The following is a 576716-nucleotide window of genomic DNA, read 5'->3' on the forward strand; positions in this document are numbered from 1 at the left end:
TAGGTCCTGGGTGGCCCACAGATGCTGCCAAACATGCATCCGCGGTGATAGGGCCTTTAAAGATCATATGAATCCTGCAGCCCTCTTGTATAACAGATGGGGAGATTGGGGGTATGGGTGATGGGACTGGGTCACACTGGGAGCTGAGGCACAGTCCAGACTCAGCTGGCTCTGCTATTTTCAAAGGCAGGGAAAACCAGCCCCAGGCCAAGCGAAGCCTATTGATTTCTCCAATTAAAAAACAAAAGAAGACAACAAAATACTACTTCTTTTGTACTCTTGTCTTCCTCACCTTAAGAAGGAAGGCGCTATTGGAGCCTTTTATTGCAGTAACAGAGCTCAAGGCACAAGAGGCAGAACCCGTGTAAAAAGGCCCCAGTTTTCCGCAGTACTGGGAAGAGTGAAGTCATGTGATTCCCAACGATTCGGATCCTAGAGTCTGGTGTAGACACTATGCTGCGCCTCCTGAAAGGCATGTCTTTTGGAGCTTCACCTGATTGAGGGTTCTTTGTCCCAGTCCGTGGGCTGAGGCTGCCTCTCCGCACTTCCGTTAACAAAGTGAACCAAGTGTGTACGCGATGCACTGGAAGGCTGCGGATTCCTGTCCACCGTCATTCGGCCCCTCTTCCAGCCCTGTCCTCAGGTCTCAGGGATACTTTGTTCGTGTAAACAGCCGCGGCATCTGTTAATTTCCGACCGTATGCTCGGTTTACATGGCAGACACGAACCGATCCACCCCGCCGGGATAGGTGGCCACATGGCGAGCATGGTAGGCACCGGCACTGCCCGCTCCGAGCTGCCCGCCAGGATTGTAGCAGGGCCCCAGCGCTCCGAACTGGCCGGGCGAAGTGCGCCCATAGAAGTCCACGGCAGTCTCGACGCCGCCACTGCTGCCACCTGCGGGGGGCGAGGTGGGCCCCGCCAACCGGCCCGCAGCCGCGAAGAGGGCGCTGCTGGCCCCTTGAGGGTATGAGCCGTCGGGGCCCGCGTAGGAGGCCGCATAGGCGGAGGGGTTGGCAGGTCGGGCTCCCGCGCAGCCTGCGGGCTGGTAGCCGGTGGCAGTAGCAGAGGCGCTGGCCGAGGCAAAGGCGCAGGAACCCGCGGGTCCCGACGGCGCGGGTCCCAGCTCTGGGCTGAGCGGCCGCTCAGGCATCAGGCCGAAGACACGGCACGGACCTGGCGATGCAGCGGGGTAGTAGACCGGGGGCGGCGCGGCGAGCGACGGCGGGGCATAGCCGGCATAGACGGCGCCCGGGTAAGGCGGGCGCGCAGCGGGCACCGCGCCGGGGAAGATGGCGGCGGCGGCGGCGGCGGCAGCGGCGGCGGCGGCAGCGGCGGCGTCGTGCATGTAGGCCGGGTAAGTGGAGAGGTCCGAGCGCTTGAAGCGCTTGCGGCGGCGCAGGAAGCTGCCGCTCTCGAACATGTCCTCGGCGTTGGGGTCGAGCGCCCAATAGTTGCCCTTGCCCGGGCGCCCGGCCTCGCGCGGGATCTTCAGGAAGCAGTCATTGAGCGTGAGGTTGTGGCGGATGCTGTTCTGCCACTTTTTAGGGTTGTCGCGGTAGAAGGGAAAACGCTCGGTGATGAACTTGTAGATGCCGCCCAGCGTGAGGCGGCGCTCCGGCGCGTGCGCGATGGCCATGGCGATGAGCGCGATGTAACTGTAGGGCGGCTTCCCGCGCTGCAGGGGGCGCTTCCGCCGCCGTCCGCCCGCGCCGCGACCCGCCGCCTCCGCCGGGACCCCGGCCCCCGCTTCACCGCGTTCCTCCTTCACGGCCGCCAGTGCCTCCGGCTGCGGCGGCGGCGGCGGCGGTGGCGGCCCGCTTTCGGCTGTCATGGTGCAGCCGTCGCGTCCCCGCCTCACCCTTCTGTCGAGGATCGGGGATCCTGCAGGCTCTGAGAACTGCAGGCTCTGCACGCTGGGTCACGGGAACCGACGCTGGGCCCCTCGGCGGAGAGCTCACCAGGTCCTCGCGGGCAGGCACCCGAAGCACGATTTCCCCGGCAGGGGCGCGCTGGAGGCTTGGCACCCGCGGTTTCCGGTCTGGCTGGGTAGGGTCTGAGCCTCAGGAGTGTCCTGCCCACCGACGGCTCTGCTTGTGTTCTGGAGCTCGAGGCCAGGCGCCGACAGTGGTGTTGGGACCGGGACTAGGCGCCCGTCGCAGACTGAACGGCCCTTTGGGCGCTGGTGCCAGGTCGTCACGGGTGTCTGGAAGTGGTCCTGGGGCAGAGGCGCCTGCAGCTGGGTTTCCCGCTGATCTGAGGATAACCGTCGTTCGGACCCGAAGACCAGAAGAAAGAGCAATTAGTGACGGCGTGGGTACTCTAATGGGGGCCCTCTAGTCCGCGTCCCGGCGGCCCAGGCTGCGGATTGCGCGGAGGGCAAGGAAGCCAGGCGCGGGCGTCGAGGTTGCGGCTCCGGGCAGGTGGGGCGGCCGGCGACTCCCTCTCTGCAGCGTTGGCCTCCACCACCTAGTTCGCTGGCGAGGCTCTCCCCTGCACAGACCCGGACCGGCTCCTCCCTCCACCGGCTTCTTCTCCTTAAAGGCGCCAGGAAGCTTGGGGCGGCGCCCGTTCCCCGCCCGCCCTCACCCCCCCCCCGACTGCCCGCCCCCTGGGCCCCGACGCATTTCCCCAGGTAAGAGCTGTTGTGGTGGCGGGCGGGAGCCCCAAACGTCAGAGCGGGGAGGGTGTTTGGAGGTCCCCCGGGCCGGTCTCCTCTGCGCGCCGACGGGGAGACTGAGGACAGGAGAGGCCAGGGGCGGTCTTGGGAGATCTCAGCGCCGAAACTCAGCGCTTCTGGACTTTCCCAGCCTCTATAGAGGGCTGGGACCTGCAGGTGAAAGGAAGGGTTTGCTTTACTATTTGTCCACAGAGGGTGAGAACTGGCCGATGGAGCGCTTCATTCTTATTGGGTGGGGGACCGGGAAGGGAGAAGACGTTCCAAGTGCCTGGCTCCCTAGGTCTTTCAAGAATGATTTGCAAACCCCATTCAAGGCTGGCCTGCCCATTCCCCATCCAGTCCCTCATCTTTCAGACGAGGATTCCTAGGCCTGATAGGGGAGGTGACTTGCCATAGCCTCACCGTGACTTCGCTGGGTAGCGGAGCCGCACACCCGTGTCTGTTCCGACTGCGCTTCCCGGTATGTGCTGGAGGCAGCCACTTTCTCTTTTCGGGTCCTAGATTCCTCGACTGTACGGAGGGTTTGCATCTCTAGAGTCCTTCTGTTGCCAATATTAAAGGAAAGGCCGCCCCCGACCTGCAATCATGTCTTTAGGTGACTAGAGACCTGTGTGTGTGTGTGTGTGTGTGTGTGTGTGTGTGTGTGTGTGATGGTGAGTGACGCACAGTTAAAAGAGGATGAAAGCTGGGCTTCTGCCCTTTCGTGGTCACCTCCTCCAGTTCGCCCAGGTCAGGGAGGGCTCCAAGTGACTCCCAAGACCACGGGGACAACCGCACCTCCCCTTATTCAGCGAGGAGTGGGGGTTCCGAGAGGTAATGGACAACGGTGCTCAGGGTGGGCGAGTCTCCCGGGGAAGGGGCGGGCTGGCGGGATCTTTTTGCTTCGCAGGTGTCCGGTTTCTGAATTCGTTTCCTGCCAACCCCCTTATGCAAGCCTCGGGTCTCTTCCTAAACTCCCTGCGCGGGTAACCCCGCCGGCCAGGGTTTGCTACGTGGCCTTTCGCGAAAAGACATAGGGGATGTCCCTTCCTCGTCGCAGGACCTCAATTTTTTGCTCTGTGAACAGGAGGCAGGAAGGCACGTGCGGAGCTCGGAGGCCCCTTCTACCCTTAGGATTCTGGGCTTTGGTGCCGACTCCAGAGGCTTTTGCCGGGACGCAGCTTTCCACTTGGCTGCGGGTGCAGTGCGGGGCGGAGCGGAACAGAGCGAGCCGCACCGCCTTCAGGAGTTTTAGTTGTGTTCTTCATGGCGATGAGCTGGGGGCAGACTCAGCCCCGCCAAGCACTGGGCTACTGCCTTCGGAAGAAAGAGGCAGAGACCCCAGATCCTCGCTGCGCCGACCCGGGATGTGGAAGCGATTGCACGGTTTGAATGACGACCTTTTTCACCCTACGGGTGCTAGAACGACTGGAGTGGGGCTTTTCACTCGCCCAACGAAACTCCCTGTTTCCTTCTTCCAAAGTAACACAGACTGGAAAAATCCAGGTTTAATCCAGTTATGCATTGCCAAAAGGGAAAAAAAGTTTAATTTAAAAATTTTAACCGGATTATATCATATCAATCTTATAATACTTGATTTTATGGTTCTCTACATTTCCAAGATTCTAAGATAAAGATTTCTAAATGTTAAATTTTGGACCACTGTCCTCACATGATTCCATAAATCAAAGAATTCACATTCTTTAATCTTAAGATTCCATGACCTGGAGTCCAAATTTTTCGACAGTGACTCTATTCTTGTGACTTTAAGCTTCTGGGTAGAGTGTAAAAGTGTCTTCCTCACATTTTAAGGTGCTGGGACTAAGTTTTTGTGTCTGAAAATATGATACCACTTCTCGAGATTTTAGATATTTTGCAGCTCTAAGGTATATATATATATTACTTAATTTGTATTTCTGTCTAGGAATGTCTGATTGGAAGACTTGGTTTTTGTAAATCCGCAACTTTCCTCTTTCTTAAGCCCAAATGTTAGTACTGGATCCACTATTCTTTAACTCAAAGAATCTAGTTCTAATAATTCTTGTAGTATTCATGACCATTGACTTTGATCGATCAAAACTTTGATTTGGTCCCATGAGTTTATGATTCTGTACTTTTAAGCTCCAATGACTAAGGTTAGAAGCTTTCATGTCAATGAATTTCTTCATCCTCAAGGTTTCTTGTCTGCAGACCCATTCTTCTAGAATTCCAATTCCTCTTTCTCAAACTTTGCTGCTAACCGAGCAGACCAAGAGTTAGCATCCTAAGATTAGAATTCCCAGGAGTCTAAGATTTTCATGAACAAAGAATCCTAAAGATTTTAGTTCATAAATGTTTTATTCTATTGATGCATTTCAAAATTCTGTACTTTGGAGATTCTATGAGTCCACAATGTAAAATTTTAATTAAATGATTTGATGAGTGAACTGGGACAGTTTACCCGTTTGGATCAAAACTATACAAAAAGATCCCCTCAGTGCCTGGGCATTTCCTTGCTTTTCTCTGCTCAAATCTTACCCTTTTCTCTGGTGAGATGCTACTTGATGTTTGTAGATGTAACAGACCCGGTTGAGAACCATTCGAAAGCTAGTGAGTAGGTTCCAGCCCCCTGGAAATCATTCTTCTAGTCCAGCGGGGGTGGGGTGGCATTGGTGGGTGATTTACATGTTCTTTGTATCTGCGTGGACGTATCCCCACCGGCCCTTGGGAAAACCTGCCCTTTTGAAAGCTATTTTACGTACAGTTTGTGTGTGTGTGTGTTTGGGGGTGGGAATGCTGGTGATCTGTAGAATCACCCATAGGTTCAGTCATAGTCCCCTGTGACTTCTTTCCCGAGTTTAGAAGTGCCCTGAAGGGTTTGTAAAATATAAAAGAGGAGATCCAAGGAGTCATGGAAAATTTCTCCCTATCCCTTGACCCAGATGCCCCTTCATACAAATGCAGAGGTAACCAGCTCTTCTCCTTAAGGAAACCTTAAGAATTCAAGCTGGAAGGACATTAGGCCCAGATTGGCAAGGGACTGGGTTAAGGTTTTGCAGAGGAGGTTCTGCACTGAAAGGGAAACTTAGGTCTTGAGGCTCCTTGTACCTGCTGGCCAGCAGCCTCTCTTTTCCTGAGTTCTCAGAGCCTAGTTTATGCTTAATTGTCTGGCCTGGGCCACCTGCCTTACCCAGTGACAATGGAAACTCCTGGCCCCATTGCTTGCAAATCTTCATACAATGGCAGCACAGTGATTGTTGGGGTTGCTCTGGGACAGTCAGTCAAGGTCAGTGGCTGTATGGCCTCAGAGAGCATCAGAGCAATACACTGCCAGGAAGAGGGTCTCATGTCACACAGCATTGCCCAGGATTGCAGCAGCCACAGGGGGTGGGGGCTCTAATTCTCCTTGAGCCATCGGCTGACCTTCTTAAGCCTCAGTTTCTCATCTGTTGGGGGGAGGGTATTCCCAACCTGTCTCCATCTTCCAGGGAGTCTAGAGGATGAAGTGGGGCTCATCCCCTACTGGCGAAAGTTTTCTTCGTCTTTTAAATTGTTTTCAGATGTGAAAACATCTGAAACTCGGATGTGAAAACAAACAAAAAAGAGACAGGCTGGGGAAAATTCAAGTCGTACTCAAGCGTGGGCAGAGATGAGATTCTTCTCACCTAGAAGAAGTAGCAGTTGATTAAAGTAAAATGTTTTCTGCGGCCTGGCGGGTAATGGGAATGGGTTAGGATTTGGCCTCTTTTTGCTCCCTAAGCGGCGCCGCCTGGGTACCCCGCAGCTCCATAGGGTGCTTTCTCGTCATTGGTTCATTTAAACACTGTAAATGAATTATCGTCACCCCAGGGGTCGAACGGAGGAACTGGGGCCCAAAGAAGGGAGCCTTCTTCCTACCACCAGCCTTCCAGTTCACCTTGAGGAGGCACCTCGCATTTTTCTCGGCTCCCAATCCCTGCTCCGATAGCCTCTCCCAACCCTGCGAGTCCTCGGAGCCCAGAGCCCGAAGCTCAGAAACCGGCTGGGAGCTCAGTGGTGGCAGCGAAAAGGGCAACCTGGCGCAGAGAGTTTGTACTTGTCTGACCGCGCGCAGGGAGTCAGGGACCAGCGGAGAGCTCAAAGTCCTCAATGCTCTCTCGGACACTCAGCGAGCATTCCAGAGCCGAAGACCGAGGCGTGCAAAGGCACGACCCTTGTCTGCTCACACCGAGCCGGGCACCGGGTGAGAGAGAGCTCTGCGTTGGCGATGGATTCACTAGGGAAAGCCGTGGCCCCGGGCGGGCGGAGGTGGAGGCCGGCAGGCACACGTCGGTTCAATTCTGGGACCGTGGGCACAAGAGCAGTCCTCTGGAATCGTCGGGCATCCGGGTTTCTTGAGTTTGCTGAGCTCTTTGCACATCTTTGGGACTCCGAGAAGCCTGGAGTTTGCACAGAAGATTGTGGACGTTCATTTCGGGCCATAGGTTCAGGGTTTGCAGGCAATCTCAAAAGGGTCCCCCTCAAAGGGGAAATGCCCTAGCCTGGATTCCAGTTCAACCCCTGAGGCACAGGAAAGACTGACTTGTTCCCCCTTCCCAGGCCAAGCTCCGTGCCGACCCCAAGCCTCTGATTGGGATCCTTGACTCCTCGGGCCAGCCAGCCAGCATTGTAGCCTTCAGGGTAGCTCGCCCCACAGCTCAGTCTGGGCTCTCAGGGTGGGGGCTCGGATGGTGTTGAGTTCCGTCAGAGCTTGGAACCGTGCCTCATGCAGGTTTGGTTGACCAGCTCCCACAGCAGGAGGCGGGTGAAGGGACCCGGAGTCAGAAGACACTTGCACTCCAGACACACTGGAGCGCGGCTAAGCTCTTTTCCTCCTGGCCCCTTTCCTTCGGCATTTTTTTTTTTTTGGTTTCTCTCTGTCTCAAGGCTGTGTGTGTCTCTCTGGGGCTCGTCTTCCATCTTTTGGCCTCAGTGTATTGAATTGGCTTGCACGTGTCCTCTCTTTCTGGGTACTTCTCCCCAGTCACTACTGAAGAGGACCCACAAGTGGGAAGGGAGCCAGCTCCAGAACTCCAACCAAGACTCAGCTGCCCTGTCAGCCTCTTCCCTCCCGAAGGCTGGTGTGGACAGTGGCGAGGCTGGGACGGACTGACATCCACCCAAGGGAACACTGGAGCAGGTGGGAGTCATGATCCTAGGGCCTTTCTGCTCCAGGGCCTCTGGGAGCTCTCCATTCCCTGTGCTCTGCGGAGCCTGGCCCAGGGATTGGTGGGTGGCACATGGTTGCACCGTACCAGCCTTCTGGACAAGTCTAAAGTTCCAAACTGTCACCCTCAGCAGGGTGTTCCAGTTGTCTGTCTTTGCACAGACTGGGCCACTAGGCTGCTCAAAGGCCCTCAGTGGCTCCCCTTCATCCAAGGCAAGATCAAGTGTACTTTTCCTGGTCTGGCACTCAGGGCCAACACAGCCCCTTCTCACCCTTCCTCTCTTCCTTAGCCTTCCCTGTTCTCCACTTGAGAGGACTCCCCACCAAGTGTTCTCTAGCCTAAGTTCATAACCTCAGCCTGGAAAAGCTCCCCACTCCTCCCACAGCTCAAATGTCTCCTCTCCTGGGAAGTCCTCCCTGATCTGCCTGAGTAGGTCAAACACTCCCTCTTTGAGCATGCCCTAGCATGTTTGGATTTTGGCACTTGTCATACATTTTGTGATATAATGATTTGGCTATGTGACTGTCTCTGTTCTTTGGGAGCTCCTCAATGGTAGGAAGTATGACATCATGCAGCTGGGTACCTGAGTCACCAGCATAGAGCTTGGTCCAAAACACAGTGTGGCCTTACTGTGAGAACCGGTTAGTCACCCTGTTCTGGGTCAGTTTCTTTGTCTGCCTCTTTCTAGTCCTGTGATCTTTGGCCACGTTTCCACCCTGAGCCTCAACTTTTCAATCTATAAAATGGGGATAATACTGAATCTTGGATAACAGATGCCATTCTGAGTGCATGAGGGAAGGTTCAGACTCAGAATGGCATCTTTTATCCAAGATTCAGGTACAGAGGCCTCTGGGATGATTCTGGACCATCTTAGAGGGACAGTTTGGCCAACTTGGCCCTACTGGGCTTGGGTCTAAGGGTCTCACAGGGGCAGCCTAGCTCCCTAGTGTCCTCAAAACTTAGGGCCTTGAGTCTGCATGCAGCCCTGGTTTTCTGCCTAGGCAGATCTAGCCCAACCTTTTGGCAGGAGCGTTGAGCAAAGCTTCAGCATTGGGCTGGACATAGTCAGAGGCATAGTCTTCAGTCCTGAAGCCATCCATGTGCTACCACCCAGTAGGGTAGGACTTCAGGATCCACAGAGCAGGTTAGGGAATCTGGGCTTGCCCTCCTGAGGTGGATTTGGACATACTCCAGAAGTAGGGAAGAGGCGACAGACTGCTTCTGTGGTTGGGTGGGCTCCTCTGTCTTCCCTGAAACCTAGCCAGGCCAAACTGGCCCCAGGTGGTGGGACCAAATGGACTGCTGGGACTTGGCTCTGGGTCAGTAGAATAACAGTAGTGAAGCCTCTACCCTTTAATGACAGCTGGGCAATTAGGTGATTTCTAATATCTTTGATATAGGTGATGCTGCTATGAATGTGTTTATATAAAGAACTTTTTATTTATTTTGAAATATCCTTAAGACAAGGTCCTAAAAGTGAGATTTATGGGGCCCAGAATATTTTTATTGTCCTTAATATAGTGCTACCAAATTGTCTCCAAGGACATCTTTTTTTTAAAATGTTTTTTCTTTATTGATTTTCTTTATTGAAGGAGAGGGAGAGATAGAAACATTGATGAGAGAGAACATTGATTGGCCACCTCCTGCATGCCCCTCACTGGGGTTTGGGCCCACAACCTGGGCATGTACCCTGACTGGGAATCGAACTGGCGACTTCTTGGTGCATGGGTCAGTGCTCAACCACTGAGCCTCACCGGCCAGACTCCAATGACATCTTGCAATGCTTCTATTGCTTCCTTTTTCAAAGTTCTAACTTTCTCATAGAACACCTACTATTTCCTATATGTGGTTTATGGAATTGCCTTTGATTGTCAGATCATTTGCTTGCCAAAGATGATTGACATTGGCTTTATCCAATGAGTGAGTAAAACAGTCAAAGCGTAGGTAAGCAGCTCCTCCTCTTTCTTCAGGTTCACTTTGCTGACCACCTCATACTCCTCCCTTGGGAACTAGTTTCTGTCATTTATGGTATTGAAAACACCTAAACAGATTAACAGTGATGGAAAATTTCCACCAAGAGAAGAAAAGAGCGTGTTCTTCATACCACACCCTAGCACTGTTCAGCATTTTATCAATGATATAAAAGAAGGAGTAGAAGGCAAACTGATTGAGCTTGCAGCTGACCACACTGAGGTGCTGATGCTGGTAGCTGACAGTTACAAGAGTTAGAACAATCACCAGGTTGGAAGACTGAGCCAAAACCAACACAAAGACATTTTGAAAACTGTTATGAAAACATTGTAACATTACAGGTGACAAAACAGGAAGAAAAAAGTCACCCACATGCCAATTACCTATCATTCATCTACTAGATTTTTCTGTGTTATATTTTTCTTCTTCTTTGTGTTCTTACACTCACACATATATGTTTACATAGGTGTAACCATAGTATTTGTACAATTCTGTAGTCTTTGTATATGCATTTGCATTGTTTTGTAAACATAACTACATGTTGCCTTTTACTTCCCATTTTTCATCCGTAATTGTGAATGAAAAGGTCTAGTGTTGATTTAACCCTTTCACAGTAGCTGCCAAATTAGGTAATTTTCAGTATCTTTGATATAGGTGATGCTGCTATGAATGTATTTGTATAAAGAGCTTTTTATTTATTTTGAAATAACTTTAAGACAAATTCCTAAGAGTGAGATTTATAGGGCAAGGAACATTTTGATGGTTCTTAATATAGTGCTACTAAATTGTCTCCAAGGACATTTTGCAACTCACCACAATCAAGATAATTAACCTCAATCACCCCTAAAATTTTCCTCAAGCCCCTTGTGATTGATACAACCCTCCCACCCCCACTATCTGCAGGCTATCACTGATCTACCTATATCACAATTGACTTGTTTACATTTTATAGAATTTTATTAAATGAAATAATACAGTGCATTCTTTTTGTCTGACTGCTTTTAGTCTGCATAATTATTTTGATTCTCATTCATGTTGTGATATCAATAGTCAAGTCCTTTTTTTTTTTGCTAAATAGTATTTCATTATATATGGATACACCACAATTTGTTTATCCATTCACTTGTTGATGGACATTTGGGTTTCCATTTTGGGCTATTACAAACAAAGTTGCTTTGAGTAGTTCTGTACAAGACTTTCATTTCTCTTGGGTAAAATACCTAGGAGAGAATTGTCTGGATCGGATGGTAGGTGTATGTTTAAATTTTTAAGAAATTGCCAAACTCTTTTTACAAAGTGGCTGTATTTCTTTTATTTCCACTAGCAGTATATGAGAGCTCTGGTTGCTTCACCTCCCTACCAACATTTGATATATTCAGTCTTTTATTTTTTAAGATTTATTTCTTGTACATTTTTGAAAGAGCTGGGCAAATACATTTATCTGTCACTTAATTTTACACAACAAAAACTAAAAAGGATAAGAAAGCCAAGATTTGAATATCATTTAGATTTTCTCCTCTGTTTTTCTCCATCAACCCCAATTTTTTTTTCTTTATTGATTTTAGAGAGAGAGGAAGGGAGAAGTACAGACAGATAGAAACATTGATGAGAGAGAACATTGATTGGCCGCCTCTTGGCCCCACCCCCCCACCACTGAGGATCGGGCCCACAACCTGGGCATGTGCCCTGAATGGGAATCGAACCAGCGATCTCTTGGTGCATGTCTCGACTCTCAACCACTGAGCCACACCAGCCAGGCAACTCCAACTTTCTTAAGCTCATTTCTGTTATGTTTCCAGGGACATAGCTACAGTAATTTCATGTTGTCTCTTTCCAGATGACAACATAAGATGAATGGTTACACATTTGTTTCCCAAAACTGCAAAACTCTTATTGCAAAAGCTCCTTAGAGCATTACAGGGGTGACCAATATCATTAATCATTAATCAACTTGGACATTTTGAAGCTAATTAAAGGTATACTAAAAAGAAAGTTTGAATAATACGTATGTCAACAAATAAAAGAATAGATTTTCAAGTTATACACATAAAAGAGGAACACAGGCATATATACTGTGTTCCTTTCAGCCCCATCTCAGACCTAAATTCTATGAATACGAACTGCGTCTTCAAACAGTGCATGAGGAAACTATCCCTGACTTCCCAGGTGTGGGAGGAGCTGCTAGGCATGGCCTTATAACTGTCAGTGGTCATGGACATTGAGACAGCCCTGGCCGAAATTCTGGCTCGGGCTCTCTCTTCTTCGTCTTGCAACACCTCCTCATGCTGAGATGGGAAGGAACTTGGATCAGTCCCATGAGCCTTGGCCAGAAACTCAAGGACTTGCATCTTGATGGTTTCAGCGTGGGCTCTCGGGCCCCACAGGAATTAAAATTGTGCAGGGTCACTGTTGGCCACCTGCTGGTACTTCAGGTATTTCTTCTCCACAAAATATTCAGTGATGAGCTTCCTGGGCTCCTCAAAGATGCAGTGCTTCCTCCCAGAATATAACCCCATCATACTCAGAACTTCCCAGACTTCCCCTTCGGTGGCCTGGTTGCCCTTCATGAAGATTGCACCCAGGATAAATATCAGGATGCCGGTCTCGGGCATGCCCTTTTCACTGTGCAGTACCCCATCATAGGCGAGGCCCATCCTGATGAGGACGGCACAGCAGTGGTTGCCGGGATCCACTTGATTCATATCAAGGCCAAAGATGATCTCCATGCACACAGAGGCTCTCAGGAAGATCTCAAGGAAATGATCTTTGTACTCTTTGCTGACAATCTTCAACATACCTTTCTTGGTTATTGATTCTTTCATTTGATACCGAGCATCAAGAAATTCACCCACAAAGGCACATTTTCATTTAGAGCATCTGTGGGCAGATTCTTGGGGTCAGGCCCTGCCTCTGAGGCACTACTCTCTTCCTCTTGGCTACTTGGAGCCCTCACCAGATTTGCTTGATGAGGTGACTGGTGGTAATGGAGGAGGAGTGGAAACTCGAAGAGCTCTCGAGAGTACTGGGGATACTCAGGAGCATCGGGAGCCTCCTTCCAATTGCCAGGCACTGGAGGATGGGAGGAGAGGCAGACCTCCTCCAGGCCCTGGGTCTCACTGGGTCTGCAGAGGTTGATCAGGTGAGCATTGTGGATTCTTCTAATGACTCTAGTGGGTGGTGGTAATCAGGAGTGTGACAGGTAATGGAGGAGATTGCTGCCTGACACCCTGCAGCACTGAGGTTCTTCCCTCTGCTGAGTAGAATCCACCACACCTCAGATAGAGATGTGTTCAGTCTTTAAAATTTTGACCTTTTTAGTGAGTGTGTAGTGGTATTTCACTGTAGCTTTAATTTGTATTTCCCTCATGACTAATAATATAATTATTATCTATTGCTATGTAACAAATTATCCCAAAATTAGTGCCTTAAAACAACAAACATTTATTATCTCACAGTTTCAATGGGTCAGGAATTTGGGTGTGGCTTAGCTGGGTGCAGCTAGCTGAATTGACCTATCTGAGCTTAAAGTTGCTGTGGAGTAGTGCTGAATATAGGAAAATGGGAGAGAAGAAGAAATGAAAGACCAAAGGGTCAGAAAAGTGGGCAGAAGAAAAATCAAATTAAGGGACTTGAAAGAATTATTTTTCAGAACAATATAGTGGTTCTTAAACCAATTGTCAGGCTATAGTTCTGCTGAATGGAGAAGTTTGAATTTTCCTGGTGATGCTGGGAAACTGAACATATGTTGAGCAATGTACCTATATCAGGCTTTGAATAGGAGCTGTACATCTGTCAGTTGATTTAAGCAATTCTCAGAACAGTCCCATTTTACAGATTTAGAAATTGAGATCAGAAAAGTAAAACTTGGCCAAGGCCATATATCTGAGATGGATTTGAATTCTCTGTTTCTTGTGAAAGCCCTTGGTATTTCTTTGCAGTACCCTAGTATATTAATGCATTATTACTCTTCCAACTCTGTCTTACACCGTGCTTTGCCTCCAAACTCATAAGACCTCTTTGAGTGAATTGTAGTGAGCAGTAGATCCTCTGATCAGTCAGGTCTCAAGTTGTAGTCTGAGTTCTCTTTGGAGATTGAGCTGTTTTGCAAAACCTCCCCATTCCAGTGGCTTGAGTGGCCACTGATTGAGGTTGAAAGAACAGTAGGTCTTTGCCTGGCTACCTCCATGAATGATTTCTGCCCCATAATGGAAGAATCACTAGTGGTCGACCCACAATAGCCTCTTCCCAGTCAGCACCCCCGCACCACCCTTAAACACAGTAAACTTTGGATATGAAACCACGTCAAGTTTTAGCTCCAAGTTGTGAATGGGTTTGAGAAGGTCCAGTCTTCTCTTCCACCTCAGTTTCTTCAGCAATTGAATTGAGGGGGAATAATTGGTTGGCTAGATTAGTAGTAGTTTTTACCCTGTGGAGAAGGAGACTGTGAAATATGCTCCAGTCCCTATGAGCACTAGGCATGGTGTATTGACTAAGTCTCCCACAGGTCTTGCATATATACTTTTTTTTTTTTTTTTTATCCTCACCCGAGGACATTTTTCCATTTTTTGCACAGATAGAGTGGGAGGGAGAGAGAGGTAGAGAGAGAGAGAGAGAGAGAGAGAGAGAGAGAGAGAGAGAGAGAGAGAAACATCGACGTGAAAGAGACACATCGAGTGGCTGCCACCCGCACGACCAACCAGGGCCGGGGACAAACTGCAACCGAGGTACATGCCCTTAGCGGGAACCGAACCCGGCTCTCTCCGGACCGCAGGTTGATGCTCTAACCGCTGAGCCAAACCGGCCAGGGCTTGCATATATACTTATGATTGCTTTTCAAATATGTCTAAAGCTGTGCCATAAGTAAAATGCAAATTCATTTAAAGATGTTACTGAACTTTTGGTTAGTTTTTGGACATGAGATTTCTCAAACAATGTTTACTAAAAAGTATGTCTACTTTATATGTATGTGTGCATGTTGTGAGAACTCTGCAATTGATAGCTGTGTAAAAAAAGTATCTTCAGCTCTGACCAGTTTTGCTAAGTGGTTAGAGCATCAGCCCAAGGACAGAGTGTCTTGGGTTTGATTCCAGGTCAAGGTTGCAGGTTTGATTCCCGGCGTGCAGGAGGCAACCAATAGATGTGTCTCTCTCATATAGATGTTTCTCTCTCTTTCTCTCACTCTCTCCACCTCCCTCCCTCCCTTCCACTCTATCTAAAAATCAATGGAAAAATATCCTTGGGTGAGGATTAACAAAAAAACAAAAGTATCTTCACACTCAGAATGATTGAGAAGCACTAAGAGATTCCCCATGGTCTCTCTAGACAGATGGAGTAATATTAAACATTTAAGAACCAGTATAAGGTTACAGTTATACAAGATTAATGAATACATTGTAGATATCTGCTGTAGGACATAGTGCCTATAGTTAATAATACAGTGTTGTGCACTTAAAAATATGTGAAGAGCTCTGGTGAAGAGCCCTGGCCAGTTAGGCTCAGCAGTTAGAGCGTCAGCCCATGGACCAGAGAGGCCCAGGTTCGGTTCCCGCTAAGGGCATATACCTCGGTTGCAGTTTGTCCCCAGCCCCAGTTGGGGTTGTGTGGGTGGCAACAACTCGATGTGTCTCTCTCACATCGATGTTTCTGTCTCTCTCTTCCTCCCTCTCTCCCTCCTGCTCTATCTGAAGATAAATGCAAAAAGTGTCCTCAGGTGAGGATAATATATATGAAGAGAATAGATCTCATATTAAATGTTCTTAAAACATACATGAAAAGGGACACAATGAATCTTTTGGAGATGTTGGATATGTATGTTACCTTGTAGTGATAGTATCACTGGTGTATGCATATTTCTAACTCATCAAAATGTGCACATTAAATATGTGCTGTTTTTTGTTCTATTATACCTCAATCAAGCAGTTAAAAGCAAACAAACTGCCCTGGCCAGTTTGGCTCAGTGGTTAGAGTGTCGGCCCTTGGACCAAAGAGTTGCCGGTTCCATTCTGGTCAAGGGCATGTACCTCAGTTGTGGTTCAGTCACCAGCTCTGGTCAGGGTTGTGCGGGAGACAGCCAGTCGACAGTTTCTCTCACATTGATGTTTCTCTATCTCTTTCTCCCTCCCTTCTTCCCTCACTTCCAGTCTGTCTGAAAATAAATGGAAAAATATCCTCTAGTGAGGATTAAAAAAAAAAATTAAAACCAACCAACCAACCAACCAACCAACCAGGAAGGTAGGGTTATTGACCGATCAAAATGTATATACTGGAAGAGGGGTCGAATTAGAATGGAACCCTGCTAAGACCACACCCCTGACCCCTGCTGTTTGATGCTTTAACTCTTGAGCTGCATAGCCTTGGGGTGTTTCAGGGAATCCCAGGGGAAGGGCTTAGACAAGAAAGAAAGGCTGAGATCTCAGGGGAAGGGGACATGGGTAGGGAGGGTGGGGCTCCAGGAGGGGTTATTTATGTATGGGGCATCACAGTATTTCAGTATCTCCATGTTCAGAGGTTGCATATAGGTCATCCTTTCAGCAGCTGCACTGAGATGGCATAGGATGCCTGGGCATGGGCTGGGGCTTGGACTCTTACCTCCCTGTACTGCTGAGTCTCCAAGGCCCTAAGCCTACCTGGTATCAGTGCACTACACCCTTCTGCCTCAAATTTGACTTTAAAATGCTCTGTTATGCTGGTCATTTTTCAACCCAGGTGGTAAACTTGAGACCCGCCAAGTTTGATTTTGGTTAAATGAGTTTATCTCCTCACTGACTGTGTACAAGTAAGCTGTGTAAAGGAAAGGAGGCAGAATTTGGGGTAAGGAATTGGTTCTGGATTCATATCTTAGCTCTGCTGCTTTTCTCCCATATACATCCCCCCATACCCACCACCCACTGGCAAGTCACCTCATCCCTGTTACCTCAGTTTTTATGATCAGTAAAAGGCATGGTGACATCTGTCCTGTCCCACTCATAGGTCTGTGCTGAGGTTTAAAGGAGAGAAAGGAGGAAAAGTGCTTTGCAAACTGGAAAGCTTTGTGCACACATGGGCGAGTCTGTTCCATAGACTGAAGGAGCTGACTGTTTAGAATGTTGCTTGTCAGCTTCTGATTGGATCAGGGGTTACAGATCTACCATTTGTTTAGAATGTTCCCTGTCTATCTCAAATGTGATAATAATATAGCTTTAGCTTTTTATGGGGAAGGGAGGCTGCAGAAAGTATGATTGATCTTTCTTTCTCAACCCCACAAAATCAGAGCTGAAATGGCTGCTAGGGAGTACCCAACTCAACCTCCTTGTTTTATAAATGGGGTCGCCGAAGTGAGTGGCCCAAGGACATATAGTGAGTTAGTAGCAAAGCCAGAACCAGGTATTCTGATGCCCAGCTCTTTTCATCACAACATGTGATGTGTCTTGTGGCAAACCATTCACTCATGTCTTCATCCATTCAACAGCATTTATTGAGTCCCTACTGAATGCTGGACTCTGTGCTGATTATTTTGGGGGTAGACAAGTCAGGTGCAATTCTGTTCTCAAGTTGCTTATGACACTGGGCAGAGAATGCTCTTTCAGAGTTCTGAGAGGGGACCAGATAAAGTGTCATTCCTAGAGGTCTGGCATACTCCTTCGGGTGGGTGTGGTTTTTGAAAACAGTGGAAAAGTGCGGTGATGAAGCTCATTGATACTGTCCTTATACCAGTGAACAGCCAAGCATCCTCACCTGCCTGTCTCATTCAGTTTTTACAAGCACCTCATTTTGCAGATAGGGACACGGAGGCCCCAAGAAGGGAAGGGATACAAATAGAACCAGCGTCACAGAGCTGGAAAGTGCCAAAGACACTTAGATTGAAAACAGTATGGTTCCAGGGCCTTTTGAGTCTTGTGCACTGGTTCAATTTACATAGAAAGAGCATGGGTTTGTGTGCTGAGAACACTTGGGTTCAAATCCCAGGTCTGCCATTTCCTAGCTGTTTGATTTTGGCAAGTTACTCCTTTGAAGACTGTTTGCTTATGTGTAAAACAGAGATCACAGGGTACTTTACCTTATAGAGCTCCTGTGAAGGTGAAATGAGTGTCTCAGGGTGGACTCGTAGCTAGTGCCTGGTATGCAGTGTTCCTCTGCTGCCCCTACCAGCCCCTGATGTTGGTACCTTAATCAGCAGCCAAGGGGCCAAGTACTCCTGGCTCTCTGCACGAGTCCTGTGCTTCCATGGGAAAGGCCTGGAGAGTTTTCCTCATTTGAACAATAGTAAGGGTGTTGGCAAAGGTGAAGTTTGCTGAAGGCCCAGGTCTGAAAGTTGGGGCCCCCACCCCCAAAGCACATTCTCTTTCACACATGGGTGGGGCCTAGTCAGAGTTGCTGAGGGCCCAGTTTGGATGCCCTGAGTTGCTTGCCATGCCTGACTGCATGGGTGTCAGTTCTGCCTTGTTCCTGCTGCATTCCGGCTTCGTATGTCAGCACCTCATGAAAATCTCCCAGGCCCTGGCTTTGAATAGCCCCTTGGCTGCCTGGGAGTGAAGAGCCTGGCTCTGTTTTGTCTGTTAAATCATCTGCTTTGTCTATGGGCCAGCAAGATGGGTTCCCCCCCACCCCCTTACATAATACTCACCAGGCCATCACTGTCAGGGCTGATTCTGCCCAGCTCAGGCTGAACAAATAACAATTTAGACCTAGCTGCCGAGGCCATGTAGTGTCAGGAGCTGCTTTCTTCAGGAGCAGTTTGATGACAGGCTGTGAGCAGCTGCATGCACTCCAGTGGGGAAGGAGCTGAGCTCTAACTTGCTTACCCCAGCCATGGCAAACCTCCCTTTCTTTGCTGAATCAGACCTTCCGGAGGACTCCCATTTTTACTTCTGCACTTGCTGGGCTTGTGATACAGGGAGTGGGCAAAACGAAATGAGAGGGGGACCCTGATATACAAAGAGCCCTGAACGTGTACAGAGAACCCGGTGACCTGCCAGCTTTCTTCTTTTGCCTTAACTGCTAGGAGACTTGGAACAAATTCAGTACTGGAGGCAATAATTAACTCATCTCAATTGCCCGGTGACATCCTGTGCTCTTTTTAATTGGTTCTCGTGTTAGTCTTTAATCAATCTTTTTTTTTTTGCATCCTCACCCGAGGACATTTTTTCATTTTTTGTTCAGATAGAGTGGGAGGGACAGAGAGGAAGAGAGAGAGAGAGAGAGAGACATCGACGTGAAAGGGACACATCGAGTGGTTGCCACCCGCACGACCCAACCAGGGCCAGGGACAAACTGCAACCAAGATATGTGCCCTTAGCAGGAACCGAACCCAGGTCTCTCTGGACCGCAGGCCAATGCTCTAACCGCTGAGCCAATCTTTTTTTTTTTTTTTTTGTACAGATAGAGTGGGAGGGAGAGAGAGGAAGGGAGAGAGAGTGAGAAACATCGACGTGAAGGGACACATCGAGTGGCTGCCACCCGCATGACCAACCAGGGCCGGGGACAAACTGCAACCGAAGTACGTGCCCTTAGCGGGAACCGAACCCGGGTCTCTCCAGACCGCAGGCCGACACTCTAACCGCTGAGCCAAACCGGCCAGGGCTGAGCTAATCTTTTTAAATGTGTTTTTTAGTGTGGTAAAATACACGTAATATGAAATTTACCATTAGCGACCTTTAGTACATTGACACGCTGTACAACCATTGCCACTGTCTAGTTACAGACATTTTCATCACCCCCAAAGGAAACTGCTTACCCATAACCAGTCATTCCCCATTCTTTAACTCCGGAGACATCATAGATCCTTGTGAAGAGAGTAGAGGAGTAGGGATTTTAAATAAATATAATAAATAAAAGAATATGCAACTTGTAAATTTTATTGGATGAGCTAGACACATTCACTTTTTATTTTATTTTTCCAGATTCACTTTTGTTTCATTCTATACTCTGTTCAATTAGGGATTGAGTTATGGCTAATTTTTTTTTTTTTTTATCCTCACCCGAGGATATTTTTCCATTTTTTGTACAGATAGAGTGGGAGGGAGAGAGAGGAAGGAGAGAGAGAGAGAAACATCGACGTGAAAGGGACACATCGAGTGGCTGCCACCTGCACGACCAACCAGGGCCGGGGACAAACTGCAACCGAAGTACGTGCCCTTAGCGGGAACCGAACCCGGGTCTCTCCGGACCGCAGGCCGACGCTCTAACCGCTGAGCCAAACTGGCCAGGGCGAGTTATGGCTAATTTTTGAGTTATGTCTGTGTCATTCCAAATTCCCCCCTTTCTCTCTCCGCCCCAGCCTCTCCCACCCCCCATTCCCTTCCTTCTAACATTCAGATCTTTTTTCTATCTATCTATCTATCTATCTATCTATCTATCTATCTATCTATCTATCTATCATCTATCTATCTATCTAGCATCTATCATTTACCTATCTTCCTACTCTCCATTCATCTATCCATGTTTCTCTTTGTAAATCTAGATCATTGACTCTCAGACCTGAACATTAGAATCGCCAGGTAAGGCTTTAAAATCTACTGATGCTTGGACCCCATCTCAGGCCAGTTGAAATGTAAACTTTTAGTGTGGACCTGGGCATCTGTCTAGTTTTTAAGTTCTCCTAGGTGATTCTGATGCATAGTGAAGGTTAAGAATCACTCACCTAAATTAACCTTTCTGATATTTAACCTTCTACAGAAACTTATCTCAGTCTGGTCCTCAGTTGGTCTAGTTTTTACATAAATGGCCGTTTGCTACGCATATGCTGTATAATCTGACTTTTAACAAAATGTATAAACAACTTTTATGTACTTAAATATTTTTCAAGAGCATCATTTTAAAGTCTGTGTAGTATTCTATCAACATGTATATGTTACATTTTATTTATTTATTTATTTATTATTTATTTTTCTATCCTCACCCAAGGACATTTTTCCATTTTTTGTTCAGATAGAGTGGGAGGGAGAAAGAGAGAAAATGAGAGAGAATGAGAGAGAAACATCGACGTGAAAGGGACACATCGAGTGGTTGCCACCCACACGACCCAAGCAGGGCTGGGGAAAAACTGCAACCGAGGTACGTGCCCTTAGCGAGAACTGAACCCGGGTCTCTCTGGACCGCAGGCCGACACTCTAACCGCTGAGCCAAACTGGCCAGGGCGTGTTACATTTATTTAATTGGTCTCCTGTTGGGATTTTGATTAGGATTGTATTGAATCTATAAATAATTTAGGGGAATTTTATGTATATTATAAATATATAATTTAACTTAAAATTTTGAATTACAAAGACAAAGACAACTCATATAATGTACCCTCAGGTGCCCATTGTCCAGCTCCAACATCTATCATCAGTTCTGTTCACTTCTGTCCCATCCATATCCCCATCTTCTTCTACTATCATATTATTTTGAAAAAATCCCAGATATCATGTAAATTCACCTGTGTTTCTGTATATATCTCTGAAAGATAACAAAACTCAATGCTATTGTTGTACAAAAAAAAATAACACTAATTCCTTAGTATCAAGGGCAACTCAATGGCTTGTTAAAAGTGAAGGTTCAGATTTCCAGTCATCTCATAAATATTATGTTATTTTTACATTTTATTTGGGATTAACATTTTTTAAAATTGCGGTAAGAAACCTTGGGATTGATTTTGATTGGTTCTTTTTTTAAAAAATTTAATTAATTAATTTATTTTTGTTACAGATATTTCTCCTTTTTCCCGCACTGCTACCCCCCTCCCTCACCCTCTCCGTCCTGTCCCCAGATTTGTGGTCCATGTCCATTGATTGGTTCTTAAGTCTCATTTAATATATACATTTTCTTCCATCTTTCATTTTTTTCTTTGAATTTTTTTGTTACAGAAACTGGGTTGTTGGTCTTGTAAAGTTTTCCATATTTTGGATTATTATTATTATTATTATTTTTTATCATCCTCACCCGAGGACATTTTTCCATTCTTTGTTCAGATAGAGTGGGAGGGAGAGAGAGGAACAGAGAGAGAGAGAAACATCGATGTGAAAGGGACACATCGAGTGGTCGCCACCCGCACAACCAACCAGGGCCGGGGACAAACTGCAACCGAGGTACATGCCCTTAGCGGGAACCGAACCCGGGTCTCTCCGGACCGCAGGCCGATGCTCTAACCGCTGAGCCAAACCGGCCAGGGCTCCATATTTTGGATTATAGTTGATGGTGTAGTTTACCATGTTTATCTATTTTCTGTATTTCCAATATATTGATGACTAGGGCTGAAAGTTTATGAATGTTTCATTTATCATTTTAACTTAGTTTTTCCTTAGTGTCGATCAATAAAGTTTTTAAATTTTTCTCCATAAAAGTCATACACATCTTATTAAAATTATTTCTTATGCTTTTTCTTTTGGGGGGGATAAAACTTGAAATGTTAGCTGTCCCCCCACCAGTTTGATTGAGATATAAATGACATATAACATTGTGTACATTTAAGGTGTACAACGTGATAATTGGATACATGTATATATTGCAAAAAGTTTACCATAATAAAGTTAGTTAACACATTTTTCACATCAAATAATTACCATTTTTTGTTGTGATGGTGGTGAGAACATTAACCATACACTCTCTTAGCAACTTTTAAGTATATAATACAGTATTATCAACTATAGTTACCATTGAGGAATTTTAGATTCCCAGAACTTATTCATTTATAGCTGGAAGTTTGTACTCCTGATCAACATTTTCTCATTTCCCTCATCCCCTATCCCCTGATAACCCCACCAGTCTACTCTCTGCTTCTATGAGACTGGCTTTCTTAGATTCTACATGTAAGTGAGATCCTACAGTATTTGTCTTTCTCTGTTTAATTTAAGAAATGTTGGTGTTCTTAAATTGTCTTAAATTTGCTACTTGTTTGTTGCTGATGGGTACAAATAAAAATATAAAAAATTTTTTTTTTACATTGACTTTGTATCTAGCAGCTGGTTAAACTCTCTTAAAAATTAATAATTTAGCCCTTGCCGGTTTGGCTCAGCCTTTGGAGTGTTGGCCTGCGGTACAGAGAGACCCGGTTCGGTTCCCGCTAAGGGCATGTACCTCGGTTGCAGTTTGTCCCCGGCTCTGGTTGGTCGTGCGGGTGGCAGCCACTCGATGTGTCCCTTCACATCGATGTTTCTCTCTCTCTCTCTTCCTCTCTCTCCCTCCCGCTCTGTCTGAACAAAAAATGCAAAAATGTCCTCGGGTGAGGATAAAAAAAAAAAAAAAAAATTAATAATTTATCCTAAACATCTTTGGATTTTCAATATAGATAATGAGTAATGACACTTTTGCTACTTCCTTTTAAATACACACACACACACACACACATTTAAAAAAAATTTTTTCTTTATTAGTTTCAATACAATGATGAGTGGAAGTGATGATACCGGGCATCCTTGGTTTGATCTCTGTCTTAAAAGAATGCTTTAGCTATTGTGAATAGTACTGCTATGAACATAGGGGTACATATATTCTTTCTGATTGGTATTTTGGGATTCTTAGGATATATTCCTAAGAGTCAGAAGATGAGTGGATAAAAAAGCTGTGCTACATATACACAATAGAATACTATGTAGCTGTAAAAAGAAGGATCTATTATCCTTGAAGACATCATGGAGGGACCTGGAGAGTATTATGCTAAGCGAAATAAGCCAATCAGAGAAAGAGACAAGTATCATATGATCTCACTTATATGTGGAATCTAATGAACAAAATAAACTGATGAATAAAATAGAAACAGAGGCATGGAAACATGGAACAGACTGACAGACCTCAGAGAGAAAGGGGGAGAAGAGGTGGGAAGAGATTAACCAAAGAATTTACATGCAAATATGCATTGCCCATGGACACAGACTTTAGAGAGGTGAAGGCCTGGGGTGGGATGGGAACCGGGACGAGGGGAGCAGTGGAAGAAAAAAAGGGGAGACATCTGTAATACTCTCAACAATAAAGATTTTTTTAAAAGAATGCTTTAATGTCTCACAATTAAATATAATATTATGCTGTAGTTTTTTGTTTGTTTGTTTTTACACTTATCAGGTTAAGAAGTTTCCCTCTATACCTAGATTTTTGAAAAAAATTTTCCCCATAAATTGTATGTTAATTTTTCAAATGCCTTTTCTTCATCTGTTGAAATAACTACATTCTTTAATCTGTTAATGTTAATCTGATTTTTTAAATGTTAAATAGCCTTGCATGTTGAGGATAAACCTTAACTAGAACATAATATTTAACATTATTATATATTGCTGGGGTTGGTTTGCTAATATTTTGTTTGGAAGTTTTGTATCTATCTGATCTATAAAGTTGGTTTGAATTATCCTTCTTTTAAGGTTATTTTCAAGATTTTACATCGAATTATGGTATAATCATAAAGTAACGGGGGAATAGTTCCTTATTTTTTATTAGAATTATTTTTTTCTTAAAGATTTCACAATTTGCTATTCAAATCTTTTGGGCTTGTTGTTTTCTTTATAGAAATATTTTCAACACTTAATTCAATGTATTTGATCATAGGACTACTCAGTTTTGTTTCTTCTTCTTTTTATTATTATTATTATTATTATTATTATTATTATTTTATCCTCACCCGAGGATATTTTTCCATTTTTTGCACAGATAGAGAGGGAGGGAGAGAGAGGAAGGGGGAGAGAGAGAGAAACATCGACGTGAAGGGACACTTCGAGTGGCTGCCACCCGCACGACCAACCAGGGCCGGGGACAAACTGCAACCGAAGTACGTGCCCTTAGCGGGAACCGAACCCGGGTCTCTCCGGACCGCAGGCCGACGCTCTAACCGCTGAGCCAAACCAGCCAGGGCTTATGTTTCTTCTTAAGTCATTAAAAAATTAATAGACTTTATTTTTTGTAGCAGTTTTTAGGTTCACAGAAAAATTGAATGGAAAGTACAGAGAATTCCTACACATTCCCTGCCCTATTACCCTCAGCTTCCCCCATTATCTACATCCCTCTAGCCAGAGTGGTACATTTGTTACAATTGATGAACCAAGATTTTTTAATTTATTTTTTTATCCTCACCCGAGGATATTTTTCCATTTTTTGTACAGATAGAGTGGGAGGGAGAGAGAGGAAGGGAGAGAGAGTGAGAAACATCGACGTGAAGGGACACATTGAGTGGCTGCCACCCGCACGGCCAACCAGGGCTGGGGACAAATTGCAACCGAAGTACGTGCCCTTAGCGGGAACCGAACCCGGGTCTCTCTGGACCGCAGGCTGACGCTCTAACCGCTGAGCCAAACCGGCCAGGGCTGATGAACCAAGATTGATCCATCATTATCAACCAACTCCATAGTTTACATTAGGGAGCACTCTTTGTGTTTATATTCTGTGGGTTTTGCCACATGTGTAAGGGTATGTATTCATCATTACAGTATACAGAATAGTTTCTCTAAAAATCCCCTGTGCTCCACTTATTCATCATACCTTTCTCCCTGCAAGCCCCTGGCAACTACCTTTTTACTGACACTGATCTTTTTATTTATTTATTTATTTATTTATTTTTATTTATTGATTTTAGAGAGAGAGGAAGGGAGAGGGAGAGGGAGAGAGATATAGAAACATCAATAAGGCCCTGGCTGGTTTCGCTCAGTGGTTAGAGCGTCAGCCTGCGGACCAGAGAGTCCCGGGGTTTGGTTCCCGGTAAGGGCAGGTACCTCGGTTGCAGTTTGTCCCTGGCCCTGGTTGGGGTTGTGTGGGTGGTAACCACTCGATGTGTCTCTCTCACATCGATGTTTTTCTCTCTCTCTTCCTCCCTCTCTCCCTCCCACTCTATCTGAAGATAAATGCAAAAATGTCCTCAGGTGAGGATAAAAAAAAAAAAAAGAAAGAAACATCGATGTGAAAGAACATCAATTGGCCACCTCCTGCATGCCCCGCACTGGGGATTTGGCCCACAATCTGGGCATGTGCCTTGACTGGGAATTGAACTGGCGACCTCTTGGTGCATGGGTGGATGTTCAACCACTGAGCCACACCGGCAGGGCAACACTGATCTTTTTATTGTTGCCATAGTTTTGCCTTTTCCAGAATGTCATCTAGTTGGAGTCATACAGTAATGGAGTCTTTCCAGATTGTCTATCTTCACTTAAGAATTTAAGGTTCCTCCATGTCTTTTCATGGTGTGGTGGCTTATCTTTTATTTTTAAAGCACTGAATAATATTTTATTGCATAGAGGTACCGTGATTTATTTATCCATTCACCTACTAAAGGACATCTTGGTTGCTTTCAAGTTTTGGCAATTATGAATAAAATTGCTGTAAACTGTGTGCAGGTTTTTATGTGGATGTAAGTTTTTAACTCATTTGGGTAAATACCAAGGAGCATGATTGCTGGGTCATATGGTAAAAGTATGTTTAGTTTTGTAAGAAACTATCTAACTATCTTATAAAGTGGCTGTATCGTTTTGCATTTCCATCAGCAATGAATGAGAATTCCTGTTTCTCCATGTCCTTGCTAGTGTTTGGTGTTTTCAGGGTTTCGAATTTTCACCATTCTAATAGATGTGTAGTAATATCTCACTGTGTTTGTAATGTGCCATTCCCTAACGATGTATGATGTCACTGGCCCTCTGTATTTCTTTTCTTGGTGTGGTGTCTATTCAGATTTCTTGCCTATTTAAAATATTGAATTGTTTTCTTATTGTTGAGTTTTTAAAGTTCTTTGTATATTTTAGATAACAGTCCTTTATCAGATATGTCTTTTGCAAATATTTTCTCCTAGCATGTGGCTTATCTTCTCATTCTTTTGACAGTGTCTTTCACAGAGCTGAAGTTTTTAATTTTAATGAAGTGCATCCAATTTATCAGTTTTTTCTTTCATAGATCATGTCTCGATATTTTATCTAAAAAGTCCTTGTCAAACCCAAGGTCATCTTGATTTTCTTCTGTGTTATCTCCTAAAAGTTTCATAACTTTGCATTTTATATTTAGGTCTGTGATCTATTTTGAGTTAACTTTTGTGAAGGGTATAAGTTCTCTCTCTTTCTCTCTGTCTCTACATGTGGATGTCCAGTTGTTTCAGCATCATTTGTTCAAAAGACTTTTTTCTCCATTAAATTGTCTTAGCTCCTTTCCCAAAGATCATTCCACTATTTGTATGAATCTATTTCTGGGCTCTCTATTCTATTCCATTGATCTGTTTGGTCTTTTGTTTCTTTGTTGATTTGTTTTGTTTTGTCAATACCACATTATCTTGATTACTGTAGCTTTATGGTGTTTCTTGAAGTTGAATAGGGTCAGTCCTCTGATTTTTTTCTCCTTCAATATTCTGTTGGCAATTCTGGTTCTTTTGCCTCTTCATATTTACTTTAAAATTAATTTGTCATTATCTACAAAATAAATTGCTGGGATTTTGATTGAGATTGTGTTGAATCTATAGATCAAGTTGAGAAGAACTGATGTGTTAACAATATTGAGCATTTCTAACCATGAACATGGACTGTCTCTCCATTTATTTAGTTCTTTTTGATTTCTTTCATCAGAATTTTGTATCTTTTCTTACATAAATCTTGTACATACTTTGTTAGATTTATACCTAATATTTCTTTTTCTTTTATTTTTTGGTGCTAATGTAAATTGTATTTTAATTTCAAATTCCAGTTGTCCATTGCTGGTATGTAGGAAAACAATGGACTTTTGTTTAACCTTGTATCCTGCAACTTTGCCATAATTGCTTATCAGTCCAAGGAGTTTTTGTTTAATATGTTTTTATTGATTTTCTAGAGAGAGAGGAAGTGAGAGGGAGAGAGAGATAGAAACATGGATGAAAGGAAAACATCAGTTGGCTGCCTCTTGCATGCCCCCCACCAGGGATCAAGCCTACAACCAGGGCATGTGCCCTGACTAGGAACTGAACTGAAGACCTCTTGGTGCATGGGACAATGCTCAATCCACCAAGCCACACTGGCTGGGCTTGAGGAGGTTTTTTTTTTCTTCTTTTTCTTGGTTGTTGTTTTTGATCAACTCTTTGGGATTTTTACATAGACAGTCATGTCATCTGTGAACTAAGATGGTTTTATTTCTTCCTTTCCAAACTGTGTAACTTTATTTTCTTGTCTTATTGCATTAGCTGGAACTTTCTGTTATTGATTTTGTAAGTTTAATTCTATTGTGGTCTGAGAGCATATATGGTATGATTTTTGCTCATTAAAAATTTTAAAGATGTGTTTAATTGGCCCAACATGTGGTCTATCATGGTAATTGTTCCATATGAACTTAAGAAGAATATGTATTCTGCTATTGTTGGGTGAAACCTTCTATAAATACTTAGTTATCTTTATAGTCATATGTTCATATTTTCAAGACCCTTATTTTTCATTACATAATTATACTGATAATTCTAATAGCTTAAGTCTGCAGTTACTGTGGTTCTGATCAGTCATTTTTTAAAAATGTGTTATATTTCTGACTGTGAGATATTAATTTTTATTAGAATTTTATCTTTGGAAATTTCTTGGGATTTATATCCTCTCCTTTATTTCTTTTAACAAGTAGAGCTACTCTTCCAGATTCTCTGTTTTCTTCCTATGTGAAAGCCAACTGGGTCTTATGTAAAGTTATAATATCACAACATTTTTACTTTCAAAACTCTATATATTACTTTATTATCTTTCACACTTCTCTTATAGATAGAAGTTTGAAGTCAGATTGAAGTTCGTTCTTTTGTGTTAACATTTTCTGTCTGGAGAGTTTTCTCTTTTTGCTACTTACGGTTCTGCTTTCCAGAATATATTTAAATGGAGCCTCATTCATTGATTTTGTACAGGAAATGATAAAGCCCTTTAATTTCTACATAGGTCATTTTTATCTCTAGAAACTTCTGTCTTTATGGCTTTTATTATAGCTTGTTTCATTTATTCTTTTTTTTTATCCTCACCCGAGGACATTTTTTGATATTTTGTTCAGATAGAGTGGGAGGGAGGGGGGGAGAGAGAGAGAGAGAGAGAGAGAGACAGACAGACATCGACGTGAAAGGGACACATTGAGTAGTTGCCACCTGCACAACCCAACCAGGGCCGGGGACAGACTGCAGCTGAGGTACGTGCCCTTAGCAGGAACCGAACCCAGGTCTCTGGGGACCGCAGGTCGACGCTCTAACCACTGAGCCAAACTGGCCAAGGCTCATTTATTCTTATCTCTTAAGAACACCAAAGAAGTGTTACGGAAGAGGAGCTTGGAGTGGTTGGAAGAACTTGAATCTTGAAGGAAATTTGCAGCAGATTAAACATGTGCTTGAGCTAGAACAAGGGGGCAAGGACAGGGAATGGGCAAGATTCAGCATGCCCTTTTTTCCAAACATCCCTCTGGCTTTTCTTTTACCTGGTCCTGACCTACCTCACCTCTCTCTCTTACCTTTCATGGGGTGATTTCTCATATGCCTCCAGGGAAGCTGTCTCCTTCCTGTAACCAGTGATTGAGTTGTCTGTTTTCTGGACTAGACTAGAATCTCCCCGATGCCAGGAATGGGTGTGCGTGACCACTGCATCACCACTTACTGCAGTGCCTGACCCAACAAAGGTGCTGAGTGAATGTCTACTAAATGGACAGATAATTGAATGAATGAAAATGAATGGAGGTCATTTGTCGATCACCTTGAATGAGGATTTGTTTGAAGATCAGCAGCCAAGTTATTTTTTAAAATAGTTTTTCTATATTGATTTTAGAAAGAGAGGAGGAGAGAGATATAGAAACATTGATGAGAGAGAACATCGATTGGCTGCCTCTTGCATGCCCCTCACTGGGGATTGGGCCCATAACCTGGGCATGTGTGCTGACCGGGAATCGAACCAGCGACCTCTTGGTGCATGGGTCGACGCTCAACCACTGAGCCACACTGGCAGAGCAGCAGCCAAATTATTTAAAAACCCATCCCACAGAGAGCTAGGGAAATGAATTGAGGATGACAGGCAAAATGGCTTCTAAAAATACCAGAGCCTCAGGATCTTCTTCTTCACACCTGGCTTGGCCAGTTTTGTTTATTCAGAATTTACTTATTTCCATGTAAATCACGTTCCCTGATATCAACCTGGCTTTGACTCTATGTCTTCCTGTCTTTTGGATTAAACAAAATACTATGGTCAGTGAGTTCCTGGATTGAACATCCTGCTGTTAATTAAGAGAAGCCATTTACTAGCGCCTCCTGTGTCCAGGAGTACACTGAGTGCCTGGCATCTGGCATATAATTAAGTCCTCACTGGTCAGTGCTGTTTCCCCCATTTTCTAGGTGAGGACACAAATCCAGAGAGGTTAACTCATTCCTGGTCACCCTTGTAATAAGCAGTGAAGTTGGGATTTGATCCCTTTGTATTCCAATTCTTGTCTCCCCAACTCACAAAGTGGTTCCACATCCATCATCTAAATGGCTTCCTGAAGGCACTCTGTGAGGGAAGACAGCAGGGCTCCCTGATTCTGCCTTACATGTGTGGAAGGTGAGAGAGTTGATGGCAAATTTAGGATTTTGGCCTGGTCCAGCAGACCCCTGGGCTCAGCCATTGCCAGTAATGTGACTGGGTGATGCTTCCCCTTTCCAAGTCTCAGGGTCCTCATCTGCAAAATGAGGAGAAGGGTTTTCTTTTCCTCCCCTGACACCAAAAACATTGTGTCTCTTCTAACACCGCTTTTACAACTAGGCGTCCTACAATTAATTCAATTCAGTTCTAACAATGACCCCGCAGGACTGCACTAACTCAGATGCCAGTTGCAAACAGTGAGTGGGTCCCCCTATTATACCTACACTTTTGCCTGACTTGGTTACAAAGTCAGGGGTTCGCACACCCCACTCCTCTCTTAGGTTTAGTAATTTGCTAGAACAACTCACAAAATTCCAGAGAATGCTATACTTAACACATAATAAACACATAAGGTACACAAATATATAATACACACATACGTAAATACATATATCAATACATAAAATACATATAAGTACATAATAAATTTACAGTTTATTATGAAGGATATAAATAAACAGCCAGATGAGGAGGTACATAGGGTCCTGAGTAGAGTTAGAATTTGTCATAGAATTAGAATTTGTTACCCTCCCAGCACCTTGATGTGTTTATTATAACTCAGAAGATCTCCTAATCCATTATTAAGGAGTTTTTAATGGAGATTTCAATACATGTGATTGATTCAATCATTGGCCATTGGTGACTGAACTTAATCTCCAGCCTGTCACCTGCTTGCAGGTATGGGAACGGGGAGGGGGGGGGGGAGAGGGAGGTAGTGCTGGAAGTTTTAACCCTCTAATCTGCCTGTTCTTTCTGGTAACCCTACCCTGAAGCTATTTGGGGTCTGAAAAAGTGACCTGGTTAGTGTAACCTCAGGTATGGTTGAAAAGAGCTTGGTCTGAATAACAAAAGATACCCCTATCAAACCCAACACTCAGGAAATTCCAAAGGTTTTAGGAACTCTGCGTAGGAACTGGAGACAAAAATAGGTTTTTAAAAATATTTGATAAAGCCCTGGAAGGTTTTTCTCAGAAGTTAGAGCGTCGCCTGTAGACTGAAGGGTCTTGGGTTCAATTCCTGGTCAAGGGCACGTACCTGGGTTTTGGGTTTGATCTCCAGCCCCCAGTGGGGGTCCTGCAGGAGGCAACCAATTAAGGTGTCTGTCTCACAATGTCTCTCTCTCTCTCCCTCTCTCCCTTCCACTCTATCTAAAAAGCAATGGAAAAATATCCTTGGGTGAGAATTTAAAAAATATATTTTTTTAAATAAATATCTCTCTTTCCCCTCCTACCCCCAGCCTCTGTTAATATGAGTTCTACTTTTGTTTTATTTGTTAGCTTCTATGTTTAAGTGAGATTATACGATATTTGTCTTTCTATGTCTAACATGTCATTTAGCAGATTCTTCAGATTTATGTATATATAATTTTCTTTACCCATTTCTCTGTGGATCGACACTCGACCACAGAGCCACAACAGCCGGGCGAGACAAAATAAGTTTTAAGTCAAAAGGTTGCAAGAGAAAAAGAACGACAATATATATTGATAAAAATTCAATCCATCCATAAGCACTGAATTATGTAACAATTATAAACATCTACACACCTGAAAGTAGAGTTCCAAAATCTGTGAAGAAAAAATTGACAGACTTGGAGGGAGAGTTCTACAATAAAAGTTGGAGACTAGTTGGGCCCTCGCAGTGTAGCTCATTTGGTTAGAGCATTGTCCCCTATGCCAAGCTTGCAGGTTCAATCCCTGGTCAGGGCACGTACAGGAATCAACCAATGAATGCATAAGTAAATGGAACAACAAATTAATGTTTCTCTCTCTCTCTCCCATTAATAAAAAAAAAATTTGGAGACTAGTTATATTTGGAATGTTGTTCTTCTCCAACTAGTTTAGGCAATTAAGGGCTGAAGGAGAGTTAATTGCTGAGCAATGAGTCACCATGGCTTTCAGAGTCAGGATGAGGGGCAAATAAGGGCAAATTTGGAGTAAGTGGATGGGATACGGAAGCACAGCTTTGAGGTTGAGGGCATGACAGTTCAGCTGGTGGACAGTCACAGGTTTAAAAATAAATTGCTAACCCTGGCCGGTTTGGCTCAGTGGTTAGAGCGTCAGCCTGTGGACCAAAAAGTCATGGGTTTGATTCTGCTCAAGGGCACGTACCTCAGTTTCGGTTTGGTCCCTGACTCTGGTTGGGATCTTGCGGGAAGCAACCAATCAATGGTCTCTCTCACATTGATGTTTCTCTCTCTTCCTCCCTCCCTCCCACTCTATCTGAAGATAAATAGAAAAATATCCTCAGGTGAGGATTAAAAAATAAAATAAATTGCTATATTCACATCATTGACAGCAGGCATGGGGACCAGCACCTCGGCCACAGCAGCTTGGGGGTTGACTACAGTTTCTTTGGTATGTAGCTGCCTTAACGTTGGAAGAGCCCCTGGTCATTGTGTGAGACTTTTCAGCCCCTTAGTGAGCATCTACTATATTCTGGGCACTGGTAAGGTGCCAGGGATAGGGAATAAATGAGGTAAGGAATAAAATACTGACACATGCCACAACATGGATGCACCTCCAGAAAAATTATGCTAAGTGAAAGAAGCCAGACACAATGGACCACATTTTATATGAGTTCATTTATATGAAATGACCAGAAAAAGCAAATCTATAGAAACAGAAGGCAGATGAATAGTTGTCTGGGGCTTGGAATGGAAATGGGGAGCAATGGGCATGAGAGATCTTAGTGAGGTGATGGAAATGTTCTAAAACTGGACTATGGTGATGGTTGTACAGCTCTGTAAATTTGTTATAAAGCATTGAACTGTACACTTAAAATAGGTGAATTTTGTGGTGTATACATTATACTTCGATAAAGCTTTAAAAAAAATCATGAGGTTTGTGCCTCTTCATTAGGAAGGTGGACCTTCCTCAGGAAGAGGAACTTGCAGGACACACATTTGACCTTGAGGTAGAGACAGCATGATTCAGACACAGTGTTAGGTACTTGAGGGAGGTGTGTGGTCGACTCATTTTCACTCTGGGAAACACATACTATACACACTGAATGTTCTATACCACCCCCACAAAGGATGAGGTATAGAACATCATGGAGGTGGACTGGAATTCCTTTGATGTGTAGCTGCCAGGAGGGGACCACCAGGATTCTGCCAGTGTCTGCTCTGATTGGTCTGTGCTATCCTGGTGTTGTTGTTTTTTTTTTTTTTCTCCTAGTAAAATTATTTTATTTAGTTATAATATCAATCTCCAACAGCTTAAAATACAAATTTCCATGGTCTTCAATTGAACTGTATGTCACTTTCTTTTAGAATGTCCTTTTTTTTTTTTTATTAAAATAATTTTTAAACCACTCAATGTGTTCCACTTTCTGTTTAACACTCAGATATGGGTTTTTGGAAAGGCCACAGGTTACCAGCTCCATGAAGTGGCGAATTGGTCCTTGTTTTGGAAAATCTTCCAGGTATTTATCCAGAAATATATGCTCCTGAAATTCTGAACCATCATCATCAAAACCTATTTCATTGTTAATTGGGAACTCCCACAGTTTCCCCTCTTTCGTCCACTGGATCATCTCTTCAAAACCATTCTGACAGGACAGTTCATTTACTGCAGCTAACTGCTTAGCAAATTCCACATCCCAAAGTGAAGGTGCTGTTTCTGTTTCAGGTGCCTCATCAGTAGCTGCCTTAGGATCAAAAATATGAAGTCTCTTCCCCTTGAATACATTTTTGCTAAAACTTTTTCTAAGATCAGCGGTCTTCTCCTGGCCAACATAATTGTCAGATTCTTCATCAAACTGAATCTGATGAACTGGTCTTGTACTAACTCTAGCTGTGGCAGATTTGGCAACTTTCAAATCTGATATTATGTTACTGAAACTAATTTTAGGTCTCTCTCCCTCTTTCTGCACCCTTGAGGCTGCCTCGTGCTGCTGGAGCTGCCTGAGCAGCTCTGACTTGGTTGTCTGCTTGTCAAAAGGGAGAGAATCTGCAACAGCAGATGTAGCAGCCACCAACTCAGGACTCAGGGACTCACTTTTCTTCAGGGCATCATCTGTAGCTTTTTGAAGCCTGCCAATTGTAGACTCCGAACTTTTAAGTGATCTGTTGGGTGGCTTTGTGGTTTTTACATTTACTGTGCTTAATTCAACTTTCATGTCCTTAATGATATTTAACAAGTCTCTTTTCGAATTCTCCTTTATACTGTCTTGGCTCTCTGTCTGCTTGGAAATCTCATGGGTTGGAATGGACTCCCCATCTTTTTTGCAATAGAGCACGTCATTAGTGCCAAAATATCTTTGGATATTATTTTTTGTTCTGACCGGTCCAAGCAGAGCACCGAGCAGCACAATCGCAGCCGCAGCCGCCTCTGGGCCGCCAGGGCCCAAAGGGAGGCGGGAAAGGGGGTGAAGTGGTAGGATCGCCAAGACTCTAGAAAACATGGCCCTGAAACAAACTGAACTCCCTGGTGCTTTTTTGATAGTCAGCTACCGGTGGGAGCATCAGCCCACCCCACCTAGTCTCAGAACACTGAGGGCTAGAGTGGGAAAGGGCTGTGACCCTGGTTCAGACAGCAACTGGGTGGATTTAAACCCAGGTCGCCAGCACCCCACACTCCTGCCTCTTCCCAACAGGCCTGTCTGTGCTCCTGCATAGCAGGCTCTTGAGGACAAGGCTGAGAGGCCCTGGGCTGATTCAGAGATACGGTCTTTCTCTTCTTAGATGGTAGAAATCTGGACTGGAGGCCCAGCTCCGACACAGGGGGAAAATCATGTTCCCTCTCTTAGGGACCAAGAGTCTGCAAAATGGGAGCGTAGGACAAGATGAGCTCTCCTGAATGTTGATCTTTTCTGAATAAAGACTTTATTCTAGGAGCTTGATAGTTCCAACCTGCCCAGGAGTCTGGGATATCCCAGTCGCTGGGCCAGGTCCGGGAGATGAGTCACAGGGAAGGAGAAGATAGTTCTATTACCGAGGGGGCCACCCACTGGGGCTTTATTAATCCAGCATAATAGTAAAGTAATTGCTTCCATTTATCCAATGCCTAGTATGAACCAGACACTGTGGTAGGTTCTTCCCAGACTTTATCCCACTTAATCCTCAAAATAGTACTTGAAAAGGTAGGTGGTATTATTTGTATTTTACAAAAGAAGAAACTGAGGCTCAAAGAGGTGGGTGACCTAACATGCATTCCCTGCCCACATCTGCCTGATGAAAGCTTACTCATGGCTCGAGACCCATCCCTGGCATGCGTGGCTCTTCTGGGAGCCATCTTGGTGCCTGCGTGCCCCTGTATCTGCTCGACTCCCGCAGCACGTGGGCTGTGGACTGTGGATCTTTGAGTATGTGTTAGTTGCAGCACTAGACTGGGAGCTCCTGGAGGGCAGGAAACTGCCCAGATTGGGCTCTGTCTCCCCAGAGACTGGCCAGGCCTTCTGGGAATGTGGGTTGGATTAGTCCCCAATATTGGTTCAAGACCCACAGATCTTGAAGAAAGAATACAAGGACAGCAATAGTGAAAGTAAGTCATAATCCTCATACCCACCCCATGAAGTAGGAATGATGATGACCATTAAAAAACAATAAGGAAACAATCTCATAGATTGAGTAACTTGATTGAGGTTACACTGCCAGCAAGTGGAGGAACTGGATTCAACCCCTGGCCTGATCCCAAAGCACATGTTCTTTTCATTGTTCCAGGGAAGTTCCTCCTTTACAACTTTTGCTATATCCACAGACCACCTGTGTGTTTAAGGATATTAAATATTTATTTAATCAACATTTTCTTTTAAATAAACTCACTTTAAAAAATCATACATTCTAAAAAGAAACTTTAGATGGCAGCCCGGTATCATTTACCATAATTAATGAATAAACTATTACAATAGTGAAGTTTGCCCAGGGCCACCTTTCGTGGTACGCATATGTGCTCTGAGGACTCCATGTCACACCCGCCTCGTGTTTCACTTCCCCAAGACGCCCTTTAAATCTCTTCTCTCCTCCTTTCTTGTTTACTGTTAATTTTGTCTCATGATGCTCCCAGTCCTAGAAAGTGTGTGTTGAAAGGGACACTCATCATCTCACTGTATCTGAGAGAGCTTGTGACTTGCCCACAGGCACACGTGGCCCAGGTCCCACAGGGGCTTTTCACTGCTCACATTTCATTGAGCAGAACCAGTCAGGTGGTGCCACATTACTAGGGGGCAGGAAGTATAGAATCCCACGGAAGAAAAGGAGAACCAAACACTGGTGAGAATTAGTAATCTCTACTGCACATCATTCCTCACACCATTCCTATGAGGGCCAGGGAGGTACTAAATATTCTTTGTCTTCTATGAATGACAGAACTGAAACCTAGAGAATTAAGTTGACCAAAGTCACACAGACAAAAAATGTTGGAGCCAGGAACTGAACCCCAGCAATCTGGCTCCAGAGTTCATGTCTAAAACCCAGACAGAGTGCCTAACATACAGTCAGTCAACAATCTGTCTGTGTTAGTTTTCTATGGCTGCTGAAACAAATCACCACAGACTTGGTGGTTTAACAACCCAAATTTATTCTCATATTTCTGGAGGCCAGAAGTCCAAAATCAGTTTTACTGGGCTAAATTCAAAGTATCAGCAGAGCTGATTCCTTCAGGAGGCTCTAGGGGATAATCCATTTCCTTTCTTTTTCTAGCTTCTGGAGGTGGCCTACATTCCTTGGCTCATAACCCCTTTCCGGAATTATTCTAACCTCTTGGTTCCATCATCACTTCTCTGTAGTCAAATCTCCCTCTGCCTGCTTCTTATAAGGATACTTGTGGTTACATTTAGGGCCCATCCTGGATAAGCCTTAATTTACTCACACCTGCAAAGGCCCTTTGCCACATAAAGCAATACCCTCAGATCCTGGGGATTAGAACATGGACATCATTGGGACTGTTAGTCAGCCTGCCACACTACTATAGGGTCTTATTATGTAGATTCTGGTTATCTTTGGTCTGTCCCTTTCTTGGGGCTCCAGTACATTCCACCTTGCAGGATAGCAATTTGTTGTGGTTTATTTCTTCTACTGGAATGCAAGCTCCCTGAGGGCAGGGATTTGGGTTGATTCACCTTCCTCTGTACAGTGTTGGTCATAGACAAATAACATGTAATTGTGGAAGTGATTACATTGAGTGAAGTAAAAATTTCCCTTGAAGGCATCAGAAACAGCTGAAGCAAAGGAGGAGCCAATGACTGGTGGTGCCCCAGTGAACCACCCTTTTTGAGGATGAAGAGGGTGTGGCTAGCTGTCCCCCAGGGCTTGTTACTGCTTTGCCCTGTGCCTCAGCCTCATGCCTCATATTGAGGAGATGAGAGCTGAGGGGAAAGTTGGTTGTCTTCTCTCTGCCTTTGACTCATTGACTCAGCAAATGTTTATTGACTATCCTTACACATTAGTAACATCTTCAGCGGAGGCAGCCATGGCCTTGGGAGCCCCTTTTTGGTGTTATGTGGAAAGACTTTGGGTCACATGTACATACGCCACTGGCAATTTCCTAATCCATGAGTTGGGATAGAAAGAGGCTCGGGATATTTGAGCTCAAGTGCTGATTCTGCTGCTTCCTGGGATAAGTCACATCTACTCTCAGAGTGTCCACAGAAGTCTATGTTATTGAGTTTACCACATTATTAAATTGTAATTATTTATGGTTTCTGCACTCTCCTTCCATACCATAAGTACCCTGAGAGGACAATGTCTGTGTCATCTTTTTCCCATTATTTTAACACCTGGTGCATCATAAACTCTCATTAGTAGTAATAAGAGTATAGTAATGATAATGTGTGTCAAGCCCTGTTTCAGTTACTTTAACATTGTAACTCATTTAATCCTTGTAACGATTCTGTGAATTATTATTGTCCACATTCTGCAGGTGAGGAATCTGAGGCATAGAGAGGTTAAGTAACTTGCTCAAAGTCACATGATTAGTAAGTGGCAGAGCCGGGTTTTTTGGTTTTTTTGTTTGTTTGTTTTTATCCTCACCTGAGGACATTTTTCCATTTTTTGTTCAGATAGAGTGGGAGGGAGAGAGAGGAAGAGAGAAAGAGAGAGAGAAACATCGACGTGAAAGGGACACATTGAGTGGCTGCCTCCTGCTCGACCCAACCAGGGCCGGAGACAAACTGCAACTGAGGTATGTGCCCTTAGTGGGAACTGAACCTGGTTCTTTCTGGACCGCAAGCCGATTCTCTAACTGCTGAGCCAAACCAGCTAGGGCACAGAGCTGGGTTTTAAGTTTAGGTCCTTTGCCCACACTTTATGGTGTAAACCACTCTGTACATCATGGTTTGTTTGAAGAATGAAACAAAAGTGAAATAAGGACCTCCAAGGTTCATGTCTAGCTCTGATCTTCTGTGAGTCTTAAAAATGCCTCTCAGCAGACTATAAAAAGGGACATCTGCTCTGGAGTGACATAGTAGACCAGGGACACAGATCTGCACTGGTACAGGACAGAGTCTATTGAGAGTGGACATTTGAATCCTTACTGTAGTACTTATGGTCATGACCTTGAGAAAGTTATTTAACCTCCTTGAATCTCATTTTCATTATAGGGCAAAGCACAGTATAGTTAAGTCCTCACCTAACATCATTGATATTTTCTGTAACTTTAAGTGAAACAATGTATGATGAAACCAATTTTACTATAGCCTAATTGATATAAACAAGAGTTAAGTTCCTAAGGTATCTTATCAGTGTTATATTGAAATGACATAGAATCACACAATGTTATTTGAGGACCTGCTGTAATACCTACATTGTATAGCTATTGGGAGAATAAAAATATAAACATTAGAAAGAAGCGGTTGCCTTTTGGAAAAGGGCTTGCCATAGATAAAGCAGTGGGGTTTGGAATATAACCATTACAGAGTTGGATATTCTTTAGAACAGAGCTTGGTGGGAGATTTAGGTGGGTCAACTTCTCAAGAATTAGTATGAGAGATCCCTATGGTAAAAAGTTAAATGAATCCAAGGGTGGTCTGCTTTCTGGATGTATGAACTTTGGATGGAAATCAACCAGGTTGACTCTGTGTGTGTGTGTGTGTGTGTGTGTGTGTGCGCGCGTGCGCGCGCGCAGGGAGTCTTGGTGTCAATTTCTGGGGATGGGGTGGGAATATATATTGGAATGAGGAGGGACTAGGGAAGGAGGAAACATGTTCAGCTCTGCCATTACCTTCATGTGCGATCTGGCAGGTTTGGCAAGTTACCAATCATCTCTGGGTTTTCGGTTCTCTGATTCCAAGATGAGGTGGTGGAATTTGAACACTTCTAAGGTCTCACTGAATACTACCAGTCTAAAAATTCTCAAGTTCTTCAATGAATAAAAAGTCCTCCATATCTTTTTCTACCAAAACAGCAACTGTTTTCTCTTCCTGCTGACATTGTTATGTATTTGATCCTGCCACATTTTGTTCTACTGTTCAGGACCCTCCCCTCTCAAATTGGTGCGGAGCTCCAAAAGGCCCAACCATCCCAGCCAGGTTGGCTCGGGCCTCTGGACAAAAATATCCCATCAGTCAACAAATATTTACTTCATTTTTAATAATAATAATAATAATAAACCCACATAATTAGAGAGAAAATACAGGATTGTGGGAGAAAACACAGAAATTGAAAATGAAGAAAATTAAAAGCGCCTATAATTTCATCATCTACAGATGACACTCTTGACATTTTTGTATATGTCCTTCCAGACACTTTTTGTCTAAGTGAACTTTAATTTAAAAATTAGATCCATACTGGACATATATAAATTTTTGCAATTCTCTTTTCCACCTAACATTATATTATGAACAATTTTCCCTACCCTTCTACATTTTTAATAGCTGTATAGTATTACATTGTATGGGTATAATATTTAACCAATACCTTATTGGACCTTTTTGGTTGTTTGAATTTTTTACTCTGATGAATGTCATTGTCCTTAAACACTGGAGTATATCTTTAAGGTTTTCTTAAATTTCTGAAAAGAGGAATTGTAGGGTTGAAAGATACAGGCATATTTAAGTTTTTTTTTTTTATCCTCACCCAAGCACATTTTTCCATTTTTTGTTCAGATAGAGTGGGAAGGAGAGAGAGAGAAACATCGACATGAAAGGGACACATCGATGGAGTGGCTGCCTCCCACATGACCCAACCAGGGCCGGGGACAAATTGCAACCAAGGTATGTGCCCTTAGCAGGAACTGAATCCAGGTCTCTCTGGACTGCAGGCCAACACTCTCACTGCTGAGCCAAACTGGCCAGGGCGGCATTTAAAAATTTTTTGACACAGATTTCCTTTTGCTTTCCAGAAAGTCTGTATCAAAATAAATTCACCATGAGAGGAAAGTTCATGTATTCCAATTTTTTTTTAACTTTTTTTTTCTTTATTGATTTTAGAGAGCGAGGAAGGGAGAGGGAGAGAGAGCTAGAAACATCGATGAGAGAGAACATCGACTGGCTGCCTCTTGCATGCCTCCCACTGGGATTGGGCCCACAACCGGGGCATGTGCCCTGACCAGGAATCAAACTGGTGACCTCTTGGTGCATGGGTTGATGCTCAACCACTGAGCCACACTGGCCAGGCATGTATTCCAACTTTAAGAGCAAATAGGAGGGGTGCCTAAGTTAGTTAGGGTTTTGCAGGTCAGGGGAAGCAATGCAAAGTGTCTAGGTGGAAATCCATAGAACAAGCAGGAGTGAGCCAAATAAAGAGGGAGTATAAGTGTTCCAGACAGAGGGAACAGCATGTGAGAAGGCCCAGCATTTGAGAAGTGCATGTTCTGGCATTGAGAACAGAAATAAGTTCTATGTGGTCAGAGTCTGAAGGGCTGGCAAGTAACGTGTGGAGTGACATGGTAAGATTTCTGTTTTAGGAAGGTTATTCTGGTTTCAGTATAGATAATGTATTGGAGGAAGCAAGACTGGAAAGAGAGTGCCAAGTTAGGAGGCTGCTGCAATTCCCCAAGTGAGCAATATGATAGTGGCCAAAAACTGGGATAGTGACAGTGGGAATGGTAAAGACAGACTGAGGGACATTAATAAGGTAGGAAAGATAGGACTTAGTGATTATTTGGATAGTAGGATGGGAGAGAGGGAAACCTTAAGGATGGCTCTTAGGTTTCTCTCTGACCTAGGGAGGATGAGAACTTAGACGTTGTCCTAAGGTTTTGGGATAGAAAGATGATGTGTTCAGCTTGGAATGTGTTAAATGTGAGCTTGCTTTGGAGTGGGTGTCCTCTAAATATCTGAATCTATAGAAGAGAGGTCTGGGTTACACGTGGCTCCTGGGACCTGAAGATTTGGTGAGGATGCAGTCACTAAGCCACCCCTCACCAAGGAATGCCTGTGAGCAAACCCCAAGGGACACCAACTTCTAAAGGATGTGTAAGGGAGGAAGGGCCTGGAAAGAGTTTGAAGAAGTAGCCAGAGGCAGGAAGAAAACCCGCAGTATCTGTTGTCATGGAAGCCAAAGGAAGGAATTTTTCAAGGACAGTGGTTGGCAGAGCTTCATAGGGTTATGTCCCTCACATTTTCTCAAGGGTTACCTCACTTTATCCTCCCAACAGATTGGTGAAACTCAGAAGGGGAAGGCAAATTTCCTAAGGCCATCCAACAAGTCAGCAGTAGACAAAACTTGATCAGGTCTTGATTGGTAATGTGTGGGCCAGGTGGGTGAGTCCAGCACATAAGATTTCAGCGTGAGGTCTTGGGGTGGGTGATAAGAGAATCATGCCCAGCACCACTCTAGGTCTCACCTGCAATATTTCGAATCCTCACATCTACTGCTGGGGAGGAGCCTTAGACCCAGAAGCTAAGCAGGTGCCAGGGCGGGGCTGGGAACCCAGGTCTTCCCACCCCGAGCTATGCTCAAGCAGTCAAGCGACGGCTCTTGCCATGGAGGGGGCAGTGTCTAAAGCGGGCACACCCGGAGGCGCCCCCCGGGACCCCCGCCCGCCTCGCCCCCGCGTGCATGCCTGGCCGCTGAGGCGTGAGAGCCGCCGCCCGGGGCCCTCCCTCCCGCGCGCCTTGCACAACCCGCCCAGATAAGTGCAGCGTCTCTGCGCAATTATCGCCCTCCCGCCGCCGGGGTCGGCCAGGCAGAAGGCCAAAGGCCAGGGGACTCGCAGCCACCCAAGGAGAGCGGTAACCGCCGATGGGGCCAGCCACCAGCGAGGCCCGGGATTGCCCAACACTGGGACCAGGGGACCGGAAGGCGGGGAGACGGCGCGGCGCGGTGACGTCAGCACGGCGGCCCCGCCCCCACGCCGTCCGCCCCAGGCCCCGGGCAGCCCTGAGGGCAGCGGGCGGGCGGTCTAGCGCTGCCCGGAAGTCCGCCGAGAGGCGCCCCTCCCTCCCTTTCCCTTCTTTTCATTTTCATTTTCCCCCTTTATTTCCTTCTTTATCTTTTCAAGTTTCCCTTTCATTCCCTCCTACTCCTTCCTCCTTCCACTTCTCCCTTTTTTCTTTTTCGTCCTTTCCTCCCTCCCTCCACCTTTCTCTTCCCTCTCGGTTCTTCGTCTTCCAGCTCCCTTCGTTCTCTCCTTCCTCCGATCTTCTCTCTTCCCCCTCTGCTTTCTTTCCTCCCTTTAATCGGTTTTTAAATTCAGTTTTTAACTGTGGTAAAACAAAACAAACAAAAGCCCACAGCCTGGAAGGCCCCCGGGACCACCGTCAGCTCGGTGGTGGTGTCTGCACGCCGTGTAGCCAATCTCCTGAAGCTTTTCATCTTGCCAAACAAGCTCTATCCACGAAGAACACCTCCCGCCTCCCGTCCCCAGCCCCGTGACTGCGTTCTACGTTCTTGATCGTTTCTTTCTTTTGCCTTTTGCTGCCTTTCTCCTTTATCTCTTTTTCTTCCCCTCCCTCTTCCCATCTTCCCTTCTCTTCTTGAAAACGCTGTGGCCCCACTGCCCCCTTGCCAGCCCCCCACAGCCTCTGCGGGCTGGTGAATCATCATTCCTCCCTGGTGTGTCAGGGCCAGTGGGCGGCCCCTGGAAGCCTCCCTGGCTTTCCGCTGGTAGGCAAACGTGTCCAGCAAGGCACTTCTGCCAGGAAGAGTTAATTAGACAGAGGCCCGGACTCCAGCAGGGTCTCAAGGTCAGACTGGGCCTTCCCGAACCCTGGGGCCCACCCTTCAAGACAGTGCAAGACAGTCGTGATGATGGTGATAGTGATGATAACCTGGACTGACACAAACCGGTACAGTTTAGAAAGCATTGCCATAGACATGAGCTCATTCTTGTTCTCTCAACATTTCTGGGAGGTAAGCCTTATTATTCCCATTTTACAGCTGAGGAGACTGAGCCTCGGAAAGGTGAAGGAATTTATTTGACTATTGCCACAGAGCTGGTAAGGGGCAGAGTTGGCAAAGTGGGTGCCCAGATATTTGGTCAAACATTATTGTTTCTGTGAGGGTGTGTTTGGATGAGATTTACGGTTGTCCCTCACCACTTCCTGCTTTGACTTTCGCCGCTTCACTCTATCGCTGTTTTTTCAGATTTGTAAAAACCGTGATAGAGTGAAGTGGCGAAAGTTGAAGTGTGAAGTGGCAGGGGCGACTGTGTATAAAGAATCCTACTTCGCCGAAATTCATTTATTGTGGTAGAGTCTAGAACTGATTAACCACGGTAAACGAGGGCAGACTGTACATTTAAATCTTTAGACTGAGTAAAGTAGATTCCCCCCATAATGTGAGGGGTCTTATCCCATTAGTTGAAGGCTTATATAGAATAAGAAGTCCAATACTTTCCCAAGTAAGAGAGAATTCTTCCTGTCTGACTGCCTTCAAACCAGGACAGGAGGTTTTATTTTTATTCCTTACCCAAGGATATTTTTCCATTCATCTATATGATGGAGTGGGAGGGAGAGAGAAACATTGACATGAGAGGGACATACTGACTGGTTGCCTCCCGCATGACCCTGACCAGGGCCAGGTACGAACCACAACCGAGGTACTGCCCTTGACTGGAATTGAACCCACAACTCATTGGTCCACAGATCAACACTCTAACCACTGAGCAAAACCAGCCAGGGCAGGAGCTTTTTTTCTGAATCCTGAGTCTGTTGGTCTTTCGACAGGGACTATATGATCAACTCTCCTGGTTCTCAGGCCTTTGGACTTGGTCTGGAACTAAACCATTGGCTCTTCTGAGTCTCCTGCTTGTTGATTTATCCTGCAGATCTCTGGAGAACCCTCACTAATACAGGCACTGACACCATGTGGCAATAATTAGGGGTAAAGTATAATTATTTTAGTATAAGTATGTTCTATGCAATACCTGGGATATAATTATACTGCAAAGTGTTGTTCATCTGAAATTCAGATTTAACTGTGAGTCCTGAATTTTTTCTGGTAACCCTACTTCTAGATGATACAGAATATGATTTTATTATTATGATTATTAATCAAAGTAGAGAAATTAAAATTCTCCCTGCAAACTTGAGGATGGATCTGCACACTCCAGCTGAGAAACTGCCATGGTGTTTCCAGTAGTCCTTCTTCCTACATTTAATCTTCACCTCTCCCACTACTCCCACTCTGTCTTGGTTGGCTTCTCCACAGGTGAAGGGTAATTGTGTAGAGAAACCTAAAGGGTTGCTTCTCTTGACCTTAAAGTTGCTGCTGAAGCCACTATGGAAAGGATTGATCTCGGAGCTGAAATATTTATTGTTGAGGCTTTCCAAACCTGGGAGGTTGCTGTGTGAAGCCCCAGGAGAGGGTGTGGGCAGGAACAGGGAGGAGAGCTTCACACCCAGCTGGGGTCCTCTTCTCAAGGCAGGCCCCAGTCCTGTATTGCTGCCTACACAGTAAAGTCCATTCTCCTTGGCCTGACCCTAAGGCCTTTTGCCACCTGGCCCCATTAACCTCTCCAGCCTCACCTCCCCCTTCAGCCAACCATATGACACATCTGTTACGTGGATACAGCACATCTTTCCTGCCTCCAGACTTTGTCTCATGCTGTCTCTCTCTCTTTTTTTTTTGGTTAATCCTTACCTGAAGATATTTTTCCATTGATTTTTAGATTGGAAGGGGAAGAGGGAAAGAGAGAGAAACATCGATGTGAGAGAGACACATTGACTGGTTGCCTCCTGCATGACCCCAATAGGGGCCGGGGATCAAACCTGCAACCCAGGTACATGCCATTGACTGGGAATCAAACCTGAGACCCTTTGGTCCTCAGACTGATGTTCTGACCACTGAGCAAAACCTGCCAGGGCTCATGCTATCTCTTCATTCCAGCGGTCTTTTCCCCAATGTTTAGCCCCTCAGATCTTCTCTGTTCTCCAAGGATCAGGTCTAATATCACCACCAGGGAAGGTGGAAGGTGGTGGCACCCTCCTGTCCCCCAGCTCCCCATAGCCCATTTCTGGCCCTTTCTGTGGCCCTGTTGACCATACTTGACTGTGCTTGGGTCTGTTTCTAACAGCCATGGGGAAAGCCATCTTTGGCTTACTCCATTCCTGCCAGTGCTCACGCAACACCTTACTCATGGAGGCTTCTCAGTACGTTTGTGTGGAATGATGAGAACAGAGATATGGGACCCCTGCTCCCCATATGCTCCCGGTCACTGAGCAATGACCATTTCATGGTGACCCTAAACTTGATGAAAGGTGACCACTGAGGCTCTCATTTTTTCTTTTCTTTTCTTTTTTTTTTATCCTCACCCGAGGATATTTTTCCATTTTTTGTACAGATAGAGTGGGAGGGAGAGAGAGGAAGGGAGAGAGAGAGAGAGAAACATCGATGTGAAGAGACACATCGAGTGGCTGCCACCCGCACGACCAACCAGGGCCGGGGACAAACTGCAACCGAAGTACGTGCCCTTAGCGGGAACCGAACCCGGGTCTCTCCGGACCGCAGGCCGACGCTCTAACCGCTGAGCCAAACCGGCCAGGGCGAGGCTCTCATTTTTTCATCCAGCACTAGGGCTGAGGGCTCAAAGGCAAAGGAGGGAGCACAACCTTGCTCTGAATGGAGGAGAGTTTAAGGCTTTTACCTTCCTGGGAGGAGACAAGATGCCATGTTCCCTCAGCCACAATCACTCTGCAGCCCAGACCATGTAGCTCCCCTCCAGCAGAACCTCTGACACACCTCTGGATAGAGAAGCTGATGACTGGGAGGTCAGTTGATGGTGGAAGAATTTAATTTTTAATTTTTAATTTTTTTTATCCTCACCTGAGGATGTTTTTCCATTTTTTGTTCAGATAGAGTGGGAGGGAGAGAGAGGAAGAGAAAGAGAGAGAGAAACATTGACGTGAAAAAGACACATTGAGTGGCTGCCACCCGCACAACCCAACCAGGGCCAGGGACAAACTGCAACCGAGGTACATGCCCTTAGTGGGAACCGAACCCAGGTCTCTCTGGACCACAGGCCAACACTCTAACCACTGAGCAAAACTGGACAGGGCATGGTGGAAGAATTTTAAAAGTAGTTTTGATTATGTGGAGTTTTTGCCTCCTGTGTTGAGTTTAGCCCACAACTCCCCTGTCAGTTTTGTCCACTTTAGCACTAGCAGTTGGTGTAGGGCTTGGCAAGAAATACGTGCTGTATAGATGAATGACTCCTCAAGCATTAGAATTAGGAGGACCCTTATCAATTGTTAGAGCCAAGCCACATTTTATGAGAAAATAAATAATAGTAATAATCATTTAATGAGAGGACTCGTGCTAAGCACTTTATGTACATTATCTAATTTTGTCCTTTTAACAACAATGTGCGCTAGAAATGATCATACCTACTTTTTTTATTTTATTTATTTATTTATTTATTTTTATCCTCACCCGAGGACATTTTTCCATTTTTTGTACAGATAGAGTGGGAGGGAGAGAGAGGAAGGGAGAGAGAGAGAAACATCGATGTGAAGGGACACATCGAGTGGCTGCCACCCACACGACCAACCAGGACTGGGGACAAACTGCAACCGAAGTACGTGCCCTTAGCGGGAACGGAACCCGGGTCTCTCCAGACCGCAGGCCGACGCTCTAACCGCTGAGCCAAACTGGCCAGGGCCATACCTACTTTTTTTAAATTATAAGAAGATTTCTGTGTTTCTTCCATCAGGTAAGTGTCGTGGCTATTCAAGAAATAATACTTAGCTCAACGTGAGTACTTTGAGTACTAATGGAAACTGGTGGTCCATATTGAGGCTGCATTTCCAGATCAGATAGTGTCAGTTTGAGCAGATGAAAAAAGGGTGCGAATTCTGGCTGGATATTTGCTGGTGGCTCCAGTAGAGCTGCTAGTGACCCATATTGCTTTCAGGGGTGTAGCAGGGCAAAAGGTCACACAGCTGGTGATTTGTTCAGAGTTCAGTGAAAGGTAGAAACTTGGCCTGGCCCCACAGCCTCTCAGGATGGCCACTTTTTCCAGAGGCGCCTTTATTCCTGGGCCTTCCAGGACACCTGGCTGCAAGGACACCATGAAGAGGAAAAAAGAATTTCAAGTGCATTCTAATAACCACCTCCCTTCTCTTGCTGTGTAGAGAAGGAGCACACACTCAAAGACCCAGCCAGGAAGGAAGATTTGATCTCCTGGGCAGGATCCACTTCCCATGGCGACGCCTTCTTGAGTCGAAGCTCTGGTATGAAGTAAGACTTGTTTAAAGCAGTTAAAAGCATCAATCCCCATTGTGTCGAGTGGTGACAGTATAATCCTCCTTAATAATTTTGTTCCCTCTCCAAATTCCCCTCCATTATGCATCCTTAAAATGTGACTTCAGACGCCTCTTTAGGATTCTAGTCCTATAAGTGCAGGGGCATTTGGTGAGAGGGGGAGAGGTAAAGACTGTCCCTCTTGCACTCAGATCACTCAGAGATGCATCACTGGACATATGCCCCCCCCCCCCATGTTTTTGGTGAGAGCTATTATCTCCATAAAATTTTAAATGAAAATTTGAATTATATGCAAAAATAGAGATATTGGTATACAAAACCTCCACATCCCCATCATAGAACTTTAATAATGTCAACATATGGCCAGTCTTGCTTCCTTTATACCCTATCTACTCCTAGCCCTTGGCCACTGGGTTGTTCTGAAGGAAATCCCAGATCCTCTGGGATATATTTATAAAAGATAAAGATTCTCTAAAAAAGTATCTATAATTCGATCGTACCTAAACATTTAGAATGATTTCATCAAGTATCCAGTCAGTGTTCAAGCATTATTATCCATGTTTTGGATTTGCTGATCACATCCCCAGAGGATGTGATCATTTAAAATGTTCCTCTGGTCCCTGGGATGAAATCTAGACGTGCTCTCAAGTTCAGATTTGGTTTGGGGACAAGAAAGTTTCAGAGTTGGTGCTGTGTACTTCTTGTTGCCTCACATCAAAAAGTATATGATATCTGTTTTTCTCTCATCTCGGCTTATCAAGATATTAATCATTGGGTTGAGGTGTTTTTAGTCTGCTGCATTCATTATAATGTTCCTCGCTGGCCTTTTGCCTAAAGACTTGAGCAGTCATCAACGACTAAACCTTATTTCATCAGGAGTTTTAAAATGGTGATATTCTAATTCTGATATTCCTTCTTTGTTTATTAGCTGGAATTCTATAAAGAAGATCTTGAGCTCATCAACTCTGGTTATTCTGAAGTACAGTTCATAAAGTAAAGGAAAGGCAGGATAAACGCTTGATTCTTTACTTACCTGTTCCTGGAATTATGAGTTTATTCGCGAGCATCCTCTGAATATGATATGCTGGTTAAGTGTTGCTGCATATTAAGTAACCTCAAACTCAGTGACTTAAAACAATAACCATTTTATTATGTCTCATAATTCTGTGGGTCATAAATTTGGGTCAAGATCCGCTGAGTGATTCTCTTTCTTCAAGTGGCATTTACTGAGGTCACTTTTGGAGGATCCAAGACAGTTTTGCTCATATCTGTGATGTTTTCGTGGGAATGGTTGGAAGGCTGAGCTTTGCTGGGACTGTGGGCCAGAGTGCTGGCTTTTCCAGGATGGCAATCACAGGGCTTCTTGCCTGGTGGCCCAGGGCTCTCAGACAGTATTCTAAGAGACCCAGGTAGAAGCTGGAAAGCTTTTTCTGACCTACCTTCAGAAGGCATACAACATCACTTCTGCTGTGTTCTTGTTTACAAGTAAGTCCTAGGACCAGCCCAAGTTCAAGGAAAGTGTGCTATATAGGCACATGAATACCGGGAGACACAGTTCATTGGGGCCCCGTTACACTTACATGGAGCACAGAATCAAAGGCCCTCCCAGCCTCTTTGAATATACTTGACTCTTTCTCTGCAAGGGGTCTGGTCATCCTCTTAATTTTGCCTGGGAACTGGCTGCAGTGGACACAGCCATGCTCCAGGTGTCCACAGTTTCCTTTAAGGCCAGCAGAATGTGAACAGCCCCATTGCAAGCAGAGTGAACAGTATGTTGCCAAGCTCCTGCAGTGTTAGAGTGCCCATTGCCACCTCCTGCCAACCCACTGCCACATGGTATCCTGTGGGCTCTTAAGCAGAACACCTTCATTGGGAACATCTTGGGAGAACTTGGCCTTGACTTGCTTCAAGGAAGGATCTGTTCTGAGACCTTGGCCTTCCCCTGATTATAAAGAAGCTGTCCAAAAGGACTCAAGGGGTTTTATGGATGGGACTAAGAGCACCATGGCCATGTACCCATAATGCCATGGCCATGTGCTCACACAATCTAAAATATAGATTAATTTTTAAAATTGATTTTAGAGAGAGAGGGAGAGAAACAATGATTTGTTGTTTCACTTAATTTGTGCATTTATTGGCTGATTCTTGTATGTGCCCTGACCAGCAATTGAACCTGCAACTTTTGTGTATCAGTATAGCACTCTAACCAACTGAGCTACCTGGCCAGGGCTAGAATTATTGTTTTTTTTTTTTTTATCCTCACCCGAGGATATTTTTCCATTTTTTGTACAGATAGAGTGGGAGGGAGAGAGAGGAAGGGAGAGAGAGAGAGAAACATCGACGTGAAGGGACACATCGAGTGGCTGCCATCCGCACGACCAACCAGGGCCGGGGACAAACTGCAACCGAAGTACGTGCCCTTAGAGGGAACCGAACCCGGGTCTCTCCGGACCGCAGGCCGACGCTCTAACCGCTGAGCCAAACTGGCTAGGGCATGATTGTTTTTAATGACTGTAAAATATTTCATCCAGTGCATGAAATATGCTTTACCAAGCCATTTCTCCACTGTGGTCGTTGTTTGTACTTTTTGGTTATTTATGAGTAATACTATATGTTTTTGTACACAAAACCTTTTTATTCTGTCAAATACTTCCCTTAAGATCAATTTCCAAGAGTAGAATTATGTTTTGACTCTTGATGCATGTTATCAATCTGCTTTCCAAAACAAGTGAACAGCTTGTATTTCAACATCAGAGTATGTGATTTTAGAAATAACCACAACACTGAGGGTTTTTATTGTAAAATGTTTTTGCAAATTTAGTAGGCATAAAACTGAATTTAAGGTTGCTTTGAACTTTCCCCCCCTATTTTGCTCTAAGATGTTAGTTCTTTCCTCTTATACCAGTAGTATAAAGGGTTGTTTTGTTTAATTTTATCAATGTAGTATTACGTAGTTGCTTAAGTAGAACTTTTGTTATTTCCAGTAGTGCCTCTGGTATAATTTCCAGAACAATATCAGTGGAAATAAACCATTTAAAAATCAAAACCAAAACATTTAACTTTTAAATATGATCAGAGTTGAGCAATGGCAGTATTTCTCTTCTTGGATTCTGAGCCTATAGAAAATTCACAAGTAGGAGCAATACCTAATTATATCTGGAACAACCCAAAGAAAATGCAAAAACCCCATACAAACCTACACAACCCAACCCTGAAACATTTAGAAATAACCCCTTATGCCCTGGCCAGTTTGGTTCAGCGGTTAGAGCGTCGGCCTGCGGTCCTGAGAGACCCAGGTTCTGTTCCCGCTAAGGGCATGTACCTCGGTTGCAGTTTGTCCCCAGCCCTGGTTGGGTTGTGTGGGTGGCAACCAACCACTCGATGTGTCCCTTTCATGTCGATGTTTCTCTGTCTTTCCCTCCCACTCTATCTGAACAAAATATAAAAAAATGTCCTCAGGTGAGGATTGAAAAAAAAAAAAAAAAGAAAGAACCCCTTATTTGTGTAAACCAACTTAGAAGTTATAAATAGCTCTCACATTTATTTTCTCATTTGATCCTTATATTTAACTCTAAAGGTAGACCGGGCAGGACTTATTACGACCATTTCACAGATGGGAACATTGAAGCTCAGAGTGTACTTAGTGACCCAGCTACTTAATGGCAGATCTGAGTAGAATCCAGGCTTTCTGAGTCTAAATGAGTTTGTTCCTACATTTATTTTAAAAGTTGCCTTGGCCGGTTTGGCTCAGCGGTTAGAGCGTCGGCCTGTGGTCCAGAGAGACCCGGGTTCGGTTCCCGCTAAGGGCGTGTACCTCGGTTGTGGTTTGTCCCTGGCCCTGGTTGGTCGTGCAGGTAGTGGTCACTCGATGTGTCCCTTTCACATCGACGTTTCTCTCTCTCTCTTCCTCCCACTCTATCTGAACAAAAAATGGAAAAATGTCCTCTAGTGAGGATAAGATAAAAAAAAAAAGTATTAGTGCCCTGACCGGTTTCTCAGTGGTTAGAGCGTTGGCCCATGGACCAAAGAGTCTCAGGTTTGATTCTGATCAAAGGCACGTACCTTGGTTGCAGTTCGTCCCCGGCCCTGGTTGGGGTCATGTGGGAGGCAACCAGTTGATTGTCAATGTTTTTCTCTCTTTCCCTTTCTTTCTCTCTCCCTCCCTCCCACTCTATCTGAAGATAAATAGAAAAATATTCTTGGGTGAGGATTTTAAAAAAAGTCATTAGTGGTGACTTATTACATCTCAGGTAATAGTCTAAGGAGCTGGGGTGCAATCATAAATAAGAACCTTTCCTCTTGGAGCTTATAGTCTAATAGGAAAGAAGAATATTTTCTATATAAACTAGGAAGAGCAGGAGACCTAAACTACCCAGAGAACAGATACTCAGCCTAGCCTAAAGGGGCAGGAATCAAGGCTTCCTAGAGGAGGTCAAGATTAAAGTGAACCCTGAATAATGAGCTACTCAGGCTACGGGGAATGGTGCAATATTTATCTAGGCCAAGGGAAGTAATTGCTTTATCCAGAGGTAAGGGAGTGCACAGAGATAAGCATGGCCAGCTTTGGTTGGATGAAGGAGGTTAGGTTGAGGAATTCAGGAAGGGTGATGCTCAGGCTCCTGGCCTGAGTCACTGGGACGATATGGGCACCACTCACTGAGAAGAAGAATAGAGGAGCAAGAGCAGGTTTGAGGCGTGTGTGTGTCTGTGTGTGTGGGGGCGGGGGCAAGGATGGGGGGTGATTGCCAAACTCTGAAAATCCTCAAGTAAATAAGAACCTTTCCTTTCTGTAGAGAAATCTATAGTCCAATGAGGGAAGCAGTGACATAAACAAATAATTCTGACGTAAAGTGAGAGGTGCTGAGTGGTAGACATCTATCTGAGGTTCTGGGAGACAGAGGAGTTCAGAACTAAATCTGCAGGGTAGGAAGAAAGAATCATCTGACTAGGTTTCCTAGAGTTGGTGATAAAAATATAAAGGCAGGAGAGTTCCAAGTAGAAGAGGTGTGAGGGAGCTGGTGAGTTCTGGAGTTGGCAGCCTGAAGTTCTGTTTGGTGAGGTGCAGGGTGTGTGAGTGGGAGTTCTCTTGGAGCTGGACAGGTTGACAAGGGTTGAGTGATGTGGACTTCGTCTCACTGATGAAGGGCTAGGATTTAAGAAATCCTTCTTCAGTCAGTAGAATGTAAGTTACACAGGGGCAGATCATTGAATAGTGTCTTGCACGTAGTAGGCACTCATGAAATATTTGTTGAATGAATGATTGACTGGTGTTATTGAAATCTTTGCCTTTTCTTCCATGTTGTTGGGGATTTCCCAGCACCATCTGTTTCTTTTGATTGTATGTGTTTTATCATAAGAATAAGGTAAAATTTATATGCCAAGTTCAAAGCAGACTTTATTCATTTATTTATTCCTTCTTAAGCTAATAACCAACAATTTATTTTTTAAAAGTAAAACCAATGTGTAAGTGGTTCTTGTGGATCTACACATTTCCCCCACAAGGGTTGAATATTATTAAATAATTGAGAAATGCAGCCCTGGCTGGTTTTTCTCAGTGGTTAGAGCATTGGCCTGCATACCAAAGAGTCTCGGGTTCAATTCCGGCCAAGGGCATGTACCTTGGTTGTGGTTCGTCCCCAGCCCAGATTGAGATTGTGCGGGTGGCAACCAGTTGATGTGTCTCTCTGACATCGAATCGAAGTTTCTCTCTCTCTCCCCCACCTACTCTGTCTGAAGATAAATGTAAAAATATCCCCAGGTAAGGATTAAAAAAAAAGAGAGAGAAATACATGGATCATTTTGAAAATATGAATAGATGCTAAAGCATTTTAGTTGGTGCTGTTTTTATTAACATTAGAAAGTTGGGAAAAAACAGAAAACTAAAGTAAATATGAAAAATTTCTAGATATTTCTTGTCTAGGTATTATATCCTGAGCCAGCAATCTAAAAGCAGGTATTTTCAAATGTCATCATTTTTGTAGTGATGAATAATACTTAACAACTAACTAGAAATTATCAAATGTTAGAAGAGGAGGGATATCCTTTGACTTCTGGTCTACTGTTTTGTTGTACAGATGAGAAACAGGCCCTGAAAGGGAAAGGAACTTATCTAAGATCACACAGCAAGTTAGAGGCAGAGCCAATAATAGTATCCAGATGTATTATCCCATGCTGTGTTGGCTATTGTTTATGTCCATCTAGAACCCTTTCCTCTACTTCAGGAAACAGTTCATCCCTCTAGCTATGGGTGGGTATGTAGCATAGGCTAAATCAATCATTGTATTAGACTACTTCACTCTCTTTGGCCTTAGTCATTGGTTTAGGAGATGAACATGTGACCCAATCTTGACCAACCAGAATCCTTCCCTGGGATTTGTAATAGTGGATCTGGGAATGGAAAGGACCTTTTAAATCTCTCTGGTTGTGAAGCTGTGAAGACATGAGCTCATAGCTAGGGTGGCTAGTCCTGTGTCATATGGAAAGAATAACAGAAGGAAGACAGAGAGAAAGATGAGGTGCTCCACATGGGAGTTGAATTACTTATTCCAGTTGCCATCCTGAGATTATGTGGAATGCTTACTTTTTTTTAAAAAGCAATGATAATACTTTTCCAATAACCCCTGTTCTTTTATTATTATTTTTCTTCTTTTTCTTAAACTAGTTAGAATTGTGTTCCTATCACTTGTAGCTAAAAAGTCTAGCCTGGGATTCTCAGCAGCTGCATTATTGACAATTTGGACCAGATAATTCTGTGTTGGGAGAGGTTTCTCTGTCCCTGTAGGATGTTTAGCAGCAGCGTTGGCCTTTTCCTCACTGCATGCCAGGAGCACCCCCACCCCCCAATTGTGATCACCAAAAATATCTCCAGACATTGCCAAATGTCCCTTGGGGTGGGGACAAAATTGCCATGGTCTTGTCTGATAACCATGGTGACTCTTATTTATAAAACAAAAATGGATAGGGAAAACTGAAATTCAGTGAGATGTGGGACTTTTTTCAAGGTGCCAAAGACAGGACTATCAAATCAGGCAAAAAGGATCCAGGAAGTGATACTACAAAGAGATGTTGGTACATGCAAATATTGGCTCCCTCTAATAGCTGTTGGAACAATAACAAACTCCGCAAAATGATTTGGGATTTTACCCATGTCACAAGCCATAATGCTCTACCTAAGAACTCTCATGCATCTCATGAGATGGTGAGACAAAGCGATGCCAATTAGTTTTATTTCTGTTGTTTTAAACCTTGGAGATTTGGGTTCAGTGAACTTTAACTAGGCGTCTCCAGAAAGCTCACCATGTGTTCCTCTGAAGCAGATATCCAAGAAGCCAACTCTTACTACAATTAAATTGTAATAAGATTCATTGCACAATGATGTCTACGTGAGATCAGAAAAATACACGAAGAATCAGCTTCATTTTTGATAGAACTATTTCTGAGGAAGTACTCTTTAGAAGAGACATTGTGAGGAAAAGAATACTAGCACAGGCATGAGGAGGGCTAGATGTGAGCTTGACTCTGCCACTAATGCTGTGTGACATTGTGCAAGTGTCTGCCTCTCTCTGGGCCTCAGTTGTCTTCTCTGTATAATGAGGGGTGGAGCAGACAAATGCTGAGGAGCTCTCCTGGCTCCTCAGTGATTCTCATAGGCAGACGCTATGTCATATCTATCCTGGCTTCCCTATCCTTAATGTAGGACCTGGCGCAGTACCGGAAACCAAATAGGTACTAAGTAAATGCATATTATTAAATGCACAGATAAAATATTTACTTAGGAGATAAATGACAGTAATATCTCAATTTACACAGATGCATAGAATTCGATGGGATCATAGAGCTGACAGGGATCCGTAGATTTATTTAGTCCAGCTTCCCAACCTGAGCTAGAAACTCTACCTTATTTCTGACAGATGGACATACAGTTTCTGTTTAAATACTTCTGATGACAGGGAACTCACTATCTGTAGGGGCAGCCAGTTCCACTTTTGAATAGATTAAATATTAGAAAGTTTTTTTTTTAATCTGGAACCTAAATTAGCCTCCTTGTAGCTGTCACTTGCTTCTAGTTTTATTTATTTGTTTATTTATTTATTTTAAAAAGTCCTCACCCAAGGATATTTTTCCATTTATCTTCAGATGGGGGAGGGGGGGCGGGGAGGGAAGGTAGGTTGAGCCGGACAGATAGTCATCAATGTGAGAGAGACACAATGATTGGCTGCTTCCTGCATGACCCCGACCATGGCCAGAGACTGAACCACAACTGAGGTATGTGCCTTTGACCGGATTCGAACCCGCAACTCATTGGTCTGCCGGCCATTGCTCCAACTGCTGAGCCAAACCGGCCAGGCAGGGCTAGTTTTATTTTTTAATTAATTTTCATTTTAATCCAAGAACATATGCACATAACTAAAAAATTCAAATGATATTAAATGTCTTATTTAGAATGAAAAATAGCTCTTTCTTACCTTCCCCTTTCTTATCCCCCAGGGCTGCTTCCTCCATGATGCCACTTTCCACTCTGTTAGTTCTTTCTGCTGCTACTTATATCTGCATTTCTAACTACTATGGTTAAACTGTTATTTCTAGATTTATCAACTTTGGACATTATCTATTTTCTATTTGTATAGAAGAGGGTTTACCCTCTTTAACCTTTGCCAACTTTCTTTCCCTTCATCCATCCTTTCACTAAACTATCACAGTGTTCGGTTCAATTAGTATGACTGTGTAATGCGAAGCGTACTGAAATATTGTGCCTTTCTTGTACTTCTTTTAGTTTTTCCTAGAGTTAATAATTGCTTTGATTAGTTTTCTGTGTTCTTTCCCCTGATTATTCTCAAATGTTTCAACAAAACTGTAAAACGCTCACCAACACATCATTTAGAAAAGGATTTTATTTTTATTAAAGTTATACATATACTAGTTTAAAGAGTCAAATAACTCTATAAGATTTGACAATGATAAGCCCCTGAATTTGTGCCACAATATACATTTCAGAAAGCACCTTCACCTAAGCATGAACAACAGATGTGGCTTGAGGTTATTATGTTTTGGTAACAGGTTAAGAAATGGAAGCCCAGAGAGGAAAAGTGACTTGCCTACGGCCACTCAGCAAACACCGCAGGAGCAGAGCCTTCAGCGTAGTCCAGCATCTTCCCAGCTACACTTGTGTCTGGAAACAGAACTCTGAGTCCAGACGGGTCAGTAGTAGAAGGTGCTCTAAAAATAAGGGGCTCCTGGGATGTAACTCCTTTTTTAATAGACTGGAATAAATCGCTTCTGTGCATAGCAGGGCTCAGCAACTGGCAGGACTGAACGGGGTTGGCAGCCATCCGAAGCCTTGATGTGAAAGGCGAGAATGTCTCCACACCCTGTAATCCCACAAATAGGGTCTCTGTTTTTTAAGATTTTTAAACAGTATTACACAAACCCTCCAGGGGCTTAAATTGAACACACAGACAGGTAAGCAGGGACAGGTAAGTAATCTCCTCACGTGTCCTGTTGCCACCTTCCTCGTTGGTAAGAGTATCATCTTAATCCCCATGAGGCAGATCTCTTCTTGCTCCTGCTGGGAACAAGAAGGGAAGGAGTGAGAAATGGCCCCAGGCCTGAAGTCAGATCATTCTTATTTTGCAGAAGTGAGCTCTACAATGTAAGAAAAGAACCAGCATTTAGAAACAACCAGAACAATCCCTGCACAGCTAGGACTGGGGAGAGGGCCCCTTTGACACATGACTGAAGGGTTGATTGAGACAGAGTCCTAAGTCCCACAGGGGTGTTTTACCTGAAACCAGGCAAAAAGGAAGAGGGACGTGATGCTCTCCGTTGCAGCCCCAAATATTCCTGACTCTCTTTCTCATCCCTAATCTCCACATTCTTGCCAACTCTCTGAGGCCCAAGGTCTCATACTTTGCAACCACTTGCAAGCCTTTGGAACAGCGCCGGGAGCGACTCAGCAGCAGCTCTGGGAATGGACAGACTGTCTGCTGTGAGGACTGTCACCTAGAACAGCCTGGAGCAGGTGTGTGGGGGCCAGGGGCGGGGCCAGCAGCCTGGCCTAAGAGGGGAACAGGGGAGTGACTTTCCTGACTCTGGAGTCCATAGTTTCAATTTGGGTTGGGGAAAGTGGGTGGTAGAGTCTACAGAGCCCTTGAGTTAGAAAAAATATTTGTGACATCTTATTTGAAAGAGAAAAATATGAAGCTCAGCGAGGTTGGGGGCCCTGCCCTGAGCCATTCGATGTTTTGGTGCCACCAAACAATAGCAATAGCAGTAATTGTGTACTTACTGTATGCCATGCATAGAGCAAAACACTCTGCATCCATTAACTCATTTACTCATCTCAATAACTTTATGAGGGGGTACCATTATTTCTTGCATTTTGGAGATAAACAAACTGAGGCTCAGAGTGGTGAAATAATTTGCTAAAGCCATGGGTCTAGAAAGAGGCAGAAACAGGACTTGAACCCAGGCCTCTCGGCTGCCAAAGCCTGTGCTTGTGGACTTACTGAGATATCAGGTAGGACGATGCTTTGGATAGAAATTGGAATATTGCATTTCCCTCTATTCCAGTGTTCATATGGCTCTCAACATTAAGGAAGACTTTGGGAGGCATGGGAGAGCGGGGAGTCAGGAGGCCTTGGGTCCCAGCCTCGTAACTCACTTGCCGTGTGACTTGGGACAAGTGTCTACCTTTTCCTCTCTGGCACCCAATTTCTTTCTTCTTGGGGGCAATGTGATGAAAGTGCATTCTATGCTTCAGACAGGGATGGTCATGTGTTGTAGGCATGTTTCCATCTAGCCCTCGGTGGCAAAGGGGAGAAGGCCACCAGAGAAGACTCTGGGCTGTGGCACAGAGCCTGGCCTCCCAAGAGGCTGGGCGGCTTCTAACCCACCAGCCAGGCCAACACAAAACCTGGGCTTTTGTTTGACTTGGCTTCTTGTACCTTGTTTAGTCTGCAGAGCAGGGAGCTTATCCTGCTGCTTTTGTCACAGGCCATTAGTACACACATAATCCCCGGGGGTTTACTGCTGGCTGCTTTCTCTAGGAATTTGAGGAGGGCTACAGAGAGAGCCCAGCTCTCAGGAACCATCCCCTCCCAGCCCCCATCCGAGCAGCCTCACTGAGAATCCGTGGCACTGTGTGCTCCTGGTCTTTGATTCTGGCTGTGTGACCTTGGACTAGACTCTCGTCTTCTCTGGGCCTCCATCTGCCCATCTGTTCAGGAGAGATCAGGCTCAGATGCCCTCCAAGGGACCTCAACTCCACGAGGATCAGAAATGCATTCCTGTGTGGTTTCTCTCCCTTGAGGCCTCCCCCATTCTTCTGCTGCCCCCTCCCCCAATTCTGGAGCAATTTGTACTGTCTTTGCACTGATCTCATTCCTGCCCTAAGCCTAGGGCCAATCCCTCTCTCATTCAATCTCCTGCTTGTAAATGGAGGATAATAATACCTGATAACTCACCCTGCTGCTATAGGGATTAACTAATTAGTGGTTATTGAAGGATGGAGGAACACAGTACACTGTTCCCAGTTAGGAAGCATTTTCTCCTCTGAGTTCCTGCTACTGTCTGCATAGTCAGAAAATCTCCAGAGTTTTGACTTCCAGCACCCCCACTATACAGATGGAGAAATTGAGGCCAAGGAAGGTAAGCAGTATCCTGGGATCACTCACAGTTGTTTTGCAGCAGAGAGGGGAGCAAACTGAGGGCTCTGGACTTGGGCCCAATGGTCCTCTGCCACACCCTGCACGGTCATTGAGGCTCAGGTCTGGGCGGTCCCTATGATGGGTTGGAGGATGCACCAAAATGTTCCCACACCCTACTTCATAGCTTGGTGTTAGGGAACACAGTTTTTCTTCAGGCAGACCTGGGTGCCAATCCTGGTCTTGACTTACTGAGTGATCTTGGGCATATCATCCCTGCTTGCTACTTAATTGTCAGTTTCTTCATCTGCAAATGGGGAAAATGACACCTTCCTCAAAGATTACTGTGAGGATTGGCTTACAGCTGGTATTCAGAAACAGTAGTAACTATAGTATTATGATGGCTTTGTTTTGTTGTTTTATCCTCACCCAAGGACATTTTTCCATTTTTGTTTAGATTGAGTGGGAGGGATAGAGAGAGAGAGAGAGAAACATCGACATAAAGGGACACATTTAGTGGTCACCTCCCACAAGACCCCAACCAGGGCCAGGGACGAATTACAACCAAGGTACATGCCCTTGACCAGAATCAAACCTGCAATGCATTGATTGGCAGGCCGACGCTCTGACCACTGAGCAAAACCGACCAGGGCTTATTATGATGTTTTTATTGACTGCCTCGATGGCCAAAGCTCACCAGAGAGCTGCTCAGTGAACCTCCGGGGGCAGCCACGCACCAGGAGCTCCAGCGGGCTACACCCTGGTGGGGGGCACCTCGCTTCATCCTTACCCTGAGTTAGCAGGGGAGGTGTTATCACCCCATTTAACAGAGTTGCACATGGAGGCTCAGGGAGAACAAGAACTTGCCCAAAGCCATGTTTGCTTTAGGAGGGAGATGACCTCATTTTTTGTCTCTTCTCTTGAGCAGAGGCTGCAAGATAACTGGCCACAGTGTTGCAGAGGGCACTTTCGTGGCTGTATCAGATGACTTCTGTGGTCTCAGGATGGGAAGGCTATCTAGAGATAGATTGTACTGCTTCAGGGAATGGTAGTGAGGTTCATATCACAGGGAACACTTAAGCAGAGGCTGGATAAACACTTGACAGGAATACTGTTGAAGTGATCAGTGCATCAGAGAGCAGGTTTAAGACCCTTTAGTGAGTGGGGACATGGCACTGGAGGAAAAGAAGGGGCTGGAATCAGGTCTGATCCAGGCTCTAGAACCCAGGGCAAGAATCTTCACCTCTCCGAGCTTTGATTTCTTCACCTGTAAAATGAAAATTATAATCTCTATCCTGCTTACCTTCCAGGACTGTAGTGAAGGGTCAGAGATACAGACTACAGATGTGTGGGAGTGAAAGGAGGGAGCCACTCAGTTTGGGTGCCGGAGGCTGCATCAGAAAGATGAAGTGGGGTGTTCTGTGCAGGAAAAGGCCTTCTTGATGAGGTAACAGCATAGGCAAAGGCTTGAAGGCAAGAAAGAGCAGAACATATTTGGAGAGAGAAGGTTGGCATGAGGATGGAGGAGGGCTATTGGCAGGATCAATCTCAAGTTTCCTGTTCCGTCACCCAAGGAGTGCACACTGAGCTGTCTGGGAGAGGCCATCAGGGGAGGGCCTGGTGAGAGAGAGGCCTGTCTGTCTAACCTGTCCAGCACCATTCAGGGGATGACTTTGGTGGGGGGACAAGTCTCCTCGCTTGCTCCCTCAGAGTCTTCACTGATGGGCTCCAGGTCCTGATGTCCTCTCACACACCCTTCTCGTATTCAGCCTTCCTGCCAAAAACCTACTCATGACTCAGGCGTTTGCACTACTGGGCTGGGCTCTCTCCTCATTTCACAGGTCCTGGGCTGACAGCCTGATTGACCTCATAACGAGCACTCCTGCCTCCAGCCCCACCTCTCTCCGATCCAACCCCACATCAGCCACGAGAGCCTTCCCTAACGTGACTAGAAGAGCAAACATCAGTGCCTCAAGGCTGGTTGTGGACAAGGTGTGTGCATGTCTTCACAGAGCACCATCCTCTTGCAGAGACTAGTGGGAGAAAACGTCCTGCCTAAGGATTTGAAGTAGCCCAAGTTGAAGGACAGCTTTGGCCAGGTGGCCATTGGATACAGTGCAGTGCACATGGTTGCTGCCTACCCAGTGCCCTCTCTCCTCTGTTTCCTTCTGATGGAACCCCACTGTGACTGAGGTAGCCCTATCATGCACAGCCACAGCCATCTGCCTCTGGGAACTCTGACCCACCCCCGCCTTCAGAGATGAGCCCAATTGGTCTAAGGAAAATTCCATTTCACTTGCCATTGTCCCTGCCCCACTTCATTGGTTGAGGAAAGGCATAAGAGCCAATTTTGTTCAATGAAGCACAGGACATGCCTATTGGAGATTTTGGGAGAAAGTTTCCTTGCTTTATCCCTGAGAAAGAGAGGTAGTAGTAAAAGCTGGTCCCTCTACTTCCTCAGATCAATGCCGTGTGGATGATTTCATGTGGATATCAGAAATCGCCATGATCATCTCGGTTCTAGGCAGAGTGGGGAACTTGAAAGAACCTTGAAGATGCCAGTGAACCTCTGAATCAACCTACCCTGAGGGCCATCTCACTCGTAGAATTTCTGTTTTGTGAGGTAATACATTTTTGTTCTTTGCAGCTGAAAGCTTCTTTACCAATGCAGAGGTGAGATGCATTCCTCAGGATTCTTTCAGCCTCAAGTGGTAGAAACTAATTCCAAATGGCTTGAGCAAAAAGAGGGACAGGATACTGCTTTGCATAGTAATATAAGATAGATCTGATGAGCAGAGAAATTCATGCAGATTATGTGGATTTCAAAAAATGCTTTTCTTCTGATAGTGTAGAACCTATACTGGCTTTGAGAATTATTGTTTAGCTTTGGAAAACTGTGTGTTTGTGTGTGTTCCAAACATTACTCTTTGGAAGGCTGGGAAAAATGAGTAGGCCTCTTTAGCTTATATAGATGGAGACACGTTGATAAGGACCATCCTTTGAGTGCCAAAGCCCACCCCATGTTGTTCTGCAGGGGCTCTGCATGGTTATTCTAGACTCAGACTTTGGGAGAGACCACTGGAAGGTCACTGTGTGCTGTGGATCGCTGTGGCTTTGGGTTAGTCCCATCCCTGTGATCAGCGTTGAGCTTTTCCTAACTGGTGGAGCTCCTCTGGTGAAAAACTGGCAGAAGGAATCCGCTCTCAGAGAAGGGAATGGGAATGGTCTTCAAGATAAGAAACCTGGGGAGACCCCTGTGTGGAAGGTTGCTGTTTCTTTGTTTCAAACTCTTGGAAGCATTCCATTTAGAGCCCAGCTTTATGGCTGCATTTCTGTTGTTCTCTCTGACCTTCACAAGAGGCCTTGTGGGTAGGTGGCAGGTGTTGAGGATGGGCTGGGGGTAGAAGTGAGGCCCTGCAGTGGTAGCTACAACATGTGGCAGAGACTGGAGCAAAGCAAATGGAACCCCAACAAGGAGCTGAGAGTGGTGGGCAAGTGTGAGGAGGTATCCAGGTATTTCCCTTTCAGCCCCCAGAGTGGGTTAAGATGGGACTTAAAAGTAGGTCCAAGATCTGAGAAGACACACTTCTCCGTCCAGCAGCTTTTCTGCCCTCTTGGGTTCTTCCAAAGCCACCCCACTGGATGGGTTCCCGCTTTCATCTTTGGGTCTGAGTTGGGGCCCAAGATGCCCTCAGTCTGAGGTATTGTCCTCTGCAAAGAGCGGTGGTATCTGTTACCTCCTCCCTTGTGTTGGGAGACTTAGGAACTTAATGTAGCTATTGAGAAATAAAGCTATTTAAGTGGTGAGCATTATATTTTGATCCACAAGCCTGTCTGTTTCTAAATTCCCTTGTAGACATAATCAAGCAAAGCCTGGCAGGGTTTTTTTCATCCAAAAGATTGCTAAAATTGCTTGGTTAGACAGGATACAAGAAGCCACCTTCCTTTGTGTTGTTGGATTCTACCTTCTCCAGTGAGGCCACCAGCTCGGAAGCTTTCTGGATGCAAGAGGAGAGCTGCTCCTTGACCCCTGCCTTAGCCTCTGCTCAAGGGTATACTTGGCCCATAATCTGTAGCTGACTCCCTCCATACTCTACCTTCAAGGATCACAGCCAAACATGTCTCAGGCCAGCCTGGGATGCTTGGCCCTGCCCTGTTCTTTGCTGGATGGGAGTCTCAGGACTCACACCCTGGCCATTCTGCCCCTGAGTGCTGACTACAGACTCGCTCAGCTTTTCTTCACCACTCCCCTTCTCTGGGACCTTTGTAGAAGTAAGGTAGCTTGTCCATGGCTAAGTTCTTAGCAGGAAGTGATCCAGCTTGGGAAGTCTTCCTGGAGGACCTCCATGGTGAAGATGTATCAGGTGAAGTAACATGTAAGCAAAGGGAAGAGACGCTTGAGGCCTGTGTGGGAAAAGGCAGGGAGTTGAATATGGCTAGAATATTGAGGATGTGATGGAAAATGCTGAGAGGCGAGGCTGGGAAGTTAGAGCGGTGCCAGATCGTGGGGTAACTGGAGGTGTAACTTTACGCCGAAGACAAGGGAGCCACTGGAGGTGTTTGTGTAGTGGAACGGCAGTGTCCAGGAGACTAAGGGAGCCAGTGGAGGTGTTTGTGCAGTGGAATGGCGGTGTCCAGGAGACCAAGGGAGCCAGTGGAGGTGTTTGTGCAGTGGAACGGCAGTGTCCAGGAGAACAAGGGAGCCACTGGAGGTGTTTGTGCAGTGGAACGGCAGTGTCCAGGAGACCAAGGGAGCCAGTGGAGGTGTTTGTGCAGTGGAACGGCAGGTCCAGGAGACCAAGGGAGCCAGTGGAGGTGTTTGTGCAGTGGAATGGCAGTGTCCAGGAGACCAAGGGAGCCAGTGGAGGTGTTTGTGCAGTGGAACGGCAGTGTCCAGGAGACCAAGGGAGCCAGTGGAGGTGTTTGTGCAGTGGAACGGCAGTGTCCAGGAGACCAAGGGAGCCAGTGGAGGTGTTTGTGCAGTGGAACGGCAGTGTCCAGGAGACCAGGGGAGCCAGTGGAGGTGTTTGTGCAGTGGAACGGCAGTGTCCAGGAGACTAAGGGAGCCAGTGGAGGTGTTTGTGCAGTGGAATGGCAGTGTCCAGGAGACCAAGGGAGCCAGTGGAGGTGTTTGTGCAGTGGAACGACAGTGTCCAGGAAACTAAGGGAGCCAGTGGAGGTGTTTGTGCAGTGGAATGGCAGTGTCCAGGATGCATTTGAGAAGAGCACTATGAGGGCAGCATGGGGGTAGGTTGGAGTAAGCGAGACTCAATGCAGGTGATTCATGCAATAGTCAGGAGCCAGGGAAGAAGGGCCTAGAAACTGTAGATTTTGGAAGACAGGATGGAGTGAGGATCTCCCCCTAAGGGCATGGACTCCTCTGTGCTCATCTTCCTCTTCGGCTTCCCAGTTTCCCAGACTCCCATAGGTGCTGAGCCTCTCATCTGGGAACCAGGGGTATGAGTTCTCCCTGTTCCTCTCTATTTTGGCCTCACCTTATTCCCCCTACCCCCCAGCTTTGGTTGCTCCTTTGCTGGTATTGTTAACTCTTTCTATACAGAAAACAACTTGAAACAAATTTTGTCTGAAGTAGCAATAGCCTCCAAACAGGTCTCTCTGCCTCTATTCTTACCCTGATAATCTAATATTCACCCAGCAGCCAGAGGGAGCCTGTGAATGTGTAAGTCAAATAATGTTACTCCTCTGCTCCAAAGTCTCCAGTGGCTCCTCATTCACCCAGAGTAAAAGCCACCTCCTGCCCTGGCTGGTTTGGCTCAGCGGTTGGAGCGTGGTCCCGCAGACCAAAAGTTGTGGGTTGAATTCCAGTCAAAGGCACATATCTTGGTTGTAGTTCAAGTCCCCGGCCCTGGTTGGGGTTGTGCAGGAGGCAACCAGTTGATGTTTCTCTCTCTCTGTCTCTCTCACTCTATCTGAAGAAAAAAAATGGAAAAATATCCTTGGGTGAGGATTTTTTTAAAAAGCCACCTCCTTACAATGGTCCTCTATGCTCTGACTCCTTCCCAGCCATCTCTCTGAAATTTTTCACTCCTACCTCCTACCCCAGCCTCCTCACAGAGCCTCCAACGTGCCTAGCCTTCTCCTCAGGGATTTTACACCTGCTCTTCTTCTGCCTGAAACACTTCTCCCTGTGGATGCCCTTGACTCTTCCTTCACCTCCTCCATTTACTTGTCCAGGTATCACTTTGTGCTAAAGCCTTCTCTGATTATCCTATTTCAAGTTAACTGCTCCCTTTTACTCACACTCCAATCCTCCCTTGTGTTATTCTTTCCCTTCACATAGCACCTTATACTATAATGCATAATTCTTTTTCTTATGTTTATTTTCTGTCTTCCTCTGCTAGAAAGTAATTTCATGGAGGAGAGAGAACTTTGTCTGTTTATTATGTATCTTCCAATACCCCAAACAGTGACTCTATAGCAGGGCACTCAATATTTGTAGAGTGAATAGATGGAGAAGAGTGAATGATCTTTGACTGTCTTTGAGTCCTGAGAGCCACTGAGAGCTGTCCCTGGTGCTGCCCTGGCTCTGCCTCTCCCTGTCCTTTCTGCGCTGTGTGCTGCCCTCAGCTTGTCTGGTCACTCTCAGCCCCTCTGTAACCTGTCCCTACTCACTCCTCAGCTGCTGATACAGCCAGTCGGAGGCAGACGAGGAAGCCACAAGATTTAAAATGAGGGGTATGAGGCCCTGTGAACTAGACTTTCAAGTCCCAACTCCTTGGAATCTGCTAGAAGGCTCCTGCCTCCTGCTTCAGATGATCCTTGTACCAAGTTCTCCTGCTGCCTGTGCTCCTGTTCTCTTTCTGTTCCTTGACCACCTGTGGCTTCAGATCCCATACTGTCCCCTCCCCCTGACTTCTTGTCTGGCTAGCCTTCAGATGTTATCTCAGATCACTTTCAATGGAAGGCCTTTTTGATTCTCAGATAAGCTTCACACTCCCGTGGGGCTCTGACCCTCCCCTTTGGTGAAAATTATACTTGTAATTATTCCTCATGGCTTCTCTTCCCACTAAACTGTAAGGCTGTGAAGGAAGGTGCCAGGTCAGATTTGCTCCTCTCAGTATCTCTGGCGCCTAGCACAATGACTGGCACATAGAAGGGGTTCCGTAAGTCATTGTTGAATGAAAGACTGAAGAGGAAGAAGGAAGCTGTAGAAGGCAGTGCAGGAAGAACAGGCTCTGGAATCGGAATGACCTGGGTTCCAACCCTAGCTCTGTCACTTGCAGTCTGTGCAACCATGGGTAAGTCACCGCCCCTCTCTGAGCCTCCATTTCTCATCTCTGAAATATAGGTAGTGATATAGCTGCACCAGGGTTGTTGGAATAATTACATGTGATGCTGAGCAGATATTTGGTACTCAGAAGATGTAGCATGACTCTGGAGTCCCTCTTCTAGGGACCTGCCATTCTCTCCTTTGTATTTTGGCCACTTGGGTACATATCTTACTAGATTGTAAAGGGCAAATATCATGCCTGATTTCACTACAAAATCCCTAGTTCCCAGTGCAAAGTCTGACAGAGCAGGTAGTTGGCAAATGTTTGTTGAGTAAGTGTATACGCAACTCCCACTGCTCATCCAGCTCCCTCTGGGTGCTCAGTTCCGAGCAGGACCCCTCGACTAACTCCCACAAGCCCCTCAGGAAGGGCCAAAGGCAGCCTCCCAAGAAGCAGTGTGCCCTCAGAGGAAATAGCCATGGTGTCACTGGAGCATGTCCTTGGCTCCACTGAGACAAGTCAAGTGTCCCCTGGAGCCCTGGCCACCTCTCTTTCTCAGAACCTGCTTGGGTATTCAATCACCCGTGACAGCGGGGTCAGAGCAGTGCTGGACGGCATTGTGTGCAGCCAGGTGCCCTGGGATCCAGCCGGGCTCCACCCCGGGGCTCTGGGGCTTGAGTGTCATCCCAGAGGCAGCCAGGTCAGAACCTGTGGACTAGACTGGGAGACATGCCAGCTTCGGGTCCTTCGGGCAGGTAGAACCCTGGGCCTGGAGACCTCTTCTGCTCACTTTCTCGGGGAATTGGATTTGCTGGGGGTTTGAGGACCTAAAGTATTTGTTTCATTTTGTTATTTCTGAGTACTCACTACCTTATATTTATTTCCTTTTTTATTTTATTTTTTATATTTTTACTCCTCACCCAAGGATATTTTTTCCATTGATTTTTAGATAGAGTGGAAGGGAGGGAGAGAGAGAGAGACATATCAATTGGTTGCTTCCTGCACAACCCCTACCGGGCCTGAGGATTGAACCCACAACTGAGGTACATGCCCTTGACTGGGAATTGAACCCGTGACTCTTTGGTGTGTGGGCCAGTGCTCTAACCACTGAGCAACTGGCCAGGGCTATTCCCCCCCCCCCCTTCTTTTTTATCCTCACCCAAGCACATTTTTCTATTTTTTGTTCAGATAGAGTGGGGAGGGAGAGAGAGAGAGAAACATCGACTTGAAAGGGACACATCGAGTGGTTGCCACCTGCACAACCCAATCAGAACTTGGGACAAACTGCAACTGAGGTACATACCCTTAGCTGGAACCGAACCTGGGTCTCTCTGGACCACAGGCCGATGCTCTACTGCTGAGCCAAACCGGCCAGCACCTATTGCCTTTTTTAATAACATTTTTATTTATTGAATTTTAGATAGAGAAAGCGGGGGAGAGAAGGGGACAGAGAGAGAAAGAGGAAGAGGAAGAGAGAGAGAGAACAATTTGTTGTTCCACTTACTTATGCATTCATTGGTTGATTTTTGTATGTGCCCTGACCAGACATCAAACCTTGGCAAATGGGGACAATGCTCTAACCAACTGACCCGGCCAGGGCTCTATTTTCTTTTTGAATCGAAGACACATAAAAGAATTAGAGGAAAGGGAAGAGTTGGAGAACCCGGATTTTGTCCCAACTTGGTTTCTACTGCAGTGTGCCTGGAACTTGTCTTCTGAGGTTGAGAGGAGCCTTACTGTGAGGCTCGCTCAACGATATGCTCTTCCTTCCCAGTCACAGATAGACAGGCAGCTCTTGAGACCATAAGACCACTGCATTCCAAAGCAGGAGACTCCTGTGACCTTGAACAAGATGCCTAACTTCACAGAGGTTTGGTTTTCTCATCCGTAAAAGGAGGATAAATGTACCTTTTGGACCACATCCTAGGCTGCTGGGGGCTCTGGGGGATTCCTAAATGTCAAGGTGCCTATTAAGAGTAGGATGAGGCTCCCAGCTTCAACATCTACATTTTAAATCATTAAATCAACTAATATTTCTTAAGTACCTACTGTCTTCAATACAGGAATGCATTGAAACACACAGATATATGCCCAAGGATTTAGAACTTCAGGTTTCTGGGCCCTTTGCTTTCTAAAAATCCCAAATATAATGACTCTTAGATGTCAGTGTTATAATCACCTGGGATACGTTTCCAGAGGGCTGAGAGAAGTTAAGAAACACGTGGAGAAGATGTCTAACAAGGCAGAGGGCAGAGTCAGCCATCACTGAGGGCCTACTGTGTGCTGGGTACTTTGTGATGTCCTTTAGTCCTTAAGATCACTCCTAAAAGACAGGTGGCAGTAGTAGCCCAGTCTGTTGCAAGGTTAAAGGAAAACACAAGATGTTGAGAGACGCAGAGGCTAGCCACAGTGGGAAGGGGCAAAGGGAAGGCATGGGATTACCACTGCCCAGAGAGGGTTGAGACTATAGGGGAGCGTTGCTCAGCAGGAGCCATGGTCTTGGAGAGCTTTGCCCAAGCAGGGTGAAGGAGAATGTGATAAAAATATATTGTGGTCCCTCTTTCCTCTCACCCTCCGAATCCCTGCCAGTGCCCCTATAGCCAAACCCACCTGGAAGTCAGCCAGCAAGGGAGCCTGGGAGATGCAGTCTGCAGGGTCAGTGGTGCAGGACACAGAGCAGGACAGAAAAGGGTGCAGATAGGATTGAGGGGTAGGAAATGTGCAAATGGAAAACAATCAGCACATTTGCCTGACGTCACTGTACTAGTGAGATGCAAAGCTTGGTCTAAATGCTTACCAGGACCTGGCAGGTTACATAGGAGGACAAGAGGGGACTATAGTGAGTAGGTAACCCTTGCCCCATCCAAAGAGGCCAGCTGCTATCCAGTTCCAGCCAGTTGTTGCCATCTGGGAAGATAGACCTAGTGTTATAAAATCTTCCCTTTTTAAAATTAATTAATTAATTTTTTGTTAATCCTCACCAGAGGATATTTTTTTCTATTGATTTCTAGATAGAATAGAAGGGAGGGAGGGAGAGGGAGAGAGAAACATTGATGTGACAGAGACACATTGATTTGTTGCCTTCTGCATGACCCCAACCAAGGACAGGGATTGAACCTACAACCCAGGTATGTGCCCTTGACCGGGAATCAAACCTGTGACCCTTTAGTTTGCAAGCTGATGCTCTAACCACTGAGCAAACTGGCCAGGGAAAATCTTCCCATTTTTTAAAAGAAGCTGAGAATATGGATTTCAATATAACGCCTTCCATTCTTAATTATTGGCAAATAATTCCAGTTTAAAATCATACTGGTGAATGGATAGAGAATGTGGCACAGCCATACAATGTAATATTACTTAGCAATAAAAAGACATGAGCTGTCAAGCCCTGAAAAGACATGGAGGGCCCTGGCCTCTTTGGCTCAGCAGTAGAGCATCAGCCTGTGGACCAATGAGTTGTGGGTTTTTTCCCCCAACAAGGGCACGTACCTCAGTTGCGGTTCTTCCCTGGCCCTGGTCGGGGTCGTGCAGGAGGCAACCAGTAGATGTGTCTCTTTCACATCGAGGTTTCTCTCTTTCTCCCTCCCTCCCTCCCTCCTACTCTATCTGAAGATAAATGGAAAAATATCCTCAGGTGAAGATTAGAAAAGAAAAGAAAAGAAAAGAAAAGAAAAGAAAAGAAAAGAAAAGAAAAGAAAAGAAAAGAAAAGACAAGACATGGGGAACCTTAAATGCATATTGCTAAGTGAAAGAAGCCAGTCTGAAAAGGCTACATACTGTATGCTCCAAGCATGTGACATTCTAGAAAAGGAAAAACTATAGAGATAATGGAAAGCTTAGTGGTTGCCAGAGGTTTGGGGGGAAGGGGAGAGCATGACGAGGTAAAACAGGATTTTTAGGGAAGTGAAACTTCTTACACTGCTGTCATGGTGAATACATGACGTGATACCCTGTCATAATTCATAGAACTGTATAACACACAGAGTGAAACCTGGTATCAAGTATGGGCTTTAATGAGTAATAGTGTATCATGCTCGTTCAGCAATTGCAACATGTGTATCAGATGTATCATATTAAAGCAAAATGAAACTGTTGGAGTGGAGGTAGGGAGAAGAGGCATATAGGAACTCTCTACTTTCCACTCAGTTTTTCACCTAAAACTGCTCTAAAAAATAAGGGCTATTAATTAAACAACAACATACTGAAAGTGCCTGGTGGGCCAAATGCAATACATGCCTGCTGGATCTAGCTACCAGGTGGTGACTTCTGATCTAATTCAATACCCTCATTTTACAGATAGGAAAACTGAAGAACAGAGAAGGGGAGGGGCCCTGGCAGTCTTCAAAACAAAGTGGGAGCAAAGCTTTCCATCCTAGGGTGCTGGGGATCTTCCCAACAAAGGGAGGGGCACCCCAGGAAGGTCTGCTGCTGTGGAAGAAGAGGCAGCTGAGGGCAGAGGTCAGTGGAGAGCTGGTTGGGCTGAAATGTCCCAACAGGTAGTGAGAGCTTCCAAGAGCCCAGGTGCTCTTCGTGTCTGTGTTTATTTAGCGAGAGACCGAGCTCCTTCCCAGCTTGGCCTGGATCAGACCCACTGAGTTGGATGCAGAAAGGAGTGGACCCTTGTGACCCTTGTACGTGCCTCAGAGCAGGACAAAACTCAGAGACTAGGAGCTGCCATCTGCAGGGCCCAAGCCTGGAACTCGGGGACTGTGATGTTATGATAATATCAGGAATGTGAGGACTGCTGGGCAGTTCTTCAGCCCCTTTATGTACTTTATCTTCTTAATTCTTCCCTTCCCATCAGGGCTGTGAAGCAGGTAGGACAGTTTATTATTCTGGTTTCATAGACACGTGAACTGAAATGAAAGAGAGGTTAAGTGTGTGCCTTTCATTGACATAGCCAGTGAGTGGCAGAGCTGGGGTTTGAATCCAGGCTTTCTTTTAAATATGAAAAATTATATTTGGCTAAAGACCAAACAAAAGAACTGTTTATAAATACTATTCTAGTTGGTAAATGTGTTTCTTGTAGGAGTAGAGGTTAGCATTCTGAAACTACATGAATATGAGGGTTGAACAAATAAGTAAATAAATGGAGGTCACACATGAGCACGGGGGAGAGACTGGAATGAACTCTGTGGGGATAGATTAGAGTTGCAGGTATCAGTATGGATTCACGTCTATTCTAACATATATACAAATAGATATAGAAACTAATATAGATATGTATGATGCACAGGTTAGCGTACACCTATATTTCCTTTCTCTCTCTGCTGAGAGGGCCTAGAAACAGTGACACCCCAGTAGCAGTGAGTATGTTCAGAATCCAGACCTTGGTTCCTAAATTCAGTTCTACAGAAAAGGAGCCAAGGATCCCCTCAGAAATGGCTAGTTCTAGGACTGAGTTGGAGAAAACACAAGATGATATAGAGCCTAAAATAGTGCTAGAAAGTAAGGATGCATTAAAAAAATGAATAAATAAAAGATGGGCATGTTAAAAGGACAGAAAAGTCAATCCAAAAGAGCTTCCAGTGGCTAAAGTAAATACACATAATATTGGATTATAACCCAGAGAATAAAAATAAAACCCCGAGTCCATACTGATTAAATAAATAATTGAATAAGGAAGAAGATCCAAATCTTGTTTGGTTCAGTGGTTGAGCGTCGGCCTACGGACCAGAGAGTCCTCGGTTTGGTTCCCACTAGGGGCACATACCACCAAAAAAAAAAAAAAAAAAAAAAAAAATCCAAATCTTTTGTACAGAAGAATTCCAAATGATAAGTATAGAAGGAATGAGGGAAATAGAAAAAGACCATTCGAACACCACAATAATCCAAGATCCACTGGTTGTGATAAAATTGGGGAGCAAAACTTAAAGGAGAAGCAAGATATTTGTATAGCCTCCAAAGGACCTCCCACCAAAGGTGCTAGTTTTAACACAACATCTACAAAGTCCTTGATATTCCTCCCCAGGAGGGGAACTTAATTCCTCATCTCTTGAACTCAGTGCCTTGTACAGGCTGAGCTCAGCCATCCTCTTCTCTGAGTAGAGCTTAGAAAGGGAAACATAGTAACTTTATAGTGATGAAACCTGGCAAACACCACCTAAACCAAGTAACCAAATTTAACCTCACCAGTAATAACATTATTCTATCAAACCCCCGATGTGCTGCAATGAGAAGAGACTTTCATCTTTGTGACATTCTTCCTACAAATTCATTAGCTGCGTCATTTCATGAGAAATCAGCAGGCAAACCAAAGTTGAGGATTTTCTACAAAATACCTGAGCAGCTTCAAAATGTCAAGGTCGTGAATGAAAGAAAAAGGAAGACAGAGAAACTCATAGATTGGAGAAGAGAAAGGAGACAAGGACCACTAAATGTAACGTGTTACCCTGCACTGGATTTGAAACAAAAAAAAGGACATGAGTAGAAAAATTGGTGAACTCTCAGTGAAGTCCGTAGCTTAGTTAATAGTTTTGTGCCAGTGTTGACTTCTCAGTTGTGATAGTTGTACAATAATTATGTAAGATGTTACTATCAAGGGAAGTTGGGTGAAGGATAAACGGTAACTTCTATTTTTGCAACTCTCCTGTAAATCAAAAAGTGTTCCAAGGTAAAAAAGTTATAAAATAAAATAAATTATGTTTGTTGCCCAAAGAAGTTGATAGCCACCACCAAGGAAATCTCAAAGCCAGTGACAACGTCCCCTGCTTTAGTTCTAACACATCCTGTTAAAATTAAGCCTTCAGTTTTCAGAGCTAGTTTACTTCACATTATTCCTTGTTGATCTTTATCACAACCTGGAGAGTGAAGTTAGATGTTTACTGCAGTGCCCGTTGCACGGATGAGGACACTGAGACACAGATGACAGCACTCACCTTCTCATTGAACAGAGTGGGGACGCTAGCCCGGAGAAGGGGAAGAGTTTGCCCCTGGTCACATAGGAGGTTAGGGGCCAATCCAGGACTAAAACTTCTGGTTCCCTGTTTTTGAAACCACCTTGGCTGCTGTTTCAGAGCAATGGCAGACAAAGCTTAAACGTGGACTCTTTGGGAAGGCAAAGGAGAGCGAATCTCATCGCACCCCCGCCCCCTTCTCACCTTTGAGTTAAGCAATAAAGCTGAAAAGATCCTTCAACAAACAAATCCCTCTTCATTATACAATCCATGGGCACACTGGCTTTTAGGAAACCTGAAAGGCAAGCTCCTTAGGAGGGAGGGCTGTTCGTACATGCCTGTCCAGGTGCCCTCTTCCCTGTTCAGACTCAAGAAGGCAGAATGTCTGCTTCAAGAGCAGCAGCTCGGTGGACATTCAGGTTAGGTTCCCACACTTCCGTGGCGGGCTGGGCCGGGGTGGTGGGAGCAGTCTGCTTCCAGGGCAGGTTTCCAGGGAGGCACGGTGGCCGAGGCATGGTCGACACTCCTCTAGTCCGAAGTTGGATTCCTTCTCGATGTTGGAAAATGCTCCAGTGTTCGTCGTCGGTGGAAAAAGGCAACTGTGGAGTCAGGCCCATGTGGGTGATCAGATGAAGGCTGTCCCCAGGCCAGAGGATGAGTCCAGAAAAGATGAGCTCTTTTTTCTTCAAATGAAAAGTGAAGCCCTGTTCTCCCTTTTAAACTACGAGGAAACTGGATTAGTATGAAGATGCTTTTGCTCCTGAAATTGGGGCCAGGAACTCTGGGCAAAGTTTGTTTGCACCAAGAGGAGGAATTACCTTAGAGAAGGAAAGTGTCTGCTTGAGTCATAGAAAAGCAGAGGAAAGACCCCACTTGGGCATCTTCTTAGAAAGATGGAGAAGGGTTTCTCCATTTGCACAAACAAAATATTAAAGCTTTCTGTTCAAGAAACTTATATCTCAGGGGAAAGGAATGCAATCATTCCAGTAATTAACAATTTCCCCAAGAAGTGTGGTTTACATCATACATGATCTTCTCATTTTGATCCTTTTTGTTCCCAGAAAATGCAGTGTTTCTTCTCCGGGGCCCCATGGAGGAGAGATGGTATTGACAAGACGACTTTGCATTCCTATGATGTCAGAGTCCAAAGTTTCAACTCTTGGCTGATCAGCTTTTAAGATTAGAAAATACTGTGTGTTTCAGAGAAAGATTCTGAGCATTGCTGTCACATCAACCTGGGCTTGAATCCTGGTCCCACTTGGTAGCAGTGTGACCACCTTCAGAGAACTGGTTAACCTCTCTGTCTTCGATTTCTCCTCTTTGAATTGGGATAACTCCTACTTAATGGCATTGTTGGGAAAGCCACTCAGAGAATTCCATCACATAGTGGGCACTCAGAAGACATTCTTGTTGAGTATCTCTTGACTGTTTTCTCTCGAATTTACTGTTAAGTAGTTTTGTTTTCCAGGATGATTTGTTGATCCATGGTTCCTTTTTATTTCTTCAGATAAACAAGAACTTTCTTCATGAAGGCAGGGTTAGTGGAGGTGGTGTCTGTCATGTTTACTGCCTTGTCCCACATGCCAGGTGCTGTCTGGTGAGTGTGTGTGCGTGTGTGCGCGTGTGCACGTGCGTGTGCTTGTTCCATTAAGTATTTGCACGAACAAATGAATTAATGAATGACTAAACCTTGGGACAAAATCAACCACCACAAGGAAGATCTTTCTATAATGGAAGAAAATGTTTCAGATGATATTATCAAAGATGGCAGTGCATTGGTTTTTATCTCAGTTTTGACTGAATTTCCTATGGCATTTTAAGCTATTAACTGTGAGAGATGACCATGGCCATATCACTAGAATTAATAGCTTTAAATTCCAATTCTGTCACTTCTTAGCTGTGTGGTTTTAGACAAGTAAGTCCTTTTATACCTGTGAGCCTGCATTTTTGAGGGCTTTGCTCTGAGCATTACAGATCATGTCAGCGATGCTTTGCAGAGTGCCTGGCATGTAGCCCATGCTGGATAAAGACAGCGCCTTCAAGAGGTGGCATGGCACAGTGGTTACGAACATAACTCTTGGTGTTGAAGTGCCTGGGTGCGAACCCTGATTCTAATATTTATTAGTTGTATTACTTTGCATAAGTTAACCTCCCTGAGCCATATTTTTTCTCATCTACAAAGTGGGATGACAATAATAATACCTACCTTTGTTGTCACTGTAAGATTTAAATAAGTTAATATAGGTAAAATGCTTAGAGCAGTGTTCAATATGTCTGTGTGTGCGTGCACATGTATTACGCATAATAATGTCGCTCTTATTCTCTGGTAGCAAATGTTTCTCCTTTGAGGGTATAGTCATCTCAGGAGCAGCCAAAAGTTAATCTCAGCCTTGTAAGTGATCAAGCTGAGAAACAGAGTTTTTGGTAAAAATCAAATGTTTTATTTATTCATTCACTTAATCAATAGTTCTTTAGCCCTAAATGTCAGGAGCCACCAGATCAGGCATGAAATGGTTACTTCACTCTCTAGGCCCTAGGGGCCCTAGAGTCTAGGGGCTTCTGACCAGGCTGAGGAGATAGACATATGTATCAGCAGTTGCAGAAAAGGCCAGTCAGAGCAGGAGGCTTCAAATCTAGTTTCAGCTGTGCTTTGAACTTGCTGTGTGGCCTTGGACAAGTCCCTTTCCCTCTCTGGGTCTTTGTGTTGGAGGAATTAAATTTGATGTGATCTGTGGAAACACCCTACTTTGTGATCCTCAGATTTTAGGATTTTTTTCAATAAGATGGTGCTTCTTCCAGCAGTTTCCATCTCCTGAAGCCAGTGCGGCCTCTACAGGAAGGCCTGTGAATTCCACCGGCTGAAAGGTTCCAAAGGGCCAGACCCACCAGCCTGCCTCAGTAAAGGCCTTCCTGGGCCCTGAGGAGGGAGTCAGAGACCGACTCCCTCCCCTCACTGACTGTGAGATGGGAGAGCACATGCCACTGTCTGACCCCACATGTGCAACAAGAGGCTCTGCCCAGAGGTCTCCAGGGTTCTGTCAGCCCCCCTGTCCCGTGCTCTCAGGGGTGATGAATAGGAGCTGATGTTTCTAGTGCCACACTTCACAGACGATGTTGAGTGAAACATTATGTTCTGTGGGATGTGAATTGGATTCAGTAAAACGAAAGGTGGTGGTGAGAGGGGGTTGTTCCAGCCTCAAATAAACATGGGAAATATCTAGCTAAGAATCCTCAGGATGTTTAATATGTGAATTGCACGTTGAATTTCCTCAAGGGACTATGCAGTAGACAGACAGAGGCAGGCTCACAATGTGGCTAAGAGCACAGGCTGAGGTTTGAACCCTGGTTCTACTACTGTCTGGCTGTGCGACGGTGGGGAAGTTCACTGGCCTCTGTGAGCTGCAGTTTCCCCACTTGTAGCTATAAGAAGAGATGGAGCCTGCCTGGTCGCATCGTTGTGAGGGTGAAATGCAGCATTACACGCAGAGCGCTACACAGCGCCCAAGAGGGAAGCGTTCCATACGCAAGCATTACCAGTATAATGCCCGCCAGGCTCCTTTGTGGAGAAATAGATGTAAACATCTCTCAGGATGCCCACCCTGCGGGAAGGGCTGGTCGAGCTGTTTGTTTTGAGCACTGCACTGTGTTAGCACCCTGGTGTTGGAAGACTCCTTTACACACTTGCCCCACCTCTTTCTTCAGTGGCACTGATCATGGGTCTCAGGATGTGACAGGGACAGAACTTGGGTACCAAGTGCAGGGTTCTGAAGACTACGGTGAACCCAGAGAAGAGTGAGTAGGCAGGTGTGGTGAGAGCATAGGGACCGGAGAGGGAGTTGTAAGGATGAGGCTGGAGAGGTGGTTTGGGAAAGGCTGTGGGAGGCTCTGAAGGCAGGATGAGGAATTTGGGCTTTGCGCTGCGGTGACAGGGAGTTGTGCTGGAGGTGTTCGAGCACAGCTGCCAGCTCCACACTGCCCAGAGGCACTGCCTCCTGCGAGCTGTCTCAGCTCCTTTGCCCCGGGGGCGTCTGGATGGCCTGGGGAGGGGGCGGCAGCAGGAGCAGCACTGGACCCGGAGAGAGGTGTGGGTGCAGGGGACACGTCACTGCCTCTCTGTGTCTCAGCCTCTGCTTCTCTAAAATGAGAGGGTTCATCATTCCTGAGCAGCCTAATCCACAGGGCTGTAGTGAGGGTTCAGTGAGATGAAGTGTTTCAGCAAGCACATCAAGGTGAGATCCTGCCACGTGCCATGTGTTCAGACCTGGGGAAGATGGAGATGAATGAATTGATCCCGCCCTTGAGGAGTTCACAATGTGCTGGTTACACTGCAGCGAGGTAAATGCAATGGTCAAGTTCAACCCATGCAAGGGCCCTTCTCCCAGTCAGAGGGTGGAAGGCTGTGAGAGAAGGGAGGAATTCAGAAAGCTTACCCAGAGGAGCCAGCCAATGCCTCACCAGAGTCCTGAGGCCCCCTGGTAGTTAGTGGATGAAGAAGGAGGAAAGGAGGTTCCAGGCAGAGGAAATAGCATGAGTAAAGGTATGGAGAAATGAAATGCCAATCTGTGTAGGCAAAAAAGTAGCAAGTGGTGTTATTAGGATATTAAATTTGAAGTCTGGAAGGAAACTTAATGAACAGTGCTGGCAGTAACAATGCTTGTATTTAAACAGAGAACGTAATGTAAAGCCAAAGAAATGAATCTCTAACTGGAGAATTTCAGGCATTAGCTAGTACAGAGCTTTTGTTTCCCCTGAAATTGTCCCACGGACCCCTTGGTTTCTATGACAGTCTACACCAGTGTAGACTGCAAGCCTTGAATGCCAGACTAAGAGGTTTGTTCTGTAGCCTGCAGACTAATGGAAGAATTAGCCACGAAAGCCATGGGATTTAGAATGGAATCCTTGGCATTCTCTGCATGCGCAGGGCTGGCTAGGCAAGGAGGTTCCCAGAAGCAAAACAGGGAGACCTTTGCCCTTCTCCTGCACTTAGGCAGAGAGTAGAATTAGGATAAGGTTGGCTGAGTGACCTGGCTATTGTGCCTGCCCTTGGGGCTTCACCATCCAATCTGCCATAGTGCACAGGGCTTAAGGCATAGCACTTGGGAGGCTGGGTGGTAAACCCCAGCCACTGCCTGGGCTTTGGGGAGCTACTGAAAGCAAATAAGCCTGAGCTGAGGAATTAGTTTTGTTGTTTCCCAGAGAAAGGAGTGTGGCTGTACCTTCCCAGCTGGGGATGCACACTGTCCAGCCTGTCACTAGGGGGAGAGTCTCTCAGTTGACTCCTCCAGGCCCCCATAGAGCCTCTGAGCTTGACAGTTGAAATCTCCCATGGTGAGGCTCCGGGTGAAAAGAAGCACAATCTGGGAGACACAGGGCCTGGGACAGGGCCTAGTTCTGCCTTTAACCTGTGGGTGTGACCTTGGGCAAGTCCATTTACCTCTTTGAGTCTCAGTTTCCTCATTTCCAAAGTGGGGAAAGTTCTCCAAGGCCAATATGAGCACTGAATATGACAATGTGTATGGCAGGGCTTTGCAGTAGAAGAGGTATCATTATCTTTATTTTTAATTTTTATTTTTTTATTGATTTTAGAGAGGGGAAGGGAGAGAGAGAGAAACATCAATCAGCTGCCTTCCACACGTGCTCAACTGGGGATCAGACCCACAACCTGAGTATGTGCCCTGACCAGGAATCGAACCCACCACCTTCTGGTGTATGGGACAACACTCCACGCTGGCCAGAGCTCATTATCTGTATTGAGAGTGGCAGAAAGGGGGGGGGGGGGCAGAAAAACATGACAATAATTGGAAATGAGAATTCTGCATTATTTCTAGATAATCTTAAATTATTGTAAAGTTTCACAGCATAGTAAGGGTATTTTAGTTATGTTTTAAAAATTAACTTTATATCTTAAAGGCACATACTGAAATATGGATAAAACTATATAATATCTAAGATATGCTTCAAAATAAAGAAAGTTGATCTGGATGTGGGTAAGGATGAAGCAAGATAGGCCAAGAGTTGAACAATGAATTTGAGTGACAGGTGCATGGGGGTTTATTATTCTATTCTGTCTACTCTTCTATATGTTTACAATTTAATTTCCTGTAGTAAAAAGTTAAAAAGCAGAGCACTTGGAGTCAGATTGACTTGTTTTCACTTCTTTTAAAACAATCTTTATTGTTGAAAGTATTACAGATGGTCCCCCTTTTTTCCCTATTGACCCCTTCCTCCCTGTTCCCACCCTCTCCTGCTTTCTGTTTTCACCTCTTAATAGTTGTGTGACCCAAGGCAAGTTACTTAACCTCTCTGCTCATCTGTTAATCAGTACACTATAATAGTACCTGTTTCATAGGGATCTCACAAAGACCACATGCGGTAGTGCCTATAGAAATGTGTACCCCATGCTTGGCACACAGTAGGCTGGTGGTAAATCAAGATTCCCTTTCCCCCAGAGATTTTTACCAAACATCATCTGTCACTCCACCACCGTGCTGGATGCAGCCAGACTCGGCCAGGGTCTGTCTCCTCAGGTGTAGGAGGACAGCCATGTCTCAAGCCGTTCTCCAGTGGTTGTTGCTGGGGCTCTGCTGGGAGAGGTGCAGGGAGCTAGTGTGGTATCCCCACCCATCCTCCTCATCTGGGAGAAAGGGGAATGGGTGTGGGGAATGCACTTCGACTGGACATCTCTGTACTGACCACTGAGATCTACAGCCACCCTGTGAGGTCAGGGCTTTCACTCAGAAAGGTTAAGAAACTTGCAAGCGGTTGCATAGCTGGCGAGTGAGGAGGAAAGAGGGAGGAGGGAGTTCGCAGAGGAGGTGAAGGAAAGCGACTCCAGAAGAAGAGTGAGGAGGCTAGAACCGGGCGCAAGAAGAGGAAGAGGATTAGGGAGAGAGAGGCAGCAAAGGACAAGCGGTAGGCAGAAGAGCAGAAGCAACCAGCCCTCCCATCTCCTTCTCTTCTGGGTCCCTCAGGTGACGAAATGTCTCCAGTCCCCTCAACCACTAGTAGAGAAGGGTGGGCAATGGGAAGGCCACACCCATTTCCCTGAGGGTCCCGTCTTTCCCCAGCAACAGGAGACTGGTCAGCCCTGCTGAGCGAACAGCATGCTGGCCATACCCCAGATAGGTCAGGTGGTGCCCTCACTCCTTGGACCTATGTTTGGTGCTGGAGCTGAACCCCACAACCCCATTCTCAACTCCTCTCCTTTAGGTGACTGTTCTCAGCTAGCTTAGGTGGGGTGTCGTCTCCCCAGGGGCAGGGCCTGACACATCCTTCACAGACCAGCCCCTGAGCAGGTGGGGATGGGGCTTCCCAAGAAGGGATCTTCTCCCAGAAATGCTCAGTCTGCTTGGAGAGACCGGAGAGGTGGGCATGAACTCCTTGGAGAGCAATCGGAGGCATTTGGACAAAGCAGAGCCAGCACAGCACACCTGGAGACCTGGTCTTGGACCCTCACTGAAACCCAGCCCTGCCACTCAGCAGCGGTGTGACCCTGAGACAGTCTCTTCACTTCTCTGGACCTTGGTTTCTACATCTGTAAAATGCAGACACACTGTGTCCTGCCTGGCTCTCAGGAGCTATTGTAGTGCATACAGGATGCTGGGATTAAAAGAACTGAACTCTGGTGCCCTGTCTCCATGGGAGCTCTCATTCCTAGGTGCTACCGTGTGGCCTGGATGTTGAGTGGCATTTCTCTGTCGGGCTGTAGTTTTCATCCAGGGATTACACAAGAACCCTCTACATGAGGACAGTCCCCTGATCTCTAAGTCACTGTTGATGTTTTATCTCTTGCTTTGTTCAGTGTGTGCAGACACACTTGCTCAGTTATTCTTAGAATACGTTACAAGGGAAAGGTGTGCTTCTTGAAGAACAGATATGGCGCCTTTTTATCAGAAAATGAAAATTATATAATCTATCCCAATTCTTTTTTAACCTCAGCAACCAGGAAGCTCAGAGTTTAAGCTTAATAAAAACAATATAGCCCTGGCCGGTTTGGCTCAGCAGTTGGAGCGTCGGCTCGCGGACCACAGAGTCCTGGGTTTGGTTCCCACTGGGGGCACATACCTTGGTTTGTCCCTGGCATGGTTGGGGTTGTGTGGGTGGCAACCACTCGGTGTCTCTCTCTCTTCCTCCGCCACTCCCACTCAATCTGAAAATAAATGCAAAAAAAAAAAAAAAAAAAAAGTCCTTGGGTGAGGATAAAAAACAAACAAACAAAAAACCCAATATACCTGGTTATTATATAATTTTCTTTCTCCCCTTTCTGCCTGATTTCCTCCTCTCCTGTGTCAAAGCTCCCTCTGGTTCTGTGTTATGAGGATACGTGTGATCGCAGAGTATCCTACATGGATACTTCAGGATAAGCTCTTCCTCTCAAGATTTTTCACTTAATCACATCTTTTCCCAGATAAGGTAATATTGACAAGTTCCAGAAATTAGGACACGGACATATCTTTGGGGCCATCACTCAGCCCACCAGTCCATCTGAGGACCCTGGACTCACAGAGTCATTGATAGTCTCTCATTCGTTGTATAACTGAGTGGTTAGGAGTAGACGCTCTGGTGTCTGACTCCTGGGTTCCCGTCCTAGCTGTGGCATTTGCTACAGGACCTTGGAAAAAGTCCTTAGTCTTTCAGTATCTTAGTTTTCTTGCCTGAAACATTGAGGATAGTATCTCCCTCTTGTAGGGTTGTAACAAGGATGAAATAAAATGCTCTGTAAAAACATGGGATAGCACCTGGTACTTAGTAAGCACTCAGTACATGTTAGCTATTAGAGATGGCAGTTTTAGGGTATGTCCACAAATTCTTTAATATTCCTCCCTTCAGAAGGTGGGGCTTACTTCTCCTCCTCTTGAGTATTGACTGGACCGACTGCCTCACTTCTAATAGAGAGAATAAAGCAGAAGGACCACGTGTGACTTCAAAGACTAGGTCACAAAAGATGCTACAGCTTACTCCCTACTCTCTCTCTAATCACTCGCTCTGGGTCCATGTGGCAAGGAACTGAGACCTCCCGCTGACAGCCAGCGGTGAGTGAAGCTGGAAGAGACTCCTGCAGCCCCAGTCAGGCCCTGGGATGACTGCAGCCCTGGCCGGTACCCTCTCTGCAGTCTAATGAGAGACTCTGAGCTCGAGCACCCAGCTGAGCCACGGTTTATCATCCACAGAAACTGAGATAGCAGATGTTTTTTTAAAGTCACTAAGCTTTAGGGCAACTTGTCACACACAACGGATAACTAATAAATGAGCCATTATTATTTATCTTTACACAGGGGGGATGGCAGGCTGGGCAGAGGACCTGTCCAAACGGGGCATTCGGTGTGGAGGGATTGAAAGGGGAATGGGTGTAAGACAGTGTTTGCAATAGAGGCTGAGACAGTGCCAATGTGGGGGTAGCACAAACAAGGAAGAAAAAGTTTTTTTGTTTTTTTAATCCTCACCCGAGAATATTTTTCTATTAATGTTTAGATAGAGTGGAAGGAAGGGTCGGAGGGAGGGAGGAAGGGAAGGAAGAAGGGAGAGGGAGAAGGAGAGGGGATAGGGAGAGAGAGAGAGAGAGAAAGAGTGACACAGAGAGAGAGACAGAGAGAGAGAGAGAGAAACATCGATGTGAGAGAGACACATCAATTGGTTGTCTTCTGCACGACCCTAACCAGGGATGGGGATCAAACCTGCAACCCAGGTTCGTGCCCCTGACTGAAGTCAAACCCATGACCCTTTGGTCCTCAGGCCAGTGCTCTAACCGCTCTAAACTGGCCAGGGGAAAATGTTTTATTAAGACAGAATTCTCTAAAGAGGCTGCTGATCTGGTTGGGCTCATCTAAAGCACCAGAATATAGGCTGAAGTTCAGGTGGAATCCGGCCAGTCTGGGGGTCTGCATATAACGATACCTGGAGGGACCTCATGAAGGAAAAACCTTGGTCATTGTTTAAAATTGCAAACTAGAGCTAAATATACACCTATCCTATGACCCAACCATTCCACTCTTAAATATAAATAAATGAGAAATGTAGTTCACCAAAAGACAAGTATGTATAAGACTATTCATAGCCGCATTAGTCACAATATCCCTAAACTGGAGATGACCCAGTGTCCATAACCAAGTTGTGATATATTCACACAATGGAACACTTCTCAGCAATAACAAAGAACAAGCTACCGATATATGCAACAACATGAATGAGTCTCAAAAACATGTTGAGCAATAGAAGCCAGATATAAAGGAATAAAGGAATATGTATGCATAAATCAAGGTCAAGGTATAGGACATTTCCAGTACTTTACTGTGTGCACATAATACCTCAGTTTAAAAAAGTGTAAGATAAATAGGCCCACTAAAAATGAAGCACATTATTAAATAAAAATTATATGTATTTTTATATATTTACCTGTGCCTAATTGTATCTACAACATGCTACAAACCAACAGCTCTGACACAGGCACCCGGTTCCTGCCGGTGGGTCCCATTGGCTGAGAGGCAGCAGTTCCGAACGAAGTGCTCACGGTTCCTAACTGCGATACCACAAAGTGCAAACTCATTTTCAGCCACAGCGATTCCAGGTGTGGCTGGAAGATTGAACTGAGGGATTATGAAACTGAGGGTAGTTAGCGTACAACTCATGAGCAAGAAATAGCACAAGTAGCAAGAGGTCATCTCGACATGGGATTACACACAAGAACTCTGCCCTGTGGGCAAAGGAAAGACAGCCTGAAGAGCCACCAGCTCTATTAGATGATGTCACAATGCTGAGGGACAGGCAAGTAAACCTGCACACCTGGAGTGCACTGATCCCTTCAGGCATGCCTCCAGAAACCCCAGCATTTGAGAGCGTGTCCCCAGCTCCAAAGAGCAAGGACCACTTGACTAAGGAAGGGCCTCATTCAGGTCCATTCTGGGTTTGTCTTGTCCACACATCTGCCTCTGGACTTCTGTGCCATTAGCAGGAGGTGATGCTTTCCTGCCTCATGGCCTTTGTTACTATTTGAAGAATTTCCTTAGGCTTGTCTATGGCATTGCTCAAAGTCTGTGACAAGTGCACTTTGTTTACTTATTCCCAGAGGAGCCGGTTTCTTCTGTCCACTCTTCAAGGTGCCGGCACCCTGCCTCCTGTGTGTCTCTGGAGATGGCTTTCCTTCTCTAGTGGCGACAGCCTGCGCCGGCTCTGTTTTCGCAGTGATGTGACAGTGGTGAGAGTTATAATCTGTTTCTTGGGGTTGGAAGAATAATTTCCTGGTTGGGATACAAGCTGAAAAAGAATTCACCTTTGAACAGAAACATGGAAAAGGTGAGCTGCAGGTCAGCATTTGGCCACTTTATCATCTCTTGACCAATGTCAAGATAATTGAGGTAGTGTCGTGGGACTAAAGAGGGTATGGTCCCCTCTGCCTGGGACCAGGAAAGGTGCGATGGTCAGGACTCTCAGTCCCAAGTGAAATGTATTCTCATCAGCTGAGGGAAACAGAGGCCATTGGTTCATGTGAGCAAAGCATGGGATGGATAGGATATGGTTTGATGTAGGTGTGGCAGCTTCATGATTGCTGGCAGTTCTGGGCTTGTCTTCCTTTCTTCATCAACAGAGAGGAGAAGGTTCTTTATTCTAAGCTCCAATTTTAAAATCCGAGGAAGAACTCTGATTGGCTCGTGTTGGGTCATATGGCCTGTCACCATGGCCAGAGATGAGACACAATGATGAACTCAGTTTACTCATCCCTGCGTCTGGGAGAGGGATTTTGGTTGTGTGAGGAGGGAAGAGTTCATCGGGGGAAAGGAGGGTGGTGTTACCATAATAAGGGAGAACTATGTAACAGGAAGGCAAAACAAGAGTTTTGTACCACAGAAAATTTTGGAAATAGTGGTACTTTCCCGAAGAGCCACAGTGACCTCCCACGCTAATATGCACTCCCATTGCAATGTGACTGCTTCTCTTCTAATCTTGACCCCTTGCATCCCGCCTGGTCATGTGACCTGCTTTGGCCAGTGGACATTTGCAAATGTGAAGAAGGCAGAGGTTTCATAAGCACTTGCACCTGGGGCCTGCCCTTCCCCTTGCTGCTGGGAACCTGAATCCACCATGTAAACAAGTCCAGGCTAGCCTCCTGGAAGGTAAGATCACATCAAGAAAGACTCCAGACATCCCCGCTGAGGCCCTGCACAGGCGAGTGAGGCCATGCAGGGCCACCTGGCCCTAGCTGAGTCACCCAGACTAGAAGAGTCACCTACTCAATCCACAGACTTGTGAGAAATAATCAGTGTTGGTTTTTGTTGTGATGGTTTTAAGCTACTCTGTTTTGGGGTGGTTTGTTATGCAGCAGAAGCTAACCGATGCAGAGAGGATGAAGCGGTTTAGTAAGAGCCTAAATTGGCTAGACATCTGAGGAAGGAGGTCCGAGAGGGGGAACGCTCCTGGCAGAGGAGGAGAAATCAGCAAAGGCACAGAGCATGAAGCAGTGTGTGGACCCCTGTGTGTCCTGGCGTCCCTGGAGCACAGGGACAGAGCTGGGGAGTGACGGAAAACACAGCTGAAGGAGGAGGTGAGGGCTGTATCGGAAAGAGCCTTCCTGACCAGGTTAGGAAATTCCCTTTTATCCTGAGGTCTATGGGGAAACCATGGAAAGCTTTTAAGCAGTGAAAAGACTGATTAAATGTCTGTCTTCAGTATCATAACTCTCTTAATGGAGCATTTACTGTGCTCTAGGAGGGTTAGTGTGCACAGCAAACAGAGGACTCTGGTTGCACCGTGGAGAGTGTATCAGAGGCAGTCAGGAGGTGGCAGGCAGACCAGCGAGGGAGCTGGTGCAGGGATTAGGGTGACGGGATGAACACCTGACCCACTGGGATGGGAGAGGTGCTGGAGGCAGGAGACTAGTGACCACATCGAGGGAGCAAGGGAGGAAGAAGACTCTGGATGACTCTTGAGTGTGTGGCTTAGGTGACTGAGTTGAATTTTGGAATCAGTGGCATTGAGGATTCTCAGTATCATATAAACCCAGCTCCCAAGAATTGAAGGGGGTTTAGAGACTGATCCCATTTCTCCACTTCACTACCACTGATGATTCCCAAGCTGATTTTAGGTAGTCTAGGGACAAGCCATTTTTTTATGGTTGGGAAATTATTTTTATTGTGTTAGGAACCACTAGCACATAAGGCCCATGGTTTCACAGATTGCTTAGCAAAGGGCTAAAGAAGTTATTTCAATTTAAAAGACAAGTTAAAAAAAAAGGTTGGTAGTAGCACAGGTGGGCACAGATAGGGCTGAAATGAGGAAGGAGTGAAGTTCAAAGCACTCTGCACCACGTGGAGCAGGATCTCCCCAGGACCCCGCGGTGATGCCCATCTCTGCAAGTGGCTCAATGGGACCAGCCTGCTGCCGAGCCTGGTGTCCAGTCCAATCTGTCCCATCAGCCCTTGGGAGCTGACTGGGGCATCTCTGTCTTTGCGTTGCCTTCAAAGCCAGATCCAGCTTGTTCAGATTAAGGATTAGATGGTTTCTGTGAGAAGGTTGAGAAAATGAGCGTGCCTGTTCCCCAGAGGCCTTCACGGAGATGAACTTGTCCTCACCTGCCTGCCTGCTGCCTGCTCGCCTGCTCGCCTGCTCGCCTTTTGTGCAGATCTCGGCATTGTCCCGAGAAAAGACTCATGCATGCAGGCTGAAACTTCACGCGAGGCTGGTGCTGTGAGGGATGGCACCGGTCGTGCCCCTGGGAGCCCCAAGCCACCCACTGTGCAGGTCAAGGACTGCTCTGGGCATGGCAGGGGTGGCCCTCACGAGTGGGCAGATGGGTACATTAGCTCTGCAGCCTAGCAGCCTGCCCCAGCCACCATCCACACAGGAGGTTGGTTCCCATGGGGACACGGCCTTCCTGTTGGGCTGCGCCTCCTTTTATGGGAGTCCCAGCACAATGCCGGTAATCCTGTAGACCTGCCCAGCAGTGGAGAGTGGGCAGGAGCACACTTGGCTTCCTGTCTTGCTGAGTGGCTGGAATGGGTGCTGGGCCCACTCTTAATCCCCCAGCGGCTGCCTGTCCCGGCAGGGCGGGGGAGGGGGAGGTTGAAGAGGAGAGCAGCCCTGTCTCCTCGCCAGGCAGGAGGCTGCTGTGGCGCTGCCTGCAGTTCCCTACCTTTCATGGACAAAACGTGAGACCAGAATGGGACTGCCTGCTGGCACCCTCTTGGAACCCTCTTGGAACCCTCTGTCCATCTCCCGGCACTGTCCTAGGTCAAAGCTGGGTGTGCCAGGGTTACAAGCAGCAAGCGAATGGTGGAGGAGAGCTTCAAGATCCCAGCATGCTGAAAGTGGAAGCACCCTTAGGGATTCTCTTTCCTCCTCCTTCACAGACCGAGACACAGAGGCCCGTATGGGTCAGGGACATGCTTAAGGTAACACAGTGAGTAAATGGCAGACACTGAATAACAGAGTCAGAGTTTTCTGACTACAGTCAAGTGGCTTTCCTAGGGGACAGAAACTTTCCCAAACTATTTCCTGGAGCACCTCTAACTACTGAGCAACATTTAATGCTGCTGACAAAATCCATGTGCTCAGAAAATGCTGCTCACGCACACAGTGCGTCAAGACGCAGAGGCTGTGGCCCTGCCGGTAGCTCAGCTGGTTGGAGCATCGGCCTGGTCTGCCCAGGTTGTGGGTTGGATCCCCAGTCAGGGCACATACACGAAGCAAACAATGAACCCTGGCCAGTGTGGTTCAGTGGTTAGAGTGTTGGCCCGCACACCAAACAGGCCCAGCTTTGATTCCCGGTCAAGGACACATGCTTGGGTTGCAGGTTTGATCCCCAGCCCCGGTGGGGGCATGTTCGGAGGTAATCAATGGAAGTGTCTCTCTAATATCGATGTTTCTCTCTTTCTCTCCCCCTCCCTCCCTCCTTCCCACTCTCTCTAAAAATCAATGGAAAATTATCCTCGGATGAGGATTAATAAAAAATAATCAACCAATGAATGCATAAGTAAGTGGAACAATAAATCAATGTTTCTCTCTCTTTCAAATCAATAAATTAAAATTAAAAAAAAAAAAAGCAGAGGCCATGAAAAGTCCTGCAGCATGTAAATGTGATTGATGTTAAAGCACTCCCCACGACTCTGGTCCTCAGGCCCAGGCCCAGGTCATCTTGGAGGGGGCATCAGTGCAGGACCAGTGTGACATGAGGCTGGACTCGTGTGGCATAGGGACAGCCCAGCCGCCTGCCTGAGAAGGCAGGGCATGGGCCAGCTCACTCCTGGCACCTTGTCAGAGCCATGGGAACTGTCACCCAGGGCTCAGGGATGGAGTCAGCCCTGCATGGTGCTGGTTCTCAGCAGCATGACCTGAGACACCCTCACAGGTAATGACCTCCGTAATGAGTGGTGGAGGAACTTGCAGGACTGGTGAGGGTGGGTCCAGGAAAGGGGCAGGCAGGTGGTAAGAAGGCTTCGTGGCATTTTAGACCTGACTTGGATTTACTTTTAGGCTGTATTTGTCATTTTTTTAGCCAATTGATCCTCCCTCCCCCTGCTCTTTTTTTTTTAAGAGGGTGATTTCTTACTCTAGAACAACGATTTTCAACTGGTGTGCCAAAAGAATTTTTAAAACATGCAATCCCTGACTATTTAGTCAGGGGCACTGACCTCTTTTCCCTTGGACTGTCAAATGAAAATATGACAACAGTCAACACAACAATAGCCATCTGATGTGAATGAGTCAAAATTATACCTATGTTGTCAGATTGGGGAAAAATATATATTTTTTGGTGTGCTGCAAAATTTTAGTTTATGTGTGCCGTGTGATGAAAAATGCTGAAAATTGCTGCCCTAGAAGCAGATGTTAGTCAAAGCTCCAAGTGCGAGCAGTTTGTTTGGGAGGGGAACCCCGGGAGATGCTTGCCGGGAGCATGGTGGTAAAGCAGGGAAAGAGTGACAGGCACGTTCCCGAGCAAGTGACCCCTGTGGGCAGCTGCAGCTCGGTTGTGCTGGGGGCTCTGGGCGCCAGTGTGTGTTCAGCCTGGGCGTTATCCCACCTGAGGGGCGAGGCAGCTGCAGTAGGTACCCCCCCAACTTGTGTCAGCCACTGGTTGGAGACTGCTTCCAGTCCCCTAACATGTCTGGCCTGTGCTGGCGATGCGGACAGGCAGGGAGCCTAGGCAGAATGGCAGGACTGAGGGCATGTGGGCGAGGCAGTGAAGTATCTACCTCAGAGGGTCAGTGGGCCAGGCTGAAACACCTACACCTGCGAAGGGTCCGAGCTCCTCCACAGTTTTTGCAGGGGGTACAGGGGAGGAAGTCTGAGGAGTCGCCCGTCCTCTTAAGCTTCAGTCTCCTCATCCAACAGATGGAATCCTTGCCCTGCCCATCACACACAGGACCAAACCGTAAGTTGTAAAAAGTTGATGGATGAGTATATATTCACTCCTCTCTGATCAGTTCTCCATCATCTGCCTGCTCCAACAGTTCCCTTTCACTTCTGCTGGAATTCTGAGCATCCTGGCCGAGGGCCCATCCCCCCCAAAATGGGAAATGACTTTAGATCTAGAAATTAAGATTTTTAGGTTCAAGGGGAAACAGAATGATATAGCAGAAATAATTTGGGAATCTGATCATCATCGTCATCATCGTCATCTGAGAATCAAGAGGCCTGGATTCAAATCTCAGTTTATTCATTCATTTACCTAGTATTAATTGATAACCACAGGCTGAGGATGTTTGATGAAGAAGATACAGTTCCGAAAGGAACTCTGTGTCCTTGTTCTTTCTTAGCATCAGTCTCTCCATGTGAAATGGGCCAGGTGGGTCCTGAGGTTCCTTCCAGCACCGTCATTTTCTGTTGTAAGTACAGCACCCCCAATGTCCTTGAGATCTGCAGCTGAGGGTCAGTAGAGGGCCTGGGGGCTGGGGTCCTGCAGCAGCTGCTGCTGCTGGGCTGGTGTGGGGAAAGGTCTCCTCTGGGCCTCCAGCGAGACTGCCACTGTGCCTGGGCTTCGTCTGTGAGTGCCGCGTAAGCTCTGCAAACAGCAGCTGAAGATGGTGGATTTAGTTAGCATTAAGCTGTATTAAGTCGAGCTGTTTCTACAAAGAGTACTGGTTTTAGGATAAACATGGTACCAAAAGTGCACTCAGAGGATGTAGCACTTGTCAGAAATGGCTTTATGCCATCACCAGCACCCAGGGTAGGGAACTGTTCCCCGACTTCACCCATGTGCTTGGACTCTAAGAAAGTTGATCGGCACCCCCTTCCTCTGTTACTTCTAGGAAGACATTCCTGATGCCCAAGGCACATGACCCAGGCTCAGCCAGTCAGAGGGCTCCTGGCTACCATGCTTGGCCCAATAACGACCACGTGACTCCAGCCAGACACAGGCGTGTCCTTTCCTGGGATATTTGTAGCCGGTGGAGAAGACTCTCTGCTGGTTGGTGATGGAGATGTGAACCTGGAGCGGGCAGGAGCCGTGCCCCAGCATGGAGAAGCCTGCCTGTGTCGGGAGGGAGTGAAGCCAACACAGAGACGAGAGGCTGAGCAGAAAGTGTCTTGGTGTCCGAGGCCTTGGTCCCAGACTTCCCGGAGACCAGCTGCACCCCTGCTCTTCCTGGTTACTTGAAACAATGAAATGCTTTCCTACGGTGATGTGAATTTTATTCCTATCACCCCAAACCAAGAGGATCTGAATAAGACCACCGTCTCCCGTTGACTGAGCTGTGCCGGGAGCTTTTCGCATTGCAGTACACGAATCCTGCCGAGGGCGAGGGCGTTGGGGGACTCTGTAAGGCCATTTTCCGTAGTAAGTGGCCACGCAGGGACTCAAAGCCAGGTCTGCCTAATGCCAAAACCCATGTGCTCTAACCTTTTACCCCGGTGGGGCCTCTCCAGATCCCCCTCTCTGGGCGGCTGCCTTAGAACACACACCGCTTCCACCAGCTGACCTTTTGTGCCTCGGCTTCTGGTGCTGCATTTGAATTGCAAATACAATTGCTCCATAAGTAATATTTCAACAGTAAGCTCCTGTGATGGCTCTTAGCAGCTTAGTAGGTTAGAGGAAAAGTCTCCACGTTTGATCTTTCCTCATACCTTCACCAAGCTGACCAATGCTTTCTGTTGACGTCCTTTGGAATGAGAGACATTTCCCAGCGTAACAAACCCCAGCCTTAAGGGCAAACCAGTCTTGCCTCCAAGGCTCAGAGAGGTAAAGGGGCTTGCCTAGGTCACCCAGCTTGTCAGAGCAGAGCTGCAACAGGAGACCAGTTCTTCATTTAGGTTATTCCTTTTCTGATACACTTCTGGGTTCTTACATCCCCTGGGCCTTAGGGGATAAAACCCTCTGCCACAAGTCCCCTGTGTCCCGGCACAGATACAGTGCAGCTGATACTACTGCTGGTAGAGAGCGGTGCAGACAGCCCGGCTGTTTCCTTTGAATCAGCCATAGCCTGAGTTTCCGCCCTTAAAATCTCCCAGACAGGGCTGTGGGCAGGGAGCTGGGGTAGAGCAGCTGCCCTTCCGTCTAATCACAGAGGGTTCCTACAAAGCCAGTGTAGATTGGAAGGGGCACGGGAGACCTCAGGCTAGCCTTGGCACTGGCGGCGAGTCGCTGAGTGACCTTGAAGACATCCATCACCCCTATCCTGCTTCCAAAGGAAAACACCCGCTCTTATTGAGGAGTTTTGTCTGTGCGGACACTCGTGGCTGCCCAGTGGAGTAGGTACCACAGTCACCCACCTGACAGATGGGGGCCCGAGGCACCAAACAAACAGCACATCCCAAGCAACAGGACACAACTAGCAAGTGGCAGACTTGGGGTATGAACGGAGGTAGCTTGGCTCCGGAGTCCATTCTATTAACCACCTCACTGTGTCATCGCCTTTTTGAATTGTGAATCTCTGCAACCAAACCGTTCCACATTTGGTCAGGGGAGGGCACACCAGACAGAGTGATTCTGAGGTTGAAATCACCAATTCTGTATTGAGATAAAACTAGAGTGGATTAATCTCATTTAAAGGTAGCTCACATGGCTTATTTTATTATTTGGAGAGAAGGGAAAAAGGCCCGTTCTCTGATGTTTGTGTGGGCAGACTGGAGGAGCAGTAGCTCAGCAGGATCTTCCCAGTACTTGACAGTTTGCAAGCCAACTTCAATGTCTCTGAACTCAGAGGCTCCTCTGGCAAGGCAAAGAGAGTTGTCTCCCATTTTACTGATGAGGAAACTGAGGCCAGAGAAGGGAAAGCATTTGCTAAGTGTGTGCGTGAGGGTGCATTTCTGTATGTGTGTGTGTGTGTGTGTGTTTGTGAGCATGTACAAGAAGGGTCATGCGTGCTCCTGTGGGCCTGGATCCCAGCCATGAGATGAGCTTGTCAGTTGTGATGCTTGGAGGGGAGCGTTCTGGTCCACTGCCTATGTATGGAGTCACTCAGACTGAGCTAAGTACACAGCAGCTGAAATCAGTGGGCAGCACAAAAATGTAGGTGTAGCTCCCTCCCTCCTCCCCTCTCCCCTCTTCGCTCTCCTCCCACAGGGTGGAACTGCCTGGAACAGGTGGGCCCAGCCAACAAGTCTGCACATGCAGCATCCAGGAACAACTGCAGGGCAGCTCTGGGGCACATGTGGAAACATGAACCCTGACACATACATGCATGTACATGCACATGTGCACATGCGTAGCTTTCTAGGAGTTGCACTGAGGAAAAGTGTGGGGCTCTGCATTCTGGTCTGGCTCAGCCTCTGACTCTTTGGCGACTTCTCACTCTTCCCTCTTTTGAGCCGTGACTCTCCATCTGTAAAATGGGCCTGATGTTGTCAGGGCTCTTATAAGTTCCCCAAAATGATGGCAAGATTTAAGAACTCTGGATTGAAGGAGTAGTGGGAGACCATTAGCCTAATGTTTGCGTTTCACAGGCAGAGATGCCGAGGTCCCGAGAGGGACAGGAATTGCCCAGGTCACAGAGCAAGCCAGGCACAAAGACCAGCTGGAACATAGGCCTCCTGATTCTCTGGTCCCACACACCAAGCCCAGGCCCTGATTTTGAAAGAGCAAAGTGCTGTCCCAGGTGAGGTCTTGCTCTTGCATTTGATGTCCACGTGGATGTGAATGTGATTCTGAGACTAAAATACTTTGTAAACACCACTTATTAACACAAATTCACATGTACTTAGCCGGGGGTAGGAGATGTCCTTCTTTGTGAAATATTAGCTTAGAAAGGCATACAAAAGACTGTGACTCTCAGTTTGCTTAACATATTTGGTTTGCTTTATGCCTACAAGTTCATACTAAGCTCTTGCATATCTGCTGGGCTCTTTATTGACACTGTATCAATCCAGCTTTCCCTAAAAGTTAAACTCTAAAATAGAGAGGCAGGGAAGCCAGGCTACTGGGAGTGTTTGCCCAGGCCCCTGCCCTTCTGCTTGCCCATCTGTAACCTGCCAGACTTGTACTCATCTGTGTTTTCCCTGCCTGTGTCTGCCTCGGCCCCTGGGGCCCACCTCACACTCCACTTTCTCACCCAGACTCTCGCTTTGCCTTCTGTGCTGTGGCTCTCCATGTACATGCCTGTTGTCTGTCAGGGTTGGGTGCTCCTCAAGGGACCCAGCCCGCAGTTACAGCTCAGGAAATGTGTGTCCAATGGAACAGCTCCCAGGTGCACTTGGAGTTCAGGCATGCAGGTCACAGGAGGAAGGAAGGACCTAAAGACAGTAGGTAGAGCACTGGGAAACCAACATGCCTTCTTCCCCCACCTCTGCCACTAGCCTGTGTAATCTGCCAGACCATGTGACAGGACTTCCTCATAACAATAACATCTATTGACTCAGCATATACCATGTGCCAGGTACTTCTCATATGTTAGCTTTAATCCTAACATCGCTCTAATCCTACTTTCAAGGTTGGGCCAAGGTTCAGAAACCTCCATGTGTTTGCTTCAAGCAGAGGACTGAGGATGTGGCCTCAAGTCTGTCTGATTTCAAAGGCCACGCTTGTTCTACGATAACACAGGCCTCTTTCCGAATACTGATATCGCAGGAGATTCAGGTGATTTCCCTGAAAAACGCAGGGCGTTTTTCTTATTGTGGAGCCAGGAAAGATGGGGGCTCTTCCGTGACCCTGCCTCCTTGTGAAGTCATCCCTCTGACCTCAGTTTATTCACAAGTGTGGCAAGGAAAGGGTCCAGATCCACCCACATTTATTGGTGGTTCTGATAAACCATCACATTCTTTATTTTGGCTTTTAGGAGCAAAGACAAGGAAGAAATGGGGCAGGGGGAGAACCCAGTCATAACCGCTGTCCTCAGAAGGGGACAGAGAATGACTTGGGCTATCTGGGATGGTCCACAACCCCTGGAAACATGGAAACTAGGGACATTTCCTCGCCTGAATGAGCAGTAGAATCACTGGGGATGCTTACTAAAGTGCAGATTCCTGGGGGAACCAGGGTGATGGGTTTGGTTTGGGATAGCGACAGGATTGCACATTTTTAACAAGCACTTCGGTTGATTCTGAGGCAGAAGTTTAGGAACCACTGTTTGAAAGATCTGGGGGTCTAGAATGCTTCCAAGTTGGGACGCAAAGGGGCCTGGAGAGCTAATGGGAGGGTAGTGCTACTCTGAGTCATTTGACAAAGTCATACAGGACAAGATATTTTTTATATCCTACCTTGACCCAAATAAGATTTATAGAAATATAGGAAAATTTTCACTTATTCATTTATAAGACTTTAAAAAACTAACAAATAGAAAAACTCATCATGATGTTACTTCTGAGGGGTATTGACTAGGAGGGACCAAGAAATCTTCTGTGGTCTGGTAATGTTCTATGTGTTAATCCATAGGATGGACACACACACACACACACACACACACACACATATTTTGAAAATTCATCAAGCTGTACACTTAATATGTATATACTTTACTGAGTGTGCACTATACTTAATTTTTTAAAATGTTAATAAAAAGTAATAAGTAGTGGAAATCTCAGTGAATTCCAAAATGCTGCCACCAAATTAACCATATTCATTAACTAGAATACAAAGCAACTGAAATTCAACTATTGAAAGATAGCTTCTCCTCCCAAATCCATACACTTGGAAACAAAAATACACTTGTAAATGACTCTTGGGTTAAAGAGAAATAGAAATCACACTATTCAGAACTGTATGACAGTGAGGGAACCACTTCTTAGTTCCTGGTTCATAGTAGATACTTAATAAATATTTGTTGACTGAGTGATATCAGAGATGTGAGATATTACCAAAGCAGTACTCAGAGGGAAATTAATAGCTTTAACTGTCCTCACTATTAAAAGAGAAAATTTTAAAACTAAGGAATAGGACCACTAAACTTTCGATCCAAAAGGCCAGAAAAAAGAATAAAATAAACCCAGAGGAAGTAGAAGAAAGAAAGTGATGATGTTAAAATGAGACATTATTGAAATAAAAACAACCAAATCAAGGGGAGAAAAAAGTACAGATGATCAACAAAACAAAGAGCCAGTTCTTTGAAAAACTTATAAAATAGGCCAGCCTTAAAAATATTTAAGGAGAAAAAGACACAACATAAAGAACAAAAATAAGGACCGGTTGATGCGGAAGTCTGACTACAAACACAGAGAACAAACTGTACAGGAAAAGCAAATAGTGAGGAAACCATGGTAAAAGAAAAATAAGGACAGGCACGCACAACAAAGGGTAAAGAACTTGGAGTTTCCAGTCTCACTAGGACTCAAAGTAATGGCAGGCAGAAAAACAGTGCATTCAGGGTCTGCAGTGTGTGCCTTTGAAGAGCAAAAGCCTCAGGTCTCAGATTGGATATGCAGGGTCCCCTGGAGACAGCTCAGCCTGCACAGACCTCCAGTCCCTGCCTTGGACTTGCCTTCTCTTTGACCTTGAGAGAGCTGGCACTGTGTGAGGAGATCTCTGGGCCCTCCCAGTTCTGGCTGGGATGCTTTGAATGTGCAGGATCCCCTCTCTCCAATGACTCCAGGGCAAATTTCCTCCTAGGGTTGTTGGGGCTCGGTACAAGCCCCAACCAAGCTCACTCACTGGGAGGTCGGGAGCTGCCCCACCCACGGCCTCCTCCTTCCTCCAGAACACTGTTTGGGCCAAGGACTGGGGCTAGAGGAATCTAAGGCAATGAGGATGCTGGTCCTCTGGAAATAACAGCCACCTCATGTCCTATAGCGTCTCTCTGATATGGAATGCCTTTTACATTCCTTACTGTAACCTTCACTCCTGCCGTCTCTTCTGCCTGAGTGCTTGCCAGTGGTGTGTTGGAATGTTTAACAAGCCTCTCCTAACAAAAAAACACGTGTGTATACACACACACACACACACACACACACACACACGTATGTAAGTTTAATATACATTTGCCTGATATAAAGAATGCATAACATAACATTTACAAATGATAATAATATGCAATACTCTTTATTGTAAATTCCACACACCTTTAACTTTAGTGGTGCTATTCCTTATAAAATCTACCATCAGTTTTTATAATTCTATCACCAACAATGGTGTCAAAATCAAACTGTGAACAAAAGCTTGGTTACTATAGGATTCAGCAAAGAAGTCACTCATGTCATAGAGTGAAGTCCTTTCATGCATGTCGACTGATATTTTCATTTATACTAATGTTAGACTTAGACAAAAATGACATGTTGAAGACATATAATGGAACTTCGCTCATTCATTATGACAGATAGTTTTATTGCTGAATCAGATTAGTTTTCAAATACTAGAATTTCCTCATATTTTGATACTATCCATAATATAAAAAAACTATAGACATGACAGACTTCTAAATTTAATCTGCATTTATTAACATTTTCTTCATAATGTTTTAATCCAGAGTCTAAACTCGAGACAATCAACAAAACATTAAAGCAAGTCCTGATTTGTAGCATTGCGCATTTCCATGGTGTAAATACTCCCATCATCACCACTTTCAAGCTCCTGACATGTTGTCACTGAACATGGAGTTGGGAAGAGATGCATAGTAGCACACCATTATCTAGTAGTCTCACCATTGATACCATACATGTCAACAACCTCAAGGGCAGAGATAATAGTAAAATAAAGTAAGGTAATTGTGGATGTGATGAATTCTGACTATTACCTTTGTTTCTAATATTATTTCTAAAATTGTAAGTTTACATATTTAAAAAAATTTTTTTGAACCCTGGCTGGTTTGGCTCAGCAGTTAGAGTGTTGGCCTGCAGACCAAAGAGTCTTGGGTTTGATTCTGGTCAAGGGCACATACCTTGGTTGCAGTTCGGTCCCTGGCCCTGGTCAGAGTTTTATGGAAGGCAACCAGTTGATGTTTCTCTCTCTCTCACATTGATGTTTCTCTCTCTCTCTCTCTCTCTCTCTCTCTCTCCCCCCCCTCCCACTCTACCAATAAATGGAAAAAAAATCCTCAGTTGAGGATTAAAAAAATTTTTTAAAATTGATTTTTAGAGAGAGGAAGGGAGAAGGAGAGAGAGAAAAACATCATTGTGAGAGCGAAACATCGATCGGCTGCCTCCTGCACACTCCCTACCAGGGATCAAGCCTGCAATCTCGGCCTGTGCCCTGTCTGGGAATGAAGTAGCAACCTTTTAGTGCATGGGATGACACCCAACCAACTGAGTCACACCAGCCAGCACTATATTTTATTTTTAATAATGGCTACGTCTAAGCACCTGCATGTAAGATTCCTGAAAGTTTAGCAGCCAGCTCTCATGAACTGGCACAAACTGGCTTCAGCACGCCACATGTCCCCACCCAGCTTCAAGCTCCAAATGACATTTCCTCCTCGCTTCAGGCAGAGGTCATCTCTCCCTCCCATGCCCTCTGTGAGGGTGGGCACCAGGTCTGGCTGCCCTCTGTCCCTCAGGGCCTGTCATCGAGCAGGCTCATTGCTCAGTAAGTACGTGCTGCAGCTACGTGTTGAACCAGCCCTCTTCACCCCGCCCCCAGATGTCTTCTACGACCTGACCCTCCAGGTACATGGTCACTGGCTCCTCCACCACACAGGCTCGTGGAGACTGTAGTAACAGGTTCTTAGCAGCGGGGATAGGTACTTGGCCTCGGTTTCCCTATCTGTAAAGTGCTAAGAAAAGAGGGATGGAAAGAAGGAACACAGAGTGGTATGCCTTCCAGCCTCTCTTTCTTAGGCATAGAGTTGTGGGCCATTGGATTTGGTCTGTACATGCAATTTAGTGTCTTGTGGCTTCTCCTGTAATATAAGCAAGTTTCCACATTCTTGTATTGTTTTCACATTTTCCGTTTTTAGTGAGATATAGAATGTCATATTTTAATTAATTAAAATTTAATTTCCCTTCCTTTATTTGGAAAAGAACTTGAATAGTTTTTGTTTTTCTGGAACCAATTTTAGCTCATCATCACCAGCATCGCGTGTTTTTATTTCAGAGAATACATACTAACTTAAAATCAGAGGCTTTGTTATTGTTTAGTGTGCTTTTGTTTGAGTTCCTAGTGCTACTGGGCATTTTTTTCCATCAGCTTCTCTCCCAGCTGTCCCTGTACTCTCAACTGGCGAGCACAGGTCGCAAAGCAACCTACTCTTGGTGGCTCGCGTCGTCGCTGACACCGCGGCTCCTGGAATGTGGAGGCTCTCGACCCCAGACCAGGATTTTGAGTGAATACAGCTGTCATTTATACTCTTTTGGACATTTCTCCTGTCAGGCTGTTAAATATTGCTTTTGGCTAGGGTCAGTGGGCCAGCTTCTTAAGTCTTTGTTTGCTTCTGCTCTGAAAAAGCAGACGCAAGAACGAAGCTTGTTAGACTGGCCTCGAAGAAAATACACTGAGCGCCGGAGCACGGTGCTTCATTGTGAGGAAGGTGCACGGGTGTGTTCGTGCCACCTGTACAGCGGCTGGAGGCCTCACACATTCAAATCCTGGCTCTTGGCTGGTGTCTGGGTGTCTGAGGATGTTGGATCAGTGATCCTGAGAATGGGGAGCGACTGCATTTGTTTTTTTTTATCCTCACTCGAGGATATTTTTGCATTTATCTTCAGATAGAGCGGGAGGGAGAGAGAGAGAGAAACATCCATGTGAGAGAGACACATCGACTGGTTGCCACCCAGTTGATGGCAACCAGGGCCAAGGACAAACTGCAACCGAGGTATGTGCCCTTAGCGGGAACCGAACCTGGGTCTCTCTGGACCGCAGGCCGATGCTCTAACCGCTGAGCCAAACCAGCCAGGGCTGCATTTGGTTTTATAAAACCCTTGCGGTAGAGCAAGTGTGGATCATAATACCTTCACGTGTGCATTGAGCTGGACACCGTGGAACCCTCTAGATATGTCCTGGACCTTCGCAGTACCACACAGACACGTGTGGCTGTGCCACTTCATGGATGAGGATGCTCAGACCTGACAAGAGTATGTCTTGCTCACGATCCCTGGCTGGTGTGTGGCAGGGCAGGCCCCGGACCTCGGGCTCTGGACTGTTGCTCCAGAGCCCGACGGGAGGTTTGTGTGACTTAAACCTGTGCGTGTCTGGCTCCTTCACATGTTTGCTCATGTTCAGAAAGCAGGATGTGGGGAAATTGCCTTTAAGTACAATAAAGGAGAAATAAGTGGATGATCTCACAAGGTCTTTTGTTTCGGATGGAAACTGTTTATCTAACTGACTCTCCCCAATCACTAATAATTTGTTTGCAGCCAGGACATGGGCCACCCTGTATCTGAGACATAGACATCTCTGGAGTTCAGAAAGTCGTGATCTAATCCATCCTGGTGCCTTGTGTTGAGAAAATTCAAGAGAGAAAGGTGACCATGGGAAGGGGCCGCTGATGCCATCCTGAGGACGGACTCTGGGATTTCTGAAGGCAGCAGGTCTGTAAGATTCTGGGGCACATGATGGGTTGATGGGTGGCCTCCATAGAAAAGGCACGAGTCTCAGCGTAGGGAGTAATGTGGCTTAGAAGAGGGTACACTGGCTTTGGATAGACCAGATGGACCTAACCTAGACAGACCACGGCTGGAATCTTGATTGCCACCTGTGTGACCCTGGGCAAGTCACTTCAGCTCTCTGGGCCCAGTCTCCGTGTACCTAACTGTGGTGCCTCCCAAAGGTCTGTCCTGTGTGTGACACTGGTTCTCACTTTACATCTTTGGTTGTGAATGTCCAGCCTCCTTTGGGCTGAAGCCGTCAGTGTTCTACTCCTATTCACGGGGACCCCTTTCCCATTTTGGAGCCGACCTCTGGCCAGTGTCTGCATCTCTTTGTCAGAGACTGTTGTCAGGTGCCGGAATCTGCTTGGCCTACACACAGGAGAGCTGCAAGTGCTGAGAGGAGGTGCACCCCACCCCCTTTTCCATTAACAGGTGGTACAGAGGTATGACTGCTCTGGTGCCCCTCCTGACCAGGAGGACGCTGGACCGTGACTTTCACAAGCCTTCCCTTGCAGGGGTTTCCTCTGAGTGACTGGCTTGACAAGGTGCCCTTGCTGGGCCTCCTGTCCTGTCTGATCCTACTTCCCGCTTCCATACCGGTTTGCCTGGGATCACTTCCTAGTAAGTCACTTTCACACACTCCCTCCTCCCAAGGTTGCTTCTGGGGACCCTGACTTAAGGTGCAGCCGCGGACAAGCTGCTGTTTGGCTGTCTGAGAGAACCCACGGGCTCCCAAGACTCCCAGAGGGCTTCTCTGCCGCTCATTTAAAAGGTAACTGCTGCCCGGCCAGTGTGGCTCAGTGGTTGAGCGTCAACCTATGCACCAAGAGGTCGCTGGTTCGATTCCTGGTCAGGGCACATGCCCAGGTTGTGGGCCCAGTCCCCAGTGGGGGGCATATAGGAGGCGGCCAATCGATGTTCTTTCTCATCAATGTTTCTATTTCTCTCTCCCTCTCCCTTCCTCTCTCTCTAAAATCAATAAAGAAAAAAATATTTAAAAAATAAATAAAAGGAAATTGCTAAGAATTTAACCTTTTAATAAAGCTGAAAGCAAACATTTTTCTAAAAACCTTTTGAAGAAAACTATTTACTTTTGTAGCATTTTAAAGGAGTTCTCATGTACACAGTTTCTTTAAGCTTCATTACATTGTTAATATAGGAAGAAATTATCTCCGTTTTCAGATGAGAAAATTGAGGCCCAAACTGACAAAGCGATTTGCCCAAAGTTACCCCGGTGTACGTGGCAGAACCAGGTGTAGGACCCCCGTTTGCTAAGACCTGGTTCCCTGCCAGGCTGTGGCACAGGGCTTTGTTTTAATCGTGTAATGGATGATGATCAAGATATATTTTCAGTATACATATTTTTATTAGTGTTTATTAACATGTTTGTTAATGTTTTTGTAATGTTCTCAGAGCTGGCCCACTCCGATATACTTAGAAAGAATAAAAATATTTTACATAATTTTTCTCAATATAATTTTTTCCCAACATTCTCACCACATAAAATCTGGAATATACAGAAAAAGAGCAATATGAAAAATATTCTCACCATCCCAACCGAGTTTCTTCTTGTTTTCTAGCATTTTCTTCTAGTCCTTTCTTTTTTCTATGCACAGTTATTTCTCGGCGTGTTAAATACTTAGAATAGTTCTTTTCATTTACGACCCTTAATTGCCAATGCAGCGTCATCTTTATTGAACTCTGAGTGCCGCTTTCTTTTTTCCAACCCCCATGCTTTTCCTTTGCGGGATGAGCTTGGTACATTTCGTGTTGGAAAGTAAAGCAGTGTTTAAAAAACTGATGCGGACATGTCAAAAGGACATGAGGATCAGCTTTAGGAGGCTCCTAAATCTGGAATAATTTGAGCATCAAAATAATTAAGAAAATAAGGAATAATAAACCACAAAATAGGAATCTATGAATCTGTACTGATAACTAATACATCAATAGTAAATGGATGAATACATAGGGAAGAGGAAAGGGCTCTTGCTTGTAGTAAAATACCAACCAATTAATATGATGGACATACAAGGGTTGGAAGATTATCATTTTGCAACCGTCATGGTAAAGCTTGGTTTGAATAAGAATCGGCATGTTGAGCCCTGGCCAGTGTGGCTCAGCTGGCTGAGTGTTGTCCTGTGCACCCCAAGCTCACCAGTTTGATCCCTGGCCGGGGTGCAGGCCAGAGGCAGGGGATCAATGTTTCTCTCTCACGTCGACATTTCTCCCCCTCTCTCCCTTTCCCTTCCTCTCTCTCTAAAATGAATAAAAACATATTAAAAAAAAAAGAAGAAGAAGAAAAAGAATCAGCATGCTGAAAGGAGTCCTTCAAGCTGAAATGAAAGAATGCTAATCAGTCACATGAAAACATGTGAAAGTACAACATACACTGGTGAAGGGAAGGATATAGTTGCCAGGATACCTCTCTGTATTATTATTCCAGTCTAGACTATCTGGTTTGTTTTAGGTGAGAACTGATTGATTCCTTTAAATCCTGCGGCTTGTTTGCGTGTTTGTTAATTCCTGGTGTGTCTAGATCTGGGAAAAGGGAAATGCGCGTTGGGTCTTCTTGTCGTTGTGGAGGAATGTGGCCAAATTTCCTTTCTTGTCGTTGTGGAGGAATGTGGCCAAATTTCCTTTCCGCCGTTCCCGCTGTTCAGATGCCACTCCCCCCACAGGGTAAACGGCCTTGCTTCTCCAGATAGTATTATTTGCTGTTTTGTTTTCAATGACAGGTAAAGGGGAAGAAGACATTAGATTTTGGGTTGTGGTAAACATTTATTAGAAACCTCCCAAGTTGTTTTCCAGTTTCATACAACTTGGAAAGAATAAAGTCCAAGTCAGGGAGACAAATATTTGAGAATTATGTGTGGGTTGAAAGAATGTTTACCCAGTCCAGGTAAGAATCATTTGCCACTAAAAGGTTCTCTGCACCCTGTCCCCATCACCATGTCACCCTGAGAAGGTCAAGTGGCCTTATGAACGAGACTAATTCCCTGCATTCCTGATTAAGGAGCACAGAGGGGTGGGTGAAGTCATTGTTGTGAGGAGCAGCTGGAGGACAGCAGGGGATTGGGACAAGCGCCCATAGTTGCAGGGGTAATTCAAATAGCCCACACCCTTCCTTCAGACACCAAAAGGCAGACGATTGGGGTTTGCATCCATTTTGGACAGAAATTTAGAAGAAGAAACAGGTGGACCAAGGTCTAGCCATCATTAACACGAGCCACCTCAAATGACATTTACATAGTATGTTATGGTTTTTATCACATACATCTCATCAGCCTGCTTAAGAGAAAAGGGGTCTCCCTTGAAGGCTGAGCTCCAGCCCCAACTCAGCTGCTGACTCGTTGGGCAATCTTGGGCAGGTAACTTGCCTTTTCTGCATCCCAATTTTGTCATCTGTAAAATAAGGGATGGAGTAGGCAATGTGTAAGTTGGTCCCTGATTCTTCCATAAGAACTCTGAGATAGGCAGGGTAAAGAGCATTATCCTCATTTTACAGATAAAAAACAAACAAACAAACAAACAAAAAAACAGGCTCATCAAGTGGAAGAGTCCTGGCCAAAGTTGCAGTGTAAATAAGTGGGTTTGAATCCCCTGACTCCTATGCTGTTTCTATTACATTGAAGACCCCATGCATAGTTGCCATTGGAACTTTTATACTTGGGACAAAAGTCATGGCAGGTGAAGGGACAATATGGGCCAAGGCTCAGAATTCTGTCTTTGTAGCCCGGGCACATCTGCCATCTGCTTCCCCTGATTGCTCACGACTTTCTCTTAGGAGTTTAAAAAATGGGCTTACTGATGTTATGTAACCTTGGTTTTCCATCAACACTTAGAGCAGACACCACAGACAGTCAGAAATAACCCTGGAATGACAAGAATGCAATCATTCCTCTTAGGCTGTCAGTAAAAGACACGCTGGCTGATTCCAAGTGGAGAGATGCTGAGCTGAGAAGCACCCCAACAGACCACGTGAGCAGCAGTGACATTAGTTCACAGGATGGGGACTTCCTATGCAGCCACCTGCCAGCCTGCTGTGAGCTTCACCCCCTTCATCCCATCTAATCCTCACAGCAGTCCTAAAGGTGGGGAGCACTAATGATAATCCCCCTTTACGGAGGAGAAAACCAAGGCCCCCTGAGGTTGGGGAGCTTGCCCAGAGAATCTCTGAATCTGTGTTGAGACTGGGATGGAAAATGAACCAGGTCTGTCTGTCTGCAAGGATTTCTCCATTACTCTGTTTTCATTACTCCTTGACCACATGCTACCTTCCAGATTATTTTGGGATAATTTACAAAATTCTATAGTCACACACACACACACACACACACACACACGATTAAGTGGTCATTTAAAGCCAAGTGGATCTCTCTGAGGAGGAAAACTGGTGACTCATGGGTATAGAAAGGAGGGAGAGCCCTGGCCAGTTTGGCTCAGCGGTTAGAGCGTCGGCCTGCGGTCCGGAGAGACCCGGGTTCGGTTCCCGCTAAGGGCACGTACTTAGGTTGCAGTTTGTCCCCGGCCCTGGTTGGTCGTGTGGGTGGCAGCCACTCGATGTGTCCCTTCACGTCAATGTTTCTCTCTCTCTCTCCCTTCCTCTCTCTCCCTCCCACTCTATCTGTACAAAAAATGGAAAAATATCCTCGGGTGAGGATTAAAAAAAAAAAAAAAAAGAAAGGAGGGAGATTTTCTTTTCAGCATATGTCCTTTACCCTTTAAAATTGTTGACCCATGCCCGGCCGGTGTGGCCCAGTGGTTAAGCATCGATCCATGCACCAAGAGGTCACTGGTTTGATTCCTCATCAGGGCACATGCCCAGGTTGTGGACCTGATTCCCAGTGGGAGCATGCAGGAGGCGGCCAATCAATGTTCTCTCTCATTGATGTTTCTCTCTCTCACCCTCTCCCTTCCTCTTTCTCTAAAATCAATAAAGAAAAATTATTTAAAATTGTTGAACCATATGCATGTAATAGCATTTCAAATGAATCAATTACATTTAACAAAAGGTAACCTTATGCATTCATTTCCTGTGGCTGCAGTAACAAACTATCGCAGGCTTCATGGTTTAAACCACAGAAATGTATTCTTTCACAGAGTCCTGGAGGCCAGAAGTCTGAAACCCAAGGCTTACAGGGCTGTGCTCCTTCCCAAGACTCTTGGGGAGAATCCATTTTTGCCTCTTCAAACTTCAGGTGGCCTCAGGCATTCTTTAACTTGTGGCCACATCACACACTTCTCTGTGTATCTGTCTTACAAGGATACATGGGGTGGTGTGCAGGGTTTACCCGAATAATCCAGGATAAATTCCTCCTCTCAAGATCCTTACATGATGCACATAGTTTGCCAGAGAAGGTCATATTTAGTCTTTTTGCTATATAAGGTAACATTCATGGGTAGCAGGGATTAGGCTGTGGACATATATTTGGGGGGACTACCGTTCAAGCCACTACACCTAGGAACTAGCAGGTGAATCTTCACTCCTTCCTATCAGATGTTTTCTTCTCCCAGTGTCTCCCTCTGGATGGGATGCTGGTGTCTAAACACAGCTGTTGTAGACTTGAAGCTCATTAGTATGTTTCTATGGAGAGTTATATGCACAAGCTAGGGAGTCGGTCTGGGTGGGTTCTAATCTCAGGACCTCCCTTTACCACCTGGAGGGCCTTTAGGAAAACCAACATGCCCATTTTTCCAGACTAGCATTTCTAAAGTATAATGCTAATGACGTTACAGCTCTTATGTCTTCATTGGCTCCCAGTGGCCATCAAATGAATGGCACACCCCTTGCCTTAGCCTCCTAGTGACTCCCTGCTCAGGCCTGTGTCCCACGCACAGTCCTCTCATGGCTGTGTGGGCTGGCTTTGCTCTTTCCTTCTTCTCTGCCTCCGCTCACGTTCTCCTGCCTAGAATTCCTTTCTCCTCATCTCCATGTGTTGAAATCCTTTTCATCCTTCAGGGCCAATCAAGTGCCACCTCTTCTCCAACGTCTTTCCTCGTCTTTTCACCTTCCATTACCCTCTGGCCCCTGCATCTCCTGCCCCATGTGTGCACTGGGCTTGGCTTTGTGTTACAAGCTTCTCCCCTGACCTCATTGTCCTCCTGAACAGTGGCCCCCTTCGGGACCATCAGAGCTGGGAACAAGGCCTGCCATAGAGTTGTTTGTTAAGTTGAATTATATATAAATAATAGAAACTGTATTAGAAGTACCCTGAGGGGTTGTGTGTTTAAAATCCTTCATTTTGCCCTGGCTGGTTTGGCTCAGTGGTTAGAGCATCAGCCAGCGGACCAGAGAGGCCTAGGTTTGGTTTCCGCTAGAGACATGTACCTCGGTTGCAGTTTGTCCCCAGCCCTGGTTGGGGTTGTGTGGGTGGCAACCACTTGATGTGTCTCTCTCACATTGATTTCTCTCTCTCTTTCTCTCTTCTTCTCTCCCTCCCGCTCTATCTGAAGATAAATGCAAAAAAAAAAAAAAAAAAAGGTGTCCTCGGGTGAGGATAAAAACAATAATGAATGAATAAATAAATAAATAAATAAATAAATTCCTTCATTTTACAGATGAGGGAACTGAGACCCAGACCGGGAAATTATGTCTCCCAGGCCAGTCTTTCTGGAAAACTTGAGGGATTAGAATAAAAGATTGAGTCCACACCAAGACACATCATCATCAAAATGCCAAAGGTTAAAGACAAAGAGAGAATCTTAAAAGCAACAAGAGAAAAGCAGTTAGTTACCTACAATGGAGCTCCCATTAGGCTGTCAGCTGATTTCTCAAAAGAAACTTTGCAGGCCAGAAGGGAGTGGCAAGAAATATTTAAAGTGATGAAAAGCAAAGACCTACAACCAAGATTCCTCTATCCTGCAAGCTATCATTTAGAATCAATGGACATACAAAGAGTTTCCCAGACAAGAAAAAGCTAAAAGAGTTCATCACCACCAAACCAGTATTACATGAAATGTTGATGGGTCTTCTTGAAGAAGATAAAATAATATGAACAATAAAATGACAATAAATACATATCTATCAACAATTGAGTCTACAAACAAAATGAGCCAACAGAACAGAAACAGACTCATAGATTCAGAGAACTTTTTGTTGGTTGCCAGATGGGAGGGGAGTTGGGTGAAAAAGATGAAGCGATTAGGAAGTACAAATTGGTTGTTAGACTGAAGAAACTCAAAGGAAGTGGGGAGGTGGGGTAGAAAGAGAGAAACCAAAGAACTTATATGCATATATACATAACCAATAGATACAGACAATAGTGTGGGGAAAGAGGGGGGGGTGACCTTGGGGAGGAGGGGGTCAAGGGGGAGAAAAGAGGGACATCTGTAATACATTCAACAATAAAGATAAGTTTAAAAAATAAAAAGAATAAAAGAGTGAAAGATTCACCTGGCTGGTGTGGCTCAGTGGTTGAGTGTCAACCCATGCACCAAGAGGTCACTGGCTCAATTCCTGGTCAGGGCACATGCCCGGGTTGTGGGCCTGATCCCCAGTAGAGGGTGAGCAGGAGGCGGCGAATTGATGTTCTCTCTCATTGATGTTTCTATCTCTCCTTCCTTCCTCTCTCTAAAATCAATAAAGAAAAAAAAAAAAGATTGAAAAATTCCATGTGGGGCCCTCTTAGCCCCTGGCTTGGGAAACTATATCATTTGTAATGATGTGAAATGGCAAAGGGCATGCCTTTCATGGTGAAGTTGATCGGCTTTAAAGGAACAAATACAAACACTTGGCTCCTTCCTTGCCACTCTCTGGCTGTCGCGAGCAAATTCCGGCTCTCGTCTCACACATGGCCTGGTTAGAAAGTTCTTTTAACTTCACTCCAATTAAAAAAAAATCCTTACTCACATTTATGCCTAAACTACCCTCTAGACCCAAGGTTTTGGAGCTGTTTTTGAGAGTCCTACTTTCCCAGGGAAGACATAGGCAGGTCCAAGAAAGGTAAACCAGCCTCCATCGTTATGTCGCTGTCATCTGGCAAAGTGCACAGAGGGTAGCAGAGAGCAGACCAGAAGGCCTGTGGCGGTTAGGCAACCACAGCCGCCCTCCAGCCCCGCGTGTATTTTGTTCTGAAAGTGCAACCTCTGTCAGCTACAGATGAAAACCCAGCTGCTGAGGACCCGGAGCGAGGGCTCAGACGAGTTGACTAAGGAATTAGAAGGATTTTGTGATAAGCCCATTAATTCTATCGGATTGAAATATCTTCCAGTTCCACACAGCCAAAGACAGCCATGCTTGTCTGACATTTTACACGGCTTTTTATGGCTGCCCGTGAGCAGGGATGCAGGTCTGCAGAGAGGGGGAAGGCCAGAGACCAGGGCTGGGACTCTGATCTGTCGCTTACAGCTGAAAGGGGTCTTGGCCCAACCAGTAAGCCCCCTGAGCCTCAACTACCGCATCTGTAAAAGGTTCTCCTCCGGACTACATTAGACTATGCATTTTACCCTGAATTCAAACCGTAAAGTAGCGTGCACTTGTTCATAATATTATCACTAACTTGGGAGAAAAGGGAAAGCAAAACTTGGTGGTTAAGGAAAGATCACTTCTTTCAATTTCCTCCATAACGTAAATGGAGAATTCACCCGTTCCTCTTAACCTTGGTCCTCTGACCTAAGTCTGACCAAGGGAAGGGATGGTTTCAGCATCTGGGCTTGGAGGAGCTTTCAGGGTACGCCGAGTGGGGGCTGAGATGCAACCTCATTGATGCTCAGAGCAATGTCTGAGACAGCCCTGCATTTCTCTGCATTCTGTGAGGAACATCTTCGGTCACTCCTTCGGGACACCAGATAATCAAACCACCTACATCTCTTGGAAGGCAGCCTTGTCTTAAATTGTTTTCTTTGTTTCTACAGTCATTGAATATAAAAACAAATGCTATTAGTCTTGTCATAATGTTCAATCAATAAAGTAAGAGACAACATTACAAAGTGGGATCCCAACTATATGTAGAAACTATATACGGATAGAAGAAAAGACTTGATGAAACTGTTAAAGTGGTTTTTTTTTATCCTCATTCGAGGACATTTTTTCATTTTTTGTACAGACAGAGTGGGAGGGAGAGAGAGGAAGAGAGAGAGAGGGAAACATCAATGTGAAAGGGACACATCGAGTGGCTGCCACCCGCACGACCAACCAGGGCCGGGGACAAGCTGCAACCGAAGTACGTGCCCTTAGCGGGAACCGAACCCCGGTCTCTCCGGACCGCAGGTGGACACTCTAACCGCTGAGCCAAACCGGCCAGGGCTAAAGTGGTTTTTTTTAGAGAATAGATAATGGACTTTATTCTGCTTTTCTGTATTGCCTAAAAATTTAAAAGGGCCCATCAATCACTTTTATAATAAAAGAAGATTCTATTAAAAAGTATTTTAATGCTCCAAAGGAAAAAAATCTATTTCTATATTTTCAAAAAAGTTACATATGCAGCTTCAATAAAAATTAATGATGATATAATACTGAAAAAACTTGAAATAAGATTTTTTATTAATATTAATAGAGACCCCAAATTACTCAATAAGAGCAGTACAGATGGAAGTATACTAAAGTGCCCTGGCCAATTTGGCTCAGCGGTTAGAGCGTCGGCCTGCGGACTGGAGAGACCCGGGTTCGGTTCCCGCTAAGGGCACGTACCTCGGTTGCAGTCTGTCCCTGGCCCTGGTTGGTGTCACGTGGGTGGCAACTACTCGTGTCTCTCTCACATGATGTTTCTCTCTCTCCCTCCCTCTCTCCCTCCCACTCTATCTGAAGATAAATGCAAACATGTCCTTGGGTGAGAATAAAATAAAATAAAATAAAATAAAAAATAAAACCATTAAAAAAAAGTATACTAAAGTAAATTTCTTGTACAATAAAACTATCTGTGACCAGAAAAACATTGTTTCTGCAAATAGTACAGTTATAACAAGAAATATTTGATACATTTAAAAGTATAGTTTAGCCCTGGCCGGTTTTCTCAGTGGTTAGAACATCGGCCCTCTGACTGAAGCGTTGAAAATTCGATTTTTGATCAAGGGCACGTAACTTGGTTGCAGGTTTTGATCCCCAGCCCTGGTGGGGGTCCTGCGGGAGGCAACCAATCGATGTGTCTCTCTCACATCAATGTTTCTCTCTCTCTCCTTCCTTTCCTCCCTCCTTCCCTTTCACTCTATCTAAAAATCAATGGAAAAATATTCTCAGGTGAGGATTAACAACAACAACAACAACAAAAACATAAAAAATAAAAGTGTAGCATAAATGTAAAAGAATTTGGGCAGCCTCTTGGGATTTGTTATGACAGAATTTAATCTGCAATTATTTAGGCTCAAAGATGTCAGCTGCTCAAGCACTGTGCAAAGCTGGGTTCCATGGAGTTGTCATTTGGCAGGAAGTCTTGAATGTTACCCGAGGAAAGGGTTCAGTGGTAAGAGACTTTAGGACCTTAGTTTTAAGTATTCAACAGTTTTCATCCCTGCCCCACTTCTTGGAGCCCTCAATATACTAATTTTCATTGTGACTCTGCAGGAGGGGTATGTAATATGTAGCATTTGCTCAAAACATTTGACCAGGAAATCTCTTTAATCCCCACAAAGAACACATCACACTGAGATATGCAGTGTCACAGGCACGCAAAGACTTTATCTTGTCTTATTTTTATTTTTGAGCCCGCGAAGCAGAGTTTGTCTATCTCTATTGTCACAAAAGGGGTGTTTTATGAATCTGACGCACAGGCACGGATCCCAGTAAGCCATTCAATGAGTCGTCCCATGGAACCGAAGCCCAGTTCCCACCTTCAGGTCGCATCTCATTCTGTCAGAAGCTTGCAGAAGCCAGTCTCTGATGAGACAGCAGGAGAGCAGTAAGGGCTTGTGAGCTTCCTCACACATTCAGTGCTTTGGCCTCCTTTATAAAATCTCTTAGGAATGACATGCACCCCTGCAACTCCCCCCCTCCCACCCCAGCACACAGATGCACACCCTTTGCTGGCATGCAAAGCAGTGTGCTTAAAAAGGGGACTAAAACCCAAACCACAAAACCCCGCATTCCTTTGGAGGGCTGTATGTGTACACACCCTGGACCTCTGACCCTCTTTCCTCTCTGCACAGGGGTTTTTCAGGCTTAGAGTCAGGAGTTCCGGACTGTTAGGATGCGGCTCAGCCATGTCCTAGCCTCATGATTTCAGCGATTACCTCTCGGGGCTCCACTTCTTCATCTGTGAAATGGAGCTGATGAACCCTGCATTGTAGTAAGGATAAAACAGAATGAAAACGCTATGAGAAGTTGGAAACATGAGGCTTGGTTATAACATTCCAAACCGAAACAGTCCACTTTCTGTTTCCGAGGCGATGGGGAAAGTGAGAAAAAACAGGAGTCAGGCCGGGAAACCAAACGAATGTTCCTTAAAGATCCCCAGACTCTCTCAGATTTCCAGGTGCCTTCACCACCTATCCAGCCAATCTTTGCATTTCACCAAACGCAAGGTTTCCATGCATTCTAAAGAAAACAAGCAAGAAAAGACGGGCCATGGGCCACGTGAAATAGAGTGTGTCTAGAATACCATCCACAGCCTTTTCCAATTCTGATACAATGTTTATGCCACCGAAAAATTCATTCACACGAGCACTTTCTTTAAACATCATAGGCTAAAAAGAAAAAAAAAGCATTTGATTAAAAGTGTCCAAATCAGCCATAAAAACTTCTGAAGAAACAAGAAAAGAGTCCAAAAACAATTAACCACATCTCCGAGTACAAACAGGCTAGAACGTGGGGGAAATTGCGACTAATTATAAGGCAGGCAGAACTAGATTAAGAAGTGCATCAAAAAGGCAGAAAGAGCAGGAAGATCTGGCATTGCATAATGTGGATTCCAAGGGTTGTTTAAAAAGTTTAATTACAGCCCTGGCCGGTTTGGCTCAGCGGTTGGAGCATCCACCTGCGGTCCGGAGAGACCCGGGTTCGGTTCCCGCTAAGGGCACGTACCTCGGTTGCAGTTTGTCCCCGGCCCTGGTTGGTCGTGCGGGTGGCAGCCACTCGATGTGTCCCTTTCACATCGATGTTTCCCTCTCTCTCTCTTCCTCTCTCTCCCTCCCACTCTGTCTGTACAAAAGATGGAAAAATGTCCTCGGGTGAGGATAAAAAAAAATAAAAATAAAAAGTTTAATTACAAAAAGGAAGAACACTATTTCTATAATTTTGGAATAGGGAAAGCCTTTGTAAGAATGGCTCAAAGACAGAAACCATAAAGAAAAACATTGCTTTATTTTACTATGTAAAATTTTTTTTAATGTATATATTAAAAAACCACAAACACATCATACATTGCTAGTGGGAATTTTAAATGATGTGGCCACTTTGGAAAACAGCCTGACAGTTCCTCAAAATGTTAACCAGAGTTACCATATGACCCAGAAATTCCATTCCTACGTATATACCCAAGGGAAATGAAATATAAGTCTGCATAAAAACTTGTACATAAATGTTCATAACAGCATTATTTATAATGGCCAAAAAGTGGAAACAACCCATATGTCTATCAACTGATAAATGGATTTTAAAAATCTGGTATACCCCTATTGTGGACTATTACCCTGCTATAGATAGGAATGAAGTTCTGCCACATGCTACAACACGGCTAAGACCGGGAAACATTGTGCAGAGTGAAAGAAGCCAGTCATAAGAGACCACATACGTATGTGTATTTTATGTATGTTCATGTGAAGGCAGAGTGGGCTACTCTTATTAATCTATCCAGAATAGAAATATAAGTAGATTAGTGGTACCAGGAGATGGGGTCTGGGAGAATGAAGAATGATTACTAATGAGTTCAAGGTTTCTTTCTGGGGTGACAGAAATGTTCTGAAGTTAGATGGTGGTAAAGGTTTCTTAATTCTGTGAATATACTAAAAACCACTAAAATGCATACTTTAAAAGGGTGAATTTTATAGGTTACAAATTATTTCTCAATAAAGCTATTATTTAAAAAACAAATAGCTGTTATTAATAAATAAAATGGCAAAGCTAATGACAAATGAAAAAAATACCTGTAACACACAAGGAGTTCTTATATAATATTTGAAAATAGGTTATTTTAAAAATTGGCAAAAGCTTAGATATGCATTTCACAGGAAAGCAGCACAAAAGGTCAATACACATTTTTATGTTTATGCTCATTTTGGAATTTGGAAGTTACCACAATTGTTAGACGTGCTGCTAGATGTTCTCAGTGTGTCAATAATGTTTATATTTTACTGTGTCATAATTGGAGAAGGGGTCCTCAAGCTTTATCAGAGTGCCATTGTGTCTATGGCACAAAACGGATCAGGAATCCTTGAGCTATGGGAAACAGGTAAATGCAGTGTGGCACATCTGTAGAGTAAAATTCTATGTAGCCATTAACATAGATTTTGTAGGTAAGGATGTAGAGCAATTGGAACTCTCACAAGGTAGGAGAGAGTGTGACTGGGTATAACCATTTTGGAGACTATCTTTTTTGCTAATGTTGAACATATGTAGACCCCATGACCTAGCAATTGCATTCCTAAGCATATAAGCAACAGAAATGTATACATATGTTCACCAAAAGACATCTAAATAATCTTCACAGCAGCTCCAATAGCCAAAACCTGAAAGTAACCTACATGTCTGTCAACAGTAGAATAGATAAATAATTTGTGATATATTTATACAAAGGAATACTATATGGTAACAAGTGTTCAAGAACTGTTCTTATATGCCACAACACAAATTAATCCCATTCATACTCTGTTGAGTGAAAAAAATATAGACATAAGAATAAATACTGTCTAATTCAAAAGGTTCAAAAACCAGACAAAACTCATTAAAAATGAGAAGTCAGGATAATGTTTATTTTTGAGGGAGAGGAGACTAGGAGACTAGTAACTAGGAGAGGGTTCAAAAGGTTTTTTAGAATGCTGGTAAGTGATCTATTATTTTTATATTGAATATAAAAGTAGATTCAATTTATGAAAACACTGAGCTTTAGAGTTATAATTTTTTCATATTTCTTAATTTTAATTTTACTTCAGTCAAAAGTCTGCTTTAAATGACATGGTAGAAGAATTTTAATGATGAAAAGATATCCATGTTGTCACATTATATTAAAAATACAGGTTGAGTCTGGCCGGTGTGGCTCAGGGGTTGAGCGTTGACCCATGCATCAAGAGGTTGCCGGTTCAATTCCCGGTCAGGACACATGCCCAGGTTGTGGGCCCAATCCCCAGTGGGGGGCATTTAGGAGGCGGCCAATCGATGTTCTTTTTCATTGATGTTTCTATTTCTCTCTCCCTCTCACTTCCTCTCTCTCTAAAAAAAAAATCAATAAAGGAAAAAAAAATTAAAACAAGAACAAAACAGGTTGAGCCCGGCCGGTGTGGCTCAGTGGTTGAGCACTGACCCATGCACCAAGAGGTCGCCAGTTTGATTCCTGGTCAGGGCACATGCCCAGGTTGTGGGCCCAATCCCCAGTGGGGGCACGCAGGAGGCAGCCAATCAATGTTCTCTCTCATCGATGTTTCTCTCTCTCCCTCTCCCTTCTTCTCTCTCTAAAATCAATAAAGAAAGAAGAAATACAGGTTGATACAGGTGCTAATTGTGTGTACAGTAAGCTACTGTTTTTTCCTGGAGGATCACCATGAATATATGATTGTAAATGCGTAACATATCTTCAGGAGAATATACAAATAAATTATGGGAGTAATTGCTCTGGAGAGAGAAACTGGGAGAGAGATTTAGTTTTTAACTTATACCTTTTTGTACCTTTTGAAGTTTTAACTATGTACAGATAATGCCCATTCAATGAATAAATAAATTAATGATAATGCAGATTACAAACCTATATCATTTCATTTTTGTGAAAATAATGATGTGGCACTATCAATAGCAAAATGATAACCACGTTTACCTCTGGGTAATGAGGTTATGAATTATTTTTATTTCTTCTTTGTAAACGTGTCTGTGTTTTTTGAGTCTTCTAGTGTGAACGTGCATTTATTTAGAGAATGAGAAAAGTCATTAAACTCTTTTGCAATTCCATTTTTGTCAGTGTTATTGAAGTATAATTTGCAAATAGGAAAATGCACTGATTTTTAAGTGTACAGTTCAGAGTTTTGTAAAGGTCCTTATGTACACTTATGTCATCGCCACTCAGTCAAGACATGGAATGTTTCCATCCCCTAGAAAGCTTTCCATGCCCCTCAGGCAACCTTGCTCTCTCCCAAGGAAGCAGCGCTGCTCTGGTTCCTACATGGGAGCTTGGTTTTGTCTGCTCTAGAAGTTCACAGAAACGGAGTTGTACCATGTGTACTCTTCTGTGTCTGGCTTCTTCCACTCAACGTAATGCTTTTGAGATTGATTTATGTGTTGTGTGTATCAGTAATTCATTATAATTTTTCTTAATGAAGGGTAGTATCTTAAGTGCTTGCTGCTTTCCTATCTGTAGAGCGAGACATCTAGGAGCAAAACACTCCTCCACAGCCTCTCCAAGCCTGTCTCCTGCAGGCTGGGTGATTTTACAGCCTGGACAGCCACCAGCCACCCCCACCCCAATCCTGGCCTGCCTCCTCCCCCTCCTGGCGGCAGCACCTGTCTCAGGTGAGAGCCACCCTGCTCCTGCCATTGTTCTGAGAGTGACAGCCTCCGAGGCAAATGGAAAGCCGTCAACCTGAGGGCTGTCAACTGCAGAAAAGAATTCCTTTCTTTGTCAGGCTGGGTGGTCTCCGTGGCTTCAACATTAACCTGCACAAAAGATGATAAGCATCATGTGCACTTGCAGAAAAACACTGCCACCACCCAACAACTCAAACCGCACTCCTTTGTGAGGCTGGGATTAGGGATACGTGGCTTCCCTGGCCTGTGTAAAAATCAAATCCCAGCCCAGCAAGGGCATCTACAGGACGTTTTGTCCGCCTGATCCCACCACCTGCATGTTTCATGAAATGTATTTGTCCCCAAATTTTAGTCAGAGGTAGCTAGAAGTTCCCTTAGCATCTAGTCCAATCCTCTTGGGCTTCAAAAGGGGTCCAGACACAGGTCCAGACACAGGTAGGGACTTGTTCAAGGTCACACAGCACAAGGACTATGGCAAAGTCAAGAACCCCTGCTAGGAGAGTCTTCTTTGGACTTCCAAACTACTTTTGTTAACAGGTGATCCACCCCATCCCCAATAGTACAATGTACAATGTAATTTCTAACTTTCCAAAAAAAAAAAGGATTGTGGGGTGTGTGTGTGTGTGAGTGTGTGTGTGTGTGTGAGTGTGTGTGTGTGTGTGTGTTCCTACCTACTTGGTGGATCTCCCTTCCTGGCCCTGTGGCCAGGCTACCAAACTGATTTCATTTCATTTATGGAATAGTTTGGTGCCCTCTACTGGTTATCTGCAACAACAGCTGCCCCTTCCTGGCACCTCCAGTGCAGGACATTAAACATGAGCCTTTATTTCTAATTTAGAGTCCAAAGAACAGGTCTGTAGAATAGGCAGTTTTATAGAGGAGGAAATTGAGGTTCATAGAGATTCAATAGTCTGCCCAAAGTTGTAGCCCTGTGGGACTCCAAATTCCTTCCACTTCTTCAAGTCAATGTAGCACTTTCCCCTTAAGATGATTTATTGATAACCTCAAAATATGCCATGAAGCAGGTGTTATCACTCCTATTGAACACATGGGGAGGCCTGGGCTGTGCATCAGTGACTTGCCCAGGGTCACAGGTCCAGTAATGCTGTGTTCCTGTTCACTGTGCCCGGCTGCTGCCCAGAAGGAGTGGCACACACAGGTCTGCAAGGGAACTTCTTTCCTGGACAACCTTCATCCAGGAGAGGAACAGGGAGGCTGCATTATTCCCACCCAGGGGATCTCTGGCCTCCCTCTGTTCTGGCCTTATGTGGGAAGGAGTTTCTAACAAACTCAGAGATAAATAAAACACATTTTCTACACATGGGTAATTCACATTGTAATTCACTGCATTCGACAGATGCTGCGCAATTAGTCCCTGGTGTGTGTGTGTGTGTGTGTAAATGAGTGAATATTCGAATGATTGTGTGAATGAATGAATAGAGTGGACTAGAGGTTAGGGTTAAGTCTAATGGCAGAGGCCAGGCAAGTCAGAGTGGTTGGGCCGTTGGGCTGGTGTACTACGAAGTGATCAATTTCAACTTAATCTGAGGAATCCATTCCTAGCAGTCCATAGACAGAGATGGCTGCTTCTGCGAATGTGAGCTCCAGTCCCAGGGATGAGCAAGCAGAGCTAAGAAGACCTCAGCAGAGTTGTACAGGGATTTCAATCAAGCCTGCCTGCTTTTTTTATTTTTTTTTATTTTTAATCCTCACCCGAGGACATTTCCGAGGACATTTTTCCATTTTTTGGTCAGATAGAATGGGAGGGAGAGAGAGGAGAGAGAGAGAGAGAGAGAGAGAGAGAGAGAGAGAGAGAGAGAGAGAGACATCGACGTGAAAGGGACACATCGAGTGGCTGCCTCCCACCTGACCCAACCAGCCTGGGGACAAACTGCAACCGAGGTACGTGCCCTTAGTGGGAACCGAACCCGGGTCTCTCTGGACCGCAGGCCGACGCTCTAACCGCTGAGCCAAACCGGCCAGGGCTGCATATTGTTTTTTAAGAATCAGTGTCAACATATAGAAATTGGAAGATTTTATGTAAAAACCCAGATTTTTAGCTACTCCTAACAAGTGGAAGGCTTGCCTTCCCTCAGCCCAGGCACAGCTGCCCCCTCAGACCCTACTGTCATCCGGCAACAAGGATGACTGGTGACACCACTTCTCATTGCGAATACACTGTTTTGTTTTGTTTTTTTCCAATTATAAAAACAAAAATAAAAACATTTTTCTTATCAGATCTTTGTCAAAAAGGAAAAACAAAAGACCAAGTCATTTATTGTGAGGAAAACAGGCTCAACATATTTCTCTGTGGAAGTGAAGCTATTTCTATACATTTAAATGGCAAGTTCCCAACTACTTTTCCTAGTTTTCATCACAAGCTTTACCCCACGACGACGGGAATTTGCTACCCTCTAGGGTCTTTTGTGCCTTCTTATTCAAGCAGCGTGGGCTTGGGTCAGACTCTCATCCTGTTGTCTTCAACTCCAGAGAGGTGTGGGACCGTCAGAGAGGGCCACGAGTGTAGTCCTGGGCCTGGTGACCTGAAGTGAGAAGAAATCCTGCCCAGTGAGACTGCTGCGAATCTCTACTTAAGTGAGAGCAGAAAGGCCTGTAGCCCCCCTCTGTGCCCTCTGACCCAGAAGTCCTTTGGAGACCAGCTCCTTGGTCATGAACCGTCTAGAATTGGCCTCCCTCCCAGCACTTCCTTCCTGTGATAGGGTTCCTGGCTCTTCCCTCCCGCCGGGCCACACGATGGCTCAAATTCTCTCGGCGGTGTCCAGAAGCGGGCACAGACTCCAGATGTGGTATGAACAGCCCCAAACAGTGAGAACATTTCCCTCGGTTCCAACTCTGCTTTTGTTCTTGTCACCTTGAAGAAGTTACTTAGCATCTCTGTGCCTTAGTTATCTCGTCTATAAACTGGGATTAGTGACAATACTCACTGAGTAGTTAGGAAAATTAGATAAATGAATAAATTTAAAATGCGTTAGAAACCACAAGCACAATATGTGTTTGCCGTTATTATTGTTACTATTATTATTGCTGTACAAATGGCCAAAGCTAGATAACAGTGGAATAGGCTGTTCTGAAGTGGAGTGTTCTTTTTTTTGTTTTTTTTTATACTCACCCGAGGACATTTTTTCCCATATTTTGTTCAGAAAGAGTGGGAGGGAGAGAGGGAGAGAGAATCATTGATGTGAAAGGGACACATCGAGTGGTTGCCACCCTCACGACCCAACCAGGGCCAGGGACAAACTGCAACCGAGGTACATGCCCTTAGCGGGAACTGAACCCGGTTCTCTGTGGACCGCAGGCCGATGCTCTAACTGCTGAGCCAAACCGGCCAGGGCGTGAAGTAGAGTGTTCTTTACCACTACAGGTATATAAGCAGATTCAAGGTGGTTGTAGGGTTCAGCTTTGGTCCCTGAGTTTTCAGTGCTGGTGAAATATCCAACTAGGCTTATTCAGTATTATCATTCTATTTAATTACACAAACATTTACTGAGCAGCTACTGAGCTAGACAATGTGCTAGGCTTTGGAGATTTGAGATGAATCAGATGATCCCAGCTCTCCAGGACCTGATAATCTAGTAAGGATAGCAGGTAAGTATCACCTCTGGTATGGTAAGTGCCACAGCACCAGCACACATGAGGTTTATATGCAGCCAGAGGAGGAAATCAGGGCAGACTTCCTGAAAGAGGCAGTAAGAAGCAAGGTCCCCTGGGCCATACTCAGGATCTGGGGACTGTAGAGTAGGGAAGGTCCATGAGTGACAAAGGATTTGGGATTTTAGTGCGGATAGTCATTTTTTTCTAGACCTGTCCTTAGTTGAATCATTTGGACCCTCCCACTCCTTACTGCTTTTGGAAAGAAAATTCTTGTGAGTCTTTAAGATGCTTTCTAAATCCCTTTGCACACACATAGACATTTTATTGATCAAATTTCCAATATGATTTTTTTCACCTTAATCCCCTTATCTTTTGGTTCATGGAGGCTGAAACCTAAGTTTCTCCAGGAGTGTTTGCCTGGTCAATCACAGCAGAAAGAGTCTGCGTTTCCTGGATTACTAAATCAATACAGCCTAAGTCAACAGGATCAGACTAATTTCTGTGTTTCTGCATCCTTGTCCTAGACAGTTTCCCCCCTTGGCGTGCTCCTTCCCACCAGATGTTTTCCTCTTGTGAATTGGTGCCAACGATGTTCAAAGTGACCACATTAAGGGGTAAAGCCCCAGGGAATGAGGGTGAAAATAAAAATAAAAAAGAAAGCCACACACATGTACTATTTACTAGATAATAAAGACAAATGTGTTCACATCCTGTCATCTTGGCATGAATAACCCCAGTAATGCTCTTAGACAGGAGGCCCTGTCAGGAAACACTGCCAAGTTTCTCATCCCCCTTCCTGGCTTCCATTCTTACCTGCCTGCTGTTCTTCAGGCCCGGGTGAGGGCTTTCTATTCTTTCTGTGCTTTGTTAATCACCCCTCTTTCAGCCAGGATCACAGTTGGGAGATGAGAGAAGTACAAAGCAGGAAGACAGATGTAGTCACAGGTTTTCCCTGAGACTTCGAATGGGGAGAGGCAAGAATACATTCTCTGGTCTATTCTCCTTGCCTGTTTTCCTTTCGTGCCTCCGTGGAGATGACTCATGCTACACTCTGGGCAAGCCCTGCAGCCTCTGTCATCGTGTGAGATGTACAGATCGGGGCACGCACTCTTCTTCCTTTCTCTAAAGGAGGAGTCTCATTTTAGCTTGGTTAAGGCGTCAGCTAACAATTCAGACCCAGTTACATGAAACTTGCTAACAAAGGTGAGGAAGCCAAAGGAGAGGGGAGTTACCCGTAAGAGGAGACCCAACAGGTTGTCAAAAGTTACAAAATATCAGGGCTGTACAGCATCTTAGCTGTGGTCTGAGTCCTTCAGTATTCAAACTTGGAATGCTTTGTTGGGAAGGTGGCTCCAGGGGCTAATTATTCTTGAAAGGTTACGTTGTGGGGAGAACTGTTGCCTTATTCTTTAGAAATACTGCACATCCTCAGAGACTCTTAGAGCTATGTAGAGTCTAGAAGGATCATCTAGGGTTCTGGCTCTCAAATTCTGCTGCCCATTAGAATTATCTAATGGTGAGGGGGTGGGGATAGGGGTATGTTTACAAAATTCCGATGCCCAGATCCCATTCCTGACCAACATCAGAATCGCCAGGGATAGGGCCTAAGCATGTATTATTTCAACTTCCCAGATGCTTCCAATGTGCTGCCGAGGTTGAAGACCTTTGTGCTTGTTAGCAATGCACATTCTTAAGGTTCCACCACAGACCTACTGAATCAGAATCTGCATTTTAACAAGATCATCAGGTGACTCATATATGCATTAAAGTTTGAGAAATAGTTACTTTTCTTGAAGCACTGGGCCATCTGGCAACACTGGGCCCAAATTCTGTCTTGACAACTACCCATGGGAACTGTGTAGTAGCCGACCCCTTTAAGAGGTGCCCTCACACTCCATTTTTCCCAAGTCCCACACCCGGCCAGGTTCATTACTTCCATTAACTGCCTGGGCCCATTCACAATTTGAGTTATTTTAAAGTTTATTATGAAATAAAATTCACTATTGGTTACATTCAGTGTTGTGCAACTATCACCACTATCTAGTTCCAGAACATTTTCATTACCCTCAAAGGAAACCTTATACTTTAAACAGACATTCCCCAGTCCCCAATTCCTTTAGCCCCTGGCAACCACTAATCTGCTTTCTGTCACTATGAGTTTGCTTATCCATATATTTCATATAAAAGGAATGCATGTTTTCAGGTTTTGTGCATGTTTTAGCATGTATCAGTATTTTCTTCCTTCTATGGATGAATAATATTCCTCTGTATAGATATACCACATTTTGTTTATCCATTCACCGTTTGATGGCTATTTGGGTAGTTTCAAGCTTTTGGTTATTGTGAATAATACTGCTATGAACATTTGTGTGGAAGTTTTTGTTTGAACTCCTGTTTTCAGTTCTTTGGGGTATATACCCAGGAGTGGAATTGCTGACTCATATGGTATTTCTATGTTTAATTTTTTGAAGAATAGCCAAACTGTTTTTTTTGTTTTATCCTCATTCAAGGACATTTTTTCATTTTTTGTTCAGATAGAGTGGGAGGGAGAGAGAGAGAGAAACATCCATGTGAAAGGGACACATCACCCAAGGACATTTTTCCATTTTTTGTTCAGATAGAGTGGGAGGGAGAGAGAGAGAGAAACATCCATGTGAAAGGGACACATCACCCAAGGACATTTTTTCATTTTTTGTTCAGATAGAGTGTGAGGGAGAGAGAGAGAGAAACATCGATGTGAAAGGGACACATCGAGTGGCTGCCTCCCGCATGACCCAACCAGGGCTGGGGACAAACTGCAACCAAGGTACATGTCCTTAGTGGGAACCGAACCCAGGTCTCTCTGGACCGCAGGCTGACTCTGTAACCGCTGAGCCAAACTGGCCAGGGCAGCCAAACTTTTTTATAGCAGCATCATTTTACATTCCCACCAGCAATATATGAGAGTTCCAATTTTTCCACATCTTTGTCAATTTACTATTTTCTGTTTTTTTTTTCTTCTTTTCTTACTTCCAGTCATCTTATTGGGTGTGAAGTGGTTTCTCACCGTGCTTTTGATTTGTACTTCCCTAATAACTAATAATGAATATCTTTTCATGTGCTTGTTGGTCATTTGTATATCTTCTTTAGAAAAACATCTACTTAAGCCCTTTGCTCATTTAAAAACTGGGTTATTTGCCCAGGTGGTGTGGCTCAGTGGATTGAGTATTGTCCCATGAACTGAGAGGTCCCCGTCTGATTCCTGATCAGGGCACATGCCCGGGTTGCAGGCTCGATCCCTAGTAGGGGGCATGTAGGAGGTAGCTGATCTCTCTCCCTTCCTCTCTCTAAAAAATCAATAAAAACACATTAAAAAAGAAATAAAAATAAAAAGAATAAAAACTGGATTATTTGCCTTCCTGTTAGTGAGTTGTAAGAGTTCTTTATATATTCTGGCTACTAGACCCTTTGCAGATATATGATTTGCAAATGTTTCCTCTCTTTTTTTTTACCCTCACCCAAGGACATTTTTGCATTCAATGATAGAGGGAGAGAGACACATCGACTGGCTGCCACTCACATGACCCCAACCAGGCCAGGGACAAAATGCAACGGAGGTGCGTGCCCTTAGCGGGAACCAAACCCGGGTCTCTCTGGACCGCGGGCCGACGCTCTAACTGCTGAGCCAAACGGGTCATTTTCTTTATAGTATTCTTTAATGCACAAGTTTTCAAGCTAGTCAGTTTATCTAATTTGTAATTCCTTGCTTGTGCTTTTGATGTTTCATGGAATTTGAGATTTTATTACCTGGACAAGATTAATAGATAGGGTGAAAGAGGGATCTGAGAGGAAGACCAATAAGAATGGCTTGAGTTCTCTAGCTCCAGTTCAACCAGTAGATCTGAACATTTATCTGTTTTATAAGAGGCTCTCCAGCTTAAGTATATAATCAATAGATTAGAACCTCAACCACCGAATATTAGTGGGAAACTAAAGTGTGCCAGATTATTCTAAAAACTAGTCCTAAATGGTATATGCAATCAGATCTTAATGTTTTCTGGTGTCAATTTTTTTTTTTTTTGCAGTTATAGCCGGGTCTTTATTTAAAAAACTGATTTGCCAACTTAGCGTTTGCCACCAACACGAGGAGCAGAAACCTTCACAGGCTTTACAATCTTTTGCTTAGGTGCTGCCTTTGTGGGAGCCTTTGCAGCAGCCATTGCTGTTTTTTTAAGATGCTTGCTTAGCCTTTTTTGCTTCCTTGGCAGCCCTGATAACCTGTTCTCGTTGTGCCTTCCTAACTTCAGGTTTCTGATTCCTCTTGGCCATTATATCAGCAAGAGATGCACCAGTGATGGCCTTCTGAAATTTGACTGCACAGTGGGTTCTTTTCTTTTGAATTTCTTCCGATTGTCCCTTTTTGTGCTTTCATCTGTAGAGGACAGTCCCATTTATCTGTCGAGGATTCCTCTTGGAAAGGAATGCCGATTCGCATTTTGCATTAAGAAACTGGAAAACGCCCTGGCCAGTTTGGCTCAGCGGTTAGAGCGTCAGCCTGCGGTCCGGAGAGACCTGGGTTCGGTTCCTGCTAAGGGCACGTACTTTGGTTGCAGTTTGTCCCCGGTCCTGGTTGGTCGTGCGGGTGGCAGCCACTCGATGTGTCCCTTTCACGTCAATGTTTCTCTCTCTCTCTCCTTCCTCTCTCTCCCTCCCACTCTATCTGTACAAAAAATGGAAAAATGTCCTCGGGTGAGGATTAAAAAAAAAGGAAACTGGAAAACCTTCCAGTCGGTCCTGGCGTAGTGCCTCCCATGCCTGGGGTAGATCTTGTACCCCCTGAAACTGCACAGCTCGACCTTCATGGCTGCGGCTGCCAGACACAAGAAAAGATGGTGTAGAGGCTCAATTCAATTTTATTTGTAGTAAAAAGCATACATTTCTGGAAAAGCACACAATGTTTCTTTTGCTCCATTTATGAGACTTTTAGGGAGTCAGGCTTTAGCCCCAGTCCAAACCCATTGTCTCCCTGGTGGCAGCTCATCCACAATAAATATTCCATGGAAAAGATAGCGAAGCTCATGCATAAAAACCTTGGTACCACGTGCTGCATTTGCCTGAGATCACACAGCAAGTGAGCGTTTGAACCCAGCTGTTCTCATTTCAGATCTAAGGCTCTATTCAAAGTAAAGTCAGATTAGTCATCCCTCCGTCTCTCTTGAATAACACTACTATTACTACCAGCTGCTAGCATTTTTGGACGTTTATTATGTACCAGGCATTGTGTTGAAAGTCTTTACATCTAATCTCTCCAACAACTCAGGAAGTGGTTCCGTAGTTATCCTCATTTTACTACTGAAGAAACTGAACTCAGGTTAAATAACTTGTTCAAGATCACGCAGATGATGTCAGAGCTTAACCGAGGTCTGACTCCAAAGCCCATATTGTAAGCCAGCAAAAAAACATTACTTCAGTGATGACCAAGTCCTGAAAAAAATGACCTCTGTGCCGCTTTTCCCCCTAGTTTACAAGGCAGAGATACTCCGGGCTCCAAAGAGCGCGCAGACCCCGCCCCTCCCTTCCGTCTTCAAGTCGCGCAGGCGCGCTCCCTCTCAGAGACAGTTCAGTGGAGGCTGCGCGTGCGCAGCGCTGGAGATAAGGTTCTCTGAGATTGGGAGATGGCGGCGGCCAAGGAAACTTCACCTGACCCCGCGGCTTCAGAGCGGCCGGCGGAGCTGCCTGCCTCTGTGCGGGCGAGCATCGAGCGGAAGCGGCAGCGGGCGCTGATGCTGCGCCAGGCCCGTCTGGCGGCCCGGCCGTACCCGGCGACGACGGTTGCGGCTACCGGAGGTTTGGGTCCCGACGGCGCCTGTCCCTTCCCTCTCGGGGCGAACCGGGCGCCGCGCACCGTGTGTGGCGTCGAGCCCCCTGGCATCTGCGCGCGCACCCTCCCGCTGTCCTGCGGGGAGCCCACTCAGGGTCTTGTCGAAGCGAGCTGGCCCAGGCCAAAGAACGATTCCGCGGTAGGACCCAGGCCTCCTGACTCCCATCCCCGGGCTTTCCTGCACTGGGCTGCCCAGGTCTTCAGCTTGGGGATGCAGCCGCACTGCCGCGGGGGTGCCTGCCGGTGCCCGCCAGCGCCTCGGCTGTCCCGTCTGTTCCCTTCCCGCAGCTTCCACCGATACGAGAGGTGGTCCTTGTGTAAGGCTTTTCGACCTTAACCCATTTCAGTAATCTGCACCTGCGCCCTCATTCGTCTTCAAAGGCGATCGAGTGCACCATCTCTATGCAGCACAGGGCGTCAGAAAAAGCACATTACCGCCTTCGTGAGGCCAGCAGAGGGACACCTGTTACACTTGTTTAAAGGTAGTTAATTTGATTCTCAGGACTAACCCGGAAAATAATTAGGGCAGGGTTTGGAATCTGTGTTAGTGAGGTGGTAACTGAGGACCAGAAAAGGAAAGGTGGTTTGCTCAGGCTCATCCCAGCAAGTGTACAGGCTAATCAGGACTAGAACTCGGGTCATCTGACACTGGGTTCAGGTCCCTTCCTTGCCACCAGCTGCCTCTGCTACACTAGGCATCTCTCACCCTTAGGAAGAAAGGCTGTTATTCGTATCTTGATTGCATCTTCCTCCATTCTTAGGGCTGCCCTTGGCTGCCTGTCTGTTATGTATGTATGTATCTATCTCCACTGTAGTCAAGTACTGATCTTCCCCAGGGTTCCTAAAATAGTTTGGTTTACATGCAGGTCTTCAGGATTACCTCTGTTAACATGAGGCTCTACCCCATACTGTGTGAGGAGTTGAGCACAGCTTGAAGCTGTGACATCTCCTATCCTTTTTCATCAGCCAGGAGTAAGGAAGAGTGAGTAGAATCTGGGGCTGGTTTCCTGTCTTGATATTTATACTGACACTGAATCTACAATTTCCAGCCATTATTTAGTGGTTCTCGTCTCATCTTACTTTTTCTCGTCTGGAAAGCTTTTCATATGTCCTTTGATTCTAAATGAAAGGTTTTTTGGGTAGAGTAATCATGGTTGTAGAGCCTTGCTTTTCATCACTTTGAATATTTCTGGCTACTCCTTTCTGGCCTGCAGAGTTCCTCTGGAGAAATCAGCCGACAGTCTTATGGAAGCTCCCTTGTAGGTAACTAACTGCTTTTTTCTCACTGCTTTTAGGATTCTCTCTTTGTTTTTAACCTTTTGCATTTTAAGTATGATATGTCTTGGTGTGGGCTTCTTTGGGTTCATCTTGTTTGGGATTCTCTGCACTTTCTGGACTTTTTGTATGTCTCCTTCATGAGGTTAGGGGAGTTTTCTGTAATCTTTTCAAATAGGTTTTCAATTTTGTGCTCTCTTCTCCTTACAGCACCTTCATGATGTGTATGTTGGTATGGTTAAAGTTGTCCCAGAGGCTCTTTATACTATCTTCAGTTTTTTGGATTTTTTTTCTTTTTGCTGTTCTGATTGGGTGTTTTTTGCTTCCTTATATTCCAGATCTCTGATTCATCCTCTGTTCCATCTACTCCACTGTTGATTCCCTGTAATATAGTCTTTTTTTCTGACTGGTTCTTTTTTATATTTTCTAGTTTTGTTTTTATGTTTTCTATCTCTTTGTAGATGTTCTCACTGAAATGGTTGAGAATCCTTGTAACCAATGTTTTGAACTCTGCATCTGATAGATTGCTTATCTCCATTTTGTTTAGTTCTTTTTCTGGAATTTTGTTCTGTTCTTTTGTTTGGTACATGTTTCCTTTGTCTCCTTATTTTGGCAGCCTCCATGTGTTGGCTGCTATGTATATTAGGTAGAGCTGCTATGTTTGCCAGGCTTTGTAGAGTGGTCTTATGTATAGGTGTCCCCTAGGGCTCAGTGGCACATCCTCCCTGGTCACCAAGCTAGGCACTCTAGGTGGACTCCCCCCACTCCTGTGTTGGCTGTGTACACCCTTCTGTTGTAGTTGAGCCTTGATTGTTGTTGGTACATCAGTAGGAGGGGTTTACACCCAGGTCGATCAGCTGTGAGGACTGGCTGCTATCACTGTGGAGGATCAACTGTGCAGGGTCCCATCCCACAGAGCAGGACTTACTTCAATGGAGTTCTGGTGCCTGCTGAATTTGCCCCTTGAGTATATTGTTTGTGGACGTGGGTGGGTGGTGCTTTGATGTGGTCCGAAGCTGTCTACCAGGTGTGCTGGTTATGGGGTCTCCCGGGAGGTGTAGGCCAAGGTCAGCCACCCCCTGTGTTCTGCCAGGGGCCACCCAGAATGAACTACAAAGTGATCTGCAGATGCCTGCTACTTATGCTGGGCTTGGAGATGCCCAGATGGGGCTAAGCTACGAACCAAGGCTGACTGCTGCTAGTGCCAGGCCTAAGGTCACTTAATGAGAGGTATGGTGCGTGCCAAGGCCAGATGCTGCTTGTTTGAGAGATTTTTGGAAAGTCTAAAGCATGGGCCAAGACAAGCCATTTGTATGGAAAACCCACTGAAAACAGCTTGCGTGGGCCCACAGTTTGGGTGGGGCAGGGCCTCGGGGAATCACCAGGGTGGGGTGAACAGTGATATCCATCTTGATGGAGACTCAGATACGACTCTGGTGGGATGGGGTGGGGGTCTCAGAAAAGGAACAGTGGTGTTTGCCAGCACTTTTGTTTGGCAGAAAGCTGTCCCCTGGTTCTGTCCTGGATGCCAGACAATTTAGGTCCTCCCTGTATGTCCCTGGTTCCTTTTAAGCTACTGCCCCAGCGCTGGAGCTCTGAGGGAGTGAGTGGGTGTGAGTCTGAGTAAGTGTGTGAGCCCTTTAAGAGGAACTGCCTGGAACTCTAGCAGCCGTTCCACAGTCCCACTTATTCTCACAGCCAGAAGTTATGGGGACTTCTCTTCCTGGCACCGAAACCCTGGGCTGTGGGGCCTGGTGTGGAGCTGGGACCCCTTGCTCCTCAGGGGGGACCTCCATAGCTGGGATAATTTTTATCTGCTACACCCAGCCCTGTTCCATGCCTCCGCCCCTCTAACAAACTTTTGTGGCTTCTTCTTTAAGTCCCTAGTTGTAGGACATCCATTCAGCTTGATTTCAGGCGGTCTGAATGATGGTTATTCTGGAGTTTAGTTGTAATTTTGATGTGGTTGTGGGAGGATTTGAGTACCACATTTACCTACACTGCCGTCTTGGCTGGAAATCTCTTCCTAGGTGTTATTTAATCTTTACCCGAGGATATACTTTATTAATTTTTTAAAAAATCCTCACCTGAAGATATTTTTCCATTTGTCTTCAGATAGAGTAGGAGGGAGGGGGAGAGAGGGAGAGAAGGAGAGAGGGAGAAACATCGATGTGAGAGAGAGACACTGATTGGCTGCCTCCCGCACTACCCCAACAAAGGCTGGGGACCAAACCACAACTGAGGTACGTGCCTTTGACCAGAATTGAACCCGCGACTCTTTAGTCCAAGGGCTAATGCTCCAACCACTGAGCCAAACTGGCCAGGGCCACTTTATTAATTTTAATGAGAGGAAGGGGGAGGGAGGGAGATAGAGATAGAGTGTGTGACAGACAGACAGAGAGAGAGAGAAGAGAAACATCAGTTGCCTCTCATATGTGCCCCAACCGGGGACCAAACCTGCAGCCCGAGCATGTGCCCTGACTGGGAATCAAACCCACAACCTTTCAGAGTACAGAACGAAGCTCCAATCAACTGAGCCAATTGGCCAGGGCTCTAGGTATTATTTTTAAATTCTAATTGTAGATTCCTGTGCGTGTTCTATATACATAATCACATCAGCTGTGAATAAAGGCTATTTTATTTCTTTCCAATCTGTTTTATTTTCTTGTATATTGTACTAGCTGGGACCTTTAATGTTGAATAGAAGTGGTAATAGTGGACATTTCTTGTTTGATATATATTAAATTTAAGGAAAATTTCTGTTTATGCACAAGGGAACATAAGGGCTTACCTAGTTCAATTGTTGACTTTTTACTTACTTTTTATAGGCATGGCTAATGTAAAAGCTGCCCCAAAGATAATTGACACACATGGAGGCTTCATTTTGGAAGAAGAAGGAGAAGAAGAACATACAATTGGAAAAGTTGTTCATGAACCAGGTAAAGTGTGTTTTTAGAAAATAGGTATCTAGGTTGGTCGTTTTGAGTAACTTGCAAAATTCTTTGCAGATTGATGTTAAATAAGTTCAGCAGTGAGCAGGTTAGCTTTATAAGAGTGATAAAGTTTTGCAATTTAGCTAGTAGGTTAAAAATTAAACCGATTTGGCAGTGATTAATTAACTTGTTTGTGTACAGTAAGTCCTCAGTGCCATTGATAGGTTCTGTGCCTTGAAGCAAAACCATGAGAAATAAAACCACTTTTACCATCGGCTAATTGATAGAAACACAGTTAAGTCCCTTTGGCATTTCATTAATGTTACAATGAAATGACATTGAAAGAAATGTTATTCATGGACCTGCTGTACTTAGGGTTGACACTCTCTGTTGTTTTATAATGGATAGAGACAGCCAGTATATTGACCAATAGAATAAATACTCAAAATTACCTTGATAGGCTGAAATGAGAGGCTAGAACCCAAGAGATAAAATTTAGGACATTCTTTTAAGTTTAGAGAAAAACAGTTTATAAAGTATAAGATAGGGAGGGGAGACTTGGCATAAAAGAAGAATATAGCTCGATTATCTAAGGTTAAATTTGGTAAATTACATATATATTCATATATTCATATATATATATATATATATATATATCTCCTCTGGGTGAGGATATTTGCATACTCTTTGAAAAAGTTAAAGTTTTATTTGATCATAAATTTGATAGCCAATAAAGTTTTATTTGATCATAAATTTGATAGCCAATAGTTTAACAGAACAGCTTAAGAAACCTATTCCAGTTTTAGCTGCAGTAGCAGAAGTGTTATATATTCATCAGGGTGGGTAATAGTCCTTTTCTGTTCTGTGTGTGTCTATACTATTGTTTTCAGAAGCTGAGATTGAACAGGATAAAGATCCTTAGCTAGGTATTTGAAATTCTTAAAAATATCTAGCTTTACTCTACGTAGGGTTGTTTTTGTGCTGGGTATTGAGGATGTATTGCCAAGTACAATCTCTACCCTCAAGAAGTAGGCAGGCTACTGGTTGAGACAGATGAAGAGGAAGCAGTTTTCTTTGTTGGTAAGGGGTGGGATAGAGGGAGAGAAAAAGTTTCCTTTTTGAAACTTTGGAAAGTGAATTCTGTATTTGTCTCTCTTCTGTTGCCTTGCTCTTCACCGCTCCATTCTGTTATGAGTCAAGGAGTGTGGGCAGCCTCTACAAGCTAGGAGTGGCAAGGTATAGGTGGTCCCCTAAAACCTCTAGAGAGGAGGTAGCCCTACTAACACCTTGACGTTAGCCTTCTGAGACCTGTGCCAGACTTATAAACTATAGATTTGTAAGATAATAAATTTGTGTTAATTTAGCCACTAAATTTGGGGTAATTTGTTACAGTAGCAATATAAAACTAATACAAGTATCTTACACATGGTTTGGTTAAAAAAAATAGTTCGTGAATTGATAGGGTTTTTTCCCCCCTGATGTTATTTCCTTTTTCTTTTTTTCCTCTCAAAATCTTTTTTTTTAGATAAATGTAAGATTACTTAATCAAGGTTTTATTTTGTTTTTTATGTAAATTATTTGTGTCAGGCATAAAATACATGTCGAGAAGCTAATACTATAGAGGAAAATGTATTGTTCTAGTCACAAAAAAGAAAACTTAAAGAATTGATCTTTTTTTCTTTAGGACCTGTGATGGAATTTGATTATACAATATGTGAAGAATGTAGTAAAGAATTTATGGATTCTTATCTTATGAACCACTTTGATTTGCCAACTTGTGATAACTGCAGGTACTTATTTTATTTCCAACAATGTTCTCAGTTGCTAAAGTTTAATGTTTACATATAGGCTTAGGGCAAAACAATTAGATTCATTTGGATTTAATATTCTTTTAGTAATTATGATTTTTATTTTAGGAGTTTCCTAACATTTCTATGGTTTCCATTTTGCCAGAGAAATACAGGTAGCCTGTGTTTATCAGAGTTATATGTCACATAAATAGGAATGCCTCAGGTCCTGCCATGGATAGTTTTTTCTTTCTGCTGTCCTCAGAAGGAGGTTCCTAACCCTTCTCCAAGGATCTCCGTTTCTTGTCTCAGTGTGTTGGTGCCTTGGGCAGAGGACCGGGCTGTCGATGAGAGGAGGGGAGTAAAGCGCTCCAGCTGCTCTCCTGGTACTCAGAACACCTCTTCCCATTCATTTTTTACTCTCCTGAACAGTCCAGGAGGAAAATAGATGAGGAAAAATCACATTCTTCTGTCATTCTTTTTTTCTTTTCCTAGCTGTTATCCTCTTTTTATATCACCCTAGAGTAATCCTTTTCATTCCACATGCTGCTCCTGTTCCCTACTGTTTACCCACGCCAAGTCCTGTGTTGGTGTCTTTCACACCTTAAAGTTCTGTCCTGGAATCTTACCTAGCCCTCTCTTGTTCCCTATTCCCACTTCTTATACCCACAGCCCTAGATCAACTCCTGACCTGCCTTGAGGACCTGCCTGTTCAGCATCCCTGCTACAGATATTGGGAGCCATCACCACTGACTTTTGCTGAGTAGAATCCTTGGAAGATCTAGAGAATGGAGGTGTTTCTACTTTCATGATCACATCGGTGACTGGAAGTGGCCTGGCACCCACTGGAATTGTAAATTATAAACTCTGTTCCTATTGACACGGTGTCATTAATGTACACAGTGGTTAAGGTCCACAGTATTATCATGCTCCTTAAACTATAGATAGCTTTTGGAAACTGAATTAGCACATATTATCTTATTTCCATGAGAAAAATGAAATCAACTGAAGTATCAATTTAAAGAAAATTGTGTGGTAAAAGATATACTTTTAAAATTTGAATATAATTAGGAACACTGTCCTCCATTCTATTTCCTTTCAGCATCTCCCAAGATTATAGTTTCAGGACAGTGTAGCTTACCTCTCCCCTCCTTTAGTTGAGACTTGTAAATTATTGAGCTTTCTTAAAGGTATTTCCAATTCTAAATCTCCCCTCCGTGACCTGTGCCTCCTCTGCAGTGTTCGTTATTTCAGTAAAGGCCAGCTTTATTCATTGCCTATTGCTCTACTATCCCGTGTTTAATTCCACATCCATTTGGCTCTATGTTCAAAGCATATTCTCATCCTCTCTTCCGCTGTTACCTTAGACTGGGCCACCAACAGCTTTTGCCTGGACCCCTGCAGGAGCGACCTTTTAACTGGTCTCTTCCCCCCACTTTTGCACTGCTTGTCTCTTTTCCATGTAGCATTTTACCCAAAACTCTTTCATGGTTGTAATCTATTTAGAATAGAATCGCCTCCATCGTTGCTGGTGAGGCCCCTGCCTGTCTCTGACTTTATCTCTCATCACTCCTCACCATCACGCCGCAGCAGTCCTCCTGCTGTGAGCGGCCCTTGCAAAGCACACTGCTGTCCTAGAGCCTTTGCATCCACTCTTCTCTCTGCGTGGAGGGTTCTTTCCCTAGCTATTCAGAATATTCTCTGACTCCTTCAGGGCCCTGCACAAATGTCCCCTACTGACTTTCTCTGACTACCCAGTCTAGCTGGAAATTTCTGTTCCTTTACCTTCTTTATTCCCTCATAGCACTTTTTAAAGAAAATATGTTTTTGTTGATTTTTTAGAGAGAGAGGAAGGGAGAGAAAGATAGAAACATCAATATGAGAGAGAAACATCGATTGGCTGCCTCCTGCTTGTCCCCTACTGGGGATGGAGCCTGAAACCCCGGCATATGCCCTGACGAGGAGTTGAACCGGGACCTCTCATTCCACTGAGCCACACCAGCCAGGCCCTTCATAGCACTTTTATCTGTCACTATGTTTGCCTATCGACTGTCTTCTCCTTTACTAGAATGTAAGCTTCGTGGAAACAAGGCTTTGTTTTATTCTTTGCTGTACTCTTCATGCCTCAAACAATATCTGGCATGTCCATCGAGAACAAATGAATGGGAAGAACTATGTAATTGTCTATGTCTCCATTTTTACCTTGACTTTAAAAAGATCAGAGCTAAATGGAGACTTAACTGTGTTGGGGCAGTTGGACGTTGCATATTTATATTCCTTATATCCTGACTTTATGCTTTCATTTATATTTTTGTATTGAGTCTTAGTTCTCATTTATATTTGCTGTTCTCTTATGAGTCATTTCAGATCCTTTGTGGAAAAGAGGGACTTTAAATAAGAAAAGAAATTCTTAACATGTTAAATAACATGGATTTGCTGCTAATAGCTTCTCAGAATATGTAAAAGATAAAGCATTTTTCTGTTAGAACTTTTATGCTGACCATGAGGGCTGCAGGAAAAAGTACTTTATTTGTTCCTTTTGGCATGTATTCCTCTAGGTTGTCGGGCTCTTTAAAAACTTGGTTTATTTTAAATAACTAACTTATATCATGGACTTAATTTGTTTTCAGAGATGCTGATGATAAACACAAACTTATAACTAAAACAGAAGCCAAACAAGAATACCTTCTGAAAGACTGTGATTTAGAGAAAAGAGAACCGCCTCTTAAATTTATTGTGAAGAAGAACCCTCATCATTCACAGTGGGGTGATATGAAGCTGTACTTAAAATTACAGGTCTCTAAAAAGTTATACTCAGTCATTTTATACCCTGGGGCAGGTGAAGCTTTAACAAGAAACTAGTTCTAATTAGTTTAGATTTTGCTTATATTTAAAAAGGTCCTTTGCATTTTGTTGCTTTGCATATGAAACACAGCCATTCATAATGACAGTGACATGTTTTCTTATTTTGCTGTTTGGTGCTGCACTTTGGAGCAAGTGCATTGCCGTTGAATAACGTTAGGACTGCTGCTGGGAAACTAAAAATGTTTGGAGGAAGAGTCAGACCCTCCCCCAATAGAAATCTTTTAAAAAAATTCAGGAATTTCACAAATGCCTAAAATCTAACTCCATTTAGGAACTACTCATCTGAAACCCTATCAGGTGTCCATGTAACTCTAGTATGTCCCAGAGCAGATCTTCTCAACTTCGCTTGCTGCCATTGTATTACAGGTGCCAAGAGAGTTCATACTTTCAGCGCCGGGGGCTGCTGTGGTGCCCAGGCTGGGTGCCTTGAGTCATGAGCAGCCTCCTGTATCTGCCTCAGAATGGTACAATACTATAATATTCCTTTTGTGCCATTATCTAAAAAATACTGGGAGGCATTGCTCTAGAGCAATTTGAATTGAAATATACTAGAAAATTCTAGTATCTCTAAATCAAATTTGTTTTCAGAGATGCATGTGAAACCAAACATACACTGAATTTTATTGGACATGAAACGACTATCAGAAGATCCACTATTCATGTACTATCAAAAATGAAAACATGCTCATTAAACTGATCCAGTGCTTCCTTATCACTGATGCTTTTATACTTACTGAAATAGTGCCTTTACACTTGTTGTACTTTCTGCTATAGATCATGCTGTGTGTACATGAAAAGGAAAGTGCGAGTACAGCAGCTTTAGTAAGGTATTCCTAAACTACTTCACATTGCACGTCCGTCTTCTGAGCCACTTTGGACTCGGAATTGTTCAAGTCTTGTTAAGCACCTTGGTGATGCAGCATTTTTAGAGGGTTAAATTGTAGGAAATGTGATAGTTTGGAATTTTTGAAATAAGAGTATATCACTTTATTATGTTAAGAAGAAACTTGAGTTTGGCTACATTGATTGATATTTTGGTTCCCTTCACATATTGTGAGAGATATCCTGAGCATAATTCTTAGTGTGTATATTATTCTCTTAAATATAAATACATATCTTTACTCTTTGTACAATGTAATCTAAAGTTTTAAAACTAGAATAAAGACTTTTAGGTCGCCCTGGCCGGTTTGGCTCAGCGGTTAGAGCGTCGGCCTGCGGTCCGGAGAGACCCGGGTTTGGTTCCCGCTAAGGGCACGTACCTTGGTTGCAGTTTGTCCCCGGCCCTGGTTGGTCGTGCGGGTGGCAGCCACTCGATGTGTCCCTTTCACGTCGATGTTTCTCTCTCTCTCTCTCTCTCTCTTCCTCTCTCTCCCTCCCACTCTATCTGTACAAAAAATGGAAAAATGTCCTCAGGTGAGGATGAAAAACAAAAAAAAACAAAAAAAAAAAGACTTTTAGGTCATTCAGCTACCAAAGTTTTTTTAAAATGCATCTTCTGAAGATCAGAAGTTAGTCAAGTAGATGGAAAATATTATTGGTTCAAGAGAAGAAGAATAGCAGTGAGGTGGGAGGTTTTTAGAGATTCCCTCATACTTAGATCTGATGTGACTAACTGATAAGTAGATTTTGGGGGGTGAGCTTGCCAAAACTCTTCAGACCTACTGACTTACATGTACTTAATTTTGATTCAAGTGAAAAAGCTGAGTGAGTCAGAGAGATAATTACAGTCAGAGAACAACTTTTCTGTTTATAATCTAGGTCATTGTACATTCACTGAGGGTCTCATCGTTTTAGACAGAGGTATTAATAGAGTTTCTTATCAATATTTAAACTTTTAAATTTCAAATAAGTTTTTATAAAATTGCACTTGAGTCAGATCATTCTTTGGTGCCTGTGGATTTATAATTATAAATTTATAATTTACAACTCCGAATCAAAACTAATTTAGATATGGATTCTGTGTTATAGATTGTGAAGAGGGCTCTTGAAGTTTGGGGTAGTCAGGAAGCATTAGAAGAAGAGAAGGAAGTTCGACAGAAAAACCGAGAACAAATGAAACAGAAGAAGTTTGATAAAAAAGTAAAAGGTAGGTGGCTACATTTATAGCACAAAGGACTATATTTAACTGCTTTGCAAAAAGCCTTTAATTAGCTAAATTCTTCCTGTTTAAAAGATGTAGTGTCACCAGTAGATTGGAATATATTTTGTCATATATACATTGAAGAAAAAGATTCAAAGTTTGCCCTTGGGGGGTTGGTGTTTGAGGCTCTGAGTTCAAACCTCACAGCACTGCAATTCTAAAAAGCTTGTAAACCCTCACCTTAATGTGAATCATGTTTTTATATAAAATCAGGGATGTATCCCTGGTAAAAGATTTGGCATCAGTTCAATCTTAAATATGACTGATAGGGTTATAAAAAGCAAAGATATTCACCAGCAAGCCTCTCTAATTGCTGAAAATGAAAAAAATCATGGCTACATCTTATCATCTAATTTAGCAGCTAGAAGGAACCTTCTAATATCAGCTGGTCTAATCACTTTCATTTTATATATGAATAAAAAACTTAGGTAGAGTGACCTGTCACATAATTATTAGTGTTGGGACTGGAACCAGGCTTCATGACTAAAAGTCTGCATTGGTACGTTCATTTTTCTGTCCATACATGTGTCTGTTCATATGGCTATCCATTCTGTTGTCCATCTATGTATTTGTTCATGCATCCATCCATGTATACAGTATGTGCTAAGTCTCCCTCACTCAGTGCATCCAATAATTAGTGTGTCATCTGTGCTCAGGCACTGTGCTGGTATAAATGCTGGAGTCAGTTTGTCAGACGAGAAGTCATGATGAGTGTGATAAGTACTGTGACAGTGGTGAGCACAGGGTGCTACAAGAGTACAAGGAGCACTTTTTGCTATATTACATAATTCCTAAAAGCAGGGATGTGTAAATGTTCTTCATACAGTATTTGTAGAGTCCCAGTGTGGTGAAGTGCATATAGGTAGCATGTGTGTATGCAGGGTTATACATACACTAAAGTGGTCCGTTTAAAGGGAGTCTCTTAGCTATAATACATTTGTTTATGTTTTTAGAATTTAGAATAGGTTTTGGAGGGTGACTGAAGATACCTCAGATGTCTTAAAAACAAAACATAAAAAAAATGATTAAATGTAAGCTGCCTTGTGTCTTCGAATTGTGAGAGGATTTCCTCCATTGTTATTATAGGAGTAATTTATTTCAGTGCAGGAAAGTTACAAAACTACAGAGAACTATCCCAGGACTCTGCTACTCTGAGGCAATCATTAGTAACATTTCCATGTCTGTTTTTCCAGTTCATTTCAATGCATAGACACCTTAAAAATATTTTTTATAAAAACGGAAGCATTGTTGGCATTTATGAAGTTTATTAGGACAACCCCATTAAGAACATCCTTATATACATTTTTATGTAGATTATAGTTACTTTAAAGTATCAATTACAGAATCAGAGGTAAAGTAAGCATATGTTTATGGCTTTGTAGAGAGGTTTCCCGTAGCAAACGATAGCCAAGAGCATTTCACTGAAGAGTCTTCTCCAGATTAGCCCCTGCTCTGCCACAGTCTTCAAAATGCCTGCAAGGACTGATTGAGCAGATTTGGAAGGACTTCTTTGATCTTTTCAGTGTTCTACTCTAGCCCTTTCTCTCTTCTAAAATCAAGGAGAGCCTTAAAGGATAAACTAACAAATAAGATGTTTTAAGGGATGTGAAAGAGGAGGGCATATTTATAAACTAATTACATATTTGTTGAGGGTTTTTGTTAACCTGCTACCTGAATCACCTCAATTCTCTCCTCTCTGCTGTCTCTTAAATCCCTTTCCTGATGGTATTTTAGTGCTGACAGTAATATACAGTTAAAGGAATTAGAAATTTGTACCTGCAAAGTAGCAGAATATTTATTTATTTATTTTAATCCTTACCCGAGGACACTTTTTGCATTCATAGAGCGAGAGGGAGAGGGGGAGGGAGAGAGAGAGAAACATTGATGTGAGAGAGACACATCTAGTGATTGCCACCCACACAACCAACCAGGGCCGGGGACAAACTGCAACTGAGGTATGTGCCCTTAGAGGGAATCGAACCCGGGTCTCTCCAGACTGCGAGCCGACACTCCAACTGCTGAGCCAAACCGGCCAGGGCAAGAGGCAAAATATTTTTAAAATGTTTTTCTTAGACACTATTTCTGTAGATGTCATCTAAAGTTGACTAAATTTTTATAATTTGACTAACAGTAAAAGATTATGGCATCTATTTCATTTCATTATGCTTTTTCTATAAAAAGGTAATATAATTTAAATATTAGTATGAATAGAACATTTAAGATTTATACAATTTTCATAGTTTTTAAAAAAATATATAAATTCACTATATTAAATTGCCATTAATGACCAGATATATTACTGTGAATTTTCCTCATTCTTAAAGAGTTTGAATCTGTCCTGAATTGTTTCTTAGATCTCTCAAGGCTGGTTTCTTTCATTCAGTTCCTTTTTTGTTTGGTTGAAGCATGTCTTGTGAGGACAGTTTTTTAAGTGGTTACATGAGTAGTGTATTTTCCAAGTCCCTGAAAATCTAAGAATGTTCTGTTTCTTTTGCATATGGAAACATAGGTTCTCTCTGTTGTATAAACATGACTCCATTGTCTTCTGGTGTTTGATGTGCAGAGGTCAATACAGTACCTTCTTTAATTATGGCTTCTTGTTGACTCGCTTTAGAAGTTGGTGGATATGTGCCTGCTTCCCTGACTAGGCCACAGAAGGCTGCGAGTGGAACAGGCACTGTAGAGATTAGAAACAAGGGGCGTGCTGTGCAGTTTGCTCAGAAGGCTCAGAACAGAGAGGACTAGAAGCAAGGTTAAACATTTTTTAGTTGACAAGAAATTGGAATCTGGTTCCCTCTTGGTCTTCTGATTCTGACCCACAAAGAAGCTGACACAAAGTTTACTTCTTTATGGAAAGGTAAGAGATTACATTTACCTGCTTTCAGAATATGATTTACTTTAGCAGTTTGAGAAATCATTGATCTTACTACAGAAGAAAATTAAAAGTATAAATAGTATAATGTATATGTAAATATCAGGTAAAAGATGAGAGAATTTTGTGAGCAAATTCAAATTGTTCTAGCTCTCAGATCCATCTAGGTGAATTTCAGGGAAGGCAGTGTGTGTTGACCTTGATGTTGGACAGAGCTTCCAGCAGTGCGCACATAGAACGTGGTGGGTTTGCCTGCCTCCTTTCCGCAGCAAGGCAGAGAGAAGGCTTTTCTTTAAGGTTATGTGCATCTTTCTCTTATTTAGTACTGGTAGAGGTTAGCCTTCTAAAAAACTAACAAAAGAAAATTAAATTTTACTGTCTCTATTTACTCCCCCAGCCCGGAAAGCGGTAGATAAGAAAATTCCATTTGAGGGCCCCTTCTCAGTTTGCGGACATTTTCCTGGACTTCTCTCGGGAAAGGTCCGTTACTCCTTCAGTGTATGGAGGATGAAACCAGATCAAAGCTGGCTATGTTGTCTCTTCATTTTCTGGTGATTTTTTTTCTCTATTAACAAGGGACGCCCTGTATCAAAACTTTCTGCCTTCCCGTCAAGTATTTAAAGCCATCTGGTACCCTGGCTGGTTTGGCGTCGGTCTGCAGACCACAGAGTCACAGGTTCAATTCTAGGTCAAGGGCACATGCCTCGGTTGGGGTTGGGTCCCTGGCCCTGGTCGGGGTTGTGCAGAAGGCAGCCAGTCAATGTGTCTCTTTCACATTGGTCTTTCTCTCTCTATCTCTTCCTCCTACTCTGTCTGAAAAAAAAAAAAGAAAAATATCCTCAGGTGAGGATTTAAAAAAAAAAAAAAAGCATCTGGTCTCCCTCAGCTGGTTCTCTTTAGTTCACCTCATAAGCAGCATTCGAATTCTTTGAATACAGGCTGCCTCTTTTGCAAAATTAAGATAATAAGCCAAGTAAAATGCAAGTTTTAGAGTGGTAGAAAATAAATTTTTCGTTGAAACAAGGATTTAGGGGAAAACTTCTTTCGGTAAAAAGTTTAAGCAGTTCCTGAAGATACCAGTAGTGAGACCGACCGTCTCACTCCATTTCCCTGGGGGCCGTGCACAGTCTGAGCTGTGGGATCCTAAGCCCGTGGCTCGGAGGAGGGGACACGCGTGGAGGAGGGGAACCACTCGCTCTCAGCTTCTCTTAGGCTTTCAGTGCGCTAGGCCTGTCCCCTCCTCTCCCTCTCCACGGTCCCCTCAGCGCCCAAGGCCTGTCACCTCTTCCTCCCCTCCCCAAAGTCTCTGACCGTTCTGCCTGCCACTTCTCCTCAGCAGTAGGTGGTTGATCTCTACTTTCCAAAGTTTTAAGTTACTTAAATGAAGTAATGTGAAAAATGTATTAGTCTTTTAAGCAAATTTTTATTCACCAGATGTTGTTTGCCATGTGTGTTTTTTTTCTCTCCTTCATGCATAAACATATATTTTGCTGAACTATTTAAGAGTTACTTGTAGCTTGGCCGGTTTGGCTCAGCGGTAGAGCTTTGGGCCCGCAGACCTAAGAGTCTCAGGTTCTTTTCCAGTCAAGGGCACATACGTTGGTTGCGGGTTGGTCCCCAGCTCTGGGCGGGGTCGTAAGGGAAGCAACCAATCAGTGTGTATCTCTCACATTGATGTCTTTCTCTCTCTCTCTCCCCCCTCACTATATCTGAAGATATGGAAAAAGATCCTCCAGTGAGGATTAAAAAAAAAGTTACTTGTAGACAATGATTCTTATTAAGTAGTCACTGTGTTATCTCCAAAAAAACAATAACATTCTTCTGCATAACTAAAAACGATGATCACACCCAATAAATTTAACATTCATGTAATGTTATTATCTAGTTACATATCTATTCCCCCAGTTGTTCCAATGTCTTTTTTTTTTTTAAATCCTCACCCAAGGACATTTTTCCATTTTTTGTTCAGACAGCGTACGGGAGAGAGAGGAAGAGAGAAAGAAACATCAATGTGAAAGGGACACATCGAGTGGCTGCCACCCACACAACCCAACCAGGACCGGGGACAAACTGCAACCGTGACACATGCCCTTAGCAGGAACCGAACCCGGGTCTCTCTGGACTACAGGCCGATGCTCTGACCACTGAGCAAAATCGGCCAGGGCTGTTCCAATGTCTTTACTGCCTTTTTAGTTGTTGGATCCAGGGGCCATTCAAGGATGATGCATATCTGTAGTCTTAGTTCCTCAGCCTTTTTATTTTTCATGGTATCGACATTTTTTAAACTAAGAGTTGACCATTTTATTTTTACATTTCACAATACAAATGAAAACTGCTTTTTTTGGTCCCACTACTTCTTTCCAAAACTGTTGATAGGAGTCTTCCTGTCATGCTATTAGAAAACCCGATCACATCTGGTGAAGCACAAGTGATATAAATTGATAGAGGCTCCCTCTCTTGAGTCCGGGCCACCTGTTTGGTGCAATGCCCCCTCCATTGGGGTTTATTCACAGCTTATTTCTTATAAGTAGATTTGGGTTGAACAGTTTTGGTAGGAAAGCTTCCTAGGTGAGACGACGTCGAGTGCGTCACACCAGGACACACACACCGTTCCCCTCTAGGAGGGTGATGCTCGGTTTGATTGCGTGGTTGAGGAAGCGTCTGCCAGATTTCTCCACTCTTCTCGCTGGGGGCGACTCTGACGCTGTGTGAACTTCTTATTCCTTAAGTTTCGCTTAGTGGTTTTAGTACCGAGTCAGTTATTAGGGTGATGTAAATGGTGATTTTCTGTTTGTTGTTCATTCTATAATTATTATTTGGCTTCATTTGGAAAGAAGAACATTTTGGATTCATAGACTGTTATTCTCAAATCAGTGTTATAGTCCATTCCTATTCTTTATTTTGGTGCTTATTGTCCCAAATTTGGTCAGTGGAAGCCCCTTCAAGCTAGCTCCTGTCTTTTTGTTTTTATTTGTAAATAATTTCAAACTTGCATAAAATTGCAAGAATAGTACAAAGGACTTTCATATATCCTTTATCCAGATTTCCCTATTGTTAACACTTAATTCCATTTGCTTCATCATTTGCATTCTCTATGTACACAGTTTTTTCTGCTTTAAGAGTAGATTGTATACATCATCCCCCTTTACCCCTAACTACTACAGACTTCCTAAGAATTGGAATGTTCTCTTACAAATCAAAGTATAATGTTGATATTGTTATCTAGTCTGTCATCCATAGTCTAGTGTTCGCTAACCCAGGAACGTCCTGTATGAATTTTCATTCGAGTACAGGATCCAGTCTAGGATCAGGTATTGGCTTTAGGTACTGTGTCTTTCTAAATTTCTTTATTCTAGACTATTTCCACAGCCTTTATCTTTTTTTCTTTATTAATTTTTAGAGAGAGAGGAAGCCAGGGGTGGGGGATTGAAGTCACAACCTAGGTATGTGCCCTGACCGGGAAAAAACTGGCAACCTTTTGATGTGTGGGCAGCGCTCCTTCCTGCTGGCCACCCGGCTCAGCCAGCTCCTGTGTCCTTTCCATGTGTCGTCATCATTGGGGCGCTCCTTTCTGCTTTCTACATAAAACACGTGTCTATTTATTACATTTTTATGTTTGCTCATATATACACGTGTATACAAATTAAAATCTTTAATTCATACTGATAAACCCCATTCAGTCCAAAAATTTAGGCTTCGTTCTATTTTTCTCTGACAGTGAGAAACCTGATTCCCATGATCCTTAATGTGGCTAATTGACGAATGCCCTGTGTGTAACTAGTCTCCCACCACTGCTGCCAAGACCTTCCTTATGTTTCTGGGCTCCCCCACCTGACCACAGATGCTTCACTTGCTCCACTTAGTAACGGTTTTAGGACTGGATTGTTCGGGAAGGAAAAGGAGGGCAAGAAAATGACAGACATCAGTTTTTTAGTACTTTATTTTCTAGCACATTTTCCCAGAAAGCTAGATTTTTGTTAAGTATTCTTTTAGTGTTAATAAGTTTTCTTCTCTCTAAATTCACAGAATGCTCCGATTAGGCAGAGGTTAGCTTAGCAGTGATTGGGGTGCAGTCATATTTTGAGAGATTTCCTCAGTGGGGCAGAGTAAAGGAAAAGTGGCTCGGATACCTTACATCAGAACAAAGTTGAAAAGTGGGTACTGGACCTCAAACTGGCGACATGACATCTTCCTGTCATCTGAAACCATGAGGTACCTGTGCAGTTCTGGGTAGTGTATCATTTCATTTATTTATTTATAAACTGTCCTAAGGTAAAATAAAGTGATAAAAAGGATAGAGGGCATTTTGGGTATCTAGAAAAATTAGGGTTCTTCAGACTATGAGATGATACAGGAATAAAGATTAGAGTTTGGGTGAACATGGTTTCCCGTAGTCTATAAATTATCTCGAGGTGTGCATGTTGAAATTTGAATCGTCTCAGATAAAGTGCTTTTCATACTGGAGGTATGAGAAGGCAGCACAGCTTAGTGGTTAAGAACATGGACCTGAGCTAGACTGTGCCTCTGTCATCAACTGTTTGACCTATGGCCCAAGTTATGTGACTTCTCTGTGTCTTAATTTTCTCATCTGTAAAATTGGGATGATAGTTGTACTTATTTCAAAGGATTGTGAGGATTAAATGTTTTTCTAATGTGCTCAGAGCAGTGCCTGATACATGACCCTGTTTGTTTGCTTATCCTCACGATGCAAAGATGCGGGTGTTATTTTTATATTACTTACAAAATATTTAAAATGGAGTAAAGAACATGTGTGTGATTACTTGGTGTATGTTGGTTTTTGTGGTAGACATAAAATACAGCTATCATACTCTCCCTTGGGCTGTGCTGCTCTGAGACAGTGCTGGGATGGATCACTGGTCAGAACAGAAAAATTATAAACAATCACTGTTGCTTTTTGTTCATTAAATTAGAAACTGAGAAGTTACTAGCTTCTAAATTTCCAAGTGGAAAGAGTTCTGAACATTGACCTGGGTATACATGCTGTTTCCCCTACCTGTAAAAAAATGAAATAAAATAAAAACTCTGGTTCTTTGTAGCTTTTAATAGTCTATGATTCTATTTCGATCATACTTTCCAATAATTATTAGCAGCCTCTCTAAAATATTGCTTATTTTATAGGATAAAGAATTGTTTTGAATGATATTTTCCTTTAAAAAGCTGTTTTTTTTAGGTTAAAGAATTTAATAGACTAGTTGCACAAGCAATTTTTCTATGATACCTCAGCCTAGTGACACGGTTCTTGGCTTTCTCATTTTCTTGTAAGCAAAGGTCGACTTGCCTCTTGTAGCAGTGGTTCATGACTGATAAGGAACTTAAAAACGCTCCTTGTCCTGCCCTGGCTGGTTTGGCTCAGCAGTTGGAAAGTCGACCTGTGGACCAAAGAGTTAACAGGTTCGATTCCAGTCAAGGGCACATACCTTGGTTTCAGTTCAATCCCTGGCCTAGTCAGGGTCATGTGGGAGGCAGACAGTTGATGTGTCTCTCTCACATCATTGTCTCTCTCTCACTCCCACTCTATCTGAAGATAAATGGAAAAATACCCTCGGGAGAGGATTTAAAAAAAATGCATCTGTCCTCAGTCATCCCCTTTCCTGCTGTGGCATCCTGTCTTCCAGTCAGTTGCTTGAACAAATCCTGTTTCTTCCATTCTTCTTCTTTTGCCATCTCTCTAACCCACACTCTCCATTTCTGAGCCTGCCATTTCATACTACTCCAACAATGGTGTGGATGATTTGACAGGCTAACCGGGTAAGTTTATATAATCAATTTTGATGTGTTAAAGTTCAGGTAAACCATATTAGGTATAACACACACATGAAGAGCACTACTGAAAAACTGGCCTCTTTCTTTCTTAGAATTACGGCGAGCAGTAAGAAGCAGTGTATGGAAAAGGGACACGGTGGCTCACCAACATGAGTATGGACCAGAAGAAAACTTAGAAGATGACATGTACCGGAAGATCTGTACTGTGTGTGGCCATGAACTGACATATGAGAAAATGTGATTTTTAGTTAAATGATCTATTTTATAGCGTTTTAGGTTTAGAACAAGGAAATGTAGATTGGTCTTGTTCAAAATTCACCAAGGAAAAAAGTCTTTATAGATGAGTGAAACCGTTTTATATGTAGTGCTTCAGAAATGAATGTATATGTTATGGCTCAAGAGTAAGTTTGAGCCGAGGTTCAGCAGGTCTGTGATCATTTGCTCTGGAATAGGCATGGGAGCTCAGTACCGTAGGCTCAAGTGTTAGGTGAGAGCTAACATTGGAAAGAAACCAAGGCAAACCTTAAGTTGGGGTAGGACGATGAACTGTTTTTGGTAAAGGCTAAAGCAGGCTCAACTGGATTCTTATCCCAAGAAATAGCAGAGATGGTGTTAGACCCTGCACCCCAGAGGCTGGTTGGAGACAGAAATAATCTAGAAGCCCTAAGTCAGGGAGCAGGAAGCTACTGCTGGGACAAGTCCTGACTAACAACAGGAATAATGAATGAGTTGTGGGAGTCTGATCATGTTTTCTGTATCTTAGGGTTAACTACAGGCCCTAATATTAGTCACTAGATAGACAGCAAAGAAGGCAATTATAAGTTTATCATAACTTGCTACCATTTGCTAAGCCCTTACCATGTACCAGGAAAGCACGAAGCTAAGTGCCTTACAGGTATTCTAATTTAATCGTGGGAGGGAAGACAGCTTGCTTCTGTACTGACTGAGCACTCGGAAAGGAAATAACCCTACAACCTGACATCACCCCAGACATCTAGATCAAGTTTAGGTAGTCAAAATTTCCCCTATCATCTCAAAAGGATTACAAGGTAGTTATAGTTAAGAGGATTTGATCCCATGTGCTTGACTACACAGCTTATGCTGTCTTTTTTTTTTTTTTTTGACAAAAACAAATTCAAGATGAAAATATCTGGTTATTCTTTGATATAACTTTTTATCCTACTGCTACAAATAGAAGAAATAGGAAGTTTATACATTTTCAGTTTTTCTTTCTAGAGCAGCTCTTGGAGATTATGCTTAAAGAAAGGCAAAGTCAAAACAAGTCAGTTGCTCTTGCACTTTTATTTCTTTAAAATTCAACCTCTAGTTTCAGTTATTTTTTTTTCCATATATTTAGCTGCCAGACTGGGACAGAGCAGTCATATCAGTGAACAGTTGTTAAAAGTAACCATTACACATGAAGAGAGGATTCAAGAGAAAGGATGTGAAAACCTAGCAATTCCTCTAGATTTGGATCAAGTACAATTAGCCAAACTTTGCTAGTGACTTGCCTTCAACTTCAATTTTGTGAATAGTAATTTTTTGTCTTAAATGGTGTGGTTTTTACAAACCCTAGGAAGTCCCACCTGTTGAGCAGACTATATTCTGTAGCCACTCAGTGTGTGGTAAACCAAAGATACCATATGTTAATACGGAAAATGCTAATGCATCATAACCTATGTTGTGCAAATGCTCAAAGGTAATACCAGCTGTGGGGTTAGGGTTTTTATTGGGGAATTTTTTCCAAGGTTTAATGAAAAACATCTAGGAAACAGGCTCAGGAATGATTACTACTTGGACCAGTTCCGTAGAAATCCAAACTTAAATCTAATTCCAAGTGTATTTTTAGCCAATTTAGCTACTTCTAGAGGAAATGACCAGGGTCTCTAAGTGGTTCCCAAAGTTGTGTGCATATTGGAATCACCTGGGAAACTACGGATGGGGCGTGTTCCACCCCCAGAGATTGTAGTTTACTTTAAAATATAACTTGAAACATTTCCAGGTGATTTATGGTCACAAATTTGAGAACTGCTACCCTTTCTTGTAATAACCACTTAAGAAAAATGTTTTAAAGGGAAAATTTCAAATGGAGTTAAAATATACCTTCAGTAAGAAATCATTAGTTTTAAAGTAGACTGAGATGATAAATCATGAAATACCAAAGTTTAAAAAACAGTTTTATTTTAGCCATGTTAAGTTATCCATGAGCTGTGAAAAGCTATATGCTACTTGGTAATAAACCCACTGGTTCTATATACTACTTTGTAAGCTTGACCTCTAGTGTTCACATACCTCCAATCAGTTATTTTTTGTGCCTTGAGGAGAACTGTCAATCAGAAAAGTTGTATCTGTCACATATATAATAATACATCCTATGGTCAGGTCATTGTCACATTGTCATTAGGGAATATTTGCTTTCTAGGGGCAATCTCAGGTAACCCATGCCATATTCTTGACTGTCTTCCTCCTGTTTCCCTTAGAAAGTGAAAGGATGCTATAAGAAAACAAGCATTTGAAAGCAAGCATTCAAACCACCAAAAATAAGACAAATAGATTTTTAAAAAAATGTTGACATGAGGGGAAAAATGACCCTTAGGCCTGCAGGGCACAGAACTGCTGGAACACAGCCAGGATGTGCGGGTCTAATTCAGCAGTGAAGAGCAGGTTCTCCAGGGTCACCATGTACTGCTGGATTATTTGGTGATGCTGTGGACAGAAAAGGGAGTGTTTAAATCAAGAAAAAGAGCAGTCCCTTCAGCAGCCCACCCACATTGTGAAATGGTGGGAAGGGGGTGTAGGGGAAAAAGGTGGTTATGCTGATGGGAGTAACAGGCCCCTGAAAAAGCTCTAACATGAAGGAAATGAAGAAAAAAAAAGGATGTTAAATAACTTAAAAAAACAAACACCCAGTCCTGACCAGCTTCTATGTAAATACACTCATGCTTCAAGATAGTGCCTGCTGCTACCACAGCACTATTATTACAGACTAGGTTAAGCTGGCTCTCTCTATCACTAATGAAGACAACACAAGTATGACTCAAAAATTAGCCCAGACAGGGACTGGACATAGGAAGATTTTTTAAAAGTGGAAGGTGGTATATGTTACAAATAGGAATAACACAATTGCTACTGTTAAAACCCTGGTCCTGAAATGTTAAGTATTTTGGAATCCTTTTTCTGGGTTACAGCATTAAAATAATCTCTCTGCAAATTGCAAAAGAAAAACATTAATAGAGAATTAGTGAGCTATTAAGCATTCCACAAAATAAAAAACCCAAACCTCATTTTTTTTTCTTTTGCAAATAGCTCATCTGTCCTACTAGAAATCTGACTTGTTGTGCTTACATGGAAAAAAAGTGTCAAAATGAAATAATCTATGTGCACCCATATAACTTGAATATACTCAGAGATCCCTAAAGGACTACGGGTTGTTTTAATCGGCAATGACTAAATCTAGAGAGAATTTCTATTTGGAGGCGTAAAGAACTTTTTTTCCTTTTATGACTTCTAATTTAGTAACTTCTGGAATAAACGAGGATTTGGGCTGTTAGTTTCTGAAAATACAAAGAATTAGTTCCACTGTCCTATCAATCCATAATGGAACCTTGCTTCTATGGCACTATTTTTCATTTGAACATTAGATTTTAAGGACCGTTGTTAATGTAATTAGTGTTCTCTGCACTTTGTATTGTAGCTAGGCTTTCTAGCAAAGAGAATGGCAATCCGGAGCCTCAGTGATACAGAACCAATTTAAGCCTAAATATTCTGATTAGCAACAGTAGAAACAAACGGACATGAACTAAAGGGCTTACAGGGATTACATAACCTTCTGACAAACTCGATGATTTTTTAAAAAATGGAGTATCTGACCCGGCCAGTGTGGCTCAATGGTTAAGCGTTGACCCATGCACCAAGAGGTCGCCAGTTCGATTCCTGGTCAGGATACATGCCCGGGTTGTGGGCCAAATCCCCAGTGGGGGGCATGCACGAGGTGGCCAACTGATGTTCTCTCTCATCGATATTTCCATTTCTCTCTCTCCCTTCCTCTAAAATCAATCAAAAAATCAATTAAAAAAAATTAGAAATGGAGTATCTGTGGCCGAGACTAGTGATGTTTATTATTTAATCAAAGTTTCCCACGGACCTGTAAGAAGATCTGCTGGAGCCTCTCTATACAGTTCTTATACCACGGTGTTAATATGCTAGTTCCATCCGTCTCACATTGTACTAAGTGCTCAGTCAGGATCATGATAAAGCGCTGGAAAGGGGGTACACAGATAAAGAAGTGTTAGAGAATTCTTCAGAAACAATCACACTTTAGACTAAGAGACTCAAAGGTGTTGTTTGTTCCACTCTGTCTTTATGGTATATAACTTTGATAATTCGATAAATACTGTCAAGAAAGGTACACCAGTGATATGATAAAGTTAGTACATCCTCTTTGGCAACACGTGAAGACCTTTAATGTCTAGATTACTTAGCTAGGACATAATCAGAAATGTAAAGAGGAATCTATGCACAAAAATGTTCATCAGGAAGGAAAGTCATCTAAATGATCAACAATTGGGAATTAAATAAGGGGTATTTAACACTCGTTTTTCAAAGCACGGAGACATGCTCATGCAAGAATGCTGAGTGAACAATAGAACTGGAGGTATACATGGCTACCTCCAAGTACTCAGCTTTTATTTCCTTTGTAAATTTTTGTCTTTTTAGCTTTTATAAGCGTGCACATATTACTTTTATAACTAAAATGAACATTTTTTAAAACTAAAAAATGTAGGCCCAGCCGGTGTGGCTCAGTGGATTGAGTGTCACCCCATGGACTGAGAGGTCCTGGTTTGATTCCCGGTCAGGGCACATGCCTGGGTTTTGGGCTCAATCCCCAGTGAGGGGTGTGCAGGAGGCAGCCGATCAATGTTTTTCTCTCTCCCTTCCTCTCTCTCTAAATACATACTAAAGAAATGTATTATTATTATTTTTAACATATCAATGCCCCAAGCCAAGATACCTGAAATATGACAAGGAAGAGGTTCTTTTGTTCACTCTGAGCAGATTCCACTTTTTCCTGCAGTCTTTCTATTTGCTCCTCAAGAGCCCCATGTTTCCTGTCACTGCTTCTGTCATCATCATCACTTCTCTACAGAATGCAAAGGAACAGGAAAATGCCATTTAGAATTCTACTGCATTAAATCCCACCAAGTGAGGAAAATATTTCATTCTGTCTGGTCAAATACTACTGAAGACTTGTATTTTATAGGGACAGTACTCCACCCGACCCCCAAACACACCCAGAAGTCCTAAGGCGAGAGAAATTCTGTGGCACTTGTCTGGGATAACAGCAGCGGGAATGTTTGATTTTAGGCAGATGTTAGGGCTTTTACAAGAGTCCACTCAGGGAGGAAATGTGTGTCATATATTTTTCCTTCAGTCAAAATGAAAACAACTTTGAGCTCCATGGAAAATGTATTGATTCCTGTTATTCATCATAGCTATGCTTTCTGAAGTAGCTGTGAATCCTGAATTAGTTAATACTGAACCACTGCTCCTAGCGGAAATAAAGGGTTAGATTCTTGGGGAGCCTCTTGTCACATTTTCACCCACTAATCAATATATAACCTTGTTTTATGTGTGTTTCTGTATAAAGATATCTTATGTCTTACAAATAATTATATACAGTATTTCCTTATACTAAAACACTAGCTGAGAAGGATTTAACAGTTTCCTGATCCCCCCAGTAATATGACTAAATTGCTTTGGCTTTCAGCCTCACAAAAATGTTATCTACTACACTTTTTAATAAATCAGTCATCGTCTCATAAATCCAGCCACTTTTCCAGTTCTATCATCACACGTTACAGATGTTACTTTAGTATTTGATGGAGCAGCCTCATGTACAAATTGGTTATTTCGTCTTCCTTTTTCTGGGTGTATGTTGTTGATTCATGAACACTGAACTCAATCAAGTACTGTAACTCATGCCTGGATGAAGCTTAACTAACACATGTATTTTTCCCATCAGGCACATCATGGCCTTCTTGTGCTTAGGAACACTAGACAACCCTTTAGTCCTATACTTGGGGACCATTTTAAAAAGTGAAATAACCAACAAAAAGGCCAGCACAAAATGTGGAAACACAGAAAGGACACTTTTTTTTTTTAAACAGCAGGAGAACCAAAATGAAGGTAGAGTTGCCTTGTTTGATCTCAGATGGGCAACTCTGTGTATGTCTGTCAATGGCCAGGAAAGCATCCAGAGTACTGATTTTGAGGTTACAAATACATTTTAGTGAGTAGGTAAGTTTGTAAAAACAGAACCTGCAAATAGTGAGGACAGATAGTATTCTGCTATTCTTTATACAACAAAGTACATGACCAATGAAAAAACCGACGGTGCTTTCCAGTCATTAATGAATCACTACCTGCCCTGGCCAGTTTGGCTCAGCAGTTAGAGCGTTGGCCCTCGATCCAGAGACCTGGGTTTGGTTCTCGCTAAGGACACGTACCTCAGTTGCAGTTTGTCCCCGGCCCCAGTTGGGGTTGTGTGGGTGGCGACCTGTCAATGTGTCTCTCTCACTTCGATGTTTCTCTCTCTCCCTCTCTCCCTCTCGCTCTATCTGAAGATGAATGCAAAAGTGTTGAGTGAGGATTAAAAAAATAATAATAATAAAAATAAATAAATCACTACCTGACCATCTGAGCAGTAACAGAGGGGCAACTTGCTAACCTTTCATCCTCTATGGGCCACACAGAGAAACTGAGCAAGTCCTTACATAGCTCAAGAGACACGGGCTGCTCATCTTTGTAATGTCAGAAATGGCTACGAATGACATGCAGTAATTCACAGCAAACTTTTAAGACTGCTGGCAATGATGGGCTTGTTATACCTCTTAAACTTTAACAATTTCTTTTCAGCTCACCCTGAAGAACTTAAGAGCATTTAAGGTGTGTGTGTGTTTTTTAAAGCAGATGAAAAGTCATGATATTACAGGTAAGAGAAGAGGCTCAGATGCTATATAACTTTCACAGTGTCACAGCTGGCAAGTGGCCAAGCCAGAATCTGACTCCAGGTGTGATGTACCAAGGTCCTTTAGCAAAAAGGCAGGCATCACCAAATGCAGAAAGCCCATTTCTTTCTAGATAACACTCTACTGGTAAGGCCCCATCTACCCTTCAAACAAAATCATCAGAATCAACCTCACTCTGTTTTTATAGAATTATGCTTTTATCTCTCACACACCACCTGTTATGGGATCTGCCTTATTACGTTCTAGGCAACTGGGTACATGTTTGTACACCACACTAAGGCAAAGTTCTAGAGTACCACTGCCCAATACACCAATCTGCAACGAGGGAACTGTTACATAAATCCGTGCTGCCTATCACAACAGCGTGACTACTGAGCCCTTGCAATGAGGTTAGTGTGACGAACTGAATTTTAAATTGTATTTCATTTTAATTAAAGTTACATGTGCCTCGCAGTTACCATATTGGAAACTACATCTCCATAGAATGGTGTGGCACGAGGGAAAGTGTCTGGAGTTTGACAGACCTGGGTCAGATCCTAGCTCTGTCACTTACAAGCAAGTTATTTAACTTCTCTATGCTTTAACTTGTACATGTATAAAATGGGAATGACACCATTTACCTTGCAGTATTTTAGGTCTGAGGGTGTGTTTATAAACATATATACATGTATGTCTATACAGAGACTAGAAGCATTTGAACTTGCTGCAGGTTCATATAAATCATTAAACTTGCTCTCACTTTCTACTCTGGTAAACATGTATAACACTGGAAAATACCATCATCAAGAAAACCAGTACTATGCTGACCCACAGGATATAGCCAGCTCACTGCTTCCCCCTGAAATGGCAAAGTACCTAAACTTATTAGTATGAGAAGTATTTTGTAAACCTGGAAATGACTGCCTCACCCCTCTCAAAGTACAAGTGGAGTGGCAAACGTCGACAATCTTCTTCCTCTTCCCCTCGTGCAGCAGAAACTTACAGAGATAGAACATTCTCTTTCCCTCTCCTTTTCCCATTTGGGAAAGACAAACATGAAGCTGATCCAGAGATGGTCAACTAAGGAAAAGTAAGGGCTGTGGCTTCCTAAACAGGCTCACCATGCAGCAGAGCAACAAAACCCCATGTCCTACCTCTTCTTCCATGTCCACAAACAGCTTACATAATCTGGCCTCAGAAAAAATAAGTTCTAAATCAAGGTAATGAACTTTGAATATTCTCAAGAGTTTCTGGTATACCTTGACCTTTTATGAACTGAAACAAGACTTACCCGTTTGTGCTGCCTTTCGAGTTTTCCTTTAGCTTCTTCCAGCTCTTTCTGAATCTTCAGAACATGTTTGTTCATCTTACGGATTGTAGAGTGCAAGATTTCCCAAACAAACAATCTTAAAGCAAATGGTATTTGGTTACTATATGCTAAACTATGCTTATAGAAAATAAGACCTCTCAACTTTTATAACCTGCTCATTAAGGTCTGGTATAGCCTTCCACTTTTTAGGCATAATTAGCCATACATCTCCAGCAACATTTAAGCACCTATCTATCTACCCACCAGACTCAGGTGAGCTTGCTGAAGGCAACACTGGAAGATAGTAAAACAATCTGTTTATAAAACTCAAAGTTTAGAATGTTAGCAGACAGGATAAAAGCAGAGTACTTTAATGTTGGGAGAGGTGTCAGAACACTTTGTGATATATCCATTCAAGAATGCATGTGTTTGAATTCTGGCTCTGCACTTAATTCTGTGTGACTTCGGGCAAGCTATTTAAGCACTCTGCAACATCTTTCTACTTTGTAAAATAGAGAAGATAACATAACTCCCCTATGGTGGTATTGTAAATGAGCTGCAAATGTAAATCACTCAGGATAATGGCTAACATATACTCAGGTGGCCAATTTTCTGAGAGTTTACAAATCTGAGAATGTCTTTCTGTTGCTTTCATTTGTGAACGCGAATTTAGCGTATGATAATCTTAGATCACACACCCTTTCACCTAAGAACTCAGTTTATTTCAGACCAGTGTCCTCTGCCAATAACAGATACAATGAAGAGGATAACTTTTTAGTGTTTACATTTTTATGTCTTTGTAATTTTCCTTTGTTTCCTGTTTTGTGTCAACTCCTGCTGTCCCAGTCCTGATCAATTATAAAGATGGGGGACTCAACTTTATGAATAAGAACGAAGCTTAATGAAAAGTCTCTTCTCTTAGGGGGAATGGGTCTAGAATGAATCTTCTGCATTAAATATAGGATTTTTATAACTGAGACCTCCACTCTCTCACAGGCACCCAGGTGCCCACCAGGCTTCCTCAATCTCTCCAAGGATGTGTCTTTAATCTACTGTGACTCTTCTCCCAGTTCCTAGTGTGCATTCCAGGTCCCCAACAGAACTGGAATTCTTTTCCATGTCCGTGTCTAGCTGAGACGCTGACACACAGCCTGATCTTCTCTCCTAACAGTCTAGAGCAGTGGTTCTCAACCTTCCTAATGCCGCGACCCTTTAATACAGTTCCTCATGTTGTCTGTGGACATATCTGCGTGTGGGTGGACCCGCCTGGAGATGCATAGAGGAGCGGTGTCTCAGTTACTAAGACCAATGGAAATATGTGTTTTCTGATGGTCTTAGGCAACCCCTGTAAGGTCATTCAACCCCAAAAGGGGTCGCAACCCACAGGTTGAGAACTGCTGGTCTAGATCCTTATCAGCATTTCTACTTGACTGGTTGAGTCCTGATTCAACTTACATGTGTCTTCCTAAGAGATGCTGCAACCTGACTGGCTGTGTGTATTTCCATTGTCCAGGTATCTTTGCCAAGGCCAATTCTACCAGCCGGGTCCATTAGTTTATATATATTAATATCAACCTAGTTAGGATCAAAATTTGGAGCTCATGTATAAGACCACACAAAAACCAATTCTAAGAGACTATGAACTTGGTAAAGTAATTCATATTACCTAGTAAAGTCACGAGATAGTTCTGAAGAGAAGATCCAATTTGCAACTGCAGCACAGTCAACAATCTGTATGCGAATCATCTTGTCTACTAGTATAGCAGTCATCTACAACGAGGGAGCAATTACCAGTGTAAGTCACACACATAGGTCATGATAAGCCCGCTGCTCAAAGATGAAATAGCAGGGTTGGGAAGTACATTTTCAGTGGCTATGGAACAATTTGACCATTAGGCCTTAAGATTTATTCTGCCCTCTTCTTGGCTCTGGTACTTATTGCAAGAATACTGTAACACCAATAAGGACTGAACAAAAAGAAAAACTGAATGGTAATACAAACTTTTTAAAAAATTTAGATAATACTACAAAAATATATAATTTCTAATGAATCTTAAAACTTAAAAATGTTTTATTATAAAAAGTCATATATAGCCCTGGCCGGTTTGGCTCAGCGGTTAGAGCGTCGGCCTGCGGTCCAGAGAGACCCAGGTTCGGTTCCCGCTAAGGGCACGTACCTCGGTTGCAGTTTGTCCCCGGCCCTGGTTGGTCGTGCGGGTGGCAACCACTCGATGTGTCCCTTCACATCGATGTTTCTCTCTCTCTCTCTCTCTTCCTCTCTCTCCCTCCCGCTCTGTCTGAACACAAAATGCAAAAATGTCCTCGGGTGAGGATTAAAAAAAAAAAAAAAAAAAGTCATATATATTCTGAAACTTATTTCAATGCCTCTTTCTAACTTGTGGTATGAAAACACTGTAATGAGATTGAGAAATCTGGGGCATGTTTGTAGAACTTGGATAGACTACACAACTATTTCCTACCCAATTGGTAGAATCTTCAAGAAACAAACATTCTTACTATTGAAAATGTGTTAAGATATTATAGTCCCAAACCAAATCATAATACTTGCTCTTAAAAAAACAACCAAACAACCCTGGCCAGTTTGGCTCAGCGGTTAGAGCGTCGGCCTGCGGTCCAGAGAGACCCGGGTTCGGTTCCCGCTAAGGGCATGTACCTTGGTTGCGGTTTGTCCCCAGCCCTGGTTGGGTCAGGGCCGTGCGGGAGGCAGCCACTCGATGTGTCCCTTTCACGTCAATGTTTCTCTCTCTCTTTCTCCCTCCCTCCCTCCTGTTCTATCTGAATAAAAAATGAAAAAATGTCCTCGAGTGAGGATAAAACAAACAAAAACCAACCAAACATCATTAATTCCATAGTATTAAAAAAAATTATAGATTTTAAAACCATTCTATAGATAGTCAAATTTCACGATCTGCAAATAAACTAAAACAATGGTAATAATAGCCTTGTTTTTATATCTATATAATCAAAGCCTCAACATGTCTAATTAAAAGTTTTTACCTGTGGATGGTTCCTCCAGACATCAAACATAACTCTTAAAACATGTAACTTTCCTTCATCACTTTCAGCTAGGGTTTTGAAGACTTCATGAAACCTTTTGATAGAGAGGTGGGGGGGAAACCACATAAAAATTTATTCATTAAGCATTTTAATGTTTCAAAACCTTTTCAGTATTACTTAATTTATAGTGCAATGTATAAATGCAAAACACCAAATGTTAACCCTTAAGGATAATGATTAGGAATTCATAGTCTGCATGGAATTTGTCACAAAAATCTTAAGAGATTTACAATATACCACTGATAGCTCAGGACTACAGTTTACTGTGTATCTAAGAATAAATGAGGGCTAAGGAACCATCATCTCCATACACAGGTGATGTATTCTATGAGACTCACCTTCTGTGGGAACCCTACAAATAATACAGAGACTTGGAAGTTGAGATGAGGTGAGGAGCCGTTTTTCTGCTTGGCTGGAGGGGTATCTACGTGTTCTTTCTAATTTTGGACTGTTTGATGAGTTAGAAAGTGCTTTCTTTAGATGCCAACTTTTGGTTGGCTCCCAAAAATGTAGTAGGCTCTAATTTCTGTTCAACTTCCTTTAGGAAGATGCCTAGACAGAGTGGGAGCTTCTTGACTATATATATGACTGTCCTAAGGACTCAAGTTTTGTTTTTTTTTTTATCCTCACTCGAGGACATTTTTTTTTTCCGATATTTTTTTCAGATAGAGTGGGAAGGAGAGAGAGAGAGAGAGAAACATCGACGTGAAAGTGACACATCGAGTGGTTGCCACCCACATGACCCAACCAGGGCCGGGGACAAACTGCAACCAAGGTACGTGCCCTTAGCGGGAACCGAACCCGGGTCTCTCCGGACCGCAGGCCGACGCTCTAACCGCTGAGCCAAACCGGCCAGGGCAGGACTCAAGTTTTTCACTGGTTTCTCTAAGGTCTATATAAAAAAATATAATGCAGAATGACAGAAGCCCACAGGACAAGGATTTTAGTTACCACAAACCAAAACCCATTGTATCAAGTTACATCATAATACTATTAAGATCTTCATATTCAGCCATTTTAGGTAAAAATGACTATATCATTGGTATTCAAGCAAAGTTCTAAAACCTAAAGAAAGGGTGTGTGCTCTTGTTGCACTTACTTTGCAAGAGCACTAAAAGAGTAGCTGAACGATTTGGCTGCCAAGTGTAGCAGAGTCTGCACAAAAACCTCTATTTTCAATGGGTTAAAGCTGAATCCTTCATCTGAAAAATATTCCACAATAAGGTAGTTAGAACAACGTAAGTATAGCAATTGCTTGGTCCCTCACCTGGAGTGCTGAACAGATGGCATGTTCACATCCAAATATTAAGTCAGACATTCATGTAATATCTGTAATACTAATAGACAATAAAAGACCACCACGGATTTCAATTACTCAAAATACAAAACTAAGCAGAATCTTAATTCTTCGGTTTTTAGGTGCTTGATGCATTTTCTTTTACAAAATGCCACAGATTTCCTTGTTCTTATCTCTCTATATGGTAGTAAGATACATATATTAATACAAAAAATATAATAAAACCTAAACACTTAAGTCCCTGTCCTAAGATGTCTGACAATGTCTAAATTTAATACCATCATTTTGACTTAAGCTTTCTAATTACATTTTTCATAAGTGTCTTAGAAAAATCCAAAATCCCACTAATAACCCAAAGACCATTAATGTTTTATTTTGATTAGCCCTTTTTCTGTGCATGTCTTATGCATAGATCTAACACACACAAAAATTACCCCGAAATAGTTTAGTTCTTGCAGTGGACTTTCACCTGTTTTACTGATTTGTCTGTTTTTGTGTCAATATCACATTGTTTTAGTTACTGTAGTTTTCAGGATGTTTTACATTTGATAAGACAAGTCTCTCTCAACACTTGTCTTAGACATTTGTTAGTTCAAGAAAACTTATAAATTATTTTGCCAACTTTCCCACTCTCTTCCCCCAGAAACCTAAGGATTTTTGTTGGATTTATATGATACAGTGTCAAACATTATTATTATGATAGCTTAATTTTGAGAAAACATCCAACTTTATAATACACCAAATCTTCCTGTTCACGAACCCCTCAAAAGTGAAAGCTGGGATTGCTTTAAAATCTTTGAATGATAAGAATATATTTTATTGCTGTATTTAGTTTATATACATAATGCAAGCTATTTCATAAGGATGTTAGGTTCTCTTATTACATAAAAGAGAAAATACCTGGGTTCTAGGAACAACTGACAAGCTGAATAGCACAAAGGAATACATTGCTTTATGAGCATCCAATGAGATTTAAGAGGAGCTCGTGTTGCCAGAGTTATGTTCATGCTCTAATCTGGCCTATGTATTCATAGTTCCACTCACGCAAGAAATATTTAATCTCCTTACCGTCATCATCATCCTGGTTAGGATTTGGTACATCTTTCAGAATGCTGAAGATTTCATCATTGGTTGCTTTACTTTTAAAGGCAACAGCTAAACAGAGAGCGACCGAATGTCCAGGAAGAGAATCTGGCACAGAATTGGGGGGGAAGATCAGGTTTTAAGATTATTCTTGCAAATAGTTAAATTAACTGAGACACTTAAAAAAATTATTTTCTTTCAAAATAGAGTATTTTTTATCCCAAGATCAATATTTAATCTGTACAAAGATAAGCATATGTGAAAGTTTCATTTAATAGGTCAATGACTTTTCCCTAAAAGGAATAATTCTCACTTCAATACTTGCTTTTTTTAATCCTCACTCGAGGATATTTTTACATTAATCTTCAGATAGAGCTGGAGGGAGAGAGGGAGGAAGAGAAAGAAAGAGAGAGAAAAACATTGATGCAAGAGAGACACATTGACTGGTTACCACCCGCACAACCCCAATCGGGGCTGGGGATGAAACACAACTGAGGTATGTGCCCTTGGTCAGACTCAAACCTGGGATTCTTTGGTTGGCGGGCAATGCTCATACTACTGAGCCATACCGGCCAGGGCTCAACACTTCCCTAAGAACATTTAGGTAATTGAAATTTACAGTACAAGGATGTTATCTTCCTCAGGGATGATGGTAAAGGGAACTGTGACTACAGTTAAATTGTCTTTTGACAGTCCTCCAATACCTTGGCTTTTGTAAGCTGAAAAGCTGAGAATCAATGTATTTCTCTCTTATTTTTGCCAATCCTATTTTCTTCTTCCTTTTCTGAAATAGTGGAAACTGAGTTTGAGTTTGAACAAGGTAAAGGCTGCTAACATAGGACGGGTTTTTTTTTGGCTTTTCTCTTTTTCTGAGTCCATATGTAAGCCAGACGCTCATGTGCTGTGACTCCATGTGTTTACTACTGGTTAGCCTCTGTCAAGTTGTTATTGTATAACACTTGTGCTAGTATATATTGTGCTAGTATATACCATAAGGCATCACCAGAGCAATATACTTTACTGTAAGGCAGACAAGGGTAATGATTAAAAAGGCAGTTCTGACACAGAATGAGTTATTAGGTACTTGGAATGAATGGAGTCAATTACACCAGGTCACATGTACTTTGTTCTTTTCGTTGAAAGTGGGAGAGAAAATAAGTGACCTAAAAAAAAAAAAAAATTCCTGCCCTGGCTTGGGTCATCAGTTAGAGTGTTAAACCACAGACCAATGAGTCACAGGTTCAATTCCGGTCAAGAGCACATACCTTGGTTGTGGTTGGGGTCGTGTGGGAGGCAGACAATTGATGTGTCTCTCTCACATCAACATTGATGTCTCTTTCTCTTCCCCCCTCCCACTCTATCTGAAGATTAATAGAAAAAATATCCTCGGGTGAGAATTAAAAAAAAAAAAATCCTGTCACCACCGATGCACCTAGATTCTAGCTGGGGAACCAAGATATTCACAGAGGACAGCAACAGAAAACTGGTCTGCCGAAGGGTAAACAATATTTAGCTGTGGAGGTTGGGCAAGACACTAGAAAGAGAACAGGGACAAGAGACAGAAAGGAGTAATAGCACAAAGGCAAAACCAAGAACCAGGAGGATGGAAAAAATATAAAAGGAAGAGGTCCATGTGGGAAGAACGGACAAATAAAAAGCAGGAACAACTGTTAGGAGGGCCTTAAATGTTAGGCTGAGTAGTTTCTATGGGAAAAAGGAAGTTCAATGTTTAACAAAAGTGTGAGCTCCCTGACATCAAAGAATATACCTTATAATTTTGAGCCAGTAGAAGGCAGAACTCAACTAAGCACTTCTAAGTGCCGCATCGAGCTTTGCTCTTTGGTAAAGAGCATGGCTGCTCAGTCAGTAAACATGGATTCAAATCTCGGCTCTACCACTTAGAAGCAATCTCTGGCTTTATGTTTTTGAAGCCATTTTCTCATTGTAAAATTGGTATAATAAATATACTTACTTCTCAGAATTGTTTTAAGGATTGAGTGACATAATACCATAAAAAATATACTTAGCAATGAGAGTTTACTTCAAAGAAAACAGACGTAGTCTGAGATGTAGGTGAAGTGCAGTATTAGAAGGCAAGGGAGAGAAGAGGGTTTCAAAATACAAAGAACCTACACAACATGCAGAGGAAGGCTCGTGGAGGAGCCATGTTTAATGCCATCTGAAAAGACTAACTTGGAAAAACTCCACACCTAACTCTCTACCAGTGATCACTAATTGATACCTAACTTTCATTAACCATAAAGCTCAAAATGGCATATCAAATTATAGTCCCTCTGGTTTACAGTGCAATCTCACTGGTCAAAATATAGTCTATGTACACCTGTGTTCCCACACCTGAACTGGTATTAGATGATAATCAAAGTAATCTCCATCACTATGACAAATATACTTGTCCATTTCAGTAAGTTCCGGCTATAAATTCATTTTACTGTGCTTAGCAATATTTAAAATAATGTCATGAATATAACACAATAACCAATGCTAAAAAAAAATTTACAAGTCTGTAGTAACTAAGTAGATTACAATGAATCTTCAAAATGATGACGGCAAATAAAACAACAGTGGCTAATAACAGATCATCTTTCAAAGAGAGAAAATATAAACCCAAGGAAGAGTTCACTTTTTCTTCCTTAAATAAGTGATGTCAGAGAATACTTGCATTACTTTTTAAAGACAGAGAGATTTGTTTTATTACTTACTGCTACTTTCATCTCCATACTTGTAAATGCAGGTTGGGTTTGCAGGACATAAAGCTGAGAAGGTAGGAGGGACAATATCTAATATACACTGATGGTAAGACAACCTACAATACAAAGAAGAGCCTCAGAAAATATTGTTCATCAGTTCCATTCTTCAGTAGTTACAATCTCCAACACTCTCACAAATAGAATGCCAGCTAATAAAGGAAGGAATAATGGAAAAAGAGAAACATCACTTGGCAATCATCACAATGGTGGCCAGTAAAGGAGTTTTGGAGGTTTGATGAAGAATAGGGCGAGAGTGATCTCAGACTATTTCCTACAAAATAATAAACTACAAAGGGAAAAATGGTGAATTTAGGTGTAGAAGTCTGGCAGACACTGACATGACTAGGTAGCCAAGGTTAGTATCTACAGTGGTGGGACACATACTGAGAAGAGTACCAACAATGCAAAACTTGAGTCTGGTCATAAGGACACAGCAGGGCAACCCAAGAATGTAAGACCTACATCCTTTAAAACTGACAAGGACAGCCCTGGCTGGTTTTGCTCAGTGGTTAGAGTGTCGGCCTGCGGACCAAAGAGTCGCAGGTTTGATTCCAGTCAAGGGCACGTACCTCGGTTGCGGTTCATCCCCAGCCCTGGTCGGGGTTGTGCAGGAGGCAACCAGTTGATGTGTCCCTCTAACATCGATGTTCCTCTCCCTCTCTCTCTGTCTCTCCCTCCCATTCTATCAGAAGATATTTGAAAAAAATATCCTCAGGTGAGGATTAAAAAAAAGTAAATAAAAATAAAACTGACAAGGACATGAAAAACAGAGTAATAACTGTTCACGACTGAGGAATATGAAGAGAATGACAACTAAATTCTACACGTGTTCCTGGACAGGATTCTGAACCAGAAAGAAAAAAGACATTGTTGGGGGTGGCTGACAAAATTTCAGCAGCAACCATGGATTGTATGATAGTATTACTGTATCAGAGCCAATTTCCTGATTTGGAAGGTTGTATGCTGATTGTAAGGCACGTCTATTGTTTTGGGGAAATATGCAATGGACTATTAAAGGTGACAAAAAGTTATCTGCAGCTTGTTTCCAAAGGGTTCAGAAAAAGTATATAATGATATATACTTGCAGAGGGGGAAAGGGAGTGAAACTAGAACAAGTGTGGTAAAATGTTAACAACGGAATCTGGATGAACAAGATAGAGTTCTTTGTACCATTCTGGCAACTTTCCTGAAATCTGAAATAATTTCAAAGTATATTTGACAAAAAAACAACAACAACTGGAAAACCAAAAAACAAACAAATAAAAAACTCACAACATTTAGGCTTAATTCAAATGTCATGGTTGCCTAATTTTTTCAGCCTAAATCTTGATTAAAAACTAAGAAGGAAGAGAGGCAGGTACTTAGATTTTAAAAATTACATTCTGGACATATAACACAAATGCAGAGAAGAAAAAAAATCCTCCCACAGAAATGAGGAGACCTAAGCTAAAGAGAAAACACAAAGAACTTACCTCATACATTTTTCTAGAACTTCTCTTACAAACTTTGGTTTGGGACTTTCAGGATCTTGAGTCAGACAATCTGACCTAATAAGGAAACATAGTATTATAAGTTCTTATACAGAATCTGCATTTATACGTAACTTGTACTTAGGTACAAATAGTTTCCTTTTACCTAAATTATCTCATTTACATATCAAAAATAAACTAAATACTTTAGACCACGAAGATTGTTTCTGTTTTAGTTTTAAATATTAACAGTAGTTTTAAAATTATGGTAGACTGTAGAGAAAGGAAAGCTAAAACATAAGACCACTTACCAATCTTCCCAGCTCCAACGAAACTGGAAGTTACTTAGATGATGAGAAAACCAATTGATAAACCTATACAGAGAAATGGAAGGAACAGAAAAAGATGAATGATTATAGTTTATACCAGGAACTTATGTAGTCCTTCACAAATAAAACCTATTTTATAGAATTAAATAACAAGCATATACCCTTACACCTATAGTTGCATCCTCTCCCACTTATGCTTTTCTCTGCAAATCCTTGTAACTCAATCTTGTACTTCAAAAAATAACAATCTCCTATCTCACTCCTTCTAATAGTGCTATCCTTTTAAAGTGAATAGATATGATCTGAATGCTACTTTGTGCCAATTACCTTATCCTTATATGTTTATATAATTTAATAATTCCTGAGGAGTGTATTATTTTTCCTATTAACTGACAATGAAACAGAGGCAAAAAAAAAAAAAGGGTAAATACATTTCAGATATAACATTTTATAAATGGCAGAACCAAAGTATTGCTTTTCATCATCACACCATGCCCTTTCAACCACAACCAACAAAATATACCACTGAAACCCCCCCTTCCCCTAAAAATATATCTGATCTCTCTATATAAGGATCACCTTAGCAAACTATAATGCTGTGAAATTTGTAAGAGCCCAATAAATATGTGCTGAATGAATGGCAAAACTGAGATGCCCAACACAATTGGTAGTTTTATTAGACTGTGAAAAAAAATTAGAAGATACTTTCTTAAAGTATGTCCCTCATGTATCTATAGTTTCAGTCACTGTAATTAGTCAAAATAGGTCAATGACACAGAATAACCCTTACTGATAGTTTTCCGATATGGAATTTGAATAACGGACATAAAAGATCATGGAAATTGAAGAAATATTCAATATCTGTCCTGATCTGATTTGGGAAACTGACAGAGGTAAGAAATAATACAGCCCAATAAAGGTGGTACATAGCTCTCACTCAAAAGACAGTGGGCATGCAACTATAAAAATCCAGTATGGTTTTTTTTTGGTTAATACTAACCCAAGAATATTCTTCCATTAAATTTTAGAGTGGAACGGAGGGAGGTGAGGAGAGAAACATTGATGTGAGAAAGACACATCAATTGGCTGCCTCCCACACAATCCTAACCAGGGCTGGAGATCAAACCCACAACCCAGGTACGTGCCCTTGACCAAGAATCAAACCCATAACCCTTTGGTACAAGGGCCAATGCTCTAACTACGGAGCCAAACTGGCCAGGATCCAATATGGTCTTTTGTGTAAAAAGTCTTTAAGCTGGCATTATGTAGAAGCTAATTATTTTAGAAGCAGGTACTGTATCTAAACAAAAGTACATATGCATTTGTATATAATAAATATACAGCATTAGACTCTACTTCTACAGAGAGTTAGCATAAAGCTTTTAAAAGCTTACATATCCAATTACAGTGGTAAAAGTATGACTATGTCAAAGCACCAAACAAGTAAACAATGATGAAATTAAAGAAGACCATAGCACGGGCATCATTTCGTACTGAAAATAGACTAGAAAGTGTAATGCGATATTTACAAGCATGAGTTTTAATTTTTTTTTTTTTCATTTACATGAGTTTTATTTTTATACAAAGGATTATTTTGGGGAGGCAAGAAAGAAAAATAAACTTGGAAATTCTTAAAAAGGCAAATCAAATTCTTTTATAAAGTATAGGATATAGAAGCAGTTAACCAGTAGAGAAGTAAGGCAATTACCTGTCTACACATGTAGTATTCATCGTGTCCAAACGCATGTATAGCATTTCAGTTGCCTGTGCAAGCTGTGGATTTGAGGATAAGGAAAACTATTCTCCACCCTCCTTCAAAATAAGCTGTGATAGAAAAATTAATATGTCCTACAAGTCTGTATAATGACTAATAATGTTGAACATCTTTTCATGTAATTGACTTTTAAAAAAATAGCTTTGAGCCCGGCCACTGTGTCTCAGTGGCTGACCGTCAATCCATGTACCAAGAGGTCCCAGTTCGATTCCTGGTCAGGGCACATGCCCAGGTTGTGGGCCAAATCCCCAGTGTGGGGCATGCAGGAGGTGGCCATTCAATGTTCTCTCTCATTGATGTTTCTATCTCTCTCTCCCTCTCCCTTTCTAAAATCAATAAAGAAAAAAAAATAGCTTTGAGGTACCAATGTACAATGAATTCGACCTGTACACACCCATAAAAACTAAAATAATGAACACTTATATCACCTCCAAAATTGCCCTCCTTTGTAATCCATTCTCCCACCCACACCTATGTCCCCAAGCAAATACTGGTCTGCTATCACTAGATTACTTTGCATTTTTTAGAACTTTGTGTAAATGGAATTATGTAGCATGAATTATTATTTAGAAATATATTTCTTTCCTCTATTGATTTTTAGAGGAAGGGAGAGAGAGAAACATTGATGAGAGAAACATCGACTGGCCCACCTCCTGCATGCCCCCCTCTGGGAATGGGGCCCACAACCTGTGCATGTGCCCCGACTGGGAATCCAACCAGCGACCTCTTGGTGCATGGGTCGATGCTCAACCATCGAGCCATACTGCCTGGGCTGAATTATTTTTATTGATTATTTTTTATAAGAGGGAGAGGGAGATAGAAACATTAAAGAGAGAATGGCTGCCTCCTGCAGTCCCCCTAGTGGTGGTTGAGCCCACAACCTGGGGCATGTGCCCTGACCGGGAATCGAACTGGTGACCCCTTGGTGCATGGGAGGATGCTCAATCCATTCAGCCACACCAACCGGGCTTGGCTTTTTCACTCTTAAATCCTCACCTGAGGACACGGTCCCATTGGTTTGAGAGAGAAGAGGGTGGAGAGAGAGAAACACTGATCAGCTGCCTCCAGAACGTGCCCCCACCAGGAACCAAACCTGCAACCGAGCTACATGCCCCAACAGGGAACTGAAACACAACACCCTGGTGCATGAGATGACGCTCTCACCAACCCAGCTACTCGGTCAGGACTGTTTGGTGTTTTTGACTCAGCATAATTACTCTGCAATTCATTCATGTTGTTGTTGGCATCAAAATTGTGTTCCTTTTTATTACGGAGTGGTATTCCATTGAATAGGTGTTAAAAAATTTGTTAATCCACTCATGTGTTGATGAATATCTGGATTGTTTCCAGCTTGGGGTTATTACAAATAAAGTTTCTATGAACAATAATGCCTAAGACTTTGTAGGGACACGTGCTTCCATTTCTCGGGTAAATACCTAAGAATGGAATGGCTGGACTGTACGGTACACATATGTTTAACTTTTAAAGAAATGCCAAACTTTTCATGAAATGATTTAAACCTATGAGCAGAAATATTTAGTAATCTTTTAAAGCTAGACCAACAAGAGTAAGTTTAAAAACAAGGAAAAGGATACAACTTGGGGTAGAGAGCCAGGCTGAAGTTTGCACAGTTCAATGAGAAGTGTTGTGTACATCACATCAATGTGAGGGGGTGCTGGAAGTTGAAAGAGCTCTGCAAAGATCACCTACAAAAGAGTCAGGAGTCAGAATTCAATTCAACAGCTATCTCTGCATGTCTAATATTAGAAAGACCTCAACATTCTAAACATAAACTCTTAACTCCATGACACTTATAATAAAAAATTACTTTTTAATCTTTAAAATTATGTTCTTTAAAACATAAACATCTATAATTTAATACTACAGTAAAAATCTCTTCTCTATAATGCAATTAAATAAGAATATGCAAATATTAATGCTTATTTGATATCCCCAGAGAACCGTGCAATTAAATTTCAACTCTGGAAGTACAGGAGTTGATTTAATGAGGTACTCACATATCCGTCAATTTTATTCCTATAAATTAAGTCGTAAAAATTCTTAAGAGATTCTGAGGATGGAAACAGACAATAGTCAAGTCACTCCACTATGCTACTTGAAACTGGTGCCAGAGACCTTTTTGATAATCCAGGAATTCTTTGCCATGCCTCTTGTTCAGAAACTTGTTCCCACCCTCCCCCATGTGCTGTGTGGACCACCTGCCTAGAATTCTAAAACCTGATCTGCATTCCTTCCTCTGATTCCCATCACCCACACTTCTGCACTTCATTCTGATGACTTCCTACACATTTTGCACATTTAAAGACAAGACTTATATTTTGCACTTCAAGTGACATGTCAGTGAGCCAAATTCAGGGTCTAAGATTACTATCAAATTTTGAAAAAAGGAGACAGATGCAGTACTTTTTTTTTTAAAATCCTCATCCAATGATATTTTCCCACTGCTTTCTAGACAGAGTGGAAGGAAGAGAGAGAGAAACATTGATGCGAGAGAGACTCATCGATTAGTTGCCTCCCGCATGATCCCCACGGGGGCTGGGGATCAAAACCAAAACCCAGGTATGTGCTCCTGACTGGGAATCGAACCTGCAACTCTTCAGTTCGCAGGCCGATGATCTAACCCTGAGCCAAACCGGCCAGGGCATATGCAGTACTTTTAAGAAAGCACACAAGTGCAGTATAAATAAAAAGTAAATCTTAAACAACACATTGTAACTATGCTCATGAGTATTTTAACTTAAAGGAATATGTAAGTGACAGTTTGACCCATGTGTTAAGTGAAAACACCTTCTCAGAACATAAATCTCACAAGGTGTTCAAATATACTACTAATATCATTCTTCTGTATGACTTCATATGGGGTCAAAAGCATTATTCATTCTTTTTACTTCCAAAACATTTGTTTTTTTTTATTTCTAAGAATAAAAGATTCATACTTAAACCTACCTTGTGATAACAGCAAATAATATACTAGTCATATGTATACTACTATTAAGAGGCCAGATAAACACAGTAAAAAAATAGATTTTCTGCTGAAAGTAATACAATATTTCAAAGTATTTAAGCCACTTATACATCTGTTAAGTGGACAATGTATTGACAGAGCTAGAGGTAACTTACATTATCTATGATAACTATCCATGAATGAAGACATACTACATAAATAATTTATAGGCAACTCAAAATTCCATATGGCTACTGGTTTCAACCTCCTCTTTTCTCTGTACTAACATGGCTAACAGAGCACCAAAACAGACAGCAATTTCCTCGCTCCTCTGTTTAACTTTCAGTACCTGACAAGTAGCAAGAAAAAACAATAAGCCAAGAACAGATTACATTTAAGGCAACAGAAAGCTTCTGAAACTTAGAAACAAGCACCATGTGGAATGCATACCTCAACTATGTGGTAATTCAAAGGGATCTTGTTCTTCCCTGGATAGCTCACCAGCTGTGCAGCACTATAAAAGGTATAATTTAAGTTCAGTAATTATACAAAGACACATGAACAATCAAATAAGTAGTTTCAAAAGCAACTGTTTAGATATAAGGAAAGGTAATCTTTTCTGAAATGTTCTAGATTTCACTTGCTTCACTACAAAAAAACTCTTTCATGCATCCAAAACTCCTTGAAAGATCAGGAATTTAAGTAATACTAAGGAAACATTAAATCTACTAACTTAAAAAGTTTTAATAGGTCAGATCACTCCTAAAAGACAACAGAGCAAAACCATCAGTATTCATTCAGTCACCAAAAATAGTTATTCAAGTTCATTTGTCCATAGCATATTACAAACGTCCACACAAAAGCCGGCATCGTGTGCATTATAATAAAACACTATAGTACTATAAGGCACCCAGAAAAGTACTATTTTGAGAAAGCAAAGCAGACTGACCTTAGCAAAACAGGATGTTAGGAAGAGAGGTTTTCTTATACTCTTAATATACATTTTGCTTTTATCAAATGATCAAGATTGCTACCTTTTCTCCACTTCACTCTAAAAGTAACATGAAAAGAACCCTACCAAGTCTTTCTTTCCTTCCAGTGGGACTTAATGATGCAGTGAAGATTCTCTTCTATTACAAATCTTTCCACTGAATGACTCCCTGGCATTACAGGACCCTGGAAAGAAAACCAAATGCATATACTATAGACCTAAAAAAGATACTTCTTTCATTTATTCAACAAATATTTGAGAGCTTATAATGTTTGATAGTATATTGGGTGTTGGCTAAAAAAGTTCGAAATTGTGAAAGCTCTGTATTTTAAGCAAATTTCATTGTTGTGTTCACTTGTATCTACAACAGAATGAGAGTGCCGGCTGCAGTGTTTCTTCAATACACCTGAAACGTCAATTCTTGTATGAAATAATTTTTGTACATCATTAGCCTTATGCAGTCTGATTTATTTTTTTAAACCATGAGGGTGGATTACTTCCATAATAAACATGAGGGAAAAATTTTTCAAGTACTATATAGACATAAAAAAATCATGTATGCATTATAAGATATCCAAATATTGTTTTAAAAAGGTTAAAAAACATTATTACAGCCCGGTTGGTGTGGCTCAGTGGTTGAGCGTTGACTCATGCACTAAAAGGTTGCCAGTTCAATTCTTGGTCAGGGCACATGCCCAGGTTGTTGGCCCAATCCCCCGTGGGGGCCATGCAGAAGGCAGCCAATCGATGTTCTCTCTCATCGATGTTTATCTCTCTCTCTCCCTCAAATCAATAAAATATATATATATTAAAAAAATCATTACATATTGTTTAATATAAAAAATGTATATGCATAGCAAACAGGTTCAAAGAGTTTATCTTTACTTATTTACTATTAGATTCTTAATGGTGACTTTTAATCTTCTCTATAATTTCTAATTTGTAAAAAAAAAAAATTATTTTTTCAAAGGCCAGAACACAAAATCACAAATCCTCTTCATTTTGAGGGGAAAAGGTATTTTTTATTTTATGCTCTTCTAGCAAAGGATGATGGGCATTATAGAGGCAACACCAATTACGTGTAAACAGTCCAAGGTGAAATAAATTTTGTGGTCCCATTCCAGTTCCCCTTGCACAAATAAATACCTAATCACAAAGACTTTAGCAGTCTTAAGTATAAATTAGACTTTAAATTAGAGATACCTAATTAGGCCATTACATAATGTTGGCTAAAAGCGTTTTACTATATATAATATAGATAAAATAGAGGTTGCAAGTTGATAATTTCATATACCACTCCCAAAAGACTATATTCCTTTCTACCTTAAAATTTAAACAGGCCTGGACAGTTTGGTTCAGAGGTTAGAGTGTATGCCTGCAATGAAAGGGTCGCAGGTTCAATTCCTGGTCAAGGGGTATATACCTGGGTTACAAGTTCGATCTCTGGCCCCGGTTGGGGTCGTGCGGGAAGCAACCAATTGATTTGTCTCTCTCATGTCGATGTCCTGCCCTTCCCCCTTCCACTCTATCTAAAAATCAATGGAAAAATATCCTCAGGTGAGGATTAACAACAACAAAAAACCTTAAACCAATCTTTCCAAAGTTTAAGAAAATATTAAAAGTAAACTTTTCCAAAGCTAGATGTCTAAATGCTAGGAACAGAGCAAAACCATTAGTATTCATTTATAGTATTCCAATAACTTGCAAAGTAGGTTGCAAGTGAAAATTTCATATATATAACCAATTATCTGACAATTTTTTACCCTGAGGTAGATTATACATATACCAAATCTTCACTGGTCATTAGCAATTTATGGTAGGACAGAAAAGAGAGGAGAACAAAAACTCAAATTTAACCTTAGGTGGTAAAATTAATATTGGTTCTTATACCAATGGTTCTCAACTGGGGGCAATTTTACCCCTAAGAGGACATCTGGCAATCACTGGAGATATTTTTGGTTGTCATTGACATTTAGCCTCTAAATGCTACTGGCCATTAAATGGTAGAGGCCAAGGATGCTGCTAAGCATCCTACAATTCACAGATTAGTCCCCCCACAACAAAGAATTATCCAGCCCCAAATGTCAGTTGAGCTGAGCCTGAGAAATTCTGCTCTATGCTGACTGGGATACACTAAGCCAGCGATTTTCAGCCCTTTTCATCTCATGGCACACATAATCTAATTACTAAAATTCTGCAGCATACCAAAAAATTTATTTTTTGCTGATCTGACAAAAACCGGCCAACCAACCAACCAACCAACCAAAAAGGTATAATTTAGATTCATTCACCATGAATGGCTATTGTGTTGGCTGTTGCCATTTTTTTATTTGACAGTCTAAGGGAAAAAAGTTCAGTGCCTGTGACTAAATAGTCAGGTATTCCTTGTTTCAAACATGCTTGTAGCACACTGGCTGAAAATTGCTATACTAAGCCAACAGGTATGGTACTTCAGCCAGGTGAATTTCTAATCAGAGCAAATCCCGCTGTGCCCACTGCTTGGTTATTAAAATTAAGATAGGCATTCAAATGCAGAGATACAAAATAATTAAAGCATAGTTACAATGTAAACTTTTATACTAAATGCTAATATCAAAATTATACATTCTCCTAAACAGCTCAAGTATAATGGCTGCCAACAACTTGACCTCACAAAGAATATAGATATTTAAAAACTGTATAGTCAGTATATACTCATCTTTGGGGTTTTTAAATTTAAAATACTGTATTTATTTATTTATTTAAAGATATTTTAATTGATTTTGAGAGCGAGAGGAAGGGAGACAGACAGAAACATCTATTGGTTGCCTCGTGTATGTGTCCTGACTGGGAATCAAACCTGCAACCTCTTTGGTGTATGGGACGACTCTCCAAACAACTGAGCCACTCAGCCAGGGCTCAAAGCTACTCTCATAAATTGCAAACTGTGCTGTCTCTTAATCTATATACACATGCTAAATATAATGTCTTGTATTAGGTAAATTAAACAGTTAACTTCATTGCAATTGACCCTCTTAGATAATAAACTCAAAATTAAAATGTATCACAGGCACAGTCCAAATAAGACTAAACCACAAGTACAATGAAACCCAAGCCCTTGGACAGGAACTTTAGTTGGTCACATACCTCGGGATCGTCTGTGTAATCAAACATTCTGAAGATGACCCTTGGCATTGGGTACACTGAATCCTCAGTATGAGGAGGGGGTGTAAAAGGAGGCAAGTTGTGCTGCAGTGCTTCACACAGGATGCTGTCAAAGGCAAGGTAAGGTCTTAGGATGTGCCGCTCTTGCCAGAGATCCTTTTTCAATTTCTGAATCTGGGCCCACAGGCAATCTAAATACTAAAGACATTAATTTTTAATAATTAATATATATTTGGAGACTATAAGAAATAACACATTGAGTAGACAAAAGCAAAAACATTACTTCTGAAATACAGGGTACAGAAGCTAACTTGCAATTAAATTAGTACAAAGCAATGGTGCTAAATTTTTTGTTTTAATGACTTTATAAAGTCTACCTGTCTGAGGCTGTTACCTCTTACGTTTTTCAAATTGGGCATTTAAGTTAAAAAGAATATGTCAACTCTATGACATATGGAATCTTCCAGAACAGGGAATGTTTCAATTACATTCTAACATTTATTAAAGATACACTACATGCTTAGGGCTATGAGGAGTGGGCCTGTGATATGAAATGTGGAAACCTAGCTAAAGTATACAAAATGAAATGATCTGAGTTTCATCACAGAGATGAGAATCTATTCAAGAGCCGACTGTGCCTGTATCACAAGAGGCTGAAATCAATTTACCTCTTCTTGTGGATGGGGTTTCTCAGCAGTCCATACTTGTAACATGGGTACATGAGTCTTTTGGCGTCTTCTAAAGATAAAAATGAAAATCTACATTTAGGTTTTTAAAAACACAAAGAGATGTTCAGTTGCTTTCTTAATTAATAAATGAAAATTAAAGCAATGAAATACATTTTTACCATCAAAGTTTTTGACAGTGTACTGTATTACCAAAGTGTGGGCAAAGATGCAGTTTCAAATATTGATATAATCTCTTAAAGATTTGGAAGAGTATAATGTATTTGAAAAGTAATTTGACTAAATCTATCAAAATTAAGACACACTTCAACCCAGCAATGCCATTTCTAAGAATTCATATCCCCCACAAAAATAATTGCACATGTACACAAAGATACGTGTACAGAATATTCACTGAAACCTTGTCTATAATAGCAAGAGACTGGATATAACCTAAATATCTTCAACTGTGAACTAGTTAAAGAAATTATGGCACATTAAAAGAGGGTAATACTATACAACTGTTAAGAAGAATGAGGTAGAGCTATGTGTGTTAATGCAACAAATCCAAGTTATAATTAAGGGGGAAAAATGCAAGTAAAGAACAGTGTGCATACTGAACTACTGCATGTATAAAAAAGGGGAAGGACATATACCAATACTCAAATGCTAGGATATTCATACATTTATTTTTACTCTTGGCAAACATCCATATTTTTAAGAAAACCAGCACAACTTTTCAAAAATATAAAAACATTAAAAAAAAATCTAACATGTAAAGGTAGCTTAACACAGTAAAAAAAAATTTCTATCTTTAGACTTCTTTTAGCTTTATTTATAACTGATGAAGTAAATAATAACAATAGTCAAAGAAGTATCTATGGATGGAAAATGAAACCTGTAACAAAATTATTCTGAAAAACTTAAGGGGGCATAGAGTCATTACCTAGCTACTGGGTAATTAAGCTTAAGTTTACTAATACGACCTACTGTTAGTATTAAAGGCTAAGGATCACTGTTTTAAGGGATTAACCTGAAATAAATATATTGCATGTTCTCCACTTGTGAAATAAACTAATAATACAGATATCCAAACCTCAAAAATATTGTGATTCAGTAGGTCTGGGGCTAGGTTTACAGGTTATTCTTCGCACATTAATATTTGGAACCACTGTATTAAGATGTTTTATGCCTTTGCAATATGTACAAAGGCAGCTATGTTACCAACTCTTTTGCTCAAATGAAGTAAGCAACATATCTGATTACTCTGAGGTCTCAGTAAGTTACCACAGTAAGGGTATTAGATTGCCTAGAGAAAACCTTAGGAAACTCTAAAGCTTATTTTTGAGAAACACAATTTAAATGATATTAATAAACAGATAAAACGTAACACATTTATGATATCAGAAAGATATCCTTTACTTAAACAACAAAAAGAACTATGAGCCATATCCTTACTTAAGATAACTTTCAGTGTTGGCAAAGATGCGGTCCATCTCTGCATCTTTCTTCTCATACAACTCCTTTCCAACCCAGGGCAAAGATGACAGAAATGCATACACGTACCAATCCCGTCGCACCTAAATAATTTTTTAAAAGGTAAGTTTAAAATATGTGCTAGTTAATTTTCATTTACATTGTATTCTTGAATGAAATCCTGTGCAAGCTATTTACCAGGACTTAAGTAAGACATCTGGCTCATTCAGAGATTTCTAGATATTTTAGTTTAAACCTTACTAAATAGAATCATTTAACATACAGATGTCATGAGAATGCACCAGTATACTAGTTGACTTAACTTTAAGATATTAAGAATTTATAGCAAGATAACCAACTATTATCTTTTGTTTTTTAATAATAAGGGTTACCAGTGAAAAATTCCTGGTACTATATAGACAAAATTCAGCATAAGGCGATTTCTTACCTGAGGTACATCCTCTTCCTGAGTTACGCTTACAAAATTTTCAAACATAGCAACCATTGATGGGGCTGCAATGACGTGACAATTTACAAGATCAGCTAAAAAACGAACCTGTTGGAGAAAACAATTTCTATTAAATTGAAACGTGTCTTATAATAATTACAAAACATCTTGTAAGGTTCAAATCACAGGTCTGAAAAACTAGAGCCCAAGGGCCTAACCTAGTCTGCTGCCTGTTGTTGTTTTTTTTGCATAGCCTGCAGACTAAGAATACTTTTTACATATTTAAATGCTTTGAATAAACCCAAAAGAATACTTTATGATTTATATAAATTATATAAAATTAAATTTCAGTGTCCACAAGTAAACTTTTATTGGAACACAACCATGATCTCGTGTTTATATATTGTCTATGGCTGCTCCTGAGCTACAACAGCAGAGCTGAGTTGGTGTGACTAAGACCTTATGAAGGACAGGAATCTGTACATTTATAGGTTTCCATTCTATACTATACTAAGAACCTAGACTATAATATTCTAGCTACTTCAACCTACATTCTTTTCTTTTTGGCTGTGGTGCTATAAAAACCAAGAGATAAGTGTAAAGAATCAAATACTACAGGGAGATGAAGTAGGATTAAAAAACCACTGCACGCCCAGCTGGTGTGGCTCAGTGGTTGAACATCAACCCATGCACCAAGAAATTGCCAGTTTGATTCCCAGTCAAGGCACATGCCCAGGTTGTGGGCCAAATTCCCAGTAGAGGGCATGCAGGAGGAGGTCAATTGGTGTTTCTGTCTCTCTCTCCTCCCTTTCTCTCCAAAATCAATAAAGGAAAAAAAAAAAATTAAAAACCAACCACTGGACTTGGTAATGAACTCCATGGTACCTTAATGAGAATAGTTTCAAAAGAGTAGCTGTTGTGGTGAGTGGGGAACTGTATTTCAAGAGAAAGGACAAATTATATGGTTATACTTCACCTCTCCTGTCTGTCCCTGTCTTAAAATACCAAAAAAATAACTTACCAAATATACAGCTTCATTATAATTGTTTGCTTTCAAAGATTCTTTAAGTTGACGAATCATGGCTTCTACAAATTCTCCACCAAAGTTGTAATTCCTGGCATTCAGCAGTCCGACTAATGTTGTATAAATTGTCAACTTCTCAGGTAACAGACGTGCACTGATTTGAAAACCCAGTACAAGAAGAAAATCCCCAAACAACAGCATTATGTTAAGTTGTTAAATTTTGTATTATATAAACCTTTTATCATTATATTAACTTCGAAACAGGTTTACTTTTAGCTGTTTTCAAAACTACTTCAAAAAAGGCATAAATATTGAGAACAGTTGCAGACATGGCCTCCCCAATTTTTCATTTTAATTCTAATTAGTTAATCCAATAGTTAGAAAAGTAAAGCACTATAATTATGAAGTTACCAAACTAGAAAGAATATAACTAATGATAGACAATGTGTTTAGTGGAATTGAATAGCAGTTCTACAGAAAATGCTTTTCATGGTAAAATATCTGGGTAATACTGGTTGAAACAACTTTCTTTAATGCAGAATCATTAAGGGGGAGATTCATGCTTAAAAGAAAACCTCTGAATGTGAAAGTGTCTACTTTCTCACTTAAAAATAATCAACTCAAATAATTCTTGGGTTCCAAGACACAAAATGTAAGGAAAATGCTCAATATTTATCTGAGAAAAAAAGTTAACCAAAGGGCCACAGGTCATTTCATTTGTACGAAATTTCCCAATAGAAGGAAAACTGATCATATACAGAACATAAATATATCTTTTGAACATTTCCCAAAGCATTTAAGAGTAGATAATACATTATCACCTGGATTCATAAATCTTTTGCATACATACACTGTACAAAGAAGCCTTAAGATCTTGCTCTTGTAGTTAGGAAGATCAGCTTCCAGAACACCCGCCAAGCCTTCCAGATTGCTCTCCAAAGAGCAGGCACTCTGTGGAGGGCAGCATATTAAATATCTGTCAAATACTCAGCAAGCAGTAAATTAAAAGTTTGTAGGTGATCATAAAAAAGTTAATCTTACACACACAAGGCACTAAGACAGATTTAATATAAATCAATTCAGGTAGTTTTTTTTTTTAAAGAAATCCATGAAAAGAGAATGAACGAAAGTGTAAAATTAAGTAGTCTAAGATAGCAGAATAAGTATTAGAAATGAAGACGTCATGAGCTCTATTCTCTCTGATTCACTCACTATATGACTCTGGGCAAATTACCTTAAGTATCCAGGACTTGTTTGGCTCTTCATTTATAAACTGAGAGACTAGTCCCTAAAACCTCTTAAGATTCATATTCTATGAAAAGTACTAAAAACATTTAATTCACAATTATCTGCATCCCAAAGTTTTTAATGTGCACACTCTGGGATACAGATGCTGGGCAATACAAACTTTGCCTAAAACAGACCATTAAATTTTCAGCTGATGAAGTTAATCAAAGCACGGTGAACTACAACCCTAAGCCCTTCACAGTTTGTGCCTATTTTGGTGCATACCTTTTCTCCTACTGTGCATATTAAAGATTCCAAATGATCTTCAGTTTCATTTGCATCAGAGGTCTTCCTCCTTTTGTGAGGTTGTCTCCCTGTTTCAAGAATGTAAAAAGTTACAGTACATGATAAATTTGATCACACATTTACTTAGCTTTTTAAATGTTAAAGTCTCCTTTTTACTAGAAGCCCTACTTTTTACACACAGTAGAAGCTCTTCACTGACCCTCCACACCCAGGGCCACTCTAACTCCAGAAGGTATTATTTATGTTAAATTTTCTGTGAAAGGTGCCTCATAGAGGGATGAATGCAGCAGCCCTCTCCATTTCTGTAGATAGACAGGAATGGTGCTAGCCTCTGGCAGACAGAACACTCACTAATACCATGTATTGCTAAGTCCATGCTCTAAATGTAAGTTGTTTGCTGTTCCTCAGTTGCCCATTCCTAAAACCTGTTAGTGCCAGCAGTACTCCTATAATAATAAAAATTATTATGTAAGCTGATAAAATATGGTGCAAAACCAAACTGAAGCTTTGGAAAGACTAGATTAGAAAATAAAGCTTTTCCCAGGCTGGTGTAGCTCAGTGGTTGAGCGTCAACCTATGCACCAAGAAGTCACTGGTCCAATTCCCAGTCAGGGCACATGCCCAGGCTACAGGCTTGATCCCCAGTAGAGGGTGTGTAGGAGGTAGCCAAATGATGCTGATACTTCTCTCTTTCTCATTGATGTTTTTATCTTTCTCCATTCCTCTCTCTAAGAAATAAATAAAAAACATTAAAAAAAAAAAAGAAAGAAATCTTTTATATTAGGTATGAAGAGGAAAACTTCAACAGATAAGAAAAGGAGCATAACACATTAGAATTCTTCACAAGCTTTATAAATATCTGAGTTCTTAACTCTTCAATTAATAGTTTTGGTTTTGTAGAGCACACAGCAAGCAATGGGAATCACAATCAGCAGACATATACTCAAAGAAAAGTCCTCAGCACTCAACCCAATAATTGGTGGGAAAAAAAGTATACGTTTTATGATTCCCTACTTTAACTATTGATCCTATCATATATAAAAAATATATATATAATTAAAAAAAAACTACCACTCTGAAATCATTACCAATAATCTATCTGTCCTTTTGGTTGCTAAAGAATTCAAGTTGAATGAAGCTATGCTACAAATCAACCTTAAGCACTGGACTATCTTCTGTTCAGACTCTTGCTGCTAATGATCTCTTACTATTTGTTTAAAACTGTAGCATACTGCCCTGGCCAGGTAGCTCAGTTGGAGTATCATCTCATGCACCAAAAGGTTGGGGTTTGATCCCGGGTCAGGGCGTGTACGGGAAGCAACTGATCGATGATTCTCTCCCCCGCCCTTCCTCTCTCTCTAAAAATCAATAAAAACATATCCTTGGGTGAGAATTAAAACAAACCCATAACATACTGACCGCATATCCTTTTGTGGAATAACATAGGCTTAAAAATTTTCAAACTAATATTAAGCATGGAGCATAATGCTGTTGCTACACACGATGCTAGCTAATCTTCCAATATAATTTCATTTTTGACTTCCAACAATTAGATTATTAGGACAGCATGTGGACAAGGAAGCAATAGTCTGTAACTGTGCTGGGGATCTGTATTAATAATGAAAATCTACAGTTGGATATAGGGTTACCCAGGAGCAAGTTATGTATAACTTCAATTTTCTCCCGACTTGTACGCCAAAAGAACTGAACCATTTTTACAGAGTTCATAATCACTTACTTGCCACTGGAACATCTGGCTTGAAACATATAGTGACTATCAAAATACAGCACTTGGCTATTGGAAGCTTGGGGTGTTAAAAGTCACTGCAATAACTGAAATTATTTTCACATACCACTTGAACATATGCTGAATAAAACCAATCTACTACTATCCAGGTAGGACCAGATGTAAAGGACACAGGGTAAAGCACTCTGTGCTTTGACTCCTCCACCCCTTAGTTATCATTATGATCTGGATTAAACAACCACTGAATATAGTTTGAAGGGATAATGCCATTAAAAATACAACATGCATGCAGTATGACAGCTGAGATATATTCTTGGAGACTTCTTCCTGTGTAAAGTTGTGGACATGGGTGGCACTGTGGGATCAGTGACCTTGACTCTTAAGTATACATCAAACCTAAGTCACAGGATCTATAAAGGTTCCACCACCTGAAGAGCCAACTTTCATACAAAGATATTCTATTTCCAGGATTCATTCACTGAAAAAAAAAAAGCATATTTGATGCAATGTTTATGTAAGCTATTAGCCAGGACATTAGAAACAGCCTTTTCCTAGAACAGTGGTTCTCAATTGGGTGAGATTTTGCTCCCTAAGGGCCGTTTGGCAATCTCTGGAGACAATTTTAGTCACACAACTTGGGGAATGTTGCTGGCATCCAGTGGGTAGAGGCCAGGGATTCTGCTAAATATACTACATTGCACAGACAACTCCCAACCACAAAGAATAACCTAGCACAAAGTGTTAACAATGCAGATGTTGAAAAACTCTGTTCTAAAAAGCAGAACACTAAGTGTTCTTCAGAACTAGAATCCAGTAAGGACGGGGCGATGTACATGCTGAAAAACTAGCTAAATGAGAGCAGTTTGTTGTTTTAATTAAAACTTACCTCCTGCTTCCTTCTTTTTGGCCCGTCTACTTTGCCAACACTTTATTCCATAACCTCTCTAAATTAGCCAGCTGGCTTGTTCCCATACCAATTTGGAATCATATTTTTTTTTCCACATTGCCACCTAATCATTTATTTAATAATCTTTGATCTCTACTTATCTTAATGAAAGCAGACTTGTTATCCAATAAAAGTCCTGAATATTCATCTTTAAAATTGCTATTGAGTATGGTAACTGGTACAATTAGGCTGATCTGGGCTCTCCTTGGATAAGGAATTAAAGAGTGCTCTTTGCCAGAAGCATTGGGTCTCTCTTCATTTTAAGTCTTCTGATTATCATTTTATTAATTAAGCCCATTAATTCATGAAATACATCCCAGTCTTTTAAAATATATAATTGATTTTTAGAGAGGAAGGGAGGGAGATAAAAACATTGATGAGAGAGACACATCAATTGACTGCCTCCTGCATATCCCCAATGGGGATAGAGCCAGAAACTCATGCAGATGCCCTGACTAGGAATTGAACTGGTGACATCTTGGTCCATGGGTCGACACTCAACCACTGAGCCACACCAGCTGGGCCAAACCCCAGTCTTTAAAGCAACCCTCCTAGGTCCTCTTGTAAGCTTATAGAGAAGGAAATGACAAAGTAGGGAGAGAAAGCAAGATTTCCAAAGAAAAGCTAGATAATACAAGTACATAGTCCTATTCTGAACCACAACACCTCTTTTTTCTCTTCTTCCCATATGACTATATGGAAAAACAAATTTATTTTGGAGAATGGAAAGAGGCAGGAAGTATTAAGAAGAGATGTCCCACTCTCACCTGATAGTGGAGAGAATTTGAAGAGAGGAGTGAACTACAGACACAATTTGAACTCATGGACATGGACAATAACAGGATATTGAACTCAGAAGAGAACCTGGATGAGAACATGGGAGAGTAGAATAAAACATATTTTTTTAATCCTCACCCGAGGACATTTTTCCATTTTTTGTACAGATAGAGTGGGAGGGAGAGAGAGAGGGAAACATCGATGTGAAAGGGACACATCGAGTGGCTGCCACCCGCACGACCAACCAGGGCCGGGGACAAACTGCAACCGAGGTACATGCCCTTAGCGGGAACCAAACCCGGGTCTCTCTGGACCGCAGGCGGATGCTACAACCACTGAGCCAAACCGGTCAGGGCCATTTTTTTTTAAATCCTCACCTGAGAACATTTCTCCATTTTTTTGTTCAGATAGAGTGGGAGGGAGGGAGGGACAGGGAGAGAGGGAGAGGGACAGGGGGAGGGGAAGAGGGGGAGGGGAAGAGGGAGAGGGGAAGAGGGGGAGGGGAAGAGGGGGAGAGGGAGAGGGAGAGGGAGAGGGAGAGGGAGAGGGAGAGGGAGAGGGAGAGGGAGAGGGAGAGGGAGAGGGAGAGGGAGAGGGAGAGGGAGAGAGAAACATCACTGTGAAAGGGACATATCGAGTGGCTGCCACCCACATGACCAACCAGGGCCAGGGACAAACTGCAGCTGAAGTACACACCCTTAGTCGAGTCTCTCTGGACTGCAGGCTGATGCTCTAACCACTGAGCCAAACAGCCCAGGGCAGAATAAAGCATTTTAATTAAGAATAACATTTGGGGCCCTGGAAGGTTTGCTCAGCGGTTAGAGCATTGGCCCTCGGACCAAAGAGTCACGAGTTTGATTCCAGTTAAGGGCAAGCGCCTTGATTGTGATTAGGGCCCTGGTTGGGGTCGTGCAGGAGGCCACCAGTCAATGTCTCTCTCTCACATCAATGTTTCTCTTCCTCCCTCCCTCCCTCCCACTCTGAGAATAAATGAAAAAGTATCCTCAGGTGAGGATTAAAAAAAAATAATAACATTTGGGGAATTAGCTGAATGCTTCACATACCTTCAAGAAAACATATTTATGGTAGCTCCCAAAGTAAAACAGATTTTATATTAAAATGTAACTATGTAGAAGTTTTGCAATGTAAATTAAAGTTACATACTGCCACTTCACTCAGACACTCATGGCTAGTAGGGATCCGAGACACAAGTCCTCTTTTAAACCCATCTAAAAGGATCTTAATACACCAAATAATTTTTACCCCTGTAAGGTGATTCTAATTTTATATGGATATGTTGTCCTACAGCTTATATCCTTATTTAGAATTAGATATACTGTAAGAAGTTTTAGACCCACAAAGTTAAAAAAACAAAAACCAACAAGGTCCAAGGGAAAGTAAAGTAACAAAAACCTACAAGGGAAAAGTAAAGTACATTGATCCTGCAGATTTAAAGCAGAGGTAACTATAACTTCTGAAACAAACTATACTCTTTCTAAAAGTAACAAATCCCTTCACTTCTATTCAATTTATTTTTCTATAGTTAAGTAAAAAACTAGTTACAGTCTAAAGGATAAGAATCTAAGTAGCTTAAATGGGGCTAATGTGGGTTTTTGACTAAGATTATGAACAATCTAATTACTTTTTTAAAAGATCTAAACAATGTATTGAACAGTTACTGTCCTACACATATCCTATAACTGAAAAGCATCAGAAATACTCTTAAAGAGATTCTAAGAAATAAGTTAGATTTAGCATTGGATCAGTATCCATACACATTAATTTCCACTTTCCTTTCCTTGTCTATAAATTGACCCCTAGGTGAACTTCCTTGTTAGAGTCTCCTAAATGTTTCCCTGGATCCTAGATACTCTAGTCTCAACACGGAGATACAATTTTAAAAGCATCTTCTATGAGCTGATCCTCTGTTACATCTCTAATCCTATCTCCTACAACTCTTTCCCTCACTCTGCTAAAGCAACACTGGCCTCCTGGCTGTTTTGTGAACAAGACAGGAATGAATGTTCAAGCCTTAAGGCCATTGCACTATATTTTACTTGACTATTCCCTGTCTGTTTTCCATCTTTATCTTGTCCACTGCTGTACTCCCAGTAGTTAGGACAATGCTTGGCACTGTTGAATACTTGTTGAATAAATGATTATATCTCATGAAGCATATGAAAAGCCATGGCAGTAGGTAACTGATTAACAGCTGAAAATAATGCTGAAATACTCTGGTGTGTCTATTAAACTATAATAACTCAGCCCATGATTATAGTAATATAGCCTGCAATAATATTTAAGCTCCTAATGTTTCTAATTTAAGAAAAAATTAATAGATGCTCAACTAAAACAAAAGTATATAGAATACTTGATTCAGATCACTGTTTAGGGTAAGCCTTAATTAATCATTCCCCGAATTGTGGCAATTTACAAAAGTTCCAGATTTGGTGTAGTATCCAAGATGTACTATAAACTCCCTCCATTACTAAATTATTAGTGAATACTAAACTTGGATTAATTAACGCTTTACTCTACTGTCTTTACCTGCAGCAAGACCCAATAGATAATAATTTAGCTGCCAGCTGGTATTAAAAAAAAAAAACTAACCCCCAAGAAAATTATGCCAGCATCCCAATAACCAGAGCAAAAGTTGCATTTCTACATATTCAAATCCAATTCTCCAGGCTGCCCTCTGGAAACATTTTCTTTCCCTTTAGATTTACTCAAGAAGGGAGAAAGAGGAATGGAGAAAAGAAAGCATGAGTAAGTAAAGCAAGGAAAATATAAGAACTTGAAAAGGCTCAAGTTCTCTAAACTCCAAGTAATGACTTCAAACATACCAGCTTTCGAGTAATCAAATTCAAAGCACATAAAAACTACATTTCCTGTGCCCCAAATGTCCATTATACAAAAAGCCTATGTCTAAAAAAAAAAAAAGTATGAGCATAATACCTGTGCAGTGAAAAGAACCCTGGAATTACTTTCACTGGTATCTCACTGCTAGCTGTGACTCCATGATAATGACACTAAAACTCAAGACCTTCAGGTGTCAGATGAGAAGGCTGGACTAGAATAGTCTCTCAAGCCATGCCCTAGCAGAAATCTGATGTTTCGTCGTTAACACTAAATACACGTGATTTGGTTTCCCTACCCCGAATTGCACCAACACTCAATGAGATAAATATGTTTGCGGAGAAAATTAATTTAATTAAAACTTTTTGTTCTGTATATATTTTTTTACATTATTGACATCTGCCAATGTTTATCACCTCTTAAGCATTAACAAGTGATAAAATAGACATCATCATAAGCCATTCATCACGTGTATTATTTCATTTAATCATCACAAAACTAGTAAGATGTACCATCTTCTATATTACTTCAATATTACAGACTAAGGTTTAAAAAGGTGCTATAACCTGGGCAAGATCACAAAGAAAATGGTAGTGTTTAGCTTTAAACATAAACCCCCTCATTCCAAAGTCTGGATACCTAACCACCACACTACAGTCTTTTCAAAGAACGATACACTAAAATACTAATAGAATTAGTCTTTTTTGTGTGGATGTGTGATTATGTAAAGCAAGCATCTTTTTCTGTTTTTAACTAGCAAAATTATTCTTGATTTTTAGGATGCACCATGATCCCCAGGAGCACAGCCCTCCAAATGGGGATGGCAACCCTTGAGCTAGATCTCTAAGAGCACTCCAGTTAGTTTTCCAGCACGCTCGCTACCACACCAGGGAAATACAGTTAAAGCCAGCTCAAAATCTAACACAACAACATGCATCTGTTTATTATGACCTCTTGGGTGTGGATAGATCTCTTTCCCTGCAGCTTAAAGGCAGGCAGATCCACCATGGCCGGTAGGGGAGGGAGCTCACATGGATTCATCAGATCTTTCCGTCAAGGCTTTGTTCCTTTCCCTCAGCGGTCTGCCCGGAGGCCTTTTCGGGTGCAGTTTGACTGTCATAACAAGACACGAGGACTAGAGGGTCCCCGTCACTGTCCCTATGAGGCGGCCGCACAGACACAGGTGTACTTCCCTGCTCCGCGGCGCTAAGGCCCAAATCCTGAAAAGTCGTTGGAGACGTGCCCCCCTCCCCCACGCCCAGGCCTCCAATCAGCCAACGACGAAAGTGTCTGGGACGGGGAGAAGCAGCTTTCCAGAAGTCGCCAGGCCACAGTCGCGCTGTGCCACCCTCCTTCCCTCCGTGGCTTTCCGAACGCTCCCGGGTGGGAAGGGCTTCCCGTCCTCTTCCCTCGAGACGCAAAGACCAAGGAATCCAAACCTCAGCCCCACCTGGGGACGGCCTCGGCGGCCGGGCCCAGGGCACTTACCGTCGTTCTCGTCTCTGCGCCGCCGCCGCGACATGCCGCGGGCCCCTGCGCCGCCGCGCCGAGCGGCCGGGCGTGAAGCACAGAAGGAACCGTCGGAACGCCGGCCGGCGCGAGGACGGCGGCGAGGCGCGCAGGGTGGCCTGGGCGCAGGCGCACTCGCTCGTGACGGCTCCCGGAAGCCAGGGGAGGCCGCCGGGTGGGCTCAGCGGCGTCGAGGAGCTCCCCAGGCCGCGGGCTCAGGGTCCGCTCGCAGCTGCCCCCTCGGGCTTCCTCCGCCTCTCAGCTGCTTCCCTCTCCCGCCGTTCGCTCCAAGTCCTTCCGGGGCCACGTAGTTAGCGCCGCCTCTTCAGCCGGCCGAAGCCCGGGGTGGCGAGCCACGCTTGGAGGCGGGTGGTCTAGGAGGGACGCTTCTGTCCCCGCCTCAACTTCAGACCTTCCCTCGGGGGACGGGTTTTCCCAGCGTCCCTTTCGCTAATAGCCGCGGAGACTTCCGGAGCGAGCTGACGTCTCCAGCGTTCCTTTCTACGTCAACAGCAGGCGGGACCCGGAGGTTCGAGGGTGGGGAGCAGTGCTCAGTCTAGGCGGAGACTGTGCTATGAAGAAAGCGAGGCAAGGATCCGGACTGGCAGGTACGTGCCCTTCTTACTCCCACTTCCAGGCCTTTGCCTCCCCGGGAAAGCCGGGCGGAGGGATTGGCCTTGCCTGGCGCGCCAGTCCGGTAAATGGCACCATTCATCGATTTTGCTCAATCCAAAAAGAGAGGTAGGAGTCGTTCTTGGGGCCTACATTTCTTCCACCTTTACGTAACAATGGGTCTGTAAAGCTTGTCGGCCCTACTTTCAAAACAAATCTAGACTCAGACCACGTTGCTCCTTGGTTTACGACTCTCCTATGACTTTTCACTGCAAACCCCAAACCCTTACCCACAGGGTTCTACTGTCCCGACACTGTACTCCAGCCACTCCGACTCTCCTCCCTGTACCTTCGCTAGGTCAGGCGTGTTCCCACTTTAGGAAATGATACTGTTTCTTTTGCCTGTGGATGTCTGCTGCCAAATGTGCATGGATGGCTTCCTGTCATTCAGGTCTCAGCTAAAACATCAGGTCTTCAGTGAAGCCCTCTCTGGCTACCCGATCACTGTTTTATTTCATTCAACAGATACTGTATTAACATTTAGCACCTCCTGGGTGCCTGGCAGTGTTCTAGATGCTGAGGGTGCAGAGGTGAACAAAGGAAAATCCCTGCTTTCTTCGTGTGGATGACCAATTCAGAAGTGGACAGGCAGAGCAAAGGGACAAATAGAAGATGAGATTAGAGAGGTGGTGGAAAGGGCTTTGTAATCTGAGTAAGTTGAGAAGCCTTTGGAGACTGTTCTGACTTATTTTTTAATAGTTACCTTTCTGGCTCTTACATGAGGAGGCCAGTTAGGCTTCAGTAATGCAGTCAAGAAATGATGGTAGGTTGAACAGGGTGGTAGTGAAGGTGGTGTGAAGTATTCTGACCTGATTGTATTTCAAAGTTGATAGGATTTTCTGAGGGACTGGGTGACAGTGAAAGAATAAGGAGTCAAGAAGAAGCCCAAAGTTTTTTCTTTGAGTAACAGGAAGAATAGAAATGTTGTTTATGCAGGTAAGGAAGACAGGGGAAGAGCAAGAGTTTGGTTTTGAATAGTTGCACTTGAACAACCTGTTAGCCTTCCAGCTGAAGCTATCCAGTAGACTGTTGGATATGTCCATTTGGAGTTCAGGAGAGAGGCCCAGCCTAGAGAAAAAATTTGGAGTTAGTGTATAGTATTCTAAACATAAATTTCCCTTTATTATGATTGCTTACCTTTTTTTTCCTGTTTTCATGGAAGCTTCAAATATTTACACAAGTTGAGAAAATTATGTAATGAACCTCCATGTACTTTATCAACCAGCTTCAGCAATTCCCAACTAATGGCCAATCCAGTTTCACATATATAATTTCCCCCTTGCACGGTTATTCTGAGAACATTTATTTTTTAAGTCCTTGAACTAGATGTGATCACAGAGAGTGAGTGTAGGTAAAGTGATTGAACATTTAAAGGTTGGGCTGTATGGTAAGGAGGATCCCCAGCAAAGGAAATTGAGAAGCAGCAGCTCTTAACCACTGATAATTTCATGTTTTTAAATTTGCTTACTTATTTAGTGCCTTGCTCCTCTTACTAGAATATAAGCTTAAAAAGAGCAGGGACCTTAACTGTTTTTTTTTAAATCCTCATCCGAGGACATTTTTCCATTTTTTTGTACAGACAGAGTGGGAGGGAGAGAGAGGAAGAGAGAGAGGGAAACATCGATGTGAAAGGGACACATCGAGTGGCTGCCACCCGCACGACCAACCAGGGCCGGGGACAAACTGCAACCAAGGTACATGCCCTTAGCGGGAACCGAACCCAGGTCTCTCCGGATCGCAGGTGGACGCTCTAACCGCTGAGCCAAACCGGCCAGGGCTTAACTGTTTCTTTAAGACCTGCATCCACAACACTCTTCTATGTGCCAGATGTATTGCAGTCTCCACGTAGAATAGTTAAGAATATCTAAATTAAAGTGAGAACTGAAATGTACTTAGAGTGAGGGGAGGTCATTTTGGGGTGGTGGGTAAGGTATGTGTGGAGACTGAGACAGGGGAGGGCATGGGTCATTTGTGGAACTAGGCAAAGTTCATTGTGGCCAGAGTAGGTAATGTGAGGGAGAGTGTTGTCTGAGATGAACCTAGAGTTGTAGGGAAATTAAGGATGTGCCAGACACTTTACCCATTCATTTCCAATCCTCATTACAGTCCTCTACGGTAGATGCTGTCATTGCATTTTAGAAATTAGGAAATTAGAACTCAGAGAAGTTTAATAGCTTGCCCAGGTTCACATACTTGCACTCAGCTACACGGATCCCAAGCCAACGCCATTCCCTTTCACACCATTCCCTTTCACGCCATTCCCTTTCCCGGTGTTTCATGTTGCCTCTTTGTCACTTGTAACATTTGCTTTATAAAAGAAAGAATGCAGTATGTTGGTTGTAGTGTGTCTATTTTGACAAGATTTGGCCACAGTAGTAATTTGCACAGTAGTATTTCTTTTGGCTCACTAAAATGGAGCTCTCTTGGTAGTTATGTCTTCTAAGAAAGGGAATTTGCATAGCTCAAAAATTTAGGGGACAAAAAAGAACAAAGTGTTTATAACTGAAGTTACTAGCTCATACCTTGGTTGTACCCAGTGCTTTTTTGGTATCACTTACCTTAAATGTTTGCATGGCTTGCCCTCTCATTACAGATTTTTGCTTATATGCTACTGCCTCAGACTTTATTTACCCTCTGTTTTAAAGATTCCCCTCCATCATTTTGGCTCCTTCCTCTGTTTATTTGTCTTCATAGCCTCTTTTACCATTTGACTTAAACAATAAAATAAAATAAAATAATTTTCTTACCTTCTGCCTGTCCCCATTGGAATGTAAACTCTAAGACTTTTTCTGTTTTATTCACTGTTGTATCCCTAGTATCTAGAACAGTGCTTGCTAAACAAATATTTATTGAATGAATGAGTGTATGAATGGATAGCTTGGGTTACTGGGCCCATGCTCATTTGCATGATTGATTAATTTCAAGTTTATTTCAAGTAGTACTCAAAGACGTGGACATTGTTGTTTCTCCCTTGCTCACTTCTCAGAAGATAGTTAACTGAAAGAAATCTGCCCCACTGCTGCTGCAACCAGATGCCTTCTTCTACTTCACCAGACCAAGGAGATGACCTGGAGGCCTGTGTTTTAAGATTTTTAGACTTGGATTTGAAAGACACAAGTCTTATTAATCCCAATAGCAGTCTCAAAGTAGAGCTAGATGTCAATACAAAGAAGAAATACTCATCTGCAAAGAAAAAGGTAAAATTGCTAAAATTGTTGTTGATGTTTCAAGATCATGTGTGTATAGTTAATGGAGGTAGATCTAGAAGTAGCGCATCAAGATTATCCTCCAGGGAGTGGAGGGATAGTGAGACAATAGGCTGTTGCCATGTTAAAGGTAAGGGCTAGTCAGGGCCATTATCAGTAATCTTAATTTAGTGCCAGGCAAAGGAGAATCATAGGCATGATGTGGCTTTGGAACATGTGTGGCGGGGTACAGATCCTAGACAGATGGGCTGGATTCCTTTCCCCACCCAGGGTTAGGGGAGGAATCCTAGGAACCCAGAGAGCTAGTCATAAGGAGAATGGACAGGCAGTAGGGCAGCTGCTAGCTAGACTCCTGATCTGGTACAGCTGGTATAAAGCTTACTAATAAAACTGTTACTCCCTCAATGCAAATTAAAACAACTGTGAGGTATCACCTCACACCTGCCAGAATGGCTACCATCAACTAATCATCAAGCAACAAGTGCTGGCGAGGATGTGGAGAAAAGGGGACTCTACTACACTGCTGGTGGGAATGCACACTGGTACAGCCACTATGGAAAACAATATGGTGTTTCCTCAAAAAATTAAAAATTGAATTGCCATATGACCCAGTGATCCCACTTCTAAGTAGAATATATTAGAATATATTCTAAGAAGCTTGAAACAGCAATCAGAAAGAATATATGTACTCCTGTGTTCATAGCAGCACTATTAACAGTAGCTAAGATCTGGAAACAGCCTAAGTGTCCATCGGTAGATGAGTGGATAAAAAAGCGGTGGTACATATACACAGTGGAATACTATGCAGCTATAAGAAAGAAAGATCTCTTACCCTTTGAGATGACATGGTGTGATCTGGAGAGTATTATGCTAAGTGAAATAAGCTAGTCAGAGAAAGATAAGTATCACATGATCTCATTTATTTGTGGGACATATTGAACAAATAAGCTGACAAACAAAACAGATCCAGAGACACGGAAGTAGGGAACAGACTGACAAACCTTAGAGGGAAAGGGAGTGGGGAGTGGGAAAAGAACCAAAGAACTTATATGCATATATGCATAACCAATGGATATAGACAACAGTGTGGTGAAGGGAGGCGGGAAGGAGGGTGTCAATGGGGAAAAAAGGAGGGACATCTGTAATACTTTCAACAATAAAGATTTAAAAAAAAAAAAACCTGTTACTCTCCCATGTTCTATTGAATAGTAGGACACAAAACTAGAAATCCCCGTGGAACGATAATAGAAGGAATTTCACTGAGGCTTCCACTAGTCTTAAACCTACGGTTATTTAACAGTGACAATTTGAAATGTAATTGCAGGCGTTTGCCCTTTTTGTCAAAACCAAAGAAGTTCCAGCACTTTCTTATAAATGTAAAGAAATATGGTGGAAATGCTGTCAGCAACTGTTCACGGACCAGACCAGCATCCATAGACATGTGGCCACACAACATGCTGATGAGATTTGCCACCAGACTGCTTCTATTTTAAAGCAGCTGGCTGTGACATTGAGCACCTCAAAGAGTCTTAATTCTGCAGACAAAAGGGACCCTCTAAAAGAGTACCTTACTGGAAACCATGAAGTATCTACTTTGCTCCCTGATATTAGTTGCTTTAGCCCTGATGAGCTGATAAGGTAAGAATTTTATTCTGTGCTTTTGGTTTAATTTAAAAAATGTTTTTCCAGCCACAGTGAGATATCACTACCCATCCACTAAAATGGCAAGATCCTAAAGGCACAGAATTTCTCTATGGGCCTAAGCTAGGCTGATAAACATGCACCATGTGTAATAGAAGATTATAGCCTATGCAGTAGCATATACTTACAGAGCTTGCAGTGTTGCCAAGTTTCTTGAAAGCCATCCTGTATCTTATCTTTAGGGAGAAGTAAGGAACAGAGAATTGTATTATTTTCAGAGAAATCAGAAGGCCCAGAAATGTTAATGAGTCCTCTACTGTGAATAATGTCAGCTCAAAACAAGTTTTTTTGTTACCAAATGTGGTTTTCTGAGCTGAGTATGTTTTAGAAAGTATGTTAACTTTTAGAACTGAGGCATAGGATTAGAGGTTTAGAATCTGCCTTTGAAAAACTTATCAAATCATACTACAGAATTCTAGAGGACAGATTTCTGATTTTAAGCAATTCCTGAACTAATGTCTAAATTTGATATACTTAAAAAATTTTTTTTTCCTTTTATTGATTTTAGAAAGAGAGGAAGAGGGAGAGAAAGAAAGAAACATCGGTGAGAGAGAATATCGATTGGCTACCTCCTGCGTGCCTCCCACTGGGGACTGGGTCCACAACCTGGGCATGTGCCTTGACTGGAAATCACACCGGCAGCCTCTTGGTGCATGGGTCAATGCTCAACCACTCAGCCACACTGGCTGGGCCAAATTTGATATACTTTTATCAGTAGTATTTAGTGCTAAATTCACCTTGTTTATCAGAGAAAAGGAGAAAGAAAGAGAATTGAACTTGAAGTCAGATTTGAGCTAGTTGCTAAAATGTTTTGTGCTTTCATTTCCTCACTTCTAAAATTGGAATAATAATGTCTGCCCTGCCTACCTCACAGTATTTCTATATGAAGTATATAAAACAATGATGGTAAAAGCACTTGTGAACTATAAAGTGCTATATAAATATGGCCTTTTCATTTATGTATGGCGCTGCACTTCAAAATTTGCTTTCTACTTAGAGAAACAAAGAAAAGGGCATGGAACAATTAGCAGATGAAATGAGACAGGCTGTATAATGATTGTTAAATTGTATGGTTCAGAAAATTTGTTACAGGAGTTTAGAGAAAGGAAAGTAGGCTCTAAAATAGAGAAGATGGCTTTGGAGGAAGCTAGGCCCTGAAATATGATGAGGGTATTGATGAGAGTGTTACGATTCCAGAGCTGGATGGGACCTTAATTATCTTCCACTATAGCATTCTCTAAAATATATCTGTGCAACATTATTGTGGAGGATGTTATCAGGTATTGAAAAGAGGTACTAAAGACAAATAAGTATGGGAAGCACTAGTTGAATATGTTCTTTATTACAGGATTTCTCAGAGTCTTCAATAAGGGGCTTTTACTGGGATTAAAAGAGGGAAATACTGACTGCAGGGTTTCTCAAACTTGATTTCATAGAACAGCTTCACAGCACACTTTTGGGAAATGTAGCTTATTTCAGTTCTCCAGTTTTGCAGATGAGGAAATCAAAGCTGAGATGTTAAGAGACCTGCCCAGATCCCACAACTAGTTAGCATAAGACAGCACAGTGCAATGGAAAGAGTATGGGTTCTCATGTCAGAAATCTGGTGTTCAAGTCCTGACTGTCACTTGTAGCTGTCTCACCTGGAAGGAATTGTCTTCAGTTTACTCAGCTATAAAGTGCAGGTACTGTCTTCTTTAGAGCAATACAGATAGGAGTTGCCTCATTTCAGGAGAACAACAGTATGTGCAAAGGCAGGCAGGAATTGCTCCATTTAGGCCTTCCCTCTGACACTGCCTGGGTATACTTTATGAATTGTGACTGTCTTACGCCAGCTACTCAAATGCTCTTTCCCTGTGGCTTTCTTTTTACAGTGGCCAGGGCAGTGATGAAGGAGACGTGCTACTTTATTACTGCTACTGTGACCTGGAGGATCCCCATTGGATCTGTGCCTGGCAGTCAGCTTTGTGTCAGCACCTGCACCTTACAGGCAAGGTAACAGCTTCTTCCACTCCCCATCCTCCACTGGGCTCCTCTGGCCTCCAACTTATATTGCAGAGGCTGTGCTCATTACAGAAGGATTCATTGTTTAGTTTTAGAAATTAGCAAACTCCTGCCAGGCATTTAAGTAGAATACTAAGTAGCTATTAATATGGTGTTTTGTCAGAATATTTAATGGCATAGACCAGAGATCAGCAAACTCTTAAAGAGCCAAATAGTAAATATTTTAGACTTTGCACAAAAAGCTACTCAACCCTGCCATTGTAACATGAGAACAAGTGTAGACAATATGTTAAAGTTGGGTATACCTATTTTCCAATATGTAAAAGAAGGGTATGCCTTTTATATGCAAAAGCAGGCATAATGTCCCCTGGCATAGGGAAATGTTCTTGATATAGTAACTGGAAAAACATTTTACAGAACTATACATATAGGTGTGATTTCAAGTTTCTTCTTAATTTTCCTAGAACATGTCATGGCCTTTACCATTTCGTGGTACTGACATTTGCTGTTTTCTTTCCCTCTAGAATGCTTTTTCTCTAGATCTTCACATGGCTCATTCCTCACTTCAAGTCTCTGCTCAAATGTTATCTCCTCAGAACTCTAATCTGAAGTGGTCCTTTTTGTAAGCCTCATCACTTTCTATCCCCCTCTACCCAAAGAATTTCAAATAATTTGCTACTATCTGAAAGTACAATCTTTGTTTAATTTGTTATCTCTGTCCCCTGTAGAATGTAAGCTTCATGAAGACAGGAACTTTGTCTTAATTGATGTATTGTCAGTGCCAGAACAGGGCTTAGCACATAGTAGACAGTAAATATTTGGAGAATAAAGGACTGAATGTGTGTTTGTAACAAAACCACAGTGTGTGTGTGTGTGTGTGTGTGTGTGCATGTGTGTGTGTGCGTGCGTGTGTGTGTGTATGTGTGTAAAGATGGAGGGTAGTAGATATCAAAATGTTGATTATGACTTTCTCTATAAGAGGATTATGGATGATTTATCTTTTTAAAAAATATCCTTGATGATTACATATCTACACATGTATGTGTATATTATATATATATTTTTTAAATTTTATATCAAAAGTAAGTGAATTAAGTTCCCTCTGGGATCCAATGTAGTTAGGACACTGCGATCTATGCCTAATCTTTCCCACACACATCCAGGTTTTCATTCCCCTGCAGTCATTTGATCAGTCAGTGACATTTTCCACATCCATGATTTCTAATAGATAGTGACTGAAAGTCACTTTACCTCATTCAGTTTATCACCCAGTCCTGCCATTTCTACCTCTAAAATGTCCCTTGACTCCATTCACTCTGTCCTCTACTTCCACCACCTTAGACCAAGTCCCCACCCTCTCCTACTCCTACCTAGTCCATTTCAGTAGCTTCCAAACTACTCTCCATTCTTCTATCCCTGCCCCGCCATTTAATCCATTCCACATACAACAGCCAGAATGATCTTCAAAGGTAGATAAAATTATATTACTCCCTCGTCAAAATCTTTCAGTGGCTATTCAGTGCACTTAGACTAGAACCAAAATCTTTAACATGCCCTTAGGTTCCTGCATGATTTGGCTCCTTCTTACCTTTTCTGCTTACCTGATACCATTCTTTACTTACTACACTCCTTCAACAGAGTCTTGTGGTTTCTTGGAGCCCACAAGTCTTTTTGTGTCTTTGGGCCTTTTTACAAGAAAAGTCTTCAAGGAACTCTCTCATACCCACTTGATTTCTCCTATCTAATTTTTACTCATTCTTCACTTCTCAAAGAGATCTTTCTTGACCTTCAATCAATTTTATTTTTTCCACATATATTCTCTCATAGCATCTTACAGTACTTTTTTATAGCACTGGTCAGTTTATAACTTTTATCTTAATATCTGTGACCTCCATTAGTCTATAAGCTTCAGGAGGGTAAGAACTATTTTTTTTCAACCACTACATTTATCCCTAATTCCTAGTGCATAGTAAAAAATTTAGTAAACATTTGTGGAATGAATACATGTATCACCATCTCTATTTAGAGATCATAAAAGATGGATGTATTCACAGTAAACCTGAATGTACAAAATAGGAAATCAATCCCTTGGTTTAGGAGATTTTTATTCTTGGCCCAACCCAAAGTGAACTAGCTAGCAATGAGGGTCCTTACCCACAAGGTGGCAGTACCTGCCTAGATCTTGGGTCTAAATTCTTAGGTTTCAATGATACATGTTCAGTTTACTGAGATCATTTTCTGCTGATAGATTTGTCAAAATATTGGCATTTGGGTAGGGAAAGAGGAGAACTTGAAAATTCTGGAATTATAGAAGGAAGCTTCTTGTCCCTATTGCTGTACATTTATTATTCCCTAAAGATATTTAAGGGAATGCATTGGAGGCTTTGCTTTGGAAAGGAAAAATTATGAGAGTTAGAGCCAATAAAATCTTGTTTTGAATCCCAGATCTACACCTACCAACTTGTGCCCTTGGGCAAGTTAATTGATTTCTCTGAGCTTCTGTTTCCTTTTCTATTGAATGGGGATTATGACATCTACCTTTCAGGATTATAATATAAAGCTCCTGCCTCAAATAGGTGCTCAGTAAATGCTAACTATTGCTTTTCATCTCTGAGGTTTAAGACCTTCCTCACCAAGGAGCTACTATGAAGGTTTTCCTTGAAGAATCCTAGAGATTGAAAGTCTAGTTGATGAGTTTAGAGATTGCTGTGCCCCAAGTGTACAGGGAGTGGATGTGCTTGTCTTTATTTGGGTTCTGAGATAAAAATAACATAGGAAAGAATCTACTAATTTACTCCAAAGACAGTTATGTAGAAGCATGTACCTCTTCATCATATCTGTCATGGTCAGAAACAATTTTAGGTAGAGTTTCTCACCCTTATACTGGTTCAGCTCTGTTTTTCTATGTAATCCCTTAAAAATACATAAGTTGAAACACCTAAACAAAAAATTCTCTCTGAACATGGTTTAGAGGGAAGTTTCAGGTCTAGTGGGAGAGAAGATAGTTAATATTACTCATAGGACAAATAAACTTTAAACATTGACCCATTAATATTGTTATACATACACAGAAATGGGCATTCATTTTTAATGATCTCTACTCTTTTCATAAGTTTATTAAAATAACAAGTAGCAAAAAAGTATTATTTGGTCCTGGCTGGTTTGGCTCAGCAGTTAGAGCGTTGGCCTGTGGTCCCGAGAGACCCAGGTTCGGTTCCCGCTAAGGGCAGGTAGCTCGGTTGCAGTTTGTCCCCGGCCCTGGTTGGGTTTTGCAGGTGGCAACCACTCGATGTGTCCCTTTAACGTCGATGTTTTTTTCTCTCTCTCTCTCTCTTCCTCTCCCTCCCTCCCACTCTATCTGAACAACAACAACAACAACAAAATGAAAAAATGTCCTCGGGTGAGGATAAAAAAAAAAATGTATTATTTGTATTAGTAGTATTAATACCTATAGTTATCTCAATTTTGAAATAAAGCCTAATTAATAAATAACTTTGTTAAATTGGGGGGGGGGATGTGTATATATAAGTTGGTAATGGGTATAGCAGTCTGTGCAGCAGAGGTGACCTATACTTCCCACATTCTTCTCCCATGCTGAGAACAGGCTTCATAAGACTGTACTCTTCATTAGACTAGTACTCTTTCCTAAGAAGCCTGAATGTGGTCCAGAATGCTCATGATGGAACCCCGGATAGCCACTACTAGTGAGCTGTCATTGGCTTGTGAAATGAATCCCATTTATATTCATGCCCTAAAAAAAAATGAATCAAGTGTGACAGCAAATGAAGTATCTTCTCTGGGCCCTGAAAAAGGGGAGCCTTTAAAAATTTTCAAATTCTAATGCATTGGGCGGTATCACTGTTATATAGATAGTAGTAACAATATGGGACCTTAAATGATCTCTCTTTCCAGAGAGTACCGTGATACAAGTGTTGCATTTTCTCTCTAGCACTTTTCTCTAGAGAGCTTAGCTCCCTCTAAAGATGATCCATCTTTAAACTCATCCAAGGATTTTGTCACACCAAAACTAACTTTGCAGGGTCCCCAGAGCATTGCCTCTTAAGGCAGGGGCCTTAATCCAGACTCTAATGTTCCCTAACCAGTGAAGCATTTCAAAGAGAGTACAGGTTTGAGAAGCCAGAAAGCCTCAGATGTGGATACACATTCATTTGTTCACCAGACACATAATGAAGGTCTTCTATGAGACGGGTCCTGTTCTAGGCACTGGTTATGCAACAGTAAGCAAAACGAACACACACTCCTCCTGCAACTTTGTATTCTAGTGGGTGGGTTTGGGCTTTCTCCAAACACCATGCAGAGATGTACTCACTTCCATTCCCAGCTCTCAGGTGTGCTCTGTGCTTTAGGACTTGGGTATTGTTTCCCCAGCAGTGGTTTTCATTGTTGGTTCTCTTTAACCCTGTTTCATCAAGATGAAGAAATTTAAGTTCAAAGAAGTAAATTCATTTCCTCAGGGCATGTTGCAAGTAAGTGGCAAAGCTGAATCTTAATTCTAGATCTGCTGACCTGGATTAAGCTAAAAATGTGGTTCTTTGGCCACTGGACAACTGGAGTTCCATAGCAAATGGGGCTTTCCAGTAGTTTCATTCATTTCATGCTCTTATTCAGCACACATTAACTAAGTACCTCATCTGAACTGTGGGCAGCGCCAGTTTAGAAAACTACAAGTATCTTTGTGTGGTAACACTTTGGTGTCCACAGCAGTGTCTCTGCATTTCCTGTTCAACTCATTGACACACCTGAGCCTGTTCTGCCCTGGAAAGATTTAAACTAAGCTAAGAACAGACTGCAGTCCCTTCCTCTCACCATCTTGTGTCTCAGGTGCGAATTGCTACGGAAGGAATCAACGGCACAGTTGGTGGAAGCAAACTGGCCACCAGACTCTATGTGGAAGTCATGCTTTCCTGCCCGTTGTTTAAAGATTATCTGTGTAAAGATGATTTTAAGGTAAGAGACATTGAAAAGAAAATGGTTGTAGAGCTATTTCCTTCTGCCTCAGTACCTCTTCCTGCTGTAGGTCATGAAGAGGAGGTCAATGTAGAGAAATAAACAGTGTCAGATATATAACCTTCCCCGTTACAAGGTTACAAGGCAGTGTGTTGGAAAGGTGTCCTTGTTCCAGTTCTTCCACTAAGTGGCCTTGTGATCTTGGACAAGTTAGTGCCCTCTCTGGATCTCAGTCTCCCTGCTTAAAGAATAAGGTTGATAACAGTTTACACAATCTAAACTCTAAAACTTAGATGTGTTTGCTCACTTGGGGACTGCCTGGCTATTTCAGTAAACCTGGAATGATCAGATCAGCACTTCACACCACCTGGGAACAAGGTAGCTCTTTATCAGCTGCTTTATCATAATAGGTGATAGAGGTGGTAGGAAGTACCTTGCTAGTGTTAGTGCTGGCGGTGATGGGTAAAGAGAGATCATTGCTCCAGAACAAAAGCTGGGATGTAACCTTACATGTTGAAATTGTTCAGTGGTCTTTCAATTTTAAATGCTTATTGCTATACAAACACCTTTTCAATGTGACATTTCTGTAGATGGTAGATATGCAGTAAATAAGTATCAAATATAAGAATTAAGTCTGTTTTGTGATAATACGATAGCTGAAGTATTAAGAAATCTCAAATAGAAATTCGCTTTGCTGGGAAAAGGGAATTAGGGCCTAGAATGTTCTAGATAAGTCAACATTATTGAATGTCTTACACCTGGAGATGGAGCGAAAGACTGTATTCTGCTTTGTTTCTCATTGGCTAGACCAGCAAAGGAGGAGCTTGCTGTTTTCCAGAATTGCGTGTTGGTGTATTTGAAGAAATTGTGCCTATGGGGATCAGTCCCAGTAAGATCTCCTACAAGAAACCTGGTATGCTTGCTTTTAGAAGGACAAAACAACATAGAGACAAGGAACTGAGACACATTGATCTGCTAGAGTTGTGATGAATCCTGTCATCAAAATAGCTGTGGGTGGCTAACATGTGGGTCATTCAATGCTTAAATTGTCTCTTTGGTGCTATGGTAAGTGAAGATCCCCCCCCCCCCCCCCACCTCAGAATGACCTGCCTTAGTTATTCTTGATGGTTTGGCAAGAAGTCATTTTCTCTTTTAAAAGATGGCAGTTTGGGAATAGTGTAATTATTACTTGTAAATAGTTGATCAACTGAATAAAACACACAGGCTTGTTGCTACAAGAAGCAAGTCACTTTCGACACCAAAGCAGTTTTTTGCAGTGCTCTAGAATGTTCTCTTTCCCCTCTTGCTCAAGGTCAACATAGATGCTTGGAAGAAATCTGTTTGGTGGGCTTTCTTGTTTATGTTTTACCTTTTACTATGAAAATTTTCAAACATTAAAAAGAGAGAAAATAGTATCGTGAACTCCCATGTACCTGTCATGCACCTCCAGCAATTACAAACTCATGGCCAACTTTCATCTGTGCCCTTCCCCCATTTTGGACTATTTTAAAGGGAATCCTGCTATGTCATTTCACTCACAAATATTTTAGTAGCTGTCTCTAAAGATAAAGATTTTGAGAAAAATGGCAAAACCATTATCACACCTAAAACATTTTTCTTTTTAAAAAATAATTTTGTTTTTAAATCCTCACCCAAGGATACCTCTCCATTTATCTTTAGACAGAGTGGGAGGGGGAAAGAGAGAGAGAGAGAGATACATTGATGTCAGAGAGAGACATTGATTGGTTGCCTCTTGCATATGTGCCCTGGACCAGGAATCGAACCCAGGACCCTTTGGTCCGTGGGCTGATGCTGTAACTGCTGAGCCAATCTGGCCAGGGCTGAAGGAACTATTTTTTCATCATTTTGCCTGTAGAGTTTTCCAGAATCAGGATAATGCTCATCATAGCCCCATCAGATATTCTCTTGTTCTCTGTATTTCCTATAAATTGGTAGTGCTGCCTAATAGAAATATAATGTGAGCCACATATGAAATTTTACATTTTCTAGTGGCCACATTTTAAAAAGTAAAAGGAAATAAAATTAATTTCAATAATATGCCTTATTTAATACATTGCAACCAAAATATTATTTCAACATGTGTCCAATGTAAAAAATTATTTAGATGTTTCAGCTTTTTTTTTGCATACTAAGTCCTTGAAGTCCTGTGTCTCTGTCACCTTATTAGAGCACATCTCAAGCCACATTTCACGAGCCCGTTTGCCACATGTGACTGCTGGCTGCCATCTTAGACAGCTAAGATCTATAGACTTGATCAGATTCAGGTTTGATTTTTTTTTTTAATTTATTTTTTTCCAAGACTACTTAATAGGTTGTATTGTCTTCTTTTCATCAGGAAGCATGAAGATCTGACCGACTCTATTTCACTTTTTAATATGTAAATATTTAAAAGAAGGTTAAGAGTGAAGCCAGAGGGAAATAGAAGTAAGATATAAGCATCTGGGAAAAGAGACTCATGTATGAGAAGTGAAGGGCCACAAAGGGCCATGTCCACGTAGTGTCCCTACCTTAGCAGGGGGAAGATGACTACAAACAGCTCTTCCTTGGTTCTACAGGACATTTCTCAGGAAGCTGGGGAAGAGGGGGCTCCAGGCAGTACTGTGCTGCTTTTATTTGAGCTAAGTTTGCAGGCACCTCTTTTAAACATGTTCCTATGAGTCACTGTCCAGTCAGCCCTTCCCAAGGCCAGGATAGCAGCAGCAGATGGTCCTTGTAAGTAGAATTCTTAGCAGATTTCCATGCTCCTCATCACAGTTCTGGACTTCACTGTTCACCCCACTGTTTTGGTGACCATGTAATTACATAACAGTAACATGACAGTACAATCTGATCTTACTTCATTGTCCCTACAATCTTGGTTAGGTGGGTTGGAACCCAGATTCCTTGGCCATGCTCTGGGGTCTCTTGCCCCACCTGGGTACCCAGCAGTTCCAGGTGGTGGTTGGGATTCATTCCTGAGCAGAGTGAGGCTCCTGTGGTGCTGTCAGCCTCATCACGAGCCCGGAGGTGTGGTTACTCCACACTGCCGAATTCTCCAGAAGTTCCTCACAATCTACTGAGATGTCTGAACCTCGAGAGGTACAGGGATGTTTCTGTCCTAGAGAGTCAAGAAGACAAAGGGCCCCACCAGACAGGTTCTCTCCTTTTAGTCTCTTTGTATTTTATTTCTTCTCTGTCTTCTAACCTTTTCATGCTTTTCTCTCTCTCACGCTTCTGTCTCATATATCATTCCTGTCGTTAACCCCTCCCACCTTATTCTCTTTTCCTCATGCACACAGACTTAGACACATTCTTCGTACCCTTTTGTATTTTTAAAAACACATATTCTAACCTTTTCTTACAACTTTGTGTTCTCACCTGCTCAACCTGGGATAGAACAGTTTATAAAGCCTGTAGTCAAGCATATAAATGACCAGGATCCTCCATATGTAGTGACAATAGAAGACTGGCCATAAAATGGACCAGCAAATCCACATGGCAGTTTAGATTCCAACTGTCTAGCTTTTGTCATTAGGTTAGGCCAAGTATGAGGATGTAAACTTCTTTGACTAATTATTTCTAAACTGCCAGGTCTCCATACTGCTCATCTTAGGAGGAGGGAGAGTAAGGACACCTGGAATTACTACATTATTTCATCATGATCACCAGATAGTATTATTTGGAGACATAATTATAATTATGAAAAAGTTTAGGACTCAGGGGTGGGGAACTTTTTTTCTGCCAAGGGCCATTTGGGTATTTATAACATTTGCGGGCTATACAGAATTATCAGCTTAAAAATTAGCCTGCTATATTTGGTCAGGCTAATTTGGTGAGGTGTGTGATGGTAGCCGGTATTGATTTTGCAGGCCTTATATGGCCTGCGGGCTGGACGTCCCCCACCCCTTGTTCGGTGGAAAGAAACAAAACAACATCTAAGTCCTTGGTCTGGGCCAACTGTGATTGGGCTTTGTGTTTTTGTTTTGTTTTGTTCTAACTGATTTTTTGTTTGGTTTTAGGAATCCATTTATCCCCAGGTGAATTTCATAAAGAAGTAGAAAAGTTTTTGTCTCAGGCAAATCAAGAACAGAGTGATACTATCCTCCTGGACTGCAGAAACTTCTATGAAAGCAAAATAGTAAGAACCAGAATTGGTCCCCACTGTGTGTGCCCACCTGTGGTCAGGGCACATGGATCTCTTCCCACTGCTAGCAGCTTCAGAGAAAACCCAGGCCTTTGAACTCAGTATCTGGTGAGAAAGTCTAAGGAAATATGAACCAAAGACATCTTGGCACATAGTGCGCATTCTGGCTTCCATGTGCCTACCCTTGACATGTGTCAAGGGTCTGGTAAAGTTTGCTTTGGGCATCCTCTCCACTTCCCCTGAAGACTCTGGGAAGGTGACCCACAGCCACCAGCCTTGTCTCTCAGTTCCAGATCTTGAAAGGTCAGAGTGTGGGATGAAAACAGCAACTAGCAGGTGTTTCCTTGCCAAGGTAGCGGGTGGGTGAGGGGGTGTTTGGCACAGAAAAAAGAATACCAGGTATCCTTTTTTGACCATTTTCCTTCTGCTTCCACCTTATAGGGACACTTCCAGGGCTGCTTAGCCCCAGACATCAGGAAATTCAGCTACTTCCCTAGCTACGTTGACAAAAATCTAGAACTTTTCAAGGAGAAGAGGGTATTGATGTATTGCACTGGGGGCATCCGTTGTGAGCGGGGTTCAGCTTACCTCAAAGCCAAGGTGAGTCACCCTTCTTGGGGCACTACAGGCCTGGTGCTAAAGAAGGTGCCACCCACAGCAGGTGTGGAGCCCCCCCCCCCATTTCCTCTCCTACCCCAGCCAGCAGGGGGTTTATTTTCCCCCTGTGTGGGTTCAACTTAGAGTTTATAAGTACAGAATCTGAAGTTCTTAAATCTTAAGCTGTGAGAAACACTTAGCAGTCTTAGAGACTCATGAGTACAAAGGGGAACGATTAGTTAACATCTCCCTTTGCCTAATACTTTTGCTTGATCCTGACAAGAGCAAATTCAGTAATGTTACATGTCCCAACAGGTGTCTTCCTATATTTAGGGGGCGGCAAAAATAGTTGAGCTTCCCAGGATCTAGAGAGTGAAGGCCCTGGCCGCTGTCATCACCCATCCCTCTGGGAGGCAAGATCTGGCCAGTTGGTTCCTTGAGCCCTTGGTCAGCAGTTTCTCAGTGTCCTGCAGTGGGAGCCAGGAGCCACGCTTGGGCATCCCTCCCCACATGCCATCCCTCTGGGGCTCCTTCCTGGTCTCTGCCCGTCTCCTCAGATCTCCTGTTGTTTTTCCGTACACAGGGCGTGTGCAAGGAAGTGTTCCAGCTCAAGGGTGGCATCCACAAGTACCTGGAAGAGTTTCCTGATGGCTTTTACAAAGGGAAGCTATTTGTTTTCGATGAGCGTTATGCCTTGTCCTACAACAGTGACATAGTGTCAGGTAGGTCAGCACACGCCCAGAACCTAAACTTGTGGTCAGCACACTCTCCCTATTAGCCATTCTGGAAGGCACTGATTACATGAAGAATAAAACAGAAAAGGGGTGTGTAGCACCACCATTGCCCGACAGAGTTGGAGATGCAGCGGTGGAGCAGTCAGGGCCTGTACTGGGGTCATGGCTTCAGTGTTTATTCACTAGGCAAGTCCTTAAAATGGGGATAATGTCCCTTGCTCTCTCGACCTGCTAGGTGTTGAACAAACAGGCTAATCGGGTCTTCTCCTGGGGTCAGTATGTAGAATGCAGGGATTCTGTGAATTTGGGTGGGAATTATAATTTATCTTTATTTTCATAAACCTTCACTAAATGTAACACTTCTGTCAATTATGAATGTAAGCAACAAATCAGTAATATTAGATGTACCTGTGACTTTGTCAATAAAAATCACAATATTTTCATAGATTACAATTGCTACCAGTATCTCAAAATAGTATTTATATTCGTTCATCTTCGCTTCAAAATGCAAATAGCTATTAGGCCCACCACTAATTCTTATTATTTAATGTGCTAATATCTTACTATAGTCCAGATTTTAAAAAATATTTTAATATTTTGTATTTCTATATAATTGGTTTCCTTTGTAATCCTATGTAGTTTATTTTATGCATTTAAAAAGTATTTTTAAAGAATTTACATAGTCTTCACTGGACTGACAAGTAAATCCATGGCACAAAATAAAAGAACCCCTGGTTTAGATGGTCTGTGGACACATGTGGTATGTACTTTTGAGTGGTGGGTGGGGCATTCCAAGGTGGGAGCTGAACCTAGGGCCAAGGCCAGAGCCAGGGGTGGCCACAGGAAGTGTGGTTTAAGTCCACACTAAAATGTGGTACCAAATGAGAGCAGTCAGTGAAGGAGGATAGAAATAATCCTTTAGAAAAATGGCTCTTACCCCTGGATGCCACAGTCTTGAGTATGAAAGGTCATAGGCAGACAACGTCAGTGGCTATTAGAATTTTCTAGAATGGGGATCAGAGACTGAGATTGCATTAATATTCAGATAATAAGATGTGAACTGGATTGTCCTCTCCCCTTCTTAATCCTTGAATTAGTTTGGAGGGTCTTGTATTTGTATTTCTTCTTGAAAGCTACTTCACATCTGTTCTGGAGCTAGGTGGGAGTATAAAGGGAAGAGAGAAGGCCCAAAGGTAGCTTACATAAGCTAGGTAAAGAGACTTGAAGAAGGATGATGTTACCAATGATAACAGAAGTCAGCAGGGAAATACCACTGAGAAAGCAGATGAACATGAGTTTTGGGAATCCTGGTGGCAAGTGTCTGCTAGCAACAAACAGCAGGAGAACCTCAGGCCTGGGGAAGAGGGGTGTGGGCTGCAGAAGCTGAATGTAGATGTGGGATCATCTGCACTCAGGTATGTTGTCTCAGTGAAAAAGCGAATGATCTGCAGGGGTAGGGAATGTCCAGCCCGCGGGCTGTATAAGGCCCGAGAAATCAGTGCCAGCTAATATCACATACCTCACAAAATTATCCTGACCAAATATAGCAGGCTAATTTTTAAGCTGATAATTTTGTATGGCCCATGAATGATGTTATAAATATCCAAATGGACCTTGGCAGAAGAAAGGTTCCCTGAAAGGAAAACGACCACTGAACAAGGGGTTGTTTGGCTAGCTTTGGAATAGTTAATGAAAGGGAGAAGAATTACTACTTGTTTTCTAAATGGGAAAAGAAAATGGGTCAGTGAACGCTGGAATCGGGAAGACAACTTCCAAAAGCAACCTCTCCTCCTGAAAAATGGGGATAAGGGGCATTTTTTGTTAGAAGGTAGGATACTTACTATTAGAAAACTTTCATAGGCGCAACAGGATATATTTGATTCTAAAGAGCTAAGAGATATTTAGGAACTGGAGAAGTGTGCGCGTGTGCACGCGTGTGTGTGTATGTGTGTGTGTAACAAAGATTGTTCTTCCTTCCCCAGAATGTTCATACTGTGGAGCCCCATGGGACCAGTATAAACTCTGCTCCACTCCCCAGTGCCGCCAGCTAGTCTTGACATGCCCTGCCTGTCAAGGACAAGGATTCACAGCCTGTTGTGTCACATGTCAAGACAAAGGGAGCAAGCCAGCTTCAAGCCCTACCCAGAACAGCTTTAAAGAGGAATGTGAATGTACAGCCCGAAGGCCACGCATACCCAATGAACTTGCACAGCAGGCGCAACTCTGCAGAAGCCCAGAGCCAAGACCTGGTGTTGGTGAGGATGGGCCTTAGTGTGTCAGCGTTTCCCTAAGCCCTTACACATCTAGGTTTGAGGCAACCACGATCTGGAGAATGTCAAGGCTGCAGCAACAGAGAAATGGGGACTTTTAGTGCTGGCCAGTGCCACCATGGCAGACGTCACCATACTGGCCACCTATACTTCATAAAAGGAGGGAAAAGGGAGTTGGTGCAGACCACTTACCTGAGACATTCTGATGCTAGAGCACAGGAAAAGGTGAGCTCTGTGGGATCCCAAAGCAGCTGAGGGATAGAGCCTTGAGCCTGGTGATCAGGTCATGCCCTTTCTGTGCCACATATCAGGGCTGGTCATAGTCAGTTTTTTTGTCACCAAACCTGTCCTGATGGCAGAAGTGTGAAAGTCGTGGCCCTGAAAGTAGACTCCTTAGAACCAGTCCTTTTAGGTCACCTGCCATTCACCCCTGCCCTCACCTCATCTCTGTTAGCTTGAGTGCACTGGACCAGGATCTGCAGACTACAGCATTTGGCCCATCTGCTTTTGTAAATAAAGTTTTATTGGAATAGCCACACCTATTTATTTACATATGGCTTATGGCAGAAATAAGTATTTACAACAGAAAAATTATGGCCTGCAAAACATATTTACTGTCTGGTCCTTTACAGAAAAAATTGCCACCTCTTGGTCTAGACCAACAGCTCGTCTGGTGGAACAGATGGCTCACCTTCATTTTTTATTGATTTGGCTTCTAACAGATTTTTCCCTAATAGTCTCTGTTTCCCCCAGCATGCACTATACTTAGCTTTTAAGTATTTTCTGTGAGAGATTCATATTAGCTCAATGACACTGACATTTGGGTGGTTTTTACAGGAGTGCCTCAGGATACAAGACACATTCTGCATGAGGTCATTCAGCACTGGTGGTTTCCTGGCCTTGTCGGGCGTGTGTCCCTGTCACACAGGTCCCAAGAAACACATAAACACAGCCATTCATAGACCAACAGATTTAATGTTAGATTGCAGTTTCCAGTGATGCAGAATACAGCTGCAATTGTGTTTCAAGGAGAAGCCGGTGGGGATGGCTGTCCCTGCAGTGTGGTGCCACTCCTAGGCCCCTCTGCAGCCTCAGTAGACACTTCCATAGTGGTGAGGCCCTGGCTCCACCCCTGGTTACCCTGCACCGTCCAGGCCATTACAGTTCAGTGTGTAAGACTTTTCCGTTTTCATCAAAAGCTGCTCTGCCCAGTGCTCTATAGAATAGTCTGCTTGTCAGCTTTGTGGCCTGTCCTTTATCTTAAGATTTGTCCAGTCACTCATGAAAGTAGCTCCCCAAGCAACAGAAATACTAGCTTGACTGGCACGGTGGTATGTTAAAAGGCACAGGGGCATTGTGGCTTCACATTTTTGCTGGATCCCAAGAGGTGCTCATGATGTTAGAAAGGCATATGGCAGAGATACCAAAATTGCTTTTTCAGAATAATCATCTTGGGATGATTTGGCCAGGGTTTCCTAATTTATTACTATCTGGCTCTTCGCCATTGGCCTTCAGAGGCTTGATTTTTACAGGCATGTAATTAAGAGATTAGCAGTGACTTGTCTAATAAGTGCTGCCACAGGTAGTTGAAGTCTGTCAGCACAGACGACATTTATCCCTCTAATGTTTTCCCACGGCAATACAAAAAGGTATTTTCAAGTATTTGGCCATAGGTTTTCACATCTATCATAAGGTTAGCATTCTATAAGGAAAAAATCCTGACTCCGGTGTTAAATTGTAAATAAATTCCAAATTCCAAATGTCATAAAGGACACTCAAGGAGCTGTTTGTTGCCGAGGATTGGTAAAGACAGGATGGTTTTTGAAACTTGGAATTTCCCCATTGGCTTTTCTGTCATTTCCTTGTATCCAGCAAGGGAATCTTGTGCTCGCTAATCCCTGGCAGTGCGCTGTGCTTCAGTCTTTCTGTCTTTCCTGAGGGACAAATTCTGTTCTTGATCCAGTAATCAATTTGGCAACTTTAATCTTGAGGTCCTTCAATTTAAAGGAAGGTTAATAAAGAATCTGTTCTGCTTGCTAAAAAGCTAAGATCAAATTTATAATCAAGTATTTTATAATGCTTCTACACCGTGCGGAAGAGTGCTGTTTGTTCGTGTGGTACGCATTGTAAACACACCTGAAATGCCACAGAGCAAGGCCACCAAAACCGGGCTCTCGGGGTTAAGTTACTGCTGCTGTAATGTCATCTTCAGGAAGATCTGCCAGTTCGGGGCTTTTTAGTTTTTAAATAATAACCAGACTGAAATTCTGTGACTAAAGAAAAACTTCACATTAACCATAATTTATAAAATTTTAACTATAACCACTAGCTAACCTAAAACCTTAGTGCATAAAGAACTGAACCACAAAGGGGTTTTGTGCCGGCATTCTGCCTTCTGGTTTCCACCGCAGAGCACAGATCATCCGTAGAACATGTCCAGTTCAAAGGCGTGGTCATCATCACCACGCATTAGACTCCACTCCGGCACTTGGGAATGATGGGCCCAGTCAGGTCTGCAAGCCTCCTCTTCCTCACTGGAAAGGAATGGAGATGAGATGTAAGACAGTTGTCTCTGTGCGCCAGGAGCCACCTCTGTGGCTCAAAGTATTGTGAAGCCTCTTGCTAACTTTTTGGTTAGCAGAGTCTGAAGTCAGTTGTTTCTAAAGGACAGTATGTGTGGGCTGTCTGATGGCCCTCCGGTTTGTCAGGGTTCACTGATGAGGGTCTGTAGTACCATAGATTCATTCATAAATTACTTCTATGTCGCTGACCTTACAGGCATAAAACCCCTTTATCCAGCTCCACTGTTTGTCCTTTGCACACAGGGCCCTGCAGCTGAAGAGCCTTACTCCACTAGGATAAACGTTTAGTTGATCTTCTTAATGAGACTAGGGTCTTAACCTGCTGGAAGCTTCCCTCAGCTCCTTCTCAGAGCTCCTGGACTCCTTCCTGCCTCAACAGCAGTTTCTATCCTAAGATGCCCCTGCATTATCTGTCCCCTTATGGTTACCCTGACATCTTCTCAGGGGCAAGACATCATAAGCTCACACACTGATCACATAACAAAGTAGTTAAGTGCCAGAAAGAAGAAAGGACTAGCCAGGAGGTCGCAGGCTGGAGGCATTAGCTTACAGGATGACTGGGGACAGGGAAGAGGGGTTCCCTTTGTTGCAACAAGGGAGAGTGTTTTGAAATGAATTAAGTGTCTGCAGATGAAGACCAAGCAGCAAGCTAGATGGGCCACAAGAGAAAAAAGTCTGTAGAGCTGGAGAGTGGCAGTCAGGGGGCTGCTGGTGTGGCAGAGACAGGAAGTAGAGGGAAAAAGTCTGTTTATACTTGGATGTCTTCCATTTCCCAAGCTCAGCTGAGACCTGTGGTCATCAGGTCAATGCATAGGGGCTGCAACAAGAATTGAATCAGCTTGTGCAAACGTTGAGCATATAAAGCAGAACCACCCAGAAGATGTACTCAGGTTGTGGCTGGGAGCTGGGGGAGGGGTGTGGGACTTGCAGGGCGCCCAGTATGGGGCTAGAGTTCAGCTGGTGCCTGAGCTCCTGCACACCCCTTTGCCCCCATCAGAATAATAAATGCAAACCAATGGGCACTTTGGTGAGAAGACTCTGGCCAGATTCCTGGAACAATCAGAATGTCCAACAGCTTGTGGGTAGATGTGAAGAAACAAAAACCTAAAGAGCGAAAGAAGTGACCAGAGGGTTTATGTGAACCAGACTTTTAGGCGTGTCCGTGTTACCCGTGCAAGCATGCCCAGCAGGGCAGCCCTCATGACACCTCTTTTACACTCAACACCTCATTGCAGCCCCTCCAGCAATTCTTGAATGCCCATGTTGCTACCATTCCCATGTTATGGATGAGGAAAGAAGGGTGGAGAGAGGGGTACACTTCTTGCTCAAAGCTATACTGCTGGTACCAGAGACAGCCCAAGCTTGTGCCTCAGTCCAGCGCCTCCCAGTATACTCCGGGCCCTCTGTGTAGGTTTTGCATATCCACAGCTCATCTGGTTCTCACACGGAGGATTCGCTCCTTTCCCCTGGAGAAGAGCCAGGGTCCTGAGAGCTGGCAGCAGTCAGGACTGGAACCTGGTCCCCTGCCTGAGGCTCAGGGTACTGAAAGGGATCCCATGTTTCTTCCCCCACTACATGCCCTCGCTGCACCCACTGGGCTGGCCTGTGCTGGGTTCCCCAGCACTGATGTCACAGGGACTGGATGAGGAGAGGGGAAGGTACCCACTTACTCAGGTAGTCTTTCCCCCATTTTAATGATGAAGAAAATTGAGGCCAAAAGAGGGAAATAGGTGTTCCAAGTCACCAGAATAAGTGACAGAACTGGGAGTAGAAGCCAAGTCTCCCAGTATGCTTTTTACTCCCAGGAAAGCAAATTCCTCTGTGCTGCTTATCCTTGCAACAGCCAGAGGCTCGTTGACTGTCAGAGCCTGAAGCAGTCTTGAGTCCTCCAGCCCAGCCTCCAAAGAGGCTTGCGCTCCCTCCACCACTTCCTGCCAGGCTTGGACACTCCCATCATGTCTTTGGGAAGCATTTCACACTCATTCATTTATGTAACGGCACTTACTAAGTGCTATTAGGTACCAAGCACAAGAATCAGAAATAGACATTGCTTAACAGGGGACCAAGATAACCAACAATAAGTTTGATAAAATATTACAGGTACCCTGGGCAGGTCTCTATCAGGCATGAGGCATAATGCACGAAGTGGTCAGACCTTCTGAGGGTGGGCAGGTAACATTCTGCTGAATCTTACACCATAAAGGGGCAGATGGTGGGAAGGGAGTGGGAGAATTAGGAGTAATGGCCTTCTGCAGGAATGCTTCTGCCTGGGTCACTCAGAGGCACTCCAGCTACCTGGACTGGTTGCTACTAATATGGCAAGAGGATGGCTCATCGAGGGTGTCAGAGATGTGTCTGGCAGGGCTGATATGTGTCTGGCAGGGCTGGGGCTGGGGCTGGGGCTGGGGCTGGGGCTGGCGAGGAGGCGGGTGGCTGGCTGGGCAGGAGCAGTGTGAGAGAGAGGCCCAGAGTTCTGGTCTGAATGGCTGTGAGGAGAGTAGTGCCCTTTCCCAAGATGGTTTTGGGGGAAGATGATGAAATTGATTTGGGGTGTGCTATGCCTGGGGTGCTTGTTAGAAAGGTCTTCCTTGAGAATACAATAAAAGAGTGACTTTTCTAGGAAGAGATGCTTTCTGCTTTTAAACATGTCCACCTGCTCACCATCACCACACAAACATACACATACACAACTCTTAACTTGGAAGCTGTAATTCGGGTTTCATGAAGTGGAGAGAACTTCAGTGGCAGATTTACAGGACCTGACAGCCAGGCTTAGCCTAGGTCTGAGCTATAAATAGTGTGGAGATAGGAGTCATCTGAGATCACCATGGGAAAACATAGATGGGGATCCATGGCTCCTCCCAGATACCACCATGCCTGGGTCCCTGCTCTCTCCCACAGAATATTCTGGTCAGAGGTCAGTGCACAGGGTGGGAAGGATCAAAGACATACCAGTTAAGATGGGCCCAGGCAGGCTGCCTGTCTGGCTGCCCCATGGCCTTGGGGACTGAATATCCCCCAAGGATGAGCCCACCTGCCTCACAGGCAGGCAAAGCCCAAGCACCCAGAGGCCCAGCCGCGGGCCAGCAGCCAGGACAGGCGATCGGAGTGAGAAGGGAACGAGAGGGGCTCAGACGCTGCTAACAACCATGGTGGCTGGGCAGGGCCCATGGGAGGATTTTATGATAAAAATATTCAGCTGGAAAACACAGAAGCCATGCTGTTCCATCTGAGCATCAAGAGCAAGATGAAATGCCTGTGCTGGAAAGAAAGGATTTCGCTTTTACAGGAGGAAGCTGATGCACTCAGAATCAGAAGCGTCTCTTTTATAAAAATTAGCAGATGGCCACAAATTCGCTTTTAAAGCTAAAAATCCCACATCACCAACTAGCATTCTGCATGTTGTGTGTAATCACTGAACTGATTCTGCTCTAATTCCTCCTCTGGGAACCCAAAGGAGACCTCTACACAGTTCCTGGGGTACCCCAGAGGCCCACTCCTGCCCAGGAAACTAGGCAACGGCCACCGTCCCACTTCCCACCTGCTTTGTCATCAAACTCCTCAGGCTGGCATTAAAGGCCTTCTGCTCAAGCCTCCCACATCTACCGAGTCCCCTTCCTGTGAACACCTCACATACCTGTCGATCATCCTGCCTTTGCCTGTGCTGTTCCCTCCGCTTGAAATGCCCTGCCTCCTTTCTCTGAGGGTTCCTTCTAGGTCTAACTCCCCATAATAGTTCCTCAGTCCTTTTAGATCTGTCTCTCTTGTCCTGCAACACTGGGGCCAACCACCTTGTCTTTAGTGCCCACATCAGGAATGCTTCCTGACCTCCCCACAACCTCTCTTCCTTTCAAGGCTGGCGAAGGCCCACCCCAACCAGGATGCTTTGTTTTACTGGCCTCATTTTATTTGGGAATAGTGTTCAGGCATTCTTGAATTTGTAGGCACATCTTTGAGTCTCTTCTCTAAAAAATATCCGGGCTCTTGAGCCCAGGAACTAGCCTTTCTGTTACCCCGTATGTCACCGAGCACAATCCTGGGCACACACACGATGCTCCGAAAGGGCTTGCTGTAAGTTACTACTCGTGTGACTTGACCGAGCCACTGCAGAAGGGCAGTCCCTCCCAGGCTGCACTTTTTCCATAGGGAAGTGGGGATGGGCCTGACGTCATTCTCGCTCGGGCACTCTAGGGTCCTGCCATAACCTCAGAAGATCCCTTGTGTTAGGAGTTGAGCCTGGATTTTGGGTTTACAGACTCTCTGGATTGAGAGAGTCCTCCAGGGCATTTCATTTAACCTCCAGCTGATGTTGGTGTCTCCTCCCCCTCTCCCCCATGGCACTTCTGGTCTCTAGTCATCTGGAGCCTTCTGTTCCCAGAAAAAAAGACCTTCAGACCATCTTGCTAATGAAAGACCGAAGCTGGATTAGCCCTGAGAGAAGCACTGAGGGCCACCCAGGAGGCTCAGTCTCAGCGGGGAGGACAGTGTGAGGCTATTGCATAGCGCAATACAACCAAAGGCTTTGGTTCTCAACCTTCCTGATGCTGCGAGCCTTGAATACAGGTCCTCATGTTGCGGTGACCCCCAACCATAAAATTATTTTTGTTGCTACTTCATAATTGTAATTTTGCTACTGTTATGTCTTAGGTGACCCCTGTGAAAGGGTTGTTCGATCCCCAAAGGGGTCGCGACCCACAGGTTGAGAACCGCTGCTAAGTGCTTATTCTGAAGCCTGATCACAACTGGGCCCTTGGAGTTTAGATTGATGGCCTCCCTCAACAGTTCGGGGTGGCTATCACCTCCGGGGCACCAAACTCATTGTGACTCTTAGTTATTAGTGTTAGTTCTTCTTTTATTTTAAAAGACGGCATGTCAGATAAACCAGGACACTGGGTGCATGTGTTTGTTTTATGGACCTTCCTAGACCTGCAGCCCTAGAGTAAGTAATGACTGAATAGCCTCTGGGCTGTGATATCCTTAAGAGCAAGGACCGTATCTTCAACACCCAATGCCCTACAGGACTTTGACAAATGTCTGTTGGACTGGCTAACTCAACCTACAGTGTGTGTGGCTCCGGGGCTGTCCAGGCAGAGGTTCTGTGAGTATCTGCCTGTGCGTACTCATCTCCACCCTCCCAGGCTTTGCCCTGCCTCAGTCATCACCACGTCCGCCAGCACTAGGCTCTCTGTATTCTACGAGTGTGAGAGACAAAACACCACCCGCCACAGATAAAGCAAGTTTGAATTTGATGAAAAACTCACTGAACACATTGTCCTTCAGAAAACATAAGTTATTTCATAATTCAATCCCAGAAAGCAGCTTTCTTTCTTTGTTTCTTTCAACTCTCATGCTTCCTTCTCGTCCATAATAAGAATAATGTAACTTGGTTTGTCTCTTCCTGCCGTGGGCCTTGCAAACTCACGGCTAAATATAATAAATTATGTTAACATATTCGACCTACTCCTTTTCTTGTTTTTTTTTATTTTGTCTAATTTTCCTATAGCCTCATCAGACACACTCCTTTTTGGAGACCATATCAAGTTCTTTTAGCAGTCAGCAGGAACACACATGATAAATAACTACACACAGAGCTTGAGAACAAGTGGCATCTGGAAAACTCGGTGATTGATCTCACTTTTCATTCAACTGACTTAGATACCTGTTGGGTGTATGCTCACAAGAAAAACTGTGACATTTTCTTTTTAGAAAAGACAACCTATGCCTTTAACTGAGATTCAATTAAGGTAACCTGTTTACTATGAAGTCAACAAGTTCAGCTTTTATCTTAAAAGAAAAGAGAAATCCCAGGCTTGGGGCTGCTTGGGGGCTTTGGGGTCCGGGACTAGAGCCAGACTGTGATCTGGACGGAATTGTTGCGTTCACAGGGTGTTTGGAGGAGGAGACCCAGGGGGAGCCTGTGTTCTTCCACGTCTCATTCCACTCAGCTCACTGCTGAGGGGGCCCTCTGGGCCCAGCCCTCAGCTGAGCTCTGCTGCAGGGAGGAGGGGACCCAGCCCTGGCTCCTCGAGACAGGCTGCTCACAGCCCAGGGAGAAGACGAGGTACAAACACAGAAAACAAATGTAACCAACATGAAAGTTGGAGTCAGGCTCACCAAGAAGACTCCCTGGAGAAGGTATCGGTGAAAATGTCCCTGCCTTCCCCCCAGGACAGGTGGAAAGATGACAGGTAGGTGGGCAGGCAGCACATTTCCACTCACCAAGGTCGTTGTTGTTCATCATGGCGTTGGACGCCCGCAGCCGGGGCCCCTGCTGGGTGAAGTGGTAGCCGAATTTCAGAAGCGTTGTGTTTTTTTCCAACATGCTCACGATCTCCATTTCCACTTTGTTGCCCAGGGGCTGGCTCTTTGGTCAAGAAAGAACAAGAGTTACCACTCATTCCATTTGGGTGGGACCTGAACCCTTTTCTACCCAGCGGACACCCTGAATGCGGGGCTGGGATTTCACCACCCACTCCAAGAGCAAGAAGTACAAGCCTGGAGAACGTGAAAGGTCACACAGCCAGGAGAAAATAAGCTGGGATTCAAACCTAGGGCCACTGGACACCAAGGACAGATCTTTCCACTGGCCCACAGTAGCCGTCCTAGAAGGTCTGAGCAGGAAGGACCTTCAAAGCATCTAGTCCCAAGGAAATAAAAAAAATCCTGCCGCCCAGGCTATTCCCCATGCTAATTAATTCAGAGTAACTGGGAGTGAGGCTCAGGTGTCTGTGGCTGTTAAAACTCCCCAGGTGATTCCAATATACAGCCAGGTTTGCTAATCAGTCATTTAGACTAATCTTCAATTTACAAATGAAGACACTGAGGCCTAGAGAGGGAAAAGGATTTGCCCAAAGTCACACAGAGGCTTGGGAATGCCAGAGTCAGCTTCCTACAGCCTCTTATGTCCCTAGCCCCAAATCTACAGCGATCACCTGACAAAGATTTTAAAAAAAGGGAAAACCTGGCCATACACAGGGCCGCAAGGATATGAGGATGTTCATCAGTCTTGTTTATAATAGCGAGGAAAGAAAGGGAACAGCTTGAACATCTATCAAGGGGAGTTGCTCAAATAACAACAGTCAGCTTCACAGCAGCTGTAAAGTGATGGCGTGAATCTATGGTCACTGGCCCACAAAGATGACTGAAACAGTGCCAAGTAGAGAAAAAAGCCTAGTTACACAATCATATTTAAGTCAAAGTGCCTTTACTTTTCATACAGGTATATATACATTGACAAGGCCTGGGTGTTTATCGGTGATAGTGGGATTTGGGCAGTTTTGTTTTCTTCTTTATACCTTATTGTATTTGAGTTTTCTGTTACCATGTACAGGGGTGGGCAAAATAAGGTTTCTAGTTGTAATACAAATAAACAATACAATAATTAAGAAATAATAAAACAAGGGTAACTTTCGTGTACTCACAACTGTAAACCTAGTTTTGCCCACCCCTGTATAATAAGATAAAAAACAAATGTAATCTTAAAGAGGTTTGAAAAGACATAGAAAGCAACAACATACTTAATGGTTAAAGAGTTGTCCCCTCAGAGGAGGGATAAGATAAGGATGTTTATTTTCACTAACATTGTCTGGGAAGTCCTGGCCAAATCAATTAAGCAAGAAAAAGAAATAAAAGGCACCCATACTGGAAATGAGGAAGCAAAATGATTTGCATTTGCAGATGACTCAATATTGTACATAAAAAATTCTAAGGAATCCACAAAATACTACTGGAGCCAATGCACGAGTTCAGTAAGATTGCAGGGCATAAAGATCAATATCCAAAAGTCAGCTTATTTCTGGATACTAGTAATAAACACAACAAAAATGAAATTAAGAAACCTATTCCATTTATAATAACATAGAAAATACTTAGAAATACATTTAATAAAAGGAGTAAAGGTGGGGCTCAGTGGTTGAGCATCTACCCATGCACCAAGAGGTCGCCAGTTTGATTCCCAGTCAGGGCACATGCCCAGGTTGTGGGCCGAGTCCCCAGTGGGGGGCATGCAGTATATATTCTCTCTCATCGATGTTTCTATCTCTCCCTCTCCCTTTCTCTTCTCTAAAAGCAAAAAATAAAGGCTTGTACACTGAAAATTGCAAATGGCATAGTACATTAGACAAGACCTAAACAAATGTAAAAACATTCCATACTCATGGATTAGAAGATTTAATATTGCTAAAATGGCAATATTCCCAAATTGATCTAAAGAAGAAGCAAACAGAAACACACAACGCCCCTCCAATGGCCTCCCTCTGCTGGTAACTGCTACTATTTATTGAGAGCTTACTTTGTGTCCAGTGCCTTGTGCTCAACCTGGAGGATCTCAGTTCATTCCCTTTAATAACCCAACAGGATAAGCCCCACCTCCTCCTCAGTCTGGCACTCAAGCCGCACGCTTTAGTCCTTGTCTTCCTTTCCTCTCTCAGGCCCAAGTCAGCCTGTTTACCCCGGGGGTCTGGTACACGGGACCTGGTGCCGGCAGAGGTCTGCTTCTAAACATGTGCCCTCCTGCCTCCACATGGAATGCCCTGACCTCTTATGCCCGGCTGGTGTATCCCTAGTGCTTTAAGATCCATCGCCAAGGCCCCCTCTCCAACCAGGCCTTTCCTGATCCTGATCCCTGGAGTGACCTTCCCCCGCTCCACACGCAAGTGGCACACTGCATGTCCCTCTCTCCCCCCGCCCATCCATCTCTTTATTTGGGTCACCTGCCTCCATATCTGTCTCTTCAACGAGCCCGGGTTGCTCAGTACAGTAGCCATTAGCCACATGTGACTCTTTAAGTTGAGGTGTAATTGACATACAACATATATTAGTTTTAGGTGTATAACATAATGATTTGATAACTGACTGCCACAATAAGCCTAGCTGACATCTGTTATCATACACAATTATAAAAAGTTTTTCTCTTGTGATAAGGACTTTTAAGATTTACTCTTAAAAACTTTTGAATATGCAATCTAGTATTATTAACTATAGTTAACACATAGCCCTGCTGTACATTACTTCCCCGTGGCTTTTATAGTTTTTACTGTTTGATCCCCTTCACCCATTTCACCCACCCCAAACCCCCTACACCTCCAGCAACTAGCAATCTGTTCTCTGAATCTATGAGCTTGTTGTTGTTTTTTAAAGCTTCACCTGAGGATATTTTTTCAAATATCTTCAGATAGAGTGGGAGGGGGAGAAAGACAAGAGAAACACTGATGTGAGAGAGACGACCCCACCTCCCCACCCAACAACCTCGACCAGGGCCGGGTAAGAACCGCAACCGAGGTACGTGCCCTTGGCTGGAATGGAACCTGCGACTCTTTGGTCCGCGGGCCGACGCTCTAATTGCTGAGCCAAACCCGCCAGGGCAGTTTTTTGTTTCGTTTTGTTTTTAGGTTCCAGAAATAAGTGAGGTCGTATGGTATTTGTCTTCCTCTGTCCGTCTTATTTTACTTAGCATGAGGCCCTCAAGGTCCATCCATGTTGTTGCAAATGGCAAGATTTCCTTCTTTTTAATGACTGAATAATATTCCATTGTGTGTATACATACACCACAGCTTTTTCACCCATTCATCCACTGATGGATACCTAGGTCGCTCATGTGCTTGGATTATGAATGATGCTGCAGTGAATGTGAGCACACACACTGCGTCTTCCAAATGGTGTTTTTGTTCTCTCAGAGGGGTCATGTGGCAGTTTTCCATTTTTTGAGGAAATTCCATACTGTTTTCCATAGTGGCTGCATCAATTTACATTCCTACCTACAGTACACAAGGGTTCCTTTTTCTCCATATTCCTCACCAACACGTGATTTCTTGTCTTTTTGATGATGGCCATTCTACCAGGTGTGAGGCGATAGCTCACTGTGTTGTTTTTTTGTTTTTGTTTTTTTTATCCTCACCTGAAGACATTTTTCCATTTTTTGTTCAGATAGAGTGGGAGGGAGAGAGAGGAAGAGAGAGTGAGAAACACCGATGTGAGAGAGAGACATCGAGTGGCTGCTTCCCACACGACCCAACCAGGGCCAGGGACAAACTGCAACCGAGGCACGTGCCCTTAGCGGGAACCAAACCCAGGTCTCTCTGGACCGCAGGCCGATGCTCTAACTGCTGAGCCAAACCGGCCAGGGCTTATTGTGGTTTTGATTTGCATTTCCCTGATGATTAGTGATGCTGACACCTTTTCAGGTACCTGTTAGCCATCTGTATGTCTTCTTTGAAAAATGTCTATTCAGATATTCTGCCCATTTTTCAATTGGACTGGTTTTTAAACTTTAAATTTAAATAATTAAAATTAAATAAAATTTAAAATTCAGTTCCTCAGCAGCACCAGCCACATAGCAAGTGTGTGCTAACCACTGGCCACCGTGTTGGTCAATGCAGCCATAGAACATTTCCGTCATCACAGGAAGTTCTTTAGGATGTGCTATCCTAGACTGTGAGCCCTTGGATGGCACACAGTCCCCAGGACCTGTAGGAGTTCAGGGAGTTGAACTGAATGCAGGAAACAGGAACAGGCTCTGTGCACAGGAGGGCTGAAAAGATACATTGGCCCAGCATCCAAAGGGACAAGTATGGAGCCGCAGTTGGAATCTTGACAGAGAAATCCTCCCAGGTCACTTTGAGTTCACCAGAGCTTGTCTGGGTTCAGAGGGGCTGGGGACGCTGACTAGGGCAGGCAGAGGGACACTGGTGAAATTCCACCAGCCCATCTGGCAAGGCTCCTAAAAGTGCTGGGAAGAGCCCCGGCTATCCTCAGAGGACTCAGAGCAGCCTGCACTCGGGCTGGTTTGGCCTGGCAGACGGCGCAGAGACCATCTGAGGTCCCAAGAAGGAACTGGCAGGTCCCAGCCCGCCCTGCTTAGTTGGCAGGCAGCTGGCCTCTCCTTGAGGTCACTTGCTGGGAGAGCGTGGCTCGAACTCAGGATGGGCTAGTGAGAGAGAGCGCAGGTCCTCCCCGACCAGAGGGTCAGCTCCACATCGCTCAGTCCAGAGTCCAGAGCACCCCGATGCAAACTGCCCCATCCGGCCTTCCTACCTCTGGGGAGGTGCGCCGGGCAGGAACTAGCACCTCCATCTTAGAGGGAGTAAACTGAGCCCATGTAGAGATGGAAGCTGGACTGGGCTCCCTTTGCTTAATGACAGAGCCCAGGCTTGGCCTTGGCCTGGGGCTGGAAGGACTTTGGAGGATCCTGTAGGCCCACATTCTCCAACTAGCATCCCCTATCCCTGAGACACAGGATTCGTTTAGATAATTTGGCCAGTCTTCCCGGCTAGTTCGTCTTGGACCAAGCCCACGATTTTTGCATTAAGGAGTAAACAGAAGATGTACACGCACCTTAACAACTTTGTGCTTGCTTCATTCTCGGGCTGTCCCTTCCTCTGCAGGGACCCTGAGATCAGAAGGCCACGATCATCTCACAAATGACAGAAGGGGCCATGGGGACAAGGTTAGGACTAAAACTCTGGTCTCACTTATTTTTCACATACTTTTTAGCGATTACTGCATGCCACGTAATGTCATAAGCACCTCACATATGCTAACTCCCTTTCTTCTTACAATGAACCTATGGAATACGTACTACTGCTGCACCTCTCATCTCACAGGTGAGGGACATGAAGAACAGGTAGCCCCGAATCACAGAGCTAGGCAGTGCAGACCAGGATTTGAACACAGGCAGTTTGCTCCAGAGTCTGTGCTAGTTCTCACCTGACTCAGGGCTAAGAGCTCAGAAGGCAGAAGTAGGGCTGATGAGATGAGGCAGGTAGAGTTGGGCTACGTGTGCAGGATTACGATGTAACCATCAGCAGTGCCTGCACACGGGAGGAACTGACTGTGGGGTAGTAGACTGCCCGTCCTTGGAGGTGTGCAAATAAAGGGCAGACTGTGTGTGGTAAGGGTGTCCTAGATGTCATCACGAATTAAGAAAACTTGGGCTCTGTGACCTTTAAGGCTCTGGGGCCTGCATTCTGTGAATCTTGAATAACTTTCTTAGATGGTGTAAAAAAAAAAAATCAGGAGCCGACCTCAACAGTGGGTGAAAGGCAATTAGAAGCCCCCGGAGCGAGACCACGGGCCAGTCATGCCAGGACTGGCAACATCCGTTCTGGCAGCAGAGCCAGGGAGATGGGGGGTTGGGGAAGAACTCTTGCCTCCCTTCAGATTTGCTTAAGAATTAAATAAATCACTTGTGAACTAATATAATCTCATTATTAAAAACTCAAATGCTACTAAAGCAGAATGAGCAAAATGAAAGTCTCCCTTCACCACTTACCCCCAATTCCCCTCCCCTGCCTTCCACAGAGGTAACCACCGTGGCCAATGGGCTGTGTTCCTATGATCTTATCCATGCATGAAGTATATAACAGAAATATACAGTTTTTATTTTCTTTCTTTAAATGGATTCATGATATACATATTTTTCTGCCACCTGCCTTTTCCATTTAATATTTTCTGGAGATCTTTCCAAGTCAGGACATAGGAAACTAACTCACTCCTTTGAACTGCTTCATGGGATGGCCCGTATAGATGGATATTGACTTTGCTTCCATGTTTCCTTGTCATAAACAATGAGGCAGTGAGCTTTCCGGGGAGGGGGTAGTACTCTTTAGGCTGGACATGGAGATGTGGAACTGCTCTGTTAAAAGATGGGTTATTTAGAATTAAAACTGTGGATGACTCCCAACACATGCAAATGCTGACACGCCCTTAATGATGTGCGATGGCTCTCGTGTCTCGCAACTTCACTAAAACCAAGTATTATCGACCTGATGAGACGATGATCAGATTCGCTCTTTAACAAAACAACCAACCAACGACTCAGGTAGAATTGAGCTGTGACCTGGAGCTGGTGGCTCTGGGCAGAGGCACCCTGGGCATAAAGAAGCTCACTTTGCACATCTGATGGGGCCAATCACGGCCTCTTCTTGGTGATCCCAAAGACATGGATGACTGGGAATACTCGACAATACTGCAGAAAGGAGCCCTGGGAATTGTCTAGTCCAGCTCCAGAGTCCCAAACCCTGGTTAATATTGAAATTCCCTCCATATCACAGCTGCCGAATTGTTCCGCTCCGCTCACACACCCCTGGTGATAGGAGCGCATCACCCTCTGCGGCACCTGCTCCATCCTTGGGCAGCTCTGCTGGTGAGAAAGGTCTTTCTGGTCAAACGATAGCAACAGAGAATAATATAGATAATTCTCGCTTTGGTGATTTAAAAACACGTCCGCAAATTCTTTGATACTTCTCCTTCAAAAGGCGGAGCCTAATTCTGCTCTCCTGCCGCTGTGCTTTGTGATTCACTTCTGACAGGCAGACAATGGCAGAAGCGACTGTCTGACTTCCAAGGCTGGATCATAAAAGGCGTTTTCGACTTTCTGATTTCTCAGCCTTGGGTCACTCGCTCTGGGGGAAGTTAGCCTCCATAGAGTGAGGGCACTGGAACAGCCCCATGGAGAGGCCCGCCTGGCAAGGAGCTGAGGCCTCCTGCTAACAGCCACGAGGGAGTGGTCAGGCCTTCAGACTGCACCTGACTGCAAGCTCATCGGAGATCCTGGGCCAGAACCGTGCGGCCAAACTGCCTCTGGATCTCTGAGCCTTAGAAACTGTGAGCGAAAACATGTTGATTGTTGTTTGAAGCTGCTAAATTTTGGAGGATAATTGTTACACAGCTATAGATACTTGATATACTCACGTGTAATGTTGAACAACAACAACAAAAAGCCACACAGACATAAGAGAGCCCATGTACGTGATTCCATTTATCTAAAGTTTAAGAATGGGCACATTTTTAAATGGTGATAGAAACAGGATACGACTGTATTTGGAGGGTACTGATTGGGAGAGGGCGTGCAGGAGTCTGCTGGGTGCTGGAAACACTCTATGTCTTGGTGGGGATCACACAGGTTTATATACATGTATAAATCCACTGAAGTCTCTTAAGACATATTTGCTTTACTATACGTAAGTTACATAATTCCCTAAAAAAGTAAGCATAAGTACGAACGAAAGGGAGGGAATAGGGAAGAAAGAGAGGAAGTAAAAAGTTGTTCCTTGCAGGAGCCAGAGTCTGTCTCTCAGAGATCAGTCCTCCCACCCCACCTGTCCACCAGCACTGGGTCTAACAAGCAATAGAAATATCACCCCTTTTATTGAGAGAATATCGCATGCCAGGTACTGATTAAGGGATCAATACATGAAATCCTCTCACTACCCTGTTAGGTTGAGTATCAGTATTATTCCCACTTTATAGATGAGGAAACTGAGGCACAGATACATTAAGTGACTTTCCCCAGTTACGCAGCAAGAACAGAGCTGGGGCTTAGCTGGGGTTTGATCCTTTGTCTGACTTCCCGTGTCAGAAATCTGAGACAGGTCATCCTGGGGCCGGCCTGTGTCTGGTCTGGAAAGCTGGTTTTTCCGAAGAGTGCAGGAGGAGCCTCTTCATGGAGCGAGATGGTTGTCACAAATCTTTATTCCGATTCATTCCAATCTGCACCGGAAGGGGGTCTTCTCTTTGTCATATTGTTTTCCCTCTCGTTTCCACTGATTTTATCTCATTTTCCTCTGAGAAGTGAGGTCAGTGGAAGAACACAACTGGCACGTAGTGGAAGAAACAGTAACGCAGGCCAGCCCTCTCACTGAGGTCGATGGTTCCAGGCTGAATGACTTCGATTCACAATGAAAACAGACGCAGACATGAGGCCCAGACCAGGAACTGCTGCTTCGGAGGTAAATGTACAAGGCACAAAACAGAGAACACGACTGGGCGAAAAGTCTTGCTCTTTTGGTTCTCAAGAGTGTTTTGCTTACGTCTTGCAAAACCCAAAGTATATTCAGCCTCATTTAAAACAGTCAGCCAGCTGACACAGTGTGTCATCTAATATTAAGGGGGTGTCGCCCTGTGTGAAACCCTTCAGGGTCCTATTTCAACGTGGCTTTTGTTTTCTTTCTAAACTTATTTTCATCAGAAAAAAACAATCCAATCTGGATAAACAAGAAACCACAATCCACTTTCTTTAGCTTTTTTCAAAATATGAAGCACATCCTCACTGTCAGACTTTGGAATGAAACGCGACAAATCCAGCTAAAATGCCAGGCTTCGCACATGTCTTCATGTGGGCAGGGGCCGTGTTTTCAGGCCCTGCTGTCTGTTCAGAGGGGCAGGGAGAGCGTCCTGTGCCCTCAGGGTCCCAGGGAACGGCCTGCTGGAGGGAGCTCTGTTGGGAGTGAGGAGGGTCAAGTGAGAGGCCCAGAGAACCGCCGTCTGGGTGTGACCTGCCTGGGATGGACCGGGCCTGCAGAAACTCTCTCCGTAGGGTCTGTGCCCTGGGGGCTGTCCATGCATATGTGCAGCCTGTTTGAAAGTCAGGGCATCTCAGCTCCAGCCCAGCTCTGAATCTTACTAGAGCTAGGACTTCGGGCAAGTCTCGTCCCTTCTCGGACCCTCAGTTTCCCCACCTGCAAAAGGAGGGCTGGATTAGCCGCTTCCTCGGTGCCCTCAGCTCTAGGCCAGGGGCCCTCTGCCCCCTCCCACCCTCCCTGCAGGCTCTGGGCAGCTTCAGGCAGCAACAGAGCATGTTTGGAGATCAAGAAAGACTGGCTGAGTAAACAAAGAGCCTCAGAGTCCTGGGTCCTGAATTTGTGTCCTGAGCCAGCCTGGGAGGCTCCGTGTCAAGGGGTAGAACGCCCGAAGTCCCTTTCTTTGGCCATATAAGGAGGAAGGAGAACACAGACTCACTGACACAGGTTATGGGCACAAGGGCTGAGGAGAAGGCTGCAGGCTCTGAAGGCTTCGGGGACTAACCAAGAATGAGGAATAAATCAAATGCCACTCACCACCTCCTTTTGGTCACACTCCCCAGAAGTCTAGGGGCTGGGGCACCCGATGAGAGGCAGTCACCATGCCCAGACCTCCTAGGACACACTGCGAGAGGCATGGTGGCCTTCCCCAGAGCCTGGGTGGCGGAGCATCCTCCCCAAGACCAGCCTCCTCCCCGCCCGCCTCCCCCCTGCCAGACCGCGTTCAGTCTCCAGGCTCCGGGCATAGGGAGCACTCCCCACGGGCCTCCTCATCTAGCACGTTAACACCTGCTCTGGTCTCCCAGGCCCTGGCGCCCGCTCCCTGCTCCCAACCCGCTCCGATCCAGCAGGGAGCCATGTTCCCAGAACACACCTTCGGTGCACAGGGCAGTCCGCAGCCCCCCTTCCCTCAGCCCCCATTCAGAGCCCCTCGGACTCCCAACTCCCTTTCTGGCCTTCCTCTGGGGTACCATCAATCATGTTTAGATGGGCTCCTTGGCTTTCCCTCTTCCTTCTCTTCCTTCATGTGGTTTCCTGCAATAGGGATGCCAGGGCCGGTACTTCACCCCCTGAGATACTCACACTCCACCCCCTCCCAGAAGCCCCCGGATGCCTGCTCCTGCCGGAGGCCGCTCGCTCCGTGGGCAGCAGGGCCGCTGTCTGTGGCTCGCTGGGCACCTCATCTGAGGTCATTTCTGCACGTGTGTATCTCCCTTGGCAGCGCGGAGTCCCTGAGGGCAGAGGTGGAGCCTCATTCGCGCAGTGCCCAGCACAGCTCCGGGGTGCAGCCGGCACTCACCCAACACTGAGATAAACCCAAAGGAGGCTCCGGGATGTGGGGGTAGGCGGTGAGAATGCTCCGGCCTTGCACCAAAGCGGAGGGACAGCTGAGAAAAGCCAAGCGAGGTCCATGTGAAACGACAGCAGGGTTCAAGAGCCCAGACAGGCACAGAGCATGGATTCTGAAGTCACGGACCTGGGTTTGGATCTTGCTTCTGCCACTTACGAACTGTATGACCTTGGGCAGGTCACATTGCTGGCATGGGCCTCAGTTTCCTCTACAATTCCAGGATGAATTGTAACACTCCATCATAGTCTGTGTGAGCACTACATGACATCATGGATTCACGGTACCTGCTCAGGAAGTTAATTCAGAATAATGTGTCAACTGCCTAGATCACCTCTGGAGTAACTACAGAAGTTAACAACCACGCAGTTTAATCTGCCATCTCCTCAGGAGTGGAAATTCTTATTATCCCCCTTTACGTGGGAGGTACTGAGGCCCAGGGAGGTGATCATTCCTGCACTAGGGAGTTCAGCCAGGGTGAGGGTGGGTGACGGTCAGCACTGGCTCCTTGTCTGGGCTTTGGGGGGATAGTAGTGAAAAGGCAGGCAGGCAGCTTGTTCCCTGACAACTGCCACCACGGTGACCTGAGGCCAGGGCTCTGGGCCATCTTTGGCCACATTCTGCCTGGGTGTCAGGTTTCAGCTGCCCCTGGGTAGACCCTGACTCGCTGCACAGCCAGGCTAGAATCACATGGCCAGCCGATTCCAGGGCCTGGCCCGCCTGCTGCCAAGCCTGCTGTATGCCTTTGTTCCATCTGCTGTGCCCCTCCTGCCAATAAAGCAGGGTCAGCAATGGCCCAAGGAGGGACATAAAAGGTGGGCAATAAAGTGCAAGGACCCCGGCATTTGAGAGATGCAAGGAGTCCAGCGCAGCAGATTCACACGACAGGGCCGCTGCAGGCTCCTGTGGCCTTTTTATATGAATTAGCATAAAGCACCCACTCTGGGGAACAAAGCCCCACACCGAGCTTTGGAAGGTAGAATGCGCATTGGACTCCGACCCCTGCCCCTCACTGTGCAGTGAACCACACACACAACCATCCAGGGCAGCCTGCTTACCAAGCACTGCTGCAGGCCGAGTTCTGAGCTCGGCCCTGAGATATCGGGGTGACTCAGACACAGCACCAGCTTCTGAGATTCTCACAGGGAAGCCAAGGTCCCGGGAGAGCACAGGGAGGGAGCGCCTAACTCACTCTGGTGGGTGAATTTCCATAGTGTCAATGTTCCCAGTAGGGGTGATTCCAGGGTTCCAACATGCCATTGCTGAAGGGGAGTTGGAAAGAGGTGCACAGACTGCTCTTGCAAGCTGGTTCAAGCTGGCTCTAAAATACCCCGGGATGCCTGGTCCGTGTGGCTCAGTGGTTGAGCGTCGACCCATTCACCCAGTGGTTGCTGGTTTGATTCCTGGTCAGGGCACATGCCCAGGTTATGGGCCTGATCCCCAGTGGGGGGCATGCAGGAGGCAGCCAATCGATGTTCCCTCCCATCGATGTCTCTCTGTCTCTCTCTCTCTTTCTCTCCTTATCCCTTCCTCTCTCTAAAGTCAATAAAGAAAAAATCAAATTAAATATAATTAAATACACCGGGAGAAGGAAAAGCTTCAGCTGGATCCAGAGGAAGAGGAGGAGTCCTCCAGGTAGGAGCAGGAGAGGACTCTCCAGTGGGGGAGAAAAGCAAGAGCAAAAACATGGTGGTATAAAAGTACGTAGGGAGCAAACTGGTAAGAGCTTTGAAGGGGTTATGACTGAAAAGGGACCACAGAACTCTTCTGGAAGCTGCTAATGTTTTAGTTCTTGACCTGGGCAGGGCTTACAAGCCTGATGTGATTCATTAAATGATACATTCAAGTTTTATGCCCTTTTCTGTATGTTTGTAATATTTTACAATCAAGTTAAATTTCTCATTCAGGGAGAACCTCTATTTATAATTGTTATATTCCCTTCCAATCTTTTTCCTATGCACACATTTATAGGACCATTCAGCAAAGAGTTTCATGGAGAGAAAAAAAGTTCCCTATCCACACACCATCAAGAAGAAAGCGTTTTAACATTGGAGACAATGTGGTGTAATGGAAGGAGTGTGGGTTTTGGAGCCAGAGTCCTGGATTCAAATCCTACTTCCTAAAGTGCAAACTTGGTGGCCCTGAGAAAGTTGCTTGTCTCAGCCTCTCTGAGTTGTTTTTCCTTCTGTAAACTGGGATAAATAATGCCCACATCCTGCAGCGAGGTTGGGAAAATCAGAGATGATGTGTATCGGGTGCATGGCACAGAGCCTAGCCCACAGTGCACCCTCAACACATGTAACATACAAGATAGCTTACATACAAGGTTTTGTTACTAGAATTATTTTAAAAGTCAGAACTGAAAGAGTCACCTTAAAAATAAATAACTGAATCATAGAAGTTATAAATAAACAATACCCCATAAGGATCGAACTAGAATTTGCCCAGAGGATATCCTCAATGGTATGGAGACTCAAAAACTCAGAGAGAGAGAGAGAGAGAGAGAGAGAGAGAGAGAGAGAGAGAGAGAGAGAGAGAGGGAGGAGAGAGAGAGAGAGAGAGAATGAATGAGAATGAGAATGAATAGGGGGTGATTGAATAAAATGAGATATTTAGCCTGGTGAGGACGATTCCCATGATTTATAAGATTTGTAACAACAGATATGTCCTGTGTGTGTAGCACAGAAAAGATTTAAGCCCAACAAACAGGACTTTAAGAGAGACAATTTCTATTGGATATAAGAAAGGATAGTCTTGCCCTGACCAGTTGGGCTCAGCTGTTAAAACATCAGCCTGTGGACCAGAGGGTCTTGGTTTTGATTCCCAGTCAGGGGCATGTACCTGGGTTGTAAGTTCGATTCCTGGCCTGAGGCAACTAATTGATGTGTCCCTCTCACATTGATGTTTCTCTTTCTATCCCTCTCTCTCTTCCACTCTATTGAAAGAAAAAAAAATCAATGGAAAAATATCCTTGGGTGAGGATTAACAACAACAACAAAAATAAAAAAGGAAGTAAGAAAGGATAGTCTCACTAATAACAGAAGGGTAAGGAGTGAACTCCCCATCACTAGGGGAACACACTAAAAGCTGCAAGAGCAGTTGATGGGGATGGAAGGTGAGCATGTGGAGGTCCCTTGAAGCCGGGACCTGGAGCTTTTACAATCAAGCAGCACCTCCTCCAGCCAGCAGCATGCAGGACACGTACAGAGTGGTGAGCATCACGTCGTGAAGAACCCGAGGAGGCCCTTGCTCATCTTACCTGGTTATCAATTTTCAGTTCCACCAGAGAAGTGTTGTGTGGAAGAGCTTCCACCAGGCGCAGGATCCCAGCTCCGGAAATGAAGTTGGATTCCACGTTCAGTGTCTTCAACACCTTGTTCTCCTTGAGCATCTCCGCTAGGGCCTTGAGCCGCAGGAGAAAAGCGGGGGTACCCGTGAGTCACCCTGAGCAAGACTTGAGCCCCTCTTGGCTAGAAACTAAACTACTGAGGGAACGTTGCTGGGAGCAAGAGTCCCTTGTACACTTCTGTTCGAGCTAGGGACCAGGCAAGAGGATCTCCACACTGCCTTCACCAAGCACAGCTCCGTGTCTCCCCTCCCCTCCAACCGGCCATGGCTCCCGAACCCCTCCTGGATTATTCCATGCTCCTCAGCCTGCATCCAAAGCCTCTACAGAATGCAGGTTCTACTCTCTCCTTCAGCCTCAACTCTCGCTGCTCCCTTATGGTGGGGCTACTCCTTCATGGTGGGGCTACTCCGTCCCCCATGCATGCCCAGTGCTCCCCCACTGCTTAGCTTCTGCTAGCCTGTCCCTGCTACATGGAGTACCTCTTCCTTTCTGCTTCCCTCACCCAAACCCTGCCTGTCCTTCAAGGCCATTCTGTGCCCCTTTCTCCGAGCCTTTGCTGACACCCCCAGCTAGCTGTGGTCTGTCTTCTTGAAGCTCATAGAATGTATCCATAACCTCCTTTATGGAGCTAGTATTTCCAGGTTAGACTGTTTTTATTTTGATGTTGTCTCTGCCAGCAGACTTTCTACTGTTGGTGGGCTGACAATCACCTGGTTCACCATGGTGCCCACAGTGCTCAACACAGAACAGGGCCTCCGTCACTTCACCGAGTGACTGGTGGAGTCCCAACCTCCCCCCATGTCCTCACTGGTCTCTTCTATTTCCCCGCTGGGATTCCAGAGTCGTTCTCCTGGTCTGAGCAGCATGGAGCAGAGAGGGAAGCCTGGGGAACCACCCCACTGGGCAAGTGACCAGGGCAAATGGGAGGAGAGGAGCTCAGGTAGCCCCCGGCACGTTCGGGAGGAATTTGGCGGGGTGCAGATGACAATCAGAGCCTTGAGGGAAATGAAGTAATTAGCGGTTGGTGGAAACAATGTGTCAGGGAGGAAAGGAGACACCAGCAGCTGATAGGCCCGGATGTACAATCTGTGAGCCCTGCTTGTCTGAAACGATGATCTGAGCCAGGAGCGCCCTTCCACGTCCCTGCTTGCTGAAACCTTCCACAAGGCTCAACTCCCAGGAAGCCTTCCTTATTGCAATCCTCACTCCTTCCTCAGCTCGCCCCGCTGTGCACCCCGGGACGCCGTGCCACTTGCTCTGTGACCCTGAGTAGGTTGGACCCTCCTGAGGGGAGGGGCCCAGTCTGTGTTCTCTCCGCAGCATCCCTCTTGCTCCCCAGGAGAAGCCTGCCTGAGCTTGATAATCAGAATATTGTTAAATGTTCAGAAGGCAAGTCCATCGGGCTGATCTAAGTGGACATGCTGGTGGCTGAGCAGGTCCTAGAGGCTGTTTGCTGGACTGGGGTGGAGAAACTGGGTGTAGGGGTGGGCAGAAGAGCCGGGGCAGGCAGCGGGGTACAAACAAAAAACATAAATAAGATTGGTCACCAGGACCTGCTGACAAAGATAATGATTTTAGCTATGGAGAAACTGAGGTCCAGTGTGGGGCAGGCCCTTGTCCAACAGGACATGCTAAATGCAGGTATCTAGCTGTAGGGTCCATGGGACTTGCATTTACATCTCAGATTCAGCCCTGGCCGGTTTGGCTCAGCGGTTAGAACGTCAGCCTGTGGACCAGAGAGTCCTGGGTTTGGTTCCCGCTATGGGCACGTACCTCAGTTGGGGTTGTGTGGGTGGCAACCAGTCAATGTGTCTCTCTCACATCGATGTTTCTCTCTCTCTCTTCCCCCTCTCTCCCTCCCGCTCTATCTGAAGATAAATGCAAAAATGTCCTCGGGTGAGGATAAAAAACATAAATCTCAGATTCACCTCCCATTTGCTCTGCAACTTTGGACAAAGCAAGTTTCCTGAGCTTCCTGCACCCCAGGTTCTTCATCTGCAGAGTGGGGAGACCTGCACTCCTGGGATCAGGGGTGGTGGTGAAGAGTAAGTAGGATGACGCACAGGTGGTGCCTGGGTAACAACCATTCTGTCCGCATCCTCTCCTGGCTCTCGCCCAGTGCGCTTCGCCTCACCACGCCCGGTTCTTCATCAGAGGGCTATGGCCAGCCCTGAGGCCACAAGCAGCCACCCTCCTATTTAAATGCCTCCCACCCTCACACAGCAGAACAGAAAGGTACATACAAAGGCCACGGGGTCATTGCTCCGTGTCCCCACGATGCTGAACTTCTTCACATACGAGTTGCTTTTCAGGGCTTCTGCGTACGCCTTGAGGGTGGGTATGGGAATATTCTGCAGAGAGAAAGGCAGTGACAAGCAGCCCTGCCAGGGGCACACTGGGCGAACAGATGGGAAGCAACTATCTCACACATGCAGCCTGATTTACAGCAAGTCTCTGACCAAAAAGCTAAATGGGCAAAGGATTAGGGCTTTGCTCCAAATGGCTGGGGTTTGGGGAGAACTTTCCGATAAACAGATTGAGAAAATCCTCCCTGAAAATTTCAGGCAGGATGCACAACTCCTGCTGTGTGCACACAGGGATGAGAGAAGGGAAATCAAGGCAGTGCGCAGAGAGGGGTGTTGTGCCAAGACTTCAAGGGGGCTGGGGGGGGGGGCAGGGCTTGACCTCTGCCCCAGCAACTGACAATGTTTCTGATTTGCTCTGTGACTTTGGGGAGGTCTCTCCCCTTCTCTGGGCCTGTTACTGGAAAACAAAGTGTGTGTAGGGGGGTTGCCCTAGATCATCTTTAAGAGACATCTGTCCCGGAGGGTCTCAGCCCTGCCACACATCAGAGGTTCCTGGGGAATTTGTACAAAATGCTGATGCTTGAGCCTGCTCTAGACCAATAAAATTAGAATCTAGGGACAGGTAGGTCTGGGCACTGGTATATATTTTTTCATTTACTCAGGTGAAATACAGGGATCTATTCCAACTGCCTAATGTGCAGAGGGCCACCTGGGGCCTGGCGAGGGCGAGTCCCAGCGGAGGCCCTCGGTGAGGGCACAGAGCCAGGTCCCGCACCCCAAGCCCTGCACGTCGGCACTCACTGCCAGCGTGCGCAGTTCTGAACGGTGCCCGGCTCCCGCTAGGCACAGGGCAGGCAGTGGGGGCACTCGAGAGAGGCCCTGGCTGTGTTCGAATGGGTCTCTCATTTCAGAGTGTCACCTTAGCTCCCCATGGGAACAGAGCCTGGGACGCCAGGTGGAGGGGGACACTTCAGACCCAGGTTTCCAATCTGATTGTGCTATGGGGCTGGCAGTCACTTAAAAGAAAGTGGAGAAGGAAGGAAAGAGGAACCGGGGAGTGAGGGGCCTCGTCTTGTCTTACTGCCGCCCCCGCCCAGGACTAATCCCACTGGCCTCCGGCTGAGCAGGTGGGCAGGCAGCTGGGCTGCTTCTGAATTTCTCTCGCCGCCTGTCCAGCGTAGGACGGCCCGTCCATCTGTCCCTCCTGTGCCCTTGGTGGTCACACGGGAAACGTCCGGAGAGAGATGGCTGACAGCTTGGGATACCTCTGCAGATATCTGGGCCGACAGCTCCCTCCCGGTGCCGGTGCCGAAGGAGGCTGAACGGGGCACGATTCAGCAACAGTGGAGTTCAGGGGCGGCCCCTCCGGGGTCGGGTTACCCCGCGAGCCTGGTGGGCACCGGGCTCTTCCAGCCTTGAGATCCTGTGTCGCCAAGTGTGTGACTCAGGAGTTTATCTCAGAGAAGCTGTGTTTTGAATAACATAGCGGGTTTCCGAGCTGAGGCTGGGTTGGCCCCGGGGGACCCTGGGCCTGATGGCAGTCATCCACAGGACACCAGGACCACGGGACGCGCTTGTTAAACTGCCCTCCCCTCTGAAAGGTTGTGCCCGTTCCTGATGCAGAAGCTCCCGGACCCACAGGCCGTGGCCTCTGCGAGCTCAGCCTCAGCGCAGGGCGGTGACAGGCCCAGAGCTTCCCAGGGGGTGAGGCGAGAGGAAGGCTCACCCGGATGTTGTTGAGGTTCACCTCTTCGAGTTTCGGGTCGTTGCTCTTTATCCGCTCCAGCGTTTCCTCCACGTCTGTGGAGTTTGGCTCTTCATCGGGCACGGGCTTGTACTGCGTCGGTTTAATCACACCTAGAGTGACCCACGAAAGGGAGGTGGCTCACGGGAACTTGGGGACCACTTTCCCGCAACACAAGCACACCCTGGCAGGAAGCGGCGGCACCGGTCAGGGACAGGGGAGGGCGTGAGGGCCCTGCTCGGACGGTCTGACATCCTGCCAGAACTAGGTGACATCCTTAAACTCTCTAACGGCCATGTCCTCACCCTGTAGCCTGTGAACAGGGCTCCTGTGAGGAGGACAGGAAGCCTGGATGGGAGAGAAATGTGTAAGCCTCCCAGAGGAGTCAGCCAGTGACTCTTGGCACCCACTCCTCTCTGGGGCCCAAACGCCAGCTTGGAACAATGTGCCTGAGCAGTGCAGACTATGCAATATTGGCACAGGAAAAGACAAGGAGACCCGTGGAACCGGAGGGCCCCCAGGGACAGAGCCGTGTGGATGCACGGGAGTTCGCGATCACGGTGGAGTCCCAAACCAGTGGGGGAAAGACACGCTTTGCAAAGAATGGTGTTGGGACAATGAGATATCCATTAAAAAAATGAAAATTTGATCTCATCTCATACCACACACAAACATAAGCTCCAGGTGGATTAAGAAGTCAACCGCTACAACTTTTAGAAGAAAATATAGGAGGAGATTTTAATAATACTGGGATGAAGATGGGCTGCGTAAACAAGACAAAGGAGAGAAAGAGGAACAGGTGGATAGGTTTGGCTACATAAGAATATAAAAGTTCTGCCTTGAGCCAGAGAGCGTGAGGGGAGGAAGCAAGCAGAGCGAGGATGACTTCACTCCCAAGGTGGCCTCGCTGGGGCAGGAGGGTGCTGAAGCCGCAGTCAGGTGCGTACTCACTGTTGAGTCCCTCCTTGTTCACGATGGAGCTGCTGCCCAAGGCCTGGTAGTACTGCTGGTTGCTCATGAGCGTGTGCATGCCCAGGATAGCTGCGGGGACAGGGATGGGCCCATGACTTGGCCCGCTCAAACAGAAGAGCCTCCGGGCATGGACAATCCACACCCTCAACATTTTTGCTCCCAGAAATGGCAAGAAATGCTCCCATTAAAACTTTTAAATTTTATTTGCCTCTATTTACATGAGTGTCAAATCTCTGTCAGCGGCCTAGACTGCTCTGGTCCCCAGCCTCGGATTCCTAGATGGCCCCCGAGGTCCCACTGGCACACCCAACCCAATGTGGCCCAAACAGAATCTGCCTTCCCCAGCGACAGCCTCTTCCCTTGTCATCCTCCCTGTCCCTCAGGGTAGAGCCTCCCTACCTGGCACTTCACCAAGTCCCCACCCTTCTAAACAGTGTTCTTCATCTGTCCCACCTCCCACTCATCACCTTTGTCATGGCTGAGGCACTATCATTTCTTGGCTATATTGTCACACATGTATAGTTGCTGGTGCCCTGGCCCCACCCCCAGCTTCAGCACAGAGCAGCCAGAAAGATCTTTCTGGAAATGCAAATCTGACCACATCACACCTGTGCTCAGTCATTCTTTCGTCCATTCATTTATTTCACATTTATTCAGTGCCAACATCATGTGTCCAGCTCCAGGGGCGAAGGGGACAGCAGGGAACAAGAAAAACAGGATCCCTGCCCAGGTAGCTTACCGTCAGCTGGGGACAGAGCCGCTAGGCAGGTACCCACACAACAAGAAACAGGCACAGAGTAGAGCAGGTGTCATGAAGGAGAAGCTCCGTGTGTTCTGGGAGAGTGGAACAGGAGGACTTGGATGGGAATGACGAGTGTTGGCCAAGTTAAGAGAAAGCAGGTAGAGTATTCTGGGCAGAGGGAACGGTGGATGGGAAAGCCCTAGGCTCAGGGAGTGGAAGGCCCGGAGGGAGGAGGGAGGAGACACAGATGATGGACAGAGATGCCATCAGGAGACACAGATGATGGACACGTGGTGGACGGCGTAGCGCCCCCGCTGAGCCACCTGCTCTGGGCCAGAAAGGTGCTGTACTTCAGTGATTCTCGTTTGGTTGCACGTTGGAATCACAGTGGAATCTTTAGGAACTCCTGACGCCCAGGCCTTCCCAGACCAATTAAACCACAGCCTCTGGGCTGGAGCCAAGATATCTGCCTTTTTTAAAAAGCTCCCCATGGTTTCAAGGACAAGGTGGACATCACCACCTGACACTATCCCCCTGAATCCTTTCAGTAACCCTTGGGAGCAGATTTTATTCAAAGTCGGTGTTGGACCCTGCAGGGTCTTTTAGGTTTAGATAAGGAGTTTGGATGTCTTTTCCCAGGGACAGCCTGGGAAGCCACTGAAGGCCAGAGCAGGGCACGAACTGGTTCAACTTGAGTTCGGTGTGTTACTCTGGGTCTGGAGAACTGACTGCAGAGGGGAGAGAAGGACATGGGGGGACCGTGAGCTGTTACAGCCATCGGGGTGGGTGGATGGTGGCTTGTGATCCCCAGAGCCTGGCTTCACCGACCCTCCTGGGCTGGCCCTGCTCCCACAGCCTTGTCCCTCTGCCACCCCCTCTCTGTCCCGGGCAGAGCCACCGCTCAGTAGATTCTCCTGCTTCTGCCAACCTCCTGTTCCGACGGCGACCCTCTGTTCACTCGCACTGCCCACGGCTGACCTGATCCTAGTTGTGCTGCTGGATTTAGCACATCAAACTAGAGACACCCAGTTAAATTGGACTCTCAGATAAGCAATAAAAAATGCTTAGTATATGTAGGTCTCATTCAGTATTTGGGACCTACTTATAGTGAAAACTTATCCATTGTTTATCTGAAATTCAAATCCAACTGAGCATCCTGTAGTTGACCTAACAACTCCCCATCCCTCAGGACTTAAAATAATACTTCCTCCCCCAGGGAGTCTTCCTGGATTCCTCCCTCTTCCCTGTTAGTTCTCCCATGGCACCTGGTGTCCTTATCACGGCACATCGTCCACATGGTGTTAGAGATATCTCAGTACGTGTGTGCTTCCCCGTTGGACTATGGACTTCCAGAGGCCAGGAAAGAATATCATCTTTCTTCTACCTCTTCTAGAATATAGTAGGTATTTGGTAAATACTATTTGCTGCTGGTTTTTTAAAAATTCCCCCAGTCATTTTATTAGATATGGTTTCTAGTTAGAGAAGAAACACCAGAGCCCTTAGGAAAGAGTCAGGGGATCTGTCCTGATCATGTCCCCAGTGCTGTGGGACCTGGCATAAGTCTCCTCCCTCTCCAGGCTTCAGCCTCTCCTGTCCAATGAAGACGTGAGACAAGATCATGGCTGTACATACGATTCACCTGAGAACTTTGAGACAATATCCATGCTCCACCCTGGACCAACTAATCTGGATCTCTGGAGGTGTCATATTTAATCTCCTTGGATGGTTTTGATGCTCAGTGGGAGCTGAGAACCGCAGGATGAGATGATCTCAAAGTCCCTTCTGTTTCTCACATTCTAAGAGTCTTCCCTGCTAAAATTAGACCTGCCTGCTCATCGCTAAGGGGAGCTGGTAGGGAGCGAGGCATCTGCATTATTACAAGCTCTCTGGGCTTTTATTTAGGCTGTGCCTACGTGGGTAGTGGAAGCTGGGCCTGAGTCAGCGGCAGGTGAATTGGAGCACTGTGCATCACCTTCCGGAGCCGCCTTCCAGCTCCTACACAGGGAGCAGCTCCCGGTGGTCCTGGGCTGCTGCTGCGATTGCAGGTTTGGAAAGGTTGTTGGGAATCACAGGAAAGACGTGACCTCATGTGGCTGGCTGGTCTTGCTTAGAGTGTATAGAGAGGTGGAAAATGGGAAATGCATTCTGTGCTCGGATGATAGCTTCCCATTACAGTCCAGAAAGGGGGACCTAGGCAGGAAGGTTACAGAAAGTGCCAGGGGCCAGAGGAAGGAGACCTGGGCTCCAGTCTGGCCTTGGTACTAATTTGCTGGGTAACCTTGTCCAGATCACGTCTGCTTTTTGAGCCTCAGTTTTCTCACCTGTAAAATGGGCATGTTTGAAAGCTGATCTCTTACTTTCACATAGGACTTAACATCCCATCTTTTTATCCTGTTTGATTTTTTACACCCTCCAGGGCAGGTGCTGTGGACCCTTCATATTCCCAGCAGGCTCGAGAGGGAAGTAGCTTGTCAAAGACCATTCAGCGAGGACTCTCTGGCTTCTAAGTTAGTATTCATTCCCACACACTCCTCCACACACTAGGTCACCAGCAGGTCTAAAGTTCTAAAACTTCCCCTCTACTTCCAAGTTCTAAAAACAGATAACATATATCTAGGAGGGAATAAATGTCAATAGTAGGCCTAAGAAGAAACAAAACCACCCTGTAGCTCCAAGAAAATTAGGGTTCCAGGAAGGAAGGAGGAGGGGGGGAGGGAGGAGGAGGAGGGAGGGAGGAGAATGATGAAGGAAAACAGCACATCAACATTGCGCTGCTTCATTCTTGGTAGATATTGGCAAGGCTGAATTTAGCACTGGGGAATGTGATCTTTTTTTTTTTTTTTTTTTTAAATAAGTCAAATCTTCCTCAAAACTCAAAAAGGACTATTTTTGAACTCTGAAAAAGAACATCAAGTTCTCTTTCCTCTCTGCCTTGGCAGGGTTTCCTGGGTTCATAACTCCACTGAGGATGCAGAGGGATGACAGCACACATCAGGCTGGGGCCGACGGCAGGCCTCCTAGGAACAGGCGGCAGAAGCTGGCTCTGGCCCAGGACTTGGGTGCAGTTGAATGGCTCCTGGATCAGCGCACCCTGACTCTTGTAGGGCAGGAGTCTAAGGGCAGGGAAGTACATCAGGAGCTGGGGGGGGTCTTCCTAGAACTGCCTCTGAGAGTCACAAGAACCAGGGGGTGCCAACTGTCCTTGGGGGTTGCCTGAAGGTTGGCTCTTTCTGAAGGGTGAGTCTCCCTACCCCCCATTCCTTCTTGGATCCTGTCCCATTTGAAGGTCCCTAAAGGCAAGCCAGGATCACCTCCCTAACTGGGGATGGGAAACATTGATAACGCCAAATGCTTGCAGATGACTCCCTCCTCCAAGCTCCAACCCAACGCCACACGCCAAGAATTTAGTACTGTCAGAGCCTGTAAGTTCCGCTCACCACCCCGTGGTGTCACTTGACATTAAAATGTACATGCTTCTGCTCTGTCCCCCTCAATCCTGGGCCCACCAGGGCAGGGAACAGATCTGATTCATTCTCATGGTAGGAGTTCCCTAACGGACACACACATGAGTGAGTGAACGAATGCATGGATGGTGCAGACATGAAAAGAACGAATGAACAGATGAGAGTTCGCAGACCTTGCCTCACCCGTGCCACACACACTCGAGTCAGGGGACACATCTGCTGTACCTCCTCCAGGTGGCTAGCATCACCAAACACTGAGCCTGCTGCACACGAATCTGCAAAGCAAGCGGCTCAGGGGGGCCTGCCTTCCCCCCTGTTCCCCGGGGCTCCCTGCCCTTTCTCCTTTAGGATCAGCTTCATCTCTGCCCCCTCACCCAGCCAAGACCCCATCCTGCACCTGTTCTTTTCCTCTACGACACTCACTCTCCCGGGTCATTTCACACTGGCCTCGGTGTTAGTTTATGTGGCTCTGTGAGGGCAGGAACCAGGCTGCTTTCTTGGGATTCTTTCCCCAGAGCGGTCAGAGCCTGGCACACAGAAGGGAGGCCAGATAAATGGCTGGCAAATGTGTGAATAGGTGCCCCGGCTTCATGGAAGGGCTCTGCCTGGGAGCTGGGTGGCAGCTCCAGGGATGCCCTCCTCTCCCTACGGTTCTGTCTCTAAAGGCTCGTCCACACTCTGGCTCCATGCGCTCCCTCCTCGAGAAAGGCCAGACCACCCCCTTCCACCCTGCCCCAGGTGGGCTTGCCACGCCCAGCTCTCTGGCAAGATGTCCCGCCCCCACCGCCTCCACCTCTTGCAGCATCTTTGAAATGCTGGCCTGATCCAGCACTAGGAACAGCTGGTCTCTCGGTGGAGCCACAGCTCATAAGCAGTCCTGTGGCTTCCCCTGGCCATTGGCCTTACCTGGGCTGCTTCCTGTGTCCCCCCATCCTCTAAACACCACTGCCCCTCTGCCCACACCCTGCTTTCAACAGTCTCTCCCAAAGCTCCCCTAGTCCCAGGAGTCACCCTAGTGAGGCATCCAGAGTCTTCCTCCCCCAGATGACTCCGTGAGGCCTGGCACCCCCTCGCACCCACCACCTGTGTCCAACCTGCCCCCCACCCTGGAGGGCTTTATCCAGGCTGCACTGGACGGCGATGCTGCGAGTGGGCCATAGCACGAAGCTGCCTGGGGGTCAACCCCACGGGAAGGCGTCTCACCTCACCGGGCCCACTTCCTCCATCCAGAAAATGGGGACAATAAAACTTACTTCACAGGATTGTTGTAGTCAATAAAAACAAAGCAAGGTATTGGAAGCAACTCCCACAGCACCTGGGACATCGTTGGAGGTCAATAAACGTTCAGTCCCTCCTTCCCCAGAGACACGGCACCTTCAAACGGCTGACACACAATGACAGGCGCCAAGGTTAGCCAGTGAACACCGATGTCGACTTACAGCTCCCCCTCCTTTCTGGACCTCAGAAGGGGATGGTATCATGAACAATAATAATTAGCCACGCCAACGAAAATAAAGAGAAAGCATTTCAAGAAACTGAGACAGAAACTTAGCCCAATATTGCAGTCCTATTTTGGCACAGAAACTGGCGGTTCTGAGTGTGGAGTCATTTGATAACCCCTCTGAGCTGACTAATGAAGGGAGCGATGTCACAGAGGGTGATCGGAGGAGAAGGACCAGGAGAAAAACAGCTCCAGGGTGAGTCAGAGGGAGATGCTGCACAGGGTGTCACCCACCTGCATCCCTGCTGCACAGATGGACTGGAAGTCAAGGGGACCCCCCCCCATCAGGGAAATGGGTCAGTCCAAATATATGAGCAGGATGTGGGATCTAATATGATTTGTGTGATTTTGTCAAAACAGAACTAAACTTCAACGCAAACCAGTTACGTTTTCTGAGTTGCGTTCAATTTCCACCTGGGCAGGGTGCTCACTGCTTTCGTACTTCCCAGGGGAAGGGGAAACCTTTCTCTCTCAGCCCTGACACCCTTCAAGCCACTGCCCTTGGCCTCTCCCAGGTTTCCTGCCTCCTGGACTCAGTCTACAGCCTGGCTCTCCACCTTCCCTCCTTAGGCCCTTTCCCCCGGCCTTGGGCACCAGCACCAGGGTCCCCCCTCTTGCAGCCTGGAGCCTTCTCACTGCCCCGGCCCACAGGGCCCCACACAGATGACAGCCATGCCCTTCCTGCTCCCAGCCCCCGCAACAAATGCCATCAGGACTCATGCGCAACACTGACGAGAAGCCAGAGGACGTGAGGGGGCAGGAGACCGAGTCCACAGCACGGGTGGCCTCACCTGGCCTCTGGCCTCACGTACCTCTGAGTCTCAGGCCAGCACTGAACCGCATTCTGTCTCCCTAGCTCTTGCATTGGGTTCTGCCCAGTTTGATTCGGCCTTCGGTTCCCAGCCCATTTCTGGCTAACTGGCCCCACTCACTGGCGGTGCCTCATTTCCACCTCTCCTCTCTCTGCCCCGCCAGGACACTTGCCTGCAGAGCCCTAGGCCCCCTCCTGCCATGCCCTCTGCCTGGAGCGTGGGATGCTAATGACTCCCATATCTCTGCTAATGATGCCACAGGCTGCAGTGCGGATCCCGTGCAGAACTCAGAACTCGGAGACTTTCATGTTCAGCTGTTCCCTCCTGGGAGGCCCACGGGCACTCCAAAGGCCTCAGAGTGAACGCAGCATCTCCCTGGAGCCTGCTCCTCTCCCGCGGCTGTGGGCTGAACTGTGTCCCTCCAAAAGTCATGCATTAAACTCTAATCCCCAGGACCTGAGAATGTATCACTGTATTTGGAGATAAGGTCTTTAAAGAGGTGGTTAAGTTACAATGAGGCTTTTAGGGTGGGCCCCGATCTAATCTGACTGGTGTCTTCATAAGAAGAGATCAGGACACACAAGGGGACACCAGGGGACACATGCACAGAGGGACACAGAGAGATGCGGCCACCACAAGCCAACGAGTGGGCTCAGAACAAACCTAACCTGCCGACACCTTCATCTTGGGCTCCCCACTTCCAGAACTATGAGAAAATGGACTGCTGTTGTTTAAGGCACCAGGCTGTGGTATTTTGTTACGGTAGCTCAAGCAGACGAATACACCCACCTTCTTTAATGGCACCGACACCCACGTAGTTTCTGGAGATGGCGGTCTGGAGCCTTCCCTGACTCCTCCCCGATCCCACCTCACAGCAGCATCAACCCCATCCTCCCTCGCCCCTTCTCACCTGCCTTGAGTCTCTCCCCACACTATCCACCCTCCTGTCACCTGGGTGATGGGTAATAGCCCCCAAGGCTGCGAATGAAAAGACCACCCACCCGCTGGCCAGGAGCACAGCCCGATGGGGGCACGGGAGTGTTCGCTGCGGCCAGCCCGGACTCGCGGTGGGCACGGAACGCAGGCGTGGGCGCAGGGCCAGCCCGCAATGAGGAGAGATGACGAGGGGGCGAAGGGCTCTGAAGGTCAGGCCACCTCCTGGAGTTTTAGGGGCTGTTTGGGAAGACCATGTGGAAATACACATGAAGGTGGAAGGTGTTGTACAAATATGAGATAGGGAGGTTTTCTGAGCTGTGCAGAGTAAAATGAGATGGTGTTGTTCAAGCCCTTGTGAACCTCCCAAACCTGAGATGCCCGCAGCCCTCCGTCTGCCGCCCCGTTCTCTCTTCTAGATGGTGTGGGCAGGCTCTGAAGCAGGTGGGTACAGGGCCCTGCAGCCCCACCCCCACCCCCAGGATGCTTCCACATCCCTCTGGGATGGGGTCTCAGGGCAAGAACAGAGGGCTGTGTGGTGTAATGGGTTTGGGTGGTTCTATCTCTATTTCTCTCGTTTTGGTTTTTGATGGTGGACTTCTATTTTAATATGGACTTCTATTCTTGGTCTCCTCTGGTCCTTGTTAGAAAGAGAGAGGGTGTTCATGCTGCAATAAACCACCCAAGACTCCCTGCAGACGCTCAGCTCCTTCTGGAGGCTGTGGGGGTGCCTGGCGCCTCACCTGCGATGTCACAGAGCTCCGCGTCCGAGGCGTTCGCCAAGGCCTCCTCCAGCTCCGGCTCCAGCGTCACACTTTCCAGCACGGGGTCCATCGGCTTCTGCTTGGGGACCCAGACCTTCCCTGCAAACACAGGAGTGTCCATTACACGGAGAGTGGCAGCACTGGGCAGCCGCTGCCGACAGCCCTGGGTGACCGTCCCAAAGCCCTGTGGCCCCTCGGTGCTGAGAGTCCCTTGGGGTTTGTCCCTCTGGGGACACAATGCCAAACTTCCCCAAGAACAGGAATGGAAGATCTCCCACAAAGCACCTTTCATTTTGAAAATAATACCTTTATAGCTTGGTCAAACTAGACTGCTTGCTACTGAAAACATTAGTCATTAATTTAAATGACCTGTAAGTAGGAAAAAGACACAAAAGAAAAATATATTAGAATGCAGGGTCTGGGATATCCTAAGGGTTAGGACAGAAGAGAAAAATTTAGAAACATCTCTAAACAAAATAAATAAAATATACTCAGATGATCAAAAAAGGACTAGGGAGCAAGAAATGTCTCCTTGCCTCATGGGACGTGATATTTTTAAAGTGTCAGACTCGTAACTGCACGAGGGAGCAAAGAGGCACACACGAGGGTGGTCACTGCAGTGTCCACCACGAGGGACTGCTGAAGACATTCTGGGGCACCCCTGTAATGGACTTCCAGCAGTTCTTATAAAGGGTGATGGAGATCTCCACTTACTAATAAGGAAAATGCCAAGACAAAATGTGGCAAAAGCAATTTTGCAAGATAACATCAAATTTAATTCCATGTATGAAAAATTACATATATATATATATACATTCATGCAACAGATATTTATTGAGTGGGCCAGGCACCTTCCTAGGGACTAGGGGAACAGCCGTGACCAATGTACAATTCAGCAAGAGAAGATGGTAATACACAAGCACGCAGAGCTCTTAGAGTTACTGGGGGGGAATAAGCCGAGCAGATGACTGGGAGGTTCCAGGAGGGTGTGACCGAGGTGGGCACTGCTCTTTCAGGTGGGGTGCTGAGGGGAGGCCTCCCTGAGATGATGGCCTATGCTCTGGGGAGCATGAGAAGGGAATGAGCCCTTAAAACCAGCAACAGAACAAGGGTGCTTGCGTTCATCGCTGCCCTTTGACATTGCATGAAAAGTTCTAGTCAGAGTAAATGAATAAGAAAAACAAATACATGGCACTCAGACTGGAAAGGAAGAATAATTCCTGTTTGCAGTTGACATCTTATATGTAGAAAACCCAAAAGATTCCGGAAAAAACTAATACAGTGATACCTCGGTTCTCGAACGCCTTGACTTTCGACCAAATCGGTATTCGACCAGGAGATTCGAGAAACTTTTGTCTTGGAATCCGAACAAATATTTGGAACTCGAACTTCCGAGATGAGCCGAGTTGAGCCGAATGGCGTTCATTCGGCCCAGCGCGCCTTGCTTGCGCCATCAGTGTGAGTGCAGAGAGAGAGTCACGCTTTGTGGAGAGAGTCACGCTTCACACTGAATTTAACCCTTAGACATACTGTACACTTTTATTTCTTGTTGAGACTTATGTTTTTCTACATATTATATACAAATTAGGCCAGTAAATAGGCATTTTCTGGGGCTTGGAACGAATTAATCCAGTTTCCATGATTTCCTATTGGGTTTCATTGCTTCGGTTCTCGAACAATTTGGTTCTCGACCGTCCTCCTGGAACGAATTATGTTCGAGAACTGAGGTATCACTGTAAGTGAATTCAGCAATGTTACATGGTACAAGATCAACATATACAAATATGTGGTATTTCTGTGCACCAGCAATGAACAATCTGAAAGGGAAATTAGGAAAATAATTTCATCTACAATAGCATCCATAAGAAAAAAATACTTAGAAATAAATTTAACCAAGAAGGCGGAAGACTTCTGCACGGAACACTATAAAACATTGCTGGAAGAAATTCAAGAAGACCTAAATGAATTTTAAAAATCACAAGTTTATTGATTGGAAGACCATTTTAAAATGGCAAGGATGGCCCTGGCTGGTTTTGCTCAGTGGTTAGAGCATTGGCCTGCGGTCTGGAGAGACCTGGGTTCGGTTCCCACTAAGGGCATGTACCTTGGTTGTGGTTTGTCCCCGACCCTGGTTGGGGTTGTGCGGGTGGCAGCCACTCGATGTGTCCCTTTCATGTCAATGTTTCTCTCTCTGTCTCTTCCTCTCTCTCTCTCCCACTCTATCTGAACAAAAAATGAAAAAATGTCCTCAGGTAAGGATAAAAAATAAATAAAATAAAAATAAAAAATAAAATGGCAAGGATGTCCAAAGCAACCTACAGATATAATGCAATCTTTATCAACATGTCACCAGCTTTTTTTTTTTTTTTTTTCAGAAATAAAACCAGCCAATTCTCAAATTCATATAAAATTGCAAGGGGCCCCAAACAGCCAAAACAATCTTGATAAAGAACAAAGTTGGAGGACCCAGATGTCCTGATTTACTAGAAAGCAAAGTGATGTGGCACTAACATAAGGATAAATATATAAACAATGGGACAGAATTGAGGGTCCAGAAAGAAACCCATACATGTATCTATGGCAAACTTGGTTTAGGGTGCCAAGTCCATTCAAAGAAAGGAAGAAGCATTTTGCTTGGCTGGTGTGGCTCAATGGATTGAGTGACGTCCCATGGACTAAGAGGTTCTAATTTGACTCCGTCAGGGCATGTGCACAGGTTGTGAGCTCAATCCCCAGTAGGGGGCGTGTAGGAGGCAGCAGATTAATGTTTCTCAAATTAATGTTTCTCTCTCTCTCTAAAAAAAATCAATAAGAACATATTAAAAAAAAAAATGAATGATTTCTTCAAGAAGTTGTGCTGGACAGCTGGAAATCCACATGCACAGGGAAAGTGGGCCCCTATCTCGGCATATATGAAAACGAACTGGAAATACATTAATGACTTCAACATAATAGCTAACACTACAAAACTCTTAGAAAACAGGCGTAAATCTCATGACCTTTGATTTGACAATGCATTCTTAGATATAACAAAAAAATACATCAATTGGACTTCATCAAAATTTAAAACTTTTGCGCAGCAAAGGATTATCAAAAAAGTGCAAAGACAACATGCAGGATGGGAGAAAATATCCACAACTCATATATTTGATAGGGTCTAGTATGCAGAATATATAAAGAACTTTTACAACTCAACAACAACAACAGAACCACATTAAAATGGGCAAAGGATTTATGGACATTTCTCCAAAGAGCATATACATAATGGCCAACAACACATGAAAAGATGCTCAACGCCATTTGCCATCAGGAAACTGCAAAACCACAGTGACATACCTCTTCACACCCACAGGGATGGCTACAGTAAAAACCAAAATGACAAGAGTCGGCAAGGATATGGAGAAAGTGAACCCCCTGTGCATTGCTGGTGGGAATGAAAAATGGTGAAACTGTTTTGGAAAGGTTTTCTAGTTCTTCAAAAAATCAAATGTAGTATTACCATATGATCCAGTGAAAAGAACTGAAAACAGACGCTCAAACAAACACTTGTACATAAATGTTCATAACAGCACTAGTCACAATAGCCAAAAAGTGGGAACAACCAAAAGTTCATCACTGGATGGATGAATAAACAAAGTACAGAATATTATTCAGTTATAAAAGGGAATGAATGAGTCTCGAAAACAATACGCTAAGTGAAAAGAGCCAGATACACAAAGTCACACATTATATGATCTAATGTATAGGAAATATCCAGAATAGGTGAATCCCCAGAAAGAGATTGGTGTGCCAGGGCCTGGGTGCAGGGGAATGGGAGTAACTGCTTATGCGGCACTGGGTTTTACTTTGGAGTGACGAAAATGTTTTGGATTTAGATAGAGATGGTGGTTGTACGACACTGTGGATGTACTAAACAGTACTGAATTGTTCACTTTAAAATGACTAATTTTATATTATGTGAATATTGCTTCAATTAAAAAAAAAAAAAACCTGCTCACTTTCACTATTGATTGAGAACAGCCCAAAGAGGGGGGAGTACGGAAGCCGCCGGGAGAGGGTTAGGAGGCTCCTGCAGTAGTCCAGGTGAGAAATGATGGTGATTTGGACCAGGGTGGTAATGGTAGAGGTGGGAAGAGAAATGCCAGAGGCATTCACTAAAATGGGATCAGTGTCTTTCAGTGGAGGAAATTACTTTGTTTTATTGTCTAAGTTGTTTACAGCAATGGTCAATACCGATATAAGTAAGTCTCATGACAAGCTTCTGGGGGAAAATGTATCATAACCTCCACTGTATGTGGATCTGGAAAAAGGAAAAACATACAAAGAAAACAAAGTGGCTAAAATGAAAATCAACTGTGAAAATGACTGATACAATGACTAGGATGAACATTCACTAAATATTTAAGACCTGTGGTTTACTATATCCCTGCAGCAGGTGTCTCCAGTAAGGGTGATGACTCAAAGCACCACAAGAAGGACTTGGACTTCTTCCCTTCCTTCATCTTACTAATTGGAATGTGGATGTGATGACTGGTGCTGCAGCAATTCGAAGTGCCACGAGGACAAGAACATATTGCAGCTATGGTAGATGTAAAAAACTGGAAAGGGTCTTGATTCCTAATACCAGGCAAGATTCCTTACCAACTTTGGACTGCCTAACCCTGCAACTCTGCTAAGTGAAAGAGTTAAACTTCCACCTTGCTTAAGTCTCTCTTATTTTACTTTTTACCCTAGCACATGTAGCCAAATCTAATTCCAATGAAAATATTCTGCATGGATATTTTATTCTGATCCCCCACTTGAATGAGAGTGAATGAAGTTCAAATTCCTCGGGATTTTGCACCAGGGTATAGCTCCTGTCACCTTCTGTTAGGTCCTGTGGGCTGGAGTGGTCTCCCCTCAGCCGAGGCAAGCTCCAGGCCCAGCGTGGGTGAACGCCCAGCGAGGGCCGGACTGAATGGCCCCATCTGGCTGTTAGAGCTGGACAGTCTTCTCCACACTCTCTGTTGAGACCCCCGCATATTCAACCTACAAGGACTGCAACAATAATCAATGTTATGGAGATGACATTGGTGGTGATAATGACAATGATGATGATGAACCTTTTAGGCTTGTCATGAGGCAATGAATAAATTCTAGCTACTCTCCCTGGGTCAGCCTGGTTTTTGTGAAGGCTGCAGGCTCTGGGAGCCTGCAATGCTGTGCAAGGCTCCAGGCCAGGCCGGCATTCTCTGGAGGGGCAGGACTGGTTATGTACCACCCAGATTCCCTTTCCCACCCCCACCCCATCTACAGCTCCTCCCCTGGGAGAGGGGTGGGTACCTGAGGAAGTGGGAGCCAGCAATGACTCACCAGCTGTCCACCCTGGCCTGCTGCTGACTCTCTCACAGCCTCAGTTTCCCCATTTTTCAAATGTACAGGTGGGACACTGGGTGTTTTAAGGGCCCATGAAACCCAGAGATATTATTTTTATCTGGTGTATAGAAATCAGTCCTCATGGCACAAGTACCTTGCTTAAGAACATCTTGTGCCCACATTCCCAGTGGGGCACACCTAGCCCTGTGGTCAAGGTCCCAGTCATTCCCACCCCTGGCCCTGCTACCACCTTCAGGACACCGCAGATCACACGGTCCTTCCAGAGTTCTGTATCCAGATGCCCCTAGACTTCCCTGACCCTCCATGTGTTCAGTGGTCTGAGCTCCAACACCAGGGTTTGGGATGACTCAGTGTCCTCCCCACCATGTCTATTCCTGCTGACTTTTTCATTTTATTATTTATCAAGCAGATACTCTGTGAAAGGTACTGTGCTAATTCAACAGGGACTAGAGATACAAGCCACAGACCTGGACCCTTTGCTCATCGCACTTCATTCTTGGGGGTAGGAAGAATGGAAGAGACTAAAAATAAATAATTACACAATTAACTAATTAATTCAGTAAATAAATATCTGGTGTCTGCTACATGCTGGGGTTTATTAGATGTGGATATAATGAACAAGATAAAGTTGGTCCTAGCGGGAACCAAACCTGGGACTCTGGTCCGCAGGCCGATGCTCCAACCGCTGAGCCAAACAGGCCAGGGCCAAATTTGGTCTTTGTACTCATGGGGCTTATATCTTTTTTTTTTTTTAATATGTTTTTATTGATTTCAGAAAGAGAGGAAGGTAGAAAGAGAAACATCAACCAGTTACCTCCCATACACACGCCAACCAGGGATCAAACCCACAATCTAAACATGTGCACTAATTGGGAATCAAACTGGCAACCTTTTGGTGCACAGGATGACACCCGACCAACTGAGCCACACTGGCCAGGGCGGGACTTCTATTCTATGGAAGTAGTCCACAAGATTCATTGTACATTTATTTCATTTGGACTCATTCATTCATTTACCAACTGTCTACTGAGTCCTGCTGTATACCAGGCCCTGTGCCATGTGCTGAGGGCACTGTGTGAGCACAAACAGCCCGAATCCCTGCGCCCATGGGGCTCACAGGCCAGTGAGAGAGGCACAGGATAAATAAAGAGATAGTGATAAAATGGGAATTACTATGAAGGAAGCCCACAGGCTCCTGAGATGAAGAATTACCAAGAGGGAGCTGAAGAAACTGCACGTCCTAAACCACGGCGACAGGAAAGGCTCCCCTGAGAGAGGAGGAGGACAGCTGAGGCCGAAAAGATACTAATAGCTAATACTTGCGTAGCCCTCACTATGGGCTAGGTGCTGTTCTAAGCGCTTTATATATATCGTAACTCAGTCCTCATAACTGGTAATATTATTTTCATCACCCACATTTTACAGACCAGGAAATGGAGGCACAGCAGGCTGAACAGTTCACTCAAGCTCACATAGCTGGTAAGTGGCAGTGCCAGGATTGCCACCAAAATGCACCCTGCTGCAGGCTGTTTCCAGCCATGACGCCTCTTCCCGGGCAGGAAGACAGCAGGAGGGCCGCGCCAGCGCCGGTGCCGGAGGGTGGCATCCGGCAGAGGGCTGCCCGAGGCAGAGAAGAGCTCAGCAGGCCTGCGGGAAGCAGTGTGTCTTGTGTCGAGCAAGGGCAGCCTGAGGGAAGAGGGCAGGAGATGGTTTGGGTGCAACAGGAAGTCCTAGAGGGGCTGGAGAGTCAGGGAGACTTGCCTTAGGCCAGGCAGACTGGTGGAGGGACAGATGAAGGAAGGAATAATGCAACTGCCAGAGAGAGGGACTTTTGAGAAAGAGCAGGGATGGTTGGAGTGAGAGAGGGGATCTCTTGTTCTTGGTTTGCACAGGATGGGCCTTGTTTAGGTCTCATGTCCTGGTAACATGATTAATAGTTACTTCTCTCATTTCAAAAGTGTCTAGGTTTGTATAAAAAATAAACAGGACAGCCCAATTAAAGAGGATTAGGGGGGAAGTTTCACCGGTTTGGTTTACCCAAAAACTTCCCTAAATCTACATCATCGATTTTGGAGTTGGGTGTATGTTTTTGGCCAGGCAGGGATGCAGGCAAGGAGGCCCAGTCACATCGGGCCCAACACAGGCCCTGGCATGCAGTTGGCACTCAGCAATGCACAGGGAATGACATATTCATAAAGCAACATTATTCAGTACCTCGCTTTTCCCCTGTGTAGGGGACCAGATCTTCTCGGTCCTTAAACTCCTTTGCTTGCTTTTCCAAGTGATCCAAGAGCTCCTCCCTTTTAAAGGGGCCCGTGGGCGCCTTGGTGGTCTGATCCTTCTGCCTCAGGCCTGCAGGCAGCAGTGCATTCTACAGTGGAGGTGGTGGCCCGGGTGTCAGAGAGAGAGAGAGAAAAGGAGGGGGGGGAGAAAGAAAGAGAGAGAGAGAGAAAGCGGTCAGCTGCTGAAGACATGCATTTCCCCAGAAACTCATTACTGAACAACGGGGCTGAAGTCACTCATTTACATGGAAGGAGTCTGACACCTGGTAGGGGCAGGAGCTTGTCTAAGTTCACACAGCAGATGTGAGGCCGAGCTAGGTTAGGTTTCTTGACTTCCCTGTGTTTCTCAGCCTCTAATGCTTTTTGAAGAGGAGGGGGTGAGGGGTCAGCCAACACAGGGCTGAGCACAGAGGGATGCTCCAAGAGCATCTGTTGAGTGACAAATATGATTAAGCTGGTGTTTGGATGCAGGAGGATATTTATAGCCATTGTGTATAAAGCAACTGGGGAGAGAAGAAAACCAAGGGGTTTGAGTTAGAGCCCTGGATGCAGAGTTGGGCAGAAAGAGGCAGACCCAAAAAACAAGCTGTGAAGGCTCAGCAGACGGTGAGGCGGCCGAGGCGGGCGAGGTGGGCGAGGCGGGCGAGGCGGGCGAGGCCAGCTTTCAGGCTGCAGCCCCAGAAGGCCAGCCAGCTGCCTTCTACCCTCCGACAGTCTGTGCTCATGCCATACTGGCTGTTAAATATTTTGAACGTCTCCCCTGGAGATGGGTCTCTGAAGAAAGATAGCATCAACCAATCATTGTCGTGTCTCCTTCAAACATGGACAAGCTTCTAGGTGTGGGCTTCCCACTAACGCAGACTCCTAATTAGGGTGATTGAACCCCTGGGTGTCCCTTTACCTCAGCCCCCAGTACCTTAGAGATTCAAAATTTATACTTGCAAAGATGCTTAGAGATTGTCTAGTGCATGCACCCCTCCTTCAAGGGGAAACTGAGCCCAGAATGAGGCAAAATTTGCCCAAGAAATTTCGCGGACAGGTCCAGAACAAAAGCCAGGGTCCTTCTTTAGATTGGGGGAGGAGGGCAATCTTCAGTTCTGATCATTGCTCTCTCTCCCTTTCATTTCTCCCCCTCTGTTCAGAGAGGTGGAAGGCAGGTGTAAGCAGAATCTCACCTCACTTCCTGCTGCTCCCCCTAAATTGCTAAACCGGACAGCCATTCCAACTTCAGTCTTTGTACCATCAAAACGCGAATCTTCACTCACTCACCCACCCACACCCCAGCTCCTTTCCTGAAAGCCCCTCAGAGGGGCTGATACCAGGGACGTGAAGATAGCTATGTGCACACAGAGGGGTAACGCCCGGGAGGGAAGCAGTACTCACTGTTGAACTGCAGTGTACTTTTTACAAGACGTTTGAGCACTAACACTGCACTGCTGCTCCAGTATGAGGTCAGCGGACCGGAGTGTGACCCCGACTCTGGAAGAGCTGAAGGTGAGCCGGCCTCTCAGTGCACGGTAAGTATGAGGAGCTCAGGGGAGGTGCTGGTGTGCATGCGAGTGGATCTCACCACAGGGCAGGAGAGACCTCTGGGAGCTGGAGCATGTTAGGAGATGGTCAGTGGGTAGAAAATGAGCCTTGACTGATTCGGGGGTGAATGTCGAGAACATAAGTGATGTCACAGACATCCCAGCTTTCCTTAAGCAGCAGTCCTCAGACGCCGTCCACCGTGATATGCAGGACGGTGACGGTCACGGTGAGCCACACATCCGTGGGCATGTCTGAGGTGAGATGGGCTTTCCTGTGCCGGCTGTGTGTGCCCCTCCCTGCTCTCCGATGGCAGGGCACTGACCGACTTAACTGAGTCGAACAACCTAACTTTCTCTCTGCGATCACCTGCAAGGAGTAGTGCCTGCCCCTCACAGGCAACCCCTCAGGCTCATGCCCGGACTTGGAGTAGTGATGACTCATATGTGCTGGGCCAGCTTCCTGAAAATGGGAACATTAGTCACTGTGTCAGAGTTGCTGAGAAAATTAAAATAGATAACCCAGGAACAGGGCTCAGCCCAGAGCCACACACTCACAGTCACTTATAACGGTTATATAATCAGATAAAATACACTGTAACAGGAGATTGGTTACCCACATATGTATGTTGAACAGGGAATGAGTTATTAAAATATATCTCAAGATTCAAAAAAATGAAACATACACATATATAAAATAAATTAAGCAACCTAAACAAGTGTTTTCCCAATGATCCTCACAAGGAAAAACCTGATAGATTTTTGTCTGTAATGCATTGTGATGGAAATAAGGTTCTGGGCACATTCTGGCCTCTGAAAGGCTTAGTATTGTGATGGGAGAAAACCACAAGGTTGTAAACGAGGGGGAAAGGGTTTGCAAACTCACATCTCTTCTCAAATACATCTGCTAGAGGATAGATCTGACTTAGTCAGAGCAGGGTTTTCAACGCTGGCACAATTGCTATTTGGGGCTGGATGATTCCTTGTGCTGGGGGCTGTTCTATACACTGCAGACTGTTTGCCGGGTGCTGGTACCATCTCCTCCCCACGCTGTTACACACATAATGTTTCCAAATATTTCCGGATGTCCCCTGGGGAGCAGAATCACTCCTGATTGAGAACCACTGTGTTAAACTGAAGCCCATATAATTATGAGGAAAATAAAGATGTTTTTAATATTTTAAAAAATATTACTTATATTTTTTAAATATATATTTTAGCATGCTAAAATATGGCTTCATTTATTTAAATCTTTACTGAAAGCTGTTGATTTTTTAAAATGTCTAAAGCCTTTTCTAACAATTTTTAGCTTATAGAATTCTTAGTGAATATTGAAAATATCAGCCTCGTTAGGAGTTAATTTTTACCATTAAATGATATGTTTAATAAAATATAACATGATTTTCAATTAAAATCAAAGACAGCTGCACGTTTTTAAAAGTCCTGCTTATTTCTCATTTTAATTTATTTTCAAAAATGGAACGTGACCTCACATGGTATAAACAAAAATCAACTCAAAAATGGATCAAAGACCTAAATGGAAGAACTAAGACTATAAAACTTTTAGAAGAAAATATAGGCATAAATCTTTGTGACCCTGCATTAAGTTTCTTAGATAGGCTACTAAAATAATAAGCAACAGGAGACAACTAGATAAATTAGACACCATCAAGATTAAAAATGCTAGTGCTTTAAAGAACACTATCAAGAGAGTGAAAAGACAACCCACAGATTGGGAGAAAAGTTTTGCAAATCACATATCTAACAAAGGTCTGGTGTCCAGAATACACAAAGATATCTTACAACTCAAAATATAAACACATAACTCACTTTAAAAATGGGCAAAAGATCTGAATAGACATTTCTCCAAAGAAGACATAAAAATGGCCATAACACACATGAAAAGATGCTCAACGTCATTAGTTATCAGGGAAATAAGCCTCAAACACAGAAGGAAATACTACCCACTAGGATAGCTGTAATAAAGACAGATAGCAAATGTTGGCAAGAATGTAGGGAAAGCAGAACCTTCATTCACTGCCAATGGGAATGCGAAATGGTACAGCCTCCTTGGAAAACAGTCTGGCAGTTTCTGAAAAACTTAAACGTGCAGTTATTGTGAGATGCAGCAATTCCACTCCTAGGTGTTACCCAAGAGAAATAAAAGCATGTGTCCACACAAAAACTTCTCCAGTTCATAGCAGCATTATTCATAATAGCCAAAAAGTGAAAACAACTCAAATGTCCATCAAATGATGAACAGATAAATAAACTGTGGTATCCATGCAACAGAATACCATTGGCAATAAAAAGAAATGGAGTATTGATACATGTTACAACGTAGGTAAAACCTTGAAAACATCTGCCCTGGCCAGTTTGGCTCAGCAGTTAGAGCGTCGGCCTGCGGTCCTGAGAGACCCGGGTTCGGTTCCGCTAAGGGCGCGTGCCTCGGCTGCAGTTTGTCCCCGGCCCTGGTCGGTTGTGCAGGTGGCAGCCACTCGATGTGTTCCTTTCACATCGATGTTTCTCTCTCTCTCTCTGTTCCTCTCTCTCCCTCCCACTCTACCTGAACAAAAAATGGAAAAATGTCCTCGGGTGAGGATAAAAAAAAACAAAAAAAAAAAAACAAAACAAACAAAAAAAAAAACCTTGAAAACATCGTGCTAAGTGAAAGAGGCTAGTCACAAAGGACTACAGTGTCTGATTCCATTTATATGAAATGTCCAGAATGGTCACATCTGTAGAGACAGAAAGCATGTTAGTGGGTGCCTAAATCAGGGGAAGTTGAGGGGGAAATGGGGAGTCGCAGCTAATGGGTATGGGTCTTTTTTCTTGAGGTGATGAAAATCTTCTAAAATTTATTGTGGTGATGGCTGTATAACTGTGAATATACTAAAAAATATTGAGTTTCACACTTCACATTTTTTTTTCTTTATTGATTTTTAGAGAGAGAGAAACATTGACGAGGGAGAACATCGATTGGCCGCCTCCTGCATGCCCCCCACTGGGGATCTGACCCACAGCCTGGGCGTGTGTCCTGCCCGGGACATCTTGGTGCATGGGTTGATGCTCCAGCAGTGAGCCACACCAGTCGGGCTTGAATTTCACACTTTAAATGGGTGAATTTTGTGGTATATAAATTATATTTCAAAAAAGTTAGCACGAATGGCATATGTTATCTAGCAGATGGCCAGTGCAATCATTAAACTGAATGGCTGTGGACTGCTGGGGACAGAAGGTCCTCTGAGTGCCCGCGACCGATAGTGATGCTGAGACTGGCCCGGCGAGAGCTGGTCAAGTTTAAAATGGTGTCCTGTTTTGTGACATGATGTGCCTTATTATGTGAATTTGTTGTTGAGGAGTTACATGGGCAAGAAAACGCTGCCTTGGATCTCTCATGACTATCGGAACCTAGAACCGACTCTCAGACCCAGGTATCCAACAGGTGAGGAGCGAGTTCCCCAACCACGGGAACCCTGACCAGGAGAGCACGGGGTGGGCGTGTGTGCGCAGAAACGCATCTTCCTTCCTTTACTCCCTCTCACTCAACAAGCAGCCATGGACAGCACTGTGTGTCCAGGCAGTGTGCTAACAGGCAGGGCCAGGACCCCACGAAGAGCTCTCTAGTTTGCAATAACCAGGGAGATGGGAGGTAAATGGGGGAAGTAGAGTAAAATGGGAGAAAAGTCTCAATGACAGCATGTGTGGAAAACAATGTGTTGTTTTAGATTTTATAGTTAATCAAGATCCTAAAGGGGGGTCTGCTTTACTGAATAGCAAGGAGTAGTCTGAAACTAGCCTCCACAGTGCCTGAAAAGGTCGTATACTTCTATGGTGCCTGCAGGGATTGGAACCACCTAACCTTTAAGGAATTTAAGTTTCGGTCTTCTGATCTTTAATGTGCATGGAATAAATTAGCTGGGCATGTGCTTTCTTCACAGTTAGTTCAAAGGGAAGTATCAGTCTGGCTGCTTCAGGACAGTCACGAGCTGTCATTAGGGGAGTCTGTATTCACATGCACGCGTCACACGCACATCGTCAGTCCAGAGACAGGTTGGTTACGGGTGAGGCTTGCTTTGGGAGAATGCTCTGGTATACAGGACTCTGAGCATGTCTTCATGTCCTTACTTACAACTGGAAATTGACTGGCGTGAGGAAGGCAGTGACTGATGGCTGGATGACCTTATCATCTCCACAGAGAAAAGTTGGTGTTGGTTTTGAGGAGGAATTACCGGAGGCTCTGTGACCTTAGCCTAAAATGATAGCTGTTAGCTGCCTGGGAGTGGTGGGTGCTATGGTACACTTTCAATGCTCCAGCAACTTACTGCCACGGAAGCATGTGGGCAACGTTATCAGACCTACTCATCTTTACATGAACTCTCTTGATTTTAATACAGACACATGATCCAAATATTTCAAAACAATGTTCAGGCCAAAGAAGACACATCTGAAGGCCGGACTCAGTCCAGTTTGCCAATTCTGACCCATGATACCTATCAGACTAAAATTCTATGTAGAGATAGTCAAGATATTCATTCATTTATTTCACAAATGTGTAGTGAGTGTTTTATCGGGCTGTGCACTAGAGGAAGAAAGGGGTATATACATAGGTTTTTAATTTAGAAGGTTTTTTAAATGTTAAAAACACATTAAAAGTTTAATTTGCTCTTGGAAATAACCATAAGAGGGAAAATTAGGCAATCTCTTCCTGTGGCGCCCTACTCATGTATTTTTAAATGGTGACTTCTTTTCAATGTTGTAAAATTAAAACTGGGATGTGCAGCTTGACAGGTTAACGTCTTGGTTTAATTTTCCCACCCACACTCTGGAGTCCAGTTGTCCAAAGGACGATGGAAACTTTGACAAATCCTCACCCGTGCTGTTAGGAGCTCTAACACCCTGCAAACAGGTGCCAGGCAGACCAAATATCAAGTATCCGCACAGTTATCATTGCTATAGATAGTTAGGGCCACATGAGAAGCTGTTCCAGCTAAGACCACTGCAGGCTTGCTCAGATGTGCACACGTGTACAATATGTGCACACATAGGCAACACACGTGCCCCCCCACACACTCTGCTAAAAGAGGCATAGACTCCTGCAGCTCAGAGCTGCAAAGCCCTTAGAGAGCCTCTGGGCCAATTCTTTTATTTTCAGTTGGGGACACCAAGGCATAAGAAACTGAAGCCACTTCCCAAAGTCACACAGCTTGTTAGCCACACAGCCAGAAAGCCTGAGCTTACATAGAGATGACACTAGATATAAATAGTACACCCACAGATCAGTATGCATGTCTCAGATGGTGGCTAATCATATATAAAGTGTCCCCTAACCTGATTCTCCACAGTGACCAAATATAAACCATTTATCATCTTCCCCCAAATAAACAGCTACATCTCAGAACAAGGGAATGCAAAATGTGCCCCCTGGGTCTGGGCTCTAGGGGTCCTGGGTTTCTGTCCTGTGACTGAACCAGACACCACTCCTTAGAAGAGGATGGATTGTGTGCTACAACCCCATTGGCTACTGGGAGCAGCCAAGAGCCAGGGAGGGGAAGGGCCTTGCCTGAGGTCACACACTGGACAGAGCCAGGGCTCCTGGCTTCCAAGCCACAGAAACTTTCCATCCCACTGCCTGTCTTCCTCTAGGAACAGTCCCTGGAAGCCAGACGGGCACCATAGCAGAGCCGGGCTCCTCTCCAAGTGTTAGAGGGCCCGGGTTCCCCTCCTTGTCAAAGTGGTCTCATTTTACAGGTAGAGAAACTGAGGCCCAGGGGCATGGAGGCACTGTCCTAGGCCAAGAGAAGCCCAGGAGGCTTAACTTCTCAGAATGTCCATGGACTTCTCTCCCCGCCCTATTTCAAACGAGCCTGCCCTCGAGGCCTGCCCGATGCCCCGGCCCCCACATCAGCCAGGCCAAACATTCTACAGAACCTCAGTCACCCCGTTACCTTTTACAAGGTATTTGACCAAAACAATTTTTTCCCCCCAAATGGTCTTAATGACTTTTATTGTCTAGTCATCTGCTGGTCTGTCTCCCCTTGTGCGAAGCACGCCCTCTAGTCGCACGGGGCCCCGCCCAGGTAAAGAGCAACCAGCCTCTGCATTGCCACCAGCAGCTCCCAGATCCCACTAGGAATCACTCGGCGGCTTCGACAGAGATTTCTGGTCACATATGGGGAGACCTGACCTGAGAGTGTGGAGGGGTGGAGGGGCCACACCACTCACGCCCCAGTCACAGAGGGGACAAGCAAGGCCCAAACCTTTAAGTGCCCCTCCAAACATACGCCCCACCCCAACAGACACACTCTGGGCATCTTCTCTTTTTTTCCAGAAAGATCAGGGCTTTGGCTCAACCATCATGACCTTGCTGCAGGACTGGTGGAACCCACCAACTGCTACTTCCCACAGTGGGCTTTACAGGGCATTAGTGCTGACTTCCAAGGGCATCCTGGAGGCCCGAGCCCAGTGACTGTTGATGGCGGGACCTACTGGTCACAACAACAGGCTTCGTCTCTCTCTGGCATTCATGGCACAAGGTGGGGCCAAACCTGCCCCTCCTGGTTTTCTCGTGGTCCTCCTTGTCGGCACATCTCCTGCTGTGCCGGCTCCGGGTGTCCTGAGACGATGTGTGATCCTCCTCCACAGGGGCTCACGGCATGAAGGGAGACACACCCACGTGTGAGCAGCTCACTCTGTCCCCCAACCATGGGCTTCTTGGAGGAGGGGTACCTGAATGTCCCAGGGGACCAGATAAGAACCAGCTAGAAGAAGAGGAGAGAAGAAAGTGGTGCTCCCATGGGCTAAGCACAGCCCAGGCACAGGCACGGCAGGACGAGGGGCCATGGTTTGCTAGGGGAAGGCTTTGGTGAGTCCAGTGATGCAGGGTTTCTAACTGTTTCCATCCCATGGGCACCACTCTCATTCAATCTGACCGTTCTTCCTGGGACCATCAGCTCAACCTCCTGGCTGTTCTCCCTTCCTTGGGCCTCTCCACCTCTACTCCCTTCCCCTCCCGTCAGCCAGACAGACCTCACCAACATGAGCAACTGACCGTGCCACTCCCAACAACGCACAGGTGCTCAGCACTTTCATTGACCTACAGGGTCATGACCAAATTCAGCAGCCAGGCAAGGTGAGCTCGTTATGATTTTATTCCAACTTACTTCAGCCTCCTGATTTGTTCCTGGCTCCAAGTGTGCCATGTTCCAGCCACTGCAGGCTACTCCACATTCCCCAGCCACGCCTTGCGCTCCCGCTCTGCCATGCTTTGCTCAGACTGTGCCCTCCGTCTGGAATTCCATCCCTCCTCCTCCCCTGCATTCATCTTTCCAAGCCCGCCCCTTGGGCACCCTGCTCAGCCTCGCAATGCTCCCCACATTGATCTGGCAAGTCTCTTTCCAAACTCCCCTAGGCATCTTGCCAGGTCTTATATAATGCTCACCCTAATTTGTCTTGGAGCACATTTATACCATCTCTCTCCATGAGGAGACTGGCTGCCCCTCAGAGGCCAGCTGGAAGGCCTCTTAGTCCTCTGAATCCCCAGCACCGAGCACTAGGCCCTAGGAAAATGTGATCTGAATCATCCAGAATCACATGACACGGATCCAGCTAGGAAAGGGATGGTATTACTTGGACACCCTTCAGGTCAACATCACACCTGCTGCCTCAAGTTGTTTGCTGGGCCACCCAACTGCTGCCCCAAGCAGGTTTGGAAGAAGGGACACATTATGGAAGGTACCAGGGTGGGGGTGTCCAAAATGGGACAAGAGTTCACTGAGGTTTGGGAAATGCCAAGCTGCAGAGTAAGACCTTTGTCACGTTATTTTTTTTTGGGGGGGGGGGGGGCTGAATTTTTGATTAAACCCCTACCAACTCCTCTCACACCTCCTCAGAGCTTTCGGCAGAGCAGAACAGCAGGCCATGAAACTGGCAAACCCAAATTGCCCCTAATATCATGTCCCCTTCTTTAGTAATAAAAGCACTCCATTCTTTAAGCTGAGCACCTGGCCACTGAGATTGAAGACTTAATTTCCCAGGCTCCCTTGCAGCTAGGTTGAACTATGTATGAAACTAAGTTCCTGTCAATGATATGAGAAGTGCCCAGTGGCAATGTCCAATAATCTCCCTTAAAACAGGTACTTGAATAATGGCTTTTCCCCTTTCCTTTCTTTTTGCTCCGTTCCTCGATTGCAATGCCCGGAATGCAGCAGTCTGGACCCACCTTGGACCATGAAGATGAGGGCTATACCTTAGGGATGACAGGAAAGTGAGCTGGATAGGATCTGGGACTCTGGGAAGTTTGGGGAGCCGAACTTCATACAAGCTCAAGACTGCCCACCTCCGAATTTTACTTGAGGGAAAAATAAACCACTGCTTATGTCATGTTATTTTGAGTCTCTATTATTTGCAGTGAAACTACATCCTAACTGACAACCTGAGTTCTCATCTCAGGGCTGAGAGACCAAAACCAGGGTGCTGGTGCTCTCTGACTTTGGATCCCCCTTTTGTAAAATGAAGGTCAAAGCCCTTTTAGCCTGAAACCTCAGAATAAAGATTTGAATTCCATAGAGAAGCAACTTATTGCCAATCAGTTTTCTCACCATGGGGCATAACTGTTTACTTCTGTCCAACTGAACAGACACTGTGTTACGGAGACTCTGTCGGGGCAGCTGCACTGGTTGTGCAGGCTGTGCACTGTGGACGGTGTCTCCTGGAGTTGTGCAGGACACCTCGCACATCTGCGCCTGCTGCCCTGTACCCGTGCATTACAACTGGCTCCAAATCTCAAGAAGCCTAGACTCTGGTGAGCAAATGATATATTCAGGCTCAACAAACCTTTATTAAGCACTTACCATGTGCCAGGCACTGGGGTAAGTGCTTTAATATACTGAACTACATTAACGTGTGTGTGTGTGTGTGTATAAACATATATATACACACACACACATATATGTTTATACACACACACACTCATATATATACCTATATATATACATACACACACACACTACATATAGTACATATATAAAAGTACATATATAAAAGTACATATATAAAAGAACAAAGACAAAAACTGTACTATGGAACAGAGTCACAGTTGCAAACTGGGAGGCCTACAGTCCAATCAAATGCCGAAACATGGCTTGTCTGGTCTGTGTGTTTGAATACATTGTCAAAATGTTAAAATAGGGAACCTGCACATAAAAATTCAAATTTCCAGTATTTCTTGAAAATTAGATGTGGTGGTATTGGATATGCACTTTCACACTGTCAGTAATTGGTGGAACTGAATAGCAAGTGCCCTTTAGTCAAACACAAACTTCCGTTTGCCTCAGGCCCCACCACTCCCTATTGTCCCTGACATAGAGGCTAAGAAACAGTTTTCATTTATCACTGGCTTTGTTGTTGCTTTTCTTCTTGGAAGGCTAAGTGAAAACTTTCTTATGTACATATCTCGTTCAAGAATGGAAAAGTAAAAGGTGACCCAAGATGGCCAATAGCCTCAAGAAAACTGATCCACCTTCTCCCTTCATACTAATTGCCTGCCAGACGTTGTGGGTGTTCGGTTTGCTGCCCCTCAAGTAGAAAGTGTTCACGAGTGGGAAAGGTGGGGAAGAACAGGAGGGAGGAGGCTGAGTTTAATCTTTATCTACAGTGATTTTTTTTCTTCTTTTTATGGGTGATTTGAATCAAATAAGGTAAAATTTTTATATTTGTTAAATTTATATGATGGAAATCTAGGTATATTCTGTATTCTTCTATATGTTTAGAATTAAAAATGTCAAAATCAGCTCAGCCAGTGTGGCTCAGTGGATTAAGTGTTGTCCCATGGACTGAGAGGTCCCGGTTTGATTTCTGGTCAGGGCACATGCCCAGGTTGTTGGCTCGATCCCCAATAGGGGCATGCAGGAGGCAGCCAATTGATGTTTCTCACATCAATGTTTCTACCTCTCTCTAAAAAAATCAATAAAAACATATATTTTTAAAAATTAATAAAAATGTCAAAATCAGCTCTGGCCGGTTAGGTGCAGGGGTTAGAGCAACAGCCCTTGGACCAAAGGGTCGAGGGTTTCAATTCCCAGTCAAGGTACCTGGGTTGCAGGTTCAATCGCCAGCCCCAGTCGGGATCATGCAGGAGGCAACCAATTGATGTGTCTCTCTCACATCAATGTTTCCTTCTCTTTCTCCCCTACTCTCTTCCACTCTGTCTAAAAATCAATGGAAAAATATCCTCAGGTGAGGCTTAAAAAACAAAAAGTCAAAATCAAAAAGGAAACAGCCCAGCATTCTCTGTGGCATGTGCTGTGCTGGGGGTTTGGAGGGGCTGGTGTCGGGAAGGGTTTGAAAGGGAGGGGCAGGAGGTTAAGCCTTGAAAAATAAAAGGATTCCAACTTGAATAAAAGGCTCCAGGTCTAAGAGGTCCCCCAGCAAGCAGCAGCAGAGGGGTGGGGGGTAGAGGAGAAAGGAGGGCATCCTGGGGAGGCTGGAGAGGGGTTAGGGGGAGGTGGTCATGGGGACAGACTGACACCTGGCTTCACTCACCCTCATTGCCCCCCCCCCCCAGGCCCATCCTTGGCTCTGTGAACAGCCCCAGTGTTTCTAAGGATATGTGTCTATTTTTAGAGCAGAGATTTATTTCTTTCCATTTCAACTGTTTACTTCTGTCCCGGGCTTGTGAATCTGCCGGTTTGTGTTACAAGGAAGCACCATGGCCCTGTGGACCAAACTTGGCTGCGTCCTTCATGGCCAGGAGCGTCCTCTGGCTCACAGGTTATGATCTGGGGCATGAGTAGGGAGGATTTCATTATTTTGTGGAGTCTGGTGGGAAGCCATGCGGTGGCACAGGAGTCCCAGGTTCTCACCTTGTCTCTGCAGCTGACTCACTGTGTGACGTTGAACAAGTCCTTTCCCCTCCCTGGGCTTCAGAGTTTTTGTTGCTGTTGTTTTGATTTTTCATCACTAAAATGGTAATGGTAATACTTACCTCATAGGACTGGCATGAGGATTCGATGGGATACGTGAAGCCCCGAGTAAATGATGCGTGCCCAAGAGGGACTCCTGGAACCAGGGTTTCTTCACCTGCTCTGTGTATGTACGGGCAGGGTGGGGGAGGGTTAGATGGTCCCTAAGTGTCCTTCCAGCTCTGAGATTCTACAGTTCTAGGTTTTCTCCTCCATCATTTCTTCCTATAGTTCATGGCTCTTTGTTCTCAGATCTCTTGACACACCATGGACTAAGGAGGTCAGGTCTGCCTGAACGTGGTCTACCACTTACTAGCTGTGTGATTCTGGGCATCCACTTCCTTGCCTTAGAACGGTATCAACCTCATAGGGTCCTCACAGAAGTTTTATGAGATGATCCCCATAAAACACCAGCACAACACCTGACATGTAAGAAGACCTCAAGAGAGAATAACAGTTACTTATTATTATTGTTATTTAAGGCTCTGCAGGGGGCCTGTTGTTTTCCATTGTTGTTTCTGTGGCTATAATGTGTCACAGTTTCCCAAGGGCTGACTTCAAAGTCAACTTTTCGGACCCAATTTATTTACAAGGTGGGATTATCTCTACCATCTTTTTTCCTGCAAATATTTTGATCTTTTTACTGAAACACTTTAAAAAAATATTCTTCCTTTTCTCCAAAGCCTCATTAACGAGCAGTATTTATAAATTCTTTGTGTTAGTGGTTTCTTTTCTTTTTTTTTTTTAAAGATTAGTAGTTCTAGTAAAAATAACAACTTCAAAGGAAATCAAATTAAAAAAACAAGTTGCTGCTACTGCCCAGGCCCTTCCCACAGGTGTGCACTGGAGGTGGTGGTGACAGTGCAGGCTACCGGGTCACGACTGTCGAGCCTGGCATCCCAGCACACCGTGTTGCCTCCTGAGCAACTTACTTCACCCCTCTCAGCCTCGTGTCCCCGCAGAGGACTAAATGAGATGATCCACTCGGGGCTTTGCCCACAGCAGCCCCAGTAAATGTCAACTACCTACTGACCCTGTAAGAACGTGTACAAGTCAGTGCGACCTGCCATTCTTGAATGTCTGTGTACATTGCCCATGTTGCCCACTGCCCGGTATAAAGCCAGTCTGAACCGAGGAGCTGGCTCGGCTTCAGAGCAGCATCCACTTAACTCCAGAGACCGAAAGGGCAGATCCTTTTGGGGAATCAGTCAGCGGGGATACTTTTAGTGCAGGGAGCATTCCTCTCCCGAGGGAGTCCAAGTGCAACAATCTCAAGATAAGCTCGAGTTTTTCCAGGCCGCAGAGATAGGAAGCTTCAGGGACTCTTTTCCACCCTCCACCCCCCACAAACGTGCACAGTCCAGAGTCCTCAGCTGCAGACACAGCCGCTTTCCAACTCCGAGTACTCTCCTCTGTCACGGGACACGGGGCTTAGCAGCTGATCACGGAAAACATAGCCCTCTGGAGAGTGAGCGGGTTCAGTGACAAGACTGCAGGGTTTACTGGGGGGATCGCTTTGTAAGGTACACTGTCTGCTCACTATGGTGTACACCTGAAAGGAATATAATATTGTATGTCAACTGCAGTTGAAACATTTTAAAAGACTGCCAGGAATTGCTCACAAAAGCATGGGTGGTAAGAAAAACAATTGTAACTTGGCGTGGTGACGGATGTTAATTAGACTTATTGCAGTGATTATGTTATAATAGATACAAGTATCAATCATTGTGTTGTACGCCTAAAACTAATATCATGTTATATGTCAATCACACCTCGGTTTTTAAAAGAAAAGAAAAGAAAGAAAAAGGCATGGACGTGGAGAGCGGGAGAGGTGTCCGAGGGCATCCAGGCGGACTGCGGCACTTACAGACAGGAAAACAGATGCAGGGGAGAAGCACGGGCTGAAGTGGGCAGCAGAGCCAGGAGTGAGCATGGACATCTGCATCTCAGGCGGTTTCCAGGGAGAAAGAAAGACGGTTTTACATACAGCACCCTCCCCCACTACAAGACCAGAGCACACCTGTGGCTCAGACTGCCTTCCTGGAGACTCCCGGGAAGCTTCCCAGGGGCGCAGCTAAGAAGTGAACTCTTAGAACAATGTCACAGCTCAGCCACTGCCTGGTTATGGGACTTGAACAAGTTACTTCACCTCTCCGTTTTCTTGTTTTATATATATAATTTTTAAAAATTATTGATGAGAGAGAGCGTGGGAGAGAGAGAGAAATATCAATTTGTGGTTTCACTCACTTATGCATTTATTGGTTGCTTTTTGTATATACCTTGATTGGGGATCGAACCCACAACCTTGGCTTATTGCGATGACACTAACCAACTGAGCTACCAGGCCAGGACCCTCTCAGTTTTCTTGTCTGTAAATTGGGGATGATAATGGTGCCCGCACATACTAAGTGCCATATAAGCACTTACGACACAAAAGTTAAAACGGGAGGATATAGAGCATAACAACGAGGAGGGTGGACCTGGGCTCTGGACCGGTTGTTTGGATGTGTGACCTAGAGCACCTTCCTTCCCCTCACTGGGCTCAGTGCCTGCCCTGCAAGTAGGAGGGTTGGACACCTGCCGACCCGGCGCCCACTCCAGGCCAGCCGGCTCCGAGGCCTCTCACGGTCTGCATACCTTCAGCCTCTCCCCGTGCTGTGATTTCGGAACGTGGGCCAAGGGTGGGTGAAATGTGAGCTGGAATGCTGTGCTCTCAGAAAGAGGGAGGCGCACTAGATCTTTTCAAAACTCACATACTGACTTGCAAATCAGGTAACAGAGACACCTCAGTGAAGGGGCCAATTGTGTGGCTGGAACAAAACAACCCACTGGCCTGTTATCTCCTATCCTCTCTCTGATTTCTCTCTTCTTTTTCTTGAACTTAGAGAGAAAGGGGTCTTTGAAAATGTTCATTTCGAAACCACAATGGTGTGAGAAGCACTGGTCTCAGATTGCCCATCCCTACTCCCAAATCCAAATCCACGGTTACCTTCCTCTCTCCAGAGTGGGAGGCGCAGGCGCTTGGAGCCTATTAGAAATCTGAGTCTCCATGCCTGGTCCTGTGACACCAGGGCACTGTCAGCTCACGGAGCCCCAGGTTCTCTATCCCTCCAGTGGACACAAGCACACCCTTCCTGTTAATGTCCTGGGAAGGGCTCTGGGAAGCTGGCTGCGTGAGCGGCACAGAGGCCTGGGAACGTGCTGCTGGGGCCAGATATCCTGATAGCTGCGGTAAGGGCACTGGGGGAGTTCTTTGCCAGTCAAAAGTGAAACAGAGCTCCCAGCTAGAAAGCAAGCAGTCCTTGGGGGTTTTACCTGGGTTCTGAGAGGGCTCCTCCATCTGCCTCCTTGCCACTCCCAGCTCTGATGCTTGTCTCTGACCCTTGTCATCATCGGCTGACTTGTAGTCATAGCCTAATCTAGCCTCATTCTCACCAAGGAGCTCAGGGCGACTCCATCAGCCCCGAAAGCCAAGGGAGCAGGCCTCGAGGGCCCCTGGGGTCTGCTTCACCCCGGGAGCAGCGAAGACTCTGCAGTGTGCAGGGAGGGTTGTGGAGAGGGCAGAAAAGAACTCTCCCGCCACAGGCTGGGCAGGACAGCGGGGCTCCCATGTGAGCCCCTTCTCACATCTCCCCGGCATCCTGTCCAGTCCATCTGTCCCAAGACAGCAGGCCCCCCAAGTCATTGCCCCTCAAAGGCTCCCTGGGCCTCCCAAGAAAGCCCACCTTCTTCAGTAGCCCCTCCCCACTTCATCCAGCCTGACCACCTCTGGGCCCCTCTAACCCTCCACAGAAACCACAGTGAGACTCCCTGGCCCCAGTTCCTTTCTGTACAAGACCCTTTCCTCATGGCCTTCACTGGCCTAGAGTTGTTTTTATTCTTGACTTAGAAAAATCCAGGGCCCAGTTCCAATATCGCCTGTCCTGTGAAGCCTCCCCCCACCCAGTAAGGATTAATCCTCCCCCTGAGCTCCCATTTGATCCCATTTACAAGGGAGTTTATATTATGCCCGCTGCCCACCGCCCGAGCGCCTGCAAGCAGAATCCCCGCCAGGCTCCCCTGCCGGTGGCCAGTGCAGGGCCTGGCGCCTGGCGCCTGGCAGGTAACCCAGCCGTGTTTACTGAGTCGACAAGTAGCACAGTAGCACATCCCCCTTTTGTTCTCGCTTTATAAAGCTACTTGTTCCTGCAGCAGTGATCTAGCATAGAACTAGAACAGAATCATTTTATAGCAACAAAGCTGGAAGCTTGACTGTGTCTTGCCCATATCACTGGGTTTAAGGAAACCCAGGCTAAGCGGGAGCCATGGTGCGGGTAAGGGGAGGAACCGAGGCTCTCTTACCAATGCTGCCTTCCAGTCAAGTGGAGCAGCCTTGTCAGGGGAGCCATCTCCTCATGGCTGGGTAGGGGGAGCCACACAGAGCAAGACGATGGTGTGCTGCTGGGGAAAGTTGTCATTCTAAGGGCCTGGGACCCAGGACCCCTGGACAAGAATTCTGGGTTATCTAGAAAGAAGCCACTTAATCAAATCTGGAGATAAGAACAAGTTATAAGCTCATGGAAGCTTGGCCATGAAAGAGACCAACCAACTCCATCATTTTACTGATGGGGACACGAGGGCCTAGGCAAGGACAGCAACTGGTTCAAGGCCACATGGAGTGTGAGAGACGGGGCCAAGGTCGGAACTGGGACATCTAACCTCTAGTCCTACATTTTTCCTGCTAACCTATGCTCCCTCTACACCAACCGTGAGTACTTGAGAGTTAGTGAAATGGTACAGAAGTGGTCTTTTTTTATGGATCACTGTTAAACTAGAGTTGAACAATGACAAGTTTTAAATAAAGGTATGAAATCTTCCATGTTTCATTTAAAAATATATCTCATGAAAAATTCACTAGATTCAGTAACATTCATTATCTACCTTCTCCTTGCTGGGTGTTGACCTGCACACCTGAGACAGAGCTGTGGGATGAAGGCCCCTGTCTTGTAGGCCACCTCGGAGTCCTCCCTACCTCCGCTCACGACACCATGGTGCCTGGCCAAACCACTGACATGACCAGGGAGCCTCCTGCCTTTGGATGCTGTGATCCTAACAGCAGAGGCGAATTCTGAGCATTAAACACACTTCCTAAGTGTGCCAACTATGAAATACAATGTCAAAACATCAAACAAGTGAAAGAGACTCTTCTAGTTTTTATTTCTTTGTTAATTCATGGCATGACACCTGTTCCCCGACCATCCTGAAGCAGCTGCCTGGACAGTTACATGGCAATACCTTGCACGGGGGCCACAGTTCTCTGGGAATCTGCATACGCTTCACGTCAGTGTCCCGCACATGGAGTTGCTTCTCCCACGGCTGGGATTCGTGGGTCCAGCAATCCAGGGTAGAAGTGGGAGGGTCACCACTCACTACTACCCCTAGTGACTCACTGGCAAAGTTTTGGCTTCCCATTCCCGTGACCTTATTCTCTGCTGCCCTAGAGGTCTTAGTTCCAAGTGGAGAAATGCTTCCTCCCAGAGACGCAACAATGATTCCAGTGGACTGGAAGTTAAGACTGATGCCCGGCCACTTTGGGCTCCTCATACCTCTGAACAACAGGCTGAGGAGTTTCTGTGTCGGCCAGGGTGATTGATCCTGATCATCAAGGGAAAGTAGACTGCTGCTCCATGGTGGAGGTAAGGTGGCATATGTCTGCAACCGGAGACTGCTTAGGGCTTTCTTAGTATTACCACACCTGTGATTAAAGTCAATGAAAAGCTACAAGAGCCCAATCTAGGCAGGACCACTAGTGGCCCGGACCCTTCAGGAATGAAGGTTTGAGTCATCCAACCAGGCAAGGAACCATGACCAGCTAGGTGCTTGCCAAAGGCAAAGGGAATACAAAATAGGTAGTGTAAGAAGGTAGTAGTTGTAAATACCAGCTATCACCCTGTACCCATTAGAAAAACGAGGACTATAATTATCATGAGTATTTCCTTCTTATTTTGTGATGAATATGTTTGCAGGTGTGTGTGTTAAGCAAATATCTTTGTTTTCTTCCCTCACAGTCTCTTATCATGTAACATAAGATGTATCGATTTTCTACTGTAGCATTTAAGTATTGTTCATTTGACATCACAGTACCTAAGTTACTGGATATCAAGGAGAAGAGCAGAACTGAAACATTGTCTCTCTCTTCCTGGCTCTCAGGCCCACCAGCCTCTGGACTAAAACCACACCATCCACTCTCCCGGAGCTCCAGCTTGCCGACGGCAGACCTTGGGACTGGTCAGCCTCCGTAATCATGGGAACCAATTTCTTACAGTAAATCTCTTTCTCTATGCATATACATCCTATTGGTTCTATTAGAGAACCCTGATGAACACACACACACCTGCCAAGGCTTGGTTATTCCGATGTGATGGCCGCTGAAGGAAAATGGAAGTGATGGCTGCAGGAAGTCTGCACCTGTCCCTCCCCTAGGTGGCAATGGTCGCTGTCCCTGTACCTGTGACAATGTGGTCCCCTTTACTGCCTACTCACGTCAGGGTCCAGCTCATCCAGCTCATTTTCCAGGGTCCTGAGCTCTTCCTCTGTTAGGGCTCCGAGGATTTCATCTTCATCCAGGTCGCGGTATTTCTCTAGTTCTCGTCTGTATGACATTGTAGAAGAGTTTGTCTTTGTCTTCTGAGTTTCTGTGCTGATCTAGACCTACCAGGAAGAGAAAGATCTTAGAAAGACCCTTCTTAAATTTTCTTTGAGAGAGAATAAATGCTTGTCATTCACATGGTGGCCTGGGCATGTTTTATGAGCCGTCAGGATGATGATTACTACAGCGGAATACTGCACTAAGATGGACTAATTCCATATTAAAACCATGCAAGGTATAAGCCTGGAGGACATGTGATTTAATGAATCACAATTGGTTGTATTGGCATGACTGCTAATTATGAGTAATAGGTGATTATAAATGGCTTATGAGAACCTAAAAACTAGTTTATTCTTCAAGCAGTTTAAATGCTTTCCTGTACAATCCTCCACTCTTCCTCCCACAGCCCAGTGGCAAACACGAATGCTGGGAACTCTGCCAACGCTGTTCTGAAAAGGGGGCTGGGTCCCAGCGGTTACCTGAGCACCCGCTTCCTGCAGGCCCTTCACCTCCATCTCATTCAAGCCTCACAAAAAGCAGCCAACAGTAACGTTAACTCATGTGTTCAGCAACCCATCAGGATTTCCTAATTTAATCTGAGGTCGTTATTAGCTGTTATCTCCATTCTGCAGATGAAGACACTGAGCTTAGAGAGGTTGAGAGACTCACAGAAATCACCATACCAAGAAGTGGCAGATACCCATATCAGTTCTTTGGTTTATCTCTTCCCGCCCTCCCACCCAGCTTCTCTCTGAGGTTTGTCAGTCTGTTCCCTACTTCCATGTCTCTGCATCTATTTTGTAAAAAAAAAAAAGAATTTAATTAATAATAAAAAAAAAAAGAAGAAGTGGCAGAGCCACCATTTGAACCTAGGTCTGCTGGCTTTCTGAGCCCGCATTGTTCTAGCGGATTGGATTTGGACACTTTTGTCATAGAATCAGCTAAGTCCTGGCCGGAGGAGACTGCATAATCCAGACCCTTCAGTTGACTCCCAAGGGAGCTGGCTCAGACGGAGAAAGTGATTGGCCGGCAGGGGTGGGGAGCAGGAGACGGGTGTCCCGTCTGGTCCAGTCTGCCATGTCCTGGGCTGCTCTCTTTTGCAAGAGAAGGTTACGGCTTATTTACCATCGCATGGATGAGACATAACACCTATGTTTGGATCCTGTTTCTGCTGCGTCCCATAACCAGGTTTTCACACCTGTGGACTCATGTGATTCCCGACATCACACCCTGTAAGTCAAGTCTTCTAATTAAAACCCTTTCATCAATGAAGAAACTAAGGGATGGCCTCGGGCTTGACTCAGGACCCCTGTCATCAGACCCCAGGTACTCCCCCCTGCCCACTGCCTCAGGCTAACCTAGGAGACACATGAAGCCTTAAAGACTTTCTGTCCTCTGGCTTGGCTGCAACTGACAGTGTGACAAGCCCAGCTCACATGTCACCTCCCCTGTGTCCCCTCACTAGGCAAAGCTGATCATGGCCACAGCACGGGGTTCACAGTTCTCCACCCAGCTTGCATCCTGTCTCCCTCGGCTTCCACATGGCGGGGTCTGGGCTTGCTTCACCCCACCCGCCTCAGGGCCCAGCCCAGGGCTCGCACACAGCAGAGAGGTGTTACTGAAACGAACCCAATTCCAGTTCTCTGCCTGCCACTGCTGGTCCAGCTGGACAGCCTTAAGGAGATTCTGGGCTCTTCTCCCCTTAGAAAGAAAAGTCAGCTTGCAGTGGAAGCTGCTGGCATCTCCGTGTTTGAGCCTGTTCCACTGGACGTGCACCTGCCGTGAGCTGAGCCGTCAGCCTTCCTTCCTGGGGCTGCCGCTGAAGGGTGGGCTGCAGCTCCGGCATTCCCGAGTGCTGTGGACGGAAGGTGGGGTGCTGCACACAACTGCTGTTATGGGTTGAACTGGGTTCCCCCCAAATTCATATGTTAAAGTTCTAAAGCCCAGTACTTCAGTAACCCAGCACCACATTGCAAGTAAGAATGTGACATTACTTGGAAATAGGGTAGATGTAATTAGTTAGGTTTAGATGAGGTCCTGGTAGAGAAGGCTGGGCCTCTAATCCGACATGACTGGTGTTCTTATAAAAAGAGAGATGTGGACACACATGCACGCAGGGAGAAGATCACACGGAGATGATGCAGGCAGACACCAGGGGGACAAGCCAAGGACACCGATGACTGACAACAAACCACCAGAAGCGGGGCAGAGGCTGGGACTGATCCTCACAGCCCTGGAAGGAACCAACACTGCCGACACCTTGTTCTTGAATTTCTAGCCTCTAGAATTTTGAGACAACAAATGTCTGTCTGCGGGACTTCGTTCCGCGGCCTAGCCAACGGCCGCAGAGCGTGGTTTTAGACCCCCGCACGCGAACGAACGAACCCCACGGCTCGTCTGTGAAAGGACTGGCGGAATGTTCCAGAGCAGAGAGAAACAAAAACTAGGGCACGACAACCAACTAATCAATCAAAAAGGTGGGATTTATTGTTCATTAAAAACAAAGTCATTAAAAATAAACTGAGACTGAAGTTCACTAGGCCGACGGAGAAAGCCTCCATCTCCGAAGGCAGAGGCGCTGTCGGCGCGGGCTGCGGCACTGTGGCTGTCTGCAGGAGTCCCAGTGTGACAGGTGGCTTGACAAGGCAGAACTTGCTCCCCAAATACAGAAAACCCCAGCACCATCCTTTTCTTTAAGAATGGCTCAGCTTGGCCTGACGCCTTCCTTTGCCAGACCCCAAGAATGCAATGTTCAGACCACAAATGCCCCCTTCCTCCCTCATTCATTTCTATTCACTTCTAAAGAAAGCACAAGCAGCCGACAACGTTCTGGTATAGAGAAAAAACAAACAAACAAAAAAAGAAAACAACAACAACAAAGAACTCCCTGAAGGCTCTCGGAGAATAACCTAATTTGGTTTTTCCTAAGTGGAGCCAGGAGAGGTCTCCATCCCGGGGCCAAGAGGAACACCAGTCAAAGGCTTAGAATCTTCTAGAATCATCTCAGAGATACCTCCACACTAGCGTCTCTCTGTGGTGGGTTGCAGAACACGTTTTTGGTGCTCAGCCAGGTGTTGTTCCATGAAGTTCCACAGGACTCTGGGCTGCAGGACTCCTCAGACACCCTGGTGCGCTTCCTCCGCGCAATGTCTCGGAGAGGGGCGGGCTACGGCAGGACCTCCCGTCCTTTTGGCCCTGAAACCGTGTCTCTGAGAAACTGCTCCTGGAATTGGAATCTCATGAAACAAAGTTGGGAAATCAGCCTTAGACTCATCTTGGTGTCACAAGAGAAGGGACATAGGGACAGGACCAGCTAGGACAGGTTTGGGACCCTGGGAGCTTCCTCTGCATGTTATCTTTGCCAGCTGACTCATTTCCTAGATGATTTGCGCTAAAACCTTTAGAAAAAGTCATGGACAGACCCCGGAAGAGGGATAAACCAGAAGGAGGAGACAGGGGAGAAAGGACTCCAAATCAAAACCAGCTTGGAAAAAAGAACCAGGGGGAACAGGAAGAGAGTAGGTGGGAACTATGGGGCCTGCTGAAGGAGGGGCGGGCAGGGTGACAGCCACCTCCAGGGAGGCCACCCTGGGGGTTCAGCCATTACATTTCCTGAGGATCGAGTCTCGCTCTCAGCACATATAAGAAAGATTAGCAACCCACTTACACACTCAAAGGTGCTGTTGAATTCGAAAATCCTATTTCAGAGGACTGAAAAAGGCTCTTTCTAATGTCATGTGTCCTGTGAGTATTACAGAGTGACGAGGCATTACATTAAACAAGCGGAAAGAATGGAGCATTCCCAAGGTATACTCTGAAGCTGTCCGCTTCAAGCCACACTCATGCACTTGGCTCGCAGGGACGGTTTCTCTAAAGCAAGGCTCTCCTGTGGTCAGCGACGTGGGGAACTAGAGGTGGGGAAGAGACAGGGTGGGAAGGAGGTGAAAACCTCGTGTGACTAGAGCCCACGGCAAGCTTGGCCTTAAAATATGGCTTGGAAGAGATGGCGTGTTATAGCTGTTAATAAAAGGCCTCTGTGTCCTAATAAAAGAGTTGTCGTGGATGGATGTAGGCCTGAGAGTCCTAAGACTTTGGCTGGGGAGAGAGTTGTGACAGTGACTCCCCAGGGTGCCCTCGCAGGGTCCTCCTCTGGGCCTCCGTGTGCTCATCTGTAAAATGAGAATGAATGGACTGGGAAATTCCGCATGGAAGCCATCCCCTTGGAGGCACTCAAGAACTGCATCATATGAACGGTCTTTAAACTATGTGGGGGAAGATCTCCGGCTCCCAGAAAGCCCCTCCAGGACCCTTATGGGGGGGCGTCAAGACAGAGAGGGTAGCCAAGGGGGCTCACCCCTGATTTTATCTGATTTGTTTATTTGGGGTTTCATAGAAGAGTCCCCTCAGAGATAGGATTCAGCTGCTAAAATAAGAAGTTGAAAATTACTGGACTGGGTTTCTTCATCTATCTAGTGGGAGGGTAATAGTACTCACCCCCTAGGGTGTTGTGAGGATTAACTGGCAACAAGCAAATAAGGTATAAAGGCTGGGTTGGGACTCGGTCAGTGCAGGCTCACCAAATGGAGCCATCACCGTGAAGCTGCCACAGGTGGCTGCCGCTCCCCCGCCTGCGCCCCAGCCTGCTCCCCGTACACACCATCAGAGGGAGCTTCCCTCAGGGAAACTTGTCTTACTGGTCTTCACGCCTCTGTCCAGCCCTGTGCCTGGTGAACGTGCTAGGAGGGGGCGAGCACATTTGGGTATTGGTCTCGTGTCTTAGAACTTTGGGCAAGTCCCTTCCCTTTTTGGAGCCTCTCTTTTCCCACCTTTAAAATGGAAAGATGCGACCAGGTCTGGGAGGGCTGGGAGCCCAAGAGGAGGCACAGGGAAGAGAGGGTGATGGGATCCCAGCATGGCCCACCCACGCAGAACAGCACCTCTGTTGCCTGCTTTCTAAACCCGGTCCTGAGTAAGAGCTGGTGAGAAAGTGTGGACCAGCTCAACACATTTAAAACACATTTAAAAACTGAAGTCTTTCAAAGCTGGTGTGTATACTACAGTAACAGCACATCTGGCCACCCTGCTTCTCAGCAGCCTTAAGCTGCTGCCGCTAAATATGAAAAAAAGGGAACTTACACGCTGTGCCAGGAAATAAAACTAGGCGGGTTGGACAATAAAAATGACTGGGTCAAGGGCTGAGGCCATCCATCAGGAAGCTTCGGAGATGAAAGCTCAGAGATGGGGACGCTCCCGCAGTGCCAACTATGCCTTTAAATCTCTCACCGAAGTGGGTCCCGTCACTTTTGCTAATGGCTTCTCCAGCCTCTGCCCCTGTGGGAACACTTGGGGGGGGGGGGGAGCTGGGGTAGCATCTTGATTTATGGAAGACATTTCCCTGAGGTCAGGAGGACCTGAGTCACAAGTTCAAATGAATATTTTCCAGTTATACCATCTTCTATGTCAGCCACAGCGAACATCTGAATAGTGGGTGAAGAAAGGATGATTTACCACGTTGATTTCATACCCCCATCTCCTCCTGTCTTTGTCCTTTCTCTCTCTCTCTTTTTAAATCCTCACCCAAGGATATGTGTTTTTATTGATTTTTTTTTTTTTTAAAGGGAGAGAGGAAGAGAGGGGTGGGGGGAGAGTGAGAGAAACCCTGATGTGAGAGAGACACATTGATTGTTTGCCATCCGGGGATCAAACCTGCAACCTGGATATGTGCACTGACTGGAAGTTGAACCCACGACCTTTCAGTGTATGGGGTGACGCTCCAACCGACCGAGCCACACCGGCCAGGGCTGGAAGACGCTCTCGCTAAAGGGTTATGCCATAAGCCCTCATCACCGAAGTCTGGGCCTCTCTCTTCCACTGGCGTCAGGGACACCAGAGTGCCCAAGAGGACCCTGTTCCTTCTGAGGGAACTGTCTACGCTCTGCCCTCCTTCAAGGGGCACCTCTGAGGGGCAACCCTATTTTATATCATCACCCGCCCCCCAGCAGATTGGACAGAACAGGAGCCTGTTGCAACGCGGTGGCCTGGGACAAGAAGAAAGGGAGTGGGGCGAACATGACTTCCTTTACTTTTTGGCATTTTATTAGTTTCCTGGGGTTGCCCTAGCAAAGTACCGCGAACTAGATGGCCTAAACAACAGCAATCTATGCCCTCAGTTCTGGAGGCTAGAAGTCCCAAACCCAGGTGTGGGCTGGGGTGGTTTCTTCTGAGAGCTCAAAGGGCGAATCTGTTCCACGCCCGTCTCCCAGCTCGGGGAGCCTCCGGCGTTCTGAGGCTTGAGCGGGCCGCCACCCAGTTCTGTACGTGTCTATGTCCAAATGTCCCCTTTATATAAGACACCAGTCATACTGGATTAAGGCCTGCCCTCATGACCTTATCTGAACTTGATCATCTGCAGAGGACCTATTCCCAAATAAGGTCACAGTTATAGGTACAACTTTTAGGGGGGTATAATTCCACCCATACAGCATTGAATTAGGACATAAAGGGAGAAGGGGCAGGTGGTAGGGGAGCTGGGGGTGAAGGGAGGTGCCTGTGTGAAAGCGGAGGCTGTGAAGTGAGCGATGTGTGAGGAGTGAGAGTCCTCAGGGGGGGTGAATTCATGGGGCTGAGGGAGACGGAGAACATCGTGTCCCCGGAAGTGCCCGTCCCTGCTCCCTCAGGCCTGCGTTGCTACGGCCCACATTGGATCCTACGAGGCCCCTGTCCTTCAACAGTCCTTAGGAGGCCCGCCCCTCACAGCACTCGGGTACCTTGAATGAGTCCCTGCTCCTTAAGCCAAACGAGAGGAGAACTCAGACTCTCGGTCTCCCTCCTTCCCTTCTGGCCCCCCTTCTCAGTCTACTTGATGATGAATTCCTTGTGCCCATCTGTTCCCCTGGGTTCTGCCCTCTTCTCACTTCTCACTCCCCTGGGGGTTCTTATCTCCCATGTGAGGTCTGTTACCAGCGATAAGCTGATGACTCAGATGGTCTCTCTGCAGCTCAGGCTCCCTGCTGGGCACTTCTCCTAGAGTCCCTCTGGCTCAACCCTGAGCACGGCCCCCTCACCACCAGCACCTCCTCACCTGGGTGATGGCACTTTGCTGTCCTTCAGTCACCCAGGCCAGACACCTGCGGTCAGCCTAAACTCTCCCCTTCCCCCTCCCCCCAGCTCTGGTAGGTCCCCATGCCTGTCAATCATCTCTCCCTCTTTCTCTATCTCTTTTGAATGTTATAGTTTTTAAAATTCTGGTAAAATGTACATAACATAAAATTTACCATTTTAAGTGTAAACTTCTGTGGCATTAAGTACACTCACATTGTTGTGCAGCCATCACCACCAGCCACCTCCCCACTGAAACTCTGTCCCCGTGAGCACCAGCTCCCCACTCTCCTCTCCCCCAGGCCCTGGCACCCCCCGTTCTACTTTCTTTCTTTATTCTTTTAGAGAGAGAGGAAGGGAGAGGGAGAGCGACACAGAAACATCGATGAGAGAAAACACTGACTGGCCGCCTCCTGCCTGCCCCCCACTGGGGATCTGGCCCACAACCTGGGCATGTGCCCTGCCCAGGAATCGAACTGGCGACCTCTTGGTGCATGGTCGATACTCAACCACTGAGCCACGCCAGCTGGGCCCACCACTGTACTTCCTGACTACCCTACGTGCCTCATCTAAGTGGAGTCCTACATTACTTGTCCCTCTGTGACGAGAACCCTTGGCTCCCATTCACGGGGCTGGCCTTTTACACGTTGTCACAACAGCTCTCCAACCCGTCTCCCTCTCCCCTCCCCCTTCCGGTCCCCACCTCCGGTCTCCCACCTTCCTGTCCACACTCTACTCGGCGTCCAGATGATCTTTGCCTCTCGCTGAAAGCCACCTTCAGTAGCTCCCATTATGACAGACAGTGCTCCCCTGCCTGGGGTTCGAAGCCATCCCAGAGCACTCATCCCTGAGTCCCTGAAATTCTGGTCCTGCTTATGCCACCATCCTCCTAGCCTGGGGCTCCCGCCTCCAGTCTGAAGTGGGACCAAGTCCCCAGAGCATGGCCTGTCCACACAGCACCCCCAACCTCCTGATTGGTGAGTGTGGTCTCGTCCCCATCTCCTGTGCAGCCCTGTGGGAGCCGTGCTTCCCGGCCTGCAGAGGAGACGTGGCTCCCACACCTCCTAGCCCCCGAGGCTGGGCAGGCAGGGCCAGCAGTCACATCTGACCTGCTCCCCATCTCTGCGCAGCCCCGGCCTGGCTCTGAGTCAAGGCTATGAATGCAGACCAGCCAGGAATACAGTCCTGGGGACAGTCCCCCAGGAGCAGGGTGGACAGCCATATTCTATTCCTGGCCGTGACCCGCAGAGAAGACAGTCCACTGCCCTCGACTGGGGCCTGGGAGGGGCGTGTGTGTGAGAGGGGTGGAGAGCGGGTAATAAAAACTTTTTGGTGGGGATTCCTCCATGTTCATGTTTTAGAACAGGGTCATAAAATGTGATGCAGTAAATTATACCAATAACCACCCCCATGTGCAGAGACCTCTGCGGCTTACAGAACAGCAACCACTTTCAGGCCTGCAGACTCATGTCCCCGTAGCCTGGGTGTATTGTCACCCATCATGCCATGCAGACAGACGGGGAGAGGGACTGAGAGGGCCGAGATCTCCCAGCCACCGAGGTCCCAATCCCCTGCCTTCTCACTTCCCCAGGGAGCCCCTGTGTGAGGCCTGAGCCGCACCCCTGCCCTGCTGATTCTCCCAGGCTAAGGTGGCTTTGGTATGTGCCAGGCCCAGTGCATGACTGTGGGGTCCTTTGTTCAAAAATGGACAAAAGTGCCATTAAAGGCACTGAGACAGAAGATTTTCCTCTCCCTCACGGTCTCTCTCTTGATCCATCATGGTGTTTAAAAAATTTATCATTCAATGTCACCATCTACACAGGTGCCCAGGTGCTGTGACTGAGCCATTCACACCAAGTCCACCAAGTCCACAGCTGCAGGCTTCCTCCCCCACCAGATGCAGGAGAGGCACGCCCTGCCCCAGTGTGGGAGTGTGAGGGGACTTGAGCCAGACATCTCCACTTCCCATAGGCCATTGCCCCAGCACTTGGAGGGACCATCCTAGGGAATTGCAATCTCTGCACCAGGACACTAGGTGCTTGGATCAAGGGTAGACAAGACACTTGCCCTACAGAATTGTCAGCAGAATGCATGCAGGGGCGGGGAAAGACCCCCAGTGGTAGCTGGGCAGGCTGGTGGAACCTGAGGATGCCAGGAGGCGAGGAGGCTGGAGTCTAAGAACCTATCCCAGGAAGCAAAGAGGCAGCAGGAGGTGGGACCTCCTGTGAGCCAAGGCTCCAAGCCCCGATGCATATTCCATTGTCAATGGGGCTTCACTTAAAAATATAAACCCAAAGATAAAATTAAGAATTTCAAGAAAGCATCTGCAGAGCATTGAATCAAACACAGGGTCCTTCTGAGAAAAGGGCTTTGTGCAACTGCACAGCCTACAACCCGTTCCCAGGACACACACTCTGAAGGCCCCAGGGCCAGGCTCAGCCCTGTCTCATCTGAGATGGTTCTTTTCCTCCCTAGCATGTTCCAAACCATTGGAACCACTGGTCCCTGGAATCTACGGGGAACTGGGCCATTGTATACTGGCAGAAGGAGCACCAGGATGGGAGTCAGAGGACCTGGCCACAAGTCCTGACTGGTTGAGGACTTGCTGTGTGACCTTAAGCAAGTTGCTGTACCTCTCCGGATCTCAGTTTCCACAACCCAATTCACTGAGTATTTATTGAGGATCCACTTTGTTCAGGTGGGAGAAACAGAAATTAATAAGAGTGTCTCCAGCCCTCAGGAAGCTTAGTTAATTGGGAGGATGACACTCACACAAATTCCTGGGGTGATGTCACATACATCTTCTCTTCATCTACTGCCTTCCAAGGGGGGACAAGCTGGGTCATTAGCCCCACTTTATAGATGAGCCTCCTGTCGGGTCAGCCTGGTAAAAGGTGAAAGCTTGGACTGGGGTCATACAGACCTGGCTGAACCCTGCCCTGGCTCTTACTGGCTTGGCAGCCTCGGGCACGTCACTTCGTGTCTCATGGGTTTGTTTGTAAAATGAAGGCACAACAGATACCTCTCAAGGGGTGCTGCTTTCTATGCCCCCTGCCTCAGTCCCACGAGGCACCAGCTCAACAAGTCAACCTCTAAGCACTGAGTGGGCTGAGCAGCCATGAGAAAGATCTGGGGTCCTCATGCGACTGTCCCCCCCGATGTAAGTCAACAGTGTGAGGCCTTGGTTCCAAAGGTCATGGTGCTGTCTCAGCTGCATGGATGAAAGTACAGTGGCCAGAGCAAGGGCGATGACGGTCTTACATGTCTTCACGCTGGGGCTCAGCTCTGGGCTCCCCCCTTTCAGTGGACAGCTCTTGTTCTCTTTAAATAGGTTATATACGGCCAAGTGTGCAAATCTTAGGAGGACAGCTGACTGAATTTTCCCGTATGTATACACCTCTGTAAACACCACTCAGATGAAGATACAGGATTTCTTATTCCAGCTTTCTTATACCCCCTTCCCAATCTTTGTTTTTGAACATCACATAAATGGAAAAGTACAGTGGGTATGTGGCCACTGGGGAGTTGACAAGATGAGATTTAAAGCCCTTCAAGACCTGGTTCTATTAGGAAAAACATGTTTGGGGCCACTGAGTGGACAGGATGGGGACTCGGAGATCAGTCATCTTTAAAAGACTGTTTTCAGGCCTGTGAGCATTTATTTTCCCTGGCTGATCTCATTCTCTTAGTCATATGGGAAAGTACCTTCTGAAAAGTCAGAGAAACTAAACACAGTGACACTATCACTCTCAACAGTTGCTGTGCGCTCCATCCCAGGGCACACTGAGTCGTGAAGGTCCACAGGTCCGTCAAGGTTGTCAAATGGGTTAAATTAGAAAGGCCCCTGGCCCTGGCTGACGTGGCTCGGTTGGTTGAGCATCATCCCCTGCACTGAAAGGTCGCCAGTTGGATTCCCCATCAAGGCACATGCCCGGGTTGTGGGCTCAATCCCCAGTAGGAGGTGTGTTGGTGGCAGCTGATCCATATTTCTCCCTCTTACTTCTTCTCTCTCTAAAAATCAATAAAATAAAATTTAAAAAGAACGGCCCATTGTGTGTTTTTATTTTGCATCTCTTGGGGTCATCACGGTGTCTGAGTCACTGCATCAATCACTATAAGCAACAGGGTTCCGGGAAAAGACTTTGAAATCATCCCTGCCCCAACAGCCTGACCACGTGCCCTGCAAACTGTGCCACTCTCCATCCTGTGGCCTCTCCTCCCCACATCTCTTCCACTTCCCTAGTTCAGTCACCGTGCGCGCTCATCAGCCTCTGTCTTTTCTGCGCCATCTTTATCCACGCCAGTTTAAAAGGGTTCTAGCAGCCAAACGGCTTAATATAAATGGGAGAGGTTGTCAGAGTTCTGCCAGCAGAGGCATCATCTTATTGAACCCCCACCCCAACCCCAAGACCGAAAGCTACTCAAGGGCAAGTATCTCTGTCTCCCATGGTCCAACATAAAGCCCTGCACCTCTCAGGTGCTGAAGGCAGGTTAGTTGAATCAATGAATGAACGTCTAGCAGGATTATTCATTTTGACGGTCATAAGTCAGACCCACTGGCAGATAAAAACTGGCTTGCAGAAAAACTTGTGAAGCTCACTCCTATTCTTGTTCTCCACTGCACAAACACAAACTGTATCACCTCGCCTCACAATATGTGTTACCATAAGGTATACCTTTATAAAGAGCATGTTTATATTTTCTGAAAAATCAATATGAAAATTAGTACTAGCAACGCCAAAAGGCAAATGGCAAATCAGGGAAAAAAATAAATATTTGCTGTGCATTGAACAAAGGGCTAATTTGTTTAATAGACAAAGAGATAGATAGATAGATAGATAGATAGACAGACAAACAGACAGATGGACAGCTAGCTCAGTGAAACTTTAGGAAGAGAGAAGGAACAGGCAATTCACATAAGAATATAAATGGCTAATATGCCTACAAACCGATAAGAAGCCTACTCATACTTATAGAAAGTCAAATGAGAAATGAGGCATCAATTCCTCTATCACATTGACAGAGATAAAAGTCCTGAGACTTCCCAGTGTTCACGAGGTGTGGAGGAGATCGGCACTCTCACACCAAAGGGAAGTCCATGTCGGTATACCCTCTGCCAAGGCAACTTAAGCCATATCTATCCAAACACACATAGTCTTGACTCAGCAACTCTACTTCTAGTAATCTATCCTACCAGTTTACTCACTAAATTGTACAAAAAATATATATATATACAAATTACCTGGTTATTATCTATATTATCAAAAATACTGAAAACCACATAAATGTTCATCAGTAGGGCAATGAGTCAACGTATTCTAGTGCAGACATACAGTAGAACACTAGTAACACCATCCTCGAGGCTACTGCCCATTACGTCGCTATATCCTGTAACAGCAAACATTATTCTGTCCAAACTGCATAATAGGCACAGTGCCAAGCTCTTCACATGGATTACTTCATGCAATCTTAACTCTGTGAAGTAGATATTTTTTTATTCCCATTTTGCAGATGAAGAAACTGAAGTACACTAATCTGACTGTATTAGTTTCTTAGGGCAGCCATGACAAATGACCATAAACCAGATGGCTTAAAACAACAGAAATGTATTTTGTTGCAATTCAGAAGGCCAGAAACCAGAAGTCAAAATATCGGCAGGGCTGGTTCCTGTGGCAGCCCCGAGGGAGGCTCTGTTCCAGGGCCCCTCTTGCCTGTGGTGATGCAGACAATCCTTCGCATTCCTCACTTGTCCCTGCATCACTCTCTCCGTTGTCACATGGCCTTCTTCCCTGTGTACGTCCTCTCCTCCTCTTACAAAGACACAACTCATTGAATTTAGGGCCCACCCTAATCCAGTATGACCTCATCTTAACTAATTATATCTGCGAAGACCTTATCTCCAAATAAGGTCACATTCTGACATTCTGCGTGGACATGACCTTGGGGGGGACACTGTTTAAACCAGTATAATGACCAAGGTCATCAAGTCAAAAGTAGTACAGCCAGGTTTGAATCAAGTCGGGCAGGCAAGCAATCCGACTGTGCTCTCATCATTGCTCCGTGTGGTCTTCCCATGGTAGCTCACACTTACAGGATGCTAACAGGGCGTCTTAGGCATTTCACATATAATGACTATTTAGTCCCCCAAACAATTCCACTTTATAGATGGGAAAACTGAGGCATGGGGAATTAAAAATCACCCGAGTTTACACAACCAGTAACTGGCAGACTTTAGATTTGAACCCAGGGAGGTGAACTCCAGGGATCACATTCTTGACCAAGATGCTCAACTGCCCTCCATCTTGTATCTGCTCAGGACAATAGACTCCAAGAAGTAGGAGCTAAAAAAGCATTTCTCTTCCTGGAAAACCTGGCGTTCTTTTCTATCAGACATGAAATGTCCTCCAATCCATCTTGCCTCCCTTCCCCTGGGCCGCCATGATTCCTCTCAGAGCTGATTCGAGTGTCCAATACTGTTGCCATCTTCCGCCAGGTTGATGGCACAATTCTCTCTCCTTATTCTGTGCTGGGCATTTGTAAGCTGGGCTCCTGAGCAGGCTTCCAGGGATCACCATCAGCTGGAATGATACGCGAACTGGCGGGTGCATGGGTAGACTCCTTTTCTGGAGCAAGTGTCCCTGCTTCCCAGCAGATTCTCAGAGTCGCATGACCCTAATTTTCAAGTTTTCTGCCCTATATTTTTAAATTTTCTGTTTTTACCAGTTATGTTGCCTGTGCAGATTTATTTTAAGCCTTCTCACGCCCTTTTAATGGAGTAAGTGGAATGTGGTACAAAACCCATAAACAAAAGCACGCAATGTTGCCAGCTCGTCTCTTTTCCAGTCTTCCTGGGTTTGCATGGAGGAAGTCTGTCTTCACTGCTCCCTTCTCACTGGGCTTCTGAGTGGGTTTGAGGTGGGCATCCGAGTTCCCACCCCAGCATGGGCCAGGCACTCACCCTGCCCACAGAGTTGTCGGCAGTGTGCACCGAAAAAGATAGCTGGACACAGGTGCCTGGAGCTCCGTGCTCAGGGGAGGTGCCATGCTGGACAGGTACTGGGCAGTATGACCTTAAACCCCTGTCTGAGCCTAAATTCCTCTGGAATGCAAAGAAGGAGGGAAGGCGAAGGAAGGTGGAAACAACCCCCTGCTGCAGGCCTGACCCACCCAGAGGCAAGCCCAAGCAGTTTCTTGTGCCTTGTCTTTGTCAACATGCCCGTGCCCCTGCCATGTGCCTCACTGCATGCCCCTCCGACCAATCACGTGCCTCATCCTAGTCTCAGTCTGTTTAGTCACGTGCCTGGCCACACGCGTCCCTCCACGTGCTCCACCTGTTCTGTGTGCTTCCCCAGGTACCCATCATGCTCTGCGTGCCCACACGTGCTACATTAACAAACAAACAAAACAGTGAACAGAAGGAGACCTTGATTTTGAGTCAGGGCTTAAATGAATTCATGTGTAGATTTCAATGAGAACACTATCTTCATGCAATGGCCAAGGGAAGACTTTGGGATAACCGGCACTCGTTTAGTGCTCACAGTGTGAATGTGTACACAGGGTGAGCGTCACATTATTAGGTGTTTATTAGAGCTTATTAGGAATTATTAAGCTTACTACCTGAAAAGCTTATTAGAGCTTATTAGAAACAAGGAGCATATTAGAAATTTAGAATCTCAGGCCCTTCCCAGGCCTACTGCTCCGGAATCTGCATTTTTAACAAGATCCCTACTCAAACACTAGACAAACACTAGTACAGCACACAAGGACTCTCATTTCTCAAGTTTACCAAACCCTGGAGAGCAATTTGGTTTTTCAGAAATATATACCCTAACTGGATGACCTGCAACAATTCTTACTGGGGTTCACTGTCGACCCTCCTTTCCTCATTACAGCTTTACTGAAAGTTTCCAATGAGATCGTGGATTTGTTCTACTCATTGTGATGGGGTTGACAGGGCTGCGGAGTCTGTGGTGAACAGAATAAGTGTGGTTTCTGTCCTCAGGGCTGATGGTTTGGTGGGATGGGAAAACAGGTATAGATGCTGGTTGATGTGTGACTGTCATGGTTATCACAGGGCTTTCCTGCGCTTACTCTTTTATTTATTCATTCAATGGTCAGCCATTTATTAAAACATAAAGTGTGCCCTAACCAGGTGTCTCGGTTGTCCTGTACACTAAGAGGTTGTGGGTTCAATTCCCAGTCAGGGCACATGGCTAGGTTGTAGGTTTGATCCCAGGTTGGGATGTGTAAGAGGCAACTGATAGATGTCTCTCTCTCTCTCTCTTTTTTCCTCTTTCTAAACATATCCTCCAGTGAGGATTAAAGGGAAGGGGGAAAAAAAAAGAAAGGAAAGGAAAAAAATACAAACAAACATAAAGTGCATGCACTAACTATGTCAATCAACTGAGCTCTGAGCAGAAATAAATGAGCCATCAACTGTCCTCCAGGAACTATTAGTCTAGTCTAAGATAAGGATATAGGTGGATGCTTATATTCAGGGCACACCATGGTGTTCTCGGAGGCCCATTCAGGAGGCTGTGGGAACACAGGTGAAGCAATGAGAGCTTTGCTTTGAAGGGTGATTACAAGGTTGCCGTGTTCATAAGGGAAAGAACAGCATTGCAGGCAGAAGGAACAGCAGGGACAGAGGCAGTGAGGTATGATGGCGTGTGTGCTTGCACCATGGCAGGAATTGGTGGCAGTGCCAAGAGATGGTTTTGGAGAAGTGGCTTGTGGCCAGATCTTAGATGCTCTTGCCGTTCAATGCTAAGGAATCTGGTAGGAAATGGGGAGTCTCTCGAGGGAGGGGAACAACACAGTCATAGCTAGAAGCTCTCACCGTAGCTCAGGAGTGCAAAGTCATGGATTGGGGTGGTGATGGTGGGGACAGAAACAAACAGAAGAGATATTAAGAAGGGTAGAATTGGCAGGATGCTTAACCACATGAATGTGGTGGTAAAGGGAAGGGAAGTTTCTGGCTCGGTGCCTGGGTGAATGGTGTTACTGTTGACCAAGATGGGGACACCAGAAGAGGACTGGGTGACGATGAGCCCGAGTCTGGTCCTATTGCTCGTGAAGTGCCCTTGGGAAGGAACCCTGTTGGCTTTGTCCAATTGGCAGGAGTCACAGGAGAGTAGTCCTGCCTGGAAACACGAATCTGGGAGTTGTTAGTTTACGAGGGTGCTTGGAGCCACAGGAGTGAATGGGATTCTAGGGGGGTGTGGGGTAAAAAGAGAATGACACCAACATTTAGGGACAGGCAGGAGAGACGAGTCAAGGAAGGAGGCCAAGTGAGGCCAAAAGGTTACCGTGGGCATAGAGAGTGAACACCCCCGTGGCCACAACCATCATCCACCAGAATCATCTCCAGGAATGGCTGTGGGGTCACTGTCCTAGAAGTCCCAGAGTGACCCGTGGCTTGGGCTAAGGACCTTGAGAAGAAGAACTGAGACAGGGACATGAGGATCAGGCTGGCCTCCCGCTCCCTCCCACTGTCCCCTCGTGCACAGAAACGTCCAGCCCTTTCACAGATCTGTTTTTCTCTGAGAGAACAAACAAAGTGATGTAGGAAAAAGAGAAACAAAAAAAAAATGCTTCAGTTTGTTTGGTGTTTTAGATCAGACATGGACCGAGCATCCCCTAACATCAAAGAAAACCTCCCAGACATGTCCAAGGTTGACTCCATTGAGCTCATTCTTTCATTAACATTTAGAACAAAGAAAGTCAGGTCCTATCATGATTAACCAAAGGTAGATTTTACAAAACAAAATGAGAGAGAGAAAACGGCCCCAGAATCATGCTATCTGATTTATGCTTTTCCGTTGAAATAGGTCTGTGGCTTTAAACTGATAATGGCTCCTAGCAGCCAAAAGATTGATCCATTTGGTGTTCTGGCTTTAAGCGAAAAGTGAACTGGCCTCTTTAGAAATGTTGGCAGCCTGGCTGGTCCATTAGTAAGACCGAAGAATCAAAACATTGACTGGAAAAGGCCATTATGACTGGGCTCAGCAGGAGTCATCAATAGATGATGTCATTTCAGAAATAAGCAAGCCAATGTCACGAGGCCCCTGGGCAGAGTCAAACTACCCTTCCTGGCCCATCACCACCCGCCTTTGCAGATACTGAAGTCTGCCAAGGGGACACAGGAATCTGAGCCAGGACCGGCCTCATTTTACCCTTTCTTTGCTCAACTTGATTCTAGAGGAAGGTAGTTCTAGAGCCTGTGACATTCAGCAGGTTATTAAGGAAGGTCCGGGGGGGTGCGGGGTGGGGGGTGGGGCAAAGGAGGAAAAAGGAGAGATATCTATAATTAAAAACTATTAATAAATTAAGTAGACAAAAAAAAAAAGGAAGGTCCTCAGTCCTCCCATATGCACAGCTCTTAGATTCTCTTTCACCCTCTCCCTCTCTCCTGGTCCTTTCTGCCTCTTCCCACCCACCTCATCCCAGAAACACCTGCTTTCCTTCTGTGCCCTTCCTCCATCTCCTAATACCTTCCCTCTCCCTTCTTTTCCCAATCAAGCTTTTAGAAAGAGTTGCAGACTGTCTCCATTTCTTCAGCTCCCATTAGCTTCTGCCTCTTTCCCTCACTAACACTAATATTATTGCAGATACCAAGCACTGGGCTGAGGGCTTTCCCTGCATCATCACCCTTAATCCCCACAGCAATCCCTATGAAGTGGGTACTATTATTATCCCATTGTACAGAGAGGAAAACTGAGGCTCAGATGGATAGGCAGGCTCACTAGCTCCTGTAAGGCAGTAGCAGATCCCATTTTTTAATCCTCTGTGATAATCTGGCCAATGTCACCCATGACTCCCTGCTAGTCCTCAACCCCTCTGACTTTGTGCAGCAACTGGCATTGCCAACCTCTCTCCTACCTTGGCTTTTGGGAAGCCACTTTCTCCCAGTCTTTCCCTCATCTTCACACAGTGGGTCCCCCTAGATTTCATCCCTGGCACTTCACTTTTCTCGTGTGAGAAAGTCACCCAGGAAACTCAAGCCCTTTTGATTCCAGGTCCACTAGAGACCACCTCCCCCCTCCCCCCATTGCCCATCGCCACTCTAAGTGGGTGGCAGAGCTGGGTCTGGAGCCTAGTGTCCTAACCTCCAGGCAAGTCCAGTTTTAGTTACTCAGAGCTGCCACTACCTACTCCCTGTATTTGAGTTTTGCTGAGCAGTAGGAAGCCTCCTACTCTGGAGGAGTGAGAAGGTGTGAGACCCTGATAAGGTGGGCGGAGGCTATTTTTAGAGGACACTGGCTTTCCAGTTAGGCTGGGAGAAACTCAAGGGCCTTTTTTCTCCATTGACCCCCTCCCTCCCATTCCCATCCCCCTCCCGCCTTCCCCAGCCCAGTGTCTGTGTAGATTGGTTGTGCATATATGCACATATAAGTTCTTTGGTTTTTCTCTTCCCTCCCCTCCCACCCCCCATCCCTCTGAGGTTTGTCAGTCTGTTCCCTACTTCCATGATTCTGGATCTTGTTTGGTTGACAGCTTATTTTGTTCATTATGTTCCACAAATAAGTGAGATCATGTGGCACTTGTCTTTCAACAATAAAAAATAAATTAAAATGAAAGACTGGCTCATTAAAGAGAATCAATACACCAAAGTTGCAGCATTCCTTGCTTTCACCCTCTGCCTATTTGTTATGTGGCTGGAATTGATGAGAACCTTACTATTTATCTCCAATTCCCCTTAATTTTCTGTGAGGCTTTGAGACGACATTAGAGACAGTAAAGTAGAAACAAACAAAAAAAATGAAACTTCAGAATGAGGGTGCTATCGTCTGAGCAAGGGAAGGTCCTGGACAGCAGCAGATCAAAGAAGAGGGGGCATTGGTGGGGTGCTCAGTGATCCCCAACATCTGCCTCAGCAGCAGGAGTGGTCAGGTAAGAAATGAGAAAGGCTGGTAGAGACTGCAGACCTCCTGGCAGGTCCAGCGGCCTGTGACCTTGAGCAGGGGGCTCTATGGCCCTTCACTTAGGACAAAATGGCTGTCACCACTGGAAATTCTAGATGGGGATTTTTGGGGTGTCCCGCTGAGGGCTCAGTGCATGGTCCCCAGGTGGGGAGTGACACCCGCAGTGGACTAGGTGTGGCTCTGTGGTTCGGGTGCAGAAAAGCTTGGGCCAGGTCATCTCCAAAGGTCTGAGAGGGCAAAGTTAGAGGCCAAGTGCAGGGTCGGTAACAGCAGAAGGGGTGGGGAACATGCCTGTATGGCTTGGAGGCTGCATCCTAATTCCGGTATAGACAGAAAACTGAAGCCAGGGAGCAGCTGGACTGGAGCATCTGGCCCTGCCCAGTGCATTGGGTCTAAAGCTGTTTGAGTCACAGGCTGCTTTGCGAAGGTGATGCTACCCAGCATGACTCCCATAATTACCGAGGGGAGCGCTTCCCCAGTGGGGGTAAGACCCAGGCTATTCGAGGGTTCCAGTAGGTCCCAGAATCCACCCTGGTTCAGAGACCACCAAAGCCTCCGGTTTCTGAAACCCCTCGGCTGTGCCCCCAGCGTCGCAGCCCGGAGCAGGTGAATAGGTGGGGGAGCGCCGGTGGTCAAGAGCGAGTCCTGCTGCTCTCGGGCCCTGGCTCCTAGCTTCATCCCGGGAACCAAACCCCGCCCCTGCAAATGGGGAAACCGAGTCCCAGAGAACGGAGAGGGCTTGCCAAAGCTACGCTGTGAGTTGGCAACAACCAGGGGGCTCCTGCCTCCAGGCTCCTTTCCGCTCCACCTTCTGCGAGAAAGCGTGTATCGTGCGCTTTCAACCTCTTCATCTCTCGCAGTTTGGGAAACTTTTCCTGCCGCAAACGGGCGCAGCCCGAGCCGGTCCCACGCCTACCCAAGCAAGTAGGTCCCCACTCCCACCCAAACTCGGGGCCGAGCGGCGGCCGCACAGCGGGACCGGCTCGGCGGGCACCTGAGCGCACAGAGCGCCGGGGCGCGGAGCTCGCCGCGCGGGAGCCTAGCAGGGCCCGGAGTGCGCGTGGCTCTTCTCCCACGTTTACAGGTGCGGCGCCGCGGCCCACAGAGGAGGGCGCCCCGGCCAGGGCCACACGCGTCGAGCGAAGCGGAGCGGACCCCAGCCCCGGGCTCCCCAGCCCCGAGGCAACCCGAGGCGGCAGCTATTTATAGAGGGAGCCATGCTCAGTCCCTCTTGGCGGCGGCGGCGACAGCTGAATATTTTGCCCAGATATGGCTGGGGCCCCGGCGCGGGGGCAGGCAGCCCCGCGAGCGCGACCCCTGCCAGGGTGGGGGCTTACCGGGCCGTAGAGCCGCGGGGGCGGGCGCGGGCGCGGGCGGCGGGACGAGCGCGGGCGGCGGGCGGCGGGCGGCGGGCTGCGGGCGAGCGGAGCGCAGGGCTGGACGAGCTCCCGTGCGGCCGCGGGCGGGCGGGCGCTATGGGCTCCGGGGGTGGAAGCCAGGGGCGGGTCCGGCTCCGCGCTGTCACCGCGCCCCGCCCTCTCCCTCCTTATCTCTCCCTCCACTCGGGGGCGCCGGGGCTCAGCGCACGGTCCCGGGGTAGGGGAGCGACACCCGCGGTGGGCAGCGCTGGGCAGGGGCTTGGCCACCCTGAAGCTTGGCTCTACCGACAAGTGGGTGCGGGTCGCTCCTGAGTCTCGGCTTCCCCACCTGTACCAGAAGGAGTTAAAGTGATGGTAGAGTTGTCTAGAAAAAAGTGAGTGGATCCTCATTCCTGCGGGGTCAAGAAGGTTCTTGGACGGTGCAAAGCCAGCCAAACAGCTGCTGCACCTTTACCTTCTGTGCTTGATGCAACGACCCCTCCCATCTAACCGGCAGCCCAGCGAGGTCTGGTATGAGCCGAAGTTTTAATAATGATCATTTTGTGAACATGTAGTTACAACAGAGTCGAATGCATTGCCTCTATACTGAGAGAATGGAGTGTCCAAAATAATGCCATAAAAGAACCACAAAAAAGAAGTCCCACTTTCTTAAAAGGCTAATGTTTTCCAGAACAAACCACATAAACACAAACAAACGAAGTGTTTTAACTTTTAAAATGGCTCATAAAAAACAATTGTATGGACAGAAGGTAAGGTCTCTTTGGATTTTTATGGGAAACCTTCTGGTAGGGACAAATATTATCAGCTCTTTTAAATCCTGGGGTATTACTAATGAGAAACACGTGTTTTGTTTAGTTTTTAAATCTTGTTTTCCACTAAAATATGTTTCTACATTACAAACCCCTTAGAGCTGTAAGAGAATGCTCTTTTTAAAGGGTAGGTGCCATATATTTTAAAATAAAGCAATGATGTAACATTCCAGATTTTTTAAAAAGCCCTTTGTTGTGGAATCTAACATTTAAGAAAAGTGCGTACAACACAGGTGTGCAGTTTCAAGAATGGCTATCTCTGAGAACACCTGTTGCAACCACCACCCAGCCAAGAAACAACATTGCCAACAAACCCAGAAGCCAAGCTGTGCCCTTCCCATCACAACTCCCTCCTAAAGAGGGTTCCTTTCTTGACTCATGGTAATCACCTCCTTGCTTGCCTCTTTCCTCCACTTTGTCTTCATTTGCTCAACTCTATGTTGTGAAATTAATCTGTGTTGTTTCATGTGTCTGTAGTTTCCTCTTACTGGGAATATATACCCCCTTGTATACCACAGTTTTTAAGTATCCATCTTATAACGCTTAGGTTGTTCGCAGGTTCTACTATTACAAGTGGTGCAGCTGCGAACACTTTACTAGTATCCTTCTGCACAAGTGTAAATGTCAACAGCACCTTTAATTGACAAAAATGGAAAATTTTTCCCATTTCTGGTACATGAGTTGTGGTATCTCATTGAGGCTTGAATTTGCATTTCCCTGTGTTCTACTGGATTGAGTACTTTTTCAAGTTTACTGGCCAGAAGGATTTTCTCTTTTGTGAAGTGTTTGTTCAAAAGCATTGCCCATTTTGTTTCTTGAAAATATTCAATATATTTTCCCACTACATATATACAGGTGGGGCAAAAGTGGGTTTCCAGTTGTTTATATGGAAAATAATACAATACTTAATAAATTATAATACAAGAGTAAAATCCGTTTTTCATACGACTGTAAACCTACTTTGGCCTCATCTTGTATGTGTGCGTGTGTATGTGTGTATATTCCTTCACTCTGTTTTGCCTTTCTCCTTCATAATAATGCCTTTGATGAACAGATGTTCATTTTAACATAGTCTAGTCTGTCAACTTTTCCTTTATTGTTAGCACTTTTTGTGTTCTGTTTAAGACATCTTTCCTACTCCTGGATTATAAAGGTATTTTCCTGTTATCTTTCTACATTAGCCTTTCACACTTAGGCTTCAAATCCACCTGGAACTGACTTTGGAATATGGTATGAGGTAGAGGTTTCATTTGTTCATCTATCAAATTGTCCTAGCACCAGATTAATTTTTTCAGTTACATCAACAACACAATTAATTGCTTTACTTTACAAAGTAATGGAGCCTGGTCGGTGTGGCTTAGTGGTTGAGCATCAACCCCTGCACCAAGAGGTCGCTAGTTTGATTCCCAGCCGGAGCACATGCCCAGGTCTCAATACCATGCAGGAGGCAGCCAATCAATGTTGATATTTCTCTCATCAATGTTTCTGTCTCTCTCTCTCTCTCCCTCTCTCCCTTCCTCTCTCTCTAAAATCAATAAAAACATTTTTTAAAAAAAATAATGAAAACACTTATAAAGTCAGTGAAATAGAAACCACTTTTTCCTTATCTGTAGACAATTTGAGAATTTTTGTTTATATTTTTAGGGAAAGAAACCATTATAAAACAAACATTTACACTACTTTATTTCACTTAAACATTTATGTCAGACTTTTTTTTACTTTATCATAAATAATTATTTAAATCACTGGCATAAGCATTGCTGAATTTTGAATCACTTTAATTATAAATATTAAATATAAATTTAAAAAAGCTAGAAAGATAATTTTAAACTTTTACATGAAAACTTAAAACATCAGGTCTTGAACTTCCTTCTTTTCCCAGAATTTTCTCACACAAAAATAAGCAAACAACTTTAAGTGTTTTATCTTCAGCCTGGTCTTCTCCCTGAAATCCACTCCATATTTCCGATAGTTTGTGCCTGTCCTCACACAGAGGTCTATTAGCTGAAACTCAGAATGTTCAAAATCAAAACTGTAAGCTTCCCAGCCACGGTGAGTAAGGGTCGCAGTCCTAGTCTCTCAGACCTTAGACTTGGCATTACTCTTTGGCACTTCCTTTTCCTTATCTTCTGTGTCCAAGATGTCAGTTCTAATCATTCTAACCAAACACTTCAGAAAGCCTTTAATATTTTTCCTTTAGTTCCATTGCTCCACTTTAGTCCAGGGCCTCCCCTGCCCATCTTTAGGCCACTAACCTATCCCTCTGTCAGTCCATCCTGCCCATTCATTTGCAAGCACATACCATTATATGTGCCTGATATAGGCAAAATATCATTCTGTCTGCTGTGGAGGACACCGACAGTGGTGTGCTGGAGTCTGGTGTATGGGTGTGCAAGAGCTGGGTGTGCACCTCCTCCCAACTCCACATTAGTGGTGCCATAGTGTTAGCTGGAACTGAACAGTGGAAGGAGTATTTACAACATGGGAATCATCAGACTCTGCAGATCAAGGCTCAGCCCTCGCGCCTCCCCCCCCCCCCTAGTTGAACCAGTTGTCAAACATTTACTAGTACATCACTGGATAGTTTGGAGGGGGGCAAGCCCTGCTCGAGAATACCAGTAACCTTGGATGAACATACATGGGGTTCAGATAAAGGTCCAATGTGACTGGCACAGGGAATGGTGGACCATGAGGTTGGGTAGAGAGATTGTAGAAGGCCTGGGTCTTCAGTCTGGACTCCCTGAGCAACGAGAAGCCGCTCAAGATTTGGGGGAGGGGCACACTGGCACCACTAGCAGTGCTGATGTGCTAGACTCGGGATAGTCTTTACATGGTCTGGTGACTCTGGGACGCAGAACTGCACACCATGGTAGAGTTAAGTCACAAACTGGAGAAGAACCCAGCACCGCAAGGAAGCCAACATGAATAGAAAGGGAACTCTTCATCTTAAGATCATAAAGCCTAGAAATTATGAGGTAGCCAGTTTGTATACTGATAAACATTTTAATCTAATAGTATAGTAATAATTCAAGTGCAATTTTCTTTGAAAAGTCAACTCTGTTAAACACAACTTATTAAATAGTTTTCTTCAAACATAACATATTCTTTTCAATCCCCACAGCAGTCAGAGCCAGGTAGCAGAGATAATATATTTTTTTAAGCCTACTACATTTTTTTATTGCTAGAAATCTGAATTAGTTGTCAAGGTCTCAGAGCACTGATTAATGAACTTTCGAAAACTCTACCAGATATTCTGACATAAAATCGTGAATCCAGATATCTGTGTCTGGCAGGGATGTGTCCACTAAATAGACCACTACTTTCTGGTCCCAAGGGTTAGCATTCTCTATCACTGTCTGCACCAATGCCACCAGAGGTTTCTTCTCCACGTGATTTCGAAACACCATGGACGCCTCCTCAGACCACTGGGTGCACTTCACTCCTAGGAGACAGCAGAGCAGTGAGGGGTCAGACAAGCCTTTCTTTGATCCATTATAATGGAAAACTAGTCTATTCCAAGTAGCTTAAACATCCCAGGTTAGACTTGCCTAACTGAAAAACAGTTGCTGAGCAATCTTGAAACAGCCCAGCTTATGGTTTTTCTGTTCTAAATGGGGTTACTTCTGTAAACCTTTACCTACAGACACAATTTTATGAGATTTAATGCTGTATTATAAAATGGAATTATAATAACTGTCCACATTCCTACATAAAGTATATACAGATTTAACTGATAATGGAGACAAATGGGAATAACATGTCAATGACATTTCTCATCTATAAAATTTTTTTCCTGATGAACCAGATATAGTTAAAAAATGCATTAATATAATATTTTTTCAAAATTATTATATACAACATCATGGCAAAAGCACTGGATTGAACGTCTGGAGACTCAAGTTACTATTTCCAGTTCTTCCTCTATCACATGGTGTGATCTTGGGCAAATCAGTTTATTTCCCAGACCTTGGTTTACTTATAAAATAAAATGGTTGAGCCCGGTCAGTGGCTCAGTGGATTGAGTGTCACCCCATGGACTGAGAGGTCCCGGTTCGATTCCTGGTCAGGTCACATGCCCAGGTTTTGGGCTCAATCCCCAGTAGGGGGTGTGCAGGAGGCAGCCGATCAACGTTTCTCTCTCACATTGATGTTTCTATCTCTCTCTCCCTTCCTCTCTCTCTAAAAAACCAGTAAGAAAAAAAAATTTTTTTTTTTATCCTCACCTGAAGACATTTTTCCATTTTTTTATTCAGATAGAGTGGGAGGGAGAGAGAGGAAGAGAAAGAGAGAGAGAAACATCGACGTGAAAGGGACAAACTGCAACCAAGGTACATGCCCTTAGCGGGAACTGAACCCGGGTCTCTCCAGACTGAAGGCCAACGCTCTAACCACTGAGAAAACTGGCCAGGGCAAAAATTTTTTTTAAATAAAATAAAATGGTTAGAGCAAATGAAATTTAAGTCCCATGCATTTCTTTATTTTTTTTGTGTGTGTTAATGTTTATTTATTTATTTATTGTTAATCCTCACCCAAGGACACTTTTGCATTCATCTTCAGATAGAGCGAGAGGGGGAGAGGGAATAAGAGAGAGAGAGAAACATCAATGTAAGAGAGACACATCCAGTGGTTGCCACCCACATGACCCCAACTTGGGCTGGGGACAAACTGCAACCAAGGTATGTGCCCTTAGTGGGAACCGAACCCGGGTCTCTCTGGACCATGGACCTACGCTCTAATCCCTGAGCCAAACCGACCATGGCTGTTCACTGATTTTTGAGAGAGAGGAAGGGATAGAAACATCTATTGGCTGACTCCTGCATGCCCCCTACTGGGGATTGAGCCTGCAACCTGGGCATGTGCCCTGACAGGGAATCAAACTGGGACCTCTCAGTCCATGGGATTGACGCTCAATCCACTGAGCCAGATGGGCCAGGGAGTCCCACACATTTCTAAATTCCCATGACTTTTATTATTTTTTATTTTTTATCCTCACTTGAGGACATTCTTTCCATTTTTTGTTCAGATAGAGTGGGAGGGAGGGAGAGGAAGAGAGAGAGAGAGAGAGAAACATCGATGTGAAAGGGACACACCGAGTGGCTGCCACCCGCACAACCAACCAGGGCCGGGGACAAACTGCAACCGAGGTACATGCCCTTAGTGGGAACCGAACCCGGGTCTCTCTGGACCGCAGACCGACGCTCCAACCACTCAGCCAAACCAGCCAGGGCTCCCATGACTTTTAAACTTGAGAGCTCAAGAAAGAGAATTCTAAATTAGGTTTTATAATAAAATTGAGATATTGTCTCAACACATTAAGTCCACATATATGAGATCAGATAAACTATACAGTAAATCATGCCCCATAGTGATAAAGGTCCGGGAGTTTCACATACAACTGTAAAGACCTGTTATCTATATAGTGAGTGGGCTCCATTTGATTAAACATGTTCCACAGGAGAAGTTTCTAAGCTGCTGTTTCCTGATCTGTACAGCAGTGATACTGACGGAACCCAAACCTCCTGCGGTGGGAGAATGTAATGCACTGGAGGGGCTGGCACAGCCCCTCGCACCCGGAAGCAGCAACCCTGTGCCACGACGCTGGGGATGGAGATGATGGTGCTGTGCACTGATGCTTCACACAGACTCCTTCTCTGGGCATTTCAATGACCACGTTTAACAAAATGTGTTAACAAAATCTGAACATTAAAAAGTGAAACTAAAAAAATGTAACTATAAAATCTGAAGAAACTATTTAGAGGGTTGAGTTCAAAGCATATTAACGATAGCCATGTCACGTGGAAAATGCCATTTTTTGCCCCGGCCAGTTTGGCTCAGTGGTTAGTGTCAGCCTGAGGACCAAAGGGTCTTGGGTTCAATTCCCAGTCGATCTTGGCCCTGGTCTTGCGTCACGTAGGAAGCAACCAATCACTGTGTCTCTCTCACATCAATGTTTCTCTCTCTCTCTTTCCCTCCCTCCCTTCCACTCTATCTAAAAAAAAAAATCAATGGAAAAATATCCTCAACTGAGGATTAATAAAAAAACAAACAAACAAAAACAGAAAATGCTATTTATTTTTTGGTCTATATCCAACTACCGTGGGAATTTCCTTTGAATTCTAGTAGAAGGCACAAAGAAATTGGCAAATACTTCAAAAATAAGGCAAAATATATCTGCTAATAAAAGCTGGTCAATAACTATAAGAAGAATCTGTATACAGAGCTGCTTTCATATCTGACATCAAATCACTTCTGCCACAGTGTTAGCTCCATGTGTAGGGTGAGCAGTGGTGAGGAATCAGGGAGGCATCACGTGGTCACAACTCCCCATGTCCCAGCAGAGTGTGACACAGAGAGCCCCAGCCGACTGGAGTGTCTGTCCCCTTCGCCCTTTTGGCCTCCACACCCTCTGCTAATACTTCCAGGCCTCTGGGTGGAGCTTTCTCCAAATGCTCATGCTACCTACTGGTAGAGTGCACCAGAGAAGCCACCAACATTTGGGCTGCTTTTACAGAAGTAAAACACAACTCTCATTACAAAAGGTTATAAATAAGTACCACTGTACCTATTAAGCTAGCTCCTCAGATTTGGATGATAGTCAATAGGCTGGTGTGAATGTGGTGGAATCATACACTTGCAGGCCGTTAGCTGCAATGCAACTGGAAAACCCCTTGGCCATGACAATGGTCATATTCTATGACCCAGGGATGTGTTAGAATTGTAAAAATCCATTATGTAGATGTATTATAATTTATGCAATGCATTATGAAATATCTGTGCAATGTTCTCCTATTGGTTATTTAGGTTGTCTCACTGTTTTTGTTAGTTTTGGCTAGTATACATAGTGACAGGTTCTTTTTTTCTTAATGCTACAGTAATAGTATAGAGAACCTAGACATTTAACAAGAGGGAAATATGGATTAAACAGGGTATTTTGCAGCTATTAAAAATCATCATCAAGTCTATCAAACAGCCACCAAAAAACTTAGGGAAAAAATGCTAAATTAAAAAAGCAGACTGCAATATTGTACTTGTATTAAGATTACAGCTTTAGAAATAAACTCATACATGAAACCAGAGACAGAAAGCAACGTGGAAAAATACAAACAGCAGATACAGTTGGAGGGCATGACTGTGAAGGATCGTTAAAAAATATTTCTAGCCTTGGCCGGTTTCTCAGTGGTTAGAGCACTGGCCTGAGGACCGAAGGGTCACGGGTTCGATTCCCAGTCAAGGGCATGTACCTCAGTTGCATGTTCAATCCCCGGCCCTGGTCAGGGTCATGCTGGAGGCAACCAATCTGTGCCTCTCTCACTTTGATGTTTTTCTCTTCTTTCTTTCCTTCAACTCTATCTAAAAAAAAAACAACTATGGAAAATATCCTTGGGTGAGGATTAACAACAACAAAAAAGTATTTCTGTTATGGTTGGGAAATTGTGCTTTAAAAAAAGTTACCTCAATAGGCCAATGATTCTGTACTACCTAAGTACCCAGGACAAAATGACAATATAAACAATGTTGGGGAACGAGTTCAAATTCCACAGAAATTACCTGCTAGTTGAGCTGTGACTGCTTGGAATGGCAGCTTTCGGAACATGTCCACTAGGGGCTGTACTTTTCTTACGTTGACTAATTCGTGCTTGCCATAGTCCAGCTCATACACGGATGCCAGTCCATTGGTCAGAATTCCCTTTAAAAGCACCCTGTGCCACCTAGATGTGCACAGGATTGAAAAGGAAGAAGAAACACAAAAATTAAATGCTTTAATTAAGGATAACATTTTATAATAAAAAGAAAAATTGATACAAATGATATTTATCAAAATATAAGACTATTCTATCATAAAAGTTTTTTTAAGGGATTGCTGCTTCTTTTTCCAAAGGTTACGATTCTTGGCTTTATCACTGGCTCATTTGATGGAATTTGCTCACTCCAACACCCTTGTCAGGCCTCATGGAGCTAAGGAGAATGAGACATAGTCTACTGACCATCACGACGCAGAATGAAACAAATGCCATGGAGAACAATTGGGACAAGGCTAGTGGGTCCCTCCACTATGTCTGGGGGATGGGATGGCCACACATTTGGGACAAGGTACATGTGTGGAAGATGGGAAGAGGGAGGCAAGCAGGACTAGGCCAAGCTGAAGACACTTAAGAGAAGAAAAGCACAGAAGACTCTAAGGGCCTGGTGGTTTGGATGGAGCAAACACTACAGTATAGCTGGGAGGTAGAATGTGGGGAGGAATGGAAGAGAAGGTCAGAATGGGGAGGGAGGTTGGAAGGAGATTACAAAAAGTAATGTAAACTTGACAATTTAATTATGCCAAGTAAAGACATTAAAAAAAAAAATCTAACCCATTGCTTAAAGAACTGGGAAATGGCAGGCGAGTATGAGGAAGATCCAGTGTTCAAGGTGCCAGAAATTCACACAAATACACTCTCCCCCTCTGGGCCTACATCATTAAAATGAAAACAAAACAAAACAAAAACTAGATTCCAAAGTTCAGGAATGAAGGACCATTTTAAAGTCCTATAGACTTGATTATATGATTACTGGAGGCAAGGATGATTGATCATGTCTAAAAGGAAGCTGTCATGGAGGCGGCCTCTGCTCCTGCGTGGTGTGAGTCGGGCCCTGCCTCCGCGCAGTCCTGGACACCCTCGGAAACAGGCTCATCAGGAACAAGTCCTGTGGAGCAGCAGGCCCATCACTGTCACACACTGCTATGCTGGAGCTAGCCCGACTGGACTGATTTCCCAGCCAATGTACACCTAGTGGAGAATGGGTACAGGAAACCAACACAGCTGCTACAGTAAGAAAGCTACAAAGAGGCCAGCTCTAATACTATATGTGATTAGGGGCTTCTGGAGGAAACTCATAAACCTTCAAATAAGGCCAAAGTGCTGCAGGCAAAAATCCGTGGGTCACAGAGACAACAGGGACACAGAAAGACGTCACCTAAGGGCTTTGGGGGCCAAGCTGCTGAGCTGGAATCCCACCTGAGCTCGGCCATTTTCCAGTTGCATTACCCTGGGCTCTTTGTTTATTCTCTGAGTCTATTATCTCATGGGTCATATTTAATTTTAACTCACTTGCAGAAATAATATATCCAAAGTGCCTAGCACTTTATTTTCTTGGCATATTTGGCACACGGCAAATGGTAGCCATCATTATTACGATTAATCATTATTAAAATGAAGATAAGCTATGTAAATATAAGAATTTCAGACCAAATTTAAGAGAATTTTTCATATTCTGGAAGAGCCAGTTTGGTGCATGTTGCTAATTGGTTGAAGTGCAAAAGGAGTCAAAAACCTCTGGTTTCCACCAATAGCAATGTCGTTAAGCTGCACAGGGCAGTGATGGGTCTGTGCTTTGTCTATAAAGAGGTACAGGGCAGAGAGGAGAGAGCCATCAGAGAATTCAAGTGTTGTACTTACACTCAGCTTTGAATTTTCAAAATTAATAGCTTAAATAAAGGCTAGATTTCCAACTTCAGTGCAAGGCTGCTTGTGAATCACCTGGAGAATGTTAAAAACACAGATTCTGGGGTTCTAACCCCAGCGATTCTGATTCAGGGTGTCTGGGGTAATGAAGGAGAATCTCCATTTTTAATAGGTTTCCAGGTTATTCTTAGCCAAGATAGATTTGGAAACACTGTAATAGAAAATGCATCTAAAATTCCTACATCTTAATTTACTGTAGTCAGGAACAAGATTTAGGAAATAGTTCTGGGTTGTAAGAAAGATAGAAACTCTAAACATTTTACACTGATTCAGTTCATAAAGTTAAAAAAAGAAAGTTAGATAATCTTTTCTTATCTATAAAAGACACCCCTTGCTTATCTGGGGACAAATTAATCAGTTGAAACCCAAGAGTCCTGGGGCAGAGCTGTTGGGACACATGGGGTAGGGGGAACAGAGTCTGAAGTCCCATACTATAGGTCTCCAGTTTGTGGGTCCTTCTCCCCCACACAACCCTTGCCTCCAAGTAGGACCCACTAATTATCATTAATCTGCCCCTCAAATAACAAGTAACATTAGTTTGATTTTAACTGTGATTAAATTATCCTGCAAAGATTTCTGACTCGCAAATTTATACCAATAATATTCCCACACTGAATTAAACCCATTTATGCTTATGTTTATAAATAACTTGACACAGTAAAAATGCTTTTTTGAAGATGAAAAGCTTGCAACATATAAGTTGAATGCTTTTCAGAAGGAGAGCTACTAGACTTTTCACTTTTAAGAATAAAAATTGTTTTTCTCCTCCCACGAAAATAACAACATTTTATAAATGCCTATACTTGCCATCTTAAGAAAGAACAACAACATTTACAGAAAAAAATAAGCAGTTTGGCCTTTAAAACTGAGTTGGGGGGATGTGTATGTGTGATTGTGTGTGTTCTGGGGTGGGGAAAGACAGTTCTGTGTGTTCAGCATCATCAAAAAAGCTTGATCATTTCCCCTAAGAAAGCTGGCCGAGGGGACAAGGGGCAGCTGTGCCGTTTTCCAGGGCTCCGGAGCCTGAGCGCAGTGTGTGGAGTGTTTGGGCTTTGCTGGGCTGAAACCAGCATGTACTTCAGGAAACAGCTACAGGAAAGAAGGAGGTGGATCCAAATGTGAAAATACAAGAACACAGATGGAAGGACTAAACAAGTGTAAGGATTGTGGTCTCACTGCTCAGAGGCCAAAGAGCAGTGGAACATGCTCTATTGAACCTCTTGAAATGTGGCACCTGCTCTCTCTGAAGCAACTGACAATGTACATCAAGAATCCTTAATCAAGCCTGGCGGGTGTGGCTCAGTGGTTGAACGTCAACCCATGCACCAAGAGGTCGCTGGTTTATTCCCAGTCAGGGCTCAATCCCCAGTGGGGGGCATGCAGGAGGCAGCCAAGCAATGTTCTCTCTCATCGATGTTTCTATTTCTCTCTCTCTCCCTCCCTCTCTCTCTAAAGGAAAAAAAAAAAGAAAAAAAAAACCTCAATCAAACCACTATTTTGTTTTCTAGGAATCTATCCTATAAATAAATAATCAGATGGGAATAAAGATTATGTTCAATGTTATTTATAACAGTGGAAAATCTGGGAGAAAAAGCCCTATACCACAAAAGAGAATGATAGGTAAACTATAATTTTCTCTGTATGATGGCCTATTATTCAGCCATTAAAAATGTTTATGAAGACATTTTATCACATGAAAAACTTCACAGGATTGTGTCAGATAAAAAAAGTACAAAATCGCCCTGGCCGGTTTGGTTCAGCTGTTAGAGTGTTGGCCTGCAGTCCAGAGAGCAGCCGGGTTCGGTTCCCGCTAAGGGCACGTACCTCGGTTGCGGTTTATCCCCGGCCCTGGTTGGTCGTGCGGGTGGTAGCCACTCGATGTGTCCCTTTCACATTGATGTTTCTCTCTCTCTCTCTCTCTCTCTCTCTCTCTCTCTCTCTCCCTTCCTCTCTCTCCTTCCCACTCTATCTGAACAAAAAATGGAAAAAAAAAATGTCCTCCGGTGAGGATTAAAAAAAAATAATAAATAAATAAATTAAAAAGTACAAAATCATACATAATAATAATCCAGCTGTATAAATATATACAGAAAAAACTAGAAATACATACATAGTTGAACAAGGGTAATGTTTGGTTGGCTGATTTTCATTTTGTACCTTTTTTTTGTGTTTTTAAATTTTTCTACAATAAACATCTTATTTTTTAAATTAAGGGGTTATTAAATAAAAAATGTTTTCTAAATAAACAAATATTTTTAATAGAAAGGTAGAAAAAATATTTAAACCTTCACTGCAGACATGATTAGGTTTGAACAGGATTTCACTAGATTTTTAGATAAATGAGATCATTTTAAATATTAGACAATTGCATAATTCATTAGTCTCATTTCACATTCAAAAATCCCATTCGTGCTGTTCAAGTCCCCCTGCAGGGATTAAGGGCTCTTAGTATCACTCTACACATTTTTCTTAGGAGTAGAATAAAACGCTTTGTCCAGGGACCTACTTATTTTCCACTTTCGCGGCGTACACTTGGTCTTTTTCCACTGCTACGTGGCGCTCCTCAGACACGCTGTAATACAGAATCATTTCTTCCATCAGAACTTCCAATTTGTGTATCTCTTGCCATGGCTGGATGACAAAGTAGCCTGGGTGGCAGGCCACAGGCACGTACACATCCATGTGCTCCCCTGGCTTTGACAAGTGGACAGGAGGTGGCAGTTCCTCCATGGAGAACGAGCAGGTGTGATCCACCATGGCCTTTTTGGTGACCTCCATGAGGCCCTTCCTGGCATTCTCTCCGGGGCTGCTCACAGTGGGGGTGTGGCCGCTGTTGCTGCTGGGAGAGCTAGCTCCACCGGCAATGGCGCTCAGAAACACATCCTTCTGATGCTTCCACAAGTCTGCGTTTGTAATCTGACGATTGATGCTGCGGTGAGGGTCAGGGAAGTTCTTAGGAGTAAATAAATAAACATGTGCTATCCCTCTGGTTTCATCCACTTTTGTAACCTTTGGAAAACATGAAAAACCTATTCAAGAAATCCAAGCTCACGCTGAATTCCAACAGGTGGTTATGATGTTAATGTTAAATATGAAAACACAGTATTTGACCAAAAAAAACAAAAAACAAACTCCACCCCAACTTGCTCAAAACCACTTTAAGGTCAGATGAATTATCTATCACAGCTGTAGCAATGAATAAGCTCTTATGTAGTCTAGAAACCAGCAACAAGCTTATGAAAGTGAAAAATGTACTAACTTCTAAAATCTCTAAGAATATCTTATAACTTGCTAGAGGCAATTATCACTGAGAGGAAGTGATTCTATATATCATGATTTAAACATTTAAAAAAAATTAATGGCATTTTAAAACACTCAAAACGGAACAAAGAGTAAGCGGAATCCCCATGTGCTGTCACCCAACTTCAACAGTGACAATCAAGGGCAGCGCAGACAGGGTAAGCATTCTGCCTAACCTGGTGTCCTCTCAGACTGGGGACTGGGAGGAAGGAAAAAGCTCTGACATTCACCACACCCTCAGGGACACCTGGTCTGAGTTCCTTATTTGGTCCTAATATCTGCCTTCACCCCTCATCCCTCTCCCAGTTACAGGAGAGAAGAGGGACTTGGGTGTGAAAGAGGAAGCCGGCTCCAGGCCCAGATGGCAGTTCTCTACCTTACGCCCAGGACCTTTGACTACCTGGCTCCCCCTTTCTGTCAGGGGGTGGGTGTTTGTATAGGAACACACCACACGCTGAGAACTGGAACTGTACTGGGTGACTGCTAATTCTTCTCATCAGCTCCTCTAGTTTATCTTAGAAATGACAAAAAGGAGCTACTTCTAGTCAATCTACTTTTTATCACATCGGCCTAGAAATGAAAGGCAGAGACACAGGCATGAAGATAGGGAGATAACATGAAAGGCAATCCTTCCACAGTAATTTACTTAATTTTTTCCCTAGCAAGATGAATCTTTTTAAATTCATCATTTGAAGTGCTAATGAAGTACTAACTGCTAACTCATTTTTATATTTATGACACAGAAGTACCATTTCAAAAATCAACCATTAAAAATATTCTTACTGAGTACCCAATGCCCTGGTTTTAGGAGCTGAAAAAGTAGCCGAGAAAACAATATTTATTATTATGCTTCAATTAGAGAATATGAAATGATACATAATTAAGTGTGTAACTGTACATGATAAGCCTGAGAGGAATATGAAGAGAGGAAAATCGGTGTGAGTTAGAATAATTTAGAGATCTTCATGAAGCTATTTCTCAAGGTCATTTCATTGTTAAATTTTCATATGAAATGACAACATTATTTGCATCAGTTAAAACAGAAATCTCATTTTACATTTCTATTCTTGGAAATATGAGCAGTGTTTTTGTTATCAAGATGTAAAAGTGCAGAGAAAAAAGAGCTAGTGAAATAAATCAAGCAGTTGAAGTAAGCTTTAGGAAAAGAGGCAAAACCCAGGATTGTAAGCAAATAATTTGCTTATACTTTAGAAAAAAGAAATAGAGGACTTACATGATTTTTAGAAACATTTATCAAGAGATACATAGTGGTCCCTCTGTTGGGGACTTAATTCCTTATCCTGGTGCAAAACAGAAGCAGAGAATCATGTCTGCTACCTTAAAATAATAATGAAAAAATTATATAAAGGGTTTAAAAATACTACTGGAGATACCAAATAAATTTTTAAATGAAAATTAAACCAGCCCTGGCCGATTTGGCTCAGCGGTTAGAGCGTCAGCCTGCGGTCCAGGGAGACCCGGGTTCGGTTCCCGCTAAGGGCGTGTACCTTGGTTGCAGTTAGTCCCCGGCCCTGGTTGGTTGTGCGGGTGGCAGCCACTCGATGTGTCCCTTTCACGTCGATGTTTCTCTCTCTCTCTTTCTCTCTCCCTCCCACTCTATCTGAACAAAAAATGGAAAGGTGTCCTCGGGTGAGGATTAAAAAAAAAAGAAGAAGAAGAAAATTAAACCATAAAATATCTTCTCACTACGCATGTAACCAATCTCGTAACTGTACAAACGTGTCAGCTGTGAGAGCATCAGTTTACAGTAAGATAAAATTCTTTCACAAAAACCAAATGAGCCCTTCTGGCTGACAGCTCCCTTTCTAAATGTATCGAGACCAATGAGATAACAAACCTTAATGCTACAGTCCGAGCAATTCAAAACAGAATCTCTTAACCAAAGCACAGCATCTGGAGTCCACATGCCAATAGATTGTGGTATATCTGCTAAACAGCACTTGATGGCCTGAAAAGAAAAGACAATGGAGAAGCTTAAAATTGGCACTTCTGAGTAACGTCAATATTATTTTCTTACAAGTCCGATGTTGCCAAGATAGAAAGCAAGCAACAGTAATAGTTAATAATGACAATCACAGAGCTCAGGCTGGAGCATCTGCTTTATTCCTGGCTCTGTTTATATCACTACTATTGTCTTTGCTCCTATTATGAGCCAGGGACTATACCATACACTTCATGTATTTCTCACCCAACAATACTTCTGCTTGACAGGCCAGCACTGCAGCCCCATTACACAGATGGTGAAACAGACTCAGAGAGACTGGAAGATCACAAAACTGAGAAGATAGGATTGGGACTTATATCTGGGTCTTCCCTCTAAACCCAACTGGAAAAAAAAAATGAAGTGTGAGTTGGATGGAAACTGACTTCTGTAGCAAAAATCTTGTTGGAGGCTTATGTACTTCATTCAGCATTTCCTGAGCACCTCGCGGGTGCCAGGCGGGTCTCGATACATTTAGAAAGGGAGCTGTCAGCCAGAGGGCTCATTTGGTTTTTGTGAAAATTAATTTTCAAAGGCGGGTGCCACACCTTTGGAAGAAGGTTGTGATGAGAATTTTAAAAACTAAAATCCATAGATAGCTAAAAGCCTCACTTCCCCCAGCACCTTTTGCCTTCACCATCACTGCACCTGCTTCTGTAGAATGGTACAGCAGGGAGTAAATGGTGACCTCAGGGACTCTCTTAGGTCTCATGGAATTGATGGAGGCAATTTTGTGAAGGGAATGAGACCTACTTCCAGGATTCCTTCCTTCCTTCTTCTCTGAGCCCCATCCTCCCTGTTCTACACTTCTCCTTCAGGGGCTCCAAGTCTCTCACTGTGCCCCCTGGGTGAAGTCAGACACTCTAGTACTTGTAGGGGCCAGGCAGGTATTGAGGGAGTGAGGCGGCCAGCTAGGGACAGCTAGGGACAGCACGGGCCTCAGGGAAGAATGTCACTTCCCAGAGTACTGTTCCATGAAAAAGAATGCTCGATATTGTCCAATTTTCTACTTCGTCAACAAAAGCTAGAAGTAGGGATTTTTGTTTTCTTTGAAATTGTGCGATTTTTAAATCCTGGCAACCAGTTCACATTTTAAAACACTGTAAGAGCCAAGAGCCCACACTCAATATCCAACGGGCAGCTTTGACCGACAGGCCATCAGTTTGCTGCTCTGACTTAGACCTTTTGGGGAGATGCTGTTAGTCAGAGGTTGGCCTTGCTGGCTTTTAAAGTCCCCCCAACTTCACAGCTATTGAACAGAAAATCTAGATAAGATTAATAGAAAACAATTTGTCATGGCTTTTAATGCTGTAGCACAAAGAAGATACAGTGTGTGATTTTCAGACAGTCAAAGCAGTGGGATGGGGCCCCCCACCCTCTGCTGCTCCAGTCCAGGGGACCCCTTCTAGGTAAAGCTGGCCTGGTAGATGTTCTAATAAGGGGTACAGAGGCCAGAGATGCTATCAAGGGAAAGAAGGACTTAAAAGTCTAACAATTTTCAATATAATGGCTTAGCAACAATAAAAGTGATTTTGAAAACTAGCTTGATCAAATAGCTTCTCTGTAACAGTCATTTTAGAAAAGGCAATGGTGACTGGAGAGAAATTATAAAAGCTATGCTGGTTCTGATCAAGTGCTTTTATTCACTTAGTTTTGATGGCATAAGGTATCTTCTGGCACATATAAGTCAAGCAGCCTTTTAAAATTACAGACTGTTGGCCCTGGCCGGTTTGGCTCAGCGGTTAGAGCATCGGCCTGCGGTCCGGAGAGACCCGGCTTCGGTTCCCGCTAAGGGCATGTACCTCGGTTGCAGTTTGTCCCCGGCCCTGGTTGGTCGTGCGGGTGGCAGCCACTCGATGTGTCCCTTTCACATCGATGTTTCCCTCTCTCTCTCTTCCTCTCTCTTCCTCCCTCTCTGTCTGTGCAAAAAATCGAAAAATGTCCTCGGGTGAGGATAAAAAAAATAAAAATAAAAAAAATAAAATTACAGACTATTGAACAATTTTATTTTTAAAAAATGATTAGTTTCTATACAAAATCATCGACTTCTCCTAAATGTAGAAAATAGTTCTTAACAATTTTAGTTCATTCAAAATAATTCAAAATTTGTATCACAAAGTTTTACCAATAGAGGAGGAACAGGCTGAGGTTAATCTTTTTATTAAAATCTATATAAGAAAATGATTAAATATAAACAGATTTCCATAGAGAATGGTTACTTAATTAAACTAAGAACTCTGAAAGTAATTATTTACATACAATATCCTGAAGCTGTGCAGAAGTCAGCATTGACTAAATTACTAAAATGGAACCTCTGACTGGACAACATAACTGAATGACCCGACATACTTGAAAACAAACATTTACCATAATCAATGTTCTATAAGTCTGATTGGTATTCCTGTCTAAGCTGAATCTCACATCTGAAAACTGGTGAACAGCCACATCTGGATCATTTCCAGTTTTGTTACAAACTTCGACTTCGATCATTATCAAGATCAAAACTGAGAGGGCACCTCACAAGACGGGCACAAATACACCCCAGTGTCTCCCAGCAAACCTCCTGCTGTAACACACAGTACCTGAGATGGTACTGCAATCACTTCTTGCAGAAACCGAGAGGGAATTTCCCTGAGCTCAGATACTTTCACGGATGTCACGGTGCCAGAGTCCAGGAACTGAACATCAAGAGTCCGGCTGCTGTGCACGTTCATGATCTGCAATGAGACATGTTGGCTCATTTACTAGCACATCCAAAAGGCCCAAACGGCCTGTGCCATTACATTTTGCTCAACTCTAAATTGCATGTAAAAGCAACAAAAACTTCCATTATTAAATTTCCTCTTATTTTAAAAAATATAGGTATTCTTTTAGAGTATAATTGATTTCAATATCTAGTTGTTATTTTTTTAATCAGTAGTAATCACTAAACTAGTAATAATCATTAAAACTAGAAAATATAGTAATATTTACTTTGTTTTCCATTCTAGAGCACTATTGACTATAATACAATTTGATACATTATTATACATTGCTGATTGTAAGAAGTACTCTGCTCTCCACAATATTAAAATGCGAGGAAAAACTATTGTGTCTTAGCAATGAGGAAATAAATTAGCAATGAGGAAATAAAGAACAGAAAGAATTCAGAGACAGAATTTTACTGGTAGCAAGTTAATGCTACATATTTTTAAATCATAAATGGTATTTTATAGCTTTATCAGAAAATCCAATGATAATAATTATCATTTGTCCTAACTAAAAATTTGAAACTCAGAAAGTCATAGAGAGGTAAAATAAGTCCAAAATAATAATTCATAAATGGTAAATTACACACTGAGTCAAGGCAATAATTACTCACTTGTGATCACATGGCAACATCACAATGTAAGATACTGGGTGCATCTTTAAATGCCTGTAATTTCCCTTAATAAATCACTGTGATATTTGGTATCATTGAATATAGTTACACTGGGACAGTTTTCTGGGCAGGAACTTCATGCCCACAACTGCACTAACTGCTATCTTAGGAATGGTGGTGCCTTCAACACGGTGACTGTCATGAAGAACTAGACCACTCATGGCATACAAGTGAGATTTACCAAAAGTAAAGCCTGTTCTACTGCCCCATCGAATGCTTTATTAATATAACAGCATAAGTTTTTAAAAATTTTAAGACATGAAAAACACAAACAGTACTATGGGGCAATATATTTAAATGTGTTTATTCAAACATATAAACTGAACATATATGTTAGTATAAATGGTATATATTGAATACTTATTATATCCAGGCATAACTGGGCCAAAGAGATATATTTCCCCATCTTAAAGAGTTCCTAGTCTCATGAGAGATGACACAAATACATAATCATAAAATAATGTAGTAAGGGCAATAATAAAGTTACGCATGGGGTACTATGAGAACACAGAGGATGGGTACCTGTCCCAGCCAGGAAGTAAATGTTAGAGCAAGCTTTCAGGAGGAAGAAATGCCTAGAACTGATACTTTTCTTTAGAATTAACTTTTTTCTTCTTATTTTAATAAAATACCATTGTAGAAAATTTAGACACTTAAAAGAATAATATATATGTCCTGGCTGGTGTGGCTCCATGGTTAGAGCATTGACCTGTACACCAACTCTCTAAAAGTCTAAAATTATTTCAAAATAAAAATCTAAAGAAATTAAGTATTTGTATATTTATATATTATACACTAAAATATCAGAGCTTTAAAATTCAAATAATGCCATGTTCTTTTTAATGAGTCATGTGTTTGAAGTTTATAGCTAAGCACAAAACTCTTGATCATATAATCCCAGCTATCTCAGCCTTCTGATATACATTCACATTAATGACAATAATTACTTCAGAACTGCTACTTTCGCTAAAGTAGATACGAACAAGTTTTATTTAAATAAAAGAAAAATCAGTATAATTAAGTTATCAAAATGTTGCTGTGCAGAATTAAAAATCAATAAAGGAATGGTTCTTACCTTCTTAGGGTAGTTTCTCTGAGAGTCCTATGAAAATTATGGATACATTCCCCCACAAAATACAGACTACACACACACAGACATACACAATTTGCAAGAACCCCTGTAAGTAGAGGTCCTCACACCTAGATTAAGAACCTCTGAAACAGCCCTGGCCGGTTTGGCTCAGGGGTTAGAGCGTCCACCTGCGGTCCAGAGAGGCCCGGGTTCGGTTCCTGCTAAGGGCATGTACCTCGGTTGCAGTTTGTCCCTGGCCCTGGTTGGTCGTGCGGGTGGCAGCCACTTGATGTGTCCCTTTCACATCGATGTTTCCCTCTCTCTCTCTTCCTCTCTCTCCCTCCCACTCTGTCTGTACAAAAAAATGGAAAAATGTCCTCGGATGAGGATTAAAAAAAAAAAAAGAAGAAGAACCTCTGAAACAAAGGAAAAACAGAAAAAATAAAATCAAGCCCAATTTTTCAATTTTAACAACTGGGAAAACTAGATATCAAAAAAGAAGAAAGGAAAGGAAACAGTAACCACAAACACACAAAAAATTCACCTTTGAAAAAAATATAGAAATATATGATAAAATATAACAAACCTTTCAAATTCAAAACTGAACTCACAAGAAAATAAGACAGTCACTAAGGATGGAAACAGAGGAGTATGTAAACACTAAAACCAAAGCACCCTGGGCAGGAGGGAAGGAGGATTTGAGGATCCCCCAAGAAGCTGGAACTCTCAAAGGGCCACAGCTTCAATGGAAGGGTTACTTTGCAGAGTAATCGGGCAATAATCTAGTGAAGCTGAAGATATGCATTTCCTACACCCAGAAATTCCATTCCTACATATATGCCCTGAGGGATATGCACAGGAAGGTTCATTGTAATGCTGTTAATAACAAAAAATAGAAACACTCTAAATATCCATCATCAGGAGAATGAAACAATAACGTTGGCATATTCATACACTGTTACATTATACAGCAATGAAAATAAATGAACTAGCTAGCACTGCATGTTAACACGTATGAACCTCAAAAACATAAAAATGAAATGCATGTCTCAGAAGAACCAATACATTTATATACGTTTACATATACATATATATACACATATACATACACCCACACCCACACACGCATACACATCCTCACCTGAGGATAGTTTTTTCATTAATTTTTAGAGAGAGTGGAAGGGAGAGTGGGGGGAGAGAGAGAAAGAGAGAAACATCGGTGTAAGGGACACATATCAATTGGTTGCCTCCCACACACGCCTGGGGCAGGGATCGACTCTGCAACCCGGGCACGTGCCCTTGACTGGGAATCAAACCCATGACCCTGTGTGCACAGGCCAACACTCTAACCACTGAGCAGCACTGACCAGGACTATTTATATATATTTTTAAAACATTTTTTCATTTAATTACACCTTATTCATTTAGTTTTTACTATAAATATTTTATATACATATTCATTTCTATATTTCTACAACCTACATATGAAAAAAATTTATACAGTAAAAGTGTGTGTATAGAGACGCCAATAAAGTAGAAATATAAAGAAGTGAATAGGAGTGAGAGACACCAAATTCAGCTGGCAGCTCCCCCAGGGGTGGGAGTAGAAGAAAGGGGATGCAGACAGGGAGCACTGGTCATATTTTATTTCTCAAACTGTTTTTCCATTAAAAAAAACAACAACTTGTTTGTATGTCTGAAATATTTCATAAGTTAAGGAAAAAAAACATCAAGAGACTGATTTTACCTCTACACGTAACCATTTTCCTTTGCAATGGAAGAGGCAGATTTTCCCACAGAAGGGTAAGGAAACGAAGTACTCTGAGGTCATGTGCTGTAAAACAGGAAGAGTAACACATTACTCTCAACAAAGAGCATATTGCTACACCATCAGGAAAACGTCCCTGTGGCACAGGCTGGCCGCTTCACCCACGTGTAATCAGAGGAGACAGTGCATGCCCAGGGGCTCCCAGAACTCCTGCCTGTTTCTCTACATTTGTTGATAGCAGTGGTCTATGCTCCTTCCCTGCACATGGCTCAGGAACCAGCCCTATCTAGAGAGGTTAGCATGGAGGTCAGTGTGATTCATGCACGCTCTGGCACCATCAGTTAAACATGAAGAGGGAGGATGTATCTGACAAAGAAAACAGCCTGGATGCACGTGAGGAGGCTGGGTGAGTTGTCAATTAGGTCTCTTTTTTTTTAATCTTTTAACATTTAGATTCAAAGATATAATTTTAATTCCAAAACAAAAAATATGTTATCAACAAAATATGGACATTAGTGCCTGTGAAAGTCACACATCATGGCGGCAGATCTCTTCCTCCTCCTCTGCTCCATCCATGAAGCTGAGGACCTGCCGTGGTGTCTTTACTCTTCCCCATGGGCCATGTCTCCACTTTGGTCACGTGAGCAGCAGGGACTATGGAGAGTACTTTTTACCACCAGAGGTTATAAGCACCTGCGTGCAAGTAACTGGTTGTCTTAGAGTTCTCCATGGTAGATAGCAAATCAAACCTAAATAATGACCTGGAGATATATCTAAAACATCTGTAACACAGAAAGAGGTAAAGCTCTAAATCTAATCCTTAATTCTAGGCTGTAGTCTGAATAGAGGCTTAACCTGTTTCAGCAAAAACTTGGCAATATCTATTCTATGTAAGACACTACCTTAGGTACTACACTAACTACATGAATTAGGTGCTTACCAGTAAAGCTCCATCTCTGCCCTCAAGAAGCCTATCCTCTAGTAATACAAACAAATACCCAAATAGCTAAAACACAGTACTGTGTCAGTGCCACGAGGCCTCAGTGTGCTTTGTAGGTTAGAGACAAGGGGTCACATCCAGGGGTGAGGGAAGGCTGAAGTGGCATGAAGGTTTAGTCACTTGGAAACCACAGCATATTCTGGATTATGACTATAATGTCCTAATGGAGGTAAGGAAATCACCTTAGAAACTTAAATCAAAACCTGTACACATCCTGATTCAGAAAAGAAGACTAGATTTAAAAGGTAAGAAGCTTTTTAATAAATTTAAACTACAGAACCGTATTTACTGAGGCAGTAGGTTCTCAGAGACCACAAAGAGCTTGGGGAGTGATGCCTTGAGGTTTTATTCTCCTAAATTCCATGGTTTCATCTTTGCTCAAGGAGGAGCCAGCTGGCCCTAATGGACAGACAGGCAGCCTGCACTGTAGGATCATCACCTGCATGTGTAAGTAACAAATCTACCAGTTGTTGAGCACTTACTATATGCCAGGCACTGTGCTAACCAAGCTGGCTTGCAACTTGTTCTCATGACAATCCTAGGGGCACACACTATTATTACTCTCATTTTACAATGCAGAAAACCAGTAGAGGAGGGTTCTGTTTTTTATGCAGTCTGTGGTTCTCACCCACTATTCTAGAAATTCCACCTCAAATTATTAGAAAGTTACCCATACTTATACAAATTTAGTGCCCACTCTTAATTGCAATTCAGGATTAATTTTGGAGGTAGATGAGGCTCTGCCATACCTTACAATGGAAGTAGTCCTCTATTTTATGCAGGAGGTCGTTGAGCTTGTTCAGTCCCTTACAAGGCACCTGACAGTACAGTGTTCCATCAGAGCAAATATTAGTCACTCTGACATTTGTGTACATGGCATCAACCTGGAACAAATAAAGGGCATGCCAAGGAGGCTTGAGAATAGAGCATAGTTCTTCCCTACCTAAGGGGTATCTACCCTAAATACCTCATTAAAAGTCTTTGCATTTTAAAATCTTCTAAGTTAGAGGATAGATAGGATAGAATGAAATCCATAACTTAAATGTAAAAAACTAATTTAGATCGCTCTCTTTCCAAAAGGAATATCTGATATCATTTGCATCAGGCACAAAGTAGACTTTTTGCATATATTAACTTAATATCCTTAACTTTAGTTTATTTTCTCCCTATTAATTTAGAAAAAGAATGATTATATAAAACATATTTTTGTAACATTAACAGAAATGAAAATTAAAAACTCACCAAATCAAATCCAATTATCAGCCTACTTTCTAATCTGTGTCCACAGGTCACATGAATTTTAATAATTTTTAAAAGTTTAATCACAGTAAAGGTTTTATTTTAGCCATCTTTAGTCAAATCATAATATAAAAATGACTCACTACTGTTATACTTTTTAAAACAAATATTTTCCCAATGTTGCCATGAAGTCTTTTAAACGGTCATTTTTCATATCTCATACTATTCTTTTTTTTTTTAATGGACTTTTATTTCTTTTTTAAAATTGATTTTAGAGAAAGAGAGGAATGGGGGAGAGGAGAGAGACAGATCAATTTGTTGCTCCATTTATTTATGCATTTATTGGTTGATTCTTTTCTTAAAAAATATGTTTTTATTGATTTTTTAGAGAGAGAGCAAGGGACAGAGAGACAGAAACACTGATGGGATAGAGAAACATCAATTGGCTGCCTCCTGCATGCCTCACACTGGAGATTAAGCCAGCAACCCCAGGCATGTGCCCCGACCTGGAATCGAGCTGGGACCTCTCAGTCCATGGGGCGATGCTCAATCCACTGAGCCACACTGGCCGCGCCATTGGTTGATTCTTGTATGTACCCTCACTGGGGATTGAACCTGCAACCTTGGCATACTGGGACAATGCTCTAACCAACTGAGGTACCAAGCCAGGGCCTCATCCTATTCTTTAGAGTGACTGTTCTATAATTTATTTAAAAGTTTTCTTCTTTGTGGATATATATGTTCTTCACATTTGAAAAATGTTAAAGCTAATAATTTATTAAACATTTTCATTGATCTAATTTTCCCTTCTTTTATAATATCCTCCCCTATACTCTTGTAAAATAATTTCAGATTAAATTAATACATGCTTATTGTAGAAATTGGAAAATAAAGCAAAAATCCAATTCCTAATAATTACTATTTAGGTTTGGCATTTTTCCTACTTCCAGTCCCCCTTCCCTTTTTTCTCGATGTGTATGCAACCTGTCTCTATTTAGTGTTAGCCTAAATTTTTTTTCTGATGACTTTCTTTCCTATAATATGTGTAACAGATGACAGCAGTGGTCACAGTGGTACCTGAAGGTGAACCTCGAGTGACTTGTCACACATGGCCTTTAAGCAGGTGGCATTGACATTGATGTCATCTTCTCCTGAGGTATCGTACAGAACAACAAGTGGAATATCAGCCTTTTCAAGAATTTCCACTGCAAAGATCTTCCCACAAGTTAAAGATTCAACCACCTTCACTAAACCAGGATCATCACTGAGAGCTTCCAACCCTGAAAAATATTGACTTTTAATTTATACTTAATTAGCAGAATCATTTTAAGATGGATAGATTGTGTTTGTTTTAGATATTTATTACAATTATTAATCTACTACAAAATTCTTAAATTTTATAGGGAAGCTTTGTTTTACAATCTCCTTTACACAACCACCCTTAGGTTTTAAGATATATATTATAATGTAAATGCCTTTTTGAATGATCACATCAAGGCAGGCAATTTAAAACAAGAAGAAAAACTGATTATCAATCATAATTTCTACCTTAGGAGAAATAGTCTTCACCTTACATACAAACACATATTTAAAACACAAAGTCTAATACACAAAAGAAGCTATCAATCAATTATGTCTACTAATCATGTATTTGTAATGTTCTTTCTAAAAAACACCCTTAACTATTTTCAATTTCTAATTAAATATACACAATTATTTCCTTCTTATACAATGAGCATGCATTGGAAATTTAGACAACCACACTTCCTTTGTTCCTTCCTTCTTTTTTAAGTATAGCATGATGACTCTAAAGATACCAAAGAATTTTCTGACTTATCACAGAAAGTTTCAATAGTGTTTAACATAATATGGATAACATAATAAATTTTATTTTAGTCTAATTATTCTTTAAATTCTTTGAAAATTGTAATTCCATGTATCATATATATGAGAACTTTAAGTTAGTCTATTAAACTAATTAAAACTAGTTCATCATTTCCCCAGTGGTACTATAATGTCTATTTTTGTATTTATTCCCTTTAAGTCCATAACCAAAAGCTCACAGGCTCCCTGAGTGACATTTCTCTCATTCTTGTTCTGTTCTCCAGACACATAACTTTATCACTCTTATCAAACCTTTCATTTCAGCATCCTAAATCTTGTCCTATGCCCTTGATATGCTCTTTTCAAAATGAACTCCCACAGGTTTATAACAGGCTTTTAAAATAACTTGAGATTTATTGCACAGATAGAGCCAAACCTAGCTCCTCTGACATAAAGATTTATCCTTGCTGGGAAGGAGGGCTGATTTTCATGAAAGAATTTTGAGCATTTTCTGAATTTCATTCAGGCTCTCTTGGCATGATGCATACATATTTTGATGTCTTTCTTCGTCATTAACATGGCCACTGTATGCTCCATACTTCTGGGTTATCCCCTACACTGTCACTCACTCACATACACTCCTCTATCTTCCTTGAGGAGGAAGGGAAAGAACAGTGATACATCTACTATGCCAGAGACAGCACATGACCTATAGTTGAACTCGTGCTTGGGTGCATGAAGGTGTGTTACTTGGTAGTAAGCGGTCCCCACAGAGTCTGTCTCACTGGGAATGAAGCTGGGGGTCACTTCAAAACAGGTTGAATGACATGCTCTAAACTGATCAAATTCCATGATACAGGGCCTCTAGAAGTTGTTAGTAGGGCAGTTTAGAACAAACAAACCCTGTAAGATGCCAATAGATATTTATATAATAAAATAAAATACACATGTTCTATGTAATAAAAACATTATTATATTTTTATAATAACCACATCCGATAAAGATGATATTAGACAAATTTATTTATACCTTTCAAAAAATAACACATTATAACACCTTGAGATATATAGTACATTTTAGGATTTAACCACAAAGTACAATGGTAATAATGTATCAAAATGGGAAGAGCTTTCAATAAAGTTCCTCTTACCTGCCAGCTTACACTTTGTAGCTTGGAATGGGAGTGAACAGAACTTCGGGTTCAATTTGTATGCTTTGCTCTTTTCAACATTTTCACTAAATCCGTAGTCAACATAGCATACCTAATGATAACAAAAACAACATTTAGATTCAAATAAAATTCTTTTATTTTTATTTTTATTTTATTTTTTAGTGATAAGTTTATTAATGTCTAACTAGAATAGTAACAGGATTCTTAGCATTTAAATTTTTTTTCTTCATTGGTTTTTAGAGACAGAGGGAGAGAGGGAGAAAGAGATAAAAACATCGATGAGTAAGAACCTTAATTGTCCGCCTCCTACATGCCCCCCACTGGGGATCAGGCCCACAACCTGGGCATGTGCCTGACTGGGAATTGAACCAGTGACCTCTTGGTGCATGGGTCGATGCTCAACTACTAAGCCAACCAGCCAGGCTCAAATAAAATTCATCCTCACTTCTTAAAAAATCACTTGATGCACTGATTGGTTTCCATTTTATTCCATAATCACCATTTATGTTGCACCATACTGCTTGGGAAATGCCAGGAGATGTGCCCTGTCTTAGCCCAGAAAAGAAAGGTTGGGGCTGGGAGGAGGGGAGCTCCTGACTTCCGGGCCGCACTCCTCCACTGCGCCTTTCCTCCGGGGAGGAAAGGGAGTGTGCTGCGCTCTGATGCCCTGCTGTTGCCAGCTTCTCAGCAGCATACCCATCTGGTTCTGCCAGCTGTGACAGTCCCACCCTTTCATTGATATCATAATGCTTGCTTCACTTTATTCCTTCTTAATTTACACACTTCCACTAAGGATTTGTATCCTCAGGAGCAGTATTTGTTTCTAGAAAGGGAGTCACTCTAGTGGTATTTATCAGATTCTAAATCTCCAAAGCAGCATTCATGATGGCTGCTCTTGGCTACTATGCTTCCAGGGACCAAGATAACAATGATGACTTGGCTGGATAACACATCAACTGGCTGCTTCCCGCACAACCCCTGACTAGGGCCAGGGACGAACCGCAACCGAGGTACATGCCCGTGGCTGGAATCAAACCCGGGACTCATTGTTCTGCGGGGCCAATGCTCTACTGCTGAGCCAAACCGGCCAGGGCCAGATACTTGTTTTTTTCAATCCTCACCTGAGGACATTTTTTTTTTTTTTCATTCATCTTCAGACTAAGTGTGAGGGGGAGAAGGAGGAAGAAAGAGAAAGAAACATCGATGTGAGAGAGAGACATCCAGTGGCTGCCACCCACACAACCCTAACCGGGGCCAGGGACAAACTGCAACCGAGGTATGTGCCCTTAGCGGGAACCGAACCTGGGACTCTCTGGTCCACGGGCTGATGCTCTGTTGAGCCAAACTGGCCAGGGCTAGATACTTGTCCCCCCAAGGTTAGGCCTTCATCCAGCTCAGCAAAAGGCCCCAAGTCGGCCAGACAGAGTTCTGTGTTTGCAGAAACCTACATGATACTTCCTCACCATTAGTGAAGATCATGAAGAGTCTGAATAGTATTTTTAGAGTATTAATAAAACTGATTCACAAGGACTCTATAAGCAAAGACTTTTTTTTTTTTTTTTATTGAGAAAAATAAAATATAGAAACATTAAGCTCTGGTTTAGAATGATAACTAAGGATCTGAGGAAGAGGGGTAAAAACCTATTATGCAAACAAAATAAAACAAAATCCAGAGCAAAGAAAGACTAAGTAATAAAGAGTTTTACTTTCTGCAGTAAACTGAAGTTCATAGCTTCTCAGTGCCTAGACCATTATGGTACTAAACACACAAAACAAAACTCCTTCCGCAGAGAATCTAAGGAACATAAGGAAAGAGAGACCATTAAGGCCTTTCCCCGACCACCTGATCATTGGATCTGTGGGACCTGTACATCGCACTTTAGAAAGGACCATCTCTCAGAGTCCACATCTTGACTCAATGCTCCCTTAGGCCTAGATCTTGGCAGGGTCCCCACTTCAGCAGTCAGCCATTAGAGTGTGCAGGTCCATTTGTCCGATCTCAAATGAACACCTGGTTCTTCCTTCCCACAGGCCTCAGGTACAGGCAGCTTTGGTTTCCTTTATAGCCACTGCCCCCTACAACTTGAATTCTGCTCTTCCCAGACCCAACATGACCCAACAACAGGACATAGTATATGAATTCGTGATTCCTGGTAAATTTAGAATAGATTCCTAGCACCAACAGACTGAAGAGAAGTGCTTTCAAATCTGAAAAGGTTTCCGTCATGCTTTGAGTTTCTTTTCTTTTCTTTTCTTTTCTTTTCTTTTCTTTTCTTTTCTTTTCTTTTCTTTCTTCTTCCTTTTTAATCCTATCATATATTTGTATGGCCACTGACGTTTATGAAATATGTGCGACGTTTATGAAATATGTGCCCATGGATTGTCCAGCTTGACTCTCCACACTCTGCCCTGTGTCCTTTGCTCTGTGAGGTAGTCAGTAGTATTTCTCTCTAATGCTCTAGGATCAGTACAAACAGGCTCTATTCCTGGTTCTCTGGCACCATCAAGTGGCCAAAGATCTCACAGAGCCTCCTGAGGAGTAACCAAAAGACATCCCAGGATATGGGTCTGGGTCAGGCCAAACTGGCACCAGCCTCAGCGGGTGACTGCATGTTCCCCATTCTCCTCATTCTCACCAAGGTCTGTGGAAAGCAAGGAGGGAAACAGTCCGCTGTCAGGCATAGTACCGTTCAAGAGAAACAAGACTTGCTAGGTAGCTCGGCTTTCTTCAGAGAAAGGAAAAAATTCATCTGTCAGGTTCATGGAGGTGTGGGGAGCAAGACGAGGCCAGAACTACTACAACTATTGCTGTTGTAAGACCTTACTACTGTATAACATACAAGCCACCTTTTTCATTCCTGAGACCAGCCCACAGCTCTCAGCAGCAATGAAAGAGCTGGTGGCTCCCTCCTTCGTAAGATACTTTCTTGTTCTGACTTCCTTGACATTGACCCTCTTGGTTTTCCTTCTTCTTTGGCCATTCTTATGGTCTTCTTTGCTCCTTTTATGCCTATCATCTAAAGGTTGACGTGTTTCAGAGCCTGGTTCTGGGTTCTTTTCTCTTCTCTACGGATATATATATATATATTTTTTAATCCTCACCCGAGGATATTTTTCCATTTTTTGTTCAGATAGAGAGGGAGGGAAAAAGAGAAAGGGAGAAACATCGACGTGAAAGGGACACATCGAGTGGCTGCCACCCACATGACCAACCAGGGCCGGGGACAAACTGCAAGCGAGGTACGTGCCCTTAGCGGGAACCGAACTCGGGTCTCTCTGGACCGCAGGCCGACGCTCTAACCACTGAACAAAACCGGCCAGGGCTCTGCGGATATTCTTTCTCTGGATGATCTTACCCTGGCTTCATGTAGCTCCTATATGCTGATGCCTCCAAGCCAGATGTATCTGTCCTGACTTCTTTCTGAGCTCTAAGTTCATCCATGCAAAATCTGGTAGCTATTCTCAAATCTAACAGGTCCTACCAAATTCTTGATTCTCTTACACACTGGCTCTTCTCCCCAACTTCACAATCAATAAATAGCACACTACCCACCTACTTACTCAAGTCCCAAACCCGGCAGCCACCCTGAATCTTCTTTTGTCTTACCTTCCAAATCCAATGAGTTAGTCTTGTCAGTTTTACCTCCACATATATTCTGTCACCTCGCCTCCACTAATGCCACCCTAATTCAAGTTACAATCTGCTGTCTAGTGCAATAGCTAACTGGTCTTACTTGCTGTGCTAAGGTTTCTGAGATGTGCTAACCCTCCCCTCCATCCAGTACCATCTCTCCTCCTGGGGTCCTGACCTTCCAATGAGGGTCACGCTGGCTTTGGATCTGGTACCTTCTCCCAAGCATTCCCACCCCTACTCTTCTACACACACTTGTGTTAAAAGTTGACCCCTCTGTGGTTTTCTTTCCCAGAGGAGATGCCAGTAAATACAGGGGCTCTCTATTGGAGTGTTTTCATGCATGTGATGTCCCCAGGGAAGAATATTCCAGATACAGATAAGGGACACCTAAGAAGAGTCCTTGGGGACCAAGAGTTCAGACTACAAGTCATTTAGGCCAATGCCTTTACTCTGGAGGCCCAAAGGTGGGGGGACATGAACAGGGGCACACAACCATTAACAGGCAGTGTCGCGAGTAGTGCCCAAGCTACTAATTACACTGTGTTCTCTGCTGGTCACTATCAATTTGATCCTTAACTTTTCCCATATTATTCTCAAATTTCAGTATAATTTACACTGAATTGAAAATACCCATTTATAGTTTGATGGGTTTTGACAAGTGTAGATACCCATATAGTTACCGCCACAATCAAGATAACAGACCATATCTGCCGCTCCAGAAAGTTCCCTCTCCTTTGCAATGAACTTCCCTCCACTTCCAGGCAACCATGACCTGATTTCTATCACTACAGATGAATTTACCCATTCCCGGACCTTACTGACAGGGAGTCATTCAGTGTGACTCTTCCGTGTCAGGCTTCTTTCACTTGAGCCTGTGAGTTGTTATCCACGTGACTGTGTTTTCAGCAGTTCATTCCTTTCCATTGTTGAATAGTATTCCATGATATGGATAAACTACGATTTATTTATATATTCACCTGTTGGTGAACATCTGGGTTGTTTCCAGTTTAAGACTATTAATAACAAAGCTGCTACAAATGTGTATACAAGCCTTTTTGTGGACCTATGTTTCCTTCTGTGTACATATTTAAGGGCCACATGGTATGCATTTAACTTTTAAGAAACTGGAAACTGCTAGTCAATTTTCAGATTTTAAAAATTAGCTCATCAAATTGCTTAAAAGTTTTATCTCAGTAGATTTGGTTAAGAAACTTCCTAAGTTTCTCTGTCAATGGCAAACGGTGGCTGGGTGGTCAGGGTGTCTCCTATCAAACAAACTGGGTAGGAAACAGCCAGCCTCCCTTTCTGACCTCCTGCTCCTGTGTTTGAAGGCAGGGTTTCAGGGGCGAGCACCTCATGGACTGAAGCCTGGGTGCAGGGAGTGGTTATCTGCACTCAGTGACACGAAAGGGATTATTTGCCAGGGGCTGACACTGGCACAAGGAACAGTTATTTATTTTTTTAAATGTATTTTTCCATTGCAGTTGACATACAATATTACATTAGTTTTAGAAACAGGTTTTATATTATGGAAGTCTTGGAGCCTGCTGAGGGAAGAGAGTGGTGACAGAGCCCTCTGACCTTCCCAAGACTGGAGCCTGTCCCAGGCCTGTTTGGGCTCCTCGGCTGACTGCAGAAGAGGGAAAGGAAGAACGTCATCTCCTTTGATCTGTGCTGTTTCCCTCACTCCAAAGCACTGACCTTTACCAGATGCCCACAGAGCTCTGAACAGGATTTATTATTTTTCCTGGGGAATGGGAATAAAGGGCTCTTCCCGATTACATCATGGGTTATGGACACTTCCATGGAGGAGAATTGTGTTTTGGTTTTTTTTTCCCCCATTAAAACTTTGAGATACTATAATTACCACTGACTTAAAAGCTGACAGTGATAAACTTTTATAGATTATCTTTTCAACTTCTGGATAAAATTAAATAGTTTATTTAATGTCCCGAGGATACACTATTCGAAGCAGCATTTTCATCTGAAAATGTATGTGCTAGCTTCCTAATGTGAGGACAAAGTAAACAGAGCTTGCCTTCATCTTGTTCCCTTCGGTGGAGGTGATCTGTGCCCGTAACCAGGCGTCCTCCTCGACGCTGACAGCCAACAGCTGCCCCACATGCACAGTCTGGACCGGGGTGATCCTGGGGTTCTTGCTGTAATACTCCTTCATTTCATCTTCCATTAATTCCTGAGCAGCAGAGTAGTCTTTACCCACATACCTGAGTTAGTTAAAGGAAGAGAACACAAATGAAGCAATGTAGGAGGAGGCAATCTATAAGAATTCCTTAATATCTCTGTTTGTACTGCCATCTTAGGTTCCAGTCTCAGATTAGCTTAAATCAACAGGGAGAAGGACATGTTAATAGCAAATGTTTATATCTCAGTAAAAGAAAATATAACATTGTGGTGCTTATGCAAAAATGAACAAGGTCTAATACACCACACAATAGAGCAAAAATGCTCTATGACAATCCAGCAGTTAGGGTGCCTTCAAGAGGCTGAGGCTGAGAAAAGACTCCAGGGAAGGGAAGGGAGGAAGACACGGATGATGGAGACTCCAATGTAGGCGAGACAGCAAGAGTGGACAGAAGATTTTGACCAAGGCTGCTGGAGATCTTTGCAGATTACTGGAGTAAATCTAGTGGATAGTTTTGTCTTACCTCAGGCTGCGTCTAAACAAGGCCCAAGCTCTAAAAACTACTGACATTTTATTAGAGAAAAACAAAGCTGTAAACACTAAACACAACCATGTGACAATCCCTCCCCAACTTACTGAACACATTTGAACACACACAACAAAATGTTGAGTTCTGATACCCTTAGAAGGGATAACAAGGTATATAGCAAATTGCCTTGTACATTGTATGCTTTATGAGAAGTGTCTGCTCAGTATATGTTCCTATTTCCTTCTACAATCTTCTGCTGCAGACAACTGCAATCACCTTGTCCCAGTTCGTGGCATCAAAACACTATTTCCTCTCTGCTGCAAACAGACTGTTGTATTTTTGCCCTTCAGTCCTCAGAGACAATTCCACCAGAGGCCTCCTTCCTGGATGTACAACCTGGTAAATCAAGTGTGGCTCCTGTAACAGGAGCTGTGTCAGCCATGTGATGAAGGCTTTCTAGCTAGAAGGCTATGCTCTCACCTGGCCAGGGAGATGGGGGATATGTCTGTCGTAAGTACACTGTTCTTTGTATTGTTCTAGCTTTTACCTTGAGCCCAGGTCCTACTGAGCATTAAGATTAAAACACTCACTTTAGGAGTGTTTTCATGTATTCTTGGTAATTATCAGCAGAGCAGAAGATACCACAGTCAACCTATTCATTACTAGAGAAAAATAAGCTTTAAAAAGTCCTACACAAAAGGGAAAGAATGCCTCTTTTGAGGCAACAACCATTGTTAAAACCAGCTGCTGCATGCATTCTGTTCACTCCAGAGACAGCGCTAGAGCTTGGTCACACTGATTGTCTGCGTTTACTGAGCTTACAAATGTTCACATACTGCCAGGAATTCAGCGGCACGCGTGGCTCTGAAGTCTCCTAGAAGACCTATAATCCTGCCCAATGCCCATTTCCTGGGACTGGAGTCTCACGGGGCTTCGCTGCAGTGCTGCTCCAGCCCTGGGAGCTCCCTGGCAGAGGCTGGAACAGAGCCCTGGGGTTTAGGCTTCTGCCTCGCACAGGCTCCTGCTACGGAGGAGGAAGGTGGTGAGAAGCGGCATGTGATCTGCAGGCAGATTCTGCAGCAACCAGGGGAGAAGGACCACTACACGGCTTGGTGGAGTAGGGGGATGACGTTACAGTTGGTATGATAGTGGTTACTGGAAAGAATGAGGTCATAGATTGTCCCCAAATTATCTGAGCAAGCAGGCAAAGAATGTATGTAGGACAATTCAGGTATGCTACATGTACAAAGTTAATTTTTGAGACTGGAGACAACATCCCATACTTGACCTAAGGGTTCTGCTACAGCACCTTTCTGGACTCTTCACCAGTCACAGGCCTAGTTTCCAGAACTTACTGCCTTGCCTGAGTGAAGATGTGAGTGTAGAACAGGTCTCAGCCCAGCTGGGATGTGCTAAGTCTCCAGGGCAGTAGGAGATACCAGTGATCTGGGGTCAACCCTAGATGGCAGACACTGCCCATCTGCTGAAATGTACAGTGCTAACTCCAGGATGCAGGTTTACACTGGAAAAGGGATCTAAATAATCTGAGGGCCTAGTAATCCTGGAATAAATTGGAACCTTCCTACTGAAGTCCTATAGAATTGATCCAGATTCCTGCCAACCCTTTGGTAAGAATATCAGAAATCACATGATTGATCCAGCCTAGTGCTGGGTGCTTGGCCTCTGACAATGGCACCAGTGGCTACTGGCAACAGATACCAAAGGATCCTGCCAAACAGACAGATTCAGGTTTTTGTTTTTTGTGTGTGTGCATCTGTTTTTTGCTTTTTTTAAAAAAATCATATCAAATGGTAAAAGTTAGTCATATGTTCCTCAACATCCTTCCTTTACCTCAATTTATTAGTGAACCACAGTGGGATCCCTTACCCTTAGCTACCTATTTATATCATCAAGTCATACCACATCTTAGAATAAAACCTTTATCCATTTACTACCCTTGCATAAAACATGACCTCCCTAAAGTCTCTATACATTCTCCTAGTTGGAGCATCCCAAGATACTTGTTCTCATTTCATTATCCATTCAGACTTAGTTTATTCAACCAGAGAGCTTTTTAATATTTTTTATTTATTCTTTCATTGAAGGACTTAATTTCTTGTAGCCTTTCTTTGGGCCTTTTCTGCGCGGCTATGATTCTTTGGAGGAGTAACTGCCCAAACCATGAGGACAACTTTGATGAAAAAGCCTGGATTCTGCTCTGCTTCAGCCTTCTCCTGCGTTGTCCAGCCATAGCCACACCTTAAAGCTGACACCTCCAGAGATCCAGCTACACCAATTCCCATTTTTTACCCTGAGTCAGAAACTGCAAATGACAGTCTTCCAATATCTTCAATGTACTCTATATTTTCTCCAAAACTCCATGTCAAGTGCCTGGAGCTGAACTGCTTTCTGTAATTCCAGTTATCATGAGCCACTCAAGTAATGAATCCTCCTCCCAGGCAATGATATCAAACGGCTCAAGAACCAGAGCACCTTTGGGTCCAAGGTCTAATCTGATGTATTATACTAGGAAGGTGGTGCTTAGCTATTTTTACTTTTAGGAAATGCCACAAAGTCCCAGATTCAATAGCATAAACTACCTAGTGGGCAACGCTTTTTCTATGAACTAGGTATCACTTTGACATAGTTACCATTATGCTTTTGACATAGATTTTTTTCAAGTTCAGACCATATTATCATTTCAGTTTTTAAAATTGTTAGAAATCTTTTCTCACAAGAATAGTATACATTTTGAACATTTAACAAACATTAGGAACATATGTAGAGATTAATTTTTTAAGCATTTTGATTTCAAGATGCTCACCATCTAGTGGGTGAGACAAATGTACTAATATAACCATAATGTAGAAGAAATAAAAATTAAGTCTCCTAAGAGATAAAAACAAAAAAAATTCTGACAGTTGAGAGAAATGTGCAAGATATAAAGAAAAAAGAATGTATTATTATACTTCATTATAACTCTATAGAACTTAGAATATATTATTATTCCTCAACCCCCAGCACCCACGTGAAGAATAAGCAAGTAACAACAGTACACCAAGATCCTAAAAAATTATAAAATAAAACTTGCCTGATAACCACTTCATTTGTGTTGCTCAGTTCAACCACCAGTACTGATGGGGATGCCTCAGTTGGAATGACTAACGGAGGAACTGTTATATGCTCCATAACGGTATCGGTGTTTTCGACAACATTCTTTTCTATCTGCAAATATTCTTGTTCAATCGTAGACTTAACAGCATAATCGCCATGTGCTTGCCCTGTATCTTTCAGGACTTTGTCAGTGGGCAATGGAAGGTTAGCATAGAGAATGGCCTTCTTGGGGTTTCCACAAATATAGTCTATGGTGCAAACATCAGAAAGCGAGGCAAGATTTTTTAAGGCATCCTCGGGGAATTTTACTTTGTACATGTCCTCAAATGCTTTTGGAAGTGCACTGGCCCAAAGACCATTTGAGTATTTCACCAACAGCTCCGCAACTTTCCCTTTAAAGTCACCTGGCATAACTGTGGGACACCCTTCCAATGGTGGTATTTGTTTTGGAGCAGGTAGTGGAGATGGAGGCACTCTTTCAGGGTCCAGTTCACTTCTCAAAAGCTGCTTTCTCTTAGCTGGATAAAGAAGCAAGTCTTGACCACCACTGTAAGGTTTTTCCACCTGAAAGTTTTAAACAAAGCAAATGACAGATTATTCAATGACTATAAACAATCTGAAAACACATTTTAAATTTGAGAGCAACACTATTTTAAAATGAATCAAGAGAATACAAAAGTGTTCATTTTACTCAACTACTAAGACTTTAATGCATTGCCTTTACCTGCAAAAAACACCATGAACCATATTTCAGACATAAAACAGCGTCAACTTCCCTTGTGAGGCATCTGGCCTCCAACAGCCCTAGGAAACCATGCTCTACCCTGTATACCGCGTATCTCATTCAGCTCTCTTTGCCAAATCCCAAAACAGTATACAAAACTAACTGAACACAAGGGGTTGAAGCTTTGAGGAGGTGACAGAATTGTCGGAAATAAAACACTTCACACTGTATAGCTTAATACATTACACTGCTGTACAGTGTTGTTAACACCTAAGGCAGTGACTGGTACATGCAGGTGCACTGTAAATGGTGTATGAACAAGGATGGGTAGCTGAGGGAATGAATCTTGCCTGGAAAGTGCTTGGGACTCAAATGGGTGTCAGTGGCCTGGAGGAAAAAGTGGTTACAAAAAGATATGCTATCTTTAGGTCAGGTATTTATAAAGAGGGAGTGGTCTACACTTTGCCCAACAGGGCTTAGAGCCAAAATATATATTAAATTAAATAAGTGAAAGCTTTCTATCAAATACTAATTATCATGCATATTTAATTCTACAAACTTAGAAGCAACAATAGCAATGCTATTGCTACCATTTAAGAGTTATGTTGTTGAAGCTATTTTGTGTAAATAAAGCATTAAGAAACATCTAAAGGTTACTCTGGTTTAAAAATCTAGTCATCTCTTTCTGGCTGAACTAAGATTTCTAATAAACTATTCTGATCCATCATTTTATAATAGATTCTCAGTATGAATGTGTATAAAAATCGATGTCAACTCACTTTTCAATTTTTTTCCAAAGAATTTTGTAAAAATTTTAAATCTGAACTCTATATTAATTTTTAAAATAAAAATAAGGTATTTTATAAATAATTAAAATAATATATTACATATTTAGTTTTTATTAGTTATATTAGTATTATTATATATAATATATATTAGTATCATTATATATAATAATATATAGTTATATTGGTAATATATCATATAACAAAATAACTAAAATTTGTTCAGTTGAATATCTTTAAAAATGCTCAGGAACAAGCATATAAAATTTGAGGCTAATACAAAATGTTTTATTACCACTAAGTTCATTATTAAATGGCAAAGCTATCAGTATCTATTGATAGCAGCTCAATACAAAATGGTATACCTTTTATCACATATTACATGAATAATTTAAAACAAAATATAAAAACAGCAATTATAACACACATAGTCCTTAACCATTAACATACTTCTTCTATGAATAAGAACACATATGTGTTAATCTTAGACATAAAGATTAATGAAGCAATATTATGTAAAGTACTTCATGCTCTCTGGATAAAAGGTGATATGACTAATAACCCACATCTGAAGGTAGAGGCATCAGGAGGAAGGAATAAGGAGAAACGTACCGTGCAAATATGAGGCCAGTGCTCACACTGTTGTAAAATTCCTTGACTGAGTTCTTCTTTATACAACTCTTTGTAAAAATGTGGAAGCTTAGACATCCAAATGCCATTGTTATGCTTGTTTAGCATTTCCTTTATGCGGTTTTGAACCTCATCCATTTTATAAGTGTAAGAGGCAGGAGGCGTGACATTTGGTTTTTCAACAATCTGATTTAAATTATCTTTAAATTAAAAAAATGATAGAATTAACCAAAATGCTTAATTTAGATTATTCCCACTGCCTAATAATTGTGTCTTTAGGCTCTGTCATACTTCAGGCTGGACCAAGGGATTTAGAAGGGAACAGTATTAGACAAAGCAGGACCAGGACAACTTCATTCCAAGTTATAACCATGAAATAACCAGCAGGGTCAACAGTCACCCAGAGAGGGAAACTAGTCTCTTTATTTTGCAAGAGTACTTAATTTAATTTAAACATCAGAATAATCGTGCTTCATAAAGAATAATGAAACTTATTATTTAACTAGTCATTTTCTAACTGCAACCAAGGAAGGTTAAATTTTAGACAATCATGGTTTATATGAAATGCTGAATTTAAAGCTATATTCCACAAGGCATGAGGATAATGCCTTAATAGTAAGATCAAAGAGCATTTTGTAAAAAATAATAAATTGTCCAGCTTTTAAGATATGATCAATTTTATCCTTTATTGAAAAAAATAATTTAGAAATACACAGAAATTTTTAAAAATGATCCATTTACAATAATCATTCTAGCCTCAGTTTATAAATGTAAATAAAAGGTTTGAAGGCCACAGATAACTATTAACTATTTGTTTTTATTTCCCTAATTCATAACATTTATCTTCCATGTGACTATAAAGTGTTGACTAGCAGCTCTCTTACTCATTTATTTTTTTATTTAAAATTTAGAGTGATTGCCAGCTGGTGTGGCTCCATGAATTGAGCATCATCCCATGGACTGAGAGGTCCTGGTTTGATTCCCAGTCAAGGCGCATGCTAGGGTTGTGGGCTTGATCCCCAGTAGGGGGCATGCAGGAGGCAGCCGATTGATGTTGCTCTTTCACATCAATGTTTCTATCTCTCTCTCTCCCTTCCTCGCTCTAAAAAATCAATAAAACATATTTTTTAAAAATTTAGAGTGCCTGAGTTGACATCCTAAGACAATAAAAAAATTTTGAATATTCACAATAGCTGACAGTTCTGGTATTTTAAGAACTATGAAATTCATTCCAAATCTTATTTAAATTTTACTGGAATACAGTAAATTTTACTTTAAATACAAGTCAGAGTATTTAAAAAATTACCAACTACAAGCAAACTATGTTCATATTTTAATTTTTTTTACTCTTCTCCTGAGGACTTTTCCATTTATCTTCAGATAGAGTGGGAGGGGGGAAGAAAAAGAGAGAAAGAAAGAGAGAGAGAGAGAGACATCAATGCAAGAGAGACACATCGATTGGCTGCCTCCCACACCACTCCAACTGAGGCCAGGTACTGAACCGCAACCCGAGCCCTTGACCAGCATTGAACCCGCGGCTCTTCTGCCCGTGGGCCGATACTCTAACTGCTAAGCCAAACTGGCCAGGGCTATGTTCATATTTTAATCATCTAGGATTTCTGCTGGGATTCAACAATTTTAATTGTATTTTAAACTGCCTGGTATAGACACATAGGCTCATTTGGGAACTGGCCTCAGAGAAGGCCAGAAAGCCAAAGGGAGAGCTGTTCTTGAGGATGGCTGGATGCTGACAGCTTTGCCCACCGCAGGGCGTGAGACCTAACCTTGCTGAGACTTAGTTTGGCTCAGCAAACAAAAGGGCCCATGATGCCCATCTAAGTTTCCTATTAAAGGCAGAGTTAATTTATTTAAGTTCTTCCCAAATGATATAAAAAAACTAGAAAAAAAGATGAGTTTCTCAGAACTGGCCAGACCCCACTTAGAGTGTGTCAGCAGCTGATGCACAGTTGGAGCCTTTGCAAACACACCTGCTCCGTGGGGCCTCTGGAGTCATCTAAGCTTCTGTACCTTTTGTTAAACAAATCAAGGAAATAACCTAGGCTGTCAGCAGGCAGAAGAGGTTGTATATAAGTGTGCACACAAGACACTTGTGTTCCTTACCAGCCTCTCACTCATTAGAGGGTAAGATTTAGTATACATACATATGAAACTTAAACTCATAAAATAGTTTCTGATACTCCATTTATTTTTTAATTATTTTTAAAATATGTTTTTATTGATTTTGAGATAGAGAGGAAGCGAGAGAGAAAGAGAGAGGGAAACATCGATTGGCTGCCTCACATATACACCCCAACTGGGGATCAAAACTGTAACCTGGGTAACTGCCCTGACCAGGAATCAAACTGGTAACCGTTCAGAGTATAGGACATGCTCAACCAGGCCAGGGCAATACTCCACCATTTAAAGGCTGGGACCCTAACCTGTATGCAATGACCACTAAGCATCTAAATATGAAAACAAATGATTCCTCAGGTTATAAACTCCAAAAGGTCTGTTAAGGAAACAAAAGATGGCCCGGCTGGTGTGGCTCAGTGGTTGAGCATCAACCCATGTACCAAGAGGTCGCCAGTTCGATTCCCGGTCAGGGCACATGCCCAGGTTGTGGGCCAAATCCCCTGTAAGGGGCACGCAGGAGGCGGCCAATCGATGTTCTCTCTCATTGGTGTTACTATCTCTCTCTCCCTCTCCCTTCCTCTCTCTCTAAAATCAATAAAGAAAAAAAATTTAAAAAAAGAAAACAAAAGATGCATATCACCTGCCAGGTGAACTGCAATCCTCCTGAATAAGTCCCTTTGGTTCTGCAGGAAAAGTTTATTCTAATTTAAAAGGATTTATAACTTCTAAACGGTATACAACTTGACTGAGTACAGTAGTCAAGATTCAGAAAATGCATATATAAAAGTAACTGACATAAAATTAATATTGAATTTCTATAAATAAAATTGGAGATGTGTTCTTAAGGAAAAAATGATTTCAACTCAATAAGAATCACACTTAAATCAGCAACTCCTTCAAAATCACATTGAAATTTCATACAACATAAGTGCTAATTCTGAAAACTGTTGTGTCCCTCAGGTGGGGCTATAAGCAGGGATTTACACCTTGGCTGGAGGAGACAAGATGACTCAGTACATTTGTAATCTTCAGATTCTTTGACTTTATATTTTGTCTCCAAATGTTTTCTTTTTTAAATATGTTTTTAGAGAGAAAGGAAGAAAGAGAGAGATAGAAACATCAATGTGAGAGAAAAACATCCATTGGCTACCTCCTGCACACCCCCTACTGGGGATGGAGACCGCAACCTCAGGCATGTGCCCTGACTGGGACTCGAAACAGGACCTCTTAGTCCACGGGATGATGCTCAAGCCACTAAGCTACACTGGCTGGGCTCCAAGTGTTTTCTTAACAGTCCTCTTTGGAGCTTATAACCCAAGGAATCATTTATATTCATATTTAAATGCTTACTTGTCATTGCATAGTTTAGGGTCCCAGCTTTTGAATGGCAGAGTATCTGAAATAATTTTATAAGTTTAGATCCCATATTTATGTACTTTAAATCTTACCCTTAGTGAGTGAGAGTGATGAGGAACATGAGTATCTCTGCAGGTGACACATGAAATTGAAACAGAATAGGTCTGGTGTGAGGTCTCAAGTCAGAATAATGATGATATCCTTGGAGCTATTATTTTCTCTTCAGATCACTTCAATTTATAACTTACAGAAATTAGGAAAGAGAGGAGGAGAGATATATTCCAAGCAGAAGAAGGTCAGAGCAAATGTCAAAAGTCATCACCAGATAGTTTTTTTTGGGTTCTGAGGCTCCAGAAGCCAAAATGTATCATAAAGCTAATGTTTAGAAAACATACCACTCATTTCCTTAGTACAGGTTCTTGAGAGATGCATCTGAAAAGGTGGTGGAAGGGATGCTTTTGGGCTAAACCTAAGTTATAAAAATAAAAAAATTAAATTAAAATTAAAATTGTGAAGTTAATAACAAGTTTTAAATACTATACTTTTCATTAAAGTTTCTGTGGCATTGAACAGTAAAACAAGTCACTGAACTATTTGAAAATGAGCTGAAATGAAAATATACCTGATTTCAGCTTTCATGTTTCATATTCATCCTAAGAAAATGTATTAAAAGCTAAATTTAATCTAGGACTATAATTTAAACTAGGATAGCACGTGGTAAAATTGGCATTTTCAACCAGAGAGGAGATTGCTCAAATAAGTACTTAGAAAAAAATAAACTGATGTTCTCTCTGATCAATGTTTCTCTCTCTCTCTCCCTCTCTTTAAAAATCAATAAAGAAAAAAATTAAAACCCTTTGCCTAACTTAAAAAAATTAATTCTTTCTAAATATTTTGTATTGGGGTGGGAGGGTGCCTGTGTGGGAGGAAACTATCTTTTACACAAAATGGAATTTTTGAATATGAAATTAAAGGAATTTGACAAAACAAAATTTGTTTTGAAAAGGCACAAACATATGGAAGAAGGTAATACTGATTCATCTGTATCAGGAGTTGGCAAACTTTTTCTGTAAAGGGCCCTATAGCACATATTTTAGGCTTTCCAGGCCACTGTCTCTGCACTACTACCCAGCTCTGCTGTTGTGCAAAAACAACCCCAAACAATACAGAGACAATGGGATGTGGCTGTGTTCCTGTAAAACTTTATTTACAGACAATAGGCAATGGGTTCGATTTGACCTATGGGTCATAGTTTGCTGACCTGAATGACCTTATCAGAGGCAGAAGGAAATTTGAGATCACCTAGGTAACATTGTCACTGGACAAATGAGGACACCATGGCCTCAAAAGATGAAACAATTTCACTTACTTCCCCTGGCTTGTGAATGGCAGCATCCACACTCAAGACTTCGAGGCTGTGTTATTACTGCCAGTCCAGTATTCTGATGTATGGATATATTATGCTACTGTATAATTATGGGTTGAGTTCTGGAGCACAGTCTAGTGTGCAAACCAATCAGATTCTATTTAAAACTTACAAAATGTATTATAAGAAAGATTCTCAGAAAAAGTTGTAAGTTATGTTGAAATAGCATCTTCAAACAGTTTGTAAGAGCTTTTTTTTTTTTTTAATCCTCACCTGAGGACATTTTCCCATTTTTTGTTCAGACAGAGTGGGAGGGAGAGAGAAGGAGAGAGAGAGAGAAGAAGAAGAGAGAGAGAAAAACGTCGATGTGAAAGGGACACATTGAGTGGCTGCCTCCCGCACGACCCAACCAGGGCCGGGGACAAACTGCAACCGAGGTACATGCCCTTAGTGGGAACTGAACCCAGGTGGTCTCTGACCCCAGGCCGACGCTCTATCCACTGAGCAAAACTGGCCAGGGCTGTGAGAGCTTTTAAAATAAATTTTGCAAGTATTACCAAAAATGTGGAGAAAATATAAAATGGAGATATTCAGAGAAATACACTCACGTAGCTGGGAAAACTGGACTTACTAGTAATGATGCATTTCTTTACTACATATGAACTTACATTAGATAAAACAAAGTATTCCCTTCTTACCCTGAACATACATTTTTAACATTTATTATCCTAGCTTCATTTAACTTCTTTTAGCCAGACAAAGCACAAATACCTGTTGTTGGTAGGCATGGTCACATGCCTTTGCACTGGAACGCCTTTGAATACTTCACTTCCAACATGTGTGTGCAATGTATAAACCGGTATTTCAGCATCAGACTTAACTCCAAGAGAGTTTCCTTTGTCTCTTGACAGTGTTGGATTAGGCTTTTTGCCGATACAGAAATCTGAAGAAAATCCTGGTTGTCTGAGAGTTGCTTTTGGTTTTCCTATGAAGTTAGACATACAGAATGGAATCAATTAGCTTCCCAAAACCCTAGTTTCACTATGTCACTCCCCTGTCCAGATGTTTTCTGTGGGTCTCTATTCTCAGAGCAGTATATAAGAACGTGAGGAAGCTGCCACTTGAGGGTTGATCAGTAGGGGAAGAGTAGCTTGGTGAGTATTTAGTAGATGAGTTTCTTCAGAATGTGGTTTCACCTACTAGACTAGCCAGTTACTTTCCCTCTACATACCAACTAACACTTCAGTGGCAGCCACCTCATGTTCTCACAAAGGCAGCACAGTCCACCATACCTCAGTCCTCCATCTCTTCTCCATCAATTTAAACTCTTCCCGTCATCTGAAGTCCGGGTTCAAGTCTCCTCTTCACTGTAAAGCCCTCCACTGCCATTCTCAGTCACCTAAAATGCTCTCTGTGGCATTTAGGCAACTACTTTTTTGAAATTTATTGAGGTAACATTAGTTCACAAAACCATAGCTTTCGAGTGTACAACTCAACAAAACATCATCTGCATACTGCATCGTGCACCCATCGCCCCAAGCAAAGTCTCTTCCCATCCCTATTTCCCCCTTTTTGCCTACCTCCACCTACCCCCACCCCCTTTCCCTCTGGCTATCACCACACTGCTATCTGTGTCTATGTGTTTTATATATATATATGTTTTTTTGCTTAATCCCTTCACCTTCTTTCATCTGTTCTTTTTTATTACACTGAACTTTTTCTTAAGAATTTAATTTAGAACTGATTATAAGCTCCTTGAGAAGAGCTGCCTATATAACTTATCTGCATACTATATAATTCATATTTTTTTAAATAGAAGATTTATACTAAAAGACATGACTTGCTAAATAAGACATTAAATCATAGGTTTTTGGTTCATCCCACAAATAATCTAAAAGAATAAAGCCACATTTTGCCATAAACTTAATTAAAATCTACTGAGTTATCTCACACTGAGTAATTCATTTAGTAAGTCATGCTCGTCATGTTCATTTACTTTCAAATGGAAATACCTGCTTAAGGATTTCACCCCTGACATATGAATGTCAACAAGTATAAGTGTTTATCATGAATACAAGCATAATTTCCATAATTCCATATGTCAGTGTATTCATGAACAGGTTTACATTTTTTAGCATGTGAAAAGACCTTACCCTCTAGAAAAAATGGCATGGTTTTCTTTACTCTCATCTGACAATTAACTTGCCGTCCAGTTTTCCTCTTGGAACTCCTCTGACGAGCCACAAGCTGAGCGATTCTTGCAGTTTCTGTGCAGGCCACAGCGTAACAGGTAGTCTATTCATGACAGGCAAAGTGAAAGGAGAAACATTTCTCAGATTCACTGGTGCCTAGAGGCCAATTTTTAAAAAATTATCTTTGTTGTTGAGAGTGTTACAGATGTCCCCCATTTCTCCCCCACTGCCCACCTCCACCCAGTTCCTGCCCCACCACAGGCCTTCACCACACTATTGTCTGTGTCCATGGAATATGCATATATGAATATAAATTCTTTGCTTATTCTCTGCTCACCCCTCTTCCCCCCTTTCCTCTGAGATCCATCAGTCTGTGCCATGCTTCCATGTAAAGGCCAATTTTTAAAAGTAGATCTTAGTGAGTTTATATGTCCCAAATTAAACTGTATGCAAATATTCATGTCCCTCTCTCCTTGATAATGTTAGAGTAGAATTATATTCTCTACAGATAAATCAAGCACAATCTAGCACACTGAATAATCTTTGCTTAAACTGAAAATTTCATTTATTCCTTAAACAGGCATTTATGAAGCATCTACAATGTGCTAGGTAGTATGGGATTAACAAATGAGCCAAAAGAAACTTGTGTTCTACACATATTATCTCATATAATCTGTGAGATATATTTTATTCCATTTTATACAACAGGAAAACAGAGGTTTAGGAAAGTTAGCAATCCTTCCAAGTCACACAGCTAGGTTCTCTCTCTGAATCCAATGTAGGTACTCATAATTGCTACACTGCATTACCTATCAAAGATCACTAAATCCTGGTCTTGCCACTACACAGATTAACTGGATGATTTAGGGAAAATAGTTTATCTCCCTAATTCTAGGTATTTGCAGCTGTAAAATAGACTTTTACAGGGCTTAGTCTTGGGGTTTTCACACAGTTCAATAGAGCCATAGAGTTCCATGGAGCGCCTCAGGGGCCTCGCCGTGGCAAGCGTGGGAAGGTTAGGCAGAGCAAGTTGAAAGCTGGGACCCTCTGCTGCTGCTTAAAACACAGCAGCTCAGCTAATTATCTTTTTAAAAAGTTGGTGTGACATATAGGATATTTGAAAAAAATATCTGACAAAAGTAGGTAGATTGTTAGGACTAGATGATCTCTGAAGCCATCTAGTATGTAAGTCTTTGATTCTAAGTTGAAATCAAGAACAGGAAAGCAAAAAACAAACCCAAACATGTTCCTATTCTTTGGCCCAGTATTTCTATTCCTGAAAATATGTTATGAGAATATAATTCAAAAGAAGAAAAAGTAACATACCCAAGTATGTGCAATAGGGGCTATTCTAATAGTTAAAACTTAGAAACATGTAAAACTTAGTAAAATGTCCAAAATAGAGAAATAAAGAATAAACCATAGCTTAGTAACTACATGAAACATTCATTTATTAACTCATTCAGACATTTTATCATTCATACATTCAACACATTTCTTAAGCACAAACTATTAGGAATGAAAAACAATCTCTCATCTTCAAGAAGCTTATGAAGGAAAGAGAGAGAAAGAGACTCCATAGAAAGCACTGTGTCAAGCAGTATGTTGGGCGTGTTACAAGGTGCTGAGTAGACAGAAAGGATGGCTTAAATCTCTCCGCGAGAATCAGGAATGTTGAAGAAAGTGTTATTATGAATATAATATTTAATTAATTTATACCTGCTCCTTATAAAAATAGTTACAGATGAGGTGGACCTCTCCTTTGACCACTCTCCTGATGCTGGGCCTCCTTCCTCCACTCACTGCCTCCCCTACCCACCGCAAACAGAGGAATAACTATACATTTTGGTGAGAAATATTTCATACTTGTTCTATGTATTTACATATATAGAAATGTACTCAGAAAAATACTGTACTTTGGGCAGACACCAAGAAGTGAAACTGCTGGGTCACAGGGTATGTACAAGTAAAACGTACTTGTTACCAACAAATTACCTATGTTATACATAAAATATTCTTCCAGAGAATATAAATATGAATATATAATATTACTCTAGAGAAATTAAAAGATTTGAACTCGTGGAATAATATGATCATATTGGTATGAAGGCAAGACCAGGCTAGAGAAGGAAAGACAGGGAGAACAGTAGGGAGGGCCCTGTAATGATCAATTAGGAAATTAAACTAGGGTCCAGATTGTAGAAATAGATATGAGTGAGACCAAATGATGAGAATTTAAAAGAGTCTGTTAGTTTGGTAATCAGGAAGTCATTTGTGAACCGGGGAAAAGAGTTGTAGCAGGTTCACAATAGGTGGGGGTGACATTTAGGCAGTTGATGTCTCCAGTACAGTTAATTTGTTGGCATGTTGAGACTGGAAAAACTTTAATTTTAAAATTTCTTATTTAATATGGTTGAAATCTCATTTTTACAATGGAAAGAATTTGAGGGGTGAACAAAAGTAATCAGAATTTAGGCTGTTCTTGGATGCTGTTGTTTTTTTTTAATCCTCACCCGAGGATATTTTTCCATTTATCTTCAGATAGAGTAGGAGGGAGGGAGGGAGGGAGAGAGAGTGAAACACTGATGTGGGACAGACACATTGATTGGTTGCTTCCCATACGACCCTGACCAGGGCTGGAGACTGAACCGCAACCGAGGTACTGTACATGCCCTTCATCAGAATCAAACCCATGACTCTTTGGTCTGCGGGCCAACACTCTAACCACTGAGCCAAACTGGCTAGGGTGGATGCTGTTCTTTCTATCACTACCAATCCCAAACCATTCAGCTAGTACTTTTTAAAAAATCCTCACTTGAGGATTTTTAAAAATTGATTTCTAGAAGAGAAGAAGGGAGGGAGGGAGGGGGGAGGGAGAGAGAAATAGAGAGAGAAACATCAATGTGAGAGAGAAACATCTACTGGTTGCCTCCCAAATGCACCCCAAGTGGGGACTGAACCTACAACCTAGGTATGTGTCCTGACCAGAAATTGAACCCACAACCTTTTGGTGTATGAGACAACACTCCAACCAACTGAGCCACTGACCAGGGCTTAGATAGTACTTTTCACTTTGAGTTCTATCACAGTTATGAGATTGAAAGGGCCACATAGGCAAGTAAGAATTGGTTTGCCTTTTCTGACATGCACAATTAACCCCTTACCTCACCAGATCTACTGGTCTCTATCCTGACAACTGCTGGCACACTTCTCAGATAGGCTTCCAGTGTAGGGTAACCTAACTGCTTGAAGGGGATCCAGTCTCCAGTCAAGGACTTGTATTCTCCTTGGAGCCGAGGCAATGCTATTCCATTCTTATGAGACTGCAGAACAGCTCGTAGCATTTTTGAAACCAGATCTGCTTCCAACATCTTCACCTACAAGAGCACAGCAGAAGATTACTGTGAGATGATTCATTAGCTTGTGAATTCAAGTAGATTTTCAGAGTTCAGTTTTGGGATTATTCCATAAATTGTTACTGGATACTTTCTGTGCTATTATAATACAGGGCAATAACTGTGATGGTAGAGACAAGTACAGCTATTATGAGAACACAGGAAGTGAGCAAGGCACAAAGACTAGCCTGCAGAGAGAAGATATCAGGGAATATTTCCCAGATGAGCGGAGGCCAGAATGGAAACCTAAAGGACAAGATGGAATCAGCCAGGCAAGAAAGAAAAAGGTATGTGTGAGGGCGGGGGGAGATGGAGCGAGGTATCAGCCCCAAGTAAAGGGAATAGAAAGTGCAAAAGGCACAGTGGTGAGAGAGAAGTTTACGGCTGGGTCTGGAAATTCTAGGAAGTAAAGTGGCTAGACATGACTGAACAAAGACTCTAAGCTAAAGACTGAAAGATAGGAGTGGGAGAGGTGGAAAGAGGCAGGCCCAGAAAAGTCTATCATATTATGCTAACAACTTTGCATTTTTACCAAAAGTAATGTGGGGCCTTGCAGAGATTTTAAATAGGGGGATAAAATCATTAGTGCATTTAAGAACATCATTATTCTCTAGTGGGGAAGATAAATTAGGAGAAAGATTAATGACTTGTAGGAATACTTAGAAATGTGGAAGATCTGAAAACAGGGCCTTGGGAACAAACAAAATATGAATTTGAGAGATAATTAGGAGGGGAAATCAACAGGAACTGACCAGCTGGTTTTGGGTGATGAGGGAGGTTCCAAGTTCCTATTTTAGAAGCATGGTGCATAGTAATGACCCACACTGAGGTGAGGTAGAGGCAAGTTTGCAATAAAGGGAGAGAGTAAATTAATTTTGGACATAGGAGTTTGGGATGCTCACAGGGAAGCCACAGAGATATACTTACTAGGAACTTAAATTAGAGGTCTGAGCTGGTTATAGATTGCTGGCCTTCAGTATATACGTGGTATTTGGTGACTAGGAAGTCAAAAACAAAGTTAAGGATGGACCTTTGTGGAAGGCTGTCATTTAAGGAGTGGGCAGAGGAAGAAGAATTTATAAAAGGCTGAGAAAAAGGGATCAGAGAAACAGAAGTAGAAAAGGCAGAGTCACAGTGTCATATAAACAAAAAGAGGAAAAGAACCAGGAATGGCATGTTCAAAAGTGTCGTACACAGCAAACAAGTCAAGTGAGAGAAACAAAGCAAAGCGACCACTGAATTTTGGTACCTGGGAAATCCATGAGGATCTTGGCTAAGAATTTTCATTGATTAGTAAAAGGCATATTTTAAAATTAACCACTCAAATTTTCTTTAGACTAATGGCAAACAGAATGAAGATAAAGGAGAACGACATTCAAGCAGCCAGGGAAAGTGAACTTCGCCCTTCATTAAAGGAAGGAGAAAGGTAAGCCATGGACAACTTGTTATAATTTTCTTCAACAGTGCTATCCAAAAGAATTTTCTGTGATGATAAAAATGTTTTATATCTGTGCAGTCCAATATGGTAGCCAATAGCCATATGAACTCCTGAGCACTTGAAATGTGGTCAACATGACTGAGGAACTGGATTTTAATTTAATTTAAATTAAATTATAGCTATTAGATACCATATTGGACAGCAGAGAATTCCAACAATTTCCTCATTTGTCCTTTTGAAAAAGGAGATAAAATATCAGCTCAAGTGTGGGTTCTTTTAATTATAAATATGATACTCCAATGAAAGTAAGATTTAAATGGCAAATAATGTAAGTATTCCTCATATATTTCTCTCTACTAAACATTAACTTTTTGCAAACTGTCACCACCGGCACCAACAACATTTAATTAATACTATAGTCTAGGAAAAAATAATATAGGTCTATATTCTTATTCTCTCTATAGACAGACGGACACAGATACACACAAATATTCATATATACATACATACTTTTAAATGTATATCAAAATCTTCATTTAGGTATAATTTACATACAATAAATTCACTCATCTTATGTGTACGTTTATTGAGTTTTGAAACAATTACTGAGTTTTGAAAAATATATTCACTCATACAATCATCACCACAATCAAGATTTCCATCACCAAAATAGTTCCCATATATGGGGTGCATAGTTATGTAAAAGTAAAATGTACAACAACAATAGCACAAAGAATAAGAGAGAGGAACTGGAAGTATACCACTGGAAGGTTCCTATTCTGTACATGAAATAGTATAGTATTATTTGAAAGAGGAATGTGATAAAGACATAACTTGTAAATGCTATGGTAACCACTAAGATTTTTAAAGAGTTATAAATACTAAGCCAGTAGTAAAGATAAAATAGAATTAAAAAGTCAATAAAAAAGCAGGCCCCCCAAAAAAAAAAAAAAAACCCCAGGAAGAAAATAATAAAAATGAGAGCAAAAGGAAAACAATAGCAGCAAAGAATGGATAGGACAATTAGAAAACAGCTAGCAAAATAGTAGTAGATTCAAAACCAACCACACCAATAATTATATTCTATATAAGTGACCTAAATATTCCAGTTAATACTGACAAATTGGCAGAGTGGATATAAAAGCAAGAAATACCAAATACTATCTATAAGAAACCTATTTTAAATATAAATACATAGATTAAAATAAAAAGATAGAAAAAGATATGACATGCTAACACATGACTATATTAATATCAGAACAAGGAATATTGCCAGGGATAAAGAGACATTACATAATAATTAAGGAATTAATTCATCAGGAAGACATAACAATCCTGAGACTGCCCCAAACATCAGAACTTCAAAACACCTGGAGCAAAACCAATGGAGCCGAAAGAATAAACAGACAGATTCATAGTTATAGTTGGAACTTCAAAACTTCTTTCTCAGTAATTGGTAGAACCAGTAAACAAAAAATCAGTAAGAATATAGAAGAAATGAACAACACTATCAGCCACACTATTCTAATTAATATTTATAGAATACTCCACTCCAACAACAAAATATACATCCTTTTCAAGAGTACCTGGTACATTTTCCAAGATGGAACATATTCTAAAGCTTAAAACAATCCTTGACCAATTTAGAATAACTGAAATTACACCAAGAGTGTACTATGAGTAGAAAAAAATTAAATTAAGTATCAATAACACTGATATATGCATTGGCAAATTTAATGACATACTTCTAAATAACCAAGGATGAAAGAGGAAAGTCCCCCAAAAATCAGAAAATATTTTCAAATAAAAGAAAACACAATATATAAAAATTTACTGGTCGTAGTTAACGCAGTATTTAGAGGGAAATTTACGGCATTATATGGTTATGTTAGAAAAGAAGAAAGGTCCCAAATCAGTGATCTGATCTACAACCTTGAGAACAAAAGAGAGCAAATTATAACAAAAGTAATTAGAAAGAAGGAAATAATAAAGGTGAGAGCAAAATAAATATTGAAATAATGAAACAGATCTGTAATAAACTAGAAAAAAAGTAGAAAAAAATAATGAAGAAAAAACTAGTTTTTTTGAGAATACCAATAAAATTGATAAATTTCTAGCCCTGGCCAGTGTGGTTCAGCAGTTAGAGTGTCAGCCCTTGGACCAATGAGTCAAGGGCACCTACCTTGACCGCAGTTGTGCGGGAGGCAACCAGTTGGTGTGTCCCTCCCACTTTGATGTTTCTCTCTCTCTCTTTCTCTCCATCCCTCCCTCCCTCCCTCACACTCTATCTGAAGATAAATCGAAAAAAAAAAATTGATAAACTTCCAGGCAGATTAATCAAGAAAAAACCCCAGCTCAGCCAGTGTGTTTCAGTGGTTGAGCATCAGTCCATGGACCAGGAGGTCACCAGTTCGATTCCCTGTCAGGACATATGCCTGGGTTTCAGAGGTGTGCCTAGTGCAGGGTGTGTGGGAGACGGCCGGGTGATGTTTCTCTCTCATTGATGTTTCTATCTCTCTCTCCCTCTCTCTCTAAAAAATCAATAAGAACACATTAAAAAAAGAAAAACACACACAAATTACCAATAATGGTATTGAAAAGGGGGTCATCAATTCATTAGGAAGACATAACAACCCTACAGACATTTAAAAGAGAATACTGTGAACAATTTATGCCAATGAATATGGAAATTTAGATGATATAGACACATTCATTGAAAGACACAAATTCCAAAGTTTACCCAAGAAGACATAAATAAGCTTAACATCCCTATATCTATTAGAGAAACTGAATTTGTATTTAAAAACCTTCACACAAGGAAAACTCAAAGCCCAGATGGTTTTATTGGCAAATTATAGCTAACACTTAAAGAACTTCTACACAAATTCGTCCAGAAAATAGAGGGGAAGGGAAGACTCCTGATACCAAAACCAGACAGACATTACAAGAAAAGAAATACACAGACATGAACATAAATGTAAAAGTTCCTTTAAAAAATTAATAAATCAAATCCAATGATATGTAAGAAGGATAACATACTATGATGCTGGTTGGAAAGGACAGGTCTAATCCCATTTTAGAGGCTAACTGGAGGCTTATCCTGCGGGCTGCCCTATTTATGAAAGCCTTCTACTCCTTCCACCCTCAGGAGAACCATTCCAGATCACTTTCTCTGAAATGTCCTCCATCTTCCTTATTTCTGCTCTGAAACTTCTGCCAGCAGGGATCTCCCAAATAGGGCACTTAAAATTTGGGGGGTACGAGGGAGAGGCCCAAATACCCCCTTACACAGGCTGTCACAGAGTATAGTAAAAGCCGGAAAGCTTTGAAAAATGCTTGCTTCCTTAATCCCACCCTCTTTAAGTGTCTTCTTCTGGGATCTAGACTCTGCCAAGACCCTAATTATCCTATCCTTCTGCCCCAACACTCAAGATATGTATTTAAAGTGAGCAACTGATAATATAATTAAATAAATAAAAAACCAGTACTAATTTGTGTGGCATAGAAGTGCTCGTCCTTATTTTTCACTTTTCCCATTCTCTCTAACCATGCGTTTGCCTATCTTTGTTTATTGGTAGTTGATGGATTTTTTTTTTAAATTACACTTCCCAACCTGACCTGATAGGCTCATGCCATACACACACATCTCCCCTCCGCCCCCCAGGGAAGAGCGAGAGCAGTCCCCCACTACCTCAAATTGCGCAGTCAAGTTTCCCACATTTGGGGAGATCGCAGGGGTCAGCACATCCGGAGTGCAATGGATAAGCCTCACCCTGAGAAAACCACCTTCGTGATCATGGTATCTCCCCTGCCAGGTATCATTCTCTCTTTAAAGTACATATTATCATAGATGAAATCCATAGTTAAAAGGCAAAGAAGTTTAATATTTGATTTTGACTTCATCTGGGGTTGCAGAGGGTTATGCCTGTGCCTCCTCTTGCTTGTAGCCCTAGGTTCAATACTACTACACAAAGAGCACTTTATTTTCCTGGGACAAATCCCTTTTCCTGGGCTTTGGCCTCCTTATCTGTAAGATGAAGGGGTTCAGTATTAGTGGTTCTCGACTCCTATCACCACCACCACCAAGTGATACAAGAAGATGGACAGACTCACTGACATTCACAATTCCCTCACTGCTCACCACCTCCATGGTGGTCACCCTAGTCCACTCCACACCAACATCTCTTGCCTGGATCAGGGCAACTGCCTCCTAGCTGGTCTCTAGGCTTCCATTTCGCCTCCTAGAATCTATTCACATCACAACTCCAGTGATCCTTTCATATCATCAATCCTATCATGCCATTCCTCTGTTCAAAACTCTCCAAGGGCTCCCTGACTTACTCAGACAAAAGGCCAAAAGACAATCTGTGCCCACGCCACTTTTCTGACCTCAATTCCTCCTTCCCTTCTTTTCCCTCATTCCACTCCACCCAGGCCAGCCTCCTTGCTTGTCCTCGAACAGGCCCTAGATAGCTTCACATTAGAGCTTCTGTACTTGTGCCTGCCGTTCCCTCTGTGTGGTAAGTCCTTGCTCCAGGGGGGCCACACAATTCACTACCTCACCTTCAGGTATTTGTTCAAAAGTCACCTTCTCAGTAAGGCCTTCCCTGGCCACTCTATTCAAAATCAAAATTGTTATGCCAGCTGCTTAGTATTTCCTCCTCCCTTTCACTGCCTTAGTTTACTCCTTAGCACTTACCACCACCACCACCAAATACACATCTTTATTTAATCTGATCTTCTGTCTCCCCAGCTTGAGTGAAAACTCCATGAAAGTAGGGATTTGTAAGGTTTGGTCACTGCTGAATCCCTAGTGCCTAACCCACAAGAAGAGCTCAATAAATACTGAATGAATGAATAAGAAATTTTCCATTTACCTAACACCACTGCTTTTCTCTTCCACTCACTAATATATGTGCATGTGAACTATTAAAGGAATAATCTTTATTTTAAAAATTTTTGCAAATTTTAATGACTGTTACATACTGATTGAGACAGCCAAATGTGATACTAAGCTGTAGTTGAGAAGCATCAGGTAGGTTATTTCTGGGCCTTTCTACTCTGAGCCAGTGTTCTCATAGGCAGGCCCAGGCCAGGGCCACAGCATTACAGCAAGGAGTCCATGCGTCCCGGGGGGCAGTAAGCATAGCTTGAATATTGGTCTCACACCTATTTCTGTTTTCCAGTGTGCAGATATTATTGGGATTTTTTTTTTTTTTTAATCCTCACCCGAGGATACTTTTCTACTTAGCTTCAGATAGAGTGGGAGGGAGGGAGAGAGGAGAGAGAGAGAAACATCAATGTGAGAGAGACACATCAATTAGTTGCCTCCTGCATGACCCCGGCCAGGATCAGGGACCAAACCACAACCAAGGTATGTGCCCTTGACCGAAATCAAACCCGCAATTCTTTGGTCCATGGGCTGATGCTCTAACCACTGAGCAAAACCGGCCAGGGCAGGTTTCACAAACTTTTTTACAAAGCTAACAACAAAAAGGACCTTACACCCGAGAAGACTGCGAAGCAATGCTTGACCACATGGTTGCAATCCAAATTAAGGGTCCCTCTACTTGCCCCCTCTACCTTCTGGTTTTTTAAAAATATACCGTTTTCACGGAACACAATAATTCTCTATTTGCACACAACTTTTGGAAGGAAGGGAAGTCAGCCCCTTAGACTGTAATTACAACCGAGGATCTCAAAGCTGGTGAGAAGCAGTTAAGCACAGTAAAACCTAGAACGGCAAGTATGTTTGTATGTCTTGTTCAGATGTGTGTCTTGCGGTCACGGTTGTCAATTTCTTCTATTCTGGTTTGCAATTCCTACATCATCAATATAACTTTGGGCATTGAACAGAAAGAAGGGTACTACTACAGTTTTAAGAAAATCATTATCCATTTCTAATCTACTATATTGCTTCAAAATGCTCTAAGTTTAGTTAATTCCTTGGTTATCATGGCACATTTTGAGATTTCCTGAAGATGGTAATTACACTCAAAAACTTTTATTTTTTTTGCATTTATCTTTGGATAGAGTGGGAGGGAGAGAAGGAGGAATAGAGAGAGAGAAACATCGATGGGAGAGAGACATATCCACTGGTTGCCACTCACACGACCCTAACAGGGACCAGGGGAGAACTGTAACCACAGTAGTGCCCTTAGCGGGAACTGAACCTGGGCCTCTCTAGTTTGCAGGCTGATGCTCTAACTGCTGTGCCAAACTGGCTAGGGCTCAAGAACTTTTATAAAAGGCTTTATATATAAGAATATTTTCCTCTAACTATTAAAATCAAGTTTACCATCTTGGACATCATCTATTAGAAACAAAAAGGAAGCTTATCATGGGAATTTCAACTCTTAGTGTCTCAGTGGCAAACCTTAGGCATCCCTCCAAAAAATTAAGTTTGAAGTTTCTCTAAAGTGGCTTCCCAAATTTTTAAAGTTGCCAATTTGATCTTTCAAATCTCTCCCCGCTTATTTCTATTCTCTAAAAGTGCTGTGATAAATACAATTTAGAGTTGAAGATAATTCAACTTACTTTTATTTTGAGAATGTTATGCAAGCCCTGGTGGACCAGAGGTTAGACTAGGTTGGGAGAAATAAGGTTGTCCATGTCTGTTTTAGACCATAGGTTCTCAAGTAAAAATTCGTAAGAGTTTCCCTAGACAATGAAGGCTGAACAAGAATCCTAAACAGCAGAGCAAAGTGGAGGTGGGTCTGGAGAATTATTTTATCAGTTATTTTTTATTTAAAAAACTGACCAACATCAGCTAGCAAAGACCATGGTCAAGGAAGAAGAAACTGGCCACGACTTCCAGTCAAGATGGCAGCACAGGTAAATGTGGTATCATGTCCTCCCACAACCACACCAAAGTTACAACTAAACTACAGAAAAACCATCATTCAAAACTGCCTGAAATCAAGCTGAATAAAAACAACTATGAAATTAAAGAAGCAGCCACATAGAGACTGGTAGGAGGGGCGGGGGTGCGACGGGGTGGCCCACACCCATATGTGGCAGAAAAAAAATTAGAAGGATACTTCGGCTGGGAATGTCCTCCCTGAGGACTGAGGGGTCCCTGTCCCACACCAGGAGCCCAGCTCAGGGTTCCAGTGCCAGGAAGGGAAGTCCCCATAACTTCTGGCTGGAAAAACCAGCAGGAACTGAGGCTGAGGGGGCCCCAGGCAGCTCCTCTTAAATGGTCCGTGCACGACTTCCTCGGACTCACACCCTCCAAGCTCCAGCATGGGGGAGGCAGCTTGAAAGGCACCAGAGACATACGGGGAAGAACTGAGTTGTTTGGCATTGGAGCCAGGGCTGGAGAGGCGGTTATCAGAGGCCTTTGTTCCTTTGGTGAGCCCTTTCCTGGGATGGCAGACAGCTGCCATATTTAGGACTCCAGCAACTTAGCTCACACAGTTCACCCCACCCTGGTGATTCCCTGAGGCCTTGCCCCACCCAACTTTCAGGCCCACCCAAGCTGTTGCCAGTTGCTTTACCATAGGATTGGCCTGTCTTGGATCCTACTTCAGGTTTTTCTAAATTCCTTCAAACAAGCAGCATCTGGTCTCAGCTAGCTCCATACCTCTCGTTAAGTAATACATAGAAACAAACATAGGGAGGCAGCCAAAATGAGGAGACAAAGAAACAGGTTCCAATAGAAAGAACAGAACAAAACTTCAGGAAAAGAACTAAGCGAAATGGAGATAAGCAACCTAACAGATGCAGAGTTCAAAACACTACTTACAAGGATGCTCAATGAACTTAGTGAGAACCTCAGTGAACTTAGTGAGGACCTTAAGAGCATAAAAAAGGAATAGTCAGAAATGAAGGAGGCACTAACTGAAATAAAGAATAATTTACACAGATTCAATAGTAAAGTAGGTAAAGCCAAGAAGCAAACCATTGATTTGGAATACAAGGAAGCAAAAAACACCCAATCAGAACAGCAAAAAGAAAAAAGAATCCAAATAAATGAGGATAGTGAAAGGAGCAGCTGGGACAGCTTCAAGCATACCAATATTCGCATCTTGGGGATGCCAGAAGGAGAGGAGAGGGAACAAGAAATCGAAAACCTCTTTGAAATAATAATGGCAGAAAAATTCCCTAACTTGGTGAAGGAAACAGACATACAAGTCCAGGAAGCACAGAGAGACCCAAACAAGATGAATCCCAAGAGGCCCACACCAAGACACATCATCATCAAAATGCAAAAGGTTCAAGACAAAGAGAGAATTTTAAAAGCAGCAAAAGAAAAGCAGTTAGTTACCAAAAGGGAGTTCCCATAAGATTGTCAGCTGATTTCTCAAAAGAAACTTTGCAGGCCAGAAGGGAGTGGCAAGAAATATTCAGAGTGATGAAAAGCAAGAACCTACAACCAAGATTACTCTATCCTGCAAAACTGTCATTTAGAATCAATGACCATAGAAAGTGTTTCCCAGACAAGAAAAAGCTAAATGAGTTAATCACCAGCAAACCAGTATTATATGAAATGTTGAAGGGTCTTCTTGAAGAAAAAGATGAAAAATATGAATAAACAAAATGGCAATGAATACATATCTATTGACAATCAAATCTACAAACAAAATGAACACGCGGAACAGAAGCATTCTCATAGATACAGAGAACATTTTGTTGGTTGCCAGATGAGAGGGGGTTTGGGGAAATGGGTGAAGGGATTGAGAAGTACAAACTGGTTGTTAGACTGAGAAACCTCAAAGGAAAGGGGAGGGTGGGGAGTGGGACGAGATAAACCAAAGAACTTATATGCATATATGCATAACCAATGGACACAGACAACAGTGTGGGGAAAGGCAGGAGGGGGGCAGGAGTGGGGACGAGGGGGTCACTAGGGGAAAAATGAGGAACATCTGTAATACACTCAACAATAAAGATAAATTTAAAAACAAAAACAAAAACTGACCACAACAGATCACAACATATTGCACTTGATTTTCACTCCCTTCCTCTCACTCTTTTCCTCCTCCTGTCCTTGCCACTCTTTCTGAATGACCAGTGTCAAAAGTAGAGTTATATGTGCTTACCACAATAGTTGACTTTCAGTAGTTACTTAATTACATTTCCCTAGCCCTGGCCAGTTTGGCTCAACAGTTAGAGCATCACCCCAAGTATCAATGAGTCGAGGGTTTGATTCTGGTCAAGGGCACGTACCTGGGTTGCGGTTCCCCAGCCCTGGTCGGGTCGTGAGGGAAGCAACCAGTTGATGTGTCTCTCTCATGTCAATGTTCCTCTCTCCTCCTCCCTCCCACTCTATCTGATGATAAATGGAAATAAATATCCTCAGGTGAGGATTAAAAATAAATGAATGAATGAATGAATAAATAAATAAAATAAAAACATTTCCCTCAAAGTACGATGCAGATGCGAAATTACCTATGAATATACAAAATGGCTAAGAGGGCAACGATAAAAACATTGGTACATTGCAGAAATTTTTAGTATGGCATTAAATCTGAAACATCAGAATTTTCCCAGATTTTTTTACTTCTTTCATTAACATACTTGTGAACTGGCAAGCTTGGTAAGAAAGCCACTGGATCTCCTTCAAGATCTCTCACCTAACCAGTAGGCAAAAAGAGACTTACTGCTTTGGCAAACGGTCTCTCAGCAGATTCCCTGCCAGTCTACAACCCCACAATGTCTCCAGACCCTGCCTGGCTGAGGAAAGCAGCACAGGATGGTGGACTCAATCCCAGCAAGGGAGCTGAGAGATGTATGGGATTCTAGTGGGCACCCTCACACCATCCCCTCCAAACTCTTCAGTTTACAACTGAGGAAACTGAATTTACCCAGGGTGAATATTCCAGGTCTCACATATTTTTGTTGCCAGAACCACAAGATCCCAGGTCTTCTAGCTCTCAAACCTAGAGCTTCTTTTTGGACAGCCACTCCAAATGTCGAGTAGAGTGGCTTCTAAAAGCACCCCTGGGGTGTGCTCAGCAACTAGCCTTAAAGTGGCATGAAAGGGGGATCTGCCACATTCTCACGGAAGGGTGTGACATCCAAATCCAAAAAAATTTCCAACTGTTGAAAAATTTCAATGGTGGCAATTGATACCTTTTATCCTTTCATTCTGTCCCTTTTTTCTTTGCTACTCAATTAATCTGAGCACCCCAAAGTGTTGATGTGTACAAGAAGTGGGACAAAAAGTAGGAGAGAGTAATGATAACCTTTAGAAAAGCAAGATTTAAAATTTTAGTAGCGTAAAATAATTCTCACTTTCCAAACTGTACTTTGGAAATTCACAGCTTTTCTCTTTCACACACCTAAAAACGGTCCTGAGAAAAAGTCTTGTTCTAAAGAACCTGGTTTTGGTGTCCTCTAGATACATGCGTTTACCACCAACTGCTCCTCCCTGGCTCAGTCATTTGCATTTTATCTGCTTCCTGTTGCTTGAGTTTCCTCACTGTGCCCAAAGACCTTTAGCCAAGCTGGTCAGGCTCACTTATGCTTTCTCGTCTCTTACCTATTTACAAATGTACTATTTGGATCATCTTCCTCACTGCATTTTTCATGTCATAAATTTGAGTTGCAGAGTGGCACTAAACCCCCAAAATGAATCTGAAGAATCATTAGGGTAAATTGGAATCACCTTCTTTCGTTAGCTATTCAATTTTTAGTATCTCCTCAGGACACATACTTCTGACAACTGGATGCCCTTATCCTTGAAGACATAATTTTAGCAACAAGCAGGGCTCTAAAGACCAGAATGTCCGGGCTGAAAAGATTTTAAACATCAACCCAAACCCCTACTCTTACAAAACAATATACTGAGCCTAAGAGAGGGAAGGCTTCTGCCTAAGACCCTTCCACATGATTTCTCATCTAGCAACAGTTTAACATGTTATCTTTTCTCTCCATTTATAGTCTACTTGTTACCACCTGAATTACTCCTTTACCAACTCTTTTTAAAAGGAAAGTAATCAATGGCTCAGATGGTGACATACTTCCATAGAGTATCTTTAGGAAGCAGTCTTTTATTATTGTAATTTCAAACTCCATATTATGCATGCATGACTAACTTCACACTATGAATATATAAGCAAGGGTTTTCCATAAATCTATATTTGTACTAGAGATGACGAAGTAGTTTATTTAGCAGTGTGGGTCTTAATCCTATTTATGCTACTATTTAGCTGTGACCCCATGAGCAAGTCACTTCAGATCACTTTTTCATATGGAAGATAAGGACGATGACTCTCTACCTTCCTTGGAGTCCTCTGAGTTCTGAAATGGGATCCAAAGGTCTAATGGGAACCATGGGTTTGTTTCTTCTAACAAAGCTGCACGGCTAAAATACTGAGTTCACTTTTGGGGCCACACTGGGTAACAAATACTGATCAGAAGTTCTAATTAGAAAATATGCACATCTTTAGCTAAAAATGACAAAATAAATTACTTTTAAATAGCCTGTTTGAAAGAAAAAACTTCAAAGTAAAATTGGTCCAATGGGGCCTTGGCCAGTTTAGAGCGTCAACGGTTACAGCGTCGACCCGTGGACCAGAGAGTCCCAGGTTCGGTTTCTGCTAAGGGCATGTACCTCGGTTGCGGTTTGTCCCCAGCCCGAGTTGGGGTCGTATCGGTGGCATCCAGTCGATGTGTCTCTCTCACATGGATGTTTCTCTCTCTCTTTCCCTCTCTCTCTCTCCCGTTCTATCTGAAGATAAATACAAAAGTGTCTTCGGGTGAGGATAAAAAAAAAAAAATTGGTCCAATGGGAAAATAAAAAAAAGAAAGAAGCTTTTAAAAGCACAAAGTGGGAGTACAGGGTGGAGAAAGTAGGTTTTACATCAAGAAATAAAAACCAATTCACATAAATATGAAATTCGATTTTGTTCCACACCAGGGCATTTCTGTCCTTCCTGTGTTTGTCTGCTAACCCTGAAAGGGCCCAGAAGCAAAGCACTCACTCTATGTCAAATCTCAGTTCTTGAAAACAGCACTTGTTCAAACACAAATTAAGCTTTAGAGTTGGATTATAAAGCATTTTTTCTTTACATTCAAATTAAGTCTCCACCTAGGTTATATTGCACAGACAATTTAAAGTGAGGTCCTTCAAGGAGTTTAAATCCCTTGGTACAAAATACAATAGTTCATTCAGCCACATTCAACCAGTACACTTAAAAGGGCATTAGCAGGGATTACATTTCATTTCCAGTCTACAGAGAATGAAATCCAAAAGCACCACCAATCACTGCCCCACAGTCGCACTATGTTTAACTAGCAAAGAGGGAAGCTGTGTGCCACCAAAAGGCCCTGTACCAGGCACAGTAGATGTGGGTTCTAATCCAGCTGGCCCCAGGAGCAATTTCCTGCACCCGGCACAGTACTTTGCTCAATGAATGCCAGTGAGTGGAACTGCAAAAATCTCCACCGTGTGCTACTTCATATTACACAGAGAATTTCAAGATATGTTCCTGCTCCCAAGAAACTGAAATCCAATTATGTAAATTATGGGAAGTTTGGTGAGAGGGAGTTAACATTTCCTGACTAGTATAATAAACCAAAGAATTCACAGTAGTTATCTCATAAAATCCATGCAAACTAAGTTAAATATTTCCATTTGATACATAGAAAACCAGGCTCAAAGAAAGTATGTAATCAGTTCAAGATCACAGTAAGAGGAGAAGCCCAGGAGGTCTGCAAAGCGCCACACTAGTTGCTGTACACAACCCTACACATCAAGGCAGCCTCAAACCAAGGCAGCTCCGGATAAATTGGGGACTTGGGTCTAAGTTTCACTTTCTGTCATTAAGTCGTTGCTATCACTTGGCAGAATACTCTTCAATTTTTGTACTTGCACAATTAAGGTGGAGGTAAGATGACCTAGGTCAGTGGTCTGTTTTGTTTGTTTTGTTTAGTAGGACAGTTATCAGAATCTTTTTGGGCCAGAACTTTTTTCTACTATAGATATTTCCTTTTCCTGCTCAAATGATGGAAGTTATTTGGGAGCGATACCCTTGGTTATTAACGGAAATGTATTATACCCCTCAAGCGGATCAGAGCAGAAAAGTTGTGTGGGCTCCGAGCCTCCTCCCCTTAAGTCGAGGCTGAGATCCTGACCCTGCTGGATCCTGGTGAGAGTTAAGAGACAACTCGTTCACGGATTCGTGTTTCCCTCCCAGCTTGGAGCTCTGTACCCAGCCTGTGCTCACGGTTTGACGGAAGAGATGGTGTTTGCGTCCCGCATTACCTTGAGCGGCCTGCATGGGCGGGTCCACACAGAGACGTCTGTGCCCCTGTGGAACTCAAAGATCCTGCTGTAAAATACGGGCGTTCGTGCAGCCCGGGGCTCCGGTATCCCTGGTTCCGGCTGCGGCCGCGGCCGGTCCCGCCGGTGCCGGGAACACTTCCTGGTCAGCACCTCCCGCCGCCGGTGCCCGCCGCGCACGCCCCTGCCCTGCGCTCGCAGCGCGCCGCGGTCCGTCCGACTGCGGGCGAGCGCCCAGCGCGGCCGGGGGCCGGGGGCCGGGGGCCGGGGGAGGAGTCCCGCCAGAGATTTAAAACGCAGCGCTCTGGAACTCCAACTCCCCGGCGCCCTGCCCGTTTCCGGGGGTCGGGACCGCCGCATCCCCTGCGGCTGCAGCGAAAGGCCCGTCCGGGTCTCGCCCGGGCCGCTGTCCCGCTGGAGACACAGGTGCGCCGCGCTGGCCCCAGACCGTGTCCGACTTCGCCCGGCACCTGTCGCGCCCCCGGCGACAGGACCTGCGCTCACCTCGTTCCGGGGTCCCACGGCCGGTCCCCGCGCCGCTGGACCCAGCTCCCGCCGCCGTCTCCGCCAGGGCCACAGCCGCGGCCGCCGCCCACTTTCGGTTTCCTCGCACCGCCCGAGCTGCCGCTGCGGCTCGGGAATCACCTCAAGCCCCGGCCCCGCCCCGCTCCGCCCCGCCCCGAGCGCGCCGGCCTCGGCTGTGCGCACGCGCGGGCTCCCCGGCCTCGGCGGCCCACGCCGGCGTCCGCGCGTGGGGAGGGAAACCGACGCCGCCTAGCGTTTTCTGCGCGTGCCCACGCACGGGCCGAGGGCGAGGACGACTGCGGGGTGCGCTCAGGAGCGCCTCCTCCTGGGCAACGCAAGGTCGGGCGGGCCGCGAGGGCCGGGACCCAGCTGATCTCCCGGCGCTGAAGCGCGCCTGCTGTGGATCCTCCCAACAGACGTTTCATTCAAATTCTTGCTCGTTTAATTTTTATTCCGCTAGACAGCCGCTCGGTCCGCGCGTTTCTTTTAGGTCTTTTTCAAGCATCACCCTTTCAAGGAGCGTGGCCACACTTTCAAAAACGTCAATCTCCATCCCTCATGCTCCCTGTCTCTGAGCTTCTCTGCTTTCTCTCTCCTTAGCATACTAAATGTGCTTTATTATCTTTTCAAGTCTACTATCCCCTTCAACTTAAAGATCTATAAGCACAGGGATCCAAGTTGTGTTCCCTAGGGGAGTGACTGGCACATGATAAGGGTGATATAAATATCTGTCAATTTCATTCATTCAAAGTTATGCACACTTAATATGTATTCACTTATTTCTTCTGCACATACATTCTACCAGCATTTACTGGGCATATTGGTATATATCTCTCAAACCAACATATAACCCAGCAATTCCATTCCCAGAGTTTACCCAAGAAAAATGAAAGCATTTGTCCATCTGAAGACCTGAACAAGAATATGCATTGCAGCTTTGTTCATAATAGCTAAAAATGGAAACACACAGATGTCTATGAGAAGGTGAATGGACAAACAGTATAGGATACTGAACACCTGCTGTTAAATAACAAATTTTCATGGAGTGCCAGTAGTTAAGGCACAGGCCTGTGCCTGAGGAGCTAGTGAAAAGATCTAGTGGGATATGAAAAGGTAGATTAGAAGTAGATCATGGAAGGCCTGATAGCCATGCTGAGGAGTTTGGGCTTTTCCCCAAAGACAATGGGGAACTGTTCAAGGTCTTCCTTGAAGACTGCTCTCTTTTATATTCCCGCGTCTAGTCCCTAAGTCTGCCCAATGCCTCCCTGGCACCTCTATTTCAGTCTGTTTCAGAGCTCTCTCTCCCTTCTCTCCCCTCCAATCTGCTCCAAACACCGAAGTGGATTTAATAGACCTAAAATACAACCAGGCCCAATTTGGACTCTGCAGTACTCCTAACATCCTCTGGCTCCATATTTAAGATGGGAAAGATGTAAAAAGCTACTCCCCGTTGAAAGAGTACCAGTTAGAGTAGGAAATTAGAAAGAACTCCAGAGTCCAATATACAAAATAAATGATTAAAGCAAGTGAATTAATCCCAAATCGGAGCTCCTTTATCCCTGCAAAGGGGTCCTGTGTTTGGACTGTCCTGTAGATTAAGTAAAAAGATGCTCTGCAGCTCATTTTTTAAAAATCAGCTTTACTAATAAATATATATAAAAATTTAAACATACAGTTTGCTGACTTTTGACAAATGTATTCAATCAATGTGTCCACTGCCACAATCAAGATACAGAACTAGTTGATCATTCCTAAAAGTTGTGCCCTGCCCTGGCTCAATTGGTCAGGTGTGGTCCCATGCACTGAAAGGTTGCTGGTTCGATTCCTGGTCAGGGCACATGCCCAGGTTGCAGGCTCAATCCCCAGAAGGGGGTGGTGCAGGAAAGGAGCCAGTGGATGTTCTGCTTTCACAAGGATGTTTCTCTCTCCCTCTCCCTTCCTCTCTCTCTAAAAACCAATTAACAAATCTTAAGAAAAAGTTGTGCCCTTTTATACTTCATTTCCTCCCTCCTATCTCCAGCCCCTTGCAACCACTGATCTTATTTCTGTCACTGTTGCTTTGCCTTTTCTAGAATGTCATATAAATGAAATGATACAGCATGTAGTCTTTTGTGTCTGGCTTCTTTCATATAATGCTTTTGAGAGTCACCCATGTAGTTAAAAAAATCAGTGGCCTGTCCCTTTTTATTGCCGATTAGTATGCCATCATATGCATGGATATATCACAATTTGTTTGTCACATTTGATACACACTTGTGTTGTTTCAAGGTTGGGTATACATTATGAATAAAGCTTCTATAAACAATTGCATGCAGATCTTTGTGTGGTCCTATATTTTCTTGCTAAAAGACTTGGGCGTAGAATTGCTGGTTGTGGGGTAAGTACGTGTCTAACTTTATAAGAACTATCAAACTGTGTTCTAAAGTGGCTGCCTCATTTTGGACTCCCCTTCGCCCACACCCCCCAGCAACGTATGAGAGGTCCAGTTGTTCCAAGTCCTCTCTAGTACTGTATTGTCTGTCTTTTTAATTGTAGCCATTCTAGTGGATATATAGAGATATCACATTGAAGTTTGAATTTGTGTATTCCCATGACTGATATTGAGCATCTTTTCATGTATATTGACCCTCCATAGATGTTCTTGGGTAAAGTATCCATTGTAGGTAGATTTTTGACTAAGACATATGAGATGGTTCTCAGAAGTCCCTGGGTAGCTGACATAGTTAGAACAGGTTAGAAGCTGTGTTTATTTTCTTGGGGAATGGTCCAAGGCCCAGGGAGTTCAAGAATTAACCCCCATACCCTGAATGTAATTGGATTTCAGGAGAATCAAGGGACATTGGAGAGAGATGACACAAATTGGTTACTCTTTAAGCACGATCGTTTTTACCTTTTAGTGGGGAAAGAGGTCAGAATATGCAACACATAGATACACATAAATACAATATTGGGCCCATGATTTTCAGAGGTTTTGCACTCCCTGTCCATGATAACCTCTCTTAAAGTGCAAATCAAGGCCCGCATGTGAGAAAGCAAGGTGAATTTGTTGTCAGATTATCCTGGGCTGAGAAAGGTGGACATATTTCAAGTATGAAACCTCCATTGAAAGCTTTTCATGCATTTTTGTCCACACCTGGGGAGTCTGTTCAATTGGAGAGAGCCACATTGGACATAAATACCAAAACACCTGTACAAGGCAGACAGGACCATAACTATGGTTGAGTTAAATTTCTGACCCCTCCTCCCTTATCTCAGTTCAGAAAGCATTATTTATAATGCAAGGGAGATAGCAACCATGGTCCAAGAACCGATCTGTCTTTCACTTTGTTTTTGTCTCACCTGATGGATTTTTGTGGGTGCTTGCAAAACAGCCCAAGAAAGAGGCATTCATCCTCCCTCTCAGAGTCTCAGCTTTACAGCTGCCACAGGCAGCTTTACCAATGTCTCTTCCCCACTCCAAACTTTAGAGAGACCTTGGGTTGCTCTCAGTTTGCTTCCCACTGAATTCATCTTTTTCTTCTATATATTGTCTTCAAAAAGGAAACCAAAGCCCAAACTCTCCTTTCTATCACCATATGTACCACCAGATGAGCCTCAGGGACTTGCTTGTAGCATCATTCAGTGTGTTGAGTTATTCTTGTCCTGGGAAACCTTCCCTGAAGGCCCCACCTGAAAGTGGTCCCTCCTTTAGCTGAGCTCCTAGAACCTCTGATGTGTTGCTCACACATGTTTACAGTGGAGGAGAATGTAGGAGGTGAGTCCATGTCTCACCTCCTTTGTGAACAACTTGAAGAGTTTAGATTTTATTAATATTTTTTTCTCTGAGTTATTTAATCACAAATAATTTTAGCAATAATCATTTTAACTCCTTTTTGAAGCTAAACAACGACACGTTCGAAGTTGTATATGTGGATGAAACCCAGCCTCACTGGTACTTGTTGCTTACACAAGGCCAGGAAAAACAGATCCCTGACAAAAGGGATATTTGGACAGATCTACTTTTGGTTAATTGTTAAACATCACAATCACTCCCTCTTCCATCAACTATTGCCTCACAAACAAATGCAGAGAAATTTCTAGACTATTGCATTCGTTTTAACTGAGTAAGGAGAAAAACAAAACAAGACAACAAACAAAAGGGAGAGGTTGCCAGAGCCCTGCTCAAATCCAGGCTGTGGTACAGCTAAGGCTCTGCTGACCAAGCAAAACTCCCTAATCTGCCCACAAAGGCCTCCAGGGTGAGTCAGCTGAAAGGGGCTAATCCCTAGGAGAGACTGATCTCTAAAACTGTAGAGGCCACACAGCTGCACGGCACTGGAAAACAGGGCTTAACAAAAACTGAAAGCGGTATAGAGAAAGGTCACAGAAGCGCAGGGGAGGGTCTTGGCGGTCTGGGATCGCCTCTGCCCCCTCTCGAGTTGTGGGTCATTTACACAGCTCAGCGTTGAACAAGGTCCAATATTAGGCTGATTCCAAGGATGGAGATATTGAGTTGTCAGCTGGCTAAGGGCCCAGTTGTGGGGTCAGGCATGGAGGTGGGGTAATTAATACTTTAAGCAAGGTGACCAACTACAACATTACTGATTCCATAACAGCCAATCAACTAGCTGGCACAAAATTTATACTGTGCTAGATGCTGGGGTGAGGAAAGGAAAAGGCGGTGGGAGGAAACCACAGTAGGTAGAGAGGAGCCTACCTCATGAGTCATTAAAAGAGAGAGAGCATGTGAGAAATGTAAACTGATGCAAAGTCAAATGCCAACCATGGAAAAGAAACAGGAGTGTATGGTGTCGAGATAGGAATGTGAGCAGCCTGTCCAAGTGACATAGAAAGCTACTGACAAGTGAGACCTGGCACGGTTAGGCCACTTAGCAACTGAAGAAGAGAAAGTTGACAAGGAAGACAGCAGGAAGGAGGTTTCCAGACAGAATGATATGAGGCTCGTGGGATTAAAGAGGCCCTCAGGAAAATTAAAGAGGCCTGGAAGATTTTTTTCCAAAACCTGTCATTTGGTCAGGCACGTTACCAGGCGGAGAGGTACCCAGTTGACACTGGATCAGTTCTTTGTTGATTCTAGATATCAATGCATGGTTGCAATTATAACCCACATTTTGTTAAATGTAAAATACAATTTTTTTTTTCTTTCATTTTCCAAGCGAATGCATCAAGCATGACTTTTGGAAATTATTTCCTATGGAGTACTGGTCTCTGTTTTAAGTGACCTATTCCTGTTTCCCACCATCCCTGCTAATCACGTGAAACTCTTCCTTTCACCTTAGTCTTCCTCATTGGAACTGATGCCCACATGGGCAGGGACCATATCACAGCCTGGTCACTTATGAAGCTACAGTGCTGGGCACAGATCAGGGATGGACGATGGATGGATGCATGGATGGATAGATGAGTGGATGGACACATGGATGCATGGGTGGACAGACAGATGGATGGGCAGAGAGCTGGACAGAGAGATTGAGGAGTCCATACAAAAGGAGCCTTTATTTGGGAAAAATTGAGGGTGTCACTGGTACAGGCCCTTGATGGTATCCACAGACCTCTTCCAGCAGTCCTTCCAGCGCTGGGCCTCCTTCATCTGCGCTGTGTTGTCGTCCTGGATTTTCTTCAGCTCCTCTTCAAACAAGGCTAAATATTTCTAGGAGCAAGGCAGCAGGAGGAGGCCACATGAGGAGGGGATTCTGGACTCTGTGCCCCAGAGGAACACTGCAAACTGCTGGCAGGTAGCTTTTACCCGCCCCAGGCATTGGCAAGAGTTCCACAAGTCATTTCTTATGTATCTGCCCAACAACCAATCAGGCAGGTCTGATTGTTTTCCTTGTTTTATAGACGGAGAAACGGAGGCTCAGACGGCACCTTGCCTGGGGTCGCCCAGCCAGAAAGAGGCTAAGCAGGACTAAGACCCCAGTCTACTAGACCGTGGACTCTGCACTTCTTCCTGACTGCTACCCGACACCGTAACCTCCCTGGAGTGTGGGGGTCCTGGCTTCCTCAGAAGGCTGGGCCCTCCAGGCTTCAAGCCCTCGCTGAACTCAGCAGGTGGAGCTATTCCCTCTGCCTGGGGCTTGGCACGGTGGCTGGGTAAGGGACAGCCCTGGTACTGTAGGCTTTCCCAATACCAGGGTCAGCGTATCTCCTGGCAGGAAAAGGATTCTCTCTGGGCACCGGGACCAAAGGTCCACACATTTTCAGAGCTGAGAGTTCCCACAGGTGGCATCTGAGTGCAGCCTCTTCTTCAGGTGGTCCCCACAAGTACCTAAGAGGCACCTGGGTTCTAACCCTACCTCTGCCACTCTGTAGTGGCATATGGGGGACACTTTCTTTAAACCTCAGTGCCCTCATCAGTAACATGGAGACAATTCTACCTTCCTCATGGGGTTGTTACCAGGATTCAACGAGACACCTCATGCTGGGAATAGAAACTGTCAGCCATTCCACCCACTGCTCCCAGGGCCTCCATGCCTCTGACTAACTCTGGCCCCTTGCTCTGACCCAACTGTTCCTCTGGAAAGCTTTCCTTCACCCCCCCACCCCGTCTGGGTGGGGGGTCCCTCTGCTGGGCTCCGCAGCACTGGGCCTCCCGCCATCAGACCCAGGCTATCACTAGGACTGGGCATGACTAGCAGCTCATGTCCTTGTGTCTGAGAACATCGACTGTCCTGAGTGTTGACACGCGCTCTGGGGCACCCTGAGGTGTGTCATCTGCTCCATGGCCAAATGTCAGGGCACCTGTGATGGGAAGCTTTCTCCTTCCCCAGCCAGCCACACTGGGCTGCCCTGCGCCCCTCACACACGCCTCCCCCTGCCGTCTCCCTGCTCACCACGTACACAGCATCCCGGGCTTCCACGGCTGCCAGATGGCCCAGGGTCGTTTTGGTGGTGGTGATCGATGGTGTTTTCCGGAGGAGAATCTTGTTTTGGATGGTGACTTCGGTGGGTTTGATTCCGGGCCACTTCCTACAAACACACATGCATGTAAAAGCCCCACAGGCTTGGCTTCATCATTCACAGTGCACCCACTGACCCTGGTGACCCACTGACCCTGGTGGGAAAGGTTAGCATTTCTTTAAATGTCTTAAAGACATTTCTTTTTTTCTTTATTGATTTTAGAAAGAGAGGGAGAGACAGATAGAAACATGAGACAGAACATTGATTGGCCTCCTCCTGCATGCCCCTCATTGGGGATCAGTCCCACAACCTGGGCAAGTGCCCTGACTTGGAATCGAACCAGCGACCTCTTGGTGCATGGGCTGACGCTCAACCACTGAGCCACACTGGCCGGGCTTAAAGACATTTCTTTAAATGTCTTAAATTAAATGTCTTCTGAGCATTTAATGTTAAGCTTCTTCAAGTTCTTTCTTGTATTTTCATACTGTTTAAATCCATGTGAATAGAGAGTCTTGGGTTCTGTGCACGGAAGGGGAACGTCACACTTCTAGCTGCTTCCTATTTCTGGGCCTTAGTTTCCCCGCCAGTTGGCCAGCCAGGCAGCAGTCACTGGCTCCTGGTCCCTTTATTCTACTGCTCTGTAAAAGTCACTGAACTTAGCTGGGCCAATCTCTGCCTTACTTCTTCCAGAGGCACAGGGACAAGCACTTTGACAGCTCTCATCGCACATTCACAGCAACCCAAGAATGCGCCTCACAGTGGGCCAGGCCTCCCTTCCTGTGTGGGTCCTAACAGCCACTGAGTTCTCAGTATGTGCCAGGGGCACTGCAATCTCATTGAACTTTCTCTTCATAATACCACGTAAGGTAGGCCGCCATGCCCATTCCACAGATGAGGAAACTGAGGCACAGAACATTATGCCTTTCCCAGGGTACCAGGTTTGTTTTCCAGCCCAATGCCCCCAGCAAATACAGCCCTTCATAGGATTCCTCCTAGTCGTGGCTCTCACCTGCTCCCCCGTTCAGTCAGGGGCTTCTCACTCTCTTCCTCCAGGGAGAGCCCGGCGAGTTTCCTCCGAATGAGAATTGATGTTTTCTGTTTGGGGGGCTCCATCTCTGCAGGTAAGAGATAGGTTACTGACTGTGGCCTCCTTCACAGCCTGCGATCAAGGGGGCCCACCCCCTGACCTTGCATTTAGGAAATGAGGGCTCACTCCCCTCCCGCAGAAGAGCTGAATGCACTAGATATGGCAGCTGTATTCTTACCTTTCCTTGTAATTCTCCTGAATTTCTTATTTTACTGTAATAAACATTTATTGTCTTTGTAATAAAAATTTTTAATAAAAATATATTTTGATTACTTAATAGGTTAGTGATAAATGGATAACATTTAAGATATGATTTGAGTCTTTCTATAGCTGTAAAAGTAATGTGCACATTATGAAAACTTGAACCATCACCTAACCTGGAAAAAGAAAAGATTTTAGAATTGTCTTGTCATCCCAGCCGCCAGAGGGGGTCATTGTCAGTAGTCTGGTACCGGCCTCTCAGGCTCTGTCTCTCATTCTCTCTCTCTCTCACACGAGCTCATTTACATATATGTGAGTATGGGTGTTTATATCACGTGTGTGGTTTTTTGAGTGGTATCATAGAGAAGTACTAACAGTCAACTTGTGTTCTCACACAACAGTATTCCTTTCTGCCTTTCCACGTGAGCACATTTTTGACCACCAAACTCACTTTAATAGCTGAACAGTATTCATTGTACATTTTGGCCATAATTTATTTATCCAATCCCCTATATCTGGATATTAGTATTGCTCCCAATTATTTGCAATGTTAGTGCTGCGATGAATATACTTTAAAATGTATCCTAGAAAAATTGTGCAAGTATTTCTGTAGGATAAATTCCTAAGGTAACAACTGCCAGGTCAAAGGTGTGCACATTAAGAATTTTGACAGGTACTGACGGAGGGTTCTCCATGAGCGGTATCAAGGTTACACTTCTCCAGGGGTCTCCTTGGCATTTGGGCCTCCTCACATTCTCACCAGGGCTGGTTGCCACTAAACTTAAAAGCCTTGCATGGCTGTTGGTGAAAACTGGTACCTTCATAATGTTCATATTTGCATTTTTCATCATCAGTAAAGTCAAGCATCTGCTACATTTCCTGGCTATATGAATTATTTCTTTTTTGAATTGCCTGTGTTTGTCTTTTATCTTTTTTACAAATTTGACCTGGTAGAGTTCTTTGTACTACAGGGATATTGGGCCTTTCTCTGACCTTTAGGATATTAGGAATATTTTTCCTGTGTGTGGTTTGTCTTTTCATCTATCGACATTTTCTCTTGCTTTTGTTTTGGCCACAGACAAGTGCCAGACATTTCCTTTATGGTTTCTGGCTGTCATCTCATACTTAGGAAAGCTGTCCCTAACCCAAGATTTGAAAATATTTACTAGTAGAGTTCCATTTTTTTACATGTAATTATTGACCTATTTGGTATTTGCTTTTTTAATTTTAAAAAAGTTACTTTTAATGAAAACAAATAACAATTCACAGTGGAGAACTTGTTTTCATTCTGGTGGAGTCGGGGAAACACAGAAATCCCCCAAGGCCCATCGATCTCTGCCTCACCAAGCCCCTTGGGCCAGGACACAAGGCGGTGGAGCCACTTACTTGCAACCTGGACATCATCGATGGTGACCACTTCATCCAACTGCAGCAGGAACTTCTCAGTGAAGGTGGCCAAGCTGACTATGAATAACCGGCCGAACTTCCTGGTACATTCCTGGAGGAAACGGAAGCCCGTGCTGGCAGTGGAGGACCTGGCCTCCGAAAGCAGGCTGAGGGAGGATCTGGGGGGCCAGCAGGTAACACAAGACCAAAGCCATGTGTGAAGTGTATCCAAGTTAACTGGCATTTGGTCCTCAGCTAGGAGGCTTCTCCTAAGAGGTGACTTGGCTTAAAGATAGAAAATGATTCAGAAACGGCCAAGGGACAATTTACCAAAGAAGAAATCAAACTAGACATGGATCTTGAAAAAAAAATCTCATTACTAATTTTGTAATTAATTTAGAAATTTAAAAATGCAAGTTAGAACAGCCAATAATGACCATCTCTACCTATGAAATCTGCCTGCTTTCATCCCCCAATATGGCCAGGGTGCCAGCAAAAAGCTGTGCTCAGTGCTGGTGGAGGGCTGTCAATTGGGGTCATCTCTCTGAGGGCAGGGCGACTCTTGGCCTTGGACTTGGAAATTGATGGCACCACTGACCTCCAGCTTCTCCTTGGTTGACATAATCATGGCGTCCGATTCTCCTTGTCTTTTCTCTTCCATTTGACATAGAGACTGCATTTGTCCAGAATGTATGGGGTGTCCAAGATTTGGGTGGAGACTTTGGGCATTTTTATCCTTCAATCAAAAAATCCAGAAATCAGCAGGAATTTCAACCACATTGTCTTGAGGTCAGAACCAAGGAGTCACTGGCCCATGTCCTCTGCCAATTATGGCAATGACTGGACTGACATGCGTGCTGACTAGGGTGTGTGAAGGGCCATGGTGGGCAGAAAGGCAAGATAGGGGCATGGCTGGAGCCGACTCTGAGGGTAGGGAGAGGGTGAGCTGAGCATCTGTCCAGCACAATCAGGGCTTTGGTCCAATGAAATGGACAGCATCCATATCCCATGGCTGCAAGGACCAGGTAAACAATCATTGTTGATCTCAGTGACAATGGCTGCACAGAACTCAGCTGACCCACCCATTAAATCCAACAAGGGAGAGAGAGACAGAAACATCAGAATTTACTGAATGCCTTCAATGAAGAAGCTGTTGGTTCCACTCTCACTTCTCCAGAGCCTTGTATCCCTCAGTCCCCATCTAACAATCCCGAGCCTAGCCCATCACCTTCCCTGGGACTCAGGTCTTCCTATGCCCTGCACCCATTTCTGAACTCCCAGGGCCCCTGGACCTGGAGAGGAAGGGCAGATCCTGGGGTCCCACCTTCCTTTTCTCCAGTTGCTTCTCATAACTCCAGAACTGTTTCCGGATCTCTTTGATGGAGGTGCAAAGTTTTTTCCAGTTATGCTCCTTGAAATTTTCCATCACCAGCCAACAAACCTGGGGCAGCAGCTCCTCAAATCTCCTCATCTGGGCTCGTAATTCTGTAGACATTGGGGGTGGGGGACCAAGGCAGAAGACAGAGCAAAGCCAAAGCAAAGCCAAATTGCTGACGTGATCTTTCCAACAAAGACCCAATGCAGTTTCCCGAAGAGAAAGACTTGGTCTTCAATGTAGTACTAGCTATTTCATTAAAAGGGGTCATGTGGTCAAACTAGTATAGAAAAAACTACTATAGTATAGAATTTCAAAGGATTTCTCTTATATACTCTGCAGGACTTTTCAGCTCATTCAAAATACATTGTATCTCCTTAGCTAATGTGGCTCAGTGGATAGAGTGTTGTCCCATGGACTGAAAGGTCCTGGTTCGATTCTTGGTCAGGGCACATGCTGGCGCCATGGGGTTGATCCCCAGTGGACGTGTGTGTGTGTGTGTGTGTGTGTGTGTGTAAGGCAGCCAGTTGATGTTTTTCTCTTACACTGATGTTTCTGTCTCTCTCTCCCTTCCTTTCTCTCTGAAAAATAAAAAAATATATACATATATGTAGATAAATAAAATACATGTATCTTTAAGCATTGTCTCATTCATCATCTCTTCAAATATTACCTTGACTCTAGACTCCTTTCTCTCCCTTTGGACCTCTAAATAGTTATATGTTAGATTTGCTCTTTCATCCACATCTCTTCACCTTTCTTCCCAATTTTCATTTGTTTTTCTGTGTTGCATTTTGGATATTTTCTTTGTATCTACCCTCCAGTTCACTGATTTCACCTCCACCAGTAAATAATGTGCTTGTAAAGCCATTTACAATTTTAAAATTTCAACTATTTATTTTTCCAATATAGGAGTTCTATTTGGTTCTCTTTCTTATCTATGTGGTCATTTTAATAATCTCTTGCGCCCTGGCCGGTTTGGCTCAGCGGTTAGAGCGTCAGCTTGCGGTCCAGAGAGACCTGGGTTCGGTCCCCGCTAAGGGCACGTACCTCGGTTGCAGTTTGTCCCCGGTCCTGAATGGGTCGTGCGGATGGCAGCCACTTGATGTGTCCCTTTCACGTCGACGTTTCTCTCTCTCTCTCTTCCTCTCTCTCCCTCCCACTCTATCTGAACAAAAAATGGAAAGATGTCCTCGGGTGAGGATAAAAAAAAATTAAAAATAATCTCTTGCTCCTTACTCATGTTTCCAATTTCCTCTTTTATTTAACTCTAATAAATATATTTGTTTATATTCTGTGTTTGATACGTTCTATATATAAAGTCTTTACTGGTCTTATCCTGCTGCCTACCTCATGCTCAAGATACATTTTATTCTTGGGTTTATGTGTGTGTTTTGTTTGTTTATTTTTACTGTGAGACCTTATTCTAGGCATTTTTTGGGGGGGGAATCCTTGGAGGCCTGAATTGAAGGTAGATTTTGCTACAGAAGATTTGTAGTGTCTCTACTAAAAAAGTATCTGGGCACAACTAACACATTCTCATTTTAAGCTAAAGTATTAGCGAGAGGGCTTTTGGATGCTCCACAGAAAGTTGAATTCGGGTTTATCTCATTGTGACTTAAGGTTTGAAAACCACTTAAGGGCTGGCTTATAGGTGTGGATTCTCATTAGAATTTTTCTTCTTATTTACCGAGCACCATGGTTTTTAATAAGACAGTTTCCTTTTTTATTTTTTTTTCTCCTCACCGGAGGACATTTTTCCATTTTTTTGTTCATATAGAATGGGAGGAAGAGAGAGAGAGAGAAACATCGACGTGAAAGGGACACGTCGAGTGGCTGCCACCGGCATAACCCAACCAGGGCCGGAGACAAACTGCAACCGAGGTACGTGCCCTTAGTGGGAACCGAACCCAGATCTCTCAGAACCGCAGGCCAACGCTCTAACCGCTGAGCCAAAGTGGCCAGGGGAAGACAGTTTCCTTTTAGTTGTGGGAATTGTGGGTGGTTTTTGTCTTATTCAACTTACTCTGCAGGTAAACACCCAGTTTTATGTGGCTGTGTCCTTTCAGACTTTCAACCTTGGAAGGTCCAGAGCTTTGTCTCCTGTTTCCAATGCTCTGAAGGCATGAAAACAGGCTTTAATTCACCTGGGAGTCAGCAAAGTTCTTAGGGCAATAGCCAAAATTACTGCTCAATTTATCTTTCAGAGCTCCTATTTTACTTCATTTGGGGGCCTTGTGTGTTTTTTACTTTGCAGTTAGCTCAATGCATTTAAAAGATTTCATCACAAACATGTTATATCCAGCATTTTTATCTGTTTTCATTGGGAGAGTTGGTCAGATTCCTGGACTCCCAAACAGTAAGAAACGGAAGTGTCCATTTAATGTGAACTGAGACTCTTCCAGAGCGGCACATCACCTGCAGCATTTCCCAGACCCATTCGAGCACGGAACCTTCATTCTGAGGAAGTTCACCCAGAATGGGATCCCACAGAGCGCGCCTGGGGAAATGCTGAGCCGGGGAAATGAGCTGCTGTCTGCAGTTTTCATCCCAGTCAGCGCATCAGCACAGTAACGAGAGCCAGGGCAGACCGCCTCTCTGCTTACTGCAGCTTGGCGAGGGCTTTGATCCTCAAAAAAAGCCTTGCATAATGGGTTTGGTCTTTATCTCCAGTTTACAAAGAAACTCAGGCTCACAGAGGTGAGCTGACTTGGTCAAGGCCATACAGCTGGGAGATGCCTGTGCTGGGTCTTGACCACCCCAGGTCTAACTATCCCCTAATCCTCTTCCTCTTCTATCCGTGCTGCCTCTCAACCAACACAGCAGACCTCTGATGGGCCCTCAGGTTCCCTGACTTACAAGAGGAATAATTAGGACTTACAACGACACAAAGCACACATGGCTGTGGACAAAGATGCAGAGGAACATGGAGAAGCAAGGGGGGCAATGGTCATGTTTTCACAGCTCCTTTATGTCATAATAATAAATGTAAATGGCAAGATGTATTCTCCCACCTGTTTTCATGGCCCTCCCTATTCTCTGGGGGGCTGGGTCTACTGAGTTCATCATAGCTCAGCACAGTAGGCAGTGTGGAAGGATACTTCAAATGATTAAACACAGAGTTACCATATGTCCCAGAAATTCCATTCCTAGTTGTACCCCCCAGAGAAATTAATACACATGTCCACACAAAAACATGTACATGAATGTTCATAGCAGCATTATTCACAAGACCCAAAAAGTAGAAACAAATGCCCATCAACGAATGAACAGACGAACAAAACGTGGTATATGCAGACAATGGGATATGATTCAGCCATTGAAAGGAATGAAGGGCTGATACACACTACAACGTGGATGAACCTTTAAAACATTATGCAAAAGGAAAGGACCCAGTCACAAAACACCGCATGCTATGTGATTCTATCCACATGAAAGTCCAGAATAGAAAATGTTTATAGAGACAGAAAGTAGATTAGTGGTTGTCCAGGGCTGGGGAAATGATGGAGAGACAGAGGTTTCTAAAGCTGCCAGCGGTGATGGTTGCACAATTCTGTGCTTATACTAAATCCACTGAACTGTACACTTTAAATGAACGAATTCTATGTATGTGAATATCTCATTAAAACTGTCAAATATATCTGTGCAATGAACAAAACATTTTTAGTTATACAAATCATCATATTTCTTCAGAAAAGGGGACCTTTTTGGGGGGCATTGTTATTTCCCCAAGTTAAATCTGATCAAGGTTTTTTTTTAATTTTTCAAATTGATTTTATTTATTTATTTATTTTTTAATTTTATTTTTGTTACAGATGTTTCTCCTTTTTTACCCCATTGACACCCTCCTCCCCATCCCCCCCACCCCATCCCCAGCTCTGTTGTCCATGTCCATTGGTCATGCATACATGCATATAAGTTCTGTGGTTTATCTCTTCCCACCCCCACCCCTTCTACCCCCTCTTCTGAGGGATGTCAGTCTGTGCCCTACTTCCATGTTTCTGGGTCTACCGTATTCCTCAGACTGTTATGTTCATTATATTCCGTATATAAGTGAGATCATGTGGTATTTGTCTTTTTCTGCTTGGCTTATTTCACTTAGGATAATACTTTTCAGGTCCCTCCATGTCGTCTCAAAGGATAAGAGATCATTCTTTCTTACAGCTGCATAGTACTCCATTGTGTATATGTACCACCGTTTTTTTATCCATTCATCTACTGATGGACACTTGGGCTGTTTCCAGATCTTAGCTATTGTAAACAGTGCTGCTATGAACATGGGGGTACATATATTCTTTCTGATTGGTGTTTCAGGCTTCTTAGGGTATATTCCTAGAAGCGGGATCACTGGGTCAAATGGAAGTTCATTTTTAATTTTTTGAGGTAACACCATATTGTTTTCCATAGTGGCTGCACCAGTCTGCATTCCCACCAGCAGTGCACCAGAGTCCCCTTTTCTCCACACCCTTGCTAACACTTGTTGTTTGATGATTTGTTGATGGCGGCCATTCTGACAGGTGTGAGGCGATACCTCATTGTTGTTTTAATTTGCATCTCTCTGATGTAAATCTGATCAAGGTTTTTACCTAATTCTAAGATGTTGACTTCTCATGGAGTGGCCCCTCTGCCTCACCTGGTGGCCTCCCGGGCAGAAGGATAACATGCAGACCGTTAGGCCCAGGTTGAGCTCAATCGGTGCCTTCATGCCACACCTGGGGGCCCGCCTGCCAGCTGCCCACACTCACCTATGAGGCAGGAGTTGTGGTACTCGTCCGTCTGGCCCTGGTACTCCAGGAGCTTCTTGTGGATGTTCTCCGCGCACTGCTCGAAGGTATCGTACATGCAGTCGGGCCTGGTGACTGCGCGCTTCTCTTTGCGGTAAAACTCCTGCAAGAGAAGGCTGATAGTGTGCGGGCAAGGCCCCTCACCGTGGGACTCTGGTCCATGCTCCTGGCATCCTCCACCCTGCTCTCTACCCCACCCAGCCTTCTCTCTTGCTGTCCCCTATGCCGATGAGGCTCTTCTTGCTTGTCCTTTTTAAAAATACATGTTTTTATTTATTTTTTTAGAGAGAGAGGGAGGGAGAGATAGAAACATCGATGTGAGAGAGAAACATCGATGGGCTGCCTCCTGCACGCCCCTTCCTAGGAATCAAGCCCGAAACCCGGGCATGTGCTCTGACAGGGAATCGAAGCAGGACCTCTCAGTCCATGGGACGACGCTCAATCCACTGAGCCACACTGGCCGGGGCTGCTTGTCCTTTTCAACATTGCCAGTGTCAAGGCTAAAAATTCTACCTATCCTTCAAGACCAAAATGGAATCTTTTTTCAATGACCAGTCTGAGCTTACTATGAAGCAGCAACCTAATTAGTAGGCTGTGGGCCACTAATTTGGATGATCCAAAGCTCCTACTCTGAAGGACTCACAGTTCAGTGGGAGGCAGACAGGAAAATGCACAGACTCCTCTGTGAGGAGTGTGCTGGACCAGGGTACCGAGTAGCTCCCATTGAAGGACCCCCAGGTGCCTGCTCACATCATCCCACCTGTCTCCCTGTGGTGCTGCCATGTCTGTCACCCTCCTGCTGGGCACCAGCCTCAGAGACAGAGAAGGGTTTGTTCCTCTGGGCACCCAGTGCCTGACATACAGTTAGTGTCCAAGAAATGTTTGGTGGTTGAATAAGTGGGTAAATGAATGAATGAGGTTTAGCTGGGTAGCTATGGTCATGGCGGCTGGAGTCCCTTTTCCTCAGTTTCACCCACAAGGCCATTATCAGCAGGAAGCAGAAGGCAGTGGCAGCTGGGGACATGTGGCCAGTGGCTGGCAGAGGGGCAGGCAGAGGCCAGTGGGCTGCAGCTCTCACCTCCACGACATTCATCAGATGCTCACTGCTCTCCCAGAGGAGGGTCAGGATGATCCCTTTAAAATCACTGCAACACACACAAGACAAATCCTTGAGAGGCCTGGTCTAATCACACTTAAATGGTGCAAACAAAACCAAATGAATAGAACATTCCGAGGAATCAGCAGCCCTGCCAGAACTGAAATTGGACAGTTCATGTGATGACCAAGCATATGCCCACCTGATATTTTTATTTCTCAAGTTTAATGCCTCTTGTGTGTGACAAGCTGGGTTTGGCCACTTCCAAGGGTCTCTTTTTTCTCTTGGCTTTATCACTCCTTGTAATCACTCCTGCCCCAGGACCTTTGCACAGACTGCTTCTTCTCCAGAGAACACTGCTAATTCCCTACTGGTCACATTTGTTGCTGCTCTTCCTCAGATCCCCGCTTGGTGGCAATTCCTAACTGCCTTATTCCAATGCTCCCAGAGTAGCCTCAACCCTATACCACTCCCCATAGAGGGATTTGGGATTGATTTGTGTGACTAGCTGATTAACCTCCAGCTCTCCCACCAGATGGGGGTTTCGAACTGTGTATCTATTTTTCTTCACCGTGGAATCCCCAGCTCCAGTGTAGTGCCTGCACCTGTCAGTGCCTCTTATAAATATTAATCAAATGAGCAGGACTTCCTGTAGGACCAAACATTTTCTTTCTAATGCCTCTGGCCTTTAGGCAACTGTGAGCACACTAGGGCTTTATTAGAAAAACATGCACAGATGCAGTGGCTAGTCCTGTTCAGTTACATCAACCATCTCAATAGTACGAGTGAAGTAAAGGACAGATGTATTATTGATAGAGGTGGGAGAGAATAACAGAATAATAGAGAACTAAAAATAGTGGGATACTAGCCATAGTTATAAGTAATGTTAAATATCCTTGCTCTGTTAATCGTGATTGCTTTGTTCTGATTAAAGAAAGCCCATTCTGCCCTGGCTGGTTTGGCTCAGTGGTTAGAGCATCGGCCCGCAGACCAGAGAGTCCTGGGTTCGGTTCCCACTAAAGGCACGTACCTCAGTCGCAGTTTGTCCCTGACCCTGGTTGGGATCGTGTGGGTGGCAACCAGTTGGTGTGATGTTACTTTGATGTTACTCTCTTTCTCTTTGTTTGTTTGTTTTTTATCCTCACCCGAGGACATTTTTGCATTTTTTGTTCAGACAGAGTGGGAGGGAGAGAGAGAGAAACATCGACGTGAAAGCGACACATCGAGTGGCTGCCACCCACACGACCCAACCAGGGCCGGGGACAAACTGCAACCGAGATACATGCCCTTAGCGGGAACCGAACCCGGGTCTCTCTGTACCGCAGGCCGACGCTCTAACCGCTGAGCCAAACCGGCCAGGGCGTTACTCTCTTTCTCTTCCTCCCTCTCTCCCTCCAGTTCTATCTGAAGATGAATGCAAAAATGTCCTCGGATAAGGATTTAAAAAAAAAAAAAAGCCCATTCTGACCTGGCTGGAAGCTGTACACCCTGGGAATTTATCTCGGGAACTGTCCATTCTCCTTACCCGAGAGGTGCCCCCTGCCCCCATCATGGAAAGACTAACAACGCTGAAGTCCTGGCAGTGGTGTACTGGAGACAAGCCTTCATAGCCCCTGGCCCACATCCCCCAGCCCGAACTACTACCCCATGCCTGTAAACTGTAACCATTTCACCCATTGTTATTCCCTTTGCCTACTTCCCCAGGTAATACCCAGTATAAGCAACTTGGTATATGGGGGGAGGAGAGCAGGTTTTTTCAGGGATGACCCACTGCTCCCCCATACTGTCAGCACTATTGGAATAAACACTCATATACGATTCAACCTTGTCTCTGCTTAATTGGCTCAAGTAGTGACAAGCAGCCTGGACCCATTTGCTCTCCGGTTTCATTAGAATTGCATGTAGCTGCAGGACACAGACTTTTTCACAGTTTTTATAAAATGGCACAGTGATTATCATACACAAACATGGTTGGCTCATTTCTAAAATATATGTATATGGGTAGGTCACTTGATCTTTCATTTTAAAATTCCTTCATCATAATTAAAGAAAATTAAAAACATACTGAAAAGCAAGAAGGACAAATGAATGCCAACATATTATTGTATTTCTTTTTGCTGATTTAAAAATAGGCTTTAAATTAGGTGCCTGAGTATTTTACATTCTGCTCTTCTTCTTGTGGACAAGAAGAGGGACTGACAAAGACTCTCTCCTTGACCAAACTTTAGACAGGCTTGGCTCTTCTGAGCCCGCTTTCCAACTAGGCCTCATCCTTGGGCATTGGGGTTGGCCTGCCGGGTTCTGTTTTAGCAAGAATCCTGCTAAGTCAGTTTAGAGACAACCCCTACCGGTGATGGCTGATCACCCCAACCTGCTTGCAGCAAGAATCCTGTAAGCAGGTTCAGCAAGAATCTCAGTCCCCTTGAACTTTCCATCTACTGACCACCCCCTCACTCTGCACATTGGCTATAAATCTCCGCTGTCCTTGTTATATTCTGAGTTGAGCCCCATCTCTCCCCTATTACAACAGTCTTGACACCTAAGTCTGGAATAAAATCTCTCTTACTGTTTTAACAAGTGTCAGAATAATTTATTCTTTGACACCTCCGATCTGCAGTGCCTGGGAGAGACCATCTCCACCCCCCTTAGTAAACTGGGAAGTTCCACTAAAATCTATTTATATATAGGTTAATCTCAGGCAAAATATGGAATGAACCTGTTCCCCTTTCACTTCTTTGCATTCTAGTGAGAGGGTTTTCACCATGGGTTTGCTCCTCATTTAATTTCCTCCTTTGGGCGTGGTCTCTTCAAATTCTCCTCTTACCCAACTGAGTCCTCAAGGTCTCCTTAGTAATTTGCTGGGGGGGGGGGGGGGGGGGGAGGAAGGAGGGAGCCAATTTTTAAAGGTCTTTTTCTTTGCTGTCCTTATTTACCGTAATTGTTTCTTGGCTGGTGGTTATCTAACTAATTGCATTTTAAATTTGTATTTGTCAAAATTTTCCATCTTTTTCATTGTGATTTCCTCCAGGCTTCTCAGTGTGACAATCCTATGTTACTAAAGGGAGGCCTGTGGGTAACACTAGAACTCTCTGAACCCTTTCCTCAGCTCTAAGAAGAGGGTTCTCTTCTACCCACTGTGCAGAGGGGAAGACTGAGGCTTAGGGAGAAGTCACTTAACCAAAGTCCCGATGCAGAGGTAAAAACATGATCAGTCTGAGTCTGTTTTATGAGCATTTAACCATTGTGTTATGCCAGGAAATTCTCCCCCCTTTCAGAGATTTAATAAATTCTCAATTTATTTATTTTTTTTCTGTTTAGCCTATGATTTTTTTTTTTTTTTATCACTAAAGAGCCGTGGTACCTCCATACCATGTTTATTATTCATACACTAAAACATGTGACAACTTGGATGGATCTCAAGAGCATTAAGTTGATCGCAAAAAGCCACTCTGAAAAGGTCATATACTCTATGAGAACATTTATACAACATTCCCAAAGTGACAAAATTATAGGAATAACAGACTAGTTGTTGCTCAGGGCTAGGAACAGAGAAGGAGGGGGTGGATGTGGCTACAAGGAGCACCAGGAGCAAGATGGTGGCGGTGATGAACAGTTCTGTTTAGGGATTGTGCTGATGGTTACATAAATCTACATGTGGGGTAAAATGACAGAACTATACAAAATTGAGAGAGTCAAGGTTTTAACAATGTGGAATGTCTCTGGGTGTGTGGGACAAGGGAGTGTCTAGCAGCTGATTTGGACACAATTTCTGGGCCACCTGACATTCACAAACCCAAGAGATGGGGCTAAAAGACTGGTATAGGGGGACACTGCGGTGGGGGCGTCTCTGATTAAGGGAAAGGGGACCACTTGCAGACTTTCAATTTTCTGAAATGTCAATTTCTCTGAGTGCTTTCAATTTTCTGAAGTTGAAATTTTGTTAGTTTGCTTGAAATGTAGCTATATTAAGTGGAACATATTTTGTTTTAATCACTGAAATTAAAATAAAGGAAAAGAGGAATGGGGTGGAGGGGAAGCATTTAAAAATAAAACAAAACTCAGACCTCAAAGGGGCATGCTGCCCTACTACCACAAAACGCTTAGTGTGAAAAATGTGAAATTTTGGTGAAAATCTCTCTTGACAAATTTAGGTGAAATGAGCTGAGACAAACTGACCTTGACCCTTACCTGTCTTTTCACCGACCCCTCCAGCTCCGTTCCCTACTTCTTATTTTCCCCTCAAGTACATCAGGGTTAGCCGCCCCCAGACAGAGACAACAGGTTAAAATGGACTTAAAGGAGAAGGTGTTGTCACTCACTCGGTCTGAGGAGGTGGTCGGTCCCAGAGCACCTGGTACTTTCTCTCCATTCTGTTGGTCTTGGAGACCCGTGTGATACTGTGGGACAAAGGTGGGTCAGTGCTCTGGAGACGGGACAGACACAGGCATATAGGGGGGACCCCACCTGAGTTGCTAGGGGAACTAGACCTGCCTGCAGGCTACTTGGTCCCCATGTTGGGGCTGAATCTTTCAAGATGCCTCCTTACTCGACAGTTCCAGAGACAACCTCACTGTGGGGATGAAGTTCTACCACTGAATCCTGCCAAGGCTGCTGAGGAGAGGGAGAGGTGCCTGGGCCTAGAAATTTGGATGCTTGCTACCCTGTGTGAACCCCCAAAGAAAAATAGGCTGAGCCACATACAGAGTTGCCAGATTTTCAAATAAAAATACAATACACCCAGTTCAACTTGAATTTCATATAAACGAGTAATTTTTTAGTTTCAGTATATGTCTCATGCAATATTTGGGACATACTCGTACTAAAAATATTATGTGTTGTTTATCTGAAATTCGCATTTTACTGGGCATCCTGAATTTTAACCCGGCAGCCCTGATAACACGGATTTCCTTTTGTAGCACTGAGAAACGGAACATACAAATGGACAATGGCTGGACCACATACCAGTACAGAAGTCTGACCCACAACCTGCAGCAACCTGCCTGAGAACCCGCTCCTTATTACAGCAAACAACGTGGGAAGTCAGCCTGTTGTAAGTCAGACATGCAGGAAGCTAGTGGTCATCCTAGTGACAATTCAGAAAGCTGACAATAATGTTGGTAACAATCGGTCCCCAAATGACCCGGAATTAATTACTAAGTGACAGCCTTCCAAAATTTTGTCCCTGCTTACAAGTTAGGAGCAATCGGAGAAAACCAAATATGCTCCCCTAACCAATCACACAGGCGGTCCCACTGCTGGCCTGCCTCCTGCTTCCTTTGCCAGCAGCCCCCAACCAGGCACGCCCAAAGCGCGCCCTTTGCTCCACTATAAAGCTTTCCCCCTCCTTTGCCTGCCCTTGAGTCTCCACCACAGTGTGGGATGCGGCTGACTCCCGAGTTATAGCAAGCGCTGAGTAAATAGCCTTCGATTTTCTCCTGTGGTTGGTCTTTGTCTACTTCCACACTGCAGATGGCATGAGTGTTTAGAAAGATCTTCTAGAGGTATGCAAAGCAGTCATTTCTCACCGCCACTTCCTCAAAACCAGGAATTAAATCACATCAACGAGGGCTCACAGAAAACCAAGAAAGTCTGTGGCTTCTGTTACCTACCCTCTGTAAAATGCACGTTGGGTGTTAGCCAGACATCATGCTCACTGAGTCATGAGTCTAATCACCCCAATGGGCATAGCGGGCAGAGCGCATGGCTGGAATACAGAGGCTCTAGACTCCTCTTAAGATTCTGTGATGTCACCCAAGCAAAGCCACCTCCAGGGTCCCCCTTTCTGATCGGGATGATATCTGTGGGAAGGTGGCAGGGCTTGGATCCACCAGCCATCACCGTGGGAATCCACTGAACTGTCACACGGGACCTCTCAGTGGGAGGCCCGTGGGAGCCCAGTCAGTCTGCAGGAATGAGTGCAGGTATGACCAAAGCTAGCATCAGAGCCGGACCCTCACTGGGTTCCCTGGAGTCTTGTAGCTGTGAGCACAGGAAGCCCATTCTGAGGACAAACTCTGGTAAAGGAACAGGGTGGTCTCTGGCTTCCAGTCAGGGAGACAAAGTAGGGGTTTGGGAAGGGGAGATCCTTGGGCAGCCCAGCATCCCTACCTCCCTATTGAGGCAGAATTGCCACCAAACATGGTCTTCGCGGAGTGTTCTCCCTGGTTCCGATGCCGCTTCAAGCCTTTGGGTGACAATTGTCCAGGACAAAAGCAGAGGACCCGAAGTGAGGATGGGCCAGGTAACACCACTGGACTTCCCACCACCAGTGCCCTGCGACCCATAGTCCCATTTGTCTCTACCTGTCTGCGATCGAGTTTTGTCACATGGGGGAACTGAACATTTTGAGTCATGAAGTCTGAAACCAAATAAAGGATGTGAGGTTTTCCCAGTGACCATGAGGACAGCTCAAGCCAGGCATTGGGCACCATCCCAGTTAGCACACAATATCACGTGACTCCATCCTATCCTAAGTGACATTTTAGAGGAGGAAACTGAGCCTCTGAGAGGAGAGGTCTCTTGCTCAAGATCACAGGCTTTCAGGGGTGGGGGGTCACATGAAAACCCAGTGTATGGGACCCCAAAGCCAGTTCCTAAAGGCTCAGGGCGTGGGCCATGGTGGCAGGGCCCACTGTGCACCCAGGGCCACTCACTGCAGGATCTTCTTGACCACCTCTACAGCCGGGTCTTCAATCATGGGCTTCCCCATGCGGCTCGGCACAGCAAAGGACTCGGGGGTGACTACATCTACCTTGGCCTCCTCTTCAAGGGCTTCTGAAGACACCAGGATGTCACTCTCAACCTCCAGGTCAGTCAAGATGTTGTCCTGCAGGCCAGAGAGAAGGGCCCAAGTGTGTGGGTCCAGCCCAGGTGCCAGGGAAGCATACAGGCTGGGTTCACATTCCAGCATCTCTCTGCTCAGGTGCTGTGGCCAAAGGCCAGCTGCTTGACCTCTCCGAGCCTCTATTTTGCCTTTTATAGAATGGTAATGGCCATATCTCTTTTAAAGGGCCATTCATTCACTCATGCATGCATGCCAACCTTCAGAATGTTTCCTGAGTGCCTGCTTTCTGCAAGGCTCTGCCTGGGCCCTGAGACATGGGGGGAAGAGGCCACATGTGACCCTTGTCCTCATGGACCTTAAAGTCTAGTCATAAAAAAAGACTCTTAATATGCACATTAAATAAATGTTTGGTCACAATGGGGACCAGTACTGGAAAGGAAAAGTTCCAGTGTCTTCTTCAACTTCTGAGAGTCACGGACCTATAAGGCTGGCCTGTGGATGTGCCTGGGCAGTGTTTTTGACCATTGGACAAGTGAATGAATAAATGTGTGGATGAGTGAGTGGCCAACTCCCCCTTGAGTTGAACCGTAGAGAAGGGGTCAGAGTGGCAGCCCACAATGAGAGCTCAGTTAGGCTGTTTCCTACTTTATGCTGAACTGCGCTCCACAATGGACTGTAAGAGGGAAGGATCTGGGCTGGACTCCGGAGTCCCGTGGTGCCAGGCGCAGTAGTGGCGGTGCAATGGAGGCTCAGTGTTGGTGGCATGGCAGGAAGAGCCTCCCCACAGAAGGAAGGGCTGGCTCAAAACATGGCAGTGAGGGGAGGGCCTGAGGGTGAGCAGAGCAGAACTTGAGGGGTGTCCACTTATGCTGCCATTGGTTCTCGGACCACCCCCTCCACCACTGGAAGTTGGCTGAGAGCCTCGAGTGCTCAAACCATGGTGTGAGGGGCTGAGTAAGGGGTGAGGAAGATACAGGCTCTTTTGCCCTCTTGGGGCATACAGTCAAGGGGAGATGGCCCCTAACATGCAGACCTCACTGCACAGTCTGTGAGCTCATGGGGAAAGCTGAGGCCAAGATACCCTGACCAGTCCAGGGATAAGAGACGGCTTAGGGCAAAGTGACATCTTGGGGGACCAGAAATGAAGAGGCCACGGAAAGTGGACTGCAGGGGCTGCTGAGCAGGTCTGATGAAAGAGTCTGGTTTCCCCAGAGGGCAGGAGAGTGACATGACCAGAATGGCCTTTTCTGGTGTTTGCTCTGGCTGCAGCTCAGGGAATGGATCATGGGAGGAAGTGAGAAGATAAGGACAGCCAAGTGGGCAAGAGAGCGGGGGTGGGTGGGTGAGGTGGTTGGGTGGGTGAGGAGAAGCTGGTGGCTGCTCATGGGTGTGGGTGGGAAGGAGAAGGCTGAGAGGTGAGGCTGCCCTAAGAGCTGGTGGACGGGGTGAGCTAAGGGCCCTGATGGGGGAGAGGAGCTAGTGCCAAGAGGTGAAGGGCTCTGACGAATGCAGAGAAGTATTCCATCTTGGATTTTTTTTTTTTTTTTTTTATCCTCACCCGAGGACATTTTTCCATTTTTGGTTCAGATAGAGCGGGAGGGAGAGAGAGGAAGAGAGAGAGAGAGAAACATCGATGTGAAGGGACACATCGAGTGGGTGCCACCCGCACGACCAACCAGGGCCGGGGACAAACTGCAACCGAGGTACGTGCCCCTAGCGGGAACCGAACCTGGGTCTCTCCGGACCACAGGCCGATGCTCTAACTGCTGAGCCAAACCAGCCAGGGCTCCATCTCGGATTTGAAACCAGATCTGACTCCACAGCCTTGGTCTTTCCAAGGCACCCCAGTAGGCCTGATGTCCAGCAGGGGCCTGGGAACCCCCTTTTCCCTTGGGCTTTGCTGAGCCCTGCAGGTCTCCTGGATGCCTAGACCCTTCCCACCACCCCATTCCGTTACTTACAGTAAAAACCACTTGAGTCACAGATACTCTCTCCAGCTTGCAGTTGAGGTACTGAATCCTCTGGCTCAGTTTTTCTTTCCAAGTTCGGATGAAGCTATGGAGGTTTTCTGTGATCACTTCCTATTGAGAACATGGAAGAAGAAAGCCACAGGAAGCAGGCTGCAGGAGGGTGGGCTGGTTCCATCTGAGTCTCAGGAATAAGAACTGGCTGGTGAGGATGCCTCTTGGTTGGATGGAGGCCCCTCACTTGCAGGGAGGGCCCTGGGGCAATGGGGAATACTGGGCTGACTCTCTTAGGCTGCTGCACTGGGACAGTGGATCCTTCCGTTGATGGGGCATCAGGAGTTCTATTCCTGGTTCTACAGGTTTGTTCTAGGCAAATGATTTAAACATACTTGACTCAGTCTCTCCATCTGTGTGATGGGGACAGAGAATGCTCCCTCGGATTTCTTCTAGCTCTAACACTCTACATTCAGAAGGAAATGTTTGGCCCACGATGGCAAGGGTGTGCAGGAATGAAATGACTGTGGTCGTTTTCTGGAGGGGGGATCTCCATGACACCGTCAAATACACACACAACCCTGGAGCAGCAATCCCACTGACCGTGCTCCACAGATGTGCAGGAAAGCACCATGAGGCTGTTCACCACACATCCCCTACCTCACTCAGCAGTCCTCACACATTGTTCCTGAATGGCTCACTGACCTATTAGATGACCCAGGCCAGGAGGCGCCTTGGCCTCTTCCACTTCCTTCATTTCCAATGCATTCTGAATCCTGCCCATTCTCCCCTCCACTCAGCTCTGGAATCAGAACATGTCCCTGCTGGCACCTCGCCCAGGCCACTATTCTCTCTGCCTCAGTCCCGGCACCCTGCCGCTCTCTGACCTCCCTCCCTGCCTTTCTACACCCAGCAGCCAGAAGGCCCTCCTCAAAGTGGCACTGAGCACACGGCCAGGCTGCAGCATCCCCGGTCCCCACAGCCTTCGCCGTGCACCTGATGCACCTCTCCTGTCTGCTTGGCACTGCTCTGAACAAGTGTGCAGCCGGTGCCTTCCACCAACACAGGACTGTCTGCTCTCCCAAGCTCATGCTGCCCCACCTGGCTAGGAGGCTGTGCAAACCCTGGCACCCTGTTTAACACCCTGACCCCACCAGGATGGGGGGAGGTTGGGAGGCAGGAAACGTGGGAGAGCAAGTGTCTCTGCCCTAGAGAGGTAGAGCTGTCCCTAAAGGGCCTGCTGAAGGGGTCACAGTGAATTAACCAGTTTTCCCTGCTCTGCAGGGGATGTGTAGAAACATCCGCACAGAGGTCATGAGGGGCTCTGCAGGAAATGAGAATAACATGAGTGATGTGTGTTCTCCACTCTGCTTTGGGGATGCTGGAACATTTCCCAAGGAGTTACTATGCAAGAAAAGGCAATCAAGACAGAAAACATAAATGACCTCTATTGCTAATAACAGTGAAACCTTAACTCAGTCATTGAAATGGGAGAGAAAAGACTCTCTCACTGGACTCCACCGGCCTGCCTGGGAGGCGCTGGGGGCTGGGGAAGTGGCTGGTTCCTCTTCTCTTCCTTAATTCCATGGAATAAAACAGGGCCTGAGTGGGAAGGCTCAGAGGCCCCTCACGCTAGAGAAATCTTGACTACCTATGTAAGTTTATTTCCAGGTTATGGTCCTAGCATGGTGCATTTTTACTGTTCACAGCTTGGCATCTATCTACTGAGCACTTACCTTTTCATCTTCCTTTGAGTTTTGATACATTTCTACTTTGCTTTGAAGCTGTTCCAAAGAAGAATTTAATCCATCTGCGTGTGAATTGGATTTTGCTACCTAGAAATAACAGAAATTCGAAGATTTGTTTCTAGAATACTTATTTTGATCAGGAAAATGTTCAGCGAACATTTTCATCTTATCTGAGAAATGAATTAAGTACTGAAAAAATGAAATGGGGGGGCGGGGCAGGGAATGCACAATCTTATCAGAAACTTGATCAATGTAAATTAAAAAAATTTTGTTTAAACTGTCAAATAGGTAAGATTTAAAAATAAAATTGTTGCCCTGGCCGGTTTGGTTCAGCGGTTAGAGTGTCAGCCTGCGGTCCACAGAGACCTGGGTTCGGTTCCCGCTAAGGGCATGTACCTTGGCTGCAGTTTGTTCCCGGCCCTGGTTGGGTCGTGTGGGTGGCGGCCACTCGATGTGTCCCTTTCACATCGATGTTTCTCCCTCTTCCTCTCTCTCCTTCCCGCTATATCTGAGTAAAAAATGGAAAAATGTCCTCGGGTGAGGATTAAAAAAAAATAATAATAAAAATAAAAATAAAAAAATAAAAAATAAAAATAAAATTGTTGACTCACAGAACTAGTTGATGGTGGAGATATGTCTCTAGGAATTTATCCATTTTTTATAGTTTATCCAGTTTGTTCACATATAACTGGCCATAGCTGTCTCTTACGATGCTTTGTATTTCTGTGGTATCAGTTGTAATGTCCTCTCTTTTATTTCTGATTTTATTTGAGTTTTGTCTCTTTTTTTCTTAGTCTGTCTAAAGGTTTGTCAATTTTATCTTCAAAAAAAATCAGTTCTTAGCTTCATTGATTCTTTCTATAATTTTTCAAGTCTTTTATTTATTTCTGATTTGACCTTTATTTCCTCCATTCTGCTAACTTTGAGTTTAGTTTGTTCTCCTTTTCTAAGTTCCTTGAGGTGTGCAGCTAGGTTTTCTTGAGATCGCTGACCTGGATTCACATTTCGGCTACAGCATTTAAAAGCTGTGTGTTTTTGACAAAGTCACTTACTCTTTGACCATTTCTTTATCTCTAAAACAGAGATTAAAAACAGTACTTGCTTCATACAGTTCTTGTGAGGACTAACATAGCCAATCAAAATAAGTTGGTTAGCAGGATGCATGGTGCATAAGAACTCAATGATGTTAGAAGCTATGACAATTTAATCTGCCTTCCTGGCTGGAGTGAAAGCCCCATGGGGCAGAGGCTACACCAGCATCCCTAGCTCCTAGGGCAGTGTTGACTTGCAGGTGTGTGTGATAAATACCCACCAGATGAAGAATTAATCTGTCCTACCTCACACTTGATGTTCACTTGCAGATTTGTTAGTAACCGCTGGATTTTCTCTATGAAAATAAGGTCCACAGACAGGTTATGAAATTTACTTTCAAACTTGTTGATGAAATCATTAGCCTGTAAAGAAATATGAAAAGTAAAGGAAGGGGAGAACAAAGTTGGAGGGATCATAATACTGGATATCAAACTATACCACAAAGCCATTGTAATCAAAACAGCCTGGTACTGGCACAAGAACAGGCATATAGATGAATGGAACAGGACAGAGAACCCAGAAATCGACCCCCACCTTTATGGTCAATTAATATTTGACAAAGGAGGCAAGAGTATATAGTGGCATAAAAATAGTCTTCTTCAATAAATGGTGCTGGAGAAATTGGACAGGTACACACACAAAAAAATTTAACTAGACCACCAACTTATACCATACACAAGAATAAACTCAAAATGGATAAAAGACTTCAATCTAAGTCGCAAAACCATAAAAATCCTAGAAGAAAACATAGGCAATAAAATCTCGAACATCTCACAGAGGAGTAGTTTTACTGATACATCACCTAGGCAAGGGAAACAAATGAAAACATTAACAAATGGGACTATATCAAACTAAAAAGCTTCTGCACAGCAAACAAAACTATCAACAAAATGCAAAGAGAACCTACTGTTTGGGAAAACATATTCACCAATGATACATCTGATAAGGGTTTAATTTCCAAAATATACAAAGAACTCATACACCTCAACACCAGGAAGACAAACAATCCAATTGAAAATGGGCAAAGGACCTGAATAGGCACTTCTCCAAAGAGGACATACAGAAGGGCAAGAGACACATGAAAAAATGGTCAACATCATTAATCATCAGAGAGATGCAAATTAAAACCACAATGAGATATCACCTCACACCTGCCAGAATGGCTGCCATCAACAGATCATCAAACAATAAGTGCTGGTGAGGGTGTGGAGAAAAGGGAACCCTAATACACTGCTGGTGGGAATGCAGACTGGTGCAGCCACTGTGGAAAAATTAAAAATGGATCAACTATTTGATCCAGCAATCCCACTTCTGGGAATACATCCTAAGAATCTTGAAACACTGATCAGAAAGGATATATGCACTCCTATGTTCATAGCAGCATTATTTATAATAGCTAAGATCTGGAAACAGCCCAAGTGCCCATCAACAGATGAGTCGATAAAAAAGCTGTGGTACATTTACACACTGGAATACCATGCAGCTGTGAAAAAGATGGCTCTCTTACTCTTTGAGACAGCATGGATGGACCCAGACAGTATTATGCTAAGTGAAATAAGCCAGTTAAAGAAAGACAAATATCACATGATTTCACTTATAGTGGAATCTAAAGAACAAAATAAACAGATGAAAAATAGGTCTAGAAGTATGGATGCATGGAATAGACTGACAGATCTCAGTGGGCAGGGGAGTGGGGAAGAGAAAGGAAGAGAATAACCAAAGAACATGTGTACATATATGTATAACCCAGGGACACAGACAACAGCATGGGGAAGGCCTGGGATGGGGATGGGGGTAGTGTACCACCTAGGCCTTCCCCATGCTGTTGTCTGCATCCAGGATGGGGTGGGGAGGGAGGCAAAAAGGGAGAAAATAGGAGACATTTGTAATACTGTTAATAATAAAAAGAATAACAATTTCAAGTAGCTACAAAAAAATATTACTACAAAAAAAGTAAAGGAGCGGGGTTTCATTGGGAATTTTTGGGCTTTGGAAGCAGAGGGGGACAGGCTCAATTAATGGTTAGAAAGGGGGTCTGACTGGCCCCGTGGACCTTGTAACCAGGTATCCTGGGAGCCTGGCTGGAGGTAAAGGGTGGGGCTCACCTACCTGGTCCAAGTACTCACTCTCCATCTTCTCCATGTTGATCATGATTGTGCTTTCAACAAACTCTATCCGGGCACTTTCCTTCTCCAGCCGATTACACAGTGACTCAATTTCTTCAGAAGAAAAGGTGCCTCCCTCTGAAAACAATCTGAAAATAATTTGGGAGAAATAAAAGCCACTGATCAGACCTGAAACTTTCCATCCATCCTGGATACTGTGATTTACAAGGCTTTCTATTAAAAGTACAAGATCAAGGTAAAATGAATGTAGGTAGGTCAAGGACAGAAGCAGGAAAACAGCCCAAATGTCCATCAAGGGATGAATGGATAAGCAAAATGTAGTATATGTGCACAATGGAATCGTGTTCAGCCTTAAGAAGGGATGAAGCTCAGACACATGCTACACCACGGGGGAAGGTTGAAGACGTTATACTATGTGAAATAAGCGAGACACACAAAAGGACAAATGTGTGATTCCAGATGTAATGAGGTACCTAGAGGAATCAAATTCATGGAGTCAGAGAATAGAATGGTGGTTACCAGTGGCTGGGGAAAAGGAGAGGGAGTTAGTATTTAACGGGCTCAGAGTCTCAATGGGCAAAGATGAAAACGTTCTAGAGGAGGATGGTGGCGATGACAACGCAACACTGTGAATGTGTATACTGCCACTGAACTGTACATCCCAAAACGGTGAAAGTGGACACCTACATTTTTAATGTTATGTACATTTTTTCACAATAGGAAATTAAGGGGGACATAACCGACTCTCAATAGAGAAAGCCTGCTGGCGCGCAGAGGCCCCGGATGCTGGCTCCCACCTGCAGCGCTTGATGTAGTCAATGTTGGTATAGCGAAGCTTGCCCAGGCTCTCCTCCAAGTACTGGCGGAAGCTGCGCAGGGACACCTGGATGACATCGACGTAGCTGAGCAGCTCCTGGTGCAGTGTGCTGCTGAGACTGGTCAGCCTGGGGACACGGGAGAGGCAGGGTGGTGACCTGGGCATGGGAGGGCAACCTGGAAGGCTGCTTGAGCTCCACCACCATGCCCAGCTGTGGGGCCACCAGAACCACTGCCCATCTCCTCTGGATAGAAAGAGAGGCATTAGAAGGAAGTTCAAAATGCCAGCATGTGCAGGGCACAGCGTGGAGCTCTCAGTGTGCGGGGCAGAGGGCACCTCTCTCCTCACTCCGGCTCCTGCCACCAAATTGGTAAAAGAATCCCCAGGTCCTACTGAATCTCGCCCATCCTCCAGCATGCTCGCTCTAACTCCCAGCAACGTGGCTCCTGCTCCCTGGTGTCTCCTGAGCGTACCCTGCAGGTTTCCTCTTCACACCCAAGTCCACCCTAACCAGCCCGTGTATCTGACCACTGCATGGACACCTGTGAGGCCTCCTCACCTGTCACCTGACAGAGGCCTCCTTGAACACGCAAGAGGCTCTATACATCCCTGATGGCCATCCTAGGACCCCTTGCTCGGTCCTGAGTGCATCCCTACCTCGAGCTGGGCCAGTGCTCCTTCCTGGTGGGAGGATTCTGACCCTTCCCACCATCCTCCATCCCAGGCCCAGGGGCCCGAAAAGAGAAGGTTGATCCAGGGCCTGGAAAGCCCAACTCTTTTATCCACCAGGGAGGGACCACTCCTTTGAGAGCAGCCAGCTGGCTGGGTTCTAGGCCCATGAGGCCAGGGTGGGGACTCCAGGCCCTTACTTCTGGCTCCTGGTGGCATTCAGGAAGACGTGTTCCATGTCGTAAATCCTGCTGCGGAAGTTTTTAGTCTTCGTGTTTTGCTCTTCTTGGAACTGGGAGAACATCAGCTGCTCCTTCCTCAGCGCCTCCGTCACCCCGGCACAGTGGCTGTCCAAACGCTCTTGATGAAGCAAGAGCTCGGCTAAAAGGATGAGGGGAGCTGAGGTCCCCTGGATCCTGAGTCACCTCGGGATGTTCCTTTCCTGGACAGTGCTGGCTGCCTTTCCCAGCTGCTGCAGAGCAGGGAGCACTCAGGCTATGGTCTCTCATTCTGCCCCGCTGCCCTCACCAGGGCTTGGCTGGGAGTGGGCGCAGATCCCAGGGAGGCCCATCCGAGACTGCCTCAAGGTCTCTAACTGGAGAGGGGGCTCTGCCCCGCTATGGGCAGGCTGGTCCTTGCTGGTGAGGACACCTGCCTGCAGCTGAAGGGAACAAGGCCTGGGAAATGGAGAGTCCAACCTGGGAGCAGGTGGGATGGGGCAAGGTAATGGAGAGACCAACCTGGGAGCAGGTGGGATGGGGCAAGGTATTGGGGAGGGCACAGATCTCGGTGAGAGGGCCCAGGAGACAACAGCTAGCCCACAGCTGGGCATTTGGGGGTTGTTCCTTTAGATCAGTGGCTACTCATTTCCAATGAGCCTGAATTCCAATGGACTTCTAAGGTGTAAGAAAAAGAACCAGGACTTTGGCTTCAAAAGCTCCATCATAGGCCTTAGAGCTGGCAGACAGCCCCAGACCACCCTATCTGACCTTCCTATTGCTGGGAGTGGTGAAAGTGCTGTGGTCCCAGCTCTATAAAAAATGAACAGTGTGCTCTGGGATGCTGCTTCTCTGGCCTTGACTTACACAGTGTGCATTGGCCAGGGAGCCAGGGAAGGGGAAGGAAACAAGGCTTCAGGAAGCATCTTTTTTCAGATGAAGACAATGAGGTTCCAAAAGTCAAGGAAGTTGCCTAAGGCCACGAACACTGGGACTCCAGGCCAGGTTGTCTGATTCCATAACCATTTCACTGCCCCAGCCGATAGGAGGTTGGGTGGGATCCTGTGGGGACTGTCTGCAAGCTCTAAAGGTCTATGATGGAGCCTGAAGTGTGACACAAGTGAAAACTTAACAGGTCACTGAAGGATCTGAAAGGGGCAGGGAAAATAATAGAATAATAGAGAACTAATGATAGTGGGGACTAGCCATAGTTATAAGAAATATTAATCATCCTTGCTCTGTTAATTGTGATTGCTTTGTTCTGATTAAAGAAAGCCCATTCTGACCTGACCGGGAGCTGTACCCCCTGGGTATTTACCTCGGAAATGCTATCCATTCTCCTTATCCAAGATCTGCCTCCTCATTATGGAAAGATTAAACAACCTTGGAGTCTTGGAGGGGGTGCATTGGAGACAACCCTCTATAGGCCCCGGACCACGTCCCCCAGCCCGAATTACTACCCCATGCCTGTAATTTGTAACCATTTCACCCATTGTTATTCCCTTTGCCTACTTCCCCAGGTATTACCCAGTATAAGCAGTTTGGTTTAAGGGGAGAAGGAGAGCATATTTTTCAGGGATACCCACTGCTCCCCCATACTGCCAACAATATTGGAATAAACACTCATATATGATTCAACCTTGTCTCTGCTTAATTGGCTCAAGTAGTGACAGGCAGCCCAGATCCACTGGTTGTCTGGTTTCAGGTCCAAATAAAAGTGTGCCTCCCACCCATTAATGGAGTTCTCTGCCTAAGAGGGAAAAGGTACCTCTTTTTAAGTGTTATAAATTATACACTGGAATTAATGGCTACCACTTTGGAGGCTGTGGCTTGCATGAGGCACTCAGGATTCCTCACTGTACCACTACCACCACCAACATCCCCTTCTGCAGGTCAGAGATGATCAGAGAAGTCAGGTAACCTGCCCAGAGTCACACAGCTGCAGTGGTTGAGCCTGATATCTCTGATCCCTGAGCTACAGGCTTGGCTCTAGAGCATCTTCCATGTAGGTACACATCTGACAGGCATATGGACAGATCTGGGATTACACAGTAAACACAGGATAATACTCTTCATTTCAGTAAATAATGTCCTTAAAAAAGAAAAAACAATGACAAAGTCCTGACTGAGTATTGTGAGTACTACCTTCTCTGCCAGCCCGGGAGGTGCAAACCCTCACAAACATCTCCCACAGTGTGATAATAAGATCAAGGCTGTGTGGTGCGCACTAGGGCAGCTAATGAACGTGGAGCTGTGGGGGCACAGACACCAGGGGCAGGGGCAGGCGGTCTTCCCAGGCAGGCACTGTACCTGCCCTGACATTGTGGATGTCCTTTTCAATGCGCTGGGCTCTTGGCTGGTGCAGGTGTAGGCGCAGCTCCAGTTCTGAATTCAGCTCATCAATCTTGGTGGCCACCGTGACCCGGGCTTTGAGAGCACATTGGTCAAACCACTTCTCTAAGTGCTCAAAAAAGCCAGCTCGAAGTCTGCGGGAGAGACAAGCGAGGGACACCACTGCCAGCAATCATGACCAGGGACAGATCTTTCCATATTGATAAAATGCTTTGCCCTTTCACTCTTTCGTCCTTATTTTATTTCCCAAATGCACTGTATGTTTTGATCTGGGCGGACCATCATTTTTTAACCATATCCCTGCTGGAGGACATTGGGTGGTTTTCAAACATTTGTTCTTACAAAGAAGGCCACAGTGTACATATGTCACGCGTAGAAGCATTTCTGTAGAGTAAATTCCCTGAACTGGAACTGCCAAATCAAAGGCTAAAATACATGTGATTCTTGAGGATACAACCAAAGTGCTCCCATTGCAAAGCAACTTGCACTCTCCTCCGCAGTGAGGAATAGTTCCCATGGCTCCATAGCCTCAGAGTACACTGCCAAATTTTTAAATCTGACAATTTTGTCATGTTATGGCTGAGACTGAGCATATTTTCATTTAAGACTATTTATTTTCTTTCTCTGCATACTATCCATCAGTATCTTTTGCCCATTTCTCTGTTGTGTAGCTGCTTTTTGTCTTATCAATCTCTTTATAGAGGAGCTCTTTATATATTGGGAACATGAGATCCTTTGACTGTGATGTTAGTTACAAATATTTTCCCAGCTTATCACTTCTTCCTCTTTAGAATTTATGTATTGTTAAGATAGCTATGTATAGCCCTGGCCGGTTTGGCTCAGGGGTTTGTGTGTTGGCCCGTGGACCCGAGTCTCGGGTTTGGTTCCCGCTAAGGGCACGTACCTCGGTTGCAGTTTGTCCCCAGCCTTGGTTGGGGTCGTGTGGGTGGCAGCCAGTTGATGTGTCTCTCTCACTCGATGTCTCTCCCCCCCACCCCCCTCCTTCCCATTCTGTCTGAAGATAAATGAAAAAATGTCCTTGGGTGAGGATAAAAAAAAAAAAGATAGCTATGTATTGTTTAGATGTCCATTCTCCCCAAATTTATCTATAGATTCAATGAGATAACAAAAAGTAATCTCAGCAGACGTCCTCTTATGGAAACTGAGGAACTGATTTCAAACGCATATAGAAATACCAATGGTCAAGGATAGACAAGACAATCTTGGAGAAGACCAGATTTGGGGGACTGACGCTCTGGAATAGTAAGACTCAGAATAAAGAAACAGTAACCAAGCAAGGTGGTGGTGATGCAGGGACAGACACACAGAGCAGTAGGAAGAGGCACAGCAGAGCAGTGCTGAGAGGGGAATTTTCTCAAACGGCCTGGGGTCAGCTGGTTATCCACATGGGGAAGAAATTAATGTTGATTCCTCCCTCACACCATAAAAAAAAATCAATTCCTTGCCCTGGCTGGTTTGGCTCAGCGGTGAGAGCGTCGGCCCGCAGACCAGAGAGACCCGGGTTCAGTTCCCGCTAAGGGCATGTACCTCGGTTGCAGTTTGCCCCTGGCCCTGGTTGGTCATGCGGGTGGCAGCCACTCGATGTGACCCTTTCACGTCGATGTTTCTCTCTCTCTCTCTCCCTCCCACTCTATCTGAACAAAAAATGGATAAATGTCCTCGGGTGAGGATTAAAAAAAAAAAAATCAATTCCAGATAGATTTTACACCTAACTGTGGAAGTTTAAAACAATAACATTTGTAGCACATAACAGAGGAGAATACTTTCATGACCTTGGGGCAAGCAAAGATTTCTTAGGACACAAATTATACTAACCCTAATGAAAAAAATGGAAGATTAGGACCTTACTACAAAATAGAAGTGCTGTTCATCAAAAGATACCTTTAAGAGAGTAAACGAGGTAAGCACAGAGAGGGAACGAATATTTACCATGTATTTTACCTGACAAAAACCTTATATCTAGGGGAGGTAACTAACTCATATGATTCAATGAGAAAAAAAGATAGACAATCCACCAGAAAAAAAAAAGATTTGAAGATAAAATGACCAAATGGCCAATGAGTGTATAGAGAGGTGCACAACATCATTGCTCATCAGAAAAATAAATATAAAACCACAATAAAGCACCACTACACAGATACCAGAATGGCTAAAATAAAAACCATGGACAATACCGAGGATCGGCAAGCATTTGGAGCAAGCGGAACTCTCACACGCTGTTGTTAAAAACTCTTCTGAAAACTCTTGATAGTATCTTTTGGATGTATCACCTCAAGATGGACACACATATAACTCTACGTCCCAGCAATTCCACTCTTAGTTATATATCTAACAGAAGTATATACACGTATGCTAACCAAAAGACTTGTACATATAAGAATGTTCAGAGTGGCATTGTTGATATATCCCCAAATGGGAAACAACCCAAATGTTCATCAGCAGTAGACTAGACAAATACAATGGGCTATATTTTTGTAATGGAATACTATATGGAAATAAAATATGAGCAACAGCCACATAAATAATACATATGAATCTTACAAATATAATTTTAAAAAACTGACATAAAACAGTACATTCTGTATGATTCCGTTTAAATAAAGTTCAAATACAAGAAAACTAATTCAGAAATTAGAATACTTGTTGTCGTTGGGGAATAGAGGGCAGTGATTTGGGACAGGTACCTGAGGGGGACCCCTGGAGAGTTGATAAGTTACACTTCTTGTGGGTACTGGTTGCCAATTATCTTTGAATAATTCATTGCACTATACCTTCATGGTTTCTATACTTTTTGGTATGTAGGCTATCTTGCAACATGCAAACCTAATCATTTAAACACAGAATTATTTTTCTAGCCCTGGCCAGTTTGGCTCAGCGGTTAGAGCGTCGGCCTGCGGTCCGGAGAGACCCGGGTTCGGTTCCCGCTAAGGGCACGTACTTCGGTTGCAGTTTGTCCCCGGCCCTGGTTGGTCGTGCGGGTGGCAGCCACTCGATGTGTCCCTTCACGTCGATGTTTCTCTCTCTCTCTCCCTTCCTCTCTCTCCCTCCCACTCTATCTGTACAAAAAATGGAAAAATATCCTCGGGTGAGGATAAAAAAAAAAAAAAAAGAATTATTTTTCTAGTTAGTTCCAAGGCCAAATGGCATAGTGTTTGGTTCAAGACTCTGGAATTACAGGGTCTAAATTCATACCATGGATATAACCACTTCCTCTCTCAGAGATCTTATTCAAGTCACTAACTCTCTAAGCCTCAGTTTCTTCATTGTTAAAATGGGCTAATTCTCATACCCCTCTTATAGTTATTGAAAGTATTAAATCTTCTCAATAAATATTGGCTCTTATGCTGGTCCTTGCTTCTCTTTGTTTATGGGCTATGGAGAGGACAGCCTAAGGCCTGTGACAGAGGAAGGAGGGGTGAGGTCAAGGAGAAAATACTACAAAGGCCAGACTTTATTCCTTCTATTCCCTGCCCATGTATAAACATGGCAGGTGGACTAACCAGGTGCTCTATAGCTGGTTAGTCCTAGCGAGGGCAGTATAGAGCCAGGAGGGTAGTGGAAATACTATCCTAAAGCCAAATGCTAATTTCCATATTTGGTCCAAATTCAAACATGAAGGCCCAGAAACTTGGGGGTTAAGAGAGGTAAATTCTCAGTGATAGAATTGTGGGTCATTTCTATATTCTTCATTGTACGTTTTTCAATTTTCTAATTTTCTGTATTAAATGTGTCACAAAATCAGAGCCAAATACCACACTGATATACTCACACCTATGGTCTATATCTATAAATTATTTTTTAAAAGTAAGAAACCCTAAGATTACCAATGGGCAATGATCTAGAACCCAGAAACATCTTACAGACAAAACACTGCCTTAAGTACAAGGCCCAAGACAGCAAGGCATTCTGGGACAGGTGGAAGAGTCATTCTCACAGAGGATACCTGTGACTGCAAATAATTCCTGTGCATCTGCTATTTTTTATTATGTTTCTCATTCCTACCCTCAGTTACGCATTGACTTTTTCTAGCTGCAATTAGTCTATTTTTTTGTTAAAATAATTCACCTTGTTAATAAAACTCAGGACAAGAGAATGAGAATAAAAGAGTTGCCTACTCACTGTTTCTTAATTTCTGAAACTAGTGCGGATGAAATTATTACTCGTTCTAGGAACTTGGTGTTGGAAGTGCCGTCTATGAAAATGGAAGAAAGGTTGGTGTAGGGCCTCTGGCAATCCTCCTCTTCTTGTTCCAGGGGTATGAAGACAAAATAAGTGTTCCCACTGGAGACTGTGAAGGACTCCATGTCCTCAGGGGATTCAGCCCCTAGACTCTCTTCCTGGGCTTCGGACTAAGCAGAAAACAAAACTTTAGATGTGATATCATCAAACAGACTTGGGGACCCCAACCACAGGTTCCTTGACATCTGAGGTTGTAACCCTGTGAGCCGAATCTGGCCTGTAGCTGGTTTTTGACCACATAGTGCTTTTAAAATCAGGAAATTCCACATATAGTCTAGATTTGGGGATTCTCTTAAAAATCAGAAAATCTGCCAATTCTGAGCCTACTTCCCACTTAGCATTGTTGTCTGGAACTGAGTAATGATTGCATGGTTGCCATAGGCTGGATGTTGGATGTCCTCGCAGAACTTATATCCCCAATGTGGGCCTTTAGAAGGTGATAAGGTCATGAGGGCAGAGCACTCATGAATTGGATTAGTGTCCTTATAAAATAGACCCCCAGAGAGCTCCCTTGCCCCTTCCACCATGTGAGGACACAGTGAGAAGATGACAGTCCATGAACCAGGAGGCGGGCTCTCACCAGACACCAGATCTGCTGGTGCCTTATCTTGGACTCCCAGCCTCCAGAACTGTGAGAACATTTTGTGTGTTGTTTATAAGCCTCCCTGTCTATGCTGTTCTGTTACAGCAACCTGAATGGACAAGACAAGACTCTTTACCACTTGTTACCTTTTACCCTTGGTCTCCAGCTCTTTTCTATTACATACCTGGGGCATTTGAGTTTGAGATCCCTCCTCAGAAAGAAGTTTCATGTGCCATTTCTTCCACAGAAATACAGAAAAAGAGTCTTTTGCAAGTTCATGATTATGAAACTCAAGTTACTGTTCTGTGAGCTTGAATGTGTTGGACAAGATTTAATAAGATGAGAGTTACTTCCTTGTACTCTGTGGAGAGCTCTGTCTGCCAACCTGGAGATGGGTCTTTTGTTTTATACAACCAGAGAATGAGAAGAGAAGGGATAGAGAGGCTAAGTTGATCTGTACAATAAAGAGGAGCTAGGAAATAGGGGATACCAGGGCAAAAGGAGGAAGGCTATCTGACTTCAGAGTAGGTTGTAGGATGGGATGTGAGGAGAGGAAGGTGAGTTTTAAAAACCATTGATGAGAGATAAGAATTAGATCCCTGTTGACAAAAATAAAAGGTGTGCAAACCTTTGTGATTCTTTATAGGTACCCCAGGGAGACTGTGACTGGGGACTCAAGCTTTCATAACACAGCAAACATAACACACTTTCCCCATGCAAAAGCATAAATCCACTGCTTACTTACCTCAATCATAGATAAACTCTCTTGTTCTTCCTCTTCCTCTTCCTCTTCCTCCTCCTCTTCCTCTTCTTCCTTCATCTTCCTCTTCTCTTCCTCCTCATCCTCCTCTTCCTTCTCCTTTTCTTGAACCATCACATTTTCCTGGTTCGGGGATGGTTTTAAGGAGCTGTATCCTTCAACTTGCATTTCTTCTAATTCCTGAATAGAGCCATCTCTCATCCCATCCAGCTCTTCACTCAGTGTGAATTTTCCCTGCTGGTTCACTGCCACCTCTTCATTTATGAAGGGCTCAGTGTCTTGATAGCTTTCCTCTTCCATCTCTTCTGCTGGCCAGGGGGAACTTGTGTCTCTACTTCTGCTTTCCTCACTTTTGCTCATTTCCTCTTTACTCTTTTGCCTCCCCCTCAGTTTTGTCATTCTCTCCTGGAAACACTTTTCATGTGCGTCTGTTGAGAACCAACCCCAAAGCACAAGGAAAGACAGGTTATCAAAGTAGCCTGAATTGAGTATCCCCAGCCCAAAAATATACAAGAATGGAATCAGGGAAAATCAGGCTTGACTTGGAAATGGTTTACCTGGTTCCCTGAGTTTGAGAATGACTTCCCCATCCAAGTTCTACAGGGGAAAAAACACAGGACATGGAGTGAGCAGTGCTGTCTTCCTCTGGATGTCCACCTCTAAGGACATCTCTTTTCTTTTAAGTGAAAGGACCTGCCTCCCACCCCAACACCTAATGCAGGCATTTCATGGAGGTTTGTCAGGGTGTTCCCAATACAGGGAATCCATTTTCCTTAATCCTGAACAGACCAGCAAACCCTTTCATTACAAAGTGGGCATCAATAGAATCAAATCTCATTCTGACACAGCTTTAGTAGTGCCCTGGAACAAAGAGCCAGAAAGTATAAATTGAAAGATTAAAACAAAGGGGCAGAAATCCGCTGCACCCAGTTCATTCTGGGCTCAAACATACAGAATAAACATGACTTACAAGATCTGGGAGCCTTCTAGTTAATGCTACCAATCCCTTGGGTGAAGTTATAGATACAGCGTACCATAGATAAGTGTGCTCTGTGGAGTTTGCAGGTCTGGATTTGAATCCCAGCTCCTTATATATTGGGTCACCTTGGGCAAGCCCATTTAACCTTGTGGGGCTCAACAACTATGAGGTATCACCTCACACCTGTCAGAATAGCCGCCATCAACAAATCATCAAACAGTAAGTGTTGGCGAGGGTGTGGAGAAAAGGGGACTCTAGTACACTGCTGGTGGGAATGCAGACTGGTGCAGCCACTGTGGAAAACAATATGGTGTTTCCTCAAAAAGTTAAAAACTGAACTGCCATTTGACCCAGTGATCTCACTTCTAGGAATATACCCTAAGAAACCTGAAACACCAATCAGAAAGAATATATGTACCCCTGTGTTCATAGCAGCACTATTTACAAGACCTAGGATCTGGAAACAGCCCAAGTGTCCATCAGTAGATGAGTGGATAAAAAATCTATGGTACATGTACACAATGGAGTACTATGCAGCTGTAAGAAAGAAAGATCTCTTATCCTTTGAGATGGCATGGAAGGATCTGGAGAGTATTATGTCAAGCAAAACAGGCCAAGCAGAGAAAGACAAATATCACATGATCTCACTTATTTGTGGAATATAATGAACTAAACAAACTGCTGAACAAAACTGACCCAGGGACATAGAGGTGGGGTACAGACTGAAAAGCCTCACAGGAGGTGGGGGTGGGGGAGAGATAAACCACAGACCTTATATGCATGTATGCATGACCAATGGACATAGACAACAAAGCTGGGGAAGGGGTTGGGAGATGGAGAGGAGGGTGTCAATGGGGGAAAAAGAATAAACATCTGTAACAAAAACAAATTAATAAAACATAAAAAAAAAAGCCCTGACCGTTTTGCTCAGTGGTTAGAGCATCGACCTGCCGTCCAGAGAGACCCGGGTTCGGTTCCTGCTAAGGGCGCATACCGCAGTTGCAGTTTGTCCTCGGCCCTGGTTGGGTCATGTGGGTGGCAGCCACTCGATGTGTCCCTTTCACATCGATGTTTCCCTCTCTCTCTCTTCCTCTCTCTCCCTCCCACTCTACCTGAACAATAAATGGAAAAATGTCCTCGGATGAGGATTAAAAAAAAAAAAAAGTGTCCTCAGGTGAGGATAAAATAAATAAATAAATAAATAAATAATAAAATAAAATCCTGAAAATAAAATCATAAGAAAAAGAAAAAAATAAAACAGAAAAGCCTTGTTGGGCTCAGAGTCCTCCCTCGTGACATGGAGACCATGACAGGGCCTATCCTTTAAGCCAAGCAACCAGACTGATCTCACCCTCCTATTGCTTAAGCTTTGCCTCACCCCAGGTGCCACAGGGGGCATTTGTGAGCAATTGGAACGGAGATCCCTGCCTAGAGGAGGGATTCCCTGAGGGGCCAGGGATCCCAGGTACACAGGAAAGCCTCGGCCAGTGTCAACCACACTCAGTTACAGCTCTCGCCAAGCAGGACTCTGGCTTGGTGTGTGGGAAAGAGCCAGACTCTGGGAGAGTCAGACCAGGACCTTCCAGGTATTCATGCGTTACCCAGGGGCAGTCACTGTGTCTGAATTACGTGCAAGACACTGTGCTGAGGGCACAGCAGAAGTATGGCTTCCTGAGGACAGGTCCCTGCTGAGGGCAATCCAAGTTGGATCAAAGTTAGGCACACCTGCCCTTCAGGAGATACCTTCAGCACATGCTCCCAACTCCTGTGTTGGACAGCAACCAAGGTGCAAGCACTCTCAGAGAGAGGCGAGGAAGGTGACATGGGAGGTAAGGATGAGAGAGTGGATGGGGCACTTGTCTCTGGTAGTGGACTGGAAGTATGGGCGGGTTTGGGATGTGTGGGGACAGGCAGGTGCCTGGGGAGGAGCAGAATGAGGAAGGGCGGGGCAGGGGCAGGGGCAGGAAGACTGAGGAGTTAGCTGAAGCAGGGACAGTAAGGGGGGAACCGGGTGTGGGCCTCTGCGGCGATTGGGGGCTGTGGGTTGGGATTGGGGGCTGTGGGTTGGGTTCGGTAGAGGCTGCAGAGTTGGTGAGGCCCTTGTGGGCAGGGCAGTGGGTGGGTCAGAGCTGTGTTTTGGGGGTTATGTGGCAGTGGTGGGTTGGGTGAATGAACTCAGAATCATCCAAATTTGCCTTTTTATGATCACTCCATTCAAGCCTGAAAGCCTGTGTTCTGAGCCCTTCAACCTTTCTTAGTCAGAGAAAGAGAAAGTCTATTTTAGAGATGCGTTCAGCTTTTTACTCCGTGATGTCCTGACATAGATTCTAACTCCACACGGGTTAGGGGAGGTGTTCAGAATGGAAGCAAATCAGAACCTGAGTCCTCCTTTGCTTCTTGATGAGTGGCCGGGCTTTTTCTATCCCTCTGTACCTGTTCAAAGATTTCCCGCACGAAGAAGTGTCGGCTGAGGTTGGAGCTGTAGGTGTTGAGTTCTTTCAGTATGATCCCTGAATACTCCATTGCTTCTTTTGTCAAGAGGACATGAAAACGTTCATACCTGGGAGGTAGGCAGGTGAGACCGTCATCTAAGAAGGGCTCAGCTGAGTGTGAAAAAGCCCGTGACCCCATGGAGGTGGGCTGGAATTTGGCATTTAGCTCTGCACAGAGCTGTATAAGTTTCTTTTACAAGAAGAGTCCTTGGTTTGTTTTAATATTTTTCTGATCATATAAGGAATACACACTCCTTGTAGAACATTTAGAAAACACACAGGAGAGTGTTCTCTGCTTCTTGTAACGGAAGTTCCCACTTCCTGCCCACAGTCCTAACCCTGTCCTTGAACTTCACCTACATTATCCCATCAAACCCTCCAGTGCCTTAAGACTCAGACGTTCACCTGTTTCCCAGGTAAGGAGACTTCCCAGGGCGTTACTCATTTGTCTCAAGACAAACTTCTAAGTACTGCAAACCATCAGCAGTGCAATTCGTGCTCTGTGAAGGGTCCTCACAGAATTAGCTGTACAAAGGCACAAATTCACAAGATGGTTCACAGACAACTGTTTTTAACTTTGAAAAACTGGAACCAATCTCAAAAAGCTGATCAACTGGGAGATGGTTAAATCATTATGAAGCAATCATAATGAATTCTACATGGTGATTTAAAAACGGAAATACATTTGTAGTTATAGAACAATTTGCATAGTATGATCAAACCTTCATTTTAAAAACACTATATATGTGTATGTATCCACATATACACATGCCCATAAAAACAAGAAGTTGGGCGGGAAAGAGGGGCATTATTCTGCATGTTTATATTGGTTAACTTTTTTTCTTTAACAAAGACCATGTATGGCCCGGCCGGTGTGGCTCAGTGGTTGTGTTGACCCACACACCAAGAGGTCACTGGTTCGATTCCCAGTCGAGGCACATGCCCAGGTTGTGGGCCCGATTCCCTGTGGGGGCCATGCAGGAGGCAGCCAATCGATGTTTTCTCTCATCGATGTCTCTATCTCTCTCTCCCTCTTCCTTCCTCTCTCTCTAAAGTCAATAAAGAAAAAAATCATTAAAAAAAAAACAAGAACAAAAAACAAAGAGCATGTATGTTTTAAAATGTTAAAGGAAGGGGAGGGCCTGTGCTCTTCGTGTTTAAACTACAGGGCCTTGAGCCCTCCCTCCACAGACTCTCAGATCGGAGTTCTCTCTGGAGGTCTGTGTTGATGAAGCAGTGCTACCAAAGACCACAGCCTTCTCTAAAGTTGGGGTCAACCTCTTAATCTTGAGTTTGTTGGGCGTACCCCTGGGCTCCAAAGCAGGCAGTTTCTGACCTTGAGTATGAATACCAGGTCATCCCCTTCTGTCTTTTGGGGTCTGGTTTGCCTACCTGCATTTCATATCCTTCAGAAAATCTTTGGTCTTTTCCAGGTGAGACTTCAGTGTTCCCTCACTGCTTTGCTGCCTCAGTTGGTCCAACAGCTCATCAAGGTGGGCCTCCTGGGCCTGGCAGCCATCCCCGAAACAGGAGGAAGCAGACAGGAGTTACCAGAGCTTGCGGAGTATAAGTGACATGCAGAGACCCTGCCACTGGAACTGAGATCCAGGCACCAGGGAAGGCCCAGGACTCTCTTCTCGACAAAAAGGGCACTGCTCCAGGCCTTGGGGCTCTTCTCTCTGCCTGGCATATTCTTCTCTGTCCACCTTACAGCCCTGGAGACACAGCTCAGATGGGACTCCTCAGGGACACATCCCTCACATCCACCTAGCCTGGTCTGCCACACCTTCCCAGGGCACCTGCTCTTTGCCCTCACCAGTCGTACTTGAAATCAGATGCTGAGCAGACCCCCTCCACCCCCTAGACTGTGTACAGGCAGGCGGGGTGGGAGCCAGCTCCCTGCCAGAGGCAGATGCTCTGTACCCTCAGTCTGTCTGTCTTTCATGCTCACTCTCTTACAGACACATTTGGATCCAGGGACCCACTGCATCGCCCAGACCAGACTCAGGTGAATATTTTCTACTCCCATCTGGTCCCATGACCAAGGTGAGCCTCAATCTCCCATCGGCTTAAGTTTTATAGCTAACTTGAGGTTTTACATTTAAAATGAATTTTTGTTTATGGTGTGAAGCATGGGTCAAAGTTGTTTGTGTTTCTTTTTTTGCATCTGAGTGCTGGCTGAGTTCACAGGCTACCAAGCAAAACCATCTGGGCATGGCCTTCCCTCCTCCCCCGTGGGGCTCCCCTGAGTGCTGGGACCACACCTGGTTCTCCAGGCTGTGCTTCTGGTGCTTCTCCTCCATCCGCTTCCCAAGCTCCAGCTTTTGCACAGACAGCTTGCTCTGATGTGCCTCCCACAGCTGCACGGCCTCCTGGAAGTAGCGGAAGATGTCCAAGCTCTGCTGCTCTGTCTGCTTCGCTAGGGTCTCAAAGGATTTCTGCAGTGATAGAACCCAGAGAAGGGGCCCTGAGTGCCAACTGCCCCAGAGGATTCATACCTCCAAAGACTGACCATTACTCCCTGGGCACCACCCCTCAAGGTCTTCTTCTGGGCCTCACCTTAGATCATAGCCCTCCCTCCTCTGGGACAGCATTTCTAGTCTGCCCAAGGCTAGAAATGTGGTCTGGCTGACCCTGCAGTCCCATGTCTAGACCTGTCCGTGTCCACTGAAGTCACTGACAGGAAGAAGATGGAGTTTGGGGCCTGGGCACCAGCATGGGCATCCAGGTGGCTATACCCATCTCGGTCCGGGCATCTTTCCTTCTTTGGAGTTCTCTGACTCAGCATCACAGCTAAACACCACACTCTGCTGTTAAATCCTCACTTCTACCTCTTTAAAAAATCTATGTGTCTTGTGCTGTCATCAGTGTCAGGAGTCAGCAAATGTGGCCTGTGGGCTAAATGTGGCCCTCCATTCTTTTCTGTTGACCCTGGGAGCTAAGCACAGAGTTTAAATTTTTGAATTGGAAAAAGTAAAAAAGATATTTAATGATGTACATATTATATAAAATATAAATTTCGGTGTCCATGAATAAACTTGTATTGAAACACAGCTACACTCACTCGTTTCCACATTGCCTTGGGCTGTTCTGTGAGATGACAGCAGAGTGAGAATTTGTCAGAGGTATGACAGCCCACAGAGCCTACAGTGTGTACTCTCTGGTCCTTACAGAAAACGTCTGTTGACCCCACTCCAGATTCTCAGCGTCGTGGGGCAGGGGCTTATTGCTCCCGTGGCCCTTCAGCACCCAGACCGAGCAAGGGCTCGGGAGCCTTCAGTGTGGTGCACAGGCATCTGGGAGTCAGGGGTGAGAGCCTGGAGTGCCCGGGGGAGAGGGCCTGCTCTGAGGGGGGCCATGATGAGGGAACTGGACTCAGGCCCCCAGAATCCTGTTCTCCTCACAGCCCAGGGCCCCGGTGACCCTCCCTTCTCCCCAGCAGCACGGGCCCCAGCTACGCACATCCAAGGACTCCAGATCCTCCTCCACCTTGCTCTGGAACTCTCCCACCACCTGGAAGAAGGACGGGCTCACCACGCTCTCTGCCTCCTCCTCGGTGAAGGCTTTCCAGTCCAGCAGCTGCTCCTGGAGGGGGCCAGGCGGAGTCTGGCTTAGGGCTGGTGGGGGCTTCACCTCGGGCCCTGAGGTCTGCCTCCCACCAGTCCCTGAGAACCTCGGGGAACCCTCACAGCAGCGGAGATCCGTCTGTGCGGTCCGCCCACTGTGTCCAGGTGCTTTGTGCTGCCCTCCTCGTCTCACTGAGTCCCTCGGAAATGGTCTCGCTAGCCCCATTTTGACAGATGAGGAAACCGAGGTTCAGAGGAGGAAGTTTCTGGAGGCATATACCTGGCACATGGTGGGGCCCGACCCCGAACTCAGACCTGTCCTACTGCAGAACCTACGGGCACGGCGACCATCCCACATGGCCTCAGCATGGCTGCAGGTCAGCCAGGGCTCCCATTTCCTGTGACTGGCTTATGCCAACTGGAAAGGGCTCTCTGCATTAATAAAGCCTTGGTTTATGCCTAAAATCTAAAATAAACAAACCTCCCCCAAATTAAAAATCTGTCTGCGGTTGAGTATTTCCAGTGCTGCTGAGGAGGAATGCGGTGCGGCCTGCAGGCTCCGTGCTCACGGGGTACAGGTGACTTCACACTCGATCCTGCACTGCGGACAAGGCACCGGGAGGAGGGTCAGGCCCAGCGCTCAGGGCCAAAGGGGAAGTCCTGGCCAGGCAGGGAGGCGAGTGCCGGGTGGGGGGCTCTCAGAGGACACAAGGTTTTCCTCCTCCTCTCCCTCCAGCCTATATTTCTGAGGTCTGATGCCCCTAAGAGCTGACTGGGAGGCACGTGGCTGTCCTGAAGGCCACAGAGCAAATGGGCAGAGCCCTGTGGGCTTGGGCAGCCCCTGGGCCTGTCCCACACTTGGACTTCTCATCTCCACGTGGGGCTGGTGACACCCACTCTGCAGAACCTTGTAGGATTCAAGGACAGCATGTGCCAGTGGGTGGCACGGCCCACAGAAGCCACAGCACCTGGGCGTGCAGCACACTGCACAGCGCTCCGCTCCCCTCAGAGCCGTGGTGGCCGAGCAACGCTGGGCAGACAGGAGGGGGTGGAGTGGCAGGGGCTTCTTGGGGCAGCAGGTGGGCCCTCAGAGCCTGGGACTCCGACGGCCACAGCTGCCGAGTGAGACCAGCAGACTGATTGGGCTTTTTTGTTTGTTTTTTCACCTAAAAAATATTACTGCGGAGGCAGGGAGAGGGCATTTGACAAAATGTTTCCTTGTACCCCAGAAAACCAGGCATCGTCACTGAGAGGTCTGTGGGTGAACTCACTGCCCCCCCCCCTCCCAGAGAGGTGGGTTAGGGTGAAGAGAACGGCTGGGTGTGGTGGCAGTGACAGTCCTGTTCATGAGAGGGAAGCACTGGACACAACCCCATGGTGTGACCTCCGCTGACAACAATGTCAAGTGCTGTGTGGTGCCGAGTGTCAAGGGTGAAGTCTGAGCGCTCAGAGACTGTATAACTTTGTGAGGTCATGGAGGGCTTCCTGGGGGTGTCATTCGTGCTGGGCTACACCTGAGGCGTAGGTGGGAATAACAGGGGGCCCGGGGCCCAGGCAGAGGGCAGAGCTTCCGAACACCCATAGCCAGTGAGGGCCTTGGGCGCGTGAGCAAGGAGAGCAGGCGCCCAGGGCAGAGCAGGGGCGGGCCGGGGGGACGCCCACCTTGCAGTGCTGCGCCTGCGCCAGGCACTCCTGCCAGGTCGTCTCATACTGCAGGCGGAGCCGCATCATGCAGTCCAGGTGGTAGGTGTCTCCACGGGGAAGAAACAGAACATGTCAGCTGCTCTTCCACAGGGAAGAGGGGAGATCAGAAAGAGGAGCTTCCCCTTCACTAAGGGCAGTGTTTTCTCCCCAGTAAAGTGCCCGAATCAGGACCGCAGGTCTCACCAGAAGTATCCTCCCCATCCTGGCTCTGCCAGGCAAGGCTGGTGGTCTGATAAGAGCCCTCAGAACTTCTGCTTCCATCCACACCCCATGCCGTTTCCCCCAGGAGGGACATGCCACCCACTCCTGAGTTTATAAGAAACTCAGACAACTGATTGACCCACAGGCTGCAGCTGCTATGAAGCTACTACTTGAATAGAGTTCTGGCGAGAGGAGTGAAATCCGCAAACCTCACTCACCGAGGTCCTTATTCAGGGAGTTGAAAGAAGAATACCATTCATCCAGCTGAGCTTTGTTGTAATTGGGGGGCAGAAGGTCACTGGGGGAGGAAGATATGACAAGTAAGCCATGCATGAATCAAACCTTCACTTGTGGAAATTGGTAGCATCTGCAGGGAGCATGCTCCAGTTACTAGCTGTGTAAATAATGGAGAAACCAAGCGACTTCCCGGGGGTCTCCTGCGGCCAAGTGCACACCTTATGAAAAGGTAATTCATATTAATGAATTTGTTACTTAGAAAATAAAACTGATTTCCCTAATGGGGAAAAAAACAGCTTACATCACTTGAAGAAGGAAGCCACTTCTAGGACCCTGATCTAAGATAACAATATAAAATGCGCACAAAGGTATGCAAAAAGACAGTCGCTGAACATGACTGTTTATAAATACAAGAAAATCACAACCTTCATATCCTACAATCGGGAATTGTCTAAATAAAGTACAGTGACTCTTCTTGTGAAGTCATTAAAAAAGGGTGGCAGATTGAAAAATGGCCTAGTATCATTAGCTCCTCCCATGAGGAAGTAGAGTCTATTTCTTCACCCGTGGGTCTGGGCTCAGCCAATGGGACCTTAGCAAACAGGACACAGCAGAGGTGGGAAGGCCCTGAGCATTTCCCTGCCCTCCCTTGTTGCAGGGATGTCTTGTTCCACCATCACCGTGCCTACAAGCCTGGACCAAGCCTCCTGGCTGCTGAGAGAACAAGCGGAGAGAGGCCTCGGCTGTCCCAACTGAGGCTCTGGACATGGGAGTGAGGCCGTCCGAGGGCATCCAGCCCCAGCCAAGCCAGCCCAGACCAGAGGAACTGCTTAACCGATCCACAGAGTCATGAGAAATGAGAAATAGTGGTTGTTTTAAACCACTACGTTTAGGTGGTGTTTAATGATATGAAATAATGCATATGGCTAGAGGGACCACACAATTTATTGTTCAAACTAGGACATTTTTGACAGTGAAAGGAGGGATGCTATTAATGATTATGCCAGGACAAGACATGCAACCCAGGATGGTCTTGGCACCCTATTATGGTGGGGCAGTAAAGAGAAAAAGGACGGTATGAGAGTGTAAACCACATAAGCTGAAGCCTAAACATGACACTAAGTGCAATGTGGTATCCTAGACTGGGTCCTGGAACAGAAAAAGGACATTAGTGGGAAAACTGGTAAATCCAAATAAGTCTAATGTTTACTTAATGGGAATGCATCAAAGTTAATTGCTTAGTTTTGACAGATGTCCAGTGGTAACATAAGATCACATTAGAGAAAACTGGGTGATAGATAAACAGGAATTCTGTGTGCTATCTTTGGAACTTTTCTGTAAACTTAACATTATTCCAAAATACAAATTAATTTAAAATTTATTTCTAGCCCTGGCCAATGTGGCTCCATTGGTTGAGCATCATCCCTGCATCGAAAGGTCACCAGTTCAATTCTCGATCGGGGCACATACCCAGGTTTCAGGTTCAATCCCCGGCCAGGGTGCATGTGGGAGGCAACTGATTGATGCTTCTCTCTCTCCTCCTCTCCCTTCCTCTCTCTCTAAAATCAACAAAAAACATATTTTAAAAAGTTACTTTTAAATCACATGCACACATGCTTATTGTGAATAAGACCATCCCTGAGGATCCCCCATGGACTTTGCATGGGGTCCTGGAAACCTTAACAACACCCACAGCCCTCTCCCCACCTCACTGCCCAGGAGCCTGCAGAGGGCCTGTGCATGAGCAGCTGGGGGATGTGCAGACCCAGCAGGGTCCTGGGTGCCGGCACTGAGTTTTGCACAGTTGAACAAACAGGGGCTCTGAGTCAGAAATAAGCGGTCATGGAAAACAACAAAAGCACTTCTCCTTGCTTTGAGATTAATTTTACACCTGCATGAAAATGAGGTTGCACATGGAGCAGGAAGTACCAGCCAGGGGGAGGCCATGTGGGGCTCTCATGGTCATTTACATCCTGGGAGATCGTAGGCTCTGTGGTGGGGAGACAAGAACCTGAGTCCTGGGGTTACCAGGATGGGAGGGACCAAGGAAGACATCAAGTGTCTCAGCTTGCAGGACCACACAGGCTCCATCCTGCTGCTGAGAGTGGATGCTACAGGCTCCCGGGGCAGTGGGCTCCCAGGGTTAGAACATTCAGTGTATCTCCCGCCAAACAGGTTATTATGGGATAAGAGCTGGGTGAACCGGGTCTGAGGGGGTGTCCACAGCCTCTACCAGGTCCCTTGTCTGACAGCAGTAGTCTCCTCACTGACCTCTGGGCCTCCAGCCTCAGACCACTCCAAATTACCCTCCAAACTGCAAAGCTGATGGGGCCACTCTGCTCCCCACTATCCTCAGGAAAAAGTCCAACCCCTTAACCTGCTCCCGCCCTCTGCCCTTCCTTCCAATCGATTCCTCCCAAGCTCTCTGGCAGTCAGGCTAAACTTCTTTCTGCAGTAAATGCATCATGGTCATTGTGGCCCCCGGGGTTGGAACACCTTAGAATGTGGGCCCAGGAGGCCAGCCCAGGGCCAGAGAACCAGGAGGTGATGGCCTGGCCTAGAGGAAGCCTCGGGAAGAAGCTCAGTGCTGGGGACTGTGCCCGCCTCCCCTGTGGACCCCGGAGGCGCCCCTCCCCAGCGACCCGTCCCGCTGTACCAGATGGAACAGAGATGCTTCAGCCGCTTTCCTTGCAGGGCTTTCTGGTTCTTCAGCATGCTCTCCAGCTCCTTCCTCACAGCCGGAGGAGTCTGGATCCGCTCACTGGCCATGAAGTCACTGGGTGTCCAGACACATCGGCACCATGGAGAGGAGAGGCATGGTGGGTGGGAGGGCTGAGACGCATGGTAAGAACACCCCAGTACCCTTACACCGCCCCAGCCCCCCGCCCCACCTTAGGCCTCTGGGACCCTGAGGAAAGGAAGGAAGGGGAAAGGAAGAACAACTGAGGGGCTGCCAGCGAGGCTCTGGCACTAAGAGCACGGGACCAACAGGCGCAGATGCGGGCGAGGGTGCTGACTGCTGCCTGTCGGCTCCGTGACCTTGGGCGAATCACTGCCCCTGGCTCTGAAGCTCAGTTTCCTCTTCTGGAACAGAGCTAATGATGATAAAGACCCAGCAAGATATTGCAGGCAAAGCCCTTAGCACAGTGCCCGACTCATGGGAAATTCCCAGTAAATGTCAGCTCCTGCCATCATTGTTGATGATCACTGACATTTGTGAACAACATCTCAAGCCCAGAGCAGACACTTTTCATGTGGCATCTTGCTGACCGTCACTGAACCCTGTCACCAGCCCACCATGGTGCCCTCTTTGCATGAGACAAAGGCTCCAAGAGTTCAAGTGTTAGATCAAGGTCACAGGAAAAGTACAGGCAGAGTCAGGTCTCAGCAGCTTCCTTCATCTACAGACCCTGGTGCTCTCCACCTGGAAATGCAGATGTACAGACGGACCCCTCACCCCTAGACCCGCAGCACAGATGGACACTCTTTGGTGCCCTCCGACATCTTGGCCCAAGGCATCCCTTTCTTAGCAAAAGAAAGCCTTGTTTGTTGGCCAAAAGGTCCAAGACCGTTTTGTTAACAAAAATGCCACATGGCAGAGGACACGTGGAGATGGGTCCTCACTTCACCTCCCCTCCCGTGGCGAAATTTGCCACCAGAGGGTGGGATGCATCCAAGCCTGAGGGACAGCCACTCTTCTTGGCCCAGTAATGCAGGGCTATGTGCAACTGTGAAGAGTGGAAATTGGGCATAAAAGACAAACGCTTCCAAACAGTACTGCTCTCAGAAAATGCTTATGACAGAAATAAGATACAAATCTACATGTGCAGTGTGGGTCTAAGAAAGCCTGGGAGAAAATACACCAACATATCAGCTGTGCTTCCTACTGTGGTGAGGCATTAGTGGTGATTTTAAAGTTCTTCTTTGTTCTTTTATCTGTTTTAACTTTTTAAAAAATGAGCACATATTACTTTTACCACTGAAAAACAACAGCACTTTAAAGCAACAGCAAAAACGAGGATCATGCCGCCCCGTTGCCCGGGCAGGTGAGCTGGGCAGCCACTGACCTAAAACTCCGCACCAGGGCCTCCTTCTTGAGAGACTTCCAGGCGTCCAGCAGGCTCTGCCAGCGGCGGCGGCTCTCAAGCTCCTGCTTCAGGGTGGCCTCCATCAGGTTGACAAACAGCTGCGCGAGGGCCCTCCGGTTGCCCAGCAGGGCGTGGTTTATGACCTGTGGTCACAGGCAGGCAGGCTCTTGATGGGTGGGGGGGCTCATGAAGGTCAGAACAAGGCTCAATTGGATAGGGTGGTGAGAGGCTGGAGAGGATCTAGGTGAGGTGTAGGCTAAGGGCCTGGGGCCCAGCGCGGCCATGGCCAAGCAACGTGGCGGCAGTGTCCGAGGAGTTCTGAGGGGTCACTGGACATTCAAAGAAGCTGCCTGGGGCTCAGTGGCTATGGACAGTGGCCAAGGTTATTCCTGAAGGCTTAACCATGAACTGTGACCACATGAGCTTCAACCCAGCTCCAAAGCCTCCTCAGGTGGTTAGACACTGACTTGGGGTCACTGGAGTTAAGCCCTCCAGTGGGCTCTCAGTGTTCAACTGTATTTTGTTTTTCAATTTATTTGTTTCAAAAGCAGAGCGCTCAAGCCATCAGGGACCAGCGCATCTGGCTGTGATGAGGACCGGGACCCAACTGCCAAGGAGGCCAGAACTAGAACATCCATTGGCAGTCACCCCAGTGGTTCCCTCCTGGGCACCCTGGGCACGGCAGTGGGAACCTTCTTCATTGTGTGGGACTGTTCTGCACTTAGCATCCCTGCCCCCATCACTGAGAGCAGCCTCTCCCCTCGGCCCAGGGACTGCAACATCCCCAGATGCCTCCACACATTTCCTAAAACCCCACAGACATTTCCCTGAGGCAGGGGGGGAAGCTGCCCAGCGCAGTGATGAGAACTTCCTGTAGCACTTGTCACTAGAACCTGAGGTGTGATTCCAGCGGCACCTCCTAGCATTGGTAAGCATCTCCTGAACCTCCATTTCTGCAGCCACAGGATGAAGATATGTACAGCACAGGGAATTTGTGAAATTAAATGAGATAAATGCACCCAGAGCAAGTAGCAGGTGCCAGTGTTAGAGCAAGTAAAAGAAACAGGCAAGCCAGACAGTGAAGCAAAAGCAGGGCACTGCTAGCTCTCCCTTCCCTACTGGATCAGACGGACAGAAGTTAGGATTCCTGTTCATCTCAACACGAGAGCTGCCAGCCCTGCCAGTGTGGCCCAGTGGTCAGTCCAAGCACCGAAGGGTTATGGGTTTGATTCTTGGTTAAGGGCACGTACCTGGGCTGTAGGTTCAATCCTGGTCCACCGGGCATATGTGGGAGGCAACTGATCAATGTGTCTCTTTCACATCGATGTTTCTCTCTCTCTCTCTCTCTCTCTCTGTCTCTCTCTCTCTGTCTCTCTCTCTCTGTCTCTCTCTCTCTCTTTCCCCCTCCATCCCTCCCTCCCTTCCACTCTCTCTAAAAATCAATGGGAAAAAAATCCTCTGATGAGGATTAGCCAGAGAGAGAGAGAGAGAGAGAGAGAGAGCGCGCTGCCATTGCTGAGCCCTCTCTTATCATCCTCTAAACAAGTGCTGGGGGTTAAGTATTATTATCCCCATTTCATGGATAGGGAGTTCCAGGTATAGGCGCTGAGTTATTTGGGGAGCTCTCACGTCTGGGGGATGTGAAGAGGGATGTCTGCGCTCGCTCCCTGTCCTTGCTTTGTGCTGGACCCCAAGGCACAGACCTGTGCTGCAGCCCATCTGTGATTCTGAACGCTGTACTCCCTTCACCATCATCTGTCCTGGCTTTCTGCACAGGACCTGGAAACCCATGCAGGCAAAATGCACCTCCGAGTAGCCAGAAGAAGCATCCTTTCATGCAGCAGAGGAGTCAGACTTAACTGACTCTGGAGACATCCAGAACAGCCTTGACTTTCTTGTTTTGTTTTTTTTTATTCTGAAAGCAGCAGCTAGGGGAGGCTGGGGTTGTGGACGGGGAAGCAGTAGGGACAGCCACGGGCAGGCATGGTTCAGCAACAGGCAGACAGCCAGCAGGAAGAGAGACAAGAACCACCAGGAAAACTAGACAAACAGAGCAGGCTGGGGTCAATCATGAGGACGCAAACCACCCCGAGACTGACAGCTGCAAGACGATGCCTCCACAGGGTAGCACTGCGTACCGCACACGGCAGCTGAGGCATGGCCCAGTAGGTGCTTATAAGGTGGTCAGTGCTCAAAATGATGACGCTGTGTTGGGTATACTGGGATTAAGACAGCAAGGAAGCATAAAATGTACTTCAGAAAGATTTCTATTGGAAATACTTACAAAGATTCTGGTTCTGAACCTAAGTGGCCAACCTGAGTTGCTTGGAAATGCTGTCTATAAGAAGCCCGTCATTCCTGAGACCCCAGGCTCTGGAGCACCCTGGGGTCCTGGCTCCTTCTGCACATGATCCCCTCTGCACATGAAAACCACTTACCATGGCTTCTTTATTTATCAGCCGGTACACGTCGGGCTGCATCAGGTAGGATGTTTTCTCTATGATTTCCACATATTTCTTCAATACGTTTTTTAGCTAGAAATGACAAGGTGTCATAGTTAGTGACTCTCTCTTTTCCTGGATAACTGAAAGGAAACAGATGATGCCTCATAAATCCCACAAGTGGAAATCACCAAGAGCCCATCTGTGGGCCAGCTCACTTTATCTGCCCGGGAGAACTCGAGTGAGTGCAGTGTCTCGTCCAGCTCCTTAATCCTCTGCTTCTGGAGTAGGAACTCCTCGGCTACCCGATCCCACAGCTCCAACAGGGTCTGTGCCAAGAAGCTCGGGTCAGGCTGGGAGGACAGAGGGCAGGGAGGGAAGGAGGACTGGCATGGGGCTGGCCAGCCCACGAGGGGGCCCTACTTGGATGTTGTAGTCTTCCAGGTTGTTGTCATTTTCCACCGTTTTGAAGAGATGGTTGATGCTTTCGTCACACTCAGCCAGTTTTTGCAAAAGGAGTACTCCTGGCTCCAAGATGAGCGGTTCCATTTCCTAAGACAGGCCAGGAAGGCGAAGGCTATGGCATCAACCACTTGGTGCCGGAGGACGCCCCCCACCCATAGTGGGAAGCAGCAGCCATGGTCCTGTCTCAACAATAAGAATCATTACCTAGACCTAAGGAGTGAAGAGTCACTTATTAGTTCGCAACTAGAGCAGAGGGGCAGGCACTATTCAAGGTACGTGCCGTGAGCCAGACACTGCTATGTGCTGAGCTGAGCACTTGTCCTCAGACTCTCTTCATCCTCATCCCAGACTCAAGAAATATTCATTAAAGAAATGGTCCATAAGAAATTCCAGGTTGCCTGGCTAGTGTGGTTTAGTGAATTGAGTGTCATCCCGTGGACTGAGAGGTCCTGGTTCCATTCTCAGCCAGGGCACATGCCCGGGTTGCAGGCTGACCCCCAGTAGGGGGCGTGCAGGAGGTAGCTGATGTTTCTCATCGATGTTTCTATCTCTCTCTCTAAAAAATCAATAAAAACATATTGAAGAAAAAAAAAATTCCAGGTTTTCTTCAGGTGAAACTAAGGCTCAGTTATGTTGTGTGACCAAAGCCGCAGAGCTCATGTCCAGCTGGGGTGTACTGGAAAAGGGGTGGGCTGGCTAGGGGAGCACCTCATTGGTACACTGGGAGCAGAGCCAGCTCCTGGAGTCCAGGGGAATGACATGAGTCAGAGAGGACTCAGGAAGAAAGTGGTGACTGCAATCTGCGGCCCAGAGAGGACCCGGAAGGGCCAAGGAGCGTCCCAATGTGGCTAGGGATGAGGTCTCTGGAGAGGAACAGGGTGCTGAGCGAGGGTGGTGTCTAAGGGCCAAGCAGCATCAGGCTGTCAATGGGGGGTCAGCCTGTTTGGCCCCTGTGAACAGGCTGAAGCAGGGAGATCAAAGGCTGGGCTTTGGTGTCAGACCTGGAGTCCAGTTCCCACTTGGCCCCTTCCGTGCCAAGCCAGATAAGACTCCCTGGGCTCACCTGTAAAATGGGAGCGAGGACAGAACTTGACAAAGTACTACATTATAACAGCACTGGTAACGAGCCACTCAGACTTGGCTCCTATGGTTCTGTCACCACTGTGTTGGGCCACTTAGACCCTCGCAGCAGGGGGAAAGGAAGCATTGGGGCAGTGACAAACCAGCTTCGGAATGGCCCAGGATCAGAGGGGAGCAAAAGCAAGGATTCTCACCATCCCAATCTGAGCGATCTCCTCCTTAAAGCCCCTCAGAGCGTTCTCGTAGCCCGTCCTCTTATAGTCTCCTTGCAGGGTGAGCTTGCTGACCCTCTCAGGAACTGGAGGAGAACAACAGAGGTGAGGAATCCATCCAGAGCTCCAAGGCAAGGGGCACGTACCCAGGAAAAGGCAGCAAGGCAGAAGTGCCCTGGTTCAGGAGACGGATCCTGAAACCAGGCCAGCAGTGTCAGGGGCTTGAGGGAAAAGAGAAAGGATGAAGGTGATCCGTAAGTACTACAGGAAATGAAGTCTTGTATGCACAGTAAAGCACTGGTAAAACGTTCCAGAATGCTATGTGCCAATGGGACACGTATAGTGGTTTTCTAAAATAGTTTTATAGAAGGAAATACATGCACAAATAAGAATAACCAATACTTAATAGCATTTAATGCGTACCGGGTATAATTTTACCTCAATTACTTACTGGTCGTCTTCTTATTTTTTTAATTCTCACCTGAGGATGTGTTTAGAGAGCGGAAGGGAGAGGAAGAAAGAGAGCGTGAGAGAAACATTGATATAAGAAACATCCATCAGTTGCCTCCCATATGTGCCACAAGCAGGGATCGAACCCAAAACCTAGGTATGACTTACTGGTCTTATTTTACAAGTGAGGACACTCAGACATGGGGGTTAAAAAACAAAGGCAGCTCTGGTCAGTTTGGCTCAGCGGTTAGAGCGACGGCCTGCAGTCCAGAGAGACCAGGGTTCGGTTCTTGCTAAGGGCACGTACCTTGGTTGCAGTTTGTCCCCGGCCCTGGTTGGGTCATGTGGGTGGCAACCAGTTGATGTATTTCTCTCACATCTATGTTTCTCTCTTTCTCTCTCTTTACCCTCTCTCCCTCTCACTCTATCTGAACAAAAAAATAGAAAAATGTCCTCGGGTGAGGATAAAAATCAAAGGCAGCCCGGCTGGTGTGGCTCATTGGTTGATTGTTGACCCATTAATCAATAGGTTGCTGGTTTGATTCCAAGTCAAGGCACATGCCCAGGTTGTGGGCCCAATCCCCAGTGTGGGGTGTGCAGAAGGCCACCAGTTGATGTTCTCTCTCATCAATGTTTCTCTCACTCTCTCCCTCTCCCTTCCTGTCTCTCTAAAAAAATCAATAAAGAAAAAAAATTTTTTAAAGGACAAAGGCAGTGAGTGGTTGAGTGGGGATTGGACATGGGCCCTTTGCTCTGGGGTCTGCCATCTCATTATGCTCTGCTGTCCCTTGAACCGATGTAGGAAGCTGGATACCACATGGTTTCATGGGATGTGTGCACTCTTGGGAGGAGAAGGGATGCTATTGTAGAGGGGGAGTTTTTACTTTCTGCTTATCTTCTTCCTTCATTTTTCTATAGTGAGCATATATTACTATTTTCTAATCATAAAGAAAAAGAGCCCTCATATTGGGATAAAGTCAACTAAGAATGTGGTATGAGGGAAGAAAATGTGGACTGAGAAATTCTCTTGTGAAATCACCATTTACCAACTAGTTTTCATCAGTAAATACTGATAGTGCAGGCAGTTCCTTTGTCCTCCACCAGCTCCCTGCACTGGGAAAGGCCCAGGGGAGAGGGCCCGGGGGAGAGGGCCCAGGGGAGAGGGCCCAGGGGAGAGGGTCCAGGGGAGAGGGCCCAGGGGAGAGGGCCCGGGGGAAAGAGCCCAGGGGAGAGGGCCCGGGGGAGAGGGCCCAGGGGAGAGGGCCCAGGGGAGAGGGCCCAGAGGAGAGGGCCCGGGGGAGAGGGCCCGGGGGAGAGAGCCCGGGGGAGAGGGCCCGGGGAGAGGGCCCGGGGAGAGGGCCCGGGGGAGAGGGCCCGGGGGAGAGGGCCCGGGGGAGAGGGCCCGGGGGACAGGGCCCGGGGGAGAGGGCCCGGGGGAGAGGGCCCGGGCAGAGGGCCCAGGGAGAGGGCCCAGGGAGAGGGCCCAGGGAGAAGGCTAAGTGAGAGCTCCACACAATGGGAGCTTTGGGTGCTTCCACATTCGAGCTCCTGGGAGACCCCTAAGGGCTCTTTGCGCCCTGGCCCGGCCTGCCTTGTGCGAGGCTCACCAATGGTGTCCGTGAGGCCTCGGACCTCTCGGGCAGCGATGGTGCTCTCACTCTCTTCAGCTTCTTTCTTCTTGGCTGTTTTCTTTTCCCTGAGGAAGAAGCAGAAGAGAACAATCAAACCCCAACCCCTCACCCTCAGGGCAGCTCTGGCACATGAGGGAATCTCTAGAGGGACCCTGGGCATTGCCAACAGCCTGGCCCACTGATTTCGGAGTGCCCTGAGGTTGTGCCGGCCTCCCAACGAACTGCCTGGGCCTCTTTTGCCAGCGGACACCATGGATACTGGGATGAGAGTCTGGGGCCAGCCCTCAGGGCGCTTGCTTCCAATCTGGCTGCAAACCACGTGGGGGTGGTGGCAGGAACCATTTTCCATGTGTGTAAACGGAAGAGCAGAAGGGGTGTGACCTGCCTGGGAAAGCCAGGTCGGTGCTAAGCATTCAGCATGCTCCTCATTGGCTCCTTTAGCATATCTCTGTTTCTCCCACAGGCCACAGGGAGTTGTGCTCTGGATCCGTGTCTAGGGCAGAGCTGGCTTTGCCTCTCTCTCGGGAAGCCAGCACAGCACAATGCCAGAGGCTTTCATGGGAAGTGCCTTTCCACAGCGCTGTCCTGTGGGTGCCAAGAACTCCTGACTGATACTTTATCGCGTTATCAGGATGATGGGTGGTCCTAGGCTAAAGCCTGGGGTAAAGGGGACCCTTGGCAGGCACAAGGAGATATTGGTAGAGCCTGGACCTGAAAGAGAACAGGTCAGCTGGGATCCTGGTGGGAGCCAGTGTCAGCCAGGCTGCGAGACCAACCTCCTGGGAGGCGAGTGGAGCATGGACAGGCCCCAGCTGTCTGTGCCTCTGGGTCCTGGCATCAGGCATCAGGACATGGGCTGGAGAATGCTGACCTTCAGTCTGGGCTTGGGTAGCCATGGGTTTGCCCAGCTGTAGGCAATTAAGGGCGCCGGGAGTCAGAGGCCTCAGGGGAGATTTCCCTGGGAAAAGCTGGAAGTCAGATCAGGGCGGAGATCTTTATGCAGCACTGGGCCAACACCTGCTCTAAAGGGGGCGAAGGGGAAAGCAAAGGCTCGTAGAGGAGGACTGACTCTGCCCCGGAGTCCCAGACCTGGCAGGATTTATGACGTGCCCAGAACTTGAGCAGAAGGGAAGCCCAGCTTCTGCTACATTCTCCTAAGTGCCCCAAGAGGAACCCCAGCTTTCCTTTCCCTTCCTTTCCCCCTACATAAGGAGTCTGAGCTCAGGGAGCTGTGCTCAGGAATCTCAAGTTCAGCTTCTGAACTTGGAAGTGCTGATCTCCCTGCTTCAAACCCATCTTCTCCCATCTCAGGATATGGCGCCTCTGCCGTCCATCCAAGAGCTTAGGCCAGAAACCTAGGACTCGCAGGGCATCTCTCCTCAAATCCAATCCATCAGCTGGTTCATGGGTTCTGCCTCCAAAATATACCTGACAGGCCCTACTCTCCCTCTCGCAGTCCCACCAAGCTTAGAGGGACTGCTGTGGCCTCCTGCCAGCCTCGTCTTGCAGCTCCCCAGATTCTGCACATGGCACCCTGAAGTCCTTAGAATGAGTCAGCTGCTCACTTTAGTAATGTCCAAAATACTGACTGTGGCCTGCAAGCCTCTCTTAGCTTCATCTTCCTCTCCCCAGACCACTGACTTCTTCATCCTTCTGAAGTGGACCAAGCCCATCCTGCCTCAGGGCCTGCCCCATGCTTCCCTTTCCCATCCCCTGGTCTCAGCAGAGACTCCTCCTTAGAGAGCTTTCTGGACCCCTGTCCCAGCACCCCCTCCTGTGTGTCAGAGTCTTCCCACCTTTAGGGAGACCAGTTTATTTATTTACTGTAGAGGCCTCAAATTCCAGGAAGGTGGGATCCCTATGCCCAGGGCCTGGCCCCAGTCACTCAGTCAGTAACTACTGAGGGGTGGGGGTGGAAGGAAGAAAAGGAGAAGCAAATGATCCTGCATAGCAGGTGCTATTACCTCCCTGGGATTTCATTCCTACCTGGCACTCGTCTCATGTGAGCTCTTTTTGGGTTTTTGAAGGCTCCGAACCACCCGCAGTGTGCGGGCGTGTGGCCTGGATGGCAGGACCTACCTGTAGAGGACGGGGTTTTCCGTGACCCAGTCATTGGGCAGGCTGTGCATCCACCTGTGCTGCCGAGGAGACAGCATCTCCCCTTCAGGAATATCCTTCTTCATCAAGGGCTTGCTGCCATCTTTCTGGACCATGGAATGCTCTGCACACCGTTTCCGGGAGGCTGCCAGGGAGCGGATCAGCTGCACCTGAAACCACAAAGGGTCCAGCTGGGGGAAAGGGTCAGAGCGCAGACTTCCCAGCACCCTCAGGCTGACTTAGAAGATCCAGTGGGAACCCGCCAGCTGGAAGGCACTTTGCAGGGAGCCTTCAACCCCACGCCTCCTACAGAAGGGTTCTTCACTCTCTATATCAGTCACTCAGCCTCTTACAAGAAGACATCCTTTAAGAAATTTGAATTAAGTCCTGCCGGTGTGGTTAAGTGATTGAGCATCGACCATGCACCAAGAGGTCACCGGTTTGATTCCCAGTCAGGGCACATGCCCAGGTTGTGGGGCAAATCCCCATTGGGGGACATGAAGGAGGCGGCCAATCGATGTTCTCTCTCATCGATGTTTCTATCTCTCTCTCCCTCTCCCTTTCTCTCTCTCTAATATCAATAAAGAAAATAAATAAATAAATGAATGAATAAATAAATAAATTTTAATGAAGACCAAGATGTTCATCCCAGCATTTTTTACAATCACAAGGAGTTGGAAAAATGGAACTGTCCAATAATAGGGGATTGGTTGAGGGAACATTGTAGGTCCCTACAATGGAATGTTAGGCATTTATTAAAAACGAGACTTAGAAAGTGTTTTTTGTGACATGGGGAAATGCTTATGATATGATATGTCATAAAATATATCAATCAAAAACATAAATTAAAATTATAACCAAAATTATACAGCATGATCTCAAAATTTTAAATGCATAGAAAAATGACCAAACATTCTGGTGGGCCAGGAGTCAGGAAAGCTCTCTGAAATGCACAGAAAATATGCCAAACATTAAGAATGTTGTACTGCTTCCAGGCAGTGGGGTCATGACAATAATTTGTTTCTTTGGTCTCTTTATCCAAGCCTTCTATAGTGAATATTTTTTAGGGTTCAAAGTAGGAACGCAAATCCCTTTTAAATAAGCAATACAGAACTTCAAAGGAAGTGTTCAAGTCTGAGTATTTCTTTTAAGATATCATTTTGTCTGTGCAGTTTTTTATAGATGACAAGGCAATTTCATCACTAAATGGTTGTCAAGAAGGTGTTAACATTAATACATTACAGGAAGTCCTAAATCAACTATGCAGCCACTAAATGTCACGAAGTACATGAATGCCCACTGACATGGGAAAGGTCTGTGAGATACTGCTGACAGGGAAAAGCAGGCTTCAAAACACTAGTATAGAATCAAAACCAGTTTTCAAACAGAAAAATTAGAATTGCTTTTATGCATTGGAAAAAGACCCAGGGCATCCAGTGGATAATTGTGGCTATTTCTGAGTAATTTAAAGCTTTTAATTTAAATTTTCTAATTTTCAAAATAGACATTCTGCCCTGGCCCATGTGGCTTAGTTGGTTGATAGTCACCCAATGCACCGAGAGGTGGAGAGGTGGTGGGTTCCATTCCTATCAGGGCATAAGCCTGGGCTGCAGGCTGGATCCCCAGTAGGGGGCGTGCAGGAGGCAGCCAATTGATGTTTCTCTCTCATGGATGTTTCTCCCTCTTCCTTCCTATCTAAAATCAATAAATACATAATTTTTTGAAAAAAAGAATAGACATTCTAATTTTATAGTCTTACATTTTAAGAACTAATAAGAATTATTTTTTAAATTAAGGCAATTTTCTAAGCCCTTATTTCATTAGATTCCCAGACAAAGAAGACTTCAGAGGGAGGGAAGTTTGGAGGGGAGGGGAGGAAAGTTTGGGGAACAGAGGAGAGTTCGGGCATCAGGAAGAGGGGGCACAAAAAGACAGGCCTACCTCAGCCTCGAAGATCTGCTGGTAGACTTTCCCGCTGGGAACCTCCGTCGCCTTCCCCACTGAGGACATCTTGGCCACTGGCTGGACGAACCTGGGGAAGCAGATGTCCGAGAATCCTGTCTGGGGTTTGCTCTCATTAAGAGCTGCGGTTGAGAGACGCTGGCACCCCTCCCAAGGACAAGTTTTTTCCAGAAGACATGATCCCGCAGGTGGGGGCCTCCGCCCACTTGCTTTGGGAGAAAGCATGGCCCCCTCTCCAGCCTCAGCGTTTTTAAACGAAAAGAAGGAAGGGGGCGAAGAAGCAAAAAGATAAACCTCAGGCAAGAACTGAACTTGCAGAGAAGGCTAATTCTCCCAATAGCACAGGACGCAAATCCTAGAGGGACTTTGGGGTGAAGACTAATAAATGATTTTTGTTTTATGCTTCACTCTCCCGGGCTCTTTTAGGAATAGTCAACGTGCCGGATCTTGAAACCCCACCCCCCACCCCACCCCCGATCTGGCACTGAACACGCCCCCCGCCCAGCCCACACGCACCCGCCAGTGGACACAGGGAGGGGAAGTCCAGGGAGGGTGCAGCCTGACGGAGCCATGCTACGGAGGTGCCTGCTGTGTGCTAACATGACCCGGCAGGCTCTGCTCAAGTCCCATCCCACCCACCCCTCCCCAGCCCACCGAGGAGAGGGGGCAGCCCCAGGCCAACCCTTCTGAGCCCGGTGAGTGGAGAGAGACCTAGAGACCAGGGACATGGCCTCACCCCAACTTCAGAAAGCACCACTCAAGTCAGCCTCCACTTCAGCGGACACACTCGTCTCCAAGGCGACGGAGGCGGGGAGTACCGCTGGCCCCGCCCTCACTTCCTTTCCTTGTTGGGAGGGGGTTGCTATTAGCAACGGGCGCCCAGTATGTAGTAAACTCCAGTTTCTCCTCTGTACAGAGGGTACCTCGGGGCTGGCAGGAGGGTCCAGTGCAGCACACTAAATGTTCTGAAATCTAGTGGGAGACAGGAGATGTAGCTCTGAGCCCTTAATTGTGGTCCAGAAAATCCGACCTATCTTCTTTACCTCCGTTAAAATTATCCTCTGCTGGGTAGTGCTTGGCTTAGGTTAGAAATGGAAAGCATCTCTAAAAGAACCTCAGTGTAGAAGAGGTTGACCGGCTCAAAATTTAGGCCTCAGGGCTTGAATGGAGTGATAATAAAAAGGCGAATTTGGATGATTCTGAGTTCATTCACCCAACCCACCACTGTCACATAACCCCCCAAACACAGCTCTGACCCACCCACCGCCCTGCCCACAAGGGCCTCACCAACTCTGCAGCCTCTACCGAACCCAACCCACAGCCCCCAATCCCAACCCACAGCCCCCAATCGCCGCAAAGGCCCACACCCGGTTCGCCCCTTACTGTCCCTGCTTCAGCTAACTCCTCAGTCTTCCAGCATCTGCCCCTGCCCCGCCCTTCCTCATTCTGCTCCTCCCCAGGCACCTGCCTGTCCCCACACATCCCAAACCCGCCCATACTTCCAGTCCACTACCAGAGACAAGTGCCCCATCCACCATCCTTACATCCCATGTCACCTTCCTTGCCCTCGCCTCTCTCTCTGAGAGCTCTTGCACCTTGGTTGCTGTCCAACACAGGAGTTGAGAGCACGCCCTGAGGGTATCTCCTGAAGGGCAGGTGTGCCTGTCTAACTCTGATCCAACTTGGATTGCCCTCAGCAGGGACCTGTCCTCAGGACGCCATTCTTCTGCTATTCTTCCTGTCTTCACTGCATCTCTGTGGGAGGGGCACCCTGCCTGCACCTGGGATGGATACTGCAGAGGAATCCCACTGGCCAGGGGGGCAAACGAGCTGCCTAGCCTTGGGTCTAAGTGGCTGGACCAGGTGACAGTTGTAATTAATTAGGTATGAACACTAGGAAAGGCGCAAAGGCATGACACTTGTGCAGCTTTGCCAGGAAGCTGCAGAACAGATGGATGTCCAGTAAAGTCTGGGAGAAATAGGGAAGGTAGCTGCCTGTCAGTCACACGAGGGAACAAGTCATTGCCAGAGTGGCCATTGCAACATGGGAAGATTTGACATACATAAGTTCCTAAACAAAGGAGTTCTCTCCCTTGTTCTTGTTTGCTCACACTTGACTCCTGGCTGCAGGACTCTTATACTCCTGCATCCGCCCACATGGCCCATGGCCATGTGGACCCCACACACAGTAGACTAATGGACTATAACTAGCTTAATACTAAACTGGATGCAGTCCACCACGAAATGGAAACTCTGGAAACTGGCTTTGCTTCTAACTCTGCTGAATTCCCAGCTGCACATTTTCCAGGACTGGATTAGGGAAATGGGACTTTGGAAACCGAAGGATATAATCCCAAGCAAATAAAGATCACTCATTCCCCACTTCCAATGGTGGATACTCCACTTTCACCGATAACACAGGGACAGGTATGTGTGCATTCTTCGACTCCCCCCTCTACCCCTACAGCCATCACTACTAATCACTCGCAGGATTTCCACCTGGGTGTCTAGTTGGCAATGACATATGCCCTAGGTGGCTTTTAAGAGTCTGGGGAACTGATGGATTCCTATTGGATCCTTTCTGAATAGAAGTCAGAAGCTTTATGTAAAAGAGGAAACAAAGTATTTCTACTCTGTGCCCTGGTCATCTCTGACCCTGTCAGTCAGACACCTCGGGAGGCCCCTTCCTGAGTGGATAAAGAAAGAAAGATTGCTGTTCAGGGCAACGTCCTAAGGAGGTGAAGCCTTTGGTATGGCCCCAATCAGGCTCCTGAGACACCCCACCCCTTTCCATTCATGGCTCAGCCTGGCTGGGGGCCCAGAGGACTCGGGTTAGTGGCGGGGCTGGGGTGGGGTGAAGGTAGCTGGGACAGGCCTCTGGCTGGACAGGGCAGCTGCGTCTTCTCAGTGGGCCTCTGAGAAAGTCACTGCCCCTCTTTGCACCTCTGACTCCTCATCTGAAAAATGGAGGGTGTGTGAAGGACAGACAATAGGGCAGTAAAACAAAAGAACATACAGCTAAAGTACTGTGAAAACTTGTAGTTAAAAATTTCCCACTTGGTAGACCTTGCCCTGGACCCAAAGAGGATCACAGGAACTAAGTAGGAGGGAGATGGGCATCAGCCGGAGCTGACCACTACACTGTGCAAATAGAACTGCTCACCCCTCAGACATAATGGCTAACCGCAGATACCCGCTTCTGTACGTGCTTGCTCGCTCACAGACCCTTAGCCCAATTCCTTAACAGGGGCTAAGAGAACTATATAAGCAACCCACCCCCTGAGCTCGGGGCTGCTCTCTCTTCTGCGTAGGATGGGACAGTCGCCGCACGGCTAATAAAGCTCTCTTAATTTGAACCCAGTTCGGAGTCTGAGTCTGGTCTGTCTCGTTGGTCTACAACAGGTGAAGGTCCTGGGGTGCAGACCTCACAGGGTGGTAAAGAGGTTCAGGGAGGAAAGGAATGTGCTGGAACTTGTGCCCCACTCTGCCTGGAGGTGTGAGGGGAGAACAATGATAGGAATATGACATTAAGTCCTCAGGAGACCCTGTGATGTTGGTGGAAGTCTCCTCACACTTTCTAGATGAGAAAATAGGCTCAAAGAGGTCAGGCCATAGCCCAAGGCCATACACTGGGTGAGTGTGAGCTGGGATTGTTCTAGAATCAGAACACGCTGGAGGATGGAGTAGCATTGGTACCAGCTGACTTGGGTCGGATGCCCAGGGTCTGAGATTAGGAGTTCTAGGGGGAAATGGGGTGGAATATGGCCTCAATGACCCTGTCCTGGATCCTGGCAGGAGAAGTCTTCCTAGTCTGTTATCCTGGAGATGATCCCCAGAGAGCCCAGAAGAGGCAGCAGCAGCAGGGGAGTGTGCCTGTGGGGAGGGGCTCCAGGGTCAGAGGAGAGGGGGCTCCTCCCTCCCAGCCAAGGGGCCCTCCTCCTGCAGCCCTGCCTCCCTCTGCCATGGTGCCTGAACCCTCCCTGAGAAGTGAATGGCAGGAGCGCCTGGAGAGCGGGGTGCAGGATCCCCTTGGGGGCGGGAGGAGGCACCTGGGACCACAAATCCTGTGATTTGCCAGAAGCAGGCCCTGGGTGGAGATTAGGAGCAATCTGGTATTCTTGGAAGGGGAGGGGAGGGGAAATTGAGGGGAGGCTGCTTAAGGGTCCTAGGCTGCTCTACATGGGAACCCTGGGGTGGGCCAGGAGGCTGAGGGTGAGGAGTTTTCAGAGGAGGTTGTGAGGGCAGCACCTGAGAGTTAGGGCTCATCACCATTTCCACCCCGACGGCACAAGGTGTCGTCCTCTTCCTTGGCATGTTCCTCACTGACCTGGTGATGCTGGACACTGACGGAGAATTATCTGGAGGTGAGTGAGTCTGGGGGCAGGAGAGCGAGCACCAGGATTCTGAGACTTGGTAGAAGAGAGCACCCCGCCCCCATCCCTCCCCTGTACTGAGCCCTGAGTTCTCGGCCCTGAGTTCTCGGCACTTGGCTCTCTCAGGAGAGCCTTTCAGCCACCCCTGTGATCTAGGGGGTCACGCCACCTTGAGGACAAATGAACAAAGGCTCTCATAAGATACCCATCCCAGTTCCCCAGGCTGGTGAAGCAGCAGAACTGCCTGAATGCAAAGGTGCAGGAGGTTTTGTCGAAGCTGGTCTCACCCTCTCCCTCAGGCGGAGCCCCACCGAAGGGACAGTTGTCATGTTCCTCCATGTCAGGAGGCGTAGTCCCTTGGCTGAGTAGTCCCTTCTTGTCTGAGGCCTTAGTCTCCCCACCTGTCATCAGAAGGTGGGCTAGAAGGTCCCAGAGCCTCTTGCCCAGAGTCTGGCCTAGATCCCAGAGCTGTTTTCTGCATGTGCCCTGCCCCCTCGAGGGCTCTGGTGGTAGTGCAACATGATAAAGGGTGAAGATGGGGGACATTACAGGCTAGTGAGGGGGCTTTCTGATGGACTTTGGCTGTCTACTTCCCAGGGCAATCCAATCAACGTCCAGAAAAAGAATAAGACGAGCAGCTGTGGCACACACTGTGGAGGAGGGGCGGGTTCTCCTTGCTCATCGCCTGCGTCTTACATTTATTGGGAGAGTTTGATCACAGAGAAGTAGGGACTGGCATCAGGAACAGTTTGCTGAAGGAGGGGCTCTTTACATTCATCTCTGAGAACAGTTAGGACCTGGATGGAATTGGAGGGAAGGAGGGTTCCCATGTGTACAGAGGCCCAGGACTGGCCCCTGCCTCACTCCTCACCCCTCAAAAGGCCCTGCAACACCCCCCACCAATGCCCCATCCCCTTCCTGCTGTCCCAGAACACAGAGTACACAGAGAGATCCTGCTGCTCCAGGAGGCTGCAATCCACTGCAACCCTGAGCACTAGGAGCATTTGGGGCCTGGTTCCAGGATATGGAACAGCTCAGCCAATGGCTGGACAGGAGCTGGCCGAGGGCAAGGACAGACCTCCCTGATGGCTGGCTCGAGAGTTTATGGCCATGACTCCCTTGTCAGCTCCAGACCTTACTGCATGGCCACCCCTGGGACACCTGCTCCAGCTACTGGGCAGGCACTGGAAGGGACGCCTGAGGTGTGACTCCTGGTGGGTTCACAGGTACTGCTCTATCCTGTAGCTAGAACCTGTCTTGCCAGCTGGAGCCTCCATCCTAATTGGCCCACGGAACACTCAAGGCCAAGAGGAACTGACCATCATCCAGCCGAGGGGCAAGTGTCCAGGCTGGCAGAGGCTGAACCCTAAGGGCTCCATAAAGTTTTGGGCCAAACGTGGTCATGAGGAGTCAGATCCCAACTCCACTGTTGACCAATCCTGTGCCTGAGGTGATTCACCTCCGCTTTCCGGGACTCACTTTTCTTCTCTGTGAAATGGGTAATGCTAAATGATCACTCACCTGGCAGAGACAAATGGCGTATTGACTGACCAAGCACTCAGCATAGTGCCTGGATCAGAGTATAGTGAGGATGGTGTGCAGAGGGTGGGCCATGACCCTGGGGGAGGCCTCCCAAGATAACCCCTCTGTTTTATCCAGCTGCCAGGCCCCCAACACAGAGCCCAGACCACACCCCGAAGGCGAGTGCTATTTTGCACTCCGAAGACCAGCTCAAGCGCGACCTCTTCTTCAGCAGCAGGGACCAAGCTGAGGCACTCGGGGTACACTAGACCAGCTCCTCCCTCTCTAAGGTGAAGAAGAATATTGGTAGCCTCTTCCTGGGGTTTCCACGAAGGTCAGAAGACGGGATGACCCTGCCTATCTCCCTGCCTGCTTTACCTCAAGGCCAATTTACGTGTTGGGGAGGGGCGATCTTTATTTGTTGAAAATAGTAAATGCTAGATTTGAATGTTATTAAATCCATTTTCTTTGATAGCCTGAGAGTTGAGGTTTGCTTCTTTTATTTCCTATGCTAATTTAAATGAGATGCAGACCTTCACATTCTTCCTTGAACTAAAAAATCTTGCAAGGCCATTAGCACATTGTTTATGAGGGATGGAAGGAGGGCCAGCCCCTTCCCTGGCTATAAAGGAGACCCTCAAGTCCCCCTTCCTCAGAGGACACCTTCATTTAATTACTGTGGACCTGGGCAAGGAGCAGACACAGACCCTCAGAACTCCTGCGATTCAGAGGTTGAATGTACTTTACAGGCATGGCAACAACCGCTGAAATTTGGGTGTCTTTATTTATTTATTTATTTATTTATTTATTTATTTATTTATTTTTTGGTACAGATAGAGTGGGAGGGAGAGAGAGAGAGAGAAACATCGACGTGAAGGGACACATCGAGTGGCTGCCACCCGCACGACCAACCAGGGTTGGGGACAAACTGCAACCGAAGTACGTGCCCTTAGCGGGAACCGAACCCGGGTCTCTCCGGACCGCAGGCCGACGCTCTAACCGCTGAGCCAAACTGGCCAGGGCGGGTGTCTTTAAAAGTAACACTTGCCTGGACTATTTCCTGCCCCAGGACAGTGGCTTCCTTCCTACAGCTTTGAAGGAAGAGGGAGCATGTTCTGCTTCTCTTGCTGAGGCGTCTTTTGGCCAAATATTAGGAACTTGCAGTTTTCTAGTTCAATCTCTGGAATTGCATCAGCAGTAAGTCGGGAAGAAACTGTAAAGAGATTCAACATCGCATGTGGAAAGGACAAGCCAGAGGGAGATAATCTGCAAATGGACTGAGGGCAGGCAGGCTTTCCATCCTGAGTCCCCCCTAGGGACCCAATGATCACCCTTTACCTAGATTTGAATCCTTCTGGGATCCTTGTCCATGACCTCTGAATTTTTTTTCCTGCTTGTTTCATATCCTGGAGAAAGATTTGTGATGCACACTTTAAAGTGGGGTCCTGTTCCATTTGTGCTATGAACTAAGATGTCCGGCATCCCTGCACATCTTAGAAATTCCCTAGAGGCTCCCAACCTCTTTCTTTTGGGGACATCAAGGCCACTCCTCCCTGGCTGGGACCTGATGGATCACAAATGAGTTCTGCTTTGCCAGGATAAGGGCCCATGTACTTGGCCATGGAAAGACCCTCACACTCTCCCTTGCTGGCCAAGGTGACTTCCGGGGACAAGTCTACTGATAGGTCTAGAAACACATAGGGCTGGTAGGGGTCGGTCCTGAGGGGAATCAGCAGTGGTCTGCAAGGCAACTACATCAGGGGAGACCACTGCAGGCCCCTTTCTTCACGGAGCTGAGCATAGTGAGGTGGGTGGACATTAATCAGATCACCACAAAGTGCAACATTACAGATAACAAGAACTGATATTTATTGAGAGTTTAGGATACATCAGGCACTTGTATTTTTTTAGAGAGAAGGAAACATGGATGTGAGAGAGGCACATTGAGTAGCTGCCACCCACACGACCCCAACTGGGGCCAGGGACAATAACCAACATACATGCCCTTAGCAGGAACTGAACCCAGAACTCTGGTCCGCTGGCCGACGCTCTAACCGCTGAGCCAAACCGGCCAGGGCAGTGTTACTCATTTTTATGTGTGAGAAAAAGGAAGCACAGAAAGGCCAATGTCACACAACTAAAAAGTGGTGGTGTGGGGTCCCAACACCCAGGGTGTCAGCCTTCTCAGTTTCTAAAAGCAGAATGACAAAGCTTTGTTGTAGAGATTAAGTTAAGAGATAGGTCTGCAAACACCTAGGAACAGGATTGGGGTCACAGTAGGTGCTCAATGATTACTGAAATCCTCTGGCTCTGTGAGATGGACAGGGACTTCCCTCCCCATTGGTGGGTCTTTTTGGCCTTGCACTTTGAATGGTCAGACTTTGTACAGATCCCGGGCCATCAGAGACCTCATGCCTGGTATAAAAATGTGGGTAAGACTGGGCCTTATACACAGAGAGGAATGTCCAGGTTTTTCAGCCTGGCACCTGGGCCTTCTTGGATGGTCTAACCAGCCCCCCACGCCCTGCATGGAAGACATCAGAGGGCTCACCCTCCTCAAACATGCCCGGGCATTTCCTGCTTCTGTGTCTTTACTCTTATTGTCCCCTACCTAGAACATCTGGACCCCCATCTCTGCCTCCTCAGTCAGGTGGCTTTCCCAGGGGATCCCCTTGCCCGAGATAACTGGTACATCTTCTCTGTGACCAAGGCCCAGTGGTCGGGGCAAAGAGAGCTCATTGTGTGCCTGCTCACCCTACCAGATCGGGGGCTAGACCACGGATTTCCTCCTCTCTTACCCCACAAAGCCTGGAAAGGTGGATGCAATGAGGACCCTGTTGAATTCAGGCCATACTTTCTTCCAGAGAAAAAGTGTATCAGGCGGTTAAACTTTCCTGATATAGAAATTTTACCACCTTCTTCAATGACACAACGTTCTGCCCTGTGGTCACACTAAGTGCTTCTCAACACGGAACTCCCCAAGGTTGCCTCCTAACCGTGGAGAACAGAAATCATGATTAAGCAAAGCTTGTTCAACAAAAATTTCTCTTCAGTTCTTGATCTTTTTACCAGGGAGTGAACGAGACCCTAGACTTCGTTGTTCAGCTCGGACGCTGTCCCGAGGGGCCAGTACTGTGCGCCATCTCCGTGGACAGTGGCTGTGCATCCCGTCATGCTCAGAGGCAGCTGCGGGCAGCCTGGGCCTCTCAGGGCCAGTCATCCTGGAACGGCCTTGAAGCGGTGCTGGAGGTCGGGGTCAGCTCTCCGAGCACGTCAGCAGAATCTGGGTAAACTCCTGGGAGCCATGATCTGCTTTTGGTTTTCTGAGTGTGACTAGGCTGGGGTTGTTGATCAGGGTCTGAAGCAGAAGCCACCTGGTCCTGGACCTAGCTGAGGTGCGGGGACCTAGGACAGAATCAGAGCAGGTGGACTCGGGCGAGGGGCAGCTGTCTCTGTCCTTCCCAGAGGCTGTAAGAGAAGCTGCCTGGGAGGCGTGAGGTGTAGGATAAAAGCGGGGGAAGGAGCTGGACAAAGCCTCCTGGGGACACGAGATGAGCTTGTCCCACAGAGCCAGGTGTCGCAGTGTTGGGAGCAGTGATGGACACAGTCAGATCCGTGCTGACAAGACATGACTAGCTGGGGGCTTCCCAGCAGAAGGCAGGGGAGGAAGGAGGGTTGGGAGCAGACAGTGTAGAGCCTGGAGGGGCAGGAGATGCTGCTGAGCTGTGGTACGCACAACCGAGTGCCCTCGTGGAGGGCGTCTGCTGAAGCCTGGGAGATGCATGGGGCCTCAAACATGGAGGGATGGAGGACTCAGCAGAACTCGAGATTGTTTTTAGGAACAAGGGAGGAGCCAGTTAGAAGGACAAGGACACAAGGCCTCGGGGGCCCACAGCTGACTGCGGGCTAACCCTCCTGATCTCCTGAGTAGATTTCCCAGGGCATGGAGAGTAGAGGAAGGAAGGCAGGGAAGAGGGAACCTGGGACAACTCAGGGATCCCAGAAAACCCTTAGGGTACTTGTTTCCTGGTAGCCAAGCACAGGGAAGGTTCGAACAGGAGACTTACCTGCTGACTGATTTAGGTACCCGTGCTTGATGGCCTGCGGTAGCTTCCTCTCCCTGTGGCCTATCATCAGGATGTGACAAAAGCTGACGAGCACGGGGTTGGTGTGATAATGGTCCACAAAGAGCATGCCAACCCATGCACGGAACCCTGAGATCCAGAGGGCAAGTCAGGCCATGTGGCATGTCCCAGGTGGCCTGGCGTGCACCGTTTATGACCTGACTGCAGTCTCGCTTCGTGCCTAAATGGTGCCCGTGTCTGTGCTGAGACTCTAGAGTTAGGTAGAAAGAGCTAGAAGGGTCCTTACAGGTCACATTCTAATCCATCCATTTTATGGAGAACCTGAAGCTCAAAGGAGCTTGGAGCTCCTTTAATGAACGGATGAGTGAATGAATGGACACAGGCCAGATATAGAACAAAAACTATTTTTGCTCCACAGAAGTGGTTTTGACTTTGGAGTATTTCAATTGAACAGACCATTTTCTTATCTAAGTACATTTCCCACTAACACCAGTAATTCTGAGATGTAATAAATCACTCCCTAACCACTTAGAGAGAATTGTGCTACCTCTCAGTGCCTGCCACTATGCGTCAAAGGTCTGCAAACTAAATGGGTACCTAATAGCCTGGATTCCCTTCTGAGCATCGGGCTGAATGATTTTTTCCTATTCAGCTTTACAGCCTCCCTGGGAAGATAAGCTCTAAACAGAAGTGAAGGGTGAACTCTAGGCGTCTGGCCCCCGATTTCCCAGCAGCTTCTACACAGGTGTGAGTCCAGCCCTCCCCTGCTGCGTGGCCCCGGGGACTGGCCACTCACCCATGTCTGCTCCCTCGTAGCCATTCTGCATGATGGTCCTGTCAATGCGGGCAACCAGCCACGTGCCCAGGGTGCAGCTGATGAGCAGCCTGGAGAGGCAGGCGCCCAGGCCCAGCAGCACATTGTAGAAGAACAGGAAGTAGCTGAAGTTGTGGAAGGCTTTCCTGCAAATGGAAGCAGGTGGAGAGGCAGCACCCTCCCGGTATGAGAAGGTAGCCAGGCAGGCGAGCTCAGGGCCCCCCAGACCATTGGTCAAATTCTACATTCCCTGGCTCCAAGCTGTGTGACTTTGTGCTGTAAGTGGGAGCTGACTGTCCCCACCTCACAGTTCTGGTGTGAGGACTGGCCAGATATAGTGTAGAGCAGTGGTTCTCAACCTGTGGATTGCAACCCCTTTGGGGGTCGAACGACCTTTCCACAGGGGTCGCCTAAGACCATGGGAAAACACATATTTCCGATGGTCTTAGGAACCGAGACACCGCTCCTCTGTCCGCCTCCAGGCAGGTCCGCCCACATGCAGATACACCCACAGACAACACGAGGAACTGGATTAAAGGGTCGGCATTAGGAGGGTTGAGAACCGCTGGTGTAGTGGGCTCTGAGCACAGTGCAAGATGGCTGTTGGCAGCGACTGTAAGGTGTGAAGGGATCCTTGGGTTCTGAGGTTTCCTGAACAGTAAGAAATCTCCTGTGGCCACAGCTGGTTCTGTGGTTATAGCAGAGGCTGCCGCCTTCCCACTGTCTGTTGTAACAGTGACCTGCCCCCAGCAGGAACTGTTCCAAGTCCTCCAGATGAAATTGCCCAGATGACCACTTGATCGCATGGTTACCTGCTGCCTAGGGGATGAGACCTAACTTTGCACGTTGAATTTCTGGGCCATCCTTGAAAAGAACCTTCCTGGCACTGGCACTTTGTGCCCCTTCCCTGCCCTCACCACCCAAGGCCACCACATTGGATTCTTACTGTTCTCCTAACACGTCCTGCCCTCTCACGGATTCCAGCCTCCACTGGTGCAGTGGGAGATGCCGGCCGTGCCTCCCTCAGCTCTGTCTGCAGAAAGCCCCCATCCTGCCGACCTCAGTGCACACGCCCCACCCACAGTGGAATTCACCACCCTGCCTCTCCTCCACTGCTCGTGTTTCCCCTGTGCCCTGTCACGCCCTGTCTGGGGTCTGCTGCCCTCCATGTCTGTGTCTGTCGGCCCCAGTGGACCACAAGCTTCTCACAGGCAGGTCCCGTGGGGATATCTCCCTTCCTCAGGGCCCATGTTGCTTCCTCCATCAGTGAATGGCTTTGAATAAGTAAATTAGAAAGGATTACTAGGTGCCCAGCACCATTGCTCTAGTTCATATTTGAACACAGTCATCCTCAAAACACCTCTTTGGGGTATGCACAATTATTTGTAAAATGAGGAAACCGACATTCATAGACACTTAGTAAAGTCATGCAAGGTCACACAGCACATAAGGGCTGGGTCCAAGATTTGGACCCACTCCTCAACCACTGCCCCTCACCCCATAAGTGAGAGTGGTCTGCCCAGGAACCTGCCAATGATGAAGAGAAAGGAATGAGAGACCGCTGAGACCAAAGTCCTACAGTCACCGTTCCCTTCTTTGCCCTCACCTGTTGTTGAGTGCCAAGGGCTTCTGCTGGTCAGCTGGGCCCATCTTTGGTTGGAGGAAGAAGCTAGCGGCAATCCATACCTGCAGGATCATGAGACCCAGGACGATGGATATGGTGAGGCTGAAACACAGGGTGAGACCATCCTGAGGAGGCCTTGTCCACTCTTCTCCAGCCCTTCTCAAATGCCCCGTAATAACGAGGAGTGAGATGCTGGCAGCCCACCAGGCCAACTGTAGCAATGAGCTCTGTGCTTTATGCCTACAGAGCATGCCCACAGCGCAGCTGAGAAAACTGAGGCTCCCAAGGGGGCAGTGACTTTCTCAAAGCCACATGGTCAGGTCTTCCAGCTCGAGACCAGAACTCTAGGATCCAGAGGTGGCAACTGGAATGAGTGGTTGAAGAGCATGGGATTAAAGGAGTGAGGTTTTTAGAAGAAGTTACAAAGGCCATGGAGAGGTGGACAGGGCAGGCTCTGCACCAGACTCACGGGTGTATCGAGGTGAGTATGGAAGCAAGGAGCTCAGTGTGGGGCCTGGGTTGTGGATGACGGGCAACACCAGGCTGTACATGATCGCCATGCCAAATGGGCTCTACACCACATGGACGATGAGGTAGCCTGTGGGCCACGGGAGCAGTGGTCACTCAAGGCCCTGCGTGATCTGTCACACACAGCCTGTCTGCAGCCCTGGAGTAGTGGTTAAAGGAAGCTATGGTTGCAGATTGCCCACTCCCAGTCCTGCCTCTTCCCTGTCCCTAGACAAGTTGTGTCACCTCTCTGTGCCTGTTTCCTCGTCTGAAAAAGAGGGAGCTAATATAAGTCCCAACCTCTTAGGAGCAAAGGCCCGTTGTGAATTCTCAATGTGAGCATTCACTTTTATCTTCCATGTGGGGAAAGTGAGGCCTAGAGAAGCAACTTACCCAAGTCATACAGCCGATCTAAAGCCTGAGTTGATTCCCTCTCCTTCCACTACACTGTCGTGTCTCTCATTTCACTTTCCCAAACTCAATCTTCTCAGCTAGAAAATGGACATATCGGCCAAGGATACAACTGTGAGGGCCCCGCTGAACAATGAGAGTGGAAATATTCTGTAAATTGTGAGGTTCCTACTGTGATGCATTGCTATATTGGCCCGTGTTTGAATGGGAGCTAAGAGCGCAGGTCCAGGGAAGGGTGGGAGCTTAGCAGGAAAGAGGCATCTTGAAGAGCAGCTGCGAGGGCCCAGCAGCTCGCAGGCCTGGGCAATGCCAGGAAGCTCACCGAGCACTTACATCCCGATGCCCAGTCCTTGGAGCACCCCCAGGCTCTGGTTGTGGATGACGGGCAACACCAGACTGTACATGATCGCCATGCCAAATAGGCTCTGCACCACATGGATGATGAGGTAGCCTGTGGGCCAAGGAAGCCAGTGGTCACTCAAGGCCCTGTGTGATTTGTCGCACCCAGCCTGTCTGCAGCCCTGATCTATCCTGCTCCCACCAAAGGTCCTGGCACTTTTGTGTGTGCTGTTTCTTCTGCCTGGCAGGCCCTCCCTTCTCTTCCTGTCGACCTCCGACTCACCCAGCCAGGTGTGGTTCAAATGTCAACTCCACTAGGCATTCAAACCCTGCCCTGGGTGTGGACAGTCACTTCCTCCTCTGGGTCACCACTGCCCTCGGCATATGCACCTTGTGGGTGCAGGACAGGTGGTGATGATGGTCTACAGGACTATGTGATTCCCTCTCCTTCCTGAAGGTCCCTCAAAGGCAGGAACTAGGGTTGCTTCTGCCTCGCCTCTCTCCTCCCTACCCACACCAGGACTCTGCAGGGCCCGGGTCACATGATGGCACTTACCCCACAAAATGTAGGCTATTTGCCAGCCAGAGTACCTCGCAATGGCCACCTGAGATTTAAAAATAAAAAGGGTCCCAGAGGGGAGAAAACCCTGATCACCTCTGACACACGTGCCTGGCATCCCTGTTCTTATCAAAGATTCACCCACCAACCCAGCAAGGCAAGTGACTGTCCTCATTTTACAGCAGAGGAAACCTGCCGAGGACCACATGAGGACAGTGAGTGTCCTGTCACCCAGCAGCTCAGCGTCCAAGAACCGAGGACCCTGGACCGCCAGCCGGGGCTCCTCCCCACCACGCTGCCCGTCTGAGGTGCCGGGGAGCAGGTTCTGGTCAATCGCTTAGTCTCAGAGCAGACAGGTCCCCGTAGACTTACCACACTCCCTGACGAGGAAGGGTTCTGGAACTTCAGAGGGAGGAAGTGTCTATTTCCTGCCCACAACCTCTTGATGTGCTTTCTAGAGAGAAGGTGGGAAAGGAGTAATGTTCACAACCACCGCTCCTCGTGCACTGAGAGCCTAGTAGGTATGAACAGAAAGGGAGGGGGAGGGCGGGCCGCTTAGCCCCTGCTGTCGACCAGAGCTCACGGGATGGTTCTGATTAATCTTAACACTCTTGAATTTAATATATTTTGTAAAAATAATATCTAGTTATCTAGTCTTAATGATGACTAAATGTGATATTTGAGACTGCATTTTTCGTTTTCTTCATTTTTCTGTTTTATATTTTTCCTACAGTGACTATAAATTATCTCCCACCTTATGACAACATAAAGGGAAATGAAAAAAGGGACCATGACCCCTCACAACCCCAGCACCCTAAGAAATCACTGCGTGCTTTTCCCACGTGCTAGTCTTGGCCCAGACCTTTGCGTAAAGATGAGGTTGGCTTAGTCAAGCTCAAGGTCCGAATTCACATCTGGGCCCTGCTTTTTCTTAACATTCTATCTCCAGCATTTCCCAGGTTGTTGTGTAATTTCATGACCAATAAATGGGGAAGACTTGGTATGAAGTAAAGAGTATAAACATCTCATTAATAGTTTGTATATTTATGACATGTGGAAGTGATGGTATTTGGGTTATGTTAGGGTAAATATATCATTAAATTATTTTCACCTCCCTTTTTACTTTTTCAATAGTGTCTACTAGAAAATTAAAAATTGCATCTGTGGCCCTGGCCCATTTGGCTCAGTGGTTCAAGCATCAGCCCACGGACCAAAGGGTTGCAAGTTCAATCCACAGCCCCAGTTGGAGTCAGGTGGGAGGCAACCAATCAATATGTTTCTCTCATATAGATCTCTCTCTCTCTCTCTCTCTCTCTCGCTCTCGCTCTCGCTCTCTCTCTTTCTCCCTTCCTTCCTCCTACTGTCTCTAAAAATCAATGAAAAAATATCCTCAGGTGAGAATTAACAACAACAAAAAAATTATACCTGTGGCTTCTGCTGTGTTTTTTGGCGGCACTGGAGCACAGTGTCACCCAGGAACACACACACACACACACACACACACACACAGATGTGTTAGCACAGAGCATCTCTGGAAGGAGGCTCAGAAAATGAATTAACAATGCTTAGCTCAGGGCAACAGACTGAGGTCTGAATGGAAGACTTACTTTACACTAAATGTTTTTTGTAACATTTTTTGTTTTAAATAGTGTGTATGTAAGTTGGAATAATTCTGAGAAAAATACACACACTAACACGGTACGCGTGCTTCCCAGGTTGAAGGTGCTTTCTCACCCACTATTTCCTCTGCCCCGTCGCTCGTGGTGACAGGTATGGGAGGGAGGAGCCCGCCTGGGCAGGAATGAGGCCTCCCCAGTACAGGTGACTTCTCTTCCCTGTGCTCTCGGTTGCCCTTTGCCCATGTCCATGCAGCCTGCTCTGCACAGTGGTTGTCCCTGGTTGTGGCCAAATGCTCCAGTGAAAGTTTTCCAGGCACATAAAGACTAATCAAGAAAGGAACAGATATCTCCCTTCATCAGACCGGGCAGGATACAACATCGGTGTCCAGTCCACCCACCGGGTCCAGGGAGAAAAGGTGAAGAGAGGGAGCAAGGCAGGGTGGAGGTAAAGAACTGGGGGCCTCTTCGTGCCAGGAGAGTTTTTCTCTTGGATGCCACTGGCAAGAGACCCACCCTGCGGGCAGCCAGATGGTAAGGATGCAAAGGCAGGATGTTTGGGGCCTGGTGGAGGATTGGCCCTAAGCTTCTGGGGATCAGTGAGGATGAGTTAGAGACTGAGACAGAAAGGAGACAGAGAGAGGCAGAGACAAGCAGAGAGCCTGAGAGAGATGGGAGCTGTAGACACCTAAAATCCAACAGCCATCTGCAAGCAAAAGCAAACGCTTGCTAGGTGCTGCAGACCATCCCCTCCTGCCACACTGACTGCTGTTCTTGAGATTGAGGCCCCTGGTCCCCTTGACCCAATACCCTCTGATGTCCCCTTGATCCACACTCATCTTCTGATAGCCCAGTGTGATGAGTCCTGGAGAGCGGGGCAGGTCTGACACCCAGGGGAGATGCTACAGTGTATAGGAAATGTCAAGGTCTGGGGTCAGAAGACATGATCAGCTGTTAATTGTTTGGGTAAACTATTTTGTTGAGTCTCAGCTTTCTCAGCTACAAACATGGAGATGAAAGTACCCCTCAGGGTCATGGTGCAAACTGAAAGATTGTAGCACAATCTAGATTATAGTAGAAGCTCAAGTCAACAGTTCTTATTTGTTTGTTTACTAACCATAGATGTGACTGTCCCTGGACCTTGCGTACACTCCTGCTTCCACTCTGGGCACTGTTTGGGAATTCCTAGAAAATTGTGTCACATGCTTTCCTGGCTGAAGACACACCAGTGACTCCCTGAGCCCTCTTACCTGTAACAAGCCAACACGTGGAATAGATAACTCACACACGTGAGGGAGGCAGGCAAGATGGTAGCCACCCAGACTCCTGAAACAGAAAGGGTGACAGGAGAGACCTCTGAAGATGAACCCGGAACAGTATTTTCAAAATGCAGAAACTCACATCAGAAAGGTAAGGGCAAAATATACTATATTGCTTTAACACATTTCTTGTGTAAATACACTTTTGTTCATATATTTGTTTCATTTTTAGCCACACACAACCTTGAAATACTTTATTTCCTGCATAATTCTCTCCTTTGGTATTAATATTTTTTTTTTGCTTTCAAATATGTTTTTATTGATTTTCTTTTTTTAGAAAGTGAGGAAGTGAGAGAGAGAGAGAAACCTAGATGTGAGAGAAAAACATCTATCGGCTGCCTCCTGCACGCCCCCTACTGGGGATCAAGCCTGAAACCCAGGCATGTGCCCTGACCAGGAATCGAACCAGGACCTCTCAGTCCATGGGACAACGCTCAGTCTACCGAACCACACCAACCGGGTGGTATTAATATTTTCAATCCCGTAAATAATGTGAAGACAAAATTATGGTGTATATACATTGTAGGTAGCTTCCATCCTTGTAAAACTCCGCTGAACTTCTAATGGCCACTTTTGGAGGGTGGTGACCACCTCCAGTTAAACAGCAACCATTTGGAAGGATGATTTTACCTTTGGAGACATTTATCAGCTCTTTCACCCGCAGGATGACTGGGGTCAGGGGCCCGGTCTTGTTCACGGAGGCAATGTAGCTCTCCAACTCGCCTTTGAACACATCCAGCTCTTCTCTCACATACATGAACACGCAGAACTCAATGTCAATGAACTGGGGATACAGAGCAAACATTACAAGGTCTCACCGGATTCCAGCTTTTGCCCAGGATGTGAATAACATATGGGTCTCTCTTTGGTTTTGAGGTAAAAACTCTCTGAAGTTCAACACTCATCTGAAATAGACTCTAGATGCTGGCTATACTGAGATGAATAGGATTGTGGCTTTTTTTTTGTAGATGGGAGACACCCCAAACTCTGGTCTTCACCCTCATCACGGAATACAAGATGAGGTCCCACAAGGGCTCAAGGAATTCTTCAAACATTAAATTAGAGTGAGATGAATGCCTAATGTTGAATAAGAGGTGACCTTGGGGATAATTCCAGTTGTATCTCTCACTGCTCCCCTTCTTGCATCTTAAGTGATAACTAAAGTGAAGAAGGTACTGTTTCCTGTACATATTATGCTTGCTCATCTGTATCATCCTGTCATCATGCCATCATGCCCCACCATCATGCCCCTACCATCATGCCATCATGCCCCCATCATCATGCCATCATGCCCCATCATCATACCATCATGCCCCCATCATCATGCTACCGTGATCCCCAGCATCATGCTATTACTTCTAGAGTTCTTGCTGCCATTTTACTTCACCAACTGAATCTTGTTTATCTCTGAATGTGGAGCGCAAATGCTATCATCTTCAGGCAGCTTCTGAATCTAGAATAATTCATTAAACTTCCAGAGCACGTCCACTTTTCTTTTTCTCACTTTAGATGGCAAGTACTTCATACCATATCTTATTTCCTTCTCTTAAACCATGGGCTTCTCCCAGGCCAAGACTCTGCTAAATCAGCTGTCTGCTCTTCTAGGTCCTAGCAAAGGGCTTTGCATACAGTAGATAACCAATAAAGACTTAAGAAACACAATAACTCCAAGTGAGTTATTCACTGTCGCAGAGAACTCTAGTTGTCCATTGAAATCTATTCTCCTCTTCTTTGGGCAGAAAGCTGGACTACATTTCCCAGATTCCCTTGAGTTAGATGTGGCCACATGACAATGTTCTTGCCAATGGAAAAGGAGTGTGTTCCTTCCACAAGGGCCTTTGCAAATCTCCCACGTGCATTTCTCCATGCGCTTTCCCCTTCTACTGACTGGATGTAGATGGTGAGGTTCTTGGGGATGATGAGGCACAGGATAGAAGGATCTGGGTTACAGTATAACACACAGAGGACTGCTGCCTCCCAAACCTGAACACCCACCCACTCAACATTGTTACATGGGTAAAATTAGATATAGTGTGAAGTCACTAAAATGTAGAGGTTTATGTGGTACTTCAGCATAACCTAACTAATACAGTCACTGAAAATGTAACCATAGGATATGTATACAGGTATCATTTAAAATGAGCAGAAGACAATTTGGCCTTGCCATTTTTAACCCTGCTTTTGACCCAGACAATTTACCTTGGATAACTTTGACCACATGAAATGTTTTTATTCTGTACTTAATAAAAAATAAAAAAAATTGAATATTGAAGTCTAGATTATGACATTTAAAATGTTTTTTTTGAGAAAGCAAACTTAAATAAGAGCAAAATGAAACAAGACATTTTAATTTTTGACTCTTTTTAAATATAGTACAGCAAGTCTATCCACTTTTATTTTTGATTCACTGAAATTATTTGTCAAGATCAATTATTTTATATTTAAATAGCATGATTTTTATTTGGCTAAGGACTGAACATAGCCATTTTCCTTAGCTCTGCTGAAATAAACGTTTCCTAGAACTCACCAGTGAACCCATCTGGGCCTGGTGCTTTCTGTTTTAAAGATCATTACTCATTGATTCAACCTCTTTAATAGCTTTAAGCCTATTCAGATTGTCTACTTCTTCTTGTGTGAGTTGTGGCAGATTCTATCTATCAAGGAATTAGTCAGTTTCACCTAGGTTATCAGATTTGGGTGCACAGAGTCGTTCATACTATTCCTTTATTATTCCTTTAATGCTCATGGAGCCTGACCAGTGTGGTTCAGTGATTGAGCATCGACCCATGACCCAAGAAGTTGCCAGTTTGATTCCTGGTCAGGGCACATGCTCAGGTTGTGGGCCTAGTCCCCAGTGAGGGGCATGCAGGAGGCGGCCAATTGTTGTTCTCTCTCATTGATGTTTCTATCTCTTTCTCCCTCTCCCCTTCTCTCTCTCTTAAATAAATAAAAAGATTTTTTTTCAAAATTCTCATGGAATATGTAATGATGTTCCCTCTTTCATTTCTGACATGAGTCATTTGTGTCCTCCCTTCTTTTTTCTTAGTTTGGCTAGAGGTTTATTGATTTTATTGTTTCAAAGATCCAGCTTTCGGTTTCACTGATCTTCTTTATTAATTTCCTGTTTTCAACTTCACACGTTTCTGCTCTAATTTTTATTATATCTACCCCCCTGCTTACTTTGTATTAATTTGCTCCTCTTTCTTAGTTTCCTAAGGTAGGAGATTAGAGATTGATGTAAATCTTTCTTCATTTCTAATATATTCATTTGATGCTATAAATTTCCCTTTAAGCACTGCTTTTGCTGCCTCCCACAAATTTTGATAAGTGTGTTTTCGTTTTCACTTAGTTCATTCCATTTTTATTTAGTTTAATTTTAATTTCCCTTGAGATTTTTTCTTGGACCCACAGTCACTCAGAAGTATGTTGCTTAATTTCCACTGTTTTGGGATTTTCCAGTTCTCTTTCACTTATTTCTAGTCTAATTTCATGATAGTCTGAAAGCAGACATTGTGTAATTTAAGACTATTCTTTTAAATTTGTTAAGGTATGTTTTATGGTCCAGAATTTGGTCTAACTTGTTGAATTTTCCATGTTGTCTTCAGAAAAATGTGTATTCCACTGTTGTTAAGTATTCAACGAATGTTCAAAATTCCAATTGACTGATGTCGATCACAGTTCAGATTTTCCTATCTCAGCACTAATTCTGGGGTTTCTGCTTCATTCCATTGTGATTCTCTATATCCACCTGTCTCTCTCTTCAATTTAGGGGCAATGATTTGCCCCATAACCTCACTTCTCTTATGAATCTAAAATGAGTTTTTTATTTTTTTTCAGTTTGTTTAGATTTTCATTTGTTGTTAGAATGGAATGGCATTTTGCAAGCTCTTTACATGTGGAATTGGCAACCAGAAGTCTCCATAAATAATTTTATAGTATTAGTAATATTCACCATTTAGGTAAAAGTGTCCTTGAAGTCAAAATTGTTAGGTCAAAGAATTGTACTTCTTTGACTTACAAACATTAAATTTTGAGCCAGTTTTTCAAGAACAACCCCTATCCTAGCCCCGCCCTATTTTTAAACAGAAAAAGATTCGCCCAGATCTACTTACAAGGTACAGGCAGATGAAAGCCAATGTAGTGGTTCCGATCATTCTGCTTGGGAACTGAAAGCAAGGGTCCCACTCGTATATCCTGGTTTGGAACCAAGACTTTTTTTTCTCTCTGTTAATTAGTAAACACCAAGAAAAGACAGGTTGTGATTGGTAAACAAATGCCTGATTCTTCTGAAAATAACCTCATTGCCTCCTCTTCATCTTAGATTTTAGTGAAGAAAAAGAACACTGATAGATTATACAGTTTTCATTATCTCCTTATTCTTAAGAACAGATACTCAGTTTTGTTTAGTGCTGCAATTCACTAAACTGAAAGGCTAGTTTCTGACCTCTCTTATAATTAAGAGTGTCCAAACATAAGTTCAGGGTGCCCTGGCCAGTTTGGTTCAGTGGTTAGAGCATTGGCCCACGGACCAGAGAGTCCCGGGTTTGGTTCCCACTAAGGGCATGTACCTCGGTTGCAGTTTGTCCCCAGCCTTGGTTGGGGTCGTGTGGGTGGCGACCAGTCGATGTGTCTCTCTCACCTCGATGTTTCCCTCTCCCCTCCCCCCTGCTCTGTCTGAAGATAAATGCAAAAATGTCCTCAGGTGAGGATAAAAATAAAATAAAAAAGTAATCACTTTACTCCAACCTCCACCCCTAACCACAGTAACTAGTTCTGGAATGGTATTTGGTCCAACTTGATCTAATGAAACACATTCATGGGACTCTGGTTTGAATTACTAGATAGATAAAAAAGTAAGTACAGGGCAATTAGATGTGACCAGAGGGGTGGTGTGGACTTTGGGGAAAGTGCTTAGATAGAATCAACACAGCTGGAAGGAACCCACTGCCCTTCCTTCTTCTCTCCTGCCTGCCCTCTGAAATGCTGACATATTGGCTGATCCACACCGGAGCCCCGGAATCCACCTTGGACCACGGACAGCCTTCATGATGGAAACCACTAAAATACTGAACACAGATGATTGGTCAGCTGCCACAGTGAGCAGTCCGGGGTCAGTATGGACTGCAGTCTCCAGAATTCTTTTACATGAGAAATAAATCTCTCTCATTTGTACCATTATTCTTTTGTGTTGTTTGCTACGTGTAGCCAAGTGTAGCTCTAACACAAGTACCAACTTTGCCACTGTGTGACCTTGAATTAGACATGTCCCTTCTCTGGGCATATTCTCGTGTACACAGTGGCAGAGACAGGGGTAGGGTGACCACTATGATCACTGAAGATCATGTGCTTTTTCCTGGCAAGAGCTACGTCCTCTTTTATTGGTGATAGCATATGAGTTTTCCTCTGAGAATCTCCTTCTAGCCAGCAGGTGCAGCTGAACCACTTCCTGGTTCCACCGGTCTTAGCAATCACTTTACTCCAACCTCCACCCCTAGCCACAGTAACTAGTTCTGGAATGGTATTTGGTCCAACTTGATCTAATGAAACACATTCATGGGACTCTGGTTTGAATTACTAGATAGGAAAGTTTCTCTTTCCTGTGAGCTCAAACAGGGAGGATATAAGCTTAGAGATTCTTGGGTCTACCATGGGGAGGAAGCCCATCTAACCAGAAGGCTAACCCAAATAAAAGCAGAGCTAAGAGGGGAGGAGGGAAAGAGACCTAGTTCTGATGACAGCAATAAAGCCCCTGGATCCACCTAGGTTTGAAAATGACGACCACTAGACTTTTAAATTATGTAAGGCCATAAATTTCCCATTCCTCATCAATCCAGTTTGAGTTGAATTTCTGGAGAGTCCTTCCAGTTATCTTAGGGTCTCATTCCATCGGGGCTCATCAGTGTCGGTGCAGACACCAGTGGAGACTGCATCAAACTGCGGCTTACTGCAGCGGGGGCTTCCTCAGGAGCTGTTTGACATGCTCTGCCTGGTGCACTTCCAGGAAAGGCTTTTCTTCCTGTGAGAAGGGAGAGAGTATGCTTTGGCTCACACAGTCCCGTGAGGGTTTTGGTCTCTGATGGGTTATTACCACAGAGGGCAGGGATTTGAGTAAAACTGGCTCTTTTGGATTCAGCCACTACCAGACACCTGCCATTTAATGAAGAGAAGAGCAGGGTCCAGGGTCCTGTCTACCAAACACTTGCTTTCATGAAACGCCACAGGTCTGGCCTCCCTGACTTTTACTTACTGATTGCACCAGCCATTGTTCTGTGAAATCTTTTTTCTATTTGAGATTTGGTGATGTCCCACCATAGTTCAAAACATGGCTTCGGAAATGAAGCACCCCAAATCCCAGTGTTTTTACTTCTTATGAATAGGAGGAGCTCCTTTTGTTTACTTCTTATTTTGCTGTATTAAAAAAAAAAAAACTTTGATAGTATGCTTTAAACTATTTTCTGCAAGTGCAGTGAGCTTCCTACAGTCATCTACTCGGCTACACACACTGAATATGTACATTTTACATGCTATGAGGTGGATCCTATATACTGCAGATGTTAGGTAGAGTACAAAAGATCTGCTTAGAATCCTGACTGGCGAGTGATGTCAACAAGGCCACGCTGATACACCAATTTTGACAAATACCCACAGATGAGACTAACTTTGTGGGAGCCCAAGAGTGTACCTGGGAGGTTCCAGAACCCCAGTCAAGCAAAAACTCTGAGAATAGATGCATTGAAGAGGATAAGAAGAACAATTTCACTTTATAATGACACCCATCCTCCAAAGTGGAACAGCTCAGTGCATGGAGACCCCCTTGGCCTGCAAAGTCTCCCATGAGGGACAGTGAGGGTAAAGGTGTACAGTTTTTCTATGCAAGTAAATTGTTATCAACTTAAAATAGACTGTTATAACAATAAGATGTTTTATGTAAGCCTCATAGTAATCACAAAGAAAAAATGTTTTATACAAACAAAAAGATAAAGAAAAAGGAATCAAAGCATACCATTGCAAAAATACATCACATCACAAAGAAAGCAAGAAAGGAAGAATTACAAAACAGTCAGAAAATGAACAAAAAGGCAATTTTAAGTCCTTACATATCCATTTCTTTAAATGTAAATGGATTAAATTCTCCAATCAAAAGACATAGAGTTGCTGAATGGATTTTAAAACACTCATACAAGTAAGGCTACCTATAGAGTAGTCTTTAGTTTTATGGATACACATGGGCTGAGAGTAAAGGGATTTGGAAAATATATTCCATACAAATGGTAACCAAAATATAGCAGGGGTGGCTCATATTTATATGAGATGAAATGGACTTTAAGTCAAAAACTGTCATGAGACAGAAAGAAAAAAATCATTATGTAATGATAAAGGGGTCTATTCCTTAAGAGACTATAACAATTGTAAATATATATGCACCCAACATCAGACCACCTAAATATATAAAGTAATTATTAACAAAACTGAAGGGATAAATATACAGCAACACAATAATAGTAGGGAACTACAACACCACACTTTACAATACTATAAATCAAATAGACCAAATAAACATATACAGAATATTCCATCCAACAGCAGCAGAATATATATTCTTCTTAAGAGTACAGGGATCATTCTCTGGGAGAGATCACAAAACAAGTCTTAAATTTAAGTACCAAGTATCTTTTCTGACCACAATGGCATAAAGCTAGATACCAATAACAGGAAGAAAACTGGAAAACTCACAAATATGTGGAAGTTAATACACTTCTGAACAACCAATGCATCAAAGAAAAAAATCAAAAGGGAAATAAAATATATCTTAAAACAAATGAAAATGGAAATACAACAGACCAAAATATGGAATGCAGCAAAAGCAGTTCTGAGAAATTTATAGCAGTAAATGTCTAAATTAACAAAAAAGAAAGCTCTCGAATAAGCAACCTAAATTTATACCTCAAGGAATGAGACAAAGAACAATGGTTAAGAAAGTCAACAACCAAACTGTCTGGGTTCCTGTTCTGGCTCTGTTGCAGGTTAGGGACGTGACCTTGGGCAATACAACTCACCTCTCTGGGTCCAAGTCACCTACTACAGAATGGGAGGAGTGATAATAGTATCTACTACACGAACTGTTGTGAGGACCAACCCTGTCAGGACACGTACAGTGCTTACACTCAGTACTCACCATCTGGAGCTCCCAGCCCAGGTGCACCCTCAGAGACTTGACAAACATGTGTAGGAATCGGCCCAGCAGGAAGGACAGGCACAGCAGTGAGGGCCAGTAGAACATGACGGTCTCGTATCTCCCCAAAAACTGAAACAGAAGCAGACCACTGGATCTAGATGGGTCAGGGCCAGGAGCTGTGGATGGGAAACTGCCTGCCCCAGGTGCTCCCACCAAGGCCCACTCTCTCAGAGCTTGGACCCCTGCTTCCCCACCCCCATATCTTTGGAGTAAGCAGTGGATTTGGAGTCCAGCAATCTTGGATGTGAGTTCAGGACCCCATTTTATTTTATACAATTGGTTTTCATGGCTTTTTTCTGATTAGGTATTAAATGCTTCTTTCGGAAAACACACAAGAGAAAGGGATAGGAGAGAGGAGGGAGGGAGAGACATCTTGCTCCTTTTTCTGGGGCGTAGGGCTAAACAAATGAACCCGTTTGTATCAGTTCTGAGAAGAACAATGCGTGGAAAAGCTGGAAGGAGTTCATCTAGTCCAAGTCTCCCACCAACACAGAAACTAGAGCCACATGAAGGAGTGGAAAGAAATGAGCTCTGGAATCAGCCAGAACCTGCAACTTCTTAAGAGTTACTTACATCCTTGGGCCTCAATTTCCATACCTATAAAAAAGGTTTGCCAAGAGCTTCCCCACCTTGAGGGGCTGCTGTGAGCATTCACCTAGAGAACATCTGTCTGTGATTAGCACCTTGGTGAACATAAGATACTATACAATGGAAGAAGCATCATGAACAGCTCCAACTCCCTTTTGTACCCAGGAGGAAGCTGAGACCCACAGAGTGGCATAGGCCTGTCCAAGGCCACACAGCGAGTTGGCCACGGTGAAAGGAATGAATACCCTAAACATAGCTCAGTGGGGACTCACCGGCCCATGGGGACACTGTGTGATGTGAAGAATGGTGACGGCAAACCTGCAGGAGAGAAGCAGGGCTTGGGGTACTCCCAGCACAGCCCCTATGACAAGAGCCAGGATCCCACCAGCCTGGAGTTGCCTCCTTGAGAGGCTGGTTCCCAGGCCTCCATGTATACCCCACCCAGATCAGGCGCCCCGCTTGCGCCTAAGTGCCTGCAACAAAATTATTTTAATGTCCTCAATTCAGACACAATCTCAGAATCCATAGAGGCAAAGCAGGAAGACCCTGAGTGATCTCATCCTCCCCCCCTCGTCACTCAGGTGGGGAGGCTGATGCCCAGAGATCGGAAGAGATTTGTCCAGAGTCACACCAGAGCCAGGACCAAGACCCAGATCTCCTGACTCGGGGCTGAGGCTCTGTCTGCCTGGACATGGCCTTGTCTGGTACCCCCATCCGGGGAATAAGCCTCAAGGCTTTCCCCCTGCTGAACACACATTCCTGGTCATGTTCAGGCTCGGGTCATACTTCCATGGTGTCCAAGTGGCTGCGTGATTCCTGCCACCCAGCCCTCTCCTGGTCAGAAAGTCTGTCAGAGGCTAGGACATTACTCCACATCTAACACGAATACCCTCTCTATTAACTTTTTCAAACCAAGCCACTTACACACTTGGGAATTGCAGCCACTGGTGTGCTAGGTACGTGTCAGCCCCTGCATGGCTCACACACTGGGCCTGGAACCCCTTCCCAGACAATGCTGGGGGGAAGCAGGCCCCATAAAAGAGATGTGGGCAAGGATATGAACCTATCAGACTAGAGAGTGGACCTGTCCATGGGATTATCCAGGCAGCAAGAATTCCCGGGGCCAGGCCCATGCTGGTCTGTGCTGAGGGCACAGTGCTCAGCAAAACGCCCAGAGGCTGACAGTCACAAAGGATGAGCACCCATCTATCACTGGGCCAGGTGGGGGGAGATAACCCTCACGGGGAGAGCAACATATAGACAAAGCGGCCAGAACACGTGATCACGAGGGTTTGTCTTGTTTTCCAGTCTGTTCTCTGGCTCGTGTGGGGATAGCACACTTGCTGAATGAATAGGAGGAAGGATGAAGGAAGGCAGGAGTTCTGTATGAATTGTGCATGTGCCAGAGACTAGTCTGAAGGCGGGGAGAGGCAGGAGAGAGACGGAGACACATGCACTTCCTCCTGGCTCCAGGGAAGCCACACAGCGCTGGGAAGCAGCATCCACACGGGACTCAGGCTGTCAGCGGTGGGACCCCTGGCAGTTTACAGAAATGAATTTTTGTACATCTCTGACTACTGGGACTATTCAAAACATGAATGGCCTCTTGTGCAGCAGACAGAATGCTGGCCTGACCTTCTGAAGCCTCAAGTGCTGTCCCAAAGAGGGGCCACAGCGGGACCATGGACCAGTCATTCCGCGTGCCCTGGGCCTAAGTTCTGAGCGAAGGTGCCCTCCCAGGAGGGCTCTCAGGTCACCTCCAGCCCTTTGTCCAAAGTTCAGCAATGGCGAAAGGAATTGTGGGAGGGCAGGCGGGCAGGTGGGCAGGCGGGCAGGCAGAGTCTGTCTTACCAGATCAGAGAGTAGCTGAAGCCCAGGATGGAGCTGATGAGCTGGAACTCCGATGAGAGGCAGGCAAAGAAGGGGAAGTGAGACAGGCCGACTTCAATGCCTCCAACCAGAAGCACAAAGGCTGGGAGAGACAGGGTCAGAGATGCTGTGAGTGCCTTGTCTCATGGGCTCGGGGGAGCCCAGGGACGCCCTGGGGCTTTGTGCTGGCTGGCAGTCATGGACCTCAGGACTCAAGCCCCAGCTTAGCACAAGGAGGAATGCAGGAATGTCTTTCATTCATTCATGCAACAGACCCTTCCTGGTACCCCTTCCATGCCAGGCACTGGGTTAACTATTGAAATGAAGAAGACTTGCTCCCTACCCTTCAGTAGCTCCCAATATAATGGGTGGAAACAGACCACATAAATGAACAAACAAGAATCACTGAGAGAAATCTGGTTGAAAGTTGTCATACTAGGGATGGTGAATCTGTAGATTAAAGTTGCTACTTCAGGGAGAGCGTGAGGCACGGAGAATGAAGAGGCCCCGGACCAATGGCCAAAGAAGACCTGCTTTTTGAGGAAGTGTCTGAGAGACTGTTGATATCGGGAAGGCAGCCATGGCTATGACTCAGGAGAGATTGTTAAGGGCGGTTGGGTGGTGGTGAACCTTCTGAGCCTTTGTTCAACTGAGCCTAAAGAACCTCTGACTCTAAGTGGGAGGAAGCCCCCCGAGACAAGCTTTGGGACTCTGTGGGCTAGGCACTGATGTTTGAAGAACACCGAGTTCACAAGGCTTACCCCTCAACCCAGGGAACCCCTGCAGGGCTGTCTCTGACAGCAAGCATTTCCATGGTTAAATTCCTAGCAGCTATGAGGCAGCCCCGGTACCTTGGGCCCACTGCGGGACCTGCAGGGGCTGGTAGCCTTCTGAGAACAAGAACATGACCTTATTGGCTGTGGCCCCGAAGGCGATTCCATAGGACCATCGGTTACTAAAAGTGCCCAGGAAGTCCAGAGGTCTGTGAACGAGAGAAACACTTCATGAGGCCAGAAGGTGGCTCTGAGACATCCCACGTGTCATCTCCAAAGTACCAATCCCACCCTGAGGATGAATTGCTGGGGCGTGAACTGTTCATTTCAACTGACATCTTCCTAGGCCTCTGTGCCGATCCCGGGGCTAGGCATGGGTTCAGGGTACGGAAGTAAGAAAGACAAAATGCTTTCCCTTGAGGTGCTCCGAGTCTAGGAGGACATAAGCAAGGACACCAGTAGCCATGAAAACAAGCAAAATGGATGAGTTTAATCCGTGAGAGACACAGGTAGCGTGACTTCAGAGACCTGAACAAGGAGTACGTCCCAGACAGGCGTGGGAGAGCCTGCCCTGTACGAAGCCAAGGTCTATGAAAGTTCTTCTTTCCAATATCCCTGGGAAGCCCTGGGGATCACTGGCTGTGCTGGTTCCACGTGGTCACACCTTCCTGGCCACAGCTGATTGGACTATGGGTGACCTCCTGATTTTAGATGGGCCAAGAAGATGTCTGGTTTTATAGTTCAGATTTGTGGCCCTGAGGACATGAGCCAATGAGCTGTTAATATTCTGTTCTAGACAGTCATGCCGAGGTGGGATGAGAATCATGCTACAGGCAAGCTGAGGTTTTAGGGAAGCAGACAAACTGCCAGGTGGCAGAGAGGAAAATGGTAAAACCGTGCTGAGGGCGCCCCAGTGACACAAAGAGGCAGAGACAGAAGAAGTCTCCCAGAGATGCCATCTCGAGTTCCAGTCCCCAGGAGTCCCGCCTCTCAGTTCCTGTGGGATCTCTGTAACTGTATAAAAAATCCTCCTTTCCTTTGATGTAAATAAGCTTTCCTGGCTACCTATTTCCTCTGCTCAGTTGAGATCTGTCTACGTCAGAACAAGCGAGTGCATCTGGAAACAAGGGGAAAGGCTTTCCCAGCAGGGGCCGTTTGAAGCAGGCCTCAGTGACAGCTCAGGCTGGGGTTAGGAGCAACCTCACCTTCCTGAGCCATCTGCCTCTCTCCCGTCACCCTCAAGGATCAGCTCAAGGAGCACCTCTTCTTCAAAGCTCCCTGACCACCTACTCCCAGCCAGGCACCCCTAGCTGCTGCCTCGTCAGCATCCCCTCGGTACGAAGCTCATGTCCGTGTTTCCCGTAACCCCTTATGTTATCACTCGCTCTGTAAACCATAAACTCCTCTGGGGTGCGGACCTAGCACAGGACCTTGAAAAGAGTAGGTGCTCCCTACACGTTCATGGACACCCACTTTGCTCAACTGAGTTGGAGTCTGACGCTCACCTGTAGTCTTAGGTGCTCAGTAAGACTGTCTCCCTGTCTTTAAAGCAGAGATGGACCCCCCTGCGAGGCGGTATCCCAGTGACATCTGGACAGCACGTGAAGAGCTGCTTTATGAACTGGAGTGCCACACACCTGCGAGGGCTGGTCAATGAGTGAAGACAGGGAGCCCAAACTACGCGGGAAATCAGAGATTTTGATGGGAAAGTGGCCGTGGAGTAAGTAAACTGTACCACGATCGATTTCATTCAAAGCTGTTCAACACAGTCCATACAGAGCTCCTACTTCTTAAAAGAGTCCTGCACCAGGCCCTGCCTGCCGAATGTTCGGGGCAGTCTGAAGAGCATCTTTACCCACCAGCCTCAGTCTTCCTCTGTGCCCCAACCCATGTGGCTCAGACCTGGCACCCTGGGATGAGCTGACTCCTCCCGCAGGTGTGTCCAGAACGAGTCTGCCACCCTGTGCTGGCACCCAGGGCCCTTGGACACTGGGCTGGGTTTCTCTCACCCTGAAGCCCAGGACACCTGTAGCCTCCATCCTGACATCTTGGCCTCCTCTCCCTTCTCCAGAGGCCGAAGCTGAGGTCTCAGCATATCCACGTGCTTGAGCCTGCTTAGGTTATGACACTGGGGCAATCAGAGCAGATATCACCCAGACCGGGGTTAAATCTCTTGTCGCTCATTAGCTGTGTGGCCTTGGGGAAGTCATGTAACCTCTCTGAGCCTGTTTGCTCATCCACCACCTGAGGATGACAACTTTTACCATGACAGGCTGGCAAGAGGGCTCATCGAAGTAATGTAAGCAAAGCAAACAGTTCTGTACCTGGGTCATATTCAGTGTGTGATAAATAGTAACTGCTTTATTATAATTATTAGAAAGATTAGTACATGTTAATGATAATGATGAAATGAATGAACAATTGGATCTTAAGGGAAAATGTGGCGATGGGTGCAGAGACTCCGAATGGCAGAGCTAGAAAGGCCCTGGAAGCTCCCTGGTCCAGTGGGCTCTCCTGGTGGAAGACACATGGTGTCATCGCAAGAGGGCTCGCTGCCATCAGGGTCGGGGAACTCTCCCCCTCTGCTTCCTGATGTAGAAATAGTCTTGACTGTAGGAAGGCCTTTGCCACAGTGATCCGAGCCTCCTTGAGATGTTTTAAGCACATCCGGGCAGCCTTGGGTGCCGAGGGTGCAATGGCTTGGAAGCCAATTCTGAACTCTCAAAGCGTGGTTTGGGTCGGGGCAGGGAGGGGCAGCGGGGGGTGGGGGAGGTCACTGGGAGTGTCCTGGCCTGAAGGTGCCAGACCCAAGCCCCAGGTGCCCCGAGCTGCAGTGACCAGCCCTGGCTCAACTCACATGACAATTCCAAGGCGGTTCTCCAGGAGGAGAGAAGTGTCGTCTCTCTGTCTACAGTGCTCCCATCTTTGGAGAAAGGACAAGACCAAAATGATGCAAAGCTACAGGAGGGAAAGATGAAAGGGTCAGGGGGGTATCGGTCCTCAGCATGGCCTTGCTCTCCGCTCAGAAGGAGAGCCCGTGGGCGAGCAGAGCGCCCAGCAGGTGCTCAGACGCCAGAGGCACAGAGCGGGCCGTGCGCACCTGGAACATCCTGAATGTTCTGTAATAAGCTTTCCTTTGGATTGCCCTGAACAGATGTGAGTTCAAACCTAGTCTCTCCCACCTACTGGCTGGGAGGGAGACTAAACTTCTCTCTGTCTCAGTTTCCCCATCTGTAATAGGGGATAACGGCAAGGGATAAAATCCTTTTTTGTTTTTTTTTTCCTGTGGAATTTAGTCATTTTTCTCACATGAGACCCTTTTCTGCCCCCTGCCCCTTCACTAGAAACTTCTTGAGATTTGTCTACACCTGCTGACTCCATTTTTTAACCTCTCACTTGCTCTTCAACCCCCTATGCTGGCTTCTACCCCCATCACTCACTCCATGGAAACAGCTCTTGGCAAGTCACTTATTATCATCTTGTTGCTCCATCCGATGTAAACTTGAAGCGCAAATCTGGCTTGACCTTCACAGCATTCCTTGGTGTTGACCACCTCCTCTCTCTCTTAGAAACACTCTTCCCTAGCCATTCATACCTTTCTGGGTCTTCCCCATTACTGCGCTGGCTCCTTCGTTAGATCATTCTTTCTCCAACCGTGAGATGTGGAGTTCCTCCACGTCAGTCCACTCTTACTGCCCGGTCCTTTGTTCCTCAGCAGTCTCATCCATGCCCATGCTTTCGATGGCCACCAATATGCAGAACACTCACAAACTTGACCTTTAGCCCAAACCTCGTCCTTGAGCTCCATAACTGTCCATCCAGCTACATATCCAACTGGCACAGTTTTTTTGATGTGTTAAAAGCTTTTTGAAGTATGTCTTAAATGAAACTCATGATCTCCCTCCTCGCCCCTTTCCTTCATCCACCCAAACCTGGATCTCTTTTAATTTTCCTTAACTAGAAAATGGCAGATACCAAATGAACATCATCCTTAACATCTCCCTCTCTTAACTTCTCTATCCAACCCATGATCAAATCCTACTGTTTGTACTCCCACACGTCTTGAGCTAACCACCACCACCTAGGATGAGCTAAAACTGCCTCTCACCTGGACCCCTACAACCATCTCCTGACTGGTCTTCCTGCCTCCTCTCTTGCCTGCTTCTAACCTGATCCCAACACTGCAACAAGAGGATCATTTCAAAACAAATCTGATCACACCACCCTCATGCTGGAAACACTCCAACTACTTTCCACTGTACTCAGAATAAAGACAGAACTTTGCACAGAGCCCCACAGTGCTCCTCCTGGCCTGGCCCTGCCCACCTCCCTGGATAGCTCCACCTCAATTCATTCTGGCCACACCCCCTCTCAGTTTCTCACACTCTCCAACCTCCCCACCCCCCACAGCCTTTGCACATGCTCTTCCCTCTGTCTGAAATGCTCTCTATTGCATCTTCCAACGGAACTTAGCTCTGTCATTGCTTCCCCTAAAAGCCCATATTCCTCACTCGAGGGCCTTAAAAACCTTCTTCTGCCTGCGTTTTTAGTGCATAACGTAGGAGAGTAAGTCAAAGAAATTTAGCTGATGTCTCTCTGCTCACCTATTCAGGCCCCTTTGGGAGCCCTTGTGCAGGGGCAGCCCAGTTCCCATTCCCTCCCCTCCTCAGCCTCCCTGCCTTTACTCACTGACGGGATGAGGGAGTAATGGAGGAAGAGTTCCATGTCCACCGAGCCGGCACAGGTGCCATTTAGCTGCCTTGTCCTGGAAAATAGCCGAAAACCACATTCACATCATCAGTCATGGCTGCAGTCGTTGACCATCACTGTCAGGAGTTTGGCTTGTAGCCCACTAAGATCATCTGCTCTGTTTAAATTTTGCTTCCTCAGAGCCAGTCCTGCTCATGTGTGATGTACCTTCCCTATGTGGATTAATCTTCTGAGTTCTTTCTCCAGCCTGATTATCTATCCAACCGCCCTGCTAACTGGATCCTACTCCTTCCTTTCTTGAGGACACACAGGGACAGGTTCAGGTTCTGTGGGGCCCAAAGCTTATATAATTTGGACATCCTTTTCAAATAAAACTACAGAAATATCTTGCTTTTTTCATATTTTAAGGAAAACATATCACCATGTCAATACTTAACTGAGGGGTCTCCCACCCTCCCAGAGCCTTAATGGTCCTGTGCAACTCAGGTGCCCTGACACAAGTTTCAGTAACTTTGCAGTTGAACTTGGTTTTCCATAACCAGAGGTCGAGACGCATCAGCTCGCTCCTGATCCACGGCTGGTCCCTTGGGACGGGACAGCAGTTATCTGGACTCTAGAGCATGGACTTCATCCTCTGCAGGCGTCACAGTCTGCAGGATAGGGCTGTTGGGTCTCCCGTCTGAAACACGAGACAGCAGTCTGTGACCTCTCTTTAAAGGGACCGCCCTCCTGGGACTCTCACCACACTTGTTCTCACTGCTCTGACTCCCACTACATCGCCTGCACGTGCTCTCACACCTCCAGCCTTCGCTCACTCTGCCCGGACCCCAGCGGCACCCCCCTAGCCATCTCCTGTGCTTTCTTCCCTGGCCAGCTCCTACTTTTCCCGTGTAAGTCTCAGGAAGAGCACTCTGCTGGGGAGCCCATGAGCACGACACATCCCCCCCCAATTTTTTAAAACTGTGGTGCTCCCCAGTTTTGTTTCATGGGTCTGAAACATCCTAGAAGTGGAAGGGGGAGGGGGAGTTTAAGCTGTCAGCAATGTGATAGAACTATAAAATCAGACTCCGGCTTTCAGGAGGTCACCTGAGCACATACGTCAGTCTCCCTATCCCATACAAAACCATCAGATGTGATTTGTTAAAAAGAAAGAAATACAGCCATATTTGAAAGTAAGAAGGAAATCGATCAGGGACATAGTGACTACTAGATGACCCTGAACAACAGAGAGAGATTGGGGCCAGATCAAAGAGAAGAAGCATCAGCCAGTGTGGTGCACACTGTGGAACCACTTGAGAAGTGCCCTACACCCAGAGTGCAGGGGGCTGCAGCGGGACAGGCTGCTGACCACAGAATGACGAGTTCGGTTTCTCAGGTACCCAAGTGTCCTCCACCTCTGCAGACCAGCCCGGAGGTGGTGTTTCTATCTCCAGAGGCGGTATATATGGGTCACTCAGAGAGAGGCAGTTTCCAGATCATAGGTGGCAGCTAGGAGAGCCCAGAAGCTCCAGTTTCTAGAAGGCCAGCACCTGAGGTATCCCATCTAAGGGCCCCACCCCACTGCACTGAAAAGGAAAAACTCCATTATGAGGATGAGCACACAACCAAAAACCATCAAACATTTGAGGAAAGATTACACCACAGAAGGGAGCCAGAAATTCAACAGAGAGAGGAATTTACTGCTGAGAAAATAAAGTTAATACAGAATAGAGGAAATTCTCTGTAAGAGTAAATCTAGCCCTGGCCAGTTGCTCAGTGGTTAGAGCGTTGGTCCACGGACCAGGGAGACCTGGGTTCGGTTCTGCTAAGGGCATGTACCTTGGTTGCAGTTTGTCCCCGGCCCCAGTTGGGGTCGTGTGGGTGGCGACCAGTCAATGTGTCTCTCTCACATCGATGTTTCTCTCTCTCTCTTTCTCCGTCTCTCCCTCCTGCTCTATCTGAAGATAAATGCAAAAAAAAAAAAGAGTAAATCTAGGAAGAAGTAGAGGGTCGAAAAAGCAACAGCAAGCAAAGAAAGAAATCAGCAAAAGTCACTGTCAATACTGAGCACAGAATTTAAATATATATTTATATATAATAAATGTATCACGTAAATTCACATTTATATAAATTATATAATAAATAATATAAATATCTGTTTTAGATCCTCACCAAAGGATATTTTCCCATTTATCTTCAGATTGGGTGGGGGGGGGGGGGCGCAGGGAGAGAGAGAGAAACATTGATGTGAGAGAGACACATTGACTGGTTGCCTGCTGAATGAGCCCAACCAGGGCCAGAGACCAAACCACAACCAAGGTACATGCCCTTGACCAGAATCAAACTCAAGACTCTTTGGTCTGCAGGCCGACACTCTAACCGCTGAGCCAAACTGGCCAGGGCAATAATATAAACATTTAAATAGAAATAGAAATATTTATATTGTTTATAATATAAATAAATACATACATGTGAATTTATTATATAAATTTATATATCATATATACATATATATACATATATCTATATATACATATATATGAGTGTAAATGAGTTTCCTTTCCATTACTGATTAAATGAAGAAATTAAGTTCAGTCTGATCCCATTTTTGCTTAAAGCCATGTGAGTTATAAACACACTTGCTTAAAACTACGTAGGTTTTAAGCAAATATATATATATATATATATATATATATATACACACATATATATATGTATATATATATACAATTTTTAGAAGCACAAGTACTTGAAAGACCCTCTCTGAAACAAGTACTGGAGGAAATTTTTAATTAATAAGAAAACAAAACCAGATGGAGAAGAATTTAAAAACAATCGTGAACAGAGCAATTAGTAAAATATATTGTTAAATACCTAGATAAGTAATTATGGTGAAACAGAATGTGTGAAATGCCAGTTTGGAGGTGACCTACCAGAGGACACCCCGCACGGGAAGAGGGAGAGGTGGGCCCAATTGGGGGGGCAGAGGGAAGCAAGACAAGGACCAAGTCCTCGCCGTGTTCAGCAGGGTGACGCAGAAACCTGTTCTTTCTTTCTGGGCTTTGTAAGAAAAATGTAAGTCTAAATGTGGATGTGGAAATCCACAGTTAACCACCATAAGAATATAAACAGAATGTAAACTAGTATATTAAAAAGTGTAAAGAGTTGCTTCAACAAAATACGGAAGAGAAGAACGAAAGAAGGGTGGAAAGAGAAGCATCACAAGAATGAAACGCCCAACGAATAAGCCGGGAACAAAGGAATACACATACTCAGTACGATCTTAAAATTTCAAATATTAATAAGAGTAGAAATTAAGATGAAATGCTGTCTAAGCTATTAAATTGGGAATTATTGAAATTACTACCCAGCACGACTGAAGGTTAAGACAAGTTGGTATTCATTTACTGATTGTCAGAGTGTAAACTGAGGAATAATTTTACAATATATATACCAAGAACTTTAAAAATATATCAATTCCATTTCCAGGAATTCTACTTCTAAAAATATATAAGTTAAGGAAGTCAGAGAGGTATGTGAAGATATGTAATGCTAAGATTCTCTCTCTCAGTCTCTTCCTCATATGTGTATGTAACATTTTAAATGTAATATATGTTCATTGTAAAACATTCCAAATATTTACAAATGTATAAAGCAGTAAAGTCCTTTCTCCTTCCACGATTAGAACCTTCATAGTTTTAAGCAAGTGTGTTTATAACTCACGTGGCTTCAAGCAAAAATGGGATCAGACTGAACTTAATTTCTCCACTTAATCAGTAAAGGAAAGGAAACTCATTCAAAAAGGCAAAGGATTTCTCATGTCAGCATATACAGACCCACTGGACTTTTTCGGATGGGCGACCCTGCATACAGATCTGTTGCTGAGACTGTCTCCTGCTTGGCGGGCTGAGCCCAAGTTAGTCTGGTAGCAGCTGGGAACAGGCGAGCTCAGGGCAGGGGGTGGAGCCGTGCCCCTGGGCCACGCCCCTGCGCCAGCAGCCACTGTGGTGAGCAGATGAAACATGCTCTGGAGTCAGCCCGAGTTAGACAGCCACTGACACCACTTTCTTGGTCTCTGAGACCCACACCGCGCCCTGGTGGTCCAGGGTTGGAGGGCAGGTCTGTGGAAGGGTCGACAACACCTGCCAGGCAGCAGCAACCCAGCGCCCCCCAATGTAGAAGGTGCACTTTCCTGTGGTGATGGCTCAGACATGTGTTTACGATATGCTGGTAAGTGGACAGAAATGATAAAACAATATGATCCCAGGCTGTGAACAGTGGTGAAACTAGAGGCATTTTACTTTCTCCCTGAAAACAGCCTCAGTGACCAGTGAGCGTTGATCTTCTTTCCCCAGCCCTACCTGCTTTTGAATAGCTCTGACCAAAGAAAAGGGTTTTCCTTTTGTTGGGCTGAAACAGGACGCTCACTGGCTGTTTCTACCTCTTCAGACCCCTGACCCCGTTTGCTCCTCTGCCCCTGGAGTGTGTGGGGTCAGCCGTTCTCCAGGCTGAGTACCCCTCCCCAGCCTCGATCAAGCGCATAGACTGGGCAGCTGGCCTGGCCTCCAGCTAGGTGTGGGTTGTCAGGGGCTCCCCTACTCTGGTGCCCCTGACCACACAGTGGACTGAAGTCCTTCACCTGGTTAACCAGTGGCCGGAGCAGCGCCCACACCTGGTCCCGCGACCAGTCTCCCACTTCCACGCTGGCAGGGTGGCCCACGCACGGCACCCTTGCCCAGAATGGCCCCACTGCCCTCCCGAGCCGCCTCAGAGGAGTCTGAGGCCCTCGTGAAAAGAGGCCCAGCCAGGAAAACAGCTGAGTCCACGCAGCCTGCTGCTACACGCCGTGGTTCCTTAGGCTCAGGGCACTCGTGGGTCTCAGTTTAGTCACTTGCGAATTTAGAAGGCTGGACTGCTTGGGACTTAGCCCACTGCTTAGAAATATCTTGTTATAAGCCTGTGTCCCCCTGGACGGGGAGCTTCCTGGGGTATTCATCCCCACGCCCAGCTCCAGGCTCAACAGATGGCAATAATGTCCGGTACTCACTAGTGTTCCCTAAAAGGATGGGTGGAAAGCTAACATTTGTCAAGGGCCTACAGTGCATTGAGCTATCCTTTAAGGGTTATACCTCTATTAACTAAGTTCATCCTCACAGCAGCCCTGTGAGAGAGGTACTATTATCATCCCATTTCACAGCTGAGGGAACTAAGGGACCAAAAGATCAGGCTGACCCAGCTCGCGCGTGGGGGAGCCAGGACTTGAACTCTGGCAACGTGGGTGATCATATTAAGTCTTTCCTAACTGTCACATTCGATGACCCTTCAACATAATGTTCTGAGCTACGGCCAGGCAGTCTGAGCTCTCTTGGAACAAAAACACGAGACTCGCAGGGACTTGTGAGGATTTAAGAGTAAATTTGTGTGCCGGGTCTTTGGTGCATAGCATAGGAATTCCACAGGGAAAGTAAACTGCCTTTCCCCAGTGAAGCCAGGATGAAATGACAGGCTGTCTGGCGGAGGGGGACCCCGCAGGCTGGGGTGTCGACAGAACAAGGCTGCCGTGCGTTGACGATGGGGGGAGCTGGGTGACAGGAATACGGGTGTTCTTTACACGGGTCTCTCTTCCTTTGTATAAACGTGCATACTTTCACTGAAAACAAAGTTTACGGTTTCCTTAATAAAATAAAATTAAATCCATGACTATCATAAAACCCACCTAGGCCGCCTGCCACCCTGCTGCTGACGGTCTCTTTGGTTTTCTTCCCGGCTCCTCCCTCGCCCTCAGGCCTGCCTCTGACAGCTTGGAGACTCGTCTGCGTCTGTCTGTCTGCGCTCTCTCTAATTGCATGTTGGTTTGTCTCCATCTGTCACTTTCTGTGACTCTGAGAATCAGGGGAAAGACACACATATTCCCCGTTTTTATTCCATTTCCTTCCAGAGACTCTCTTTTCTCTGTGGGTCCAGATCTCTGTTTTCTTCTTTGCCTCGACCTCTCCCATTCATTTTGACCTTGCTGCGCAGCTAGGAAAGGTCAGCTCTGGGTCAGCACCCTCCTCTAGAAGGGGTATAGGGGTGTTTGCATGCCTGTGTGGATCCGCGGATCTGCCTGGAGGAAAGAGCCTAGGATTCAGAGGCAGAGACCTTGAGACCTTGGGTAAATCCTTTCTCCTCCTGAAGCCTTGGTGGCCTCGTCTGTAGGAAGGGTGTGATGCCACTACCCTGGATCGTTAGGGAACGGGCAGGGACAGTGCTTTGCTAACGGAGAAGCACCGTGCGTGCTGGCTCTCGGGCCTGCTTCCACCTTCCCTTCAACTACCTGCCACGCACACTACTTCACAAGGGGGAGCGAGGACTCCAAGCAGTAGCCTGGCCCCCAGAAGACCACGGGGCGCTCTCCTGAGATGGCACTGGCATTATCAAGAGACTCAGGAACTGCTGTACCACGGAGCTGGACACCCTGGGTGCCCTGGCTCCACTGGGGACTAGCTGGCTAGCCATCTCAGAGACAGACCAGCTCGGCCAGGTGGGGACAGGGCTCCGCCCTGGGCCACCGGATCTCCAGGCTACGTGGCAGGCACCGCGGGAAGAACAGGGCTTCGCCCTTTGCACAGCAGTCTCCTTGCCCAGGTCTCGCAGGAGCATGGAGGGAGGTTCAGAGAGAGGCTGCCCCTGGCCCGCAGCGGGGCTCACACAAAGGCACTAAGCTCTGAGGATCAGAGATGAGGTATTCGCTGCCTTGGTGTCTGGCCTGTCTTCATTCCATTCCCTCCCGGCCTCCCTGCTTCCTCCTCTGTGCCTACATCTCTGACTACTCCCCGGTGCCTTGACCTGCTCCTTCCCGCCGAGGTTACTCACAGCAAGGCATGGTCAGCCCCAGGTGAGCGCCTTCCTTCCAGGGTGCGCGTGGGTGCTTCCACACCCCCGAACAGTTCAGAGAGAGCTACGTGGGAAAAATGGTGATTGAAGAGGACAAAAGCCCACTTTTCTACTCCCTACCATGCTTCGTTGTCCAATAAAGCAACATTTGTTTTTATTTTATTTTCACTTAATAAGATAACAATAATTGCTATCATTTATTGAAGGCTTGCCACGTGTTGGGCATTGAACGGAGGTCTTTATAGTTATTATCTCAGTCTGTTCACAGTTTAGGCAGCACAGACTGTTCCCATTTCATGGATGAGAAAACGGAGGCTTAGAGAGAAGTAAAGTCACTCAGCTGGAGAGAAGCAGAGCTAGAATTGGAACCTTGTTGTATTTTCTACACAGGAAACATTCACACACAAACGTTTCATTAGGACATTGAAAAAGGTTCTATGTCCGTGGTCCTTTGAGAAGACAATGACCCCTACTCTTCACTGGTCAGACAAATCCAAACAATGAGCTCAGGCCCGAGTCCTGCCCTGGGAGAGGCCCCGACCAGCTGGCCCACGTCCAGGGGATGAGGGTGACGGAGAGGAGGCCCCGGGAGGGATGCACGGAGGCCTTGGGTGAATGGTGTCGACTTCAAATGAATGTCAGGGCCCCAGAGGCCACAACCGGCACCACAGGTGGGCCAAGTTCTTTGGGTCCAGCCCACACTTTTCTTCTGCGTCCGGACCATGAAGCCAATTGCCTGCCTCCTTCCGTCTCCTTTTGGCTGTCCCATGGCACTCCAGTCCAACATGTCCCACCTGAACACCCCCCAACCTGCCCTTCCTGTGGGGGTCCTCACTTCAGGAATAGCACCATCACCCACCTTTAGTCTAAGCCAAAGGCCCGGAGTCACCCTCAACTCCTTCCTCTCCAAGTCCTGCCCACATCAAGCCCAGTCAAACCTCACCAATCACCACCAAATTCAGACCCACCTCGATCCCAACAGCCCCCAGCTTAGCCCAGGCCAGTGTCCTCTTCACCTGGGCTTCACCGCAGCCTCCTGCCAGGTGTCCTACTTCCAGCATCGTCCCCCTCAATCCATTCTGCACCCTGGGACCGCCTTCCTAAAGTCCGCACCCACCACATCACTGCCCTGGTCCCGCTCAGCCCAAGGAGCCAGCTGGAGAGAGAGGAGGAAGAGACCGGTCCCCTCAGGCTTTCCAGTCCATGTCCCCACCCACCCAGCTGACTCCCTGCTCTGTCCACCTGCCCTCCAGCCAACCTCTGGTCTGTCCCAGGCACATGTCCTTGCCCACGCAGCTCTCAGGCTGCCTCCCTCTTGCCCTGTGCCTGGGACTCCAGGGATCTCCTTCTCCCAGTGACCGTCACGACGCCTGTCCGTGTCCTCACGACTCCTTTTCTCCCTTTGCCTTCCACAGCACCCCGACGGGCTAAACAGGTACACTGTAACCCCGAGAGCGCAGGCTCTGTTTCCTGTGGATTTGGAGCAGTCTTTTCGGTTTTGAGCTTGGACATTGAAATGTTTGAGGGAGAACTCTTCACCCCTGATATCTGGGCAGGACTTTACAGCTCTCAAAGTCTATTCACATTCCTGTTCTCATATGATCTCCACAGAACTGCGGGCCAGGGAGGACAGGGTCACTACTCCTGATTTACAGAGGAGAAAACGGAGGCCTTGAGATTTGCCAGAAATGGCACAGCCAGGATTCAAACCCGGGTCCTCTAACCCCGCGCCTGGGCTCTTCCCACTCCTCTCTGCGGGTCCAAACTGAAGACGAACGGAAATCTGCTCCCGCGCCCTGGAACCCTGCCCACGGTTCCTTCCTCCATGCCAGCCTGCCTTCAGAGGAGCTAAACCAGGCCTTTCTCCAGACTCTCCTGAGCCACAACACGGAGGAGACAGCGGCCAGAACACGCGCGGCCCAGCCTGACTGGTCGTCACCTTGTCTCGAAAAGAACTCACCTCTCATCCGAGGACGTCATCTTGGTGGGAAACACGGCCCGCAGCCCCGGTGAGCGATCTGCTTCTCTAGGTTATTCTCTGAGCTTCTCCAGCCTCTTGGTTATGATTGCTTCTGATCTGGTGCTCTGCCCAGGTCACTTCACAACATGCAAAAAACTCACGGCAAAGGCAAACATCCAGTTAAATATTTACCAGAGAAATCGAAGCAAGCGGGCGACCTTCTTCCTTGTTTCAGAACACTGCTGGCTCCTCTCCTGCTCGTCCTCCTCTCCTGCTCGTCCTCCTCTCCCACCCTGCAAGAGCAAGACCCTCCCTCCTACTTCCCCTCCTGGGCTCTGCCCCTTCTGGGCCCCTGCTATAAACACTGCCCCTGAGCTAGCGGAACTTTGCCCAGCTGCGGAGGCCCCTTAGCTAGCTGTAAAATTATTACCGACGGTCAAGTAGGATTGTGCCTCAAGGAATAAACAAGGAAACTGGAATCACCGGCTTCAGGAGTCTCCTTGGAAACAAGGCTGCCCATGTGCGGGGAGAAGGCGACAGACACAAGTTCAAAAATGAACTCCATAGATGTGGTGGAGAATGTGTTACGGTTTCCCGATTACCAGAATTGCCCATGGGTTCCAAGTGCCCACCCTGTTTCCCAGTGATCTTCTGGAATGGAATGGCAACTAGACCCCAGGTGTCCCTGTTCGCTGCACCCAGCAGCTCCTAGGCCAGTTATCACCCACAAGTTGTCTGTGGCTCCTCCCTTTCTTTCATTTATGCCTCCTGATGGTTCTTGTCCATCCATTTGTGTCGGAGTGCTCAGGGTGTGGGTGTGTCTTGTTTACTTCTGAGTTTTCTTTCTGCCCGTGTGGAGTTGGTGTTCAGAATAGTGGAGCCTGGGTCCCTGAATCAACACTGCAGAAGACTAGGGATAACTGTTTGAGAATATATGAATAAGCAAATAAACTTGTACTCTGTTAGAGCCATTATACACTTTAGATTTGGCTATAGGAGCTAGTCCTTATCCTAATCAATACACCATGTTTTCCATTCACACTGCTTCTGCCCCAGATCCACCTCCTGCCTGGACTACCGTGAGCGCTCTCTGATGGCCCTGCAGCCTCCGGGCCCTCGGATCAGTGCATATCTGCATCTCCCTGGAGCGCAGCTCAGACCTGTCGTGCCCCTGCCGAGCCTCGTCCCATGCTCCGCACTCCCTACCCTAGCACTCCAACCGAGCCTTCCAGCAAGGTGCTTCAACCCTCTTTTCCAGCCTAATCTCCTCTGGTCTCCTGCACACATCTACAGGTTTCTTTTGTTTTGTTTTTTTATCCTCACCCGAGGACATTTTTCCATTTTTTGTTCAGGTAGAGTGGGAGGGAGAGAGAGGAACAGAGAAAGAGAGAGAGGAACAGAGAGAGAGAGAGAGAAACATCAACGTGAAAGGAACACATCGAGTGGCTGCCACCCGCACAACCGACCAGGGTCGGGGACAAACTGCAACCGAGGTACATGCCCTTAGCGGAAACCGAACCCGGGTCTCTTAGGACCACAGGCCGACGCTCTAACCACTGAACCAAACCGGCCAGGGCCATCTACAGGTTTTGTAAAGCTGCGTATTCATCCTTAAACACAGCCTTCCATGCTACTCTGGATCTTTAGGGAGCAAGGAACAGAGATCCACTCAAGTTACCTTGAGTTAAAGGGGCTTCCTATTACTCCCCGGCAAAGCTGGGACCCAACGGGAAAGGTGCTGGAAACTGAGGCCACTCTTGGGACTGGTCCCTCCCCTCTCAGGGCCAACGGGTTTCTTCCTCTTGTCTCTCTCCCTCTTGGCATTTGTGCTTCAACCTATTCTCTCTGTGGCCCAGCCTCTTTGCTTCCTTATGATTTCCACTCTCCCGTGGCTTCAACTTACCACTGCCCTGATTCTAGTTCAGGGCCTCCTTTCGATGGCTGCCCCCACATGCACTGACTCCTTTCCAGGGTTTGCCATTCTAGCTGCCAAGAGAAAAGACCCGCCCCAGTTTGTCTTTTTCCCCAAGTAGGACACAGGCTATTCTATGCCTTTCTTTCTTTGGCTCAATCACATACCCCTTATATGAGCTTTCCCTAGGGCTGTCATAACAAAATGTCACACACTGGGTGGCTTAAACAACATTATTTCACAGTCCAAATTCAAGGTGTCGGCCGGTTTGATTTCTCCCAAGGCCTCTTTCCGTGGCTGGTGGAAGGCTGCCTCTCGCCGTGGCCTCTGTGCACGTGTGCCCTGGTGTCTCTGTGTCCTAACCTCCTCCTCCTGTTCTTCTTCTTCTTCTTTCTTTTTGCTTTATTGATGTTAGAGAGAGAGGGAGAGAGAGATAGAAACATCGATGAGAGAGAACATTGAATGGCTGCCTCCTACATGTCCCCCACTGGGGATTGGGCCCACAATCTGGGCATGTGCCCTGACCAGGAATCGAACTGGTGACCTCTTGGTGCCTGGGTCAGTGCTCAACCACTGAGCCCCACCAGCCAGGCAACTAACCTCCTCTTCAAAGGCCACCAGTCAAATTGGATTATGGCCCATCCTAATGGCCTCATTCTAACTTAACTACCTCCTTAAAGGCCCTATCTCCAAATACAGTCCCATTCTAAGGTACTAGGGTTAGGGCTTCAATATATGAATTGGGGGGAACAACATTCAGTCCATAGCACTCGGTCTAAGCAGCCCCGGTGGAGCGGGAACGTGTCATGGAGGCAGTGAGCAGGCACCGTAACTGACAAATGCAGGCCATTGGTGTTTGCCCACCGTGATCCCTTTAGTCCCACCTAGGACACAGCCTCCACTCCTGCTCCCCGCCACCATTTTTGTCCTTTAAGTCCTACCTAGAGTGTAATATCTGACACAGAGTGTCTCCCCATCACCAGTATATAATCTCATTTCTCTTGGCTTGGTCTACATCTCTTTTACGGCATATATTTAGGTCTTCTTTATTTGTCCATTTAACACATATTTATGGAGAAGTAGTCTGGTGCAGTGGTTCAGAGCCTGGACCTGGGGGCCAGCTCCACAATTTATTAGTTATGTCACTTTGGGCAAGGTATGTGGTTAACCTCTCTGATCCTTGGTTTTATCTGAGATATGTTACACCAACCTCGTGGACATGTGAGGTGGAGTGACCTCATACACACAGAACGTTCAGGAGCATGCCGGACACACAGTACGTGCTCAGTGCGCATGCGCTGTTACTGGGCGCCTGTCCTCTGCCAGGTACTGACCGGCATGAGACTACACAGTCACCTCACAGTTCATCATGTCCAGGTCTAGCTCCTCTGCTCGATCACAGGCTTAGAAGCCATGACTAGATCTGATTCAGCATGATGTCAGGGACACAAGGGAGGCCCCATAAATGCTGGTTCTCAAAACTGAAAAAAAGGGAAGAAAAAATGAGAAATATAAAGATCGAGTACAACATAACTCTTCCTGGATGCCTAGAAACAAGAAACGCTGTGACTGTTTTCTCTGGGACCAGGCCCTCTCCTTGCCTGGAGGCAGCAGTTCTTGGAGCATCCACGCCACATGCGTCATGGAAAACTTGCAACGTGCTTCCTCCTCCAGGCGCACGAGATGCTAACTCTTCTGGGAGGGCCCCTCTGCCAGCTACTTCCTGGCTCCACTGCCCAGGCTTCAAACAGATATTCTAAACTCTGGAATTATTATGGTGGCTTTCCTCACAATTCCACATTCCTCTCCTCACACCATTAAGGAAGAGTCCTTTTGAATTGCCACTGACCACCTGTGGAGGTTGGGGAGGCAGCCACCTTCAAGTGGGAGAAACACTAAGACACTTGTTATAAAATGCTTCCAACTCAGCAACATTTCATTCAGAGTAATAAGGACCCATTACTAAGGGGCTACCATGCTCCAGACATGACCCCTTTTGAACCTGTGTGATAGATTGCATGTTCCCTCTCTCATACTTTCTCAGTTTAGTCTTGAATCCAAACGTAGAACTTAACATGGATCTGGAGAATATGCCAACGTTTGGTTTCTCTCTCCCATTCTAACCTACATCTAACAAGCATTTGTGAACACTGCTTCTACTAGCCAACATGCATGCATCCTTTTTGAAGCTTTGGGGCATTTGAATTCTTTTGCTGAATTTGTCCAGGTTATTGATAAACAAAACAAAACAAAACTGAATAAAACAGAGCCCTATAGCACTCCACCAGAGACCTCTTTCCAGGGGCATGCGATGCTGCTGCATCAATTGGCAGAGTGAGGAAGGAGATGACTGAGTGCACCGGAACCCAGGTTAGGAAGGGTTCCTGTGCTCAGCCCCATGTTCCGCAGGGTTCAGAGTTCCGGTGACGTGACAGAGGAGATGTGGCAGTTCATCACAAAGGCTGTGCTTGTCCCCCAGTGCTGAGCGCTTATCACAGGACAGCCTCTGTTTGTTCTACAGACACATGACTTAATCATTAACTCAGAAACAAAAGCACCCGGACATAGGGAAGACCTAGTACAATTTCTCTGTGAAGCAATATCGGTGGCTTTCTGGAGTGGGTATGACCCCTGACTAAGAACATTTTTTCTCTCTTTGAAAACTAATCTATATTCCTATCCTGTCCCTTCTCTGTCACAAACTGGGCTGGCTCCTCCTTCTGGCAAAAAAAAAAAAAGACTGGGCATTCAGTGACCTCTGTGACATGACCCCAAGTTTTCTTCCCAGACTAGACTTAACTCTGGATAAGTCCACGGGAAAGCTGGACTAACCTCTCAGGGGCCGCCCACCTGCCTGCCCCCACTCATGTCACAAGTATTTATGAAGTATCCATGTGCCAAGAAGTATGCTAGTCCCTGAGGATGGACACTCTAGGGACACAGTGTGCCCTCTTCCCAGGTTGGCCAAGGCCCTGGCTTAAGCTCAGTGTGCTCCCTAGGGAGGGTTTTGGTGCTTTTAAATTTATCACTGATGGAATACAGAGAACGAAGAGACTACTGCACCAGATGGTAGGCTGGACAAATTGTTGAGCCACCTCAACAATTTGGGGCTGCACAGGGACAGACAGGAGCAGAAAGTCAGACCCTGCAGAGGTCATTTCTAGAGCACTAGAAGGGGGGCCCATTTAAACTGAAGGCCAACCAAATTGAGGCTGGAGTGATTATTTGTATGCATTTCTCTTCTCTTCTCTGGACCAAGAGCACTTTATCCCAGCACTTTGCTCATCTGAATTATTAAAAAATATTTATCGAACTAATCAATGAGGAACGTCATTTCTAGATCTGTAATCCCTGTGTTGTCCACAAGGTGGCGACTTGCATAGATGGTCACAACGCAAACCTTGCATTTGGGTGGAAGCCCTGAGAAAAGATGCTGAAGGGAAGCATGGAGAACCAAGACAGACTTTCTGCAGACTCGTCCTCTGCCCCGCCCTGCTCCCCGTGGGAATATGTGCTATCCTCTTCCCCTCATTTAAAGTATCTGTCTGTCAGACAGTAATGCAGGCCTGAGCTACCAGCACCAAACCTGGATTCCACCATATCCAGCAGCCCAAGCAAGGCCAGTGGTGCGGGCTTCCTGTCCTCTCCAGCCTCACCTCCTGCCTCCCAAGCTCTCACACCCCCGTGCAGCTCTGCAACTGGGCTGAGCTTTCTCTTCGCTCCAGACTGTACCATGTTCTCTCTTGCCTTCTCTCTCTGCCCTCCTTCCAGATAACACCTACTGTCTCCCCAAGACTCAAGTTAGAAAGCACCTTTTCCAGAAAGCTTCCTTAACCCTTGCTAGACAATAGATGGGCCTCAACTCCCTCCCCACTGAGAGAATCCACTCTCACTTTTTCTCATGATTCTGTGGGCTCACAAGTGTTGCCCACAGTGTTAACTGGCTCTCTGGGAACCAGAGATAGGGGCTTTGGGGCAGTTTTTTAAAAGGAAATGGATACCAATCACCTTCAAAGCTTTGGAAGGTTTTCTTCACCCAGATACTACAGACTTAGGGTTGGAAAACTAGTCTTCTGCTCATTTTCTTAAAGAGTCATGCTTACATAATGCTCTCCCTACTTAAAAGGCACACAAATCATGTGTAAATGTGCCTCTGCAATTGTGTATCCCAACCTGTGTGAAGCACATATTAATTTCATAATAATGATACCCTTTAGTAGGTCAACGTTTGCATAATTAAGCAGGCAAATCATTCCTGTATACATTTATTTGCTCATCATGACCATATTTTGCACAACCCTGGTCTCAGGGTCAGACACTGTACCATGAGAATGGTGGCTTACCCAATCCCTGATTCTTAGAGCCCCTCCATACTCCTTGTCAAGACTCATCCTTGAACTTCCCCATTGACAGGGAGCTCACTACCTCTGGAAGAGTCCATTCTCTTTTTGGACAGCCATGACCATTTGAAAGTTTGAACTTATTGGGAAGGATGTCCCTGAAAAACAGTATGGAGTTTATCTCTCTTGTTTTCAAGTCTTGCTTTGTTCATTTAACATTATAGGTGTTTCCTTCACATCATTAAACCATCTTGAATTTCTTCACATATATACAACTACATATTTACAAATATGCCATCATATGTGACATGCAATTTATAATTGCTACTTCACTAAACAATACAGTACCAACATCTTTTTGTTTCAGTTAACTTATATCCCCTTCCTCATTTTCAATGCCCACCTAATCCTCTATTGCTGAATATACCAACACTCAGTTAATCATTGCATACCAGTGAGCATTTAGATTATTTCCAATTTTTTGCTGTAGTGATTAACTCCAGAATGAAATCTTCAAACATAGTGATATTTCCTTAGGAGAGATTTATAGAAGGGCACAGAGAATCAAGGAGCGTAAGTACTTCATTATTATTATTATTTTTATCTTCACCCGAGGACATTTTTGCATTTATTTTCCGATAGAGCAGGAGGGAGAGAGAAAGGAAGAAAGAGAAACATTGATGTGAGAGAGACACATCAACTGGTTGCCACCCACACAACCCCAACTGGGGCTGGGGACAAACTGCAACCGAGGTACGTGCCTTTAGCGGGAACCAAACCTGGGACTCTCTGGTCTGTGGGCCGACACTCTAACCACTGAGCTAAACTGGCCAGGGCGAGGAGTGTAAGTACTTTAAAGGGACACTCCTGGTCAAGTCAGCGGCCTGTGGATGAAACCAATTGTTAATAAACACTAATAGCCATGTTGAGTGCAATGCTGATATTATTATACTTAGTCCTCATCACCACCTACCTCTACACCATGAAGCTTGACCATGCCCATCCTTTGTATGTGCCTGTAAGGGAAGAACTAGGGCAGACCAACTAGCTGGCCCTGATCTGACCACCACATAAAGTGGCCTCTGCCGGGGCTCCTTTTGGGGATATGAGCATCCCCTGAAAAGACTGCAAACTGGGAAGGACCTGGGCTTAAAACTCAAAATGGACACCACCCAAGAGTGCTGTAGCTGGTCTTCCAAGACTCCAGGAGGCTTTCTCCATCTCTAGGGGCTAAGAAAAAGAAAGAAAAGAACACAGGACAAATCAGGGCTAGGGGGTGAAGGCAAGAAAAGCCACCCATGAAGCCTGGTCAGCAAATCCCTGCCTTTGCCCATTGTCTTCACTTGGCCACACATCAAATTCCAGCAATAACGACTCCCTTGCGTTCCTTGTCTGGGTCCTCTGCCAGGACTGGTGTACAGAACCTGGCTCTGAGCAGGCATGGGGACCGCATGAATAAATAAGTGACAGCAAGGACCCGTTCCACCGCCTTTCCTACATGAACTCCCCACTCCACAGATATCCTAACACTTTTGCGCCAAGACATTCAACATAGCATTATTCTAGTAACAAAAGGGCCAAAAACAACTGGTTGAATAACTGCAGTTTTTGTACACTGTGCAAAGTTTAAAAGTCCAAAGTCAATCCAAAATAGATCACCTTACCTCATTAGTATCCAAGTCACTCCTGCATGACTTTATGTAGCATTAAGCGGGGGACAGCTAATGAAACAATGCTCCCCTGATTGTACAACAGGCCCGATTTCAGAGATGATAAGAGGTGGGGAAACTGTGGGAAATTCCTTAAGTGGAAAAACCAAGCACAGAATAACGTCCAGGACATGCTACTAGGTGTGTGTGTGTGTGTGTGTGTGTGTGTGTGTGTTTAAAGAGAGGAGCTATATAATCATACGTGCTTTTATCAGCCTGCAAAATTCCTAGGAAGATACACCAACAACCTGATGAGAGTGCCCTCTTGAGGCTGGGCTGGAGCACTGGGACACAGGGTGGAAGGGAAACCCTCTGTACACCGTTACACCCATTTGTGAACTCTGAAATTTTAAACCCTATATTTCTTTCTGAAAATAAAACTTTGAAAACTACAAAATTCAAAATAAAACGGCGTATCCTTCCAAGAGGATTAAGGGGCATAATATTTGGAGCCAGCCTTGGATCTGAAGACCATATATGCAATACTGACTCTATTGTAGCGACTTCCGCCAAGTTCCAGCTCCGGACTGCGCCTCAGTATCCCCAGGAGCGCCTGGGTGTCAGACAGCTGGTGTCGGGACATCGCTCCAGCTCCGAACTGGGGTGGCGGGGAGCCCACCCCGCCGCACTGGTCCCGGGCCGGCAGCCGTCTGCGGGCACCCCGCGGTGCAGCCCCGGCCAATCAGCGGCCGCGGGGCGGGTTGGGTGGCGGCGCCGCGCGCGCGGAGCGGAGAGCAGAGCAGAGGCGCTTCTGCCGTCCCAGAGCCCACGATGCCACGCTCCGCTGTGCTCTTCCCGCTGCTGCTTCTGCTGCTGCCGCCGCTGGCCTCGAGCCTTGGGCTCCTCGGCGCGGGCGGCCGGCGCCCCGAGTGCAGTCCGTGCCGGCCGGAGCGCTGTCCAGAGCCCGCGCGCTGCCCCGCGCCCGGGATCCCCGCGCGCGACGAGTGCGGCTGCTGCGCGCGCTGCCTGGGTGCCGAGGGCGCGAGCTGCGGGGGCCGAGCTGGCGCGCGCTGCGGCCCGGAGCTGGTGTGCGCGAGCCGCGCCGCGGGGGTGGCGCCCGAAGGCACCGGGCTCTGCGTGTGCGCGCAGCGCGGCGCCGTCTGCGGCTCCGACGGCCGCTCTTACCCCAGCGTCTGCGCACTGCGCCTGCGCGCCCGGCACGCGCCCCGTGGGCAACCGGGCCACCTGCACAAGGTGCGCGACGGCCCCTGCGAATTTGGTGAGTCCGGCTTCCGCCCTGCTGTACTGAGGCGCGAGAAAGAGAGACCCTAACACTCTGGGGTGTGGGGCCAACGATGCCCCTCCCCACCATCCTGCACAATGGACAGTGCTGCCTAAGCCTCGCTTTTCCCTTAGGGAATGGTGTTTCTTATCTGGTAGGGTGCTCAAGGAGACTGGGGCAGGAACTCACACCCTGCACCAAGCTCATGGCATGTTTTCCTCCACAAGACTGGTAGTTTGGGAGTGGGGGGTCCTCACTGGGTCCAAGTCCCAGGAGTGGGTTGTTTGGATGGAGAGGGAGGGAACGTGAAGATGCCAGAGGAGGAGCAGAAGGAGGACTTCCAGACCAGGACTCGGGAGTTACAGCCGAGCACCAGGGCTCGGGCCCACTTAGGACAGGTAAGACCTTTGGAGACCTTGGCTCTGAAAGATTATAGTGCCTTCAGGAGTAGACCCAGGTTTTGTAGGACCAAGAATTATACAATTTGGAGGGACCCACTTTAAAGGAATCGAAGGTTAATCATTGCTTGGGATGTAGAAACTTAAACTTCGTTAACATCACAGTAAAGTAATCTATGGATGTTATTGCTGCCCACCCTCTAGATGTAATTTTTTAAAAAATCAAACAAAAATAAACCAAAACATTAGTAAAGGGATGCCCAAAACCTAATGCTGGCCCATTAGGGTTTGGAACACTGCCTCTCTCTACACCACCTAGACGGGGCAGTGGATCATCTAGGGTGAGTCCCAAGGAGTCCAGCTTGGGGTTCTGGCCCATGCCTAGAGACCAAGTCCAGACCTAAATGCCTAAGTCAGTGTAATGACTTCAGCTCCAACAAGGAAACCGTGAGGGTGGGGGAGAGCCTTAACAGACATTGGGAAGTTTCTATTATTATTTCCCCCAAGCATTCCAAGTAGATGCTTGTCCAGGAGAACCATGTTGTTGGAGACGAGGCAGGAAGGCTCCCATCCCAGAAACATGGAAACAGTGTGCAGTCGGTTGAGGAGACTGAGGCCTCCCTGGAGCACAGGAAAGTCGCCACTGGCTAGTCCTCGTTGGAGCTCCAATGGAGGAGAGAGCTGCCTGGCACTTTCCATGCTGCTGGATCCCTGAGTGACCTTGGGCTGGTCCCTTCCCCTCTCTGGGCCTTGTCAGCCCCTGTGTAGTCACAGTTAAGGTCCCTTTGTTTCTGCCCTGTGGCACTTTAACAGTCCTGTCTCATTCCTTCTTCTAGTTTCTGCCACTCGTTTTTACAACCTGCTTTCCTCAGCAGTTAATTCGCGGGCAGTTCTCTTTGTCTCCAGACAGGTGACGCTTTCAGTCCACATGCAGGAGACATAAATGCTGACCAGGTCCCCAGAAACTGCTGGTGTAGATGGTCTCAGATGAGTTTTCCCTGGAGTGGTGTTCTGTTCCCGAGAGAGAGAGAGAGATGCCTCGAAAATACTTGAGATATTTAGACCAAATCTGCTATTAGGGGGAGGAGACTGAGATGGGGGGAGGGGGGCAGGCAGGAGACTGGCCAAGGTGACCAGTAAAGCCTGAACAGCTCCCAGGTCTCCTACACCTGTTCTGTGCTCTTTCAGGACAGGACTTGATAGTGTTAAGTCAGGCAGCTGGTGGTTGCCATGGTTACCAGAGTGAGGCCAGATGGCAGATGGAAACCCCATATCCTTAATTCATTGAAAATTACCAAATGACAAGTAAATGTGACAGCCCCTCCACTCTGATCTATGGCCCTGAGGCACACCTCAGGCACGGGCCCCGGGCGTAAAGATGTTCATGGAGCCAAATGGAGGCAATACAGAAGCTGCTTTTAATGATCCTATTAGTGACAGGCATCAAGCCTCCCCGGAATTTACTTCTGCTTCCCCACCAGCAGTTGTCATCCTCTACAGACTGGTTACTGTTTTCCAGTCGCTTTTCGTCCTGTAATGGCTGTGTGGCCCTGTCCCTGTGTCCTGGTGAAGCATGAAGGTGTGGACAGGGGGATCTTTCCTAGCTAGCGACTAAGGCAAAGGGGCAGCACACTGCTGCCCTAAAGCCGTCCTCTGTTCAGAGGACGCAGCAGGAGCACTTTTTAACAATGCCCTTGGGGACGCTGGTTGAAGGGAAGCGGACTGAGTCACAGTGCAGCTGTTCTGCCTCCATGTGGGCAAAGCCACCCCTCCTCAGCTCCTCACCTACTCCTTCTCTCTGCTCCTGACAAACAGAGGGAGGCCTCTGTAAATGCACATTAAGTCTGCACAGTGTGGGAGGTGTTCTTACACGTGCCTCTCAGGAGCATTTGGAAACAGCGTTCGGGCTTAAACGCTCCCCTTCCCTACTATGCTCTGAAATGCCCCAAAATGCCTAATGAGGGTAATCCTCTGATCAACACATTTATTAAAGACCCACTATGTTCCCACATAGGAATAATTCTTTACTTTTGGAAATCTCATCTGCATCCCATCTTCTTACTCAGTTTTTACAACTAGCCTGGCCAGATGTCACTCCCATTTAATAGAAGGGAAAACTGAGGTTTGCAGGAGGGAAATCCCTGGAGCCACCGGGCTAGCTCCCAGCTGAGGTGAGGCTCTTTTCAGGTGGGGCCATGCATCTACAGCTCGCTGGCAGCCTGATTAGGAAGGTGCCACAGACTGGCTGCTCTTGAGTCTTGAGGGTTTCTCAGTCTGGGTCTACCTCCTGTTTTCCCCCCAAGGCTTGTTGCTGGTTCCTCTGTTTGGCCCCGGGTGATGGCTCCTGAGAGGAACAGGGGTAGCTTCACAAAAGGGGAAGCATATGAGAGGAGCCTTGAAGGATGGGTAGAAAGTAGGAAAGTCCTGGGCTAAGGGACGGGGGAGGGCAGGAGACAGCATGAAGAAGGCGTGGAGCTAGGAGGTCCTGTGGGGAGTGTGAACAGTGGGCCTGCTGGCCAGCCACCCAGTGGGGTGGTTGGGGAAGGAGGTGAGGCCCAGAGCAGTCTAGGACAGGCTCACCGCAAGCCTTAAGTGCCAGGCTGAGGGGTGAAGCGTCGTTCTGTTTCTCACCTGTAAGGCGGCATGGCATTGTGTTGCTATTGCTATCATTGCTTTGAAGGCTGTGTTGTTCCCTGTATCACTCTGGCCATTTTGAATGCTGAATTAGACAGGAACAGGGCCCGCGCCAGTGCCCACCAGGACGCTGAGTCCCCGAAGCCTCAGCGAGCTCTTAAGGTCCTGAATCTTGGAACATGTACCTCGGTTGGAATTCTAGCTGCACTTAGAAATCTGTTTTTTCGAGGCATGTGTTACCAGGTAACCAGGAGAGGCAGCGAATGCCACTTTGTGAGGGACAAAGAAGGGGGGCCTCATGCTCAAAAGCCTTTCATGCTGAGGGAGGGGTTTGAGGCACAGGCTGCAGGGAGCAGGATTAGGCTGCTTCTCATTTTACATCGTAAGGTGATTATTAGCATAAATTATCAGAGCTGTTCAGTGCATTGATCATTAAACTCTGGTGGTGTGCTTTTTCCTACAGGCAGATGGGGTCCTGGGGGATGACTTTTGATATTCTTTCTTTCCTTAGCACTATTAACTTTAAAGAAATCTCACAGGCATTTGGGAAGAGCTTTCATTCCGGTGATCAAGGACACAGCTGACAGGATGGGGGTCAGACACCACACACTATAATGATAGTATGGATCCCTTTCTTTTGTACAGATGCGCACACTTACTAATGCGGTCACATTCCTCTCTGCCTTCACCTTCGGGAGGAGGGCCGAAGTCATCATCTTCATTTGCAGACAAGGAGGAAATAGTTAGCAACTGCCCAGCTCCTACAGATGGTGACTTGGTACCGTTTTGCCTGCCCACAGTGCTGCCTTTGTTGGGACATACCTGGGTGACTATTTCCGGTTACCTGATGGGTAGGTTTGTGCTGTTGCAGCATTTCCAGGGCCGTTGCTGGTATGAACAGAAGGAAACAAGTATCGAATAAGGAAGGGCTGGAAAGACAAAGCGGGCACGTTCAGACTGGGCCCACCAGGCACGGTCCTCCCTCTGGAAAGCCACCTGACTTGTCAACGGCAGGTAGAAAGGAAAGTCCGGCTCGTCCAGCAGTGTGGCAGCTCTGGCAGCCGCAAGGCTTTGCCCCGGCTCATCCGAGGAAGGGCGTGGCCTCTGGCGCCTCCGGGTAGGGTCCACCGAGAGGCCTGCTCACCAGACACCAACAGAGACATCTTTGAAAGACCACCCTTGGGGGAGCACGACCTGCCAAGTCCTCAGGTCCCTCCATGGAAGCCTTTACAGTTTGCAAGGGGTCTTGTAACTGTTCCTCACAACAGCACATGGGGAAGGGAGGGGAAAGGAGGGACAATGGACTCCCATGCCCATTTAATGTGTTTTTTTGTTTTTTTTCTTTATTGATGTTAGAGAGGGAGGGAGAGAGAGACACAAACATCGATGAGAGAGAACATCGATTGGCTGCCTCCTGCTTGCCCCACACTGGGGATTGGGCCCACAACCTGGGCATGTTCCCTGCCCAGGAATTGAACTGGCAACTTCTTGGTGCATGGGTTGATGCTCAACCACTGAACCACACTGGCCGGCCTCCCATGCCCATTTTAAAGAAGAAACTGAGGCCAAGTCATAGCACGGGGGTGTGGCAGAGCCAGGATTTGAACCTGGGTTCCTCCGGCCTGAGGCAGCCATGATGTTGAGCATCCCAGTGCCACACTCAGACGAGCCCTTGAGAACAGTAGGACTGGGAATGCCCGCTAGTGTTTAGGGCACATCACCCATTTCATGTGTATCTTCACAAGAGCTGTTGCCTTGGAGTGATGCCCGGATGGTTTCACTTCTGGGTGGGAAAGAGTCAGCACAGCAGTGTATCCTTAGGCCTGTTGGCCAGGGTGGCCCTTGGCTGGTGCCTGGGAGCTCGGATTTCAGGAGCGTTTCCACCATGCCCAGAACTGATAATGGTGGCTAACTGCCTAAAATGAACCAAGGACAGCTGCACACCTGCTTGCTTTCTGGGAGCCTGGACGTTCGGGGTGTAGCAGCCAGAGAGAGCCTAGGCGACTGGCCCCAACAAGAACCCTCAGGTACTGAGTGCCTGGTGCGCTTCCCTGGTAGATGACATTTTGCATGTTGTCACGGTTTGTTGCTGGGGATTAAGTGTGTGCTGTGTGACTCACTGGAAGAGCTCATGGCCGCTGCACCTGGTTTCCCCATCTGAGCCCCGTGTGCCTTTTCCCTTTGCTGGTTTGCTGTGTCTCCTTTCGCTGTAATAAACCATGGCTGTGAGTAAAGCTATGCTGAGTCCTATGGTCCTCCGAGCAAATCATTGAACCTAGGGGTTGTCTTGGGGACCCCCAACACAGCCCCTAAGGAATTTTCTTATACCAGAATGGCATCTATACAGAATCACAAATGTTTCACTTTAAAAATCAGTGTGGAGCCCGGGCCAGTTTTCTCAGTGGTTAGAGCATTGGCCCTCAGACCAATGAGTCGTGGATTTGATTCCAGTTAAGGGTATGTACCTTGGTTGCAGTTCGTCCCCAGCCTTGGATGGGTCACCACATCGATGTTTCTCTCTCTCTCTCCCTCCTTCTCACTCTATCTGATGATAAATAGAAAAAATGTCCTCGAGTGAGGATTGAAAAATCAGTGTGGAGTTAGTGGACTCAGGCTGCCTGGGTTTGAGTCCCTGTTCCTCCAGACACGTCACCTTTGTGAGCCTTGGTTTTCTCGTTTGTACAGTGGAGACAAATGCAGGGCTGGTGGGGGGATGAAAGGATGTGCATGGACGTGTCCTGTAAGGAGAGGGCACAAGGGTGTGGACAGAGCGTGGAGCCAGCCCCCTGGGCTCAGAGCCTCCTCCACCACTTAAGGCTGGGCCACCCTGGCTGGCTAGCTTCCCAGGGGGCAGCTGGTGAGATTGCTGGGAAGATCAAATGGGTTACTAATCCCTGTGAGCAGAGAGTGCCTAGCGCACAGCCAGCCCTCAGTGTTAGCCCCCAGCATGACTACATTACTCGATGATGATGATGATGACTGCTTGTAAAGAGCTCTTATGGATAAAAATATTTTCAATTAAAAATCAGACAGGTTAACATGAAACAGATTACTATGACACAGAGACACAGGGAAAATTTTCGAGATAACTGAACTGCTCTCCGTCTTGGTTATGGCGGTGGTTACTTGACTGTACACATTTGTCCAAACCGAGACCTGCATGCCAGAGAATGAATGCGCTGTGTGTAAATTTAAAAATAAAGATTTGGATGTCACTTTACCATCAAAAGCTCTTTTGTAAAAGAAATGGTCTTTTCTGCCGTGAAATGGGGCAAAGACAGCGTCTGCCAGACAACCTTTCCTAATCGCAGTTATTGAGAGGGAGGGAGAGGGACGTGCAGGCAGAGGAGCATGAACTGTGATTTACTGGTTTACTCGTTTAGGCCTGAAAGGGATTGATGAAATCTCATTTAAAATTTATAACTTTACATGAGCAAAAGTAAAACACGTTGATTGAGTGTCCCTTTGGAATCCATTGAGGGCTTTGGAGTAAGTCGTGGTTCTGATGGTGCCCACAGTGAGCCCTTCGAGGACCCTTGTGGGCTCCGGGCGAGGCCACGCTGGCAGGAGGACATGAATAAATCAGACTCCCTTTGTCCTGTGTGCAGATGGGGCTCCTGCCAGAGAGCAGGGGTGTCGTGGTTCTTTGTTGCTGCCGGGCAGGGGCTGGGGTGCACGGGCAGTGTTAGAAGCCTAGGACCTTGGTTCCCTGGGTGGATGTTGGTTCTACTCTGGGAGGTGGATGGGGGTGTGGTGCGCGGGGGTGTGGTGTGGGGGGTGTGGTGCGGGGGGTGTGATGCGGGGGGTGTGGTGCGCGGGGGTGTGGTGCGCGGGGGTGTGGTGCGGGGGGTGTGGTGCGCGGGGGTGTGGTGCGGGGGGTGTGGTGCGCGGGGGTGTGGTGCGGGGGGTGTGGTGCGCGGGGGTGTGATGCGGGGGATGTGGTGCGCGGGGGTGTGGTGCAGGGGGTGTGGTGCGCGGGGGTGTGGTGCGGGGGTGTGGCGCGGGGGGTGTGGCGCGCGGGGGTGTGGTGCGCGGGGGTGTGGTGAGATGGGTGTCACTGAAGGAGTGAGCAGACCAGGCTGAGGGGAGAAGCCTGTGGGGGAGAACTCCGTGTCGTATTCAACTCACTGGAGGCCCTTGGGGCGCCCAGGGGCTGGGGGCTTCGGAGGGCAGCCTGGGGTACACAGGTGGGAGTTACAGGGTGGTGGGTTTTAGCTCCAGTGAGGACAAGCTTTCTTACCAGCAGAGCCCTCCTAGGATGGAAGGGCCTGGCTCTACAGGTCGTGAGTGCTCTGTTACTAGAGGCATGCAAGTGGAGGTTAGATGAGCACGTGGCATCTGGTCAGGCACAGGATCTCGGGGAGTTAAGCCCCTCTAGTTTGAGATTCTATGGAACTAAGACAGTTTCCCAGAGTTTTCTTGGCACCAGCTTGACAGGATCTGCTTCCAGTCTATCTGAAGGAGCCAGCTGGGTCTCATTGCTTGTCCTTTCACTCCCGCCCCTCTCCCCTTTCCTCCCACCTCGGCCTCCTTCCCTTTGTTCTCCTTTTCCTCTCCAAGGCTGGCTTGTCCAGCTGTCCTCGAGTCACCAGGAAAGCCCCAGCAGTCCATACACTGCAGTTGGATGGCGTGAGAGTGAGTGTGTTTGCTCTTTATTTGTCATCTGTTTACCAGACCTGCCCCGGCCCCCCACTTGCATGTCATGTTAAACCATCACTTTCATATTCATCACATGGTAAGATCAGCTCAGCAACCCCAGGTCGCAGGGGGTGTTATCCGCATCTAACAGATAAGCAAAACCGAGCAGAGCATTTCCCACCAGGGACCGCATTTCACCTTGCCCACGACACTGTGGGGCCAGATGCAAGGGTGGGCAAGCTTGCCGTCTTGTGCAGGTGAGACCAGGTAGAAGCACCTGGACCGAAACGCAGGCTATGATTCAGCAGGTCAAAGAGGTGCAGACCCCTGGTCCTGGACTAGAACACACACCCTCTCGCCCTCCACGATGAGAGCCACCCCCTCTGGAGCTAGGGGGTGCATTCCATGCAGAGGCAGGTTCATTGAGGGGCTGATGGAACGCCTGAAGGCCAAGGCCAATGGATTTGATTTTTTTAGTCCCAGTGTGAGCAGCGCAGATGCCAGGCACGGAGAGGAGGGTAGAGTGTGGAGTATCAGCTAAGAATTTCTAACTCAGATGCCCACATTGGTCCCATTCAGCAAACCCATACCCTCCCTCTCCTCTCTAACACGTTCTGGCAGCCTAGATGCACATCGCCTGATTCCCAATCTCCGCACAGCTTCCAGGCCAGCAGTTTTGCCACTGGGGATGGGGAGGTGTGTGGGATGGGGGAGGCCCAGCATGGGGTCTGTGAGTCTGTGATATGCAAATCCGCATTTTGAATGGACCGCGGGGGTCTCAGCTCCAGGGAAGATGCAGCTGTCCTATGTGGCATTATTCTTTGAAATGCCCTCCACGTTGAAGGAGAAAAGCCCATCTGTTAGAAGACTCTGCTGTTGGTGAAGTGACACCAGCCCCTCCCGGAACCCAACGCCCTGTTGTGTAGTTGAGCCAAAAGCAGATGGCAGCTGGGGCCCTGGGAGGGAGTGTGGGGAGCCGGGAGCCCTGCCACAGACATGCTGGTGACTTCAGGAAGTTGCCTTTTCTCTCTGGATCCGCTTTCCTGTGGGTGGAACAAAGGTGGTGAGTGAGGAGTTACGCGGGCATCTTGTCAGGTCGAAGGCAGACTCGCTTCCACGATTCCTTCCCTAAGAGTTGTTCTTTGTGTGTGGAGAGCTTTTGTCTGGCGCTGTTCTCCTCATGGGAGCTGGCCGGCAGGCTTGCTGTAGGCAGGGACTTCTAGAAGGAGGGTCCCTGGGACCTGCAGGGTACAGGTTGTGTTCCTGTGTCTTCTTCCAGCTCCTGTGGTCATCATTCCACCCCGAAGTGTTCACAACGTCACTGGGGCACAGGTGTACCTGTTATGTGAGGTGAGGGCTGTGCCTCCCCCTGTCGTCACGTGGAGGAAGGTATTTATATCCAAGAACTCGTGTGTGTGTGTGTGTGTGTGTGTGTGTGAGAGAGAGAGAGAGAGAGAGAGAGAAGTGTAAATTTCTTTTTCCTTGATGTGTGTTTGTGTACATATCTTTGTTTTCAATCCTCACCTGAGGACATTTTTCTATTTATCTTCAGATAGAGTGGGAGGGAGGGAAAGAAAGAGAGAGAGAGAGACATTGACTGGTTGCCTCCTGCACAACTCCAACTGGGGCCAGGGATGAACCACAACTGAGGTACATGCCCTTGAGTGGAATCGAATTCACAACTCATTGGTACGCAGGCTGACACTCTAAGCACTGAGCAAAACCAGCCAGGGCCGTGTGTGTGTATGTGTATCTTTACATGTGGATCAGAGGATTTAAAAGGATATCTTATGGCCCTGGCCGGTTTGGCCCAGCGGTTAGAGCGTTGGCCTGGGGTCCAGAGAGACCCGGGTTCCCTTCCTGCTAAGGGCACGTACCTCAGTTGCAGTTTGTCCCCAGCCCTGGTTGGGCCGTGCAGGTGGCAGCCACTCTATGTATTTCTTTCATGTTGATGTTTCTCTCCTTCTCTCTCCTCCTCTCTCTCTCCCTCCTGCTCTATCTGAATAAAAAATGGAAAAATGTCCTTGGGTGAGGATAAAAAAAGGATATCTTCTGTACCATTCCTCTGCCTCCAGGTTGATGCCTCAGAACGTTTACCCTAAAACTCTCCCCAGAGAAGGGCAGTTGCTATCTTTCCTGTGGCATTTTCTCTCTTGGACACTTAGCTGTCCAGAAAGTTCTGGTGTTTATCTAGCCTAGATCAGCTGGAATGATGTAAGAGAGTACTTTACTGGATTTGGGTTTTAGAAAGACTTGGCTGGTGGCAAACAACCTAATCCTATTTCAAAGCAAGGTCTTCCTGCAGATCAGTGTTTGAGACTAGCCTGGTTCGCAGCATAGGTGTCCCTTGTCCCAACAGCCTGAGAAGGGCCATGGCATTCTGAACCGCTTCTGCGAGATGCTGGTGGTGTCCACATCTTTGCTGTCCGTCGGGGAGTGCTGCTGTACGTACACCTGGGTTTTTCAGTGACTGACATTTTATTAGGAATACGAGCTTCTAGGGTTTTGGCCTTCAAGTCAGTGGGAAGATGAAGACAGTCAGGATGTTTGTGGGGTGATCGTTCCCAGTGGTTTTTCTAAACCACTCCTGGTTTCCCTGTCCTCTTCAGGTTACACAGTCTCCTGAGGGCACCCAGGTGCTGGAAGACCTGCCTGGGGGACACGTCAATATCGCTGTCCAGGTGCGAGGGGGTCCTTCTGACCATGAGGCCACAGCCTGGATTTTGGTGAGTAGCTCATTTGTTTAGGATTGCTGGCTACTATTGACTGGCCCTTACAAAGCACCCTTTATATTTCCGGAACATGTGACACGTTTCACAGCTGTTCTTAGCCATTTCTCATTGGGCCCCGTGAGAACGGCGAGGGAGGCAGGGAGGTAGAGTAACCCTGCGAGCACACGCTCCTCAGTGGTGGGCAGAGCTAGGGCCCTGGAAGGAGGTGGCCTTCCTAGTCCCCGGAGCCTGTGGATACTCTGTTACATGGCTAGAGCGGAGTAAGGTTGCCGATGGAATTAAGGTTCCTGTCAGCTGACGTTAATAAGGAAGTTACCCCAGATTATCTGGGTGGCCCCAGTGAAATCACAGGAGTCCTTTCAATGTGGAAGAGGGAGGCGGGAGAGGGAGAGCCGGAGCGATGGCGTGTGAGAGAGACATGACCCGCCATTGCTGGCTTTGAGGACGGAGGAAAGGGGCCACGAGAAAGGACTGCCGGCAGCCTGTAGACTGGAAAGGCAAGAAACAGATGTTCCCCTAGGCCTAGGGCCCGGGGCCTCTAGAAAGAAGTCAGCCCTGCGTCACCTCGATTGCCTGTAGCCCTCTGAGTCCCATTCAGACTCCCGGCCTCAGGAAGTGTAGATAATAGGTTTGTGTTACTTTATGCCATTAGGTGTGTGGTAAGTTGTTACAGCAGCCGTAGGAAACTAATACACTTGCTTGAGGCCACAAGGCTGATAAGGAGGGAAGACAGCACTTTTACATCCTCACCTGGCTCTTGATGCCACTGCAGCGGTTTTGCGAAGATGAGGGAATGCCATGTGTTTGAAGGAAGTGAGTGACAAGACAGGAGTCCATGTTGGTCAAGTCGCTCTACCTCTGAGCTTCAGTGTGCACGGTTGTAAAATCAGGGCTTTGGACTGGACGGCGTCCAAGGGCCAAGTGATTCTAACAGTCTGTGACTTACATGTGAGTCTCCTGTAACATGAGGATAACGATGCTCCCCCTTCACTCATGATCGGTGTGAGTTCAAAACAAGATGGTGCGTGTAAATCCTCCCATCTGTAGAGTGACTCGCAGTTCATGGAGGTTGTTCCAACAGGAGAAAGCAAGAGAGGAGAGAGCCGCTGCGGGTCTGCCCTCCGGGCGTGTCTTCCCCACTGTGTCTAGAGGTTCTGTGACTCTTCTGCACCAGCTCAGAAGCTCAGAATGCCATTGAGTCCATGTTTTTTTCAAATCTGAGCCTCGGTATCCACAACTGTAAAAAGGGCTTTAGGCTGGACAGCATCCAAGGGCCCTGTGACCCTGACATTCCCACACTTTACTGCAAGAAAGTGGGGAGGAACTGGTTTTCTCTGGTGTGCACTTGTGAAGGCTTCTCCTTCGGGAACCCTTGTGGGCCATTCCTTGGGCAGTGGATTTTTGTTCTTTTAATTTGCAGTACTTTCCTTATAATCGATCCCCTTCAATAAGAGGACCAGGGAGCTTGCAGTAGAAGGCAGGAATGCAGAGCAAACATTAAAATGAGAACCACAGTAAAGGGTCCTGAGAAAGAAATTGAAATTCTTCTTTGGCAGCTAAGGCAAGAAGAGAAGTAGAGTGAGTTCTACATATTTTGAAAAGGAATAAGTGCTCAGAGGTACCACCAAGACTAAATAAGGAAGTGGTTTTACTGTGCCATGTAGATCAACCCTCTGAGGAAGGAAGACGAGGGAGTGTATCAGTGCCACTCGGCCAATGCGGTGGGGGAGGCCCAGTCCCACAGCAAGGTGACGGTCAGCCATCTGAGTCCGGACGAAGCCCCTCGCTTCCCAGCTCTGGGTGACCGCATGTGAAGGAGTGAGTACGCCGTCTAAGTCATTCTGGTATTTACACACCTGTGTCACAAGACATTGAGATAGGTTATAAGATGTGTAATAAAAAAGAGGAAAAACACATAAATCAAGGAAACTAGAAAGATACAAAATGAGAAGGAAAATATTGCAATTAGCAGGTCGTATGTCTCGTATGTTCTACACGCCCATCCCTCTGGGCTTCCCACCGACCATGCAAATGGAGCTGTGGACGTTACAGGCGGGCGTGGTTTCTGTTTCTGAGGCTGAGCAGAATATTTCCTGAGGACCCTCCTAGAGAGAGCAGACACAGTCCTTGTGGCAGCACCCGTGTGTAAGCATACCTGCAGAGAAGCCAACGTGAGCCTCATTGTCTGGGTCCAGGCTCCTCCACCTGCCACCTCCAGGCCCCGCCTCCCTGTCCTCGACCTGTGCCTCTTAGCAGCACACCTGCAGAGGATCCGCATCTCCCTGGGCCAGGTGGGCCTAAGTCCTCAGTCACCTGGGTGAGAGCTGGGGTTGTAGCTGTCCCCTGCGATAGGCGGACTGTGAACTTGGGGAATGAATCCCTATTAGTCAGCTTTTGCTGCTTAACAACCCCCAAATCTCGCCAGTTCACGGCCACCAACATGGATCTCTTAATCACATTCCATGTCAAAGCAGCAGGTCGGCCGTGGCCCCACTCCACGAGTCTTCTTATGTAGGGACCCAGCTGGAGGAGCAGCCCTGGTGTGGAAAATGTCCACTGTTGTGGCAGAGGGGACGAGCAAGGGGCCAAGCTGAGCACACAATCTCTTTTAAAGTTTCTGCTCTGATACAGCATTTGTCACACCCGCTAAAGTCCATTAGTCAAAGCAAGTCACATGGCCACAGCCAGCTTCAGACGGGTGGGGGACGTCTGCTCCTCCCCCAGGAGGCCAAGGGCAGGGAGGCATGATCTGCAGGATTGGAGGAACAGTGCACAGGCACCGTAAAAAATAAAGACAAGTTTGATAGTTTATGAAAAGCAGAAGGATTTGCTGTGGTTGTAATGCATATTATTCCATATTTAGCCACTGTTGTTATACACTGTACGTGTACAAGACCTCACGCAGGTCTGTAGGGCATGCACAGAAACCCGAAAAGTGGATGTCATTGAACTACAAGAAGTGTGATTCCCCCGCCTTCCATTTAGCACCTGTGGTTAACTGTGCCCAGCAGGCTCTGCACTTATAATTCTCTTCCCTTTTCTTCCAGGGTCTTAGAAACATCGATCACAGTATGACAGGAAGGTCAAGTCATGGATTGTTTTACTTTGTGACAAATTGGAAAAACCGTGTTTGTGGATGACCCCTTTTGTATGTTTTTCAAAATGAGATGCAAACTAGATTCATATGTAGATGTAGTTTTTAGCAGGGCAAACACGGGGAAAACAGACTGCATGTGGGTTTTTTTAGACCTTTGAAATGAATTGCTGTGAGAGCATTCTTTTTTTAACTACTCCTTCCTGGGGAAGATCATGTATGTCCTGGTGTATTAGTAACTCTAAAGGGCTGGCTGGGGCACGTGTCAGCCGTGAATCTTTACTTCATTTGTCAGAGACTGATAGGTGGTGCTCTGTGACTTGTGCGTGTTGTAGAGGGAAGGAGGAGGGTCCCGCTGTCCTCAGCCTGACCTCCAACTTGCTGTGTGACCTGGACAGGTCCCTTCCCTCTCTGGGCCTTCGTCTCTTCATCTGTGAATGTGGCGTTTGGACTGTTACCTGTGTCCCTTCGAGCCCTGCCACCCTAGAGTATGATGGCTCTAGGGAAAAAATACGGGAAGTGTGGCCTTAGCATTCTTTTTTAAGTGGTATTTCCTCAAAAACGAATGCTACTGCCTCCCACTAGGGTGTGGACACAGCTGTAGCTCTTCTGTCCCTGCTGTTTTCCCATTTTAAAGAAACACTACCAGACTCAGGGGCCCCATGCTGGGCATATGGGGACCAAGATGCCCACTTGTTAACAAATGTAGCATTCCCAAACCAGGAGGGCAATGGACATCAAACTGTGAAAATGGGGTCAGATGCTCTTTTTGGGCTGTGGAATTAGAGTGTAATAGAATACGTTTTACTTAGAGATGGTTTAACCTCACCCAGGAATGGAGCTTTCTTTCTTTCTTTTTTTTTAATGAAGAAAGAAAGAAGGAGAATATTTAATATATGGGGAAAAAAATAGATATCCTAGGCAATTAAAATTTTTTTAATTGGGATCTCACATATGGACAGTACTTCAAGTTCACTTCCCAACTCCAGGATAGCAGGCAGGGTGAGGATTAATGTCCCTGCCCCTCACAGATGAAGAAACTAGATTCTGAGGGTAAGGCAGGTGCCCGAGGTCTGAAGGCCTCTGGGAAGGACCAGAACTCAGGGGCCCGGCCCTCCTCGGCACTCCATTCCCTCCGTGGTGCTGCTTCTCAGGACGATCTCATAACTAGGTCAAAAGAGGGGGATTTTTATCCAGGTCCATCTCAACTTTCTTTTTTTTTCCCCCATTTTTTGTTTTAATCCTCATCCGAGGCTATTTTTTTTTCTTTTTGTACTTATCTTCAGATAGAGTGGGAGGGAGGGAGGGAGAGGAAGAAAGAAGGAAAGAGAGAGAAACATGGATGTGAGAGGGACACATTGACTGGTTGCCTCCCCCATGACCTCGACCAGGGCCGGGGACTGAACCACAACCAAGGCACTGTCCCTTGACCGGAATTGAACCCGCGACTCTTCGGTCCACAGGCTGATGCTCTAACCACTGAGTCAAACTGGCCAGGGCAGGTCTGTCTCAACTTTCAAAGTACAACCTCACGCTGCCCACAGTGGGCATGACATTTTGGGGTCCTTTCTGGAATTGTATTTTCTGCCTTTAAAGCTGGCCATTCCACATCTGAAATATTGGGGTGGCATCGCCCTGACACAGCAGGAGACTGGCCGGGGAATCCAGAAACACGAGCCCTCTGGGACCTCACTCCTGGCTCGCTGTGTGACCCTGAGCAGGACCCCTTCACTTTCTGCACCTCAGTCTCCTCATTTGAATAAGAAGGGAATGAAACTAGATGGGTGGCTTTCAAACTTTAAAATAAGGGAACCCCTTCTTTGAATACAATTAGAATCGAAACTGATCATACTGCAAGCTCTCCTTGTCGGTTGGAGGTTGGGACTGCTGGGGAACCTGCTCACATCCCCTCCCTACTCAGCACCTCCTACCTCTCTGTCACCCACCCCACGCCTTAACCATACCTGTATCTGAGGTCAGCAGTTAATTCCTCTGTGATCTGAATGGGTGATAAGACTCAGAAAGAATAGAGATGCTGAGGCCCTGGAGAAAGTAGCAGAACAGCATGCATCTGCGAGTAAGCACACTTAACAAAATCAGTTGAATCCCCTCAAATTTGCCTGATCAGAATAGGACAGCTGGGTATAGACCCAGAGAGCAGGGTGGGCGGAGCCCCAGGATGACAGAGCTGAGCATGAAGACTGCATGAGGCTGGGTTTAGCATCATAATTTTGTGCAAAAATAATGATAATAAATGTTACACTGTCCGAAATTTTCACCAAAACCAAAAAGATAGATGAGATGGTTGTCCCAACCTAATGACTTTTCACTGGTGAGAGCCCAAGACCTCTGCGGAGGCTGAAGAATGTGCGCTGTGGCAGTTATAATTTGGAAGCATGATCCCCCAGAGCATGTGTTTTCTACCCTATTTTCATAGATGTGATGATGTCACATGACCCCTGCACCCTGAGAATAAATGTTTTTAAGGACAGTCTTTGTGGTCTCTTTGTCCTTGGACTGCTGCTGTGGGTGGTCCAGGTCCCACTGATACTTCATCACCCGACGCATCTTGCCCATATCCTTCTCACCTCTCACCTGGGCTGCAGTCACAGCCCACCTGGTCACCTTGCTTGCAGTTATTAACCAGTCCGAATCGTCCACTGCCGGCCAGATTCTTCCAGCTCCCCTGAACTTGGGTCTCCCACTATGTAAACATTCTCGTATTTAATTCACTCACTGAGATCTGCCCTGTCTTCCACATGCACACGGAGTAGCTTTCTCCAGAGGCCAGGAGGAGGCAGACACTGACCAGGGGAAGGTGGGTGGGACCTGGACCCTGCACTCAGGGAGACTAGAGCGGGGATGAGTGGGAGGAGGTGGAGTCCTGCCAGGAAGCACAAGATGTCTGCTCTGTGATCAGAGCAGGGAATATCAGGGAGGATGTCCTGGAAGAGAGGAGGCATCTGAGCTGCGGACTAGAGGGTATGGGAATTCCTGGCCAGGGAAAGGGCACGTGAGAGGAGCAGGGCAGGGAAGTCCAGGGTGGTTTGTGAGCTGGGACACGTGACCAATGCCTGCTGGGAGCTGTAGAGGCAAGTGGGGGTGGGGCTTTAGGCCACACCCCTAGATGCCCCCAGAGGAGGCTGGCCTTGGGGCTGTAAGTAGTAGGCAGCCTGACTCAGTCTATTGTCAACTAAATTATCACTGGGCTTGAGGAGATAACTTGGAAGCCAGTGTCCAATTCCAAATGTACCCACTTCCCACCTTAAATTAAAAAGTCTGATTTTTAGTCAAAACGAATTTTTTCCGTCAGGTTTCATGGTGAATTGAATCGTATGTTTTTAAAAACATTGCCCTCCCCTCTCCCCCAGGGATGGACGAAGGTAGTAAAATGAATAAGAATGAGCCAATCAATCGACAGTGAACAGGCGCCTCTAATGGATTTCCTCACTTCCAGCCTTCGCCAGGGCTGCGAACATTAAATCAGAGAAAGATTAGTATGTGATATTTTAATTAATTAAGGGAAACTAAAGTGCCCTGGAGTCTGCAGCTCAATAATGAATTCAGAAGTCGGGAACCTATCACCCAGGGCTGGATTGGACACCGGTACGTGCGCTCACTTGGCTCAGTGGGGCTGAAGTCTCCTTCCCGGAATGTGAGCTCCTCTTGTCCGGACTGCCTCTGAGTTCAGCCTCCACCGAACCCGGGGCTGAGAAGTGTGTGGACCCAGGAAGCAGAGTTATAGGTGTCTCTTCTTCCTCATGCCTGAATCTCCCCCTCCCTCCCCGGGAGGGTATCAGGAAGTAGTTGGTTGTCCAGGGAAGAGGAAAAATCACTATTAGTAAGAAGTGGGAGTGTGGGTGAGGGGACAGAAGTCTCTCATCTCCATTCATAAATCCACCCACCACACACATCTGCAGAGCACCTACTAGGCACCAGGCTTCACTGGGTGCTGAGGGGTCGGCACTCAATAAAAAAGTGTTGAATAAATGAATAAACTCACCACTTGTCCCCAAACCTGCTCCTTCAGCTAGGTTCCCTTTCACAGTGTTGGCACCACCACCCACTTAATTGCCCCGGCCAGCAGCAAGGGGTCACCTCCTGGCTCCCAAGATCCCCTGCCCGATCTCACACCAGATGCAGGTTAACATCAGTGGGCGGGCAGCACTATCCTGAGTGGCCTCCAGCTGCAGGTCGCCCCTCAACCTGTCCTCCCACAGAAACAGCCAGCTTTAGAAGCCAAAATATGACGCTTGCACTTTCCTTCCAAAACTCTCGTGGTTGCCCATCACTGGACAAAGTGGACATTTCCTCGCAGGGCTCACAGTCCCTTCACTGCCCAGCCCTGCCTCCTCCCAGGCCTCTCCTCCCTGCCTCTCCCTTCCTCACACCATGTCTTCGCACCCTTCACGTTTTCTCACAAGCTTCATGCCCTTCCCTCTCCCAGGGACACCCTTCCTATGTGTCCTCTCTCTGTCTGGTTAGCTCCTCGTCCAGTAGGGTCCCGTGTCCCTCCCACAGGGCCGTTCCCTGGGGCTGAGTGGGGCAGCAGAGTCGAAGACCTGAGTGTGCATGCTGGCTTCGCTTATGGCAGAACATCAGTGGCTGCCACGATCCTTCATCAGGTGTGGGACATTAAGAGCCCGGCAAGGGTGTGGAGAAAAGGAAACTCCGAGCACTGTTGGGGTTGTAAATTGGTGCAGCCAAGGTCGACAGTATGGAGGTGCCTCAAAAAATTAAAAACGGAACTACCGTATGACCCAGCAATGTCACTTTTGGGCATTTATCTGAAGAAATCCAAAACACAAATTCAAAAAGACCTATGCACCCCCATGTTCACTGCAGCATGATTTACAATAGCCAAGATATGAAACTAACCAAGGTGTCCATCGATTGAGGAGTGGATAAAGAAAATGTGGTACATATATACAATATAATATTAGCCATAAAAAATAAATAAATCTTACCATTTGTGACAGCATGGATGGACCTAGAGGGTATTATGCTCAGTGAACTAAGTCAGGTAGAAAAAGACAAATACCATATGATTTCACTTATATGTGGAACCTAAAAAACAAAATTAATGAACAAAACAGAAACAAACTCATAAATATAGAGAACAAACTGATGGTTGCCAGACGGGAGAGGGATTGGAGGGCTGGATGAAAAAGGGGAAGGGATTAAGATGTATAAATTGATAGTTACAAAACAGTCATGGGGATGTAAAGTACAGCACAGGGAACGCAGTAAAACATATTGTAATAACGTCCAGCCAGTGTGGCTCAGTGGTTGAGCATTGACCTATGCACCAAGAGGTCGCCAGTTCGACTCCTGGCCTGGACACATGCCCAGGTTGTGGGTCTGATCCCCAGTGGGGGGCATGCAGGAGGTGGCCAATTGATGTTCTCTCTCATCGATGTTTCTCTCTCTCTCTCCCTTTCACTTCCTCTCTTTCTAAAATCAATAAAGGAAAAAAATATATATTGTAATAACTATATGTGATTTCAGATGGGTACTAACTTATTGGAGTGATCACTTTGTAAGTTATATAAATGTCTAGTCACTATGTTATACACCTGAAACTAATATAATATTGTATGTCAACTGTAATTGAAAAACTAAAATAATTTTTTTAACAAAGTAACAAATCAGAAAAAAATAAGTGCCTGAAAGTAGTTAGAAGTAAATGAGATCAATATTGTGGGTGTCTAATACTATTTCTTTCCTCTGATCTCATGGCCTCTGTAGTTCCACTTATCCCCGGTTCTATAGTTGTCTCCCTGCCAGACCGGGAGCTCCTGCCCTGCAGGGACTGCTTCATTCAATTCTCTGATTTGGGGACATGCCTAGAGCCATTCACACACACACACACACACACACACGCACGCACGCACGCACGCACGCGCACACACAACTGATCTGAGCAAATTAACCAGGTGGCCACCAGAGGTCAGCCTCACACCCAGAATACAGACAAACCATACTGATTTTTAAATGGCCTGCCATCTAAGACTGGATCAAGATAAGCAGTGTCACTGTGACTGAGCAGCAGCTGTGATAGGTGCAGCAAAGAAGCTGAGTCCTTAGGTTCTTCAGGAGTCGAGGTCGGATTAGATATGCTCTCAGTTTGACCTCTTTCTGGCCCACAGTGTATGCATGTGGGAAACTGCGTCCGAATGAATTTCATGCTAAACCTCTCAGCTTTCGTGTCCTCACCCACTGCCTGTTCTCTAGGGCAGTGTGGGACACCTGGCATAGATAGCATCTGGCAGAGTAGAACTTGGTGTAATTTTGTTGGAATGGGTGGGTGCCTCAAAACTGCAACATCTACTGCAGGGAGTGTCTGCATCCAGTGATGCCCAGTGCAACCTCCCTGCTGCATGGCCCTGCATCCAGAACAATGGTGAGAGTGCAGGGGAGCCACAGCGCTGAGCCGACTAGAAATCTGGCCTGACTCTTCAGTCTTTGAGTTTCAGGGATCAAAGAGATTGTCCTTCCCCAGTCCCACCCCACGCTGGGACACCCTGTACCAAGTTTCTCTTGGTTTAGAAGTATTGAGAAGCAAATGAGCAATGGATTTGCTAAAACACCGGGATGATGCTTGACAGACACCCATTCACCCACCTACTCACCCCCGTTTCCATTTCATGAGAAACTCACTACTATGCAAAGTACCAACAGCCTCTAAGAGAGGCAGATAAAAGGTGCACTTTGGGGGACAGTCAGGGTCACCCCAGCCTTAGATAAATGGCACAGAAAGGAGTACCTGGGAAGGGCGATGAGGGGACCAAACAGACTCAGAATCCCCAGAGAGCAGTTTCAGGTCAACTCCAAGGGCAGATACCGGACAAAATCATCTTGAGGCCTAGGTGGGACAACAGGATGCTAAAGGGATGCCTGGGGTGTGCATTTACTGGACTGAGTAAAAGTGGGGTGATTCACTTTGAACATAGTAGAAAGGTGGAAGGAAGATGGAGAGAGGGCTCAGCACTGCTTAGGTGTCGTGGCCTGCTGGCTTGGAGTTACTCCCATCCACTGGGGAATTAAGACTGACAGTAAATATACTGAAGTCTCAGGTTTGAAGCTCTGGAAATCCGAGCATGTCAGGATGGCCCTGATACTGAGCCTGACTGGGGGATGGTGTTTCGCTAGAGGATGGGGGGCAATGTCAGTGGAAGTCTTGAAATGAGATATGACACGGACTTGTTGCAGGCAGGAACCAGAGCTTTCTTCTGTGCATCTTTAAGTTACACTTTGTCACCCAGCAGGCCAGGAGAAAAAACAAAACTCAAAATATTGTGGGAGGGATTTCTGCACCTGGCTGGGGTTGACCTGATGACTACCTGGGTCCCTTCCAGCCCGACTCTGTAAAGCAAGCATTCAGCAGCAAGAGAATATTGACACAAAATGGATTTGCAAACTGAATGGGTGAGTTTATTTAATTTTTAATTGAAATCAATTCACATATCATAAAATTCAAAGTATGCAATTCAGTGCTCTTTAGTATATTCACAAAGTTGTGCAACCATCACCATTATCCAATTCCAGGATATTTAAAAACCTCCCCCGCAAAAATCTCATACCCATTAGCAGTTACCCCCCATCCCTGCCTCCCCCACTTCCTGGCAACCACTAAACTACTTTTCATAGACGAAAGTCCATGGATTTGCCTATTCTGGACATTTTATATAAATGGAATCACACAATATGTCTGATTCTTTCACTCAGCATAATGTTGTCAAGGTTCATCCATGCCGTATGTGTCAGTACTCATTCCTTTTTATGGCTGAAAAGTACAAGGGCTATTCCATGGGAACATTTTGCTTATTCACTTGGTAGTTGATGGACATTTGCGTTGTTTTGAGCTTATTTTAAAGGAATGGTTATGTAAATTCATTCTTTGTCCATTCCTTCCCTCAAATTAAAGAAAATGAAGGGCAAGCAAGCACAACAGCCAACAACTGGTACTAAGAAAAGGAAATGCACCCCGAGTTCTAGGTTAAGTCAATGAAGACTGAGGCCAACATTTGGCATCCATTAAAACTCCTAATGCCTTCTAACCCTATGTCTGAGGTGAGCCCATCCACTGAGCCAGAAGGTTAATCCATTAGAAAACTCTTGGATCAGCAGGAAGAACCAAAGTCCAGATCAGTGGTTTTTTAATCTATTTTCCAGAGATTCTTAAGGTTTCATGGAAGTAACTCAGGGCCTCCAAGGGGGCTGGGGTTGGGGCACAGATGGATAGGACTCTGAGCCCAGTCCCCATCCCTGCTTTAACCAGAGCAGCTCTGATTTTAATTGTTCTAAAAGTTCATTTGGAACAAATAAAGGGGATCCATGACTAAAAAAATGTTTGGCAACCACTAGGTTGTGGAATGTTTGTGGAATCCTTGGACGGAAATTGGGTCTCCATGGTGGACGTTCTTACGAGTTCTTCTGTGGAACCTTGATGGTGACTGTCTTCACTTCCGTGTAGGCCTTAAGCCCATCCTCCCCCAGCTCCCTCCCGTTGCCAGATTCCTTGAAGCCTCCAAATGGCGTGTGGCAGGTGACAATGTTATAGGTGTTTACCCACACCGTCCCAGCCTGGAGGGCCTGCGTGAAGTACAAGGCCTTGTCCAGGTCCTGTGTGAACACAGCAGCAGCCAAGCCATACCTGGTGTTGTTGGCCCTCTCAATCACCTCCTCAATTTTCTTAAACTTGAACAGAGGCTGCACAGGCCCAAAGATCTCCTCCTTGGCAATCCTCATGTCATCCTGCACACCACCAAAGACCGTGGGCTTGATGAAGAAACCGCGCTCCCCAAAACGCTCCCCACCGCAGAGAAGTTTTGCTCCCTCCTTCTGGCCAAGCCGGATGTAGCCCAGGATTCGTTCAAACTGCTCCTTGTCCACCTGGGGCCCCTGCTGGGTGTCCAGCTCAAAGGGGTTCCCAACTTTCCTCTGCTTAGCTTTCTCCACTGTTCTCTCAAGAAACTCATCATAAATGGACTCTTCAACGAAGGTGCGGGACCCTGCACAGCAGCACTGGCCCATGTTGAAAAAGAGGGCTTCGTGGCACTGCTCCACGGCATGGCCCATGTCGGCGTCAGCCAGCACGATGCTGGGGCTCTTCCCGCCCAGCTCTAAGGTGACTCTCTTGAGGTTGGACTCTCCGGCTGCCTTCTGGATCAGGTGGCCCACCTCAGTGGAGCCCGTGAAAGCAACTTTGTCGATGTCCATGTGCTGGGCAATGGCCGCTCCTGCTGTTGGGCCATAGCCTGTGATGATGTTCACCACCCCAGGGGGAAAGCCCGCCTCCTTGATGAGGGAGGCCAAGTACAGGGCAGAAAGGGGGGTCTGCTCTGCAACCTTCATGACCACAGTGTTGCCAGTGGCAAGCGCCGGGGCGAGCTTCCAGCCCTGCATGACCAAGGGGAAATTCCATGGGATTATCTGGCCACAGACACCAACGGGCTCGTGCCGGGTGAAGCAGAAATGCTCACCATCCATGGGGATGGTCTTGCCGTGCCACTTGTCAGCCCAGCCAGCGAAGTACCGGTATACCTTGATGACCTCATCCAGGTCCATGACATAAGACTCCTGGAAAGGCTTCCCATTGTCCAAGGTCTCCAGTGAGGCCAGGTAAACACGATCCCGCTCCACTAGGTCGGCCAGGCGGTTCAGCAGCCGGCCCCGCTCGGAGGCATCCATCCGGCGCCATGGAGACCCCAGTCGGAAGGCCTCTCGGGCTGCTTTCACAGCCCGATCCACATCAGCCCGGTCCCCTTCAGCCACGTGGCCAATGACCTCTCCCGTGGTGGGGTTGACTGTTGGGAAAGTCTTCTTGCTAACTGCATCTTGCCACTCATTGTTGATGAATAGCTGGTTGTAGCGAATGTCTGGGTTTTGGATGGGGCTTGGAAGGGCTGCTGCTGACGAGTACGGGGCAGTCCTGCCTCGGAGGCAAAGCAGCCGGGGCACCAGGAAGCGCAGCATGCTGACTACTCTGGAGAGGGACAGGAGGAGCCAGGGTGAACGGGTGAGAGGGGCCCAGGTGGCCCTCCAAAGGCCAACCAACTCAGACATTCCAAGATTCTAGCATAACAGGTGTCACCTCAAAAACATGGATTGCAAGGTGTACAAAGGCCCCGAAAAACTCTCTGGTTCAACTCCATCATGTCCCATCTATCCTTCTGCTCATTCCCTCACCTCTTCTGGGTCTTTCTTCAAGTGTCACCTCTCAGCAAGGCCTTCCATGGCCACCCTGTATAAAATTGTAACTTTCCTCACTCTGAGCACTCTCTATCCCCCATACCATGTTTTATTTTCCTCCAACTGACATACCAAGGAGTAGTTTTACTTGCTTACGTGTTTATTGTCTGCCTCTCCCCATAAAACATCAGCTCCACGAGGGCAGGAATTTTTTTCCCCATTTGTCTCACTGCCATGGCCCTGCTGCCTGGAATTATACCTGCTACATTGATTTCCACAAAGGCTGTTTAATTGACCTAAGAATGGAGTAGAAACCAAGAAGACTCAGAGACAGAGTTGTTCACTTGGAGAGGGGTTGCTTCACTTCACCCCAGTGCCTCAGTTTCCTCACTTGTAAAATGCCTCATGGGGCTATGTTGAATGGGGGTGTGCACATAAAACCTGCCACACTGCACTCAGGCCATCAGAGCTGGCAGCGCCCTCGGAACCCAGCCGAGCCCAGCCCCCCAGGCACAGGTCTCAGCATGCCAGGGGTGCAGCAAGTCCAGCAGCAGCTGGAAAGAAAGGACTGTTTATTTCTTGCCTACAGCTCTGAAAACAGTGTAGACTTGATTAAAACAGCAGCTGCAAAATTTAAACAGTATATAAAATGTATTCAATAACATGCAGATACTGTACCAAGTTCCTAGATTCACTGAAGCAGTGTCTCTCCAGTCAGGACAACAATCTCTCCACCTTTACTCTTTCAATGGAGTCTCGCTCCACCCAACAGCAAGAAGGAATTGAACTTGTCCTACCCCCCAACCCCTACTCACCATCCTCTGCCACTGGGCATGGAGAGGAGCAAAGAACTCATCCAGAAAAACACCCCAACCAGGTCCTAAGCTCCATATAAATCAATGCTGCCCAGGAAAGCCCTCCTTTGGGGGGAAGTTGAGGCAGCAGACCTGTCAGGGGTGCACTCAGGTTCCACTCTGCTCAGGGCTCTGCCCCATGCTGCAGCCAAAGCAGTCTTGGGTCCAACAGACCTGGGTCTGAGGAGGGAGGGGTCCACTGGAATCGGTGTAAGGAGCAGTCACCAATCCCTGGGGTGGGGGTGGAGGGCTAAACAGGTGGGAGAATTGGTCACAGACCAAGGTTGGGAAGTTTTTTAGGCCAAGCCAAGACTGCTCCTACTCTAGGAGCCTATATCAGGGCTGCCCCGGCACTTCCCTCTATGTATGGGAAGATCACTGCGCACCCATGCACCAAGCTTTGCAGTTTGCAGGCCATCTTCTCAGCAGTTAACTCGGGTAACTCCTAGCAGCCTGGGATGATCAGAACAGATGATGACCCATTCTGGCTGAAGGCTGGGATCAGAGAGGTTCGGGGGCTCACCAAGGACACACAGCAACTAAGAACAAGCGCCTCAGCCTGGGTTCCCCCAGTCCTAACTTTGTGTTTCCTCCTGACTACGGGCAATTCCGTCTGTTCCCTGCATTGGTGCCTCCTGTGTCAGGGAGCGGACCTTCTGGGTCATGGAGCCAGGGGCAGGTGACACCCACCTCATCCTTTCTGTAGAGAGGGGGCGGCGTTCTGGCCTCTCCCCTAACTCTCCACTGGAGTGGCTGGGTGGGCAGGAGCACTGAGGTCCCGCTACTCCGAAAGGTTTGCGTCCTCGGGGCCCTCAGGTGCACCTCAGGACCCGGGTGCAGGGAGAAGGCTGGGAAGCGTGGACAGGGTCCTACAGTGCAGGGCAGGCGGAAAGACCAGCCCCCAGATGGGTAAGCCGAGGCCTAGAGAGGAAGCTTCCATCGAGGTGACGGGAGCTGTGGCCCGCCCGGAGTGGAGTTCGGGAGAAGGTGGCTTGTTACCTGCGGCAGGGTCGGGCTCACACTCAGGTGCAGGCTCAGATGCTCCCAGGTTGGTCCCCCTCCCGCCTGGTGTTCCCGCAGCTCCGGCCTCGGCGCAGTCCCGGCGCCCGGACCTTTGGCCTCAAGGCCGCGGCCCCTCCACCCCCAGGGTACCCGAGGGCTGTGGCTTCCGGCGGACCGCTCGGCCAACCACCACCCACGGCTTCACGCATGCGCGCCCTCCCTCGCCTCGCGGCTCACAGCTGGGGTCCTAAGGCGCTTATTTGGGGGCGGAAACAAAGACCCAGAAAGGGGCGGGCCTTCCCCAGCGCTCGCGGCCCGCTGGACTGGACCCCAATTATATTTTGCATTTTCTCCTCCCGCATGATGCACCTAGTTAGGTTGCCGTCCTTGAACCTCTCCTTGCCCTCTTCTGTGCCTCCCTGCTATGTTTTTGTTTGTGTTTTTACCTCGGTTCACTGATTTCTGTTTCCACTTTCACTGCCCCTTTTCCCAGTTCCGTGAAGATTTTATATTTGTGCATTTTTAAAATGCTTTTTTTTTTGTCCTAAGGTTACAAAAAAATATATACACACTGTAGAAAACTTGGAAAACAGAAGAGAATGAATTACCATCCATCCTTTCCCTCAAAAGTTAACATTAATCTTGCTGGTATTTTTTCCCCCTGCATTTTTCAAACAGTATTTTAGTTGAAATAAAATCATATGGTGACTTCTATTTTGCTGCCAGCTTTTTTTTTTTTTTAACTTAGGGATTTCTAATGAACCTTTTCTCATTCCACTAATTATTTACAAGATGCCATCATCCAGTCCAAGGTGGCATAGAATTCCATGGTAGGGAGGGCTGCTGGTGGACATCCAGCTTGTCTCCATCCTGTGCTGTCCTACAGGGTGCTAAGACGAACATCCTGGCCACACATCTCTCACTCGCTCCGTCTCCACGCACCCTCCTCCTGGTTGGAGAGATGGGGAAGCCGAGAGCTAAGTTTCCAAGCCTTGTTTGCAGCTAGATTCCTGGATGTGAACTAGGTGCTACCAATGAGCAGTACCTCTGCCAGATGTAGAGGTGGAGGTATAGTCCTGTCCCTTTGTGACATCACTAGCATGGTGGCAGAAATGTGAGACTTTTCTGCATCACCTTTCCTTGTCCCTTCTCCAGGTTCCTGGGTGTGGGGCAGCATCTGTGGCTGCAGCTCCACTCCAGCGACTTGCTCTTTGAATCATGGTTGCAGGGGTGTGTCTTGACTTACATAACTCCAGAGTTGGTCTCAGACAGCAATGAGGCTAGCAGGCCACGTCCACCTTGTTCTGGGAGTCAGTCCTGAAGGGCTACCTAAGGCCTGCTCTCCCTGTGGCCCTTCAGCAGCTCTGTCAGCACCTGATTCTCTGTATGAAGTCCCTACTCCTCCATATATTGTTCATATTCTCCTACTTGAACCTGACTGCTTCACATAGTTCTTTCCTTAAGCAACATCTCTATGGAATCTTTTGTTACCATGTCATCTGTAGGATGTTCACAGTCCTTCCTGCAAAGGTGCATTCTTCACTAAAAGCACTATATCTTGCGTCCTGCCACATCTGTGCTCCTGTTTTCCCTGCAATTGTGTAGCCGCTGCAAAGCTCCCTCTGTCTCCCCCGCAGCACATGGCCAGCCTAGCACTCGCTGGGCACTTGGCAAGGCACTCCACGGTGGATTAACTTAATGGTTATTTGGTCAGTCATTAACAGGCCTTGGTAGAGGCAGTGAGTTCATGGCAAAGCAAGTGTCGGTCTTCATTTGGTCAGACTGCATTGGAAAGCTGTGGCAGGTGAGAGAGGCCAGTGGCAGACAAGGAGTGGTCACCATGGGAAGAGGTTGGAGGCTATGTCCTGTGTGGAGTAGCTGAAGCAACTGGAGGTATCCACTCCTTAGAACTCAAGGGACACATTTGCACCCTCCAAACCTCTGAAGAGTGAAAGCAGATGTGGTCTGCGGGATCCTAGAAGGCAAAGCCATACCAGTGAGGGGAAGTTACAGGGGGCAGAGGAAGAACTTCCTGACAAAGCACAACTGGCTAAGGATGGATGGCAGGGACAGCCTTGAAAGTCAGTGAGCCCCCCATCACTGGAGGAATACAAGGAGGGTCAGACAACCATTTGGCAAAATCCTGTAGAGGGGAGTACCAGATAAGGATGGAACTACACTTAGCTGAACATCAGAATTTCCTGGGTAGCTTTTTTTTTTTTTAAAAAAAGTGTACAATCTCCCTGGGTCTTAACTTCAGAGATTCTAAATTATTATATGTTGGTTGGGGCCCAGAAATTTTAAGTTCCCTATATGCTTTCTATGTGTAACCATATTTGGGAAGCACCAGCCTAAGAGGTCTTTGAGTATTCCGTAACTCCAACACAGACGGTTTTCAAAAACAGGCTTATTCAAGAAATGCTTTGTCTATCTCTAGACTCCATTCAGCATGCCCACCCTGGACACTTCCTAAGCTGTGGCTGGCATCAGAACTCACCACAGTAGTCCTGTTGCAAGACATTTATAAGAGCATCCCAAAATTTAAAAACTAAAACTTTCCACAATGCTTGACATTTATGGTTTGGAGAGAAGGATGAATGTGCAGTGGCCGAGGGGCGAAATGCACAGATTATTTTTGCAGAAAGGTTGACTGTTTTTCAGGATTATTTTAGATTCTGCTTTTCAACTGGCAAAAAAGATCCAGGCCTCTGGAACGGATGTTGGGCCTGGAGCCACTGTGAGTGTTCAGACTAAAAACTTGAAGAGGAAACGGTGAGATAACACAAGCCATAGTCAGGTCATTGTCAGCAAGGAATGTCACCTAGGGATATATTTATACTGGTTTCGATGGGGAAGAGAAGCTATTTCTAGCCTTTGGCGTTTAGAATCCTTATATGTCTAGGGAGTTGCTGGAGAAGATTCCAGGCTCTGAGATAATGAACAGAACAGACGGATTCTAAACAAAAAGACATGCAAGCTGCACTGGGTATTTATTCTGTACTGGGCATAGCAGGTGCCTCTGTTCTCCGCATTGAACTGAACGTGGAAGACTGGCTCAGGACACTGAGGGAGTCACAGGCAATGGACATTTTCAAATAAAGATGCTTATCAAAAGCAAACCAAGTATATCCTATTCCCCCTCTTTTTCTCCTAAGTGAACCTCTAAGTAAAGTTTACACTCTGTCAACATGACCAAAATCTGAATGTTGTCAAACCAAACCAGACCCGAGTCTTTTCCACAAGCTTGGTTTTCCTCCTGCCTGCCTGGCCTCCTTGCTCTTTCCTTCCCCCTGCACCTCAGTGTATAGTTGAGGAGACTGAGACCCAAAGGGAAAGAAATTTGCCCAAGGTCATGCAGGGGGTGAGTGTCCGAGTTCAGACTACAACCAAGGCTCTCACATAAGCACCCAAGTAACGCCGGGGTGGAAGCCGAGCTTATGGGGAGACTATCCTGGATTGTGTGGGTAAGTCCAAAGTAATCACAAGGGTCCTCATCAAAAAGAGACAGGCCCTAGTCAGTTTGGCTTAGTGGTTGGAGCATCAGCCCAAGGACCAAAGGGTCATGGGTTCGATTTCCATTTGAGGGCATGTGCCTGAGTTGCAGGTTCAGTCCTGGTCCCAGTCAGGGTTGTGTAGGAGGCAACCAATTGATGTGTCTCTCTCACATCACTGTTTCTCTCTCTCTCTCTCTCTCTCTCTCTCTCTCTCTCTCTCTCTCTCTCCCTCCCTCCCTCCCTTCCACCCTCTCTAAAAAACAATGGAAAAATATCCTCCAGTGAGAATTAACAAAGTAAAAAAAGAGAGAGAGGGAGAGAGAGAGACAAGAACGTCAACCTCAGAGAAGGAGATGGGATGACAGAAGCAGAGGTCGAAGTGATGCGGCCACCAGCCAAAGCATGTAAGCAGCTGGAAAAGGCAAGGAGGGAACAAAATTCCCCCAGCATTTCAGGAGGAGTGCATCTCTTCCAACACCTCAATTTCAGCCCAGTGAGACACATTTCAGACTTATGAGCCCCCGAACTGTGAGATAATAAATTTGTGTTGTTTTCAGCCACTACGTTTGTGATTATTTGTTACAGCTAATAATTGGGAAACAAATGCAATGATTAAGTCATTTATAGCTTTTTATAGGCATTTGAGTTTATGGCCCCTGGCCCAGCTGGAGCAGGCCAGGTGGCCAGCAGTATTCCATATGTAGCGTACCATACTTACGGTGGACACTGTCTTCTGTTTACCCAGCATTCCTTTCTTCTGAAAACAGCACCCCTCCTGCTCCTGCTTCTACCCCAATCCTGTTTTTGAGTCAGAACTGATCAGCATAGCACCCTACATATTCTGGGGACCTTGTTAAACCTTATTAACTCTGAATGTCTCATATTCTCCATCTCTAACAAGTTCCCCAGTGATGCCAATGCTGCTAGCGCCAAGACCATGCTTTGAGTAGCAAGGGTAAAGGATGAGAGCTGAAGGACAAGTAGGGGTCGACTGAATGAAGAGGCGTTAAAGGCACAGGTGTAAAGGACAGACACCACAGGCCTGGGGGGAGGGGTCAAAATGCATTCAAGGCACTGGGAGAAGATACGTAGGTCAGAAGCAGGAAGCGTGACGTGATTGTCAACCTTTTTCATCTCCTGGCACACATAAACTAATTACTAAAATTCTGCAGCTCACCAAAAAATATATGTTTTGCTGATGTAACAAAAAAAAAAAGTGCAATTTTGATTCATTCACATCGGATGGCTATTGTTGTGTTGGCTGTTGTCATTGTATTTGACAATCTAAGGGAAAAGAAGTCAGCGCCCCTGACTCAAGTCAGGTATTGCATGTTTTAAAAATTCTCGCTGCACACCAGTGTGCCGTGGCACACCGGTTGAAAATCACTGATCTAACATGGTCCCGCCCTCGAGGAGCTCAGAGGACAGTGAGGAGACTGACCCAAACAAAACTAATGCAATAAACTGTCATGTACCACTAATAGAGACTCGCACCAAGCTCTGTGGAAGGACAGAGGAGGGACCCCTGGTGCCTGCCACCTGGGACTTCTTGGGAGAAGATGACTTTTCAGCTGAGCCACGTATCAGAATCAGTTTAGACACAAATACTTACGCAGCAGTTCTCAACTGTGGCTACACGTGAGTGTCACCCGGATAGCTTTTATTTTATTTTTAAAATTTTTTATTGATTTTTTTTTTGAAAGAGTAACATTGATTTGTTGTTCCACTTATTTATGCAGTCATTGGTTGCTTCTTGTATGTGCCCCGACTGGAGATTGAACTCACAACCTTGGTGTATCGGGACCACACTCTAACCAACTGAGCTGCCTGGTCTGAGCAGCACCCCAGACCAACCAAACTGGAATCCCCTGGTTTTATACCTGTGTATCTGGTTTTATTGTTGTTTTGCTTTATAATCTCCTCTATGGATTCCAACATGTAGCCTGGTTTTCAAACTACTGATGTAAGAGAAAACCCAAAATAAAAGTGGCTTAAACGAGAGAAGTGTATTTTTCCCTCACTTAAAACTAGTCCAGTGATGGGTTGGGGGTGGGGCTCTGCTCTGTCTTACCTCCTACAGCAGAGGATGCCACTAGAGTTTTAGAGCTTCAAAGAAGAAGGAGGCAAGGTTGACACGATCCAGTGTGCAATTGGAAAATACAATTCTGGTTGTTGTGTGTGTCCCCTCTAGTTTCCTAGGGGAAAGACAATTTCAAGTATGTTACCAAGAACAGCAGGTATTGAGAAGTACTTAATCAGGCTGCTAATGGGCACAGGCCATTTGTTATATCCTTTCCATTTCTTGTTTATATTTAAGCTTGTTCATAATAAAAAGTTAAAACAATAAGAAAATATTATGTTACCAAATCAATGGAATATGTCTTCCTGGTTCAAAGGCTCTGTAATGGATCTGTCCCTTTGTGCCCTCATGATTGGACTCGATGTCTTTATCTAAATCCACAGTTAATTATTGAACAGCAATCCCAGAGCCAGGTAGGGTGGTGCAAAGGGTATGGATCTGGGTGTCAGAGCCTGGGTCCTGGTCCCTGCTCCAGCCTCACTGTGTGGCTTTGGACAACTTCCTCCCTCTGGGCCTTAGTCTTCCCCACTGTAAAGGGAGGGAATGGAGATGGACAGAAGGGCCAGTAGAGGATCAGGGCCTCAAAAAGTTGTTGTAAGGTTGGTAAATAATGTTCACCGTGAGCAGAGTCCTTGGGCTATAAACTTTGGACCTCGAATGCATGCTCTGTGGGAACCCCAGTTAACTGGCTTTCCCATCCTGTTATCATCTCTAGTTATGGGCTATTATGAGGCAACGGTTGAAGTACAAAGTGTTGGCAGCAGGCAAGTGCATGGTCACACATTTGCTGATTGAGCATTTGCTGAAATGCTGCTCACTGTTAATGACATGCTGTGCAAATTTGCCCACAAATGCATACGGACCTCTGGGATCCAGCAGTATGTGACTCCTCAATGACCAGAGTAGAGGAACAGTGGCTCGGATGCCCTTGTCTTTTACCTCTGTCTCCATTCAGTTCTTTTTGGTTCAAAAACTATTTTTTAGGCACAGTCCTTTGCCAAGACCCAGCAGTCTTAGCCAGCATCTGCCATCCACCATTCCTCCCTCCACTCAGTTCCTGTCACTGAGGACCCTGTAGCAGAGGCCCTGGCAGTGCAGAGATGAAGCGGACACCATCCCTGTCCTCAGGCTGCTCCCAGACTGAGAGGCCGACGAACGTGGAAACTGGTGTGTTTCTCTCACACAGCGTGAGAAAGCCCCAGGGTACTAAGAGAGTACACAGAAACAGAAATGAACAAAACAAAGCCTAGGAAGGTCAGGAGAGCTTCCTGCAAGAGGTGATACTTGGGCTGAATCTAGGAAGCTGAACAGAGCTGGGGCAGAAATGGCATTTTTGGAAGACAGAGTTGAATGTGCAAATGGCCAGAGGTGAGAAGGGGCTTGCCGACTTGGGGAACTGTGAGTAGCTCTTGCTAGCTGGTGCCTGGGGTATGACGGCAGGTTGGGGAGCAGCGAGAGCCAATGCTAGTACAGATCATGAAGGGCCTTACACGTGATGCTAAGGAGTTCCAGTGCCATCCTGAGGTGACACAGAAGGATGTTAAGGCAAGAAGGTGACTTGGTTAGATGAGAACCATTGAATTTCATCAGATCCCATGGCAGTAAGTCAGGATTAGGTTTAGTTCTGAGCAACAGAGACGGCGGCAATAGTGGCTTACACAAAACAGTGGTCAATTTCTCTGAGTAAAGAAACCCAAAAGTCAGCCCAGGGAGGTGACAGATGGCTCTAGGATGCACATCCTTTCCAATTCATCCTGAGCAATGGACATTGTCTTCGTGGCCCAGAATGGCAGCTACCACATCCGTATTTCAGTTAGCAGGACAGAAGGAGGGATGAGACAAAAAGGCAAAGTATTCTTTCCAGATGCTTTTAAGGAAGGGTCCCCCAAACCTCTCAAGATGCTTCCACTTGCATCCCATTGGCCAGAACTTAGTCACATGGTATAACCAGCTGCAAGGGAGGCTGGGAAATGTAGTCTTTTATTTTAGGGGTGGTTGTCTTGGGGGCTTCCATTTCTGTGACTTAGTGGGAAGACAGACGCTGGAGGATAACTAGGAGGCTCTGCCACAGACCCTTCCGACTCTGTGTGAGAACAAGTGTTATCAGCTTCAGTTGACAGATAAGGACACTGAGAGAAAACGATTCACTCAAAGGTGGTACAGCTGGAATTACAAAGTTGGATTGAACTATCACATTCTTCAGCACTAGGCAAACTACTGGAGGTGACTGACCTGGGCTGAGTCTCTCCTCTGCATATCTGGTTCCAAAGACCTTGCCATGGTGGGTCATCCAGGACGAGCAACCTCCCTGAGAGGAATACCATGATGGCTGGTCTGACCTGGCCTTAGGGAATCTGGGACAGATCAGGGAGCAAGGGGGCCTATAGCCTTTCTGGTCTAACACCATCATTGTACAGATGGGGAGGCTGAGACCCAAAGAGGCAAAAGGAATCCCCAGGTCCTATAGGGAGTTCGTGGGAGGCTTGAACTGGCTCCCATAAGGAGAAGCCACACGTGGCACTGTCTTGTTTATTGTTTCCCTGGTATCAGGTGTGGTATTTAAACAATCTGCAGATAGGCTGCATCCTGGTTAAGATACCAGTTGCGCTTTGGTGGAATTGCCCCTGGGCTGGAATAAGGAAGGTGCTTCCCATTGCACATCTGCTCACATGGATAATGGCGCATAGAACATCCCTTGCCAGAACAGAGCGATGCGTCTGCACGACAGGGAAGAGGACTCACAGAGGAAAGAAGACACGAGGTGTAGTGGGCAAATCCCCAGGCTAGGAGACCAGAGTCTTGGGTCCCAGGCTGCCTGCCTCCCTGTGTGTCCTCTGGGCCTAATTGTCCACACAATGAGGAGATTTCACTGGGTCATAAGCCCAAGGGAAATCTTACAGAGAACGCCAATGTGAAGCCCAGTGAAAGGGAGCTGCTTGCTGCATCCCCATCCCCTGGTGACCCCCTAGAGGACCCTCTGGCTCAGTGGTCCTTCTTAGCTCTGTTCCTGGGCTGAGAGGTCTGAGAATGTCCCCGAGGAAGGCAGTATAAAATGACTCAGGGCAGAAACCAGGGAATGGGGCCTCCACCTGATCCAGTAAGACTCCTTCACGGGGTTTAGAGGACAGGTGGCCAGGTCTGCCCTCCCAGGGCCAACTTCTTGAGCCACATGACCTGCTAGAGAGTCAGGTGAGTGGACAGATCAGAGGTCCTGGCTGGGCAATGGCTGCGCTCCCAGCTGCACTCCTAGTCCTTCCACGAGCTGCGGCTCTGGGGGGTGGGAGGGGCTCCTTGCACAGCTGGTACCAACCCTGGGAAGGGCTTGCGCCTATGGAGGGGCCCAGACCCAGGCCCAGAAGTGCTGTGCAGAACACTGACTAATAGAAACCCAGCAGCGACTAGTAAGCATGGAGCCTAGCTGTAATTCTTCTGTGCCCGGTCCTTGTGCTTCCCTGCTGAGCCGGGCATTACTCCCGATCCTGAGTCATGGGACATTTTAGGGGTCCTAGGGCAGGGGCTGAGAGGCCAGAGAGGAGGTGTGCTCTTGGGGTCTCAGACATTGGCTGCTTATAAACTGATAGGTGATCATTTCCTATTAAAGCACTCATACAGCAAGGCTAGTGCTTTTTAGCTAAAAATCAGTCCTGAACTGTCATTTATGACTTGAGCCAAAGGGAGGGGGTCCTCACTGAGGTGGGAAACATATGAGTTAATATTAGTGTTACCCTGATTGTACAGGACAGGAGACTGAATTCAGAGAGGGGCAGGGCTTGCCCCAGGATGGGCAGAGAGAGCCCAGCAGTTCAGGGCAGGGCAGAGTAGAACCCCACTAATCTGTGGCCTTGGAAGTGCAGTTACGGCCAGCTGGAGGCAGACCAACGCTTTTTACAAGCATGTTTACTTAACAGGCTTCCTGACTTTCAACACCCAGAGGGGGAAAAACAGATAAGTTTAATCTAGTGTACAAGCAAAAAGAGGAGGTGTAATGAGGGGTCAGAGCAATCCTCCAGCTGACCGAGGCCAGAACCTCAGACTGTACTCCCTTAAAGGCCATCTTGGTGACTGTGGTACTGAGTGGGGCTGTTTATTTACCAAACAGCATTTGCAAACCCTGCTTAATCAATATCTTCTTAGAATCATCATCACCATTTTCTGCTTCACAGAGCAGCGAAGTGTGAAAGAGCCCCTCCGCCCCCAATGTACTGTGGTGCACCACAGACCTATGGTTTGAAACAACACGTTTATTCTGTTACAGTCCTGGAAGTCGGGAGCTGGAAATCAGTTCCCTTGGCCAAATCCAGGTTTCAGCAGGGCCACACTCCCGCCTGGGGTTCTAGAGGAGGGTTCATTTCTTTGCTTTTTTCAGTTTCTAGAGCTGCTTTTCTTGCATTCCTTGGCGCATGGCCCCTTCCCCCATCTTCAAAGCCAGGAGCTAGTATCTGCTTCTTCGATAAGGACATTTCTGGTTGCGTTTAGGGCCCACCTGGATAACCCAGCATACTCTCCCCATTTTAAGATCTTTAGCATAATCGCATCTGCAGAGATGCTTTCTTCCATCTGAAATTATACAGGTTCTAGGAATTAGGACCTGAATTACATTGGGAATCATTATTCAGCTTACCACACACAGGAAACAAGTGCATACCCTCATTCATGTTCCCATTTGGGTCCCAAAGCCATCTGTCATCTGGCGGAAGGCAATTGGGCTCAAAACATGTTGGTTGATATTAATTTGGTCTAAATGACAATTCAATTTAAAACAGTGTCACAACCAGGCTTCAAGATGGCCCCCAACACCCTGACTCCTAGTATTTGCACCCATATTTTGTGGTCCTGTCCACATCCCCCAGGAGGTGGCAGACAGCAGAGGGAGGTGGTGGGGGTTAGGGTTAGGACACATCAGGGTGAACGGGGAAAGGCGGAGGCTTCGGTCTTGGGCCCTCCTCTCTGCTCTCTTGCTCTGGGAAGGAAGCTGCCATGTGGGTTTGAAGAGGCCCACCCGGGGGGAAAGGAGCCCCGCGTCAGGCTGCCAGCGTGCCCCTGAGTGCCCCTGGCAGTGGATCCGCCAGCCCCAGGCGAGCCTTCGGGGGCTGCAGCCCTGGCCAGCAGCCTGTAACAACCCATGAGGGACTCTGAGTCAGAACAACCCAGCTAAACCCTTCATGGAGCTCCCGCCCGCAGAAACTTGTTTAAAGGCGCTAAATTTGGGGGTAATCCGTTAGGCAGCAATAGATAGAAAAAAAAAAAAGAATACTATGGACAATGAACACTATGGAAAACAATATGGTGTTTCTTTTTTATTATTATTATTATTATTTTATTTCTTTTTTAATTAATTTATTTATTTTTGTTACAGAGGTTTCTCCTTTTTCCCCCACTGATTCCCCCCAGCTCCCTGCCTTGTCCCCAGCTTTGTTGTCCATGTCCATTGTTCATGCACACATGCATATAAGTTCTGTGGTTTATCTCTCCCCCACCACCCCCTTTTCTGGGGATTGTCAGTCTGTACCCCACTTCCACGTCTCTGGGACTATCCCATTCCTCAGACTGTTAATGTTCATTATATTCCACAAATAAGTGAAATCATATGATACTTGTCTTTCTCTGTTTGGCATGTTTCGCTTAGGATAATACTTTCCAGGTCCCTCCATGTCGTCTCAAAGGATAAGAGATCTTTCTTTCTTACAGCTGCATAGTACTCCATCGTGTACATGTACCACTGCTTTTTTATCCATTCGTCTACTGATGGACATTTGGGCTGTTTCCAGATCTTAGCTATTGTAAATAGTGCTGCTATGAACATGGGGGTACATATGTTATTTCTGATTGGCGTTTCAGGCTTCTTAGGGTATATTCCTAGAACTTAGATCACTGGGTCAAATGGAAGTTCAATTTTTAATTTTTTGAGGTAACACCATATTGTTTTCCATAGTGGCTGCACTAGTCTGCATTCCCACCAGCAGTGTACTTGAGTCCCCTTTTCTCCACACCCTCGCCAACACTTGTTGTTTGAGGATTTGTTGATGGCGGCCATTCTGACAGGTGTGAGGTGATACCTCATTGTTGTTTTAATTTGCATCTCTCTGATGATTAGTGATGTTGAGCATTTCTTCATATGTCTTTTGGCCATTTGTATGTCCTGTTTGGAGAGGTATCTGCCCATTTTTTAATTGGGTTCTTTGTCTTCCTTTTGTTGAGTTGTAGGAGCACTCTATATATATTGGAAATTAACCCCTTATCTGATACATCATTGGCAATGATGTTCTCCCATACAGTGGGTTGCCTTTCCATTTTGATGATTGTATCTTTTGCTGTGCAGAAGCTTTTTATTTTGATGTAGTCCCATGTGTTCATTTTCTCCTTTGTTTCTGTTGCCTTAGGTGATGTATCAGTGAAAATTCTGCTGCGTATGATGCCTGAAATTTCATTGCCTACAGTTTCTTCTAGGATTTTTATCGATTCATGAGTCACATTTAAGTCTTTTATTCATTTTGAGTTTATTCTTGTGTATGGTGTAAGTTGATGCTCTAGTTTCTTTCTTCCTTTCTTTCTTTCTTTTTTTTTTTTTTTTTTTTTTTTGCATGTAGCTGTCCAGTTTTCCCAACACCATTTATTAAAGAGGCTGTTTTCACTCCACTGTATGCTCTTGCCATCTTTGTCAAATATTAATTGAGCATATTGCCTTGGGTCCATTTCTGGGTTTTCTGTTCTGTTCCACTGGTCTATATGCCTATTCTTGTGCCAGTACCAGGCTATTTTGATTACAGTGGCTTTGTAGTATAACCTGAAATCTGGTAATGTGATCCCTCCAACTTTGTCCTTCTTTTTCAAGATTGCTGTGGCTATTCGAGGTCTCTTTTGGTTTCATATGAACTTTTGAAGTATTTGTTCTAGTTCTATAAAGTATATCATTGGTATTTTGATGGGGATTGCATTGAATCTATAGATTGCTTTGGGTAATATGGACATTTTAATGTGTTAAATTTTCCAATCCCTGAACAAGGTATGTGCTTCCACTTTTTTATATCTTCCTCTATTTCTTTTTTCAATGTCCTGCAGTTTTCTGCAAATAGGTCCTTTATTTCTTTGGTTAAGTTTATTCCTAAATATCTTAATTTTTTTTGCCACGATGGTAAATGGGATTGTTTTTTTAGTTTCTCTTTCTGTGAGTTCATCATTGGTGTATAAGAATGCCATTGATTTCTTGACGTTAATTTTATATCCTGCTACTTTGCCAAATTCATTTATTAAGTCTAGTAGATTTTTGATGGAGTCTTTAGGTTTTCTACGTATAGTATCATGTCATCTGCAAATAATGACAGTTTCACTTCCTCCTTTCCAATTTGGATCCCTTTTATTTTTTTCTTCCTATCTGATTGCTGTGGCTAAGACTTCCAGTACTATGTTAAATAAGAGTGGCGAAAGTGGTCATCCTTGTCTTGTTCCTGTTCTTACGGGTCATGCTTTTAATTTTTGCCCATTGAGTATGATGTTGGCTCTAGGTCTTTCATATATGGCCTTTATTATGTCGAGATATGATCCCTCTATTCCCAGATTGCTGAGCGTTTTTATCAGAAATGGGTGCTGGATTTTGTCGAATGCTTTTGCAGTGTCTATTGATATGATCATATGATTTTTATCTTTCATTTTGTTTATGTGGTGTATCACATTTAATGATTTGCGAATATTGTACCAGCCTTGCATCCCTGGGATGAATCCCACTTGGTCATGGTGAATAATTTTTTGATGTATTGCTGGATTCGATTTGCTAGTATTTTGTTCAGGATTTTGGCATCTATGTTCATCAGGGATATTGGTTTGTAGTTTTCTTTCTTTGTAGTGATTTTTCTGGTTTTGGAATTAGAATTATGCTGGCCTCATAAAATGAGTTTGGAAGTCTTCCTTCTTCTTGAATTTTTTGAAATAGTTTGAGAGAATGGGTATTAGTTCTTCTTTGAATGTTTGGTAAAATTCCCCGGTGAAGTCATCCAGGCCTGGGCTTTTGTTTGCTGGGAGAGTCTTGATTACATCTTCAATTTCTTTTGTTGTTATTGGTCTGTTCAAGTCTTCTATCTCTTCCCAGTTCAGTTTTGGGAGACTATGTGTTTCTAGAAATTTGTCCATTTCACTTAGATTGTTGAATTTGTTGCCGTATAATTGTTCATAATATTTGTTAACAATCTTTTGTATTTCTGTGATGTCAGTTATTATTTCTCCTCTTTCATTTCTAATTTTACGTATTTGGGTTCTCTCTCTTTGCTCTTGGTGAGTCTAGCTAAGGGTCCATCAATCTTGTTTATCTTTTCAAAGAACCAGCTCTTTGTTTCATTGATCCTTTGAATTGTTTTTTTGCTCTCCATGTCATTTATTTCTGCTCTGATCTTTACTATTTCTTTCCTTCTACTTGCTCTAGGGTTTTCTTTTTGTTTGCTTTCTAATTCTTTAAGTTTTGAGGTTAGATAGTCTATTAAAAATTTTTCTTGCTTTTTGAGGTAGGCCTGTAGTGCTATGAACTTCCCTCTCAGAACTGCTTTCGCTGCCTCCCATAGATTTTGTGTTTTTGTGTGTTCATTTACATTGGTTTCCAGGAAGTTTTTAATTTCTTCCTTGATCTCCATGGTAACCCATTCATTGTTCAATAACATGCTATTTAGCCTCCATGTTTTCAAATGTCTTTGCATGTTCTTGTTGCAATTGATTTCTAGTTGCACGCCATTGTAATCTGAGAAGATGCTTGATATGATTTCAATCTTCTTGAACTTGTAGAGACTTAGTTTGTGCCCTAACATGTGGTCTATCTTTGAGAATGTCCCATGTGCACTTGAGAAGAATGTGAATTCTGCAGTTTTAGGGTACAATTCTCTGTAGATATCTGTTAAATCCATTTGATCTAGTGCTTCATTTACAGTCTGTGTTTCCTTGTTAATTTTTTGTTTAGAAGATCTATCCAGTGATGTCAGCGAGATATTGAAGTCCCCTGCTATGATTGTATTGCTGTTGATTTCTCCTTTGAAGTCCTCTAAAAGATTTTTAATATATGTTGGTGCTCCTAAATTGGGTGCATATATGTTTACCAAGGTTATATCATCCTGTTGGATAGATCCTTTCAATATAATGTAGTGGCCTTCTTTGTCTCTAGTTATGGTCTTCATTTTGAAATCTACTTTATCAGATATAAGTATTGCTACCCCAGCTTTTTTTCCCTTTCCATTTGCTTGAAAGATTTATTTTCATCCCTTCACTTTCAACTTTTGTGAGTCTTTTGTTGTGAGGTGGGTCTCTTGTAAACAACATATATGTGAGTCATGCTTTCTTATCCAGTCAGCTACTCTGTGTCTTTTTATTGGAGCATTCAAACCATTCACATTTAAGGTGATAATTGATATGTACTTATTTATTGCCATTTTTGTTTAGTGTGGTTCCATTTTTCTTCCTATTTCTTCTACTAATTACAGCAGTCCTTTTAGCATATCTTGCAGTGCTGGTTTGGTGTAATATATTCCCTTAGCCTTTTTTTTTTTTTTTTGTCTGGGAAGCTCTTTATTTGACCTTCTATTTTGAATGATAGCCTTGCTGGGTAGAGTAGTCTTGGATTCAGGTCCTTGTTTTTCATGACCTTGATTACTTCATGCCGTTCCCTTCTGGCCTGTAGTGTTTCTGTTGAGAAGTCAGCTGAGAGCCTTATGGGGTTTCTTTTGTAGGTAACCTGTTTCTTATCTCTTGCTGCCTGTAGGATTCTCTTTTTGTCTTTAATTTTGGGCATTTTAATTACTATGTATCTTGGTGTGGGCCTGTTTGGGTTCTTCTTACTTGGGGCTTTCTGTGCTTCTTGAACTTGAATGCCTTCTTCCTTCACCAAGTTAGGAAAGTTTCTGTCACTATTTTTTCAAATATATTCTCTAACCCTTGCCCATTTTCTTCCTCTTCGGGGACTCCTATGATGCGAATGTTATTACGTTTCCAGTTGTCCCACAGTTCTTTTAAGCTGTCTTCCTGTTTTTTCATTGTTTTTTCCTTTTGGTTTTCTGATTGGTTGATTTTTTTCTACCCTGTCTTCTAATTCACTGATCCGGTTCTCAGCTTCCTCTACTCTGCTGGTTTGTCTTTCCAATGTGTTCTTAATTTCTGCTATGTCATTATTCATTTCCACTTGGTTGGTTTTCAATGTTTCTATATCTTTACTCATGGTGCTGATGTCCTTACTCATGCTGTTGAGCTTCCTCAAGATCATGGCTCTGAACTCTACCTCTGATAATTTGCTTAGCTGCATTTCATTTATCTCATCTTCGATAGATTTTTCTTGTTCTTTCATTTGGGATTTGTTTCTTTGTTTCACCATTCTGGTTATCTCAGTGGGTTTTGGAGCCTGCCAAATTTTCCCTGTGAGTGTTGGTATTCTGTTGTTTGTGGCTCCCTCTACTAGGTTTGGATGAGCCTGGGTGGGCCCACATTAAACACCACTGTCAAGTCTTACTTTCCTGGGTAGATCTGCAAGCCCAGGAAAGATTCAGTTATCCTCTAGCTTTTTCCTGGTTCCTAGTAGTCTGTTACTCAGTGCCTTGGAATGTAGCCCTGGTGTTCTGCATAAAAAGATTTCCAGAGGGTGGGATAGATGCTGGTTATTAATGAGCCTCAATTTGCATTTCTTTGCCTCATCTGGAAAAGGCTAAATCTCCGAGGTGGGGCTGGGGAGGCTGCTGCCTTTCCCCACAGCTCGGGGAAGGAGCACACTGACCACTGTCCTTTGTGGCCGCAACTCTGAGTGCCCTCCAAATCGCAGACATCCCCACAGAGTTCCAGGTCAGTCTGCCCTCCCTTTGCCGTAGCCCCCAGGTGAGTGACTGTGGCTATTTAGGGCTCTGTCCCGGTTCTCTGCGCTGTGGAGCAGGCTTGGTCTTTATTCCTCAAGGGCGCTGCTCACAGCTAAGACTCCTGCTGTCGGTGGGCTCCCAGACCGCCACACTCTCGTGCCTCCACAGATCCTACCAGTGTCTCTGGTTATATAGTCCTGTCCTGCTGCTTTTCTGTTGCTTTTTTCCGAGGATTTGTCTTTATTTTGGTTGTAATTCCCATTTGGTCCTGGGAGATCGTCTGCATAGCTTCTATTCACTCTGCCTCCATTTTCATATCCTCTGCCCCTATCTTGTGTGCAGTTGGGTTGCATAGGCCTTCCTGGTGCCCCAGCAGCCTGCAGGTCCCACGGGTAACTGGATCGCTCAGTCCCTTTGGGAACCCAGCTCTATGCCTATGTTATGGGCTGCTGGGTCACACAAGCCTCTCTGGTGCTTCAGCACCCCGCAGGTCCCGCAGGTCCCGCAGGTCCCACAGGTCCTGCAGGTAACTGGATGGCACAGTCCCTGCTGGGTTGCTCAGGCCTCTCTGGTGCCCCGGCACCCTGCAGTTCCTGCGGGCGGGCAGCTGGGCCTCTCTAGAGCCCCAGGTCCCACTGCTGGCAGCTGGGGAATGCTGCTGCCCCGTGGGTTCAGCTCCTGCTCAGCTTTTGCTGTATTTTCTGGTGATGGTTTTCTGCTGCTGGTATGTGCTTCTGTTGCCTGGGGATGGATGTCTGCTCCCCAGCCTCTGTTGCTGGGGGTATATCTGGACTCTGATTGGGCTGCTACTATGGGGGATGGTGCTGGGCTCTGGGCTGTCCATGGCTTATACAACCAGCACCTTGGCAGCTCCACCACTGTGCACCAGTCTGTGTTGACACAGTGCCCACTGGTCCGATGGTGCCAGGTGCGCTGGTGGGCTCAGGTTGCTGGGCCCTAGCAGCTCCCACTGCCTCCTCCCAGGGAAGACCGGGGATCTTCCCAAATGGTGGGACCTCCCCGCCGCGCAGGGAGAAGCGCCCTGAAGGGCCACTTATGGAGGTAGCCGGCTGCTCCGCCCACGGCACAGGGACCTTCTGCTCTGCGGCTCTGCACTGCTCGGGTTTGGTCGTCCACCTTCACGTCCACTCACACTCTCTCACACACTCACCCTCCCTCCGGTCCTGCCCGCTGCCATCTTTTTTAATATGGTGTTTCTTAAAAAAAATTAAAAATTGGCCCTGGCCGGTTTCGCTAGGCGGTTAGAGCATTGGCCTGCGGTCCCGAGAGACCCAGGTTCAGTTCCTGTTAAGGGCACGTACCTCAGTTGCAGTGTGTCCCCAGTCCTGGTTCGGTTGTGCGGTTGGCAACTACTTGATGTGTCCCTTTCACATCGATGTTTCTCTCTCTCTCTCTCCCTCCAACTCTATCTGAACAAAATATCAAAAAATGTCCTAGGGTGAGGATAAAAAAAAAAATTAAAAATTGATCTGACATCTAGGAATATATTCTACAAAACCTGAAACACCAATAAGAAAGAATATATGCACTCCTGTGTTCATAGCAGCACTATTTACAATCTCTAAGATCTGGAAACAACCCAAGTGCCCATCAGTAGATGAGTGGATAAAAAAGCTGTGGTACCTGTACACAATGGAACACTATGCAGCTGTAAGAAAGAAAGATCTCTTATCCTTTGAGTTGACAAGGAGGTATCTGGAGAGTATTATGCTAAGTGAAATAAGCCAATCAGAGAAAGATAAACACCACATGATCTCACTTATTTGTGGAATATAATGAACAAGGTGGGCTGATGAACGAAATAGACCCATGAATAACCAGGGGACATAGACAACAATGCTGGGTGTGTCGGGGGCGGGATGGGGAGGAGGGTTTCGGGGGAGGAAATATCTGTTACACAAATAAATTAATAAAATTGGGAAAAAATAAAATAAATAATCTGAATGGGGGGAAAAAGGACAATGAATATTCTCAGTTCTCTGTTTTTTCTAGTATACTTGTTGTCTCCATCTCTATGCGGGATTGGTTCTGCAGCCTCAGGCTACCCAAATCCAGAGATGCTCAAGTCCCTCATATAAAGTGGCGTAGTCTTCAGATACAGGCTACAGCAGCATAAACACACATACACGTCACTTCATTCGTGTGGATCAGCATAGAGCTCAGCATGTGGCAAATTCAAGGTTTGCTTTTTTGGAACTATCTGGGACATTTTTTCCCCCAAATATTTTTGATTCATGGTTGGTTGAATCTGTGGGTAGAGAACCCTTGGATATGAAAGGCTGCCAGTATTGGTAATTTTTAGTTCCTTCAAAAATTGAGGCATTTTGTAAACTTTTGGATAACCTGAAGCATTTCTGTCCATTCCCCAGGAGTGTGCATGAATTCACTTTTCTGTTTTATAAATTTTCAACTTATTTTCCTCCATTGACCTCTGCATTCTCATGTTTTAATGTGAAAAAAGGCAAAAGAGGATGCCTTAGAATGATCTGTGTCTAAAAATGGGGATTGGCCGGGACAACGCAGGGGCTCAGTTTGGAGGCTTCACGGACATGGGGGCAGAAGGTGGAGTTTGGAAGAGACTGTGCGCTCCTCTGGGCCAGCCAATTTCCAAAGGCCACGCGAGAACGCCTCTCTCGAAATCATGACTTTGATAACAGGCAGCCTTCAGTCTCGTCCTCAGCTACCCCCACCTGGAATCCGTTGGGGTGGGAGGCATATCTGGGAGTCTGCCTTCCCTGCACGAGCCTGGGGATTCTCCTGACTCCCCTCACCCTACCTCTAACGGGCTCCAGGCTCTCTCCTCTTGTTAAAGGGGTGCCCCAGTCTGCTCATGCTGCCATAACAAAGTTCCACAGACTGGGCAGCTGAAGTACAGACATTCATTTTCTCACATTTCTGGAGGCTAGACGGCCAAGATCAAGAACAGGGATTTGGGGAAGGAGAGCCCCACAAGATCAAGGTCTGGAAGAGTTGGCTTCTGGTGAAGAGTCTTTTCCTGGCTTGCAAGGCTTCTCATTGCGTCCGCACATGGCAAGAAGAGAGAGCGAGCTCTCTGGTGTCTCTGTTTATCGGGACACTCATGCTCTTGGATCAGGGGCCCACCCTTACAACCTCATTTAACCTTAACTGCCTCTGTAGAGGCCCTTTCTCAAATACAGTCACACTGGGAGTTAGGGCTTCAACGTACTGGTATTAGGGGGACACAGTTCAGCCCATCGGAAGGCGAGTGAAGGACACGGCAACTGAGGTTTGTGGACAGAGCTGCATTCAGGTCAGAGGTAGCATTTGAGCTGGGCTTTGGGGGATGAGAAGGCATTTACCTTTAATGTTTATTCTTTTTTCTGATTATAGAAATAATTCGCGCTCATCACAGAAAAAAAATAATTGGACTGAAGTGAAGAAATTGGAGCAAAGAGGAAAATAAAAACCATCCAGTGATAAGCACTACCTCAGTTTTGTTCTCTGGGCTTATATGCAAGACCCTAAGGTTTAGAGTATTTTTCACTGAATTTGAAACCTAAAGACTTGGGATCTTAGTCTCATTTCTTCACTTAATAGTTTGTGATCGTTAAATTTAAAAATCTACTTTTTCTAAGCCTCAGTTTTTGTGTCTGTAAATTAAGAACGATCATCGTCAGTGTGCGTGGCCATCGCAAGGACTCACAGACCCATGGCTGCGGGGTGACCAGCACATCCAAGGGCACAGCCAAGCTGCAGCTGTCTTGGTTGCTGATCCATCTGGGTGGCAGAGGAGAGATGAGGAAACAGCTCAAGGACCAGCAGGAGTAGAGGCCTGGAGGTGAAGGGAGGGCAGAAGTGGGGGCGAGAGCTCAGATGTGTGAGGCAGTATGACGTCTGGGTCAGTAGGGCAGCATCTACAGGCGGTTTTGAAGCAGTGAAGGGATGTGCCCTCTATTTGCCGGCCCAACAGCTCCCATCCAGCCTCTGCCCCAGACCCACCACCTTGTGCCCAGTGTACTCGGCCGCCTCCTCCTAGAACCCTCTGAGAGGCACTGACTGCCCTGGACCCCCTTCATGTCTCTCCGCTTCTCTCCATCAGAGTGTATCCCTCCTTTGTCTTGTCCCATGTTTTCTCAGCTCTCTGCTAAGGTCAGGCTGGATGGGAACAATCTGGAGACCAAGCAGGGGTGTGTGTCTGTCTGTTAAGGCTTTCTCCCAGGTGTCCTTGGATGTGTTGCTTGTCCTCTCTGGGCAGCAGCTGTTCATCTGCAAAGCCAGGGGATTAGAGTAGGCCAGTGGTTTCTAGTCCAAGGTCTTTTGCAGCTAAAGCATCCCAGAGTGCGCTGGCGTCTGGAAATGCGTCCTCTCTTGGTTGAGTACTCAGTAATGCTGCTTGAGAGGCTGGCACAATAGATCCCAGCGAGGAGCCAGCGAGGGGGGTGATGAGCCTCTGTCAAGGGGATAACACTCCTGCATTTGACCTGTAATAAGCTGCAAATAAGCTAGCACAGGTGAGGCACCCAGCACCTAGCAGAGCTCCTAGGAGGTGCTCAGGCATGGGGTCTTTCTTCTTCACTTCTTTCCCCTGCTGAATGTAGACCCCCTCCCACCTCTGCCCCCATGATCTGGGTGTGCTGGCCATAGGTGGGGAGGACTGGAGGAGGAGAGACATGTCCCTTGGCCATTCAAAATGGGGGGTGATGGGTGACCTCCCTCCTGAAATCTCTGGCCCCACCTTGCCCAACCAGGTGCAGCTTTTGGAAACCGAGGGTTGGCTGAAGTCAGGCCTGGCTGCGGGCTCCGGGTTGCCAGGCGGGGTGGGGTGGGAAGCAGCTGCCTCGAGAGGAACTGGCTCAGCCCACGGCTTTGTTTAACTTTCAACATTCAGCTTCTCACTTCTGTTTGAAAACCTGCATATGATGAGATGGCTGGCAGCTGGCGAGAAATGTGGGCGCTGTATCTGGGCCACGAGAAGGTTCGCTGGCTGTGTGTGCACAACAGCCCAGTCCTGTCTGCCGGGGATCTCACCACCCACCCACTCACCCACTCACTCACTCACTCACTCACCTGTCACAGATCGACTAGAAGTTTACTAACTCCGGGCTCTGTGCTAAATGCTGGGGTCCAATCGGTGAGCAAGACTCACATGGTCCCTGCCCTCTGAGAGGGGTTCCTGTAGGGGAGGGGCATTAGTTCATCATTAGTCCGAGGAAGCACACTCACTGGTGTAAAGACCCAGGCCAATAAGTGTCTCAAGAGCAGGACTATGCCACCCCTGGAGTGGGTAACAAGCCTTACTTACCCAAGTGGAAGAGGTAGTGGATGTAAGTGTTTTTGCTAATCCATTCATTCAACAATTATTTAAAACTCTTCTCTTCCACCCGGCTGGTGTGGCTCAGTGGTTGAGCATCAACCCATGCATCAGTCAGGGCACATGCCCAGGTTGTGGGCACAATCCCCAGTGGGGGGCATGAAGGAAGCGGCCAATTGATGTTCTCTCTCATCGATGTTTCTATCTCTTTCCCTCTCCCTGCCCCTCTCTCTAAAATCAATAAAGGAAAAATAAGTTTAAAAAAAGAAGAAAAGAAAAACTATTTTGAAAAATAAATAAATAAAACTGTTCTGTTCTAAGCCCTCCACAAAATTGTCACCCTGCCTACCAGGAGCTCCCTGGGGGCTGTGCCGAGCTGTGATTATTCTCCTCTGGCCCTCTATGCCAGACTCAAGCTTGATTATTCAGTAGGGACTTGGGGACAGGGACTGGAATGGAAAGCCATGCAGAAAAACGGAGAGTCCTTCCTGGCTGAACAGGGATTTGGGGAAGGAGAGCCCCACATTACCACTGGCATTACTATGAGCGCTAGGGGAGCCAGAGTCTCAGGTTCCAGCCCTGGTTCTACTACTCACAGGCTGTGTGGCTTCAGGTGAGCCCTTTCCCTCCATGGTCTTCAGTTTCTCTTACTGTACAAGAAAGGGGTTGGAGCAGATCAACTCTGAGGTTCGAGCCATGGAGCTCAGGACAGGGTCTGGGATACAGCAGGGGCCCGGGAATGACTATGTCATTTGTCATAGGGGGCCAGATGCAATCAGGATTGGGGACATGAGTAGGGCTTATGACAAACAGCACTAATTATGCCACGGACACTCTTATCCTACCTGTTCATAATTGGGGTTGTTTTGTAATCTGAGGAACAAAGCATAGCATGTTTATAGTATTTCTCAGATCACTGGGCCTGATGGGTAAATTTCCTTTTAAAGCTGGATATTAAATATATTTTAAAGTGAATAGTTCACTTAATTTGTTTTTCAAAAGAACAATTGAAATAGGGTGACAGATTCTGGGACACATGAGATAGGAGTCTAGATCCTATCTATGCTTCCAAGGAATAGAGTGTGGAAAGGGAAAAATTTTCCAGCGGAGACACCTGGAAAATACCACCTCAACCAAGTGATCATGGAGAACCTCGGCAGGGATGGCAGGTGTCACCTGGTGTGATGTGACAGGAAGGGCACTTCACCTCTGTGGAATTCTTTCCATAAACCTGCAATCCCACTAAGCATCAGAAAGACTTTAGAAAAACCCAGGTTGGAAGACATTCTATAGTATGTCCACAGAGCAGAAAGACATTAATGGGAAAACCAGTGAAATCCAAATGAAGTCTAGAGTTTACTTAATTGTGATGTAGCGATGCCAGATCTCTTTGTGTTGACCCAGGCACCATGGTAACGTGAGATATTAGCAATGGGGGATACGAAGGGCGGGATATCTGTGATCTCCACACTCTCTGTGCAACTCTCCAGTACATCAAGATCTATTCCAAAGCTAAAATTTACGTTTGAGAAAAGGAAGCAGAAACATTTTAGTACTATCATAAAAACATTTGGCAAAAAGAGAGGGAAGGATGATTAACAGACAAAATGCTTCATAGAAAATGACAAAGAAAACTTTCTTTTGTCCTAGTTGATAGGGTTAAGGTTTTTGATAGTTAACAAAATCCCTAAGGAAAAATTTTGAACCTTAACCAAACCCTGAGGATGTGTGTAAGGTGCTGTCGGGTAATCTCAGGCTTCAGCTCGGAGCTGAGAGAGGGGGCTGCACAGGGGCCAGTGAGAGTCTGGGAGGAACCACGAATTCTCCAAGAGTTGCAAAGGCCTTCCTAGAGGAGGGGGCATGTTGAAGAGGACCTTGAAGGATGTGTAGGAGTTATCATGCTAATAAGGAAGTACAGATAATATTCTATAATTATATTTAATAAATATCTATTGATTATCTACTAAGTGCCTGTCATAGGCTGGGCCCTGGGGATACAGCTGTAAATAAAACCAAGAAACGTTCTCTGTCCTCATGGTGTTTTGTTTTCTGTTACTTCCCATGACATACGTAATTACATCTCAGCTATGAGGTATGCCCTGACACCCATCCTGACTTCTGGTGGACACCACTCCACGGCAGCCTCTGCTGCCCGGGCCACCAGGCTGCTTTTACAGGTACGTGATCTGAGTGGTTGATGGGCATTTGGTGTTATGTTCTGCTGTCATGGTTTTGAAATGCTTAATAATTTCACCTTTGGAAGTGTGTGTGCGAGGGAAGTCTAATGAGATGATGGAGCATGCACATGAGCAGGAGATTCGCGTGAGGCGGGCATGTGTGTGTGGGCTCAGCCCCTTGGGGGTGGTGAGCAGTGCCTAGTCACTGGATGTGCACACACACTACTCTTAGGGTGGTCTAGGTGCTGTGGGATCCCAAGGGGGCAGCAGGGCTGGGACCTGGGCCCAGATGGTGGCAGTGATGGCTCCAACCAAGGCCCAAGGGCAGAGGGCCCTTCAATTTCTGTTACTGGTCCTTTACTGCATTTATTGAGGGACTACTTTGTGTCAGGCCCTGTGTTTACTAAGAATTCTGGTTATGCCCCACTGGGGGGGGGGGGAATGGTGTTTCTCTTAACAGTTTTTTTATCCCATTGAAAAATATTATATAGCAAATTTGGAGGATATAGAAAAGAAGAAAAAAGGACTCCATAGACTCAAAGTCTCAACAAATAACGAGTATTAACATTTTGGTGTACTTCTTTTTAGACTTTGCTATGCATATTTTTACGGTGTTTAAGTAACAGGTACTGTATATTCTAGCCCTGCCTGTGTGGTCAGTGAGTTGGAGTGTCGTGTCAATGCACCCAGTTTGCAGGTTCAACCCCTGTACAGGGCACATACCAAAATGAACCAATGAATGCATAAATAAGTGGAACAACAAATCGATATTTCTTTCTCTCCCTAAAATAAATTAAAGAGCCCTGGCCGGTTTGGCTTAGTGGTTAGAGCGTAGGCCCAAGATCCCGAGAAACCTGGGTTCGGTTCCCGCTAAGGGCACATACCTCAGTTGCAGTTTGTCCCCGGCCCTGGTTGGGGTCGTGTGGGTGGCAACCACTCGATGTGTCTCTCTCTTGTCGATGTTTCTCTCTCTCTCTTCCTCCTTCTCTCCCTCCCACTCTGTCTGAAGATAAATGCAAACATGTCTTCAGGGTGAGGACAAAAATAAAATAAATTAAAGAAAATAATTCAAAATTTAAAATATATATTCTATTTAGTGAATATACTATATCACTTTCTTTGACATTGATATGATTTCCAATTTTTTAATAAGACTTTGTTTTACATTCTTCTGCATAATTGTACTTTTTAATAAACTAACTCATTTCCAAAAAGCACAAAGTTTTTCATGAACTTTAGATTATTTCTTAACCCAGAAGTTCTGTTCTTTGTTCGCAGTAGTCTCCGTAGGCAAGCCATTCACTCACGTGTCGATTACTTCAGCACTGACTTCTCCTCAGCTTTATAACAGGGCATTTCATAATTCGGATGACGTGGACAAATTCCTTGGAAGACACAAACTACCAACGCTTCACTCAGGAAGAAACAGATAACAAGAACAGCCCTGCACCTGTTAAACAAATCGCATTCGTAACTGAAAACCTCCCAACAAAGGAAACTCTAGACTCAAATGGCTTCACTGGTGAATTCTAACAACCAACTTATTTAAGGAAGAAGTAACACCAATTCTACAGACTCGTACGGAAACTAGAAGAGGACACTCTTCTATTTTTATAGGGCTAACATCTCCCTGATACCAAAAGCAGAAAAAGACATGCTAATGAAAGAAAGACTATAGCCCAACATTTCTCATGAATATAGATTCTGCTTCAACAAAGTATTAGGCAAGCAAATCTAGCAGAACATACAAAGGATAATTCATAATTGCCTCATTGGGAAACCACCTCAGTGCCTTTCATGGATAAACTGTGGCACATTCCTACAACGGAATACTGCTCAGCGGTGAAAAGAAGTAAACTACGGACACACCATGGGTGAATCCCAAACCCACTGCATTAGTGGAAGAAGATATACTCAGAGGTGACATTCTGTATGACCCTATTTCTGTGATATTCTGGAAAAGACAAAATTACAGGAACAGGAGAAGCAGGTTGATTGGCAGGATGGGGGAGAAGGGGTGACTGTGGAAGCACAGCCAGGAACACTGGGGGGCTGGGTGACAGTTCTGTGTCTTAATTGTGGTGGTTACATACTGTGTGTGTTTGTCAAGACTCACAAAACTCTGTACCAAAAAGCATACATTTTATTATATGTAAATACCTCAATTTTAAAAAAGGAATAAGAAAGACCATCCATGTTTCCACTTACAACGTCAGGAATAGGCAAAAGCTAACGGGACAGAAAATAGATGAGTGGTTGTAGGAGCTGGGGAAGAGGGAGGTTTTGACTACAAAGGGCCATGAGCTAACATTTGGGGGCACTGTTAGCATCATAGAAAGATGCTATTTCTGATTGTGGTGGAGGTTACAAGACTTAAACATTTGTCGAAACTCCTAGAGCTTTACAGTTAAAATGGGTGAATAGGACTGTATGTAAATGATACCTCACTAACCTGGCTAATAAATCTTTGTGCTCGGGCTCACCCATGACTGCTTGGCTGGCCGATGGCAGCAGTCCTTAAAGGACATACAGATACATTTTTCTTTTTCTTTTTTTTTAACTAAAATCATGTGCCAATTTCTTAACTTTTTTCTCTTTTTAAAATTTTTATTTATTTATTTATTTAATTTTATTTTTGTTACAGGCGTTTCTCCTTTTTTACCCCATTGACACCCTCCTCCCCATCCCCCCCCTTGCCCCATCCCCGGCTTTGTTGTCCATGTCCATGGGTCATGCGTACATGCATATAAGTTCTGTGATTTATCTCTTTCCACCCCCTCTTCTGAGGGTTGTCGGTCTGTACCCTACTTCCGTGTTTCTGGGTCTACCCTATTCCTCAGACTGTTATATTCATTATATTCCATATATAAGACAGATACATTTTTCTGAAGGCAGTGATTTAGGTCAAATTATTACCAAATACCCCGCCCCTAGTTTTCAGTTTTCTCATGTATAAAATGGAAGTTTGGACCTTGCAATGTCTATTAATGGTGAAGAACATGCTTTTGAAGTGGAACAATTCTGGGTTCAAAATCTGTCTCCATTTTCCAGCTGCAGGACATTGGGTGAGTTATTGAGCCTCGCTGGGCTTCAGCTACAGGTATAATCACAGGTCTTACCTTAGAGAGATGTTGCAAGGATCAAACGAGAGGGTCTACACAGAGTTCAGTGCAATGTCAGCGCAGGTGCTCCATCCCGTCTGTCCTGACCCACACAGACCGGCACAGGAAGAGAAGAGAACCTGGATGGGCCTGAGTGGTAGGCCAAGTAGCGGGCCCCCAAGAACATCCATGTCCTAATACCCAGAACCTGTGAATGTTACCTTGCATGGCCAAAGGGACATTGCAGGTGTAATTAAGTTAAGGATCTCGAGACAGGAAGGTTATCCTGGACTGGCCAGGTGTCCCATGTACACAGGGTCCAGGAGAGGGGCAGATGAGTCAGAGTAGAAGGCAGAGACGTGACCACAGCAGCAGATGGAGCGAGGTGGACCATGGGCCAGAAGACGCAGTCACCCCCAGGAGCTGGAAAGACAAGGAAACAGATGCTCCAGAAGGAAGCAGTCCTGAGCAACCCATTTTAGTCTTCTGACCTCCAGAACTCTAGTAACAAAAGTCACTAAATTTGTAGCGCGTGTTACAACAGCAAGAGGAAACTCACACGGCATCTCGGGGGAAGGGATCCTGTCTCCAGACCAGCGGGACTTGGCGTGACACAGGAAGGGCATGGAGCCGATCCATTCTTATCCCTGGGCCTGACTGGGGCAACGGAGAAGGCAGGACCCCAATGACGTGGAAGCTCTGGGTGAGGTCCCTCCCCACTGTGACAGGACTGTGGGCAGGCTACCTGCCTCCTGGCCTGCGGACCCACAAGCTCCGTGATCTTGCCTCCATACCAGAGGATGAGTCCTTTCACCCCCACTCTGTGAAGCCGGACCCCCACACTGCAGGCTGAACCTGCACTGAGTCCCCTGTGAGTGGGCGCCCGACCCTCTCCTGCCTCTCAAGGTCCATCCTGGAAACTCTGCCCTGTATGTGGCCATGGACCATCTGGGACAGGAGGTGACGCAGACCCTGCTTTTTTCCCTTTTATTTTGTTTTGTTTGGGGTGCTTTCTTCTCCTGCCCACTAGAGGGTACTGTGTACATGTGTATAGGAAGTTCTGTACACAAATCTGGGCTTCCCCTCCTGCAACACTTGAGTAAAAAAACAGGGACAAAGACATCCCGCACATGTGCCTCCAGTCAGACACATGGACACACACAAACCCACGACTCATCACACACATAGCACCTACTCACACACAGATGTGTATATTCGTACCAGCACATGTACATGAAGACATACACTCATAAACATAGGCAGTCATGTTGCCATAAAATACACACAGACACACAATGCACACATCCACATACATTCAGGTCCACATGGAATTATCTGTACACACACTCACACACCATCAACCTAGACAGACACATAACCAGTTACACATTGGCAGACAAACACAGTCACGTGTAAAGCGTCATACACACATACTGAGACTCACGGACACAAGCATGGGACACAGACACGTGAACAACAACACTTCTAAACACCATCTAAACACATGCACACCTAGTCTGGACCTTAGTTATCTTATGTAGCAAATGAAGTCCCTTGAGGGATGAGTAACTGGTGTTTTTTAAGAAAAACCATGGAAATGTCAACTTCATACTCCCGGTGGAACTTTCATTCGTTAAATGTTAATGAAAGGCAGATCAGATAACACACTGAGTTTTTAAATGGAAAAATAGTTTTCTGCCTCAACAAAGCAGAAAATCCAAGCCATAGCTTTGTAAACAATTTATTAACATATGGAAGGCTCTGAGATACCCTAAAACAGATACTAGCTTAAAAAAAAAAATACTAAAGGAATTTCAATAGCAAAGTCAAGATAAACCAAAATATTATGTAATGCGAAGGTAAATAATAAGTCCAAACATGTCCTTCCTTCTTAGAAAGGGTGATAAAGAATCACGGAGCCTTTACAAATGGTTATCAGATGGCCAAGACTGGAAATTTGCCTTCGAGAAGACAAAGGCATTAAAATAAAGGAAAAGATAAAAGAAGGAGAAAGGGAAAGGGGGCCTATAAAAATAGCTGATTTGATAACAGCATTGTATAGCTGAGAAAAGTCAACTGTCAGAAATGCATCCCAGCCAAACCCTAGCATGAAACAAATGAGTGTTCTCCGGGCGCCGGGCAGAGGATCAAGAGGGAGTGTGAGTGGCTTTGCGGGCACACTGGCCACCGCTGGGTCTCTTTCCACAGAGGCCTGGTAGGCAGGGGAGAGAGGCTGGGCTTCTGGGCCAGGACAGCAGGTCCGAGCCCCGCCTCCGCCACTTCCACACTGTGTGATCCTGGTCCGTCCTGCTCCTCCCTGGGCCTCAGTCCCCAGGTGAACAGTGAGGAAGTTGCCTTGGCTAATCTCTGAAGTTCCTTCCTTCTCTGACGCCTTATCATGACAAACCCCCAACGAAGCTTTCTGAGACCCCACTGCATCGCCCACCGGCCAGAATCGTGGCCAGCAGGTCTTTGTGCGTCTCGTTAACAAAGTGCCCGTTCCAGCCCGCTAGCTCGGGGTAGATAAAAGGCATTCATCAGGCAGTCAGGCCCAATTAGCATGTCACACTGAATGAATGTATTTTAAAATCTTTTCTGACAAGAAAATGTTCCAAGTAGGTACCTTCAAATTAGCTGGAAAATCCAGAAAATTTGCCATTAGGGCTTCTTTGAAGAGTCTTTATTCCCCCCTACTGTTCCATAAGAATTCCTTGGATATTATTAATTCTTTCTGAGAGTCTGACCTTCTTCCCCCTGCTGGGACTAAACCTTGGTTGTCTGTCTATCCAACCCCCTGGGAGCCACTGCAGAGATAGTACACAGCATGGCCCTGACGGGGTGTCACCCGTCCATCAGTTTCGAGTGTCAAGTGGACGCTAGTGGAAATTCAGTTTAATTCAATTCCGCCGACATTTACTGAGCATCTTTTCTGTGTCTGTGAGCCCTGTGATAAGAGCTAAATCTACCCAGCACTTGTCCTTGAAGGGACACTCTGCTAATGGGGACATGTTTATAAACAGATCAGTATCAGCAGGAAGGAGGTCATGTAGCACAGTGGAAAGTCAGACAGACTACATTTTAAAGCCCGATTCAGCTACTAGCTACAGGCTGTGTGACCTTGGGCAAATGACTTCACCTCTCTGAGCCTTGCTTTCCTCACCTCTAAAGGGGGAAATGGCACCTAACTCTGAGGCTGTTATGAGGAGGATCCGTTTCATGATACACAGTCTGTCCCTCCCTTGGACCCACTTTGTGGTCAAGGCCTGGCATTCCAACATCATCTCTGCCTCCCAGGGTGATGGGTTGTTCCAACTTCTCCTTCACGACAACACCGGAGTCTTTCTGCTGCTTTATTTGCAGCTTCACGTTGCGGACGGCCCCGTTCGGCAGTGGTCTGGGAGAATGGATTTTTGTAGCCTGCAGAGATGCCTGGAACTCGTGGCTCTACTGTGCCGATCTGGATGGGCAAGAGAAGCATCTAGGGAAGGATAGACTGATTCTGGGGGTTCGTTTCCAAATGAACAATAGAACAGTCTGCTTTGGCTTCTTATTTATTTATTTATTTACTCATTCATGCATTCATTTAGAGGGAGGGAGGGAGAGGGGAGAGAGAGAAACATCAATGTGAGAGACACATCTACCGGTTGCCTCCCACCTGACCCTGACCAGGGCTGGGGACTGAACCGCAACCAAGGTCTGTGCCCTTGGTCTGGCTACTTCTCGTTGTGGGTTTGTGCAGGAGCAGGATGCTGACCAGGGGAGATGCCTTGTTGACCCCCAGAACTTTAGGGCTAGAAGGGAACTTAGCGACCACTTAGTTCTTGTTTAACAAGAGAGAAAGCTGAGGCCCAGGGAGGAGAAGAGGCGTGTCCAAAAGCACACAGTGAGCCTGTGGCAGAGCTGGGCCTAGGCCCCAGATGCTTGCATCCCTCCTTGTGTCCCCCTGTGCACAGATGACCACCCAGAAGACTGCGGATGGGCCCATCTGTCCAGCCTCCTTTTCCTGCTGAAGCCCCGACCCTGGACCCCCAACTCTGACCTTCCTGTTGTCAGTTGTGGGGTGTCCAAGGCTCCTGAGTGCAGTCGTGCAGGGGCCCTGTCCCCGCCAGCCTGTGGCCTAGGCCATGGGAGGAGCTCAGCTGGCATCTCCTCAGTGGGATTACCCCCACTACTCCGAATAAAATGTGGGCTGCCCAGGGGTACGGAACTCAGATGCCACCCAGAGCCTTCTGCTGGGTCTGCTTCACTTCCCAATTCACAAAACACGTCCACACGGACAGACGGGTGGCTCGCCTGTCCTGTTTGATGGAGAGACACCGAGGCTCAGAGAGTGGTTTCTCACGGAGGGCCTCCCAGGGGCAGCACTGGAGAGACTTGACTCCTGTCAGCCCTCTGTGGAAGGAGGAGTGGAGCCTCAACAACCCCAGAGAAGGTGCATTTGCGTTTGCAGTCACCCCAGTCATAGGGGCGACTCTGCAAAACCCATGTGCATCCTTCTGACTTAACTGATACTTCCTCCAAGTAGCTCCTTGTTCGTTTTGCTCTGACCAGGGTGTAAAGAGGAAGTATTCAGACCACCCTGTCTCTGGGACTGCCTCAACCCCCAGGGATGTGAAGCGTGGACCCAAGAACGAGGCTACAGAGAGACCACATGTTCCCACAGCCTTGTTTGCCCGATGGAAGCAGGCGGGAGAGTGATCTCTGACTCACTTGTGATTTCCAGAACTCACGGGAGTGCATCAGCCTGGTTCATCCAGAAGCCTAGGTGCTTGGGAGTGTGGAGATATAGGGATGAAGTTGAGCTCTCCAGACTCTCCTTCTAGAAAGAGAGTGGTGGGGTGCTGATGGAGCTGCTCCAGAGTGTCCCCCTCAGCAACCTCGAGGCCATGGAGCTAGCCAGGGGGGCGCTGGGGTTCAAACCCACAAGCCTGGGCCCTGAGCCATGCCCCTGATCACTGAGCTTATGTGACCTGTGGGGAGTGACAATATGAGATGAGCGACTTAAGGAGAGTTTTTTGATAGATGAAGAACAGGGCGTAGCCCTGGTCGGTTTGGCTCAGTGGTTAGAGCGTCGGTCTGTGGTCCACAGAGACCCGGGTTCAGTTCCCGCTAAGGGCACGTACCTCGGTTGCGGTTTGTCCCCGGCCCTGGTTGGTCGTGAGGGTGGCAGCCACTCGATGTGTCCCTTTCACATCGATGTTTCTCTCTCTCCCTCCCTCTCTATCTGAACAAAATATCAAAAAGATGTCCTCGGGATAAAAAAAAAAAAAAAGAACAGGGCATTTTAGCCCACGCTCTCCAGAAAGCAGAGCAGGAGTGCAGAGAACAGGTGTGAGGGAAGGAGAGTCCGGCACCCTCCCTGCCTGATGGGAGCTGTGCCCGGTGCCCCCTGCTGGGACCACACCTCCAACCCCACCGCTGCTGGGCCATGTGCATGGGATCTCTCTGCACTGCTCACTTCAGGTTTTACCTGACAGCACTTGCAACTGTTGTGGGAAAGGGAAACACTCAAGAGAGTGAGATCTACCCCCCTCCTCCCATCATCCCACCAGAGAGATAAAAGGCTGGTTGAAAGTCTAAGTTCATGGCCCAGCTCACTGTCAGGAAGACGGGCAGCCTTCTGCCAAGCCTGCTGCGGAGCCGTGTAATACATCTGGGAGTGGAAGGAAGAGGTGCCCACGTACACAGTCCCGGCATGGATTCAGAGATTCACCCAAGGTACCTCGGCCCCTTCCCAGCAGGGCACCGTGTCAGGCTCTGCGGATGTCCAGAGGACCCGATGCTATCCTCTGCCCTCAGGATCCTTAAAGCCCAAAGGACAGTACAAAGTCGTTAGCACGGCCCCTGACCAGGGCTGGCCTCAGAGGGTGCTCCAATGGAAGGCACCGCTTTTATCCTCCTAGGCAAGGAGGAGGAGGGGTCCTAACCGACGGGCAGCAAAAGGTGGAGAAGGCCCGCCAGCCAGAGGGAACGGCATGGGCAAACGCCGGGAGGAAAGAAGGCTCGAGTGTTTGAGAACGAGGACTTCGATCCGGGTCAGCATGGAGCGCCGGAGTGTCTGAGGAAGATGAGGCTGGCGAGGTGGGCCGCAGTGAAGGGCCTTGACTGGGAGGACAGGAGCCTAATGTGGTCTCGGAGCTGGGGAAGGGCAGGGTTACAACCTGTTCTGATCTCTCTGTAAACTGAACACTGGGCGGAACAGAGCAGAGATTAGACGAAATCCACCGATTAAACAACCACTCAGTAGGCAGCAAGTCCATGCCTGATTCCAGCAGGGTCCCCCCACCCCACCCCATGGGAGACCAGAAGGAAGAAACCCGCACCCACAGCTCCGGGCCAGGCTCCAGGCTGTCCCCTCTGGATGTCTTCACCTCAGACAGTATCTTTTGAGACAACACCTTCATGAGGCAGCCTCAGAAGCCCAGGCTGCCAGATTCCTCCTTATCTCTCTTGTAAACACAGATGTTTTACTCTCTTGTCAAAGGAATGCTCTTACAGCTCGCCTTGGGGAACACAGAAATTTCAACCCCTCCAGCCTCCAGAAAAAATGCCATTGTAAGTTCCCTGGCTCAAATGCAAAACTGCAAATCTCTTCTTTGAAAGCAGAGGAGGGCGTCCCCCGCTCTGGGCCTCAGTCACCTGCATGTGGTAAAGGCAGGAGTTGGGTAAGAAAGCCTTTTAGTTACGTGTTTAATTTTATCTCCCCACTAGACTGAAGCTTCTGAAGACATGTATGTGGAATGAATGAATGAATGAATGAATGAATGAACGAACGAGCAAAAGAGAGGGTGCCTTCCTGCTGGATTTCAAGCTGTCAGTGAAACACAACTGTGAAACATTAGTCTGCTTTCTGCAAAGCCCTCAACTTCACTACAGCTAAGATTTAGTGGCTGCTCCAGGGTTTAAGGCTCTTCTCTCTGCCACCAGGTTTAGGGTTGGACATGGATTTCCCATTAGTCACCTCAGATCAGGGGACAAAAAGGGCTGGGAGTTGCTCCCAGAGGACACATATTTCTCAAGGACAATTGAGTCACTCAATTCACACGACAGCTGTTGTCTGGTTAAATGCCCACTTCCCATCACATTTTAAATAATGACCCAGAAGACCCTGTTCCTGGGACCCAACAAAGCAAGACTGCCAAGGTCAGAGGGTAGCTTTCACTTGGCCTCTTTATAGCTGCCTCAGAAAGACAGCTGGAATGTGGGAGAGAGATTGGACACTGAGCGAGATGGATGTGGGCCCCTCCAGGCCCACTACTCAGTGGCTTTGTGATGCAGGGGTTCCCTTGACACCCCACAGACACCTCAGTTCCCTCTTCTGTAACGTCTGAGAAATAATACTGGGATCCTGGGAGCTGTTGGGCCAGACTGCACGGTGTGCTCACGTAGGTTGGTTCCTGTCTTTGGGTTTCAGCTCTGCTTCCAGCCTCTGAGCCTCCTCTGTGGAGCCCCCGACTCCCCACGTGTAGAACAGGTGTGCTACCATGCACGGTAAACTGAGTAGTGTTGTGCAACGCAATAAGGCTGGTATTCTATTTTTTTTTTTTTTTAATTCTTCAAACCAGATGACGATGTGTTCTACCAAATGCATTGGCCTGGGTACTGAGTGGTCACTTTCTCTTAGCAAGTCAGTGGCTGGCGCGTAGGGTGTGGGATGGTAGTGGGTAAGGGCTGTGATGATAGGAACTGACATTAGAAAAATGGTGAATCTAATGATTTCGGCTTTTATCTAGTAGGCAATGAGGAGCATCGACATTTTTTAAACAGGAGCAAGACAGGATCTGGTAGACTGTGTGGGGTGGCTCCGGGAGGGTAGCGTTGGGGCAGGGAAATGATGCACCATGGTCCTGAGACCCGAGTGAGGGATGGCAAAGCCAGACGAGGTCTGCGTGACTCCAAGGTGTAGGCCCATGGCTGCAGCATGTTAGTGCCTCACTAATTAATTGAAAATATGATGAGAGACTTTTTACTAAGAGAAAGACCCAAGATAAAAGCATTAACCTTTCATAGACGGGGTTAAATGTCACAAGCAGGAGGTGAGAACTGGTTGACCACAGCCTGATCTTCCCACCCACTCCCACCCCCAAGCCTCCCAAATGGCCCATCTTTAGCTTGGTAACGATTTCTTTGAAGTCATTAAACAGGAAAGGGGGGGGAGGGGGGAGGCGCGCAAATGAACTGATTTGTACTTTGCTGTACTTGTTTGCATGAATGTTTTTGTTGAAGGGAACCAGTTTTGCCACCCCCAAAACTGTGCCTTTGGAGATACTGATTTTAAGTTGATTTTTAAAAAACAAAAGCCTTAGCATTAGGCGGGAAGCCACCAAGCAGGAGCCTGCTTACTAGTGTCTTATTTCTGGGTAACCCAGCAAAAACCTATCTGCCATGTGTCCCACTTTTCCTCAGTTACTTGTCACCCACCCATTCTCACTTCTGAAGTCTAAGCTGTCCTTCCTCACCTTTGTCCTCTGTCCACATTGGCATGCATACCCAGTGTTGCCTCACTGTTGTTGGAATTTTCATGCTTGTGTGAATTCCTCATGTGCGTGTATTTTCTCCTATTAACCTGTCATTAATTTCATTATTAAACCAGCTAAAAGAATTTAGAAGGTGGAAGAAAAAATATTATTATTTTAGCCTCGACATTATCTAAGCCTTTATTTTCAAGGCCACTTTCTTCCACATAAGGGGGATGACCACCCCGGTAATGGAGGGCACTGTCATGAAAATCAGGACGGGGTTTCCCTGCTGCATGGTGGGGGTGGGGGACAGCACGGTGATATCCACAGAGGCCAAGGCTGACCCCAGCCTCACTTTTGTCAAGATGTTCCCCCAGGTGTCCTCAGCTCTGGTACTATGACCACTGAAGTCAATATCTGCTCTAATGTGTTTTGGTCTCATTAACATGGACTGGATTAAGCAGCCCGAGTGGGCTTTTCAATTAGGAAGACAAGTTTCTGACAGTGTTTACAAAGGGATTAGATCCCTGTTTAGCATGTGATAGGCTTTGCCTCCCCTTCCTCCCTCCCTCCCTTCCTCCCTTCCTTTTTCCTCTCTTCTTTGCCTTCCCTGTGTTCCACGAGCAAATGGGTTTACCCTGCTTCTCTCTGGGGGATATCGGGCCCAATGCACTGGTATGAGGAGGCATGTGATTAGCATCATTTAACCATCCTAGGTGACATCTATCTAACCCAGCTATCTATCCGGGCTTGACTCTACTCCAGCCTTCGCTTGCACACCTCCAGCCCCTGGGAGCTCACTACCTCAAGAGCCAGCCCCATGTCACTGTTAGAAGGCCCTGATCACAGAAGGTTCCTTCTGGAGCCGAGCTGGCTCCTGAAAGAGTATCCCCGCACACCCCGGGCCTGTCAAAGCCCTCCTGCTGCTGCTGCTACTCTGCGGTGACCTGTGAAGAGAGACAAATCTCATGCTGCAGGGTCGTCTCTGTGCCAACAACCCCCTTCACTCCAGGGACCTCCTTCCATGGGGCAGCCCTCGCCGCCCAAGGGCACAGTTTCAGTTACGCTGTAAGTAGCCTTTACTTCTCTCTTTTTTAATTAAAAATACACCATAAACAGTATTCCACAAGCGTGCCCACACTTCAAGACACAGCGAGCCTTTTGCACGCGTCGGGGCGGTTCACGCGGAGGATCGTGGCCTGCTCGGCGGCTGGCCCGGCTTTTTAACAGGTTTTCACGGCATCTCTGTTCATTTGGCGTTTTACTGCTATTGAATAATTTTCTCGGGAGAAATACACATTAATGAGATTCCTGCATCATTTGTCTTGATTTGGCTTTTGGTACACACTGGTAGCTGGCCCTGTGAGCCGTCCGCCCCGGCCGTGGCCGCCGCCTCAGCTGGCTGGGGTTTGCTTTCGCGAGAAACTCCGCCCGGATCAGCTATCCTCTTTTTCACGCTCTTTCCTGTTTTATGGGAATAAAGCCATCTTGAGGTTGTTTTAATATGATGTCGTTCCCTGATGATTAAAGAACAGAAAAAGGAGGAAGGGACATCTTTCCTCAGGTTTTATTGATATTCGTCTTTCTCTGGTGGCAAAGGTCTAGTTGTACCCTTTGCTCATTTCCATATTGGGGCATTGATGTTTTCTTACAAATTCCAGTGAGCTCTTAGGTCTTTTTTTTTTATCCTCACCTGAGGACATTTTTTTTTTTTTTGCATTTATCTTCAGATAGAGTGGGAGGGAAACAGGGGAAAAGAGAGAGAGAGAAACCTACATGAGAGAGACACATCAACTGGTCGCCACCCACACGACCCTAACCAGGGCCAGGGACAAACTGCAACCGAGGTTCGTGCCCCTAGCGGGAACTGAACCCAGGACTCTGGTCCGCGGGCTGACGCTCTAACCGCTGAGCCACACTGGCCAGGGCAGCTCTTCGGTCTTAAAGACGTTAACCTAGAGTCTGTCCTCGGTCAGACATTTCCCGCAGAAATTTTACTTTTATTTTAATCGTGTTGTTCTTGTTTTCTCCCTGAGGAAACGCACTACTGGGGACCAGGGGACAAGCCTGGGCACTGACTGACTGCCTAACCCCCACAACTGGCACCCCTGAGGTCCATGAAAAATAATATTAATAAAAACTTTGTACGAGGTGCTCCGAGTATATCTTCTCTAGTCCTCAAAGCCACTGTGGCAGCAACAATGCCTATTTTACAGATGAGAAACTGAGGCTCAGGGAGGTGAGTGGCCCTTTCCGGGTCACCAAGCATGCACGGAGGAGGGGGCGGAAGCAAGCATTGTCCCGGGTCGCCTTGCCCTTCTGCACGGTGCCAGTAGCCTGCAGAGAAGTAAAGAAGCATCTGCTGCCAACAGCTCCAGGTTTGTGACTTCAGACTCCCCTGGCAGAAGAGAGAATTACCATATTTGGGGACAATTTACATCAAATTACCATGCACCCGCCAACAGCTGTGCCTGGAGCAGGAGGCTGCCTGACGGAGATGATCACATTGCTACACGTGATAATGAAAACCCACGCCCGGGCCTCCACATTCTCCCATAAATATGGTCATTATGATCTTGTTGGCATTGCTTGTTGAATTCCATCTTGCAAATTGTTTTCCAGGTGCCTCGGGGAGCTGACTCGAGCTCTTCTTATTCTCCTTTTCTCTACGCTGTGACAGTGCTCGGGCTTCCCACTCTCCTGACTGTCTCCATCGCAAGGTGAAGGAACCTCAGGGCGGCTTCTATCCCACGAACATCCGTCAGGGGCCTCCTGTGTGTGTGGTGTAGGGGAGCGACAGGGTTCTCGGTGGGCCTCTCCTTCACTGTACAGACGGACGAGTGCTACCCAGGGAGAGTGAGAGACAGGAGTGGGGGTTAAAGTGCAAGATGAAAACAATGAGGACCCTTTTTATCTCCTGCCCTCCACCCTGGAGGAGTGGCACACAGACCTCCCCACGGCCCCTGGGTGGGGACAGGCAGGCAAGATAAAAACAATGAGGACCTTATTATCTCCTGCACTCCACCCTGGAGGAGTGGCACACAGACCTCCCCATGGCACCTGGGTGGGGACAGGCAGGCCATGGGCTCAGTGTTCGGCACACTCCATTTCTAGTAGTTACGTTCCTGATTGTAAATAATAGAAATCCTCTTTGGCTAGCTGGAGGACATGTATAAAAACATGAGGAATCTCATGAAATCCAAGGGCCAGATCAGGCCACGCACCAGGACTAGAAACAGGAAGTGTAAAGCTAATACGAACCCAGGGTGCCCTTTCCCCAGCTCTTGTCTACTCTCTGCAGAGGCTCTGAGCACCTCTACCTAAAAAGTGCATCCCCTGCTCCTCCGTCTACCTGGTGGGACATGACCCCCAAGGTGCATGGTTTATATGTTACAAGTCCAGCTGTCCAAAAGGTAACTCTCTCTGGTGTCCCGGATCTCAGTTATCTCAGAAAACCCAGGAATGACTCTAAGCAGCTCAGCTTGGGCCACAAGCCCACGCCCAGCCCAGTCATCCTTAGCCTAGAGGGTCAGCTCACCTCCTAACACATGGCTGCTGAGAGCCCACCCTGTGGGCAGGACTGGGAGATGCCAGGGACAAGGCACTAAGAAGATAACTAAATCGGCCTCTGCCACACCCTCAGTCCGACACTTTTTATTATATGACATTTTATTAAAGTAATTGTAGGTTCACATATAGTTTTAAGAAATAATGCAGAGAGAGCTCTTGCACTTTGCCCAGTCTACAAAACTATAAAATATTATCACAACCAGGATATTGACATTGATGTAACCTACTGATCTTATTCAGACTTCACCAGTTTTTACTTGTACTCAGGTGTGTGTATGTGTGTGTGTTCTATACACTTTCCCCCTGTGCAGGCTCCTGTATTCAACACCACAAGCATCCCTCTGTGGGGCTAAATCATGCCCCTGTCCCTCTCCTTCGAAGATAACCACAGTCCATCCCTGGAACCCGTGAATGTTGCCTCCTATGGCAAAAGGGACTCTACAGGTATGATTACGGATCTTGAGCTGGGGGAGATTAGCCTGGGTTGTCCAGGTGGGTCCTGCATGTGATCACAAGAGTTCCTGTAAATGGATGGCAAGAAAGCCAAAGAGAGAAAGTAGGAAATGTGATGATGGACACACGAGGTTGACGTTCGTGGGAAGGGGTCAGGCACCAAAGCACACAGGCAGCCCCCGGGAGCTGGAAAAGGCAAGGGAACAATCTCCTCTAGAGCCTCAGAAGGCTTGTAGCCCTGCTGATTTGGGGCTTCTGATCTCCAGAACTGTGAGAGATTAAATTTGTTTTAACTTTGGTGATTTATCATAGCAGCAATAGGAAATCAATATATCACTTTATAAATGCACCCCTCTCTGGTCTAGCACCCCACCAGCAACCACTAATCTATCCTCCATTTCTAAAATGTTGTCATTTTAAAAATGTTATATAAACGGAATCATACAGTGTGTAAACTTTTGGAATTGGTTCCCCCACCCCAACCTCCTCTGCTCAGCCTAATTCCTCGGAGGTTCATCCGAGTTGTTGCATGTCTCAGTGAAAAGCCGTTCATTCCTTTTATTGCTGAGCTGTACTCCATGGTATAGATGTAAGTCTAGCACTTTGTAATGTCTGTATATTTTATCTTTATTACCAGGTCCTTTTAGGGATATATATTTTTTTAATTTTAATAATTGTCTCCTGGGGCAAGAGGCAGGAAGGAACTTAAAGATCATCACACCCTCCTCATCACCAGGTCAGACGCCTGCCCGTCAAGTGCCCACTGGTCTCCACTTGCAGATCTTTTTTGACCAGCTGCTCACAAGCTCCCAGGTGGCCTATTACACAGCTGTACAGCTTTAAGGAAGTTCTGGTCTCAAGCTCAGCAACGTGCCTCTCTGACTTTAATGTGCTAGGAAGGGGATGGTGTCAGACCCAGAGAAGCCCTAGAATGAAAGCACTTTCCGCTGGAAAGGGACCTGAGAGAGAGTCATCTGGGCCCTCTGTGCATGTCCTGAACATCTCCCTGTCCAGGGCCAGCCGTTTTCCTCAGGAACTTTGTCCCTTGTGACCCACGGGCCCTCCTCCACTGGGACTGATCGATGACCTGCTCCTCCTCCCCTCCAGTTCCATCCTCCTCTGTTTTCTTCCACTCCTCTGCGAGCACGATCCTGCCTTTCTCCCAAGCCAGCCCAGAGGGACAGTGGTTATTAGATGAAGAAGAGGGGACCCTTAGTGACCTTAATAACAACACTAGCTAGCAATAGTTTCTAGGACATACCATGCTCTCTGTTGCCATCCTGGGTGAATAATCATTTCATCCTCTTACAACCTTGAGGCTATTATCATTCCATTTTGTAGACGGGGAAACTGAGGTCCCAAGTCAAGCAGCTTGAAAGTGACAGAGCTGTCACTGAACCTAGGCCTCTGGAGGAAAGGGTCATGCCAGGATTTGTGGGCTGTGTGGATGGTGGGGTTATCCCCTGAGACAGGGAGCTCAGGAGGAGAAATAGATATGGTGGGGGTGGGGGGAGACAAGGCATTGTGTGTGTGTTGATTTTGGGGTGCCTGAAGGAGGACCAAGAGGCTCAGGACAGACTGGGCTGGACATGGAGGCTTGGGAGCTGATAGTGTCTGCGCTTGCCCAGAAAGAGCAGGGGCGGGCAGAGGGTGGGTAGAGAAGGGAGGTTCTGTGAAAGAGACTGAGGACTGATTGGAAAGGTGGGTTGTGACAAAGAAAGATGTGGGGGGCAGACACCACGGTGGCTGTGATGCTGAACAAGGACAGGGCTCTCTGGATAACGGCCACCTTACGGGGCACGTCTGGGTGCTGTCCTGCTCTGAGCACTTTTTGGTCAGCACCTCAGCCCCGCTGAAGCACGCGCGGCTCCCTCCATCGTAGGTGAGAAACTGGAGCTCTGGGTGGTGAAGGGTCCTGCCCGAAGACACCTGGTGAGAAGGAGCAGTGACCGGAGTGGAACCTGGGCTGTCGTGGGCTCTGTGGTTAACACTTCAGAGTCAGGGAGGCTGAGGATGAAGGAAAATGGATTGGATGGGTTGGCTCAGACGAGCGAAGGGACTGGCATGCCCAGGAGGGGAACACGGACTTTGAGCCACATCGGGCTGACGGCATCCTTGCTGAGGGAAGCCCTAGGAAAGGTGGCCAGGCAGGGGGAGGTGGAGATAATTCAGGGGGTTGTTTGAAGAGATGGAGTCAACGAACCCAGAGGGAAAGGGGTAAGATGCAGGGCAGACAGAAGGAACAGGAATCAGGACCCACAGAGCGGAAGGGCCGCCATGCTCCAGGCAGGCACTTTTACCAAAGGGCTCCTTCTAGGTTCTTCCCTTTTTTCAGGTCCACCCCTTGAAGGAGAGGAGCTGGCTCCTCCCGAGGCCCACACCCCTTATTCAAGTTGTGCCTACCCCCACCCCTTGCCTGGTGGGGAGCAGCCCTGGGATTCTGAACAAAGGCAGCAGGAAACTAGAACAAGAGTGGATGGATGGATTCTAAACCATCCCCCGCAGCTGCCAAGTCCTCTCCCATCCACACACCCCTGGGCTCTTGCAAACACTCCCTTGGCTCGGCCAGCACTGGGCCTTCTGGTGAGATCTCTCCGGGGAGCGCAGCCGTCTGGGCTGCTTTCTGCTTTCTTCTCGGGGCCTGAGCGTCTGGCGCTTCCAAGAGATTTCAGGACGGCTCCCCTCCCCCACGGGAGGCTTTTGTCTTTGTCTCCCTCCACCGAAGAGGCAGCAGCAGGGGGCAGGGGTTGGGAGAGAGAGAAATGAGGCTGGTCCTTGCCCCCAGGGAGCTCGCGATTGGAGGTGAGGGGTGACAGACAGAGATGCCTTTCCTACCCTTAGTGTAACACCTCTGGGAGCCCGGAGGACCGAGTTCACTGCCTGGCCCTCCTGGGAGAGCGGTAGGCGTACCGAGCAGAGACTGGGGCAAGAGCCATGGAAGTAGAGGTGGGAAAGCCCGGCGGTACCAGGGAACAGGAGGTGGTCCAGTGAGCGGCCTTCAGGAGTATGGCTGGGAGTGACAGGGAAATGGAGAGAAGGCCAACAAGACCCATGGCCAGCCAGACTGTGGAACCCATTTCTCAGGCCATGGGGAGACACTGGAAGATTTGAGCCGGGGAGTGAGTGATAAGCCACTTGAGTGGAGGTAGAGGTAGGGAGAGCAACCAGGAAGGGACCTTTGGTGACCTGGACCGGCAATGGCTACCGGAGTGGAGAAGGTGGGCACATGCGAAGACTTTCAACAGAAGGTAGAACTCAGGGAACAAAGGACTGATTGGAGGAAGACTGAGGAGAAAGAAGGGGTCAGGGATGACTTTTAGGGCACCTGAGTCAGGTAGAGAGTGGGATAGAATGGGGTGGCATCCTCTGAACACAGATGTCTGTGTCCTGTCTAGATGTCATGGCCCCACGTGTGGTCTGGGAAGGTTTGCTCTGAGCAGGACTTTGTTGCCTTCTGATCCCACCCACTGCCTCCCAAATGCATGTGGGAGGCTTGAGCGGGTACCTGGGTAGAACATGTGGTTTGGGGCAGGGCCAGGGTGCTATGCCCAGGCAGGCCTAGCAGGAGAGGTTGTCTAATGGGGCAGGGGTGGGGGCAGCCACTGGCCACACATAGAATGAGTAAAGGTGTCATAATGTGTCAGCAAGATAACCAGAGACGCACAGCCAAATTGTAAAGGAGCGCTTTATTCTCATCGGTGGGCTGCGGAGGGCATAGTCTCCCCTCAGATCAGCAGCCAGCCACGATTCTCCTTACTCTTCCGATGACAGAAGCCCCATCCTCCTTTTCCCCCCTCCCTCCGAGGACCAGTACAATAGTGGGTGTGACAGCGATTACGGAAGTCAAAATTAGCATTATTCACCGGCTCGGGAGTACCTGCAAATACCAATACTGGAAACTGCAAATGCCTCCTAACACGTGGGGCAACTATAATCTCAGGCAAATCCCTTTACTTTAGGGGTAACTAACCTATTATTAAAAAAATACTGAGGAAGGACCACTGATGATAAAAACGGAGTTATTTAGTTGCCTTAGCCATGAGGCCTACTTAAGAATGGAATCTAGCCGCCTTAGCCTCGGGCCCAGGTCAAAGGGAGGGCACTAATTTTCTTTCCACTCAAAGGTGATTCTGACCTTGACTTTCTCCAGCATCACAGTGTTGACTGAACACCTGTGCTCCAGGTAGAAGTAGAACATGGTGAGTTCCAGACCCAGCCCTTACCTTTAAGGAAGTCCCAGTCTAATTGGGGGCGGGGGGAGGCGTAGACATAATGGACTCCAGTATGAAGGCTCACGGTGCTCAGTGCCATGAGAGAGGGACAGAGAGAGACAGGGCAGGAAAGGAGTCCTTAAGGAGGTTTCATCCCTGCAGTATGGGAAAAGGGCAGCTCCTGGAGAGAGAAACAGCCTGAGCAAAGGCATGGGGGTAGGAGTATATTCATGTAGACTGGAGCTTAGAAGGATCTGAGAAGGGAGGCAGGAGGCGGCAGGACAGGGAAGCGGTTCTAGGAAGGCAGGCCAGGCAGATGCCAGTGGCCCAGGGTAGGAGACTGTGGCGCAGGCCGCTGGAAGGGGTAGGGGGGTAGGGGGGTAGGGGGGTAGGCCGCAGGAAGGGATGATGGAAGAGTTTCATAAAGGCAGAGGCTGTGTTGGTCTCTGGGCCTGAGAGGTCACTGGGCCCTGGCTGCCTGCCTCTCCAGGACCTCTCCGCTTACATTACTGTCCGGGTCCTGACTCCTTTATATTACATTTCCAGATCACCCACTCATAAATTTCATCCTGCCTGGGGCCGGGAGCTCTTGAACAGAGAGCAGCTTTGATTTAAAGACAGCAATGGCAGTAAAGGGGCAGCAAGACTATCTGGAGAAGAACACAGGCTTCCCTGGGGGTGACAATGTAATTAAAATGGAGCCGGCACTTTTCCTGGGACGGAGAAGTCTGGCCCAGGCTCTCCATGGTCCTGAGAGCCTTCCTAGAGCACAGACGAGGAAAAATCGCCACCTGCCACCTCTGTCCACAGGCCAGCACATTCTCAGGTCCAGGAGGAAGGCCAAACTCAGAGCTGTACTCTCCCGGGCTCCAGCCCAGCCTCGTGCTGTGCTAAGCAAACATTCTAAGCTGGCTTCCAAATCCCCACCTGCTAGTAATCATGCCTTTGTGTAATTCCCTCCCCAGGGGTAGGAGTCTGGAGGGACCTAGTGACTTGTTTCTGATAGAATACAGCAAATGTGTGGGATGGCACTTTCATGACTAGGTTATAAGACTTCCTTTTTGCTAGCAGACTCTAGTGCCTTCTTGGCTTGCACACTTTGACACTTTGATAAAGCAAGCTGCCACACTGGAGAGGACCCTGTGACAAGGAACTGAGGGTTGTCTCAGATCCACAGCCAGTGAGGAAGGTAGACTCTCAGTCCAACAAAACACAAAGAATTGAATCCTGCCAGTAAGCATGTGAATAAGCTTGGAAGCAGAGCCTTCCTCAGCTGAGCCATCAGATGAGACCACAGCCCCTGAGCCAACATTTAGATTATAGCCTCATGAGAGACCATGAGGCAGAAGATACCGCTAAGTCATGCCAGGATCCCTGACCCACAGAAACTCTAAGATAATAAATGTGTACTGTTTTAAGCTGCCAAGTTTTGAAGTTATTTATTACACAGCAATAAATAACTCATACGACTGCTGATTTGAGCCAATCAATTCCTTGCTCTAAATCTCAATGTTCTAAATGCTCTAACTATCTTTATTTGACTAAATGGGATAATAATACTCTGCACAGGGGTTGTGAAGGTCAGAGACAATGGCAGATGGCAAAGACTCTGCACATTGAGATGCATTTTTGTGAATATGATTTTCTCAGTGAAGGGTTAGGTGGAACATGGTCTCATCTCAGCTTCTCAACTTACAGGCTAGGTGACCTTGTATAAGTCAGTTACCCTCTCAGTCCTCTGTTTCTTCATCTGTAAAATGGGATTGTTGGGAGGACTAGAGAAAAATGCAGGTAAAGCACACAGCCTATGTCTGGCACATAGTAGGCAGTCAAAAAAAAGATTCTGATTCATGTTATTATCATCAACCTGATTCTGGATGCTATGAGTAAGATGGGCACTGTGAACACTGGCTTAGCCTTCTTCAGAGAAGCCAGTGCCTGTCCTCCCTAGGAGCTCTGGACCACCAGCTTGATTCCATCTGGCTGCAGACTGTGCCTCTCAGGGGAGCTGAGGGCAGAGGGCAGAGTGATCCTGCCCTGGGAATCACTCTCAGCAAGTCAAGGCTGCATTACGAAGGAATCAGCTGGTGGAGAAGCTTCTGCGGTGCAGGATGCTGAAGTGGAGCCTGGGCCTATGGCCCATCTGCAGTGGACTGCCCCCTGTTTAATCTGGGTTTTTGAGACCAACCCCAGAGTATTCTGGGGGTACTCAGATGAGAAAGTCAGGCCTTCTGAGCCTTCTCATGGCCCGCCGGTGAGGGGCTCTCTACACCCTCCTGGGCTAGAATTAACTGGGCAGAGCAGAGCTATTGGCCCAGAGAGGCTCAGTCATTTACTTGCTCAGGGCCACACAGCAACCTGGTGGAAGAGTAGGGAACAGGAAGTAGATCTGCTTGACCTCAAGGCCCATGGAAAAAAATCATTCTGTAGGAGCTGAGGTTCTAAGGCTGGATTCATTCCTGTTCCTTGAAGAGAGAGGGCAAACTGGCAGAATTTAGCACATTTTAATCCTAAAGGTTTTGGCCCAAAGGATAACCTTCCTGCACTGTCAGAGCTTGAGTGTATATTGTCCTGCACAATGGCAGAGACAATGACATAGATGCTATTTAGGGGAAAAGTTAGGTTCCAAGAGAGACAATGATATGGGAAACCTAATTGGGATAAGTGAGAGGTGGCAGAGAGGGCATCTCTGAAAAGGGATGAGATAAAGCAGGAATTAACCAGGGAAGAGTGAAAAAAGAGAATCGACAGGAAGAGGAAATAGCATGTGCAAAGGCCCTGAGGCAGGAAGGTACATAGTGTGCTTGGGTGATGGAAAGGAGGCCAGTCTTCTTGGAGTTCAGTGAACAAGGGGATAGTAGCTTGAGGCCAGAGTGTAAAACTTTGGAAGCCTTGATAAGAAGTTTGGATTTTACCCTGGCCGGTTTGGCTCAGTTGGTTGGAGCATCGTCCCGCACACCAAAAGGTGGCTGGATTGATTCCTGGTCAGAGCACATACCCAGGCTGCAGTTTTAACCCCCAGTTGGGGTGAGTGCAGGAGGCAACTGATCAATGTTTTTCTCTCACATCAATATCACTCTTTCTCTTCCTTCCTCTCTCTAAAATCAAATAAATAAACCTGCTCTTTAAAAAAAAGTAGAAGTTTGAATTTTATTCTAATTGATTCAATTCTCATTATAAACAGGCAAGACCTCTGGGTATGTGGGGGTAGGGGGTGTGATAGTAAGGGATTGGTTGAAGATGGCGTGTCCTGAGATTGGATGAGCCATGGGTCTGGGAAGTGAATGAAGAGATGAATAAGATGAGGGAAACTTGCTGGTAAGTGCCAAATGCCTTTGAACAGAGCAGCCTCAGTTTCCCTGAACAGCTTGGCTATGGAGAACTTGCTTCCAGTTTTAAAGGACTGGGACTGTCAGAATCCATGGCGCCCATCCATGAGCTCTCCAAGGTCCTGCAGGTAATTATGTTGTGATGATTTGTTATAGAGCAACAGGAAACTAATACAGCCCCCTTTCTCCCCAGGAGCAATCCCAAGGCGTGTGGGCACCGCCTCTGTGTGGATGGGCAGCTTGTTATCAAGTGAATAAAGTCACCTTTTCCAAACTGGGACACAGCAGAAAGAGCACTGGAAACCTGGGCTCAGTGGCCAAGGCTTTGACAACTAGATGTGACACAGTGGCAGTCCCTTCCCTTCTGTGGTCTGGAATGGAGCTAATTCCCATACCTTTGTGTCACCTGGCAGGGGGACGGCACTCTGTGAACCATAAGGTAGGTGCACTGTGTAAAGGATGTTCATTATGGTACAAGGATGAGAGGCAAGGAAAAGAGTTCACAGTCCTAAAAGACCGGACATTAAAATGAGGAGAGAAAAAACATGGGCACAAGTCAAGGTGACATAAAGTAGCAAAGCAACAGGGCAATGTGCCTAAAAGGCACCAAAGCCAGACTAGAGGTTGGGCAGCATGAAAGTTCAGGGCATGGCAAGTCGCTGGGCTGGACCCATGCCAGGGATGCACATGGGGGAGGGATGGATATGAGGATGGAGAGGCAGGCTGGAGCCTGGCCTTGAGGGCATTGAATGTCAGGCAGAACAGCCCAGGCTTTATCCTGAAGACAGACCCAGGAAGCCCTAGTGGGGACACAGTGACTTATTGGATGGCCACACAGGACCACCTAGGAGACTCATACAAGAATCTTGGCTCTTGGTGGTGAGGGAGGAGTCCCCTGGACATGTGTGCATGCTCTATTTGCTCTTTCTTGCTCACAACTATGCCCTCACCATCTGGTTGACTTTGACAAATTACTCACCCTCTAAAACCTCAGTCTTTCCTCCTGTAAAATGGGGCTGGTAATTCTAACCCCATTAAAGTGCTATTGTGAAGAGCACACAGAAAGCATTCAATGTGAACTCCCTAAATGCTACCCAAACCACCAGGCTCCCTTCTTACTCTCTGGGGACTTCCACCCCATTCGGGCAGACACTTTGCACACCCCAACTCCACAAATGCAGCTTTTCTTTTCAATTGTCTGTGTATCCTTTCCCAGCAAGGAGTTCAGATCTCTGTGTGGAGCATCCCCACATTCTTCAAAAGACGTGTTTGGAAACAAGAAATTGCTAGAGAGATGATTCAGTCTTTGGCCTCAGCTTGTGTCTGGACATAAGCAGGCCCATCTGCGGAGCCTGCACTGCCAAATTCTGTCACTCTTGCTCCATATGGTCTGTGCTCGCCCATCTCCCCTCCCCGAAGCTGCAGTCTGCGCCTGTCTCTCACTCCACGTTGGTTGCTACACAGGAAATTCAGCGAGGAGTGTCTCGGCCACTATGCTCCTCTGGGACAACTATGGGGCTGAAAAGCAGGGTGGGGGCTGGGCTCCTCTGGGCCCTCTCACTTTCTGTGCACAGAGAGCCACAGTGTGGAGTCCTAGAAGGGAGAGGGCCCGAGGGAGGCTGTCAGCTCCTGCTGTGAAGGCAGAGCTCGGCTCTGCAGGAGAGTCACTTCCTGGAATGCCAGTGTCCTCCACCAGTCCGACCCCCTGTCCTAACGCAGCATGATGCGGGAAGGTCTCTGTGAACCACACCCTTGCCTGTGGGCAGCTTGACGTGGCCTTGGAAGTCCCCACTGCATGCCAAGCTGTGTGACCTTGGGTCATCCCATATCCTCCCTGAGTGCCCCTTTCCTCATTTGTGACCCGCAAGTGGTGAGTCCTGTCCTGTTCCTGTCATAGGTTGGCCGCTGGGGTCTAACACGACAGTGGATGTCAGAGAGCTTGGGAAACGGCAGAGCAACAGATCTCAAAGTCCCCGCCTCGTCATCAGCTTGGCTCCCGACGTCATCTTCAGTGCCCTGGGGTCTGTGCCACACTGGGCTGCGTAGACATGTCCCCGCAGAGAGTCTAAGGTTTAAAGATCTTCATGGTTTTTCATCCGGGCAAATCCACTTCAAAATCAATTCATGATGTTCACAGTCAGACTGAAAAAGCAACACCCCAGGAGATTTAACCTGGGGTGGCAAACTCAGCGCCTTCAGGAGCTGGGCGGGTATGTGGTGGGAAGGGGCTGGGTGAGGTGGGAGGGGGCAGAGCCGGCCTGTGCTGCAGAGTTCAGACCCTACCTAACGGCATTAAAAAAAACACACAACAAAAACACCCTATGCTGGCCAAATATAACACATATGTTAGACAGATCTGGTTCAAGACCTGCCAGTTTGTAACTGGTGTAATTGTTGGGAAATAAAAGAGACTTGGTCTTAACTAAGCTAAGCACTGGCCACAGCTTAACTGCCCTGAAAAAAAAGTGTTTGGCACACAGCTATATTCCCAGTTCAGCCTGGGCTAAAAATGGCTTAATTTCAATAATTCACTCACTTATTTATTCCACAAATACTCTTTTCCAGGTCCTGTGCTAGGTTTTGTGGACCCAAAGCTGAACCAAAGACTATCTGCCCTCCAGGGGGCTGGGCGTGGCTGTGAACGTCTCCCTGGCAGTTTGCCAGCATTCTGAGGCACCTGACTCAATGAGATAATGGGCAGTCCGTGAGAAAAGTGGTCCAGGGATACGTACACATGAAAAGCATTGAATTAAACAAGTTAAACATATGACTTCATTACAGGACTTCTCAGAGCCTTCACTATGCCAATGTGCATTGCACATTAAATGACCTGTGCCTGTCTGGGGTCCCTGATGGATCTGGATGTCCCAACCTATATTGGGTTGTGCAGGTGAGTGAGCAGATGTGCCCCCCAGGCATGGCTGGGTCAAGCACTTGGCTGCACTTAGGCTAGGGGGTCCTCCTGTTGAGGGGTGGGCTGAGAAGTCACTCACTCCCTTCAGGGTTTTGTAGTGGCGTGCTGAGGGGACAGTCCTCAAGGGGTGGATTTCACTTTCTATAGCAGCAGGAGAGCCCTGAAGGGTTGAGTCCAGGGGTCCGAGTCCCATTTGCACTTAAGGAATAGGACTGGGCCGGGACAAAGCCAGTGATCTGTGCGCAGGAATGCCGAAGCCTACCCCTGTCAGTCTCTGGGTTTTATTACCAAGGAAGGGGGAGAAAGCAAGGAGCTCTGAGCTTTCTCCAGCCCCGCAGCTGCTCTGCCAGCCAGCATGAGTAGCCTCAAACAGAGCCCAGTTCCGTGAACTGCAGTCAGTGAGGGCCCACCTCTTTCAACCACCGCCAGCTCTGACTTCTGTGAACCGCTCGGAGAGGTTCAGGACAGATCTGAAAACCACCTCTGCTCTCCCTTCCCAACCCTCCCCACTCCTTGTCTGTGGTACTCTCAGTTCTCCCTCCCCCACCCTCCTTCCCTCCCTCCCTCCCTTTGCAATATAATATGTGTCAAGTCAGTCCGGTCTGGGACTTGATACCTCCCTCTCTGCTCTGGAAACCCCGGAGTGAAGGGAGAATGAATTGCACTTGGTTCAGGATAATCTCTCACAGAATTAGGATGGAATCACATTCGTGGACAAACACAAAACAAACAAAGAAAGAAACCTCAATCTCCTTTGAAAATATACCCATGAAGATTATCCCCAAGAATTAACTTCTCGATCCAATTAAAATGGATTCTAAAATCGGCTCCAAAGCGTCCGGTGTGACTCCCTGTGTGTTCACGCAGTTTCCAGTACAAAGTCTTCTGCCCGTGGCAGAAAGGGTGACGAAACCCCACTTTCTCGGTATGTCAAGTCCTATTTAAGCAGGAGAGTTGGAGGTAGAGTTTGCCCTGGAAGAATCAGAGGACGCCGGAAGCAAGGACGGGAAGGCACCTGTGTTATGTCACCTAACAGGGACGGGGCAGCACTCCGCTGGGACTGCGGCCGCGAGGTCCTCTCACTCGTCGATTCCCGGGTTGCGTAACTCACGTTCTCTGTGGTCCGGGAGTTAAAGGGACTCTCCCAGGGCCACACGGCAAGAAAAGGCGGTGCTAGGGTGCAAATCTCTTGATTGTAGGGCCAGTCTATTCTGTGTCTGGGAGGGACCTCGGAAGATCTAAATATTTGGGGGCAGCAGGAAATAGAGGTTTGCTTTGAAGGAACAGCAGGAGGTGCCTGCTGCTGCTTGTCTTGGTGACAGAAGGAAGAGGGATTCTCCCCACAGACGCGCCTCGGGGATCTCTTTCCTTCGCTTTGTCCTCGGTCCCTCCCGTTGGCAGCCCCTGGCCTGTCAATCTGTGGGGGATACGTCAGCCAGCAGTCCAAGAAAAACAAAACTGGAGCCTTCCTCCCAAACAGTCCGCAGGACAGGCCCCCCAGGCTTCGCTTGTCTGGATCGGTCATAAGCAGCAACGGCCTGCTCGGCCATGTGAGTCCAGAGCAGGGCTCACATTTCTTGGGGAGTTGGAGAAGGTTATAATCCGCAAGGACCCTGGCTTTGACCTGTCCAAGACCACGGAGAGCATCTCTTCCCAAGAGTACGTGGATGTCTCTTGTTCTCATTCTCATTCTGCCTTTGTCTGTGGGTTGAAGGCAGGTTTGAACCTGTGGGAGCCTCCAACAGGAAGCCTTTCTCTTCTATGTGGTTTAAGGGATTGGTGACCCCACCACAAACAGATTCAGAGCTGTCCCCAACCTTCCCGTGAAAGACACAAAGGAAATGGGTTGTCTCTGCAGACATCAGAATGTTGGGTGAAAACGAGGAAGGTCACGGCCCCACCTTGGTCACGCCGGGACCTTGTGATCCAGGTACAACCAGCACCAAGCGTGTACTCCTGCAAGTGGGTGGTGGGTGCCTATGCACAGGAGCAATGCTGCTGAAACGTGTGTTCACTCAAGCAGGTTCCAAGGTCGTGGCTACTGCTTTTACAATTGTTTATCTAGCCCAACATTTCCCCATCCAGTTTTCCCTGTGAGCTATTAATAGGTATCATGTGAGGAGAAAGGAGGTTTCTGGGGTAAAACAAGGTTGAGCAGAAGCTGAAGTAAAGAAAATTAATTAGGCTTCTTTAACCAAAAACCTGAATCAAGGAGAACACCACACAGTGAAGTAAAGGGAGCATGGAGAGTGGACACCCTCAGGCTGCTGAGGTTCCTAATGGCCGAGGCAGGAAGGGAGACACTGGGCTACTCGAACAGCTCTCTGTGTACCTGGATGTCTTCTTCCCAGCCCTTCTTCTGTAGATAGATGCTCTCCCCCCAACTCAAGTTGTATATCACGTAGGATTAGATTTGGCTGCAAATAACAAAGACCCTGCAATAGCATATACAGGGTGGGGCAAAAGAAGGTTTATAGTTGTTCATATGGAAAATAATATAATAATTAACAAATAATAAATAATACAAGAATAAACTCTGTGATTTACGTACTCACAACTGTAAACCTACTTTTGCCCTACCCTGTATTTTTTGCTCACTTTAAAATATAAAGAGGGGGCAGGCCAAGGATGGGGGTGCAGAGACATGAGGTCAGGGATGCAGTTATCATCTAGTGTGGAAGGTATCACTAACAAAATTAAACTTTTTTTCTGCTCTAATCTAAGAGACGGTGGCACCCTCAGAAGGTTGACTTCTCTCCAAGGCAGGGAAATTCTTTGTGCCAAAGTCCTCCTCCCAACACCACTGAAACATTATAATCCATCACCCGGTAGTGGGCACGAGGACTTTGTGACTGAGCGCCGGGGGGCCATCAGGATTTGAGCATCCCCGTGAGCCCCCTGTGAGCCCCGGTCGCAGTCCCCAGCTGATGGTGCTGCTACACAGAAGGAGGACAGGCATGTGTGGCCTGCCCTGGGCAGTAGCCGAAAAGGGGACTCGGCCCATTCAAATTCCAGGTACTCACCAGGGCGGCTGATCCCCACGTAGCACAGCTTGACCCCCCACCCCCAGTGTTGTAGAGTCATTGGATGGGTTGGGGCATGGCTGATTCTGTATTCCAAAGATGACACTCTGGCTACATGGGCGTCAGAGGTAATTGGGTGTCCCCTGAGTTTTGAGATGACCTACCAAAACAAGCTACCAAGTCAGTGCTGCCCTCACACCGCTGGTCACAGCTAGGGGTGCCTCACAACAGTGTTATGTGTAGCCCTGGCCGGTTTGGCTCAGCGGTTAGAGCATTGACCTGCGGTCTGGAGAGACCCAGGTTCAGTTCCCGCTAAGGGCACATACCTCGGTTGCAGTTTGTCCCCGGCCCTGGTTGGGTGGTGTGGGTGGCAACCACTCGATGTGTCCCTTTCACGTCGATGTTTCTCTCTCTCTTTCTCTTCCTCTCTCTCCCTCCCACTCTATCTGAACAAAATATCGAAAAATGTCCTCGGGTGACGATAAAAAAACAACAATAGTATTATGTGATTTAGGGACTAGGGACTGAGCTCCTCGTGCTGGTGATGGACTGGTGCACACCAGAGAAGCTTCAGGTGGGGGAAACGAGAACTCTGGACACTCTTGCACATGATTATTTCTTGAATTCTTCTTCTGTTTCTGTTGTATAATAGACTGCCCCTAAAACTTCATGGCTCAAAACACTCATGATTTATCATTGCTTACAATTCTGTGGACTGGCCATCTGAAGGCTTCTTCTACAGCACTTTTAAAATCTTAACCTAAGTGTTTTTTTCAAAAATCTTTTCATCACTCATTTGTGTGGCTGCAATCATCTGACAGCTCAAATGGGGCTGGAGGGTCCGCAGTGGCCTCACTGACGTGCCGGCAGGGGTGCTGGCTGTTGGCTGGGTGCCTGATTGCCTTCCACGCGGCCTCTCATCCCCCAGTAGACCGGGCAGAGCTTCCTCACAGCTTGCTGGCCCGGGGCTCCACGGGGCGGAGTGGAGCTGCAGGGCCCAGCTCAGGAGTCACAGAACGCCACCAGCGCTGCATTCCATTGGTCAAAGGAATCACAAGGCCAGCCTCCACCCCAGTGTGGGGAGACAGACTCCGCCTCTCCACAGGAGTGACAAGGTCCCATTGCAGAGTGTGAGGACAAGGAGAGGCCTGACCCATCGGGGACTGTTTTTACTAACCTATCACACTCCCCTTTGTGCATTTCTATTGTCTGTAGTATGATAGACCCGAGGTCTTCTCCCACAATTCTTATCTTTTCGCTATACCTTAATCTGGCTCTTTTTATATTCTCTGAGTTCTAGGAGAATGTATCAAGCACGTATTACATACAATTTGCTCATTTGATTTTCTACACTGTCCAATTGGGACTTTCATGGACTCTTTTACCTTTTCATTCAGCAAGTATGCATTTCATTTTAAAACAAGCTTGTATTATTTCAGACCAATTCTTTTTATAAGTATAATGTCTTCCTGGATATACCTGAAAATGCAATTTAAAATTTTATCTAGGTTTCCTTCAATTTCTTGCAAATCTAATTTGAGGGAGTTGTTTTCTCTTAATTCCTCAGATCTAGTCTCTTTTTTTGGTAACTATTGAATCTCTTTTCATAGCTGATGATTTTTCTCTATTTGTTCATCCTAACAGATGGGGAAGTAAGTTTTGTTCAGACTGGGGGCGGAGAGAGGTTTGATCACAGATTGTGTGACTCTTCGTTAAATCTTTAAGTTCCAGATAAGCTAAGAAGGGGGAAAAATTGGATTTGCTGTCTATTTACCTTTCAGAATAGAGTTCCCATGGGATTGGAGAGGAACAGTCCAAAGGAGCCACGTGGCAACACATCTTTCATGACTGTTGTGGGACCTGAAACAGGCTCCCTGACGTGCACACCTGTCCTCCCTGGAGGCAGGCTCAGGGCACACCTCCTTTGTGTGCGGGGCCAGCTGGGCCAGACGTGGACTCGGAGCACCATGCCCACCACTCAACGTCCTTAAGATTGCAACTCCTCCCCTTTGATGTAGTCTTTTCTCTCCTGGAGACTGTGTCACTCTTAGTTGGCAGAGGTCAGCGAGGCACTACAGGGCCCCGACTCTTCAGGCGAGAGTCTGTCTTCCTCAGTGATGCCCACTCTGGTTAGCCTTCCCTTGTACACGCCGTCTCACACAAACGTCTCCCACTCTGGCCAGTGCCCGCTCTGTGGATGGCCTTCCCTCCTCCGGACTCGTTTACACTCCTTTGGTGGATGTAATGGGGATTTGGAGGATGAGGAGAGGAGGGGGGAGTTCAACCATGGGCTCAGGTGACCCTATTGTTCCACTTGAGACAGGAAATCAGGGCTAGATCCCAGGTGAGGTGGAGACTTAGAATGTAAGTCTTCCCTTCCCAACGAAAAGGGTCACAGACTTGAAGAAAGTGGACAAAAAAAACCCACTCACTTGTTTGTCTTGGCCTGTGCTCTTAATTCCCACACAGAAAGTCCACAGATAAGCTTATAGTACAAATCCCCCCCGCCCCAAAAGTAACAATCCTCGACAAATGAGAGGCAGGCAGCACAACAAAAAGCAGAATTAGACCAACAAGTGTGTCAGATGATTGAAAATCTGATCAAGATCAGAAAATATTTTATAACAACAAAAAAACATTAAAAATACTGAAGACAAAACAAAACAATACAGGCAAGGCAGATTTTTAAAAGAATCCAATGGAACTTTTAGACATTAAAATATAATCATTGCAGCCCTGGCCGGTTTGGCTTAGCGATTAGAGCATTGGCCCTTGGACCAATGAGTCTCGGGTTCGATTCCAGTCAAGGGCACATACCTCGGTTATGGTTCGTCCCTGGCCCTGGTAGGGTTGTGCGGAGGCAATTAGTCAATGTGTCTCTCTCACATTGATGTTTCTCTCTCTCCCTCTCTCTCCCTCCCTTCCACTCTATCTGATGATAAATAGAAAAATATCCTTGGGTGAGTTGAAAAATAAAATATAATCACTGCCAATTTAAACTCAGTGGATGGACTATTAGACACAGTGAGGAAAATTAATGAAATGGTAGATAAATCTGAGGCTACTACCCTGAATGCAATACTGGCAATTAAAGAGCATGAAACTGAAACAGAGGTTGAGAAGACAGAATGAGTAGCTCCAACACTCCAACATACATTTAATAGGTACATCATAAGGTTAGAATGGAAGGAATTGAGAGAAACCCTGTTAGGAGAATGGCTAAAAATATTTGAGAAGTGATCAAAGGCATAAATCTCAAATGACAGAATATTCCAGAATTGATGAAAAGCAAGAATTGTCAGATTCAGTAAACACAACCAGTACCAAACGAGATTCTTAAAATCCGAAATATATCAGAGTGAAACTACATAAATCCAAAGACAAAGAGATCTTTAAAGAGATTTCTTGGAAATGACAAGAAGAGAACAGCAAACTTCTCTGCAGCAATAATAAGATGCACAGGACAGTGAAAAATAATTCACCCTAGAATTTTGTAATGCACTCCTCCACTAAAAAAAAATTTAAACTAGAACTAATTAGGCTTTAAGAGTGGTTGAAATTACATCATTTTCAGACATGCTGAGAGAGTTTACCATCAACAGACACTTTCTGAAAGAAATATGCTAGGATATACTTTAGGAAACAGAGATTCAAACTCGGGAAGGAAGAGTAGAATGTAAGAAGCTATGTGAAGGGCCCTGGCCGGTTTTGCTCAGCAGTTAGAGCATCAACCTTCAGACCTTTCAAATGCATATGAGCCAAAGGTGTGTGTAATTTTTTTTTTAAATCCCCAGCCGAGGATACTCTTCCATTTATCTTCAGATAGAGTGGGAGGGAGAGAGCGAGAAACCTCGATGTGAGAGAGACACACAATTGGTTGCTCCTGCACAACCCCAACCAGGGCTGGGACCAAACCACAACCAAGGTACATGCCCTTGACGGGAATCAAACCCACGACTCTTTGGTCTGCGGTTGACACTCCAAATGCTGAGCCAAATCGGCCAGGGCTGTATGTAAATTTATATTTTAGATGTTTGTACAATTGTCAAGGTATTATATAGAGTCCAGTTTCTTGCTTTTATCACATAATATAATTTGATGTCTTTTTATATTCTTTTTTAACATGTGCATAATATTTCCTTTTATAACTATACCTTCATTCATTGAACAAATCTAAAGGATATATAAAATGTTTTAAATTTCCCACTTGAAGAAGCAGCTGCAGTGAATCACTTTGGATGTGTATCTCTGTGCATTTGAGTGAGAAAATCTGCAGAATAAATGTCTAGAAGTGGACTGTCTGGGCCAATGGATATTCACATTTTACTCTCGGATGGATGGTGCCAGGCTGCCTTTACTTTGTTTTCTCAATTTACCCCCTTCCTGGTGGGTATATAGTTCCCTAGCAACTCACTAGCATTAAGCATTATCAATCTTTGAATGTGTTGCCAATCTGATAGGTGAAAATGTATTTTTGTTGTTTTCATCTATATTTTGCTAGTTTGAGCACTGTGTTTCTCTATTTCTTTTTAAGTGAATTTCTAGTTCAGGTCTTCTGCACATTCACTACTGGGTTGTTTTCTTCTTTATTGAGTCTTAGAAAGTTCTTCATCCATTCACACTACTAACCTTTTAGCGTGATAAATGTTGAAAATGTTTTTTCCTCAATGTGTCATTTGTTCTTTAGTTTTATTTACGATGTCTTTTGCCTCACAGAAATTTTAAATATTTATGCAGTTAAATCTTTTCTCTCACAATTTCTGGCCTTATTTTTTCTCACCACTTGGTTTTTAATGATCCGTTAATGATTTTGCTCTCTAGTTAATCATGACTTCCTTGAGGGCAGAGCCTGCCTCTTCTGCAAATCTGCAGATCCCTGGCCAGAGCGCACTCACCTCCCCAGCCTGGGCTATGGTAAGTGCTCAATAAATAAACACGCTTTAAAATTTTATTGAATCGACAGAGTTCAGTGCGCTGTAAAATAAGCGAGCATGGAAAATGTAATTCTAAGACTGAGGATGAGAGCAAAGCTCTAAGGTAAGTTGGCCAGCAAAACCAAAATGCAGGGTGAGTCAGGAAGTGTGATTTCAGTCAACAGCGGAAATTAGCACAGGGTTAAATTCAGCTGGTAAAAGAAGATTATTAAAAAGATCACAAGAGCCCTGGCCGGTTTGGCTCAGCGGTTAGAGCGTTGGTCTGCGGTCCGGAGAGACCCGGGTTCGGTTCCCGCTAAGGGCATGTACCTCAGTTGCAGTTTGTCCCTGGCCCTGGTTGGGTTGTGCGGGTGGCAGCCACTTGATGTGTCTCTTTCACGTCGATGTTTCTCTCTCTCTCTCTCTCTCCCTCTCTCTCCCTCCCACTCTATCTGAACAAAAAATGGAAAAATGTCCTCGGGTGAGAATTAAAAAAAAAAAAAAAAAAGATCACGAGAAATAGGTTCTATATTTGGTTCATGTTCAAAAACTCTTGTCACCGAATTATCTGCTCTCAGAATCAGAGTTGAATATGGAAGAGTCATAGTTTAATAGAAAACTAGTCATGTCTTGCCCTGGCCAGTTTGGCTCAGCGGTTAGAGCGTCGGCCTGTGGACCGAAGAGTCAAGGGTTTGATTCTTATCAAGGGCACATACCTCGGTTGCGGTTCCTCCCTGGCCCTGGTCTGGGTTGTGAGGGTGGCAACCAGTCAATATCTCTCTCTCACATGGATGTTTCTCTCTCTCCCCCTCCCTGCCTCTCTCCCTCCCTCATATTCTATCTGAAGACAAATGGAAAAATATCTTCTGGTGAGGATTAAAAAAAGAGTCATGGCTTAATACAAAAAGTCAGAATTTCATATAAAAATAACAAAATGGGGAGTTCAGAGGATAACCTGGGTCTCATGTAAACCATGTGTCTGATGACCCACTTTAACTGTCCTGGGTCTGCCCCTCGCTGGTGGCGGTGGCCTTGCAGGACCTCTTGAAGGGAGGAAAGGCAGACCCTTCCATGAGCACACCCACGCTCAAAAATACTCCCGTTGTTTACGTCTTACTGCTGCTTCCTGAAACTTGGGGAAGCCTATGACTTTAAGGAAATCCCTTGGCCTCAATTTGGCTCCTTTCAAAACAAAGGGGTCACTGGTGATCTTGGCAGTTGCTTCTAAACCGACAGAGGTCAGGGAGTCTGAGAGTCTTCCCGTGAAATGCTTTTTAGGGCCCTGCCTTCATGGGATTCCCTTGCGATTCAGTCAGAGGTGTGAAGGCAAACCCATCACAGCTGTTACCAGCTGTTCTGTGAGGCCGCTCTGGGAGCCCCCAAGAGTGACAACACTGATGTCTATATGAGTTAAATTAAATTCCAGGGCCTGGTGTGAAGCTGGAACGGCCCTTGATGTGTTTATCTCTCTCCCGCTGGGTTGCTGCGGGGTCTATGGCTCAGCTGGAGATGGGAGAGAAGGGGAATAGAGTGGAAGAAGCAGTCTTCTCTCTTTTATGTATGTATGGTTTATAATCATTTTATTATAGAAATCATAAATATATGGTCACTGGTCACTTTCTAAAAAGACTCAAGATATTTTTTTTGTTGTTGTTACTTTTTACCCGAGGATATTTTTCCATTGATTTTTTACAGAGGGTGGAAGGGAGGGAGGGAAGGAGAGACAGAGAGGAACATCGATGTGAGAGAGACACATGGATTAGTTGCCTCCTGCGTGACCCAAACCGGGCCCAGGGATCAAATCTGCAACCCAGGTAAGTGCCCTTGACCAGGAATCAAACCCATGACCTTCGGTCCTCAGGCTGATGTTCTAACCACTGAGCAAAACTGGCCAGGGCCCAAGATAATTCATTAATTCACTTGAATAACAATCTATGCCTGCTCTCTGCCAGACCCCACGGTGGAGATAAAACACATGGAAGAAATGAATCCTCTGTCTTCTGTGGTATCATTGAGGCACTGGGCATACAAGGGCTATGAGGACACAGAGGAAGGAGTAAGCAGCTTTGACAGTCCAGAGGTAGCCTGGCAGGGAAGAGAGAGGGGGGAGAAAATGACAATTTCTTGAGTGCCTTCTAGAGGCAATGGGTCATAATGATTAAGGGCACAAGCTTTGGAGACAGATAAGACTGGGTCCAACTTCTCTCAACCTCAGTTTCCTCATCTGCAAAGGGGGATAACAGAACTTTCCTTATTGAGTTGTTGGGGAGATTGAATGAAGAATGCATATAAAGCGCTGAGCATGATGTCTAGCACGTGCCAAGCACGCACTACTCGGTCACTATTATAATCATCGTGCACTTAGTCACTGAGATGGGCTTTATCATCACAGACCACATTGCGTTCGTTTTATAGATGAGGAAACAAAGGCCCAGAGAGCTTATTTCATTTTCCCAAGGCCACACAGCTTGGAAGGGGCAGAAACAATATGCTAACTAACTTCAAAGCCCATTTTCTTTCCACTGCTCTGATACCTGTGAAGGAAGTTTTCCCAGAAGACCTGATGTTTGAGTTGAGTGATAAAGAATGAAAAGAAGTTTTGCCCTGGACAGTTTGGCTCAGCGGTTAGAGCGGTGGCCTGCAGACCAAAGGGTGGCGAGTTCCATTTTCAGTCAAGGGCATGTACCTGACCAGGTTCGATCCCGGCCCATTGGGGTCATGCAGGAGGCAACCAATCAAGCCCTCGCCAATTTGGCTCAGTGGGTGAGCGTTGGCCTGCGGACGAGAGAGTCCTGGGTTTGGTTCCTGCTAGGGGAACGTACCACAAAAAAAAGAAAAGAAAAGAAAAGTCTCTCTTACATTGATGTTTCTCTCTCTCTCCCCATCCCTCCCTTCTACTGGAGCTAAAAATCAATGGAAAAATATCCTTGGGTGAGGATTAATAACAACAACAACAACAACAAAAGAGAAGTTCCTTTGTGGAGGTTAGGCCCATGAAAACGCCATGAACAGCATGTGCTAAAGCACAGAGACAAAGGTGGAATGAGCTGTCTGGGGTTGGAGCCGGAGGGGAAGTTTGTGATGCTCTGAATTTCTGAAGTTTCTTTCAGTACAGGAGGATGAGGCAGAGGCCACGAAGGTAGACCGGATGGAGGACTCAGTGATTCCTTCTTGTTCTCTGCCCACCCTAAATCTGAACCCCCACAACCAATAGGAATAAGAACGAAGCCCTGTTCCATCTCTGGGGACTGATCTGATGGCCCTGTGAGGCCCTGCTTCCCATTTGACCAATATTATGTTCACTGCTGGAGTCTCTCCGAGTTCCTTTTTCCACACTACCCTACTCCCAGACCCAAGAGGTTTTGTATGTGTTAGTGGGTTTTTTAAACCAACCAAAGAGAGAATCAAGATAAAGAGGAAAATCTCTCATACCCTGACCTCAAACTACTCACCAGGGTGTGCTGTAGGGGCTCCAGATTAGGTAAGATCTGAGTAGGACTAGGTTATGGCTTGGGAGGAGGAGTTTCTAACCTGACTGGGGAAACAGACAGCCAAATCCAACATTACCGTCAACCTGACCTTCAAGTGGGTCAGTGGCAATACCAAGGGGTAGAGGAGGGTTTTAGGACCCTCATCATCTCCACCAGCCTATTCCGATTCTTTGGTGGTTGTTCAGTTTTTATAAATTGAGTCCAAGTTTTTGTGTTAGGTAAAATCATTTGTGGTAGCCAGAATTCTAGGATGACCCTGAATGACCCTCGCCCTTGTATAATCCCCTCTTCTTCTTCCTTTTTTTTTTTTAATTTCTCACCCGAGGACATTTTTCCATTTATCATCAGATAGCGTGGGAGAGAGGGAGAGAGAGACAGAGAGAAACATTGATGTGATAGAGCCACATCGACTGGTTGCCTCCTGCATGACCCAACGAGGGCTGGGGATGAACCGTAACCGAGGTACGTGCTCTTGTCCGGAATCGAACCTGAGACTCATTGGTCCTTGGGCCAATACTCTATCCATTGAGCTAAACCGGACAGGGCTATAATCCCCTCTTCTTTGAGTGTGGGTGGAACCTATAAATACGGTATCATTCCTGTGATTATGTTATATTATATGGCCAAAGGGAGATTTTGCTGGGTGGTTCTGACTTCATCAAGTTATCCCTTTAAAGGCAGAGTATTTTCTCTGGGTGGTCACAGAGGAAACCAGTGGGCCTGTTCCTGCCGGGCTGGAGGAGAGCAAACTGCTGTGCCGTGAACTGCCAGTGCACAGAGGGGGCCTCCAGTTGCTGACAGGGGTCCCCAGCTGACAGCGCGAGAGAAAACAGGGATCTCAGTCTTCCAGCCTCAAAGAGTTGCACTTGGCCAACAACCTCAATGAGCTCAGAAGTGAATTCTTCCCCCAGAGCCTCCAGAAAGGAATGCAGCCTGGCCGACCCTGAGCAGAGAATCCAGCCTTGCACTGTACACGCAGACGTCTGACCTACAGAACTGTGCTGATAAATGGGTCCTGTTTGAGCTGATAAATTTGTGGCAATTTGTTATGCAGCAATAGAAAACTAATACAGTGATTCTCATACAGATATAAAATGAACATGTCAATTACTGCATTTAACTCATTAACTAATGGGGGATCTGTAAGTTGTCAATAACCGGTTAGAAGGAGGACCACAGAACTGCACCTGTGGGTGTTCAGGCATGTTAAAACAGACACAAAAGTAGTCAATAGCCACAGAGTCATAATCATTGCCTTTCCAATGGACAAAATTCATTTGAATTTCTGTGTATTGGAATCAACACATTATCAGTTTTCTACATTTATAAAGCGGTAAGATTGTGCTCAAACAACGAAAGGAGCAGATACTCTGTAAGGAAGGTTATCTAAAAGGACCGAATAAGAATTCTCCGGAAGTTACCAGAGACCTTCCAGTAATCTTTATTGCCTAGTTTAAAAGATTTTCACAAGTTTTTCTTGTAAATAGAAATGAAGCTTCAAGATGGGCCACCACGGCCACATCCCTCACCCACAGCATTGCCTCCACTAAATCCTGTCACGTAGAGATTGTGGAGTGACCACAGGCTGGGCTTCAGGGAGGCCAAGGGCTGGAGGGGCTCAGCCCAGCCCTGACCCTTTATGTCCTTCCACATCCGTTACCTGGCTCGTGATCTGTCCTCTGACGAGACTCCTCTGGGCGAGGAGACACAGGTAACGGTTACTCCCATCGTGTTGCTAAGGAGAATGGGCCCAGAGAGGATAGGGAACAAGCTCAGGGTCACCCAGGGAATCAATGACAGGTGTGACTCTGGATCCCTTTTTCCTTCAGGACTTGTCTTTTCCACACCCACCCTCAGGTGGGTGGACTTTCTGTCCCTCATCCTGTTCTGTCCTGTGTGATGGGCCAGCCTTCCCTCCACAACGCAGGGCTTGGCTCCTGACCTGAGGACTGGCTATGGCCTCAGATGCCCCGTGAGTGTCCAGTCTACAGACCACAATCCCAGGCCTCCGCAGAGCCTGCCTGACCCAGCACTGCAACCCCAGACCCCCTTTGTGCACTGAACACATTCATGTCCATCTTCCCTTCTTTTGCTCCAGCAGCCTCATAGTCCCCCGAACAGCGCCTGGACATGACTTGCCCAAACCTGCTGTTACAGGGCCACCTGCTCTGCCTCCCAGGCTGCCCACCCTGGCCACCCGCCTCTCTTGGCTTCCCACTGGCACGTGGGCTGGGAAGTCATCTGGAGGCCAGGCACGCCAGTCTGCCGGAGCCTCTTCCCAAACCCTCCTCCTGACCAGTGCCAACTACTAGCCACTGATGCCAGGTCGGGCAGCTGGCTCACAAACCAGCCACCTGCTCGGCTCACAGAGTGTAAAGTTTTTTGTTTTGCTTTGCCTTTTGAGTCCTGGAGCTGAGACACAGAGCTGGGAGGTTTTGGAGGGAGGCTGCCCAGCCCTACCCTGTCCAGACATTGTCACTGAAGCCGAGAAGAGCGAGGCTCTGTGAGGGCTGCGCTCACCGCCGGGGAGCCTGGGGCTGGCTCCTGCAGCTGTTCAGTACTGAACGCCTGAACGGTCTGCTCCTGGGGGCCCTGTGAGTGCAGCTCACAGGGGAGTGGGGTGCAGGGGGATCAGGCTTTAGGATTTGCTAAAGAGGCAGAATGGCTGGAGAAGCTGGGCTCTGGAACCAAGTGTCTGCGCAGTTGTGTGGCAGCAGGATCTGGGTTTCCTCACTCCTGTCCCCTTCCCTGTCCCTGTGTCTGATGCTCCAGTCCCGTGAAGGAACCACATGCTGTTTCCCAGACATACGATGTCTTGCACACCACCCAGCCTTCTGTCCTCGCGCCCCTGCAGCCTGAGCGGCCCTCTCCTGACTCCTGCTTGTTTCAAGGTTCAGGCCAAGCTCCATATGGATCTCTGTGCCCTGCCTCCCTGCCTCCCTGCCGCCCGACAGTGGAATTCACCTGCCTCTTTTCGCAACCCCCACCCTCTTTTCAGGACCCGGAGTACCTGGTTCCTCTCTTTATTCACCTGTCTAGCCACACTTTAGCATGTGAGCCTCCTGGAGGTGGTGGCCTTGCCTATTCACCTACACACCTGCACATCTGTGCGAGGTCGGGCACACAGTCAGGATTTGTGCGATGTTTGCTGAGTACGGGCTGCACTCAGAAAACAAAAGAGACGAGTATCTCCAGTGAGATTTACTAAGGCTTTCGAAAGCATCAAATGTATATAATTATGGAGAAACATATGGAAATAATATGACTAAACTTAGAGATTTACCTTGGTTACAAATATCATAATATAGAAATGAGCTTAAAGACTATTTAATGAGTCACTGATCTTAAAATGGAATCTCATTTTTAAACATTTTAAGTACATCCTGTTTATTGAAATTGTAATAACTTTTTTAAAAGGTCCAGATGCCTTGGGCAATTCTTGAGCATGAATATTTTTGAAATGTGTTAAAAAGTTTTTTTTCAAAGACAGAGAGAAAGAAAGAAGGAAAGGAAGGAAGGGAGGAAGGAAAGGAAGGAAGGAAGGAAGGAAGGAAGGAAGGAAGGAAGGAAGGAAGGAAGGAAGGAAGGAAGGAAGGAAGGAAGGAAGGAAAAGACTGTCAGAAACAGCCCCTGGATTTCTTTCACGGGGTTCATCATACTCATTACGCCCTCTGGGCAAATGATGCCCCCCCTCTGTGTCTTAGCTCCTTCATCAGAAGCTGGAGCTGGGCGCTATAATAAGAAAAGTTCTGGGTGTTGGAAAGGGTCACTGAGTTATCTTTCCATTACCCTGGACCCAGCAGGGGAAAGAAAGCTTTCTCTCTCTCTCTCTTTTTTTTTAATCCTCACCCGAGAACATTTTTCCATTTTTTGTTCAGTTAGAGTGGGAGGGAGAGGAAGGGAGAGAGAGAGAGAGAGAGAAACATTGATGTGAAAGGGGTACATCGAGTGGCTGCCACCAGCACGACCAACCAGGGCCAGGGACAAACTGCAACCGAGGTACGTGCCCTAAGCGGGAACCGAACCCAGGTCTCTCTGGACCGCAGGCCAACGCTCTAACCGCTGAGCCAAACCAGCCAGGGCAAAAGCTTTCTCTTTCAGGAGGGACCGGGGCTGTTAGAAATGAGAGAAGTCTGCGACAAGGAGCATGTCCTAGGACACCTTGTGAGGCCGGGCTCGTCTGGAGCCTCTGCGTACTGGCAGTTGAAGCCAAGTCTCTTCCTTCTCCGAGCCTCCGTTTCCAAAATGAGGGTGTTGGACCAGATGAGTCTAAGCTCACCGGCCAGTTCACAAGCTGCGGACCCCTCTCCGGCAGGCTGATGGTAAAAAAGCAAAAGAACGCCTCAGGCCTGGAGACCCTTCCAGTGCTCAGGCTTTCTAGGAGACACCTTCCTCTTCCCCAGGGTCCCCAAAGCTGCACGGCTAGGTGACGCAGCCAGCTGCCGAGACCTCCAGTGACCCCTTCCACATGTGGGATCCTTATTGTTCTTCGTGCCGGGACAGCATTCAGCTTATCTTTGACCTGGCAGCACGTTCTTCACATCGCAAACCAGCTGTTGGAAAGTGAAGTGCTCGGGCTTAAGCAACGGGGAGGAGTTGTTTATTTTAATGCTGGCGATCCAAGAAATGCACATGACTCCTTTTGTGGGTTATATTAAAATGTCCCCGCTGGTCTTTATGGTTCTTAATTACAAAGTAGCTTAATAGTGTCTCTGAAGCAAAAAGTGGGCAGGGGTGGCCGGAAGCCCAGGATTTCCATTGTAGCGCAGCTGGAGGGGCTAGGACACTTCCACGGGGGTGTGTAAATGTGCAGACTGATGGACCAACGAGCCAGGATCCACAGACCCAAGCTTTGAGAAGGGTTGTGGGTGGTGCCCACTTACAACCCGTGGCTGAGTCAGTCTTACATGGGTTTCTGCTCACCTTCAGCTCCCCTGGACTGGGCATTAGGTTTTTGTGAGACAGTTTGGACGAAGCATGCTGAGTGGCACTGTGGCCACTGGAGGGACAGTGACGCTGAGGCCAGGTAAGGGTCTTATCCACAAGACCAGCGTCTGGTGTGTAAATAAAGGCAGGACTTAGCTGAGTTTTCTCTTTATTTGTTCCCAGAAGGTGAGTGTACCAGGTGTCTCAGAGGCTGGCATCTGAGACCCATAACCTGTCTGGTGGCAGGCGGGATGCTGAGGCTTGAACTGGCACTTGCCTGAGGTCCCACGGCTGGTCAGAGGCAAAGTGAGGGTGGCAGCCAGGGGTCTGACCTGGCCTGCTCCTGTCCTTGCCCCACATGCGGCCTCCTGGGCTTCCTCTTCAAGCCTCAGGAAGACCAGGCCTGGCCAGACCACAGCGCTCGAGACGTGGAGCAATGTGGAGGCCTAGACTCAGCCATCTGGGAGGGGCTGAGGCATAAGGAGACCCCTTGGGCCCAGAAACACACCAAGCAGATACTTGTCCATGGGGTTGTGGGGTGCGATGCCACACATCTTGGATGAGATGCACACTTCATGTGATCTCTGCAGCCCACCACCTGGTAAATGCGGACATTGGCAAGGCAGCCAGGACCAGGCGGGGGAACAAGCTCCGGCCTGGGAAGGGGCCTGGGCACCGATGTGGTCCTCTCTCTGCTCCGTGGCCTTGGCCCGGTCAGTGTTGAGCACCTACTATGTGCACAGCCGCTCTCATGTGTCGTGTCTCATTATATATCCACAGAACAGCCCTTTCAGGTAGGGGTCGGCTCCCCACTTGGAGACTGGGCACCTGAGGCCCGGAGAGTGCACCGCACACACCCCACGCCCTGCAGCCAGGATTCGAACCCGCTCTGTCTGACCCAACATCTGAGTCCTTCAACCCTAGCGCCCTGCCTCTCCAGGAGAAAGCAGGACCTCGTAATCCTGTCCACTCTGTCTCTGAGAGCACTCAACGTTTCTGGCTTTGATGACAGAAGTTGAGCAGCATCAGAGACCAGCTCAGAGCTGCCCAGGGAACAGAAGACTTACTGGGGGTGGGGTGCAGAGGGAGGCGACGCCAGGAGAAACCCCCAGGGACGGGGGGGTGCAGAAGTGGGGCCCTCCTTGCTTGCAGGTGCCTTGCCGAGGATGCTGAGTGGAGTGCAGCAGGTGCAGGGGAGGTCAGGCTCCCCCACTCCCACCCCCAGCACATCACCGATAGGGCCAACTAGTCAACCCCAGCTTATGTCAACGTGCTGCTGTGGAAGCTGTTGAGAGGGGGATGCAAGATGTTTCCAAGTGGATGCAGGACCGCAAGCCATCAGGAGAGTGGACAGAGCAGCCCTCTGCCCAGCTCACATCTAGGGGTCCTCCCTCTGGTGGCACAACTGGCTGTCACTGTGGCCCCATATGGGACCTGGAGCCACATCCCATGCCAACCTGACTATCCTGGTGGGAGCCGGACGTATGGCCAGACTCCTGCCCAGTGCCTCAGCAAACGGGAGGTCGTCCTGATGGTGCTGCCTCATAGCAGGGGCTCAGAGGAGCCAGGGACTCTCACATGACACCGACAGGTGGAGGAAGACAGGGGGGTGTTGGCTGGGGGAGCCCAGAGGCCACGTGGAAGGGGGCTTTGGGGGGCGTGATTCCTCATCTTGAAGTTATTCTCCGCATCCAAGGTTCTGTAGGGTCAACCCAGGTAAGGTTCCCTGAAACGCCCAAGAGTGGGAGCGATAGAAGCAGCAGAGGAGGGCTGCGACTCACCGGAGTTCACAGACCGGTGGAGCAGATCAAACCCATGCGACCAGGACCGGTGCCTCTGGACGTGGGCGCCTCCAGGTGTGGACACTCACAGCCAGGGAGGGGCAGTGGCCGAGCTGGGGGACAGTGCTCTTGGAGACGCTGGTGGAGCAGGAGGGGAGGGGAGGGAAGAGAGGGGTGGAAGGGACGGGAGGGGATAGGAGGGGTTGTGATTTGGGGGAAGATGGTCATTTCTGGCAGGCCTTGGTGATGTGGAAGCTACAGTAAACAGAAAGGAGAGGAAGAAATGAGCTGTCGTTGAGCAGAAAAGCTCAGGGGGCTCTGGCCCTTCCGGCTCCCCAAGAGCAGGGATGAGGAGGCAGTGGGCAGAGAGACCAGGAATGCTCTAGAAGGAGAGCTTAGCAGTGCCCATGCCCAGTACCCCCTAGGATTTTCCAGAGGGGCTTTGGGAGGACCCCTTTGTACATATCTATGCCCCAAACCCCACAGAGACGGCTGGGGTGGAGCAGGAGGAGGGTGGAGCAAGGCAGCCTCGGGGGCTGCACTCTCCAGCTGGATCGACTCGAGAAGGGCTGGTGCTGCAGGGAAACCGTGTGTTTCCTGCCACGGCCTGCCACGGGGAACAGCACGCAGGGGACAGGAAAATGAACCTTCCAAACTCATACAAGTGCATCCAGCAGACAGCATCCACTTCACACCCACAACTCTAGCCACAAGAGGGTCTGGAGTTGGGTCTCACGGGGTCCCATCTCTCTACGAGAAGGAGGGCGCAATGGCGGGGAGCGAGCCACTCCACGGGAAGTTCAGAGAACTCTTTTGGGAGACAAGGAAAGCTCTGGAAGACCACACACAGACAGGTGAGGCCACAATGACCAAGGTCCTATCTGAGAGCACACGGCAATCGGAGACAGGCCGCCTTCCCAGACGCAGGGCAGGAGAGCACACAGGGCTTGGAGCAAGAAATGCTCTTTGCTCTTCGCATGGAAGGTGGAGAGCATTAGAGGGAAATGGGGAATTTCACTCCAAATGCAGTTGAGATCATATCTTGGCTTTGTTCCCCACGAATGCACAGTTATTTGTATTTCAGCAGAAAATTCGAACTCCGGGGACCTGGCTAACAAAGGCAGTGCTCCACGTGTTCCCCCAGAGGAAGCCAGATGGAAAGCCCAACGGAATTTCACTTTGAAGTGCTCTGTGTCATCTGACTCATTTGCAAAAGAAATGAGCTTTATGGGATGTTCAAATGTTTCCAGACATAACCAGTTGCCCCCAAGCAAGAATAAAGTTATAATCTCTCCTTCACCTTGTGCATACACAGACGGGCACGGATGTACACAGGCTGTTAGAATCCAGATCTGCCTCCTCCCCGGGCTCTGCAGGGGGCAGGCAGGAGGGGGATCAAAATGAAAACACCTCGAATCCAGCAATGATGGATTTGTTCTTTCCCCACGTTGACAGTGGAACCAGAACAGCGGTGCGGCTGGTCTAATGCGTTACACATTCACTCGTCATTAGGAGGGTGCACAATAGGCGGCTGGATGCGCTCGGCCGTTCAGCCTCAGTGGCTCTGTGGTGTCCGGGCGACAGGCAGACCTGGCTTCTAATCTCAGCCCTGCTGATTTCCAGCTGTCTGACCCTAGAGAGTAGCGTCTGCCCTTTGAGCCTCAGTTTCCTGTAAAATAAGCATTAAAATGTTGATCTCACAGCGTGGTCATGAGGAAGGTGTGAAAGGGCTTCCGAACCTCAAAGGGCTGTGCATGAATTAAGACCCCTCTACAAACCGGGTGATCCCGTCACCCCAGGCCACCTGGCCGGCCCGACTCCAGGGAGCAAGTTCCCCGGGTACCTCTGCTGGGGATGCCTTCTCTGGCCTGTTTCCCCACATCCTCGCCCACCGGATTGCTGCCCTTGGGAGGGGTGTGCTGAGCGGACACCGCCCACTGCTGATTTGGGGGAGGAAGGTTACGTGGAGGCCTGGGTCTGCTCCCTTCTCAGTGACTCAGCGTCTCAGGCTCCCGGGACATGAGCACTGAAAGGCCTCAGGGATCACCCAGTCCAACTCCTCACTGATGTCTTAGGGAGACGGGTCCTGAGAGGCCGAGGTGCCAGGCGCCTCAGCAGAGTGGGTGGGGGAGCCCTGCGGCACCCGGGCCACTTGGCAGTACCTGCACTGGCAACGTTCGTGGGCCTCGTGTGTTCAGCAGTGTTCTCTATAATCTCCACTAGGAGGGATATTATGGAGACAGGCAAGTTCAAAATCTGCAGAGTCAACAACCGAGTTCGAATCCCAAGGCCGGCTCTGAGCCAGGAAGAGCGGCCGGTCTGGCTGGAAAGCCCTAGGGCAGGGAGGATCTTTTTTCCTGGGGGGAGGTCGGCCTCTCGTTCTGTTCAGGCCGTGGGCAAATGCTTGAGGCCCACCACTCTGGGAAGGTCCCCGGCTTGGCTCCGCGTAGTGACTCAAGTGTTAATCTCATCGAAGGACACCCTCTGGGAAACATCCAGGCTGTTTGACCAAATACCTGGGCATCCCACAGCCCAGGTGAGTGAAACTATGTGTGGTGTCAGGTGGGTGTGAGATTGATCGGGATGATCACTCCGTAAGTTACGTGATGTCTGATCACTGCATGTACACCTGAACCTAGTACTGTATGTCAGCTGTAACTGAAAAATAAAAATGATTTTAAAATGGAGGTGGGGGGAGATGTATAAAATTAACTATCACACTCATGAAAGTTGAAACTCTTTCAGTAGTTGAGCAAGCAACTGTGTTTATGAGACGGATATTTAAAACACAGAGGAATTTGGAGAGAGGCGCTTGGACATTTTTAAATTTTAAATATTTCTAAGTGAGAGTTCCAGTTTAAGGTGTCACTTGGGCCCTGGCCGCTTTGGCTCAGCAGTTCGAGTGTGGGCCCGCGGACTGGAGAGTCCCGGGTGCAGTTCCCGCTAAGGGCACAGACCTCATTTGCAGTTTGTCCCCGGCCCCGGTTGGGGTCGTGTGGGTGGCAACCAGTCAATGTGTCTCTCTCACATCGATTTTTCTCTCTCTCTTCCTCCCTCTCTCCCTCCCGTTCTATCTGAAGATAAATGCAAAAATGTCCTCAGGTGAGGATAAAACAAAAAGATGTCCCTTGGTCAGTCGGTATGCCCCCTTCCAACCCCAGCCCTGCACGTTGCCACTAACCAGTGGCAACAGAGCCTCATAAATGCACGGAAGACTAAGATGGACAGAAAGGTACCCCCCAAGTCTGAGAGGACACTCAGTAATGCCAAGGCAGGTAAAGCAGACAGAGAAAAACCTTCTCAGGTTCGTCTCGGGAACCGGTTACTAAAAACACACGGGAAGCTCCTCCATTCCTCCTCCACCATCTGCGTCCTGAAAACCCTACGGCCACACAGGAGCACTGAGCTGCCCTTCGGGGCGGCCACAACCTCAGTGCCCACCCTACAAACACCAGCTTCCTTCTTAAATGTTGCTCAGAATCCCCAAGAAAACCTGTAAATCTCAGGGGAGGTTAAAGCAGCAATGAGGTGCCATGCACACCCTCCAGATTAGGGGTGAAGCCTGGCAATACCAAGTCTGGGAAAGGATATGCCCTCACCAACAACCTCCCCACCTCAGATGCCAGGGGGAAAGTCTCCGTCATCTTCCCCCCACTTATTGATAGTCATGACACTGTTGAATGTTCTCTCCTCTTGGAAAGAATTTCTTGATTTGGCTTCTGGGGAACCCCACTCTCCAGATATCCCCCTGCGGGGTATTGCTGCTCGGTCTTCTTTTCTGGTTCCTCTTCCTCCACCGTTAACCACTGACATACCCGGGGCCCAGTCCTTGGACCTTTTCTCTTCACTCTCCGCCCTGAGTGACTCTCCTCTGTCTCACAGATGTAATACTCTCTAGTGGCTAACAATTGCAAAACGTATATCCACACCCAAACTTTCCCCTGGACCCCAGGCTTGGATTCCAACCACCAACTCAATATCCCTCTAGAATTGTCTCAGACTTCTCGTGTCCAGATCTGATGTCCCTGTCGTCCCCTGGACTGTGCTTCACACAGCCCTCCCTCTCAGCACATGGAACTCCGTCTTCCTGTGGCTCAGACCCGAGACCTTGGACTCGGCTTGGACTCCTTGAAGCAAATTATGCTGGCTCCCCTTCCCACATGTATCCCAGACCTGACTTCTGTTCACCACGTGCGTGCCTTCATCGCTACCATTCAAGTTCCCGCTACCATCTTCTCTTGGAGCATCGCCACAGCCCATGGTCTACAGTCCCTCCTGCTACCCGAGCCTCTTAAAGCCTGTTATCCACTGACACCGAGCGATCCTCTTCAAGCATAATTCAGATCATGACACTTCATTCCTTAAAACCATCCATGCTTATCATTCCATCAGAGTAAAAGTCAAGTTCAAGTTCTCCATGATCACCCACAGGGTCACTGCAACTTGGCTCCATTCACCAACCTTATCTCCTACTTATCCCCCTCTCTTCTCTAACCCTACTGGGTCTCTGCTGCCTTTGAACTCTCCCCGCCCCCCGGGCCCTCCCGTCTCAGGACCTCGACTCCCGCAGGCCTCAGACATCCACTGGCGCGCTCCCTCACTTCCTTCAAGTCTTTGTCCACATCACCTTCTCAGTGGGGCCCTGGCCGCCCTACCTCACCCCGCTTTCCTTACTCTGCCTTATTTTTCTTTATAGCATTTCTCTCTTAAATGTACAATGCACTTTACTGATCATGTTTACTGTCTGTCTCCCCTCACTAACATTGTCAGAATTGAAAAACAGGCAAGGAAAAAGAAAATCAAACAACAGCCAGGATTTCAGCCATAAGACCAGCCTGGTAAAGACCCCACGGCCACCACCATGGAACCCCAGATGTGCCACTCATGCCGTTGGCATTAGGTTTGGCCACTGCTCCTGGCCTGACGACCCTGGAAACTCAGTGCTGGCCCTGTTCATGGCCAGAAGTGGGTTGTCCAAGGCTCCTACTTCTATCTCAGCAGCCTGTCCGAGGCAGCTGCATCGAAACTGAGCCCCGGCCCTCGCGACAAGGGAGGCTGGAGAAGCAGGTGTCAGGCACATTCAATGCCAAACACAGAGAGGAGGCCCAGGCACCGAGCAGCCAAAGAGAAACATCTATCACCCTGGGGCAGATATCAGGCCAGGGGGGAAGCCCACAAAGTTCCAGAAAGTTGGCATTGTACAGGCCACCTTCGCTTACCATAATCTAATAAACCATACTCAGTAGGATACAAGCAGAAAAGAAGTTTATTTCTTCTCCCTGTTGTCTCTTCACATTGGTTCTGTATAGATTATTTCTTCTCCAGTCCTTGGAGTAAATCTCAGGTGTGTCCCACAATGTTTCCTGTCACCTGTGGAAAAGATAAACCAACCAAAAAACCTCCATCTGTAGTCACAAAAATTGTCTTGTCTTTTTCAGTAATTAAAATGCACCCTATCTTCAGTTAAAGCTTCTCCCTTCCGTTGCTTGGGCTCGCGGGGGCTGGGAAGCCTGCAGTGAGGGAGGTAGCGTGGGGTGCCTCTGTCAACTCGCCACCTTACTCTGTCCCGCTGGCCTCCCAGCCTGTGGCTCCTGACCCCTTCAGGTGGGGCCAGAGGCAACTGGTGTCAGGGCAATTGAACAGTCTGATGTGGCTGGTGCTGCTTGGGTCAGTGTTGGTGCTCTATGGGCTTGGTGGCACTTTTGTGGGTTTCACAGAGCTCTCCCCAACTGGGACCCTGCAGTTACAATCTCCAGGGCAAAATAAAGCTTGTCTCTGGGTGGTAGCTTATATCTCCAACTGACTCCAACCGACTTCAGTCCTGAGCCCTGGGCTATCTAGAGGTCCATTTCCCCCACTTACCTTTGTTGGGTTCATCAACCCTCCAAGGGAAATTTAGGGGCAAAGCCGTTATTAAGATGGCCCCAGGCCACGTCTCCCTAGATGGCCAACAGCAGGTCCATGAGAAAACGCACGCCCCCTTCTGCTGGCAGACGTACAACTCATTCCTTAAGCAGCTTCTTCCTCTCTGCCCTCCCGGTGGACAGCCTCGGCCTCATGACTCTTCCAGGAGTCAGTCATTCCCAGGGCGCCGGCCTCAGGCTCCAGGAGACGCGTGGGGATGAAGGGGAAGCCTCCAGAGGCTCCTCCAGGGGAGGGTGTTGTGGCAGAAACTCGGTCGGCAGGAAGAGACAGTTCACGCACTTGGAGGATTAGAAAAGGACTGTTCAATGTGCACCGGTGCTGGCCTGGCGGAGCCACCTCCAAAGGCTGAGCCCCAAGCCCGAGTTCCAGCCACATTTTATACGTGATAAGCCTCCGGGTATTTGGGGGCTTTTTAGTTCCGCTGTGGTTTAGGCGGTTGGCGGATGTAAGGGGATTACAGAAGCTGGGGGGAGGGGGGGGTGCTCTGCACTCCCTAAGGAGGTTGTCTGCAGAAGACTTGCCTTCTCAAGGGAAGGGTAAATGCCTTCCACAACTTTCTCAGAGAAACATTCTCTCCCAGACACTTCACTCTCAACCTTTTTATATACTTGAGGTGCCTGTTGGGTGAAGGTGGCAAAACTCGGTTTCCAGATGTTTCCTTTGCAAGACCTATAGAGATGGTCTGGCTTCTCACTTCAGATTGGGAGGGTTTTATTCCCAAACTTTGGGGCTTCAGCCAAACTGAGAGGGAGCCCCTATGCCAAGGGATTTCTTTTAGTAATAAAATGTTAAATAGAAAAAAAGATGAAAATAAAAATATATTCCATACAAGAAAATGAAAATATCATATATTCACACTTATAGTTAATGTTGTCCTTGGAGAAAAATTTGTAGTGTATTTTTTTAAATATGTTTTTCTATTGATTTTTTTTAGAGCAAGTGGAAAGAGAGAGAGAGAGAAACAGCACTTTGCTGCCTCCTGCACGCCCCCTACTGGGATCAAGCCCACAACCCAGGCATGTTCCCTGACCGAGAAGCAAACCAGTGACCTCTTGGTACATGGAACGATGCTCAATTCACTGAGCCACACTGGCTGGACTGTAGTGTATTTTCAAAAGAAACTATAAAAATTAGTCACCTAAGCATTTAACTCAAAAAGTTAGGGAGAAAAAGACAAAATAGATCTGTGGGGAAAAAAAAAAAGAAGTAACATTCAGTAACGAAGACCTAGCAAAGTAATTAATAAAACCAAGAGCAGTTTCTTTAAAAAGTCCAATAATTATACACACTTTCGAAAAAAGTAATCAAAATAAAAAGGGGAAAACAGAAACTATGGCATCACAATGGAGGGACCTGGAGAGTTTTATGCTAAGTGAAATAAGCCAGAGAAAGATGAATACCATATGATCTCACTAATATGTGGAATCTAATGAACAAAATAAACTGACGAACAAAATGGAACTAGAAGCATGGATACATGAGACAGACTGGCAGGTGCCAGACGAGAGGCGGCTGGGGGTGACTGGATCAAGAAGGTGAAAGGATTAGCCGAAGAACACATATACATACCCCATGGACCGGACAATAGTGCGGTGAAGGCCAAGGGAGGGGGCAGCAGAGATGGGTGGAGATGGCAAAGCGTGTGTGGGGGGAGGGGGTAAGGCAGTTGGGAGACATGTGCAATAGTGTCAACATTAAAATTTTTTAATGAAGCCCAGCCAGTGTGGCTCAGTGGTTGAGCATCAACCCATGCACCAAGAGGTAGCCAGTTCTATTCCAGGTCAGGGCACATGCCCAGGTTATGGGCCTGATCCCCAGTGGGGCATGCAGGAGGCAGTCAATCAATGTTCTCTCTCATCGATGTTTCTCTCTCTCTCCTTCTCCCTTTCTCTCTCAAAAAATCAATAAAGAAAAAAAATTTTTTTTAATATTTTAAATGAAAATAAATAAATATAAAGAGAATGGTGATAGAAACAAAGGTACTGGTGAGATTTTATAGTTATAAGAGGACACTATGTATACCTCTACACCAAATATCTAAAATTGGGGAAAATTGATAATCTTGTTAGAAAATATAAATTGGTGAAATTAACTGAATAAAAAAAAAAAGAAACTATGGAAGAAAACAACACAATTATTGAAGAACCATCACCAAATAAGGCTGAGATCACACTGCTTTATGGGCAAATTTCTCTAAACCTTCAAGCAACAAACAATTTCTATGCTATTTAAACAGTTCCAGACCAAAGAAAAATATGGAAATCTTTTCAGCTTCTATAAACCCAGCATAGCAGCTCTGATTACCAGTGCTAACAGAGATGTCAGATAGAGTATGCTTGCCTATAGACTTTTTAAAATTCCAAATAAAGCAATAGCAAATAAAATACAGGAATACATAAAATAATATGCCATGCCAAATAAGATTTACTTCAACAAGGCTAGAATATTTTTATACTAGTATCTAACTATTAATATTTTATAAGAACTGTAGTTCTTGGTGAATATATATATATATATATATATATATATATATATATATAGTGTGTGTGTGTGTGTGTGTGAGTGAGAGAGAGAGATTTTTGTAAACTAAGTGTTGTTTGAATGTTGCAATAGTTTTTAGAGTTGTTGCAATCAATGTGAAAATCATATTTTTCAAACCTGTTCAGAGCCTATAGTATTTGCTTTGTGAACATATGTATATTGTATGTATTCTGTATAGTTACACTGTACTGAAATATTAGCTTGTTTGATATAAGAAAAGTGTATATTGAGTACCTTTTTGCTAAGTGAAATAAGCGTGGTTGTTTTATCTTTTTAAAAAAGGTTTAAACTTTTAAAAAGAATCTTTAAACTGGTGTTTGTTACATGGTCACAGAGTTAGTTAGAAGAGATAGGCAGGGAAAAACCAGTTTTGAGTGTCTTTGAATAGAGACATAAGACTAAAATATAATTTTTTTCCTCAGTAAAATATCTTTTTTGTTGCTGTAGTTAATCCTTACTCGAGGATATTTCTACATTGATTTTTAGATAGAGTGAAAGGGAGAGAGAGAGAGAAACATCGATGTAAAAGAGACACATCGATTGGTTGCCTCCTGCATGACTCCAGCTGGGGCCAGGGATTGAACCCGCAACCCAGGTATGTGCCTCTGACAGGAATTGAACCCTCGACCCTTGAGTCTGAGGACTGGCACTCTAACTGCTGAGCCAAATGGGTCAGGGCCTCATTAAAATACCTTAAGCTTTATGGTGCTGAGAAAAGAAAGGCTATAATGGTTTGATGAAAATCTATTGATATGATCCATTACATTAATAGGTTAAATGAGAAATATGATTATCTTGAAAATACAACAAAAGAACACAATTCAACCTCTATTCCAAATTTTAAATACTTTTAGTAAACTGGGGATAGAAAGAGATTTCTTACCTAAAATGAATATCTATCTACTATCGATACTAGTGTGGAACGCCCCACTGTAGGTAGGAAGAAGACATGAATGCCCATGATCACACTCGTATTTCACAGAGGACAGCTGATTGATTGTTAAACAAAGAGTATGAATAGCACGAAGAAGAAATCAAAGGTGTTATTTGCAGATGATACAATTTTCTAGCTTGAAAATCCAAAGGCATCAACTAAAAAAAGATGCTAGAATGAATGTGAATAATCAGGAAAGTGATCAGTTACCAAATTAAAAAAAAAAAAATCAACCACTCTCAATACAGTAGCAATAACATGGGGGGGGGGCAGATCCAGAGGATATAAAGACCCCATTCGCAATGGTAGCAGAAATATGAATGACCCAGAAATTAATCTAATGAGAAATGTACAGGATTTATATGACAAAAGCTATAATGCTTTACTAAGAGATATAAAGACAATTTGAGTAAATGGAAAAATATATCTATAGCACCTATCTATAGCCACACAGGCTGAACACTTCACCATTCCGATGTGAATGGCGCCCCCTGGAGTTGTGCAATGTGGTGGCCTTGGACGTATCCTGTTCCTGGTTAGAAAATTTTAGTAATGTGAAGTTATTAATTTCCCCATGAATTTTTAAATTTAATAAAATATCAGTTGAAATCTAGCAAAATATTTGAGAACTTGGAAAAATTATTTTGCAGTTCATAAATTTATAAGGATAGACAGATCATTTTGAAAAGAAATAGTAAATAAAAAGACTTATACTACTAGGCATTTAAACATATTATATGGTCACAATAAAGAAAACAGGGATGTACAGGTAAGGAAATTCAGCTCAATGAAACAGAGTCCATAAATAGACACAAATTTAGGTGCAAGTTTACTAATGATAAAGGTTACTTTTCTTTTTAATGTTTTTATTGATTTTTTTAGAGCGAGAGAAAAGGAGAAAGAGATAGAAACATCAATTGGCTCCTTCCTGCACGGCCCCCACTGGGGATTGAGCCCACAACCTGGGCATGTGCCCTGACCGGGAATCGAACCAGGACCTCTCAGTCCATGGGACAATGCTCAATCCACTGAGCCACACCAGCCAGGTGATAAAGGTTACTTTTCAAACATATACATTGGGGATTAGGGAGGGGGGATTGCTTATACTACAAGTAATTTTCTATTGGCTAACTGTTTAGAAAAAAAGAACATTTTAAATAGCATAGACCAAAACATTTCCATTTATAGACAAGATCTAAATGGAAACCATGAAACGAGAATATATGGGTGGATATTTATATTTTCCTGGGGTAGTTTAGGACTTTTATTTAAGCCAATATCTTTATTGGTTTAGGCATGGACAAATCATCAGTCATTTTTGCTTGTATTAAGGAAAAACACACAAAACTTCTAAATATTCCTAAATTATCATTTTCCTTATAAATGGAGCAAAAGTCCCATTGAAGCCCTCATGAATAAACAACTTATAAAGGGAAACCTAACTTTGCTTTAAAGGGTCATACAGAACTTTTAAAACATCCGTTTCATTGAGGAATCATTTATATACAATAAAATTTAACAATTTTATTTGTATGTTTTTGATTGAAGTCTTTATTGTGATATTGCAGATTCACATGTAGTTATAAGAACTATTGCAGAGAAATCTCCTGTACCCTTCACCAGTCTCCTCCAGTGGTAGTGCTTTGTACCAGTACAGTACAATAGCACAACCTACATATCAACATTGATGACATCCACTGGTCTTACTCAGATTCCCCATTTTCACTTGTCCTTGTTTGTATGCGTGTATTTCATTTAATACAAGGTTATGCCACATGTAGGTTGGTGTATCTACCACCACAATCAAGACACTGAGCAGTTCTATCACCACAAAGATCTTTCGTGTTACCCTTTTATAACTACACCCATATCAACACACAGAGGCACAAACAAAGTTTCATAAGTTTTAACAAATGTATTCAGTCATGTAACCATCTCAAAATTTTTGATAGAAAACATTTCCATCACTCCAAGAAGTTCTCTCCTGCCTCTTTGCGGTCAATTCCCTCCTCTTATTCCTCACCCTAAGCAACCACTGATCTACTTTGATTGTAGTTTTCCTTTTTAAAGAACTTCATATAAATGTAATCAACATAATGTTTTTGAGATTACCTATGTGATTGCAAGTATCCGTCCATTTCTTTTATTGCCGAGTAGTAGTCATTGTATGAATATATCCCATATTGTTTATCCCTTCATCGGCCTATAGACATTTGGGTTGTTTCCAGCCCTTTATTATTTTGAACAAAGCTGTGAATATTCGAGTCTTCATGTGAGTATGTTTTCATTTCTCTTGGGCGGGTACCTAAGAGTGTGATTGCTGGATCATATGGCAGACATATGTTTCATTTTAGATAGTTTCTAAAGCAATAGCTTCAAATTCCCTGATTTTTCCTTCTTCAAAGTCTAATCGGGTATTACTACCATCCAATATCTTTTTTCATTTCTGATATTGTATTTCCTACATCTAGAAATTCCATTTGGATCTAAAACTTCCAAAACTTCCATTTCTCTCCTCCTCGTAGTCACATTTTCCTCGATCTTCTCAAACATATGGATCGTCATAGCTGTTTCAATGTTCTTTGCTAAGTCCATCAACACTGTCGATTCTTGGTTTGTTTCTAGTGATTAGTTTTCTGTCTGGTGATAGAAGTATTTTCCTACTTCTCTGTCTGCTTTGAAAATTTTTATTGGATGCTGGGCATTGTAAATTTTACACTGTTGGTTACTGCATTTGTTTGCTTTCCTTTAAATACCATTGGGTTTCATTCTGGAGCACAAAGCAGGTGGATCCTTTCGAGATGTGGAGTGTGTAGGCCTTAATATAGGGTTAACTTGGTCTCACTATTAAGCCAACACCCTTCTGAGAACCCTGCTCAAGGCCTCGTGTGTGAGGAGTCTTTCCACTCTGGTTGATGGAACATGAAAAGTTTCATCCCCACATGAGCTCCAGGGACTATTCTTCCTAGTCCTTGGCTGGAAACAGACATCTTTGCTTAGGACTTTAAAGCATATCATTAAAGACAGAAACTGTAAATAAAAAGAGTGAAAGATTTGTTAATAGAAAAATTGTAAGCCTCTCTCTTTGGTTTTCTCTTAAATTCACTTCATTTCTGCTGCTGCTTCTCCCTGATTTGAGTGCCAGTTGGTAGAGGGAGAATATCAGTGGCCCACGGATCTGGAGTCGGCTCTGCCTCTCACTGTGTGACCTGAGGGGACTTTCTCTCTGGGCCTCAGTCTTTGGATCTGGAAAAGAGGGGGCTGGATAAAGTGGCCCTGAGGCACCTCCAGCCCTAACCCCCTGCCCCCTGGCCAAGTGGTACCAGTGTTTTGCTCATCTCTTTGCCTCCAATCATAACTGAGGCTCTCGGGACACCAGCTCCACTTCTAAGTAGCCTTCTTATTCTTATTTCCTTTTTAAAATATAATTTAGTTTTCATTTGATTTATGGACTTGGTCCCAGTCACTGAACTTCATTCGGCTTAGACGGCTTATTGATTTTCAATAACAGTGGAGCAGGAGAATAAAGAGATGACAGCAGCACTTGGCTGCAGACCCAGGGCCGGCCACGAGAGGCAGGAATTAATCATCTCTGGGGTGATCACTCAGGCTGTCCCTGGCAGCACAGTGACCCGGGGAGCTCAGCCAGCCCGAATGGCCCGACAAGCCACGCAGTGATTGTCTGCCTCTGATACCATGAGCTCACCAGACTGCCTTGCCTGGGTTCTAATTCCAGCATCACCTGATGTGAATCAATTTCCCATCCAGCCTCCTCACCTCTAAAGATGGAGGTTCTGACAGAGTTTCCAAGGCTGGTTGGAGAGAGGCTGTACCATTTGGAAAAACAAGGAGGAGATGATCACATGTAAAGGTGCCAACATTAAATAAACGAATGCAAAGATAAATAGACAATGAGAGGAAAAGGGTATGGATGTGCTGATACGCTTATTGATTTCAACACGGCTTCTCTTGGCTTTCTTTTGCCCCTGGACCTTTGCATATGCTGTTGTCTGCACATTGTGCCAGCCTTCTCTTGGCTTGACCAATTCTTGCTTTTCTTCAGGGCTCAGCTTAGTTGCCCCCTCCTCTGGGAAGCCTTTCCTGATTCCCCCACCCCCACCCCATGCTCCCCCAGGTTTCTGTGTGACCCCAGTAGGACATTCATCACACCGTATTACAACAGTTACAGCAACAATGTAATAGTTCATTGTTACAGCAATAACAACGGTCTGTTTTCTTAACTGTATCCCCTACCTAACTCCCAGCTGTGAGAGCAGGGACTGTGCCTGCTTTATTCATCCAGGATCCTGATATATAAGAGATAACAAATGTTTACTGAAAGAATAAAAAAATAGCTGAAAGAATGATTTTCAAAGTTACCTAGTGACTCAATGAATATTTATTGATAGTCAATTACAAACTAATATTGTGGGTAGGTATTAAAATGCATTAATTCCTTTATTTAATCCTCTCTACAACCCTTTAATTGCACGTGTAGTAAAACACTCAGAGATGTGAGGTGACCAGCCCAAGTTCCCGCGACAAGGATCTGGCCAACACCCTGGTCTTCTAATTCCTAACTCACTAGGGGACCTCAACGGGTCCCTTCTCTTCCAAGGACTCCATATGTATGAGTGTATTGAACCAGACCAGTGGTTCTTAATCTCTGAGAACTGATGAAAGCTATGAACTGTAACCCCAGGGAAATGCACATATGAACTGAAAGAATTACACACAATTTCATGGGTTCACGAACCCTGTAAAACAGCCCCCGAGCTCACTGATCAGGAAGGCCCGCTGACTCTCACAGCCCCTGCGAGGTCTGTGATTCACCCACTGACATGGGTTTTATGAAGTGGTGAAATTCTTCCATTCGTTTTTCAAAGTCTTAACCTCGCCTCCCCTCCCCAGCCTGGCTTGCAGCAGTTCCTCCCTGCTGAGAGACCCCATTAGCCCCCAAACCCCAGGGCCCCGCCAGACTGCGGCTGTCACACCGAGTGCTAGTCCTGATTTATTCTCCGTGGTGTCTCACTGGATGAGAAGTTGAACGTAACAGCAGGACTCAGTCTGATAGAAGAAATGGCCAACTTCAATTCTTAACAAATAAAACCACTGCTGTTCAGTAATTCCCATGGCTCATGAAAAAATGGGATTTTCTTGCTGCAGCCAATATGAAGGGCGGGAGATGCAAAGACTCCCACTTTGGTCCATGGACGGTACCGTAACAATATAAATCAGTGAAACAGATAACCTTCTCCTGGATTCATTATCTGGGCAGGCCAGAGCTAATGTGTTTGTTTTTTAATTCCTCTGTTATCAGCCACCTTTCCCCCTCAAGGATGGCTGCACTTGTCTGAAACCTACCAGGAACACTGTGGCAACGAAAAAGAACTCTCAGTTTCTAGAGATAATACCAATTACTTTAGGATCTTGAATGCCAGGCCAAGAATGTTACCCTAGGGGCATCCAGGATGGGGCAGAGCCCTGGTGAATCAGGTGCTGGACCCGGAGAATTATGTCAGAAAGATCACTGTGGGTGTGGGTTAGGATTCATCAGAAGGACTGA

At 45.7% G+C, this 576716-nt stretch overlaps 12 protein-coding genes and 1 non-coding gene across 39 annotated transcripts; 3 read left to right on the plus strand and 10 right to left on the minus strand.

The window, feature by feature from the left end:
- Nucleotides 1–626: 626 nt before the first annotated feature.
- FOXE1 (forkhead box E1) lies at nucleotides 627–1834 on the minus strand. The gene has a single exon (XM_036262117.1). The coding sequence runs from the start codon at nucleotides 1832–1834 to the stop codon at nucleotides 710–712; it is 1125 nt and encodes a 374-aa protein (XP_036118010.1). The 3' UTR covers nucleotides 627–709.
- Nucleotides 1835–6893: 5059 nt separating this feature from the next.
- LOC118630065 (melanoma-associated antigen B16-like) lies at nucleotides 6894–19521 on the minus strand. Its single transcript, XM_036261765.1, is given in 5 exon segments — nucleotides 6894–7056; nucleotides 9929–10108; nucleotides 11869–12628; nucleotides 12631–12962; nucleotides 19508–19521. Coding segments are annotated over 5 exon segments (1449 nt in total).
- A 14042-nt stretch (nucleotides 19522–33563) lies between these two features.
- On the minus strand, nucleotides 33564–34700 carry LOC118629864 (28S ribosomal protein S31, mitochondrial-like). The gene has a single exon (XM_036261535.1). The coding sequence runs from the start codon at nucleotides 34698–34700 to the stop codon at nucleotides 33564–33566; it is 1137 nt and encodes a 378-aa protein (XP_036117428.1).
- Nucleotides 34701–125332: 90632 nt separating this feature from the next.
- Nucleotides 125333–147395, plus strand: XPA (XPA, DNA damage recognition and repair factor). The gene is made up of 6 exons (XM_036260342.1): nucleotides 125333–125554; nucleotides 129692–129802; nucleotides 131481–131586; nucleotides 134214–134379; nucleotides 136417–136534; nucleotides 145337–147395. Exons 1-6 carry the CDS (start codon nucleotides 125383–125385, stop codon nucleotides 145483–145485), a joined length of 822 nt encoding a protein of 273 aa, XP_036116235.1. The 5' UTR covers nucleotides 125333–125382; the 3' UTR covers nucleotides 145486–147395.
- Nucleotides 147396–147453: 58 nt separating this feature from the next.
- NCBP1 (nuclear cap binding protein subunit 1) lies at nucleotides 147454–185507 on the minus strand. Of its 6 annotated transcripts, none has more exons than XM_036260336.1 (23): nucleotides 185419–185507; nucleotides 177584–177672; nucleotides 176922–177022; nucleotides 176069–176225; nucleotides 175048–175155; nucleotides 174582–174703; nucleotides 173127–173196; nucleotides 172441–172656; nucleotides 169402–169499; nucleotides 168774–168837; nucleotides 166954–167064; nucleotides 165293–165357; nucleotides 163567–163629; nucleotides 163259–163333; nucleotides 161739–161842; nucleotides 159004–159126; nucleotides 157738–157840; nucleotides 156579–156672; nucleotides 155227–155330; nucleotides 153543–153657; nucleotides 150256–150384; nucleotides 149389–149502; nucleotides 147454–147711 (listed from the first exon to the last, which is right to left on the minus strand). In XM_036260336.1, the coding sequence occupies exons 1-23, from the start codon at nucleotides 185450–185452 to the stop codon at nucleotides 147634–147636; spliced, it is 2337 nt and encodes a 778-aa protein (XP_036116229.1). In that variant the 5' UTR covers nucleotides 185453–185507; the 3' UTR covers nucleotides 147454–147633. The 6 variants fall into 6 exon arrangements, with proteins under 6 accessions (XP_036116229.1, XP_036116230.1, XP_036116233.1 ...); XM_036260337.1 differs by having other exon boundaries at nucleotides 147454–147719; XM_036260338.1 differs by having other exon boundaries at nucleotides 147630–147950; nucleotides 176893–177022.
- A 461-nt stretch (nucleotides 185508–185968) lies between these two features.
- On the plus strand, nucleotides 185969–206616 carry TSTD2 (thiosulfate sulfurtransferase like domain containing 2). 4 transcript variants are annotated; one of them, XM_036260867.1, is made up of 10 exons: nucleotides 185969–186047; nucleotides 189098–189308; nucleotides 190642–190955; nucleotides 192893–193013; nucleotides 197865–197990; nucleotides 198798–198903; nucleotides 202010–202128; nucleotides 202576–202734; nucleotides 203315–203453; nucleotides 205448–206616. In XM_036260867.1, the coding sequence occupies exons 2-10, from the start codon at nucleotides 189144–189146 to the stop codon at nucleotides 205735–205737; spliced, it is 1539 nt and encodes a 512-aa protein (XP_036116760.1). In that variant the 5' UTR covers nucleotides 185969–186047; nucleotides 189098–189143; the 3' UTR covers nucleotides 205738–206616. The 4 variants fall into 4 exon arrangements, with proteins under 4 accessions (XP_036116760.1, XP_036116763.1, XP_036116761.1 ...); XM_036260868.1 differs by having other exon boundaries at nucleotides 186006–186180; XM_036260869.1 differs by having other exon boundaries at nucleotides 186018–186047; nucleotides 189101–189308.
- Nucleotides 206617–206690: 74 nt separating this feature from the next.
- TMOD1 (tropomodulin 1) lies at nucleotides 206691–288704 on the minus strand. 17 transcript variants are annotated; one of them, XM_036260872.1, is made up of 12 exons: nucleotides 271335–271557; nucleotides 269951–270176; nucleotides 268216–268383; nucleotides 251103–251195; nucleotides 249139–249295; nucleotides 241528–241647; nucleotides 233312–233401; nucleotides 232343–232473; nucleotides 230554–230661; nucleotides 228221–228364; nucleotides 214537–214681; nucleotides 206691–208269 (listed from the first exon to the last, which is right to left on the minus strand). In XM_036260872.1, the coding sequence occupies exons 3-12, from the start codon at nucleotides 268333–268335 to the stop codon at nucleotides 208205–208207; spliced, it is 1173 nt and encodes a 390-aa protein (XP_036116765.1). In that variant the 5' UTR covers nucleotides 268336–268383; nucleotides 269951–270176; nucleotides 271335–271557; the 3' UTR covers nucleotides 206691–208204. The 17 variants fall into 17 exon arrangements, 16 of the variants coding, with proteins under 16 accessions (XP_036116765.1, XP_036116770.1, XP_036116772.1 ...); XM_036260877.1 differs by lacking the exons at nucleotides 269951–270176; nucleotides 271335–271557 and adding an exon at nucleotides 288681–288704; XM_036260879.1 differs by lacking the exons at nucleotides 269951–270176; nucleotides 271335–271557 and adding an exon at nucleotides 281935–281959.
- A 3810-nt stretch (nucleotides 288705–292514) lies between these two features.
- TDRD7 (tudor domain containing 7) lies at nucleotides 292515–353183 on the minus strand. Of its 3 annotated transcripts, none has more exons than XM_036260864.1 (17): nucleotides 353012–353183; nucleotides 337608–337820; nucleotides 334405–334546; nucleotides 333023–333236; nucleotides 331281–331354; nucleotides 327376–327593; nucleotides 325232–325818; nucleotides 321507–321693; nucleotides 315814–315925; nucleotides 313917–314119; nucleotides 312350–312484; nucleotides 310580–310666; nucleotides 306922–307056; nucleotides 304196–304306; nucleotides 301544–302046; nucleotides 297080–297240; nucleotides 292515–292973 (listed from the first exon to the last, which is right to left on the minus strand). In XM_036260864.1, the coding sequence occupies exons 2-17, from the start codon at nucleotides 337812–337814 to the stop codon at nucleotides 292753–292755; spliced, it is 3297 nt and encodes a 1098-aa protein (XP_036116757.1). In that variant the 5' UTR covers nucleotides 337815–337820; nucleotides 353012–353183; the 3' UTR covers nucleotides 292515–292752. The 3 variants fall into 3 exon arrangements, with proteins under 3 accessions (XP_036116757.1, XP_036116759.1, XP_036116758.1); XM_036260866.1 differs by lacking the exon at nucleotides 353012–353183 and adding an exon at nucleotides 352490–352629; XM_036260865.1 differs by lacking the exon at nucleotides 337608–337820 and having other exon boundaries at nucleotides 353012–353151.
- Nucleotides 342938–343099, minus strand: LOC118630372. Its single transcript, XR_004959609.1, has one exon. It is a non-coding gene; the product is annotated as a U1 spliceosomal RNA (small nuclear RNA).
- Nucleotides 353184–358550: 5367 nt separating the features above from the next.
- On the minus strand, nucleotides 358551–416899 carry CCDC180 (coiled-coil domain containing 180). The gene is made up of 37 exons (XM_036261767.1): nucleotides 416816–416899; nucleotides 414857–415044; nucleotides 412754–412842; nucleotides 410679–410782; nucleotides 409363–409491; nucleotides 409158–409268; nucleotides 408937–409032; nucleotides 406478–406641; nucleotides 405067–405186; nucleotides 402392–402471; nucleotides 401931–402019; nucleotides 400165–400287; nucleotides 398967–399140; nucleotides 398095–398210; nucleotides 396644–396770; nucleotides 393789–393828; nucleotides 393217–393659; nucleotides 391769–391998; nucleotides 387587–387762; nucleotides 385259–385439; nucleotides 384370–384516; nucleotides 383556–383700; nucleotides 381692–381808; nucleotides 380339–380441; nucleotides 378607–378722; nucleotides 376515–376687; nucleotides 376164–376219; nucleotides 375970–376045; nucleotides 374181–374258; nucleotides 369844–369910; nucleotides 368727–368868; nucleotides 363931–364091; nucleotides 363205–363342; nucleotides 362607–362718; nucleotides 360942–361047; nucleotides 359866–360001; nucleotides 358551–358682 (listed from the first exon to the last, which is right to left on the minus strand). Exons 1-37 carry the CDS (start codon nucleotides 416882–416884, stop codon nucleotides 358551–358553), a joined length of 4854 nt encoding a protein of 1617 aa, XP_036117660.1. The 5' UTR covers nucleotides 416885–416899.
- A 9087-nt stretch (nucleotides 416900–425986) lies between these two features.
- LOC118630068 (stimulated by retinoic acid gene 6 protein-like) lies at nucleotides 425987–459015 on the minus strand. Its single transcript, XM_036261768.1, has 18 exons — nucleotides 458996–459015; nucleotides 450160–450235; nucleotides 448328–448428; nucleotides 445549–445679; nucleotides 444680–444800; nucleotides 443101–443146; nucleotides 442181–442309; nucleotides 439950–440020; nucleotides 438117–438228; nucleotides 434635–434788; nucleotides 433936–434011; nucleotides 431442–431523; nucleotides 431067–431115; nucleotides 430505–430622; nucleotides 429236–429409; nucleotides 427612–427775; nucleotides 426798–426944; nucleotides 425987–426135 (listed from the first exon to the last, which is right to left on the minus strand). The coding sequence occupies exons 1-18, from the start codon at nucleotides 459013–459015 to the stop codon at nucleotides 425987–425989; spliced, it is 1920 nt and encodes a 639-aa protein (XP_036117661.1).
- An 8712-nt stretch (nucleotides 459016–467727) lies between these two features.
- On the plus strand, nucleotides 467728–480394 carry IGFBPL1 (insulin like growth factor binding protein like 1). The gene is made up of 4 exons (XM_036261981.1): nucleotides 467728–468175; nucleotides 477128–477237; nucleotides 478458–478574; nucleotides 480245–480394. The coding sequence occupies exons 1-4, from the start codon at nucleotides 467728–467730 to the stop codon at nucleotides 480392–480394; spliced, it is 825 nt and encodes a 274-aa protein (XP_036117874.1).
- A 9022-nt stretch (nucleotides 480395–489416) lies between these two features.
- ALDH1B1 (aldehyde dehydrogenase 1 family member B1) lies at nucleotides 489417–493835 on the minus strand. Its single transcript, XM_036261980.1, has 2 exons — nucleotides 493722–493835; nucleotides 489417–491662 (listed from the first exon to the last, which is right to left on the minus strand). The coding sequence occupies exon 2, from the start codon at nucleotides 491650–491652 to the stop codon at nucleotides 490099–490101; it is 1554 nt and encodes a 517-aa protein (XP_036117873.1). The 5' UTR covers nucleotides 491653–491662; nucleotides 493722–493835; the 3' UTR covers nucleotides 489417–490098.
- Between the last annotated feature and the right edge of the window lie 82881 nt (nucleotides 493836–576716).

The sequence above is a fragment of the Molossus molossus genome, unplaced genomic scaffold (genome assembly GCF_014108415.1).
Source record: "Molossus molossus isolate mMolMol1 unplaced genomic scaffold, mMolMol1.p scaffold_m16_p_14, whole genome shotgun sequence".
Classification (NCBI taxonomy): Eukaryota; Metazoa; Chordata; class Mammalia; order Chiroptera; family Molossidae; genus Molossus; species Molossus molossus.

Excerpts from the sequence above, each read along its gene's own strand:
- FOXE1 (XM_036262117.1), bottom strand. The coding sequence starts at position 1,834 with ATGACAGCCGAAAGCGGGCCGCCACCGCCGCCGCCGCCGCCGCAGCCG.
- LOC118629864 (XM_036261535.1), bottom strand. The coding sequence starts at position 34,700 with ATGTTTTCTAGAGTCTTGGCGATCCTACCACTTCACCCCCTTTCCCGC.
- XPA (XM_036260342.1), top strand. The coding sequence starts at position 125,383 with ATGGCGGCGGCCAAGGAAACTTCACCTGACCCCGCGGCTTCAGAGCGG. Across the intron at positions 134,380-136,416 it reads AGCTGTACTTAAAATTACAG|ATTGTGAAGAGGGCTCTTGA; the intron begins GTCTCTAAAAAG and ends TCTGTGTTATAG. Across the intron at positions 136,535-145,336 it reads GTTTGATAAAAAAGTAAAAG|AATTACGGCGAGCAGTAAGA; the intron begins GTAGGTGGCTAC and ends TTTCTTTCTTAG.
- NCBP1 (XM_036260335.1), bottom strand. The coding sequence starts at position 185,452 with ATGTCGCGGCGGCGGCGCAGAGACGAGAACGACG. Across the intron at positions 176,226-176,921 it reads TTAAGGCTTCTTTGTACAGT|TGCACGTCTGTTACCTGAGA; the intron begins GTATGTATGCAA and ends TTTTCAAATCAG. Across the intron at positions 174,704-175,047 it reads AGGAAGAGGATGTACCTCAG|GTGCGACGGGATTGGTACGT; the intron begins GTAAGAAATCGC and ends AAAATTATTTAG.
- TSTD2 (XM_036260867.1), top strand. The coding sequence starts at position 189,144 with ATGCCTTCTTCTACTTCACCAGACCAAGGAGATGACCTGGAGGCCTGT. Across the intron at positions 189,309-190,641 it reads ACTCATCTGCAAAGAAAAAG|GCGTTTGCCCTTTTTGTCAA; the intron begins GTAAAATTGCTA and ends ATGTAATTGCAG. Across the intron at positions 202,735-203,314 it reads CAGCTTACCTCAAAGCCAAG|GGCGTGTGCAAGGAAGTGTT; the intron begins GTGAGTCACCCT and ends TTCCGTACACAG.
- TMOD1 (XM_036260871.1), bottom strand. The coding sequence starts at position 268,241 with ATGAGCTGGATGAGCTGGACCCTGAC. Across the intron at positions 249,296-251,102 it reads GCAGGCACTACTCCTTGCAG|AATGCACTGCTGCCTGCAGG; the intron begins GTGATCGCAGAG and ends CCTCCACTGTAG. Across the intron at positions 241,648-249,138 it reads CTACACAGGGGAAAAGCGAG|GGAAGGTCTGGGTCCCCAAG; the intron begins GTACTGAATAAT and ends CTGTGTTTGCAG.
- TDRD7 (XM_036260864.1), bottom strand. The coding sequence starts at position 337,814 with ATGTTGGAAGCAGATCTGGTTTCAAAAATGCTACGAGCTGTTCTGCAG. Across the intron at positions 331,355-333,022 it reads ACCATGCCTACCAACAACAG|GTTTAGCCCAAAAGCATCCC; the intron begins GTATTTGTGCTT and ends TTTATAACTTAG. Across the intron at positions 321,694-325,231 it reads ACAAATGAAGTGGTTATCAG|GTATGTGGGTAAAGACTACT; the intron begins GCAAGTTTTATT and ends TAACTAACTCAG.
- CCDC180 (XM_036261767.1), bottom strand. The coding sequence starts at position 416,884 with ATGTCCTCAGTGGGGAAGGCGACGGAGGTTCCCAGCGGGAAAGTCTAC. Across the intron at positions 376,046-376,163 it reads CAAAACTCGATCGCAGACAG|GCTTGAAGCGGCATCGGAAC; the intron begins GTAGAGACAAAT and ends TGTCACCCAAAG. Across the intron at positions 368,869-369,843 it reads ATCTGATGAATGTCGTGGAG|GAGTTTTACCGCAAAGAGAA; the intron begins GTGAGAGCTGCA and ends CTTCTCTTGCAG.
- LOC118630068 (XM_036261768.1), bottom strand. The coding sequence starts at position 459,015 with ATGACGTCCTCGGATGAGAG. Across the intron at positions 443,147-444,679 it reads TTCAGCTACTCTCTGATCTG|GTTTGCCGTCACCATTCTTC; the intron begins GTAAGACAGACT and ends TCTCTCCTGCAG. Across the intron at positions 434,012-434,634 it reads GCTGATAAATGTCTCCAAAG|GAGTCTGGGTGGCTACCATC; the intron begins GTAAAATCATCC and ends TTTCTGTTTCAG.
- IGFBPL1 (XM_036261981.1), top strand. The coding sequence starts at position 467,728 with ATGCCACGCTCCGCTGTGCTCTTCCCGCTGCTGCTTCTGCTGCTGCCG. Across the intron at positions 468,176-477,127 it reads CGACGGCCCCTGCGAATTTG|CTCCTGTGGTCATCATTCCA; the intron begins GTGAGTCCGGCT and ends GTCTTCTTCCAG. Across the intron at positions 477,238-478,457 it reads CTGTCGTCACGTGGAGGAAG|GTTACACAGTCTCCTGAGGG; the intron begins GTATTTATATCC and ends TGTCCTCTTCAG.
- ALDH1B1 (XM_036261980.1), bottom strand. The coding sequence starts at position 491,652 with ATGCTGCGCTTCCTGGTGCCCCGGCTGCTTTGCCTCCGAGGCAGGACT.